Here is a 576716-nt window from a genome sequence, read left to right as displayed (position 1 = left end):
CTGCTTTCATGTGATGAGCCCTTAGTGGCACACAGGGCTTTTGCTCAGCCTGCCTTTATGTGTGTAGGCTTTTCGTGGTCCCCTAGATAACATCAAGCTGCCTTTCAGTGCTGAAGACAGGGTCGTTTAGAATCATCCGGATAATAGAAACAATGTCTGGTGTGAGCCAGAGTGATTAGAGTTGGCAGTGGTTCACTGGTAAAGAAAGTAAAAGAATACTACAGATAGTCTTTGCTGAAATAAAACCAAGGGGATTAGACTTAACAGCAAACCTTGTTTTGGTTTGAGACTATGTTATCTGCTAGGAGCATTCATTATCAACATGTTCTAAAATAAATAAATGGCTTTTCACTAACAAGACATTGGGTAGAGATAAAGCATGTGTGGCACTCTATCAAATCCACAGGCAAATAGTCGAGTTCCCTGGTCCCTTTTTCCCTGCTCTTTGTTTGCTCCTTTCACTGCCTGGAAAGCCTGTTTCTCCAGGGACACATCCTGCACTTGCAGTAGTTTCGATATAGAAGATCACGATGTCACTATCTGTCCTATTCCTTTTTCTGTCTCCCTGCACTGCTTTTTCTTTTCTTTCTTGATTTTTATTTGAACATGTAAAAAGAAACTCATCCTCCTAAATCAATGGCTGTCTTGGAAAGAGCTGAAACAGAAGGAATATCACTCAAAGTCCCCTGAGCCCCTGTGAGCTGCAGTCTGGCTGTCAGCATCCTGGCAGATTTATGAATATGGCCGTGACCGGCTTGAAAGGGCAGAGGGGGGAGAAGAAGAGATCCCAACCCATTAGTAATTCCCTGCAGGAAAGTGACAGAGCTGATGACATGCATGAGGACACATTGCAGGAGATGGGCTGGGGGAGACATTCCCATGCAAGAACAATTTCAGGTCACTTCTGGCTCCAAGATTGGATTCCACTAATGATCTATTTCTAGGCCTCCCATCCTTTAGCTTGTGATCTGTTTTGTCGCAATTTGGGCCAGACCCTGTGCTTTGTTTTCCTCTGGAAGAAAAGAATCTCATGGAGGTCAGTAAGTTTTGTGGTCGTGAAGGCTGCAGATCATGGGTGAATGAAGAGCAGAGCCCAGAATCAACAACAGTGCCCAGAGCCTACAGCAGGATCACAGGTACCACAGTGGATCATTGAACCACTCTGACGCCGTAGATGTCACCTTCACCACAGCAGGCAGCCCAGCCTCAGAAAAAAACATAGGAGGAAGAGTAAGTGACTGGGACAGATAAAGCAAATGCCAGCCATTCCAAAGTCAAGCATTTTCTTGCATTGTTTTCAAAAGAATGATTTGTTCTCTTAAATTTGTTTTGTTTTCTTTTTTTTTGTTTTTTGTTCTTAAGAATCCTGGCTAGAACAAGAGATGAGAAGCATTATGTTTCCAAGGTAGGTTTGTATCTGATATTTTTTAGTATTTACTCAGATATCTAATATGATGACAATAATGAGGGCTGTTCTCACTGAAAATGCGGATGGAATTGGCTAGAATTGCATTAATATATTGTCAGACTGTCAATGTAACACCCACACTTGGAGCTGTTGTTTACATGAGTAGTTGCCTTAACTACAAGGAGATGGAGATGTTTGGAAGTAACATGATTGTAAGGAGAAAAAAGAAGAAATAAAAAATGGACACAAGCCAGGGAAGATGAGTGCAGAAGCTTCAAATAAAGGAAAGGACCTCAATATGTTTATTGTATAAATAACCAGAACTAGAAGAAAAATTATTTTTGTGGGATATTGAGGCCCATTTTGCAGACCTGTGATAATTAGAACAGTTTATTATAGACCACATTGTTTGTTGTACACATATTTTTCTCTTGCTATTAAACTCATTGCTTCTGCTTTGGTGATGTGACTCATTTCAATGATCCTGATTGAAATGCGTCTCTGGCATTATCCATCAAGAGAGAAAAGCAGTAGATTACCCATCGTCTTTAACGGTCATGGGTTGAAAGTGCATAGGTGTAATATTAATAGACTCAAATAGTAAGAAAACCTAGGTATAAGAGCCTGCAAGAAAGCTGGTGACAGGCAGAAAGATCTGTGGAGGGATTTTCCTTTCTTTCCACCTAGAGAGGATAGATGTGTTTCAATAGCCAGCAAGACCACACTTCTCACTGACTGCAGTGATGTGGTGAGGTGAGGCCCCGGTGGCTTGCTGCTGTACAAACGCAGAACAAAAAGGACATCCCTACAGAAACAGTTTTGGTAAAGCACACAGAGCTCCTCCTGCCCTGAAGCAGTGGGACAGAGAGGTGTCAGCTTCAAAAATGTGGGTCTCTTTCCAAGTGCCCCAAGGGAATGTGAGCAGCTACATAACTTGGGTACTTCTGGGCTGCATAAACACTCCTCCCTGAGCTCTGCTTTAGCACTCTTCAGACAGTTTGGCCTCTCTTAACATGTCCTCAGACATGTACTTTGTTACGAGGTTTGAACTTCTGGAGGATCTGCCTTGCTGCTGCAATGAGAAGAGCAAAAAAAGACTTCAGGGCCAAATCCTGCAGCCATTTTCACCAGGGAAAATCTGGGTTATTCAGTTGGTTTTAGTGGAATTGCTTGGGGTTTGCACTTAGCGTTTGTAATTAGAACAGGCCCTTTGTGATCTGGAGAGGACTAGTTATTATAACTATCTGCTTGAGTAAAATTGTCAGCACAGTTCTGGCTCCAAAGGGGAGCGCAGGACTGTGTCCAAACAGGACAGTGTTGGATTCACAGATTCTGCTCGTCATGATTTCGCTATGATTTCTTCTTTGTAACACAATGGCAGAAGCCCCGGGTGAGTTGCACTCCCAGATGTTGTAATGCCAGATGCTGTGCTGGAGGGCATTGCAGATCCACCTCAGTTAACTTTGAAACAGCAGCCTTGCCAGGACAGTTTTAGGCACACTATGGAGATGTAAGACACCCACTGAATCACCATGCATTTCTTGCAAATAAATATGGATAGTGAAAGGAAGGGAGACATTGGCCAAAGGGATGGCAGGGAGGAGTGAGGAAGCCCTGAAGTCTGTTGAGAAGTACTGTGGTGTGGTAACATGATGATACAGGCTGGAGGATGGAGAGTTGCTATTGTTTTCTCACTGGAGCTCCTAAAACCCCACCATAGCTGTGCCTTCTGTCTGTCCTTTTGTCTTGTCCATTTAGTCTGTACTTTTTCCAGGCTGAGAAGACTAAGACAATCAGCCTCATGAGTGCTGGGTGGGGGTAGGTGCAAGGGGCCATCCCTGCTGGGGTGGGATGGTGCAGTCCCCACACAGGGAGACCCTGCTCTGCCTTGGCTGGGGATGTACAAGGCTGATGCTGACAGCGATGAGGGATGGTGCTGGTAGAACAAGTCTCTCCTCTGCTCTGAAGGCTGGCAGAAAAATTAAGAAGTATGCCAGGCATTTTTCCATCCAATTAATGAATAATGGCACCAGAAATGCCCTGTCAGTCCCTCTCTCCTACATATATCCTGGCTGGAAAGAGAAAACCAGCTGGGTCCTGTGAGGCCGCGCGGCTTCCCTGTGCAATTGAGATGCAGTTGCCAGGCTGTGAGGTCTGAGAAGTGCTGCATGCTTTTTTTAAGCCTGCAGGCAGTTCTGTTGACTGACGCTGCCTGACTGCTTTTCAGGAATGCTGACATATTTTCATGTTATCACTTTTCATGCAAACTTTTCCCTGAGAGCCTGCTTCTCCTTGCTCGGCGTCGTGTCGGGGGAGAAGGAAAGAGAGGAGAACTGTCAAGACACATCAGTAGTTGTCGTGTTTGTACTGAAAGGTATATGCATAATGAAGGGTAATATTTTCTGGCTGCAGAAGGTTGCAATATCCCAGCGTGAGATGCCTGTGAGTGTATCTGGTATGGTTGTGACAAGAGGGGATTTGTCTTGGGATACAGAGCCTTTTTGCATCTGGTCCCTTGTGCAAATCAGGACAAGTTGGCAGGGATTGAAAGTCCATATCATCTGTTGACCCAAATGAATAGTTCCAGATGGACTGGGGCCCTCATCACAGTTGGTACCCTTATTGACTGGAGGGCCAAAGCTGAATGAAAGGAGAGATTCACCGTGGAGAAGGTCTGAGTACCTTGCTTCACTCACGCCTTGCGGACAGAGAATTTTAATTCCTCAGCTTTATTGATGTGCCACATTGCACAAACAATGGGCACTTCAACACTGAAGAGAAAGGCAATAACATTTACATGAGGATGAACTTATTCCTGCCATGGGACCCTTCCTACCTAGCCAGTCCTTGTCCAGCCCTGCCACTTTGCAGGCTACCAAAGGGCTGTGAGACGGCTGGGGACATCTTTTCTCATGGGTAACACCTATAGCCCTTCCCCAGGCACCTAACCTGCAAAAAAAGGCCACACAGTCCTCCCCCACCTTGCAAGAAAGGCAGAGCCTGTGCCTGGAGATCCCAGGCATCTGTACCTCACCTTGGGTCAAGGGCCAGAATAAAGACATTCTCCCTTTTGGGAAGCTTATCAGGACACCTGAGCTGGAAGTGAAACTTGGAAATGTCTGTCAGCATATCCAGAATTTCCCTAGTGAGACACAAAGCAGCAGCTGTCCATGATAGCCTGGCATGCCTGAGCAGGGAATGTGGCTTTTTCCTCTGTCTTATCAACGTTTTTTGTCAACAGGTAAAAACCTGTCCTGAAGACTGGGCCCTTGCTGAAAAATTCAGCTCAATTTAGAAAGAAAGCCTTGGGGAACCCCCAACCCTTGGCAGTCCTTAACGAATGTCTTAAAGGTCTGACCTTTTCCTCTGGGATCCCCCCTCCCCTTTCCTGACTTGAGGAGACGAGTGGTGCTGGGAGAAAAAGCAGGGTGGAAAGCTTCTGAAGTCAGACATCCCAAGCACCGCAAAGTACTCTCACAAGGCCTTGTTATAATCATTGCTTGCTTCCCCCATATGTCTGGCCGTCCAAAAGGTTTAAGGAGTAACTGATCTGATAGCCTGTATGTGCCATTGATTTGTTAAGCTGAAGGTTTTTGTCGTGTTTTTTTTTTTTTTTTTTAAATCCTATTAACAATAGCGTTTGCAGAAGGAATGCAGATTAACCAGGTCTAATTGTATATCATTTGCATGAAGAATGAATTAAAAAGCAGCTTTGCAACACATTGACTCAGGATGTTATTGAGCCATTGAAGTCTTAAGGCTGTGAGGGTTGGAGCTATTTAATTAGTGGGGGTGGGGTGTGTGGCTGGAGAGAAAATAGCGGAAAAGAGGTGTTTTAATCAATGAAGCAGAGAAATCACAACTGTTAGAAGATGCGAGATTATTCCTTTCAGGCAAATAACCCAACCAAATAAATCAAGGTCCAACTGTATGAGAACTTTGCTGAATGAAAACCTGGTATTTGAATTGAAGTGAGACAGTTGTTTAGGAGAGAGTTCAATGCCGGTGCTTTCCCAGGACCAGAGCTGTGCAGCTCTGCTCAGGGACTACCTTCAACTGGTGGCTCCAGCTGGATTTGGTTTTTCTTTTTCTTTTTCTTTCAGCTCATGCAGCCCAAACTGCATCCCAGAAGTCAGAGGGGATGTTCCTGCTGTCTCCCCTGGGTCTCCGACTGATCCCACAGCCAGGGGTGAGGGTGCAAGGCTGCCTGCCCTTGGCAGCTCTGTAGCTTGGCAGAGCAAACCTGCCACAGGGTCTGCAGGGCAGGGGCATGGGTGCTCATCATCAGGTTCATGTGGTGGCTCCCAGCTGCAGTGTGGCACGAACTGCAACAGAAGCATTTAAGTGAATGAGATGGGCTCTCCTAACACTGTCCTTACCTGCAGGGTGACTAAGGCATGTTATTTTGCCTCTGTGAACTGTTGAAGTTTCAGGCAGGTCTTAAATCTGGAACGTTTTCATCACATAAACAGCTCTGCTTTTCACCCCATTTCTGTCTGATCACCAGTAAATACTGCAGGGTACCCATTGCCTGCCACACAGAGGGAGATCTGAGGTCAGGTAACAGTGACAATGACAAGATTGCCCACTTTCTCTTCCTCTAACAGATGCCACAGACACCACCTAAGCCCCTCTTGATGTTTGTGGTTTGATTTCTGTACTTGGCATATGTTGGCTAACAAGTGCCTCATCTCAGTACTTCGTGTCACAAGGTAAAATGTGTTAATAAAAGTAACAATAACAACTGCACATGGTTGAGGCTGAGTGCAGGATTTTTTAAGGTCACAAGATCTTAGCTGCAGGGAAAGTAACTGTATTATAATCCTGGGGGAAAACAGATAGGCCATTAACAATGATGGATTAGTTATTCCCCTGACATATGCTAAAGATACATGTTAAATTAATTGTGTACCCACATACTAAGTTTTTTGGGAACATTCTTGAACCCAGCATGTCGCTTTGCTTTTTTGGAAGGCCAGATTTTTTATTTTATTTTTTTTTAAGGCAGTCCTCATCTAAAACCTATTTAGAAGGCTGGGATCTGGGATGCCAAGAAGTCTTGCAGTATTTAACTAGAGGGGTAATGTGCTGGCAGGCATCAAGGTGTGTCAGTCCAAGCCCTCGAATGTGATACAGTGAAACTGGAGCAGACACGTGATAACTGGACCACATGCATATCATGGGTGGGCTGCAAACCTTTATTATAGTGCCACTGTTCAAGGGGGTCAGGACGTTTGGAATCACACTGAAAGAGCAGGGTTGGATTGAGGGCTGCTCTACCCGAGGACAATAAGGGACAATTTCTCAAATCCATGAAAGTGACACTTGTGTAAATACTACCAGCAACTATTGTAGATTAATTACTTTTTTATTCACTGCAATACTAATTATGTGTGTTTAAACTACACTATCACCTGCAGTCAGCAATTCAGCTACCATATGAAACACAGTATTTAAGGCAATAGGAATGTGACACAGAATGAAAACTTGCTGGAAGAAACTTGTAGGTCTACAAACACGGACCATGGACTAAACTGTTTTGTCAATAATGAAGTTATGTTGAATAACATTAGTGGTGAAGCTTATCTTCAAGAAACAGTTCCTCTCTCTTTGCTTCATACTATGAGCTGTGAACCAGATGATTTTTTTGTAACTGGCAATGTTAGCAAAGAGAAGCTGCATGAATGTGGCTGATTTGTAGCATGGCCTTTACCGCTGACAAGGGATGGATTTGAAACCACTTAACATACAGTATTTCATGTAGGTCTATAGGCTGAAATCAAGCTGCAAGGGAAAAGCTTAGATGGAAGGAGAGTATTTTTCCTTTATGAATCAGGCAGCTCTCTTAAATCTTTCAGCATTTTTTGAGAGAGCATGGTAGTAGCTGATTCTCAGTTTTACCTTTGTTTATAGCTTAGCTCTAGCTGGCTTGCACTGATACAGCCACCAGCCTGCATCTGTCACTCTTGAAAAGGAGGTTTTGGGCCTGGAGCTGTGGGGAAGTAGGGCTGGAAGGACCTTGAGAAGTTACGGAGTCCACATTCCTGCTCCAGGTACAGTCCAAGGGAAACGTACACTTGACAGGTGCTCATCTCCATTGTTTGAAAAAGATGACAGTAGAGGAGATTAAAAAGCCAAGTAGCCTGGTATATGTTTATCATTCAAAAGTTTCCCTAAATATTAAACCTGAGGTTAAGCTGCAAATTGAGCCAACTTCTTGTCCTGCCTCACTGGAACAGGAGAACAACAGACCACTGTCTGCTGTAAACAGCCTTCTGCATATCATGGACAGAACAGATTCAGTTCTTTCAGTACTCAGTAGGGTAAACTGATTGCTACACTTTTACCTTCCTATCTTGCTGTTCCTCTGGATTCCTTTCACTTTGTCTCCACCTTCTGCAAAGTGTTGTTCCTTCAGATGTGGCCTCCACTGTGCCAGGTGGTAGGTGACGAGGGTCTACCCTGTGTTGTATACATGATGCCTCCCCTGAGCGAGGCCCATCCTTCTTGTGGCACTCCCCTCCTCTCAACTCATGCTTGGCTTGTGGGCTGCTGGCTGTCCCCAGCCCTCTTCCCCCAGCGCTGCTGCTTGGGTGCATTGTGACTCCCCTTCCCCCGCATGGGGCGGCATTTTGCTTTGGCCTTGGTGACATTCAGTTGATGGAGCACACTCCTCTCGTTTCTTTTCATTTCTTTGCAATTCTAATTTTAATCCTGCAACATGTTGGAGATCCTCCCAAACCTGTGGTTATTGAAATTTTTAAAGAGTATTCTGTGTCTCACCATTGAAGGAATGAACAGCATCCCAGAACAGCCCCTTGAATAGTAGCTTTCTTTTCTCCCTTGGTGTTCTCTTCTAATTTGACAAAGACTGTTGATAACAATTTTTTGGAGCAGTGAAGCACCTGGGGAAGTCAGGCTCTCAGTTCTGGGGAGCAGCAGTCTTTGCAGCTGCTCACAGTGATGCAAGTACAAACACCTGGGCAAGCAGGACAGGCAGACATTTTACGATAAACACCTGCCTCTCTCTGCCTGCAAACATCGTGGGGCATCCCAGTGATGTGGGCACACAACCCAAAGTAAAGAATCCAGTTCGTCTCTTATGGTAAACTAAACATGAAATTATGGGCGTCACCCTGATCTTTAAAAAAAGAGTCAAATACCTTGACATGTGAACCTAAGTTAGAGGCTTACATCTAAGTTATGTGTTATCTTGAAGAAAATCCAGTTCAGTGCAGGAATAAATGTTGATTTTAGCTCCAGTCAGCATTTGTTTGCATCCCTAACAAAGGGGATTTTTAAATGCTAATTTGCCTAAAATCTGAATGAAGCTTCAGCTAAGCAGTTACTAAGGATACCTCCACAGAATATTATTCTTATGAATACATTAAATGCCCTCCACATTAAATGCACACATGAACACAAACATGCAGACAGCTCTATGTATAAGCTTCATCTTTTCTCTTGGGATAATCTGCTAAGAATGCGGTGGAATCTGTTACATCCTCTTTGATATTTCTAGTAGGTTTCGAACCATTTTTTCTGTTTGTTTGCTTATATCCTGCCTTGTAAAAAACTTCCGTTATTTCTTAAATTTAGCCTTCCCTGTTTAAGAGGTGTATATTTTGCTAGCAGGCTGTGACTACCCTATCCTTCCTGCTAGCAAAATATACACCTCTCTGTGATGTGAAGCAAACAGAAGAATGTCTAAGTTGAGACATGGGCATCTGAAAAGAAATAAACTAAGGAATTTTCAGCAGATTTTTCTTGCAAAAGGATGCTGAAGACATATCTCACTTTCAATATTGTAAGATATTTTTTTTTATGTTAGCTGCAATTAACAAATGCTCCTTTCACTTGGACATGACACAAATAGAGAAACAAGGCTGAAGTGCACAGTTAATTCAAGGCAGAGTAAAATGTTGACAAATAGTTCAAGCAAACCTGAGAGGTTCCTGTGCAGAACAGGCTTTTAATGCTTGGGTCATGCTTTGTACACATCAATTGAGTCTGCATCAGCTGTAACAAAAAATCCATACACCTATGTTATTTTTCATTTAGAGTTTCTAACAGCAATAATGACCTTGGTACAGGACATTTTCTGGGGATTAATGACAAAGTGGGGTTAACGGTCCTTGACTGCACCTTGAGCCATCAGCACCTCTCAAATGGTTATTAATCCCCAGGGGTAAGACTGTACCTCCATAGTGAAGTTTAGATATTATTTTAATCGATACAGGTTTATGCACACTGACTACCAAATGCAGCGCTCATAAACTCTGTTATTATCATGTAAATAATTCTAAATATTGAGCAGCAATGTTCTGATATATATTATGTGTCCACCTAAAGGCCCAGTGGTCTTTTTTTTTTTTTTTTTTACATTTACATTACATTTGATTTCCTTTTTATTAAAAGACTTTTCCTCTCCCATGTACACAGAAGAAATGGTGTCACAAAATCCTGTGTGAAGAGGTTAATCATTAGTCTGGCTGCAAACACTGAGCCACAGACCTGGCATGGGGGTTACCATTCTAGCTTCTTTCCCTTTCCCTTTCCCTTTCCCTTTCCCTTTCCCTTTCCCTTTCCCTTTCCCTTTCCCTTTCCCTTTCCCTTTCCCTTTCCCTTTCCCTTTCCCTTTCCCTTTCCCCTTCCCTTCTATACCCATTTGTTGCAGTATATTTGATTTGATACATACAAACTTCTCTTTTTGAGAGCTCTGGAATACTCATGTATTGATACTGTGCATCTCTGAAGGACAGTTGCAGATGATGTTTTTGGGTTTTTTTGTAATGCCTTCTGCCTGTCACTGCATCCATTTTTTCTATGGCACCAAGACCACCTCGAGGTTTTAAACTAGCAATGGTTATTAAAATACCTTTGTGCTATTTCTGACGTAGGGGAAAATGAAGACTACTGTTTGCTTTCTTTTCTGGAAAAGTATGACAAAATATTTGCAGGTTCTGAACAGAGATCACTGGCAGCAAAGCAAATGGCAAAAGACCAGGTGCTAAATTTTGGACTCTGTTTTATTGCATGCATGATAGTGATGATAGGAAGCCACAGATCACTAGACTTGGGGCTGACCTTAGCAAAGTATTTCAGCTCTCACTCCCTTACCTGCATGTGCTTTTGTTTGTTCCGAGCCTGTAAGCATCCTTGGCTTTGGAGAGGTTGTGCTGGATCACTTGTTACCAACAGGGAGCAGCCGGGCAGCTGGGGCACACCTCCTGCCTTCAAAATTCAAGCACCACAAGAGTAATTGAGGCCATGGAGGAGTCCAGAGCTGTGTTCATTTGAAGTAGCTCAACTTCCTAAGATGTGTGAGGGTCCCCAACAGGGCCTCCTCTTTCATGAGAATGGGCTACCTTACGACAAGAACATAAAACACAAGCCTCAGATGTGTGTGAGAGCTATTTGTACTCACATCTACAGCAACCACTGGGCAGCAGTTTCTCCTCTGTCCAGCTGTTCATAAAGGACCAAATTCTCTCCTGATTTCAGTCTGCCGCTAAAATTTTTGTGAGTACAAATGTGGTCCACAGCCTCTGATTTTCATGTTATGCAATTTTATGACTTTGAATTCCAGTAACACATGTCTGGCTGGTACAAAGTGCTTGTTGTGGTAGCACAGGCAGATTAAGAGTAAAAGCATTTTGTAGTCCATTTCAGTGCAAAAAGTATGGCTAGAATATTGATCGGTAATGTATAGCTGTCTTTGTATCGCCTTTGTATTTGTGCAGCAATAAATACTCGAGATTTGTTGATAAATGCCTGCATTTTTCAGGCTCAATTACCATCATTCAATTAATCAGATTTTCTAGTTAGCACATTATGTGGAGAATGCAGCCCCTGCATTCAGACACACAAATGACTGAAAATAACTTCCTGGTTTGAGATCCATGTGTCAGTATCTGTCAAATTGTCAACTCATTTAAAATTTTAATTAGTTGTAATTTTTTTTTAAGGCTCTCAATGCTTGCATTCCAGACAGAGCTCAGACTTTCTCCAGCCTTGAGCTGCAGATTCCCTCTGTACCCTGTCTGCTTTAACACTATCCAGCTCAGTGTAGCCGTGGCAGAATCTGACCCAGGCAAACAGGAGGTGGAAATTTTACCAGCACAAAAACAGGAATCAGGGGAACAGGCGGGAGCACAGTGAGGAGACTTCTAACGGGAGTGTCCTGTCAGATTCACCCAGGTTTCCTGGCTCTGGACCAGCAGTGGCCGTGGCTGAGCTGTGGAGCATCCCCATGTGCCTGACCGGGTGCCTGAGCCCCATGCTGCCAGGACAGCTGCCCTGGAGGTATGCTTACCTCTGGGTGGCTCATCTAGCTGGCAAGAGCACAAAGCCCCTGACATCCACTGGCTGGAGACTGAGAGCAGAGGGAGATCAGCAGCATAGCCAGCATAGCATCTCTGGGGAAAAAGGTCTCCGAAATGCTCTGCCACAGGTGTGAAGTGTGCACCCATCCAGTGGCACATTTTCAAGGGGAGCCGTGGGTGTGTGTCATTGCCATGGTGTTCACAGACAACATCTTGTAAAGTCAAAATCTTAATCCCGGCTTTACTCCAGTAAAGGGTCTCTAACATGCATTTTGTGTGTTAGCAAGCTCCCTTGCTATTAATGTGATTGAGTTTTAATAGCACCGGCTTTCATAACAATGGTGAGAGGGAAGTGACAACGGTGACCTTGAGGTAACAATAACCTTGCAAGCACATAATGCCATTTATCACTGCATAGCTCCTTTCATTAGGAGATCTGAAGCTGCTTCACAAAGATAGGCGTTTGCAGCACTGACACAGTGAAGCCCTAATCCCTTACTGGGACACTGTGATTGTATCACAATGCAAATGATTACTACCATACACTCCCCATATTGGTACATTTTGATGTCTTTTGTTGAGGAAATTATCTAATTAATATTTTTCATCGTTTTAATCTTTAATCCCCGCTATTATCTTTTGCTGATATCTATCCATCTGTTTTCCTAAGCATTTGCATTATCTCTTTCATTATGTGTATAAACAATTCCCCTTTCTAAAGAAGTGAGGTGTATTTATTTTTTTATATATCAAATTATTTTCTGCAGAAAAGCCAGGCAAAAGGCAGATTCTGATTTGGTGTATGAATAAACATAGCTGTTAAATTCTGCCTTCAAGTAGTTTACAAATGAAAACTGCTAGTGGTCAATGCAGATGCAACCCTATGAACTACTATGTAGTAGCACTGTATCATGGAAAGGTTTTCCACATCCAGATTTACACCAATTCAACTTACAGTGGGCCAAAATTGATTTAATTTATTTCTTTTGCAACACTATTGAATGCTTACTAAGGTCCATATGGCCATTCTGGAGAGCCTTATTGCAAACCCGTGACCTTTATAAAAGCTAGCCTATATTTTATTTTGCTTTATTTTATGGATACTAGGCTCCCATTATTTTATTTATTCAGCCCCATCACGCAGATCACTCACCTGCATCCATCTCTGTGGCAGCAGCAACCTTGACACTCATGACAGCCAGAGGCCAAGGACTTCCGCAGATTAAATATATGAGTCCCCATGGTGAACCCAAGATGAATGCACATTGTGTGCTGCGTATGTCAGCTGCAGCCCTGGCAGGCGCTGAGCGCTGGCAGTGGGAGCAGAAGGGGCTCAGGCACTGCGAGGGTGAGCACAGTGCCCGGTGGGATGCGCTGTGAGGAGAGCACATGGTTCAATGCGCCTGGGAATGAGGCACCCACCCGCTGCAATGGCTGCCCTTGGTTTACTCCAGCTGGATTGTGATTAGCACTTCGATACAGGCAGCATCCAAACCTCAGGCAGGGGGCTGGGAGTGGGGATTAAAAACTACTTAATCTTTTTATTTTTTCCTAACGGAGCTGGGGATGTTGAACTGTGTTAATGCAGAGCAGGTGAGCAAGCGAGTATGTGGCACACATGCTCAGATATATCACTTCCAATTATCACTTTTAATTTACAGTTCCTGGCAGCATTTTTTTATTCTTGTTCAAGAATTTCTGCTAACACCTTGCCAGTACAGAAGGCCTCCTTTCCAGGAAGACAAACCTTTTCAGACACAGCTGAAAGGGATCTAATGGAAACCAGGCACCCTGATCCCTTCGGCAGATCTGCACGCCCAGCCTGGACATGCCCCTGGGTGCCGCTGAGGTGCTCGCTCTGCGGGCACAGGGGTGGCAGAGTGGAGCAGTCACGGTGCGATCTGCGCTCATGGGGCAGCAGCCGCTACACAAAATGTGATTCAGATGCCACTGAAATGTGCCACTGTATCTCCCACATGCCTGCTCCGGCCTGGCTCTCCAGCCCTCGCCGTGAGCCGTGCCCAAGCCCTCCCAGGGCAGTGATGGATCCGCTGCGGGAGCAAGGGGAGCTGCCTCTCCCTCCCCACCTCTGCTTGCCAGCTGCACCGCGACTCAGCTCCATGAAACGAGGGGTTGTTCCAGCTGGAGGGGCCTCCCGGCTCTTCTCAGGGCTCCCCTCCATCACGGCATGGCACGAGCACCGGAGACTCCCAGCTTGTATACCTGCACACCCTCGGCAGACCTGTTTGAGGGGTTGCCCAGGCTGAGCGGCGGGCGCTGGGTGCGTGGTGCTATCAGAGAGCGGCTGTCCTTGCCCAGCCCTCGGTCCCCGGCAAACCGCCATCCCAGCTGTAATGTAATATCCATTACAATATTACCACTGGGCACGCTCACAAGAAGACAGAGTTTAATAGCTCCAGTCATTTGTCTTTCACAGCAAGCTGCATATCCGAAACAGGGTGATTAGAGCAGGGCCGAGCGTAACTGAGGGCCGGGGAAGGATCGCCTTGTTTCAGAGGATGCCCACATAAAAGGGAGCTTTTACAATGCAAGTACAGTAACATTTGCACGGCCATGCTTAATCTGACAGTTATTTATTGCGCAGGGTTAGATAAAAACCTCCATGCAGAAAGGAATCGAGGCCTGAACTCAATATGTGCCAAAATCCACAGATGGCCCTTTTCTCTGACAAGTGGGCTTGAGGAGCGTGAGGGAGACCTTCAGTGCCCCTGGGCTTGCAGAGCCCATACCTGCTCCATACCCGCTCCCTGTGTCCAGCACCTGCAACCTCACCCCAATGGGCAAACGGGACAGGGAACTCAAATGGTGGCAGAGACGAGACTGGGAGTTGCCCAGACCTCAGCAGTGGGATCAGCCTGGGAGCCCTGGGAGAGCCGGGTGGTGGCTGTGAGCAGTAAATCATGGAGCTGGGGAGCAAATTACAGCAAAACACATGTGCATCTCCACCCTGATAATGCAACCCTCCCTTAAACGCATTCTCCAGCGTGGATCCCACAACCAAGAGCTGGAGGTGGCAAAAGGCTTCAGATGACAGGAAAATAGCTGTGGAGGCAGTTGTGCCGGGAGGTGGGGTCTGGAGCTGTTGCTGGACTTGAATTCAATTAATCTGCACATATTTTTCATAGAAGAAATTTCCCTGTAAACTTTTTGAAAGGAGGCATTTGAGTTTTCAGTTGGAAACAATGCTTTTCTTTAAGCGTTTCCATAACATTCCATGGGCTATCCCCATTGCCCATAGCCTAAAGACCTAAAGACAGCTTTGTATGTTTCCTTTAATTTTCTCAGAAAATGGAAACTTCTAATTTTTGTGCAGCAGAAAATAATTATTTTTGAGCTAGTGGACTGGTGCCCCAATTACTTAGATAGCTGTTAAAGCCCAGCTGGGGCTGAGGTACAGTTTTGGAAAATGAGTGTTGGTCCTCATAGGGTTGCGGGAAGAGAGATTAATCCTTCTGCTAGAGGGAAAAAGAGGACAGTGGAACCTAAAATTGGCTGGAGACTTTGAAACACTCAAAGGATTTCATATATTTAATTCCATATACATGCTTCTTTTTTACACAGGGGTTTATCAAAAGCCCGTATCTAAAAAATAAGCAGAGTCACTTCCCTTTGAAGAGCAGTGGTGGTGAGAGCTTCAATGTTTAAATAGGATCTGCCACCACTCAGACTGAGGCATACTCCAGTCAATGGCTCTGCTTGCATTGCAGGGAGAGGCAGGGACAACACCAAAGGTGACACTCACCCTGGAGTTCGTGGCCTCAGCCCTCACTTGAGCCGACCAACCTGCCTCTGACTGCTGCTCTTCTAGTCCTGGGGAGGGGGGGGGGGTGTGGTGGTGGGGCAAGTGAGCTAAAATTTCTGCATATCAGTGGCCGAACTAGTCAGATTAATACCTTCATTAGCAAGATATGGTGTTTCGAGATTAATCCCTGAAAAACAAAATTTCAGTTCCAAAGATGTTAGGAATTTAAATTTCTCTAGGAAAGCAAGTCACAGGTAAGTATGGAACGAGTAATGAATGTGAAAGACACGACAATGTGAAAGGTAGAGGATAACCAGCAGGTGGAATTAGCCATGAACATTTGGCTCTCTTCCTTCTCCACAGGCAGTTGCATGCACACAGTAACACTTGACAAGCCTAAATGCTGATGCTAAATGACGTACCAGATGTTCTTGTCGGCCCACGATCACTCTCTTAGCCCTTACTGCCAGTCCAGCAGGAGGTTCTCCTTGTGCAGTGTCCCAGGCAATGGCACCTAATTGATACATTGAGAGGTTTCATGGCTTTTTGTCCACAAAGTTCTTCCCCTCTGCTATCCCGTGCCCAAAGCATTATTCACTGGCGCGTGTGATCGTTCACTTTGCAGATCTCAGTCTGTATTGCTCACAAGTGAACCTCATGCTTAATCACAAACAATAAGCTTACCACACAGACAACTAAGCTTTGAATAAAATGTGGTTATTCTGCCAATACCTGACATCAGATAATCTGTTTGTTTTATCCAGTTTTGTGTGGAAAACATACCAAACAGCCATCTTTGCGTGGTGTTTGCCAAACCAACATTTGCAAGCCCATGTTCACCCCGAAGCTTCTGGGGCCTTCAGGATCACGCATACACTGTTTTGGGACAAGGCGTTATGCAAGTACGTAGTATGCAAGACACTACCGGGAGGGAATGAGAGTCTCCAGGCTGTATTTCCAGAACACAATTTCTTATTCATGGTAACATAAGCCTCTCTGATTCAGCATGTTATTGCTCAAACACATGGTTTGCTTCTCTTCTTAGATGGAGCAAACCACATACAGTGTCATCTCAAAGCCACAGGAGAATAGCATGATTGTCCTAGATTTATCTTAGGAATATTGCACATTGCCTGAGTACTAAATGTGCAGGTAAGGACCATATATATAACTGTATATTGCAACATATAGCTATACTGTGGACTTTGTGTTGTTTAATTAAAAAAAACCCATCTGTTAAACTCCATTTAGCCCAAAAGGAAGAAGAAGAAAGAAAGAAAAAATGTTCAGTCTATCATATTTTCAAAGCATTTGCCCTTTCAAAACTGAATGTCATGAGCAGGGAATGTTTCCAGCGATCAGTACTTGGATGGGGGGAAGCTTTCCAGCACTGCTGAGTAGCTTTCACAGCAGCTGTGATCAAGATGGTTTGAGGGTTTGTTGTTGTGTTTTTTCATTTTATTTCCTTGCTCTGTAATACTCGTTGACTTAAATATTAATATAGACCTGATGTTCATCTTGTCTTTGTAATATTTTGCACAGAATGAATTTTTCTCCCAATAAATCGAACAGTGCATGAGTATGCAGAAAGGGATGTCCCGACAGTTATTGGTTTCCTTATAAAAAAGGTAAGGACAAGAAAGAGTTTGCCTGGGAATGACTCTCAACTCACTCATGTCAAAAGGACCATTTAGCAACCCGCACAATTTGGAAAAAGGGTTCAGATGGCAGATGAATAGAGGGTGCCTGGGAGGGTGGTGCTGGGCCCTGAGGTGTCTGCTGTGCTCAGCCGGGATGGGTCCAGCCCAGGGCTCACAGGTGGCTGAAGCAGCAGCAGGGTCAGGTCAGGCCAAGCCTGTGGGAACTGCTGGAGGCTGCTGAGGCCGGTGGGGTGACCTGGCCACCCCATGCAAAGCCGGTATCCCTCGGTGGTGGCTGGGCGCACGGCCGCCTGCTTGGGCTAGCCTGGAGGTGCAGCCAACACATTTCCCAACCCAGCTCCAGCGCCCAGGAGGTAGGTACCGTGAGTACGAAATGAGCTCATTGGCAAGTCTTCTGGAATGACGCAGGGTGGCTTCCTGCTAGCTCCTCTTGATCTGACCATACTGCTGTTGTTCTGATGAGATTTCCACACTGATGCTTCGTTTATGCTGAATACAAACAGTGGCACACAATGTGTGGTCCAAGGAGATCTGAGCAAGTGAGCACTGAACCAAATCTGGGACGTATTAGGGCCTGTTATGGGATGTACATTGATGTTACATTTGTGTTGCAGCGCTGTAACATTTGAATCATGATGTCGTGATATGCAAGATAAAGGCTGGGGGGCCCCTTTATAGTAAGATCTTTATGGCTCTGGCACTGCACAGTGAAAAGCTGCAGAGATGAGAAGGAGCTGTGAGCGGGAAAGAAAAGCCATTAAATGAAAGCCCTTAGACTGGTGTTTAACATGAAAGACTCATCAGATTGTGTCACGTATTTGTAAGGGAATTAAGAGATGGGCTTGAACCACAACTCCCAGTTCCAAATACCTTCACTCGGAGAAATATGGAGCCAGATTTATTTCTTAAACACAGTTCTGCTCAAGCTCTTCCCTCCTTTTCCTCTGTTTTGGCCTTGTGGAAAGCTTGTGCTCTCCAAACAGCAGGGAGGCAATGGGGTCTTAGCGCAAAAGGCTGCAAATCCCCCGCTGGGGTTGAGCAGAGGATTGCTGAGGAGCAACCCCTGACCGTGAAGACAACCAGAGGGCAGCTCCCAGTGCTTCCCAGAGAGCAGCCCCCAGTGCTTCCTAGAGAGAAGCTCCCAGTGCTGCCCAGAGAGTGGAACCCAGTGCTGCAGCGGGGGCAGATGGGGTGAGTTGAGGTTGTTCACCTTTTACTGCCAGAGTTACCAGCTGCAGCCCTGGGCTTACACGCTCGCTGATTCCTGCTGTGCCACTGCCTGGATGCAAAAGCTAACACCGCCTTGGGTGATCCAGAGGGATGAGGTCTCTGTTTTAGCTGTCCTGGTGTGAGCTGACAGCAGTTCCCCGTGTGTCACTGGATCTACCTTGGAACAAACTAGGTATAAAGAACGTGCAAATCCACAAATGTAACCATTTGCCAAAATTCAACAAATTGTGGGTTTGAATTTGCATTTTAGGAAAAAAACATGAATGAGAAAAAGATAATATGGAAAGTTTACTCTATTGGATCATAATTATTTTTGCTTTTAATTCCTGGAAGCTATTATTTTCCTTGGGTTTATTCTGCCACTTATTCCCATGGTGAGACTGAAATTGTGTGTGGCTGACTTTTACAATGATCCTGCCACAGTGGCTGTGGCCGGATTGCGGCACTGTACATTAGCACAGCAGCAGCAAGACTGTAATTATTGGTGATCCTTGCTTGACAGAGAGTTGCTTTAAAGCAAGAGGGCAAAGTCCAGAAGACTCTTGTGCATCCCTGAGTGAACTGCTGATAACCAACCCAACAATGCTATTATTTGTACTTCAGCTGCATTTAGAGACCGAGTCAGGGGTCAGGTCAGAGTGTGCTAATCAGGATACAGATACAGAACAAAGACAGCCCTTCCTCTCGGCAGTTTGCACTCCAGAGGCTGCATCCTGGGTGAGCTGGAATAGCTCCATAGACCCATGGATTTCAGCAAGGCAGCGCTGATTTGCTGTGGCTGAAGGTCTGGCTGCTGGAAACCAGACATGTCAGGCAGATAAAGCACACAGACACACACAATGTGGCAGTTGTGGTTTGGGAGGCTGAAGCAGCAGCGCTGAGCAGAATGGCACTGTCCTGCTCACTGCTCGCTTGGCCAGCACCAAGCAGTGTTAAATGGGTCATTGCTTTTCCTGACTACACAAAATGCCCCCATCTCACATGTGCGGGCACGTCTGGAGGACTCTTGTCCTGGAGAGACTCAGCTTTGGGAACCAGCAGGCATCTTCTAATCTTCCATTGTGCACCCTCTGAACTTGTCATCTGTGCTAGCTCAAAGTAGCTAAGTGGATGTACACAAAATGCTACCAGTCCAAAGCGCTGTTTGATTTTAGTAATATTTGCTGTCCCTTTGAACAGGTGTAAATAACTGTGTAAAGCACATGGTAAAGGAAAGCTAGCTTCATGTGGCATGCTTTGGCTTCTTTGCTGGATGCAATTGAGTTTCTCTGGCTTCTGAATCCCTTCTTTGACAGTGTCCATCATTATCTGAAGTGTAATCACTACTTTTGAAAGCATTCAGAAAAAAGTATGCATCCTTGCTATGGGCAGTGCTCAGCCAGCTCCCTGCCAAGGAAGCTGCCAGATCCTTCACACCAGCCAGCGAGCTGCCCTGCCTGCCTGCTGGCTGCCCTGCTACCCTGGCAAGTGCTCATCTAAACATCCCTGCCTCACCCTGTAGCTGCGCTGAGTGCCTTCACCCTGTGCTTACAAAGGCATTTTGCAAAGCAGCATTTTATTATTGCTCTACCACTGACCTCTGTGATTCCATTGCAGCACCTCAGTGCTTCCCGCTGCATTTCCATTGCTCTCGGTTATTATTGCTGCACAGGCTCTTCTATTCTCTCTCCAGTTGAGTCAGTGTTTCTCTTCACCACTTGATGCTTTTCTCTCTACCTTCCGCTCACTTTTACCCTGCTTTCCTCCTCCTCCCATTTTACATGAAACATTTCCTGGTCCATTGCTTCATGTTCCCTATTGTGCTCCATCCCGTGACTCACTGCACAGGAAAGCCCAGTTGTTTGCTCGGGATGTTCTGGAGGGCAGGGGCTGAGGTCTGGGAGGGGACAGGAGAGGTTCTCAGAGGTTTTGAGGGAGACAAGATCCATGTTCACTTTCAGACCTTGCCAGCTGATGCTCTTGAAAGCAGTCTATTGCTCCTGCTAGTTTTCTATTCCTGGTCTTCTCCCAGGAGTGGGACCATCCTGTCCCCCACTCCTCTTGGAAGAGGCATCCGGCATGGCACAACTAACCAGGAAGGCTCTGGTTTAGTTTTCCCTTTACAACCTCATCCGTAAAGTACCTTCAGATGGGAATACTCCCATCCCTGTAGCTGTGACTGTGGTAGTAGCAGGAAGGAAGGGGGAGCCTCTCATTTTGTTTCCTCATGGTCAGTTATGATGCTGGTAATGGTAGTGGGAAGTCCAGGTATGAATTTCAGGTATTGCCTGGCTTCTCCAGTCAAGAGTGATCTAAAAGAAAAAACTTTACCCTGGCCACAGCAGCACAGGAATTTAAATGTGGGTTTCTGCAGCTCTGACCAGACCCTTCCCTATTCTTGCTCCTGCAGACACTTGGGAAAGATATTGCTCTTGTTCCAGGGCAGATGGAAAACAAATGTTTGAAGCTGGGATGAAACAGTTCACTCTAGCCATTAATGAGCAGGGGTTTGACTGTACCTGGTAAGAGTAGCTTTTATGTGTGCTGGGAACAGCAACCCTGCTGTAGCAAGGGCCCTGAGCAGCACCTGGGGGCTCAGTTCTCTGATCTCTGCATCCTGCAGGAGAGGGATGACTGACTTTCCTGAATTCAGCCTATTCTGGTGGTTTCAATGTGACAGAGTTCCTGCACACCTTGTTATTTCTCCACTGGAGAGAAATGGGTGCTTTGGATAGAGCAGGGAGAAAATTAAGGGCTTTAAAATAAAAAGTTGTGACAACTTTATTCAGAAGCGTGGAGGGAGGGGAAGCGTGTTTCCACACATTGCCCAACTTCCCGATTCCGGCAGTTCCTTCTGGCGAGCCCCGGGCGGATGGAAATTTGCAGCGCTTTGCATGTCAGCGGCCCACGGTGCCCTCCCCTCCGTGACCTCTTCCTCCTCTGTACCGTATGCTGAGCCATGGGGAAAGCAGGAGCTGGAGACCGGGCTGCCCTGGGACTTTTCCAATTCATAAAAATGTGCTGCTGCCTCCTGGATGAAGGAGGGGAGGGAGGTCCAGGAAGGGAAGGGAATCCCCTGGACTCAGCAGGTTCCTACTGCTCCTGTCATCTGTGGCAGCAGTCCTCTTGCCTTCAGCAGGAGTTATATTAATCACCTTGGCCGTAGCTCTGAGCTGCTTGCTGGGCACCGCAGCACCAGAGCTGAGATCCTGAATGCTCAGAGTGAATCTCTCCCCTCTTGCCCAGGCAGTGAAGTCTCCATTATTTGTGCTGTGTTGCCAACAGCCATCCCAGGTGTCCCTGCCCCTGTCTTGCCTGATGTTGTGCAAAGGATAGGAGATCGTTCCTGCCCCAAGGAGTTTATGGTGGAAACATCAGAGATTGTATTTTATTGAGAGGGGACACTAAAAGGAGCAGAGAGAAAAGCAGTGACCTCCTTGCAGTCACATTTCATGTCAACTCTTTGGATGTTGTCTTAACCTTAACTTGGAGGTGCCAGTGAAACAATAGTACCTGGGGATAAGGCTGAGATACAGCTGTAAGAAGTGGGACTGCAAAAAAGACCTGATTTCTTGCTTCAAGTGTGTCAAATTCCACTATCAAGGAAAAAACTACAAGAGGCACCCCTACCTCCTCCCTCACACTAAAGAACAAAAGGACAAAAAACTCCAAAAGGACCCCAGAAAATAAAAGAAAAGAAAAGAAAAGAAAAGAAAAGAAAAGAAAAGAAAAGAAAAGAAAAGAAAAGAAAAGAAAAGAAAAGAAAAGAAAAGAAAAGAAAAGAAAAGAAAAGAAAAGAAAAGAAAAAAGAAATTTGCCTTGTACAGGAGGAAAAAGTGTCTTCCAGCTGACACACCAGGCTAAGTATGCCCTCAGGCCTTCTGCATCTACCAAGCATGGCTGCAAGGTGTCCTACCAGCAGCACCCACCTCTGCCTTGAAGGCACCAGTCGCCATAGGTAGTGCTTCCTTGTAGTTTGAAGGGTGAATAATCATCCCTAACTGGAATTTGTGCATGTGCAAGGGTTGGTGGTAAGGCAAGGATGAAAAGTTAGGAGAGGCAAGCAATATTTTTCTGGGAAGAGAGCTGTGCCATATCCTGCAGGTAGCCATTGCAAAACACCATGACCCTTGGCTGGAACATGTTGACAGGAGGAGCTCCCATAGGTATAGGTGTCTATTTTAAATGGACCATTCAGAAACGGCCCATTCAGAGCCAAAAAACATGTCAGAAAATGTCCTAGGGCCACCCTGGGACATGGAATTATAAATACATCTGTTTTTTAGAAGTAGGAAACAGAGGTCATCAGTTTGCTCTCCTGTGGAGCTGTGCCTTGTTCTGGGGAAGGTCCCTCTGGCCTGTGTTGTGTCTATCGCACAAAGAAACTAGAGTTGGTACCACAGGACGTCAGGAGCGCTAGAGCAGCGTCCCTGTGGCATAACAAGCCCTGCTGCTCCAGAATGGGATGCAGCCTCTGCAAAGCATAGTGATGCACCATGGAGGGGCACCATCCCCAGCAGCCACAGAGCCCAACTGGAACACGTAAACTCACAGGGGAGGTCTCTGCAGAAGTGGGAATGAACCCAGTAGCTCCGAGGTGGGATCAAACAGCTAAATTTGCTCTCTGGCTGAGCAAAGAAGCACTGAGAGGAGCTGCACATCTTTTTCTGCTGGTTGGGTAGTAGGACTGGGAAAGGAACAAAAAGTTTTCCTGGAGAAGCAAAACACAATCGTCCCAAGCTGCCAATTATACTGTGGAATTTGGTACCATTTGATCCCCGCACTTGACTTAAACATCCACTCTTTGATCATATGAATATTCTTCAGGCAAAGCAATGGTATTCATTTTAGTGTTTTATTTTTTTTGTTGTTTTAATCAGTCTGTCAGACTGATGTGCAGATTAAATACAGATGCTTTCATGGTTTTCTGTGCGACTTCTAGAGCAGAAAGACTATTACATTTACAGCACTTTCTTCTTTTGAGAGAGTCGACACTCCCATTCTATTTGAAATCCAAGGGTATAAGGCTCTTTGTGAGCATGCCTGATGTTCAGAACAGGAGCGATTGCTAAATTGCCACAGCCAGGCAGAAGCTGGGCACCAACAGACACGATTTCAGTCTCTCCAATGCACTCTGCCAAGCACTTAGCCTCCTCGTCACAGGAGCCCTGGGTCCTTCCTGAGCTGAGACCCACACTCATGTCCATAAATACACAGCAATGTGCCTGTGCCTGACAAGTGCTCGCGGGAAGCTGTCGTCGCCGAGTCTCGGTTCCCAGTCAGTTCTCAGTACTCTCAGCGAGCGCAGCCACTTCTGGAGATGAAAGGCTGGTGCATGCTGCATTGCAAATGATGGGCCCTGCGAGCTGTGCTTTCCCAGTTGAAGCACACAAATGGGAAGGTAATGTGCCTTGGCGGGTAGGCTGGGAAATTTTTAACCCATCTTCCAAACTGATCTGCTCCGTGACCCTGCACTCTCCATGCCTTAGTTCCTACCATCTTTAATCAAGTTACTCTATGTGTGGTGTGAAGCTGACTCCTGTGATGCTCTCACACTGCTCACCAGTCCCTTGGCCACTCCAGTGAGGGTGGCTGCAGGCAGGATCTCTAGGAGTGAGAAGTTTCCTCACTTGGCATGTTCTGCTTCGGGCTGTGCTCCAGCACCGAGGACCCAAACCTCACTCTTCCATCACCAGTAACACCTGTGTGAGGTGCTTTGGGCTACATAATGGGGAGTTGCCACCCTGCTTATCCTGTGGGTGTTGCTACAAGCTGGTTCCCTCTGACCTCCTGCACTGCACCCTGATCCTGAAGGGCTCGCAATGCATTGCTAGTTATCTTGGAACCCTGGCTGACCCACTGTGCTTTGCATTGCAGTGTAAATCCCCAGACAACAAAAGGTTTGTGTGTCCAAGGAAGGACAGACAGCAACATTCCCGTGCTTTGAGCAGCTACAGATGTACTGCGCCATACAGGAATTAAGTATCTTCATGAGAAGACCGACTTGCCTATCCATCATTGCTAAGAGGTTCCCTCAAGGCTGGTGTACCAACCGGCCCCTGAGGAACCACTCCTGTCTCATGGTCTGGAAATGATCTCAACAGGGTACTTGCTGCTGCGTGGCAGACCTTTCTCCAGCTACCCTGCAGTGGCACTGAATACACACACATTTCAGGAGCTAGCTAGCTGGCTAGATGGATAGTTACTTAATCTCCAGCTAAGGACACAGCCCAATCAGATACAGAAGATAATAGATCTTATAAAATGAGAAACAGCAATCCTGTTACGGTGATAGGGAATTTTGAGCAGTCACCCTCCTGTCAGTAGATGGACCCTAGGTACAGTTTATGACTACAGAAGAGTCCTGCCCACCAGATCTCACCCTGCCCTGGCATCCCCCCATTCCCAGATCCTCTGTGGGGTGAGAAGCCACCCTTCTCCTGTTTAATCTCTTCAGCAAAAGCATCATTCATCGTGGAGGTGGTAAAATGGGGCTTCGCATGTACATGAAACCATGAGGGAGTCACCATTTCACAGAAGTTTAATCCCTACTGTATGACTGAGTATAGGAAAAAAAAGAGTTCTGGGAGGCAGATGCTTTTAAGGAGCAGCATCTGCCTTATAAATCTATAAAAGGCACCCAAATGTCCCTGGAAAATGTTCCCACTGCTCCTTAATCAGAACGTATTCTTTTTGAAGCCATCTGGGACAGGCATGTTGTCCATTTCAGCTCAGCCAAAACAGAATTGTCATCGCTATGGTTCAGTACGTTCCCTCTTCAGTGGCTTGTTTTGTACGTGGTGATGCAAATGAATTTAAAAGTTGGTAAAAAATTTGGATCAGTTCTGTCCAAATTCTGTAGAAGGACATTATGTGGAAGAATAAAAACAAACGTCAAAATATCCTTGAATTTTAAGCGCTGCTTTATTTATAGGATAACATGTATTAACACCCTGTTGTACCCTTGCATGAGTTTTATCTTTGTGTCAATGCATTGATTATAGTTTTTTTTTGTTTTACAGTATGAGCAGAATTCTTCCACCCTAGATTACTCCACGAGTTTATAATATGCTGAACAATTATAATCAGGACTAACGATATCCCTGCTTAAACATTCAGGTCTGTTCCTGGAAAAAATGTGACACTTGGCCACCAGGTAAAAGCTTTCTGTTGTGTGGGACTGTCTGGGCTTTGGCCTGGCTCAATAGTGCTCTTAGGGCTGCTTTAAGCTCTGATTCCTTTCCCTGTTCTTCTTCCAGACCTGACTACCAGAGCAGCCCCAGAGCAACAAGTTTGGGTCAAGGCCTCCCCATAGCAACACTTGAACAGGAGCAGAACTGGCTTATGGCTTCCATAGTAGACCTACGCTGGTTGAGGTTGGTCCTTGCACAGGTCCTTGTAGGAGATGCGTTATCTGCTTTATGACCTTTGACTACTTTCAGAGAGACGTGAAGAAGACCTAGTGCATTGGGTCCAGTGTCATTAGAATGAGGTATTAGAACTGTCCAAACCCAGAAAATTTCTTCTTAGTTTCAAGCTAGGATCTACTTGCCCAGTAACACAGGACTCTTCCCAAAGACTGAGGGGACTTTCCAGTTCACAAGCAGTTTCTTCAGTGATTCTAAGATCAATAAATCTGAGTGACACGTCTGGGTACAGCCTGCATGCGTATCTCCCGTGCACATCCTAGCCTGCCTGGGTGGCAAACAAGCAATCCATGGCAGGGAGAGTCCGGGGAAGGTTGTTGTCTCATACGGAGTGGCCAGAGACCCTCAGTTACAACCCCAGAAGCAGGAGAAAGTCGGGAAATTAGAGATTTCAGAAAATGTGACGTTTCTTCAGAAAAGCAAAATCTGAGAAAACCAAAGACAGTGGGAAGTTCTCATCCAGTTACACCATCAACTAAAGGGGAAAAACAACAGCGGAGTGAGAAAAGTACTGAAAGAGAATCTTCTAGTGCAGTCCTATCTCCTCACTACAGCCCTGCTGCTCTCTCCATAGCACCCATCCATGACTGGATGCAATCCTTCAAAAACATTTTGCAGCCGTTTTCCAGGATATCCCTGCACCCACCCCAAATTCAAATGAGCAGCCACAATAACCACCTCCCTTCCAAACCCAGAACTGATTCCTTTTGCCAAACAGAAGTGAGCGTAAATGGCGTGGTCTCCCAGGACCACATACTTTCTTGTCAGAGGTGGTTCATTCTCATGTATCATTGAATTATTACTGTTGTAGAAGAACATCCAGAGGCAAGGAAGAGAGCATGGCAGGTGTCAGGCAGATGTACACATTGATAAGTTGTCTATGCTAGAGTATTCATAATTGAAGCAGACAACACACAAAGGGCAGAGGGAAATGTGAAGCAGGCAGTCTGGTACATAGAACATGCAGCTGTAGGAGGCCTGGCCCAAAGACATGCTTCTTATTCCATGAGACATCTTAAGATTTGCTGTATCCTAACCAAGGTAAATGAAAACATGAAGCTTAACATTTGTGAGCAAGAAAAGATGGGAAAAAATAACCAACTCCATTTGGGACCAATAGTTTGCTTACAACGTTTGGCAATATTTTATTTTGTTCAGCCTTTTTCCTTCTGTAAATTTACCAGAATATTAAGCTCCAGATCTTTCACTGAAAAATATACCAATTTTACAAAAAAAATCTTTCCCTCAAAAATCTTGTTTTAGGATATTTGCCAATAACTGTGTTATTCTGTGAACAGCTCTTGACAAACTGTGTTCTGGTAACAAATGTTTTGTCAAACTACTAAGCAGCTCTGTTGTTTCCAAGGCTTTTCTTCTCTGCAAACATTAACTAAATGATGCTGCTTCCATGAGCTGTAATACTCATCCTACATAGCCATCCTGGGAAGAGATCTGATGGAGCAAAAGGTTCAGTATAGATATTGGAGTCAGGTCCAGTGTGGAGCTTAAAAGAACAGAAAGGCAGATTGAAATTCAGCTTCTGCTCTGACCCCTGTGTCACCTGCGTTTTCTATGTCTTTCCTCCAAAACGGAAGGGCAGTTGCCAGTACCATGGACCATGGGGCCCTGTTCCACTGCTGGGAATACCAGTGTTCCCATCCCATGATAGCAATGAAATGGTGATACTTTCAATGCAAAGAGCTTCTTGTTTTGGAGGTAAAGAGTAGCCACCCATTTGAGAGTTGGCCATTTCTTCTCCTGCAGGGAAAATAATCTTTCCTTTAATGAGTCCAGATCAGCTACATGCAGTCACAGATCTGTCTGAGCTCTCTGCTGTATTTTCACCAGACTTGTGAGGGAACTTCCATGCCCAAGCTTGCAACGGCCAGATACTTTATCTTTATGACACTGGCTGGTACTTTCATTCTCCACCAGAAGAGATATTTGGAGCAAATATATTTTCCAAGCTTAATCAGACCTACTGCCAAGAGAGGTCTCCATATGAATGCTGTGATTTGAACACTGACTTTTGTCTTTGGTTTGGTGGGAATTTGTCTGCCACATTGGATTGCATCAGCACACAATGTCTCTGCATGATAAAAGAATTTTTTCTAAGACCAGCTATGTCACATCAGTCGGAATTTCTCATCTGCATTTACTTTTAAAGGATAGACTTACTACTGTGGCATTGTGCAGTCTGGTCTAAAATTAGTTTATCTCAACCACAGACAATTTGTCAAACTGCTTGCTACTGGGCTGTGCTTACCCTGGGTATAGGTAGTCTTGACTCAGCAAGCTTCTTACAATCTGGGGTTTCATAGGTGTGATGTCAGGGAAGAAAAAGTTTTTCTATGCTTCCACCATAGCCAACCATAGCAAATTAATTGTCAGAATAAGAGTCTAAATTTCCTTCATTATTTTCCTTACCCTCCTAGCTTTCCATCTCACTTATCTAAAATGTTTATTTGATATAGATCTGCAAAAAACTGAGGGATTTTCAGCCAGTGGTTTAGACGATGGCTAATAAAGGCCATACAAAAAGTGTACTGTTACAGTAGCTATTGATAGCACACACTACAAGCTCCTTCATCATCTTCCTTCGGGCAGTCTGGAATCCAGCCAGAGCTGCCGGTGAGACCTGGGTGCTAATAAAATGTGTCTCTGAGGGGTGGCCCTGGGAAGGGGTGGGTGACTGGTCTAAATCGTGACTGGAGTGGGTCTTCCTGCCCTCCACCCAGCCCCACAGCCTTCCCCATGGATGGATGCTGCTTCTTGCTGCATGCCACACTCCCTCCACGCCAGGCTCCAGCCCTGGTGGGTCTCTGCAAGACAACCTGGAAAAAAGCCACTCAAATGAAAATAAATCTACATTGCAAAACCTGCCTGTATAGTAAACTCAAAATAAAACCAGTAGTGTCAAAAAAAAAAAAAAAAAAAAAAAGAGAGAGAGAGAAAAAAAAAAGACGAGAAACAACCCCTGTCCTACACAAATGCATTGCTGGATGCAAACAGCTGAATGTTAGTCAACCCTTGACGGCACAAAGAGAGACTGGTTGTAAACAAAACAGAGAGCTGAGACGGAGCCTTCTAACGAAGGCTATTGAAGTTTGTGCTCCCTGTAACGTGAAAGCCGCAAATGCTGAAAGAGCCATCTGTATTAAACCATGGCTGGGATCATGTTCATTAGCTGGTTGGCTGTAAATATAGCCTCCCCCCAACACAAAAGGTAACGCATGTCAGCTCAAACCATCACCAGCAGGTCTGTGTAAATATTTACTGGGCTGTTCAGACTGCTGTAATTTGAGGCTGTTGATGTCTCACAAACAAGTTAGAAAATGAGCTGGCAAGTTCCTGAAAACAGTGTCAAAAGGCAGCTCTGGTACAGTAGAGGGAATGTGAGCTTTGTGCCGTTCTCTCTGAGGGCTGCAGGGCTTCCCAACAGCTCCAGCCTGGCTAGCTTTTGGCCTCCTTGCGTTCAAAACTCAGATTTAAAGGTTTATAGCCTTTCACATGTTATTTTTTTCTTTAGACTCTAGAAGAAAGTTTCTTGGGCGTTTCAGGTGTTGGGATGAGGAAAATAATTTTTCTTGTTAATTTTTTATGCCTTCTTTCATAAAAATACATCAGAGCATAAAACCACCTGTAAGAGGACTGCAGGGTCACAGGTAGGCCACCCACCAGAGTGAAACTGCCAGCCCTATCCCTTGTGGATCATGGAGGGATGTTGGGGTAATCTTCATAGAGCTGAACCACCAGCAATGCTCTTTGGGACTTAGGATGCCTGCACTGGGTATCCAAGTCTATTGGAGAGCTCAGAGTAGACTGCCTGGATGTGGTGCGTGATGTCTCTTGCTAGTCCCAAGGTTGGGGGAGAAGAAAGCCACAGCCTGTGCCTGCTCCAGCTCTGAGGCTGCCCACACACTTTCCACCTGTGCAAGCTACCAGTTTCCCAGGATAATACCTAACAGAGACTGTTCCCAGGGGCTAGTTGGGATGTGGACACCCATCCAAAGTGAGAGGGGGGAGAGGGGCCAGAAATTTCAACAGTTCAGCCATGGAGACATGCCTCAGAACTAGAGAACAGTCACTGTTCTCTTTTACACTGTGGAGTGGATGTAGCTACAGCAATCATCTATTCCCGCGTCTCTTGGGGTGGAAGAAATCCCCCATTCCCCAAAAAAGCCAGCTTCAGGAAAGGTCATCCTTCCTCTACTCTTGTGGTGTATGTGACGCCCAGGTGTAATTTTAAAAAGCTGCACAGGGAGGATAGTCTGAGTAGTCATTTTTGGGCACTTCCATTTTTGAAGCATGCCGGTTCCCAGAGTTCTTCATTTTTGTCCTCCCAGTGAAGACAGCAGGGAGACTTTAGGGACCGGAGGTCGTCTGTGAGTCCAGGGAACAGTACACAGAGAAATGTTTCTTGGTACCAAAGGGCTGTGGAAGTCCATGCGTTCAGCATGTACTCTGTGCCCATAGCCTTGCTCAGCCCTGGAAGCACTGTCTGGGAAAAAACACGTTTCTCCCTTGCCTGGAAAGTGCCATTGCCCAAATGGGCTTAAGGCATGGTGACAAGGAGGGAGTTTTGCTAGCTGGCATCTGTTGTCCTCACTGCTGGAAATCAGCTCTATCAAAAGGAACACTTGGCATCTGAGTGGCATTTAATCCTTTAAACCACCTGGTGGTGGGAATCCCTGACTGGTGTAAAACTGCTGAGGCAGGTTTTACAGAGACATTGCTGCCCTCCTTGCAGGCGCAGGTGTGTGTAGCAATGTGAGTTGGGGGTCTGGTGCATAACAAACCCCCATCTCCTCCCTGGGACATGGCTGGGTTCATGTAGCTACTCATGCGAGCTGCTTCCAGCTGGCTGGGCTGCTGCTGTGTATCGCCTTGCCCTCAGAAGCAGGGGAAAAGCACAGCTTGCTGAGAGCCACTGCACCCACCCATCCCCAGCTGTGCCCAGCCCAGCTCAGGGGCCACCAGCCCTGATTCTGAGCAAGTGGCAAGAAGCAACTGAGCAACAAAATGACTGCAGCTTTATAGCCAGGTACATTATTGTTTTATACAACCTCCCCCTGAACTATCTTGTGCTGACCACTGCAGGGCTGTCCTCCCAGCTCTTCACATGGTGCAAGTCAGTGAGATTTCATTTCCATCAGTGGAGTGCCCCTGACTTACACAACTTCATGGTTTAGTCTAGGAGACTTCACATGATAGACCTCAAGGTCTGAACCTGTGATCTCAGTGTCTTACAATGTGACTCGTGCACAAAAAGCAGCCCTCTGAGAAGCCAGCCCTGTAAGGCCCGGAATGTGAGTCATTTTGTTTCTTTGGTGATGGGGCACAAGTTTTGCAGCCTCCACACATAATTCAGTATTTCAGGTAATTTCCATCTGAGGTAGGGCTCTGTCACTCAGAAATCCCAGCTCTGCCCACAGTGTAAACAGGTGCCCACTCCCCCCTCGGCGGTGGCCCTCCTCTTCAGGGAGGAAGGCAGGCAAAATGCACTCCAGGCTTTCGGTGCTCACAGTGTGGATTTGGGACAGCAAAGCTTTTTTTTTTTAAAGCAGCAGAAGCAGAGGTTTTGAGGTCCTCCTTATCAAAAAGCTTCTTTCTTACAGAATTAAATGAAGGGGTCAGATCCACTGGTCTCTGCTCTTTTGGCTGCTGCAGGAAATTAGTGATGCAGATACGACCAGGACAAGAGACTAGAACTAGTCCTATGCAGAAAACAGAAAACCCCATCTGCACCGCGGCACTCTGCGGGTTCGTATCGCACCGATGCCCATCAGAGAGCATTTATATAAATGGTAAGAACTAGTTTACCATGACAGGCTATACTGCGGGCACCCCTGACAGCAGACCTGAACTGGCATGAAGGCAGAAGGAAATCCCGTTGCTTAAGGGGCTGTTTTGGATGGGCTGGACAGGAGCAAGAATTCCACTCTGTAGGTCAGCTGTCTCCGTGGGTAAATGCAAAAGGGAGAAGCTTTCTCAGACAGCTCTGCTTTCCAAGATTAGGGAAGTAAAAATAGAAGATGTGAAGTGGAGGAGGAGGGGAAAAGAGCTGTCCATGAATTTTTAATAATGAATTCTCCAACTGCCATCACTCCATCACCTGAAATAACGGCTCAGAATAACAGGATGATACCATGCTGGCTTATGCGGGCAACATATGTAAAAGATTTCTCTGGGGCAAATCAGAAATACAGTATTTTGATATCAATAGAATGCAGCGTATTCCATAGAGGAACATGATTTCCTCCTCCTAGATTACATTGCTACATCCAAATCTGCAGCAAAGCTGGGCAGAGTCACCAGGATGCCTGTCTGTACTGTGCCTTAGTTATTGGAGCAGAAAGCTCTCCTGGAAAACGATTTGGCTATGGGTGCTTCATCCTTACAGAACCAGAGACTGGAGTCCTTTCACTTGTGAGATACAGCATGATGAAGTTTCTCTTCTCCTCTCAACTTCCAACCTTTCCATAGCCTCTGAAATTTACTTCTGCTCCAGGATGCCAGGCCCAGCAAGGAGGTTGATTTGACTGGCATTTGATTTTTCAGTCATCCACCTCTGGCTGCATAGCTGCTTTTAAAGGCACGGCTCCGGTGAAATCTTTGCAAGCGTGCTGATATCTTCAGTCAACCAGCTACCATTTACCTTCATTCCTTATGCCAAAAGAAAGTGCTGTTGCTCTGTGTTTTTCTGCAGGGGATGGAAGAGGTTGCTTATAGGCCTGATGTTTAGAGGCGTTTTCTGTCCCACCCATCTCCAGCTTTTGCATTCATCAGTGTGTCCCAAGGACAGGGTGTGAAGACACTGTTTTGTGGTACATCTTACATGGCAAAAAACTGGAATCACAGCATGAATAGTGGTCTTTTCTGGCTCCTCCAAAGCCATCGCTGATCTTTATCAGCTGTTATGTTCCAATTCAGAAGCAAGGATGAGGAGGTGGATGCACAGGCATCTGGAGGAAAAACAAGTGCAGGGAGTGGCTTTAAAAAATGCTTAAGAAAACATAGAACAAATCAGAGGTAAACCAAATGGCTCATTTATTCCATCTTCCTGCTCATGAAGGTTCAGTGTTTGATTGCACCTTCTCCAGTGTTACATTAAACCCATGTTAAATGATGCGAATGGCAGTTCTTCCAGCATGCTTGCACTCTCACCTCCACAACAAAGCAGTGACATGTATGAGTGGAGCATCTTGGATGCTCCTGGACACAGTGTCTCTGCTGATGGCTGCCATTACCCAGCAAGGATCAGAGCTGGAAAACATAGTGATGGGTAAGGGCTGAAGAGGGACAGATTCATGGGCTCTTCCCATGAGGCAGGTGGAGCAACTGCGTGGCCATGATGTTCCCAACAAACGGTGCAGGGAACAAGGCTCATGGCTCATATGATGCCTGCTGGGTGGAGGGTCTGCTAAAGATGGAGATGTCTGGTTACTCTTCCTGCCTGCTGAGGGCAGGGGTCAGGATATGACACCCTGAGCTTGTGCCTCTCCTGTGCTAACCTTCAGCTCCATAGTTTGCAAGGGATGCTAAGCATCACAGGCCTTATACATAGAGGACATTGAGAGCCAGCTTTGCTTTGCCCAGGAAAGCATTTATTTTACTTCTAGAAGGTAGGTTTCCATGTGATAACTCCTAATGTACTGGAAAATAAAACATCTCATGAAGATGTTTTATTTATGGAACAGGTTGCCCAAAGGGATAGTAGATGCCCCGCCCCTGGGAATATTCAAGGTCAGGCTGGATGGGGCTCTGAGCCACCTGATCTTGTGGAAGATGTCCCTGCTTATTGCAGGGGGGTTGGACGAGATGACCTTTAAAAGTCCCTTTTCAATCCAATCCATTCTATGATTCTGTGATTCTATGATTAATAGCCAGACCAAGACACCATTAGGGTGGGTCATAATAAACCACCTGCACTGAGGGCAATGAAGTTCCGGGTTGATTTACCTAGCAGAGCAGAAATGTTACTGCATCAAGCTCAAAAAAGGGTTATCCTCTGAGAAAAGACTCAATTAAAATAATAGCTTGAGACTTTCTGGCTTACAAATCTTACACAAATAGCAACCACGTGCTCATAGTTTACAAGCTGAAGGAAGGTACTTTTCCTTGCACAAGCAGTCTGCACTCTGTGGTTGTAGCTTTTAGGTGCTGAGGTAATGGATAGTAACGAGTGGGTTACTAAGAGGATACTTTCTCTGCCCATAATCCCCTGCTCCATGATACGAAGCAGAAGCTGGGATGTTTGCTTCCTCACACAGCACAACCAGCAGGGCAGGAGCCCTCACTGGCCGTGTTACCCGTTCCTGCGTACTGAAGCAGAAGCACCCACAGCTCAGGATCTCATGATGCTGTTTCTGAGGCCATTGGCCATGCTGCGCTGGTGGAAGCACCACATCAGCTATGGGGCCTCTGCTGTGAGCTGTAGATGTAAGCAGAAGTCCTGGCCTGAATCCCATGAGGTCTAGGAACTAGAAGAAAATGTAATTTTGCTTCTCAAAAGCACACAAATGATACACAGAGAACAAGTGTAGAAAATACGGAAAGATATCATGTCATTTTTGGAGTCAGCCTTTCCTGAACAGCACTTTTCCCATAGCAGTAATCGACCTCTGTGCAAAGCGAGTGTGAGATGCTACCAAGCCATAAAAGCTGTGCTCTCAAGTGTAGCTTGTTTTTCTATGCATTATTATACATGGTGCAGAATTAAGTGCATCAAGCAGAAAAGATTTCCATTTCAAATAGGTAAACATTTTGCTGTTGTCAAGCTAACAGGAAGGCAAGCTGGAAACTACTAAATCATTTTTCTGACAGTGGTACCGAATAGGTCCCACATGCTGACAGGGTCATAAATAAAGTTGCTTTCCCAGCAAATTGGCACCTGGAGAATGCTTTCCCATATAGCATCTCTGCCTGTGTGTTGTGGAAGCAGATTGGGGTGATGGTAAGATGTGTACAGTTCAGCTCTCAAATGCCAACCTCACGTTTATTTGCTTTAAGATATTTTCTGGCACAGAAGACGTGAGGAGATAAAAAGCAAGAAAGCATGGGAAAATGAGGCAAGAACAGAGGTAATCTGTGAAGAATTTGAACTGTACATCCACATTGCAAACTGATCAAAAAATCAATCCAAATGTAAGCAGCACCCAGATGTGAACTTTTGGTGCACAGCACTCTGGCTTACGTGAGTTGAAAGCACCACTGCACCTAGATCATGGGTCAAAAATCAGAGTTTCCTTGTTCCATTACAGAACTGAAAGCAACAGTACTGAAATTTCCAGTCAGTGCAAAATTCTAGGGAAAAAATAATGTAAAACAATGCTGGTAACAACACACAGAAAACTGAGAAACAAAACTCCACCCGGAAGCTTTGTGAGTGCCCTAGCCCCTCAGTCACCTGAGGCTTCCAAATGCCTTTGAACTAACCAGAAAGGACCAGGGGTCCCTGAGCTTAGTCCCTGGGGTAGGATGCCAAGGGACTAAGACAGGTTGCCAGGCCTGTTGACCCAAGCCCAAAAAGCTGTCTGCCTTCTTCAGGATGGTTCCTCAAAATCTCCCTGTTCTGCAGAGCATTCAATTTCAGGGAAGTGATATTTCCTGGCATCAAAGCATCCTCCAAGAGACTTCCTAGCTAGCTCAAATGTGGACACCTAAGGAACAGGTGCTATCAGCTCCATGGTTCAAAGCTCAGATTTCAAATCAATTCAGAAATTTTCAGTCCATTTTGCAAAAGACAGTCCTAGGAAAGCTGGGGGGAAGATTATCTGAGCTCAGATCCTGGTGACAGGCAGCTTGTGTCATTATGAAAAGCATTGGCAGGCTCACCCTGCATGGGTGGATGACCAAACTAATCTCTCAGTTTCTGATAGATGTCACTCTACAAAGCAAGACAGGGAAGTACTATCAGGGCTGTTGTACCTCTCTCAGCCTCTCTTATGTTTCTTCTGGTTATTATCACATTCATATTGCCCTTTAGCTTCCAGTACAATCTGTTTAACTCTTTCTTTCCCTCTGGCCTGTACTCACAAAGGAAAATAAAAGCTGCCATGGCCTTCGTGAGCAAATAACTCACCTCTGCACTGTGCTGACTTGGCTGGATGGTCAGGGTGCCTCCAAAGCTGGGACTTTCCCTGTTAAGCTTTCCTGGATGCTCACTCGGCATTGCCACATCAGCATGGGTGCTGTGTTGCTCAGTGCATTGGCAGCTGGGGTCACACTCACGCTCCCAGACACACTAGTCTGTAATGTGATGCCCGATGGAGCGGCATCGGCAAAGGCAAGGTCAGAGGGATGCATCATCAGATGGCCACCAGGCATGAGTTTGGGGCTGTGGGATCATGTGCTCATGTCTCCAACCAGCTCCACTGGCTGGCTTCCGTGCGGAGCACCCAAGCACCAGCAGATGCTTTCCAGGAAGTTCTGAACTCTGCTAAGCCCTCTGACATCAACCCCATGCAGGGCAACTAGCTGGGAATTTCCCTTCCGAGGCTCACATGATGCTCTGGGATATAATTATCTGGTAGGAACCTTGCTTGGGAGTTTGTGCACTGGGTAGGTGGTGGTTGGGTGGCTTCCTGGGGTGACCCTCCCATGCAGTTGGATGGAAGAACATCCCACCACCTGGAGACTCTGCCGAGCTAATGCAGGCTTCACCTAACACGCAGGAGGATGAAAGTGGTACATACTGCTGGTTGGAGGTGGTACATGCTACCTGTGTGCTCAAATTCAGCTTGGACATCAGTGTGCACAGTTCTGTGGCAGGGTAATATAGTCTCCTGCGTTTCCAGGAAGCCTTTTCTTTTTGTGCTGGAGAGAGTGAGAGGTGCTTGAGCCACTCCGTTTTGACAGCCAGGTCCCTGGTGGGTGCCCAGTGAGACACCCCCATCGTATGCTATCCTGGGCAGCCAGCCCAGGGCTGCCATTGCCCTCTGTTGGCAAAATCCCAAGATGTCCCCTCTTACTGCCTGCTTTGTGCTAGCACAGAGCATGTCCCCCACCTCTGGGCACTGCCACCAGCTCTTGCTACATCAGTCCTCCTCTCTACCCTTCTCAAAGTCCAGAGCTGCTGGGCAACCAAAGGATGTAAAGGTATCTGCTGAGTAAAGTCAAAGTGAATCCTCCAAAAGGCCTCTCTGGTTTCAGAAAGAAATCTCTTTGTCAGATCCTGCCCGCTTGTGTTTTCTGACTGATTTAGGGGGATGTATTTGTTTGTCCCTCCATCAGCAGCCAATAAACAAAATGCTTTACGCAGATGTGCATGTAAAGGGCTTACTTTCCTCAGTAAGGAAAACTTTTTTTTCTATAATCAGAGAGCCTTTCTCTGTCCTACTGTCTCCTTTCTTCCTTAAGGCTCACAGCTTAAGTCCCTCAGCTTTTGTTGACAGCATCCCTTACCTGGGTCATCCAAAAAGGAAAGACGAAGAGAGAAGTATTGCCGGTCATAGCTTCAGGCTGGCAGAGATCGCAGAGGGATAAAAAAGAACATTTGTTTTTGTTTTTAGCTTATTTTGTCCAGTTAAAAGCAAGGACTGAATCCAAGAACTCTATGACAAAAGCATTTTGCATTCGGTTCTGCTGCTTCTCACAAATTGTGCTGGTGGTGCCTCTATGCTACATCATTGTGCGGTGTATTTGACAAGTACATTTAAACAGAGGTTACTCGACATGCCCATTACATACATCCTCCTTCAGCGTATGGGACATCCTAATGGCCAAACTGTAGACTGCCAGTCTGCCTGACAGGATATCATGCTAGCTACCATGTTATCAGTTGTAGTAATAATGGCAACTGTCCATCGTTGTTGTTTATGACAATAGAAGAACATTACGGGCGGGTGTGAAGGGAGGTGATCCTTCCCTTCTCCTCAGCACTTGGTGATGCCACACTTGGGAGTGGTGGGTTCAGATCTAAGCACACCAGTACAAGACAGACTTGGACACACTAGAGTGAGATGAGAGAAGGTCCACTAAGATGGTTATGGATGTGGAGCACCTGACAGATGAGGAAAGGCTGGGAGAGCTGGGACTGTTCAGCCTGAAGAACAGAAGGCTCGGGGGGATCTCACCAATATATATAAATATCTGGTGGGGGTAGTAAAGAAGATGGAGCCAGACTTTTCTCATTGGTACCCAGTGACAGGACCAAGAGGTAATGGGCACAAACTGAATCACAGGAGGTCCTGTCTGACCTCAGGAACCACTTTTTTACTGTAAGGGTGACTGAACACTGGCACAGGTTTCCCAGACAGGTTGTGGAGTCTCCAGTTTTAGAGGTATTAGGAGCCTGACTGGACACAGTTCTGGGTGATGTGCCCTAGCTGACCTTGCCTGAGCATGGGCATTGGGCCAGATGATCTCCAGAGGTCCCTTACCATCTCAACCATTTTCAGGGAAGTGACATTTCCTGGCATCAGAGCATCCATGCCAGTTTTAACTGAGGTCTCACGTGGCTATAAAATCCACTGTTTGTGAGAAATATTTTCCCATATATAGGAGAAGACATGTCAGACTTACCATAAAAGACAAATATCAAGAAAGTTTATCTAAGCTAACAGCTGTCATGTCTGTAGTCTCTCCTGTGTAACTTTAAAGTAGGTATTGCTGTATGTCTATCTTGTCTATCAGTACAGAAGAAATACAGCAGGTCTTTCCCTTTGCCACCAGCTGCTCTGAAACCACAGCACTGTGTACCCTCTTACTGGGAGAGCACACTGGAAAGCCTGGCCGTTAAAAAGTGAGTCAAGATCTCTCAATCTGTTTTTCTTGTCTGAACACTAATGTCACAAAGAAAAGAGGTTGTTCCGATGGATTTAAATACACATGGATATTTTTTTAATTGGCTAGAGTATCTTCATGGTCAAATACCTAGGCAAATCTGCAAGAAAATGTTTTCTGAGCAACAGAAGAGAAATAAAGGTAGGAATTTACAATTCACTGTGGAGACATAAAAATTATAGCAGAGATTACTTTGGAAGACTTGCAAGTGCAGTGATTTTCAGATGGTTCCTGGCTGCCATAGGGAACTGTTTTCAGACTGTAGGTAGGCTGATGCATGCCGGGGATCACTGACTCCAGGTAGCCCTGGCTGCTGGCTCTCGTCCATCAGCTTCTGATCTGGTAGCATTTAGCAGAGCCCTGGAGGGAGAGCTCCGAGCATGGGCCAAGGGGAGGGAGAAAGGTTTCTCACTGTTTAGCAGTGGCACATCCTATGCCCCAGGCAGTCAAGAAAAAGCCCTGAACAATCTAAGAAGAGTTTGGGAGTGGGTAGTAGGTATATCTTAAGACAAGGTCTCAGCCCTTACTGTGCTGATGGAAAATGAAGCTTTATTTTCCCTTCTGCAGTGCTAATTTCTCACCCAGCCATGGCTCCTTCTTCCAACTAGTTTCTGCACGCTCTCCTTACCAACTTCTATCTGTGCTAGTGTCCTCACCCCTTCTTACAGTGCTTGGTCCAATTTCACCCCCAGGTCTAATCTTTATCCTGTTTAACTACAAATTGCTCTTCTCTAGGCAGACTGGGACCAGCGGTTGAGTTGTTTGGAGCACAGATGGGAGAAGTTTTCTTCATTCTTATTTCAAATGCTCAAGCTACAGCCAACTGAGCTGCAGTGCTGGGAAAGGTCTTGCTCTGCCTCTAGATGAGTTTCAATGGCTTGAGCTGGTTCAGGTATGGCCTTTGGGGGATGTAACTGTTAAGACTGCAGAAATCTCTGCTAGGAATTAAACTGCTGCTTTGCTAAAAGGTGACCGACTTTGGGCAGTACTTTTAGGGGGGTTACTGATGAACTACTTACCCCTCCTTCCTCTGTCTCTGGATCTGAAGTTTCTGCCCCAAACCAGGGGTAGTTAAGCTTTTAAAATAAAAGATTTTCCTTTTTTCCCCCTAAGATGGGCAAAAGAACATTCCAGATTCCTTCTTAGAAACTGGTGAGTTGGTCTAAAATGTTTTGAACAGAACAGTAAGTACACTGTTCAGGGTAAGCCAGACATACAGAACACATAAGAGGTTTAGCTCAGATTATTAAAGCTAGGCAAAGTTAAGCAAAGATGGAAGCAAGATTTGATGTGGGATGTGGACAGGAACCTTCACAGTAAATTGTGCTGTGAACACAAAGAATGTGAGAGTAATCCGTAGTTAGGCAAGAGTTGGGAGTGCCAGGTGCATCTTATTCTATTAAGAGGTGCTTTTTTCTGGGTAAAAAATAGCTAAGAAATGCCATAAACTCATTATTGCTTGTTCTTCAGCAAGTGCTGACACTAAGCTATGGAAATGCATCAGATAAGCAGGGCTCCCAAGCCTCCAAAGCCATTGCACTTCCCCAAATACACTAGCAGCCCAGCTCAGAGCTCTGCAAACCTGCACAACGGCACAAGCTTGATATAGTAGGAGCATCTGGCAAACATTGTAGCAGAGGCCACAGCGTGTGCAGTCTTTTTGGCAAGGCACTGTCTTTGCTCATGGCGTGCTGTCCTCATGCCACAGGCCTGCTGCTGCAGAGACCTGGGCAGAAAATAACATTGTCTATGGCTGGGATCTGGTGCAGCTTCCAAGTGCACCATGAGCAAACAGGTCCTGGACTATATCCCCAGCCTGAGGATGTTGCTGTTCCGCCAGCATGCTGGAGTATAGCTTGGAATTTAGTTGTAGCTGGAGTCATTCAGCACATTTGCACCACAGTGGGAAGAGTATAGCAGCTCCATGTGAGGTCAAGGGGACTAGCACATGCTCAGGTCGTTCCCAGTATGTATAACGTGTATGGGATGATGAGAGAAAATGGCTGAAATGAATGTAAATGTTGGCCATGTCACCGGCTGGGAAGCTGCAGCCAGTGGACTGTATGAAGGCTGAATGAAGCTCTTCATTCACTGTTTAAGAAAAAGGATCTCATCTACCTGAAATGTATCCAGAGCTGCAAGGTAAATCTTATCCTGTCTGCTTATTTACTAGCCACCTCAAAAGTTCACAGAGTAAATTACAAAAAAATATTGCCTGCATGGAGTAAGGAAAGATAGGCAACAAGAGATATGAAATATGCCCTGTGTTTGTTCATAATGTGCAGGCACTCAGAAAAGCTGGCTATGGTAACATGCTTGTGAGAATTATTTCAAACAGATGCCATCAAAAAAGTATCCCAGGTAACTTTTTTTTTGGGGGGGGAACCCCAAAAACAAAAAGAAAAGAAGGAAAGAGAAGATTTTCAGTGCTGATCTGTAGATTTATTGTTAATTTGTGGGGTTTATGCTTTGACAGTGTTTGACCATCAGCTTCAAGCAAGAACATAAACAGAATTGTGCATGTATGCAAAAGCCAATTTTTTTTTTTCCTAAGTGCATAATTGCTTTTTTCTAGCCGTATGCTTTGTGCTTCAGATGTGCTGTGGGCAAGGGTTGTGCTAGCTAAGGAAGGCAGGGGCTGGAGGGAGTGGGAAGAAAGGAGTCTCAGCACTCATGGCTGTAGTGAGACCTATGTGCTGCTGGTATGTTTGTGGAATCATCTAAGTTCACCAGCTGCCTAATTCTTGATCCACCCTTAAATGACATCTTGAAAGTCCAAGATTTTCCCTACTCTCACAACTCTTATGACTAGTCTGGTCTGATATGCTCCATGGCCAGGATGTCCAGGTCAAAAGGACTTGAGGTTGTCACGGGGCATTCTCGGCTCCCATTAAACACACATTGCCCCGAGAAAACAGCTTTGCCACTTTCTCTGCAAGCTTCTTTCCCAGGGAGAACTTACCAGGCTGCAAATAATAGGTGCAATGGTAACACTTCTTCATCTAGCAGTGGGGCACAGGGCAGGAAGAAGCAGCATGCATAGAAGGAAGCCTGAGGACAACAGGTAAATGAGATATTACTGACACTGGCAGCAACAGTTAAAAAAACAAGGTGACAGTCTAGCACACCAGATCTTTTGAAGTAATGAGGAGCAGGTATGGTCTGGAGCAGAGAAGCTGTAGCACAGAGCTAGATGTGGAGAAAAGGGCTGGGATGTCTCAGTGTGAGGAAAAGCAGTGGGCACTTCTCCACAGCTGGCCATGCCCAGCTGCCAGAAATTTTCATTTCAATCCCTTTTATGATTACAGGTGCCCTGTGTTTGCTTTTAAAGCTACACTGGGTTTTGACATGTTGAAACATGCTGGAGTTTCCCCTCCGCGAAATTTTTAGAGGGAGAGGTTAATATGGCTCAGTGCCACAATTCATTGGTCTCCCAGTGTGAGCCAACATAGCATTGCTCAGCAAGAAAATGTAGCCCTTTCATGAGCACTGGCTGTCGCTTTATTGCTGCTGTGTTGGAATTAGATATTAGACTTTGTCAAAGCACAATTTAGCATTCAAAGATTATTCTTAGGATTTGCTAATGCAGAGCTTGGATCTTCTTACGGGAATTCAGAGGGATGAGCGTGATTGACCCCCGCGCTCCTAAGCAAGTTCATCTGAAGAGCATCAGATATATCATAGCCTATAGAAAGTAATAGTGCTGTGTTACTTAAAAGTTGCTGGCACCCACTGGGCAAAACTAACTCACTCTGACAATATTATTTTGTTTGGAGAACATATCAAAGCAATCTGAACATCAGGAGTTATACACAACTCTTCAAACTCCTTTCAAAATCTCCTAGGGCAACTCAGGATTTATTCAGCTAAGTACAAGTATGGAAGGACAGCATTTGAGGTAAAAAATACAGCCTGTTTGCATTTGCTTTGCCAGTGTGTGACAGAGGGGAGATCCTGTGCAGATAAACTAATTTGTGCAACAGAAAGTTTGCAAACAGGGTGCAAGTTTGACATTTTAATTCCATTAATGAAAATAAAAGAACAATGTAATAGGCAGTGCCAAGGAACTCTCTGATCTGGAACTGATAGATGCTCTGGAGTTGATGAGTGATATCCAGGTGGATTGGCAGCTCTGGCTAAAAACACAAACAAGCCTTTCAGGTTCCCCAAAGCCATGTCTGCACTGCCCCATGAGATCTCTTCTGAGGGTACATCAGAGGTCCCACTGAGGGCAGAAGACCCCTGATGGATCCTGCTCTGAGGCACCATGGGACACCTCCACCATGCCCACACAGGACAAGTACTGCTTTTCCACACATGACACACAGCCACTGCTTCTTTCTGCCCAGCAAGGCTCCTGGCCCTTGACTGCCCTTGAGCTGGCCTATGGTCCCTTGTTGCCACTCCACCTCAGGACGGTGCCTACCCACTGCCATCACCCACCAGCACAGGTACTGCAAAGGCTCAGCAGTGGACTGGATGAGGAGCACCATATCCTAGGCAGGGTGGATATATATGTAGGATGACATCTGTAATATCTTGCCTCCTCCTAAGGATGCAAGATGCTTCTAGACACTAGTCCCACCTCTAGAGATATATGCTTGAAGAACCAGATCTATGAGGAATGAAGAATGAAGAAGTGGTTTTCTCTGCCTCTCTAGCAAGGCAGCTGGAGTAATGGGAAGTCTAAGGGCTCCTGAGAGAGCAGAGTTTGAGGGGACACAGTCAATTACAGCGATGTTGAAAGCTAGTCTAGTTAAGAACAGGACTGGAAAAAGCCAGTCCTGACCTACCGTTTGTCTTTTTATCAGTGATAGAGCTCTTTTATTTATATTTGTAATTTCTCTATCCCTCCAGGTAAATGTCTTGATGAGGTATTTCTGAGGTTGGCTAAGAAGCAATATGAGAGGCAATTCAAGGCAAGTAGCAAATGCCTGGTTTTAATACTGCCTTTCTACCAAGGCACTAACCATGCTGCTGTCCTGACCTGGGGTCAGCATCAAGAACAGTCTGGTCCCAAACAAAGGCTTTTAGCCCTTTCTCTGCATGTGGGTCCTTTTGGGCTGCTGGTGGTGTGAGACGACCACCAAAAGTCCTGTGAGAGCTACATGGTGTAGGACTGTTGAGGGACTAAGCCGTGAGAATGTTCCTGGTGGTGGTGGGAGATCACCAGGGATAATTTCCTTGTCTTCTCAGTCCCTGCTGCTGTGTATTCGGACAAAATGCATGCTCCTGTGAGAGTTATCATGTGCCATAGTCCTGAGACTGCAAATTCTGATAGATGCAAAGCCCCAGTGTAGGATGAAGATGCACTGTTGACATGGATGGATTAAAAAGAAGAAAAACTGAGAGCTGTTTTGAGAGCTGAATAGTCTTCCTTATATTTTTCTGTTTTCTTTTTTTTTTTTTTTTTTCTTTAAAAGGTCTTTCAGTGGCAAAGGCAACCCCCAGCAAAGGCTTGCATTTCATTGTCTCAGGCACCATTCAAATACATATTAAAAGGTTGCTTCATTCTGAAGAATTTACAGTCTAAATAGGGCAGACAAAGCAATGCAGGAAAGAGGACTACATCTATACAAGCAAATAAAATAGGACAGGGCCTATTCTCTGGCCCTTCAGGCCAGTCATGGTGTGATTTGTGTCCATACAGCTAAACACTCCCCCATGGTGACTGGGGAAGGGCTGACTCCATCCACGCTGCCTGCTGGGGCAGTCCCTGGCGCACGCTGTCCTCTGAACTGTGCATTGACATTGTTGGGGGGAAATCAAGTCAGTATGGGCCAAAGCCATGTGAGAGAGTGTGTTAACAATTAAACAGTGTAGACAATTATGGGCTAGTACTTGAGTCCTGGCCCTGGTCTTGTTTTAATTACCATTTGCATGGACAGATTTTTGCCCAAGATTTTGTGGGAAACCCATGACAAAGCCTGAAATCCAACCTATATCTGCTGAGTCTTCCTCTGGTCCCTCATACATCATTCCTTTCCTCTCCTTCATTAACTTCTCATATTCTTTCTGTGCAGTGTTCATGTTTAGAAACAAGCCCTGCTGAGGATGTCGGTCTGACACCCCACTAGAGGTAGGTTATAGGACCAACAGGTTGCTTAATTTGGCAGCCAGTTTTAGCAATTCAGGAAAAGGGCAGATATCTTTATGGAGTGAGACAGCATGTCAAGGGAATGTGTTCATTGACCTCTGATTTCATTTATTCATACACCCTCTCTTTGGCCTTCAGCTGGGACATAACTGCTCATATTGTATTTACAGACCATCTGGAGCTACAGTTTAAAAATTCTGTTTGAAATTATTTGTCTGTAAACTGAAAATTTCTCCCCAGTCAATGTAGCTGAGATTGTGTTTGGTTCTGGTGTTGTCTCTCAAGCATGCACAAAGAGCATCTTCAGCAGGTTTCCTACCATGCAGGGCACACCTGGAAATGTTGTCTTTGGAAAGAGCCATGTATCCTCCTTGTAGGCTATGAAACGCAAGGCAAGCCCGGGGGAACTTGGGAAAATGACTGTGGTGGTTTCAAGGTAGTTGATAGAGGGAGCAATCTTTTAATTTCCTACATGGACTGTGACTCTTCCTTGTCTTTGAACAGGATGTACAAGGGAGCAGAAAAGGATTGTTGTCCCATTTCCCTGTTACGTGTGTGCGAGGATCACTCACTGAATGATGACTCTTGACTGATCCCTGGAAGATCAATAGTGATATGCCCATTCACAGCAGATGGGACATTAACAGCTACACAACTTTTCAAGCCTGATCCATGAAATCTGCATGTTACTCAAGAAACTGACATAGAAGCACCATTTACTACTAAACCAAACCATTTATTACATTTGATACAGTTTCTGCAATTTTTATAGAAGTTCTAAGCAGCAGTACAACAGGATGCAGGGTTGAGGAACAAAGCAAATGACAAGACTTGTCTAAGGACGTATGTGAAATCTGTTGAAGCAGGCACTAACAGTTGTCCCACACCCTGTCCAGCATCCACAACCCACAGAAAAAGGGTTGCCTTCTGCTGGCTTTATGTGTCAGCAGAGAAGGTATTTGTAGGCATTTGTAGACAGTACTAAAAAATATCCAGCAAGATCCAAGTGCAAGAATATGACAACCTGGTGCTAGGGGAGTAAGACAGGACCTGGGGAATTAATTTACTAAAGCAGAAAGGCTCCCCCTTGTGAAATGCAGCAATAAGACCTCTGTGGTCCCCTCAGCAGCTAGATAAACATTCTCACCTGTTTGCTGGATAAGTGCATAAGGTACCAACAAGCAATGAGTAATTGCTTCCAACTCTGGAAGAAAGCTGTGTTTTCTAAGCTTGTAAAGCTCATTTGTTTCCAAAACCTACCTCATATATTCTTAATTTTCTTCTGGTTTATTAATTATAATCTAGCTTGCTAATTTTTTGCTTTCTGATCTGTAGAACAGCAGCTCCCAGACTGCAGTCTCTAGCTAATATCGCCGTCTGCTACTCCTGCTGCTGTTGTTTCATCTGCACAGACTTCTCCAAAACACTAATCATTTCATCAGCATTCAAAAAAGACATTAAAGATGTGTGTGTATAAATTTTCCTCCCTTTGTGTAAGAGGCAACAGTGGGAGTTACTCAAGGGAAATTCTTAAAATAAGGTCATTACTCAGCTTCCACAGGTTGCTCTTTTCTTTCATCTGCAAGTTAATTTTCTAATGAATTAATCGTTTATAGTAGAAAGTAGCAAGCAGACTAAAAATCAGTGGGATAGTTTCTTTAGTAAGTGGTAACATCATACTTGAAAATAATGAGGAAATCCAGATAAGTGACTTGGAAAATACTCTTTTCCCCCTTTTTCTGATAGGTAGAAAATAATTTCCTCCAGGTGAGAGGTTCAAGCAAAGCAAGGATGCTCAGGAGGTGTTCCGTGAATGGGATCTCATGCTTACGTTTCATAACTGTATATTCTGAAGATTATAGTTGTGTTTAGCTAATTCATATCTTGAACCTGAAGGTTTCAGACATGCACACACACACACTTGTATGACTGTCTTCACTAACATCAGCCCTGAATTTATATGTCTATCGGCAGAGTGTGCACTACAACCATGCTGCCTTTAAAGCAATGTCAAATTCACTGCTATAGCAATGAGAACATAAAAGAGCACGCGCTGTACCCATGGTGCCAAGATACATGACCACAGCACAAGTTGGACAAGACCTCATGCTGGAAGGACACCTGCCTGGTTAGATGCTGCAGCCTCTGGTTCATGGCATTGTAAGGAGGCTTGGCCAGCCTGGGGCTTTGGACTCCCACATGCTCTTTGTGTGGCTCTTCAATGGTAGAGGAACTGTTTCCCAAAAGCCCAGGGTGCTCAGCTGCTGGCTGAGACCGGCTTCATGCCAGGGAACTGACGGGGGGAAAAAATCACTCTTTTTCAGGCAAGCTAAAAGCACGGTAATCATGGACACAGTGGTAGACGTGGTGCGTTCCTTGGCCTGAGAAGGTCTCAAAACGTGAAACCAGCACTTTGACCTCTGCCAGGGTTTATATTTAACAGCAAGGCTGCTCTGCTGCTTTACTAACGGCTACGGGCCTTTGCACAGAGCTGTTTCTACAAACGAAACGTGGAAGGAGGATGGAAAAGGCTTGTAGTGTGGTCCTGGGCAGGGTCTCAGTCCATTGCCTGCAACCTCCAGTGAGCGCTTGGCTAGAGAAGATTAACTACACTGAATACTCCGAGGCGCTTCTGCCCTACAGCTCTCCACAGGAATTAATAACGTGCCCCTTGCTGTGTGTGTCCCAGGGTGGGCTCTCCTCAGTTTCCCCTTTCCCCTCTCCTCTTCGTGGGAGCACGGGAGGCATGCCCACTGCCCTAGGCCACCGCTTCACTTGCGTCCGGCTGGGCATCTGCATCCTTCGGGAATGCTATGCCAGTATCACTTACAAATCGCTTGGGGGTCATAGGCTGAGGAATTTTAAAATATTGCCTTAAGCATTTCACTCCATTTGTTGTCCCAGTTGTTCTCTTGTGGATTCAGCAAGGAGCAGTAAGAGATGAGTCTATTTTTCTTCCTCACTCCTTTTTGTATGTGGAACTAAATTAGATCTCTGTGCTTCGAGCGGGCTATAAAAGGGGCTCCAATGCAGGCAGGGCAGGTGATTCAAAACAAAAGGCCTTGATTGAAGTGGTTACAATACACAGAACCACTAATGTTATTCTCGGCCATTCAGGGAGGTTTATAGCATTGTACGACAACAAACAAAGATGGAACTCACTGTGCTTACTGACTCAAGAAATTTTTTCTTCAATTTATATTCTCTCAGTCATTTAAAGAATTTATTTTAAAGGTTTGGAACGTTTCTGTGACTTGGTGTTGTCTTTTTTTTTTTTTTCCCCTGGACCATTTTCCTGTCCCCAAAGCCCCTTTTATCAAAGATATCTTTGTAAATAACCTCTTTTTCTTTCTGTGCGCTTGGTTGTCCTGCCAAATTAGCTGTGCTACCATGGAGACGTGGCATCAGCAATCCTTGTTCTTTTTCTGTAGGATTTCACTAGGCCCTTGTCTCAGACCTTGATTGAATTAGAAAAATAGTGAGATATTGAATGTAAATGTTATACTCTTAACATTGTTGGTAATGGTGTTGTAAGTGTCGTAATATTTCATGATGCAAAGTGTCTTAGTTTTTCTCTGAATACATCTATCTGTTGGGGTTTAGTTTATCCTACAATTCAAGCAGGATATCAATACACTTATTTAGCCAATAAGTTTGTTACAGACATAGTAATCGATATATGTCTAAACAGTGAAGAAGATACATGTACCTTTTATAAATGATGTCTCAGATTTTTTTATTTTTCTTGTTTGGCTTCTCTATAAAACATGCTACAACATTTAGCAATATAATAATCAGCTATATCTATTTTAAAAATGGACAAAACAGTATATCTGCTCTACCTATGGCTGGAAGTGACTCTTGTAAGACTTGCTGCACATACTAGACGAGATACACCCTATTGCTGTGTCCATATTTCTTGTATCCTGCAGACTGGCAGTCCTACAATAGAGAGCTTGTTTCAGGAGGGTAAGGAAAGGGTTATTTCTGCAGGAAAACGTTAAACTTTGCCATTTCCTGATGGAAAAAGACAACTGAAAATGAACTCTGCTAAAAATTTCCCCGTGAGGTCCAGAAAGGAGCTTCATAAGACAATAAAAAAATGTTTCTATAAATACATTAGCAACAAAAGGAAGGCTAAGGAATCTCCACCCTTTATTGGATGTAGGGGGAACATAGTGACAAAGGATGAGGAAAAGTAGTGCTGCCTTTGCCTCAGTCTTTAGTAGAAAGACCAGTTGTTCTCTGGGTGTAGAGGAATGAAGCTGGGTTAATCAGCATTGATAATATACAGCTGTGGGCTGGCTTCAGGGGGGTGGGTTGGCCGATGTAGATAAGGTGCAGCTGTGGCTGGTTCTGGTAAGTGGGTGAGAGCCAATGAAGAGAGAGCAGCTGAGGAAGAGAAGGTGAGAGAGGAAGAAGTAAAGAGAAAACACACGTCCTGGATGAGGCAAGACAAGGAGAAGGCAGCAGAGGGGCTAGTACGAAGAGTATGCTGGTATGAGATGGTAAAAGACTTTGTTGTAGCTTGATAGTTTGGAGAGCACTGCAACATCTGGGTGCCCAGCCCCATTAGCTGGAAGAATGAAACAGAATTAAGTCCCCATAATCCAAGGGGAAATGGTCAGTGACCTGCTACACCACTTAGACATATGCAAGTCTATGGGGCTGATGGGATCCACCCAGGAGTACTGAAGGAGCTGGTGGAAGTGCTCACCAAGCCACTTCCAGTCATTTACCAGCGGCTCTGGCTAACTGGGGGGTTCCCAGTTGACTGGAATTTAGCAAATGTGACATCCATCTATAAGAAGGACAGGAAAGAGGATCCGTGGAGCTACAGGTCTGTTAGCCTGACCTTGGTGCCAGGGAAGGTTATGGAGCAGATCATCTTGAGTGCTATGAGCAATGCTACAGCCTTGTGGAAGAGGGGAAAGCTGCCTGGTGGAAAAGGATCTGGGGGTGCTGGTCAACAGCCAGCTGAACATGAGCCACCAGTGTGCCCAGGTGGCCAAGGCAGCTAACAGCATCCTTGGTTGTACCAGAAACAGTGTGGTCAGCAGGACTAGGGAAGTGATTGTCCCCCTGTACTTGGTACTGGTGTGGCCGCACGTCAAATCCTGTGTTCAGTTCTGGCCCCCTCACTATAAGAAAGATGTTGAGGTGCTGGAGCGTGTCCAGAGAAGAGCAATGGAGCTGGGGAAGGGTCCTATGAGGAGCAGCTGAGGGAACTGGGGTTGTTTAGCCTGGAGAGGTGATGACTCAGGAGAGACTGTATTGGTCTCTACAAATACCTGAAAGGAGGTGATAAGGAGGTGGGAATTGGTCTGTTCTCCCAAGTTACAAGCAATAGGATGAAAGAAAATGGCCTCAAGTTTTGTTAGGGAAGCTTTAGATTGGATATTAGGAAAACTTCTTCACCAAAATGGTTGTTAATCATTGCAACAGGCTGCCCGGGGAAGTGGTGGAGTCACCATCTCCGGATATATTTAAAAACCGCATACATGTAGTGCTTAGGGACATGGTTTAGTGGTGGACTTGGCAGTGCTAGGCTAATGGTTGGACTCAATGATCTTAAAGGTCTTTTCCAATCTAAAGGATTCTGATTCTATGATTCATAGGAAGGGGTCAGCTTTTCAGATTTATATGGCATGCTTGGAGCACAGTTTTCTCAAGGTAAGCCTTTAATTGGGAGACAGAGCAAGTACTATGGAAGTGATTCCTGTCCACATATTACAGTGAAGTTAGATGAGCTTCCTAGTCCAAAGTTACCCAAGGTTCTTTGTAAAATTAAGTACTTTCTCCTCTGAATCTGTATGTCAGTGGCAGGACTAACAAAGGACCACGAACACCATCCTGAGAGCTGACAAGTGGTTAAGCAGCAATCGGAGTTAGATAATGAGAGATTTTTTTTGTCAGGTGTTTCCACTCCCCTGATGGACTCTCAGGGGAATTTTTGAATGAATTAATGTGAATAAAAGGCAGAGCTACATTTTGAAGGTTTGGTTTTCCAGGAATATTTTTCACATTGCAGTGTCAGTTTCCTGTTCCTCCTCAAAAGATGCCAGATCAATGGCTTTTTAGCAGAAATAAGCAATAGAAAACAAGAAAAAAATTCCCTAGGAAACTTCACCTCCCCTCCCCTCCCCACCGCTGACACTGTATTTGCAAAATAGGGCAACGTTCACATCGAAGCCATTGAGTTTGCACAATCACTTCCCTTTACGAAGATGTCATCTTATGGTATTGACTCCTTCCACAGCAGCTGGAAATTCCCCCAGGGCAGCTACCTGCACAGCCCCTGCACTGCAACCCTCCTGACTGGAGACAAGATGACTTTGTTATGCAAATCATCGTTCTCATTGCTAACGAGAACAACTACAAGAGTCCGGAAGAGTAAAAGTTAAAAAAGTCCCTCTGAATTTACTTCCTCGAGCATCCCTTACAGCATACTCTATGAGAAAAGATGATCTCTCAAGCAACTGTAATTTCTTGGTGAAGTTCCCTGTCTGAGTGGCACAATTTACAGACGGGCCCTCCATGGCCTGCTCTAGGGCATTACTTGAAATGCTGCCTAAAATGGTGCCCAAGATGCCCAAAAAAACATTTGTCTTTGGAAGTCTGAGAGAGTTAAATGTACTGATTGGACACTGCTGTAAAGCTGAGGTACCTTAGCTGAAGTCGGTGGTCTACCACTAATGTGATGTTACGAATTTTAAAACCACAAACTATCAGAAAATTCCTAATACTGGAGAGAATTTTCTGCTCCAAGATCTATTTTGCTGTTCGTTCAGCTTCTCCATGCCTCAGTGGGTTCAGGATTCCCTGCTCCCTTCATGGAACTCTAAGTGCAGAGGACTCAAGCTTGACACTTGGGGTTGGGCTTTTTTCCCTCCCCGTGTAGACAGGACTGGGCTCTGAGTTACTTTCAGCTTTGGAGGAAGGGGGGTGTTGGCCTTTCTGCTGCTCAGTAGCAACATCTGCTGGCTATTGAGGACCAGCTATACTGTGAAGGAAGTCCAGTTAAAGACATTTGGCTGAAGAATAGTTAGGAGAACAGGCTTTTCTACGTACAGATCTTGAGCAACGTGCTATTGAGAGGAAATGAGGTGCTATAAGTAATTATGGACCATGGGTTGGTTGACCTGGGGTAAACCACTTTGGAGCACAAAGGAACCCAAGACCATTGCAATAGATGGGGTCCCTCCTCTGGCTGAGACCACAAGAATAAAACACTCACCATCATTTGTTCATCACTATCACATCCTTTGGTGGAGTCAGAGCTTGCAAATATGACACACTGCTAAAGGAAAAGAAGTAGTTTAATTAGTTTCAGAGGGAACAGTTTGTGAGGCAGAGGGGAGCCGCAGCCCAGGACTGGTTCCCTAACACCCCTGCTAGACCACAGCAGGTTATTCCAGGAGAAAAGGCACATTTTGGTGCCGTCCTTTTACCTGAATGACTTTTCTTATACTCACAAGTCAGCGCTGGCCCAACCCATGTGGCACAACTCTCCAGGCTGCACCACTATGGTTATGTCCTCCTGAATCCATGGTTTTAGGAATCCCATTTATTTTCAAGAGGTTCCTGTCTGTGGAATAGCAAAAGAGGGAAGCAGACGGTGCAGCCCTCACCTCCTTGCAGAAATACCTACCTAATAATCACACTTGGGTATCTGAGACACTGTAAAATTAAACTGAGGATTCCTGATGATAAATTATAGAACATCTGGAGGTGTTCAAAAAACCCCTAAGTACTGAAAGCTTCATTGCAGCTTTCTCCTACCCTATGATATTGGGTCAGAAAGCAGTATTGCATCACACTAAATCAGTTGTTGACTGTGTTACCCTTAATAGGACACAGTACCTATTACCATACTACATAGACCACAGGAAGAAGCAAGGGCTGCCTTTTTTAAGAAGCTGGAACAATTGTGCATACCATCTTTCATACATTAAACTAAGACACGCTCATAAAAAACAAAGGTATTGTTTTCAGGGGTGTTTTAAGAAATGCTGTTCCTCTCAGCATGGCATGCATCTGTCTTTCAAAAGTATGTTTCTACAGCTGTTGAATTTAAAATAATATTTATGTAAGCACAAATTTATTATTTAAAACTGTGATTATCGTAAATTTGAATACGTTAAATATATTTTTGGGGTTTAAAATCAGTTCATAAAGCACTTACTGTCCCCAGTTGAAGTTAACTTCAGTATGAAAGTAAACCTCAGCAATCTCAATATTTTGCAGTTTATTTTAACGTATTTAAACCTTGTTTACACAAGGGAAATATTCTTTCATTAGCGCATTTGAGATAAAAATACACACAGTAAATGCCACAGGCTTAAAGAAGCTGGGATAAAGAGGATTTGAAGATAATATATTGGATCATTTTCTAATATTTGTCCTCTGAAGTGTGCACACTCTAGTAAATATCTCAGTATCTGATATTTCTTCTGATCCAAACAAACTCCACTACATCCTGTAATTCTCAGCTCTCTAATAATATTAAAATGGTCCAAAAAGTTGACATTCTTTCAATGAAAAAAGACTGAATCAAGGTAAGACAAATTTGTCTGTTGAAATTGAAGGCCAAATAAGACTGTTCGCTATGGAACAAAATCCCTTTCCTGTTTTTCTGCTTTGGCATTACACGTTTTTAGGAGGGAGTTGCTTTAGACCACAGGCATTGCCAGCAATGCTTGCTTGTAACTTATCTTTGGATGAAAGTCTGTTATAAACAGTTCTTTGTTCTAATTATAAGAATTTATTTAGAAGTAATTTTTACCTTAATGTAGAAGACCACTACAGATAATTCAGTAATTCTTTTTAACGTTCATTATACATTGTCCTTACAGAGCTTAAAATTTCCAGCTGGAGAGTCTACCATAGAAAAATAACTTTTAGTGGTTCAAAAATATTTTAACATTCTTTCACTCCATGGATAAGCACCTGAGACTTAGACTCTGAATTTAGGTAAATTCAAGACTGATGACACAAAATGTCCCATATTGATTTTTTTTTCTGGTGGAGGAACCAAAACACTGGCTAATGACTTTAAAGGTCAAGTGATAACTTATCTTTTGCTTATTTAGTTGTATTTTTTTCAGCTACAAGCTGATTAATTAGCTGTAAGGAAATATTCATGCTTCTGTTTGGAAACAAATTTCCACCAATTTGTTTCTATTAACTTGAAGTCAGCATCAGCTTCTCAGATGAGGATACTGATGCAAAAACAATGCACTGCCAAAAGTACAACCTGTTTGTTTCGTACTTTCAAATGTTTCTAAGGCAGCTTACTCTGCTTAGAAAATAATCAAGGAGTCAGTGAGTTACTTGCCTTTCAGCTGTTTGTAGCAAAGATCAAATAGCCTTAATATGAGACAACAGTAACAACAGAGGAAAAAATTTACTCTTTAATGAAGAGTGGAAATGTTTTCTCTATGAAAGAGAAACTAACATGTTGTTGGCGAGACACAAAGATCTATTTCTTCCAAGATGTGTCATTTAACTGTGGCTGAATCTTGGAAAGCAACAATATTTAATTTCTTGTCATGGTCAAGGATCTGTATGAAACACACGCGTAAAACAGAAATAATTTACTTCTGCTGCTTTTGCAGCCCAGGGTTTTTTTTTATTTCCATCTTTCTTAGGACCTAAAAACGTTTTAAAGGCTTTGTTCTTATAAATCATATTGAAATTATTATTCAGGCCTTGTGCTTAATAGTCCACCTCATGTAAATGGCACATTCTACAGAAGTTTCAGCAAATTTTATGGCAAATATTGCTGCTTTTCCTGACTTTTCCTGATCCATGCAAAATAAATTTGTTGCTCATCCTAGGGTGGATCCCTTCTTCTCAGAGGCTGTATCTTGTTTCCCTGATTCAATGTTAAAATTGTAGTTGTTACAGAGATCTTTAACTACTTTCTGAAAATACAGAAATATGTAAACTCAGGCTTTGATCATGATCATCGCCTATCCTGCCCCCCGCCTCCAGTTGTCCACAGACACCATTTCAAATATTGCTAGCAATTACGTTATAATGAAATTAAGAAATAAAAGCACCTTTGTACACCAAAATGTTAAAGTTTAAAAATAATCATAGTCCCAGCTCTTTAATACATTAAACCCTTTTCAGATTACAGCTACAGATGAAATAATTCCTCCATAAAATTTTGCAAAAGTTTGGGATTCTTTAGTTTTAAAGAAGCAACTTAATGTGGCTCTTTATGAGATGCCACAGGACTCCATCTCAAGAAAACAGGGGGTTGGGGAAAAAAAGGGTCTTTAGAAAAATTAGCTCAGCTTCAGGGTTCACAAAACTACACTTTATTTCCTAGTTTGTTGCCTTCCTTAGCCCAGGCTGTTCAGTGCACCAGGAGAATTGCATTGCAAATCTAGTGGGGTTTCCACCTATTTTGAGGGAACTCTCCCCATTTTTGTTACCTTTGCTGGATAAGGACACTTTGGAGCAGGCCTGCCCCTACTGTCAGGGAGCCCATGTCTCTTCCAAGCTCTGTGTCCAGGTGTGAAGCTGTCTTTCGGTTGAAATCGTCCAGACTTCTCAGCACCTCCAATACAGGAATGCAGTTTGGCAAAGTTGCCTATGAACCGGGCACCACCACTTCTAGGCAGCTTGATTAAAGCCTGTGTTTGGAAAAGGAGCAGCCCTACACAAGAGCTGCTTGCTTCAGGACCCTGGTCTGAAGTCACCAGTCACCGAGCTTTTGCAAGAAAACATGTTGCTGCTCCCACAGTGGTTCATTATTTCTCAAAGTCTCTTTCCAGAAGTTTCCTTTCTTCTATCCCCTTTTCTTACATGATGCAGAAGTACAAAAGCAGAGGACAAGTTTAAAACCATATTTTAAGAGGCAAAGTCTCACATACAAACCTACATTTGTGATTTTCATTTCAGATGTGCAGTTTAGTGTAGTCTTAGGACATCACAAAAAAACCCAACCATTTTTTCTCCCTGCTTCGTGGTAAGTTTTTTGTTACAAGACTGTGACTTTAGGCTAAAGTCTACACTGAAAAATGAGGTTTAACCAATGGGCTATATTGTTTTATGTCACCCCACTAAGGCTGGATTGATTGATTGACCCTTCTTGTTACTGGTATAACAAATCCAAGAAACAAAGGCTGGTCCCTTCTAATTACAGGCAGGTGGGATGTTACGTCCCGTCCGCCTTCTGCCTCCCACAAGGCTGGAGCTCAGCTTCTCTTATCCAGCTCCAGCACAGAGCAAGCAAGAAAGGGGAACACCTTGTCTTCTCCTCTGTTACTCACCCGGCTGAAATGGGCACAAGCCATCACTGAAACAGCCTTATTGCAGCAATTCTAGGCAAAACAAAATACCCGCAAGAATCAAAGCTCTTCAAAATGAATGTCCAAGCACATTTTTCACAGTGTTGTTTGGGACAAGTTCCCAGTATAAATTTAACAGCAAAATCCTTTGTTGCCAAATTAAGCCCTTGCACAAATATGTTTTTACTTTATGAAAGTTCAAGCAAGGCTGAGGGGGAGGGTGGAGAGACTCTGAAAGAATCCCAGCCAGGTTGCATACAAAAGGAAGGAGGAGCTGAGTATATTGAACATAAATTTGGTGGGGGGGGAAGCCCAACACTCTATTTAGTTGGAGAGTCAGCAAATTAGAGTTGGAGCAAGTTTAAGAGCTGGTTAATAACTCCAGTATGAGTCCTCTGGAGCAAAGAGCCTTGTATGGATCAAGCGAGATCTGTCATCTGGTAGGGATGTACAAAATGCCAATGTGAAATCTAGCATGCCATTGAAATCCCGAATTCTGACTTCTGCCACTCTGCTGGTCTCTCTGGGGTGCATTTCCTCCTGTTGCAGTCATGCTCTGGAGCTGGTCTGTTACTCATACTTTAAAACTGGGTATCTGGAGTGGGTCAGTGAAGACCACAAGATGTTTGTACATAACTAGGAGGAGTTCGTAGCAAAGTAGGTCCTGCAGAGTCTGCAGCAGTGTCTTGGAATAAAACTTCTCCTTCCTTAAATATTATTGCTAGATAAATCACCCACCTCCGCCACTCCACAAGTTCACCCATCTGTTCTTAAAATACCTTCACCTGTTTTCTGGGGTTAGGATTGCTCCTGCAAGCAACTCCTTTTTCAGTCTTTTGCCAATTACAAAGTGTCACACTGCAGCAAGGAAGTGAAGTGATAAAGCCACATTTCTGCTAGAGTGAAGTATGTGGAATTTACTCACTGGTCTTCCTGTTCATGAGAAACTTTTAGGATGAAAATATTTCTGGTAGTCACTTTGGGTTAATGAGCTTCTGTGTTTGGCTGTTTGTCTGATGAAAGGCACCAGGCTGCAAATGTGACAGTCCCAGATGTATTGACTTTTGCTGTCCTCTATTGTGGAAGAAGGTTTGGGGAAACCAGGCCATGATTTCATTCTCCCAGATAAATGCCGACAGCACAACTAAGACTGAACACTGTTCATTTCAGAAGGGCAATGGGAAGAAGAAAGCTGATTGGGAAGGTGGGTGGGAAAAATGAGATAGGCTTCAGGTTCACAAGTGCTGTAATGCTGGTTTATGGTTGCTTTTCATGTGTACCTTCAATATTAGTTTGCTGGCCATCTCTCAGGCTTCATGCATTAATGATTTTACTCAGTTTCTTCTGCTGATCTACATTTTTGGCTCCAGTGCCTGCTATGCTCCCAGCAATAGAGGTGAGGCTTTGATGTGGACCTGCTTCCCTGCCCGTCCTTGACACATCTTCCTCAGCCGCAACTGGTGTCTCATGTTGCTGCCTGTGGATGTTCGCCCAGCCTCCCCCAGCCACACCAGCCCTCTTTGAGCGAAGACAACACATGGAGGATGAGCTCTGCTGTCCCTGTGAGCTCAGGCTGGAGATGCTTGGGAAAGGAGCACCTACCTCTGACCCCCTGGGCTGCTCCCTTGCCTCCCTCCTTGGGGAATGATGGCTTCCAGAGAGTGACCACAATTTACAGCTGTCAAGGTGTCCCATTCCTCTGGAAAGTTCATGAAAGATGCCCTTCATTTTATAGCAATAACTGGTCCTGCTGGCCACTGTGTAGATGCTTATAAAGTCCTATGCTTTCTGGAGTGTCTGCCTTCTACTCAATCACAAGGAGCGAGTTTCTCTCCCAATCCAGCCTGTGGCAGAGAAATGCATAATGTGTGTTCAACCACATAACAAAACCTCTCAGAGTATCCTTTTCATACGAGTATAAGAATGCTTTTTCTGCCTACGAATGTTTTTAACAAGCCTACAACAAACTTTTTAGCAGTGGCACAGGATCCAATGATAGGGCATTTTGCCTGATTTTCATATACAAATACTTTATTTCACTCAGTTGTGTAACATCATTCTTTAATCCTTCCTGTGTCAGTATGGATTAATCCTCTCTGAATTTACAGCTTGAAGATGCATGTCAGCAGTATCTCGTGCACGCTGCATGGGAAGCGATTCTCATCTTCCCCTCTGCCTAACATGGATCTTCTGCATACGAAACATCATAGAGTTTAAGTTTTGTTTGTCATTCTCTTGTGCTTCCAAAACATACTGGTTTTACTATCTGATGCTGCTATTAAGTGCTTACTAGGTCCTACTAATCTTTCTGCTTTTTGCGTCTCTTTCTGATACCTAACATTTTCCAGATATTTTCCAAACCACATGTTGTGTGTATCTAACGTAATTTTAATTCCTTTTTGTAACATACTTCACACATTTCAAACTCTTCCAGTTTAACTTTGGGTTTCTTTCCCTCTGCCTTCACTGGTGTTTGTGTCTCCACAAATTGAATATAACCTGCAGACATAGTGTACAGTTTATCTCATCCAGTCTTGGTGGCACCCTGCTGGACCCACCCCCAGCTCAGGACATCGCTGTTTCTGGTTACCTGCTGTTTGCATCATCCAGTCAATTCCTAGATTTTAGTGTTTTTATCTAGGCTGGAATTAATATGAATTTCACTATTACAGGTTATTTTTGAGGCAAGGTGTCAAACGGTTTAAGAAAATGCATCCACTGTACCACATTCTTTCCATTGTAAATAGAGTTTAAAAACTATCATCGGCTCTGCCAGGTTTAATTGGATTTCCAGAAACCTAGTCAGAGAGGAGGGTGGTCCTAGACAAGCCTTGAATGAAGTGCCAGTAACCCTTACATGCTAATACGTGTTCTTGCAAGTCACTCAACTTCCATACCACTCTTTTCCTAAACGTGAAGAAAGCAGAATTAACCTGTAAAAGAATTACTATGTTTACTTGATTCTCAAAGGTGTTAAGGATTGATTAACGCTTAAATACGCAACACTGTTATTTTACTTCCCCAGCTTCTGTAAGATTCAAGGAACTAGGGAATGAATCTAGGGAATACACTTATTCTTAAATTCCAGTTTTTAATAGGGTTGAAGGTTTCAGATTCTGGTCCTTTCAGCATTCTCATCACAAAATCCATAGTGCATTAGTGAGAATTAAAATAAACTTTGAAGATCTTCACCAGTCTCTATATTTTTTCCTTAATCCAGATTTCCTTTTCAACTTTTATTTGTAGTTCAAGATCACTTTGACTCTTTGTAGGTATTTATCCAAGGTTCAGTGAGTTCATCAGGTTTCCCTAAACATTAGAAACGGTTCATCTTAGCTCACTGATCTATGAATCTATATTTTTTCTTCATCTTCCTACAACTGTTTTGTCTCCACAGATAATTCTCTACCTCAGAGATACTGGGGTGACACAGCAGTATGCAAGAATCCAGGAGATTTCTGGAGTGCATTGATGACAATTTTGTGACACAGATGATTGGGGAGCTGACAAAGGGAGATGGACCTCTTACCTACAAAGAAGGAAGAACTCTATGGGGATATAAAGATTTGGGCGAGTCTTGACTGCAGTGACCATGGGATGGTGGAATTCAGGATTCTGAGGGGAGGGAGCAGGACAAAAACCAGGATCATCACCCTGAGCTTTAGGAGAACAAGCTTTGGTCTCTTCAGGGCTGTGCTTGAAAGAATCCCATGGGAGACAGCCTGGAGAGAAAAGATGACCAGGAGATCTGGTTAGTTTTCAGAGATCATCTCCTCCAGGTTCAGAAATGGTCCACACCAATGTGCAGGATATCAAGCAAATGTGGCAGGAAGCCTAGATGGATGACCAAGGAGCTCCTAACACTCAGACACAAAAAAGAACTGTACAAGATGTAGAAGCAGGATCAGGTGACCCAGCAGAATTAGAGATAATAGATGTATAGAGATTGGGTTAGAAAAGCCAAAGACCGCCTGAAGTTGAATCTGGTGAGGTGTGTGAAGCATTAATAGGACAGGCTTCTGCAGATACATTGGCCACAAAAGGAAAAAGCTGATGTTATTGTGAGGCCAATCCTGACTGTCTTTGAGCTGCCCTGGTGATTGGGGAAGGTTCTTAAGGATGGGAAGAAAGCAAACATCACTTGAAGAAAGGCAAGGAGGAGAACCCTGTAACTAATAGGTGGTCAGCCTTGCATTATCCCTGGGAAGATGATGAACTGAATATTTCTGGAAGCCATTTTCAAATATTAAGGATGAGAAGGCAATTGGGAGTTGCTAACGTGGATTTGGTATCATAGTCTTCCTTGTGCTAAATGTGGATGTCCACAGAGCTTTGATCACCCACAAAGCCTTGGCTCCAGTAAGTCATTCATCCTTAACAGAGTGGCCTTAATGGAAAGACATTTCTTTGGATTTTCAGGGTAAAATCCAAAGGACTTTTACTGCTGACCTATGTCTAGTTTGCTCTTGTCATTCATAGATTTGCAAAAAACTCAGCCTGATTTATGCAAACATTTTGATTGATTTCTGTTCCTTGTGTTAGTTTATGTCTCTACCACTCCAAAAGACCCCCCATAGAGCATGCTGCTGCTGGTGTTCTGTCTCCTCTAATGTTTGACATGACTTTGGAAGGGTCATAAGGAAACACAGGATCCCCTGCCTTCAATACACTGTATCCTATACTCAGCTGAACAAACTGATGTAGTGGAATAAATGACCCAGTTAGCGCCAGTGATGAGGTCGATGCTTCAGCTGCACCATACTGTGACAGACAAGCTGAAGAATTGATGAAGGCCAACGTTGAAACTCCTGGCTTGGAGGCAATGCAGCTGGCATTTGTGAGAGATTTGCCATTAAGGAGGACATTGGCATCTGGGTACAGCAGCTTCCTGGTGGGACCCTTGCTATGGTAAAGCAGCTTAAATGCCACAATTCTGCAGGTGTGAGCTTGTGCATAGCAAGCTGAGACCTGTCTTGTCCTCACACATCCCTTCTGGGGCCAGGAAACTTAAGAAATCCTTTGTGAGCCTCCCTTTACGCGCTGCTTAGGCAGCGAAGTTAGAGACCATAACTGTGATATAACAGGACAGCCAGACCCTGTCACGTGCTGCCAGAAAGTTGGTGGCCATCAGGGCGTGTGTACTAGGTGGAGGGAAGGTAATAATGTCCACTCCAAACCCTCCCTGGTGCAACCTAAGGCCGTTTCCTCTTGTCCTGTCGCTCGTTATCCGGGAGAAGAGACCGACCCCCGCTGCCTACGGCCCCTGTCAGGTGGCTGCGGAGAGCGATCAGGTCCCCCCTGAGCCCCCTCCTCTCCAGGCCAACCCCCCCAGGTCCCTCAGCCACTCCTCATCAGCCCTGTGCCCCAGCCCCTGCCCCAGCCCCCTGCCCGGCTCTGGACACGCTCCAGCCCCTCCACGTCCCCCTGCAGTGAGGGGCCCAAAGCTGAACACAGGGGTCCAGGGGCGGCCTCACCGGTGCCCAGCGCAGGGGGACGGGCACTGCCCTGGTCCTGCTGGCCACACTCTTTCGCATACCAGCCAGGATGCTGATGGCCACCTGGGCCACCTGGGCACACTGCTGGCTCCTGTTCAGATGTCCATCAACCAGCACCCCCAGGTCCTCTTCTGCCAGGCAGCTTCCCAGCCCCCTGCCCCAGCCTGTAGGGTTGCGTGGGGTTGCTGTGACTATCATGCAGACACATACCCACACAATCCCCCCTTCCATTGTATACTATGACAGGGGCTCTCCCCTCTGTGTTTCCTGGTGGTGCTCAGGGTTTCACAAACATTGGAATCCAAGAGAGGACAGAGGAAAACCAGCTCCTGTTGTGTCACTGGCTGCTGCCCATTTCCTTCACTGGCTTTCAGCTGTGTGCTGGTTCTTGTTTGGCACGTGGGACACTTTCCACTCCCTGGTATTGACTCATGGGCTTAAATTTTGGAAATAGCTTTTGAAATGTGCTGATATGTTTTATGAAGCATATCAGAATTACACATCTAAAATGTGCCTGGAAGGGTTCTTTTGCTGCTTTCCTTTGACCGGGTGGTGAGACAGAGAACAGCCACGGACTCGTTGCAGCGCAGGCAGATGTGCTGCAGGGAGCCAAGAGCAGGGCAGGAAGCCCCTCCAAGTGGCAAAGGGGAGGCTGCATACCTGCATTACTGAGGGGTGATACATCGCTGCTGTAGTCTGAGTGAGTAATTGTGACTTTAACAGAGAAAAGCAAATAAACCTACTGAAGAAATGTACATGGTTTGCAGGAGCCATCACTTCCTCTTGAGTAAGATGCAGCCCCCAAATTCTGTTGTGACTTGTCAGGATTAGGTAAACCACATAGCTGGGCTTGGCACCGTTTCATTTCATTCACTCTTCTTTCCGTGATATCTCTAAGGGGTAACACAAAGGCCGTGCAGCAGGAAGGCAGCCACAGGAACGAGGGCTGTGCCCGTCCCAGCTGCAGGCAGAGCAGGGAGCAGAGGGTGCAAAAACAAATTGTCATGGCTGAAACAAAAGTGTGAGGAGTAGCTGGAGCCATGTCTCTACTGGTGCTCTTTTCTCTCATCTCTGGGTGGCCAGTGGCACAGCCTTTCTTTTAGTCTTGACAGCTGTTTCTCAGAGAGTATTCTTACCGTCAGTGCCCTTTGAGGAAGAAGGCCTGCTCAGCCACTGGAGGCTAAAATAAACTGGTGGTGATGAGCAGCAGCCAGATAATCTGGGAAGATACTGCTGGTTCTTTGCAGCAGCTAGAGGAACATTTTAAATTTTCGGGTGCTTTTCAGATGTGTGCATATCTTTGGCTATGTCTCAAAGCAGAAGTCTAAATTAGCTTTGAGTAAAACAGCACCATCCATATTGATTGAAGTACAACTGCCTCTGAGAAGTTTTGGTAGCTTCAGCAGCAGGGGAGTTGCAAAGAGAGAGGAAGGAAGGGGAGCAGAAGTAATTGAGTGTCCCTGTGTCTCCAGGCTGCCTGGGGACACATGGGCATCAGATTGTTCTGCTCCAAAGATGCAGAAGCTGTTATGTATCTCAAACAGTTCTGGTGCTGTCTGGTGGTACCAAATGTGTATTTACTAGAGAAGGTAAGGAGAATGCAGCCACCATCACTACCCCTGCACAGAATACATACTCATTTCCTACCCCACACTAGTAAATGCAGCCCTCGTTCTACACCTCACCCCATCCCATCCCACCCCATCCCATCCCATCCCATGCATGTTCAACCCGGAAGATGTGGCAGCAGATGGAGGATAGCTATCTTATTCAACACACGGTCAGGGGTCTTATATGGCTGACAACATCCAAACCTGAGTGAATATAGAGAAACTAGCTTCCTTCTGGTCACTGCTGTCAGCAAACTGTACTACCCAAGCACTTTGCAAATTCTGGTGACCTCTGCAAAGCAGCACAGCTAGAGAAAACTTAAGAACAACCTTTATGAAGTATCCACTGTTTTAAATGCTCAGTTCAGGACAGCTAGGATTCAGCTGGCAATGCGTGCAGAGCTGTATTGTCTGCAACACAGCCAGGCACCTACCTTCTAGCCTGGACACTGAAGAGCTGCAGTGTAACTCACCTCTTCCTAAAGGAGGTGTCTAAAATACACATTAGATGAGTCACTCTGTAGAAATGCGTATTTCCCTCCTTTGACTGTAAAAGGAGTGACTACTTTTGGAGGAAAATGGGATGTCTGGAGTGAGGTGACATGAACCCCACTTGTGAGGTCAGAGCTCGGCACAGCGCTTTGCAAGTGCAGGCTGCAGCTCTCATCCAGCCCTTGCTCTTCCTGAAGTCCTGCCAAGGAGGTGCTCAGGTCGCTGTCAGAGAACAAGGAGCAGTCAGTCAGTCTTCCCTGTGGATATTTGGGTGCCAAGGCTGTCAGCAGGGCAGTAATCATCTTTCTTGTGGTAGTTCACTCTTCACCTTACTAGGGGGCCTTAACTCATGTACTCATCAATCCCCACCTTCACAACATAAGACGCTGTGAATTCACAGATGAAATCAGAAATGCTCCTGGTTTGTCTGTGGACCTAAGCCTTACATATATATGGTAGAAAAGTTTAAGTGTAACAAATTCATAAGCGATCAACATGCACGTAACTTGCAGAGGGCAGAATCAGATCCTGTCGCAGTCCTCGGTTAGGTTAGCTCAGGCATCCGTCCAGTACGTGTTTTCTAATTACTTAAGTTTACCTTCCCCAGCCTGTCCCAGATGCTTTTTGACCTCTCCTGGTGGCTCTGTTAGTTATCTAGTTTTGAGAGGATGTGATCTTATGGGAGGCACAGCAGAGTGCCCCCAACCCCTGCCAGGGTGTAGCTTTGCTACCAAAGCAGCCACGGCCTCTCAGACCTCTCAGCTGGAGCTACTGTGAACCCTGTCTAATCCACGTCATTCTCATTGCAAGAAGACTGGGAAGCCAGCATTTTGAATGCACTGGGTGGAGAAATGTTCCCACAAATAGCCTAGATGAGAGGTCTGTGGCAGGCAGTAACCCCTGACAAAAGAGGGACAGCAAGTGTCCAGGGAGGTGTTTGCAGCTGGTACAGCTGGATTGGGAAGAAGCTGTGCACCTGTGATCTCTAGAGGTGCAGCAAAGAGGTGTGGTGGGAAGGCCACCACCACCTCTTCTCCTCTTGTATCTCTTTTCTCAGAAACAGGTGAAATGGAGCTGCCTGTTAACTAGTAGGGGAGACTGGCTGTGCTGTGGTCCCTGGGTGGGCATGAGGGTGTTTGATGCCAGCTGGGATGTGGGTGCCCGCAGAGGAGGTATGAGCTCCTCCATTTGCCCTCTCTGCCTTGTGGGGCACTGGTAACAGGACAAAGACCCACCTGCTTCTGGCTGACTGTAAAGGCAGCGTGCTGCACCTGTGCAATGCTGTAGCTAGAGTAGGTGTGCCCACAGGTAACCCCTGTGCACCCTTTCCCTTGTCGTCAATGCTCCCGCACAAGCCCCCAAGAGCCTGTGGGATTCACCTTTTGTGCCTGGCGCACACCCTGCCGAGGGGCTTTGGAGAGTGTCTCTTTCCAGTCACGGCCTCAGGGATGCACTGGGGAGCTTGGCTTGCAGCGGAGCGAGGGAGCGGGAAGGAGCTGCCATCTGCTAACACTCCGAGGATAAACAGACTGTTTTTCCATTACCGCACTGTTTGTGTTGCGGAAGTACCAGAGGACACATTTCCAGTCTACAGCCCTGTCTGTTTACTTGCTGTGAAGGGGCTTGGAGGGGGAGCAAAGGCAGTGTGACCTGGTGATCTAACGTGTTAACTGCTGTCATTAACTTCTACCTGTCAGCTTCCAGGAGGAGGTGCGCACCCAGGGGGGCACTGAAAGGGCCCCAGAGCTGCACAGAGGAACGCCTCGGCTCCCACAGTCTTTCCCAACAGGCCAGATTCTCTGGTAGACTCTTTGCTTAGCACTTAACTCACAGATTAATGCAAATGTCAACATTTATGGCCTGCCTTGTCTTGTTGCATGACCCTTTTCCTCATAAAAGTAAACTACAGAGACTCTCTGTCTCATTATTCTCCTTCTGTGCTTTTTTTCCTCCTCCTTCGGATAGCATCGCCACCCATCTACTTTTTCTGCCCCTTCCTTTCCTTATTTCTTCTCCATTAAAAACGGGAGACCTTTGCCAAGAAAGGCACGAGTCCCACCGCTCCCACTGCCACGCATGTGTGGGGAGCGCTGCCGGCTGTGGGGCTCCTCTGTCACACAGCCCCGGACCACACGTGTGTGTGGCACCCACATCCTTGCTCCTCTCCTGGCCACTGTGGAAGCGGCTGTGGGGGACCCAGGGAGAGGCTGGACCAGGCAGGACACACCTCTGTAGGTCCAGATTTTCATAGGTGACATCTGACCTCAGTAATAAAAATGAATAAATAAATAAATAAATAAATAAATAAATAAGAGTAAAAATTTATGCTCTCTAAGATAAATCCCAAATCCTATAACGTAATAGAGCTTTCCAGGCCAGTTAGGAAGCTTTTATTACTGTAATTTATTTTGCTGTCTTAAATTGTTAGTTGTATTACATACTTCTGGTGTGGGATGGGGAAAGAAAGTGTTTGCAATGTAAGTAACTGGTGGGGATAAGTACATAATGTCACAAGGGCCCCATAGTAAGTAGTCTCTCCCAAATCACAGCCTTCCTTTTTATCACAGATGCTTATAAATCAGGGCAGGAATTGCTCAGCTTTTATTTATTATGGAGTTTGTATCCCTTAGGTGAGTGATGTGGATCTGAGAGATTTAAAGGACATCAGAGCATCAGAATGTGCAGATATAAATTATATTTATTTTCCCAATGTGGAAAATCAAATGTCAAAGTGTTAATTAATATCAATTTCCAGTGGTTAAATCACTAAAGGTTTGAGGTCAACTTGCTTTGGTTTCTTTTGGTCTTTAAATGTAGCATTATTTTGACTCTGTGCAGCTCCTTGATCTTCCAAAAAATCCAGCTCCAGGCTGGAAGTCTTGAAGGAGGGAGAATCTCTGGAAACACTCTTTGTGGTGCTTCCTTCTGGTTTGGAGGAGGTGTCAGGACAATCTTTCCCTCTGCATCCTCAGGCAGTTCTTAGCGCTGAAAAGGGAAGCCAGGAGTACAGCATCAAAGGAGTGCATGGCGAAGTCTGGGAAGATGGAGATAGTCATAGAAAAAAAAAAAAGAAGAAAAACCTTCTGATTTTTGACAGCCACGTGAACTGTTTCTGTCAACAATCAGTAGATTTTTCTTTTTTTTTTTTCCCCTCCCTCTCCCCCCAAATGACTAGGCTAAAGTTTGGTAAAGGAAACTCCCACTATTTTTTCTTATCAAAAGAGTTTCCACTCAAGTCACACTCAGGTGCAACTAGAGGTACAAAGGACCTGTGATGCGGCCCCAGCCAGAGGTTTCATGGGACTTTTAAGGTTCAGGCAATGTCACAACTATTCTTCTGCTTAGGAGTCACCGAGCCCTGACCTCTGACCATGGGTGGGGGTTGCATCTCGCATATGACTGAGTCCACAGGGGAGGAAGCAGCATCTCTTTTTGCACCATTTGCACTCTGCAGACACCAAAGTGTCCCCACAGAGGCTTTTTGTTAGAAGAGCAGGTGGAGGCAGGTTGGTCCAAGGCAATCTTTTATAAGAGGGACACCTCTGTTCCCTCCCACACGCTCAGCACTGGATCATTCAATGTCAGCCAGCAGACTCACAATAAAACAGCCACAGTGGAATGATCTCTTTCTATTCACAACACCAGAGTAAGAGTACAACTCTGCTGCTGCCAGCACGTGCTTTGGAGGAGTTCACAGACTCAGCATGCCTACAGTATAAAGGTGTTGCAGCAGGGTTGGAGGAGGTCCCTGATCTAGCAGGGTGGGAGACAGTATTTTTACATGGCAGAGTGCAATATCACATAGCATGAGCATCTTTGGATTGCAACAGCAGGGTGGGCTGGGTTGTTGCCCTCTCAGCTAAGCATCCCTCCCTCTCACCCGTATGGTTTTCCTGCTCTTGGTTCTGGAGCAAACTCATCCAGGACTAGCTCAGGGACCATGGCACTCAATTTGGTGGTGAAGATGTACCAGCCTTCCATTCAGCTATCAGCAAAAACGTGTATGTTGTTAATGGACCTATTGAAACCTCACACTTGCTTTTTGTCTGCCAGAATTCTGTTTTTAATCGGTAATTGTTGGTTCTCTGACACTTGATTATTAATAAAAAGCTGGATTTATTTACTTGGCAGGCTAAACCAGTCTTATTAAAACAAGGCTTGGATGTAAACAATCATTATAGTCCATCTAAGTACCAAATTATCATTAAAAACATATTTGTTTTAGATTAATGCCTGTGTGGGACCCAACCATGCAACTTCTTAGTCGTATAGATTAATGAACTCATGTGTGTAGTCTCAGTTAATTCAATGGGACTACTCATATGAGTAAGGATTGCTCAAATGAGTAAGAGCTGAAGGATCTGGCCTTTAGGGAAATATATTTATGACTTTGTTGTTAATTCTCATGACTTATGTTTTCAATAAGCAAATGGTATTAATTCAGCTCACAATAGCTTCTTAATTAACCTCCGTACATCAGAGGCATATTCAGGAATCTTAATTTAAAGCATTACTATCTAAGCATGTCATCATCTATCCCATTCCTCAGGGTAACAATTGACTCTGTACACATGGCAAATGCTAATAGTGGGTTGACACAGTTCAAAGAGCTTCACATAATGAGAGTGGGAAAGACTTGGGGATGGTCTGCATGGAGATATTATGTCAGACTGGTTACTTTTCTTAAAAATATTCTGCGTCCACACAGAACACTTACTAAAGCAAGTGATTTGGCATAACAGATTGCACTAAGTAATTACCCCTGTGACAGGAATATCTCCAGTTTTAGAGACTTTGTCAGGATCTGGGTAGTCCCTTTTCTCTTACTCTCCCACTCTTGCTCTCAGTGCCCAGAGACCCTTGGCTTCAGCTGTCTTTGCTGTATGCCATCCCACCCTTTTGACACAGGGAAGGTGTCCCCAGGGTACCCTCAGATCACAACCCCCACCCCAGCCTGTCTTAACCTGATTGATCCCCAGGACCACATACAGGCCAAGGAGTCCAACCAAGGAAGATTTATGAGAGCAACAAAAACCTGTATGATCCATACAGGTACCCTGGAAAAGCAATCAATCAGCCTCCTCTGTCAGTTCCTCCTAAAACTGGCCATAAGAAATTGCCTGAATAAAGTGAAAAAAAAAATAGTTGAAGTTCAGTAAACACAAAGGCAAGTATTTGTTATTTGAAAGAAATCATCTGCACAACTACAAGCTGAGAAAAAACATCTCTACAGCAAAAGACAGTACACTGTATATGGCATACCACAAGCAAAAATGATTCTGTAATGTCACGCATGTGTAAAAACCAAATTTCTTAACAGTAATAGATAAAGTTGAACATCACATCTGAGATACATTAAGACACACTTCCAATATATCCAGGTCCCGACTGATACAGTCTCAGGTGTTGTAGACTGGACTTCAAGAAATATGTAAACTATCTAAAAACAGTCTAGAAGAAAACATGGAGAATCTTGGAGATATATATCATCTAGAAGGAAAGATCAGTCAAAATAAGGGGAGACTCAGTAACAGTTGAGAACTCACAGATATACAAGAAGCTGCCACAGAGGAAATAATTTGTCTTCCATAGTGCAGAGGATAAAAAGTAATGAGGGTAAATTGCAGAAGAGATTTGTATTCAAAATTAGGAAAACTTTTCAAACTGGAAGGACAGAAAATCACCTCAAGCTATTGGCAAAGTGGAGAAATGTGTCCATTTGAAAATATTGATTTATGACACTCAGAGTGGCTATGAATATTTACGTATATGCAAGCCACACACAATACCATTTAGTATCCATGGTTTTAGGAGAAGAACAAGAGACAGGATTTCATTTCCACGAGGAGATGAAGTGAAAGGACTTTCTATCATAATTCCTTGTGAATAATGGGGTCAATTCCATCAAACAAAATTGGTACCAAGGAGAAACAAAATGAAAAGCAGCCATACTGCTTGAAACACTAACCTCACTGCCTAGGAATGTTAAAAGATTCTCTCTTCATTTATGAAAGTACTTGCAAAAATTCACTTCAAATATGGAGGAAAAACAGGAGCCAGAAGTAAACGCTGTATTTGGCATTTTGTTGTAAAATGCAGTTTGCAGTTTGTATTGTGTTGATAATTCTATTAACCATCCCCCAAAGAACAGGGTCACCCCCATGTGCCTGGAATAACGAACCAGAACCCCCCCAAGTTCTCAGTCGCCCGCTCCCGTGCAGTCACTGTGGCACAGTTTCCCCTTTGTCCCTTTCTGGCTGTCTGTCCCAGAGTGGTCTAAGTGCCGTATAGAGAAAACACACAGCAGAGTCCTGCTCATGTGTGAGTTGTAACTGAGACAGGACTCAGCAAAAGGTGGCCACACACAATGCCATGAGATCAGAGCTTTCCAGGGAGCCAGGCACGGCAGAATACTATTATGAAATCCCAGAGGTACTCTTGGGTATTATGTTTGCTTGCTCCATTAAATGTGTGATTTGAGAGGCAGATGGGGAGACAAATGCTTACCTACCTTGGTGTAACTTAACACAAGGATGTACTACAGTTCAGGAGCAGAAACGATGCCATGTGACTTACGTTATTTACCAACCCTATGAATTGCAAATATATTCAAATTGCAATTGACAGCTTGTAAACAATCTGCAAACCAAGAATTAGCCTCTCCAGGGCATCACATCTCTTTCTGAGTAACATATAAATATGAATATTTTACAATCTGGATGAGACAACTCATGAGCAGTCAAAGCAGTAACACGCATGAAAACCATCAAATAATGATGTATTTATTTTTGCTAATTGTATGTTTGTCTTTCTTTCCAAGCACTTTTTTTCATGTATTTTCTGGTTGTCTTCTCTGAAAAGAAAATGGAAAACAAAAAAGAAAGCACAAAAAGACAGTTGGCCTTAAATGCCTCTTCAGGCCAGAAAAGAGAGCTCTGGCTACATGCAACTGACAATGTCAAATAAGACAAACCTCCTACAAAGATAGATTAGAAAGTGAGCCTTAATGACAAATAGAAACAATACTTGTAAAAAAAAAAAAAAAAAAGAATCCCAGGCTCCCATCATACCAAACAATAACTGAGCATTATTGTATTTGTTTGCATACAAGCTGTGCCCACTGAGCTAATAGAAATGTTCAGAAAATGCCAGTAAAATCTGGTAGGGGGCAGACCCAGAGCCCTGAGAGCATTCTCGCTCCCATCATCACGTAATTAATCGATCCCCTCCTTGAACTAACACACACACACACACACACATGCTCACCAGCCTTGTCTGCAAACGAGAGGATCATAAGGAGATTCAGGCTGCTCTCTTTCTCTCCTGGCTGTATTTGCTCAGGGAAGAGGAGGGCTGGAGCTGCTGGCTGGGCTGTTAGGGCTCATCCTGCCCACATGAGAATATGGCTGGGTTTGGGGAGGGCTGCAGCTCTGGCACTACCGCTGCTGAGCCCCACGGATCTCAGGCCGTGTCCCCGCAGCACAGCAGTGACTCTGCTACAATTCACTTCTGCATTGCAGGTTGTGCTGACCATTCTGGCTCGGTAGAGCAAAGCAAAAAGGCAGAAGTATTGGGTAAGCTTGTTTCTGACTGCATAAGGCTACAGCATAAAGAAGATACTGGAAGATGGACCTTCAAAAAAGGTAGTTAGTGGAAGGGGCATTTTTCATGCAATGGAAGTGAAGGTCCATGAAGCAGGGTGGTTACATCAGTGTCTGAGATGCTGTTTCTGGTATGTCTTCGTCTGACACTTAAGTCAGAGGGCTGTGAAGGCACACTGGCAGCCTGTGTGCATTCTGGAGAGGTCCACGCCCAGCATGGGCATTAGCTTTGGACATCTGCATGGAGAATATTCCAGAGAGAAACAACCCTCTGCAGTGATCCACAGTGGTAACACAAGCCATCTGGTAACAGCTGCTTCTGAGAAGTGTCCTGAGTCACAACACAAAGCAAATGTGGCGTGTGGATGCACCCATGGCATTTATCACTGTACCTCTTGGGTCAGACCTGGGCCCAGGCTCAGGACAGCCCCTGGTGCCCAGCTGAACTTGATGCCCTTGAGGCAGGAAAGGGTCCAGCTGAGTCTTCTGTAGAGCATAGGCTCTGCAGGGAGACAGAAAATTCCACTGCAGTTTTCCACCAGCACAGGGATTACCCCATATTTCTCCAGAGAGAAAAGTACTCCTTTTTTCCTATCCTTGTTGTCAGGTGTAGCATACTGAGGGTTTGCTGGCCTAGGAGATGCTACATGTTCTACAGCTGTAAGTGCCTTACAGCAATGAAAGTTGCTTTTTCATGACAAAAAACTTGCATACATTTTTGTCTCTTTCTTTCCTTCCTTCCTTCCTTCCTTCCTTCCTTCCTTCCTTCCTTCCTTCCTTCCATCTCTCCCTCTTTCCTCCCTTCCCCTTTCCATCTCTCCCTCATTGCAATGATGTTAACCCCTGAAGCACCATTTAGGGACTTCTGGAGAGACCAGTGGCCATCAGCACTATCCAGAGCTGCTATTGTCCTTTCTCACCTCCACATGGATCATTTGCCTCTGAGACAGGACATGTCTTTATTAACATGACTCCCAAGTGCACCCTTTTACTCTTCACCCAGCTGAGACATGAACAGGAGTAGAGGTAGATGGCCTGACCCCCTGAGATGGATGGTCTCTCCACCCACCCCTCATACCTCCCTCTCCCTCCGACTGCCCCCAGTTTCCCAGTGGATCCTGGGGCAATGGCATCCACAGCCACCATCCGGTGCTGCTCTGCTCTGTCCTGGGAAAGCCGACAGACCCCTTCGCTCCCAGGCTGGAGCCAGCAGTGGACAGTACCAATGCTGGGCTTTGCTCCCCACCGGCTGGATGCACACTGGCACCTCCAGGTACAGCCCCGGGCTGCAGTTAGTGTCCATGTGGCTGGAGGTCAGGGAGAGGCCAGTTTTCCCTTCACGTATTTGATGAGAACACAGTCTGGCAGCGGCGGCCTTGGGCGGGGAGCTTAGGAAAGGCGAAGCATGGCGTGTCCTGCTACATCCTCACTGCCGGCTACCGCACCTGGAAATGGCAATCGAGTCCGTCGCAGGAAACCTTTCCCCTGCTGTTTCACATGGCTCAGCAAGATGTGAAGGACACTGCTTGTCGCTGCAAGAGCTGACGGTGGGGTTGGGAATTACAGGTCAGGCAAAGGAAGGGAGGTGATGGTTATCTGACCTGATCCCAATCTGGAAATAGAATCATCTCATTTATTCCTCTTTGTAATCTTCCCAAATGGGACTGCCAAATGTGAAACACTTGCAGGGTTGTGTGGCTCCCTTAATTTCAGATGCTTAATAGGAAATGGAGCTAAAATATCAAAAAATTGTAGTATCTTCAGGTATGTATCTGTATTGATGTAGATACATGAGAGACTTGTATCACACTCTGTTGTGCCATATGGAAGAAAGCTGCTGGCAGCTGTTCAGTGTCTTCCTACAGAGTTGGACCTTGACTCTCAGCTAAGTGTCATAATTTCACTCTGCCATGAAGATGTTGCAATCCTTTTCTACTCTGCAGTGTGTCAATGCAGTCTGGGGCAATGGCCTTACATGAAGTGGTATGATGCTACGGATAACCCTGTGGACTCTGGAGCATCCAAAAGGGCTTTGAAGCATGGGCTTCAGGCAGGTAAGAACATCATGGGCTCATTAGGTCTATGGAGCTTCAAGGTGTTCCTGTAAACAGGGCCTGGGACTTCAAGGCTGCAGCTCTGTTACTACACCATGACACCCCATTGCACAGGTTACTCCTCATTTGGTCCCACAGATGTTCTTCTCTCCAGTTGTGTTTCAAGCATTTTGACTGGCATGATGTATAGTAGCCAAATAGCCACAGTCTCCACATACTTCTGTGCAAGAAACAGCAACGGCAGAAGGATGCTCTGCAGCCCTTTTGCAGTGGCTGTGCAAGGAGAAAAGTGATGTTGTGGCTCTTCCCTGTGTTCTCCTTTGTCTTCAGAGCACCCTGAAGCTGCAGTTCATGTTCTCCCCTGACCATAGGTACTGTGACAACCCACTTGGCATCTGCAACGAGTGGCAGGAGAGAAGCCTGATTGTCAAGGGCAGATTTAGTGGGTGACACCTTTTCCATTCCCTTTCTCCAGCTAAACAGGCATGTGCTTGGGTGGATGAGACACAGACATAAGCCTTCTTTGTTTAGATGAGCCCTGAAACTAAGGAATGTAATTTCTACAGAGGGGAATTGGATTCAGGGATCTGAATCTCAGTCCATTAGGGTAACAGGCAGGAGCTCCCACATCTGGAGCAGCCTGGATACTTTTCTTTTCTCTGTGTGATACAAGCACGTTCGTTTTGGAGAGCTGGTAACCCAAATGTCAGCGCTTAGAGAGGTTCAGACACAAAAACCTGACCCCAGGCCATCCTGCTGAGCCCCAGCCAGAGAGTGGGCACCATCATCCAGAACATTTCCCATCCCCGTCGCCTGCCCCGGGGTGCCTTTCACTGTGGAGACCGCCCTGTTCACAAAGCTTATTCTTACATGTCGGGGTTTGGACTTGGTAACAAAGAGCCTGTGTATGCATCTTGTTATGTTTTCTTATTTATTTTCTGAGATGGGTGTTTGGCGCTCAGGCCAACCCTAAAGGTCCGGGCTGACCTCTCCTCCCCATCAGGAGCTGTCTTCTTGTGCGATCCCTGCCTGCCGAGGCACAAGGCAGGGCTCCTCACCAGCTGAGAAACAGCTCCGTGGGACCATTGTTAGGCTCCAGGACCCCTCCGCAGAACTGGGGATGGGACAACATTCACAGTGAAGGAGTATACGAGGCAATAAATTTTTGTGTTTGTGGAAGATGCCAAATTAAATCCGAGGCATTTGGAAAACCACAAGAATACTCCAAGGCCATGAACATTATTCCTACTATACAACAAGAAAAACAGAAGATTCAACAGACCATAAAATGAAGGGGGAAATCATGTTTTCTTGCCTCAGGAGGGTTTGGAAATTCAGTGCTGCTGCTGCTGCTGCTACCACCACCATTAAGGATTTTTCATTGATGTCAGTTTGGGGGCAAAGCTTAGGTGAATGATGGCTCAAGGGCATTTAACCCTCCAAGTGCTTCACAAACATTAATTAATAGAGCTGGGCAAATAATTTGCAGCAGATTATCCAATGAATTCAGAGCCTGTCTCTACTTGCAGAGAGCAGTTTGTGCCCTGGTTTTGCTCTGCTGAGCAGAAAAATAAGTCTCCTTTGCTCAGCAGCGCTCAGCCTACAAGCTATTTGGGGTTTGGTGAGGAGGGCAGACCCCTCCACCCAGGCGTTTTTCCTGTATGGGTGAGTAAAGTGAGGGCAACGATGATGTTCTGCTCCCCTCTCTTCTGCAGTCAAGCTGGGAGCTGCAGTACACAGCCTTTCATGGCATGCAGTGCTGCCGGCCTCAGCAGGGACCAGGCTGTGCTCCAAGGGGTTCCCCCTGCCCCGCTCCTCCTGGGGTTGCGCTTGTCACTGGCTCCTGCCCATGCCTTCAGGCATCAAACTATCTCTGCACTGCCCTGAGTGATGTCTCCTGGTGACAGGACTATGTCCCTGCAAGTGGGTCTGCTGAGGTGTCTTGCCAGCAATCTTCTGCTTGCCAGGAATTGTCCTGTCTCCAATTGAAAAATAATGAGGCATACTAAAGCAAATACAATGAATACAAATAGCTAATAAATAAGCCCGTAAGACCATGCTTCAAAATTGTGTAATATCGTTAATAATATTTAACCTGAAATCCTATGAAAATAAGAAAGAAATCACAAATTTTTTTCTGCAGATATTTCTATGCACACACACATTTGTGGATGTGTTTTTGTGTGCATACAGATTTGTCCAGATGTGTGCGTGCCTTTTGTTAGTCTGTGAAGCTGCTGCTCTACTGGAACAAAATTTAGCAGAGAGATGAAGATAACGAAGGTGACTGTGACAATAAATTTCATCTACATTTCAGGAGAACAGTGTACCGCCCAAGGGAGACCCAGTCTGTGACTCCCATAAGTGACTTGATGGAGAAAAAAGCCATAACGTGAGCTCAGCTCTCGGCAGACTTCAGACAAGACATGAGAGTGAGCAGGAGCAGGAGGAAGGCCTTATCTAAAGCGCAGGGAAAGCTTGATTTGCAGCTGATACATTCCTAGTCACCAGTTTTAAACAACCATGACAAACAGATCTGTAGGGAAAAAAATTCATGCAGGGAGTGGGCAAGCATGGATGCTGTGTACTCTCCATCCACCGAGGGTTTCAGAACTCAGCTAGACACAACCCTGAGGGCTTGGTCTAGTCTTCAAGTAAGTCCTGCTTGGCCCAGGGAGCTGTACTAGAGACCTCCAAAGGACTCTCCCCACCTAAATCATTCGGTGATCCTATGAAACCAAGCTTCATTCATAACTCTTTCCATGGAGCTGCATACTCAGCTCAGTGAAGAACTAGCGGCTGATGGTGGAAAGTACTGGACACGACCACAGCAGAAGGCTAATATTGCTGCCAAGTGAGGAAAATCACATAGATGAACTTGTTAGCAGCTGGTAAAATCATCCAGAGCACCAGGACTAGTTGTAGTAGGGGATTTTAATTAATTGGAAGTTTCTTGGGAAAGGATGCAGTGCAGCCTACAAGTTTTTGGAAGTCATCAGTGGCCATTTCGTATTCAGAAAACAGAGATAAACAGAATAGTTTCTGTTTATTTAATCAAATGTTCTTGATTTGATTAATGAAGATCAGTAAGAAACACATTAACTGTAACAGGAAGATCAGGTAAAAGATTCCACAGAAGAAAAAATCCACTGGCAAAAAAGCTGGTGCATTAAGGTCTCTTTTATATGGACTAACAAAGAAAAATCAGCTTCTAGATAGTGGACACAGCTATAAGCTTGAACAGATGTAGGAATGGATGAGATAATACTTGGGCAAATTAATGCTTTCTAGTTGGCTGTGGCTACTGCACTTTGTCTTAAAATCTTTGAAGTACTGGCTGCAGTAAACTGAGCGTCACTTCTGGTTGTCTGTGAGTGCCTGGACAAGACAGGTGAGATATCGAATAACCGGAGAAAGATTTTCCTGATAATAAAAGTAGGAGAAAAAAGAGCATTTGGAGCCGTATTATCTTCAACTTCTGAAAGAGTATTGCAGGAAGTAATTAAACAAAATTCTAAAAACTTAAAAGATTAAAAGATTCATAAAAGTCTACACGGACTTCTCAAGAAAAAGCCTTCTAGAACTTAACTATTTTTTTTTCTCCGCTAATGACAAGAAAATTCAGAAAAGAGAGATGGACCAGTAAGAAGCCATACCATCCCACCTGGCACAAGCACACAAAGTAACTTGCGCAGCATCACACAGATGGCCAGCACACCCACGGGTCTAGAGTCACCATTGCTTCAACGCTGACCCAAGGCTCTATCACCACCAAAAATCCTGCTGCCAGACAGGCCCAGGACCCCACATCCTCTTCTGTTCCTGACTTTGGCCCAGCCTGCAGGAGAGTAGAAGCAAGACACACTCTGCAGTGTCGTCCCTTCTCCTTGTCTTCCGAATGAAACCGGTGTGTGCCACAGCAAATGTAATTCCTCCATAGTGCCAAGGCACCATTCCTATGTCCAAACTGGAAGAATACTGCTGGAAGAGATTCAAGTTCCTAAATAATGCTTTATAAACTGAAAAATTCTACTTACTTGACAATCCCATTATTACTTATCCAGGAATACGCTATATTAATTAAAGGGTCTAATATGTACAAATAATAGGTCTTGTCCACTTTTTTTAGTAACATCTAGAATGTGAGATCATATACTCTTTATTTTCAAGCCAGGGAAACCACAGGGTATAACAAACTGGGAAACTTAGAAAGGGTAGTTTTAGTCATTTCAATAATGAGAAACAATCTGTAGACTAAGTGAGGACTTTGTTCTGTGGGTCAGCCAGCGCCTCCCATCCCCACTGAGCTCAATCAGTGATAGGATGTAAAAGCCAAGAAAAGGAAAAACTAGCTATGGAAAATCAGACCCCTGAAAGGGAAAACTAAATTGAACGGTATGTGGATTTAATCATCAAATGTAACAACATCTGTTACATTTACCACACAAAATAGCCTTCACATTGAAAAATCACAATCAGCGTGGGTTAACTAGATGTGTATTACTATTGGAATTAATGACTCGATGGTATTTACAGGGGACTATAGCAATATCTGTAGTTAGTAGATAGCATCTACCTTGGTTAAAAGAATTGGAAAAAAAAGGATGCTGGCTTGTGAACTTCCAATATAATGTGCGAAGATCTCTAGAGGATTGGGTATGGCTGCCAAGGGGTCAGAGAAAATTGTAATGCAGAACTAAGAAAGAGCAATAAAACTGGCTTTATTGCAGACCATGGGACAAAGCCTGTGTCCTCAAGGACTGTAAATAAGCCGGAGGTAGAGTGTTCTGGGGGACAGGGGAAGACACTTGGGTGGATACAAGGGATGGGGGGCAGGGACAGGGGACGGGGGGTAGGGGCAGGGGGTGGTGGGGCAGGGGGCAGGGACAGGGGGTAGGGACAGGGGACAGGGGGTGGGGACAGACTGCTGTCCATTGGGACCAGCCCTGCAGCCTGAGATGGGCACTTCCACCGCCGGCACCTGGCCTGATGGCCTCCCTGCTGCTCCTGCTTTCAATTCAAAAGGTACTAGAGGCAGAGAAGCAGGTGGGAAGAACTGTGCTTCGCTCCTGCTAGGAAAAAAGAAAGCTCTGATGCTTTTCAAAGTCAATTGGCAAACCTGTGGTCAAAAGAGAAGTCACACCAGGCAGATGCATGCAGACAGCCACCTCCTTTAAAAAGGAATTAATAACAACACTAACACGCCCCCAGTTATAATGTTTATCTGCTTCCCAATACCCTATCACAGCTGGGAAAGACCTTTCCTCCTTGCTAACACCTTCTCTCCTTCCTTTCGCTTCCCACAGTCACACAGGGATGGGCATGAGTATGTTCAGCACACCCCGAGCTGGGCAGCAGCTGAAGGCTTTGCTCCCAAATGGGACCTTGAAGGAGATCAACTCTTTTGTAAAGGTAGGTTAGCCAAGAGGGCAGGGAGAAGAGAGGGAGAGAAATAAATTCCAAGAATTATCTGTATGGCAACAAACCTCTGCCTTGGGCTGCATGGCAGCTAGAACGGGCCACGCAGTGACGGGGCTAGTGTTCTCGGGTGTTAGGGCTGGGGGTGCTGATACCCCTCCTGAGGGGGGTCTGGCCCCAGTGTAGCTCTGACTTATGAGATTGGAGCAGCGAGGGACAGGAAAACTTTAGCGATGGTTCATGCAGTGTCTGGTTTTCCAAAGCCAGTGATACAGGATACGGAATGAATTTGAATTTACTAAGTCCTTCGATACCACTGTCTCATGAGGCAGCACAGCACTGGAAAAGTAGTTCAGATAGGCTTTGCACAGACACAGACATGAGGGACTACATATTGCCAAGTGGGATTGAGAAAAGCGTACATGAATGGTACAATCCCAGTATATCCAGCTGTACGGAGGTATCTGTCGAGGCACTGCAGTTGAAAGGATTTGTTTGAGGGCAAGTTTTGAGGTTTGATCTGGAACACACAAAAATCAATGAGAGACTTTACTTTGGCTTGAGTGAGCTTCAGATCTTTATTCATACCACCTATTAATGACCCATGGAACTAATTAATGACACGTTAAGAAATGTACAGGTAATGCCTAACAGGAAGAGATATAAAAACCTGACGAGAACAGGGAAAGGACTCAGAAAGCTGGAAACCGTGGGCAGGAGGGAACACAATTATATTATAGATGGGAGACAAACATGAAGTCATGGCATTTAAAAAAACATAATTCAAATGTTTAGCAACACTGCACCATGGAATATAGAGATCCTGGGCTCTGGGGTGAAAATAAACTGCCAATGAAATAGTTCACCAGGTGTTTTCATGGGTCAGGTTTTTTTAACTGTAACTTTCAGTTCAGACCTCACACTTGGCAGTGGGGAGGTAGGATTTCTCTCAGGAGAGCCAGGAACCAACTTTTTGCCCAGATGTGGGGCACTCTGTGTGCCTGGACAGACAGCAGTGAGCCCACGCAGCCATGCCGGTGATCAGGGAGACAGCAGTGACCCAGCATCCTCTCCCCAGCAACTGCCTGCAAGCCTGTTAACGCAGAAATACCCCATCTGACTACATTCAGGTTTGGGTTATATCTGCAGGTCTTGAGTAGAAACTTCCATACTTGATTTCATAAGCATATGGCCATATTTATGCACTTGGGAGTGAAATATTAATGCACGGTCCTCTTTCTTATCTTGTTCCTCATCACAGGCAGATAATTTTCATTGGTATTTCCCTTTGCCTGAGGAAATGAGGTTACTTTCTGTATTGAGCTTCATATGCTTCGCCAATGAAAAGCAGAATCCTGAGGCCATATGATGTGTCTCTGCTTTCGCTGGTGCCACAGCACTGACAGCTGCCTGTTAGGATCCAGTCCCCAAAGCCTTCTGGATTTGGTGGTGCTTTGTAGGTATTTTACCATTTGTCGTGGCTGAAAGTGAGTCAGCTTCTGCAAACGTCTCATAAACCAACAAGCAGTATTTGGAACTGCCTTTCTCCTAACACGGAACAAGGAACTTTGTAAAAATATGATGACCATAAAGCTTTCTCTATTTTATCTCTGAGGTCTTAAGCTGGAATTGCCTGACATCTCCTTGCCTAGTTCCATGCAATAAATCTGAAAAAAACCTTGTGAAAATATTGGAAAGTGGGAAATGAAATAGTGGAAAATGTAGGTACAAATGTAGAGAGAACATTGTGATTTACTGTATCAGGTAGTCTTCCCAAGTAATACTTCTGGTAGACTCCAGGTGGTTAGACCTAGATTGGTCATAGAATTATAACTGTATGTCAGTCAAAGGAACAGACCAGATGATAAGCTTTTTTTTTTTTCTAACATCCATGATATTAGGGTGGTGGCAAGAAATCTGCTGAAATCTTAACTGCTGCAGTAAAGTCTTTCGTTTTCACATGTAACCATAAGGATCCAGGAATCTAGTTTATTACAGGTACTTATATATCCAAGACATTTGTAAAAAGAGACAAAATAAAGAAAAAGTTTTGTGAGGGACTGCTGGAGGGTTAGTTTGAGTCTCAGTGAGGACAAATTGACTCCCTCACTATTTAGAAGGGCAGAAACAATCAGGAACATCTTACTGTGGCAAACATCACTGACAGCACTGAATGAGGATGGGTAGGACTTTCTCTTTTTGCTGCCTTCAGGAACTAGTGAGGACACTTGCATACGTAGTCGAGCGTGTGGATTTCCTCACTGATAACATGGGCATCCTGCTGCGTAAGTGCTGCCGGATCAGGGCTCTGGGCGGCTCCTCCTGTGGGCAACTCTCATGATTAATGAGTTATTTCCAGAGAGGTATCTACTGTCAGCAGCTCATACTGATTACAATAGTAGTAATAGTAATAGTAATTAGTAGTCATAATAGCAACAATAACAAAATAATCATAACAATAATAATAAAATCATCTTATTCCCTAGCTTCTGCCTGAAGTCAGTGACTACAGGCTTCATAACGGAGTTGTCACAAGCTGTTGAGTGCAGATGTCAGCTCTGTGAACTGTGGTGGTGAACTGTGGTGCAGACCATAACTTCCCTGCTTCAAATGCAGTGGCAGGCTGAGGACATCGTGTTCGCCCAGGGCTGCTGCAGGGAGGGAGGAAAAGCCCTGCTGAGGCAGCTCGTGGAGCTGGACTTGTAACCAGGGCACTTCCCTTCTGGCAGCTTATAAAAGTGACAGAGGAAGTCTGCAGTGTACACTGATGTGAGGTGGGGGGAGAAACGGGGGCGGATAGGACAACTGAAATGTGCGTACACACACACACACAACGGGAGAAAAGGAAGAACCCTAATACTGAAGTGCGTAAGACCTCTTCATGTTAAACAGTGATGAAGTAATTTCAAATTTAGGTCAGAAAGCAAGCACGTGTCAGCAGTGCCGAGTTGTGTGTTATTGTCTGCAGCTTTGCAGCTGCTGTGGCCTCTCACCTGACCTTGCACCTTAAAGTGTCTGAATACTGAGGATTGCAGACTCATGGGCTGTGGTGGCAACAAATTCACAACGATGTCTGCAGGAAGCAGGGTAGGGCCCCCAGGTTGGGAAGAGATTGGACTTCTTCTCAGGGGCTGGGGAAGGTGGAGGGTGTTGGTAAGCATGGCCCGTCAGCATGTGAAAGGGGTAAGCCTGGCTAGAGGTGACATCTGGCTGCATCTGCTGTTTTAGTGCAGTGGAGGGTGTGTAACTCTTGCCATAGTGGAGCATGTCCATGTCCACCATGGCCAGCATCCTGCCGCTGACTGGAGTTGGTGCCAGATGCTTCAGAGGAAGGTGACGCCCTCCCCTCTCACCTCAGATGATGAATGTGGCCAGTGATTGCATAATCCTCCACCGGGCTCAGGGAAGCCAGACAGTGACTTCAGCCCGTGATGAGGTTCTAGCCTGGAACACGGAGATTAATGGCTGTTGCAGTATCAGTCTCAGTCAGCATAACAGCAAAATGCTTTTTCTCTGTATGAATATTTAACCTTTTCCTAATTTTCATTACGCTTTTTATCTCAAGAGGACGAACAGAAACCAGGCTGTCTTTGCCCTTTGCCTCCACCAAGTCAGGGACTCAGCAAGGATGCAAGATGTCAGAGTTATCTCAGTGCATCATAATGTAGCACCTTGATGGACCACCACATCAAGTCCAAACACGCGTGGATTGCCCCCTGGTGTGGTTCTGTGTGGCAGCCCAGCTGCACCCAGTGTGCCTGGCTGCCGTGTGGGCCAGAGAGATGGGTGGCTGCGCTGGGAGCCTGGCACTTTGGGTCAGCCAGCCCAAGCTGCAGGCAGCTCTAGGTTCTGTTCTCAAGTTTTTCATCATTTGTCCTGAGGGCAAGCAGGGAGGAGGATGAGAAAAAGAAAGATTGGTATGATTTAAGGAATGAGAGGCAGTGCCTTATAGATTCTGTCCTATGGTGGCATGTAGCTTTCTCCTGTTCCTGGTTTGGCACCTTGTGTTGCTGTCTTAAAAATACATAGAAAATACTGACTTGGGTGACATAGTTTCCAGTGCAATAGTTGCCTTCTTGTCTCTTTTAAGAGAGTAAGAAATCAATATGCAGCATCTTTTGTGCTTACCTGTTTTCAAATGACAGTTATTTGCTTTTCCTCTGAACAGTAACAACGTGAAATACAAATACTTGGCAACCAGGGCTGCACCCAGAACGTTTATCATTTACTCACAGCAGGTTACACATTGTAAAAAGATGGAACTAAGCCCTGTGTAAACGTTTAACCAGATGTTAACCCCACCCTGGCAGCACTTGGATATCACCCCTTGAACAGATCTGCAGGTGCATTGTATTTCTGAACAGCTCTGGTATTTCCACTGTAGAGAATGAATATCCAGGAGGCGAAGGGGATGCGTTCCCCTATGTGATGTACAGGATTAAGTGCTTTAAAAAATATAATAATAACACCACTTCCAAAGAACACTTTCAACACTAAAGATTAATGCTAATAGTATACCTGATAAGAAGAATCCTGTTAGTTTTCAAAGAAGTTTCATGTTAGTATAGTATGCTATAGAAACTTTTGTTCCAGAAATACTGCCCTCTTCACCAACAGCACCAGCTGATCAGCACCAGCCCAACCTGACCCAGGCTGCTGCATTGGTCCAGTTTATTTTTCATGTTCAAACATAAAATGGTTGCTACCTTTTTGGATTACAGCCAGGAGCGGCAAGCAAAAAGCTTGTGTAAGAGGCTGTTCTCCAGGTATTTTTAACATCCTGAGCTGAAACAAGATGTGCTGGTAATCTTGTAAGAGAACTTGGACTCATGGAATTTCTGGTGTAATCTCACAAATTTAGGAGATGTTTGAATAATTCAATAAGGTCGTGTTAGGCACACTACACTTGGGTGCTCATCCTCTGAGAATATGAATCTCTTGTTATTCACCCACTGCTTGCTACACTGACATAATTTCTCTTAACGTATGTACTGTGGCAAGAGCTTTATCCACTGGAAAAAACTCCATCTGTCATGGGAACTCTTCCAGGCTGGATCCCGCCCTGATCACGTTCACTCCATGAGTAAGCATTTGCCAGGTCAGTTCGCTATTACCTTTTACTTTTTGGTGTGCTGAAAATTTATTCTTTGGTCTTGTTGCTTCTTTCTCTCCGCCTGTTTAGATATCTATATGATTGCTCTAACCCTGAATACCCCCCAACAGTAAACAGGACAGCAAACAGAGTTATCTCTCTATTCTTTTATGCTGGTATCAGTAGGATACCAGATGTGAGGGTGGGTTTTGGCTAAAATTAGTCTGCTTTTCATCTGGGGAGAACTAGGGTACGATTTTCTTTACGTATCACTAAGGTAAATGGAGGCTGAGAAAGTTAATATGATAACTACAGTACTGGATCAAGGCCATCTGGGACCAGTTGGCATCTGGTTTTCCATTTTTAATATACATGTAACACACTCTGCAGCTGCATCTCAGGAGTTTTGTGGGGAAAAAGATTACTAAGAATTAGTGCGCACTGAGTTGAAAGAAGATATCTATTGTTTTCAGACAGCAGCAGCACAAAAAGTCACAAGATCCAGATTTGATGTAAAGAAGAAAATCCACAAAGCTGTCGCTTTGAAAACTGAGCTGAACTTTTTTAGAGTGTGAAAGTCTTCAACCCTTTCCCCTCAATCTGAATTTGAAGGAAAAGTCCACAGCGTTTTGCCTTGGCTAAATTATACACAGAAAGCTACACTGAACACTGGGATTTGCTTAGGCATGGTGCAAAGATGCTGTGAAAAGCCACCAAGCAGAGGCAGCTTGTTCAGTGAACCACGCGGAGTGCAGAGGGAAGCCCTGGCAGGGACCACCCCAGCTTTCCCATTCCCTGGGCTCTCCCAGAGGCAGAGGCTGCCAGGCATAGAAAGCAGAAGCAAAGTAACCAAGTGTAGATTGTCACAGCAGGATGGGTGAAGGGATGAGCAACATTCCCACTTCCATGGGACTGTGAGATGTATATATAGATTTTTCCTACCATGTGGGGTACCTGGCTCTTGTGCTGGCTGGGAGGCCGGCCCAGGTGGGATGGGGAGTGCTGATGGGGGGGGCTCATGGGGCACTGCTGGGGGAAGCAAGGAGGAGGAGGAGGAGGAGGAGGAGGAGAAGTGTGACCATGTGTGAGAGGAAGCAGCAGTGGTGGTGGGGTGGTGTAGCTTGCTGAGGGCAGATTTTAACAGGTGCTTTAGAAACCAGTTGTGCTTTTAACAGCTGCCCTGCTTGCTGTACCAAACACAGCCCTCAAACTAGCCAGCTTTTATTTCTGAGGCGTGCAAAACCCCCTGCAGCTTCAGCTCAATGGGATGCACCGAGCAGGTTTATACCAAATACATCCAGGAGGTAAATGCTCCACAGAGGCGCAGCTCTCCCTGCTCACCCCTGCACAGGGGGCTGGGGAGGTGGCAGCCCAGCAGAGAGACAGTTCTCTCTCCCAGTGTGATACCTCTTTATTGGTGCCAGCTGAGTCCTGAAATCTCTGCTTTGGAGAGATGAAACACATGCTCATATATTGAGATGGGACAGCTCTAGGGCACAGCCACACTTGGCTCTGTTTATTTCATTATCTTTCATTTATTCTTTGGTGTTCACCCTACCAGAAATAAAATAATAATCAGACAGATAAATTAAACAAACCAGAATCTCTGCCTAAAGATTCAATAAAAATTGAGCTTAACTGTCTAGTAAGATCAAACAAACAAAAAAAAACCCTTGTAATTAATTTTCCTTTCCATCTTCCCTTCTATTTAATTTAATTAAAAATATTCTGGGTCCAGAAGTAGAACTATCAAAATCCTTTGGGAAATACATCCATTTCCAGCTCAGCTAGAAAGAAATTTGCACAGAGTCTTGTGTGGGGACTCATGTTTTTGTGGCTTGCAGCCTGTTTTAGCAGTTACAAAGAGATGTCAGTGTCTCAGTACTGCAAGCGCCTGTATCAGCAGAATTTCTGAAGCTCCCAAAGTTTGTCTATTACTGTGGGTTTGTTTTGTTTAAAAGTTATAGTACAAACCCCCAAAACCCAACACAATGAAATCAGAAATGACCTAATGACTCCTCCAAGAGGGAACCAGGACCCCCTCTGAGCTTTGGCACATCTCAGCGTGCCAGGCTGCTGTTGGAGTCTGCACCCATTCCCATCAAATGAGTTCATTCAGTGAGTCCCCATCCCTGCAGGGGCATATCTTAAAGCCAATTTATTTTGATCACAGTCACTGCAAAAGCAGACCGACCTGCCAACAAATAGCCGCATCGTTCAGTAAAATTCACTTGTTCCTGTGGCTTCCTCAACAAAAAGTCACTAATCAGTGATGAGAGGAGGGCTAGAGTGATGACATGTTTTCTCAGCATCATGTACCTATGCCATCCATGTCACCTGAGCCACCTGGACATCACAACTTTTCCTTTCTGGCAGCATTAATGTCCTTCAGGAAGGTGGAAGTCAGGGGATGATGTGAGAGCCAACGCAAGGCCTTCTTGTCCCCATCTTTCACTGCTTAAATTTTGTTGTTATATCTGTTATAATTAATTCAAATAAAGACCTTAACTGCTCAAAGATGTATTCATATTTTCCATCACTGAAGCTCTACAGGCCAGTGAAAGGCATTTCTAGGAAAGTGATACTCCAGGATATCTCTAGGCAATAAATTATCCTTTCCCCACTCCCCCTCCCCACTCATTTCATTTAAAAGTGAAGGGTGCTGAGTTTTATTAGGCCCCCTCTTGTCATCACAGCCTGTGATTTGCAGTCCCAGGGCCAGACTTTTCTTCCCTTTTTTCTCCCAAGCGCCGCGAGATCGCATTACATTAGACGGGGAGGTCTGCCAGGTCACAGCCCCGGTCGCTGTCACCCACTTCCCGTTTCCTGCAAAATCCATACATGGGAACATTTTCCCTTTATCTTTGTGAAAAAGAGAAAAAAAAAAAAAAAAAAAAGAAAAAAAATGGCCTGAGGGTTTGTCTGTGCAAAGGCTGGCAAACAAAGACACTGGCTGTATTTGTGTGTGTGTATTGATGTACACAGCTCTACCTATGAGCCAGATGGGAAGAAAACCTGAAAGAAAAAGGAAGGAAAGTGGTTAAATCTGGGTGTCTGGAAAACACATTCCCCACTCTTGTACCACTTGTCACTGCCTTTCAAGCAAGCCATCACTCTGATAGCAATGTCCCGCTGTTCAGCAGTATCCCTCTTGCTACCTGGGCACACAGCGAGCTGGTCCAGCTGCCGCTCCAGGACCGGCCAATTGTTAAGCTCAAAGCAAAGTAAAACAAACACTGACACGAGCATCAGTGACAGCAAGGGAGCAAAGTACATGCTTTCCAAAAACATTTATGATGTGAGACCCAGGGGGACCCGGGAGGATACTCAGAGAGTAACATTGATGTCCGTCTCCTTGCAAATATAGGTGAGTTGATACTGTATTTCATTTGTCAAACGGCACATGCGCCCAAACCTGCAACCTGCCCACATGGGCACAGCTGGGCTGGCAGAGCCCTGGGCTGCCCAAGAGCGAGCACCCTGCGGTGCCAGCGGAGGGATGAACCGGGGTCTCCACCTCCTTCCCAGAGCAAACACCTATGGCTGTGGGAATGCTGGTGGGTGACAAAAAAGACCTTGGGATTGGCCAACAGAATCTGAAATCTTAGACGCTTTTGCTCCCAAGTGATTTAAGCAGCAAGTTATGCATTACAATCACTGCAGGGGGATCAAGGGTATCTCTGCCGTCTCAGTACTGGAAAACAAAGACGGTTCCCCTCAGGGGAGTGGGAGAACCAAATAATTTTCTTTCTTCTGTGTCTCTTGGATTAAACCCTTGTGAGCTGCCTGTCTTCTCTGCTAACATAGCCCACAGCCAGAGCTGGAATAGAGGGCTGACTTTATCAGACTCTGCAGGTTAGCTCATTCTCCTTTATGGAATCAGTAACAGGAAGGAATTTTCTTTCTTATGTAGGAAGTGAACCTAAAATTACTTTTCCTCAGGCTCCTGGCTTAACTGAATGGTATTTACCATTAAGAAACAGCAACTGTTAGCTGTAGAAGAGTGGGGCCCCTTTCCCTGGGAGGGTGATGGAGATGGCTCTGCTAGCATCTGGAGTGAAGGGACGGGAAGCACAGCAATCTTTCTTTTATGAATTATTAGCAGCACAAAGCGGGTATGCAGTGGAGGTTTAACCACATGCTTACCCAGCATCTGAGGCAAAAACAAAATGGTGTAGACCTTCAATACTGCAAAGCTGTGGTTTTGAATGTTTGACATTTACAGTGTAAGTCAGACCATATTCTTCTTATAGGTTCATCTTCCCTAAAGGTCCCTGTCCTGAAGCAATATTAACAAGTAGGGACACCAGACTTCTTTTTGAAGGTAAGCTTCCAAGCCTTAAGTCCAAAAAGAAGTTTGAATACATGAATCTTGAAGGCTAATTAGGTATATTAGGTGTAGAAGAGTATACTGCACATGAAGACAGCCACGAGAAACCAGGCCTGAGATATTTGAATAGGACAAGGAATGAAAAAAAGCAAAACCAAGGAAGTTGGCTGAAGGGGGGCTGTGTAGAGCTTCAAAAAGAAAGGCAAAAGAGACTTGACCTTACCCTGGGGTGCCAGTAAGAGTCTGGGAGATTCACATGGGGAGTGATGTGTCTGAGAAGAAGGGAAAGATGGTGCTGGTAGAGACAGTCTGTGTTAAGTCCTTCCAGAGCAGACAGGAGAAAATGGCAAAGAGCAAAGCAAGAGTTAATCAATGCTTGGTCAAGGGATGTCGCAGTAAACACAGGAAGAAAAACAAAGTGTTGGAAAGGAAGAAAATACTCGACAGTTTCCAGTAACAAGCCAGGGTGATGAAAAGAGAGGAAAGAGGGGAATAAAATCTGACAGTAGAGGTGCAAAAGGAGGTAACAGGGAAGTTAACATCAGTGAGAGAGGCAAGTGGAGCATTGCTAAAGAAAGCATGTCTTCTGTGCCTGTCATTCTGGCTCTGCATAGCCAGATGGGAGGGTGAAGGAGCAGGCAACAATGTTCAGTACAACATAAACGGAGAAACCAAGACAGAGAAGTTGGTCAACACAGGGCTGCTTCTGCAGTCCAAGATGTAACTGAAGTCACCTTCTAGAAGGCAGAGAAATAAAGAGGATCAAAAGCCAAGCTGAAAATGAACTTGAAAACCAGAAGCAAAGATGGTACCTGCCAAGAAGCAGCAAGAGGAAGAGGAGTTCCCCGAGAATGTAAAGAGCGCAGGAGGTGAAACCGTTGTGTTCTGAAATGAAATATTGATATAAATGGCCAAAAAGGGGTCTCTCCCAGCCAAGTCTGCACAGTAGCAAAGCAGTCTCCCCTCACTACATACATGCTCCAAAAAACAAGCAGTTTGGTTTTGATAGCAGACCACTGGGGTGGTGTTCCAACATTAACTGCAAGCACAAAAATCAAAATTGATGGAAGTATCCTGGCTTGAGATTCAGGTGAGAAGAAGGACTGCTTGGCATAGCACAGGTTCACAGAGGGAGGAAACTGTACCCTTCTTGTGTGGGGTGTGAAGGAGATAAGAGGGTGTCTGACCTGCCTGGAAGAACAAACAAGGCCTCTGTCAGCAGCGCAGTCATATTTGCAAGGAGGCTTGATACCAAAACACAGCATGGCAGATATAAAAACAACGCAGGAAAAAAGCAAAGGTGGCCCAAGCAGACACTGAAGAAGCACAGTAACACTTCAGATGGCGTGGCAGTCTTAAGGAATAGCAGAGCTTTATGCAGCTTGTTATCTCACAGCTTTTAAACCTGTCTACCCATGGTGAGTCACTTGCATGGGCCTGACCAAGTATCTGAACAGGAGTTTTAGCCTGGACCCTCCCCAATTAAGACCCACCAGGCATGGCACATTCCTAATTAGGACGGATGCAGGAGAAGGAAGCAATGCTTTGTTTCAACAGGCTCACCCTTACCAGCCCTGCATGGCCAGCAAGGTTTCCAGCCTACTTTATTACTTGGGCTTCTTTCAGTCTTCCCACCTCTCTCTTCTCTGGTGTCTCAGCTCCTCCTCCTGCCTGAACCTGACCTCTGTGGGACTTGGTCTGGCAGGTCAGGACAGAGAAGCAGTCTCAAAGACCATGTTGCAGGTGGGTTACTCTCCATCTGTGACTGCCACCTTGTTTGTCATGCCCAAACTAGCTAATGCAGTGAGTGGGAGAGATCTCTGTGTGGGCTGCAAAGCAAGTGTAAATGTGCAGGGAGTTAGATGGTGTGGAGCTGCCTCCTGGTGTAGCTGTACTGCAGTGCTCAAGGGGCTTGAAATTTTCTGGGAAGTGTCTTTGGGAGCTACTTCCACCATTCAGGTGATAGGCAGGCACCCCTGGGAGAAGCAGTGTCTGTTGCGGGCGTTGGTGGCTTTGCCTTGCTCTTTTCCATGGCATGGAGAAGCCAGCTTGCAGTGAGACCTATGGCTCTCAGTGAGTTTTGCCTGGCTATTTGAGAGGGAGATTTATTCCAGGGTTTTTTTCCCTTTTCTGCAGCAATTTTTCTACTCCAAGTGTATGAAGCATTTGAAGTGAATCTGATTTCCCTGGCAGTCCCAAGGGGAATGAGGGGAAGCCTCAAGGAGAGGCAGAAAATTGAAGATTTAATGACTTATAGATGCTCTGCTCAGCCCCCTGCTCTCTGGTGAGATTAAAAGCTTGACCTGCTTCCTATGTATCTCAAGGCTGGATTTTTGTTTTATTTGAACAGAGCAACACCAGGTCTGTAAGACTTGCTACTTCTTTTCTTCTGCTGGGAAATGTGCTGTAAGGAGCGAGGGTTTGTGAGTCAGACCTCTCCATGGGTCAGAGGGCAAACAAATGGGAACAAAATACTTCTAGAAGTAGACTTCAGAGTGGCACATGAAACATGAAAGTCTGATTGAAAACCGTGTACAGCTGTGCATGTGTCTCCTCTTCTGCACAGGCAAATGCTCCGGAGTGTCCAAAAAGTAGGGCATGGGGAAAGAGTTCAGGCTGTTAAATTAGCAGTAGAGATAATTCTAAACAAATTGCCTGAGAATCCCTGCCAGGCTGGGATGCCATGGACATTTTAGGACATGTGTTTTCTTTCTTATAATTAATTTCTTGAGTATTAACCCCCCCTTGGATTCTTTCCATTGCCCCATGAATGGCAAAGATACTGTCTGAAAGAACTAAATTAAAATTTCTGGATGAGCATTTGGGTTTAAGTTCCCTAGTCTAGAATTCATATAAAACACCAGCAAAACTGAAGCTGGTGAAATTTCTGGCCTGAAAACACAACTCTCTGACAAAGCACTCCCAAACCTACAGTGCCTTTCAGACTGGTTGTGGACATCGTTCTGTCTCATGCCAAGGCCACTTACTGTGGCTCTAACTTTCGTATTGGGAGTACAGTCTTTCCAATCACATTCTGTCAGGTAAATGAAGTCTCATTTTCTAAAAATATAATTACCTCTAAAGTGAAAGACACATTTATAAAATTATAGCGGAACAAACTTTATAAAAGTTTGTAAATACTTAAGTATTTAAAAGCTTTTCATAAAGGCTTCTAAAAACTCTTTCTTGAAGTTTCTTGCTCCTCCTAAAATGAAATTAAAATTTCTCACAGCAAATTGGACAAAATTTTGCAACAAGGATGGAGTTTTGCTTGGTCTAAGCTTTCACCCCACATCAAACTGGGTTCAAAACTTCTGAAACATGTAATGAACCTGTCCCAAGTTTACAGTTTATATTTTTACCTAATACTGGCAAAATTAAACCTGATTGATTGTGAAATGTAGCCCAAGGTTGAATTTTTAAGCTGGCAAGGCTGCAATAGACAGCAAAGTTGATGGTATTACATAGAAAATGAGTCTCATGTTTGTGATTCAAAAAGTACTGGGGCATTCATCTTCGAAGCATCAAAGCTCTTCTGCTTCTTTAGTACTTCAAAAGCATACAAATAGCACCATGGAGATCACAAATAAATTTAAAGTTACACATGGTGTAGTCCATTGCTGGATCTAGGAACAGCTAAGCATGCCAATATATAAAATCAAACCATGGAGGATGTCTATGAACACTTCAGCATCCCTTATCAGTCTACTATGTTGGCATTTTAAATGTTCAGGTATGGGTACAGATATATGTGAAAGAAGTATAAATTTTTCCTACTTCCATTTAGGCTGATCCTAGTGACAGCTACTCTTTCATCTAGAGAAGCCTACAGAGAAATTTTTCATCTTTTCTACTCTGAAAACACCATCCTGGTGTTGGAGATAGAACAGTCCTAGGCTCTCACAAGGTCTCTTGTTTACCTGACCCAACCAAACACAAAAGAGTTTTTACCATTTAAATGTTTCATTAAGCATTGATTAACAGGGGACTGACCTGCCCCAGCTTTTTGCTCTCTGTAGTTGAGCACAAGTGACTGGAGTCAGGGTACGAATGAGGACGTGATGCTGGGTGACTGGCAGGTGCTTGTAGGTGTGAGAGCATGGGAGGACAAAGTTGTCTGCACACATGCACATGCCATTTAGGCAAGAGTTAAAGGAGAACTATCAAAATTATTCAGTTCGATGCAGGTTTTTAAGGTGAGAGATCATTCAGGCCTGCCAAGCAGCAAGCCGAAAGGTCTTTTGGCGCTAATGTCTAAAGCTGTGAAAATGGGACATTTTTCCTATCAATGCTTTAATAATCTGCCGTGCAAGGCAGGGTTAAATTTTCTCTTTCATCACATGCCAGTCACTCCAGGTGTTGCTAATGTCTGAAATAAAATCTCAGTGTCTTCCCAGCTCAAGTGATGCTCTGGGCCTCTTTTCTCTTTGGGTTCCCATCCCCCTGAACCTGTCACCACATTAAATATGTATTGTTTAAGTTGGCCTGTGGGAGAAACAGTGACTGTGTCATGTACTAACAGCTGTATTTTTAGGGGGATTACCTCCCAGGGTTGTATCTTGGCCAGTGACACATTGCCTGAGAGTGTAATGGTAATGAGCAGATTTGCACCTGATGTTGTAAAAGATTATTACTCATTTGCTATTTTTATTTGCTCTCCTTAATCCCCTCTGTCCTTCCTCCTTGTGCTGCGGGTTGCTGTGAGGATGCAGGGAAGCTCACTGAGCCCCGCACTATGGCTCCGCTGTGTGCATGTACACACAAAGCAGGACCAACCTCCCCACTACAAAAAAAGCTGGGAAATAGCAACATCTTGCATTTTCCCTCCCAGACACAGGCCTTAAAGGGCCCTGATATGCCTCAGTGGCGTTTTTACATCAACCTGGAAGCAGAATCCAGACTTGAATAAACAGATCTTTTTCGCCTTTGGGTTCTCAGCAGGGGTTATTTGTGCCGTCAGAGTCTAGGGAAGACAGAGGTAAATACTTGCTTAAGAGGAACCCCAGGCAGACAGAAGGAGAGGTAGACTGGTCAGACACCAAGTGGTCTGAAGTGTCCCCGCAGTGGTGGAAGCACAGATCCCAGGGAGCTCCACTCTATGGCTTGGAACAGGACGTGTCCTATTTTGTTTCATTATAGTAACGTTTCCTACAGCTGGACATAGTTGAATCACAGAAAGATACAGGTTCAGCTGCTTTTTTCTTCATGAGATTTGGAGGGTCTCACCATATTTGTTGGATACCTGCTACTTTTGCCAAATCACTGGAGGGAAAATCTGTATCTCCCAGAACAACAAGAAAGAATTTCTTAGGTTTTGGGTAAGATCTGAGTAGGTGTGCGCTACATACAAACTTGCGCAGTTTGCAGAAATGTCTGTTAGCTTCAAGAGGACCAACTAATGAACACAAATTACAACATACCACCCAAAAGTTGTTTGACTGATGACCCATTGGGAGCTAATTTTACTTCTAGTCCTGTGAAAGAACAGTACATTCCCACTGTAAACTCACATCACCTTGCTATGACATTTGTTCAAAGCAAATGAGGTCTTAAGTTTGTTCCACTGCTTTCTCATTTTTTTTTCAAGGTTCTAGCTTCAATTCCCAGTTCTTCCAAATCTTTCTTCACCGGTTTTCATACTGTTGTGAAAATATGTGATAGTGGAAGAGTTTGCTCTAAATAAGGAGTGGAAGAAGCTGAAGCGACAGTCTGCACACTGGCTTTCTCAGCTCAAGCATGGACACAGCTAGCTGTCAGCATTACAGTGGCCCCAGGGCCTGCTGGTCTTCTGGTGAGGGTATGGGCATGAGGATGGGGAGACATGAAAGTGTGGGTAGGTCCAGGGCAGAGCAGCACATCCAGAAGGTAAGAAGGTGCTTAGGCATAATCATCATCCTGCCATGCCAGGGGTGTAAAGAAGGCCACATGGAGCCAGGGCACTTACCTCTGCCCGCTCCTTTGAGTGTTGAGGGTCAATTCATAGCCATCTATCTGCAAGCAGCACTTCACCGTCAGAGTCCCACCACCTGCTGCAATGTTTTTGGTAGGAGAGATATTTTCCTGCACAAGCGTAACACAGCCCAGCTCATCTTAGATTTCGGAGTTTCTTGGAAGTCAGCAGAAATGGAGAAGTAACCTACCCTGGCCTTCTGTCCTTGATAAACTATAACCAAAGAGTTCAGCAAAAGTGCCCTATGTTGTCTTTCTCTATGATTACCTTCTCTTAAAAGTCAACATTCAACTGAAGGCAACAAAAAGTTGGAAAGAATGGTCAGGTATGAAGAAGACATATATTTCCTTAGGAGGCAGAACTCTGGGGAGGGTAATGGGGGCCAGTGGATAAAGAACATTTTTGCAGAAAACAACTTGGGTAGATGAAGGTCTATGCCATGAAGAGGTGTTTCAGATCTCAAAATGCAGCAGCCAAAGTAAATAAAAAGTCAGACCTTTGCAAAATTGTAGTTACATCTAATAAGGTCTGTTACTCGATTCTTAATCCAGTTTCAAGGGCTTGCCATCACTTGAAATCTTCTGTTGAAATGCATCTGATTTTTGTTGCATTCTCTGAAATTTGAGAAGAAGCCACTTGAAAGACATGCTAAAAACTCTGCAATAAATTAAGGAATTTTTTACATTTTTGCCTGTGTAACTGGAGAAGCCAGGATTGATAGACTGAGACCACTGCTCATAGAACTCAGTGCAGGGCATTCACAGTAAATTTAAATCAGTAAATAAATACGGGCAATTTTGAAGAGTTCCCGTTAACATGATAGATAAATCCAAAACACAAAAGCAGATTGAAGAAGCTGAAGCCACAGTATTTCAACAAGCAAAGGACAGGTCCATTCTGACCTTACTCATTAAAAATTAGTAAAAAGGAAGAAAGAATTAGGAAAAGACACTGACAGGAAGGAAGTTAAGAAGCCAAGAGTAAAGCGCTAGAATATGCACCACCATATCATTTATGGAGGGGAAGATTTATGAATCACAAAGGACTGCAGTAGGCCATTTGCAGACAAAATTAAACAACAGTCATTTCTTTCCTAAAGAACTGCCAGTCCAATGCCAACTACCGAAAATTATGAAAACCAAAATGATTAATGGGACAAGAAAGATGGATGTTTCCTGTTCCATTGGTGTACAGCCGTAAAAAATCAAAGGCAGGCTACACTGTACCCTCCAAAGCATATCCAGAGCGTTCAGTGGTTTTATTTGGATAAAACAGGCACAGAAACAAAAGGGGAAAAGCAATCTTAAACATAACCTTATCACCACACTTCCTAATCATCAACCACCTACCAAAACATTTCGACTACTTTTCTGGTCTTCTTCCTTTTCTAATTTCTAATTTTCAGATGGGAGAGACCAAGATCATTGAAGGAGTCTCGGGATCTGGATCCCTGACTGGCCATTGCCTCTGCCTACCTCCATCTTTCTCTGACCTCAGGGAATTGATATGTCCCTCTTTGATTCTGGTTAGTATATACTGTGAAAGAAATAACATTTATTTACTTCAGATGGGTGTCAGGACCTGTAAGAACTCTAGAGAAACGCAGGTGCTTCTGAAAGGACAGTGTGAATATAATGAAATACAATAGAAAATACCAACAATTAGGCCAACATTGTCCAACATCGGTGCTGATGCTTACATTTCTAGACATTAGTAATAAGAAATTTGTTTCAACATTGAAGTCAGTGGGCAATTAAACTGCTCATCACGTTAGTATGAGACCATTTACTTACATGCCTCACCAGAGATAAAGACTAAAGTCTCTGTGTTTCAAAATCCTGGCCTTGGTTATGAGCCAAACTGTGTTATACCTCCTTTTTTTTAGCACAGGAAGATTCTGCGCTAACTCTTGACTGCAGGAGCAAGCAGTTATCTATGACTGTTACTCTGTAACTTGGTGTCCTTAAGAAAAATAATTTTATGAAATAGCTGAAGAAATCAACTGTTTTCTGAGAGGGGATGTGACTGCTGAGTGTAAATACATCAAGGAGCAGTAAACCTGAGGGAGGTGAAATGAGCTATTTAAGCTAAAAAGTAACCTTGGCACATGAACAAACAAATGCTAACTGGCCATGAATAAAATTAGGAAAAGTAGAAGCAGGTTGCCAGTGATCCAAACAATGAGAGAAGGAAGGACCTTCCCAATAGAAGAAAAGCAAGCACAATACCAAAGTACTTCTTTTTAAAAGGAGTTTTAACTAGTTCCTGAAAGGGAATAAAAGCATTCAGCTGGTTGCTGTGGCTAAGCAGACCGGCCTGGTGTCACTTCCATGTCAGGTTGATATTCAGGTTGGATAACCTCTTTCTCCCACCTCCTTGCATCCTGTTTTACATCAACAAAGAGAGCGAGGCCAGCAGCAGAAGGCAAAGTAAGAAGGGTGATGGCACAGCATGCCTCAGTTAGATCTCTTTCCTGGAAATTCAGGGAATCAAGAATTCAGTCAATGCTGCAGAGTGAACCCTCACCTAGGTCTCCCTTGTGATACTGAAGGACTGTAGTAACATGTTCACAAAGTTGCCTTTTCTGTTTCTGTCAGTTAATACTCCTGTATTTTCTATATTTAGAAGATATTTAAAGAAAACTCCCCCACATTATATATACATAAAAAAGCAAGACCTCCCACACATACTTTGTCATCATGATGCCAGACGTGCTGAGAGAGATGATCATTCCAACAGCTAAATAGCAAATCTTTAGTTAATTAAACAACTGTTGATTATTAAACTGAACACCTGACTGTGATCCTTACAAGGCTCTGTAGGACCACAGGAAAGCTCTGATCCTTTGCCTGGCACACTGATGTGACTTTTCCTCTTTGAAGAATATGAGTTTTACGGATGCCACATCACTGCTCAAGTGTTTGTTCTGTTTCCTGACTTGATTTTTACCCTGTCACTGTAAAAGCTCCTTAATTACATGTACTGGTTTGTTATATATAACGAACACAGCAACAGCTTCTTCCCTGTCAAGTGAAATTGCACCAGGTAAAAAAAGATCGTCTAAAAAGTAGAGTTTGACGATTGATGTTTAATGTGACACACGTCTTATTCAGCTGCAGGCAATGTTACTCTATTATTTCTAAAATTATGAACCTGTCTGCTTGTACTGATAAAATAATTAGAGCTAAAGTGTGATCATCAAATTGAGTTTACAAAGCTATTTTCTAGCTTTTTCCAAAACTGCCAGACAGACTACTAAGCCTCAAATGTCTCACATACCATACCATCATTTACTTTACCATCAGACTTCTAGCTGGAAAGGTCATTCATTTTCTCACCAAGAGGTCCCATGACTTGAAGTTTCTACCATGAGAATATCGTCTGCAACTTTTATGTGATGTTGTCACTTTGTTTGCCTTGCTTCTGTCCCTTGGCTAACTGACAAGCCAGTTTTGTATCGAGCAATACAAGGCTAAAGTCCTCATTCCTTGGACGAGCAGCTCTCCCACATTCAGACAAAGCCTTGTGGAGACAGTTACCCATCACATTGCTTGGGCACTGGTGCCCAGCCACTTACCTTAGGAAACAAAAGCAAAGACTCCAGTCTCACCATCATCATGAGGAGGATCTTTTCACTGTCCCTGTGAGCAGGTGTTGATTAACCTCATTTCCTGGGTGCAGGGTGTGCAGACAGCCTCTGTGTCCTTGGGAAGTGATCCATGCACAACTCTGTCACTTCTCAGGTCCATTATCATCAACTCTTCCTCTTTGCTGATCCTTTGGAAAGGGGATAATTTTTTTCCCAGGCTGTTCATTACTGTGAACAAGAGGAGGAGGGGCAGAAACAGCAGCCACAGTTTGACAAATGACCCTTAGTAACAGATTAAACAAATGGTAAAAATTAGCTGTGCTACAAACTCCCTTAACTCCCGCTCCTTTCACTTCTGCACAAGCCCCTTCCTTCCCACCTGCATCCATATAATAGGCTGAAAGAGATCTTCTCAGGGTCCTTAATTAGCAAGAACACATTAATGGAGAGGAAGGATGACCAAAGCACACACAATTAGTCACTGAATATAATTGTAATTCAGGACAGATTCAGTGACTAATTGATTCTCAAATCCAGTATCACCCAGGCACCAATAAGGATGCCCGGCATGGGAGTGCTCTGCCTCTAGTAATCACTTTCACACCAAAAACTGTGTCACAATGACTTATACCAACAAAAACAATCAGTATATTTGCAGCTGAGTCAATTGTTAACCTACCCCATGCAATGGACCTTCACACTCCCTGGAAAAGAAAAGGTATGGAGTTGGTTCAGACCTTCTAGCTCCCACCTGGAGCTGAGGAGGCAGCTGGAGTTTCATCATCATCAGTCAGTTTAGGAGCACAGGACTGGCCCAGTTCCTCCTAACTCTGTCAGACAGTTTTGAAACACCTCCTCTTGCAGGAATATATTTACACCTAGAGCTTGAACACAAAAATAGTGGCTCTGCATCTGGAAATCTCTAAGGTCAAGATTAGTAGAGGCTGAGAAAATAGACCTCTGGCCTTACCCAGATTGGTCATTCTTACGATCTCATAGTGGAGGCTGTGCGGGCACACCTGCCTTGCTGCTCAGCCTGCCCCATCACGTCTCTGCATACAACCAGCCAGCTGGTAGGGGAACCTAGCACTGGGGCACACCTCTTACCCTGTGCATGATCACGCTGACTTCTCATCTTTTCCTAAGCTTCATCTGACAAGAGCCCTTTTATCTCCTGCTGTTGCTTTATGTTTGTCTTCTAGTGCATTTAATGGTAGTATTTGAGTGGAAGTAGTCAATGAGGTCAAGCTCTCTTCTGTTGCCTTTTCATTTTTTATTAAGGTGCATAAGTTCTGCCCTGTTGTTAAACAGGTGCATCTTTTAACCTCACTAGGGATTATTCTGTTTCTTTCAGCAAGTTTGAGGGCAAATCCTTCAAATGATACTCTCCTTGAATCCCTTGAATGAAAACAAAGACCAAGCCCATCAGTGATGGTGGTAGATCCTCTGGGATAATGTATTTAAGAAGGGGGAAAGAACCTGTGCAATAAATTGCAGCCAGAGACAGGAAGGAGTGAGAGTAGGCGAGAGCAACAACTCTGTAGACACCAAGGTCAGTGAAGGAGCGGCAGGAGGCGGCAGGTTTGCTGGCAGGACCTGTGGCCCCATGGGGGACCCATGCTGGAGCAGTGTGTTCCTGAAGGGCTGCACCCTGTGGGAGGGACCCACACTGGGGCAGTTCATGGAGGACCGCCTCCCATGAGAGGGACCCTACACCGGAGCAGGGGAAGAGTGTGAGGAGGAAGGAGCGGCAGAGACAGTGTGTGAGGGACTGATCGCAGCTCCCATTCCCCATCCCCCTGCGCCACTCAGGGGGAGGAGGTAGAGAAATTGGGAGTGAAGGTGAGCCTGGGAAAAAGGGAGAGGTGGAAGGAAGGTGGTTTTAAGTTTTGGTTTAATTTCTCATTATCCTGCTCTGATTTGATTGGTAATAAATTAATTTCCCCAAGTCAAGTCTGCCTGTGACGGTAATTGGTGAGCGATCTCTCCCTGCCCTTGTCTCAGCCCACAGATTTTTGCACAGTATCCAGAGAGGTCTGAGGGTTTTGGGGTGCAAAGGAAAGACCAGGACAATGTCTGAGCTCCCATCGCAGACCATGGCCAATGCCAGCATACCTCTAGGAATGGGACCATCCTCGGGCCACTTGCCCTCTGTCCTTTGCTGCCAAGTCAGGGAAGGAGAAAGGTCTACAGGAGATCTCAGCAGATCTCTGAGATTTCCTTTCAGCTCATGGAAATAGCTCTGCAGAGAGCGCACACAATCATCTTGTAAATAACTACTCTACCGAATCTGGGTCTGTTAGGAGTGATGAAGGCTTGACTCCTGACAAAAGCATGAGGGGAACATTTTGGGGTGAAGAGTGAAAATCTGCCAACTCACTTCAAGTGAAATCCCTGAAAGATGGCCTTGTTGGACTAAGTGTCTGTGCAACCCAGCTTATCTATTTTCTTATCCAAAGTCATAAAGTAGGATTTGAATAGACCACCTACCCCCTCATCCTCCTGGATAAAGGCTTGATTCGGAGCTGGCAAATAGTTAATTTCAATGAAAACCTGTTCAAGGAACACTGCTGCTTACACAGGGCTCTATTTTTGTTCAGACAGATGATTAAATCCTCAGTTTTGTTTGCCATTAGCAATGCAAATAACAGTGTGTGTCTGAGTCATCGCTAACCCAACACTGTTTCAGGAAAACTGTAGTCAAGCCTGTCATGAGTGCTTACCTCCATGTGATGTTCCTGTACATCCCTATTGTCTCCAGACATTCAGCCCTGCTGGAGGCTGTGGGTATCATCACAGTCACCATGGTGGAAGCATTTAGCCTCTGCAGCCTGCAGTGGTCCAGAGGAGACTGCTTTTCTCAGGCATGGCCTTTTGCTCACTTACATCAAGAGTATAACACTGACTTGGCATAATGGGTCAACCGCTCAGCTGTGTAAATCACTTCAGCTCCCTTTATTTGCTGTACCAGCTAACTCCAAGGATGGGTCATCTACCACCTCTCTGAGCAACTTGTTCCAGTGTTGCACCACCCTCATTGTAAAAAATTTCTTCCTTGTATCTAGTTTAAATCTACCCTCTTTTTGTTTAAAACCATTACCCCTTGTCCTATCGCAACAGGCCCTGCTAAAATGTCCTCATCTTTCTTACAGGGATGTTCGACAGGAGTACAGAAATCACTCTGAAGTGCTGTGTTCAGCATCTGGGTCTTGGGATCCCCTAAGGTGGCCAGCGTTCATGCTCACACTATTCACAATTGTTGTGTGCAAGGCAAGTACTTTTAGTATGAAGTCTGGGGCTCTCCACAGGTCGCAAATAGCCAGGAAAGTTTGCTATAGTTGTGGTCTGATATTTCTACTGCTCTTCTGAGGCCAGGTCCACCCTTAGTAAAGTGTTCCACAGAAAGGGATTGCCTCACAAAGGGCCAAGTTTCTAAAGAAGCAAGAAACCGAGAACTGAGTCATTGCCCATTACAAAGTCAGGTAATATCACTCCAAAGTTTTATCAGAAGAAGCACATAGAATCACAAAATCATTTAAGTTGGAAAAGACCCTTAAGATCATTGAGTCCAAACACACACCACCTTCTTTTTTTCCTCTGAAGGATTAAGCTGACACAAAAACATTTATTTCATAGACCTAGCATAAATTACAATCTTATCTGACTGTGCAAGCCAGGAATCTCACAATAATGTTTCCCAGTAAGATTTCCAAAACATTGCTTTTAGGTTTGAATTTTGTGAGAATAACCCTTTTTTCCTGGTATTTTGGTGCTCTTTCCTCAAGTCAAAAGCAGAAGCACAGAATGCTAAAAATGAGAGGGAGAATTCCAGCAAAATGGGAGTCAAATGGGAACTTGCTAAAAGGCTCAGTTTGGTATGATTTGGCGATGAAATGGGCAGAACTAGCTTGGTCTTCACAGAACCCTGTCCCAGCTGGGTCTGTGTTCATGCTGGTCCGTATCCCATCAGCGAGGATGGCCTACAGGGTTCAGTCCTGCCTGTTTGCAGAGTCTCGTAAAGGCAGCCTTCTTTTGCACAGAGAGAAGCTGTTAACAGCTCTGTTGAGATCTGAGCTTCAGCGAGTTAACTCACAGCTCACCTCTGAATTTGGCCCTGTGAACTAGCTCTGGTATCTCTTTGATGAAAATGTTTTAAAACAACATATCAGCAAAAAAGTATGGTAAAAGCTAAGTGGTTTGCAGAAAGTTTTGTCTACCCCTTCAAAGCTAGAAACTCTAAGCAAATATTTACAGTCTGCTTATTAAGAGTTTAGATACAAACCTACCAGACCTATTTACAGTCTGCTCGTTAGGAGTTTAGATACACACTGATATCAGCCCTCGAGAATTAGTCACTCTTCCTTTTCCCATTCTGCAATGGATTCAAGAGAAAAGCTTCCTTCTCTGATGTTTGCTGTGGGGAAGGTACATTTAACCATGAGGGGTAACTTGGTCAGTGATGCAGAGGTCCCACCTCACTAGCATCCTAGGCAGTGTTATGTGAACAGTGTGAATCCTTCAAAGTAAGTGTCTGGCTGTGGCAGGACTTCCACACACCCCAGCAAGATGCCTTGATTCCCTTTTTATGGGGTTATTCTTGAAAGTGGTTGAATTGAGGGTAGTTTGACAGCAGAAGAAACCAGTCCGAGGCCTCCCACGTGAACACCAGCTCTGTCCATGGCTCTGTTTTCCATGTCACCTGTGCATGCACCAAATGCTCGCAGCTGCCCACTCTCCACACTGCTCAGTAACTGCAAAGAAATTAAGCAAGCAAGCCAGAAGCCACAGGCAGGCTCTCTTTGCCCCTGTCCCATAAACCAGTACCGTATATCACAGTATATCACAGCTCGTACTTCACTCCTGCACATGTGCTTACCACTTCACACTAACCCCTGCAGACTTTGCATGTGTTCACCATGCGCACGTTGGGAAAAAGCCTTTGGGAAACACAGCTCTATAATAGAAAAGAGTCTGAAATACAGTTGTAAGAATAGTTACCTTTTTTATTTTCCTCACAGTGTTACTTATATTCATCTTTAACAAGGCAAAAAGCTTCTACAGGAATCACTCCATTAGAGGACAAAGAAGAGTGAGCTTGAAACGCAGCCCGAGCAGGTGCATGTTGCCCTCCTGAATGCTGTTTCCCTTCTTCCCCAGCTCCTTTTTCCTCCGACATAAGCTGTTTTCTTAGCAAACTGGAATGTAAGAGTGTTGTGGTCTGAAGCAGGATAATTTTGGGCAGCCATGAGTTAAGAATTAGTTAATATTACTTAAAGTAAACAGCGCTATTAGTTTTACCTTTCCAAAATGTGATAATAAAACAATAATGTAAGCCACCGATTCCTGGCCTTTCTCCAGTATTCTGAAGTTTTGTTATGATTTACTGGATACAACAATGTCAGGCAAATCTATTATCTTTCAGATGGCTGTTTATCTCAAGCCTGGTCTCCAGACCTGGCTGTTTTTTTCAAGGCATGCAGCTTTATCTTGAATTCACAGAGATTGACCTGTCTGACTCCTGCTAGAATATGCTATGGTTACTTTCCAAACTATACACAACTATATACATGAAAAGCAAAAAAGAAGCATATAGTGATGCCAGAATTTTAGTTACATTTTGTGTTGGGGCAAGTTTTGATTTTATTGTTTTTAATGTCTTTGGTGGAATGAAACCGGTGGTATACAATTGCATGCCTACATCAAAACATTGACAGATATATTAAGTGATAACATTGTAGTTCCTAATTCCACTGACATAAACTCCAGTGTGGATCTCCTTCTTCTCTCGTTACTCATTACAAGTTCCACTTTTGCTTTTTGTTTTGTTGGTTTTGTGTGTTTGGTTGTTGTTTTTTTTTAAATCTGGGATTTGAACCTATTGCATTGAAAGAAATGAGACATCAGTAAGATTAGCTTCAGGCCCCAATGTCTTAAAGGTGGGGTAAACTGCAGTGTGCAATTACTTTACACAAGGTAGGTAATTACAGTGTGTGGTTCCAGGCCTGGTTTAGAGCTGTCTGCAGGTGTCTAACTGAAGAGGACTCATAGCTAGGTCTGAAAACATTTATTGGAGGCTATCTGGCCCCCAAACTTGCTATGAGATCCATCTACTCAGGTGGCGTGCTTTCTCCTTCCCACTGCAGTGGCTCAGTAAGCCCTTTCTGTCCATCACGTTAGTTTATCAAGCAATTTATCGCAGGGTTGACTGTTCTGTAAAAAAAGCATCACCCCACAAGCTATAGCATGGGAGCACACCTGTTTGGAAGCATGGGATGTAGAGAACATAGATTTTGCACTCTGTGGTATAATTGCTTAGATATAAGCATTTTCATAGTTAAGCAAAAAGGTGATATTAAATAGGAGAGCACTTAAAACACTGGGTTTATGTTATTCTTTGATGCCCAGCATACAGAGAGGATTTTTTGTTATTTATTAAGTGTTGATTAACTCTGCCAAAGGGTAGAGTTTCCTGGGGCTCAGAAGAACATTTTCTGCTTCCAGAACCAGGACCACAACATCAAATGGGCACCAGAGGGCAATAACCCACCTGATGTCTTCCTGCTTCTTTACAACACCTCAGCAAACTTTTCAGTCTAAAGCTGTGGCCCTACCTTTTTGTCTCCTTTGATGTACCCCAGTAGCACATATTTGCAAAAAAAATGAGCTATTGCAAAATTGCAATTATATTTTTATTTCATGACAACACACTGGGAACTGAGGACATGTCTTTGGCGATGACAACCTAATTATCTCATCTTTGACAATGCAACTGTGGAGGAGGATGCTGAAAGGACATCTCCTTTGGGTTTATATCTGCAACAGTACAATGGAGAGACGAATTGTCCTGGAGAAGTTCTTGTGCTGTCTCTCTGTTACAGTCACATGCAGAAGAACCACATTGCGTATGAACCTTGAATGTGTATGATGACTTCTTCTTAGGCTTACAGCTGATTTCTCCTTCAGAGAGCTAAAGTAAACAGAGTGTTGATGAATTTTTAACTTGGTTATCTAAGAGAGATGTCAAACCATGCTTAGTAGTTTGGCAGGAGCAAAGGGTGCCCACAGCTGTGGGAGGCATAACCCAGGAGCTGACCGTAGGTACAGCTGTTGCTGGTCTTGCTTTTCTCAAGAACATCTGTCCTTCCCCAGCTTCTTCAGTGGGGCTTCCCCTGACTCTGACCTGGCCAGTGAATGAGGAAATAGCCAGCCTGCAGCCACATTGCCCAGCCATTTGTCCCACCATCTCTATTGAGCAGGAAATGTGATGGAAAATGGCAATGCCGTTGCCTGTTTTGCTCACCAGGCTCCTCTGGCTTGAAAGATGCAAGTCATTAGATGCCCCAGACTGAGGCTGAAGGCAGGATGTGAAACCTTTATGTCTCCTCAACTACTGTGTCCAAGGCAAAGTTAAAATCATTGTTTCTTCCGTAGACTGACGAAGCCATGTCAAGGCTATATATACTCCTGCCTGTATTTTTTCCCAAACAGCGAAGAGTTTAACCATGGAGCTTGTGGCTAGTATCCTGCGTACTGACAGAGGTCAGGCACTGGCTGTATTATGTCCTGTTTTTTTTCACACAACACCTGTTTTCTTTTGGAAAGAGCATACTGGATGTGTCACATAGCATATTTTCTTTCTTCTTTTAAGCCATCATCTTTCTAATAGCAGCAGCTGCAGAGGTTTTGTGTGTGATCTGAGTGAAATCCTAGTAGCCCCACACTTTCGTCCTGTGCCTAAAACTCAGGGAACAGGAATCTTTACAGAGGGCAGTGGCCAACTGCATTTTCATAATTGGTATTTTACTACTAGCAAAAACCAGCAACAAGGCTACCCTTCTTGTGTCTATGAACTGCTGTGATAAGCTGTAGCTGCTCTCCTTCAGCAGCAGAGAGCAGAGGAAAGGCTTGTGACCAAACCTGTCCTGGCGAACCAGCTTTGCCAGGTGTAGGCATTTTCCAATTGGATGTTGCAAGGCATGTACTGACTGAAAGGTTTGGTGTGATTGGGAAGCAGCTTGTGCCATAGATGCTGAGGAACAGCAGCCCTGCTTCATGGTTCTTGTATAGGACTAATGGTTTGATCCTTTTTGATCAGGAGCTGGTTTGATCAGGAGCTACTGAAAGGAGCTGGACAGAAAACCTTTTCCCTAAGGTGCTGGGGGAAGGTTGAATATATTCCAATAAAACCAGCAGTAGATTCAAGACAAAATATTATAATTGGGGTGGGAAGGAATCATAAAGAGATTGTGTTATTTCCATTGAGGCAGTCTTCCTTCAGTTCCTGAGCCCTAATGCTAAGGCTGGATGTCAGCCTGTCATGCTTTCATTGGGTTATTCCTGGAGAATGACACCAAGTATTGCCTCTAGAAATGGAAAAGAGCCAGAAATGGTGGTTTTACACAGCTTGCTTTAAAATACTGCTAGTAGATTCTAAATGTAAACCAGGAAAATGCAAATACTTGCCAGGCAATTAAGCTGGAGTTAAAATTTACCTTCTGTTGTCATTACAGAGATAATTTTCTCCATCTTTCAGTGAAGTCTCTGCTACCAACCTAGCAGTTTCCTGGCTTGCCTGTTAGATGCAAATGGCTGCCCTTGAACTCCCATCTGACTCCCCAGGGCTGGATATCATGCTGCCATGTGCCTTTGCAAGACAGTTGTCCCAGATTTGCAATGATATCCTTCTTTGAATGCTGCGCTCCTGATCACAAGGTTTGGGGGGCATTCCTACTTTTGCTCCTTGAAGGACATTAAAATCTGACCAGTTTATCCACAGAAAAATACCCCTGGTTAAACTGCATTTGGTGTGTCTTATTCTATTTTTTTTTTTTTTGGTGGGGGGGGTGTTAATTGTGATTCTCTAAACCAGTCAACATCATCTGGGAACGGCTGCAAACACCAACATTTTTTAATTATATGCACACATAATAGTGAACAAAGATTTGTCAGTGATCCTCCCGTTGGCACATCTCTGCTCAAAAGAAACGTCTGTCTTTTAACCATACCCCTCTAAGCCTTTCTTTTATGAGGCATCCTGTTATGCAAGACCTTGGCTGCGATCCAAACCATATTGGGCCCCTTTTAAGCATCCCTTTTACAACCTATCTTTTACAGTAACACACCAGTCCCTTGTTTCCCAACAACAACTTTCTGTACAGAAAGCTTTCAGTCCCAAAGAAGCCTTTAGACCCAGTGGTCGTGCGATTTTCACCATAAATAACAGCTCTTATTAATCAGCAGCATTAATCTATAAAGGCATTATTCCCCAAACTTGCAGCTTTTCAGAATTTGCTGAGAACGCTGCTAGAACAGTAACACCTAAAAAATCCCTTGGATTTGATTAGTGTTGACTTTCTTTTGGGTTGTAATGTTCAGTGCTGTTAAGATATCCTCAGTCGCCACTTTGGTTGACCTAGAGGACACAGTGTATACATTAGCCATCTACTGGTCTCCAGAGAAATTCTCCTGAACTAATCACTGATCCCGTTATGGGCTTATTTCACAAAGACTTAAGAACTGAGAATGTGGAGATCTCGATATCCCGTTACACACCCGTCTTGCGCTGCCAGCTGGTTAACAAGCCACTACCCAGGAAAGTAATTCGTCAATCCATAGGTCTCCATGAAGAAGGCAAAGAGAATGAATTTCTGAATGAAATTCAAAATCAGATCATTATTTAGGATATGGAAGAAATCAGAAAAAAAGAAGGCACCACCCAAGACTTGTATCTCTTGCAGTAGATGGAAATGTAAAACTTAGCAGCCTAGTTAAGAAACATTTCTGTCCTGTAGACAGAATACCACCTGTTCATTACAGTGGCCCACCTCTAAATAGCATGAATGAGTTTTAAACTGTTAATATCTTGATTTTTCAAGTATTTTGATTTTGCAAACGTAATAGGTACATATGGATGCTTTGCTAGGGAAATTACAGTTGCTGCCTTGCAGATTATGACTCAGACATAGGCCTGGAGGAGACGGTATTTTGGCAGGAGGGTAAAATATCACTGGATGTTTTCATTATTGTTGAGTATAAAGGTAAAATGAGCACATTTTATGCCTGGGCTGGTAAACTTTCAGGCCAAATTGAAAGCTGAATTACAATACCTAGTACAGAAATTGCTTATTGGACCATGCTAGCCATAGTCTCTAGTGGGAATTTGGAGAAGTCTGCCTTTGAAAGACTGGGAAATAAACCATAATGGATTATTAGCAGCAACTGTGTTACAGTGACAAGCAAAATGGTGATCTGCTATCATGTTCTTGGTCCTGTGACACACCCAAAAAATCCTTTGGTCTGACTTTTCTTAGAGTTATGGTGGTGTAATTTAGAGATGATGAGTTGGATGGGAAAGGAGAATCAGAATCCAAATTTGGCATTCCTGCCACTTACGTGGACATGTATAGAAGGATGTTATGGATCACATCAATGTATGTACACCTTTGTTGTATGTTCAGTGTTGTCCAGATCAGACTGTCTCAGGTTTGCTACTCCTCACTGACCTTAGAACCTGGTCTCTCCACACACTGAGCCAAGGGCAGCTGGTGAAGGGGAACCTCATTTTCTTTTTTAATATGCACATCTTACCGCTATATCCAGTCGGGGTCGCTGATTCTGCTTTGGGGGTAGCCTCAGGAGAGAGACACTCACAGCTCTGTGTAACAGAAAAAATCAGCCACTGTTTGTATCTGCATCATGCAACTTCAGGACCTCTTGCAGTCCTCTCCAGGCTCTCTCCAGCCTCACCAAAAACAGTTTCATTAATTTGTAAGGCTAGCCTGGTCTTGCTAATGTATTTGGGAGCAGTTTTCAAGCTAGATTATTAAATATATTTTTGGAAGGAATAGAAACAGGGGAAGGGCATTTTTCCTATTAGTTCTTCAACTGAAGCTATCATTGTACAAACATGATTGGAAAAAACCCAAGAATAAGCAAATACATGACTTCAGCAGGGCTTTAATTTCTTTGGTGTCAGGTATTAATTTAAGCTGCAACTAAAACAATGGGCAGTTGGGTGCTATTGGTGCAGCCGAAAGCCTGGTGCACATGACTTTTCCACTGGAATGCTTTCAAGGTCTTTTTCCTCTTCCTATCCTAGCTGCGAAACCTTTATGCAAACGGTCTTAGTCACAATTAGATTACATCAAAGAATGTTTGTCTTGGTTTCAAGCCTGCTTGGGCTAAAACCAAGATAAATTGCAAATTGGCTAAAACCACCAAAAAACACCCACTTTTTCTGGTCATTACAGATGAGGAATGTACAGTGCCTTTAGGTCTTATATTTCCACCGCCCTATCCTGTCCTTAGTCAGCAATTTGTTAGGTAATTGGAAAACAAAGTTCAATAGACTGTCTCAGAGCGGGTGGGGATTTTTTCTTTCCTCTTTTGGCTTTTGTGCGTCACAGAGTACTTACAAAGGAATCAGCTTATAACTGGACACATGTAAAAGCAGCCACATGTGAAGCACAAAGAGAGGAGGCATCCCTCAGTGCATAATCCTTGAAGGCAAGTAAAACTTAATATGACAAACGACAAGGGAAGGCAACCCTTTTCTGCCTCCTCCTCTCCCTCCGCAGTCACAACTGAGGAAGGTAAAGAGTTACCGAGCGAGCTTGTTCTCCCTTGCTAATGTAAAGCTGCCACCCTCAAAATTGTCTGCAGGCTAGAAAACTAGATAGGGATCCTTTCAGCAGCCACTAAAAGAGAGATGCCTCTGGAGGGACACACCACACCATGGCACAGCAAAGCTCCAGGTGGGAGCCCCGGAAAGGCTGGTGAGGGTGGAATTAAACACCCTGCAATCAGCCAAGCAGGGATGTGAAGAATGCATTAACACAACTATTTTTTGCGGGCCTTGCCATGAGATAGGTAGTGAAGTTGAGAGCCAGGACTGACTTCACAGCCCATGGACTGGAAATGAAAAGTCGCTGTTGGTGTAAATGGAGTTTTGCTTCTGGAGGCTAAAGGGGGCCATGCAATCCCACCCTGTTAGGGCTGTGCTGTTCACCTCTCTCTGCCCCATGCCAATTTCACTACTTAAGTTTTAAATCTGTGTAGCTCAGTAGACACTCGAGGAGTTATTCTAGACTTATACCATTAGTTTTTAATAGAGGTGGCCAGAAAAAATAAATATGATCCATGAAAAAAGTTGAAAGTACAAAAATACCCTTGGCTAGATATTTACCATGAGGAATATTTGCTCCTTGATATTTACGTTGGCCAATCAGCCCAAAATAGAAAATTTTCCAAGAAAAAAATCCATGAAGGTGCATTTTCAGAGACATTTTTTTCAGACTTTTTCCCTTAAGTATTCCTGCCAGAGCTCAAGGTGGCTGCCACGGCTGCTAGTGCCATGCTGAAATCTCTGCCATTTAATCACAGGGTGGCATAAAAGCTGTGCAGAAAATCCTAACAGCTGGAAATTCAGGATGTCAGACAGTAGTTTCAGCTGTGTGCTGCTGCATGCCGTCAATTAATATACTCCTCTGGAATGCAGAACAACCATAATTATCACTTAGCCCAAACTGAATGAGAGAAGTGGGACCGATCATCTTCCCAGGTATGTGCAACTGTCTGCTTCCTCACTTTTCCTTTCCAAGCCTTTATCCACCTCAGTTCCATGTCCTTCGCACCAGAAGTTCCCCTGGGTTTTGATATTTTCACCCACCACCATTCTTTTAAAAGCATCAAGCTTATTCTAAAGAGTAATGTAATCCTCTGCAGTCAGAGCAGAGGCACGAAAACTGGTCCCTGAGCTAGGATGGAAATCACAGTTTTAAACATGAAATAGATCCAGCTTTTAGCAAGTAAATGTGTTAGTACATTTTCATTTTACATGAATGGTAACTGGTAAGCTAAAGGTCACTTTGGACATTTCATGGTGGATTTTCTCTAAGAGGTTCTGGTTTACATGGCGAACTGATGCTGAGTTCATTGGGGTAGAAAATGGCTCATACTGCTCCCAAGAGTAACTCTTCCAGTAACTGTGCTGATATTGGTACACAGCATGGCCTGGTCTGGAACAGTAACAAGGACTGCAAATGGATGTTTTCATCTTCATAGTCACTGAAGCTGTCACCAGAGACTAAGCAAAAATGCGATCTGTCAAAAAATACCCCAAAACACTTTTTGAACAAATTTGTGAAATATAATCCCAGCAGATTGACTAGACATGCGAGCCATTTACAATGAGCATTGAATTAATCTGTATTGTCCATTTAGACCCGTGTTCAACATGCAGCACAATGTGCCCTGGCGTCTTGGCCACCTCCAGCCGTGCAGGGGGCACAGTGGCAAAAGAAACCTGACAGAGGAGGACAGCTAGTGCCCAAATCTCAATCAGAGAAGAGTCGTTAGGCAGGCTCGGTGCTGCACCCGGACTGGGGGACTGTCTCCCAGCTGTGAAAACACAGATGTAGCCTAGGGTATAATGGATACCTCTACTTGACATAGTGTAAAAGTTAGGTACAAGCTGATAGGTAACCAATCCCGGTGCATTATTTTCTGATGGAAGAAAAGGTTTTAAAATTAATTTAGTGCCTTCCACAGGCTTTGAAAGCCCTCATGATTTACTAACCACATAGGCATTTTCTCCAAAAACTTGAAAAAGCAAAGTAGCACTCTAAAAAGTACAACTGACATTAAAGAGAACAGTTGTTGCTATTATGAAGTGTTCGGTTTCTAAGGAGTTGGCAAATGCTTCTTCCCTGATGCTTTGATAATGAAGTAGAAATTAAGATTTTCAAAAAGTATGGGTGGTTGGGGGTGAGTTGTGTCTGTGTGTCAAACTGGTGTCTCATTTCAGGCCTGATTTTCAGAAATGCTCAGAAATGCCTCTCTGAAAAACGAGCCATCTAACACTGTTGAAAATCTCAGAGTTTGGATCCAAACATAGTTACAAATTTCAGGAGTGATTAAGTCAGCAGCCTGGTTTTTATCCTTTACAATTATTGTGATGACTTATGAGGTTGGGATCTGATTCCAGATTTCCCGAAAGTGTGTGACAGTTTTGATCTGGCATGTCCTAAGGCCATGTGCCCATTTAAATTACTTGACTGAAAAGCGTGGATTAAAATAACATACTAGCTTTTAAAGATAGAGCATCAGCAAGCTACTGCAGCCTACGTACATATGTGATTGCCAACCAGCAAAATGTTTGCAGATTCAAAGACAAGGCAATGAGAAGGGTTCGTTACAATCATTGAGTAAGAAATTTTACAGAGCTTTCCAGAGTGAAAAGTTTTCACATTAATTTCTGCTTTGGATCCATAGCTTCTGTTGCACAAATGTTTTTCTGATGAATTTGAGGCCAGAATGGGGACCCTGTGGACAAGGGTTTTATGGCTCTCTGTTGTGCCCTGCCTATGCTTACCTTCTACATGTTCTGTAGCAGGGTATGCCTTCCCATTCCATGCCTGCAGCACACAGCAGTTTCATTCTGCCATCATATGCTTATTTAGGGTAAAAGACAGAAAAATGCATGCCTGGTATTAACTAACATTATCAGATGCTCACGGATCGTGCTTTGACCTCATCTGATAGAACAGCTCTGGTCAGGTCACATAGAGCATTCTCCCGTTTTGTAACCGTTCAGCTAAGCTGATTAAGGCTGGTGGGTCATAGGAAGGTTGGTGGTGGCTGGGTCTCCTGCAGGTAGCAAGGGCAGCTGGTCAGCCCCCCGTCTCCTCCTTGTGACTGAGTCTGGGAGTTTCTGGACATTACTTTTGCCTGGAAATGCCTTGATGGAGACAAAAGAAATTCTCCGTGTCCTCTCTTTAGGGCATAATTCAAAGCTCGCTGCAGTGGGAAGGTTTCTTCTAAGCTTTACATCAGTCAAGGGTTAAACTACATATATAAACCACAAGCTGTTTGGAGACTTCTTGTGAAAGTCTCTGAAGTCTGGGGTGTCCCTGCCTGCAGTAACAAATCCAGCCTCACTAAGAGATGGATATGCTCAATAAGACAAAGAAAACAAAGCAGATCTGGTGAACAAAGAACACATCGTATCAGAAACAAAAGCATAAGCCAGAAAATAATTCAGTTCAAAAAGTTGAACCAGAAAATCATACTTTTAATGCACCTGATTTCTCCCTCACCCTGAAACAGACCAGTGAAGCAAAGAACAAATGTGATCTTCCAGGGAAGAAAGAAATGTTGTCATGGATCAAGTTTTGAGGGAAGGATTTTCAGCAGAGTTGAAAATTAAGTTCAGAGTGCGCAACTACAGTCAGATTTAAGCATCAAGCACAGTCAGTGATGGCACCGGGATGGTTCAGAACAACCAGCAGCGATTCAGTGCTGTGTTTGAGGACATTGTGGGAGAATTCTGCATTATTTGTTTTCATAAGGAAACATTAATCTTTCTTACGTCCAGCTAAAACCATTTGTTGTTGGAAGGAGCATGTTTACCAGGGAATGTCTGCAGGACTCCTGGGTCCTCTATACACTGCAAGTGTGACCTGCATGTGCAGGCACAGCCCAGGAAGGAGAAGACAATGATCCAAGCACTTTCCCTCCCACCTCTGCATTACATCCAGCAGGGCTGTAACAGCAGCAGAAGAGGCAGCTACTCTTAATACTACGTGGAATGGTCCAATCAGAAAGGAGAAGTGATGGGGAAATGCCAGTCAGCAGCGGTCGTAGGAAGGCATCCAGGGCTAAATTCCTGGCAGACTTGGGCTGTTTTTATAATTTTCTTGCAGGTTGCCAAGGGTTTGGTTTTTTTTTTTTTTTTTTTTTTTTTTTTTTGGCAGTGTGCACATTCCTTAGAGTGATTTTTTGTTCCTCTCCCTCACTTCTCTGCACACTCATGCGTCGCTGCACAATTTTTCTGCCTTGCTTGGTGGTGTGATAGGGAGGGAAGGTGTGGGGGGCAGACGAGTCACTGCTCATGACCCGACAGCGTGGCAGCCGTTGCAGCTGGCAGGGAGCAGAGGGAAGGTTCTCAACGGAGCCATTGCTGAAGTTGGTTTTAATCAATTTAATTGTTAACGTTTGGGGGAGAGAGGGAGGAAGCAGACCACAGACTAACGTGGTGGGGTTAATGGAAAGAGAAGTGATAAAATATAACCTTACAGCCTGCTGTGCAGCAAGTCTCTGAGAGATTAAAAAGTTATCAAGCGAGAGAACAATTAAACTGATTTGTAATTAACTCTGCAGAGAGTAAAACCAGCGAGTTAATGGAAGGCAAAATACTGCTTGCTGCGTTTGTCCCTAAAAACTGTTTTGGTGCCTGACCCTTTTTGTCTGTGCCCTTTTGCAATCCCAAAGAGCTGGCAAGAGGGTCGGCGGCGAGCTCACCCTGGGTGGGTGCACGCTGGTGCTGCTGGGCTTGCTGCAAGCCCACAGTAGTGCTAGCCCCGGGTGCTAGCCCTGCCGCCAGTGCTCAGCGCTGAAGAGGAACAGTGGGGAAAGGGAGGCAATTATCCCTGATGCTTTAGGCAGCTGCACAAATACTCGTCACAGGGCTGGCAGGCGTGTGGCCACCGCCAGTGGACCAGGGCAGGGGGGAGGTGGTGAGCCCCTACCCCACACCAGTGCGCGCAGGCAGGGCTGTTCGGGCACCCTTGCTCTGGGCAGCTGCCACGCGGAGGTGGGGTGACAAACCGCAAAGCCCTGCTAGTGACCCAGCAGGGCCGTGTGGACGTGGGTAGTGTAACACGGATGGTGGCAACTGCCCTGGAAAGGCTCCTTGCTGCTCCTGTGTCTTCGTGGTCACGTTCCCCAGGCCTTGCACTCGTGGCTGAGTTTGTCAGAGCAGCAATGTCCTGCTTGCTTGTGAAAACATTAGTTTCTCTGGCTCAATGTGGATTTGAGAATAACCCTGCTCAGAGAGCAATGTCTCCTCTTGGAGGGGATCTGTGTTCCAGGACGAACCCTGGCTCACTTTAACCCAGCTCCCATTGGCTCCGACAAGCCCCTAACTCAAGGCTACCAGTGCGTTTAACTAAGCCATTCACCCTGTCTTTGGTTATAAACTAAAACATCACTCGCAGCCTGTTTACTTTGTAGTGTGGATATAACCTAAACCCCCTAAATGCTACCAGTGTGTTCCTGTCTTGCCGTAATTAGCAGGATGAAGTCACTGCAACCACACGGCAGCTCTGCGGCGTGACTCTTCTCCCCGGGGCACACACCATGTGTGTGGTGCTAACCACCACCACCGTCTGCGGGGAAGATGTGCTGTTAATTTCAAGCTTCCCACTTATCTGTGCTCACGGCTGACATGGCTACTTGGGCCACAGAGGTGGAGGAAAGTCCCCAGGCAAGGGGACAGGCAGGAGCAACGGGCTCACCTCCAATGATTTGGATGGATGAGAGAGAAGCCTCACCCAACCAAGAGTTTTGCTCAGCTGCCTTCTATTTCTGCAGGTTGCTTGCCTGTGTTTTGCTGCCTTTTGGGGACACAATGTTTTTTAGTTGCAGGTTGTTGTTCTAAAGCTGCTGGTAGGCTGAGAAAATACAGGGTGAAGCTTTTTTTCCTTTTTGCAATAATAATGTAACATGGAAGGAAGCAAGGGAAGAAACAGGAGAAGAGAGGGAAGTAAGGAGACAGTTAAAATAAATACAGAGGGGAAGAGGGAAGTTAATGAACTTGTTCCGTCTAATAAACAGTTTCCTTCTCTCCCCCCTGTGAATGCTGTTGTTTCACCAGCCCGCGCCAGTGGCTTTTTCCTGGTGCTCCCTGCCCAGGCTGCTGGGGAGCGAGGGCCATCCACCACGCACCGCTTGAGCGATGGGGTCAGGGTTTTCCGCAGCAACTCCAGAGGCAGAGGGGCTGCCCTGAGGAGGGAGCGGGGAAGCTGATCTCCATGGCCCAGACAAGCCCTGGTCTCTTTTCTCAGCATGCCAATAGGGACAGCAATTAATGCCAAGGGGGGTGGTGGCTTTAATGATGCGGACACCTGTTCCCCGAGAAATGGCCTCAGCTCTATTTGGCACGAGTTGCTGCCGAGGCTCCTCAGACACAAATTGCTTTTCCATAAAGGCAAAGCAGCTTTGTTTATAAACTGCTGTAGATAGGCTGGAGTTTTCATGATGAGAGCACAGAAGCAACAGTCATTACAGCCGTATAAATGAGTTTATTTATTCAGCGAGAGCACATCTGCCAGGCTGTCGTGAGGTAATCTGCTGCCGCTACAGCCCACAATTAATGGCTGCTGGGGGACGAGCAAGGTGAGAGAGCGACTCGCTGGTGGGGAGGGGATAGCTCCACCGGCTTCACAGGGGACCCAGTGCTGCCTGCACTGGCACCAGTGCCCTCGCGGCAGCGAGGCTTTGGCCAGGGACCACCAGAGAAGTGGGGCTGGCAGACCTGGCCCCGACCTTACCTCGGGCATGGAGCTTGCTGGAAAGACGAAGGGGCTGGAAATGCAGCCGTAGCAGCTCCACCCCAAAATGAGCAGCCTGGAGGGTAGAGCTGTCCCTGCTTATTCTGCTGGACGCTGAAACAAGAAGTAAGAATAAATCTGGGCTGGAAACAGAGGGTGGATTCAAGGCTCAGATTTCAGATCCAGGCTGTTAAAAATGGTACCCTTCAGAGACTGTTTGGATCCAGAGCTTTGACTTGATTCACCAAAGAAGTTGGAACCGTTTCTTGACTCTGTATTGGTTTCTTGGCTCTGATTTTGGGGTGGGGGTGAGTGCAAAAGAGGTGTTAATCCAAGGGTTTGGTTTGGACTTTTGCTTAGCTGGAAATGAATATCTTGCCTGTGGCACAGCTCCTGTGGGCAAAGTTGCAGATGATTAGTCGGCTGTCATATATTTGACCCAATGAGGCCTGAAGAATTTGCTTGCAATGCCACTAAACTGGTCAAATGCTGAAACATGAAGGACAGATGGAAATAACCGTAAAATGCTGTAACCTGGCATGTCACCAACACTTCACAGCTTTCATAATGACTGCCAGCAGTAGCAGAAACAGGCATTAACAGGAAAAGTGAAAACCTAGATGACCTCAGTTATAGGAGGCAATGCTGAGAGAGGTTGTGAGTTGTTCCGCACAACTGAGTGTAATCATTCAGATGGCTGGAGAAACATGGCAAAATAAGAGGATGTCACAGGCAAAGACAAGATGAAATCCCCCCCATCCTTCCCCTTCCACCTCCAGGGTGAGGTAGACGTGACTGGCAGGCCCAGCTGATACTACTGCTGCTGCTTGTCTGGTCCCATCCAATGGTCCTGACAGATGTTTTAATCTACTGTTTGAAGAATGACTTCTGCACAGCTCTGCTGTTCAAACATCTGTTTCTGTTTAGATAGACAGAGGCATTTCAAACTGCACTGGCCATGCCACACACTGGGAATTGTTTAAACGGCAACCCAAGTTGCTTACATTACTCAGTTACAGCATGAGGAGGATTTACTGCAGCAAACCTTGACATATTTTTAAGCCCTGTAAAACAGATCATTCACTAAAAAGGAACTGTTTTGCTTCCTAAATACATCCTTTAAAAAAAGGGGTATTTAAAGTTATAAAACTATAAAGGCATCTCTGAAAAGCCAGGGCTTTTCTACTTGCATCCGGGTTCCCACGTCAAGGGAAGAAATACTTGCTTAATCATGATTTCACTGTCCTTGGCTTTCCTGGCTTTTGTAGTTGAGTGTGTGTGTGTTTTTGCTGTACCACTTCTCGCCCTGCTGTTGTCAACACCCTCCGATTACTCCTGCTCCAAACAGCCCATGACACATTTCATGTCAGACGATTTCTATGCCAGCCTTCTCAGTTTCTCAACAGAGAGAAACAAGAAGCAGATACATTCCTGATGACTATGGTGAAAGGTCAGTATCACTAAGCCAGTAGAATTCAAAGGACTTTCTGCGTACCTACCATCCTACCCATGAAATTAAAGAAGATGCTATCACCTCCCTGCTTTTCCTCTGACTTGCCTAGTTGTTAAAGCCTCGAACTACAAAGCACATGGCAAGATTGGATTTTCCGTTGGTCAATAATTGCTGTTTATCACATGTAAGAAATATCCTGATTGCTGGCCATCAAGTGGGAGCTGCCATCATCCAGCCCCTTGCCTGCATTCTTGTAACAGGTGGAGCACTTCGTTAATGCATTTGGCTGATTTTCAGTGGTGAAATATTCCCCTGGGGTTCTGGTTTTAAAAATAGCAGAAATCAGAGCTTGTCTACAAAGTGATAGAAGGAGCACACTGTGAGCTTTTGCTTCTTTTGTCCTACTGGGAATTACCAGGATAAAAACACACTCTGAAGGATCATGCTGCTTGTTTTCTTTAGCATCCTTCCCCCTTCTCTGTGACTTTTCAGATTCGTAAGCCAAGGAGCTGGGGTACAAGTCTCCCTGGTTAGCTTTTCTTTTCCAGTTGCAGGCTCCATTAACAAGCACCTCTCAAAATCAAACATGCAACAATACTTTTGTCCTTATACACTGTTTCTATTCTCTATGAAAAAAAGAATAGGTTAAAAGGAAGCCCTTACATAAACATGAACACGCTGGTTTGTGGCTGGCTGTGTCTCTGTGCACGAACGGTATTTCTGTGCTATGCAATACTCAAGGGATTAATTTTCCTTTATGGGTTTGATTATACGGCTCAGCTTCATCAAAGTCCTTAACTACTTGTGTAACTCTAAGCCTGTAAATAATCCCAAATTGGACGAACAGCTCACCTTCTTTAAATTAGATGTGTTTGAATACGGTCCTCGTTTGGGTCCTGCAGTAATTAGCCTGGAAACAGCAGATAGCCAGTTGCATTGAGCTGAACTTTTCTTTCAAAGAAATGCCAAAAATTGAAAGAGACTAATGATATTTCCTGAGATCCACCTGTTGCTCAGTTTCCCTTCAATTAAGAGACAAAGGGGAGGTGCGGGAACTGCTTCTTGTTATAAACACAAATTAGTATTCGGACAAATGAAGCTGGGAAGAGAAAGGCGAAAGCAAGGCGAAACAATGAGAGAAAAGCCGCCTCTGCTTTATCATGGGCTGGCCATGCGCAGGGGCGCTCAGGAAGAGGCACATTCCGATGCAGCACGAAGGCTGAAAGAACAATGCAGTCCTTCCTCAATAAGGCATTTGAACAGGCTAAATGATCCCTCTGGAGATTATATGGAAGTGAAATACATCAAAATAAGAAAGGAGAACGAAACACATTTCTGCCTTGATGAGGCACAGCCCACGTTTTTCTGAGACACGACAATGGACTTCTAGTAAATAAACCAAGCAGCAGATGAAGATTTTTCAGGGGGTAGTCGCCAGCCTGTACTCTGTGGCTGTGTGAATGTCCCTTGGGGGCACCAAGCACTTAGCCAGCTGTCTTTGCTTGTGCCGTACTCCCGGCTACCTCCATGTCCTTTTCCTCCATCCTGCAGTTCCTTGACAGCACTCTCTTCTGCATGCTTTATTCTAGGTGTCTTTGGCATCTCTGATCAAAATGCGAGTTTAAGGAGCTACAGCTCCACTGCAGCACTATTACTTTAATGCCTGTAGGCACAAAGCAGAGGAGGAGATGACCTATTCATTAGTCTTCAGGAATTACCCAGCATCCGGAAGCACCTGCACAGTGTCATGGCCTTGAAGTCACCCCCCTGCACAGTCACTGCTCCATGAAGCAGTGGCCATGCCTCTTCTCACTGCACGTTGGTCCCCATGGCATGAGTACTGTGGTGCCTGTCAGGCAATTAGGCCCACCTGCTAGGGCAAATGAGGAACTGGGTATTTACTGATGATGGCCAGTGAGGGTTAAAGGCCCTGTTTCAGCCAGGACATGCCCCAGGGCTGCCCTGCCAACTCCCTTTGTCCTGCTTGTGACTGAGGACAATGGTTATGGAGGTGCTCCTCAGCCCTTGGTGCTCGGCAGCCCTTGTTTTGTCAAGGTACGATGCCCAGCTCTGGTCTTAAGCCCTGTTAGGAAAGGGACCCCTTGTTGTCTTCCCTGTTGCCACGTGGGATGTCCCCAGGACCCTCCAAGCATAAGCTGGGAATCAGAAGGGATTTTGCAGGTATTCAGGATGCTGGCAAAGAAGCAGAAATCCTTAAACAGGCCATCCTGTACCTCTTCTATTGCTGAACAGCACCCGGGCTTTCACTACAGACTAATTTCCTCAGTCTCCCTGAAATCTTCCACAATGCTGCAGGCAGCCTCAAAGAGGAGCATCACAAATTCATCCTGAACCACAGGAAACCTGCGTCTGCAGAGTGGTGCAGGTTGCTCTGCAGTTCCCCCCGCCAGGTGCCACATGCAGCATTCTTGCATCCCTGCCCCTGCACGTCCTCATCTACTCTGCAGGGAAACTCAGGTGTACAGTCCCTCCTGCCTGGCGACTGAGGGACCACCCCTCTGCTGTGCTCCAAAAAGCACATTAGCCCCATGCTGTCAGCACAGCCAGGAAAAGCCATCCTGACACTCATCCAAAGGTGTTACAGCATATTCCATACCCTATGGTCACATGAATTTCAGACCCAGGTGACATATAGGCCTTGTTATGGAAAATCAGTAGGGGCTGTTGGAAAGACTACTTATGACCTTTGTCTGGGAACCCATGCCAGCATTTGTTAGTGGTCTCCTCAAGAAGCTCACCTACTCCTGAGCGTTTTGTAACTTCAGGTAATCCATGTGTTGTTCAAAATATCCCTTTCTTCACTCCAGAGATCTCATTGTCCCACCACTGGGAAATACCACAGCCAGGTACTTTCCCAACAGATCAGGTAAGAGCAAGTAAACGACTCTTCAGGAGGAGGCTATTCTACTTTCAATTAAGTTAATTTGTGATGAGATTATACTGGCGCCTATACTTGCGGACCATTCAGCATTATTTAACAGATGATTTTCCTGGTGATGTCCATTTAGGCAACTTTATCCTTGCTTTGACATGAAACAAGTTGCTGTCCAGGTGTATATTCATTCAATGTTCAATTCAATGATCAGAAGGAAAGCAAAAAAACCCAACTGTGTCTTGAAAATCACTAAGGAGCACGCAGGCCAGTATAATTTGAGTATATTGATACGGGTCTCAGCTGGGGTGAGCATGGAGGTGACAGGGACCTGGTGGTGTTACTGTGAGCTGGGATAAAGTCATGTGGAACAAAATCTGCTGACAACCGCTGCTCTGGCACCATGCTGCCTGGGGAGTAAGTTTTTCTTATGTATAATGTTTGTGTATTTACATCCATTTGCATCTTCAGACTGCACAAGAACTGTTCTCACCACTCTTTGAGCCTGCTGGTATCGTGTTTTCACAAGTCTTCACAGAATGGGCGAACTTCTACTCTGACCTTGAAGCAATTTGTGAAGTTCTTTCTTCAGAAGCAAAGCTTCATTTAAAAACTGTGGTTTCTTGAAGAAATGCTCTTCAGGGCAATTCCCTATTTTACATGAAAGTAGAAGACCACAGAACTATTGCTACAGAAAACAGGTAAAGCTTCAGACTGGATCACATTCATAAGTGTATGAAAAAATGTCTGCCTTTATAGATAATGTAAATACCTTTGACAAATACCCATTGCTTCAACTATCACGTTTGAGGGTTTTTTGTGTACACATGCACTAATAGCATTTTACTTAGGGAGGAAAAGCTTCTGAGATAGATGATTCATTCTGCCAATCATTCCTTGAATGATTTATGTAGTATTAGCATGTAATTAGGAACTGTCTTTAAAGTCACAGTGTAACACGTTCAATTTTTTTAACTGTTTTGTAGTCTGTGGCAGTGAATTGTGAGCGCTGGGTTGGGTTTGTATGAGGTCAGGTACCTGTTGTCCAGAATAAAGGTCTCCATGTAAAGGTTGGCCTGTGTTTTCAGCAAGATATCCTGCTGACCTTTGCTGGGGAAGCAATGCGTATCTTTTGCCTAGATACATATATACGTGTTTATTTGATGGTGTGGTGGAAGATGTTTATTCCAGCAACTGGTTGCTGGAGGCAAAGGAGCTACCTTCTTGGGGAGACCTCATGAGACCAGTGAGATTCACAGTCCTTCGTGGGGCTGGAGCAGGAAGCGCTTAGCTGTGCCTCACACAGTCTTAAATCCTATATGTACTTGCAAAAGCCAAAAAGGTGTGTATGTCTGGGACTGGGGAAATGGAAACCTTCCAACCTTCCCGTCTTACCTTGGCTCAGTTTGATATTATTTCGACCCAAGTAAAAGCAACAGCTGATTATATATAATAAAGATAAATGCTACATTGCAGTACTGTGTTTATTAAATCACTGCATTTGTAGGGGAGTTCCTTGGTATTGTTTGTCCGTGATATAAATATTTTAAGTCTCTGTTGGTAAGTGAGGCTGGTGTGTGTATATTACATAGTGTACTCTCTTATCCGGTTAAGAAAAGCAACAGATGCAAATTGTCCAAACAAACATTTTGTTTCTCCCCACAGCTGACCTGATTGTCATCATTCCTTCCAGCCTCGGGCTCCTTCTCTGCTTTGGGTCAAACGTTTTACACGTGTGGACTGCACTGGTGAGGACAATCTGAGCCGTGGATTTCCCCCTTTCTCCACTGCTCAGATCATCTCCTGTAAATTCAGCCCACCGCTCGCTCCACCAGAAAGCCAAGGCTGCATCCATCTGCAGTTCTCCAGCACAGCCCATTTTTCTTTCCCTGTCCACAGTGAATATAGAGAAGAGTTTATTTCCTTCCTCTTTGCAGCAGCCACTTACATAACTACATTTATGTTATTGAACCTCCTCTCAGTCCTGTCCTTATTCTAAACAACCTCAGTTCTTTCAGCCCTCCCTCATAGGTTATGTTTTTGAGCTCTCTCATCACTATTCCCCGGACTGTTTCCAGTTGGTCCACATTCCTCTTGAATTGTGGTGCCCCGGCTGGGACACAGCACTCCAGATGAGACCTTCAAGCACAGAGGAGTTACGTTGCTTGCCTTAGGATGTTCAGCAATCCCATCGTACTTCATACTTCACATTGCAAGAACACAGCAAAATTACCCACTACCAAGGGGAAAGCAGGCTTTCTCTGTGTCAGAAATGACTGGTTCCTTACAGAAAGCCAGAAGATCACACCAGTTGCATCTGAGCTAAACTGTAGTGTTCTGCTATGGCTTAGTTTAGGGTGCTGAGCACTTCACAACTCTTACAAGCCACTTTCTGATGAAACCAAGATGTGAGTTTGGCAGTTGGGTCTTATCCTGCTCTACAATGACCTGGTAGCATGCCTGAGTCCCTCCTCAGTTTATACAGAGGCACCAATGGTAAAGCTCAGAAGAAAAATCAAGGCTGCCAAATGACTGGCAAGCTCCGCAGGGGGGAGGGAGGTGGCTGAGGGCAGTGAACGGTGGAGTCATAGCAGCTACCAGCACAGGACATCCTATTCCTGAAATGGATGAGAAAAAAAAAGGACTTGAGGAAGGGTAAATTTCACTCAACATCAAAAGAAATGCCTGAAAAAGGGTTATTTCTGATCTTGGCCACTATTGCACAGAAATAATCACAGGAAATAAACATGGTAGAGCTAGAGAAACCCCCCACCAGAGACTAATGTAGAGTCCAGCAGCACTGATGGATGGATCCCTGTGCTTCCACATCCCAGTTGTGTCCAGACCCTTAGAACACACTTCACATTATAAACAGAGGAAAAAATTACTGGGTCTGGATGAATGTAAAGGTCTGAATGAAGTGCATGCATGAACAGCCAAGAAAAGTGGGATGGAACCACATTTTTAATGGATCAGTAAAGATGAGTGTAAATAGATGATTGACAGGTGATACTGAAAAAAAATTTTGGTGTGAGCATTCTTTGTGTGAAATACAAAGCTAACATGGGGGCTGTAAGAGCAGGAGTGTTCCTGGGGCAGAGCAGCGGGGGGCTCAGGGTTTGGAGTGCAGGTGTCCACAGCCAGGTCAGTTCTTCATCTCAGAATCAGCTCCTGTAGCATCCCCAGCACTGCTGTATCCCCAGTGCATGTGGTCTTGCATCGTTTTAACAGCGCCATTTGTTTAACAAACTAAAAGACACCCAAAGTAATTCAGTGCAAAGATGAGGAAGTGAACATGATTTCAACTGCAAAAGGTAGCTTCTTCTCTAACTGCTGAAAACATACTTTCTTCTTTATTATCCAAGCAATTAAGAGTGCCTCTTATCAAAATGTAAAACTTTAATTGCATCATTTTTCACCATCTTACATTATTAGAAAGCAAGTTATTTTGGTAAAAAGACAGATGTCACGCTTACATGCAGTTATAAACCAGAACTATTTCTGTTGCAGGAGTGATTAAGAAAGATATTTGGCAGTGGTTACTACAGTTAGAAGCCCAGAAGGATTCAAGAGCTGTCAAAGGAGTGGCCCAGAATCATTCATTCTGATTTTTATAAAATAAATCTTGATGCCCAAGAGACAGTCTGGTGTATTGGGAAAGATCTTCATGCTGCCTCCATACTAAAGATCTGAATTGGATAACCTGGTGCAAGATAAAGGAATGGTTCATGTAAGATGCAAGCAAGAGCTGAAACTTCATTACTGTCATTAACACAGTCAACATGGGCTGACAGACAGGTTTTACCTAACTAGTCAGCTTTTAGACATCAAAGTTAAGGCAGCCTACATATCTTTTAAACTACGTATCTTTTAAACTACCATTCAGATTTAACCAACAAGGGTGAAAGTGTTGATGAAATTACCAATTAATTTCCCTCTTTTTATGATGTCATTTTGACTGAAGATACTGAGGAATGTACTAAGGGATTTAAGTCTGTTTCCTTTTTCATGTTACCAACTCATCAGATTCTGAGGGGAATGTTTACAACCAGCAGGAAGCCCTGCTTTGTTTCTTCGGCTAGGTTATAGTCTTCAAAACCCAGGTGGGGTATAGATGCTCAAACTTTTCTTCCTACCTCATGAGGACATTAAAATTGGAATGTACCTCTAAAGTTTTCTGATTAACAGTCTCCAAAGTGCACTTACCAACTGGCATCTCCAACCAGTCTCAAATCCTTGAAGGCAGCAGTCTGGACGAGTATCCTGCACATACAACAGTGCCTGCTAAACTCCTGGGGCCAGTATCCTAGAAACAAAGAATTAAAAAAACCCAAAACAAACCATAAAACTCTAGCAAAATCAGGATGCTGCACTGATCACCCATTCCCAGAGTATTTTCCAGGAGGTGCACTGCTCAGTAGGTTGAAGAAAGTAAGTCTAAAAATCAACTTGAAAAGAAATATTTCCTTGGAAGGTATAAATAACCTAATCCATCACCTTACGCTTCCTTTTGAGAGTGACAAAACCACCAGTGATTAATATCCCAGCACAAGATCACATGACAGCATCTCTACCGTATGTATAATAACATCTTGTCATTTTTCAACCCCTGAGGTAACCTGATGGCTTTTGTTACTCGTGCTTTTGGCAGTGACTGTGCTTCCTCTGAATTTTTGCCGTTAAAAAAGTGAGGAAAAAATCAGAATGTGACATTAAAAATATAGAGATATGTTAGAAATTGATATTCTGACACTTTAATTGTGCTCACTGTCCCAAGTATTAAAAGCACTTTGGATATAGTGGCTGAGTTCAGCATTTGCTCAACGGTGGCTTGCTGTGCAAAGCTGCAGGAGGCAACATGACTGCATTGCTGAGAAGTGAGTGACCATTTTAGGGAAAACCTCTATGAAATGTGTACTTGTGTGTTATCACTTCTCTTTCTGCAGATCACACTGGACCTGAACGATGCACAGTACTAATGCACAGGCTCGATACACCATAAGTCACAATGGCTGCACTATATTAGCAATCTAAATGGTGCTAGGGCTCATTCCCTGGTCCTGCGGCCAGCTAATGCGGTGTAGTTAAGTCCATGCAGCTGAACTCCCCAGTTGCCAAAGGCTGCCAGTTGCGCCTGAGCTGCCTGTTGGGGATGGCCGGTGTCCCCCGCCAAGCCCTGGGCTGTGCCCAGGATCTGTCTGTCGCTCCCGTCTGTGTGGGGCCAACACCTTGCCAGGAGATACGCAAAATATTTATCAGTGTAGGTGGACTTCCACCCTGAGGTGTTTAATTTAGTGGTATCGGTACAGCCAGCGAATGTTAAACCCTGATTTAGTTACCATTGTGACTCGGCAGCGCTGGGCGTACGCAGGGATGGACAGCCCAGGAGGGAATGCAGTGCTGGCCCGCAGGAACGGGCTGGCATGAGGCACCACCCTGCCAGCCCTTCCCTGTGGGAACAGCCGTGGGAGCAGATGCTGAGAGGAAACGTTAGGAAGGGAGAAAGAAAAATGGGGGAGACTAGAAAGAGAACAGGGAAGGAGTGGGCAGAGTGGGCAGTCTGGGGCAATGGGGATGTGGGGGGAGAGCAGAGAGGGCACCGAGACACGCCGTGCCGTGATGCTGGAGCGTGGTAGGAAAGTGGAACAACAAAGCCGAAGAGAACAAAGAGAACAAATACACAGTAAAAGGCCAGGAGACTTCAGGTTGTTAATACCTGCTCCATTAATTTCAACGGCCTTCTGCAAAGGTCTAACTCACTTTGACTTTTAGCGGGATCCAGTCAGAAGTGTGTTACTAGAACCATTTTAACAGGCCGCAGCTACTCCTCCATGTTGTTTTCAGGCAAGTACGCCATTGTACCAAGCCCCATGGAGAGACAGGAGCTGAGGCTGAAGGAGGGAAGGGTTGTAAGGCAGTGCTGGGAAGCCAGCCCCATGTGTGGGAATATAGCTGCAGTCCTCCTGTTTAGTAAATAATTCAGCAGCAAATAAGTCAGTTTAGTCTTACGATGACTGAACTCTCTGGTGTTGTTTCTCAGTCCATGACACATTTCCTACTGATATTGATGGTAAAAATGTTCTTTACTTGACAGAAAACACAATGTTTAAAAAACACTCTGCATTTTGTGTATTCATTCCTGTTCTTCAGCTGATTTTACCCCTAGCCTATGATGAGTTAAAAGAGATAGCTGCGCCTAGGTCCATAGCTGACATTTGGATGTCCAGAGTGAATTCCCATATGTTGTTCTTGGCTGCTAGCACAACCCCTGTGGAGAGTGCTGGAAGAGGGAGCCCAGCCCATGCCCGTGGCACAGGGATGGAAGGTTTGCTCTCAGCCTCACCTTGAGCAGGATTTGGCGTGATCGATGCTGTGGGCATTTGTCAGCAGGCCAGAGGAGGGGCGTCTCACCTGCAGCCCGGCAGGGGTGTGAGGGCAGCCTGACGCATCTCTCAGCCCTCCAGTGTTTCACTTAAGCTCTTTAGAGCAGGGATGGTGCTGAACAGGAATGTTCCACTCTTGAACAAGAACTCTAGCAGGCAATATAATTAAGCTCTTTTTAAATGTACACTGTATACATTTTTTTGCATACATTACGGTAGTTCCTGGCACAGCCTTCGATATGTGCAAATGCTGATTGTAGAAGATTTGCATAGCCTTTCACTTTGTCAGCTGTATCAAGCCAGCCATGGTCCCTGCACCCATTCAAACACCTCCTTTACCTGCCTCATATGGAAACCTTCAAGCTTTTAGCTGAAAAAGAAAGATGGAGCAAAGGTGTGATATGATCAGGCCTCCACACGAAGCTGTAAGTTGGAAATGTAAATAATCTGCTTCTAGTCTGTTCCTCTGAGCCGTATTGGTATTACTCAAGCAGGTTGTGTATGCTGGAAATGTCTTAGAGTTTTATTCTGTTCTGTTCTTCTAGTTTTATTCTGATTTGGGTCTCGCTGAACTGCCTACCTTGGGAAAGTTAAATACCGGGCACAATTGCTTCCTCAAAGGGAAGTGAGTATTATGCACAAACACTGCTTTTCTTATTTCCAGGAAAGTTTAGCATTAGAGGTATCCAGTGTAGCAAGCAATGCACATCTTATTGGGCATTTTCCAGGAATGAATGTTGTTCTCAGAGGATGGCTTATTAACAAGGGAAAGCAGCCCAACAAATTTTGTATTCACATAAATCGACATAGGATTGTAACAGATGGGGTCTGTTTAGGTTTAGCTTTTTTTAACAGCACAAGGAAGGGTTCTCAACTAAACTACATTCGATGATCCATCAGCAAGAGGGTTCAGTCGAAAGGACTGAAAGGAGAAAAAAAAAATCCCATTCATTTACAGCTACAGCCATCCAAGTTAAAGCGTCTCTCGCCTGACAGCAGCAAGTGGCAAACTTAGGGAAGCAATGGGTCATGGGAAAGGTCCCATTAGATCAGTGGGAGCACACACTAAACAAATACAGCCACATGGATGCACACATTTAAATACTGCCCAAGGGAATATGTGGACATATGTTCAGTGTGGCTGAGAGAGGCAGGCTCTAGGCCTTGAGAAAGCTATGTTAAAAAAAAAAAAAAAAAAAAAAAAAAAAGAATTCCATCAATCAGTCCTTGGGCCCTGTGAAGTATGAAGATGAAAACTGCAAAGGAAACATGTGCTCAGCTCTCTCCACCAGCTGCCCCATTAAACAGCACTGTTCCGCAATACTGCCCTGGAGACCCTGCAACTTCAGTTCCAGCCTCCCTTTAAGCCCGGATGAGAGAGGGAGGGAGGGAAAAAAGAAAGAATTAAAAAGATAGACTAGCATCGTTTAGCTTTTTCTGTGACCTGATTTTTTTGCTAGTGATAATGAAATTTACTTTTTATGTTGGTCTCTGTCCTTTTGAGGGGGCTGATTGAGGCTTATATGGTAATAGAAATGCTATTAGCACAGCAAAGCAGGGAAAAAAGAAAAGACAGACACAAACTCGAACATGATAATCTGACAGTGCCAACTCAGCTGCTGCCAGCCGGGGCTTTGTGATGCCATCTGCAGTGATGCTGTCACTGGGGCATTTCCCTGCTTCGGAAATAAGATCAAATCAAAGTAAAAGAAATGGGTCTTCATCCCATAGCACTGTGCCACTTGCAGATGCTAATTTAACAGTCGGGTGTGCTCCCTTGCTTCACATTGCTCAGGCACATTGCCCCAGTGCGTGCACAAAGCCTCCTCCGGGCTCTGCCCATGGGGCAGGCAGGGTGGCTGTGCCTGGGGGCAGAGGGACAGGGTGGCAGTGTCCATGGGTGGGTGCTGGCCTCGGCTGGAGGCACCTTGCTCATTCCCATGTCAAGGTGTCAGGGTGGCTTTGTTGGGAATATCCCTAAACAACTGGCCTGTCATCCAGTTCTCTGTCCTCCCTGGTGTCTTTAGAAAAGCCACAGAAAGGACCTGGGACATACTAGCATCAGCTGTTAGCAGTATTTTCGAGAACTGCCTTGCAGCCAGGAGACCTGGTTCTAACCTAGCCATGCTTCCCAAGCCTGGCCCAGGATTTCGTTTTTTAGCTTATGTCAGGCAGGAGCACCAGCACTGCAGGAGATTTGCAGGATGATGTCTAGGGATGCAGGATGCTTCAGCCACCAGGCAGCCACCAGAGAGCAATGGGGCACTTTGAAGGCTGTCCTCTTGCTTAAGGGAGCACCTACTCCTGTGTGCCTGGGGGTATCTTCCCTAGGAAAAGGAGCACCCTGCCCTCTCTTTCCAGACCAGCCTTCCTGGTGGCTGGTACTTCTTTCAAAAGTCATTCTCCACATCAGAGCAGGGTCCGGGTACCGGCAAAGCTGGTTCTTGGGACAGTGCAATGTTAGAAGCAGCAAAGTAACTACAGACCTGCTGCCTCATTTGTCCCTGCTAGAGCCTGCTGGCCCTGAGGGCACGGAAGAAGCAGGATACCTGCTGCGGCAGCACTGCAGGAAGATTTCCTTTTTATGGCATGTAGGAAGAGAAAAACCTAACTTTACATGGATATCCTGCAACTCTTCAGCCCCCTCAGAAAGTTGTGGGGAGCTATTTGTTAGGGTTTTCCACCAGGTTCAGCCCACGGTGTGCAATGCTGCCATGGGCACTGACAAAATTGCACTTAGTCTCCACAGGACCTGTCCTTGCTGAAAGAACATGCCCTGTACTGTGGGATCATCAGGTACAAAGGCTAGATTTCTAGCTTTATCATGTAGGAGCCTGTAAGGGACATGGCGGATTTCCAATGACAGAAAAAAACCCTAGACTATGGCAAGCGATGGAGATTTTCCCCCTCCACGTGCTTGGTGCTCCCTGCCAGAGAGACCTCCACAAGTTCCCTCCCGGGAACGGCATCTGGGAGCTGGTTAGAGGGTGGGGAAAAGAGGCGTGTGGTAAGCGAGGCTTGGGCAGGTTAAAATTTGACACTCAGCTTTATATTGATAGCCCAAAAGATTTCCTCCACTCCTTCCCCCACCACAGCCCCAGCTACTCAGAGGCAGGGAACCTCCAGAAGTGTGGCCACCCCAGGGGCCTCGTGCTGGAGGGACACAGAGAGAGAGACAGCCCCAGTCCCTCCTACGGTGCTGGGTACCCATCTGCTCACTTCAGGAGGATCTAAACCCCTTGTCTAAGATTTCTCACTATTTGACATTTTCCCTCTGAAAGAGAAGAAGACCTTATATATTGAGAAGAAGAAGTACACAGGCATTCTTACATAGACTGTAAGCTGGAATACGCAGCTGACCACCACTACCGACTTACGAAAAAATTAAAATAAATAAATTAATTAAAATATATTTATCTATCTCAATATATGCTTAGGAAACTGCTCACAGGTAATTATCGCTCCCATTACACACACAAGAGCACTCCCCCCCTCCCTCTCTCCCCATGCACAGAGCCCTTCACACACAACAAAGAGGGAGGCAGAAGCCTGCATTTTATGTCCCTTTTGACCTACAACATGGATCTGTTCCAATCTAGCAGGTAATTAAGTGATGAGGCATCTTTTTAATCCACATTTTATGTTCACAATCAGGTCTTTGGGGTATTGATATAATTAAATCATGTGATCCCCTATAATGAAATCCTTAATTAGGGAAAATATAATTAAACTGGGTTTCTTAAAAACTGAATGTCACAGTGCTTAAGTGTGTTTTTCTTTTAAACATGTGCAGCAATCAGGCTAAATCTGCTGATGCTTTGCTCAATTTTCTGTTTGAAATGCCACTATCTATATTTATAAGTTTAAATAGAACAAAAAGATTTGAAACTAATTTTTAAATATAGCTTTTTAAATTAGCTCTTAATGCAAGATTACCAGATTCCAGATATTTTACTCTGCAGAACAGGAAAAAACCTACCCAAGCTGAGGAGTGTGTTCGGCAAATCTCATGCTTATAATGTTTAAGCTTTCAATCATTAAATACTGAAAACGAGACATGGTTTTGGCTGCTTTGTTTGCTTTTTAGCATGAAACCATTTCTTCATAAAAGTTGCCACGCAGAGAGCTGCTGGAGACCCCAGGAGCTGTTCCTTCCCCCGTCCCTAACCTCACGCTGTAACATCTTTCAGCAAGCTTGCTAGGTGGAGGCAGAGGTGGCAGGGGTCTGAGGCTGGGAGGTAGCCCACCTTTCCCCCCTGTCTGTCTGCCCCTGTAAGCTACTACTTTTTAGTATCAGGTTTTTGGGGAGATGGATGGCCTTTTTGTCCTGTATTGGTACAGCCCATGGCACAGCACCGCCCTGCTTTGTACTGAGGTTTTGTGGTTTCTCAGGCTGTGGGACCCGTGACATCCAGACGGCATGGAGGGGCATCAGTCCCGGCCACAGGCCAGGTTTTGCGGTGGGTGCACACCTGATGCACAACAGACATGTACTAGTGGGCACTGAGGGGACCTGAGCATGAGGTTTCCAGGCTAAGCTTGTGAGTACCCCAACATGAGAGTACAGAGACATCCCTTCATGCTACCTGGCACGTTCATCTACCATGCTTTCCTGAGAGGACAGTGGGAAGAGATCCTGGGTTTTTTCCATTTATGCTAATACACGGCAGACTGGTGACAAACAAGATTTGAGTTCAATGTTTGCTAAAAGGATGAAGACCCTAAGCTGACCACCATCAGCATCTGCTAGCTGCTCAGGGCTGCAGGGCTTTCTCTGGGGCCATTGGTGTCAGCGACAGGTTTGGTACCACCTAAGCAACAGGCAAACAAAAAACCTGGCTGTGCTTTTTGCATCCTACCGTGGATGCCATCAGGCTTCTGCTCCTGCAGTGACTCTGGGCTGGTGGTGACACCGTGGCTCCCGCTGCGTCGAGCAACACATCTTATGCTGGTTTAGGCAGGAAGGAAGAAGGACTGGAGGAATGGAGAAGGCAGTGTGTCTGAAACTGGTGGAAAACAGTGTTTGAAATAAGAACCATAATTTTATGCGCGGTTGTCCAGAAAGCAAAGAAAGTTTTCTCAGTTTCTAGTGCAGCAAAATCAGCAGTAGCACGTTTGGTAATGAACAATATAAAAAAATCTATTCTGTTTTATAACCAGTGAAATGCACTCTATTTAAAAATAATTTGTTTATAACTGCAAATGCTTTACTACTTTAAGGCAGCGTTTGCCTGGTTGTTTGGGTGCAAGTCAATCTGTTGAGAGGATAAACACCACATCTTAGACTTGTGATTGACGTTCCTCAAGGAACCGATTTTGTCAGAAACTCTTCATCACTGATAGGTTTTCAGGTCCCACATTAATCTTGACTACTGAAGACAAGTATATAAAATGTTTGCATTATTTCTGGAAATAAATAACTCCTTAAGAGAGAGTACAAGCTTCTGACCAGTCTCCTGAAGGAAGCAGGTGAATCTGAAGCCAGGGGCTGATGTTGATACTCCAAGCATTTGTATTTTAAGATTCATTTCACAAGGAAAGTATTAATGGGTCTGGAAAATAACAGACTTCACCAGACACATGATATTACCTGTAATCACTTTCTGACTGAAACTGGCAATGAGATTGGCATTTCATCTACGGCTCATCCGTGTCACCCTTCCCACACAGATGGGACACCTGGTTTTCCACTGACCTTGTCCAAAACTCCTGTACTGCCCGCTGCCTGCTGTGTGGGTGGTCACCGTTAGTGTTTCTTACAGTGCATTTGCTAACGGGTGGTGTTGAAGCACACTCCTAACACCTAATAACCCTTGCAAGGTAGCTGTAATAAGTCAAGTTTCCCAGCCATTTCTCTGAACTTGAAGCTGGAGTTGATGAAGAAAATATATAACAGTACCAATCTAAAGTGCTTTCCTGTTCGTGTTTCAGTTCAGATCTGTACTGCAATTCTGAAGTGAATTTTGTGGTAGTCCCCACCTACCACACTTCAGTTTACACCAGAGAGCAGTGCCAGAGATCCCAAATTGGATTTCTTTTGTGCAAAACTAAGCCAGAAGACATGCTGCAAGAGCACAACCTAATTTGCTCTGGCCATTAGTGGACATTCAGTTCCTGAAATTGGAAGAGGGCAAGAGAAACCCCTCAGAACCAGCCAGTTTTGTCTGCTGGTGCACTTGAGGAGGTGCCTCCAGGATTCCTCAGCAGGCTGAAACTGCAGCCAGTGCTTCCTCCCAGCCCTGAAACACCACCCCATGGCTGCAGCGGGACTGCCTGGGTGGGACAGGGCTGGCACCGAATCTCCCGCAGTAATCACAGACGTGGCAAGAGCACGCCCAGGAATGGGGAGTGAGCCCCACTTGTGGGAACTTGGCAATAGGTACCTAGAAAGTGAGAATGAAAGGGCAGGAGTTCAAGCCCAGCATCACAGTGTAACCTCCTGCCTGGCAACTGCAGCACTTGCAGCAAAACCGCTGGCAGATGTGGTTTAGTCTTTGGACCACAGGGGAAAAAAGAACCCAATCTTGTTGTGGTTAGATCCGCTTTTTACCACATTACATCATGACTGTGGTGCAGTACGGGAGAGAAAAGCAGCTTCTCCGCATAGATGCATGGAAACAGGCCAGTGATGCCAGCCTTACCTTAGCAGCGGTTATGAATGGAGGCAAACAGCACAAAGCAACACGATGAGGAGAAAGCCAGGCATCGCAGGGCCAGCCCAGCCAAGTGCTGGCCGTGCACAGAGCCTTCCAGCTTCAGGACGTGGGCTTGGGTCGGGGAGGTGCAGGGGGCTGACACCCCGCTCCAGTGCTACAAGGCAGACGAGGCTTTTCCACATCTTACGGCTTCTGCGGCGCTAAATGTCAGCAAGAGGAACCACAGCCACAGGCCAGGCACACAGCCCACCCAGCCCTTCCTGCACGGCAGCCCTGAGCTCCCAGTAACACCGGAGCCCTAGTGGGTCATTGCTACCAGTGTCATTGTAAATCAGGACGCAAAATGTGGAGCGTAAGAGGAAGTGAGAGCCTGCCTGCTTTGCCTCATGCAATCAAAAGGTGGGTCTCTCCCATAATGGTCTCGTCATGTTGTCTGGCTGGAAACAAAAGAGAAAAAAAATCAAGTGCACAAACTAAGTAAACAGTAGCATGGCTGAAAAAATGTGGCAGTTACAGTGCACCTCCAACCGAGCAAGCAGTCGCTTTTCAGATTTTTTTTCTCAGAAAGTGAAAAACCACATCCTTGACTGGTCCACACACTCCTGCTATGACAGTCGTTGAAAATACTTACTTCAAATGCCCCTGAGGTCTCAGCTGGGGTAGTGAGTCTGGCTTTGGGGTCTGAAGGCAGATACTGGAAGGCAAGCCAAAAATACGGAGCTGAGAAACCACAAAAGGCTGCAGGGAGAGGCTGGCAGAGATGGGTCTGCCTCGCCAGGGAGGAGGGAGAATAAAACAGGCTGCAAGGAGAATATCCCAGTATTTAAAGTGATGTTGTTTTAGTGAGTATGATCCACTATTCTTCATCCCCTCTGGCAATGTGACAAGATTAACTGCATTATGAAGTAACAAAGGAGATGTAAGTAATGCAGGGGGAAAACATAGTAACTAAAAAGGTATAATAGACTCTTTGGTTTGATGCAGTCATTGGTTACATCAATGGAGCAGGGTAGCTTGTGGGACTGAAAACCTCCTCACTAGTGTTTAAGCACAGGACCAGGCAAACCCGTGGTCTCAGGGGAGCAGAAGCGGTCCCCTGCCAGGGGCCACACCACCACGGCTCACGGGGGTCCCTCCAGCCACCCATTCCTCTGGGTCTTTGTGAGAGACACCTGGAAAGAAATAGGAAGTCTGCTCGGGTTTTTAGCATAAGATTCTTATTTTCCTGCTGATTAAGAAAGCAGCAGTCAGGAATGGCGGTAGTTATTAACAAATTTAATGAAAAATAACAGCCAAAGGTCACATATTTGGGTTATTGTTATTTTTCATCAGTACTGTATTTTAGTAAATACCGAAATTTACAATTTTTTGCTGTCATGGAAAATGGTGTTGGGACAGCCATCTTTGACAGATTATATATACCATCACATATGAAATTGAACTACTTTCATGCATACACTGTTATTTGTTTCACTGTAATTGCTTGGCAATTGGAAGGCTGTTTATCTTCAGCTCTGCTTCTCAGCCTGAAAAGAAAAAGGAAGCCTTCCCATGGCTTTGTATCAGCTTAGGCAGTCAAGTATAAAATACAGTAAGTTAATTAAATGATTCAGCATGTTTCTCTGCTCCAAAGTGAGCATTTTTAGCTGATGTGACCAAAGAGAAATTGTTCCAGTGCTTCTCTTTGCATTCTACTTTCCCTAGAAAATGAGTTTGCCTCAGTATTAGGGAAAAATATTTTCACACAGCAATGCTGTTCCCTGCAGTTTTGCTAAGGTGCTCTGTCTGCAGATGAACCTAGTGGCTGCTAGTATGTTTTGGGGTTTAGTAGATAACATCTCTATTAACACTTTTTTTTTTTCTGTTGACTGCTTTATGATTTCTCTCATTTCTGAGGAGGATTTTAAGCTTCAGCACTTTTCACATGTTTTACATAATACTCCCAAAGTAAGAAAATCAACTTTATTGTCCTCTTCGTTGTGTACACATCAGGCTGATTTCAGCTTAATGAAACACCATGTCAGAGCAATGCTTGGACTGCATGCAAGTTTCACAACAGCATCCTCCACAGAAAGATCAAAATAGAGCCTCTTCTTTGCACATTTGAAGATCACAGAGAAATGACCCATATTTTTTTTCTCCCAGTCAACATTGTCTTTAGTACCATGACATGAAAAGTACATGAAACACCCAACAAGCTCAAATGAACATGGTCTCTAACATTAGCTTTTATGACACCGAATTGCTGCTGATGCACACAGTTTTCCCAGAGAACGTATATCCCCCCAGATTGCTGTTTAACAGCAGGCCCCAAACTTTGCTTCCATTGAATCAACTTCTGATGTTTGAGCACAGTTTCTGCACTTAACAAATTTTGTGCATATACATTAACTGCTAAAGCACCCCCAATGCCAAGCTTCCCATTGCACCCTCGAGCTTCTTCAGCAACCAGAGAATAATTGAAACTTTACAAACTGTCAGCTATTTGTTTGATAACTGTCATATGCTTCAGGAAGATGTATTGTCAATAGCTGTCATCTCAGGAGAAATGTTTAACAAGAATGCGTGTTTGCTTAGTAAAACTAACGAAGGCTTGAAAATTGAGCCCTATCATAATACACAGCACGCACCGAGTCCCACAGGACTTCATCCACCAGATTTGATTCTCTATACGTATGCCTCAAGCACAGCACTCTAAAGTTTTATGAAGTTTTTTCTCAGGCCTTAATTTGATGCAACTAGCAGATTCATTTTTTTTTTAACTACCCAGAAATTGCTTTCTTTACCATTTGCTTCACTGCTACAATGTTTGTGGCTTGAAATCATAATATCCACACTGTTCCTTTTCTTCAAACATTTGCTTCCAGCTCTTTACACTCTGTGTGACGCTCTTTAGTGGCTTCTCCACACGTTCCATTCTCACAAACCAGCTTCGCATTCAATTAAATGTACATCTTTTTTGCATCTAAACATCAGGCTTTTATTGACAAGTTTGTTTTGGCAGGGAGGGAGCATGGCAGAGGAAAGCCAATTACAAATTGCTTCTTAAGAAAAAAAAAAAAAAAAAACAAAAAACACACAAACACAAAAAGTCACCATAGTCCACCATCGAGTCTTTTAGTGAAGAACACCAAATTGGAAGGGGATTGCTTCAATCCAAAATACAAAAAAAGCTTTATACTGGGTAGTGCTTATACTTGTCTCTCTCCCAGTCTCCTGGAGCACCCAGTGTGACAGACATCATGGTACACTCACTCATCTCTTCTTATCAATAGCCTTCTCCTAAGGAGTGAGGAAACTTCAAGGTGTCCATAGCTAAACAGAGAATATAGGGGCTCACCACCTCTGGCTATGGAGAAGAGAAAGCACATTATTCAAAAGCTTTGGGCAACATGACCCTTTCTCTTCTCCTCTCATTTTCTAAATGTACCCTCTTTTCCACTGCATTGCTTGTATCTCATGTGCTTTTCCATTCCAGGGAAGAAACATCAGTTAATTTGGTGGGCTCAGAGCTATCCCTGTCAAAAGAGCTCCTGCCATACATCCCCAAATCATCCTCCAGCATCCAAACAGCTGTACCTTTAAGCCTCACTTCACTCCACCCCACCCCTACAAATAACTCATATTCCTTGGCAAGCTCTGGTCCCACATCCTCTGCCCTCCCATCTTGTCTCCCAACACCTTCATTACCCAATATGCTGCTCCAGCACACAGACCTCTTTCCATATTGCTAGAGCCAGCAACCTTGTGTTCTACTGATTACACAAAGATAACATTACAGATAAAAACAAATAAATCTTTCTTTCAGCTGCAACATTACCCTCCCCAGCACAGAATCCTCTTTACTCCCCAAGACTAGAGAGACCCTCCTGTCCCCTATTTATCTGCACCTGTCCAATTAGCACCTCATTAAGAAACACACCTGCAGTGGCTTTACTTCCACCCACTGCACTGTAACCATTAACTCTCTATGGTACGTTACATGAATAGCATCCTCTGCTTCAGAACCACTGAGACTTTCTCTATCTCTTTTTTCAGCTGTTAATTGAGCATTAATTTAGCCTGAGACTTGGACGGTAATAAGTACAATGTAACGCAAATTCACACCTGAGTAACACTGGGAATTTATGCTGGTGTCAGTGAGGTGTCAGTCTAGTACTATGGGTTGTTCTGTGATTTCTGTATATCTAGGACACAACCCATCCTAGCACTGTGTTGCTGGAAAGGAGGGGGTTATACAGTGTGGAGGACAAAGACACTGGCACATCTAGGTGGAACAACATGAAATTTCTTTTCCTTTGAATTATTTTCTACAAGACAGCACTGTTTTAAATTCACAGGCAATTGGAAAGGACAACAGTCCTGTATGATTAATCTCACAGGCAAAAATTAATGAAGATATTCTCTCTGTACTGCTAAGGACACATAAGTAGACTTGTCTCTGATCTTCGTTTTGTTTTATGTTTTTGCTAGTATAGCCTGTGAGAGGCAACAGCTGAGGGAATTTGTAGCAGTAAAACCTGAGCCAGATCACATCACAGCTGACATCGTACCTCCAGCAGCAGCCTCCTGCTCCATGCTCCAGGCAAAGACAACAACAAAAAGCTCCAGCCCAAACCTTGTTCCCAGTGGGCAATCCCACATCCTTTAGCCGCAAAAAAAACCCAGAATCATAAAGAAATCAAGGGCGCCACTACATTAAACTGTATCAGGACTCAGCTGATTTACATTCTTAATAAAACTCCTGGTGTCTTTTGTGAAGCAGGCTTAGGCAAAGCTCCAGTGAACTGAGGTGGGCTTCTCCTCCCTCTCGAGGCATTCATGGAGCGCAGGTCACTCTTTCTAAGCTACCTGCAGGAGAAATTTCTTCTTATACCTTCTAGCAATTGATCTGTGCCCTACAGCAAGTTCAGCTTATTGTGCAGATGAACACAGGATCTCCTGCTCTTCTTTTATTCAGATCTGTTCCCCCAAAATTAACTGCGTATTTGATTATTTTCCCCCCAATGTAGAGAATTTCACAGGCTGACCGTCACTACACAAACCAACCTTTTCTTATTCTGGACCCAAATTTTCTCCCCATTTATTTAATATGATGTCGTAATTGCCCCAAAAATATCTCCAAAAGGTATAAAGTAGCCTTCCCTCCACATTTCTTGACTATCCCACAAATATTCTTTGATAAACGAAACTGAAATAAGCCCAAGATTTTCATGAGTTTGTCTTCTGTTGAAATTGTTTTCTGATCAAAAATATTCATCGGTTATAAAGCCAGCACCACTGTAATCATGCTGTAACACAGCGTGTAAAAGTCTTTTGAATCAAGTAAAACATCTCTTTTTTGGCTGGTTGGGGAAGAGATGAGGAAATTCTGAGGTGATTTAAAAGTCTCCAGTGACAGAGAGTCCATCACAGCCCTCAGAAAGTAACATCAGTGGTTCATTATCCTCTCTTACGAATCCTTTCTTTAGGATTTAGCTTTAGCTTGCATCTGCCTAATTTCAACTTCTTGCTCTAGATTTTGTTATACCTCAGCAGACTGAGGACTGATGCTTTGCCAGATTTCCTTTCCCAGAGCAGATGCTCGGGGTGGGGAGCCCTTGCTGTTATACTGGAGCTGGACACATGTCCCCATTTTTCACGCGAGCTTATAGCTCTGCCCAGCACGCTTCCCTGAAGCCTGCTCTGCCTTCCTCACCTCCCTTGCAAACTTTGCTCTCTGCCAGCCTTTGTACATAACATGGCTTTTATTTTATTTCCAGATCACTGATAAAAGTGTTAAAGAACTTGGTTCAAGAACACATCCTTTGAAAGCCACTAGAAACATATTTTTTGCTTTCTATTAACTTTGGAGATGTATCAGCTGTTTCCTGTGCAATCCATTTAGTGCATTTTATATCTTTCTAGCCTCTTCATTAATAAATCTTGCAAAATCAAGCAAAACGTCCTTACACAGCCCAAGTGCCTTAGTGACCCAAATACACAAATTCACACATACACAAAGAGAAATCACATTACTCGGATAAAAGCAGTTTTCCTTACTTCCTAATTTACTGGCACAAACTATACAAGTCCCTTCTAATTCCCCATTAAGTAAATCTCACATTAGCTATTGACTCAACATTATTTGTTTGTTGTCACAAGAAAACAACCTGAAAAAAAATTAAAGGTCAAATGTAGGTAGGAGGCTACATGGAAGAAGAACATCTGTTCTCATTAACAGGATGGGTTTATTGCCTAGCATTGATTGCTGGTATCAGGACCATACAGCAGCACTTCAGGGTGTAACCACCCAACACTCCAACGTTTTAACATCAGCGCAGGCCTTTTAAACAGCTGTGAGCAAAATGAATGTGCTCGTGCTTCTCTTTGCCTGTGTGAATAACCTTTCCCAGCAATGCAACCAACATGGAAAGCAAGGGTTGCTTCTCTGAGAAATCAGAGGAAAAATAAGCCCTGTCCAAAAAACACCCAGCACAGCCTTTTTCTCTTCATCTTCTTCTCTTTTTTTGTTTTCTTTTAAGGGGAGGGGGGAGCTGGGAGGAGGCTCAGGCAGAGACAAAAGACTAGATTTGTCTTCAAATAGCAGCACTTAAATGCTAAGCCCCGACCACGGCAGGTGTTTCAATCCCTGATGAGCAGGTGCAACAAACTGGCTATTGGGCCTTGCAATGCCCTCCAGCCAGATTAGACCATTCATTCAGGGAAAGAAAAGGAATGTGCAAAGCCACTGGGGATCTGGCCAAACGCTGGGTGACTCTCAAGAAGGCCACCGCTCCTAAAGTGCCCAAGGCCAGAATAATGGGAGCCTCCACTCTTGGTGCCTGCCTTGCATCTGTCACCCTGTCTCCCCCAGAGAGAGGGGGACGGGGTGAGCCCAGCAGAGCTGCCGCCAGCCACCCTGAGCCTGCAGCATGTGGGGCCTCATCCTGCACGCTGTCCCTCGCCAGCACCAGGGGAGGCAAGCCTGGCCAGGAGGCAAGTGAAGCGGGCATCGTTGGGATGTCCCCCCTTCCCCCTTTGGGGATGAAGAGATGGGAGCTGGGGGGCCCGGGGAGCAGCCTGCATCCCCTGCCCCAGGGATGAGGCATGTGGGGCAGGGAGAGGAGCTGCGCTACTGGTACAGGGGACAGGGGGGAGTGTAGCACTGTACCCACAGCATAGGCTCTGCTACTGCAACCTGCACATCCGAGTTCACCCCAAATATTGCTGAGTTCCTCTTGGTTTGCTTCAAGCCTACAGTTTGTACTGGAAAAGCATCCCACTGGTGAGCAGAGCCCTGAAGGTGCCCCTCGGATGCACGGGAAGCCCAGCTGGTGTGCACACGGGGAGAGGGACTTCCCAGCATCACCCCCTCCTTGGGCAGCTGGGACCGGTGTCCCACATGGTTGTGTCTGTGTGGGACAGTGGTGATGGGGGAGACACATGTTTCTCCTAAGAACACTCTGCAAAATGCAGAGCAGCTGAGTGCCATCTGCTCAGGGTGGCTGTGCCACCAGCAGCCATACACCACACAAGCCTACAGCTGCCAGTGCCGGGCAGCATGCCACACGCATTCCTGGGGACACGGTGCCCCCATGCAGGCTTGGAAGCTGCTGGGTGAGCATCACACTGTGCAGGGCAGGTTGCTCTTGGCCATGTCCACGGGTGGCACCCTTTTGTCCTTTCATGTCCTCCTCAGCTGCTGGCCCCCACACAGCCCCCTGCTTCCCTGTACCCTGCCAAAATGAGGTGACCACAGACATGCCAGAGGCTGACCCCACGATCCTGCTGCTTGTCATTTGTGGACAGGATATGTGGTTGCCCAAAAGCCAGTAAAGAAATCAAATCTGTTGGCAAAGGGCAGGATCCTTCCACCTCCTGCTTATTAGCTCCATGGCTGCCATTAAAACAGACAGCTCATTAACAGCTTGTAATGAACATCAATAAAGCATGTGCTGGTAAATAATAAATATATGTGGTTATCCGATCCGGCAATTACAAGCATAGATGATGTTGTTGGATGACTCAGTTCTGGAATATTATGGTTGAGCAGGATTTCACTAGCTAGGCGCAGCTCGGTAAGGAGGAACCAGCAGTTTTTCCAGACCTTCCTTGCCCATGGAGGGTGCTGAGTGCTCCTCTTCCATCCTCACTGGCTGCACAAGCTGGGCTCAGTGGGTGTGATAAGGAGCACGTCCTCTGCTGCATATTTGCACAGAAAATACCTCACTGTCTGTAATCTCAACCATGCCAACATATATCTGTACCTATAAATCATTTCTGCAAAGAGTCAAGCAAGCTATGAGGTCAGGATCTGGGAAAGCTCCCGGCAGTAAGCTGAACTTCAAGCATCAGTTGCCTCATTGGGATGGGTATAGAAGTAGGCACAGTGTGTTTGCAGGACAGGGTCTGAGAGTCTAGAAATGCTTTGCAAAGCACAAATTAAGGTCCTGAGCCCATAGGTATGTAAGAACAGTGCTACTCGTTCAGAAAAACAAACCCAGGCCTAAGGAAGGTATCTCAGCAGGGCTGAGTGTGGCAGGGGGTGATGGGCAAGGGGTGGGCAGCCAGCTGAGGTTGTCCACTCCCTGCTTGTTGCTTGTTTGTATGGTATAGATCCTGGAGGATTTAAAAAATTCAACCCGAACTCCTACAGTGGAAAGTGCAAAGGGTTGTTCTGAGTGTAACTACACAGGGAACTGAAGTGGAAAGATGAGTCTGTCGTTGTGGTACAGGCACTCTCATGAGCCATTTGAGAAACCATCACCAGCTGGGTGAGTGGCTGCCCTGGTGTCACGTGTTTCAGGTCCATTAGCTTTACTGGGGACCAGAGCCTGGATCCTGCCTGGCCTGCGCAGCTGGAGAGGTGCTGAGCACACGCAGGACAAGGCAAGCTCAGAGGCAGCCCTGGATGGACAGATGCTTTTACCTGGGTTTTGGGTAATGGCAGAGAGAGCCTGGGAAGACTATTACAAACCCCTGTCTGGACCCATCATGACCCATCAGGCTTCCTATGGGCACCTCCATGAAGAAACATCTTGCTCAGATCCCACTGCCTCCCAGTGTGTGCTGTGAAGGCTGCGCATGGATGAGGCTTGGCATGGAAGAGATGCCCCACATGCAGTCTTCAATTTACCAAGCTCTAGCCACCACCTGATTAAATTACACCCCTTCTGCCATGCACAAGCTTAGTGGCCTAGAAAAGAAGGCTGAATTTGTCCCAGCTGGTCAAAATACTATGAAAAAGTCTATTTCCATAATCTGCCAAACAAGTCAGTGCTAGAAAGCCCTTAAAGGATCCTGATGGCTGCAGTTTTGTGAAGCTGGCTCATCAAAGGGAAAGGGCTTAAAAAATGATTCAAAAAGCAACCTGCCTTATTCCCCCACATGCAGGGGCAAGAGAAAAAGAAAACTGCTTATCCTTGCAGCTGCCTACCAAACCAACCCCCGAGGCTGGACGGCAGCCCCTGGAAGGGTGAGAGGGCACAGGACAGGGACAGTTCAGATCAGCACACATGGGACAGCAGTGATTTTGCTCTGCAATCATAATAAGCATTTGGGAAGAGGGGAAAGGGAAGATCAACAAGCTTTCATAGGGCAAACACACATCCCAGTCTGGCAGCAATGCATCACAGCCATCCTCTCTCAGGCTCTTTGGGTGGGCATGTTTACAGCATAGAGCACAGAGCACTAGCAGGGGCATGAGGAAAACATCACAGCTGCAGCAAAGAAAAGTTTGGTTAGACCTCCTGAGTTCATCAGAGCATTCCTGATCTTGGGAGTCAGATGACACCTCCTATCGACAGCAGTCAAAACCTCGTACACACAGCATTTAGCAGAGTGTGGTCCTCTCCGAGTCCTGCACACACCAGCATCACCAAGTGTGCAGCCCTGATCTTCTGGCTCTTCATCTGCCTTGGTACATGGTTTAATGCACCTCTCAAAACACTTTTCAAACAAGCTGCCTTGTGCATCCTGAACTTCTGATGCAGTAATGAATGAAAGGTGTAAAGTAGCTTGTTTTCCTTTGATTTCTTATGTTCTGTAGATATCTCATGGTTTACATTTTGGAGGCATCTTTTACACATTTTGCATCCCTTTCATCTACGCAGCCTTTCATCTCTGAAAAATCATTGTTCAAAACTTCAAGAGTTTGGGTAGCTATCCTCATCCAACCAAGCTGTGCTGGGAGCAGGACAAGGCTGGGGAGGGAAGGGAAGAGAGGCAAACTCCTGTTACATCAAGTCACTCTACCCCACTCAGGACCATGGCAGGGATGAGTGTTGTCTTGCGTGTCTACAACATTGTGGCAAGCTGCAGGTCCAAGTGCACAATGCTACGGGTTATTTTGCTCAATCAAAATGTGGCTGCCAAGGGTGAGCTCAGGTTCCTACTGGGATGGCTTGCATGCTTCCAGGCTGCTTCCTTGTAAGTGTTTTTTTTAATCTCCAAAGCAGAGTGTCTAGAAAGTGGGACCAAAGAAACCTAGGGCTTGAAAATTCCTAACACACTATCAATTTCACTGCCAGTGCTGCAAACGGCTCCTTTGATACACTGCAGACGGATGCTTTATTTGTGCTGTAATTTGGCATGGATTTTATTCACCTTTTTGTATATGTGCCAGGTGCCTTGCTGTTCATGAACCCCAACCCTGCTGCTTCTAAGGAGCCAGGAAAGCAAACAAGCAGTGGTGACATGCCAGTGGTACAAAATGCTCTCATCTCCGAAGGCCAGCAGCGAGGGCAGGGGCGTACGGCATGAGCTAATACGCAAACGGCAGCCAAGAGGTTGAATGTGCCTTCTCATTTCCTCTGCTTCAGGAGGTTAAAGGTGGGCCTTTCATGTTCCTTAAGTGTAGCTTTGGTTTTGATGACTCTAACTAATCATACATGGTTGGACACCTATATTTATAGTAGATTGTGCCTCCTGGTAGCTCTCTCACCACCGCGGAGCTCCCTACCCTTTTAAGGAGGGGCCGGGAGCTATCAGCTAGTTGATATTTATTTTGAATTATATACTCGTTTCAAAAGCTTCATCCTCTTTTCTCCATGGATGCTTGCTGCCAAGAGCCCCTGACCGCTTGTTTTCTTATCTTGCGTGCCCCCCTCAGTCGCACGCTGTCCCCAGCTTTTTTGGCAGTGAGCTCTGCAGACGCAGGACTTGTCCAAGTCCTCCTCCCAGCTCTCCCAGTAACCTTTGCAGGAAGAAGTGTCCCATTAAATGTGAGGTGTTAACTGCTCTCCTGCCTACATATTCCAAGATGTTTCCTGCTCATATTTCAGGAGCGGTCTGCAATGTTGCAACCCCCACTGGGGCCGTTCTGTCAGTCCAAGCATTTAATTAGCTAATTACAACCTGCTGACATGAATACACAGAATATGGTGTTCGAAGAGCAATTTTTTTTTCAATTCATTTATTATTAACCCCCAGTAAACATCTGATATGCTCTTCCCCGAGGGGACAGAGTGGTAATTGGTCCCTTGAACACTGAGTTCCCTTTCTAATCTGCCTGAGCTGGAGCTGAGTGTCACCATCTGTCAGTGTTTGCATATACAGCCCACCGCGCGTTTCACGTGGTGAAAGGGGAGAAAGAGAAAAAGGAAGCAGGAAAATCTCAGGGAAGGACTTTGAATGTAGTCAGGTCCCAGATCCTCTGCCTGTCACTCACTGCTTGCACATCTGCACCCGGCCCGGCGGGCGGTACGCAGGGACCAGCTGAAACGCCCTGCCCAGGGTGCTGCGCTAATTGGGCTGGTTCCCCTCAGCCTTGCTTTCTTCCGTGCTTCATCAGGCATCTGCACAAAGTCTGAGGTAGCAGTGGAAATGACTCTCCCCTCCAGTGCCCTGACCAAAGTGCTACAAAGCAGCAATAGCTGGGTTATGTTTCTGAAGGGAGCAAGGATGCCTTATAAATGTAAAATGTTATGGGCATCTGGTCCTGGGTGAAGCACCGTAGCTGGAGACTCTCTGGTGAGCACAAGATCTACCAGATGAGGCTTGGCTGGTCCACTCAGTGCTTCTGGAAGAAAAGAAAATGATGTTTGCATCAAAATAGCTCCTACAAGCCCCTTGGTGCTGTTATGTTTGGAACCATGGCAGTGCAAATCTCACATGGACAGAAACAAACCCTGCCCCATGGAGCCGGGAAGGGCACAGGCAGCAGCGGGTGGGCAGGCGGGGGGAGCAGGGAGCAGGGGGGTGTCCCAGCAGGGCACGGTGGCTGCTGCAGCATGCCCAGTGTGCACAGCCCAGCTTTTCCCTCTGCCTTGGCCACCTTGCTCCCACAGCACCAGGCTGCCCCCCCCAGAGGTGTTAGAAAGACTTAAACCAAACTCCTAAGTATTGACATTAAGAAAACTCAGAAAAACTGCTAGAAGACTTGTTTATGATATTTTAAAGCACCTGGATTTCAACTGTATCCACGCTGCTCTGGTATTTGCTTTCTATGAATGCAACAGATTGCCAAAACACAGTAAACGCTGAGAAATACATGGAAAAAGCAAAATCCTAGACTGATTTTACCAGTAGAGACATTTCTGCTTAATGTGATGAGAAGTCTCTCGAATGGGTACGTTGTCTGCAGTGTTTTCACAGTGGTACACGTCAGGGTCCCACAGTCCAACAGCAAAGGCAAGGTGGAGACATGGAAAAAGGCAGGTGAATCTGGGAAACCACAGCAGTCAGGGATCTTTGGTTATAAGTAACAAAACCTAGCTTATAGTCTCATCAAATATTTTCAAGATTTCAACAAAAAAAAATAACACACATCTATCTCTGGGCTTATAAAAATGTGATTTTCCCACATCTGCCTTGGAGGAAAAAGCAGCAGAATCCAGAGGAAACAGAAAAGTAAATAAATAAATGAGAAAAAGAAATACAAATGTGTGTCAGAGGGTGGATGGGGGAAGACTGAGTACCTTGAGCTAGGTAGTTGAAAGGCAGATGTCTGACTGTAAACAGCTTGTCTTGGTGCCATCCTGCACAGATGGGAGACGCTGGTGGTTATCCAGAACTTGTCCTATACAGGGTGAATCAAGCACAGGCAGGTGCAGTTATCATTGCTGAGCTTGACTAAGACCCACGCGTTTAGCTCTGGGAGCAGAAAAAAAATTACAATGCAGTGGCTGGGTGGTTTAAACAGAGACTAACTTGTGGCTAGACTTCTCTGGCTCCAAATGTTGACTATATCAGTGCTGACTCTGAGCCCAACATGGCTTTTTTGGGTGACAGTCTATGAGCACATAGCACAGAATCCATCACAAAGCCAGTTAACAGCATTTTCTACTCCCATGTATTAATTTCTAATTATTTCTAATGTAAAGTCTATGAAAAAGTTTCTGCTTTGGGAGACCTTGCTCTTTAGAAAGCCTTGGGCTGCAGTTCAGGCACAAACTAGTGACATTTTGGCATCCTGGGAGATCATTCAAAGCTGCTAAGGAAAAAACCTGTGCTATGCACAGTGCTCAGGAGGAAAACCTTAGGTCTAAAGCAGAGGGCTTTAAAAATGTTGCTTTTACCCCACATAAGAGCAGAGTCCAGCCTTCAGATCTGGGAACCAAGCACGAACTTCATCTTACTTCAGGCATATTTGGGGGTTGGATCTGGTCCATCTCCTCCTGCAAAAGAAAGGTTCCATTCTGATATGATTTTTCGCATGTGGTCCAGTAGAGCAAAGGGGCGTGCATGTCTCCTTGTGGGAAATGCTTTCCCTTCAGGTCCCTGTGGATGGATGGCATGAGCTTCGGCGAGCAGGCTGTCAGCTGCAAGGAACCCTGTAAAAGGTGTCATTTTGGCTTTGGGACATCCCCTTGCACGTGACCACTGGTGTCCCGTTTTGCCCTCCAGTGGAGCCTATGGACACCATGCATTGGGAAGGGGATGAGTGGGGGCGGTGGCACGGACGCAGCAGTGGGTGAGGGCAGAGGGCTGCCAGTGGCAGCGAGCGACAAAGCGGCTGTTCTTGGCGATTCAGCTAAAGCTGCCCAGGGTGCTGAGGCATCCCTGACATGGCTCCGCAGCCACACAGCTGCTCTCTTCCACCTCCAGCTGCCCTGGGGCTAAAGCAAAGGGACCTCTGCTGCCCTTCAGAGCAAGGCTGAGGCAGGCACCAGGCACTCCCAGCTCACATTTTTAGGCCTTCCTTCTGTGGATTACAGATTTCCATGCACAACCCTGTTCTTTCTGGATGAGCAAAGGACAGGGCCATTGTCGTGGGCCTTGGCGCATTTGTGTTAAGCAGGTTTTGGGTAGGTGCCATGCACAGATGGATACAAAACATTTCAGCTGTTCCCTTGTTGTTTGCTGCAACAAAGGGACGCGATAATTTCACTGAACCTTGCTGATAGTGTAGAAAATGTTTCTCTTCTCTTTTAGCTGCCCTGGCCTTTTTTTCTTTCTTTCTTTTTTTTTTTTTTTTAATATTTTTAATGCAGCATTATTCAAACAGGTTGGCTACTGACAACTGAGATCATGATGGCAAAGACAGTTTAAAAAAATATCATGAATTAATTATTTTCTCCCATGGCCGGCTGTATCACTTATCAGGCCTTCAATGGGAGCACTGGCCCAGCTCTCTTACCATGTGCACACTAATGGCTTGCTCCTCTATTATCCCTTTTGATCAGACACAGGTGGACAACAAGGCTTCCTCCTTGTCTGTTGAAAAAGGTGCACACTGTTGTCAGGGTGATTATATCTAATTACATCCTGGTTAATTATCAGACATGAATAATTATAGCAGAGCTAGTCTCCTCCAGAGATAGGTGCATCTTCCAGATGTCACACTGCAGTCTCCACAGGGCAATTTCCCGAGACCTTTTGTTGGGATGTGCCGGCTGCAGGAAGGGGCTGCGGGGGAACTGCTGAGACCCACTGGCGACCAAACAGCCCAGTGGCCTCTGCTTGCCCTCCCTGACCTTACAGTTAACTGGGCTGGGTCACTTTCTGTTATTTATACTGGTAATAGGGTCACGCACCCCTACAGCCAGGTTCAGTGCTTGTGTGGGGGCAGATGGATGAAGGAAAATACCCCTCCTGCCACACAAACACTGGCACGCTGCTGGCCTGGCTACCGCCCAGCGCTTGAGCACAGCCATGTGCCACCACTGTCCCCTGTCCCCACGGCACTGTCCACCTCAGCCCAGCACAGGAGGTCCCAGGCCCTCTTCACAAAGTGGAAATCTGTCGTCTCCTGACAGAGTCCAAACACGGCTCTAAACCCCCCAACAAGAGTTCTTGTCACCTGAATTATTGTGCTGGCTTGGCTATCACAGCTAAGGTACTCCTTGTGTCTCCTCGTCTCATTTACTGGTTGATAGCTGATAGTTGGTAGATAGTTTCAGAGTATCATTTAGGCAAAACCTAAGTAAGGAACAAATACATAACATTTACGTTAATAATAGCAACGCCTGTCTCCAAGTCTAAAGTTGGGAGGGCTGTTGGTCCATGAGCTTGTGAGGTTAATTGAAATGTGACCAGATCTCCTTCAAACACAATCCTGTCTTCAAATGTGTTAGAGAGCCACCTATGGTGCGGATACTGAGGTGCCCGTTGTGCTGTGGGTATGTCAGTACGTGGCATTGCTCCCACTCTAGTGACATTTGCAAGATGTTTGGGTTTGCATGGCAAGGTTTTGGTGGCTGTGAGCTACAGGGGTGGCTTCTGTGAGAAGCTGCTAGAAGCTTCCCCTATGTCTAATGGAGCTCATGCCAGCCAGCTCCGAGATGGATCTGCCACTGGCCAAGGCCAAGCCCATCAGCCACGGTGGTGGCGCCTCTGGGATAATGTATTTAAGAAGGGGGGAAAGTTGCAGCGTGACTGGGTAACTGTAGCTGGGGAGAGGAGTGGGACTGTGTGAGAGCAGCAGCCCTGCAGCCCCCAGGCCAGGGCAGGAGCAGCAGGAGGGGCTCCAGGCCTGGAGCAGAGGTTCCCCCCAGCCCCTGGGGAAGCCCACGCTGAGGCAGGCTGTCCCCTCAGCCCCTGGAGCCCACGGAGGAGCAGATCCCACCCGCAGCCCATGGGGACCCCGCGCCGGAGCAGGGGGATGCCCGCAGGAGGCTGTGACCCCGTGGGCAGCCCGTGCTGGAGCAGCTCCTGGCAGGGCCTGTGGCCCAGCGGGGACCCACGCTGGGGCGGCGTGTTCATGAGGGGCTGCACCCTGTGGGGGGACCCACGCTGGGGCGGCGTGTTCATGAGGGGCTGCACCCTGTGGGGGGGACCCACGCTGGAGCGGCGTGTTCATGAGGGGCTGCACCCTGTGGGGGGGACCCGCGCTGTGAGTGTGAGGGGGCAGGAGCGGCAGGGACAGCGTGTGGGGGACTGACCCCAGCCCCATGCCCCACGTCCCTGCACTGCTGGGGGGAGCAGGGAGAGAAACCGGGATGGAAGCTGAGCCCGGGAAGAAGGGAGGGGTGGGGGAAGGTGTTTTTGAGAGGTGGTTTTATTTCCCATTATCCTACTCTGATCTGGTTGGTAATAAATTAAATTAATTTTTCCCCAAGTTGAGTCTGTTTTGCCCATGATGGTAATTGGTGAGCGATCCCCCTGTCCTTATCTCAACCCATGAGCTTTTCATTATATTTTCTCTCGCCTGTCCAGCTGAGGAGGGGAGTGATAGATAGACAGGGTATCTGGTGTCCAGCCAGGGACAGAAACCTGTGTCCCCAACCCTGCCCCCGTCCCATCCCAGAGTAATCCTCACCCTGTGTCTTGGTGGGCTAGATCAGGTATCAGCAATTATCTCACACCCCATGTGTTCATATAGCCCATGCCCATGCCCATGCCCTGCTCCTCACCTGCAGCTGGTTCTGTAAGGTCTCCTCAGCCTGGCTCTAGCTGTTCTCTGAAAGATGTGACTATCTTTGATAACCTGAAAATAGCAGAATAATTTTTTAAAAACTTCATCTATTGGATTTGGTGTAACACGACTGCTTTCACTTCACAGGCTACTCCAGACTCTGCACTGTGAACAAGAGCAATAAAGAAACCTGGCACAAGAAAGACCCTAGAAATTTACCTAAATAAATGCATGTTAAGCTTGCACAAGCTTATCAAATAACTTATATTAAAAACACTGAAATAGCTCATTTAATGCCATGATTGACTGGCTGTGAAGAGACATCAGAGACTTCTGTCATGTTTTCCTTGGTTCTTAACCCAAAATGTTACATCCTCATTGTCAAATAATGAAAAAAAAATGTAAAAAATGGAAGTAAAATAAAATAAAATAAAAGTTATCAGCTTCCTTCTGCTGATTCTGATATTCTTTTAACAATATAAATGTCAGGCCTTACTTTGAGCCTTAGTGTATCCTTGGGCTCAAAAGATCACCCACATTAACGTTTGAGTTTGGATCTGAGGTGTGTTTTTTACCCATTTCTCCCTGTTTCCCATGTACCATGTTTGGTTCACAGTGCGGAGTGTTCATTTCGATCAGCTGGTGCACTTCCACCGGGTGAAAAGAAACCACAGGACACCCCCAGGGAGTGTGACTGACCAGCTGCTGCTGCTGAAGGTCTGGTCTGTGAGATCAGGGCAGGTCTAGTCCTGTGTTAGAGCCCCAGAGGCACGTAGCGTGGGTGGTGGGTCCCCTGCAACCGCCGCTCGCTCCACCAGCCCGCTCCCATCATGACAAATCGCTTGCTGCTACAGGCTTAGCAACCAGTGTCTGATGGCATTGAGGCCAATGATATGTGTGCAAAATATTTTCTGTTCTTAATCATCTCTGAAATTGCTACTTTTTCAGTTCATTCACTCCTCTCTTACTCCTGATTTGTAACACAGGCCAAACAGGCTTTGTATTTGCTAGCTGCATATCACAACCCACCTTTACAATATTTATACCATATCACCTCTTCTTCACCATGTTTTAAAAAGTAAACAATCCAGTCTTTCCAGTCTCTTCTCACATGGGAAATTTCACATGTCCTTTTCCATTCCTGTCACCTTTCTCTGAACTCTGTCTTGCTTTGGTGCAGGCTTCTTGTGAAGCTTCAGAGTGTTGGGTGACCAGTTCTGCATATGTTATTCCAAATGTGAATGCATCATCGACTTACATTATTAATTGCTTGTATTTTACACATTATTCTCTATCCTGTTCCCTTTTGCAGTCTAACGTCTTGCCTGACCAATAAATTAGAGCTGTGCTTTGCATCCAAATGATCATTGAGCCATCCATGGTGACACTCAGCTGCCTTTCCCAAGCCACTGCAGGTAATTGAGAGCCCTGTAAGGCATACGAGCACATCCATTTTTTTCTCCCCTTCAGTGTGCAACACTTTGTCTGAACAGAGCTGAACTTTGCCTGACACCGTGTCACCCATTCATCTATTTGGATTAGGTGCCTCTGAAGCTTCTCACAGCCTTTTCAGAATTCAACTAATTCTGTATTCTTTGCAGATTTGGTGGATTTACAGCCACCTTTTCCAGATCTTTCCTGAATATCTTGAGCAACCCAGGAGGCAGTAGAACCTTAAATAACCTGAAAGGCAAATTTTTGCCATGATGAAACATAGATATGTAAACCCACATTTTGTTTCCTACATCGGAGGTAATTAAAACACTTCTATGAGCAAACGTTATATGGGACTTTCCCCCCCCCCCTTTTTTTTTTTTACCTCACTCCTCCCTCAGTATCCAGGGCTGTCCTACCCCTGTAGATGCAAGCAGAGAAAACAAGAATCCATTAAGGTCGGCAAGAGGAGGAATCTTCCCCCAAGATCACTCCAAAAAACTGTGGTTCCCAGTGGTATTCACTAACAAACAGCCCTATGCCTCCTAGGGGCAATTTTCTTTTATTCTATTGTAATTAAAACATCACCATTTTCCTTTATTCTTCTGTCAGCCCACATTTGCCTGAGGTTTCAGGAGCACCGTGTGTCTGTCCCTATTTTTTACTTCTGTTTTATTTTGAGGGAAGAACAGTGCATGAGATGGCGTTGCCCAAGAGTCGCAGACTCAAATGTGGCAAAGAGAAGAGGGACAGGAAAGGTGCCAAGCATGAATTAAGTCTGCATTCTGCCAGAACAATGCCGCATCGTACAGACGTGTCCTGGAGCACACAGCACCCTAGTGATAATTTCACAGAATTAATTTTCCCAAAATGAAAAAAAAAAAAAGGCAACAGCACAGAAAGGATGAGGCAAATTACCAACACTAATCAGTCTCCCTCTCTCTCTTCCCTTTCCCCTTGTATGATAATTATGATAATTAACAAGCTAACAAGCTTCTAGTAAAAACAGTTCCAGAATCTCAATGTATAATTAATATTTACATCCATAACAAGTTGTCATTTATGGTGCATGTTGATTTTCTTTTTTCAAAAGAAACTGCGCTTTACACTCAGAAAAGAAAAATCCTTTGAGAACACGCACTAAAAGGCATCCTAAATTCAGAAACCTTGTCCTCATTTGCTATTTATTTATGCAGGGATATGGAAGTGTTTTAACATCTGGGTTTCTTACAAATTATGAGTGCACATATGTAAACAGATGCAGTTTCCTTATTTTTGTTCACAGAAGAGAAGGCCACAAATCCACCACCATACTCAAAACCAGAAAACAGATGCATCCACAATGGACTTGTGTTTCAGGTGGGTCCATGCACATAAACGTGCATCATTATTTAGTGACCTGTAAAGCCAAGTTCAGATGACCAGTCATTTGCAGAAATAATGGGTCCTTAGTATGCAAAATTCTGCTGCTTGTTATTGCATGTTTTCTCCAGTATTCCACCTGATGGGGAATATGGAGCAGGAGGCAAATACTTCACTAAAATAGGATCAAATTTCTGTGCTTATGTAGGGTGGGAGCCGTGCTCCGATACCACAGTGATGATGGAGAAGAGTTGCACAGAGAAGTAACAGTCAACAGCCACTTCTCTTTGAGTATAAAAGCATCACCCGTGGGCAGCTGGGTAAACTGGCTGCAACAAACACCTTAAAATAGCGGTTTTTGTTTTACAGCAATAATGTTTTATAACCTGAGAAATAAGAATGGTACTATCTTAAGGCCAGGTGCCAACTGAGTTCTTCTCAATCCATCCGTATGCAATGGCTCTTGACTCACCCTATGGCAAACTGCTGTCCTCAGACTCTCACAACACAATGGAACACGATAGCACTTCAAAGCAGAAACTGGAGACAGGACAATGATTTACGTGGCATCAATAGGTTAAACGATGAAGCAAATCTCTATGGAGATACAGAGAAGAGAAGCAATGGGAGATACAGCCAAGAAAATTTCTGGGAAGACTTACTGTGCTTATTCATTAATATTTGATCCAACAACATATGTTCTTTGGCCAGCTGGTTTTCAGGTTTTGTTTTTCCCACAAGTGCAATCATCAAAGGAAGCATGGGCGGTGGGGTGAAGGGCTTGTTCCACCAGCCCAGCCCTAGGGCAGGGACAATGCTGCTGCAGGGCAGGAGCCCAGTCATCCGCTAGGTCCCTCTGATGGAGACCACAGCCCGTGCTCCTGGGGCATCTGCTTGGCAGAAGGATTGGGAGCTGGGAACAAGGGGAAGAAAAAGGGAGGGAATACACACCTGGTAAACTAGGGTGGCTTTGATTCTTTCTAAGATGCAAGTATTCAAGAAAAGGAAAGGCACTATAAATATCCACAGCTGAGAGAGAAACTCATAGAAGCATCCAACTTCAGAAGGCAGTCAACACTTTTTATTTAAGTTGGAACTGAAGGTAGATTTCTATGAAAGTGAAGTTGGACCTGAATTCTGGCATTACTTCTTTGCTAGATGAGACAAAACATGTGGTCTAGATACAGAGTCAAGTCCACAGAACCTGAACTAATTAAAATAATTAATTAAATCAGCTGCTTACATCCCAGCTCTGGAGGTGTGCTTCAGTAGTCATCTACACCAAGTCATTATTTTTTACAATATCTCATGGGAAGAAATGAAAGAGTCATGAACTTGTGCTTCTTCCAAAGTGCTGTGCAGACAGATCCCTGCCAAATATTGACAGCGGAGTCATCTTGCAGTGGTTTCACAAGTGACTGGCAAACTTTGAATGAATTCTCTACATATGGATTCCACCCATCTTGGTTAGATACTCGCACAAAAATGATTAAACATGCACAAAAGGTCAGAACAGAAATAGGTCTTGTGTACAAACCTAGAAGACTCCTCCTAAGCTCCGACTCCTGTGGTTATTTCAAGCCTGAAGGAGGGTACTTTGCCATGATGAAATGTAAAAGTATTGTACAGAGGATGCTCAGCAGCTGTTGGACCACAGGTTTGATTAATAAGGGCAAAATAATGACACAGGAGATTTAGATTTCTTCCACAGAGCATTTCACCTGGTAGCATGTGGCATTTTAATTAAGAAACTAGGACACTACAAGATAAAAGCTCTTAGATTAAATTTATTAAAAATTAACTGATAGTTCTCAAAAGTTCAATTTGAAATGGGAAATCTTTATCATGGGCGGCAATCTTCAGTAAGTGGGTGTGACTTTTATTTGTATAATGTATATTTATATCTATTTTTATCAATAGGGAAAAATTAGTTTTAACATTGCAGGTGGCACATGATAACACTCTTCTATTTATCTATGTGCAATTTAAGAAGTACGGTAGAAGTTAGGCAGTTCAAGCCATAAAATATTGTGATGTACTGGAATCCCTCTTTTACTGTGGAAACTGAAATATTTCTCTGCTGGAGAGTCAGTCATTTACCAACTGTTCACTGATCCAATAGTGGGAATATTTAGAGGTTTCTTAGGCAAGGAAATGGTTCAACAGGGTACATCTATACAGAGGCAAATTAATAGCACTAAAGCAAAGAAACCTGCTGTCAGTAAGGAGAAGGATGCAAAATTGCTTTAACACTAAAAAATAATGACTAAATAATAAGCTTCAGATGAAAAAGGAAATACAGGCACACTTTCTTGCAGGAATTTCAGTCGAATCAGGGAACCCTCTAAGGACAGAGAGAACAAGTCTACCTAGACATGATTCTGAAGGAAAATTAACAACTGCAAAAAAGAAGTGGAATAATTTAGAGAGTTTCACCCTTTTCTAGCTCTTCAGAAGGATGACAAATCAAAACAGGACAAAGATATATAAATGTGCTTACTATTTCTTCAGATCTTGGTCTCTCGTGTTCTGCTAAGCGGTTTTCAACACTACGTGAGGAGTCTGGTGCAAAGCCTGTCTGTGCCTCTGTACGCTCGCACTGGGTCTGTCTGCAGTCCCCAAGTGCCCCTAAGGATGCAGCTTTGGAATGGGCTGGGTGTGCAGTAGTGGGCAGCCTGCAGCTCACAGTGCAAAGGCGAGACCCCTTCCTGAGATCCCAGAGCCAGTGGGCTGTGAGATCCCATTATGAGAAAATTCTGGTTAGAGGGGATTTTGGTTTGCTTTGGACCAACACCAAATCCCAAACACACAAAAATTTCTCACAGGTAGGAAACTTTGCTCCTTACTCAGTGGTAAAGTAAAAGTTTGGCCACGGTCTTTGCCACATCCTTAGAGGATGCCTCAACAAAGCTTCACCTACTGCATTTGCAAACTTTATTCTTAGCACAGGCAACTCAGTTTTACCAGAAGAAAGATGACCACTGGCTGCTTTATTCATCCTGTACAGTTAAGGTCTTTTTGATAGCCTGGGTTCAGGCCACGGGGACTTGGGAAACAATGACTCAGATCTTAAAATTAAAAGCCATCCCTGTGCTGCACATCCAGATTTTCAAAGGGTCCCTGCTTGAGAAAATGTGTTTTAAATTAGAATAGAGAAGGAAACAAATCTGTTCACACAATAAATAAATAAATATTCCATTTCTGGTGCGCAGTGCAAGACTTGGAGAACAAAGAAGCTGTTCTCATCTCAGAACACGGCTGCAATAGGGACACAGCCCGGAGTGGCTGCGCTGTATTAACTTCCATCTTGGACATGCTAATTTTCTTCTGAGTGCTGCCTACATTTAGGCAGTTCTGCAGGTGGGTTAAGTGGAGTGACCAAAAGACATTCTTCGTGACGAGTAAAGGCATCCATTCAAGGAGCAGATCCAGAGCATGGTTTTAAATTCACCCCCTCACACGCACTCAGCTTGAAATAGCCTCCCCGCGAGGACAGGTGCTGAGCCTAGAGAAATGTAGGTGCTATGGGAGATACGTTTGCTGGGGGAAAACAGAGAATCATAGAATCATTTAGGTTGGAAAAGACCTTTAAGATCATCAAGTCCAACTGTTAATCAAGTCCACCACTAAACCATGTTGCTTAGCACCACATCCATGCATTTTTTAAACACCTCCAAGGATGGTGGTTCTACCATGTCTCCGGGCAGCCTGTTCCAATGCTTGACCACCTTTCAGCAAAGAAATCTTTCCTGATGTAGCTTGTCATCATGATAGATGCACTGACGTCCTGTATTTTGCCCTTCTACTGATGCAATTTTAACGGATGTGCCCTCAGTAATAGGTGTGTTTCTGTTAGTCCTCAGGACTTCTCCTCCCTTTATGTCACTCTATAAAAACACCCAAACATGAGGTGGTGCAAGCCCCCTGTGACTGCCAGGGCATGGCTCTGCAGACTGGAAGGAGGTGGGTGCACTCCAGCGTGCCACCCTTTAGCCCCCAGAGAGGTTACAGCATGTAAGGCAGGGCTCCCAGCTGACACCCGGGCAATCCACTGCCCCATAGCTACGCTGGCTGAGGCAGGTTGGAAGCTGCAATAAGGTTTGCTCAGCCGTGCCGAAGGGTGAGTTGGGCAGGCGCTGTTGGCAGTGAGGAAGAGTGAATGGGCTTGATCTGCAGTCAATCTCAAACGCTTCTGAATGAATGGGACACGCTCCTGTGCCTGCTCAGGGATGGCAACGCATCATCAGGCAATTCTCCCTCCAGACATGATAATACAGTCTCCTCCGTAGACAATTCCCAGCACCTACAGAGAGCTGGGAAGAGACGGTAGCTCTTAATAATCTTGCTCTGGGTGGGATTTCCAAGGCAATGGCTCCCTGGAATGTCCCTTTTGTTCCCAGGAGAAGCAGCCATCTACCCCTCCCCTCAGCCCAAGACTAACAGCTGTCCCTTATTCTCTGCCAGTGCTACCCCAAACAGAGCTTTTAAGAGCGCCTCATTGCTAACACATGTAAATCTCAAAAGATTCCTTAAGAATCAATATAAGTTTTTCATGTAAGTATCGGGACTGTACGCAGTGAAAGAGGTAGACAGAAGAAAGGAAATGGTTTAGCAGCAACTACTTTTAAGGAACCCTATAACAAAATATGTATGCTTGTACATTCATGCTACTGTATTTTACTTTATGTCAAATAAGACTCTGAATTTATGAATACCATGACCTGTGCATGTGCCTCACTGGGAATTTGCACTTCAGGCTGCGTGTTTGCTATTCTCAGTCTCAGAGTCCTAAATGTGTAGGCACCATTTGAATGAGTCTCCCCAAACCTGCTCCATTTTTGCACTGAGCGTACATGTGGCTCTTAGTCACATGCAAAAAGCTCCACACATCACAAGCAAGCTCTTACTAGAAAGGGAGCACAGGGAGGTGAGGGGTGCAGCTGCAGCCCCCAGCCCCCTGGCCGTGTTCCCCTGGCTGCAGGCATGGGCCTGCTGCCCGTCTTTCTGTCTGCAGCAGGTTGTGCTTTCTGGCCTGTTCTCTGCCCCTGCATGGAAGGAAAATGCCCATCGCCTTGCCTTCTTACAGGCCATTCACATAAGGGAAATTCAGGAGCTTTGCCTTAGCTGGGACGTGTCAGCATTTGAGTCCATGGCAAACCTGATTTATTTTTTCTCCCAGTAGGTAAGAATGTGCTTCTGTGCACCGCAACAGAAGATATCCTCCACCGCCCCCTCCTTGCTGCCTATTTGTTTTCTCCCAGTTAAGTCTGTGAGGAAATCCTCTTGGTAAAGCCAGTTAATAAGATTAGATAAATGTCTTTGAAACCAAAATGCTGATATAAAAATCAGAACAACAGAGCACCAGCTGGCTTTTCTTTTGCTCATTCAAATGCAGCTGGAACGCCACAGCCAGTAACGTGCAAACTGGGAGTGATAATCAATAAGCAGTGAAACAAGAGCAAGATGCCTCTGGAGGAATTTTCCCTTGGTGAGAAAGATGGATTAACTCTAATTCTCAAGGCAACTGAACAAAAAACATTTGCCTAAATTCAGACATAATTTAAATACTGCTCCAGAGAAACGTGACAGCCTGAAATAGCAGTGAAACAAGATCCTCCAGTCACAGCCAATGATGTTATTTAATGTTGGCACTGGCCTTTTTTTAATGCAAGGTAGCTGCTGCACTGTACAATAAGGAATGCATATTAATGATGTATAATGATTAAAGGCTGTTTAGTTAAGGACACCAGGTGAGAGAATGATATTGCTGACTATTATAGCTCTGAGCATACAGAGGCACACAGTTCTGGGCAGCTTATCCAGCAGGGCGCTGTGTACACAGCAGGCTAAAGACTGAAACATTAACTAAATCACAAGATTCGGATCATTTATCTTATCATCACATGGGGGAAGAGTTTATCTTTCAAGCAGGCACACCTGCTCTCCTTGTAAAACTTTACTCACGCCATTACCAAGCATGTTATTGTTTCTTGTTCAAACACGCCGCTGCAGGAGTAGGATGGAGCCAAGGGTGGGTGCCTGCCCCCCTGTGAGCAAGCACCCAGCCCTGCATCTGCACATCCCACTGGGGCACCAGTGCATGGCCGCAGCAGACAAGCTCCATTACCCATTCACATTACCCGCAAGAAGGGTGCTGGGCTAAAATCAAAGATGCTTTGGAGGATTTTACAGAAGCAACACAAAGTTCTTGTTTGTGCTTCTGCCCTGTGGGATAAAGTGATGAGAATGAAATTTGGGGATTTAATTAAATTTGAGAATTTAATCAGCTGTGTTAGTGTAGTGAACTGAGTTGAAAATCTCATTGACCTGGATTTCAGAAGAAACCTGGAATGTCTTCAAGACAAAATTTAATTGAAATGTCAAACTTCTGACCAAAGGGAGAACTCTGTAAGGGTGGCATCACACCCATGTGGATGAATGACCACCTCAATAAGTGTATTGAATTAAGCAAAGATCACAGAAATATTGGAAACCAGGATTGGACTCGGAAGAAATCACATTGGAGACAAGAAAGGGTACCACCAAAGTCGAAATTTTTCTGGTTGATCTGACCTCAACCTTACCCAACAAAACAAAGTAAAAAACTAATCAGGCATTAAGCATAATGAAAACTACAGAAAAAGGAGGCTTTTCTGAAGTTAAAGACATCACAAATGTTCTAGCATGGCCTGAAACCTAGATGAAAGGCTTCATCACCAGGTCTTGTGAGGGAGGACAATGTAAAAGGTGGAAGCAAAGGTAAGATGGCTAAGGGGAAAGAGGCTTTGGAGAGGGAAGCCACCACATCCTAAAAAGCTGTAAACTAAGAAAGAGCCTGAGTAGAAGCTTGAAAAAAACATGCATCATGGGAAGCTGTAAGATCAGTAGCAATATTTTTAAGAAATATTTCAAGTGAGGAAGGGGCAAAGGAGATCTAAGTAAGTGCATGGCATTGTTTCAGATTAAAAACAAGAACAAAAAAACACCTGCATGCCTAATTAAGGAAGACCAAGAGGAAAAAGACCTTTCTTTATTAGATGATCAAGAATGACCAGGACCTATCAACAGGAGATGCTGCAAAGGCAGATGTGGTCCCAGTGCATAGCATGTGAAGGAAAGCCACTGCAGGCAGGCAGGCGGGTATTTGTGCTGCTGTGCTAGATGGCTGTGCAACCTCCTCTGCAAGACTGGGAGGGCTGTTCAAGTCTGGTCCCATGGATAAGGAACTGAAACCAGAACAGGTGCAGGGAAAGGCTACCGAGTATATCCTGGAAATAACAAACCTATTTTATGAGTTGACACTAAAAAAGCTGGGCTTGTTTACCCTAAAATATAAAGACTGAGAAATTATATGGTTCCTTATTATAAATACATCGAAGTGATATGTAAACATTAGATAGAGAGAAGAGCTACCTAACCAGGGGACAATACTGGCACAAGAACAAATGAATATTAACGGGACGTGAAAAAAAAATGGATACTAAAAGAGGGTTTCTAAGCAACCTGAAGAAGGTTCTGATAAGCAGTACAACAAACAGAAGAATAGGAGACAAATTATTTCTGGTATTTGATACAGCTGAAAAAGAGCGTGTGCAATCTGGCTGGCTGTAACAGCAGCACACAGCCCCTAGGAGGCCCCTTCTGGTCCCATCCTTGACATTTCTAAATGCTTTTCACTAATTGGAGGGGAAACTACATATACAAAGGTCAAACTCAGGATCTTTGGAAAATTTGTATAAAAACACCTGAGTAAACAGCACTTATATTAGGCCAGTTTGTAAAAGTCAAAAGGAAACGATAGCTTCCTCTTGATTGCTAACAGCTGCAATCCCTGCCATCCAGCAAGGGTGTTGGCAAGTGAATCCCCACCGTCACAGACCCACGACGACGTACACGGCCAGTGCACTTGTGCTCACACCCTATTTACTATGAGCCTGCAGAAGCCACAGCTACACATCATCATGCTGCAGGGGCAGGGATGCAGGGCTCCCTCCATCATGCATCCTGTCTTTCCCACAGACAGGACTACACCTTGCTTGAATGTTAATGCAAATAAACTGTCAAAATAGCCACAGCATAGCTTTGACACAGTCCGTGATAAATTAATCTCCATGAATCAAGTACATGTATTGCAGAGGTGGTTGCTCACTCCTGATCTGTACATAGCATCAGACAATGAAACTGAGAAATCTAGTTCAGTTCGGATGATTTATAATGTCACTTAGGACATCCAGTCACAGCTACAGTGCAAATAATAAACAAAATGCAGTTGTATTCCCTGATGAAAGGTCCCTTTTCTGAGATTGGTAAAGCCTCCCTGGCTTCAGTACATTAAAAAACAAAACAAACAAACAAACAAACAAACAGAGCTAAGAATCTCTCTTGGGCACTATCTCATATTACCTGGTACTGATAATCAACCAAAAAAAACCCAAATCAACAATACCACCACATACACACACCCCAGCTTTATATATATGCAAACCACATGGGAGACTTCAGCCAAAAAAAAAGGAAGATTACAGATCAGGTTAAATTGGCCAGTATTTCTAGCATGAATAATAAACTGTAAATAAACAAACAACAATGGTGTGTGGTAAAGCTTTAAAGCTCACAATGTGATTCCTCATGTCAAGCAACTACTGATTAATCTGAATAGAAATTAACAGGAAACTGAAAGATAATTGTGTAGCAGCTCTGTCTATCTGAGATCCAGAGCGCAGGTGCTGGGCCACATCTGCCCCTGAGGATAGCACAGAGACAATTATTCTTAACCAGAAAATGCCCTGTCCCACTTTTACAGCAGAAGACTCAGGAGGACAGAGAAACGCCATCAATTTGATGGCCATCAGTTCTGTAATCATCCCACAGCCATCTCCCCAGAGATGTATTTAGTATCAGATGCATTTTTCAACCAAATAAATATTCCAGACTTCAGTGTTAATACACCATTAAAATGACACCATCATGCTACATGGAACACTATAAATTAGACCTTGAATTTAACAGGCCAGACAGAAATAGCTATTACTCTTTCCCCTGCCCCACTTTACTCATCTCCGCCTACCCTCCCAAAGAAAAATATTTGTAAAGGAAGCAGAAAAATTGCTTCCTTGTAACAATGCCTGTCAGCTTTGAGGTAGACACTCTTTCTCTGCTGATGCAGGTCCCTAAATATCAAGAAACGACTGCCAAGATGGTCAGCCACAGGACATTGTCAGTTCAGTGTGGTGTTGAAGGGGTCAGCTAGGTTTGCTTTATCGTCCCTCCAGCCCTCTTCTTCCCCTCCCTCTTCCCTCACCTCATCTTTCCCTACCCCTTCCCCTTGGCACTATATAAACCAGAGGGCAGGGCATCCAGCTGCTTCCACAGCAGAACAATGTTTGGGCAGAGTCCATGTTGACACAAGTGCATTATATCCTGAAGGGTCAACTGCAGCTTTTTTTTTTTTTTTGTTACTTTACCAACTGCATTGAACTAACCTTCCACTTCTGCACAGATGCCATTGGTCCAAAATTTATGAGCTCATCTAATTGTCATCTCCTGCTGGTTTAAGAGTATTATTATTTTCCTATTATAACAGTTAGAAACCCTCCCCTTCCTTAACATTTAACAAAAGTTACACCTACAAGGTGCACGTAGGACAGGTTAGCCAACCAAGACTCCCTTCTCCCCTCATGGGCTTTTCTGAGCAAGGATTATTTCAGCTACAGGTCAAACACAAACCCACAATATACTACTCCATGGTCCAAATGCTGGCTACCTTGCTATCTACCCCCTTGGGCAGCGCAGAGCTGTCCAAGGGCTTGCTATGCTGTACATAACCCCTCTCCACAGCACACCTATGCTACTTGGTCCTGTGGTCCTTAGGACTTTACATGGGAAGGCCAACAGCGTAGAGCCAGTTTGAGAAGTGCCTTGGTAGATGCACCATCCTACAACTCTGAAGGGGCAAAACAGCTTCAGTCACCTAGAGGCAACAGCCCTCCCAAAACACTTTGACTGCTGCTTCCGGGAAGCAGAAATGTTCCTCACCTTTTCAGAAAATGTCCCACTCCACAAAAAGTACTTAAGGTGGAGTTCAGCTAGTGGAGTTGCTTGCAGAGAGGTTTATCAGACACAATCCCACCTATTACACAAGGAAGTAACATTACTTGGGAAGCTCCTCCCAAATCTGAGACTGACATTCTCAGGACGAGGTCAGTGATTTTCCTAGTTATTTTAGGCACATTTTCTCCACATTGTACATTTTTTTTTCCAGTGGCAATATACTCCACAGTCTATTCAAAATAGACTATCTGATGGTGCTCGAATTTTCCTTCTCTAATGAGATTTCTACTGAAATCAGCACAAGGAACTTCAGAAATACACCCCATCCACTCCACTTCTAAATATTGATTGCACATCAGTAGTTCAGTGTCCAGACATTTCAGATACAACACAATCAAACCAATTAAAGGAAAGATTTTAATTTCTTAAAAGAAATTTTCACCATTCATTTCTCCAGGCAAAGTCTTTGTGTGTTTGCTCTTCCAAAACACAATGCTGTGGTATCTCAGTTTCTGAAGTGGCAGTGTAGGCACTGTACTCTAATGTTTCATCGAGTGCTCGTTCAAAACAGCTGTATGTTCTATATAAAACATGTTTACATAGTAAATGTACTTCCTGTAGACACAAAGAAATGTTAATGAATAACCATTCCTGCATTTCAAATTTTGCAGGGCTGTGGGAAGGATCAGTGCATGACAAAATAGTTAATGTTCACCCACTTTCTGGCACATGAAATCTGTTACTACAACTAATCCCTTACAGAGAAAAGAAAACATGGAAAACAAACTGGTGCTGGCTGGTTCTACTGTGCTTCCCTCCCCCCCCCCCCCCCTTTTTTTTTTTTTGGTAGCGAAACTGTGAGATGCATATACATGGGAGAGGAACAGAGGAGGTATTCAGTGGAGAATGCCAGAAGGCATGGACTCCTTTTGGTAGGCGAGGCTGTTGGCTTTAATTGTATATATTGTCTTGGATTCTCACCTTCAGAAAAAATGCCAGTTTGATCTCACACAGTATTCACTACCCATATTTACATCCTATTGCCTGGGGCCCAGGGAAGGCAAACAACAGGCATTTTCCTTTCAGTCAATTTATGTCTGGAAGTCTATATGGCTTAAAAGACTTAAATAACCGATCTGCATTTATCCTCAAAGATTTTTACAATGCAAAAGCAGGTGATCTAACCTACAACATTGCCCCTGAAAGAGCCTCAAAAAGAAAACTGATTTATACTCTAGCTGAAGTTCCTTCTGAACCACAAAAATATTAAAGAATTAAGCATTTGTTATAGAGTTGTGAAGTCCCACACATGATCCCACTTCCCTGCAAAGTAAGCCACTAAATTAATTAGAATTTGTTATACAGCAACTTTACCTGAAATACATTGCTCTTTTTTCCAGTCCCTTAAAAACATGCAAGCCTGCAAAAGATGCACAAATAGGAACCAACCTACTTCAAGGGAAACCCAAACAGCATGGGGCAGATCCTTAGTGGAGTAAAGGATCTGCACTGAAGTAGATGGGCCAGGAATAGTTTACGCCAGCCAGGAATCTGCTCTGCATCTGCAGACCAATTTATGAAAAAAAGGTGATACACCATACATAGACCAGATGCACCAATGTAGTATAAGGCAAAAACAAGCTCTGCTGGGGATGTTCCAACATTTCTACACAAGATTTCACAGCGTACAAAAATTACTTCATGTGAATGAAAAATCTTTTTTAACTACAACCTCTCTGCATGGTTTGAAAGCGCTACTGTGGACAAGGTTTTCAAAGGCCACCCAACAAGCGATGCTCAACTATATCTTCTTCACAGGGTGGCATATGAATAGCACGTTTCAGTTTTAACAGACCAAAAAATCATTACTGCAGCAATAAGGCAGAGACCTCAGAGCAATTTTCTCAATAAACACGCTCCTTGACAGTAATTATTTTTGTTCAAAAGATACATTTTGCTTTTGAGATAAGATTTTTGGTGATATCACAGCAATTAACAGAGGACAATGTGTATTTCTTCTTAGGAATGTCAATACCTTCTTATGATTAGTAATAAACAATAGTTTGTTAAAAAAATCCACCCTATTTATTAAATTCAGAGAACTCATTCACTTAAACTACCTGAGGAGAGGGGGAGTTGATGATGAACTTCTGGAAAATTTGAAAAGTCCTCAGCAAGTAGTGTGCTGAATGTGATGAACCTCTATCTATTCACATGTTGTTTGCAAAACATTTTTTCAGAGGTGTTACATTTATCAAAAAGTCATCTGAAGTAAATGAGAAAAAAGTTTCACCAGAATCAACGGCCTCAATTAAAGTCACACATAACAAAGCTTATGAAATCAGAAGAAAACTTGGGTTTATAGACATTAGAGGGAAATGTCAGGATGCAATGCTATTTTTTGAAATGTCAGGATGCAACGCTATTTTGACTTGCCGAACACTGCCACCATGTGCTCACTTCAAAGACTATCAGGCTACTTGAAAATCGGCTAAATAAGTATTAAAAGATAAAGTAAATCAAATTTGTTGCTCTCTCTCTTTAGGTAAAAGAAGTTTCTGTATGACACAGTAGTGATGACAACCCCAAAAAGGTTTTAAGTACTTCTAGTCACTTTTGTTACCTTTGTATGAGAACATACGGTTCTGTTTCTAACCCCTCCTGCCATCATTGTGGAGAGCACTATCTAGAGAAGGACAGAGAGAAAATAATGGACAAGCTTTTGTTTCCACGTACAGATGCCTACCACAATAGATGTTTCATTGTGTTTGTGTAGTGCCCACCTCGGTAAACTTCTAGTTCATCTTGCTGGTCCCTAGAAGGTACCAAACCCCACAAATGTTCACACAACTACAACGTAATTATTTCAGAGACCAGCTTTTCCTCAAACGTTTATGCGTATGAACAAAAACCTATATATAATGATGGAGACAGCAAATTCAGAGGACTTCCTACAGCATTCATTTTCACTAGTTCTAATGTAAGCAGCAAAGGATGTCTACTCTTACTTGAAAACTGTATCTATTCCAATTTGAATTAAGAGCATTCCATTTCTTATTATACAATACAATCTCTCATCTGAAAACTCTCCTTGAGTTGGAAGGCAGGCAGAACTGCATCTCACTACTGAAAAGCTAAAATGATTAGAGCTGCTCCTCTTCTGGTTTAGATGGGATATTCAAGCAGATGCAAATGAATTCCAATGGCTCAGCCAAAAACATGGATACCTGGTTTGTTTCTGTGTTTTCAAAACTTCTGTCATTAATTCTTTGAGTTGGGATGCCTAACATTAGTAAGATCAGGAAGAACTAGAAATAAATTCTCGGCTATTTTTAATATATACAAACTCACATATAAATTGATTAATTGAACTTGGAAGAACTGACTGAAGAATCATTACTCCCTCATCAGTATTATCCAGGTAAACAAAATATTTCAACCACTTTCCTTCAGAGGATGCTGCAGATTCCACGTCTGTATCTGTATAGATTCATTTAGTGAATACTAGCTCCCGAAAATGCAGACCTCAGGGAGCAAGGCCAACAATCAAAACAAACACAAGTAATACTTGAATGAAACACCACACTTGCAAGAAAGCATTCTTCGGTACAATTCTAGGTATTTGAAATTTCAAGAATGAAAGAATTTTGAAAAAAGACTGAACAATACTTGAATGCCTAATGGATGACTATGCAGTTCTGGACAGCTCAGCTCCAGAATTTATTCCCTTTAGGACAACAAAAATCAGAACACCTGCCTTTAAAAAGTTGTGGCAATGTGCTATTTTGTCAGCATTACTTATGCATGTACCCACTGGGTGGCTTTGGTTATTCCACGTTTCCTTTGCTCTCAGGAATACTGAGTGTTCAGAGTCAAGATTCCTTCTAGTATCTTAAAACTCAAAGCGACTCCAAAGAGACAGAAAAGAGAAATAACCGGATAAGTCATTTCAAGTAACTGACAAAGGACGAACCCTGTGATCTTTACCACACCTCTTGCCACTTGTTCTTCGGTGTGCATTGTAGAACATACACTTACTCTGCAGCTCTATTCTTCAAGTCTTTTATCAGTGGGAGGAAACCATAAGCCCTGCAAGCAGCTCTACTGGCAAATGACAGCATTAAGTCAGAGTAAACTGGATTGTCCCAGTCTGTTCCAGATTTGTTTAATAATGGATGGAAGCTGTGTTCCCATCAGAGACTTTCTGAGGTAGAAAACAAACTGGAAAAGCCTCTTTGACAAAATTGCCAGAAGCTCATCATGTTTCTTACTGCAGACTTAAAGCAGCAAATCACATCTATGGCACTAATTAGCAAAGGAGAAATTGTCAATGTGTTCCATCTTAGGTAAAAGCATATGAAGAGAATAGCATGCAAGAACATTTTAGCAAAGTTTAAATACAGGAACAAAAGGAGAAATTATGTCGCTGAAAATATACACCTATGGTCTATAAGGTGCTTTTCAGTACAGGAACATACTTTCAAAAGGAGAAAGTGTGTCAGCTGTATATGAACTTTTAAACCATGACCCTGAGTTTTAATTTCTTGATCTCTTTCCTACAATAAATATGTAAAGCTTAAATAATTTTTTTGCCTCATAATACTTACCAGCATCAAAGCAAGTGTAATCATAAATGTCACTACCAAGCTACACTTAGCAGAACGTAACATGTCTAAGCAAAGTCAGTAGGTACAAAATAAGACTTCAAAAATATAGTTAGGGTTTGTCAACTCAGGTGTTAAAAGCAGCTGAAATTTCAGACTGTCGCTTATATACTGCATTTGTTTCATTATTGTCTATTCCTTGTTTTAATCTTTTTTTATCTAGTTCACACTTCTTCATGTCATTTAGCTCCACGGTAACAAAAAAAACTTGGAAAGTGACACAGCTACATTTCAAACACACACAATACTTTGCAAGAGTTGCATAAGGGAAGCAATACGATGTTAGTTTGTATCCACCTCCCACACCAAATAAACCAAACTACTAATTCTCTCACTGTGATTTCCAGACAAGAAACACTGCAAAGAAACTTATTAAAAAGTAACTTGAATCTCTAACCCTTTGTAGAGCCAAACATTCTCCAGATACTACCCTCTGGTTTTACTCTCCATAGCAGAAAGCAGATGGCTAGAAATTGGTGGTCTTCTATGAATTTGTTCTTCAACTGAAGCACTCCTTTGAAATTCTACACTTTCGGGATGAGAAAAGGCAAAAATTTATTTTGAAAAAATAAACTATTCAAATGAATGTTGTGTGCAACAAGAGGATAACTTGCTGAACCATAGTGTTTGAGAGCATGTGCACGTGAGTGTTCATATTTAATGTGCATGAAATTAACTCACCAACTAACTCTGTATGCATTGGGAATGAGCAGCTGAAATTAAACAAGAAACACAAGTAACAAGAAATTTGTGCAAAAATTATTCTTCCCTGCCTCCTTTAAATTCTGGTATACAAACAACTAGTTACTTGTTTTCAGCTCTACCTCAGTACAAGATCCAACTCTGTTTTGAACTAGTAACAACCACCACAGCTGCCAACAAGCACTACTTTCTGCTAAATGTTCATTGTTTCTTAACCTGGTGATCACAGCATCTCATATAATTTCCAGTATATTACAAAGTAAAAAAATACTTTTTGGATTTAAAGTTTTCCAGAACTTTTATTCGCACTCTTCTTAGGTATTTTCAGTATAATAAAAATAATTTTAAAAAAATTCAAGATAGAAACCCCATAATATACTTAAAGTATAACTTGAATCATCCTGATACAGCTCACAGTAAATCCTTTCCACTGGATTTGTCAAACAGTCCATTCTTCGGAAGCTCAATCATTCAACTCCAGTCTCAACAACCGCATTCTAGGGAAAAGACTAATTTTTTGCATCCAAAATTTGACAACTATGGATGAAGTTTGTCTTTGAATTAGACTTGTGTAATCTGAGGACCCCAGAACTCTTAAGATATAACAATGTCCATATAATCTTAATCTCATTTGATTTATGTAGCTAGCTGCATTAACATTAGCTTTCTGTCACTGATTTTTCTTATTTTTATCAAAGCCTTGTTTGTAAGCTCCACGGTTTCATCCCACTTGTTTTTCTCGGGGCTTGTGTATGTCACTAATTTCTCAGTATACTGCAAGACTGACTTCAAAAACCTACAGGAAATAAAACCAAAGATTAAGTCATTAAAGGATTTAAAATGAAAAAGAAGGAAAGAAAGAAAGAAAGAAAGAAAGAAAGAAAGAAAGCTATCTCAATGCCTGATTTAAAGCTGCTAATGTCTCCAAATTTCCAAATCTCCCTCAAGATGACCAATACAATAGGGTTTCTTCTACTCCTGGGAGAGAACCACTCCCTGATTCTCACATTAAGCAGCAATGATTTTCAGAACTGCTGTTAAACACTGCCATTAAAAGAATGTGGCGATAACATATGTGATAGATTTTTCCTCAAATGGCTTCCTTTCCTTTCTCAGTCAAGTATTTCCCAATGACTATGACATCCAACCAGCTGTTAATTGACACACAAGGAGTAAAATTACAAATATATTAAATACAGCTTTTGTGTATTAATATTTTATTCAGGATGTGATTGTTCTCTATTTATACTAAGGAAGTCTAATAGAAATTAAAAATGTGAACAACCAGTCCATATATTTTCAATTACATTATTTTAGTTCTTCTGTGAACATTGTCTGAGATATAATGATGACTATAATGGTAGAACGGATGACGATGTACCAAAAGTCATGCTGCTCCTTTTTATTTTTTCTCTACAGGATTTATATTACAGATCAAAAAGGAATGTGTACAACTTCCTATTTTCAGAAAGTAAATCTTAAATACTCACTTTAGATACTGCTGATAATCAGAAGGATTCTTCTTACAAACCGAATGAATGTTGACTAGTTCTAGAGCAGTCAACACCAAGATGAGCCGCAACACCAGAGACAAAAATTTAATGCTAGAAATAAGCAAAAGTATTTTAAAATTAAAAAAAAAACTAAAACCAAATTAAATAAAAATCATCAATATAAAAAAATTCTTCAGACTTCTGCATCCAACCTAAATAGCTGGATATTGCATAGTGTGTGTGGGTACATAACTATGAAATGTCCTTCAGCAAAGAGCAGAGCAAATATCAAAATCATAAACAAAGACTATGAATTATGAAACTACAAAAAGAGAAACACATATAGTTAAGATTCCACAGGAAACCTCACCAGCACTCATTACTCCATGTAAAGTGGAGTTCAACTGAATTTCAAGTATGTATCGCCAGCTGTCAGTTTAAGCTCCGTTTTTAACATAATATAGTTAACATTTTTAGGACCATAACTTGGCCAAGAATACAATATTTACAGTTTTCCCAGTTTTTGAAGTAGATCCATAAATCCCTGGGAAACACTTCTGAATAGGAACAAAATGAATGGAATACTAAAGACTCTTTTCTGTCTATAAAGATGCTGATCCAGGAATAATGATAAGAAGCAGCAGAACTAAAGTAGGTAGAGTCTTGAAATCTGCTTAATGTATTGCATTCAGATAAAACTCGAACAGCTTTTGTATACTTAAATAGGAAAAGCTAGTAACCAAAAAATACAATCTAACATTTAAATGATACTTTTATTTGAAAGCTTATAATTTACAGTGAAATAACCTAGCAACGCTAATGATGCCCATTAAGTTATTTTCCAATTTGAGATTTCCTTGTTATTTCAGTATTAGTACATAATATAAATCTGGGTTGACACTTAAATGGTTAACAAGAACACATGAAAACTGTTGCCTTTAAACTTCTAAGACAAACCCCTGAAAGCCAGCAACAGCAGCATGCACCCAGTCTCTCATAAACCTAACCACAAATAAAGAAACACGACGAGCCAACCTGTTCAACATTCGTAGATAGTTATGCCTCTGGCGAGAACGTAGAGTCTTGTTCATCCACTGTTTGTATCTCAACTCGGTGCTGGCAATAACTTGTTCAGACACTTGATGGCACTGCGTGCTTATTTTACGGAGTACCACCAGTATTTCCAGGACGGGTCGTGGAGAATAAAGTGTGCAAATACGTGTATCACAAAGTTCGATCACCAGCCTCCAAAACAGGAAGAAATTGTTAATTTCCATCTTTTGTTAGCTCGATTTAACATGAGATACGTTTCATATTTGGTGCGGTTTAATCATAATGTTTTAACTCAGAAAACCTGGAAACATTATTGTTACCTCATGACTGAGAAAAAGTGAGGATCTATGCATTAGGGCTGTGACTGTGTTCTCCATCACTTAACTGAACATAAATGCAAAACTGCTGGTTATGAACACGTTTCCCATTTCAGATCAAAGAAATACAACCACAATAAACAAAACTGCCTGGCTGAAACGATATGCTGAACACATCAAATCACAGTAGGTTTGTGGTTGAAGCCTACCACCATAAATTCAATTCACAATGAATTAACATCCACCATAATAAAACTCACGCAAAACAAATGGTATTAATTAGTACTCACATTAGTGTGTGGTCTTTATTCTGGGCAGAACAAGAAGCAGACGGTATCTTGTAAAATGCAGGTGGTGAGGCCATTGTTTTAATCAACACCACACCAGATTATGCTTTGTTAAAGCACCCAAATATCTTTCTTCTGTCATATTCTAATCTGCTAAATATGTCACGCACTACTTGAAACACTACTCTCATATAAACGTTTCTTAATCTCCTTCATGCTTAAATTACCTCTGAGACAGCAAAACATTAATGACTAAAAGCAATAAAGGCAGAAAACTCTAAAAACGGTTTAACACTTCAGTAATTAGACTTCTTTTTCATAAATGAGAAAAATGCAGATTGGTGGGTAGGAAACAGAAGGCACACGAGCTACATAAGTAAAGCAACAGGTAAAATCCTCTTTGCACATCCTGCCCATGCCTAATGGGTTTGGTTATAAGAGTTTTGTTCCAACATATTCATGGGACTCTTGAGACTGCTGTAAGAGTGCCAATTAAAAGTCAAATTGTTTTGATCATTATTCTAAGTCAGATATAATTGGAACTAACATACCTAAAAGTCTGACAAGTATAACAAGGTATCTTCTATTTTGGAACCTTGACACTAAAGCATATAAGAAAAGAATTACGTAGTGACATATTTTAAATGCCATACACAGCTGTGACACCAAGCACATTAAAACAAACTTATGATGCAGTTTTAGCAATCAAAAGAGATTAAAACCAACTTAGTACATAAATATTTAAAACATTCTGCTTTCAGAGTCTGAAAGAAAAATGGTCATTTTTTTCATGGTAATTTCCAAATGAAATCTCTACTGTAATAATCTCCCAAATCTAGAATGTCTCATTTTCATTTTGAAGACGATGTTCAGCTGCGTTCCTAAGATTTTTCCATTAAACCATCAGCATTGTTAAAGAAGTGCATCCAACATTTCAAGCACTGTTCTAAAACCAGTAAAATGAGTAACTTGGGTTTGAGAATTCTTGTGTTGGGGTCCACATAAAAGCTGACAGCAGAAACTAGGAAGACACAACTCACCTCTCTGTTAGGACACTATTGATTTGATCATCTGAATTACAGCAATCTCGGGGCATATATTGCTGCAACTGAGATAAAATCTCAGATATCATAAAAATTAAAGTACTAGCTTCAGTATTTCCTTCCAACCTTCAAAACAAAACAAAAAAAAGAATATTTGAGATGATAAAACTATGTAGTACTTACTATTTCTCAAATGGCATAGATCAAGATGCAGATTTTCTGGACAGCAGCATATTTCAACATCCACTCTCACTCTCTGGTATTATGGTTCTTTTTCCTCTACCTTACCACATCATTTTCTTCCTCTAACTAAAATTAACCTTTTCTCAGTCTCAGAAGTCTCCTGAATCCCTCTTAATCCTCTATTCATTCATCAAAATCCTGCAGCATATTGAGTCTGTGCTAGATGTATTGAATTTTCACCTCTCAGCTGTAAACATGTACAATTTCCTCCAGTGAAATTTTTCAACAACTTCCTCCTTTTCAAATAACAAGAGAACATGACATTCTTTTTCTAAGTAATATCTCATGTAAAGTCTTCCACTGATTTGGTTACCAAGCCCTTTTCAGAACAAGCAATTATCTTCTGTTTTACATCCGGTGAGCCTTTTTTTTTTTTTTTTTTTGTGATGGACTGAAGCTCTAATTTAACTTCCTACAGCCCCTTCAGCTCTCTTCAGAAATAGAATATGAAGTCACTAACAATGTTTTTGTTGTGTTTCGTATGTTTCAGATGTCTTCTCATTCCCTTCAAGTTAGCACACTGTTCACAGCCTTTATAGTATCTATACTGGTGTGTATAGCACAGATTAAGCTAAAAAGAACAAAGGGGTCTTCTCACAACCCCAATGGTGTCTATCATCTTCCTAGTAAAGTATTTGAAAAGACATTTCACCATCTCAAATCCTATTCTTCATAAATATTTTGAGAACTATCTTTTTTTTAGCAGCATACACATACCCTTTAATTGTCTGAACTTGTTCCTCAGGCACTGCTGGCAATTCAGGCCATAAATGAATGCTCTTCATACATTCCAGCACCTCAAAAATGTATCATGAAAGATGTTATGTATAGTGCAGCCTTTGACAGACAGGACAACAAAGTCTACTTTTCTTAGTGGCTATTTTAGAAAAAACTGCAACAGGTAGTGAGTTACTTATTCAGTAGTCATAACTGTGTAAACCAACATCAGTTGTTAAGGTTTATATTAGGGCAAAAAGTTCTGATGTACATTTTCATGCTAAACCGTCATCTGAATACACTAATTTACTATTCCTTCTTCCATTTTTTTAGTATAAAAGATTAACTAACATGACATTTCTAACATAGGGTTTGAATGCTGTCAAAAATGAAAAGTACTAAGTATGTCCATTGCAATTCCCATCAATAGAGGAACATCTTCAAGCAATTCAATAATACATAAACTGATCAGCAGAGAACTACCACACTTGAAAGCAGATTTTGCTACAATGACAGAATCTTAATCAGCTGGCTTTCATACAATAAAAAGTTATAGCCTAATCCAAGATTCCTAAAGACATGACCAAATAGTGTTCCTGACATAAGAAAGCGCAAGGAGATCAAGAAAACTACAGAACAGCAAACATTCAAGTAAGAATAAAGCTATGCAGTGATCCAGAGTACAAACACAGCCCCAACTGCATCAACAGGAGCGTGCTTAAATTACATGTCATTTTAGCAAGTGTAAATTCTGAAAGATAAAACTAAAAAACTCATTAAAAATATGTAAGATTTAATTTTTTTAGGACAATCAAAGCATGAAGACAACAATTAGACCAATTTTAAGGATTCACAATTTTAAGGACCAAAATGCTTTCACAGCTGGAAGTACCTACCTGCTTCTTGAGTCGGGAAATTGGATGAAATTGAGAACAGTAGCAGCTTGCACAGTTCATCAGTGGTTTTATGACCATGTGTTCCTGATTTACGAAATCATAGACAATACACAACAGTTTCTTTAAACTGTCCTAATCATATGCAGACCTAGACTTATACTTAATTTTATGCAACCCACCTACAGTACTGAAGTCAATAAAGATTTCCAAACGTCCAAGGGCTGAAAGCAGTAATCAGCACAGTGAGTGTTAAAAGCTTAATTTCTTTGACACATTTTAACTATGAAACCTGACAGCAGCTGACAGAAAAGCAACCAAGTATTCTCTTAATGCAGCAGCATGCAATATATCCTGAGAAAGCAAAAAGAGCTGGAGCTACAACTAATAAATGGAGGATTTATCTCACAGACTGCTGTATGATATTGAAAGAAGTAATCCCAAATATTAACAGAAAATTCAGGGGAGCAAACTGAATAACTGCTGATGTTGAGAACCATGTACTGCTAGACAAAAAGTGTTCACAAATTCACAGTATGGAGGGTGTATACAAATCACACCTCCATTAGTGAGCACCATTACTTAAAGTGTCTCAGAGAAAGAAAATCTCAAATATTACACACCTCAGTGGCTGAGCTACAGCTGTTCTACAGACCTTGCAGATAATTCAGCAGATATTGCTAGGTATTGATATAATTTGACAAACAAAATTAAGTGGAATCATTGTAATTTATGAATCAACCATAAGAGTAAGAAGTGGTTAAGCAAACAAACTACAGTACAGTAAGAACAAGTAACTTTTTTGGAAAACTTTCTGTACTTATTTCACTACAAACTAGAATAAACATATTTTCACAATTTTTTACTTGGAAGAATACTTCATTTTCACAAAGAGCTGCTGTCAAATAAAATTCAGTCATAAGACTCTCTAAAGTCAGATTTGGCATCCCACGCAACTGAAAAAGTATTCTAAGAACGTAATAGTGATCCCTACCTTAAAAGCAAACATGTCTTTATCTGAGAATCTGCAGAGAAGAGTAATTGCAAATGCAACTATCTGATTAGCTACTTCTCTGGGAAATGCTTCCAGATTGATCTCTCCATGGCTTAAATGATCTCTTATACGTGGACCCTCCTGGTGGTTCAAGAAATCCCAAAGAAATTCCTGCGAAAACATACACCAAGCGTATAGAATTCTATTCTGTGTATATATGCATAGAATACCACTAAAAGATAAGTATCATACTTATAAGAAAGGGGCATTTAGATGATCAGAAAAAAACATGCAAACTCTGCTTGTAGCAAAAAAATAATAAAAAAAGGCAACTTGTCCGTCTTGGTAGCGTTTGCGGAAATTCAAAACTAACATACGTACTATTTCATAAGAAGAAACAACAGTTTCCTTCAGCTTTGTGTCACAAGATCTCCACAGCCCGACTGTCTTTGGCAACAGGACAATAAACTGAGGTCTTTCCTACAGTCTCAAAAGGCCTCTAAATTCAACAACCTTTGTTTTTATGTTCATTATCTGAGTGGCACGATGTGCTCTGATAGGTTTGCATCTAAGCTTTTGTGCCATCTACCAAGGTAGTGCAAGATGTGTTCCAAGAGCAATAAAAAAATACATTTAAATTTTCTCTGTATGAGGCATCACTTTCCTCCTGCTCCATTCAGATGATCTTCAGAAGCCTACAGACAAGTAGCAGAAATATAGCTGAGACTTCTATATTTCAGAAAGAAAGACAGTCTTATATCCTAACTCAATATAGCTTGCCAGGTACTACTTTGTATCCTTCACAATGAAAAAGAGTAAAAAGCTTCAGGTTCTAAGATGCTAGAGATAAGCCGTGTGAAATAAATGCCTATTAGGCATGATCATAAACATATTTTTAAATTTTAAAAGAAATAAAACAACCACAAGAAAAAAAAAACAAACTACCAAACCATAAAACTTTCAAAACACTTGCCATGGCAGGTTCCTCAAGAACAGCAGGAAGCTGGTTGACTTTATCATTTTCCAGATACTTTGCCAGCATCTAGAAAAAAAGTAATTTGTATAGAAATTTATTATTGAAAGCCAAAAAATCAAAGAAAAAACACCAACTAAAGTAATTACTTTCCCTAATTTGAAGCCAATACTTTTGGCCCTCCAGAATCAATGTACCTAATTATTACTGACAGACAATTAGATATAATTCAAAGAAGCTGTAAAATTGAGGATTTCTGCTTGCAATGTTTATTTGCATTTTTAATAACTGAATCTAGGAAAAATGACAGAATGCTTCTATGAGATGAAGAATTTCAAGATAAAAACATTTAGAAGAAATAAAAGTCTGCTCATTAGAATTTGTATTAATTTTGGTATTTTCTAGGGGATTCCAAATTTAAAATGTTTACTGTCCATCATCTTCTATTTAGAAAAAAATTAGGAACAATGGCTTATCCAACACAAGCATGTGCTTTCTGGTCTTTAGTAATGGAAAGCATGCATGTGCTTAAATTCTGACATTGATATATATTAAAAAAAAATATAAAATCACAAGTACCTCATCAAAAGTGGTGTAGAGAGCAGAAGGCTAGAACAAAAGACAATTAATATTATTTGATTTTCAAATGAAAACATTAACTAGACATGTATACCAAACTTGTATTTATTCATTTGCATGAGATACCAGAGGTGCATGAACTAAAAAAAAAAAAAAAACCCAAAACCCTTACAAATGAAAAAAGATACTTTTGGATTTTGTCCCAGGTTTTTTAAAATAAATATAACATGACCTACTTTTGAGCCTGAACTACTGTTTATGAATACTAACCTTCAAGTACTTATTAAGACCTCTTTTACTGGCAGACATCTTTACAAAAAAATTAAAGGCATTCATGAAACTCTACTGGAAATACGTAAGTAATGTTCCACAATGGATTGAAGATTTCTGGGGGAAAATCTGTAAACGTTTAGACACTACACTTCCAGAATGATTATTTTGAAAATATTGTTAGCACTAGATCATAACTGACTTTAGACAGTAATTTTACCTCAGCTGTTAGCAATCGATCTGGACATTTATTAGTTGTAGTGAAGAGCAATCGAAGTCCAGCTTCCAGCTGAGGAAGTAAGAGAATCACACAGTCAGCATACCTGAAAAAATAACAAGAGATACTCAAAGGGCTTTTCCCCCCTTATAAATATAATCCAAATGAAAATTAGAGCAGTTTCAGAGTTACATTCTCAGGCCAAAACCCCAGAACAAAATTCCTTTGTAATGTACTCTGTAAACAAACAATACATGACTACCTGCGCCCAGCAGAAGCTGACCACCAAATTCAAACCAGTTCAGAGACAAGAATAATGTACAAAAAGTTAGGCCATGGGAGAGGAAAACAAAACAATGTACTTAATTTCTTTTTAGCTCAAAATGTTAGTATCTGAAGATTTGTTTCCGCTTGCTTTGTAAAAATCTTCCTTTTGGCTACATCTGCAGTAGTTCTTTTTAGATTTCAAAATACAGTTTATAATCCTAGTTGGCACAAAATAAAGTAGCAAGTGCACAAACTTTCTGAGAGACCATTATAATAACGTGTAACTATACATTGTTAAGCAACAGATTTAGCAAAAAGCTTTGGAATCTACAAATGCTGCTATTATTCTATAAATATAATTATAGTTATATTCTACTAAAAAAATAATTTAAAATGAAGAAATTGACTGTTACCTGTTTTGCTTGAAAGCTGTTAAAGCTGCCATCCAAAATGGTAACATTGTTTTTAATACAAAACTGGACAGTTTCACTAGCTCTTCAGCTATGGAAAGTGCCTCATGATTAAGATCTGCAAGTTAGCAAAACAACATTGAAAAACTACATACAATCTATGATTTATTAAATTTTTATATTTCACTGAAAATCTAGGATTATATCAGCATCTGTAATGGGAGGCTTAAATGTTATCGAATTTATTTTAACTATGGAAGTACAATGACAGTCATGTTTAAGATCAGAAATTGAGTTTGCAAGATTGCATTTTTTGTGATAATATAAAATTACAGAGTAAAAACAGTTAAAAAGGTCAAAGCTGCTTTTTACTGAGACTAAAAGACTACCCAGCAACTAGACCCAGCTTCTGTTGAGTTGTTCTGCACCTATTTTGAATACTTAAAGTGTAATATATATTAATAATTCTAATCCAGTAAAAACAGTACAGTAGTATGAACATTTGAACATGAGCACATTTTTCCTACTTCATCAATTTTCTGTGCTGACATTTAGCATAACTAACATTTAATACTTCAATGAAACATCTACTGAAACTCACACTTAGGAATTCACATTATAAATATCCACGAGAAAGTTCAAAATGGCAAGTGCAACTTGACTGCAGTAGCTGTTTTTGAAAGCAAATCAACAGTTATAGGATTTATACTACGTTATCAGCTTGATCTGTATCCCCAAAACCCTGCCTCAGTTCTGTGAACAGAGGCAGTTCCACTGGCAAATTGATTATGTAGCACAAACTGACCACGACCACCACTGATACCAAGACTCCCCATATGCTGTTGTTGCTTTTAAAACAGTAGGAATAAACCAAATAAGGTCTGTAGCCAGGGAGATGAGATGATTTTAATTTGACACTTCAGATCCTTCCCAGAGAAAAGCATCAGTGTACTGAAGATGCATCACCATCCCTTACTCTGTTTCAACACTACCTTCCCTGTAAGATGCAGGGCACTCCTGCTGGGATCCTTGCAGAGGGAACCCACTAATTCACTGAATCTGGAAAGAATTAGATTTTGTAAAGGCAAACTAGATGACAGTTAAATGAAATAAACTCTCATCATGAAAAAACTGGAACAAACAGCTTTGGAGTCCTTTAGAAGCAGTAATATCAAATGCTTCACTGTGTTACAGTTGTTTTAGAATGCAGTATTTTTTTATGCAATAGTCAGTGGAACTGCTTACATACTAAAAAGTTGTCCTACAAGCATGAGTGATTCATCTGACACTGTATAAAGGTATCTTAGTTAAGATTCACTCTTAGAACTGTGGAAAAAACATTATTTTCAGCAGTAGTTTTGGACCAAGAAACAGTAACAAATATAGGATACTAAAAACTTGCTAATGGCTTAATACTTGCCTGGAAATACCTCAAACTCCTCCAAACTAGTGAAAATCACATAAGGTCGATGTACTAAAACGCATTTAGTTTGCAGAAGATATGCCTGTAACAACTGTCCCAATCCTGCAGTTAAAAAAAGCAGCATAGCACAATATCTAGGGAGAATACCATAATATATTAGAAAAGCTTATACAACCAAATCTTTTGTAAAGAATCAACATTTGGGGACAAAGCGGTTTTTTACTCTTTCAAAGAAAATCCAAAACCTATGCTCCCTAGCTCTTTTGAGTAGGGGCACTTGCATTCACAAGCAAGAAAAAACAATGCAGAATTAGGAAAAGAGCATCACTCTATTCTACACTGCCTGCTGCTTTTGCTTCTCCTCCTCCCCCATTCCTCTACCCATTGTTCCAAGTTATACATGACTGCCCTGACAGACAAGGAACCAGGTTTCAAAAAAAACCCTTAAGCTTTCTTGCTTTTCTGGCTAGTAAAAAAACCACGGGTCATAACACTGACCAGCTTTATACTGGCTGAAGTATTCTAAGGAAATCCATTCCAAAAGAAGCAGCAATGGCAGGCGAAAACTGCGAGGATACTGCCAGAGGCCTTTGGGTATTTTTTTTAATAATATTTTTCAGTAAGAGCAGTAGGTTTTACTAACAACTATTCAAGCACTCTCAAGTCTGACCGGTAAGGAAATGAGATTCTTTTTGGTAACTTACTTTGCAGGAATTTCTTGTGGGGATGCAAATCCATGCCACAAAACATTACGAAGATTCAGACCATATGGAGATCCAATGAATATCCTCAGTACATTCATCTAATTAATAAACATGAAGAAATGTATTATTTAATACATTGTATCTTTCCTTGGCAGACAAATTCAGAACTTATTGAGAAACTACAATGTCTATGGTCAAGATGACTGGCCACAGCTTGTCACAGTAACAGCAACTCATTATTTGCAATTCCTAGTGTTCTCTGAAAGAAAAACTTGCAGCTTTCTTGTACGTGTTATAGAACATAATACAGGAAGAACAAAACTAGGTTTAGACATTCCAAACTGTTATGACAGGCAAACAAATGAGATCAAGTTTAGCTCTTACTGCCTGTAGCATAAATCCATCATAATTTAATACAAATTAACATAAAATACAGAATTTGCATTCAAAGCTGTATTCCCAGATCACTATCAAACAACAAGGGAAAGCCTGGTTTTATTTTTTAACTGTAAGAATTGAACTATGTTAACATTCCATCAAAATTCAATAAATAATCCTTATAATACTACTGGACTGGCTATCAATATCAGCTTCTACAGTTCAGATCCAATATTTTGTACTAACAAAGAATTTAGATAAAACTGTATGAGAAAGATCACTGTTTACACAAGAGTGTAAGTATCATCAGAATTTTGTTATTATTATTTGCTTGCACATGGGATGAACAAATTAATTTCTCTATTTTGAAAAATTCTAGTGTGGTAAATGTTATAAAGTATCACATGACACTTCTGGTAAAGGGGAACAGCTTATCAGAAGCAGCCAGTACAGGATACTTATTTAAAAGTACCACAACTCAGACAACTCTACAGCTTGCTCATGCCCTTGACAGGTATGTGAAATTCTATGTATGTAAGTTTTCCTGTAGAAAAGCAAAGAAAAATATAAGAACTATTTTTGCCACATTTTTTGGCCCAGACTGTAACATGTATAAAATGAAAGTTTTTCCATTATACTACAGAATTTGCAAACTCTTCTTCAGTGCAAGCAAAGGCTATGCTTGGAAACCTACCATTTGGCAAGAAGAAAACCAGCTCAGCATGTATTACTTATATCAAAACTATGCACTTACTACAGCTTGTCCAAACACAACCGCAAGCTGCTTAGAAGCAAGCAAATCTCTTAGAAGGAAAGGACAATCTTTATCAATCAGTAAATACACCTATTAAAAAAAGAAGAAAAAGAGATAACATAAGTAATTCCATATACTTCTTTGTATTTCAAACATACAACTCAACTATTTCATCCAGTGACCATTTTCATTATTGTAAAAACACTAACCAAACAAAACCCACCAAATCCTTAAAAAGGCTTTGAATTCTGTAACTTAATGGCAAATTAAAATTTACAGAACGTATCAGGAAAGAATGGATATCCTACTTAATGTCCCCATAGTTAGGATTTTCACAGTGTTTGTACTTGTATTGCTCTTCTCCTCAAAAAAACAAACAAACAAAAAAAAAACCCTAACCCACACCAAGAACATGTAATTAAGGGAATAAACTCTACCCAGGACACCACACTTCATTCTTACTCTAGACATCCCTAGGGTCTGTCGTTGTTAAAGCAAGGAGACTTGTGGTTTGTCTTCTGATTCTAGCTGTTCCTTAAACTAGACTTCATGCTAGTTGGGCAATCTCAGCATCTTTAGTCTCAACTGCTATGAAGCCTTCCATTCTTTCTATTCTCCCTGATGTTTTTTTTCCAATTTTTAGCAATTTTCCATTACTTCAAAATCTACCATGCCTCATACTTGGGCAAATTGGTTTGTCTAGGTGTGAATTAACCCACATCTCCTTCTCCAGAGTTCCTCATAGAGATTTAACAACCTGCTATTTTATCTTATCTGTGGGCAATATACCCCATCAGCCAAGCCTCTTAAAACAGCTGTTAATTCCCTTCTCCCTAACCTGCATGGCCATAAGCAGTGGTGGCATCTGTTCATGTGGTTGCAGTGAAGCAGACCAAAGAACTGATCAAACTGAAAAACAAAAATGGGGGCAGGGGAAAAAGGTGGGAAGGTACCTGGACCTTCATCAATCAATGGATTCATCAATCTAGCTTGCTAGCAGGCCTTTAAATATTTGCAACTCACATAACATATAGAATACCAGCAAACATGGCAGATGGCTGTCAAGCCTGATTGAACAAACTTCAGCAGTGCTATCACCAAATGTTAAACTATAGATGAACTCATGTTCCATCAAAAAGGGTTCACAATATAAGTTTTTTAACATCAGTCAGAATTCCTAAGTCTAAGTCATATTGCATATGCACTCCTTGCCTCATGCTGGTCATGGAACTCCTGCAGCATTACTCTTTAAACTTAACAAGAGTGCGTACCTTTACTAACTACTACAGGGTAAAGGAAAGATGGAACGTGTTAGCAAAACAAATGTTCAGGACTACAAGATGGATCCCAGACCCATCCAGCTGATCTGTTTGGTCAAGAATTTAAGTGGCCAGCTGACTTCTAGATGTTTTTGCAGCACAAGAATCATGTTGAAGCATTTAAACAGATGTACACTCTGCGAACAGAGCTCTGAGGAAAAAAGTTATCTAGCAGCCTGTTCCATCTGCATACTCCTGCCTCTCTTCACAGAAGTTACTACATCATCAGATCTACTGCAGAAGGTATGCTGCTCCCTCTTTCAGTTAAATAAATCGGAGTAACAAAGACTTATTATACGTATACTGATGAAGCCAACTTTCCTCTTTAATAATGATTCATTAGTAACAGCACTCACACAAGCAACTCTACCAGCACAGGTGAAGGAGCCCAAGAAGATTTTTCCATTAGCACAAGTGGGTCCAGAAAAGAACATCTGTCCAACTCAAAATACAGCTGGGCTGTTAGGGTACTACTACAGCGTAGTAATAGAGACATTACTACAGGGTAATCTCACTTTTTCAACGTGTAATTAAATCCAAGAGCTCATTCCCATCTTCTAAAACCAAATTGCAATAGACTCCTCATGTTGGCACTTACATCACCCAAGGCTCGCTCCAAGCATGACGTTAGTTTCATTAAGCCAAGAGCAACTTCTGTAGCTTGTGTATATTGTAGAACATCAAATATTTCAAGAAATAACTGTATGGTGGGGAAGAGGAAGAATGTTGTGTTAAATATTCAGAAGGAACAATCAAATTGTCAAAAGCACAGAGAAACCTAAACATTTCTCTGTGATAGTTGTTATGCAAATGCAGAAAGAAAACCATGCCATGAAAATAAAAATGTAGATGCCTGTAAAGGAAAATGCCTTAGAGCATCTCCTATATTTTTAGTTGCAATGTATATTGTGCCTTACATCTATAAAAATTATCAACAATAACTTTACACTGTAAAACTTGATATTAAGCACAGATTATCAGAAAAACAAAATCCTACCATCTTACGTGAAAACAGGCCCACAGCACCTTATGTTCTCCTTGTGATAACTTATATAAAGTCTCATTACAAAGTCAGGAAAACTAAAAGCAACTGTATTACAGAGAAGGACAATTAATTACAAATTCTAAGCATTGTGGTTCATTGACATATCTGTGTGTTCTTACATTAAACTTCCACAAAGGGTTCATATGCCAAAATACAAGTTGTCAACAGACACTTCCGTACCTCTGTGCAGTTTGTCCAGCGCAGCCATAACGCATACTGAATTACAAATTGTTCCTTGGTCAGAGATTTGAAGTGCAAATTAACAGATTCACATACAGGTCCTAATGATCGTATGCTTTTGATATAATCCACATTTTGATCTTAAATTGAAAAACAGAAGGTGATTAGAGTACCAAACTTCATGAAGGTCCAATATTTTAAAACTCACAAGGAGTAAAACCTGCTACAGCTTCTGTACATATTTAGCACAGAGGATTTTACCCAGACTATTTTAGCACAACTAATACACAACAATTTATTGTTCAAAAGACCACACAGGTAAGATACAGAAAAGCAAAAGTGCTTTTTGTAAAGTAAGATTGACTACCTTCTCCAGATAAAAAAAAAAACCAAAAAACCAAATCTAATGCAAGAAAATATGAAAGAGGATTATCGTGTTCTGGTTTTGCTGAAATGGGAAGAACCTGCTAGAATACATAAATTCCACATAATCAAACTGGAAGCTAGTGCAGGCTCAGAGATATCCATCAAGTTGCATTGCTTACACCTTTTAAAGAATGCAGATGGATGTGGTACCTTACAGAGTGGTATCATTGCTCCTCTTTGGTGGGATACTTTTACATGAAAATAAATTCTTCTGAAACATACTGCTAGAGGCAGAAACATGTATCATTTTTACCATCTCTGGAAATTAATAACAGAGCTTGCAATTTGACAAATTAACATTCAATGAGTTCATCAGGGCATAAATACTTTATTTTGGTTGAAAAGCAACTATAAACTGTTCTACCTATAGAAGGCAAACCAAGGTATAAGCTAACGTTGGGGAAACAAAGCCAGAAGCAACAGTAGGAACACTGATGGCCCCAGACTATCTTAAATTCACTGCAAAAGGGATATAAAGAACACAGAAGAAAGCAGTTATGAGGTACGAAAGAAGCAGAACTGAACCCATTACATACAGGCACATGAACCTGGGAACCAAGATGAATGAGGAAGCAATGGAGCAGCTGCTTATGTAGCACAGGTAACATGAGTCTTGGGAGCCAGCAAAAACCAAATACCAAACATTGTATTTGAAATTATTTATTTGAATTTATTGATGCATTTGAAATTTAAATTAAAAATTTAAAGCCCTTTGTAGATATGAACTGTATGTACCCTAATCTGCAGCAAAGCCAATGCTGCACTGTAATAAAATATTATACTAAGCTAGGACTTCTATGAACTGTACTGAGATTCTGCATCAGTCTAAAATGCATCACTAGTACAGCAGGTAAACACCAACCTGATTCAAGGTAACACACGTGCTCTGTAACAGCTTGCCAACATACTTCACCATTTTCAGATAAAATATTATTAATATCATAGGTGTCCTTCTTCTCAAATCCGAGTTTGCAAATCACATAATGCACAGGTGGAGAAAGACAAGTAGTGACCGAGTCTGACAATGCCATCTAGAACACACACACACACAAAAGGCCTTGCATTAAGAAAGTAGATGAGAACAAAGAAAATTATTACTAAAGTATACCCATAAGCACAGATATACAGATAGCAATACTGCATCCATAAAGAAGTTGTTAAGGTTTGCAATGCAACTTTCATATAGGCACATGATGAAAGGAACTCTGAGCAGAACCACCTTGCAGAAAACTGAGGGGAAGAATTGCCCGATCTGCATCATGTCAGGATAATGTATTTCTGAATGGGTTTATCTAAAAAACTGATACCATGATAGATTGAAGCAAAAGATCCCTGTTTACATATAACCGCTCCATCTAATCTCTGAGTTTGCATGGAAAATGATGCTACTTGAAGCAAAACCAAGAGCTTCAGTCCTTATGACGAGCAAAATCAAAGGGGGGGGGGGGGGGGGGCAGGGAGCAGGAGCAGGGGGGAGGAATGTGTGAATTCTGTATTGAATTGGTAGCAGTGGTAGAACAATTGAAGCATAAACGTTGTTTGTACATTAGCCTAAACAAAGAAATGGACTGATTCAGAAGCACACATCTAAAAGAATTTACAAAGATAGAACTGCTCATGCTTAACTATGAGGGAAAATGCTTCTGATTTTAATAAAGTGTCACACTCTCCCATTAATAAAACAGAACAGACAAAAAAATGTTTGAAAATAAAGTACCATACAAAATATTAAAAAAATCCATTAAATTAAAAACATTTTTTTCCTCTTTAATTAGGTGGTGGCATTGACCTTCACAGTATGTACTTTCTGAATTCATAGCTTCAAGGAGAGACTACATATTTACATGGGTAACAGCACAGAGCAAGTACGATCGCTCTTGCAAGGAACCAGTAATAGCTGCCATCAGGAGTACCTTATCTGCTATTAAAACAAAAAATAAAAATCCAAAGCGTTCATGAAACATGTACTCCAGTCCTTCACCTAATTATTCTGAGGCTCCTCGCGTTCCGCTGTCAAGAGACTGGAGGCCAGAGCAAAACTTAACTCCCACGGCCACCCTTTAGCGCCTGAAAGGGGCCAGACACGGGCAGGCAGCTGCCATCTCAGGGGGAGAACGTGGCCAAGCCCCGACTTTGCACCGGTGACCGGGCCGCGCCTCACAGCCACGGCCGGGCCCCCCGCCACGGCCGCCGCCGGCCCGCCGCCCCCCGGCCACAGCACCAGCGTTTCCCCAGGGCCAGCAGGGCCCGCGCAGGGCCGAGGGCGGCGGCGGCAGCAGTCCCCGGCCCGCAGCCCCCCGGCCCGAAGCCCCCGGCCCCCCTTCGCGCTCGCCCCGCCCCGCCACGGCGCCCCGCTGCCGCTACCTCCGGTACCGCCGGGCCAGCCCGCCCTACGTCATGACGCTGGCTAGCGCGCGGCGTCACGCCTGGCTCGCGCGGGAAGGGCCCCGCCCTGGCAGGGGGCTGAGCGCGAAGGCGGCCTCTCGCCGCGGCCCGTCGGCGGGGGCGGGGGGTGCGAGGTTCGGCCCCGCTGGGCTGGGCCATGGAGAAGCGCTCCGAGATGCCGAATTTCGCCCCGGCCCCGAAGGGAGGAAAGTGGCGCCGGGGCCTGTTGGATAAAGACAGATTGAACGGCCGCCTGGGCGGGGGCGGGACGGCCCCGGGGGTGAGGAGGAGGCGGCGGCGGCGGCCTCCCCCCTGCTGTGGCGTTCCCCTGGGCGGGCGCGTCGGCCCGAGGCTGCAGCGCTTCAGGCGGCCAGGGAAGGAGGGGGGGTGGCCCGTGTGCGTAGGAAGGCTGGTGCCGTGTGTGGGAGAGCGTGGGGGGCAGTGTGCGAGTCAAAGGTGAGTGTGGTCTGGTGGAGGCTTGTCTGGGAAATGCTGTTCCCGTGGGCTGTACGCCCGGTTTGGGATAGCTCGTCCCTTTTCTGCCACGCTGCAGCTGGTGTGCCGCATTAGGCATGGGGAGGCAGAGGTTTTAAAACTTAGCCAAAATGAAGGTAAAAAACAGCCAAGGGAGGTCTTCCCTTTGGTGGCGCAGTCTCTCCCGCTTGGGCTGCTACTGTAAGTTCCCTAACGTAGGTGTGCCCTTTTTTTGAAGAAATAACCAGGAACTGTTTCTTTAATGCAGCTATTGCCTGTTCAAACAGACTTACTAACAAACATTATTTCTTTCAAATAGTAAAAGCTTTCTTCTCTTGGCATACTTAGTTACATATGTCCAAGGTTAAGCCAACACAGTGGAACTCAGTAACATAATACAGGCTTTTGTATAGTTAAATGCACAGTCAGTTCTTTAATTTTTGGAAGATTCTTTCACAAAGGACACAAATACTATACGGAAATGTAATTGCAATGTTGTACTAATACTTGGAATCACAGTATTTGTATTGTGAAAAACAGAAGTATATCTATTAGCCTTTTGTGTAGAGATATCAATAAGGTTTTTGGTTGCCTCATTAGTAAGTGGCTTCTTGCACATGAGCAAATGATTACACAAACTTCTGTCACTAAGAGTAGCAGTTAAATTTGTAAGTAACAGCATTGTTAGTGGTATCCTATAGAGGTGAATTTTCTTCCATCTGTAATAGTACAGGCCAAAGGTGGTGTACTCATGCTGAGCCATGTTAGCAAAGAATTGCTGTTTGAATTGTGACTTTTTTCACAGGTTAATTTCCACTGATGTGGATTGGGATGCTGATTTGAGCAGCTCAGCTGGGAGACTTGAGGTGGTTTTTATTCTGTTAGGAGACCTGTGATGAGCAGGCAAGGGCTGTAGTCTTTATATAGATCTGAATTTCAGTTAGAAGATAACGAGTGTCCACAGCCTAAGTGCAAATGTGTTTTCTCCTTGTGTTTTTAGTGTAGTATAAGTACTATTCAGAGTCTGCATTGTTGTCATGGTATCTACAAACATCTGTAGCCAATTTGCGCAAGAACTGTTAACATCACTGCTTTTTAACAGAGTTATCTAACGGTAACGAACCAGAGGAGAGTAGCTAATGTCCATGGTGTTGACAGGGCTAAAGTGATTTCATAGAGAAGAAACTGCACTGCTTCCCTGACTCTCAGACTCCTCTGACTGAAAGATTTGTGAGCCTGGGTAGTGCATCTTTTCAAATAATTCTCATGAAACTTGTATATTATCCGGAAGTGTATGACTTTTTTCCTATACTACTTAGTGTAAGCTTTGCACTGTGGTGTTGTAGCACCTTTGTGATCTTTTCTGCTCTTCTGAGCAGAAACTGATGATTTTCTGTCACCTAAGTTCTAGCTGTAGTGGGAAGTGGAGTGAAGGACTGACGAGTCAGCAAAACTTGGAAGTGGTTAGTTAGGAGTTGTGTGGTGTAGAAGACCACTGTCTGTAGCATTTGTTATGATCTCATTGGTTCCATGTGCTTTTCTGTCTGTCTTGTTTTGTTACTGTTTTACAGTTCTGTTCTAAGCCAGCCATGGAGGACAGCAGGTGAGTTGCTGCTTGCATTTGTAGAGGGACAAATTTTGTTATGTACATTGAAGGGAATGATAGTATGCAGACTGGGTGGGGAGAAAACATGGATCCTCAAGAGTTGTGATGACAAATAAAAAGAATTATTACTCTGTTTTTAAGTGCCAAGTAAAATTACAAAGCTTGCAAATTGGAGCATATTTTTATCTCTTTATTAATGAGCAAATTAAGTCATTAATACATAAAATATTTGTTTACTAGCTTCACAAGGAACAAGGACAAGTAATATGATGTAATAAATTAATGGGAACATATATTTTGGGGTTTGTGTATGCTGTCTGAATGAAAAGCTTGAAGTTGTAGTTAACAGTCTTGGACACAGATGTTGATATCTGTGTGTTTTTACCTAGAAAATTCAGTGTATTAAGAGTGCTAGTATGGTGTGTCTGATTAACTGAGTTTCAGATGAAGATACCTATTTCTTTTTTGGTAACGTATTCCTAGACTAATTGTTTTTTTTCTTCTTAGCTGTACACCATAAGTATTATTTAGAGACTATTAAATACTAAAATACTGGCATGTGATGTGGACTTTTTTATTCTTTTGCACAGATGAAAGGAAAAAGTACACAGTCAAAATATGAGGCTTTAAGTATGGCTCCAATGGAAGAAGAGTATTTTACTGATTCGATGAAAGCTAAGCTATTGATGTTCAAAGCTAATAGGGCAAAGATAAAACATCAAATACATACAGACTGGAGTCACATAATAAATTTAAGGATTATTTAGTAAGAGACAAAGCTCAAGTGATACTAATGGTATAGGGGTTTTTTAATTGTAATTTTATTGCAAAAGTAGCTTGTCTTGCAAAGAATATGTTAGTGGAACACTGTACATTGCATAAACTTAACATATGCATAAATCTTTGTGGACTTGTAGTTTTGACACACAAATGTAGTGTGAATATGCTCTGTTTTGTAAAGTGCAGAAGGCGCTACGCAAGTTCGCCACTGAGCACGTGCTGTTAAGGTTGAGCTGAAGTTTCCTAAACCCATACCTGTTTCTAAATGAAATTGAACTACAACACAGTTAAAAACAGTCTAATCTGCCAAACATCCAGTTATCCAAAAAATCTTGACCTTGAATTTGTGGAATTCTACCCTTTCAATTAGTTCCTCTAATGCCCCATGACCTGCAAAAAATACACTTGGTGTCCTTGGTAGACTGACTGCCACCTAGAAAAATGAACAGATTGTTCTCTGTCAGTTTTGCTTGAGATAATATGTAGCTGTTAATGACACCTTGCATAGTTAGAACCAGCTCTTGTACTTCAGCTGTCTGGAAGGCATGCCTTGAATGTCTGGAACAGGTATTTGTAGTGCTATTTTCCAGTGAACTGAGCCCAAGTGAAGAGAAGAATACACTCCTGATTATTAAATGGAGATTGGCTGAATGTGTTTGTCACTTTTGAAAATTAGATAATACATTTTAGAGTAAAAGTAATGCAATCTTTGCTGTTTGAGAGCATCCATCTATGTTGACTATTCTGCTCATTAGTTCTTCTAATGTTCTTGTGATGAAAATGACTGTAAAAGCTTTTTTGCAAAAGACTACCAGGATGAAAACTAAGATCTTTCAAAATTGTTTTTGATAGAATAAACTTCAACAAGCCAAATATGATGGAGTTTCTAGTCCTTCCTTGTGTGCTTCAGTCTCAGAAGAAATATTAAAGGCTGTGAAGGAATTGGTATTTGATCGTTACAAGTATGTGGTATCCGTACTAATTGTGGAAAAGGCAGGTCAGGCAATAAATAAACACATTACCCGCAATATCTTTTGCAAATTGAAAATAGTTTTTATAACTGTGTGTTACGTACTAGGTGTTCATCTGCATTCAGCAGCGTAGCTAATTTGAGTTGGTCTTGAAGCCAACTCAAGGTTCTTTATGGAGAGTAATATACCAGGCGATGGTTTAAGGTACTGCTATGATTCTACCTAACCCTGTGAAGCTGGTTGTCTTTTTTTAATTCAGTAACAGTGGTAAGCAGCCTGTGCTGCTCTTCCCTGTCAATGGGTTATTACTGCTGTGTGCTGTGCCAGTATAGTTACATGTCTGCTGTGAGTTTTCTTTTTCCAATGTACTTTGATATCCAGCTGGGTCATCACATCCAGTGCAAAATGCTGTGCAGTTGTAGTGTGGGGTGACATGGAAAGGTACAGGTGGCAAGGAAACGGATGGAAACTCTTTCAACTGTAGCTGCTACCAAAGGTGCTTCTGGCACTATAAATTAACATTAGTGATCTGAACTTGGCACACCCAAAAGAAAAGCATTCTTAGACTTTCCTGTGTTGGATATAAATTTGTATGTATTGCAAGCTCCCATTGGCATTCAAAACACTTTTAGGTATCTTGCGGAGTGTCAGAGTGTACTTCTGTTTAGGAGTGTTCATCATCAGCTCTTAAACCTCGATGAAACCATACCTGGTTTTAGCGGGTTACATGAAACAATGTTTGAAGGGTTGTCAGCTTCAGTAATGAAGCTGGTCTGAGGGGCCTGCATCTACCTGCTACTCTGGTGCTGTCTCACAGCATGCTGCCTCAGAAGTTGTACTTTGACAGAGGAGCTGAGGGTTAAAAGAGATTCCTGAAACGGTCCGAGTTAACTTTTTCCCTCTGAGGAATGTGTTTATTCCAGCAGTCAATTCACACATTTTAGCTTTGAAAAGAATTTAATCAGAAAAGCAGAGAGCCCAGTAAACAGTCACAAGTAGACTGGTGGAGTAAGCTGGAGGTGGAGGAGTGGGGGACGTGACACCTTAGTTGTATATGTTCCCAAAACTAGTGTCTATTCACATTGATTTTGAAGAGGTGCTGTTAGAGTACATTAAAGTGCTAACAAGTGAACATCACAGAGAACTGAGTTTTTGCCGTAGAAATTTTTGGATCTGTGGGGGTGGGAGTTTCACTGTGAAGCAAGGATGTGTATTTCAACATCAAACAAGACTTGTTCATTCTCACTGTAATTTTGCAATTGTTATTTCTGCTTGTAACTTTCATAATGCAGTTCTGTCAGCATTTATATAATACTGTGTTCTTTAAACGAACAAAAAACTGTGCAGTATATAGATTCACAGTTTTTTCTTTTCTTTAGGTTGCCAGCAGATGGATCTGGGATGTTCAAAGAGACACTTGGATTTCAGCTAAATGTGAAACTGAAATTAGCTTAAATATAAGGCCCAATTCTTAGATTTAGTAAGTCTTATTAATGCTGCCCTAGGTGGAAACAATCCCTTGAAAACACCCCTGACCTGGAAGGACTATCTTGGTTTGGTTCTATTTCATGCCTGTTTTAACCCAGTGATTAAAAACTCGGTCATGCTCTCAGAAGACTTAACCCAGTGGACATCCTTGAGGTTACTGCTGGAAGCTGTTAGTCCTTATCTATGCCAAACAATACCAAAATGGGAAATTTGCTTGCTCCTCTGTTCATAGCCCAGCATGTAAGTGTCCACCAAAATCATCTGAAGTTAATGTGCTGGCTGTGCATGTCAGTGACAAAGACTTACATTACCTAATCGCTCACAGATCCATCACAACTGCTAAATATGACAGACATGAGGCAGAATCCTTCTGGAGCACAAGAAGATTGAGGATCTCTAGGCAGTGCAGTGCTGGTACAGTTGTTTTGTGCTCAACCTGTGACAAGACACTAACAAAAGCAGTGGCCAAGAACTAAAGAAAGCAGAACATAACATAAAGTAGCCTGAGGTTGCTCTGATAGTTGAGGCTGAAATGAACATAGGAAAGATCCACAAACATGGGCAATCCAATTCCTTCTTCTTCTGGCCTGTCTGCAGTCAGATTAATTTTGGATAAAAGTGTGAAGAAGTGGAGAGGCTGCAAGTGGGCACCAGCCTCTGCCAACCTGGCACCAAGCACAGACCCACCAGCCAAGAACCAAGCTTCTGAGAGTCCAGCAGGCAAGTTTGTTTTAAAACCTGCATTATAGTCTTTATAATCCTGTTCTTGATTGTAGCTTTTTGAATTGTAAAAGCCTTTTGAAAAAGGTCTGATGAAAAATTTATTACTGAGAGTTTTATAGCTCATTCCAGACTAAACAGCTTATGCCCCAAAATACAAAATAATTCCACTTACTTTTGGGCATCTAAAGGAGGAACAAAAGTGAGGAGCACAATAGGCCTACAATTTCATTCCTGTTCAGAGAAAGAAGATGCACATATACACTGATTAAGTTGAATCTTACTAGTTTACAAAATATTCCTTAGAAATACCCTTGAAATGCCTTAGAAATTTCTTAGAATCACCCCTACAGTGAAAATCAAGGCTATTCTGATAATCTGCAGTTGTGCATTTTATCCATTTGGATGATGTGATAAAATGATTATATCCTTGATATGAAGTCAGCCATGTATTAGTACATCAGTAAGATGTGTAAGCCTGTTATTTATCTCCCAGACCAAGGCCAATGAAGAATGGTTAATGCTTGCCAGCACCTCCACACAAAAGGAAAACTACATCTCAGATGCAATCAGAATTCTGCTGCTGGTCTGCGAAGGGCTGAGTTTTGCAGTGTTCCTAAATGGACAACAAAGAGCTCGATATCAAGCAGGAGAGGGAAGGAAACAGGCACTTTTGTTAGAGAAGAGGTGATTTGTTACTGTGAGACAAGGAGACTCGCTTCATGATGTCTCAGAATTCACAGGCAGGAAAAGAGACTCCAGCTTTCTCCTAGAGACTAGGATTTCTGTAGAAAGTTTGGAACCCTTAGAGAGCTCATGTGTCTTTGAAGAAGTGGACTGTGAAACAGAGTATCAGAGCTGATGCTCTGCAAAAGTGTGCTTAAGACCTCAGCATCAGGTTTATGAGGTCAAGAAAACGTGACTGCCAGGGCTCCTTTTGTTGAAGGGTAACTAACAGAAAACTTGTGCAGAACGGCCAAGGAAAGAGAGTTCGGTAACCTGTTCATACCTACAGAGGCTGTGGAGCATGACGGGATGTGATGCCTGGAGAAGGTTCAGCTGTGGAGCCATAACAATGCCTGTTCAGTTTTCCAGATTTTTAGGATTTGCTAGTTTGACAGATTGGTTTTTGAAGCTGTTTGCAGGGGCAGAGCTAAACAGTGAGATGCCGGCAGGCAGGCACACAGATAGAGTCATTTCTCTTACCTAGTTTCTCTGCAGCTTCCACGCACACACTGGGATACGTGCCCACTCTGTAAGTAGCAAGCAGGATGAAAGTCTTTGTCTTCACAACTATCAGGCCTCCATCTGGCTAGATAGTACGGAAAATTGGTAAAAGGTTACAAGGTTCTAAAAAAATACATAGGTATACATATTTGCCTGATAATTTGGGCCAAATACAGGCATTTCTTTGCCAATATACCTATTTTCTTGGGGGGAAAAAAAAGGCAAATTTGTCTTAGTCTAAGCCAGGATGCAGATAAACAGTGATAATGTTCTGAAGACTGCTGACTATTAAAGCAGGTCAGTCAAATGCTTTATTATATTGCTTGTTCTCACTTCCATTGATTCTTGTGCTATTGTACAGCATTTCAAAGAAGTGTTATCCTAGTGCTTGATGTCATATGCAAAAGCATGATGAACTGATTTCAAGGAGAACATGACGGGTCCTGCACCTGGTGTTAGGGAAATGAATGGTGTTACCCATTCTATTTGTATTAAACAGCTGACACTTGTGTATCCTGCACTGATTTCATTCCACACCTGCTGGGAAGGTAATACAGAGAAAGAAAGAAAGCAGCATGTGAAGGCTTTCTGCTTGTGTTAAGGTATTAATGTAACCAGGCAGCAAGGGAAGGAAGTAGGAAGTCTCCAAATTTCTCAGGATGGCTACAGCTCTTGTCAACGTACATTCTGAAGATACATGGACTGCTCATCTGCATGGACACATTTATAATACGCCTTCTTGAAGCAGAGTCCTCCTCTTCTAACTTGCAGTAAGTTCTTGTAGAAAGTGTAGATAAGGTTTAAAGCACTCTGTGGTGGCACCTGTGTCAATACAGCACAGTGTAACGGACCAAAAATGCACCAATTTGCAATGATGAACTGCTTTCCACCCTCCCATTGTTTTTGATAGTTCATAAAAATTATGATGTTAAAAAAAAAATCTGTGTGCTTTGAAACTAGACCTAGTTCCTGTACAGTCCACTATATTTTCAAAGTCTTATTTGAAACTATCTGCTTAGTCTGCCATTACTATCTGTGTAGGCCCGTTACTCAGTACCACGTCTCTAGGTAGGCAATGTGCCTGTAGTGACTGGACCCAAGGCAGAGCTCACCCAAGGATGCCAATTTCAAATACTCTTTAAGTCTTCAATGGGAAGTGTAACCTTTAGCCGGTCCAGAGCAGATGACCACACCTCAATGGAGCAGTCTGCACAGGTCAAATCTGTTCATGTCAATGACTTCTTGGGCACAGTGTATGTGTAACTGGGTCACTGGTTTGGCAGATTTATATTTAACTGGTTGGATAAGATGATCCAGTGATCCCTCCTGGCCTGAAATTCTTTCAAGTCAGTGGAGATGGTGATAATTAACACCAGGTGAGGACTTTGCTCTGCACCTCAGCAAGTAATCTTTGCTGAAAAGCCAACAGGCTGGCATCTCTGAAAGCTGTGGTTTATACTTAAGATCATTTATATATTAAAGATTATGTCACTGTTAGCTAGTGGGCTAATGGCTCGCTCTGCTGAAAATCTGTCTCCGGGGATGGGGCTATCTTAACAAGGGCTTCGTCTTCTGAACGTTCTTCTGAGTGTGCCAAGGATAGCAGTATGCACCCCTGGAAAAACTTCCTGGAAGTGTTTGAGAGCTGGTATCATGGGGTTTAGGAGAGGAAGTGGTACCACCTTCCAACGACATAAGGGGAGGACTGTGGTGTGGGAAGCATTTCTCAACTTCTAGAAAGTTCACAGACTTTGTCAGGGAGTAAGTATTAGTTTTGCCATATAATATGATATGACTAGAAGTGCTTTTATTTTGCTGTTTATCAGCTGAAGCACAATGAAAACAGATAAACTACATATATGCCAGCAAATTTAAGGTGCCAGGGAGCAGTTCTGAGTGCTGTCAGGACAGTCTGGGTGGTGTTTTGGCCTGAGCCAGTAAGCACTTTCCCAAACAATTCTGAGGCACAGTCTAAATTTAGAATGGCCCAGGACTGCTCCCCATAGGCAACCTAGTACAGCCACTCTGTTTCAGGGTTATAGTTATGGGCACGGCGTATTCCATACCAGCAGGTCTCAGTGCCAGAGAACAGACCTACGTACATCTGCTTCACTGGTGGAGTCATTGAGTGCAGAGTGGTTAAAAAGGACTCCTTGAAAATGCCAGTTAAATGGCATCTTTCTTCTGAAAATCAAAGATGTGACGTTAGCTTCTGAACACAATAGCTAGGCTGCACGCCTGTAACTCAGTCTCTGAGGTTGAAAGAATCAAGTGTATTTAGTAAAGCGCTGTGCTCCCTGCCTTTTACTGCTACTTTGTGCTCTAGATTCCCAGAGTTTCTACCTCTGCTTCACTTCCCTGGATGCTCTTGGATCTCTTACGTTAGTAAAAGCCATAGGTTGATGCACAGACTTGTCTTTTATGTCAATGATAGCTGCGTTTTCCACATGCTTTGTTCTGATAAGACTGTCATTCAGCAAAGCCTGCAGCTGGTTCATTTTCCTTCTGTTCTGTAAAAAGAAATCGATGTATAAGTGTTCATTCCCCTTCCCATTTATACTGGAAACCAGATCTTCCTCTGTGTGGATTCAGGAGTTTCAGCAGAAGTAATGCTAGGTCTCAGATAAGCAAAATAACAAAACAAAAATCCTGAAAACAAGAGAACAGCAGAATAGACCAGCAGGAAAATGGTCACCTTTCTCAGAAAGGACATAGAAATCCAGTTACATTTTTATAGTGTAAGTATTTCTGGGTACTTTTTTTCCTGGCATTTAATTTTCCTCTCACTGACGAAACTGTCCACAGTGAAAACACTAAGAAATGAGATAAAACTTGCTACAACCAGCAGATCAGAGCAGAAATAGGAGGGCTGGGGATGCTTCTGGGGCAGGCTTGACACAACCCCAAAATTACTTTCTTTTTAAATGGTCAGCATTAACATGGTTATTGTTAGACCTCTGGGTTGCTGCAACACTGCTGGGGTGCTGCTTGGGAATAAATCTTACGTTTCTCTCATGGGATGGTCTCTCTGGCTGTCTGCATCAGCAACAACAGAAATCAGATGCTGATTAAACCTTCAGAGAATTGTCACCAGGCATCTTCTTTACTTCAGCCCTGCCCAGCCACTAGGTGCTAGCAAAAACTGCAGGCCAACAATTCTGTCCGTGCCCCTGACACTAAGCACATGGACACGTGCTCAAATCATAATTAATTAGCAGAAAACTAGTATTTTTATTCTCTCTAGAGTAAAGCTGTATCATGCATCAGGTTTCAGTATTAGTTTTATGAAATCAGTATGACGTGATAATGTATGAAATCTTGTGATGGAATTTAGTAAACTAACTCTGGATAAACCTTGTGGCTTTATTGCTACGTGATCTAAAAGGGTTTATTTTAAACGAGGGTATTGGAAATGGCGTTAATATTGCAATTAGATAAAGCTGCGGCTTGCCAGGCAGCATAGGGAACGGCCCGTTAGAAGGACATCAGACTAGAGCAGTTACCGTTCAGCCTGAGCGATGGGGGGGTGTTCGAATCGCAAAGCAGCGAGGCGAGGCCTGCCGGCGGGGTGGCGCCCGCACGCCCGGCCCCACCAGAAGCCTGGCACAGGCCGCGGGGCGGCACGGCGGCGCCAGGCCCTACCGCTGCCCACAGCCCGCCTCGCCGTGCCAGGCGGCGGCCGGGCCGGGGCCCCGCACCCGGGCTGCCTCACCCTCCCGCCCCGCGCCAGGCGGCTCACGGGGCCGCGCACGGCCCGCTCCGCCCCGGACCACCGCCCCGCTGAGGCGTCACCAAAGCAACCCGCCCCCTCCCCCCGCTCACCCCCTGCACCTGCGCGCTGCGCCGCGGCTCCGCCACTCTTCCCATGGCGCCCCGTGCGCTGCCGGGGATGCTAGGAGCTGTAGTCTCCCGGCCTGTACGGCATAGACCTGGGAGGGCGCCCGGCCCGGCCCGGCCCGGCCCTTCCTTTCAGGCTCAATGCTGGAGGCGGCGCGGCCTCTCGCCTGCCCTGGAGGCAGCCTGTCCTCGCTCCTGATTGGCTCAGGCACCCAAGCGCTCCTTTTTCTGATTGGTGGGAAGACCACGGAGCCGAGGGGAGGGCGCCCAGGTTTGGGTTGCCATGGCAGGGAAGGACGCTGGGCGGCCTGGCGCGGAGGGATCCGTCCGTGCCTCCGCCCGTGCCTCCGCCCTGCCTCTCCTCAAGGACGGTAGCCAGCGAGTGCTGGCCCTGGAGCCGGGGAGTCGCATCGCTGTTCCACCGAGCGGCCCCTGCTCTTTCCGAGAGGCTAGGGGTGAGGGAGGTGGGACTGTTTTCTCCGGCGGAAGTACACAGGGTGCGTGAGGATCAGAAACTGAGTAGCAGGCGCTGCCATCTTGCCCGGGGGGGGGGCGTTACCATGTGGCGAGGCCGTGGCTCCCACCGCAGCTGCTTCCCGCCTCCCCTGGGATCTCCCGGAGCCTCGCGGGAGCCGGTGAGGGAGCCCGGAACGGGGGCGAGGCGGGCGGGACGGGCGTGGGGCTGTGCTGCCGGCCCTGGCCTCCCCTCGGCCCGCTGGCACTGGCCTCAGCAAACTGGGTCCCTGCGGCCTGAGGGGGCCCGGCCTCTCCCTCTCACCGGCGTGGCCGCCATCGCAGCCTCCCAGGTGGAGGGGTCAGGCCCGTGCCCGTGGGCTCTCCCTGTGCGTGCACGTTATCTGTTAGCTTAGCATTTGCACAAGGTTCTGTTCATAGAGCTGCCCTGTTTGCCCTAGAGGCTGATTCTCTCCTCGTGCTTTGGCCTGGCGCCTGAGGGAATTGGAGGAGACCAAGCCCCCGGTAAAGGCAGCCGGTTGTGGTTGCAAAGGGTAACATCTGTGTGTGCTGGGGGGATGGTGAACACATGGGCCTACAGGCATGACCTGTATAAGGCTTTCCTCAGAAAGTGGTTTTTGAGAGGACTGAGGCATGTGTGAGGATCTTTACTGTCACAGAAATGACTGAAATCTGTCTTCTCAAAGCTGCCACAAACATGCGTGTTTGGGCAGAGTCTGTGAAAGGGAGAAATAGTGTGAAATAGGGACAATGGACATCGATTGTGATTGTATATGTCTGCTCAAGGAATGTGGGTGTGGTGACTGGTCACGGGTGTGGTGTCTGGTCACATAGTCACACAGCTTTGAGGAGACACCTACCCTTCTTCCTCTAACAAAGGGGCTATTTATAAAAAGGATGAGAGACATTTCAATGTTATCTAGAGGGAGGGAGTTCTAAGTCTTCTTGCTGGAGAAGATCAGATGGTCACAAGGACATGAATCACCTACAAACCTGCAAGACCACCACATTCCAGGCAAAGGACTGATAAGCTAATTACCATACAAAGCGAGAGTAAGCGGGTTTAGGTAACGAATATGTATATGTATTAATTGAATATTCATTTGTTTTATTGTATAAATGTGAGATGGTTCGTCACTTCGGGCATGCACGCTTGTGGTGGAGCGATCTCCCGTGCATCTGCGCGCAATAAACATACCTACTTTATAACTTTCGAGTTATAGAGTCTATATTCCGTACGTCATTTTGGCGAGCCAGGCAGGAGGATTTCTGCTCGGCTGAGGGACCAGCTGCGGAGCGGACGCTCCTAGGCGCGCCCTGGGAGATTTCCTCGGAGGAGCCTCCTCTTCTCAGCTGTTCACCCGGGAGCAGAAGAAAAACCCCTGGATCCACGGATAAAACGGTATGTTTAGAAATGGGGCGGCTGGTGAGACGCACGGAGACGTCCGGCGTGCAGCGTAGTCCCCAGGAAGAAAGGTACCTTTTTTTACTGAACAGGACTCATGAAGCAAGAGAAACTGTCTTTAAAAAAATTACTGAGACGAAGCTGTACTGCTGACAGCAAAGTAGGATGCAGATATATCTAGCAAGACATTTTAGGCAGGGTTATTCTCAGGGTTTGATCGTAGAACAGGTGTCCTAATACAGAACAGCCAGCCTGCTCACAGGCTTTAGCATTTGTTAGATTTAGCTACTGTTAGATTAATTTCAGATCTTGTTTTATCCTCTCAGCATTTGGAAATCCTTTACTATATTTCTGTGCTAACATGTGATTAAACTTTTAAGACCTGCAAAACAGCTGGTGTCTCATGTAAGTAGGGTCTGCCTTTCCCAACCACAGAGACTTGGCATCTCCTAGCAGGAGTCCAAACAAAACAAAGGGAAAAAAAAAGATTAATATTCAGTGGCAACTTGAGTTATGACAACTGGGGGGGGAAGAATATGCAGCTAGAGACTACCACTTATTGTTTCTTTAAGGCGGATTGCTACAGCAGACACATTTTCTGTGTTTGCTCTATTTTGTCTCTTCTCTTATCCACGGTGATGAGAGCAAACATCTCTTTTGTGCTCCCAGAAAGGCTCAGTCTTTCTTTGTAAGATGGATGGAGTCTTAATACTAGTTACAGAAAACAGATGGAAAGGAAGCTAGTGCGGTGGGTTTGTTTGTTTCGTAAGCTTAGAAACTATTAATATGTGTATTTTCTTTCATCTTAAGCTTGTCCAGGGATTTACAACATCCCTATCTCAGAAGAACAGAACTGCTTTGAGCGGAAGGAAATCTGCAAAAGATGGCCTGAAGCAGAAGCTCGTGACACCTTTGCAGGTAGGTAGGATATATTGCTTGTAGGAAGGTGTGTTGACTTGTCTTAATACCAAATTTGTAGCACCTCAGGTATCTGGATGTTCTTAAGTCTTCACTGTTTGCCTTTTTATTTTATATGAGAAATTGGTTCAGTGCTAATCGGAGCATGCTTGCTGTTATTTATCTGTGTAGGTAATACAGTGCACAGTGTCCTTTAATCACTCATTGCAGGATGAAGAATAAACTGTGAGAATCCTTTCCCTGCTCCTCAGAGACCATGAGGTCGGGTAGGCTTTACAGCATTCCCTGGAGCTTAGTAGACCTGGGCCGACTGGAAAAGGGGGAGATCATGTTCAGAGCAGGGGACTTGTCACAGGGAATAACAGCCTCCATGGCAGGCACGACACTGCAGAAGCCACGGGACACGCAGACAAAAAAAATCTTCATTTCCCAATGGAGAGGGGCAGGATACCTGCTTTCCAAACCATGTTGCAGTGTCCCAATTGTAAGCCTCTATTTTACTCTATGTCTTTTGTCTCCTCTGTATAGAGAAGGCAGGAAATCATGTTAGAGGAAGTGCCCAGTACCCTGCCATAATGCTAAGGCTAGTATTTATTTCTGGTTTTGGAAACTGTCTTACAAGGGCTGAAAAAAATACAGTAGAGGATTCGGATGTTGCGACCTATTGCACTGTGAATCTTTTAGATTTCCTTGTGTCTGGTGAAAGAACAGAATCTCACAAAATCATGCAGGAGGGAAGGAAATCCTTTGATGCCATGTGCGTTACATTGCCTTTTTTTCCTTGCTTTGGTTTGGACTGGATTACATGGCAGAAGTGAGGATTTTCTTTTTATGGAAGCAGGTGGAGTGAAGGACATGAGCTTGCAAGTTTGAGGAAGGAAATTTTCAAAACTTCACTGGGCAAGGCCCTGAGCAATCTTGTTTATGAGGTTAGCTGTTCTTCAAGCAGGTGGGACCGGATGACCTCCAGAGGCCTTTCCAATGTGTGCTTTCCTGTGGTTTCTGACTCTTTCAGTCAGAAAAGACAGGAAAGCATTTCTGTGAGGAGGCAGGAATACCGAGACAAATGTGTCTATCGGTGCATAAGGGCATGGAATATGAAATGAAACGAAGATGTAGATTAAAGACTTCACCTTGAACCAATGGTAAGAGATTTGAATCTGCAGTCTGGAGAGATCAGTTGGGAGTCAGATAGCTTTTAAGAGTTTATGCTGTCCAACCCAGCACTTCAGTGACACTATCTTGTACAAAAAAATGTTGTTCTCTTGTAAGAATACCTAATTTGGAGAGTTGTAGATTCTTTTAAATAGATGTTGCCAAAAATAATTGAAGAACATATTTTTTCATAGCTGAAAGACCTGTCTGAAGAGTGTGGAGGTCAGTGTCTCTGCAGAATTAAGCTTTTCTTTTAGTCCACTCTTTACCTAAGTAATTTTGTGAATGTCATATTCTGAAAGCAGTGTGTCTCCAGTGAATCTGAAATGAACAGAGGTTTAAATGGAAGATCCTGTAAAGGGCATTTTGCCTCTGTGGTTCTACTGTCTCTTATAAATAGATCCAAATACACTGATGCATGTACAATAATGGAGATAGAATTTCCTGGCTGAAGCTCAGAGTTGGTATGTCAGCACAAGCTTCATCTCTTAAAACTAACTTTAAAAAACACTAGAATGCAACTTTCCTATGGTGGAATATAGCAGTTATTTGAAACTGACTTCTGTGTAATTGAAAAAGGCACAAAGGGAAGAAGTAAAAGTCAGGAGGTGGAATCTGATAACTCTGAAATGTTTTCAAAGCTGACAAGCATTCTGGAACAATTTGTGAAACGCTTTGTTCTCTGAAACAAAACGTGCTGTCCATTGCTGATAGAGATGAGGACAGACAGTTGCTGTCAGAGGGATAATCTGACTATAAACGTGATACTTCATCTCTCTTGCTGTGATAGGAAAATGCTGCTGGTATCAGCACTTCAAATTCCTTTAGAGATTTGTTTTGTTGTTTGGTGGGAATTGTAAGAACGCTAGGTTTTTGCTGTTTATACAATAGTTCTATAAGTTTATGAATTTTTTAATGTTTCTCCCAGACTAGGCTGATATGTAGTGTGAATAACTCAGAAACTCCCTGGCTACCAAGATTTACGTGTCCAAGACTTGTGAGAGAACATGATCAGCAAAGCCCTTGGCAGGTGACTGACTCTTAACATTCCTTCAGCTGTAGATTCTACTGTGAAGAACCAAGGTTCAGGACACATGAAACCAGTACATGTAAGTGGGATCCCAGAGTATTTGAGTGTAATTGAACTCCTGTCTTGGAACTGCCCACCTAATAACACTGAAGTGATCTGGTTGGTCTGTGTGCCAGGACTGCCATCCCTGGCATGTGCCTGCATTCAGTTGTGAGTCCTCTTTGGCAGGAGCTTTGTGCTTTAGTCTGTCCCTCCTAGGCATGCTCAGAAATAGGTATTATAGGAAGATGTGTGTGCTCTGTCCTTCCTGTCAGCTTCTTGTAGGCTGAGTCTGTCTAGTGTTCAAGTATTGTATGAATCTTCCAGAGGAATCCCAAAAGTTAGTGCTGGTTAGCAGTGTTAGCACATTCAGAAATTATATTGCAGCCTGTTTTACGTATGCACGAGTAGGCTGCTGACTCAGTAAGCAGCAGCCTGATAGTACAATAGGTGCTTAAACTGTGAGTGAGTGGAATTGGACCTATATCTATATCTTTGTTCAGAGTGTCTAAATCATTAAAATCATGGCTTTAAATTGGGATATCCCCATCTCCATTGTTTCATCTGTGTGAAATGTTGTCCATCTCCTATCCTGAAGTATTCTTGACAACTGCTACAAGGATGCTTTGTTGCACTTCGTGCACAGAAATAACGAAGCATCATGATGTGAAGATGCTAGGTGAACTTCTTACTGTTCTATCCCAGGTTGTAGCTTGATTGTGGAACCTAGATGAGAACCTGATCTTTGTAAAGCAGGTTGGCTTTTTATGCAGACCTATATCTTTTTTTTTTCTGTTTATCCAGAGGTTCTCAGCACCAGCAAAGAGTGGCGCAGAAAATACTTTAGAATGCAGTAGACGTTTTGGGAAGGAAAATAATACCAAAGATTTGCTACCACAGAGAGACTTCTGTCGTGCAAAGGTATGTGTGTAGGAATGAAATGGAATGGAAGGAATGAAGGGAGGAATGAAAACTGGTTATTTTCTAAGTCCTGTAAAATCTGGGATATATTTGTCATTGGGAAGGGGAACAAAGAACTCTGGAAATAGCAATCCAGTTTTTGGGGGGTTTTATCAAGCCTTGCATCCTTTTGAGACAGCTTTATTGAGTTCACTTCGGTATGTGGAAAAGTTTCCCATAAAACCTTAAAACAAGCTTGTGACTAGTTAGAATCATGGACTCATGGAACAGCCCAGGCTGGAAGAGGCCTCTAAAGATCATCTGATCCAACCTTTCATGGGAAAGGGACACTAGATGAGATTATCTAGTACCCTGTCCAATCACATCTTGAAAATCTCCAGTGATGGGGACTCCACCACATCTCTGGGGAGATTGTTCCAGTGAATGATTGATCCCACTGTAAAAATTTTTTCTTATATTAAAATGAAAACTTTCCCAACGCAATTTATACCCGTTGCCCTTTATCTTCTCCATGTGGCTCCTTGTGAAGAGTGCGCCTCTGTCGTCTTTGTAGTCAGCCTTTCAGTACTGGCGTACTGTGATGAGGTTCCCCCTGAGCCTTCTCTTCTCCAGGGACAAGATACCTAACTCACGCAGTTGAAGGAGACCTAACTCCTTTGGTTCTGTAAGGACTCTTCAGAGGTCTATCATCCAGAAGAGAACTTTTCACCTGTTCACCAGTGTGTGTTCTGAGTATGTTCTGCTAGTGGTTCTTCTCAGCTGGAGAGATGGCCATGTCTCCCTGGTGCTGTTACGGTACTGGTTTTAGAAAGGTTCTGTGATTACGTGAGGTAGATCTATCAGATGTAATGCAACATGCTGGTTGTTTCAAATAGTAGGATGAAAGGGTCTTAAAACATGCCAGAAATTCAGCTTTCTCCTTTCTGATTTGCTTTTGGCTTGTTTTTTTGTGCTGCTTGTCTTTTCCCTGCTTGCTCTGATATATGATGTCCTGCTCATCTCAGGATAAAGCTGCCTGTTGGAGTGTGAAGCTGGTCAGTGGGGTCAAGGCATACATGACTGGGAACTACACTGCTTGTTGGGATTAAAAATTAGTATTAAGTACAGGGCATAGCAGGCTAATTTTTCATTCTGTGCATCAAATGGCATTCCTTGAGTCTTGTACTGCCACTGGCATGGTAGACAGTGTGTGATGTGCAGAAATGCGATGACTGTAGCTCAGTTTTTAAATGGCATGAGAAGGTCACTGCAGGGATGACTTTGAATTAATCTATGGGAACCATGGGAGGTAGGCAGCAGGTCAAACAGATAAAGTGTGAATGTTTCAGCCCTGCCTCTGGCTTAGTAAGTAAAAAGCCAGTAAAAAGTAAGTAAGTAAAACCAGGTCACTTGGGGATTAATTTGTGTTGGTATGAATATTTAGTATGGATATACAAGATAAATTTTGCTGTGGAAATAATTTTTTTTGTGAACTTGTCATGGTTTAACCCAACGGGCAGCTAACCACTACACAGCTCCTCACTCCCCACCCCCTCCAGTGGGACAGGGGAGAGAGCTGGGGGGGAGTCGGGAAGAGGGGAATTAATGGGTTGAGATAAAGCCAGATTAATAGGACAGAAAAGGAAGGGAAAATAATAATTATAAAAGAATTAGAATATATAAAACAAGTGTTGCACAGTGCATTTGCTCGCTACCCACCGACTGATGCCCAGCCAGTTCCCAAGCAGCAGCCCCCAGTCAGCTTTCTTCCCAGTTTATATATTGAATGATGTCATATGGTGTGGAATATCCCTTTGGCCAGTCTGGGTCACCTGTCCTGGCTGTGTCCCCTCCCAGCTTCTTGGGCCCCCCAGCCTGCTCACTGGTGGGGTGGGGTGAGAAGCTGAAAAGTCCTTGACTTGTTGCTAAGCAGTGTTCACACTAAAACATCAGTGTGTTATCAACATCATTCTCATCCTAAATCCAAAGCACAGCACTGTACCTAGCTACTAGGAAGAAAATTAATTCTATCCCAGCCAAAACCAGGGCAACTTGTGGCTTATAAAAGCTTTTGATTGACTCATGAAGAAAAGATCCCTCTGGTTAACCCATGGAGTTGGTGCTGCCTGATCACAGGGGAGATACCCCCATTGCATGTGTGCTTTAATTTCACCTGGAGGGACTCCATCCCCAAGTGGTAGCCAAATGTGGTTTGTATTCCTTGTCCTTCTCGGCCAGAGCACAGGAGTTGCAGTAAGAAGCCACATGTTATAAGACCTGCTTAAAAATGAAATTGACAACAGCAGTGTGTTGCAAGGGCTGTTCTTAAATCATGTTCTAGTGTCCTGATATTCACAATGCAGGGAACAGCTTCTGCCTATCCTGATCTTCAGAAAGAGTAAAGTGAAGATGATGCTAGAGAACTTGGCTGATGTCACAACAGTAACAGAGATTTAAAATACAAATTTGTGAGCAGAGGCAGCGGTGAGGGAGTTTACTACTTTGGAGGGTTTTTTTCTGATTAGCTTTCCTCTTATACTTCACTGGTTTCTTCTGTTTTTCCTTTTACACTTTTATGAATTCCTTGGGGTTTTTTATGATTCCTCGATTTATTTGATTGCTATTTGTATAGCATGGCTATATTGAAAATGAAGGTGTGGAGAGGTTCCTTGGCTATCTTCGTTGGGCACACGTGAGCAACAGTAGGAAGGACCAAGTGGTGGTGCAGTCGCAGTGAGGAGCCGCCAAGGAGATATATGGTCTGGTCCCACTGAACGTATACATTCCAGTTCTTCCAGTGCTCTTCTGTTGCTATGTTTAACCTAACTGTTAAGAACAGGTCTCACAAGCATATGCCTGCCTGTGCTATTCTTCCAGCTGGGTTGTGGTATAATAATGCCATTAATCACAACACAAGTCATTATGTTGAATTTGAAAGTAATTCTAACCCTTATTGTAAGTCCTGCTTTTACTTCATGTATGTTTTGGATGTTTTGTTAGGGAGCACCTGATGAAGACATTATTGCTTCTGTTCAGTGCATCTTGGACAGAGAAAGTTATTTTGTAAGGGTAAGAAGTAGTTTCTCTTTCCTCATTTGCTGTGTGCTTTCCTGCATGTCAATGTTTTTTTCCTCTCCCTCAGTGATTCATGAGAAAATGTTAATTGTATCAGTGAAAAACTAAATCTGTAAATACAAGTTACTGGCCTCAGTCTTCTTGGGATAGGGCTGAAATGATAACCCTAAATATGAGCTTAGGAATCATCTGTCTTTGACTTATGTGCCCCTCTGCACCTAACATTTGTTCTGTGGATGATGGTGGGCCTGCAAATGGAGGGCAGGAGTGCTGATCTGATCTAGCAGATTGCCAGTGCTGCAGGGACAATGTCCTTCTCCTGCTGCCTGTCTTGCAGTCCGGGGCTTATCAGAGCCCTGCTCTGAAGTGATTTCAGTCCACTAACCTGGTGGGGGAAAGTGAATGATTTTCTGCCAGTCTTGCACTACAGCTTAAAAAATTAAAGTCTGAATGCCAGAGCTTGAGCCAGGGGGAGCCTGGAAACAAGTGTTAGGAAGTGGAGAGAGGGAAGAGAAGAAAGAAGGGCTGGAAAACAGTCTTTGCAGCAGTGACCAGTCAGATCACATCACCCAAGCTGCATGGCTTCACCTATGGAATCTTTAATGTGGTTGGCCAACAGGTTGTATGGTTTTTATTTTCAATTTCTGTCTTAGGAGGTGGACACATATTTGAGGCACAGTGATTTCTTAAATCTGAGAAAGAAGGAGATCCTGTACAAGAAATGGCTTGAGGATGTTTCAGAGCCACTGCTGCAGAAAATTGAACACAAAATGGACAGCCAGTCAAGCAAAGAAATACAGAAAAGGAAAGAAGAACAACTCTCTCTCTATTTAGACTACTGTAAAAAGAAGGTATGGAAGAGAAGTAAATTTCTGTCAAGGAGAGCGTTGCATACAGAGGGTGTAGACAGGATCAAGGTTTTAGCTGTTACTTGCTGTTCCACTGAGTAGCCTGGAGTTAGGTACGCTTTACCTGTAACTTACTCTTTCCAAGGACTTCTGTAACGGTGACACATATCGCTACAGCTGTTTAAGTTCACCATCTGATGGGAACTGCATTGTTCGTGAGCATGTGCTGGGATCTGAATGTGGTGAGATGCCATGATTTAGTGGATTTCCCTCTGTGGGATGGACCACTTAGAGGGAAAACCTTGAGCCCTTTCAGCTGAAACCAAAGGCTGGGTCTGTGAGCAGGGAGTATACCATGCTCTCATGTCTCAGGAGTTCAGCTAGAGCAGTACTGCAATATGTTGGCAGAGCAGGAGTGAAACAATTTCGTGGCCTTGGATGCTACTGGTCAAGCTTTATAAAAGAAAAAAGGTGGGAACAGGGAGACACAGACAATTTTCTTAAGTCTGCGTGCATGTTAATAGACCCAGCTCATGGATTTTGTAGTTCCACGTGTTTCAGTACTCACAAAAACTGCAGTCACTGTAGGAAATACTTGTTGGTTTTCTTGATTTTGCTCTGCTGTTGAGTGTCAGATCCCATGACTCAACTTTCTGCAACTTAGGAATGGATATATAGAGCAGTTACATAATCTGCCACAAACAGAATAGTATTTTACACAGAGCAGGCTTTTGTTGTCAGTGGAAACCACTGCATGTTGGAGTTATGAGACTGTAAGCAAGCTTCCCATCCAGAAATGAAAAAGCCATTGGAGGTGTGTTATTTTAATGAGAGCAAATTATCTCTTTTTCAGAGAGATGTGAAAGACCCATGCATTTAAACTGCATGTAATAACAAAGAGCTGAACCAGCCGTACTGCTGAAGTCCTGGGATGTAGGATATGCTGGGTGTACTGTACATATCTGGGTCTGCATCAGTCCACCTTGCAAGCTTCTGTGTCAGGTCAGGACTTTGCTGGGTGTCCTCCGAAAGCAGTGGCTGGTGTACTGGGTGGGATGTGTCCTTCTCCCTGAACAAGCCCAGCACCAGTGATCAGCCTCCACCTTTTCTCCTTGCTCTGTGGTGTCGGTTCTATCATCAGCATGACTGAAAAGCAGGCTGAAGCCTTTCAGAGTAACAGGACAATTAATGTGCAGGACAGTTAATTTGCATAAGTTTGCATTAATTGTGGCAGCATATGATAAATTTTGCAGAACTTAAGACAATTCTGTGGATTGGTTAATACACTGATTTCTGGCTGTGCATTTTTTCCCCACTCCCTTTTTGTCCATTTTCTCTTGCTCTCTTCCCTGCTATTTGGCTTCTCCTTGTCCTGTTCCCTGGATCTTCTCACCTTCCTGTGCCTCTGTCACCAGTCTGTTCCCTCTTTCTGTATCTATTCTGCTTTCCTCTCTGTCTCCCTCCACTCAACTCTTTTACTCCATCCCCAAGTCTCACTACTTTGCCCCTTCTGTCAAGACTTCTGTCCAGTGCTGTGTCTCTCTCTCCTTGTTGCTTCTGATGATTCCTCCAAATTCTCCACTGTCTTCTGCTTTTCAAAACTGCTTTCTTCCCCTTTCCTCCATTCTCCTCCTCCCCTCTAACACTCCTCACTGTCCTTCCAGGCTCCTCCATCGCAGTCTTTCTGTCAGCTTACTTTTCTGCCTCTTTTTCCATGCCATCTGCGCCTTCCTCCTTTACCTCCCTTCCTTGACTCTCCTTTGTTCCACTGACCTGCTTGTATGTGGGGGTCTTGCCTTAAATCTGCCTCCTTTTCACCCCCTTTCTCACCTCCTCCTTACCTCCAGCCTCAGGGGTGTGGATTGCAGGTGCATGATAAGCTGGTTGGTCGCTGTGTGAAGATAGCAGCAGTGCTGCTTTTCTTCTGGCACCAGCAGATGTGCACACCGAAGCCTGCAGGGAGGAAGAAGTTTCCCTGGCATGGGTTGCTGCTGTGTTAGCCACAACTTAGCTTCTGGTAGTCCAGGGTACTGTGGGCATTGTATGCTGAAATGCTGCAGAGTAAGAGACCCTTTTGACTCACTTTTAAGAGCAGGCTGTTACTCAGCTTTCTGCCAAGGGGTGTGTGCGTGATAATGCATCGACTGCAGGAAGGGATCAAACATGGGGTGCACTGCAGAGCACCTAGCACAGCTGACTGAGGTCTCAGCACATGTTGTGACGGGTTGGTATGTAGTAATAAACCAAGTGGTGGCACTAAAACTCTGCAAATTGAGGCATGTTAGGGCTTAAAGCTTTCCAGGGAAAGAAACAGGAGACAGGGGGTGCGGCTGCTGCTTGCTCCCTGGGAAAAACGGCCAGATCCTGGGGAGCAGAGGCCGCTGCAGAGGCAGCAATGTTCATGCTTAGCAGTAGCTGAAACCCCATGGAAGCTGCCCAGGTGTTTGCTGAGTGTCTGGGAACAGCAGAGGCCCTTGGGGCCCAACTCACTTGCCCACCTTCAACATAGTCACATCTTAAACATACTGCAGATCTCACTTTGTTTGGTTTGGACTCTTGCAGTGCTCCTGAACTGTTCAGGTCAAAGTATGGCTTTTCTAAATCTTAACTTGAAATCACGTCCACAGATTGCCAAAAAGAACTGTGTACGGCTGAGATCTAGAAGGCCATGGGCTGAATGCTTCCTTCCTTCCTGGGACCCCCCCGAAGAATCATCTGCACAAGGAAGCTGAAAAAACTATCTCCAAGGTTTTGGAAGAATGACTGAAAATATTAGGGAGAAGTATTTTACATGCTTGCCCCATTCTTACTATTCTTAGGGCATTGTTTGTGGCCTCTGTTCTTTTATCTTTCCTTCTGGTTTTGTTTTCTCCTCTGTACAGCTCTTATTTGATGCAATTTAGATGAGTCCTGGCTTATTGGCTGTAAACAGTTTGGAGACAAGTGGTTGTAATTGACCTTTCTCAGCATCAGGTTTGATCAGTGTGTTGACCTTGGTCTCTGTTCAGCTTCTTGGTAGCCTGTTTGATCAGGTGACCTTTGGTCTTGGCCTCAATAGTGAACGCCAAGTGGGGGTACTTGGTGTTCCCTGGCTAACTCTGGTCATAGGGAACTTGAACTGCAGGATTTGTTGCCCGCGGAGTTCTTGATGAGACGGAGCTGTGGTCTGGACCATCAGGTATGGTTCAGCTCTTTACTCCTCTATACAGATAGAAAAGCAGGCTAACCACGGGGCTTGGAGCTCGCATCTCGCAGGCCAGTGACCTGCCCAGGGCTATGGCCGGTGAGGGCTCTGTCACTTCATTTTTTTCTTTTCTTCTCAATACCTGTTTCCTTCTCTGTCAAAACATTTTCCCTTGAATGAAATTCCCATTTTCTTGACAGCCCTAGTATTTTAGCTTGTAATTATTTCTGGATGCTTCATGAAATCATTTATTACATATTTATGCCCATGATAAATTAAAATGGGTGGAGGAATTTTCCTGTGACATTTCAGTCACCTTCTTTCTGAGGTGCAGCGTGTGAAAATTCAGGCGGCCTTCTCCCCGCCAGCTCTGGTGCTGAGTTCGTAGCATGCCTGGCTGTGTAGTACCTAGGCTGGCTGCTCTCTCACTGGTTTATCACTAATAGCTTTTGAGACCTGACCCAGTACCGGCTTCTCCCACAGGGCTACGTGGCTTTGGAAACTTATGACCCATCAGAGTATGACCCGTTCTTCCTGAAGACCCATACGGACTGCTGGAAGGTGGGATGGCCGTTACCCCGTGAGGTTTAGAGGCACCCTTTGACCAGCAGGAAGGGCAGGGTTAGGAGGCAGAGCATGTTACTGACATGCTGCTATGGGGCTGGCGTACAGCAACACATGATGGTCTCATTAATAAATACAGGTCCCACCTCCTACTGCGTTTAAGCTCAAGAGTGTTTGAAAAGGGTTTTCACTGGGAACATGGTTTGGATCCATACTAAGCCCAGATCTGGAGGCACAGTAGGCAATGGCAGGGGGATGTTTGTTTTCCTTATCTCAAATTCATTGTGGCAACCTGGGAAGTGTCATGTCTAATGAGGGTTGGTGAGCTCCCAGGCAAGCTGGGTGTGTGCTTTGTAGAAGGAAATAATCTGACAGTTCAGGTGATCTTTACAGAAGCTCACTGTGGTAACAAAATAGAAGAGTTAGGTTGGACTGACACAAATCCATGAAGTAAAAGTCTCTAAATCCCTTCTGGGTGCTGTGATCCCTTAGCAGCTGTGGGGACTGAGCTGATACTTCATTGCAGTCATGTGCCACGCAGGGTTCATCAGTATCAGCTGCCCTCCAGGAGCTCAGCTCTCATATCTCTGGTCTAACTTTGTGGCAGAGTTGTTGAATGCGTTATGGCCTGCCTGAGGAGCTGAGATGCTCAGCACTTCTCAGGCCACTCAAGTCTGTGTCTCATGGTTTTACTCATAAAAAATGAGGCTGATGCTCCTTCCCTGCTAATCAATGGTACTTTGACAGTCATCTCCGACTTTGGTCTTTTGAGGCTCTCTGACAAAGTGCTTGTGTTGGTGCATAAGCATGAAATAACTGTCTCTGTCACAGGTTTCAATACCACCTTTACAGGATCCTCTGTTAAAAGACATTCAAAGAAAATTAATTGAGACGGGCATTATCAAGCAGTGTGAGACAGGTATTTTGAAAAATTGTTATCTCTTGGAAGTGTTTCATATGGGGGCACCACCCTTGCTCGTGACAGTAGATGCTCACATGAAGCCCTTGTTTTTTTTCTTGCCAGGAAGACCATGCTCTACCAGAGAGCTGAACAAACTGAGCAGAGCAGAACTGCCACAGCTTCCCTTGGGCCGGCAAGGCATGGATGCAGCCCAGTGGCTGAAGGTGCCACACGCCTACATCGCGAGCGAGGTCCACCAAAGGAAGAGGCAAGAGCTAATGTGCTGTTTACTGAGAGGCAGCACAACAGCTACAGTGGATGAGGCCTCTCCTTGGCTGCATAGCAGAGTATTTGCTAAAACTTAAGTTTCATGGTGAATTCTGCTTTGTTGTGTATTTCTCCTGAGAAAGGAGTGTTGGTGAAGGGAAAGCCTTCAGGTATGGATTGGACAGCAGGTTGTATTAGAGCAGAGCATTGATGGTCAAGCTGAGCCTTGCAATAAAGTGGCTTTTGGTGGGGTTTCCTGCATTTTCTGCTTGCAGCCTGGCAGGCAGGCCTGCATGTCAAGCTGTGGAAGATCTCCTGGATGCTTTATTGGAAGATCTGAAAGGGTTTAGTGTTCATACTTGCTTTGGATTTTGGGGGTTGTTTTGCTATCAGTTTCTAGATTTTTGGGAGCAGAGCGAGGTCCCCTACTTGTATCACAGGCTGGTTGAGGTTGAAAGGGACCTCTGGAGGTCATCTTGTCCGACCCCCCAACTAAAGCAGGGCCACCTACAGCCAGTCGCCCAGGACCATACCCAGACAGCTTTTGAATATCTCCCAAGGATGGAGACTCCACAGCCTCCCCGGGCAGCCTGTGGCAGTGCTTGGTCACCCTCACAGCAGCGGAGTGTTTCCTGGTGTTCAGATGGTACTTCCTGTGGTTCAGTGTGTGCCCATGGCCTCGGTTCTGTCACTGGACACCACTGAAAAGAGCCTGGCTCTGTCCTCTGTGTACCCTCCCTTCAGGGGTTTGTACACAGTGATGAGATTCCCCCCGAGCCTTCTCCAGGCTGAACTGTCCCAGCTCTCTAGGCCTTGTCTCATATTTGCTCTTTGACTACTGAGATAAGGTTACCTGTCCTGGCTTAAGCCACCAGGCTGGTCCTGTACAGGAGCAGCCTGTGCTGAGGGAGCTGCGCACAACTCCAGTACATTGCATCCTGTAGCTGAGCTTCATAACAGGCTTTTTTTTTTTTTTTTTGGTGTACGGGCTCGTTGGACTCAGAATACAGTAGAGGTCACTAATGGTGGTGCAGCGGTGCAGCTGCCTAAGCTGAAAACACTAGAGCCCCAGCTAGCCCTGACAGAGAAGCATTTGGGATCAGTGAAGAGTGATTTTTATTTGTTGGGTTTTTGTAATTATGTTGGGTTTTTTAAAGTCCCAGTGCTTGGACTCACCCCTTTTGAAAGCTCTCTGGTTCTGCCATTGCAGAGCACAACAGTTAAGGGAACTGCTGCTCCCCAGTGCCAACAGTGTTAAAGCTGAACTGGGCGCCTGATGTCCTTCCCGAGCCAAGCCCGCTCTCTCCCCACCAGCCCCTGGCCGTGGCCCAGGGCTTTACCCCAGCATGTTTACAGCAGTTATGGGATAATGACGCGTTCCAGGAGGAAAACTAGTCACAAACATTTCCTGGAGTGACTCGGTGTGGGAACAAGCCAGTGCAGGAAGCCGCGCTGGGCTACAGCAGCCTTTGTGTTGCACAGACTGGCAATTGCTTTTACTTCTTTTTTAAGGCAGAAAGTCATCAGCCACCACAAAGATGGCAAGAACCGATGATGGCACCTGTCCTCCAGCTGACTGCAGTGGCAAGCGCAGCCATCGGAAGGTACCAGCTGCAGAATATGTCACATCTTCTGCCACAGCAAGCGATAGCAGGCTGAGTCTTGGGGCAAACTCAATAAACTCACTGTCTGAAACTCACAGCTCTGAAGTGCTGTTACCCAGCAGCCAAAGAAGTGTTTGAGGTGCTGCTGCTGTTATTTCTAGCTCCAGTTCATGCTCAACAGGCCAAAACCTGCTGTTCTAGGACAGGGGTCCTCAAACATTTTAAACAGGGGGCCGGCGCGCGGATGAAGTGGCAGGCAGCCATCTGCAGCTGCTTGGTTCCCCCCCAAGTACCAGGGGCCGGATTGAGGACCCTGGGGGCTGTATCCGTCCCGTGGGCCGTAGTTTGAGGACCCCTGTTCTAGGAGGTTTGACTTAGGCTCAGCTCTGTGAATGTTCTGTGGGTTATAGGGTGACAGTCTTTGTATTAAAGGAGATGAACTGGTGAGAGAAGTTAGAATGAAGTCTGGTATAGGCTTCTCTTCGCTGCGGTGCAGAATCTGTGTGCGACCCCCAGGTCTGGCAACAGCTACAGCTCTGGGTACTGCAGGAAGGGTGAAGGTCAGCAGTGGGCAGAGGGAGCAGCAAAGCTTGCTAAATTGTAGCTGTAATTGTTGCAATTTTGCATGAAGCTGAAAGAGGCCACCTTGAGATTTAGGAACAAACCCCCTCCTTGAGAAGGAGGTGTTCCTGGCCGTGTGCCTGGCCAGCAGACGGGTACGGGAGAGTGGCTTAGAAGGCACTGATAGGGAAATGATGGTTGGTTTTGTGCAAATCTTTATCAGAACTCCCACAGTGAATGTCTTGCAAACTATTATTTGCAAAATAATGTTAGGCTACTACCAAGGTTTCAAAGGACTTTCTCCTGGAGGCAGCGTACAAGCAGTAAATCAAACTTTACCATATGTATTGAGTGTTCTGAGGAGGCAGGAAATAATGAGGGGGGAGGAGTGGGAAGTGTGCTTGTACAAAATGCCTGGCATTTTCCGGAAGGTCAGTGCTAAGCAACAAATGCTGTCAGCACCCTCTAAATCCATTTCTCTCTTGTTCCAGTCCGGTCCCTGTCTCCCTGCTAGTGTGACTGCACAGCAGCTCTCGTGTCAAAGCCTGGAAACAGAATTTTCCCTCTGCTTGTACAAGAAGCTCCAGACTCCCACTGCACAGACACCATCTCTCAAGAGTTGCCAAGATTTAGTTTTATTTAGGATTAGAAATATTGAACCACAGAAAACTGTTAAAAGTAACAGAGGTTGACTCAGCCCTGTAACAGGAGGGTACACAGATGGCAATCAGGTGTGAAACTGTCAGACATCAGGATGTATTGGTGCACCCATGGAAAACAAGAGCAGGGGCTGCTCAGAATTGCATGCTGTGCTTTTTCAACAAAGCAGTTTAAGGAGGCAGTAAAACGGTTACAATGTATCAAACTCTTTATAAACAAACTTTTTTTTTTTAAAACCATCTCTGATTTTGGTACCAAGAGACAGTTTTTGGTGTTCTATCAATCTTGTTCTACAGATTCATGTTGGGGTGACAGTTTCCCCCGAGCAAACCTTTTAAACTTGTAATAAACTCTTCCTGATTTTAATCCTGTAAGTTTTCCTCATTATTTCACATTCCCCTGTACAATAAAATATACTTTTTAAAAATCACTATGCATCAATAAACATCTGTAGACAAATTACATTAATAAACTTATATTTTACTCTCTATATACATGTTGGCAATGTCAAAAGCTTCAAGATTCACATCGAGGTCTGCAAGACCAAGGAAATGTACACAAATAACTTAGGTTTAGGAAAAAAAACAAAAGCTGAAGAATATTTTTCCACATTATTGTGGGTCACAGTATTTAAAATATTTTTTCTAGTTATTTTTCACAACCACATTGTCTCAGCAGAGAATGATGAATCAAACTGAAGCAGAAAGAAAAATCAAGTAGCAGTTACTGATTTCAGTGCAGAACTAAGTCAAGTAAAGAACTACACTTGATTCTTACAGAATATACAATATATCGGAGACTTCTCCAGTGCTAAGGCTTCTCCAGCATTTACTCTTAAAACTATCATCCTGAGATGGGAAGATTCCAGTGGATATCACCTTTCAGATTTCAAATGGAATGATTCTAGTTCTGAGCTTAAACCATTCCTCAGTCTATAAGTCAGACTAAGTGGTAAAATATACATACATCTTGATGCCACACTTCTACTTAGTATTTTTTATGGCCCTGAAAATGGAAACATTGGCATCCAAAACCAAGATATTCCAACATAATAAAAAGGCACTGAACTATAGTACTGTATATACAGTAACATTTGTGTTTGCATAGATCAACAACAACTTTGAGCACTGCAACGAACTAAATGCAACCAGTAACTAAGAGGAAATACGGAAGCAGCAGGAACTCTTGCTTAGTTAACCAGCATGGGGCAAGGAATCTTTTAAAAAAAAATGTTCAGGCTGTCAGCTTCAGTTGTCCTTCATAAATTAAAAAAAAATGTTCTTAGAGGAGTGTTTTCTGATCAAAGAGCTGCAGGTCAAAACGAACCCAGACTTCACCTGTTGGAACTTCATGCAGCAGTAAATGTTTGGTCATGGGGCCTTTGCTTTCTTGTTCTGTTCTGATTTTTGCTACTGGAACTTCAGTGCGACCCAAAAAATCTGTTGGGTAAGCAAGTAAGAAATTTCATTAAGCAAAGATGTTAAGCTTAGAAAATCTGAAGGTGTTGGATTAAGCAGCAACGCTGCATGGTACGTATTCAGTTCCAGAGCACTGCTCCCAAGCTTCATGTTTGAAAAGCCCACAGCCCTGTGTACATTTTGTAAAGCGGTGACAAAAAAGAGCCTTTCTAGAAGACAAAAATGCTATGGAATTAGGATGGAAAACATGCCTTTATGTCACAACTTGATCTAAGGGCTTTAAGAATACAGTTCCCTTTCAGAAACACAATTTCAAATGTTCACCTGTCTTTGAGCTGGAAGGTCAGAATTAAGTGATGGAACCTGTTTACAAGTCACCTGTGCTGCTACAAAGAGAAAAATAAATCAACTGTTTTGGCTCAGCCAACTTTCAATGAGGCTCATATATCATCCTTTTCACCAGAACAATGGCCTTGAACAACTGCTGCCACTAGCAGGTTTACAGTCCCATTCAGGAATGACATACCCTCTTTGTGGCCATTTCATATGTAACACCTTTGTGTCTGTGTGTGCATTAAAAGGTTTACCATGAACTGAAAAACAACAGACTCAGCTGTCCGACTGGGAAGAGCCCAGCAAAGTCACGTTCCCTCACAGGAGAAAAGACTGAGCTACTGTTACACACAGGGCCACTCGGGTCAAGGCACTACCTTCCAAATCTGCAATAATCAACTGTGTGTCAGAGCCCTGATAAAGCACTTACCCTTTTAAAGAGTACTAGAAGCGACTGACTGTGGAAAAAGAAACCTTATCAAGCTGTTGCTGTGCAAATATAACCTAGCACCTTATTTTCGCGCAGCTACACTGGGAGAGAAAAACTGGCTTTTCAACTTCTCCGTCTTGCCAGTCTGACAAAAAAAATAATTCTGTATCTGACAGAAAAGCCAGAGTGGGACCAAACCCGACTGCCCAGAGCTCCTGGCTTGGGAAGGCTATTACCGAACCTCTTGAGTAAGGAGGCATTGTTTTTAAACAACGCTTTTCAGGAAGCAATCATAGCTACAGGTGCTTGGAATCCTGGTGAGGAGCTGTGCACCCCAAGTCACAGAAAAGCGTTCTTTTCCTAAAATAAATGTTCACACTTACCATCGGGTGAGAACTGATCCCTGTCAAACATGGTGATACACAGGACATCCTGATACAGATCCTTAATGAAGAACTGGCAGTTGAAGTTCCACTTGGGGTTCAGGGTATCCTGCAGGGTCCTTGTAGTGTAGCTCTGGGAGCCCATGCTGATTTCACAGTAGGGGTTGCTCTTCCCTAAACACAGAACACGCAGTGAGACACCTCTGCCGTGCAGACACCTCCCCCTCGGGACACACATCGATGCTGCCGTCCAGCAGATGTGGGTCAGGTAACCCCTATATCCTCGAGCAGCACAGAGCTGGTTCTTCACTTGGTCCTCTGAAGCTAAATAATGGCTAATTCGTTCAGAAGCTGCAGCTGAAAGCACAAAGTTTCCCAAACCACCGAACTCCTCCCAGCAAGCCTCTCCATTTCCTTCACTTACCATTGGGCTTACAGGCCTTGAGTTCTGTCGCTTCAATCACGTGCACCATCAGGCGTCCTATTCCTGAGGTTTTCTGTGAGCGAGCTGGGAACAAAGAAGTCAGAAATAAATGGATCGATCGCAACCATAACAATTGGCAATGGATCTGAAGAGGGAGACCCTACACAGACACCATGGCATCCTCCAGAAGAGGCCCTGCCCACACGTCCACAGGGGTGAGGGGGACACTACAGAACTCGGCGGGTACCTTGATAAGCCTTTTCACGTTTCTTCTTCTCGGTTTCGATGTACTGCTCTGATGCTGCTTTGATTTTCTGGACCCAGGCAGTACTGCAAAGAGCAATCCCTATGGTCAGGGTCACACCACAGGCTGGAAACTCTTCAGTATCAGCGACTCTGCCCCCGTTTCTTTTGCCATTTCTCCCACCACCACCACCCCGGGTTTCAGAGGCATCGCACATCAAGTCAGCTCAAGGACTAAAGTGATGGGGTTTTGGGATTTAATCTTTTGCCACATTTACACATCAACCTAAATAAGTGAAAGCGGTGCTGCTGTTTTTTATTAAAAACTGCTGGGTCACGCTGAAAACTGACCAGGACTGGGGAAGAATCCTATGGGGCGCTGGACTTTGCAGCCCTAAACTGTTCTTCCATACGACTGTTACATCAAGGAGCAGTAGATGTAACTGGATTCCACTGCAAGAGCTGCTGCACAAGCAGAACAAAATCAGAGAAAACTTGCAATTCAAATAAAGAGTCAAATGAGTTTCTTTCCTGACCAAGAGACTAAACCCGTTCTTGAACTCAGAGACCCCCACGTCTGCTCAATGGGAACAGCTGTGAGCAACAGGTTTCAGCTCAGGTCTGCATTTTCTCTACTCACCGCTCATTAATGTTGTCAGTTTTAAGCGTGTAAACTCTGTCAATGTGTGATATGTGGAAAACTGGCTCATCACTGGAAGGATCTGTGGGCAATTTCACTAGGACTTCGTTAAGGAAAACAGGCTGAAAGAAAAGCAAATATCCCTGTGGCAGCATCACCCTGACAATAAGCAGAAACTCTACAAGGATGTTTAAATACAGTTTTACTGTAGGGAAAATGAAAGTTGTAGGACACAAGACTAACAGTCAGATCACCCTGTAAAGGATGTGAGAAAGGACTGGGGGGAAAACTGCTCCGGTGATACACCCCATCCTGTCTTCCTGGATGAAGAGCTTTGTGAAAAGGGCAGGACTGCCTAAGCAGAGCTGCAGTTCAGAGCCTGGAAAGCCTGGGAATCTCTCAGGTTCCCCATTGGAAAGCGGCCCTGATACTTAAACTTATCTCCCAACCCAAAATCCTGAGAACACACACTGTGTGGGCACAGAGACTAAAGTTTTGCACTTTTTACTGTTTTCTAAAGAAGTACAGGTATTTTTCTTGTGGATGCGGGAACCTGTGCAAACTTAAGCCGAGGCTCCTGCTTCTGAACATCCCACCCAGCTGCTCAGGCATGACGCTGTTCCTGCCTTTTCACCCCAAAGTGGACGGAAGTGTGTATTAAACCAAGACCAGAAGCCTGTCTTTTCTGGGGACTAAGCCCATTCGTGCATGTTGGCTGACAGTACGTGCCCGTGTGACAGCTAACAACCAGGGCCAGCCGGCTAATCCCAGCCGGGACAACAGCATTCCTCATCCCGAGCCAGGTCCCACTGTATCAACAAGACCATGAAGCACCGTGAGTCACTCACCATTTTGTACATTTTGAACTGGGAGTTGGATTTGGGGCTGAACAGCTTATCGGAGCCGGAAGATACAAACTGTTTAACCATGTAGGTGAGCAGGAGAAAGTCATTGAAAAGGAAGCCATACAGCTCCTTACTGCTCTTGGCCTTGTACAGCTTGCCGCTGTGCAGGAGTTTCCGTGGGCCCAAGCAATTTGTGAGGGAGTTGAACACGGGTTGCTAGGAGAGACAAAACTCATTAGCAGCAGTAAGTTGATGCGGATGTCAGTTCCCGCTGCTCTTCACAGTGAAGGCTACTCAAGCTGCTCAAAATGCTCTTCTTTTTGGTTTCATGACTTTAGTTACAAATGAAGAGAAGGGAAACTGGTTTACGATCCGCCATGGTACCACCACTACTCCCAGCTTAAAGGAGATTTAAGCTTTACCAACACCACACACGGGGTCTGATGGATGAAGGCATTTACCTCACAGCCACTGTTCTGTTGTCCAGAAGCTGTGTTTAGGAAAAGCCTGCAGAGTCTGCACTCACGTCACCTCTTACGGGTGCAGGACTAGGTGATGCAACCAGGACAGACCCGTTGGGCCTGTCAAGTCCTGGTTCCTTACGCAGCCAGTGGAGACCTGTCACAACACCTCACTTTGAAGGCTGTCCTGAAAGGTACAGGAGCCTGAACCCCACATATCTGTAAGGACCTGGTATTAAGGGCTTCTGTGCCCCTCCTGCATGAAGGAAGACCCTGGGAAACACACACTAAGTGAAATTCCACATAGTAACACCTGACTTAGCCAGGTGGCACCACAAGCAGAACTTCAGAGATAGTTACTTTTGTTTGCTTCATGGTTTAGATGGTATCAGTTTTAAGCTGATAAATCAAGATTTCTCCACTGCCACAATGATGCGAAAAGGGCTCATCCTGTTATGGCTGTGAGCAAAATTTAGTAAAAGCTGCTCTGCCACGAGCTCGGCAGTGGATGACATTCCAATAACGGATGTGAGCAAGGCCTCCCACTCCTTCCCCCAGCCTTTCTGAAATGACTCGGAAAAGTCTCCGCCATACAGCGTATCAACGCGGCTACCTCAGCAAGACCTTCGCACTGGACGTGGGACTGTATCCATTCCAGCCTGTCCGAGTTCTCTTTCTCACGCACCCCTTCATTAACTTGAGAGCACAGCTCCTCCGCACGCTCCAAAGCAAGCTTGAGGTTACTGTGATCGGGGTGATTTTCTGGAGTGTTCTCTAGAATCTGGTATGGATCAAAAATGGGAGAAAACAAGATAAAACCAGACGTAAGCACAGGTCCTGCTTCCCCATGCTCTCAGAGAAATCCCCATAAAGGGACAAGGCTTTTTTTTTGCTTTTGCTATTGAGACCAAACTCAAAAGTATTCACCTACAAAACCTTGCTTAGGGTACTCACACTCTTTATAAGCAGAGGATAGCGGGTTATTCTTTGCATAGGTTTCAGGAGGAAACTGGAGAGGGGCATTCCTTTGCAACGAGGGTCCAAGGCAAGTTTCTATGGTGCAACCCAGAGATTTAACAGAGACACTGCATTACTCATCAAGAAACAATTGGCTCACCGCACTGAAAACTGATCAGATTCATTTTTCCAGGCATTCCAAGAAATCTCAGCTTTTTCGGTAAGCAAACAATACTTGTATCTAGAACAAACGAGAGCCGGTGCTGTCATTGTACCCAGATGCTTTGCCAGCACAAGCTGCAGGATCATTGCTCATGCAGAATCCTTACATTCAAAAGAGTTCCAGCTTTTATTTTGACACTACAGGCTCCACTCAGGTTGAAAAAAACAAAGCAATGAAAGAAAGAAATGCCTGATGTCAACAGTTCTGGCATTTCTCCTTTCATGGCCCCAAAGCCACCACACCACCTGCAGTATGGCAGCAATTCTTTATTTATTTCGGCGGTGTGCCTGCCTGTGACGCTCACGGCACACCTCCGGCCCCAGCAACCCCACCGTTCAGACACACTGCACGCCCCCCACTGAATTACAAACGTGTTCAGAACAGCAGCTTTTTTATTTCAACTCCACAGACTCTTACCCCTTCTGACAGCGTGAATTTTTGGGATGGTGCAGACACCGGCACCGTAGCTTTGTGGGGTTAGCGTTACACTGAAGTAACAAGCAACGGAATGGGAAATGGAGTAATAAATTAGCTGGAGAGAAAGACAGGTACATAAATGTAAAGCATACACAGCGTTAACCATGGTCATCATATAAATACACCTTGGAAGGTTCTTAGCTATTTTTGCAACATTTTACTCTTCTGGGTTATTTTGAGCTGGTCAATGCCGATTAGATGGGCTCCTGTCATTCAGGAAAAGGCACAAAAGCTACCGAATAAGATACCTTCAAGTAGTCTTTGAAATCAGCATCTTCATCAGTTTTCTGCTGCAGCAACGAAGCTCCATTAAGCTGGCAGCTGCAGAACCGAATGTAGGCCTGCATGTGAGACAGCTCGGCGGCCAAGATGTCCCCAATCATCTGCACGGGCATTTTTTCTCCTCCTGTTTTCTTACGCACTCGCAAGGCTCTGAAGAGGAAAGAAAACACCATCCAACTTTGCTGCCAAGTCTGCGAGGCCTAAATCAAGATCCTTACAACATCAATCTCTGAAAAGCAGCAAGCCTGCCAGGTGAATTCCCTTACGTGGCACCAGCATTTCCAGGTGGTGCAGGGTCCAGCCTGAACCCCCAGGAAGTCACCAGCACAACACGGCCAGCTGAACAACCTGCCTGAAGGCGTCTGTGTGACTGAGCCTCTCCTTTGAGGTTTCTGGGACAGTCGGCATCAAGCTCTACACTCAACCAACATCCCGTTTCAATGAATTATTAGCCACTTTGTCTCTCTAAAGTTTGTTTTTAGAGAATTGAAGGTTGCTTTGCAGAAAACTGGAAGAACATCTCCCATGCACATGCTTTTGTGTAGGCTCTACTTCTAACTGTCCTGGTGCCGGCTGGGATAGAGTTAACTTTCTCCCCAGTAGCTGGCCCAGCGCTGTGTTTTGGACTGAGTATGAGAACCACGCTGATAACACAGGGATGGCTCAGTTGTTGCTCAGTCGTGCTCACCCTAAGCCAAGGGCTTTCCAGTTTCCCACGCTCTGGCAGCGAGGGGGGGCACAAGGAGCCGAGAGGGAGCAGAGCCAGGAGAGCTGCCCCGAGCTGGCCAAAGGGATATTCCATAGACAGACCGTCACGGTCAGTATATAAACTGGGGGAGCTGGGTGGGAGGGGCTGATCGCTGCTCGGGGACTGGATGGGCATCGCTCAGCGGGTGGTGAGCAACTGTGCATCACTTGTCTTTCTTGGGTTTTATTCTTTTCTCTCCTTTTCATTACTACTACTGCTATTACTATTATTATTATTGTGCTAATTTACTTCATTTCAATTATTAAACTCTTCTTATTTCAGCCCATGTTTTGCCTTTTTCTGATTCTCCCCATCCCACCAGGGTGGGGAAGGGAGCGAGTAGGTGCCTCATACTTAGTTGCTGGCTGTGGTTAAACCACAACACTAAGGTATTATAGCAAATGTGCATCTGTTCTTGCTGTTTATTCCTTCCCCCACCTCTTGTAACAGCTCCTTCTTTCTGAGGTAGTCTGAATACATACAGCTGTTCTGAATGCATGCATGCACAGGAAATAATCAGCAGGGACAGAAATATTTACTGTAAAACCAGAAAACATCCTGGGGAACGGAACAAGAGAATAAAGATAAAGAAGAAAAAATAAAAATGTCTGTAATACTCACTTCAATAACTTTGTATTTGACATGATAAGCTCCTTCCAGTTAACAAAGATCAGCCCCATTTCTCCTTCTGTGAGACAGCCTGAATCAGCCATTGGTTTTTGGAAAACCTGCAGTCAAAAAACCAGAAAGGTGAGCAATTCTTCAGAGGCAAAAGCAATTAATCCTCTTGTTCAGCCTAGCAGTGATTTTAGTTTTTTTGAACACTCAGTGTCCATATTCTCAGCAGTTAAAAACAATTCCTTACTAGCACTTGTGACAGCTGTTGCTATTTTTCCTAAGCGCATGACCTCATTCTGACACTGGTGTCACCATTTGCAAAGCAGGGACAAGCACCGGGACCTGCAGGCTGACTTCTAAGCAGAAAAGCATTCCCATGATTTCAGAGCCAACTGCTACACAAATTACACCTCCGCATCACACCCGTCCCCATACCCAACTACAGCTTCTTTCAGGGGTTCTCGGCACAATACCTCTGACAGCAGCGTACCCGTGTAACTCAGTCTGTTTAACATCCCCAGCACTTCACCACAGAGTTCAGAAAGGTCATCAGATGTCCAAGACCACCTAACACTGGCCAGTTCCTGCCCTGCCTAGCAAGGTGGTCTTGATTCCAGAAATAAAACTGGAGATGAAGGCAGACGATAAACTTTTATAGTGCTTATACAGCTCAGCTTCTGTCAGGAGCCTGTGCAGCTTTGCGAGACACCCCAGTCCAGCCCATTGTCTTTACACTGAGCCCAAACACCTAAGAAAGGGTTTTGGAAAACAGGAAGGTCCTTGTACAACGTGATGGTTTTGCCTGGTGGCCAGCCACATAACATTGGGTAGAATGGGAAGTAAGTGCTCACACCCCCTTCTTCCCCCAGCTTTTCATAATTCGCAAGAATCCCTTTATTGTCAATATTCAGTAGGACAGAAGTGTTCTTTTTCCAAATGCATATTCACATCCAAGGCATCTCACCTCCAAGACGAGCTGAAGATCGTCCATATACCTTTCTTCCGTCTGAATGAGTTCGTGAATATAGCCCTGCCTTTTCCTTTCCATCGGTTGCATAGTGTCAAGACTTTGGAGGTCAGCACACCCTACAAGAAATAAGCCAGTAGTTTAGATCCCACTCAGGCCATCAGATCTGAGAAATTAACAAAATTGCATCAACACATACCAGCCTATGGTTCAGACTATATACACAGTGGTAAAACCCTGTCCACAGCAGCAGTGAGTTTCAAAAATGAAGTGATGTAGCGATCAACCCCCTCCCCACTTCATGTCATTTTTCAGTCCATCACCTTTTTATTTCTTTGAACATCCCTTGGTCTTGTACTGTGATGCAGAATGAGAATTCCTGACTTCCTGCCACTCCATTTGTCTCATGATTTTTCTCATCCCTTCTCCTTTTCTGCCATACTGTTTCAAAACTGTGGTTTTTCTCTTACCTTATATGATGCCTTTTGTGAGACGAAGTCATCTAAAATGTGTCTGGTTCTCACTTAGGACACTGCACCTTTAATCTCCACGCCATTTCTAAAGCTCTCTGCCTTGATTATTGTTTTCTGATACAAACCACTAGTACAAATTTGTGAAGTCACAATGCATAATGCTACAGTTGTACAACATTTTTTCCTCATTTAGAAACAAAATGAGCCTGAAAGATGTTGAACTATTTTTATGCATCAAGTATGAACAATCGGAATCATGCACAGGAACACACAGACACTCAATGACACAAACCCCAAGTTTTCAGTAGTAACATGCAGCCCCTACGGCTTCACACTACTTTTCTCTACTGTACACACTAGTAAGCATGACAACAATGTTTGAAATTTAGTAACCAAATCAAAAACTGGTAAAAAAACAAAGTGGTGAATATGTTTAGATGGGTAAAGTAGGGCACAGAAAGTCAAGCTCTAATCCTTCTGTTAGCCATTCCATGCCAGCAGAGTACTGCAAAGTAGCAGGGTGGGGGAAAATGAAAAAAACCCAACAATTACAGAGCATTTGAGAACATACATCTATCACTTGATGCGATGGCATCAGATTTTGATACAACATGAACTGTGGATTTTGCAGGACAGCAGAAAGGACATCACAGGGACTCACTTATATCCAGCATTTCTAGAGGAATGATACTTTTTCAAAGTTTACAGGTGTCATGAAAGGCAGAGTGACCTACAGCAGGAAGGGCCGCGTCTCCCTAGTCACCCTAACACACCTAGGACACTGGAGCGTGACTTTAGTCTATTCGCTGCTGGTGCATACATCTGTTTAGGGGAAGGCTGCTCTATACAATGAAATTAAAATGAGTTAGTAATAAACCGGGGATGCGCACACACACCAAGAAACACTAAACGTTTGGCTAAACTTGACGCGACAGTGGCCTAGTGGGCAGCTTCCTGCTGCACAGGTATCGAGCTGCTTCAGCAAAAGAGAACACTTGTCAAATTAAGTTTTATGACACCGTTTGAAGTATTTGAACAGGGAAGCCCTGTGAACAATGCAAAGGAGTAAAGGCAATAGCTAGATTTAAAATCAGAACTTTTTGGTTCTGTTTTGTACCCCTAAGGAGGATCACTGTTCGCAAGCTTTCTGACTAGATTTGAAAAGAAGGCAACTTTTTATGAAGACATCTGGGACTGCAGCTCTTTTAATAGTGCAGGATGCTGCTTTTGGCCTTAGTTCCTCCCAAGGTTACCATCAGGCCAAAATCAGATGAGAAAAAGGTGTAAAGTTCCAGATCAAAGTGATTCCTATGAAGTTTGATACCTCAATCCATTGAGATGGACTGTGGCCAATGTGTACTACTTTTGGATTCTAGTGCCATTCTTTAGTCTGTACAGGACTGAGTTTAAGGCCACCTGGTTACTAAGACATGAAATTTTAGGATAATCAAGGGCTTGCACAGTGACCAGATTTAATTTGTCCAGATTTGAAAGTCTCAGCTTTGACCACATGGTTCTCTTTTCTACTGCAAGATACGCTCCTACCACAAAAGCAGGGATGGACTGAAGCTCCTGTTGCTGTTTGCTTCTATCACAGCTGTTAAAACAACCCACATGCTCAGGTTTATGCCTGTCGCATGCTGTCTGCTTGAAGTTGAAGCCAATGCTGGAAGGAAAACAAGCCTCTTTTTATGCACCTAAAATAGATTTGCTTCATAAACTCATTATCAGATACAAAAAAGCAGTTAAATTAACTGGCTCCTGCACTAACCTTGTATTTGGACTGTCAGCTTTTGGGATGAACAGATGAGTGCTATTTTATATTTAAATAAAGCACTAATGAAAATGCCCCAAATTTTGATTGATCTGATCACACTGGCATAAAAAGTGAGTTCAGGCATTTGGATCTGAAGGGAAGAAAAGTGAACGAGGGAAAGAATAGAACTACTACCTGCCTAGTGCCTTTGGCAATGTTTTTCCAAAGTGGCCATAGCAACCCATGGGCTCACTGGTATGGAAAGGGTGGACCGACGTCTCTATACCCTTTCTCCTCCCACGTTTCCATTCCCTCCATCAGTTCTGGCATTTAACTGACTCCCAGCTCACACCCTGGCAGCAAACAAATCCCAAGGGGGAAAAAGAAAACAGTAGTTTTCTGCTAGTTTAGCAGCCAGGAATGTGCATGGAAGCAGTAAAACTGCCTGTTTTGGCAGATGAAAGCTGCTGGTTTGGCTTCTGTCTTGCAAAGCTTCATCCCAAGCTCCCCATAGAGCTAGTGAAAAGCAGCGAGATTTTTGGGAGCGCCTGCAGAGGGGCATCTCCGCTGCCCACGCTGGGGACTTGCCTCCCTCTGTTGACTTGGTAACAGGTTCACATTACCTCTGGAGGGCAAGCCAGCCTGCCGCTCCCACCGGGAGCGGGGTACCGTTCAGAGAAAGTGGGGCATGATCTGCCTAGCTCCCTCTCAAGACCACCGACCTTTGATGCTTAGGGCATAGCAAGAGAGAGATGCCTGCTGTAACTGTGGCACCCTTCACGATAAATCCTGCTCTCCAAGACGAGGAAGCAGCTGTCTTGCAGGGGCAGGGTAAAACAAGCTGGAAAGTTTATAAACAGGAAACCCAGTCGCTAAAGTTGTGTTTAAAATTATACTTCCCTCTCCAAATATACCTGAACAAGAAATACTTTCTTCCTACTAACATAACTAACCCTGCATGAAAAACTACGGAGTTTCACAGTGAAAAGATGCTCTGCAGGAGATTCAAATGCCTGAAAAACAGGGGGAGCTGGGGGAGAAAACCTTTCCAATTACTGACATATTTTGGATTTGAGTACATAGAGGAAGAACGACACTTTCTGAAGAAAAGAAATCCTGCAGATGAAAGAAAGATGAACCAGACCTATCACGATTTCAAAAGATGTCCTTTTTATTCTTTGTTAAAAAAGGGGAAGTGAATTAGAATTCTTCACTGTAAAGCCAATTCCAGAGAACTGAAGTAAAAAACAGAGGGATAAAAGGTTTACAAAGATGCCCAGATCTGCTAGGGCACTGAGTGCTTTGTTCCCTTCCCCAACAAACAATGAAAAACCACATTAAAAATGACAGCTCTGGAAAGACATCTTAAGCCTCAAACATGAGCTCAGGCCCTTACCCTGAAGGATCCATCTATACCAGAGGCATCACTACTTTGGGTCACCACTGAAGCCTGTTTAGGGGTAGAGGTGGCCTATGTCAACTGCATTGCAAGGAAATAGCTTGGTTTATTTAGGGTTGTTTGGATCGTTCTTTCTTTGGAGGGGGGAGGGAGGGCAGTGGTGGTTGTAGGTTTGGGTTTTGTTGGGGGTTTTTTTGGGTTTTGGCAGGTTTTTTTAGCTCAAGCCAGTTGACATGGCTGGGAAAACCATGTAAGGGTTGGGGTTTTTGGCCTGTATAAGCCTGCCTCTACTTTCCCAGGCTCCTGTGGAAAGACTACATCTCACCTTAAGTACCATGGGCTGGCATTAAAATAGTCCCTTTGGTACAGCCAGAAAACAGACTGGTGGTATCGTGGGATGTCACCCACAGCCATTTTACAATCTCTACTGGCACACATAAGGCTAATTCACTTGCAACGTACTCCTGTCACTGCCTGTCGCTGTCAGTAGCCTCTGTGCCTACTGAAACCTGTGAAAGGAACTAACTCAAGATATCTGCTGCCATGGAAAAGCTGGTTTCAATCAGGCCCTGGGAAAAATAACAAAAACTTATCCAATCTCCCCTAATCAGTAAATGAAGTATATTCTCTCTGCTCCAACAGAAGAAATTTATGATTCAATTTTCAAGATGTCACAGAGCCAGGTAACATAAGGCTTGTACCAAGCTACTCCGATGGGAAAACATCCTTCCCCGATGGACAAAAAAACCACAACAGACAAACTAGAACCTTTTATGTGTCCCTTTAATAAAATACATTTGCATAGTTATCTTACAACTTTGTTTAAAAACAAAGATGAACAATTGCCTCATGCTAAGCACAGCCTGCATTTGCATGTCTTAACAATCATCCTCAAACATTAACACTCTAGCTTGAAAAGAACAACAAAAAAATATTTTAAGGCAGCACACACCATTGCAGCAGTTTTATTAGTTCATTACATTAAAGTAGCGTGACCCTGTAGCAGCTCCCAACACTACTACATGCCAAGGTTTGTCGGCATTCCTATGAGCAGACTTATTTACAGGTGTTTCCAACCCGACTCAAGAACATCACACAGGGATATGACCTGAGAAAGCATCGAGATGGCATAAATATTCAGTGACTGGTAGGAGACATTTCAATTATTAGCACGTAACTTTTTTTTGATGGAGCTTTATGCCTTCTGCACTAACTGTAACATTACTAACACTGACATTAAGATAGCGCTTTGTATGCTTTCACAGCCCTTCACAATTCACTGACTACTCGCACACCACAGCCCTGCAAGCAGGTCTCGGTGGTGGCACAAGACTTTCCTGCATCGATCCAACTGCTAGCTCAGGAACTCAGCTCTGTAAACTAAGCTTTTGCAAAACTACACGTTTGCAGGTTGTTAGTCTGTTATGCAAACTAGACAGTTAAAAAAATCAGGAAGCGTTTCAGTACCTGTTCTTGCATATTTGCAGCATCGTTCTCATTTTTACCCACAATTACACCATGGCCCCTATTCTCTGCTGGCCCACAGGAAGCAATATTAAGCAAGTATTACACTGCAGGCAACAACGTATTTTGCTTTCCTGGTTGGCTTCAGTTTTAACTGCTAACCTTGGCGTGGCTCTGAGCAACATTTAGACTCCCCGCTCTTGACTGGGAACCACCAGTTCAACAAAAAACCTCTACTTTCCACTTTGCCTTTAGTTCCAAAGCCAACCTTTTTCACCTAGATAAATGAACACTTCAATGCTAGTTTTACTTGGCTGTCTGGGATGACAGCTGAACTCAACTCTTTTATCAACAAGAGAATAGATTGCACACAACCAGACAGAAAGTAACATTTTTGAAAGAAAGTCTTATTTAAACCCAGCTTTTATTAGCTATACCTCCTCATTGTTACAGAACATTATTTTAAAATAAGCTTGCCTTATTTTAAGGCCATCCTCAGCCTAAGTCTTTCCTATCAATGGTCTGGTGTTTGTATTCAGTTCTTTCTGCAGCAGCGTGCGACAGGAGAGCAGAGCTCTCAGGCGATTGTGCTTGACCTGTGTTAAGACTTTTGCAATAGATACAAATACTGAAGACAGAGACTACAGCTCTTTCAGTCAATATTATTAAGGTGTATTATTTATCTTTGTTACTACAGTTAGAGAATTTAGAGCACGCTCAGGTAATACTGAAACATGAAAAGCCCAAAATGCCTCATTTCAATACTCATCAGTTCAAACTGAAGGACAGCTGTTTGAATAATCATCAATGAAACAGCTGTTTCAATAATTATCAATGCTCATATCTACATACCCAACAATACCCTAATCTCCAACTGTATCAGTTAAAAAATGGGTAGAATGCCAGTTGGTTTTGGAAAAATGCCATGTAACTACATCCGAGAACATCCCAGATAGGACGTGAAGCTGTTTTTAATTTTTCAATGACAATTAGTAGCAATTTGGCATTCAAGGAAAACTGTCACTGAACACTGGGAAACCAGTTTGGTTCAAATCCCACATGTTAACGGTGCCTTTTAGAAATGGGATAATTTGTAAGATCACCTAATTATTAGACTACAGTGACTGCTCAATGCCACTGGTGTAGCACAACACACTTCACCCTGCATTAAACAGGCTTTCAAAGTCAAAAAATCCGAGAAGGCAATTCAGGGTGATTAGCATATTTTTAGTAGAAATACTTAAAACATAGTTTCATAAGGAAATCAGGTCAGCTAGAATACTTGAGGAATTATCTAGCACATTATTTGCCTACAATAACATGATTTCATTCTGTAACAAAATATTGGTTTAGACAAAATACATCCAGAATAAAAAAACATTTGTAGTTTTATGTAGGCACATTGCTGTAGTCTGTATTGCACAAAAGATTTATCTCTGAACTCAAGGGCACATATACGTTATTTGATCAAGTATATTAAATATGTAACAGAAATTTTGGAGAGAGGCTTTTAAATCTCTGCAATTGGACTAACCTTTTCCTGATAGTACCTTCACAACATTCATATATATATATATATAGTAAACAAGCAGTGTTTTGTAAACATTTCTGATTGCATAAGTGACCTTTGCTGTTTTGTAACCAAGTTCAGAAAACCAACTAAATTAAAATACTGCACCTACTAGATCTCTCCTGTCATTACAGAAGCGCAGAACTATTTAAGCAGACAAGCAGTCTGTATTAAACTAATAATTTTATTTAGAGGGGTATCACGGTTATACTCCTAAAGCCCTGGTCCCTCCCTCCCCCCAAACTAATCAAACATGGGCACCATTACTGCACCATATTGCTGACATGCCATAACTGTACCTTTAAGGACCACTTTTGAGCTGAGGAGTATAGTTCCTTTCCTAAACCCAAACGCTCTGCCTTCAGCTCCAGGTGTCTGTTAGTGTTTCTTTTCTGGCAACATCTCTTTATCGAGGTTACCTACATATTAGGCTGCTCCAATTTATTTAACAGAAGACCAGCAGGACTCAGGTAGTACCTACTTTAAGTCACTCCAGACCACAGCCAGATAAAAACACTATTTGGTACCGTTAACTATTTAATGAAGAAAAGGGGCAGGGAAAGGGTCTTGTAGCACAGGGGCTGTGTAAGTGTACTTACTGCAGTAACTAGTACATGTTTGCTATTTACCAAAACCGAAAGCAAATACAAATTATCAGAATTAAAGTATTTAAAGGAAGGAGGTTGTTTAGGGGTAGGACATATTGAGCCAAAATAATCCAAATTTCTGCTATAGTACTACTGTGAAGGAAGAAACAAATTAAAATATCCTCCACTCTACGCGTAATAGTTCTTTCCCTAGTTAAAAAGGTTATTAAAAGGGTGGATGGACTGCACCAGATCTGTATCTTAGATCTTGTAGCATGTTTATAATCACAGTGACTATCAGCAGCAAAGACAACTAGGGTTTGTCCTCTGGGTGAGCCTTGTAGGCTTGCAGTTTTAAAAGCTCAATATGTACGAGATTAAATCAAGTCCAGTAGAACAGTAGTCAGTGAACATTTTAATTCTGCAAAGTACGTACATCACAACATCAAAAGAACAACTGCCCAATCAAAACAGCTCAGATAAACTGTGCAAATAGTGGGTCTTTGTGTGTCTGCAATCCCACCATGCAAACGGTAACTTGGTATGCATGCTAATGATCTACAATTATCAATACCAAAGAAAAATACTAAAGGAAACGAGAATGAACAGCAGTGAAAGCCACACAAAGACCCACTATCCTTTCTGCTTTTACAAATCAACCGTAACTGTAGATTATAAGAAAACCCACAAAAACCTAATTTCTTGACTGGATCTAATGTTCAAACGAAGCAAAAGGATTGTGTCAGAGATATGTGAGCAGGGCTGGCCACCCTGCCTCCACGCTACAGTCAAACTTGGATAGTGGGTCTCTGAGGTGCTTTCACACTGGAAGACAACATTGGGTCCTAAAAAAAACAAAAAAAATGAAGGATAAAATGAACATAAATTTGAAGAGTGAAACATATGAGTTCTACGGACAAAGACAGAACAACACCAAAGAGCTCAGAAAGGAATGACGAACATTCAACTTTCTGAAAACAGACATCATGAACTTCTACTCTTAATTTCATATTTATAAACACACACAATTTTAAGCACTTGTGACCAGCCATCACTTGACTCTGAAAAACACATGTAGCTGATTTGCTTGAGGAAGAAAGTTTCTTCCCAAGGTAGACTCAACAACACAAGGTCAAGCCCTAGGTTTTTTTAAGGCAATGGCAAATTTCCCTGAATTTTCAGCAAAGCCAGGATTTCTCCTGAGAAACTTGTAATGAGACATTAGAAAACCAGATAAAAACCTAAACTTGTAAAGAAAAGCCTCACTGGGATTTGTTCACATTGGCACACCAAAATCAACCTGTTCAAGACTGTTCAACACCTGAAAGGAATTAAAACCTTGTCTCTAGTAATTTGTGCGCATGAAGTAGCATGTACCACATCACTCAATATACCCATCAGAAACCAAGGTCTACACAGTCTAGAAAAGGAACTGCAAAGTCAGGTTAAAGGCAAGTGGTATGAGGTGGGCTGCAGCTGCACACACCCTGTGGACAATCCAGAGACTATTCCAGACCCCAGAATTTCAACCTGGGAGCATTAACAAGCCTGACTGACATTCACCAAATAGTTTCACAAATACAAAATGACTGCATCACTAGGGTCACTAAGGGAACTGATTTCATATATGAACCTTGGTAAAAGGGGTAAAATTCTGGAGCTGTTGAATAAAGTCTTAGAATAAATTATTAATCTTCATGTGTTAAAAAAAAATGAATGTGGATCTGCAACACTTCAAAGCCACCGATACCATGAACTCTTACTCCATAATCATAACGGGAAGCTAGCTGGCAATAACTTGAGAACTTCAAAACGTGTTATCCACATATAGACACAGACATGCACTGCCACGAGCGTGTCAGTTCAGAAGTTGTTTTTTCACTATGAAAACACTTGAAAAATCAGTCAGTTTCATTCATTAGACAGTGACAGACAGGAATTACTAATGACCTTTTGTGCATGGAGGTAAACTGAAAATACAGATCGTTGTTCTTGAAAGGACAGGACTTGCCTCATGTCTCTAATGTGTCGCATCTACAGCTAAGGTTTGGGGAGAAAAAAAATTAGGTAGATCTAGTGGTATTACTATAAACATCAATTTCATACCTAAGGAAATTCACACTGTTGTCATAGGCGTGTCAAGAACTGTCTATGGAGAGAGGATCTGTTCCCAGTCTAACCACCTTTTGCCACTGCATTGGCAGAAGGCAGAGCAGGCAGGTTTAAATAGGGGAAGGAGGTGTTTATCAGGCTATGGGGACTACCTGGAGCTCATGTCTGAGCACCTGAAGGAGTAAGTTAGATGCCTGGGGAACTGCAACAATGTTGGCCTATGAAAAGAAAAAAGATTGAACACAAACAGTAACTATATGTACACTAGAGTAGATAGAACTGGTGCAACATGCAGCTCTGTGAAAAAACAGTTTCATAAAGGAGATGAGGTACCTCAGCTAAGATGAGCTACAATGCACACTGAGCACAGGCATGTCCACCTGGCTGAAGTGTTCAGCGCTCAGCAAGAACGTCTCAGAACTGACCTGATCTCCAACACTAAAAGACAGCCAGCAACCAAGTATACAGATGTTGCTGGAGCATCTGTCTTGCCTCCATCTGAGGTACCTGAAGGGAGAAAATCCCAACTAAAGAAAACATAAGAACAAGGCTCAGGCTGGTCCCACGGATAAGAGGGTAAACTGAGAAAACTTATCTCACTGAGAAAGCCAACCGGAGAGAAGGTTCTAAAGGCAATTGTTTAAAGCAGACAAAGACTGGCTGAAGTAACAAAATTATCTCCAGACCAAGCCACTGGAAAGAACCATAAAGTGGTAAGTGCACCATGCCTACTGCCCTACACACCCCTTGGGAAGAAAACCTGGTAGATTCGTCCTAGACAGGTACTGGCAATACACAAAAGATCAGACCCTGAATGATAAAGCAAGCAGCACTCAACGAAGAACAAAAGATTGTGAGACTATGCACACTCCTTTACTTTAGATCTATAGCTATTTATATTCTGAAACCTCCTGTGTATCTTATTTATTCTTTATGATGACTTCTCTGCAAACATTAGAATAAGGGCTATTAAAATGTCATTAAAACTGAGTAAATCTAACCATCACCAAGGTCACTGACAGCATGATTCTCAAGTGTTCTGTGTTCTGCAATCACTAGGACTAAGTTGTATTTAAGAGACCTGTTGACAGACCTGTGACACCCTTGACTCTCTGCCAGGATGTGCAGCTACACCAAAAGGTAAAGTGACTTTGTCAGCACAGCTTACCCTGTCCAGAGAGCTATTTCAGCAACCTAGGTGAAGAAACATCTCACTGACCTAAGTTCCTTCTTTGCTAGGGAAGTTTGCCATTACAGCTATAACTAGCAAGTCCCAGGGAAGACTCTGGATACAAAGGTGGTCCATATAACAGTTTAAATTTGAAGAAAAGCAGAATTTTCCTAAGTCACAAACATTTCTGAGTAAACCAAACCTGCATGCTCCCTTTCAAGTACCGTTACATTTGACCATCTAGAAGAGACAGTGGGAGAAAATGCTATTTTTCAACAGAAACATGGTACTCAGATTAACAATTTTCTAAAATATAACAATGCATTTTTTATATTATATTCTGTCATATCTCTAAGCTGGTCCCTAGAGGGCCACATCAACATTTCTGTGGGACAATTCATTAGTGATTTCTTAAGAATACTAATAATAGTTTCTACACTATATTTAAATAAGAGCAAAAAATATTTTAAGGAAATCCAAGGAAGTTTGAAAGTTCAATCAGTACCTATTTAAGTATTTCTCTGCTTACAGAAGAATGGTACAGGCCTAGCTTCCTGCTAACACAGCCTATTAGCTCAGGCTTCACACCATATGAAAGCAGCCCAGCTGAAATCTCTGTAATGATATTTGCATAATGCTGCACTTGAGCTAACAAGACACACTGGTTTTGAGCAGGCTCTGGACTTCAAGACAGATTTTTCTGAGGTTTCCGAATGCATGTTTTAGTATCACAAAAGAGCGCAAGCCCCAGCACAAAACTGATATATGATAGCTTATTTGAACTACTCAGAGAACTTAAAGAAAATAACATTCAACATACTCTTCATTCACCAACAGGTGGATTTTGTTAATTAAGCACCAGCAGATCTGCTTCATAGCAAACAGATTACTTCTTAGACAGAGGTTTAACAACCAAGTACAGGTGACCTGGTGCACATCTGCTCATCTGGGTGCACTGGCTGACCTTTGTCCTACGAAGACAGGCTGAGAGAGCTGGAGTTGTTCAGCCTGGAGAAGAGAAGGTGCCAGGCAGACCTTATAGCAGCCTGCCAGTGCCTAAAGGGGGCCTACGTGAAAGCTGCAGAGGAACTTCTAACAACAACATGTAGAGACAGGACAAGGGGTAATGGCTTTAAACTGGAAGAGGGTAGATTTATGTTAGATACTAGGAAGAAATTCTTCACTGTGATAGTGGTGAGACACTGGAGCAGGTTGCTCAGAGAAGCTGTGGATGCCCCATCCCTGGCAGTGCTCAAGGCCAGGCTGGACGGGGCTTTGAGCAACCTGCTCTAGTGGAAGGTGCCCCTGTCCATGTCAGCGGGGTTGGAACTGGGTGATCTTTAAGATCCCTCCCAACCCAAACCATTCTGTGATTCTAATATACTTTCAAAAGGAATATACTGTTCACAAAGCCACAGTTTGATATGAATGGAAACATTTTTAATCCACAACACTGAAACCTGAGAAAATGCCTAACAACTTATCAGCAAATAATGAGAAAAAACTTAATAAAATCTTTCAAAACTTTCCAATTACAATTTGGTCTTACCTTTTGTTGAAAAATAGTGGCAAGTGTTGAAGAACAGTGCTATATGTAATCACCTTGCCTGTATCATGTTCAGCCACAGGGACCTTATCAATGTCTACAAATACCTCAAGGGTGAGTGCCAAGAGCACAAGGGTCAGGCTATTTTCAGTGGTGCTCATCAACAGGATGAGGGGCAACAGGCACAAGCTGCAACACAGGCAGTTCCACCTGAGTATGAGGAAGAACTTCTTTCCTCTGAGGGTGACAGAGCTCTGGAACAGGCTGCCCAGAGAGGCTGTGGAGTCTCTCTGAGGACATTCAAAACCCACCCAGACATGACTGTGCAACCTGCTCTCGGTGACCCTGCTTTAGCAGGGGGTTGGACTAGATGATCTCCAGAGATCCCTTCCAACCTCAAGCATTCTCCAAGTCTAAATAGCAACGCACCTGCTATGAGAAGCTAGTATCTCTACCATTTTTGAAAATTCAGAAAGTTTTAGCATTCGGCCAGAATCTTAATTTTATAGTCCATCAGGATTTAGTCTATACTATTTCTTCTACTTCTTCAAAAATGAGATTTTGTAAACAACATAAAAAAAAAACCTTCAAAAGATCGTTTTAATGATCTAGATATGCCTAATTAAAAGTACACGAAGTTCAATCTAAAACACAGAAGTTTTTCACATCATAGACAAGAGGCACTTAAAAAAATATCAAAAATCTGTTACTAAAAAAGTGAGCATGGATGTAATTTAGCTAAAAAGAAAGCCTTCAGAGCAGTGCATTACTCTGTTTTGCCCATGTACCAAAACAAGCTATCCAAGGAAAATATTTTAACTTTCCGATCCAAGCTGTACCATCATTACTGAGTCTGTGAATTCTTCTGTACAAACACAACTATGCCGATCATATCTCAAGTGCAAACTGGTCCTACACACTAGCTATAGGCTAATTGTCCTGGTTTCAGCTGGGATGGAGTTAATTTTCTTAGTAGCTAGTAAAGTGCTGTGTTTTGGATTTGGTGTGAGAACAATGTTGATAATCGCACTGATGTTTTCAGTTGTTGCTGGGTAATGTTTATACTAAGTCAAGGCCTTTTTGGTTTCTTGGGCCCTGCCAGCCAGAATGCTGGAGGGACACAAGAGACTGGGAAGGGACACAAGAGACTGGGAAGGGACACAAGAGACTGGGAAGGGACACAAGAGACTGGGAAGGGACACAAGAGACTGGGAAGGGACACAAGAGACTGGGAAGGGACACAAGAGACTGGGAAGGGACACAAGAGACTGGGAAGGGACACAAGAGACTGGGAAGGGACACAAGAGACTGGGAAGGGACACAAGAGACTGGGAAGGGACACAAGAGACTGGGAAGGGACACAGTCAGGTCAGCTGACCTGAACCAGCCAAAGAGGTATTCCATACCATGGGGTGTCATGCTGAGTATATAAACTGAGGGAAGAAGGAGGAAGGGGGGACATTTGGCATTATGGTGTTTGTCTTCCTAAGTAACCGTTACGTGTGACAGAGCCCTGCTTCCCCGGGGATGGCTGAGCACCTGCCTGCCTATGGGAAGTGGTGAATGAATCCCTTGCTTTGCTTTGCTTGCGTGTGCAGCTTTTGCTTTACCTATTAAATTGTTCTTATCTCAACCTGTGAGTTTTACATTCCTTTCCAATCCTCCTTCCCATCCCACTGGGTGGGGTGGGGGATGAGCAAGCTGCTGCGTGGTACTTGGTTGCCAGCTGGGGTTAAACTACAACAGCTATTAAAAGTGAACCTCAACCAAACTTATGGATGTGTGTCTTTATACCGAGGAAACCATAAATGATGCCTAGGGAAAAAACAGCAAGTAAAGGAACAAGGCTTATTATGTCAAAGGAGCAACTCTGACATCAAAGTATGTCCCTGAACCCACCGATGGCTTGGGTTGATATAAAAGTTGGTTCAACCACAGTGCCCGAAAGATGGAAAGCTGAGCCAGTAAAAATGGTGGTAAATATCTCTGGGGAGAGGGGCCAAAAAAATGGGGTGTGCATGTGGAGGGGACACCAGATATTTTTACTGTATTTAAGTGCAAAAAAGGCAGAGAAAATTCTGACTGTCAGATAAATGTACATTCCAGCATTCAATTCTCAACCTGCTGCTGATAATTTTCAGCTTAACATATGCTTTGATATGTATCTTGTTTCTCAGAAATGGGTGAGAACTGGATTGCTAGGAGCCAGGACACACATATTTACCATAGGATAGACCACTTGCTAATACTAGAAACTTTTTTCTAACCTTTTTTATGGTTATTTTTATATAACTGATAGTTTAAGGTAAAGATTACTACAACAGACACTTTTTCAAATTTTGCACAACTCAAGTTCTATACACAAGCATAATATGCCTGCATCAATTCCCAGTCCATGTCGGTTATCAAACTTTAGCATCTTTAATGGAAGGGGAACACCTACCAAATCTAATGTTTTTAGCTCATCCTAGCACACTCACTATCGTACACTGGTTGGTTGGTATTGTACTGGTTGTAGATTAAATGGAAAAATATTTAAAGTACTTAGTACTATAGTATAGTACTTAGAGAAAGAGTATTTAAAGTACCAATACATTTAGGGGATGTCTGGAATTCCAAATTCCACACACAAAGCAGAAGAATAAATAAAGTAACAAAATTAATAAAAAATAGAAGATGCTTACACTGCTGACTTGGATCAGAATCCGTGGTCATCTTCACATAGTTTGAGGGGAAGAGACCTGTCACACCACTGATTTCTCCTTGCCACCAGTCAGCATCATCTTTGCTCAGTACATTAATGAGCTGCCCTTTGGAGAAACTGAGCTCATCTTCATTGTTTGCCATGTAATCATACATCGCTATCACTTGACACACTGAAGAAAAAACAAAAATAGCAGAACTGTGTGTTACACTAGTATTAAGATTGGGTTTTCAGTGTTTTACATAACCATAGGAAAAAAACAACCTGTTACATAAGAAAAATGCTACATGATCTTATCTTGACATGGAACTGTCCTCCCTTTTCTTTTACTGTCCCCCCCCCCCCCCCCCCCCCCCAATTGGGCCAGGCAGTAATCTTTATTTCCACTTCATCTAACTATGCACTTCCATAGCAAATGGATTCAGTTAGCATAGTATCTACTGACCTTCTAAACACTTTAAAATATAATCAAGTATGCTTCTATCTCCTACTGGCTCAGAAAGGAAAGCGAGCTTGATTATCTACAGCTGATTCTTGTGAGAAAAACATGGCAAAGGAAGAGGAAATGTGCATTAGCTAATCACGATCTGCCAGTTTAGTCAAAGGGAAGTTCTGTCCAGTAACACCCAGGAAGCTGTTGTATAAGCAAATCGTAGCTGTGGAGAACAGCTCAATTTAAGCATGCAGAATGAAAAAAGCTCCTTTTCTATGAAATACTCTCATTTGTACCCAGCCATTCAAACCTAATGAAAATTTGCTGCTTAGTTTCCCTCCTCACAAGGAGCTGTGCATGCCATTCCAAGGTGTTTGTCAATGATTGCTAGTTTTCTGTAAGCTTTTTGCTAGCATTTGGAAACATGGAGTTTCCCAGGGAGGGCTGGGAACAGCCAAACCCCTGGGCAGCACCAGGAGCAGTCAGAAGAGAGAGGAGTGAGAACATGCGAGAGCAAGAACGCTGCAGCCCCCCAGGCCAGGGCGGGAGGAGCTCCCGGTGGCGGAGCACAGATTCCCCGACAGCCCACTGCGGGCACCCCGGAGCCCCGGGGGGCAGCTCCCCCCCCGCAGCCGGGGCAGGGGGTGCCCGAGGGAGGCTGTGACCCGCGGGGGCCGCGCTGGAGCAGCTCCGGGCAGGGCCCGTGGCCCCGCGGGGAGAGGAGCCCGGGCTGGGCGGGCTGCGGCAGGGCCGGTGCCCCCGCGGGGACCCGCGCCGGGGCCGGCCGGGCCTGAGGGGCTGCGCCCCGCGGGGGGACCCACGGCGGGGCCGGGCGTGGGGAACTGCGGCCCGGCAGGGCCCCGGGCCGGGGCAGGGCAGGGTGTGAGCAGCCGCCCCCGGAGGGGCAGGAGCGGCGGGGACCGTGTGAGGGACTGACCCCGCCCCGGGCCCGCCCTGCGCCGCGGCCGGGGAGCGCGGAGGGGCCGCGGGGGGAGGGCCCGGGACGGCGCCTCGAGCTTCGGGTTTATTTGTCGCTGCCCGGCTCTGCTCTGACCGGCAATAAATTAAACTGATTCCCCCCGCGGAGCCTGTTTTGCCCGTGACAGCAGCTGCGGAGCGATCGCCCCCTGCCCCGCTCCCGCCCCACCGGCCCGTCGCTGTTTCTGCCCCGGCCCGGCTGAGGGGGCAGGGACAGAGCAGCTTTGGTGCCCAGCCAGGGCCAACCCACCACAGGCCATTAAACAGAGTATTAAGCTAGTTATGCAATTCAGACTAGTATCTGAACAATTGAAACAGTCACATAAAATACTGTAAATAAAACGTAAAGCTTTTTTTTTTTTTACCTGAGGGAGCAGCAGATGTGGTTCTCTCACTGCTCAGACCCAGTAATTTCACATGGCTGGCAGGGAACCATCCTTTCTGTCTCTTTTTCCCTCTTGCCTGTGAATGTTTAAAATGCTTATGACACAATCAGGAAACCAAATAGTCTATAGACTGGAAAAAATGCAACAAATGTGTCACACAGTTTTACCAACAAGAGACAAAAAGCCAGGCTTACAAACGCCAACTAAATACTAAACAGAACTCAAAAGGAAAAAATATCTGGCTAAAGGATAAAACAACCCCGTTCAAATAAAGCTGCATCATAATATGTTCTGGCAAATGAGTTCATCCAAAATTTTCAAGCGCAGCTAATGATTTCAGTGTACACTTTAATTGTAAGGCTGAAACTTCACTCCATGAACATTCTTACACACCGTATCAGGAGTCTCCAACACGATATCCAGAACAGAGGTAAGTACCTAAGTATTTGGTATCACTTCCTACCTAGTACAGCGTGTGAGAGTTCAAAAAGATTTTCCTCATTTTTTAATCTTTGCTTTTTCAGTCCCACAGGTAAAGATGATCTCTGCACATACTGAAGAATCAAATATACTTCAGAGTACATAAAAAGTCAGGATGTAAAAGTCAACATTTTAGAAGATGATAGAAACCTGGAACTGCAGAGTGAGCTCTACTACAACAAAAAAAGGAATTCAAAGTAGCAAGAATTGACAATTATGTATCTTAGTTTCTCTTCCTGCACTTTTTATATTATTCTTTGAGGCTTCTTCCTGAACCAGCACTGATCTACTTTTTATAAAATACAAACTTTTCATTGTTTTCTGTATTTATTTTTTTTGCACATACTATGAATAAATTTTCCACTGTCGTTAATTCACAGAAACTCAGTGCAGCAATTTCTCAACTGGCTCGCTGTGATCTCTCGTCCTGTATCTGTAAAGCAGGCTAGCTTTAAGAACAGATGCTGAACAGTTAGATCAGTCCTGTTACAACTGCTGAAGAGGGAAGATAGGTGTTAACAAGAGTATTCACTCAAAACCACGTGTGTGGCTGTAGAATACCTTGGGAAAGGCCAGTTAAGTGATATTAAGAAGACAGAACTTTCTATTATGCTGTTCAATCCCAATATTGGAAACAACATTCAGTATCGGAAGCAACATGTTTAAACTCGGGCTAACGCTGCAGATTAAGCTAAAGGGTAACAAAGAGACATTATAAAATCATGATTTAATTTTCTGCATTGGTTGCAAAGATGAAGGCTATTGTGGACAAAATCCACAGGGCTGCAAAAACTGAAGTTTAAGAAGAATGTCATGTAAAAGCACCCTTAATCCTTGGGACTTTAAATTCATCACTAGGTGAGGGAAAGAGAAAAGAGGGAACAGCAACCTTCACAGGAAACTAGCTTCCAACTCCAACATCCAAGAATTCCTATTCTTTCAACAGAATAATTTTACAATTTAATTTTTTACTAATTAAATCCTAACCAATTTATTAACTGTCAATACCAATCTTCTCCCTCCCATGCACATGTTCATTGTTTTACCTTCTCCTGTGACAACAAAAAAACCCAACAAAAAAAACCCCAAAAAAACAGCAACCCAAGGTTTAATTAAAAACTTTTTCTCCCAAAACATGGTTTATACAAAATGAAAATAACTTTCTAGACAGCTTTTGAAACACTATACTTAGTTGTTTTCTCAAATTGAACCTAAGATCATGTCATTGCCATTCATGAAGTTGCAAATATTTCTCCTTTAACAGCTACCTGCAACTCTCCTTGCCACCATCCACTAGAATTTTTCTTCAGAATAAGTATTAGCTGTCCTGGAGCAAGACTAAGCTGTTCAGTTCCTGATGCAGCATAGGCTGTAGTAACCTGAGCAATTTCTGAAAAAGATGAAAAAAATAACAAATGCAATGATCATTACAGCAAGAACTAGATCCACAGAAATATCCTGGTACGTATCTTGCAGCCAAGAACATTAGCCACCGTTAAAACACTGCTGTGAACCTAAATGCTCATAGTTGCTTAAGAAACAGTCCCAAATATTAAAAGTGATCACACACTTACCGGGTTTCTTATTTACTGTTCCAGTTTTGCCAGCATTACTAGAAGCCTACAAAGACACAACGATAAGCTTTTAATGTGCAATAAAACCAGCAGAGTTTACACCAACTATAAGCATGTGGACAGAAAAGCACATGGAGATTATAATTGAGCCTGTATTTAACAAAATACCATCCTAACCAATTTATAAAGTATCATCTGCACAGAGACAAACAGTGTGACTCTGTCTCAGAGGCTAGGGCATAAGCTACGTAGGCTTTTCTCTTCTGTCAAGCACGTTAACCTCTGCTTAAAATTACTATCTAAGAGATATCAATACTAGGAATACAATAAATTTGAAAGTATTGTGCATTAATTCTCAGAACATGAACTCACTTCTTGATCCTTTGGTCTGACATAGTTGGAGGGGAAGATTCCAGTTCTGCCATCAATGCTCCCAGTCCACCATTCCCCTTCTTTCTGGGTCACTAGGATTTCCTCACCTTCCGTGAAAGTCAAGTCACCAGGCTCAGAGCTTGAGTATGAATAGAGTGCAACATACTCTGCAAACAGCACATATAAAGAAGGAGACAATAGTTTCAGATAGGAAGAGAAAAGTATGCTGGATGCAAGTAAGGTATCTTTGATACCAGCATTCATCAGTGTGTTCATAACACAGATCAGGTCTTCACAAGTTTGTTAATCAACCTACCTACTTGCCTGATGGTAATCACAGCTTGCCTCATGCTTACAACTCTGAATTACAGGCACACAACTGTGTACAGATAGATGAATTTGGCACAGGGGGTTACTAACCTATGATCATCCTGTGGATCAGCACAGGCCTGTAGACCATGGCTTGAAAACTCATCTCTTGCATTAAGTATTCCACCCTACCTCTGTGTTTCACAGCAAGAATGTGTATTACACACCTAAACCTGATTAAAAACATTCTTATCTGACTAACAGCAAAAATTAAAAAACTCAAGCGGAATTAATGTGTAATTGGGGAAGCATGGAGATATGCTAGATTAAAAGGCTTAGAAAATGCTTTCCACAATTTTTTCTCCGGTAGTATTTGTTCTCTGTACTCCCTACTGATTAAAAGAGAATGATCCACACTCAGGAGACTGAAAATCCCTCCTCACATCCCTAGAGCATAGCATAATACAGTAGAGAAAAGCAGGAAGAGAACTTGGCTTATGGATATGAGACATATTTAGGTTTTCAGAAATAAGTTGATGCTTGAGCAGAACTCTTAAAAACAAAGCCAGGCCTATGCTCCACCTGAATTAGTTTTAAGTTTTACTAAGTTCCTGTTTTAGAATTCTCATATCAGTAGCTCAACATTTGTACTGTTTCTTCTGGAAAAGCATTAAAAGGCCTGCTCAGAAGCTCTTCATATATTTAAGCTTATTCACATGCCATTAAGCAGAAACAGACTGTACCATTAAGTAGCATATTTCATGCTGTCTTACCCTCTCCTGCTGTGTAAGGCTGTGTATTAGGCTTTTTGTTCACAGCTGCATAAATAGCTTCTGGTCTGTAGAAAGAAAAAAAGGTTTGTGTAACTAAAAGTTTGAGCAAAAACAAATCTCTTTATTAGGGTGAGACTAGTATCTCCAGACTTTGCTTATCTCCAAGTTGGTATTGCCTCTGAATTAACTGCAAAGGCTTTCTTGACTGTCAGACAGTGACAGGTATTACTGATATTTAAGATATGAATGCATCCAAGAGCACACCACTTCAAAAAAGAAACGTGATGAAAGATGAGAGGATATATTTGCAAATTATGCTATCCAAAAGAAATACAAATTAAAGATTGTCTAAATTCTGTCATTCTAGAGAATTTTTAAGAACTTTTATCATAACCAGTGAAAAGAACAATTCACTGCTGGGATGACTGTACCATTGTGTGTAAGGAACAGTTACCTTGCAGCATTAGAATAATGATTTTTTCAAGCACAGAAAAAAACACTACTTCTGCAAGATGCAAGTTAAGAGATTACAAATATTTGTAGGTCATTTCGAAATTGGCACCTTCAGAGGCAGAACACAAGTACGCTGCAAGAGAGCTGACTCAGTAATGAACTACAACAGAGTCTGGCACTTGATGAATAATCAAACACCACTGATTTTTCACAGCATTCAGCCTTGAAAGACTGTCTGTTTACACAGTAGTGAGACCAACATTACTTGGCTTGCCAGAATGAAATAATAGAAGCTTAAAATGGCATGGTGTAAATCGTAAATGGTATTTATGTTCTGCACTTTAAAGCACTGCAAGAATTGTGTGCTCTAAACCACCTTTTTTTGTAAGCTATTGAATAAACCAAAACCAGAAGTCACACTTACTCCTCTTTCTTGATTTCACTCCCAGGTAAGAGCTTGACATATGATTTTGGAAACCAACCCCTTCCTCCATGTACCTCCCCAAACCACCAGTTTTCCTGTTGCTCCAGGACAGTAATAATATCATTTTTTGAAAAATTCAAGTGGTTTTCTTTTTTTGCAGTCCAAGAGCAAAGTGCTTGTGCTTTTAAGTTCTCGACAGGCTGCCCCTGTTAAGACAGAAGTGGAGATGTTGATTGGCCACACTACCCCAAACTGGTGCATGTGTTAAAAACAAATGAACAAACATTGATGTATCCTTTATTGAAGTTTAAACAACTTCATTCCTAACTGACGGCTGAATAATTTATACTTTTTTACACAGATGTATATAAGCCGTTGATTGAAGAACAATCTCTCAACTCTGTTTCTTATTTGTTACAAACATCTGGTGTGTCTAGTTATAGGTGAAAGTGGTTTTAGAATTATGAAACATATTGCATGAGTCTCCTTGCTCAGTGGTTCCTGGAAAGATATGGAATTATGTCAGTGCACACTAGTGGAGCATTCAGACTCGCTTCTTTATCCTCTAGCCTGTTCAGTGCACCCAGTATTAGAAAAGTTGTGTTTTTTCTTTAAATCTGTTTCATTAACATGAATCTAAAATACAGCAAGGTCTCCACTCTCACACAATATACCTGTCCATGAATGGGTGAAACAGATCCAGGGGATACAGTGCGAGTAAAAGCTGATTTCTGTTGCCATGCTGTATTAACATTCAGGCTAGAAAAAGGTATGTTTTGGTAATCAGATTCTTCTGCAGATTTACTTGATGAAAGTGGTCTGCAAATTGAATACAGGCATATTTAACACATTACAATTTTTATTTTAAAAGTACCTCAAATAGAATAACCTTTTTTATTTTAACATACATAAAACAGATATTCTATACAATGCAAAGCAGACTTGTCAAATACTTAAATTTCCAAGGTAAGACTTTCAGGTAGGTTCTTCAGTAAGTTTTCTGCATTTGTATTTTAAAAACAAACACCAAATTAAGCTATACAGCATATTATGTGTTAGCTAAATTTAGGAAAAGCAGTTTTAACAGAAACACAACAAAAACTCACTCTGAAGCAGTTGAGGTAGTAGATAATGATACTGTAGGAGGAAGTAAGGCCTTCTTAGGAGATAAAGATTTTTCTCCTTCTGGTATTTTTTCTACATAATTGCATGGAAACCAACCAAAATGTCCTTGAAAACTCCCATAAAGCCAACCAGGCTCTCCCACAGTTTTTTCATCAACCTATGGACAGGAGGATAAACACAAAGAAAATGCAATTGGCAGCATAAAACAAACAGGGTATCCAGCACGTCAGCACCTGCTGGCACTCTGAATTGAGCAGTGCAAGCAACACACATACAATAAGCAGCATTTTCATTCTCTTCCCTTTCAGAATGGACCTGGTTTTCCACTGTTCAACAAACAGGGCGATGATGCAACTGCACAGTTTTTAGACACAGGTAGAGACAGGCCTCAAACACAACATATTCCTTCAAACAGGCTCCAAATATGCACACCGGGGATCAGGTACTATACCTGGAGCCGTTCTGGCTTGCCAAAAATTACAGTGCATTGTGTTGTATTGTACCAAATGTGCAGCCAAGAGGCAGCAGCTGGCAAACTTATCAGCTCACGGAAACAACTGCTGTAGTTTTGCTTACAGATATAATTAACAGTGTCATTTGCATCCAAAACACGTCCAAAAATTCTGAAATTTATTATACAATTAAGTATAGAGCATCCTTAAATGTTCATAGCAATACTGAAGCCTCCATTATGCTGTAAATTAGTCAAAATTAGCTAAAAATTTGCAGTTCATAAAATACTATCACCTAGTTAGCTTAGTTGAGGTTTGGGGTTTAAGAGGAGGCAGTGGCAGCTGTTAGTCTATTTCTAAAATGAGTTATCAGTAGTTATGACAGTTAATTATGTCTGAGAAGGAAGCCAAAGCAAAACCTACTTCTCTTGTTCCCTCTTCAATGCTTCATTGGTAGGAAAATATAAATAAATGATTTAACACTGCCAAACTGAAGGCTAATACTTAAGTGTTTTAATACTTTGTACCACATTGCTTTGTAAATTCTCCCTTTTCACCTACCTATATTCGTTACAGTCTAAATGAGGAGAAACTATACATATATTAGATACATAAATAATTGTACTGCCATGGCTGTAAATCAGTTTTCACAAGTCCACCTGAAGGCACATGCTTTCAAACACTTGTATGCTGTCAAGGGACGTAATCACATGAAGTGACACAGATTTCAACTGAGACGCCAAAAAACATTTCCCATCTTATGGTCCTGCTGTAATATTATAGATAGCATATTCAGCTGAATCCAGAAAAGTGCTACAAAGAACGGACACAGAATAAACTACTACAGATATCTGCCTGAGGGAGCATTCATAAAGGACCAGCTAATAATATTATGGTGAGGTTAACCAGCCTATGTCAACAAGACATTAGAAAATTATATTAAGATTCTGAAGAACCATTCACATCTACTTGTTAAATAAGTTGTTTTATTTTCATTTAATTGCTATTAATTAATAATTCATGCCTCTATTTACTATGCTTATATTTCAAGCAGGCACTTAGAGGCCAACCTGTACACGTACAACGCACTGCAACCACCGTATCATTCCTGATCTACTAACTTTAGAAAGTCTGTTTAGCATTCACTATGTTATTTTAAACAGATTCTCAACACCTATAGGATGTGTAAGATCCAAACAAAGATTCTGTCTGAACTAATTCTAATTTCAGCTGTTCTTAAAAAGCAATCCAATTTAAATTCTGAGTAAGCCTTAGCCTCACAAATCTATTAATGTAATGCTTTTGACACTTAAGACCTCGTGCATGTCAAGGCCGGGGAAGAGGGTGCGTGTGTGTGATTTCTGCAAGTCAAACATGAATGGCCAATCTTACCTGAATTATATCGCCAGTATTAAAGCTCATTTCATCATGATTCCTTGCTTCAAATGGATACAAAGCTCTGTAATTTACCAAGGCAACTGGATTCCTAGACTCTGAGACACTAACAGCGTTGCCTGAAAGGGTAAGAAAACTAGTTACCATTTTGATACAGCTGAAAGACATGCACTTCGTTGGAGCCAAATCATTCTAAGCAACAGGTATGAATACAAGAGAACAGTTCTTGCCCCAGACATTATGCAAATACTCAGAGATCACCAGCTACAGCAGGCCGATGGGATGCATACAAGAGTTTAATATGCTAATCATAGTAAATATGACATAGGCAATAAAACGCATTGCTTTCTGAAGTGAAAAAAATTAAACCTTTACTTTCTCATCTTTCCTTGTCAAACTGCCTGGCTAAACCAGTGCTTTAATATAGTCTTAAGGCAATTATAATTTTCCAAGTTGAAAAGATACCACAGTTGCAACAATAAGTATTCAACAGCATGTGTGAAGATTTTTCTTAGAAACCTAGAATAGCAAAATATCATTTCCATTTCCTTTGTATCTCTGTTCTCCAAGTCTGTGACTGATGTTGCTAACAGTGAATGTTTTACAAGGTATAGCTGAAGTGTGCAAATATCTTTCAGCACTGTTCTAAATTGGTTCTTGGTGAACTCAGTGTTAGAAGCGGCTAATAAAACTGAAAAGAACTAACGAAGGATGGAACTAATCAAAAGCGCCTTTAGCAAAAATACTGTTAAACCAGTATTTTTTTTAAGTCACGCAACTACAGTTAGGTCTAGTCATTCAGTTTTTTGTTATTTAATAAGACTATTCAATATAATGCAGAAATAAACTAGATTTCAATGTTAATAAAATGCATCACTGAATGTTACCTACCCATCCGCTCATTACTGAACAAAACTCCTCCATATTAGCATTCTGCTTTAATGACAGAAAGTGCAGGCCTTAGGAAAAAGCTAAAATATTACTGTTTCCAGAATCTGGGATTTGTTGACCATGATCACTGGAATATTGGTCATCAGAGTTATAGGTGCTGAAAACTGACAGAAGTAACCCAACTTAATAGGATTATTAAAAACTAAAGACATGAAACATTGCTAGTTTGATTTTTTTAAGTAGTATTCTAGACAATAAGCCTGCCATAGTGTCACATTAACAGTAATACATTTAAAGAAAGAAACAACTCTCAGGAAAATAAGAACCATTAAAGCAAAAATCTAAGATTACCTTCATTTTTCCAGGGTGGTTTAAGATTTTTACCCTCTGTTGGTTTCAACAGATCTGCAAATTTCTCATTTACACTTAATTTAGAAGTACGTTTCTCCACCTCTTGAGAGCTGGTCACTTCTTTTGTCTTCTTTATTTCTTCATTCTGCTTACGCCTCTCCTCAGCTTCTTTTGCTATTTGTTCTTGCTTTCTTTTATCTTCTTCCAGTTGCCTCTGCCTTTGTTGTTCTGTCTCCCTAAAGATTGTGGCTTGCCTGCTTTTTTCCTCATCTGCATGAAGCTGTTGTTTATTTTCCCTTTCTCTCATCAGAGCAACGGCTTCTTCAGCTTTCAGCTTTTCTTGAACTTTTTCCTGCATGCGTTCTTCCTCCAATCGCTTCTTTTTCTCTTCCTCTTCCCTTCGGATGTTTTCCTGCCATCTGTTCTCCTTCTCCCGTTTTGCTTTCCTGAAAGAAAAGAGTAAAAGAGAAGTAGGAGAACATTCATACAAAAATGAATGAGATTATGATCATAGAGTAATTGACTGCACTTGTCAGTAAAACTCAGTCCATGATATTGATCACTCTCCTCTCCGGGTGTGAGCTCTTCGATGGGAGGCCATGCTTTGACTAAACATGATTGCCTGTATATTTCACATACAAATAACAAATGGATTTAAATTCTTGGTACAGAAACACTGCCACGTGGTTACTTGCGCAGTGCTTCATGGGCACTTCTTGCTCATCAGGATAGGTAAGCAGAAGTGTACTGTTAATTGAACAAACGTGTTTTTTAAGCTGTCCACCAAAGTAGTAGCCAAGATTGGAAACTAAGATTTCCAAACAGATTAATAACAAAATTTCACTCCGGTACATACATATAAATACCCTTTGCATACTTATCTTTTTGCTGCTTGAACTTTTTGCCTTCAGCAGTTGTAATCTATTCAATACGCTTATCCTCACCATGGCCACACTCTTCAGCAGACAGAAACTGGACATCTGACTGTATTCTCTGCCCTGATTCTAGCCTGTGCATCTCTCCAAAAAAGTTATTATCCAATTCAACACATTTAAAAATCATTTATTTTTAGCTGTCCAAGACCTTCCTTCTGAAAAGAGCAGGACCTAACCCTTTGGGCCACCTTCTGAAGAGATTGTTGAGGTCCACGCCTAGAGAAGACTGCTTCATCAAGTAACTGGGGGGGTCCACTCATTTGATGGCCATTTTATTGCGTTTTCAAGAGCATGACAGGATCTAGTAGGAGCTGTGCAATAATGCTGTTAATCTAACATACAGATTCAACAGAAAAATTAACAGGATATCACTGTACGCACAGCATACAGTTTTCTTAAAGGGACCGTTACAAATGTTACGAAACACCATCAACGCTATTGTAGAAATACGTTGTCATGAGTTAAGACCTTGAATCACACGCACTACGAAGTCACTAGCTCTGCTTCACAAGCAGTCAAAGCAAATATGAATCACTGAAAATCTCTCTCAAATTAAAAAGACAAAACACAGCAATCCTCTGAATGAGGAGAGCAGTCAAAACCAGCACACCAAAGCAATTCCACAGCTGAGGACTGGCCACTGAGAGCACCCACCCGCCCTCTCCCTGGCACTGTTTCACTACAGGGCTGCTAAGGGTAAACTAGGTAGCTGATAGCAGAAGGTTGGAAGAGAGGAAAAGCAGAGTGGCATCTTAAGACAGCCAGAATCAGACCCTAGAAACCATGTTTTCTTAATCAGTGAAACAAAAGAAAACAAAACTAGCTGGGAACAAGATCACAAAAAACCAAGAGCTGAGGACAGCAAAAGTTTGAGTGCTTCATACAAGGCTGGACTGAGCAAAACCAAGACCATATACATGAAGGCATGATCCTCTCAAAGACTTATTTGAATTTTCTCATTGTCTTCCTAAAAAAGAAACCAAATCTAAACCTCAGAAATTACTCTCATCCAGCTTTCAAGAATAATACAGGAATTAAATAGTCAATGCCCTTCCTATTATCTTAAGTATCAATCTGTCTGGATATACATGACAAAAAACTAGTTAACAGCTCAGTCAGAAGTGCTTTTAAGGAAATAGGTCAGATGTTTTGAGGCCAGCAAAACAAGGCAGAATATATGAGGAATTTTAGATTGTGTGAGGATTATCTATTGAAGGAGCTAAAAATCTTAATAGCAAAAGTGCCTACTTGGTTTATTTATCCATGGCATCTGACCTTTTTTAAAACAAAAGACAAAAACAGATCAGAAAGAGAAAATTCAAATCATCTTGTATCAGTGGTACTCCATATGCTTCCTCTAAGGCAACTCAATAGGATGGATTTTTACTTATTAGACCTCTCGTTTAATACAATCAGCATCTTAAAAGTCACCACAGCATTATTTTGCTTTAAGAACTGCAACATTGATACATTCAGACATGGTACCTTGCAGCCTCATCTTCCAGCCGCTTTTTCTGTGCAAGTTCAGCTCTTCTTTTTTCTACTTCTTTTATTTTGTCCTGCTTGATCCTGTGGAGCTGCTCCAAGGCTAACTGCTGTGTGCTGTAACTTTCTCTCAGGTCCTAAGGAGGAAACACAATGAATTACATCAAAGCCAGTCTTTCGAGAAAAGCATCCAGGCATTTTAATGCTTTGTGAACCAAGTTTTAATACAAATGGACAAAGTAATATTAAGTTATTAATAGTCCTTGGAGGTCACTGCAAAGAAAGTAAAATAAACAGAAGTATAAAAGGATGGCAGGTTTGCAAAGCCTTTGATGTAACTTAGACTTTCAAAGAGCCCTTCCAGCCATACACCTGCTGGAAATGGCTATTACGACAGAGGAGAAGGAAAGATATAAAACTGAGTGTTCAAACACAACATTATCTAAGGGCACAGAAGGCAAGGTAGTATATTTTAAATAACTACAAGGAAGGAGACTTCAAGTGAAAGTCAACACAATACCATAAACCTGAGAATGCACCCCTTCAGTAGGGTGCTCACCTTTGCAATGCTTTCTGAATGATCAGTCTCATATTTAAATCAAAAAAAACCTTATAAAAATATCCAGCAGGCTTATCACTGTGGGAGGCCACAGCCTAAAGACACTAAATCAGACTGGAGTTTTCCTGTATTTGTAAATATCACAATTTTACTCTTTTTCTTTTGAGCACATCCTTTAATTCCTATTGCATCTCCCTCTGATAACAACTTTTTCACAGCAGAAAAATCTGCACGAATCTTTGGGATAATTATGTGTACAGAATTAAAAAACCAACAGTAATAGAATTACTTTAGATTGTACTTCACCAAGTCACAAAATACCTGTAAGACATTACATTATTTTTTCCTTAGGATTCCCATTGATACACACTAAGCAATGCAACAGGTATACTCTGACTTTTCATATCTGATCTCATAAATACAAATAAAGCAATTAAGAATGACCTGTTCCCGCTACAATATGCACCTCTGCCAATAATCACGTTGCCTAAGAGCTATTGTACAATTTATATGAAAAGGGCAAGATAACAAGGTTTCTGTGTCAGCAAAAGTCTCTGTAGCAATAAACTAAATCAAGCAATTGACTACAATTTTTCAGCAAACATATTCAGCTGATAATTCTCATTTTGCATAGATATTGAGGAACACTGTGGAAACAACCTGCATCAAAAAAAACATTGCACCTTTGATTTAAGGACAGAATAACCTTTATGCAAAATGGAAAGGTCAGTTAAGTAACTCTGGTCTGCGCGCCCCTCTCAATTATTCTTGAAGTCAGATTTCGGACCCCAACAGACAAAAGCAGTGTTGAGGAACAACAGCAAGTAGGTTTTAGTACTGGGTTAATCTGAAGGTTTAATAGCGTTATGTTTGCCATATCATATACCTATTCTGTATAATGATGTTATGTCTAGACTTTTAAAACTTAGATGAGAATTTGTATATCTGAGTCACAGCTTAAGATGTATGGACACAGGTAGAGAACAACAGATGGAAAAGTGGGAGAAGACACTATTTCCATCAACTAAAAAGAAAAAAATAACTGAATAAACCAAATTTGTGAACATAGTCTATTAAGAAATAAAATGGCTATCAGTATTTTGCAGTTTAGATTTCTAAGCAGGTAAGAAAATTTTAAGTCTTTAGAAGGATGTAAAAGCTAGCAGAAAGAGAAAGAGCCTATTGATTTTCTTTTAGGAAAAATTATTTAATAGAAGTTGTACAACCAAACAGAAAGGGTAAGCAGAGAAAAATTGCGAAATAATTAAAAACCAAAAGAGCCAAAGATTAGAAAATAACCTTAAGTAAGAGGAAGAGGTTGTTGAGACAGCTTAGCAGAGACAAAAGGCACTGAAGAACAGAATCATCCATATTCTCACACTGTAAGATAAGGTAGATAAAAAGCCAATTAATCTCTGTACTGTATTTTGAAAAACATATTTTAGGGAAGACTGAATTGTGGATGCAGCCACTGAACACAGCAAGCCATGCAATAAACAAGTAACTAAAAATACATGCTATACGTAGCCATTTTTTTTAAATAAAAGAAACTCCTTAAAACGCCTACAAATTTTTCTTTGTGCTCTTTTTATTGGAGAGTGCAGAGCCCTCACACTGGCCCGGCATAAATCCATTACTTAAGAATAAAGTTCACATCAGTGCCACTAAGAGTAAGCTAGTAAATAAAGTTAAGTGGATGCACGCTACCCTGCCTGAGAGTTGCATGCATTTTTAGGCAAGTCAAGAGCTGCCTCTGAAACAAAAACACCTTCAGGGCCAGTGGTCGTTATGTCTTAACTTCTACACAGATAAGTGGTCTGTGCTTACTTTTAGGACAATACTTAAGCCTGCTACCAGATCTTGTACAATGTACTAGGAAACCATGTACTTCTTTCAATAAAAGAGAAATGTTCCATCCACAATTCAAAAATAGTAGCCAATATAACCTCAGCACTGTAAGAACAGAATTTGCAAGAGCCTGAAAAACTTCAATGCGAAATCAAAATGAGTTCTAGAAGGCCAAAGTTGAGAGTGAGCAAGCTGATTCATGCAAAGCAACAACTAGCAAGAGATTCACATTTTAGTATATTAGCAACAGTTTTAAGTGCATGTTTATTGCATTATTTACTCCAAGACCTTATTTGACATTGGAAGTTGGGGAAAGCTTTTTGGACGCCTGGTAGAAGTGCCACCAATCTTTATGACTGGATAGAGACACAAAGATACTGCTTACTGGTCTAAGACTAAGAATTTAGATAGTGCAGGTACCTTAAGCTGGCTGTTAAATGCATCCATCTCAGCAAGTTTAGAAGCAGTTTCTTTCTCAAGGGCATCCAGTTGATCCTTAAGTCTTTGGCATAATTCTTCCTTTTCTAGGGACTTCTTGTGCACTGAACTGATTCCTGTACCTGCACACGGAAAAACAAACCATTTTACAAGGATTTCTGTTTTCACAAATTATTTTATTATTTTCCTAATATACACGCATTCCCAAACTCTTCCCTCAAAACTCCTTGATTTACCTTCCTACGCACATACAGCACAACGAAGAAATGGCTCCAACCCCCAACTGAGACACACATGCACCACATGTAATACGTACAGAATAAATTACAAGTTGTATTTTGTAGTATCAGACTAATCCATAGCAAACTTCTAGATAGGGACTTCTAGTGCGATTTGATGTGAAGACCAGTGTAGATTTTACATAAATGAACTCTCTTGAGATTACACTACCAAAAAAGACAAGGTGTAATAATATCTGTGGGCTGTATAGTCTGTATAAATCAATAATTTCAAGCAAAATCTGTGCTTTCTCACAAAAGTGTCTGTTTGCCCCTTGTTTAGAGCAGGAAGGAAATAATGGAATGCAGACGAAACAATGCTAATATGGCACTAACTGAAAAGACATAAAAGTGAAAGTGCGATTAACACTTCTGTATCCTTCAATTTTTTAACAAATGATGAAAAGCCAGCAGTGCAAACAGAAGAGAATTCATGTGCAGGCACTTACTCTGAGTGTTTTCAAGTTGAGCATTTTTAATTCTTTCACTTAACAACTGCTTTTCAGGAACTAAATAGATTAGTTTACTCTGATATTCCTGTAGATATTGAAGAGAACATAACAAATTTTTATTACTTTTTATAAATCAGTAAGTAAAAACGGATGAATTTTCAAACATAACTTCAATTCACATTAATGAAACATGGATACAAGTCATCATTATGGGATAGAGGAAAAAAATTACTTCTATACCCTCAATATAAATACTATTAAAGCTGAATGCTTTTTCACCCAAAAACATTAACACAGTTGGATAAAAAATTAACAGGCATGTTAAAAGTGTAAATATAATCATGAGAACATGTAAGTTGACGGCCCCAAGCCTAACAAAACCCAGTAACTTTCTGTGACACACAGGAACATGAAAAGAAGTTTCCTGACATGCACGAGCATTACATAAAAATACAGCAGAGGATGATTTATTGTAGTCAACTAATTTGAAGTAATTCATGTCTTGCTATTCAAAGAGATTAAAAAAAAAAAGAGCAACAAGATAATTCAACCCAAAGACATCTTGCTCTACATTCAGGAAAACATTCCTCCAAAATTTGAGTCTGGAGCCATGAAAGAATTCATAATTAAAGAGAAGTCACTATTATTGGTTCACAAAAGAACAGCTAAGGTTTTAACTACTGACCTCATTCAACTATCAGCTTGTTGCAGCACATACAACAAATAAAAGTAAAACCCTGCAATGTTGATAGCCTTGCTGATTTCCTCTCTTCACTATAATCAAACTGATTCACTATTCCTCCCTACGGGAATGTATTATCAACAGCATTATGGAAACACAGAATAGGAAGTAAAGGAAAACTACAGAAAGTTATCTACCTGAAGCTGCTGTTGTAGTTGCTTGACTTCCATGATTCCTTGGTCATATTTCTTATCTAAAGCCTCCAGTTCAGTTTTTCGAACTTGCTTTTTGCTTCGAATATCCTCCAATCTGCCTGAGATTTGCTGATGTTTGTCCGTCTAGAAAGAAATCAAAGGCAAATTATACCACATACGGCGAAAATTTCCTCTCCACTAAATCTGTGGGCAATTATTTTATGATCAATTCTGTAAAACAACCCAAAATATCTGCTTTAGATTCCTCATTCAAAATGGAATGAAACTCCTAACAGACCATTAACATAGACTCTCAGATTTGCCTACTTTAAAATACTGTATTTCAAGATTGTAGTGAAATTTCCGTCTTACCAGGGCTTCTAATTCAAGATTAAGGCTCTTCTTTTTAGAGGTCAACTTGACAATTTCTTCTTGTTCCCTGTTACGTTGATTAAGAAGTTCTTGGCGACGAATTCTCTCCCATTCCAATCGTCGCTGGCGCTCAAGTTCTTGCTTTGCTGCCTGCAGAAAAGTTCCATTACCTTAAATTCCAATGGAGACACAGAACTTGGAGACTATGATTTAATATAACGTGCTCTATTTCTAAATAGCATAACAGCAACCAACGTATTTCTTTTTTAAAGTGCTTTTACATAGAGCATCAAAGAATGGAGGAAGTGATCCTGTAAGATTCTTCATGCCATACTCTGAACTCTGGATGAAGAAAAGCTACATAATTCAAAGACAAAGTCTAATTAGCTTGAAATACTGCCCACAAATGAGCACATGGGCAAATATTGCTCATAACCTCCCTTGAGTATTTCACAAAACTACATAAAATATCTTATGCGTGCACTGCAACACCACGTAGATGCAAATTTTTCTCAAGTTCAACTGTCAAAATATTATCCATTACGAATTCCGCACAATCTTGTTTGGTACAGACTTTTGCACAAACCCAAGAAATCTGTCCAAGAAAACCTCATCTGGCCTATGAAGTATCTGAAAAATCTTCAACCTATACCAACACTTTATTAATTTATAAGATGCAATGTTTCCAAACAGAAACGGTGTTCTCTTTCCAAGACAACCTGCCAAAGGCCATGCGAGGAGACAGGACGAAAGCCAGCATTCAAATCCTGAATGCACTGTTAAGTAGATACTGTATGCATGTACATATTCCTTCAAGCATTAAAAAATAATTTCAAGAAAACAACCTCCCGCCTTTCTATTTCTTTCCTCCTTTCTTCTTCCCTTTGTCTTTCCAACTCTCGTTGTCTCTCCAGCTGCCTTTCCATTTCGAGTTGTTTTTTCCGTTCCTGTTCCTGACGTTCCCTCTCTCTTCGCTCTTGTTCTTCTCTCTCTTTCTGAGCCTTACGTTCAGCCTCTCTCTGCTGCTGCTCCAAAAGGACCTGACGGCGTTTTTCCAGCTCCATGTTTCCTCTCTCGTAGTTGGCTTTCCTTTTGTCCTCAAATGTCACTAAAATAAGGAAAGGTGGTTATTTCTGTCCTGTGCAAAACACTGCTCTCAAAGTACTACCTCAGTCATGCCACTAAAGATAGATACTTTCTTTTTGGCAAGCTCAGGTTGTTGGGTCATGGATGATATAAGCATTTTACATTTGTTAAAGTATTATTTTTCTTTTCAAAAATAACTTCAAGTTTTCCTAAGTCTGTCTTTTTTTTTTTTTTTTTGCAATTGGAATAAAGTGTTTAGTTTAAAACAGACCATGAAAATTACTTTTTTCCTCCAAAATTCAAAAGACCTCCTTTTAAAATCTAGGAGAAGACTATCTTCTGTTAAAAAGGTTTTACTGTGCAAGAAACATTAACACACAGAGAAAGATCTTGGTTTTTAAGGGTGCTCCCAGTAAGAGCTCCTGGAGTTAAAAACAGCAGAAAACAAAACAGGATCAAGCTCAATTCCTGCACTATATGATCAAAAGAGATACAAAGGAATGGTTTAGGCTCCCAGCAACCACCCTTCCAAAAAGACAGGCAAGTCGTGTCTCGCAGTATGCATGCAAGCAACCTTTGCTGGTAGCATCAGGGAGTCAATAGTACAATCTATGTTACGTGCAAACTGCATCTACTTTTCTGAGAATTAAACTACATTGGAACTCCTCGATTTCAAAATGTTCAGAACAAAGTAATGCCAGGAACTTTCAGTGGAAAAAAAAAATTGCAGTAGCATGGCAGTATTTGGCCATGAATGATTTCTTTGCAAAAATACATTATTAATCATCACACTTTTCCTTTCCTACAGCTAAAAATAGCCCCTATCTCTGCCTTCTCAATTCTATTAGATGTAATAGGCTGACTACATCCACTTAATGACCTTCCTGCCATCCAAGTTAAAAGGGATCTAGCTCCTGAAGTGAAGCTCCCTAGGGATCGGATCCAAAGGTTTCAGTGCTCTTCAAAGACAGCCCTATACATTAAGAATGTGAACCCTATTTTACCTGGCTGTTTTTTCTGTGGCTCCTCCTCTTGCACAGGCTGGTAAGATGGCAGGGTTCCATTTATATTTTCAGTATATTTTCCACTTCTGGAGGGAAAAAAACCCCACCGTTGTTAGAGAAATAACACAGTTTTCTTTGTATGAAACACTTCCGTTGAAAATATATTGTGTTTCACTCCCCTCGGTGACATACCTGAAAGAAGGTGGCACCAGTTCGAGAGGCAGAGTTAGTGGCAGAGGTTGTCCGGCCTTGGCCATATCAGTTAGGTGCATGGCTAACACAAACTCATCAGCTTTGAGCTGTCCATCTCCATCAATATCAGCTAGTGACCTGCACAGTTTTAACAGCAATAATAATTAGAACCAAACATCACAGCTACTCACAAATGACAGCTGAAAATTTACTGTAAATATATATTTTTAAATAGAGAATTCCTGTAAAATGTTCTGGCAAAAATAACTACAATTAATAACATGAATAGCTGATGAAGGGAGCTATTATTTTCTTTAATAATGCACTGCTATTCAGACGTTTTCATAAAATACAGCAAAAAGACATATCTCGAATTATTGCATCACTAAGAGAAGAGCTGAGAAGAGAAACCAGGACTGTTCTTAACCAGCTCAAAATGCTCGAAACCACTTTTTCAAGTGTTGTTTTTTTTCCAAACAAAAGCAAACATTATACAGAATTACATGAAATTCTACAACACGAACCTTTGCATAAAATTTCCACCACCACTCCTTGTGTCTCCTTCAACAGTACAACGAAGACACGAGCTGCCCCACAGTACCCTCCACGGGTAGGAAAAGGATCACCCACCCCCTCTACAGAGAGGGCAAACCACACAATTGTATTGTTAGTCTACAAAATGCTTCCCACACAACCAGGGTGGTGGAGGTATGTGTGGGAAACCAGAGATGCAGGCAGGAAAGCAGGAACCTTTCTCCAAGAACTATCTATGTAGACACAATTGCAGGAATGCATCCTTAGACTGCACTTCAGTGAAACGTTTAATAAAGTAACTGCTTGTTTAAGAAGAACAGTTTAAAAAAACCCTACTAAAACCAGAAAGAAACCATCCAACCAAACAAAAAACCCCAGCACCACAGTGAAAAACAAAAGAAAATGATGAAGTAAGACTTTATTACATTCACAGACAAGCACAATTCACACGTAACAGTACTATTATTACAGTAATTACCATGAATGCAGCACCCCAGTAGAACCACTAGTAACATCTTGCTTTGGGCAAAACTGAAATTTGGCTGTTAATCTCTCTACGTGGGTACACAGAGCTCCTTGCATTGGCTAGTGCTATCTTCAGGCTAGGCACCCAGAAGGAAAACAGTCGCTACACACCTGCTTCATTTCCCCATGCTCCCGAGTGGGGGAATACAACCTGACACTCCATTTCTACCTTCACAGCATGCAACCAAACAAGCTGAACAAATACAAGGAATATTTCAGCTTGCTGCTTCTAAAGACAAACAAATGACTGCCCTGCGACAAAGACGAAGAAGAAAGGGAACTCAGAAAAAGGTACTGTGAATTCTGCTGGGCCATTAAATTTTATGTATAACATCTGAGTTATGTCTGAAGGCGTAATCCAAATTACCATATCTAGCGGGGCATATTATTCAAGCCTTCAAACAACTGTAACCATTTCCATCACCAGAGTAAAGGCATGTCTTAACAGATATGTAAGATGTAGATATCTTTACAGGGACCGCAGTAAAACTAAAAACTAACAAGCTTGATTTCAGAATCCTACTTTTAAAATTAACAAGCCCTCATCTCAGCTGAACTAGTTCATCACTGAATGAGAAACTGAAATTAGTATCTGTACTATATGGAGTTCAACAAACAAATGCAAAAAGTGAAAAATTATAATATGTCATGGTGTCTTCTCAAACTGTTACTAATGAACGAACTAGTTTAAGAAGTAGCTTAGTTTCAGTTTATGATTTTAGATCTATGGTGTCCCTTTATCATTTCTTATTAAATAAAGTACATATCCTTTCAACACCACAAACAGTGAATTCATAATCAGTAACTAAACTTACCAAATAGTAGCCAACTGAGTCTGTGAAAGGTTTGATTGCAGAAGGGCATTCCTTGCTTGAAATCCTTAGTGAAAGTGTAAAAGGTTTTAATAAAAAGAAACACTTTGAACAAAGATTCACATGTAGCAAGAAGTGGGTCATTAAAAATAAACATGCCCCAGTTCATATTAATCTAATCCATTTTCATCAGAGGCTAACAGTTGGCTTTATTTCCAGGCTTAACAACAGGAACACGATAATGATATTAAGTATTCTTGTGTACTTCCCTCCCTCCACCCCCCGCCCCCCCTCAGAGCACCTACCAGAAAAGCTCACATGAAAAACGCGTATTTATGGTAATCCTCACAGCTGTTAAAAAAGCACAGCTGACTGTCTACCTAAACCTTGAGCTAGCATGCTGGAAAGCTGTTGGTTTTCCTTTGATAGTAAAGAACCATATACCTTTCTAGGCAGGTCAATGAAACCTTCAGGCCAAAATCAACTGAGCAAGATAAAAAGCATTGAGTCCCTTTTTTGAAACAGAGAACTGTCCTCCTTTTTTTTGTAAGCTAGGTAAGTGCTTATTCAAGATACATACTAACTTTACAACTAATAACTGCTCATCCAGGGCTCCAATCACTGCATTACAGTGAGTAATCCAGTTTTATAAAACTCTACTCTTGTATTAACTTTGCATTTAGTCTTTTGAAACCACCATAATGCTGTGGTATGGCATAAATATCACTGAAAGTCAACCAAGAATAACTACCTTAAATTACTTCTGAAAAATTCCAAACATGGCTGCAGTACTGCAGTGTCTTTCCTGAATTACTTTCTTTGAAAAGATAAAGCCCAAATATCTAAGCAATTACTAGCATATATACATAGGAGCACAGGGCACAAAACCAATCATGATATGTTCCCCATTTTACAAAGTCTTAAGAAGGAGTCTCAGTCCAAAGAGTGATGCTTGAAAAATGACTGCTGACTCCATGGGGCTAACTTCCCCAGCCTTTTGGTTCTCAGGCTCTTCTAGTTAGATCCCACCACTGCCACTGTTTTCTTCTTGTCTCCTGCTGTAGCCTCCCCACTCTGCCTGGGGAGACTGCTGCTTCCTCAGGCTCCCCCTCCAGGTCTAACACAGAGCCCAAGCCAATAAACTGATGGTATTTCCATTTCTTGGCTGACTGGAACCACTAGCTGAAACCCACGCTTTCCTGAGTATGTCTGAATGTCAAACAATGTCAGCTTTTATTTCATATGGCAGTCAAATCCCAAGCCGGGATTTCACCCCTCAGCCTGTGACACTCCAAAGGCAGAAAAGACTGCTCATTCTCCCCCCTCTGTATCAAATGCCATACTCACCTGATAAATATCCACTCATACTTTTATCAAGACTGTTAAATTTCTGTCTGTACTTTAATCTGGAGGCCTGAGGAACCGCCCACTCTGAGGATGCAATCTTTGGTGAATTCCCAGCTAATGAAGCACTAGATGAAGAATTTGAGCTGTAATACAACACACATATACAAAGATAAAGAAAGAACTCTAAGTTTCTTGGCTTAATAAACAGGTATTGGAACAGAAAATATATGGCATCTGTGGGTAATATGAAACAACTTCCACAAAGTTTTACTTCTGCTAACTTGCTATATTTTCATCACTAAGATGGAATTTTACTGTGAAAGTAGGGACACATTTCAAGATCCTGTTCCCCTGGTATCACAGGCACTTATGTTGCATAATTAATCAGTCACCACTGCACAATACTACTGTAGGAAAACTCAGCTTTTGTAAGAATGTTTACAAGGGCTATGAAGCACTGGACAGATGTCTAAGTAACTTTAAGTAGTATGTAAATGAATAACCATGAGCATAAAAATGTATCTGATAAACTCACAACCAAAAGCAGGTTCTAAAGCCACTGTATTACACCCCTACCTCTTCTATTAGTGACAACGACAGGCTGAATGGAAGTTTTCCAAGTCATTCAGTTTCTGCAGAATAGTGCTGATGGACCTGTAAAAATTCTGCCTGCAACTCCCAGCATATTTTCACAGCGTCCCACCTTTGAAGATCGGACAAACCCAGGTGCATCCAGCTTGCCTTGTTTAAGGTAATCCCCTACTCTGTCAAGTAAAAAGCTATTTGCAGGAATGCAAGGCAACAAAGAATGCTGACAGAAACAAAACCTTTCTGGCGAGATGCTGGATAGACATCCTTTGCATTGAATTAGATAAGGCAATGGTGGAAATGCTGTCAACAGCAACACTGAAGAAGAGCTACTTTGTAACACTGTAACACCAGCAAAGAAAGCCTTCCAATTAAAAAAAAACAAACAAAAAATACTATTACAGGCACACAGCGTGCCTACCACCATCTTATCGAACGTCTGCTAACATCAGGTGTCTGTCTGCCTGTATGAGGAGCCCAGAGTCTGACACGCGTTCATCCTCAGGCCTTGTATCAGCAGCCAAGAGGTGCGAGCACTTCTGTGTCACCTCCTGGAGCTGAGCTGGGGCGGAGATGCTCTCTGGACTGCCTTTTGGGAGACTGCTCCCGGGATGCCCAGCTAGCATCTAGGTCTCAGCCTAGTCCCTCACTTCATCTATGGCAAAGCTCTAAAACCAGTGAAACGGAGCAGCCGATAATAAAGATTCATAATCTTCTATTATTCATAAAACAAACTCACACATAAATATTTATAACCAATACTATTCTTACATGCCTGCTAACTACACAGTGCCCTCTATAATGAACAAGCCCATCAATCCTTGAACATTGCTTTTATAACCACTTGGTAAGTTTTACTTCTATTTACTAATGAGGTACATTCCTTTCTTTTCGGCGCCACTTTCTCCCATTTGAACTCCTCTCCTACTTCAGATAGTTTTATCAGATTTATTGAAAAGATTATTGTGCGTATCAAAACAATCTATATTCAGACTTTGTAGATTATATCAGATGGACTCATTTTTAATGAATATACTTTGAAAATAGAAATGCTCTTTAAGTTTTGGAAGGTATGCTACTCAAGTTTAAGACACAACCATTTTAAAATTAACTTTCATACCTGCTAGATCCTAAATCGATCAATGACTGTGCCTTCTGTATGCTAGTACCACCAAACCCTCCTGCCATGGGACCTAAAGAACCAGTATGAGGCAGTGCTGAAACAAACAAAAAAAAACACCAAAAACTGTAAAACAACTGGGTAGAAGGTAAAACTTCGTAATAAACACTCAAGGCTTTGACAGAAGTAAGAAAAGCTAATCAGTGCCTTGTTGTTAAGATTAACTAGTTAGAACAGATTTGACAAATGTCAACTTTGGAAGAAATACAATTTAACATGTTTTATTTTAGCTCACATACAAGTATTAGCATTCCTGTCTGAAACTAGCCATAGAGAAAATGAGATTCACAATTCTGAAAGCAAGTACTGCGCTGTACTATACTTACTTGAAGAGAAAGGTATGGACAAAGGCTGCAGAAGGCTGGATGTTCCATTTGGCAACGAGGAGGTACTGGCAGAAGGCACCAGGGGAGCAGAGATAACCAAAGGAGGAATGGAAGTCATGGAGGTCAGAGACATGGGAGCTAATGGTGTGATCGTGGACATAGACGTTGGCATGGACAGATTTGGCATACTACCCATTCCTAGAGCAAAATCCAACAAGTCATGATTTAATACTGCGAGGCTCCAGCAAGAAATTGGGTCCATTATGCTAGGCAGAAACTACACAAAACAACCTGTGTCCAGAGATACAATGAGTTAAAATAGATGCTCATGTATAATATTTACTTTTTCTCTAAAATTTAGAGAAGACACAGAGAAACATACATTGAAGAACATGAATTTAAGAAAAAAATAATCCTTGCAAGCAATTAATTCTCAGTGTATATTTAACTAGTATTTCACAAACGAGTAAGATCTGGTTTTCTGTAATTGCATCTTCAACTAGCTCTTCAACAAGCCTTTCCATGTCTGGCCCCCGAGAGAGACTTCAAATGCAAGTCAGAAGTTGTGACAATCCTCTACAGGGAAAAAGCTGGTATTGTTTCTGAACTAAGACTCTTCCAAGTGTTGGCTTCGGAAGAATCCATACCTGTGAAAAGTGCATACTTAGGGACTTAAGCCTATCAAATGGTTTCTTTAAGACAGCTGCCTGAAGCAAGTAAGCACGTGAATTACTGGCTGAATCTTGTCAAAGACAACAGTATGCGGATGAGATGATGGAAGGTTAGTAGGAAGTAATCATATGCCAACCATAGCTATCTATAAACACATGCATTTGCATGCAAACACACAAGATTTAGTGATGGACAGACATTTTAAACCATGTATGTAATTACTATAGGCATACATCTGATTTCAGAAAAGAAGTATGCACTAAATAACAGGCATGCACTGAATCCCAAAACACCATCAGAAGGGGAAAAAAAAAAGTAAGCAGACTCATATTCAATCGATCGTATCGACAAAACAGACAATCCAATTAATTTTGGAAAAAATACTTTAAATAAGTGTTCTACCAAAACTTTGACCTTTACTAAGTTTAACTTTAAAAAACCCCAAGTATAAATAGGTGAATGAGTAGGAGGGAGACAAAAAAAGACCACCAGTACAAGATGACAGCCTGCAAGTCAGATGGCAGATGTCAATGGCCTTCCTGCACCTCATGTCAAAATTCAGTAGAAGGTTTTTCTTTATTATTAAATGTCTTCAAAGAATGAAATTATAAAAAGTGTCAAGAAAGTGACTTTGAATTTCCTAAATCAGAATATCCTTGGGGTTTTTTTCCCACTGATGCACTCAACTATTGTGGTCAGATTAATGCTTGTATTTGTCTGAAATTAACTGTGGGGTTTTACCACTAAACACTAAGTAATTATATATTCATAAGTACCAAAGCGAGCTGACATTAGCGGCGAAAATACTGGAGTTTGTTTCATGACAGGAGGGAGAACCGCAGGCAAGTGCTGTCCTTGCAATTTCAGCTTGATGAGTTTCATGGCTATAGAGAACTCCTGTTGATCCATTTTTCCATCCTTGTTCAGGTCCGATAGTGTCCTTAAAATAAAATAAAGTTAGAAAAGCCTGCAAGGAAGAAATGTAAATTTAACTTCTTCACTTAATGAGAAGCTTTTCTATCAGATTTATTTACTGGTTTTGTACAAGAAAACAAGAAACTTACTGCAACCATCTGTAGATCTTTCACTTTTGACAACGTTCAAACCCTCAGAAGTTTGATAAGTTTGATTACCCACTTAGTAGCCTTCTGCAGAGTTCAGTTTTACAGATGCTGTATACTAAATACTTAACCTGAGAAACAGGAAAACACTTGGAAAAGCAGTAGTATCCTGCTCAGTAGATACACTTGCTGCCTCTGCTATGCTTTTTTCTATGCTACTAGCTAGACTAATTATTTTAATTAATGTTTGGTAATGTAGGGAATTAACGCAAGAGTCTGAAACAGGAGTACACAGAAACCTGGTAAAGACACTATATACCACTATGAAAACTCCATTAATTCACAAATAGTGTTGGGTTTTTTTAATCCACACTGTCATCTTTCGACACTTTTCCAAATAAATACAACAGGAAATATATGCAACAGTGCATATATAAACAGAAAATTTCTGGTCAGACAGAAAATATGAGATCTTGTTAATACTTAAACATGAGAGGACTAGGCACAGGACTGTAAATAGAATTAGGAGAATTAAAAAATCCTACTTGATATTTAACTACATTTTCCCTTTCATTCTGTTACTCTTCAGTATAAAATGCCAAGGTCCTGTGGAAAAAATTCCTTACCACTCTTTTCTAGTGTTTGAAGAAGAAAATAACTTTGCATGTAGTTAGTTTCTGTAGTGTTCTTTCACAAGCGAGTTGTTCTTAGTTACTATGAGCCTCCACTCCATGTCTTTTAACAGGTGAAGATCTTGGTAACAACCAAGTATCCCCAAATGAACACAGTATTCTAGTGACTGAAGAGTTACAAAGAGGAAAATGGTTTTTTTGAGTGTTGCAATCACCACATACATGCTGCAAAGAACAGCACTTCTTCCAGTTCCAGCATTACGGAATTGGTTGGTATTATACAGTATAACTGACCTCCTACTAACATTTTCTGTGGCTTCAGATTTTTTTTTCCCGTCTTCTACTTCCAGAGTATTTTCCACTCCCAGTTTAGTAGCACACTTAATCTTAAGCAGTTAATATTCTTTAAAACATCATTCAATTTGGTATCTCCAGCAATTCATTACCCCGGTATTTACCTCTTTTTCCATATTATTATTTAAAGTGTTATTTTTTTACCTCTTTTTCCATGCTATTATTTCAAATATAAAGACAAGGGTTAACAATGACCTTTGTGGCACTCCAACAGGCACTTCCCTCTACAAAAGCCTTGCAATTTATCATTGCTTTTTGTTTGAAGCACTTACTATAGTTTAAAAAGGCTGTGTTCAGAATGATCTAATTTGAATTAACAGCCTAAGAAAGACTTTAAAAAAATACTGCTTTTTAATTGTGTTGGTACACATACGGGCTCAATCCTTCCCCTAAATTTAATAAAATTGAAACAATGATTCATACAACACTCCTACTTTGCTGAAAGCCTCCTTAAGACAACACAACACACCAAAGGCAATATTTGAATGCTACACATCTCCCATGTTAAAAAAAAAAAGTAAATACTTTACCATATTTCAGCAAGAATTGAAGCTGGTAGACCTGATTGCAAAAAAAAGGTACGTGCTTGATCACCTATGATAAACAAAAAAAAAAAACGGTAGACTTTTATACTACAGACATAGATTTTTCAGAAGATCTCAGGACACTTTTGTGGGACCAGATTTTCAAAAGGAACCAGCACGCTAGATGCCAATCTTTCCAGTTTTGTACCACCTAACTCCATCCCTGGTGACAGCAACTGTCAGATACCCAAGTATTCTGTAATCCTGAATCTTTGCTCCGAGAAGTTATTTAAAATAGCTACAAAAAAAGCTTTAACAGGTCACAAATCAACAGCTGCTAACCATTTAAAAGATGTGAGATTTAAAGAAGTAAAAATGACTGATGATTTAGTCCTGGCTCAATTACTTTTACAGGAAAGGCTGAATATGCTATTTCTTTCCTTCTCCTTTATCCACTCTAACTTGAGCCGGTATTGCCTCTCTAGATAACATTCTGTTCCATCAGAGAACATCCACCATTCCAGTATTTCAGGAAGGGGACTGCTATGCATTCCCATACCAAGTTCCATCAAACGGTACCGATTATGCCATAAACAAATGCATAATAAAACACGGATAGTGTTTTTTATGCTTACCTATGAGTGCATTACAGATGCTTAAAAGCCAAGACTTCAGGCTTTTCTGTCAGCTCTTTCTTCCCTTATATTCATACACAACCTTTCACTTCAAGCACTTGCCAAATAATTAATGAAGCCTGCAGACATACGTGCAGGTAAGAGCCCAGATGTGGCCTAAAGGCAGCCCCTGGCACTGCATACTTTTCAGCTGGTGGTAAATACCAGCCTCCCAGTGCTGTTTGGCCAAAGTAGAAGTTATGTATTACTCTGCCAGAAGACATGCATGTTCCAGACAACTTCCCACTCTCTCCTCAGTCCTTTTCAGCCCCAAAAGCGGAAAAGCGAGGACAGTGGAGTCACCAGACAGGGCATTAGCAGATAAGGCAGGTAAGAATGATCAGGGCTGGTCTTCAGTGCTCATCTGCACGCAAACAGCAATTAAGTCATCTTTGCCAGTGAACTTGAGTCTTTTCTTGGTATCACAAGCAGATTCTTAAATCTAAAAACTGCAAATCCCAAGGCACGCAGCAACGTGACCCAATTGTTTCAGAGGAGAAGTAGCTGAATGCGACTGGAACTGACAGCAGGCCACTGCAAAATGCCATTTGCCTATCCAGAACTCACTGAAGGCCCAGGGGTTAATAACTTTCAAGCAGTCATTAACAGGGACAAGCTGTCAGCATCTCCCTCCCTGCCTCCTCCTCCAAGACAAAGATATCTAAACAGCACAGCGTTCTCCAACACTGTTCAGACAGAGAAGAGCCACTTCTGGTGTCTCTGGCGTCACTTTCCACAATAGCTACTGTAAGTGCTCCTTGGCAGCCTCCCATCTAAGCACAGATTTTGTCTGATATTCTTTGTTTTTTGAAACTAGACAGAATGACAGCACATAACTGCTAGCTTCAGAAGTGACATGGTTAATGAAAGAGCAGTCCTGTGCCAAACTTCAGCCAAAAGCTTGTAGAAGTTTAGCAGTAACCCATGGCTGTTTGCCCAAAGAGTATGGTTATTAATCACACAACAAAGGGCTAGAAAAAGGATGTAGTTTTCAAACTGTTTTACAGAGATATTTATGTGTACACAGAAGTTAATGTGTAATGCAGAATCTCAGACCAACCTGTAATGTAGCCTCCTGTGGGTTTAAGGCTATCAAACTGCTTGTCATGCTTGGCCCGCTCTTCAGAGGTGATGGCCCATATGTTCGGACCTCCTAAGGGGAAAAAAAAAACCAAAACAACTCCAAAACACTGAATCACCAGATTGAAGACTTTTTAAAAATACAGCATGTCACTTGTAAAATAAATGCTTGGCTTCTCAAAAGACTAAGTTAGATCTTGACACACCCAGCTCCTACCAGTTTGGCAAGGACGTTGTGAAACACAAACCTGCTTCACAGATGTGCAAGCACTAGCTGAGACAATCCCTCAGCTAGACTGCTTTACACTTGGCTTTCAAACAAGCTCTGGCGTCCTTCAAAGCTGGTGCAAAGCAGTTTCCTGTTGCTGCTGATTGTCAGCATCCCTGGCAGGATGCACGTTGCTCACCATACCCTGTGTGAACCGAATCCTCCTCTGGTTCGCCGATAAAACAAATGGCATTCAATGTCACTTAAAGGTTCTCACACACAGGGCTAACGCTACAGCTGCCAAAAAAGACTCACGCTTTGCCTTGTCAATACTCTAAAACCACAATTGGGACTGCTAACAAAATAATGTTGGTTTTGTCTGACAAAGGCGTAACACTCTGGGTTGTTGGTTTGGTTTTTTTAAACAGCATACAATTTCAACTCACCATTTTCCAATGCTTAATTAAAAACAAAACAAAACAAAAACACAAGTATAAAACATTACAACCTCAAAGTAACAAAGAGAAATTGCAAGGAATAATCAAGTTTACAGAGCTGTGCTGATATACCAGGCAGAACCAGAGTGGCTTTCAGAAATGCTCCAACCTGATGTGTAAAGGTCAGGGTGTGCGTCCTTTGCAGGAAAAGTAGTTTGCCAAAAATAAAAACCAAACCTAAACCCAGTTAAGTAGGAAGAAGATTTAATCAGGAAGTTCTTGACAAATATCTGATTTTTTCAAATCAATAATGCAAGAATTAGCCAAAATTCTGAATGGAAACTCTGGAAACAGCATTAAAAGGGTATTACTTCAGAAAAATCCTTCAAAAATACATTCTATTGAGCATTACCACTTCCAAAGAACTGTTAATCTGTTGCTCAAGTATTTGTATTGCTCACTAAAAGACAGTCAAGAGAATAATTATTCAAATGAGATATTAACAAATTGCTTTAAAAACCACAGCACTTTTAAAGTTGCTATAAAATGCTTCCTCTTTTCCTACATAAACGTAATTTCAAAGCTTTGATTCTACAATATTTCAACAGGTTTCTTACTGTTTCTCAGAGAATAACAAATATACAATATAGAGACATTGATGCTGATAATCATCTCTCATCTGTGTTTATCCATACATGCAAACACATTTTCCAAAAAAACCTTAATGTCTCCTCTTATGAAGGTCCTGTTAAGACTGTCATTCTTCTCACACGTGTACAAATTCAGTTCTTCATCCCTGCTGCTTTAGTAGGGAAATACAAATTGTTTTTTTTAAAAAAACAAACCAAACCAGAAATTCACTGGGGAGATGAATGACAGAAAAGATGGGAAGGCATTAGAATACCACCTCTATGCACCTGAATTTGGAGTTTTACTTCCCCCTCTTGAGGGTATACCAATTTTCTTTTGTGTGGCCTCAATGAACAGGTCTTCTTGCAGGCTGCACACAAAACTGCACTTCAAGAACTGCCCCTTTTCTCTTCTAATTAAGTGAGTTTAAATAAATCTAAATTAGATATGATAATAAATCTAAAATAGATACAATAATAAATCTAAATAAATCTAAACCAGGTGCCTGAAAGTTGATCAGCAGGGTGAATATTGCTCTAATACACGAATGAGGACAACTTATGCCCAATGGCAAAAATCAGAGTGGCACTTAAATCTTTTTCAAATGTTAATTTTAAGATATGAATGGAAAGTGCATGATGTGGTTAATGCTTACAGAAATTATCTGGACAAAATGAAGAAGTGCTCCTAAAGTTGTCAGCAGCAATTTCAGAAAACCTGACCAGTTCTTTCATTTATGAAAAATAAAATACTAGCAACATCACATTTTTCTTATATGAAATACCATGTTTTGATCATCTTTTGAAACAGGTAGCTACAACACTCCTCAGCTTTTTACAATCACTGACAGAAGGATTAAGATCACTGCAGTATCTTCATGTGGTCAGTGGTTGCGAAGTCCTAGAAATACAGCACAATTCCTTGACTGGAGTTACCACCACCACCACCACCACAGCCTCTCTAATAAGGAAGCTTCTTTAAACATGTACCAAAATGCACAATTTCATATTATATCTCACAAAGAAGATGGCAATCAGTCTTGAAACTCTTCTAATATATTTCAGCAAAACATCTATTTGAATGAAATCTGGTAAATTAAGTTTCCTCTCCAAATATGAAATTCAAAGCTCCACATGGCATTGTCTCAAATGTTTTAAAATCTTGCAGTTCACAAATCACCAGATTCACACCTCTAACTATTACAACAATTAACATCTCATTCAAGAAGTGTTTCAAGATGCACATTCACCCTTCATTCTCATTTTTGCCTTCATTAACACTTCCCAAGAATCTCACTATTCTTTGCACACTGAATATTTTACACATTTTTGCTCTGAGCTGTGATGGCTTTTCTCTGACACACAGAGTGTCGCTGCCCTGATAGCGACCCAGAGCTCTCAAAGGCAGAGGGTGTGGGGTGCATGATGGATCACAGTACCCCATCTCCAGCTTTGCTGACTCTTACCACCATGCACTTCACACTGATGATCCTAGCCAGGTAGATGTGTGTGAGTATCACCAGTGCAGCCGTAACAGAAGTCCTTTAGACGCACACTTTACTGCTAAAATGATGCCATTAGCATAGTTTATTCATTCCCAGATTAAACATGCAAAAGCATTTCTCCAGCAACCATCTCCATGACAGGTTTCTTGCAAGTATAAGTTTCATTTAAAAAAAAAAACCAACAACTATCTTGGACTATAACCCACATTCTTGTAGCAAAAAGTGCTTCTAGCATTGTCCTAGCAAGTCAGCCTCAGCAGCTACTGTCACAGCAAAGTGGTAACCACAAACACACATTATCAAAAGTATACTGTGTGGATGTTTCAGAAAAATTAATATATATCCTGAAAAGACCAACCTGCTACTAATTTACTTTCAAAGGCAAGAAGAATTTCATATTTTCCCTATCCCTGAGGTCAGAGACTTAAGATTTTTTTTTCTGGTGATTAATTTCACAAAGATATGCTCTCCACTGTTTTTTTTTATAGGCATGGAAGAAAACATAGTAAGTCTTAAAATCCAAAGCAGACCTCCTCTCACGTAATTTGTGTGTTTCACTTAAAAGTAAATATATTACAATATACATACTTTGTAAATATAAATTCAAAACACCTTCAGTTCAGAAAATTTTAGCCACACCTCTCAACACCTACAACATTCAATAATACTTTGACATTTAAGATGTCTAAAAGGAGATGTAAGAGCATCTTTTAATTTAGAAGACTGAATGAAAACATACTAATTTCCAGTCAGAAATGAGATGGGGGAGGGACAGGGGTAGCAAGGCAGGACTCAAAGTCCTTCCAAAGCTGCAATTCCTTACAAGCTTCTAGAAAGCAATATGGGTTTTTTTCCAACAGGAATTCAGATCTAGAGAACAGCACACCTTCAAGTCAGCACAGCTCTCCCAGTCTAACAGTAAGATTTTTGGTGCTTGCCTATAACTGAACAAAGTCCCAGAAAACTAAGTTTTAACCTAACATTGCTTAAGAGAGAGCGTTCCACCATTTTCAGCCTGAACTAAAACAGGCCATTGTTTTATGAATACAGGTTAAGAACCACAGGACATTTGTTTAAAAGGAAAAAAACCAGAAACCAAAACCAACACCCAAAACTTACAGTAGGGATGCACCTGTGTGGGCATTCAAACGCTACCCAACACTTCTTACTTACAAGATTCACTGTTTTTTCCAACTCTACCCCAACATGCAACAGAAAAACTAAAGAGCACAGCACAAGGGGAAAGGTTAAAGCATTGCAACTGCTTATTTTTAGCTTAACTGTGTGCTCGTAACTCTTGCACGTTACCATTTGGTGATATGAAATCTATGTACAGAAAGTGTCATTTAAATTATGATTCCTCAAAATACTAAGTAAAAATACCCCGTTGGTCTACCTGAAATTAACACTTTGAACAATGGAGATCACAAGGTCTTGGCAATTCCACAAAGCACGTCATGGAACCATTCTTCAGAGTAATTGCCATGTTTACTTATAGTACAACCAAGGCCATCACAACAAAGACTTGCCACAGACAAAATTAGTTTGAAACTCAGTCCTCCTTTGCAATCACCATCAAAACATGCTACAATCCTCACATATACTGTGGTTGCTCCCCAAAGCTACCACCAGTGGTAAAACTGGCCACTCAGCATCACTGCCGAGAAAAGATTACACTGCCTGGTTTACAACCAACCAAGTTTTGGGCACACTGAACTGTGACAGCTTCCTTTTATTGGAAAGGCAAAGCTGCAGGAAGAGTCAAACAGAAGTATCTGCCATCCAAGACATACCATCTAAACTTACCCGGCTTAGCTCGACATTTTTTTGCACCACATGCCTTCAATCCCAGGGCTGAGAAACATCTTGCCCATAAGCCAGATCCAGCTGAAGGGAACAATTAATTTCGCCCAGAGACATCACTGTTCTTCCTTCCTCACAGCCCCAGACCCGACTCATGGCAAGTCATACACTAATCACAAAACCAAACTGCAGGCATCTCCTCTTTGCAGACACCCCTCTGATCACAGGATGGGGCAAAACGTATGAATCTTCTTGATGGAGCAGCGACGAACCTTTGGCTCTTCAGATGTTCTGAACTGGCACCAGGTAGCAGTGAACTACAATACTTACACTATCAGACAGATAATCTTCTGAAAATAAAGGACTTGCTTTGACAGGCTGCCAACATCAGAAATGGAAACACATACTGTTCTTTCCTTAAAATGGTAAGTTGCCATTGAAAAAGAGGAGAGAAAAGAAAGCACAATCCTAGAAGAAAAATGCTCTGTAAGACCTCTGCCACTGGTTGGTACTACCCACAGGTAAAGGGTAGTTGTACTGAAAGCAACACTATTAGCGAAAAGGATAAAGGCAATTTTTCACTTCTGGAAAATCCCAAGATGTTTCTCACACTCTCCAAAGAGCTATGTGTGTTTTTCACTGATAGGTGTTGTTTGTTTTTCTCTAATAAAACCTATGCTCTTATGACCTACAAAGTTAATTAATAGAGATAATAAACCTGAATTGAAAGAGCATTCCTTGTACAAGTCGCAAGGATGAGTGATTATACCACCACCTCCTTTTTAACCATCCAAAAAAACTAGCACCAAGCTTCATAATGACTCTAAATAAATATTTATCCTCATGTTTAAAGATGGGGAAATTTCAACACAGACACGCAGCAGTATGCCTTGAGCTGCACAACAAGGGGTTTTCCTTAACGTAATCAGCAATTGCATTACTATATCCCATTAGGAGACTTGAGAGTTGTTTGGTATAAGACTAATAATTCCAGTCTTCCTCTGTCTGTGTTTGTAGGTAAGTTTACCACAGAATTATTTATTACAGATTGGATTTAATGCTCCCAAGTGACATGCTGAATCACACTTCTAATTCTTCCTCAGTGGTGAGTAAACACTCCAGGAGTCTGAAAATACACAGAACATTTTACCATGAGTCTAACTTTCCAGATTCCTTCTCTGTGTTATTGCTTTTTTCAATATTTACTTCCCTCCTTTCCTGTTGATTCTTTGTCTCAAACACAGGAGAAAATGCTGACTGATAATAAGCACTTAATTCTCATTTAGGTGTGCAAACATGTTATGCGCTACTACTGTGGTAGCTTTGGGTCCACCTCAACGTACCACCTGCTCTTCCTTGAGGAATGCACCTCCTATTCCCAGCTCCCTGCCAGGTCATGGCAGGAGCCACATGCAACCTCCTTTCACAAGCCTCACAGAGGCTCTCAGCATATTAAGCAACACTGCAGCAAGTGCCAGAGGGAAGGGGTATGTCTACACTTAACAAGAACTTCAGCAGTTTAAGGTACACACAGTTAAAAGGAAACAGCTGTAGCTAAAGCATGTTGAAGAGAAGGGAAACATGTTCCTCCTTCAATTTTGTATTTTCATTAAAATGACAAGAATTGTGCCCATTGAAGCCAGGAGAATTTCTGAAGATTTTCAAGTGTCTCATGTGCTATCAAAAAATAACTGTTACCTGCAGACAGGCGGTTAGATAGCATCAGGCAAGTGCAGAGCTATACAGATTTGGCTGAGAAACACTTGCTTAATTGAGAAGCATGCTTACAGAAACATGGACAAAGCCGCAGCAGCCACGTTGTATTTTAGTGTACAATTCATATTCTCTACATTATGTACCGGATTTCTAGATATTTTGGCATACTGGGAATCCTTAGGTTCAGCAGTTCACTAAAATCAAATACTGGGCTCCTTTAAACTAACCACCTGCTCCTACAAAACAGGAGCAGAACTCCGTATGATTTTGCCCGATGATGGTCTCTGGCATCCTTCTTCTTTGATACACAAAAATCAATCTGTAAAGGAAGAACATTAACATTTCTGTGCCATGTAATGATCTCAATGTAGAAACATAATCCTTGCTTTTAGAACAAGTATAATCCCTAAAACAATTTTGAGATACACAATAGCCTAGTCCATGCTAACAGTAAAGATCCACTTGGTTTTCTGGATTTTACAGTGCAACTTGACAATTCCAATATCCTTTATAATAACAGGACAGTATTTCTATACTTTATAAAAATCACAGAATCATTTAGCTCATTATGGCTATCCATTTTCAGAAACTGCTTTTTAATTAAATTACTGTCAAGCTCCACTGAAACAGAAAGCAACACACCAAGAAAATAAAAAGGCAAAATACAGATACATAGATATAGCAAACTGCAGCAATTTTACTTGAAGATGTATAAACAAAACAAACAAACAAAAAAATCTTCTTTAAAGTTTTGTTAGAGCTCCACTAATGTATAAAATATATTTGGAAATAATATTGTGCTGTACTCTCAACAGCACAATAGCATGCTACCTTTTACACTAGTATTCTATAGAATTTGTTACAACTCATTCAGTAGGTTTTTTTGAAGTTTTAATGAAACAGGTTTTCTATTTCTCATCAAAAAGTGCAATTACTGTAACCTACAACATTTGGTAAACTCACACTTTATTCTTGAAAGCTAATTTAACTTTTCTTACAGGAAAGTCGGCACACAGTCTTGGCTTAAGCCTTCCCCCTATCTAGATTAAACAGCAGCAATAAATATCAAAGTATTTTCTGCCAAATCTGGAAAAACAGTGCCATTGAAATCCCCTGTAGTTGTTGAGTTACTAACACAGATGCAGCACATTAAACAAGCCCATTCTTCCATCCAGTGACATATCCACGCCTTTGCCCAGAATCATAGAATTGTTTAGGGTGGAAGAGACCTTTAAGATAGTCTTGTCCAACCATTAGCACTGCCAAGTCCACCACTAAACCCTGTCCCTAAGCAGCACAGCTACACATCTCTTAAATACCTCCAGGGATGGCGACTCAACCACCTCCCTGAGCAGCCTGTTCCAAGGCTTGACCACCCATTCAGTGAAGGCATCTTGCCTAATCTCCAACCTAAACCTCCCCTGGCACAACGTGAAGCTGTTTCCTCTTGTCCTGTCACCTGTTATCCAGGTGAAGAGACCGACCCCCCCTGCCTACAGCCCCCTCTCAGGCAGCTGTAGAGAGCGGTAAGGTTCCCCCTGAGCCTCCTCTTCCCCAGGCTGAACCCCCCCAGGTCCCTCAGCCACTCCTCATCAGCCCTGTGCCCCAGCCCCTGCCCCAGCCCCTGCCCGGCTCTGGACACGCTCCAGCCCCTCCACGTCCCCCTGCAGTGAGGGGCCCAAAGCTGAACACAGGGGTCCAGGGGCGGCCTCACCGGTGCCCAGCGCAGGAGGACGGGCACTGCCCTGGCTAGTCCTGCAATTAATACTTTTGGATGGATTTTAGAGACAGAGGGACCAAAAAAAAAAAAAAAAAAAAAAAAAAAAAAAAAAGAGGAGAGAGAGAAGAAAAAAGTCACACCTACAAGAGTCTTTCCAATGGAAGATATGAAAAGTTCAAAGCAAGCAATATTATCAAGGCTTAAAATAAGCCTACTTTACCAAATTCCCCACCACCAGCTGCAAGACCTGCCTCCATTTGTTGTTACAGTAAGCATACTTCCAGCTGACAGCCTTCGTACCCTTGCTTCCCCTTGCAACACAGAGGACTGAAGATATGCTTACCCTTAGTTTAGGACAAGTTAGAAGTTTTTTTGAGTGAACTCCTCTCAACTTGTATAGCATCAAAGTCTTCAATGAGGAAAAGAAAGTTCTGAGTCACCGTGTTTGAGGAAAAAGGCCACCAGAGCTTAGACAAAACTTTCCTACTTCTGAAAACTGTTTTTTTTTATACTGCTGCTGCTGACCAGTATTCACAAAAAACCCTACAACTTAACTAAAAATCTACAAAAGGATAATTTGTTTAATTATTGTCTAGCAAATCTTTGTGAAATGTAGCAAACCTAATATGATTCAGGCGAATTTCCACCTGTGGCAGCTAGCAAACCTTTCCACACTGGGAGAAATGCAGGCAATATAAATACCAAGTAAGAGGATGCAAAATGAACCTTGAAATTAGGTGGAGTATAGCAAATTACTCTTCTACAAAAACATACACTGACATAAAAATCAGAGCAGAACTCTGTTCATGGAATATTGGATCCTTTATAGTAATTTTTGTACTTCTTGTCATTATCTGGCCATTAGAGTAAACCCAGCATTTCCGGGTTCTCAGACTTGAGGAGGAAGTCTGGGACCAGGAGGAAGGCTGATGGGCTATAATTTACAACGGAGAATTGGGATACAGACTTGAAAGAGGAAAAGAGAAGAACCATCAAATTTTTAATAAAGTTACACAGGAAGCGTGGCAGGGAAGCAAAACGAAGAGGCATTTCACAAATGTTTGGTAGAATAAAATTAAATTAGGACACAATTTAGGAAACAAACAACAGCAATGACCCAGCCAGTACAGACAGAATATTCACCTAGCTAAGCTCGTCCGGCACGGAGTGACAGGCGGAGGCAAGCACACAGTGGTACTTCCCCAGTGTAGCTTCTCAGCCCCCAGTGTAGCTCCTGGATCATTAACAGAAGGAAAATCCACTTATCTCTCAATTGCTTAAGGAACTTTTTGGCACCCACAGCTCCTTATGGCTTTCAATGTTTAGTTGACACCTTGCAAAGTGCTCCGTTTGTTTGGTATCTGCCAATGGTATTTTCATTTGATACTGGTTAATTCTTGTGTTATCAGAGATTAATTAACATTCCCTTGCCTACAAAACAGCAAATAACCTTGAGAAGGCGACATCCACTGTATCCACCATCCCCACCATTTCTTTTCCAAGGTGAAATGTCTTAGTCAATGCAATTAACTCCTCATATGGAAGCTGTTCTGTATGGTTGATCATTCCTGTCACCCTCCACTTTGTAATTTCTAGTCCTGACAGAGAGAAAACATGTAGGGAAACCTAGAAGACAACACCAAGCTACAATACTACTTTACCAGCTCACTAGGGAGTCTGATTTTAAATATAATGAATTAAAATTGTCTAATTTATGTTCACAAGACCTTGTTATCAGTTTATGCCATAGTCCCTAATCCTGGCTCCACAGTGGCTCATAGGGCCACTTAGGGAATAGAATTAGGAACAAAGTTCTTCCCTGTGTATCAGTTTCTCAGCTGTCAGAAACCAGTAATTCTGCAGACTTCTTGAGCCAAAAAAGCACCAAAACCCAAGAAAACCCCCAAAACAACTAAAAAAACCAACCCACAAAACCATCTAATAGCCATGGCACAGATCCTTCCTCCCCAAGTTCTGATTCCATGTACTTGGAACCTTTGGTTCCAAAGCATCTTGAGACAGTGAGTCCCAAAACTGAGTTGTTCATTATGTGAAACCAACCAACCCGTTTTCTTCAGCCTGCCTTAAGCTCTGTGATTTCACTAGGTATTGCTTTACTTCTCAGTTACAAAAAAATAGTGAATATTCTTCCCCTTGTCAGCCTTTTCTATGCTACTATAACTTTACTGATTTCTATCAGATCCTCAACTCAGCTGTCTCTTCTCTAAACTAGAGCAGCTCTAATCATTCAGTCTCCCTTAACACAGGAGCTGCGTTCTCTCTTTGGCCCTTTTTCATAGATATTCTTACTCCATGTCTAACTCTAGGTTTTTCCAGAGCCTGGAGTGTAACAGATCGTGGCAATAGCAAAGTGTCTAACTTTCAGAAAGGTGAGCCTGGTGGATGTCAAGTTATCTTCAAGTTAGGTTAAAAAGTATTGTCTGTGTATTTCTTAATCCAGTCTGAATATAGAGAAATATGGGGAGTAATTTTGCTGGCCTTCCAGCCCACATCATCTCTATCAGATGCAGTTTATACATTAACACACACACACTTTTTTTCCCCCCCCAAAGCTTGAATATTTCTTGTGAAATAGTGTTGTGAAAGCATTATTATTTGTTGCACAGAAAATTTTACCTGTAGCTCTTAAAAAGATACAAGCATACTCTCTTCCATACTGTTATACTAGTATCAACACACACTGTAACAAGTGCAGAGTTCTTCGATAACGGTGAAACCATGCCTTTCAGGCAATACATGTTTCCTAAAGAAACAAAAACTGTACTGCAGAGATCACAAACAAAATTATGGTTATGAGAAATGCAAGGGAAAATGTTGGTACAAGCTTTAAAATACAGCAACTATTATAAAAAAAAATAATACTACTTTTGAACAAATTACTTCAATAAGCAGGACTAAGATACCTCTTGATATTCAGCTAACCTTACCTGTTCTTGAGACACGCACACAGAGAACTTCACATCCAACTAAACCACAAATGTTTTTAAGTTATTAAAATATCTTCTCTGAAGGCACCTGCTAAGAATGCCAGTCTTGTGAACAGTGACATTCTTTCAGGTTTCCAGGGTTCCATCCCTTCTAGCTATCTCCATTATGATTTAGGGTTACTGTTCCATTGTAGGAAAACCAACAGATGTCCTAAAGACCTGATGTAGTATATTGAAAAGCCTGAACATGCAAGATTCCTAATTAAAGTAACACAGCATTATAGAAATACATTTGACGGACCACAATGCCTAAAAACGTGTTTATTCTTGCACTGTAATTAGTGGGCTAAACCTGAACTCATTCTGCCAATACCAATTAATAACGTCTATAGCCTGTTCAAAGTGGCCACGATGATCACAGGCGACATGGAATTCAGTAGATGTTAAGATGGTACCACTGCACACAATGCCTGTCAACCCTAAACTGCAACAACCACGCAAAGTGGTTTATCACAGTAGCGCACTTCCCAAGCTTCTGGAGTTAAACCTTCAAGGAAATGAAAATTTTAACAGTCAAAGCTCAGACAAATGATAGATATATGTTTCTGAGTCCCTTCAGCTAAGCCTTCAGTCCCCTGGCTCCATTTTGGGAAAGTATTTATAGATCTTCTTGTATTATTTGTTTAGGTTTTTATATGCTTTGAAGAAAAACCATCAGAAGGTCTCACTGACATCCAGAATGAATAAAGCAGCTTGCATTATAGTTATTATTATTCCAGATAAAAACCGTCCTGGGTTCCCCACTCTAGCGTAACCTTACCTTACAAAAGCTAAGACATTATACTAACAAAATAAAATCTCAGCAAGACAAAGCAGCTTAAAGTAAGTTAATGGATGAAGACCTAACACTAATCTTCACTAGGTTACTATCTAATTTTTCTTATTTATTTTTTATATTTTAGGAGCATAGGAACAGAAGGTACTTCCAAGGTCACCATGTCCAGACTGCTGCTACTCCAAGAAACCCTAATACATTAACTCCTTCCTAAAACGCAAGCTCTGCCTTAAGGCGATCAAGACTTTTTCCTTGACCATGGTCCAGAACACCACTGCTGATGGAACTGTTCCCATTTCCAGACCAACTGCACCAACATCTGATTCATCTCTATTTAACCTTGTGCTAACATTGCACTTCAAAGTTATTTTCCCTCCTTGATGTTTATCTTCCTAGTTAGAAAAAATAAAGAGCAAATTTATTTACTGCAAAGTAAATACAGTGAAATTAAAAAAAAAAAAGTAAGCTTTTATTTTGGTGGGTTAACAAAGCCAATCTCTTTCCTTTCTCAACACTTAATGCCTTTCTTCTGGGTAACAGTGAAGCTTAACTCTGCATCTATTACACTTCCTGGGTTTTTTCCTCTCCTAAGCAGATAACCCAAATTCTACATTATATCCCACAAGATGTCTCACCAGTGCCTTATGCACTGGTACTCCTTATTTCACCCACACTTTAGGATGTACTTCCTTTCCCTCAAATCATGCAGTTATTACACAATCATCTAATATATCCGGTTGTCTTCCTTCTTAGTCACAGCAACTGACGAGTTCCCAGCACAGAGCAAAAATTCTTCTAGACCATAATGGTGTGACTAAAAAGCTATTCGAAGACAGTGCAACAGAAACATGATGAAATTTAACCAACGATATGCAGTTCACACTGTGTAATTCTGGCTGGAAAATGACTCCTAAGTTTGCATCATCTATCAATTTAACCAGCACACATTTGCTTTCTACTGATGCTGCTGCCGTAAATAACAGCTAAAGCTGGTCTCAAGATAAAAATCCATAAAGAATAGCACTATTACAAAATCCAGCTCAAAATCTGCATTTTCTCTCCCTTTTAGCTAGTTACTTCTCTAATGAAGTCCAAACATAAGATCTGTTACACTTTGTCTACAGAAGTCAGTGACTGAGGAAGGCATAAGGTGCAACCTTCCTTTCTTGAAACCTAGTTCCATTTATTCCATTCAACATTTGCCTCCATGTCTAATTATTTCTTCCTTCCAAGATTTCGTCTTACATCTTCCGTGTGAATCTTATTATCCTTATAATTCAATATGAATAAGAATTTGTATTCCACGGTCCTAGAGCACTATTTTTTTACTTAAAGGACTGAAGAAAACATGTAATACAGCACATAAAATTGGAAATCTCACTTTTTGCAAATGTGATAGTGCAAGAAGATAATACACCCGTCTAATGTGAGCACATGACTTCTTCTGTGTATCAACTGACACCACTGTCATCACTGAAAAGTAAAAGGAAGGATTAATTTATAAGTAAGGACACAGAAAATATTTGTCCTTGTCCTAGAATTTCTTTCCTTTTCCGTCTTTTAGATGGGAGAACAAGTTCTGATATTTCTTTGCAAGGTCTAATTCAGCTTAGTATCTTTTATCTACACCTGTTGATATCCAAGCCTACAGTTTCCGTATCTAAGTGCACACAAGGTTAAGAGTCAGGTTGCATTCCAGTAGTTTTTAATTCAACTGTGATGACCAGGGTTTCTCCTAATAAAAAAAAAAATTAAAAAAAAATCATCAGACCATGCATCTTGGGACAGACTTCTAGATGGAGCAGGACTTACCATCCACGAGTGTTTTACCCTTCACATCAGTGGAACCAGGACCTTGCTCGAACCATTTGTGTCTACTCTAGTCTCACACACACTGAAGTGCTGGGACACAAAACTCAATTCTGTTCACAACAGAATAACATTCAGTTTGATTTACAAAAGTTGAGAATCATGTGAAATGAGTTAAACTGAGGTGCAAAAAGTAACGCTCTTATCAGAGGTATTTTCCTGCTGGATCACAAAAAAAAAAAATCTATCAAAAGGAAACAGGTGGTAGGAAGGAAGAGGAAGGACAAATAAAAACATAAACAAAATAAAGCACAGCCCAAAAATTCCAATGATACTTAAGGAAACAATGTGAAAGATACTGATCAGCAAATACTGCCTTCCTTATTCAGCAGAACCATCAAGATTAAACCTCCCCAAACCAAGATCCAGCATCAGCATGGATATTAAACCCTGAAAAACTCTACCCTGCAGAAGAAGGGGAGTTGGGAAAATAGCCACATCTTGGAACTGCTCTTCAGCTGTAAAGAAGGCATCCCGTGGCAGTGAAGGGTACTTCTTCCTGCCCTGTGATATTTATCAGCAGTCACAGAGACAAATTAAGTGGAAGTACATTTTAATCTGTTAAAGCCTTTAACCTTCAAACTGGCCTTTGTAGTTAGTGTATTGACTCCTTCCTTTGAAATACAGTTGTTGAAGGTATTTGTTATTTAGTGTAACTAACTGCCACTTTCAAAAGCTTCTGCAAGACTTAGGATGAATTCCTAAGAAAGCTTTGTCCAGATGGAGAGCTATATGCATGGAGAATAAACTACCAGAAACTGGGGGGGGGTTATCATTTTCACAGTCATAATGATCAATATTCAGACTGTCACAGGATAAAACTAAATTCTCAGTAGGGAATCCCTGATCTCATTTGCAGACTGGGGAGATGGATATGCCTAGAGTTCTTTTATAGAAGTGGACTCCACAGAGATAAATGTCTGTTATCCATCTGGTGCTGCATGTCTATTTTGTAATTGGCAGCCTTTCTACGTAAGAAGAAACATGTTACTCAGCCTTGCCTGTTCATAAAAAAATGTCATCACAACCTTCATATTTTGCACAGGAGATAAATTTGTAGTAACTGGCAGGTCTACCCTGAGGTCGACAAAAATCAACATGCGCTCTTTAAGTCCTTTTGCTCTTTGACTTTCCAGCCTGTTAGTAAGGTATCCACTGTGGATGGAAACGGAGAGTCAAAGGGAACTCCGTTCTGTTCACTGCATCCTTTCGTGACTTCAGAGAAGAAAGGTAAGTGGTCTAGCAAGACAATGTGCCCCTCAAGCACACAATGTCTACAACAAGCTGAAGTTTACTTGGCCACATAACTTAAAAAGAATATGCCAGTTCTTAGTACATGCAATTTGGCCACTGGCCACATGCTGAGGCTGGAGAGTCTTGGGATCCTGCTCTGGTGGAAGTATGATCTGAGGAACAGCTCAAGGTGCCCTCAGCGAAGTTGAGTCTCTCAACTGGAACTTCAAGCACACGACTCAGTTACCCTTCCTTCTTGAGGTCCTGCACAGACTTCCCTTTCTCCACTTAGGTTGGTAAATAAAGTGTTATAGCACCTTCTACTTGTATTTGTTTGAGACTATTTGAATATTGTGCTTTGTCATTTGAACCCTGCAGTTCTCAAACACTGTCACCCTGTGTCATATAATTATGCACTTGCAGACATCCGCTCACTTTTCTGTAACACTGAATGCCAAAAATAATCTTGAAACAGGAACTACTTTATGCCTTCCACTACTAATGAACTGAAAGCTAAGTATATTGTACCTTGATAAGAGTAAGAGGTTTTTTCCCCAGATGAAAAAACACCATTTTCCCCTAGCAGGATACAAAAGGAAAGGGTCAACGCTCTGCTAGCAGGAAGGTGTAGCTGGCAGCCAGTGCTCTGAGGCTGCAGCAACGCCTAATGGTCTAGTTGCCTCACACATAACCTCTTTCTTCATCTCATGCTTGAAGTCACTACCAAGGCCTAACAACATAATTACAGGTTTCCACTGAGCAATGAGTGGTAAATGCAGGTGATCTACTTTGAATGCGAACAACAGCGGCAGTAAGCAGCAGGGAAGAACAATTTCAACAGCAAGGGTTGCTCAGTATTTAGCCAGTAATCACATTAAAACTACTCTCTTGTCCCCACCTGACTTGCTCACAATTTAATAAATTCTGTTAAGAAATTTATCTGCAAAACTACAGACAATCATCCAAATATTCTGTGAGGAGCAATAGTTTAACCATTTATTGCCTGCTATTTTTCTTACTTTATTCTACTATGTTTTTCAACACGGTAAAACTCTGCCAGGGGAAAGGCTGAATCTTGTGGCACTGTTCCTTTTGAGCAGCAGACAGTACTGCCCAAGGGATTTCAGATCAAAGAAAGGATCACTCTCCCAAATTAACACTTCTGAGATCAATTCATGTATGTGCTCAGTGCTGTCAATACACTTGCAAGCTGCCAACAGAATGAAGGAGTAAAAAGCCAAACCAAAAAAAGATACTAAATAGTTTATGTTTAAATCAACCACAGAGACAGTCAAGAACATAAACGTGTGTTCTCCCCGAAGAGAGCTTCTCTGTTTATTTTAAAATGAGAAGCAAACAGCATGTGGCAATTAAAAAATACTTTTGCATTATGTCCAAAAAGGGGGGGGGGGGGGGCGGAATTCTGGTATTTAGATTTTTCCCTATTATATACAATACATTGACTCCTTTTACATCTCTTTTATTGTTAAAATCTGTGAAACCAAGTCTGGAGCAAACTGCAGCTGACTGTATAAAAAAAGGTGTTGATCACATCGATTATTTTTCACAAAGTGTTTTATGCAGATGTGAAATATATGTAAAAAAGAGGACATTTAATCTGTAATCTGAATGTTCTTCTGAAAAAAAAACACTTCCCCTTACCCACCCAATTTATCAGCAGTGACAAGTTTCTAAATCAGTTAAAGACCTCCCAGTCCTGCAGTAACCTTCACAGATAAATGAGACAAGAAGTACTTCTTGCATCTATTTCCCTATTTTTGTTGGGAGAAATACTCCCTATCTGGACTAGCTGAAGTGGAAAGCAGTATTCCTACACTTGTCTTTTCATTTTGGCCAGCTCTGTAAACAACAACGTGCAAGCATCAAATTTCTCAGCAGATATTTGGAAATTGTGTCTTCACCAATAAGCTTGCTCTAGAAATAAAGAGCTCCAACACACACATACACAGAGAAACAATTTTAAGTTTTCAAATCTCAGGATGTCTCTGAAAAAAAAAATCACCAAGAAACAAATCCAAAAGTTTCTATAGTAGATGGGGCACAGAATAAAGAGGAAAATTTGAAACGTTTTTTTTTTGAGAAAGACTGATTATTTTTGTCCATGTAGCATATTGCTTAACACATTCAAATATTTTGGTTTAAAATAAATAGCATCACATATTATAATTAAACACATTTTGTGCTGAATTACGTAACAGAAAAGGTATGCAAGTTTAATCAGCTATTACTTAGCATATTCCTCGCTTGAAGTCAGGCAGCATTCACACTACAAGTCACACATTCCTCAGCCCTTTAAATGATCTGAGGTTACTAGATGGTCCAGGCGTATTTGTACTCCAAATTATGCTGCAGTAATGCTTCTACCGAATTTCTCCCTGTCTTACAGTACAAGTTAGTCTACAGGAAGCAATCTGCAGCAAACTGACCAAAACGCTGCTGCAGGTATTATTTAATCAGCATTAAAAAAACAAACAAACAAAAAAAGGAAGATAAACGCTCCCACCCCTACCTAAACCAACCGACCCGAGCTACTCACCATTCACGGCTGTGGGAAACTGAGCCATCATGGTCCTGAATATGCCTTGCTAGCTCTTAGCCATCTGCAACATAAAAACATTGTTCCATTAATAATGCAACAAGGGCAAAACACAGCTCTGCGCTCCCGCTGAGTAGGGGGAACGTCTGTCCCCTTTAGCTCGCACTTCCGATAGCAAACAATGCCAGGCTTCAGGATGCTGCTGAACAAGCTGAATTTACGTTTTGCAGGGGGTGGGGGAATTTTTTTTTTTTTTTTCTTTTTTTTTTTTTTTTTTTTTTTTTAGAGAGTATGCAGTGCAGTTCTGAACCTAGTGGCACATTCTTAAAGGAAAACAGTACCAACTGTTTAGCAACTGCTGCATAATGTACGAGAACAGTTGACAACATGTCAGAACATATGGTGTGGCAAACAGCCCTCTCCGGGCAGAAGGACAGGCTGGAGGTCCTAGCACACCTCCTCCAGCTCTCCCTGGCAAATAGTTAAGCGTATCATAAAAATAGTTCCGTATACAACTCTCTTAACTGAATGCTTCTTCTGAGCAAAACTGGAAGAACAATTAGTAAAATTTATCTCTTTCACTACTCCACACACTTTTTACAAAGAAAACACTCTCACATCATGTATTAAAAAAAAAAGACTTTCCTAATCAAAATTTGTAGCCAGTTTCCCATAACCAACACAACAAACTTATTCCTCTGATAGAGCTACTGCAGACTCCAGAGCAGCATTTAAAGGAGTCTCAATATAATTTACTTTCATCACAGATATCAGAGTACAAAGACTTATTTTCTTTTTCTAGTATGTATTCTTTTAAGAGTACCTGTATTAATGCTATTTAGAATTGCGAAATATTCACCAATACTTATTTGAGGGATAAGCATAAACACCACTTTACAAACTTAGAACTAAGACAATGCAGCAAGCTTTTGCTTTGCATGGGATAGATAAATACTGAAATTTACACATCATTATCCTGCGCACTACATGCGGAAACTATTGTTCAGGACAACATTTTTATTTCATTAAAAAAAAAAAAACCAACCACCCACATCTCAGACCCCTGTGGCACTCCCTCTTCAGATACTAAACCTTCTCCCCACACCCCATCCCCCCAAAAAAAACCCTTCACCTCTATATACAACCACAGATTTTCATATTAAGTACAGAAATAACACATCTCCCACAATCCCGCCCCCTGCAAGGAAACTCCTCCACATCTCATTAGAAAAATCACACAACTGGAAAGAACTCTGGTTTCATGTGTGGACAGGAGAGCATTTTTTGTATCTATTCCCCATTTCTGCAATACAAATAAAAATGTCTGCCATCACTTGCTAACAATCCACTCAATATATAAAGATATAAATAAGCAAACAAATGTAATAATAATAATAATAATGTAATATATATTTTTATTGCTATTTATATATCCTACAAATAACATCTAAAATCATGCTACTGTAACAGGCCACAAATCACTCATTCTCACTGGGTCATCTGTAATCCTTATAACCCCATGTGGACCTGGTCCCTCCCCAAAATACACGAAGAACAGTATTTTATCTTAAGTTATCTTGCTCTATGTTGCTTATATAACTGTCCAGTGAGTAATTTATTTTTTTTTTTAATTCTGACATCACAGACAGTCATTAAGACGCTTATACATACATTTCTGTGTGCACACACACATATACATATAGACATAAAGTGGAAAGATGGGCGAGTCCAAATGATCTCTCAGGGTGACAGTAGGTATCAGCTGCAGAACGATGAAAAAAGAAGCGTGGATCTACTCCAAGACATGAATTCTAAAACAAACTGGAGTATTTTTAGGTTACTTACAGCATCCCCTTCCTAGGCCTTACCAGCAACCTACCAAGAGACACTTGAAATCTATATATAGCCCTCCTGAAAAATGCTTCCAATGTTGTTAAATGTTTCTACTGCATGCTTCTCTTCAAAAGCTGTTCTGTCAAGAAGGGCTAGAAGAGAGCCACGGCACAGAAGCAGGATGCTGGAGAGTATCTCCAGAATCAACAGAGCAAAGCTCAATAGAGCTTTGCATTGACAGAGACATCCACCTGCACATGACTTGTTCTAGATTTACAGTCTTACCACATAAAGGCTACACATTTAATCTTTCCTACAATGTATATTATTGTCTTATTTTCAGATCACTTTTATAGTTTAAGTAAGCAATTACAACAGAATCACAGAACCATTGAATACCCCAAGTTGGAAGGAACCAACAAGGATCATCAAGTCCAGCTTCAGGCTCTACACATGACAACCTGAAAGTTATACCATATATCTAAGAGCATTGTCCAACCACTTCATGAACACCAACTGGCTTGAGGCCACAACCACTTCCCTGGGGAGCTTGTCCCAGAGCATGACCACCCTCTCAGTGGAGAACTTTCTCCTAGTACCCAATCTTAATTTCCTGACACAACTTTAAGCCATTCCTTCGCATCCTATCACTAGAGAGGAGAGACCAGCACCTCCCTCACCGCTCACCCTCATGAGGAAGCTGTAGACAGCAATGAGGTCACCCTTTGGTCACTTCTTCTCTAAGCTGAACAAACTAGTATCCTCAGCTGCTCCTCATAGGTCTTTCCCTCTAATCCTTTCACCCTCTTTATTGACCTCCTTTGGACACATCTGGATATTTTTATATCCTTCTTACACTGTGGAGCCCAAACCTGCACACAGTAGTCAAGGCAAAGCCTCACAAGTGTCTTGGTTTCAGCTGCAACAGAGTTAATTTTCTTCTTAGTAGCTGGTGCAGTGCTGTGTTTTGGATTTGGTGTGAGAACAATGCTGGTAACACACTGGTGGTTTGAGTTGTTGCTGGGTGATGTTTATACTAAGCCAAGGACTTTTAAATTTCTTGGGCCTTGCCAGCAAAAAGGCTGGAGGAACACAGGGAACTGGGAGGGGACACAGCCAGGACAGGTGACACGAACTGGCCAAAGAGGTGGTCCATACCATATGATGTCATGCTGAGTATATAAGCTGGGGGAAGAAGGAGGAAAGTGGGGACATCCAGCATTATGTCGTTTGTCTTCCTGAGTAACCACTACATGTGACAGAGCCCTGCTTTGCTGGGGATGGCTGAGCACCTGCCTGCTGATGGACAGTAGTGAATGAATTCCCTGCTTTGCTTTGCATGCATGCACAGCTTTTGCTTTACCTATTAAATTGTTCTTGTCTCAACCCCTGAGTTTTACATTCCTTTCCGATCCTCCTCCCTATCCCTCTGGGTGAGAGGGAGTGAGCGAGTAGCTGTGTAGTGCTTGTTTGCCAGCTGGAGTTAAACCATGGCAAGTCAGTTAATTATCAGACAATACAAGTCTGATAATAAACTGATTAATTCTTAAAGCCCAAAATCTTAAGATATATTTTTAAAATACTTCATACAACTTACACCTATAGAGAAAGTCAGACTTCACCTTCTTTGGTTTTGCTGCAAGGGCTCACATAGATTGAGCTTTCTAAACTCCCAACTGCTGACCACGCGAGTGGGAGAAGTAACGCAGGCATCTCCATGCACACAAAACATATAAACCCCCTCTCTCTTTTTGATGTCCCTGGAGTCTCAACTATACCATATTTTAAGATAATTTCGACTGAAAAATTTTGAGTCAAAGTCCTCGTGTTAACTTGGTGAGGGCCTTTCCTATTTATGAAAGCTCTGCATCTATGGAGCACAGGTGTTCCTGGTTCATTTTCATCAGCTGGGGTAACTCCAGCCCACTGTTAACACCAGCTATATACACAGGGCCACTGCCTTTCGCTAACCTGTATGACAAGCGATCTCTCTCCTGGGCTGCATAACAAGAAGGGTGGCCAGCAGGTCAAGGGAGGCGAGTCTCCCCCTCTACTCAGCTCTCATGAGACCCCCCCCTGCAGTGCTGCAGCCACCTCTGGTGTCCCCAAAATCAGAAGGACATGGACCTGTTGGAGTGAGACCAGAGGAGGCCACAAAGATTATCAGAGGGCTGGAGAACCTCTCCTGTGTGGACAGGCTGAGGGAGTTGAGGTTGTTCAGCCTGGCGAAGAGAGGGTTCCAGAGAGACCTTATTGCAATACTTGAAGGGAGCTCATAAGAAACTTGGAGAGAGACATTTTGTGAGGGCCTGTAGTGACAGAACAAGGGGCAATGGTTTTCAACTAAAAGAAGGCAGATTTAGGTTGGACAGAAGAAAATTCTTTACTAGTAAGTTGGTGAGGCACTGGAACAGGTTACCCAGAGAAGCTGTAGATGCTCCATCACTGGAAATGTTCCAAAGTCACACTGGATGAGGCTTTCGGCAACCTGGTATAGCAGAAGGTAGCCCTGCCCATGGCACTGAGTTGGACTAGATGACCTTAAAAGATCCCCTTCAACCCAAATCATTCTGCAATAACGGAAGTTTCACAGCTCATGTCAAGGAGAGTTAGAAACTGTATTCAGACACTGAATACAGCACACCTGAGTTATCATCAATACCACTGTCTGTCCTTTCAAAAAGAGTCCAAGATCAGATGTTTCTAATACCACACTGATAATCTCTTCCAGTGCAGCGCTCTCCAAAATAATGACCAGACAGCCCAAATTATCAACACAGGTTTTTTCAGCATACCTGAAAATTCTCCGAGTTTCCCAAGCCTGGGCTAACCCAGCCCAATGAGTCTGCACCAGGCATTGTCATGTAGATGCACCAAACTTAGGTCCAAAAGCAAGAGAGAATTGCCCAACAGATCTGTACTAAGAGTACATTACACCAATGTGATACAATAAAGTCATGATTTAGCTCTAATTAATCTCACTATTATGCCTATAGGCAGACCTTGTCATACTTTAAAATGCTAGACCTGAAAGGCACCAAAACCCTCCTACATTAACCCCTATAAATAATACTGAAAACTATGACCTTACAGAAGCAGCCAAGAATCATAAACAAGATTTTTACAGGATTTCAGATCACACCAACACTGAGACACTATCCTATGCCTTTGCACAGATCCATTTCATTTGGACACCAGGGTTACACCAAACACACATGCTTCTTTAGTGACAGATTCCTAATTTGTACTGAAAGGTTAAAAAAAAAAAAGGAAAATAAAAATATTACTGCAACATTATTTCCCCTCATTCAAATTTTTAAGGAAGGAGGAAACAGCCCAGTAAACTCAAAGTCTACACGCATTTTTCAAAGGTCTGTAGAAACAATCCCTATCAAAGAATAGAGCTTGCTCTCAACAAGCATTCTGCCTTTTACATTTCCACAGCACACCCCAAAGGCTTGGATATTACGCATGTATCAAAGTTAAAAGCAGCTTATTTTCATGAATTCCAAATTGCTCTAGTCACCATCTGTAAGAGCACCTTTGTCTAAGACACAGGTGTGCGCCACATATTTACCAAGGGAAATCTCACCAAAATAGTCTCACAGTAGGCCAAACTTACTTTTTAATCATTAAGAGGTGAAAGTTATAAATGTCTGAAGAAACTTATTACACAACATCATAAAGAAACCCAATGCCATATAGAAACATTTACTGAAGAAAAAAAAGCCTCAGGAAGACTATAACCAGTATCTGAAATAGATGATGAAAAACCAGCCATTCCAACCAGAATCTCTCACAGGAAATTACTTGGTTCTGCAAAATGTTCTAGGAGAGGTGCTTGGTGAACTCCAAGTTATCAGTCCTAAGAAACCATGACAGCCACATCACAAATCCACATTGTAACAAAAAAGTATCAAAACATCCCTGTGAACACTGTACATAACATTAAGCCATGCTGCCATTTAGGCTGAAAACAGGAAAACTTGGATGTTACGTTTAAATAGCAGAACAGCAAGTTCTTGTAAACAAACCATCTGACTAGTCCCCATGTTTAAAGCACTAATTGTTTTCACAAACTGACCTGCCAAACTGCAACTTCTGTTGCCTCTCTGTGTTCACTGTAGTTGACCCAAGTTGCGAAAAGAAATGAGGAGACTGCAAGAAGCAGGGGGGACCTTACCACCGTGCTGAAAGCATTAGAAAACATTAGAGCTGGGCAGACTGCAGGAGAAAGCAAAAAGAAAAAGCTTCTCTTCTATCATAGGCATATTGCCATTTTACGAAGAACAGCCTTACCACAGTTGTTGTTAATATTTATACTTGAATCAATTTTTTTCAAAATATTTCTCAGAAAAAACGCAGCCACATAGTTTTAGTAGGAATGACAGTCTGGTGCATCAGGCTCTGTCCAATCCATTTTAACTGGAAGAAAGCAAACAGCAGAAACACCATGTGTGGACACAGTACTATTTTGCTTTTCTCAAGGACAGAGAGAAGGTATATTGGAGATTTTTGCAGCAAGAACCAATTAGCAAGGACAGAGATTGCAGTAAATAGTTGACCAATTTATCTTTGCAACACCTGTAGATCTGGACAACACAAAGACTACTCATTAGTATTTGCAAAGCAAACAGTGGCAGTATAATAGCCCATGTAGTTGTTCTGTGCTTTTTTTTGTTTTTATTATCCTCTTGAAAATCAGAGAATAATAAACATTAGTAAGGCATTATAAACAAGCACAGCCTAGAATTCCTCTTTGTTCAACACATATCAGTAGAAAAGTTTACCAATTAAAAAAAGAAAGAAAACCAACACAACATTTTGGCACGCCAAGAATTTATCTCCTTTATGCAGTGGAGTTACATGCAGTGACACGGCCTTTTCAAAAAGAACTGCAACCAGCTTCACAAAGTCCGCTCACCCTGATAACAAATGAATGACATCAGTTACAAAAGGAAGAAGTCAGTCCTGGGTAGCTAGCAGATAGCTAGCTCTTCCTGCTCCCCCTGCCTCCCTTACTGTGGATGAAAGTACTGCAAACTTTAGTTAATATTTGGACATTTCGGGGGGGGTGGTGGGTGGGTGTGTGTGTGTGTGGGGGGGGGTGGTGGTGTTAGAAAAAGTGTTAAATATGTTACTTCTTAACCCTATGGTATGCAGTCCCTTCCTTGCTCACTGTTATAGGGCAATTTGCTTCCAAACAGTGATTAAGATAGAACACAAAATGTGGGGGTTTTTTGGACAAGTATCTTTCTGCCAACTTTGCCTGACAAACGGGCTTTCTGAATATAGTGACCATACAAAATGGATGCCATGCAAAATACAAGAATCTCTGTTTCTATTTAAAAAAAACATAATTGTGTGGTCAGTATTGATGGGTTTACTCTGTTTCTTACACAGCTGCTCAGCTGTGAAAGCACCCATTCAAAATATCAAGATCCAGTTCAACTCTCCTCTCTGTTTTCAGAAATTGATACCGATCTTTGCTTCCTCCTAGGAGATGGCCTTTCCGCATTTTATTGCACAGTTGTTTAAAAAAAACATGCACAATGTTTGGAATAGTAACACAAACTCAGGATTTCAACTTCCTACATGAAATTCTCTACCATCAGAGAGCCACAGGTCCCTCTCTGTCCATGCTCCTCCAGCTTTGATTCTTCCTGCAGAGAAGAAATTCCGAAGGTGGGTATGAGAATCCCGCTTCAGGAAGCTCACTATTTAAATCCCTGGCCCTTCTCCCAGGAGACAAGTACATGAACTTCCTCAGGAAAAGATGGGAATTTAACCCAGCTCCGTCACACCCTGGATGAATACATTCATGAACCTGATCCCAGACATGGACAGACTTCACCACCTCTGCTTGCTTTGCTTAAAAAGGCAAAGAAAAAAAGAGGAAAAAAAGCAGAGGGTAGATTATTTATAAGGTTATTTTTTTAAAAGGCTCTAAACTTCTACCTTTGAGAAGGAACTTCAGCCTGCATATTATAACCTTTCCAGAGAGCTGAGATACTCTTGCTCCTGAATGGGTGGTAACTTAAAATACACTTTTTTTGCTTCCTACTTTCTAATTTACATGATTCCCCACTCCATATGCTGTTTTTTCCAGATCTTGTTCTGAAATACATCAATTCTCACATCTAATTACTTGCAAGCATAGTACAAGAGCCCTAAGATGTGGCGTCCACACACCTTGAAACCTGCAATTCTCCACTTTCACACCGTGATTCCTAATTTATGCCAGTGTAGACTTAGGCAAAATATAAATCTTTGATGAGTTTTCTCTTCTTTTCATTATCTTATTTCAACCATGACTGGGAACATTCACAGCATATTACTTACGAGCTTATCCATTTGAAATCTTACCATCTTAAGAGGAAATTTCTGAGCCCTTTCCCTTCCATCAGAAGCACAAGCAAAATCTGCCTCCTAACACAGCAAAAAAAAACCTAACAGAAGAATTCTTAATGCTATCTTTTCCTTATGATACAAGAACTGCTACCTAACTTATTGCTTGGTTTTCAGTCCCAGGTAACAGTGCAAAACATACAGAACATCTAACGGACTGCTATAGCAGTGATAGAATACACGGGCAGTTTTCTGTCCCCAGCAGAAAACAAACTTTCACCATTTGTAAAGCTAATGAAGGCAAAACATTTAGCAAGACTTGGGTTTCCATTTTACGTATCTGCTTTCCAGCTGGGTAGATGCGCAAAACCATCTCAGGCTTAACTCCTCAAAATTGAACGAGATGACAAGCAAAAAGGAGACAGACCATAAGAGGCCTTTAAAGCAAAGAAAGGTAGTTTATCTTTAATGAAACAAAAACCAGGGAAAGCTCACGGGAGAAAAAGCAAAGATCAATATAAGGAAGTTAAACCAAAAACAAATTAACTAGGTGGCATTATTCCAGGGGGGCAACGGGTGGGCAAAAATGCATTCCCCAAAGCAAGATAGAAGAACATGGGTGTAATGCAGGTCCAAGAGGTCCCACCCAGTGTGGGAGCCCCAGGAGCCAAGCTGGTCCTGAGTTGGACCCAGGCAGCGTAGCCACAGCACCTCTTCTGCCCCAGTCTGACCCTGCTCTCAGCCACAAGTCCTGGCCACACTATATTACCAAGAATGGTCCTTCAAAGCATCCAGTTGAGATTTGGTCTCTTAACCTTTAACATTGAGCTCTACAGCATACGGTAATAATGTTCTGACCACCACAAATTAATTTCATGAACTTAAGGAATTAATTATCACCTGGGTTAGACACACATCTCAGTGTCATGTAAAGTCCCTGTGAGCAAAGGTATATCTCAGAAAAACACTTGCCCTACCGCAATACTATGACTACGCTAAGAGCGTATTGGAAAAAGCAAGGGAGTTTTAGATTTTGATTAATAGAATTCTTGAGACCTTTGAAAGCTAAGATTAAAAGTATTACTTAAGTCAGCTCTGATTTTTGATACATTTATTAGTATAGCCATAATAGGTCATTTTTTTGCATTCCAGTTATATTTTTAGGAACAAAGAAGAGTAACTCCCATTTCCTGTTCTTCCCTTACTTCATGTGTATGCTGTTGAATCACTAACTGCAGATACCAGTCATGACCAGTGCCACAGCATTTCACAATCAGCCTTGAAAATTTTCACTAGGAAAGCCAGCTCAGAATCATTATCTGCTACTTCTGAAGCAACAACATCCTATGTCAAAATGTCTCAAGTCAAACTGGCTGCTCTCAGAATCACTGTTCCAAAGAAGCTGTGACTTATCTGGATCAACCATGTTTTTTCAGCTATCTGTAACTGCAAAATTGTTTAAAAATAGTCCTCAGGTAATTGTCCTCTATTAGGTAATTCCAATTGTGCTGCTACTGTCATCATGTTACATCACTTTAATTTCATGTGGTGTTCTGAAAATAAGAGTTACACAACACTGTACTCATCAGTATACTAATGTTCAATCCATTACTTTTAACTCTAGGATCCAAGTAACCAACCTAGCCCAGCTGCATTCCTATACTGACAAAGTCTTAAACATTCCAGATGCGAAGAAAACCAAAATTTCATCAGCCCCACATTTACTTTATGATTTTTCTATAACCTAATCCTCACCTTTTGAACATTTGGTGCTAATGGCACAACAGCACCAGAAAAACAAGTTGCTACAGTCTCTGTATAATCTTGCAATGGGCAATAAAACAAAGTATGCATGAATGTAAGAAGAATCAAAGACTCCTCATGAAATAAAATCACCTTTCTTGTTTTCTAGAGACTTACACTTAAATAAATCTGATAATAAATAAAAAAATAAATCCTGATAGACAAGTTAATCAATGAAAGGAGGAACATTCTAGTAACCAAGTAACCAGCATGCTTCAGTCCTTAGCTTGGCTTTCAAAGGGTATGAGACACGAGTACTTAATACATACTTCAATGACTCCCATCATCACACGTGAACCAAAATTAACAGAAGGGTGTGCTTTGCAAATATCTTAACTGCCTACATGATTCATGAAAAAAGGCAACCAGACAGAGAAGACACTACCAAATTTAGTGCCCCTAACAGACTGCTGTATGTTTGCATACTAATATTAGACATTAAAGAAGCCGGATCAATAAAAGATGCTCTAAATACACTAACCATAAGAAAAACTTCGACACAAGCTTACAGCTGATTAGAGTCGGACAGCCAATGCCACAGAAAACAAGGCTTCACCAGTGGCATTGCTCACAGCTGGTTTGAAATTTCAACTTACATGGGTCCGTCACAGGAAGGAACTTGAACTTACAGGTAGAGGTAAGCCTCCCAGTTCTACACCAACCGGATTCAAAACAGATTTCCAGAGGTCATTCAGGCACCTGCAATATTTGCAACCAAGCATTTGAAAATCTCAGGAATGCTTAAAACAGCTGCTCAGCACTTCCAAAAATCCGATCAGGCACCCTAAGAAGAGTGCTTCCCCCCTAAAAATAGTCTGTTGCATCACCAATCATCAAGCAGGGTACACAAGGAAAATGCAGCTTTAAAAGGTGAAGTTAAAGGGTGATGATGTGTTTTTAAAACAAACTACCCTATTTCACCCCATGCCTAGGATCAACCTCTGGACCTCGAAGAACACTTTGTATTAAACGTTTTACTGACAAGTGATAGTGCTTGAAATAGGTCAGTCATAAAAAAAAAGATAATTCTCTAATTAGCTCTGCATTATCTTTGTTATCTTTATAATCACCAGTTCTCACCTAAAACAAAAAGGGTAAAGAATAAAAAAAAAGTCACTGACTTTCCCACATCATTCAGCCACATGAAATAAGCCCTCCAATCTAAAAGCAACACCACAAATTCACAAAGTCAACAACCTACTGCTCTCATGACTTTCACAAAAGGACTACGTTTACATCAAGCTTCCCCCAGAACTTAAAAACATGGCAGGATCCATCATCTAATATACCTTGCCAAGAGATGTGGCATTACATGGAACCAAAAGCAGCTTTCAGAAGTCAAAATAAAGTAACTTGAAAACAAGCAAGTATAGCACACATACATATGGAACAAATCACAGCACCAGCGCTGCCAGGAACACCAGTGGATGTCATTGCAAGACCAAGTTCTATGATTTCTGGAAGGTCTTGGTGACTGGTCAAGGATCCTAATGACTGGAAAAAGGCAAATATCAAACCCATCTTCTGGAAGGGCAAAAGGGACAGTTTACCAATGCAAAAGGCTGCTAAGTCTGACTTCAGTCCCTGGAAAGATTATGGAGCAAATCCTCCTGGGAGCCAATGCTTATAGAACAAAAAGATGATGGGAAGGTGCCAGCACACATCTATCCAGGATGAACCACGCCTGATGCATCTCATAGCTTTCCGTGTTGAGATGACTGGCTCTGGGAACAAGGGCAAAGCAGCTTGTTTTGACTTTACAAAGGCTTTCAGCAACATCTCCCACAGAATCCTCAGAGCCAAACTGGTAAAATACAGTTTGAATAGGTTGACTGTAAAGTGGGTAAAAAACTAGCTTGACCACTAGACTCCAAGGGCTGTGATCAGTCATGCAAAGTCCCATCCGGTTGGAACTAATTATGTTCCCCAGGGGTTGACACCATGGCCAATACTGTTTAAAGTCTTCAATGCCAACGTGGGCAATGGGATGGGATACACTCTGACCAAGCATGGATACCAGACCACAGAGGGCTACCCAGTGAGTTTATGGGATCTCCACCCTTGGAGGTAGTCCAAACACAACCAGATGTGGCTCTGAGTCAGCCCCATCTCAATGCCACATTTTAATGAAGGCTGGACCAGATGATCTCTACAAGTGCCTTCAAAATTTTATTACTCTATGACTAGATTTCAGGTAAAGAAAAGCAAATAGAAGCAGTTAAAAGCCATTTCAAAAACTGAGATACTGGAGATACAAGAAGGACATGGACCTGTTGGAGCAAATCCAGAAGAGAGCCACAAAGATGATCAGAGAGCTGGAGCACCTCGCCTATGAGGAGATCTTATTGTGGCCTTCCAGTACATAAAGAGGGCTTATGAGAAAGATGGGGACAGACTTTTCAGTAGAGCCTGTAGCAACAGGACAAGAAAGAATGGTTTCAGGCTAAAAAGAGGGTAGGCTTAGATTAGATATTAGGAACAAATTCTTCACTGTGAGGGTGGTGAGACACTGGCACAGGTTGCCCAGAGAAGCTGTGGATGCCCCATCCCTGGCAGTGTCCAAGGCCAGGCTGGACGGGGCTTTGAGCAACCTACTCTAGTGGAAGGTGCCCCTGCCCATGGCAGGGAGGTTGGACTAGATGACCTTCAAAGGTCCCTTCCACCCCAAACCATTCTATGTGATATCCTTTCAAGTGAAAATAGGCCAGGAATTAAAGTGTCTGACTTTTGAACCAGTCTTAAAAAGACAAAGAGAACAGTTCTGGACTTCAAAAGAAAATCTCATTAAATGCTGTTTTCACAAGTTTTACACGCTGATCAAACTAAATCTTTTCAGGTAAGAGCAGAGACTTTACTTGTAAACTCTTAATTAACAGGTTATCTCTCAGACCAGAGACCTGTACCTCAATTTGCAATCTGGACTACACTGCTTTTCAGAAACTAATCACAATCTTTTCCTGGCAAACACCTGTTTTCAAGGTGTATGGCACTTTTTGATAATGCCCCAAGCAAAGCATGTACATCACCTTTCACTTCTCAAATGTTGTCCCATTTTCCCCGCCAACTCCAGAAGAGTAACTCAGTGAAGAATTACTATTATCTACAGAACTTAGTTTTGTTTTTCATAGCTGCTACTTTCCCATGGCTTGCAATTAATTCACTTTTCAATATTAAAGACTACAACAGAAATATTTGTAAAAAAAGCCACCCTACTTTAAGAAGTGCCGTGGTCCCAATTACTGTAATACCTGAATCTCAATAAATAAAGGCTTCTCAACCACAGTTCAAAGTCATCCATGGGTCACTTCTGCCTTATCCTATCTCACTTTGTTCACAAGAATGGTGGAAAAAATAAGCACATAAAGCTCTAATAGCACAACAGCACCTATGCTAGATAAGCCCATAGAGTTATTAGCACAAACAGACCACAGGTACTGCATTTTTGTTATTGTGAGTGCTATAGGAACATACTCTTTTTTTATATATATTCCAGTGGCAGCTAACAACTCAGTCAGGGACACATCCCATATTCTCAATCTTGTATAGAGAGAGGAGAAAAACTAAGTGCAATTCCCTCAGGATAGTAATTAAAAGGAGAAGCATATTCACTTATCTAATTTAGGCATCTGAGTCAGGAGGCTAATCCAACCAAAATTTGTGTATAATAGAGCATGGAACAGCCCAAATCCATGTTTGCAGGGATACATGCAATTGTCTTAACACACAAAGCCTAGAGTCTGAACTAAGATTTCTCTAAATACCCAGAGGTACAGCGGTGTGAATGCTGCTCCCAGCTTAGTCAGAATAAGTAATAAAAAAAAAAAAAAAAAAAAAAAAGAGACAAACCAAACAGGGAAGGTACACTGGAAACAAGGAAACAAAAACTAACGAGGTTTAGTATAAGAATGAACCCCAGCTACCTATTTATCCAATCAGTTCCTTATGTTCGTTGTTTCTAAACAGCACCATCACATCAGTGAATATAAACATTTGTTACAGCTATAGTCTTTGAATTTGAACGAAGTTTCAGATGAACTTAAAATTCCTGAAAACAAACTGCACGTTATGTACCACTGACGTTACCCACACCGTGGCAAAGCCATACCGCTTCACACGCTTCGTACGTGTTCTGTGCACATACCAGCGTGGGAGCTGCTCCCACCACAGGCAAGCACGAACAAAAACAAATTTAAAAAACACCACGTTCCCAAAGATGCATACGACAGGGCAGCCTGAACGCACGAACAAGCAGCTTGCAACTCCTCATTCCAGTGTTTCAGATGGGGAATTTCCAACCGAGTAAGCCTAAGTTAAAGATCACAGGTACTATCGAAAGCAAAATCGACTTTCAAGCTCTGCAACAGGGCAGATGTCAAAGCGTCGCTTGCTATGAAAACCATTTAATGCATTCAAAATAGTAGGCTTACGGAACCCATCACGCACCTCAGCCTCACTTTATTTTCTGCATTACTACACGCCGCGGTGTGAGGCCGAGAGCCCGGGAAGCCAGCCTAGCTACAGGCACAACACTTCACAAACTTTAACTGCAGAAACCAGTTCCATCGCTCCAAATCCTAGGTTTTCACTGCCACTACAAGAAACAAAACCACCATCATCACCGCAACAAACCGGGGTGCCTGAACACATCCGAGCTCCCTCCCGCGGCCGGGCGCCCCCCTGGGCAGAGCGAGCCGGGCGGGCACCCACGCCGGTGCCGGTGCCCTGCAAGGGGAAGGGGCGGCAATAAAGCGAAAGCGAGCGGCGGCAGGCAGCCCAGCCCACCGGGAAACATCACTGCCCGGCGCCGGGAAACCTCACTGCCCGGCGGTGGAGCCGGCTCCCGGGAAGAGCGGCTCCCATAGAAACCCCGGAGCGTGCGGCGGGGAGCGGGGCAGCCGCTGCCCGGCCCGGCTCCCTGACAGCGCCCGGCCCCTCCGCCGGGCTCCGGCCTCGCTTGCTCTCCGGCAGGGCGAAACGCAGGCAAACCGCTAATTTTAAGAGAAAACAGGAAAAAAAAAAAAAGCCGAACCCCACCAACCTGAAGGAGAGGGTAAAATATAAATACAGCAGCTTGGCGTAACAGAAAGCTCGCCCGTTCCTCCCCACCGCCCGGGCGGCGGCTGCGCTTACAGGGCAGCAGGACCAGGCGCTTCCCCTCGCGGCGGCCGGCCGTGCCCCGGGCCCGCAGCGAGGCCCCGCGGGGCGGCCGGGCTGACAGCTCCGCACCGCCCGAGCTCGCCCGCCTGCCCCCCGCGCCCTGGGGACGCGCCCGCCCTCGCGGGTCAGGTCGGGCCGGGACGTGGCCCCGCTCCTCCGGGCGCGGAGGAGCCGCAGGCCCCCACCGCTTGTACCTGTTGCTGCCCGTGAGCGCCTGCTCCGCAAGGGCCGCCGCCACCGCCTCCAGCTCCTCCTCCGCCTCCCGCGGCGGCGGCGTCAGCCCCACAACATGGCGGCGGAGGCGGGGGCCGCCCGCTGAGGAAGAGGCGGGGGGAGCCGGGGCCGCGGGCGCCTCTGGGTGCCGGCTCCTAGCCCGGGTGAGGCCGCGGGGTGGGCGGCTGTTCCCACGGCGGAGCTGGGCCGCGCCATCCCCAGTGGCGGGCAGGCGGCCCGGGGCGAGGGGGTGCCGGTGCCTGGGGCGCAAGGCCGCAGCCTAAATGAGGGGGTGGCCTTGCCCGGGGGCGCTGCCGCCCGGGTCCCGTGCCGGCTGAGCCACCAGCGCTGCTGGGCCCGGCGGGGGCACGGCCCGGGGCTCACGGGGGGACAGGCCGGGGAACACGGCGGCCCGGCGGGGGGGACAGGTATGGGGTCACGGCGACACTGCAGCGGGGACCCCCGCAGCCGGCTGCGCCGCCCGGTGCCCTCCGCTTTGCAGGGGGTTCCTGCACGGTAACCAGCTACCCTGCAAAGACCTTCACTGACTGAAAACTTCCAGCATCCTTACTAAACTTTTTCTCACTATTGATTCCAACCACTGCCTCCCGATTTGCTCCCTAAATCACTTTTTCATTGGCTTTCTACCTGTATATTTAGGGAAGACAGGGTAATAAACGCTAAAAGAATCTCCGTCCTATCTGGCCTTTTGTTTTCGTGTGGAAGCTGAAAAGCGCCCCCGGTTTGATCATTCTGTGCAGGCCGGGCTCCCAGATCAGGCTCATTTTTCCCAGCTCCACACCCTGGGAGAGGGGTGGCAGCACCCTTCAGAGCACTGGATTCGGCACACCCCAGGCACTGCGGAGCCTACTGAAATATGTGGGGTTTCAGGGATTTACCTTTTCAGAAATTAAAGAACCCTGTGGAAAGAAAATACATGAAAAATACCATCACTTTTCAACATTCAACGTTCTCCTTCAGTGAGTGGATCTTGCTGCGTGACAGTGCCTTTCTGCTATGTTTTTGCTGTGTAGATAATTGCATATCACCTTCGTGCAGAGCAGATTTTTCCACTGACTCATTCTTCTGGGTTCTTATTGAGCCTTTCTAGTTTGTTACACCTTTTACCATTTGTCGTGATTCCAGAATAGTCACGTTATTGTGCCATGTAATGGCCATAGTCACACACTAGCACATACCACTCTTTGGTATTTTTGCTTAGACACCTCATATTTGCCTTTGCTGTTACAGCTGCCACACTGCATTGGCAGCTCACATTCATGTATTTATCCCTCGTGATCTCCTCGGCCCTCATCTGATTCGATGCTTTTGAAGATCCAGCATTCTCCTTCCTTGCTCCCAGCCCAAAAGCGTGCTTTGTATTTTTGTTCCTATGCACAACCAGCGATCTTGTCTTTGATGTACAGGTATTTGCCAAGTAGGTAGATTAAAACATATGTTGTTGAAGGGGCGCCTGCTGATGTTGTGACTGAAATCACTCGGTGGCCCCTAGCCCAGGTGGCCTTTGGCTGTTTTGAAAGTCATCTGCAGATTTCATGAGCAGCACTTCATTTAATTCCAAATAATTGACTGAGATAATACAGCAGCCCTGGGTCAACAACAGTTTCCTCTGGAGCCCAGTAAAAAGCCTCTCATCTGACACTTGTAATTTGAATTACTTTCTAATGTCTTTTAAAACACAGCCTTTAATCTGTCTAGTACACATTATAGTGATACGGCGTAGTGCTAAATATGACTTGTGTTGTGCAGACAACACCTACAGCCTGCTTCAGGTTGAAGGTAAGTGCTTGGATCAGACCGAACAGCCTACAGGTTCATAAAGGCTACTGTAGAGAGGATTAAGATAACAATTAACCAGATGAACATGTTTCTTCTCATAGGAAGAAAAAGATAAGGTTACTGATTACAGTAGTTAAGTATTGGGAAGGGCAGTGGAAAAACCTATCAACAAAAGTCGGTAAGAACAGGTTAGACAGATATCTGCGTGGAGTAAGGTAAATACAGTTGATCCTGCCTCGAACACTGAACTACGTGTCTTCTCAAGGAACCTCATGGCTCTTTTCTTCTATAATTAATGCTACTGCCAGGTCCTGCCAAGCAAATGGACTTGGACCATGTCCTGTGTGACATTTGTCCTGCTGGACAACATACCCCGCAGAAAGCCGGGAGGGAGGGCTGGGAAGCTGCGCCAGGGGCTGGGTATGCGGTAGGGCATGCGTCTTGTGCACAAGATCAAGGGGAAGATGAATCATAGCGGGGTGAGTTTTAATGTATATTTAGTTGATTTTTATTTTATATACAGTTCTGCCACTACGTAAGCCTATAGCTAGGCTTAGAACATGACCTCTAGTGACTCTCATTACCTGCTTTGCTGCCTCTGTTGCAAACTCCAGCAGAAACACGGGAGATGCCTGCAAGCTGTAACATCTTAAGAGTTGAACACCACCTTAGAACACTGCGTGCGATTTTGTACCTTAACAATGTTTACAACTATTAATCACATATGTTGATATTTTGTGTTCTTACTGTTGAACATTCCTCTCTCCCCACATAAGATAATTCATGTGCTAAATAAAGGCAATAGTGGCCTGTTGGGTTTTTTTCGTATGCAGGTTTGCCAATCTGTGCATATGAAAGATGTATATATATATGCCTTCTTCTATATATATGCCTTCTTCACAACTGGGAATGAGATTTCTTATATGATACTGAAAAAAATACCAAATTGCTTCTCTACCCCTGTCTGAAAACATACTGCCATCTGAAGATAAGTTACTATACTTAGTAAAAAAAAAAAAGACAACCAAACATAACGCTTAACCATTGCCTTTGAGGTGACAAAGTGCACAAAGCAGGAAGCATATAAAGGACATTGGGATACTTGATTCCATAAATATGACAGATGGAGGACGACTCATCTCTGTTATTAATGTTATGTGAGATCCCTACAGAAAAGCAGCGATGTACCTAATTTTGAGATAACTACAGATGTTGCCTAACACCTCTTTTGATACAAAACTGAAGCCAGAAAAACCTGCAATACTGTGAGCTTTGCAACCCAGGAAGGGAGAAGTCAAAGAGAATGCAAAATTTAGCTGGCTCCCTTGAGAGAAAGCCTGGTGTAAAGAATTAGTATATCGAAGCTTTATGTATTCTTATTCTAGGCAATCTGAATGCTGTTTCACCTACATTACCACAAACAACCAGAGCTATTCAGAGATATTAGAACAACAAATACCTGTAAGACTAATCAATTAGCAGGAAGTGGAGCAGGACTCAGGCCGCAGTGTGGACACATTTCAGTGCAGCAGCCTCTCAGTCACTCTTCCTTGGAACTGGAGCATGTAGACATCCAAAGTTTAGTGTGAGCTATGAAAAATGCATCCTTAAAGTGAAGCTGAACTCTTACTCAGCCTGGAAGGACTCTTACAGGGACATCTTTTTAGTGATATCTGAGGCACAAACTAGCATTACATCCATTTTATCTAAATTGTTTGGTTTGTTTTGTTTTAATTAGTAACTACATTACTATTTCTTTAAAATGAAGACTTTTGCCCTCTGGCTTGCTAGAATGAAATTTGTTTCCATTCAGAGTTTGACTACTCCTTAAAGTAGGTTCAAAAGAAAAAAAAAAACCCAAAAAACACAAACAAACAAAAAAACCCCACTACTGTTATGAAGGTGGAGTTTCTAAAGGCACTGTTGCAGATGCTGCCTTTGGGCATCTCAGGGTTTGAGGAGAGCGTTTTCTGCAAGCTTCAACACACAGTTTTGGGGGCTGATGTCAAGTACCAGGTGAAACAAAGTCCCTGCTGGTGGTAGTTAGTACTCTTGTAGCAAGGAGCAGGCAGTGGCAAAGCAACTTAAAATTGGCAGGAATTAATTTGTTGGTTTCAGAAAGCCATTAAGGTAAGGAAAATCAATAATAACTGATGAGTAACAGAAAAGACAGCTGGAAGGAGAAGAAACCGATGGTTTGATAGTGTAGAGACTTTGTTCCAGACACAGGGGCAGGATTGCAGCACAGCAGCTACTCAGAAGAGACCAATTAAGATGAAATGTGTAGGAGAAGCAGAAAAGAAGTCGGGTTTACTATAAGCAATGTCTCAACCTCTAGTCTTACTATGTTATCATTATGTTATCATATGTTATCCTGCATATCCTTGTCATATCTGAGCCAAAACCAACTTACAACAGCAAAAAGCTAACAAGATATGCTGAAGATGGAGAAACTATAAATATTAAAAGCAACTCAGTTTTCATATTAAGGCTTTACTTTTTAATCATTATCTGTACTTTGTCCTCAATTTCCTGTTACAGGCAATTTTGCTATCTTAGAGTAATAAAGGAAGATCTCCACTGATAGCAAAAGAGTTCATGAATGAAGTTGCTTAGCCTGAACTGAGCGGCAGTAGGCAATGTGACTTCTTTTGTGTCCTCAGTTTACTCCATAATATTGCTTATTTTCTCTGCTGTGCTGCAGGAACGCACACACCAGAAGTGAATGTTTTGTTCTCCCTGCCCAAGCCCTCTGACCAGGCAGTGTCTAAGTTTGTTGATAGACATGCTTCTGTAGGCATGTGTTTAAAACATACAAAGTTAAGCCAGAACATAACTGAAAACTAGAGATCAGTTACTGCCAAGAATAAGCCACCTTTTGGGTACAGTTACTGATCAGGCATCAAGGAATGTTAAGTAAAGCAACAGCTATATCTGAATGGTCAAAAAGCAGAAACTGCAGCATGGGCATCTGCACAGGTTGCTCATGTGTCATCCTGTTCAGTTTTGGTTGCTAAGGAGAGGCATTTTTTCATCTGGAGGGTCCAGCTTGTTGTCCCAACTATGAAGAAATACTTAGAAACAGCCACACCTACCCAATGAGTGACAGCGCTGACCCCTGTATTAGGTTCGACTCTATTCACGCTAAATTTGCTTTTGTTCCTCCTTTCTTTCCCTTCAGCTAATACAGAAGCAATGCACCCTCACTTAATGCTGCTGCCAGGTTTCATTATTACATCAGGATTCTTCCCTCTGGGCAAATGCTAGATACTGTCTTTAGCCTAGGTCTTTACTTCAACCTGGAGGTACAGAACGCAATAGGATAAACAAAAGGACGAGTTAATATTTACTTTCCACACCTAACACAACAAGGGAGGTGCATTTCTGGTGTTGATCCTGAGTAATAAATTGCCAAAAAGGTATAGAAGGCACAAAGAACAAGCTGCATCAAAAATAGTACTTACAGGATGCTGGTTTGATTTCTGAACCAGAAACCCATAGTTTTAAAAACAACAAATGGTACGTGCTACTGTATTTATTTGCAGGATTTTCTATTACTTAATAGCCGTATCAAATAAAATATTGATTTCCCAGCTTTGTTCCCTGCCAAGCACAGATACAATTTTATAGGGGATGGAGAGCTGGACCACATTTGTTCAAAAAGCGGCAAAGCCTTCTTTGCCTACTGCACTGAAATTATTTTGAGATTTATAGAACATCTATGTAACCATAGAGAAAGTCGATTTCCAGACAGGCCAGAATGTGTTGTGAAGGAAGGCAGCGCTGACTCATGTAGATGGAATTATGGCAAATAAAATTTTGCCAACTGCTGAGCAGACACAAGAGTTTTACTTGCAAAACCTAGCTGCAATGCAGGCAGGCAGAAGCATTCAAGTACACACGAATTTCCCAAGTTTCAAGTGCTCACAATAACACAGTAGTGGGGTTAAGCAAGGTTATTTGTTGCAATTTTCAATCCTTATAATTAGTAAAAAATACCTTGGTAAACCAGTGCTGTGAGTTCATTTCAGATGCATTTGTTTCTCCACACTCATGTTTTAATTCAAGCCAGGAAGCCAGTCAAATCCCAACAGGCTGGTATCCCATGCTGCATTCACCACAAATTATTTTTTTCCCCAAGCTTTCTGTTTTAGGTGCTAGAAGCATGTCATTGGGTACACATTGCTAGGTTATGTGAGAAAACGTCATGTGCGTGCCCACAGAGAGACAATGGTGGGGAAAAACAGAGAATACCCAGGCCAGCTACTCGTCACATGGAGCATGTTATATTATGTTTAGGGGAGGAACTGAATGTGGGAAAAGGAAGGGATTTAGGTGATTTGGGGTGGAACAAGTGTGGAAAATAGAGGAACCTTGGGGGATCACATGTTCAGGTGACAGCAACTGGGAAACCAGAACCCAGGGACCAGTACTGCTTTTAAGTAGTGTAGCTCATGGTATACCTCTTACCCAAATTTTGCGAGGTTCTCTGGAATTACATGTTGCTTTTAAGAGTTGAATGATACAAGAATCAGCTTTGAAATTAATCTCAGATCTTTCAGAATGTTTTGTGAATTACTGTGAAAAGGAAAGTTTTCCAGATTCACAGACTTCTGGAAAGATGCAGACGTGCTATAGAGGAAATAAATACTATGATAAACATAGGCAAAACAGTGTAAGACAGTAAACATATGACTAATTATATAATTAGTAAAACCAGGGATTAATTGACAGGGCAAACAGATCACTCTGGCCAGCTTATGGAATTCTACACAAAAGCTCTGCGCTGATGTTATGATGATGATGATGATGATGATGAAATTTCCCGACTATGACTCCCGCTCACCGGCTGTAACTTTGACAGCTGGAGGTGCTACTGCCCTCCTCTGCCTGACATTCTGCTGTGCTTTTCCATGACAAACAGAGGCAAAGGGAAACTTCTCCCAGCTGCTGCTGGTACCAACACCGCGTACCTCCAGTCAGGGGCTTAAGGCTGTTGTGGTCGGGGGGCTGGATCTAGTTTTGCAGTCTTTTGCCAAAACAGAGTCGACCTTTAGATTTAGGGTTTTTCTGCACCTGAAAGTTGTTCTCTTTGAAGACCGGTGAGTCTTCCAGAGCAAGTCACTTTGTAACTTACATTGACGTTAAAGTTTAACGGAGTTCAAGCCAGAGCTGAAATCAAGGGAGTGTGAAGAGACACTGTACTATCAGCAATTAATGCTTGATTTGGATTTTCATGCAAGTTTTGTCTTGCTTTCATGCTGCTTCTTACTTTGGAAAGGGAAATCTATAACAACTTGGTGATCTGCATCACTGATCTCCTCACAGCCTTTTTAAAAATTAATTTGCCTGAAGAATGTTATAATGGTTAGACTGCAGAAATAGTATTGGTTGTCTAATGATTCTAATGTTTCTGACCAATAATCCTCACCTGTCTGTTACTTTAACTTTCAGCTCTAAATACTTTAAGGCAAAATTATCTTTTTGTCCTATGTCAGCATTGTGAGGAAAAGAGCTTTTAGTGCTTAATAAAAGAAATCCATTGGCACTTGGCACTTCCAGTCCTTCCAAAGAGATCACAGAATCACAGAATGGTTTAGGTTGGAAAAGGCCTTTAAGATCATAAAGTACTGTGCTGTATTGCTACAGCTGAATTCGCTTTTCCTCTTCTGCACTGGGATCATCTTGATTAAACGCCACTGCCTAGATTAATGTCTGGGTACTTAGCGAGATATTAACTGGAGTGACTGCTGCAAACATGGTGGTTTTAACCTGCTAGAAAAAAGAAGTGTAAAATAGTTGTGTCCCATGTTTCTGCCACACAGAAGTCCTGGACCATTTTGTCTTATAAGGAGCCATCTCATTCCTGCCTAAAGTAGCACTCACTAGACTGAGAGGATTTAAAATCAGATGAAAGAGAAGAAACTCTTTAATACAGAGTCACAGCAAAGGAAAGTAGCTTTGTCACTGTTACAAGGACGTCAGAATAACGATAGGTTGCTATTAAAACTCCCAAGATCTTTGTTTAGCATCACAAAGTCTTCATCAGTCCTGGAGTGGTAAACAAGAAACAAGTAACTTCATGGGTATTATTCTGGGACAATCTGCATAAGCAAACTCTGCATTGCCCAGGTTACAATGGCGAAGCTCAACATACCCTGTGCACCCCCTGACTACCCTTGACTTCATCCCTCAGTCAGAGACACTACACTGGGAAAGCACGCAGTAGTTCCGCAGCGATAACAAAGCTCTGAATATCAGAGCTCACAAAAACTCAATATAAGGCACAAACATAGAAAGGTTGAATTCCAGTGCTTGCAGAACTGTATTATTTCTTCACCAGACCCCTTAACTTTTTCAAAGCAGAAGATGAATAATGCTTGTGAGATGAATGGTACTTACCCAATTGTTACTTTAAAGTTTGTATACTCTTCATTATTCATTGCATAGCCTTGGGCTTTATTTAATGTATACCATTCAGAGGCAGCACTGGATAGAAATATATTTTAGTTGGTTTTCTCTTGAGTTTTTGTGTTGTTCTTACTGTAAGGGGTGCTTCACAAATGCAGTTTTTTCTTCACAAGGTTCCTGAGGCAAGTTAATATTAGTATCTTCATCTTACAGATGAAGGACAAAGGTGGAGCAATTTACACAAGAACATTTCAAACGTTTGCTATTTTTGGATACTCCTCTTGGGATACAGAGGCCTTGAAGGACTTGCTCTCCTACCTGTCATGGTTTTGTTTGAAGCTGAAGCTTTCTTTGCAGGCAGCCCGTCGCACGTAGCTCAAGGCAGCGCCGCAGAAAGCGAAGGCTGGTATAAGCTACAGCGCAACCCCTCACCAAGCAAACCGACTTAAATCATTGCTTGCCACAAGCCCACCTTCCTTCTGTTCCCAGCCATATGTTCCCAGCCATATGTTCCCAGCCATATGTTCCCAGCCCCTCACACCAGTGCTGGCACCTGCCTGACTCCTTCAGAGAACTAAAGCTGAAGAAAGGAAGAACAGTGCACAATCAGTTTTCAACAGGCTACAGAATAAGCTTTACTTTTATAGTAAATTATTATTAAAAAGTATATTTATAATCAGTTGATATTATTAACAATTTTAAAATAGAGAATTTGTGAATAATTATGCATTAGTAATTATATACACATGTATTATTCATTGACCTCACGTGTAACAATTACGAAATCACGTTATGAATATTCATTATTGATTATGTAGTTATTGTGATTTGCAGCTATTCATAACTTATTTAAAATTATTATAAATCATATTTATGCATACAAAACCGAATAAGCTTTTGATGACCTAGCAACAAGCTGCAGAGCGGGGAAGCCCCCACCAAGGCAGCCCCTACCACAAACGGGCCCGCGACCCCTCAGATTCCATTTTTGCGCATAAATAATCAATTAATTACCAGAAAAACACCACCTCCTCCTCCTCCTCCTCCTCCTTTCAACCTGCAAAGCACCTTCCCCTCAGCCCGCCCCTGCGTTCACCACGCCCCCCTCAGCGCGGCCGCCTCGCCCCGCCTGCGGCTCTTCAAGGGTTAAGCGAGGGCCACGCCCCCTCGCCCTCATTGGGCAGCTGTTCCCAGGCCCCGCCCACCTCCCGGCGGGACTGGCGGCGGCGGGGCATGCCTGCGCCGAGCGGGGATTGCGCGCCTGGGCTGTGGCGCATGCGCGCCGAGAGGTGGCGCGGTGCGGCCCCGCGTTCGCGAGCCGGCATGTTTCGGCGCCCCCCGCGCAACTTCCGCGGCCGGCGGCGCGCGGCCTCCAGCGGCGGCAGCAGCAGTGAGGAGGAGCTGGAGCCCGAGCCCGTGGCCGCTCCGTCGCCAGCCTCCGTCGGCAGCTCCCGCTCCGAGTGGGAACCGGAGCTTGACGAGGGCGAGGGGGACCCCGGCCGGGCCGCCGCGTCCCCTGAGGGGGCTCGGGCGCCCGCAGCGGCGGGGCCGCCGCCCTCGGAGGAGTGGGCGGGCAGCCCCGGGGGCCGGCAGGAGAGCGGAAGGGCGGCTGCGGGCGGAGGGCCGCGTCCGGCCGGAGCCGGGCCGGCGCGGCGGGGAAAGGAGCTGCTGAGCTTCGGTAGCGAGGAGGAGCGGGAAGGTAAGGGCTGGGCGGCGTGCCCGCTCCGGGGGGCCGGCGGAGACTGCCCCGCTGCGGGGCGGCAGCTGCCCCTCACAGCCCGGCGGCCTGCAGCTGCCAGGCCGGGCGCTGGGGCGAGCGGGCCCGCGGCCCGCCCTGGGCGCCTGCCTCCCACAGCCCGGGCTGCTGAGGCGGTGCCGCGGCACCCTGCGCAACCGGCAGTGCTGTGGCATGGTTAGGGCTGCTGTGAGCATTTGTGGGAGAAACACATATAAAAGTACTTCGAAGGTGCTATATGTCTGTGCTTCTGGCCGGGAGGCACTTGAAAGCTGCGTGGACTTGGAGGAAACCGTAGGGAAGCAGTAGTATGTGGTTCCCAGACTGGGCTAGTTAATGATGACCAAGCTTAAATAATTGAAATTTAAATGTTGAATTGGCTCTTTTGGGCTGTTGCTTTTGTGCATGATGTCACTAGACAGGTCAGGGCTGCGTAGAGGTGTCGCTTTGGACACAAACTGCAAAAAACCCTACGTTTCAGCAGGCCAGTATTGAGGACAGTGGGCTGCACAGCTTTAAATTAAGAGGTGGTGGATTGTGAGTAATAAAGCCACAGAATTAGTTATACTTAATGCAGCACGAGCTTCAAAAACTATGCTGTGCACACATAGAGCTGTGTATGTAATACATGTAAGAGAGCACACGTACTGCTTTGTTAATGTTACTCAGAATCACTTTGTTTTATCTGGGCAGGTGAAGAATTTTTTAAAATTAAAAAGCCTTCCTTCAATGAAGTAACCTTTAGAATTCAAAAGAAGGAAAGTGTGCTGCCTGCACAGTCGGAAACTGAAGATAGCAAAAGTAAGTACTTTTTCCAGTTAAATATTTTATGGAATATTTACATGAAAATATATTGCAACATCAGTAAGTAAAGAGTGATGTACGAATACTGTTGATGGTTTTTTTTTTTTCCCCACTTGTTAACAGGATTATACTTAATATTACTTTACAGGTTTAAAATTTTGATCTGTTTGTGCTGAGATTATTTTCCATATGGCCTTGGTAAAAATATCAGAACTTGGAGGCTGTTCTTGAGAAGACCTGGTTATGCAAAACACCTGTAGTACATCAGAGTTGTTAAACTTCTGACAAATCTGTACCTCAGCATTGTATCTTTCAAACTGTGGGGCAACTATCCACTGCTTATTGCTGTCAAATTGCAGTTTAATCTGAGTCTTTGCATTGAGAGAAAGTGTGAGCTTAGTAGAATTTTGTTTGATAAAACTTAATGTAAACTTTAAACTTTGTGTTATTAAACTGTATGCTGTTAACAGCATACAATGTTTTATATTGAATACAGTCAGTAGCCTTGATTGCTCTAGTGCTGTTCCTAGTCTCATTGAACTACAGAGAGTGTGTGTTTTACAAATGTGTCTAAAAGTTCTCTTCCCCTCTGCTCCCCTTTTGAGATCTCTGTGAAACAGATATACACACCTAATTGCTACTGTTAGATAAAAATAAATTAGATTGAGAAATAATTCCCTTTGAGATTGTGATTCAGATGAGATGGTAAATTTTCTTAGTAATTTCTTTTAAGAGTATACCTCTTAGTCATAACAGGTGGCATATTCCCTTGTTCAGTAGTCTGATTTACTGAAGATGTAGTGGCAGATGAAATCAATGTTTGGAAAGAATTTGGGGGTAATTGGAGACAAGATAGACATACATAAACCTTTATAGTTTAAACAAGGACTCCCTCTGTTAATGCTTAAAAAAACCCCCACTTTCTAAATATGATTTAAAAGTCAAGGGAGATGAATGCAAATGTGCTGCGAGCTACCAGCATATTAATTAATTGTCATCTGGGAGCTGATACTGCTTTTGTGCATGCAAATGTGCTCTGTGTCTCAGAAGGACATATTAGTTTAGGACTATCACATATGCTTTGATTCAAGACAAGAACTGGCTTGTAAATAACTGTCTCGTAATGTCAGAAAATTTGTGTTTTGATGAGCACAAGTGGAGATAGCTAAGCAACCACTCTTTGCTGCAGCAAGGTGTAAATAGTTACTGGTAACTAGTTATGACACATCAGATTCCAGCAGCTGAAACTGAAATTATGAATCTTACTTTTTTTCCCCCTAATACAGAAATCTGTCAGTTGGAGCCTAGAACTGGCAACACCACAGGCACTCATGAAGAAGAAGAGAAGGACGATGAAAGTTTTTCCTCACTAAGTGAGGACTACAACAGCTTGGACTCTGAAAATGAATCCAGCTTTCCATGGAGGAGGAAGGATTTATCACCAGGTTAGTTATCACCTGGATATTTTTTTCAAGGAAGTTATTTTACAACATTCTTTGTTTGAAGTACATGACAAAATAGGTGAGATGAATCCCACTCAGCTTAAATCACATAAGGTGTAGGCATCTTGTTTGTGCTGAGTCAGGGCTACCCTTCTCCTGAAAGAATAGTGACGGTTCCCCAGTATTTTTGGTTGCAGATGTTTGTTGTATTTCTGTTTTATTTTTGGAAATGGATGTGAAATTATGACCATTGGTTTCAGAAGAAAGGCAGCAAAGCATTCCTGCTTAACAATGCAAAATTCCCTTAATGAGATTAAGATATAACCTCACTTGTGCTGGTTTATAAACTTTCAACTCCTTTGTAAACTTGCTAAGTTTAGTAACCCTGATCTTTTGGGGAGATGGAAAGGAGGAGGACAGGCAAACAGCGACTTACTTAAGAGAAAAAAAGCGTAAGCTTTGTTTTTAGACTGAGAGACACTTTTTAAGGATGCTTTTCCGTCTCCTTATATTCAACATGGTAAGCACAGTACAACATTTTTTGTCTTATGTTCAGAATTTTACGGTAATCCTGAACAGTGGTGATTATTGATGTTAGGAGTGATACAGAGTGTTGCTTTTAGTCTTTTGCTGAGGTTTTTCTTTCTGTTCAATGCAGGTAATATCCCCAGTGCAGCATGTATCGAGGCTGCTCAGAGGAAATGTCATTTAGCCAGGACACAGGCTGATTATCTTCCACTGGATGTTTCAAACAGTCAGCGGGTCTCTCGAAGGAGAGGAAGCAGTGATTTAGAGAGCGAAGACAAGTCTGATATGAAGAGTCTCAGTTTTGTTCCTAAAATGAGAACTCTTAGGCAGAGGATGACTGAACACATGGGTGAGTGTGTGCCATTTCTCCCAGTGGTTGTGGCTTTGTTTTACTGGTGTCTGGAAGCAGGACTTGTACGGTAAGGAGTGAGTGCAGCTCAGGGCTTTGCTCCTCAGGGTCTTGGCAAAAGGCTGTACGATTGTTACTTGAGGTTTATATGGAATACTAGCCTGGTTTAGGTCTCACTAATGGGGTGGTGCAGGATGCTTTGAGAAGCATTGGAAAAATTATTTTTGGCCTTGTTGACTTCAAAAAAATTGCCCTGTAGGCAGCACAGCATGTAATGTAAATGAAGCTGCTGTAGATCCTGTCTCTTGCTTCTGGTCCAGTCTGAGTGCTCTCCCTGCATTGACATTGTGACTGGTTTTGGAAAAAAACCCATGTCCTAGCAACACAGTCCTTGAGAAGTAGTCAAGCCTGGTGCCTGCAAAGCATATCTAGCTTTTCCATTGCTTTATCCTTTTATAGCTGCTTAGTTTTGTTTTTGAACCGCTGGCTTACTTTGTTATTTGAATAAGGGTATAAGGAATGCATAACTACAAGCTGATTCTGCAATTCTAATTAATGCTAATGAGATTTTTGTTCCTGTAGTAGTGTGTATGTTCTGGAACACTCAAGGATTTGCTATGTATCATGTCACTTGCTGTTATACTCTGTACTTTTATTTACATGTATTATACACAGCTTTGCTTGGAGATGTGAAACAGATGTTTGTGCTCCTTGTAATGCAGTAGTAGTTGCCTGAGAAACTGTTAGGGAAATTAATACTGGTGTCAATTCTACAAATCCCACTAGCCATTTCCAAGCCTTCCTTGCCTTTCAGTTAGGAAGTCCTCCATCTGCACGTTTTAATTGTGCTGGGTTTTGTGTCTATCACTTCTCAGTAATGGCTGGGAGAGGCCTGGTTGCTTTAGAGAGGAGAGAAATAAAGAATGTAATTGCATCTAATAATGATTGGTTTAACTTCCAGTGTCTGTGGGTGATGAATCAAGTGAAGAAGAAGCACAAATGAAGTGGGAAGAACAACAAATAAAGAAAGCCATTAAACTCTCTCAGGTGACACATGCTTTCCTAATCACTAGAAGTTGCTTTTGCTCATAGGCAAGAGAGCTTCTCTGTAGTACTGTTGTATCTCTTTCCTGCCCTCTCATTAGAGGAGATTTTAGGAAGTTATAGCCTGATTCTTCAGGGAAAAGATGATGAGAAATATGGGAAGATGATAATGAATATCTGTGATTTCTGTCTAGCTGTTCAGAAGCATGGTATTGTCTGCCTCAAAGGCAGGTACCCGTATGTGATGGAAGACTGAAAAGCAGAGAATAAAATTCTGAAGCCTGACTTATTTGCTGCTGTGCAAGGGATCTTAAAAGCAAGAGTATTCAAATAACACAGATGTTAAAAAGTCGCAAAGCAAAAATTATTCTTTTATTACGCTAGATTTGTTTGGTGGCAATCTGAGAGCTCTCTTAACAGTTCAGTAGAATTATGGTTTCTTTCTGTTAAATAATTTTAAAAATAAACTCTATCTTCTGATGAGCTGGAAGTTTTTGTTTCTGGCTTGAATCACCTACTCTGGATCAGCTAGAAAAATCTGAATAACCAGTTATTTATGTCAGAACAGACCATTGTAGACATTTTTGCCTGTTAAAAGGGCGTAGTTAGAGGACTGGGAGAAAGTTGCATTTTTCTGCTGCTGAATTTCAAAGCCAGTATATGACTGGTGATCTTAGGTCCTCCTAGCCTACTTTGTTTCTGGAAAACTTATTTTCTGATGTTCAATAAACAATTTTTAGTAGCAGACCTTGTTAGTCACGGACTTAATTGCTTCAACTGATTGTGTTTTGGCTACATTTTAATATACAAACTTCTACTGGTTTAGAATGCAAAGTGTCTTAATTTATAAGCTAAAATTCAGTGGAACTTTAGTTATAATTGCATTTAAGATGACTTGTCAGTGACAAATCTGTCTTTTGGCCACTAGCTTTGTCAGAAGATATATACGTATTTATTGAGGGTGTCAGAAAGTTTACTCTAAGAAAACAGAAAGTTAAGGGACTAATAGGTGGCAAATAATTTGTCATAAATGTATTCAAATAGTTTTAAAAAAGCAAGATATGAGTGAAATTAGATATCATCACTGCTTGGCTATAGTTTATATTTCTACATGTTATGTTTGGAATCATGGTACTAGTAGTCTCAGCTGTTAGTACAGAAGCATTATGCATTATTAAAAGCTATTTATTTTTTCAGACCAAGACAGCAACTTAAGTGTACTGTAAATTAGGGATTACTTTGAGCTATTTATATGTGTATGCACTGTATGTTTTTATACAACATACATATGCAGTTTTTATACTTTGTTTTCCTTGCTTGTGTGTTGTACTTTTCTGTACTTCATTTGATGATTGAAATGTATTTTTATGTCATATGGCTTGTATTCGCAAATAATAAGTCTTGTGATCTATAGAGCTGTAGATGGAAAACTTGTGTAAATGATGTATTAAAAATTAACACTTAAAATTCTTGTAGGAAACTTATGATGAGGCTTTCCTGCATAAATCTCAACCAGCTAAACCAAAGTTTGATCCCTCTGTTTCTCTACCATCTGTGAACTTGGAAATTGTGAAGAAGCGACTGACTGAAAGGTAAATCCTGCTTTTGGATAACTCAAAAGTTAAGTTCATGTACTGGAGGATTTTTTGGTGGTTATTTCATGTCTAGTATGCGTGTTATGATGTCTAGTAGGTTACTACAAATTTTTAACTTTACCTGGCAACTTTTCAAGAGTGTTTTATCAAGTGAACTTTAGAGAGTAAGTTCGTTGAAATGACAGCAGCTTTTCATGCTTGCTAGTAGTTTTTGATAGGAGCGTTAGTTCAATGTTATGTTTGCCCAGCAAGCAAAACTTCAGCTGGGGCAGATGGCGCTGGCAATCCTAGCTCTCTTATGGTGGTTCTTACAGCTGCAAAAATAGCTCAGTATTTTCTAAAGCAGCAGTAAATTCTCTACAGCCTGTTTAGGCAGTGTAGAACCTGCCTTGATTTTTTTCTTCAGTCGTATGCCAGGCCATGACTTCTCTTTAACAGTTTAGTTACTGTATGGGCACCTGAAATGTCCTGGGATGGAGGTGGGAACCTCCAAGAGGGAGTGTGAAAAGGACAGCTGGGGTCAGGCATCCTAAGGTAAGCCACCCCTGTCATCTCTGAGCACTGGGAAGCAGCTGTTCAGATAAGTTTAGACAAGTAATATTATACAGCTGAGACATAAATGTGTGCTATGAACTTGTATTGAGCTCTCTCTGAATGCGCTTTGCTTTGTATAGACCATCACTGACCTGCTTGCTAAAAGCGTTGCAACTGAATTGGTTTAAATCTTCTTGTGGAATTGTATGCTTTGCCATAATCAACTGAAAGGAATTCAGTTAAATGAAGTAGGAATTTAGGTACAGAATCAAATAAGAAAAGTTAGAATAAGGCTGTCAAGAGTGGGAAACCCATCTGGAAAATAGCAATAAGGGGATGGGGAACCTGTTTGATGTAAACTTTATAGATTATAGTGTTTAACATGATAAATACTAATATTTTTAAATTTTTTTTTAACTTGTAGCATGATAGAAAGCAATAGCTTGGTTAGGTTATTGTCATTGAAAAGTGTTCCCTGCTTCAGGGAAGTGAAAGAAGTTGGGGTCCATTTCTTGGTTCTGTTACAGGCTTGCTTAAGCTGAGCAAACACTTGAGATATGTAAGAAGGGAAGGGGGAGGGGGAAGGAAGCAGAGTTGTTATAATGTTTCTCTACTAGCTATTAAATAGTTAGTGACAGCTGTAGACATAGGTTCCTGGGTTTGATCAACTACTAGCAGCAAGAGTCCTCAGTTGGTTTGTATTTAGTAGTGAGCACGTGGTGATTGCTTATAGTTACTGCTATCCGTGCAACTTATATTAAACTAGTATGGACATGCTGACGTGAGCTGTATTTTTCCCCAGGTTACATTGGGTAGAATCCATTTAATGTGAGACCACAAAATGTGGCTTTTTATGTTTTTGGGAAGTGTGGTTATTGAGGCATCCAGGTAAAATGTTAGTGGTGCTTTCAAGACTAGCACCACGCAAGTGATGTTTGAGTCTCCAAAGCATGACGCTTGTGCATACCTCATGCTTCTGCAAATATTGGCATGAGTAAATCGGCACTGCTTCGGTCAAATACAAGTACTATTATTAGCACAGGCAAAGATTTTGTATGTGTTTATAATGAGAAAAATATTTTGGAATGTCAGCTGTTAACTTGGCGATAATCTTAGTTGTTTGGGTTTCTCTTTTGTAGGATAGCATCATTATTGGATGTGCACCGTGCCCACCAGCGGGAGTATGAAAAATATATGGAGGACATCAAGAATTCAAAGATCGCTGTCCAGGAGTTAGAGAAGTCTTCAGATGCAGCTCTGAATTACAAATTCTACAGGGCCATGAAAACATATGTAGAAAACTTGATAAACTGTTTGAATGAAAAAGTATGTGTATTTTCCTTCCCCCCCGCGACACCCCCCCCCCCCCCCCCCCCCCGATAAAGTTGCATTCTGTTAATGAAAGATAAGAGGTTTTTGTTTGGAAATGGTGAGGGACACCATCCAGTTAATAATCAGTTCTATCCAAAATTTTAATGTAACAAGAAACAAAATATAGGGAAAAAAAATCAACCCTCACCTGAAGTGATGATCGAGCTGGTATAGGTATACTGAACTGAGCTGTGGTCTCACCTAGTTTCTGTTGCATGAAAACAAAGTGTTGTTGGAGGGAGTTTTCTGCAGGTCTAGTAATCAGAGTGCACTGCAGTTGAATGAGAGGTGGTGCATAAATTCACTTTTGGAATCTCAGAATGCCTTTACTCAGGGTTACATAACAGATGTAGTAAGGATCTTGTGTTAGGTTCCTGTTGGAATTGAGTTAGCAGAGCTGTGTGAGAATTTGTTTACATTATTGGCTGCATCTGTTTTCCTGAACTGCAAACTTTGTGTATTTAAGAAGATGTTGGGAGAAGGGGAGGAGCCACCTAAAGTTTGGCCTCAGTGAAAGTAAACTGCTGTTATCCTCTACAGATAGTGCTATCAAATCTAACATATGTCACTTAATTGCATTGCAGTTGTGAATTTTACATAATTTTGAAGAGGAAAAAATACTAATTAATAAATTTTAACACCCAGTGGCTCAAAAGCAAACTGAAAGCAAATGAATTATACCAGTAGTATCCTGTTGAACCCTTTTGTATGAAGTCTTGGGTATCCTTTGAGGAGTAACTGGTATTTAGTTTGTTTTTCAGCCTTACAAAAAAATATTGAAAAACTCCAATGACCAGGATATTACTTTTCAATGTATGATGCTTTGGTTCTAATTTCACAACTATACACAGCAAACCCATAGAAACTGTTACTTGTTTGTTTTTTGGGGATTTTAATTAATTGCAAACCTGATTACTGTTTACTGTATTTCAGCTGAAATACATTAATGAGCTAGAACTGGCTGTACATGTACTATTTGAGCAACAAGCGACGAGAGTATTGAAACGAAGGCAAGATGAGCTGAAAAATGAATCTGCTTATATTCAGCATCTGACAAGTTAGTATGAAGTTAGAAGTTACCTTCTTATTGAAACTTGCACTCTGAGCAGAAATGTACAATTACCATTTGGATGAAGTTTTTCATTTTTCTTTGATCTCCTTTCACACACCCTACCCCACTCCCTCCATCAGTAGAGTTGTTCTGCTATACCTCAATTGAAATCTGTACCTCAGTAACACCCATGATACTGTTTTTCCTCTGGTTTAATAGTGAACATAACGTGACCAAGTACTTGATCAAATTCTGGTTATTCAACTCAGCAATTTTATGTCAATATTTAAGAATTAAAAATGAGTCTGTTTTCCAGTAGGTCTTAATTTGGAGAAAGCTTGCTTGTTATGCTATTCTGTGAATATATGAGAAAGCAACGTGTTTAGTTGGCAACATCACTTTTACATGAGTGTCTTTTAAGACTGTGTGTGCTCAGAATGAAGGTCTCAAACTAGGAGGTGACAGAAGGACATGAAAAAAGAAGCCACTTTGTTGTAAGGGTTCTGTCTAGCAAAATGGTGTTTTTCAGTCACTGTAGGAAAAGTTACTACTATTTTCTCATCTTGTATTTTCTTTGCACACCATTGTTTGAATGCCATGTAAATCTTTAGCTGTTGCTATTTAAAAAAAACAGACCTCCAAACCCCTTACAACTGTTTGGGCAAAGCTAAGAACAATATGCTTGGAGCTGTTGGGAAAAGATGGAGGCCAGGTGGACCAGTTTCTGGTAACTGCTGGTCATATGGGTTCAGTCTTCTTGCTACACAGGATGAACTGCTGATTAGAGAAAGCTAGCGGCCTGTATGGTTTTGTAAAATGGTGTAGCAAACTGACAGCGGGTATTAAGAAGAAAAAGGTAGTTACCATAATAATAGTTGCCATTAAAATGATTTTACTTCCAGCACATTACAAATGAGACTGTACTTGCATGTTTAAGAGCACTTTTAATAGTTTTTTATCTTCTTAGTTCTATTTAATATAGTGGAAAGGCTGGGTTTTTTTGATCTAATACTTCAGCAGTAGTATGCTTTTTTGGCATGTTGTGCGCCTATCAGCCAGCTGATAGTGCTAGAAATGAATGGCCCAACTAGCAAATGCTTCTAGTTTCTACTTCTGTGTTGGACTAGAGGATCAGAGTAGGGATAGGTAATTGGAATTACACAGTCAGTGACCACTCGGGTAACAGGAAGCAGTGGGGAGCTGACTAGTCTTGAAATCTAAATGCAGTGATTTTGAATAGTGTAAATTGGGGATTTGACTTCCATTGCAATGTTGGAACCTAACCTCAAAAGTTATTACGTGGTTTCGCTTTTGACATAGAGGACAAAGGTAGTAGGTTCCTGTACTTGCCTTTCACACTGCTAAGAACCTATTGTGGAAGGCGCTAAGTCCCTTTTCCAGGATTAGGAAGCAGTGAGCATTGACTGGAATGTCATCAAACTCACCTTTTCATCAGCTGCTGTAAGCGAACAACCACATCTGACTCTATACAGCTGGCAAGTAATATTTACTGTGCTTTGCTCTGGAGACTGTTAGGGTTTTGGTTAGGAGGGTTGATTTTTCTTTGGCTTTTTCCAAATGAAGTACAATACTAGAAGTATCTGTGTTTCCTGTTTGAAAAAATAGGAACTTTAAAATCATACAATTTTACTTTTGGCTGTTTCTGTCTTCTGATAGGTGGGAGTGACAAACCAACTAATAGTGGATTGGAAGGTGATGAGAAGGTACAGCTTCTGGAAATGTGTGAGCATCGAAGGTAGGTGTTACATATAGGTGCGCTGTGTACTGACTTCCTGTCATTTATGTGGCGATGAATGTAAACCTGTAGGATGACTAAATGAGATTACACAAAAAAATACATATTTGCTTTCCAAAGCTTGAAGTACTTTGAAACCATGTAATTGTGAATGTGTTGTTTTCATGTTGATTTGAATCTGAATGCCAATAGATCTTGTTATTTTAAATTAACAAGTCTTAAATGTGGCAAAGCTATGAGGGGAGCTTTTTCATTCCTGTTGTAATACGTAATAATTATGATCTTACACAGAAATATATTGTAGTATTGTATAGATACCAAAATTAGGTGGTATTGTTGCTGCTGGGGTGGTGGTGGTGAGTGGAACAAAGCAACATCTAGCCTCTACTCTGCTATCATTGTAGGTCAGACTGGTAGTATGTTTTGGAAATTACGGTGTTCAGAGATTGGTACCAATTTTTTTAAGTTATTGGGAGTTTTGGAAATTTTATGGTTGCATTGGTGCCTCAACTGATAACTATACTTTGAGACAAGAACCTTGGATTTTAATGGATGAAAAATAGTATAATAAGAACTCCCACTTGAAGCAGATAACCTTTAATGCTGGTTGATGTAAATAACTGTATAAAAGTATTTATGCAATACCACTTTCATATCATAGCATCACATATTACTTTCCTGAGGCAGAGATGCGAACTATTGATTTTGCAGCCTGTTATGATTCTTGGTGATGGCAATAGTTTTTTGAGCCTAATCAGTACTTGGGTGCTATCACAGTTTTTATGTGGGTTGTTGCATGAGTGATCCAGAACTGAGATGGCAAAGACTGAGAGCTCGGTAGTTTACACTATAACGGTCAGAAACAGTGTCCAGTAACATGCTTGATGTTCAGTGTTCCAGATAGGATGAGTCATTTAGCCTCAGTGGAAATGAGGTCAAGTGAAGGTTACTACATGTTTCATAAGGGGAGATCAGGGATGTTGCTGTAACCTCTTCTACATCAGTTCCCAAATCCTCTCCTTCCACGGTTTATGTGTCCATATGGTTACATAATTACTGTTGCTCCCTCATTGTGTTTATGCTGTTGCTTTTGCAACTTGCTTTAAGAACTTTTTTGAAGTTGGATTATTTTTCATTAAGCTTCCTTCTGCATACATGGGATAGAGTAACTCATTTGGGTTCGTTACAAAATACAGGACTTGTAGACGGCAAGTGAGAGAGTGTTCGGGAGAAACTGATCACCATGAAGGCATGTCAAGTGATGATGAGCTGACTCCAACAGAGGTGAAAGAGTTCCAGAAGAACAAAGGTTAGTGACAGTCTTAATGTGATGTCATAGAACAAAATATCTCTCTGATATTTTTAAAATATTTTTTTTATGGGTGGGGAAGGTGAAGAAATGCATCATTTCAGTTACACATTGTTAGTTACACGCTGCAGAAAAGAAATGCATTCAGACAGGTCTGACCAATGATGTGGGAAGAATAGACGTATAGTAGTAGATTTCTTTTGGTATGATTTACGTGGTAGTGGCATCACACATGACTGTTTCAACTAGAAGTAAGCTCTTCTAGATTATGCCGTAGCTGATCTGAGTACTCAGTGCAATGCTACAACATGTTTTGTATAATCAAAGAAGACAAGACTGATTTAAAGGTTGGTGTTTTAACTATCTTGAATGAATAAATGAAGAGGAATAGGGAAAGGCATGATACCCGTTCTCCGGATAACAGCAGAAGGGTTTTCATGTCTGAAATTTATCACTGTGGTACATAGTTGTTGTATAAATCTGCAGAATAGGTGATGAAGCTTGCCTTTTTTGGTTAGACTTTTTTTTCTGAAACTGAGTTTTTCAGGGAACTGGTTTTAAAATGTTTCAGGTGTGTCCGATAAGTGACAAATGCAATTATACAGCTGTTTCTTTGTCCTGTAGATGTATAAACTTCAGCTTATGCCTCAATAAGTTCTGTGATTGTTTCTTTTTATTCCCAATGAATATTATTCATAGATAACGTTTTAGAGGATAGTAGGAAAGTCTTTGAAGATGTACATGCAGATTTTTGTGACATCAGAAAAATCCTGTTGAAATTCCAGGAATGGAAAGAGAAGTTTCCTGACACTTACTGTGATGCTTATATCAGTTTCTGCCTGCCTAAACTATTAAATCCTTTGATCAGAGTTCAGTTAATAAATTGGAATCCTCTTGAGGTAGGTGCATCAGCTGACTTTGTGTTCCTCAAAAATTGTATGTGCGTTTGTATTACGTATTAGTATGAAAAATGAGATTATTTTTTTCCTATACATAGTACAGTACATTATGTATGAATAGAAAGATGCTACGTTGGGCTCAGAAACTGAAACGTGGTTGGAGTCATCTTAACTTTCTCCTTTCCTCTTACCTTCAGGCTCTTTTGCAACACCCCCTGTAAAAAGAATACTTCTCCTGAGTTCTCTGACAACACTTTGACAATCCCACCCTTTAAATTCTATCTTTGAAATCTTTTTTTTTTTTTTTTTTTTATCTGCTGCTCTGGCCCATTTAGTGATAAGGGTGGATCTGAAACTAAGTGGGAATCTGTGGTATCATTGGATGGAGCTTTTCTTTTAATCCTGACCAGCTGAACAACTAACAGGAATGATCTTTCAGCAGAATTTTACAGAGTTGGAAGAGATGCCCTGGTTCAGAGCTATAGAAGAATTCAGTGATGCCAAACGTGAATCTGAATCAAAAAGGGATGATGATCCTGATCAAGAAGTTTTGCCTAGAGTGATTGAAAAAACTATCCTTCCAAAAATTACAGGTAGAGTAAGAATATCTTGAAAATGTTCACTGCAGCTAGGCAATCAAACGTTAAATAAAAGTGATGGCTATCAAATAATGTTAGTTATATAATGGTACTTCAAGATGTACTGATTACATAGTTCCACAGAGTGAGGTTAAGGTAGCTGCTTGTTAAGATTATTGTGAGAGGCTTAGCTTTTTATATGTTTACTTCTGTTATATTGTAATGCCTTGAAACTAGAGTGGATAACTACATGCATATTGTGAATTAAAAATAAATTTGGATTATTTTTTTCCCCTAGCATTTGTAAAGAGTGTGTGGGATCCTTTGTCGTCTTCACAGACAAAGAACCTTGTACAGCTTTGCAATACCATCTTTGAAAAACAAGTCCTCTCCAAAAAAGAATGCAGTCAAGCAAAAGAGGTAAACACTCCTGTGCCACTGGGGAAGGGAAACCTTCATCCACTGTGTGTACTCTCTGTGTGGGCCCCTAAATGGGCACTTAGAACATTGTCCTGAACTTGTTTGGTTCTGATTACTTGTTTGCTTTGTCACTCTATTAAGTTAAACTTCCAGCTCTCTGGTGCTTTCATTATTGAAGATGATGGGAGATGGGACATTCTGGAGGCAGAAATTAGCTTCTGTTCCTAGAAAAATTTTGCCTGTACCTGTCAGGTATCTGAGTGTAGATCTAATCTTGCTTCACTGCAGTTACAATGGTTAGAATTTAGATTTGTGTTTAAATCTTTCAAAAGTTGAGCTTTAAATGCTAATAATGCTCCAGTGGTCAACTCCTTAAGCTTAGAATTTAAAATTTGAAAATCCTCAAGGGGTGGTTAATTGGCTAGGTAAAGACTACTTCATAATCTTAGCAATCTTTTATTAAATACTCTTATACACAGTCACACTAGCATGTCTTCCTTCAGCATGATTCCAGTTTTATTCTGATGTAAAACTGGTGAAACAGGATGGATGTTTGGGCTGTGAGTATGAAAAGAAATTTTAAGGAAATGTTTATGCCTTCCAAAGTCTGCTGATTTGAAACTATGACTTGAAGTGGTACAATTGACCTTAGCCAAGATACAGTTTGTACAGAAAATAAATGTGAACTTTAAATAAATAGGCTATAAAAAAAAGGTAGGTGGCAATCTATGGCACCTAAAAGCACGTTGCCTAAAACCACATACTATCCTAGCTATGGTGGTATTTTTTTACATAGAATTTCACAGCTTTAGAGAGATCCCATTTGCATTACTTATTTTGTTCTTGAGCTATACAGTTTTCCTGTTGCCTTGCAAATTAACATGCAAAAAAAGGCCTCACTTAGGGAAATAATTTCATCTTTAAAAAATTCCTCTAGGTTAACCCTGTAGATAATTACAGCTGTAATTTGTCTACTGTTTTTAATATAGCCATGATCTTGGTGTGTATTACGGACAAGTAGCAACTGTATTTATTAATAAACACATTGCACTTCTAGATGAACAAAATAACCATTGAAGTTGTTACAAATGGAGGAAGTTGTCTGTCTTGTGAGGACACATTAATAATTCCTTTTTTAATAGGATTTGAAGAACACTGTTGTCCTAAGAATGAAGAAATCTATAGAGGAAGATATCTTTATTCCTCTGTATCCTAAAAGGTAAGCTGACTCTGGGACTCGTTCAAACTCTTTTTTTCCCCAATTCTTCTACCCTTCTCCCCACAGATGAAGATGAAATACTGTATTCATCCATTAACAGCTAATGGAACAAACAGGCCTTCTACTGTTCTGCAATGGGAAAGGTTATGAAATATGATGTGTGTTTATAAACTCTAATGAGGGTAACTCCACTGATTTAATGGTGTTGGTTTTTTTTCTCTTGTGATGAAAAGCTTTCCAATATATGCGGTCCATAACCTGGTTTCAGCATAGCTACTTGTATCTGAGGGCCTGTCTTAGTTTAGGTGGTCTGGTGTCACGTGCATGTGTCCCCCAGTTCCTCCTGTCATTCCTGAAACAGGGGTTTTATTGTTCATGCCGGACACTGTTTCAAAGATGGGAATAAGTAGGAGTCTAGGAGATGCGGGGTCAAGATACAGCTAGGAGAGAAGCTTTGCTCAAGTTTGTGTAGGATATTTGGTTCTAAGCAAAGCTATTCTGCTATGATTCCATGAAATGTAGACACAGGTGTTCCCAATTGGTAACTTTATTGGAAATTATTTCATAGTAATTATAATATAATGGATCCAGATTGACAGCTGTTTCCCTAAACTTTCCTTTTGGTTGTAGCTGTCACTGCTGAAAGAATTTCAGAATTAACATTCATAAGTATTTTAAAGATCAATTGTCTGTTTATCATCTTTTAAAAATAAATAAATCCTTATTTAACTTATTTTCTTCTTTCCATGACCAGCACAGTGGAAGACAAGTCATCACTATGTTCAAAATTTCAAGAAAGACGGTTTTGGTCAGCTGTTAAGGTAGAGAAAATACAGCTGTCTTTTTTTTTTTTTTTTTTTTTTTTTTTTTTACTAAAATGAATGGCATATTTTGCAGTTATTCAGGAAATATATCTTCAGGCAAGCCCAATTTCTGGGAGATTAATACATTTTTATTAGGACGGATCACTATTTTTCTCAGTGAAGGGTGTGTTCTCTGTGCATCCTGCATGTGATGATTTAAGAATGAACTATAAATGAACACACAATTTCTGTTTACCCAGCTGGTACATCTTCTGCAAGAGACTTTGATCTGACCATCTGTTCCTACTGGTTCATATTTTTTTTTTTTTCTTTGAGTGTGTCAGCCAGGCCTGTTGATCTTATACCATCTTAGTCCCTTTCACCCAACACTGTGGGGATAGCTAGGCTCTTTTGGGGATCCTGGGCAGAACTATGATGGCACTAAGTTGCAGATACAATTAAAGCTTTATTTTTTTAACAGAATTTTATGATCAGACTAGCATAATATTTTTATCATCAGAATCAGTGTAGCACAATTTATAAGTAGTGTAGCACAGAAGAGGTTAGCTTACGGTTCCTCATCACCTGAGCTCTCTGCAGATTGGGTCAGATCTTAATATTTGGCTTGCAGTATCAATAATGTAACAGTCATAACCTAGGCTAGGAACATGTAAAGGAGTCACTCAAGCTTTGGAGGAAGCAGAGGATGGTGGAGGTGTCCCTGGCCTCTGTGGGGCTCATGGCTCTTGCTGTCCAGCAGCAGTTCAGCAGTTCTGTTGCAAGTTCCCCATAGGACTTGTAGCTGCTTAATTTTACAGACAGTGCTCTGTCTGCTGTTACGCTTCCCTGTTCTGTGATGGGGTCATTGCTACAACCAGCTTGGCTGGGTGCCTGGCACCTTCAGGGCTCCTTAGGAGGGGAGTAGTCAGCCTGGCACCCAGGAATTTTGAGGCTGACAGGGAAGGAAAGGGAAATCTGTTTAGTTTGTCTGCTTGGTGCACAGGACCTTCATGGCCTAATAATGGGGCGAAACAGGAATAATACCCGAGTACCTGAGCAGTTTGGTCACAGTGAATGGGTATTTGCTTTACGGTTAGCATAACTAACGCCAATTTATTATTGTAGAATATAATTACTGTGTGTTCATATCAGCACATTGTTGTAATTTTATTTTTGGGGTGCTGAGTTGGGAATTTCTGAATGCCTGTGATTCAGTTCCTACTTAAGATGTGTTTCCACTAGGAGTGGATTTGGATTCTTACTAAAGATGAGACTTAGATGCATGAAAACCATCAAAATCCCTGACAATATTCTGGTTCCCCTGCTATTTGTGATGCCTAGCCCTGCACAGGCTTCCTGTTGTCATGATGCAGAATTTCCTTTCTGTTGAAAAGCCTGGAAAACTGGATATGTTGAGGTCTATTTGGCAAGACTTGCCACCTCTGCTCCTGAGGTGAGCTGCTAATGTAAGAATCAGTCATGGACAGACAAAGAGAAAGCAAGAGGGAGCTTAATAGTTAGGGGTTAGGACACCTAGCAAAAGCTGAGGCAGACTTGGAATTCTGATCCCACCTTCTTAGGATTGTGTGTTGTGTTTTCCTGGTAGTCAGACCTGGGTGGTGCTTTCCTCTGTAGACTGAAGTTTTCTCCTTCCAGCTTTTGATTTGTCTTCACTGTCATAGCAGTCACCTTTGAAGGGGTGATAATGGAGGGTAGTTCAAAGCGTTTTGTTCTGTATATCTGTTGAATAATTGTCACATCATTTTTTTTTTCTGGAGTGGAGGTGAGAGTTTGGTCATTCCAAGGTAAATAGTACTGCAGCTCATTGGTGTCAAGACTCTTGGGACCTGCTTAGACTCTGGCACTGAGACCCGCTGCCATTGTGCAGCTCCCTGTTCATGCTGTTAAGCCCAGCCTTTCAATATGGGATGCCATCTTCACAATGCTTATTGGGAACAGCCTCTAAACCATGCCCAGAAATTATGTGGAGGAATGCTAACTGGCTTGGGTGAGAAGTGAGCCAGGAACTCTTCTAATGCAAAGTCTGGGTGATGGAAGTTCAGTGTTTGTACCCTGATACTGCCTCACTTGCTTAGATACAGTGTGTAGCTCAAGATGTGCTTCTTGTTTACTACACTGTGTACTTTCCTGATTAATGCTGGCCAGTGGAAGCACTCCTTTTTTTTGATCAATGTTTTGGCTGCTCATGCAGTTGGATGGAAGTGTCCCATCAAATACTGCAGAAGATTGTGCAGAGGTGGTGGGCTTTGTTAGTGCTTTTTGATTGATGACTGCAAAGATAGCAGGCTGAACAAGTTCCCTGAAAATTAATCTATTGCAAGTTAAGGGAAAAAATACTCATGTTCTTATGTCAGACTCAAGAATAACAATTGTAAGGTTTTATAGTGATGGGGCAACAGAATTAAACTTCTCAGTACCTAATAATACTGAGATCAACTACAAAAAAAATATTTGTGTTGCTATGAATCATGGCTGCCTGCCCCATTGTGTTATGAGGGACTGTGTGTAGTCTTTCCCTGAGCAGATGTTGTTTTGTAACTTTTTTTTACTTTCTGTCTCTGATTCTGTTTGCTTAGGATTGGATAGCACTTCATTTTACTAATTCTTGTAGGGGGAGTGTCTTAATACTCTTCCTTTTTTCATGCTTTCAGCTTTGACTGCTAGCTCTCCTGTGTAAAGCACAGTCATCTTCTGTATTTGGGCATTAGCAAATTGTTAACCTATTAAAGGGTAAAATACTCTTCCCAGCATGGAAAGTTACCTTACATATATGCATTAGTGCAGTTCATATGCACATGTGAAATTATCCTACTTGGTATGACATGCAGAATGAAACTTTATAACTCAGGATAGGTTATAAAGCAAGTATGTTTAATTTACCAGCGGGTATCAGGGTGGATAATTCCAAAAGCACCTGTTGCCCGGACTTCTTTGTGCACGTGTGATTTAAAGTATACATTCATTACATATTCAATAGATGCCCGAGAATAGGTTGTGTTAGGATAATTAGGCTACCGAGAAGTCATTAACATAAGTTTCCTCCCATTTGTGCTTGTGCACTGTCTCCTGGTGGTGGTCGTGGGGGTCGTTGTTCCAAGTTACTTCGAAACCAAAAAACAGGACAGATCGCGTACCAGTGTCCTCTTATCAGCATGTGAGCATCCCAGGTCCATCTTATCAGTACAAAGGGCGCCAGGACAGGGCCTAATTTGCAAAGTCATACTGTGAAGATCCTCTTTGTACATACAATGAGAGTTTTAATTTTTCTAAGTTTTCCATATCCTATTAATCTAGTTATTTTTGAGCTTTCTATCAGGTAAGGTTATTTACTGTATGCAGCTTGTTAGTGCCTAACTGACAGTTAAGTTTGGAGAGTGTGGATCCTGGGATTTGAGAACTTTAATTGGATGGACATAGTATTTTTGTCTTTATCATACATAAAACTTGAAGTATTGTGTTTTAGCACATTTCCAGCCACGAGGTATATACATTCTATGTTTCTTCACTACTGCAGCTCCTCTCCAATGTTCTTCTTTGGGATGGGATTGTACAAGAAGATACGGTCCGGGATTTGGGACTGAGCAAGTTGCTGAACCGTTACCTTCTTCTGAACCTCTTAAACGCACCACTAGGGCCGGATAATATAGAAAAGTGTAAGAAGGTAAAAGACATCGTACATTGGAAGAGGGTGTATGCTAAATTTCCCCCCTCCATGTAAAGGGGTTGAAACTTAAGATAGAATACTTAAAATTTAAACAACATTAAATGTTTGGGGTTTAATTTTTTTATGATTTTGGTACATAAAAGCATTTTTAAGCAAATATTGGTCCGTAAGATCTTAAAAGTAATTACTGGGGATAATTAATCTGTTTCAGAGAAAAATCACGCTACTAATCATGACTGAACCTGCCAAAAAGTCCCTGTGAGAAGTTGGTATGACTTGGTTACATTGAAAGACTTCTGAAACTTTCCAAACTTTCTGTGTGAACAGGTGGTTGCATGCCTCCCAGAAAGATGGTTCCAAGATCTTAAAAGTGGGTCAACCCTCCCCGAGTTACTGAACTTCTGCCAGCACTTGCTGCGATGTGCTCAGACGCTACACAAGGATAACCACAGGTAAGACTTTCCTTGGGATTCAAGCACTTCCTTGAATAGTTTGTATTAAATATTTCTCAAATTCCTGAAGTCTCATATATTCAATGCTTTCAAGGATGTTGTCATCACATATACATAGAACAAAAGATGGAGTCCATAACGTAAAGGATGTTTCTGCAGTTGTAGTTTAATGTGATAGTCTGAGGTGCTGGATGCTGAGTATTGTTAGTGACCAGTGTAGCCAAGGTCACCTGATGACAAGCAGCCAAGAAGAGATACATGACTTCTTACAATTAATCAGCATAGTGTGTTACATACCTTAAGTAGTCAGGTACGTAAAAGTGCTGCTATATAATATTTTTTTTCCCCAGTGATGAAACAAAAGAAGCTCTCCTCCTGCTAGTGAAAATCAAAGCTCTGCATATTGTTGAAGACTTCATTGAAGAATATAAACTTGAACACCTTAAACCTATAACTGGGAAATAGAAATTTTTGAAGCGACATTTATATTACTGAAATGAGCCTGCTATTCACACTAAAACAGTTCTAACATGAAATTTAATTAGTGGATCCTGCCTACTCAAAGATGCAGTAGTAATCACTGTCTTATTGTTAAATACTTCTGTTTTTTCCCAATGTCTTCTACTGCTGCCTACTCCTAGGTTAAGGAGTCTTTTTAGAAGTTACAGTTGTCGAAATAAAGTAATGGTGTAGGCATTCAAAAAATATATGACAATGCTTTGGAACAATTCTGGAAGGACAAAGTGCCTGTAATGGTTATTATGCTAGCCAATAGACAACTTTGCACGCTATTTTGGAATTAATTGCTAAATATCACTCTGACCCAGCAGTCATTGAACTCTTCTAACTTGTGGTGGACAGTGATTTTTTGGTAGGGTTATTGTTAAACCATCCCTAGTGATAAAGTATTTGTAACGTTGCAGGGGCTTTGACCCTGGTACAGAATCAAGGGGAGTCAGTGTGCAGATACGGGGTTTGAGTGGTGAGTGTTTATTGATGGAAATGTGGGTTCAGTGAGGTACGAAGCTGTGTGACAAATGTCTGGGGAAGAGCAAATACATAGTGAAGATTGTGTCTGACATGTGCCTGTAGATACAGGCTGCCCTAGTGTGCCCAGTGCTGCAGCTGTCACATGCCCTGCTCTGTCAGGCTGTTAGGAACGGACATCTTGATGATGAGCAGCACAGGAACAACTTCAGTTACTTTCTAGTAACTGAAACTCTAAGACAGTCTTCCTTTTGTTTCCCAGTAAGATCTAGTTAACCTTACTTCATCATACCCTTATTAGTTTTCTAATGTTTTATAACTTTGTATAATTACAATAAATGTTGTTACAGAATAAGGATGCTCTATTGTAGAAATTGTAGTGCATCACAGACTCTGTATGTTTAGTTGTGACTGTATTTCTCCCAAATCTTCTGGGACTAGAATTTAACTCTTGCAGACTTAATTGCTTTGATTTCTTTTATAATTTTTAAGTTAAAAAAATATTTTTGTAAAATATTTTAAATGTAAATAGCTTTGCTCAGTGTTACAGACAGAAGATGACTCTTTAATTGTCTTATTTGGGAAATAAAGTAAAAATATTTTGCTGTGTTAATGACTCCTACCGTTCAATTCTTTAACATGTGACAAGAATGTTGTTAGAACTATCAAAAAACCTCAGACACCATTAGTCTTCATTATCTTTAGGAGTTATAAGTTAATGTTTCTAGTAATGGCAAACTTCTGTTGCTTTTCCTCTTAGAATGCCAGCAAAAATGATCAGCAATCACCCCAAGCTTGTGATCTCAGTGCTCTTCTCCTGTTCTTTGTGTCATCCCAGTTAAAGGTCTCCCCTGAAGCACCCAGTCTCATGGCATTATGAAAATGTAACAGATGTTGTATCACACTTTAGCTCTGTAGATCTTTCTGGAAGAAAGATTACTTGAAATGACTTGTAAGCATAGGAGGGCAGTTAAAACTGTATTTCCATAGCAGAAGCAAGTGTTGTGAAACCAGCTGTCCCAGTATTGAGATCCTACTCTGACACTTTTGAGTACATTGCCACGAACCTTACACTCATTCACATGATTTGACAACACAACTAACCTGACTGGGTGATACAACCCCCTCTTTTTAATTGCAGTATTAAAAGGAGGCTTCTCGTTTCTGGAGAAGGGGTGAACATAGCATTACACTCAGAAAAAGGAGCGGCTGTTTTCAGGAATCAGTAGTTCAAACACAAAAGTCTGTACACTTCAAAATTTTATGGAATAGTTGACTTCATTTTGCTTATAATATGCTAGTAATATTTTATAAAACTTGACAACTGATAATCCATACAGTAAATTCAAAGTAATTAATTTTCTCAGTAATTCCTAGACTACAAAACCCATCATTTTTTAAGCTCTTCACTCACTTCTCTCCAAATTTTTTCCTCTATTTTTGAAGTATCATATTCTCGCAGCATATCAAACTCTAGCCATGGCTGGCTCCACTTCTGTGCTTCTTGCATTTTTTTTTCAGGTAGCTCAAACTTTATTCCTTTTACATTGTACTTTGGTCTTTCCCACCGTTTTGACCATGGTTTAGGTTTCATTCGTACCTGCAGCTAGGGTGAAAAATTCAAAAAAAATAAATCAAAAGGTATTAAGAAATCAGAACTTTGATTGTGAGTTTAGCAAAAGGTGAGACAACTGCTGCTCTAACAGAAGTAACAGAAAACTGACCAATCTGTCAGCGTTTGAAGGAACTATTACTTTACACTGTTGGGAGAAAAGAATTTTTTTGAGTCCACATCACTGTTGCCACAGTATCTCACAGAACTTTTTAAGCAACACTGTCTTGATTTATTATACTGTCCTTTTCACTTTGTGTTGTTAACTGATCTTTTGTAGTTCTGCTCTTACTTTTTAAGGAAAAACTAGCATACCAGAGGAGGAATGATTGCTCTAAGTCACTTCAGTTACTAGATAACACTTTGACAGCATCTGCTGGTTTCTGGATCTTCTCCGAGATGCAGATTTTAGCAGACTCCTCCAACCTTGCCTTCTTTCCTGACACCTACCACTCCCAATCAGTAACCACACTAATATCTCTCTGAGAAAAGCTTTCCTCTCTGCACAAGGTTATACAGAGGCACATGGAGGCCACTGCTCCTTGCATGTCTTCAGAATTACCTACTGAGAGTGGTAGGTGTTGACATTCTCAACATTCTTTCACTAGAGAGATGGCATTAAAGCCTTGCCTTACTCTGTATGCTTTTGTCACTGGTAACTAGTGTAGCAAAGAGCTGTTTAACAGCCTTCCAGGATAAGTCAGAGATGAGAGTTACCTAAATGATACTCTGCTTTCCTTCTGAAACATACAGCTCTTACCTTATTTACAGGAATTTCTTCATGCTCTAAATGAGACACAGGTTTCATATTCATGTCGAAAGTACTGTATTCAGGGAGGGCATCTCGCAGGTACAGCAGGTTGTCATCCAGTCTCTTTTCCAGCTTCAGAACCTCGATCGCTTGGATTCGAGGACTGTATAGTTCATAACGTATTTCAACACCTTAGAGAGAGAAAAGTCTGGTTTAATGATCCAAATTCATTAGAAATACTAACACCAAATTAGTATTTCTTCAGTATTATACATTTCTGTATTATTCAAGAACTGCTTTTTATTTATAAGAGAACAATATACAGTGCTGTGTGCACCTGCAATCAATCATACATGTGCATTATATCTGCACAAGCAAATGCAGATTTATTTTGTAAGTCAAGTCTTCGATAACAGAATGGATTAAGAGACATTGAATGGCTTGAATTTAAGGAAGATAAGCCTGGGTTTTAAACTTCACTCCCTTTTGATTATAATGGCTGTTACCACCTATCTCATTGCGTGTGTAATGTATATAAAGAAACACCCACCCCTTTCATACTTGCATCGCCCCCCGATTTTGTCATAAACCAGAATATGAACCTACTATAAAACTCTGCTCATCAGCTGCTAGCTGAAGAGTTCATGCCTCTCTCCCCAGTTCGTGCAAACACACAGCCCTCAAACTGGGCTAGTATTTACAGAGCAGTAGGCGGCCCAGGCTCAGTATAAGCACAACCATATCGGATGGCATTCGGTCTCGTCAGAATACAGATCTAAAAATCACAGAGTATACAGACGAAATACTAAGCTGTTCCATGCCTTCAAATACATAGCACATCAGCACCTCCACGCAAAGTTTTAAACTTGCAGTATTTCCTAGCAGGCAGATTCACGATTTCACTTTAGTCTATTGTCATCCTCTCCACAGACTGAATTTCTACTCCAGATATCCCTTCACATATAATTTCAACATTTTTTTTCATTATTACCACAGTTAAAAACCCACCTTGGTCTTCTATAACATTTCGAAGGACAAAGGTAGCGCCAAGTCCTTTTCCTCCTCTCTGAATGCAGATGCCCACAAACCGGTTGACTTTGCCACTGGCATATGGATCTGCAGTAGTAACAGCAAGTATGCTGCCTGCCAAAAAAAACTTAAACTAAATAGACCGTTCAAGTAAATATGTACCAAAATGTGGTAGGAGAGTCAAAGTGCATGCATTTAGGTACATTTTGAAAATATTTAATTTTCCACGAGAACCATCAGAAAGAGAATACACTTCTAACATGCCCTGAATTAATATATATTTGAGTGATTCTGCAGATTAACTATAAAGCTTCTTCACCTTCAGACCTTCACCTTTATTTTTCACTCTTCACTATCCAAACTGAATACAAATAATATTTTCCTTTCTTGAGCCTTATTGGTGAACCATATGCTAAAGTGCCAGGATTGAAAAAAACGTAAGAAACACATTGGTATTATAATTTTGATGGAAAATGAATGTAAATATGAAATTAAAATATGAGGTAGAATGTATAGAAACACACACTAGTTGATCTAACACACCTGACACTGTGATGCTCTTCTACATCTGACCACACTTTCTACCACTCCACCCAATGTAAAACAGTGACAAAATTATGGAAGTTTTAATGCTGTTACTGACCAACATAGAACTCTGGGATGCTGAAGACTTTTCTTCTCTGTATCATATCCTTTCTTTCTATATAGTATTTAAGAGGATCCGTTCTCCCTCTGGGAGGTATAAATTCAGGGCTCAGGAACCTATAAGAAAATCCAAACTTTAGTAAGTATAAAACAAAAGTATTGGCATAAAAAGAACTAGAGAAGTCCAAGTATTTGGCCTAAAAATTACCACCACAACCACCAATACCAGTTACCTTTTCAGAGACATGAACTGCAGTCCATGAGGTTACCAATGGGGTTTTTTTTGTTTTATCTAGACGTTTTTTTGTGGGGTTTTGTTCATGGGTTTGGGTTTTTTTGTTGTTGGTTTTTTGTTGTTTTTTTTTTTTCTTTTAAACAGTTGGAATTTCTTTTTTTGCAAAAACAGTAACAAATGTTCTCAGAGGAGCTGACTGAAAGAGAACAGTGCAGTTACTGCTGTCACAGCTTAGGAACAGGTTATTTCATGGTTTAATTGTAATGCATGTGATGGAACACTTACTATTTGATGACTTCATAATAACAGATATGGCACAATCTATTATCAGTTTTTACAAACTGATTCTACAAGAGACACCAGATAAATGTTCTTTTGTGTAAGAAAAGCTTAAAGGGACTCTTGAAACTATTTTCTGCTCCAATAAATTAAACCATGCCAAGAAATTTCCTCATGTCCTGAAACTCAATTATCTGACTGCTGAGTTGAAGGCACACTTACTTCCTGAGGCAGCACTGGTCTGAGCTGAGGACCGTTCCCAACAGACCATTTGGATGTGGTCACTCTGGGTTGGATGGTAGTATCTCTTGGCCTCAGAGCTTGAGGATGAAGCTGGATGCATTTAATTCACAGATGTATCTTAAAAAAATCTCTTAAAGAGAAGAAGTAGCTTAAAAGTCCTGGATCTGGCCAGGAGAGAAGTGCCCAATGCAGAAAAGGACAAATGCAAACGCACCTTACAAACCTTATGGGGGCTGTGGGTGAGGGGGGCACAGGGCAGCACAGAGGTTCTGGTTGGTGCTGCTACCCACAGGCAGCCACGTACACAATAAACAACATCAAGCCTATTCATGATCCTCAAAGTTGCACAATCTCAGGAGAATAAAATGTAATTTAAATGTAGTTCCCTGTTCTGCCCAGCTGCCACATCACACTGGATTTCTTAGAAAAGCCACACTGACTCTTCAATTCTTGAAAGATATTTCCATTAACGGATCTGAAGACAGAATGGAAATTTTTATAGTCTGATTTTTAATACTTTCCCCATTCCTAGGCTGCCTCCATGTTATGGGGTTTTTTGGGGGTGTGAGCATGAAAAATAACAGTACTATCACTCTGCTTCTGAACACAGCACTGCAGTTTTAACCACTGAATCATTTAGAGCCACTCAAACAGGTTGAGGTGACAACCAAAATACTCTGAATGAGAGATGTCTCATGGTTATCACTGCTGACATTAGCTCCATTTCACAAACAGGAACAGTGTATAGACTCACAGCTGATCTTAAGATCTAAGGCAAAGGCACCTTGTGGCATGCTGAAGAGGTGTACACCTTCAACAGAGAGAACCTCACACATTAACCCCAAATTTGCAAGGGTGTTTGCTGCTATACATTTTTTCTCATGTTTCACCACTTTCAGGAACTCCAGAACACAGTATTTTAAGGTGTTTTAAACATATTTCAACATAAATGGTCTTTGCTAGAACTTCGCAAATGCTTTTTCTGTAATAAAGCCTTGGAGAGTTAAGGAGGTGCCCACAAAAATTACCCACATGATGGCAGCCCTGCACAAACCCACAACAAGCACCAGCCCACCCTACCTCCTCTCCTCTCTCTGCTTCTGCTTGTCAATAATGACGGGCTTTGGAGGCGGCTGAAATTTTGCTGGCTTTCCATCACTGTTACTTCGATACCCCGAGAAAGAAAAACACCCTGTAAAAAAGAGAAAAAATATTAAATATTAAAAAACCAAACAAACCCAACTGTTTTCAAGCTGAACCGCCCCCAAAAGCTGCACCGTTCGAGACCGCGATGCCGCAGAGCAGGCTCCGGGCCTGCCGCCCCCGCTCTCCGGGCACACACGCCGCGGGGCGCTGAGGGCCAGGGGCAGGCCGAGGGCCAGAGGGGGCACCGGGTGGGAGGGACAAGGGGCTCGGGCGGTCCGGGAGCACCGGGCGGGGGAGGACACAAGGGGCTCGGGCGGTCCTCACTGGCAGGCAGGCCCGCCACGGCACTGCGCGGCACCAGCCTCCCGCAGGCGGCTGCCATGGCGACTGCGGCCGCTTCCGGGCTGCCGGCGCCTGCGCGCAGCGCCGCTATGGCGGGCGCGGCGGGCCAAACTACCCCGAGCGCGAAGCGGAGCTGAGGCTGGCGGTGCTGCCCAGCCGTGCCTGCAGGGGGCGCCGGGCGCGGGGCTGGGCCCGCCTCGGCGCCTGCGGGTTTTCCCGCAGCACGGCCTGGCTGTGGGGCAGCGCTGTTGATCCTGAGGCCTGTCGTGCTGGGGGGTCTGTGGGGCCATGGCTGGTGCCTGCCATGGGGCTGGGCCCCTGCCCCAAGTGGCACCCTGAATGGCACCCCAAGTGGGACCCCGAACAGCACCCCGAACGGCTGAGAGCCGCGGCTGCCTCCTCGCAGTATGGTAGGTGGCAGCGAGAGCAGGCAGCTGGTGCTGGCGCCAAGTGCCCCCTCAAGGGTGGGGAGGAAACAAAATGGCTCCTTTCACCTCTGGCACTCAAGGAGATTTGGGGTGGGGGAGAAGGACCCAAAAGGAGGACCCGGGAGCACCCCTGGCTATGAAGGAGATTTGGGGTGGGGAGAAGGACCCGGGAGCACCCCTGGCCATCAAGCAGATGTGGAAGGGGAGAGGGTCCAGGTGCTGTGGCTGTGGGTTGCAATGCTGGAGCTTCCAGCGTGGCACTGGGCTCAGTAGTGGTGTGGGCAGTATGGTGCAGGCATGCTTGTGGTAGCTCCTTGGGACATTGGGGGAGTCCACCACCGTTTATTACTGCTTCCTTCGCTGATGAAAGTGGTTTTGTGGTTTCTAGAAACACGCTCCTGTCTGTTTCCATGATAGAAAGGCTCACCTAATAATTTTTTTCTGGGCCATTGTACATTCTACCCATAATTCAGATAACTTGCAGTCTCAGTGTTTTCACCAGGATTAGTTTAGATTAGAAAGTATTATATACATTGGTGTTACTTCTAGTATGCTTGTTTCAGTCAGATTTCCTCAGGTATCGGTAGCAGTCTGGATTCAATTAGCAGATACACAGGCAGGAGAAAAGTGAAGTTTAAATGCAAAGTGGGGACCTGTAAATAACATTCCACTGTTTAAACTTCGCAAAGATTGACTTCAAAATATGCCTGACCTCATCAACTACTTTGATCAATCATGTTGCCTCTGATGTTCCCCCAGCCCCTTTTATTGGTGGCAGCTGACTTTGTAGCCCACCTAAGCCCCCACATTAACAAGAATTATTTTCTACTTTGTGACTGTTTGATTTCTTAACTGTGCTTTAGAAGATGATAGGGTGTGCAGAAGACAAGTCGCAGTATTTCTTAATAATCTGAACACAGGAGTTAGTAATCAGGACGCAGATGGACAGAGGAGGGCACTCTGATCCTTAAAATACAAAAAAGCCCTCGACCAACATTAAACACACCACTTGAGGCAAAGATTCCTTCTCGAGATTTTGATTTTTTTTTTAAAGTTCTTGTCATTACCTAAGCACTATTAAAAGGACAGAAGAATATATCTCAGCACGGGTTGTGGGGGTGTGAGGAATGGAGCATATAGGGGTAATTCTAATAACTTAATGCTGATTGAAGCAATCCCAAAACAGCTATAAGGAGATGTGTGGGTTACACCTTGGAAAAATGCAGACTTGTGGCTTATGACTGTCTTTAAAGGAGAGAATTGGATGCTTCAGTGTAAAGGAGATATTTCTAACTCCTTCGTTGACCACTGTTGATTGCAGCCTAACAAGACCATCTTGACAGGCTAGAACTGCATTGAGGTCAGGGCTTCCCAAGTTACTGTAAGTGGACCTCACTTCACTTGAGGTGCCCTACAAGGCCCAGCACCCCTGCACCTTGTGTCTAGCTCCTGTGTGGCTTGTTGAGGCATCCCAGCATCAAGGCACTGTTGATTTGCTTGGCTAAGCTGGCCAGGTATGCCCCAGCCATCCATTTTTATAGAGCACAAGTACAGGAGGTTATCAAGGTTGACTTGTAGACAGCTGTTTCCTTAGGTTCATCAGTTGTACTGTGTGAGCTTCTTACTCATGGTTGACCCCCTGTTCTTGGGACCCCATGTTCTCTTTTTAGGGACAGCTTTCTTGAGTTTGAAATACAAGGCACTTGGTCTTGAGTGCTGGCATGATCAGCAGCAGAGCGCTCCAGCATGGTGAACAGGGGGGGTTCTCAGACCAGAGGAACCTCATGGGAGCTGAGAGCTGTACCAGCAACACCCAGCTCATGCCTCTCGGCACCTGAGGAGAGCTAGGCAGGGCTAGGAGCAATGTAGCCAAGTGCCCTGCCCCCCTCCCCCATAAAGGAAGCCCTTAAAGAGGGCAAGCAGCCAGGAGGACTGCCATTAGGGCAGCCAGACAGGGCCTGGTGCTGCAGTTTGTACAGAAGGGTGTGCTGGAAGGGTGCTGAGGCCCTGCTAGCCTGACCAGGGAGCAACGGTATCCACTAGACAGAAAACTATGACTTCTTTAAGCTCTGCATCCGTGTCAGCTGCAGCTGCCCAGACAGAGCTCCAGTGGGAGCACATAGCCACGCAGGTGCCAGGCTGCGGAGTATCTGAATCTTCCAGGCTTTTGTGCAAAACCATGTCAGCATGGGCACAGCCTGGGTTCCTCCATGCCCTCTTCATCCCTGGTATTAAACCAGCTGTATAAGTTTCTCTGGAAAAGTTTGAGTGTAGTGGATTGGATTGAAATATTTAAAGAACATGATGGCAGCTCTAGTCTTTCTGGAAGCTTCCCTTTAATGAGACATGGGTTGTTGGTTAGCTTCAGGCGTGTTGACCTTGCTGAAACTTAATAATTGGAGACATCCCAGAAGGTTGCTTAAAATAACCTAAGGTGGCAGCCCCTTCTGGCCTGCACAGCTGTTTGTTAAGGTGGCCATCAGGCATCCACAATTACATGTTTTACCTTACTGTAGAACAAGCAAAGAGGAGCGGGAGAACTGTTCTTCAGACACAGCGTCCTAACCCTGAGCATGGAGAAGCGATGGGCTGGAAAATCTTCAGCTCTTTCTGTCAAAACAGCCCCAGGCCTGGGTTGTTTTGGAGCATACATCCTGTGGGAGCCACGCGCGGCTAACCCTGCCAGACCAACCCCATGTTCTCCCCTCTGCGTGCGCTTGCTGGAGCAGTGATCGCATCTGCTGCCCTGAGCCCAAGGCTCCTGGAAGGCCTCTGGCAATGGGCATGGCTTCCATGGCGCATCACCAGCGTGCTCATGCGTGTCTATTTTCTCCCGTTTCCTTTTCCCTTTGTTACATTCCAGCCCTGAAGGATCAATTGGTATTGTTTAACCTTTATGGGAGAAGAAAAGAAGCAGGTGCCAACAATTTCTGTCAGGGTGCAGGTGATGCATGAAATATGAACTGGTCTGTTGGCAGCTTTGCCAGTGGATACTGGCCCTATGTTCAGAGTCAGAAGTGTCTTTAATTTCCTCTTGGGCTCTGTGGTGTGTTCAGATCATTGAGAATTTAAGATGTGATGGGCTTTGCACGATTCTCTTGGGGTTTTGGTCTTGTTTGTGTCCCCACTCCATATTGAGTTTCCTATGGGATGCCTGAGGGACAGCAACACTGGCTTATCTCAGCATTCACAAAACACTAATTTTTCCTAATTTTCTGACTCTGTAACACATTTTTAAGAGGAATTGAATCTAATGTGGAACCGAATGTTGAAAATAATCTAATATGGACTCCAACAGTATGTTGAGAAGACAGGTATAGCGTTGCCTCAGAGGTTATATGAGTGAGATATGAGTTGGGAGGGGTATGAAAAATGTGTGACAAGGCACGATAAGTTCAGTAATTGGTGCCAGAGGCTCTTCCCTTAAGCAGTAAATACTTGGGTCCTCTTGAGTCCTGTATGGGTCCAGATGCCAAGGGGTGTCTGTGTCCCTAAGTTTCTGTAAGTGATGGAGGGTGAGTCTCTGGAGCCATCTTACTGAAAGCCATATAGAAACATCATGAAACAAACAACTCATTATCCAATCTAGGCAGCTCCTTCAGTACTTGTGTCAAACTGAAAGACAACTCTTGGATTGGGAGCATCTACCTCATTCCAGAAATCAGAGGTACTGTCCTTTAGAAACAGTCTGGAACATCTTGAAAACTTACAGAAAGCACTGAGTTGAATGTCTGTATCCTCTTCCCTGAGATGTGTTTTTTTTAAAAAAAAAATAAATCAAAATGGATTATGAACGAAATCCCATTCACCTTGAAAGGCAAGTGTAACCTAAAGACTGATGAGTGAACTCCCAGGTACCTTTACATTTCATAGAGTCAATATTTGTTCTTTCTCCATTTGTAACCCCATTACTCTCTCTAGGTGGGCAGGAGATTTCAAAGGGGGACCATTTCTTTTTCTTGATTAATGCATTAATGCTAGTGGTTTGTCATAGTAAATTATACCTACTATCACAACCTGCTCATGCAGGAGAAAAAAGAAGACAAAAATTTATGACCAAATTGCTCAGAGTCACAGTTTCTTACTATTTTAAACAAAGCAAGCCAACTTCTGCTCTTCATTACTGTGTGAACAGTGACAAAACTGAGGAGAAAATGTGATCCAATATCCTTTGTTTTGCAAAACCCCTTTAGAAATCATAACATTAATTTTCACTACACTGGTTCAACTGCGTGCCTTATTATTGCATGAAGATAGGTGGGAGACAGAAAGTACTGCTTCATTTTATGTCTCACTTAGCTTCCCCTGGCTTCACAGCAGGGCTTTCACCTGAGAACCAGCCTTCACAAGCTTTGCGTCTCTGCCACCTCCTCCACAGAAGCAGCAGCCACTATGGACACTTGCTTCCTAAACCAGCTGAAGAAGCCCTCATGTCTCCTAGGTATTCATAATATTATTTGTGGCAATCTTCTTTTGGTGAAAACCAAACTGCCTCAAATCAGCACTTAGGACTGGGACTCTTTTTAATGAACACAGCTGCTTTTCCTTTAATGTCAGAAGATAGTTTTTGCAGAGGGAGGACTATATGGAAGCTAGTTGGTGTGGTGTGTTGCAGTAGATTCAGTGAGCTGAAAATAAACTATTTTACCTGTCACTGCAAAAAAGGAGAAGGTGATTTGGCTAGTTATGTATGCCCAAGATGGCATTGGCAAGTGAAGCAAGAAATTTTCAGCAATGTAGTAATAAATATGAAAGATACTCCATGGGCAACAGCATCTCAGGTTGGGAATGACTAGGGAAGGGCTGTGCATGAAATAGCAGCCAGGGGATTACTGCAGAACAAGGTAGAGAACAAGCACCAGAGTGACAGGCAGGGGAAGACTGGGAGGGTGATGCTGGCTTGTCAATCTATCGCAAAGTACTGATCCAGCAAAAATCCAAAAGGGCTTGAAAGCTGAGTGGGCTGTAGTCCCTTTTTACCTCAGCTGAGGTGTTTCTGAGGCAAGTTACTTTTGTATAGAAATGCCACCTTTTATACGAGGCTGATGCAGATTCCCATTGCTTGCAACCCCTAAGCTAATGATTAGCATACACACACAGCTCTGCACCTAACACTGCTTTCAGTTCAGACAGTGCCTAGCTTGGTGAACGAAGACATTTGCAAATCTCTTGTAAGCTACTGTATAGTCTCCTTCCTTCCTCTGCTTTCTTTGTATATGGCCCAGTAAGTAACGTCACTGCATTAGGTATTAGCGATGTGTCTTTGAGCCAGGTGCCCAGAGACAACGAATGCAGTAAAATTTCAGTATGAGCTTTCTTCAGTGGGAAGTGTCTCTTACCCTAGAAACAAGTTAACTGGAGTTCCCTGATGCTAGTATTGTGGCTACAGAGTGCAAAGGTTTGAATGGTTTGAACTTCAGTGTCTTTGGAAGTTCCTTAGGCTGTTTTAGATTGCATAATCCAGCACTGTCCGGAATGCCCAGCACACCTGGACTGTGTCACTGGGTAGTCTCTTGAGACTGTAAAACAAATAACTGACAATATTGTTGTCCTGAGTACTTAAATGCATGTGGAAGCATACAGTCACTCCTGAAATAGTCCTTTCAAACAGAAAAGAGTAAAAAAAGCAGAAGAAAATGTATTTTTAAGCACATGTGAAAGGAGAATATAAACCTGTTCTTCATGCAAATGGCAGACCTATTCCATTGTTGAATTTGCACTGAGGCCAGTGAATTTACACTTGGGATTAATTTTACCCATTCAGCAGAAAGGCATTTCCTCTGATTCCCTTTGATTTCTTACCAGTTTGTGATCTGTGAGCCAGACTTTTTTTGTGTGATTTGCTGTCTGTACAAAAATGAGGGAAATACCCTGTGCCCCTAGGCAAAGATAAGCCTGAGGAGAAAGCTGATCTGTCCGTGTTATGCTGGAGATTTGCTTGCTATATGTTCCTCACATGTTCTTCAGCTCTGCCTTCTGTTAGACCTGTCCTTTAATATAGAGAACATGAGCAAGTATTAAGCTTCAGTGAAATTGGTTTTCTGTAATTTAGAATTGTTCAAATCCATCCATGATCAGAGACATGAGGATGGGAGGGACTTAGAGAGATGTGTTGTTGGTTCACTGTCACAGGAGAAGATAGTCCTGGCCCTGAACCTGGGGAGCCAATAAGATTTTTTTCATTGACTTCACCAGTTCAAACTTGAGCGCAGTTTATACTGGATGCCCCTGTAGGAACAGTCTATCCTGCTAACCGCTGTAAATCGATGGGAGCATGGCGGGTAGCAGCCTGGGCTGTAGCTGTGCTGGAGTCTGGAGGTAGGACTGCAGGAGGCACTGTCATTCCTGGGCAGCTCCAATCAGGCATGCCTAGGTAGCAAGATGGAGAAGATGCTGTAACACTGGCAGACAGTACCAGTCTGCCCTGTGGGTCCAAGGTTATTTATTTGGTTCTTAGCCCATGCCACTGTGTCTTCGCCATGACTATTAAGAACTTCTGAAACGCTGGTGGGTCTTTTAGCACACACCATCTGGCCATGTTCCGGCTATGAAGCTCCAAAGCAGGATTCCTTCCTACCTGTTGGGAGTGGCCCAAGTCCCTGCCAACTCCCAAGCCATGCTCAGGAATTGTCTGGATGCCAGGTGGCCTATGTCAAAAGTGTGCCAAGGACTAGTCCAACAGGTAGCTGTAACCAGATGGGTTGCAGTGCCTGTGTCCACACCCTTGCTTGGTTCCGCTTATTACTATAGACATGGATGTTATGCAGAGGCTTCATGGCTATACTTGAAAATGTAGTTTTTGGGAAGGAAGGTCTTTGGCAATGAAAATGGCTTTCCCAACCTAAGTGTCTAATGTGAGTTATAACAGTAGTTGCTATAAGGATGGGGTGTGATTGTGTGTAGAGGATGTGTGTCCATGAGGGACAGGAGGATCTGGGGGAATGCTGAAGGTCTCTTTTGTTGTTCTTCACGCTACTGCGCTTGCATGCCCTCAAGGTGGAGTCCGCAGTACTAGTGAGGATTGGGATAGGTGCCGGTAGTATCATTTTAAGGTTGAATATTGAGATTATTCCTGGTTTGTATCAAATTGCATCATGGCATGTTTCTTCCACAGGACAAGCAGAGAACTTCCAGATGAGTAAATCAGAGCAAGAGTTCTGGTTCCTGTGGAAATGAACAACAATGTAAGTTATCTGTGAGGGTTGGTAGTATAACTGGAAACAAAAGGGACACAGTGGAGATCAAGATTAAAAGGAGTCTGTAGCCTGAAGTGACTCTCTCACCTACACAGCAGCAGGATAGAGACAATTCTCCCTTGGTTACCATAGGTGAGATAATAGAAAAAACATACCCCTGATCACATTGAACCATCTGGGATGTCTCTGGTCTTCAAAGCAAAGACCATCTAGGTCAGAGGTAGATATCTGCAGGTGTAAAATTCATCCTCTTATCTAAGAAGCACTCTTAGAGAGCTACAGAGTATACTAAAGGAAAGATAGCAGTCGCAAAAGAAAGCCAGTACGTACTGTCATCCAATTGATGGAGAAATCTTCCCAGGAAAACTGTTAGGAGAGGACTAATGAGTCAGGTCAAGTGGGAAAAGCATTTCATCTTACAGATAAAAGACAGTGCATGTCCTGAAGGTCTTGGTGAACTTCAGGGTCTCAGCTGGGTGCTGTATGCCCACATAGCAAAAAATCTCAGGGAACAACATCCAAACAGGCAGGACAGATGAAACACAGGGAAAAGGAAGGATCCAATTCACAGCTGAGGAACTTTGAACCTTGAAATTCTTGTCTCTTGAAATCCTTATGGGACTCACAGGGGAGTACAAAGATGAAGATGATTCCATATCCCTGGAGTTCTAGTACAGTGATTAATCCAAGAACATCCTGTACACAAGGCGCCAACTAAATCCAGTCAGATATCCCCAGATAAAGCACCAGACTGTACAGTATCCTCTTACATAGAACATGGCATCACTATACTGAGGAGAATGCTAGCTGAGAGAGGTTTCAACATCAATTACTTGGTGCAGACACAAGGAGAAAGTTTTCTGCTTTGTTGCAGGTCACTTTGTAGTCTCTAGATATTTTATTTTTGATATTTTATTTTTGACATTTTTGCACATTGGAGGATTTTGCATTACTCTGTACATTTCCCAATGTTTTAGTGGGGTAAGTGCATCAGTTAGGTCCTTTGCTCTACACATAATTATGTTAAAGCAACACTCCCACTCCAAACCTGTCCCAGTATGGAGCAAAGTCCCCCAGGTTTGTATTTGTTTTGTAAACTGGTGTGATTGATTGATGCAAAATGTGAAAACTTCAAAGGCTTATCAGTTTGAATATTCTGCACAGCTGTTGTTTAACATTGAATATGAACGCAGGGGAAGATTTTACTTGTGAGATACTTGGTGTTGTATTGCAAAACTACATTATGTGAAGTCCTGTGCCTTCAAATTGATGAAAGCAAACAGCACTTACTTCCATGAGTAACCCCATCTGTTTCTGTAAGACACTCTAAGGGGAAAGATTAGGGGAAAAAAAAGAAGAACAAAGAGCTGTACTATGCTGGGAAGCTTTGCTATTTTATATTTGAAGCTCTGTCCACACAGTTTAGATATATTTCTGTAGGTAAAAATGCACAGATACTTTGTCACAGAATCACAGAGTCACAGAATGGTTGGGGTTGGAAGGGACCTCTGGAGATCATCTAGTCCAACCCCCTGCTAAAGCAGGTTCACTGAGAGCTGGTTGCACAGAGTTGCATCCAGGCAGGTTTTGAACATCTCCAGAGAAGGAGACTCCACAGCCTCTCTGGGCAACCTGTTCCAGAGCTCTGTCACCCTCAGAGGAAAGAAGTTCTTCCTCATATTCAGGTAGAACTGCCTGTGCTTCAGTCTGTGCCCGTTGCCCCTTGTCCTGTTGCTGAGCACCTGGATTCATTCTAGGTATTTGGTGATCTCGATTCGTTCTAGGGCTGATTTTTGGTAATGCTTTCCTGTTTTTCACTAACCCTGCACCACTGCCCTCTACCTTGCTGACTAAACCATCAACAGCTTGAAGAAGGGCTGCTCAGTAGAAAAGCCAGACCAGGATTAGCTTTCAGCTAGAGAACCGTATGTAGGGTTGAAGCCATGTTTGTTTATACAGTCACAAGCAGTTTTTTTTTGTACAAATGTGCTAGGACTAGTCTTGCTTTGTGAACCCTAAAGAGCCTGGCCCTGTCCTCTCGACACTTGCCCTTAAGATACTGGTAGACATTGAGAAGGTCCCCTCTCAGTCTTCTTTTCTCCAGGCTAAACAGCCCCAGGTCTCTCAGCCTTTCCTCATCAGGGAGATGCTCCAGTCCGCACATCATCTTTGTAGCCTTCCGCTGGCCCCTCTCCAATAGTTCCCTGTCTCTCTTGTTATTATTTTATATTCATTTACAAGGAGGCAATGTGGCCAAGCGGAAAGAGCCCTAACCAGACCTAAAGACTGAAAGTGTTTACGTTTTCCTATATATGACAGTTTCCCCTGGCTGACCTTGAAAAAGTAGTAACCTCAAACATATGACTGTACTTCACCCATGTGTGAAATGGCAGAATGCAACAGTGGTCTTTTGGGGAGTGCTTTGAGACCTTATGGAAAAAACAGGAAGAAGTAATATTACTAGGGTTCAGAAAGCAAGGCTAGTCCTAGCACATTTGTACAAATAAACCTGCTTGTGACTGTATAAACAAACATGGCTTCAACCCTACATACGGTTCTCTAGCTGAAAGCTAATCCTGGTCTGGCTTTTCTACTGAGCAGCCCTTCTTCAAGCTGTTGATGGTTTAGTCAGCAAGGTAGAGGGCAGTGGTGCAGGGTTAGTGAAAAACAGGAAAGCATTACCAAAAATCAGCCCTAGAATGAATCGAGATCAGCAAATACACATGAAACTGGGAATCAATCTGAGTCCATTCCTGATTACCATTTATAAACTGGGTGATGTTGGGGTGACAAAACTGGATGACAAATTGCTTCACTTATCAGTGCCTCAGTTTCCCCAGTTACAGTTGCACTTAACTGCTTTTAAAGAACTCTGGGAATTTGCATGCATGTTTCAGACATTATGGGTTTATGTATAGCAGAAGGATAGGCTCTGCAAGAGACAGGAGTATGGGAGGAGAAAGAACAGCGCACTTAAGTATCATAGTCAAAAAGGACAACTGAGGTACAGTTCTCAAGCATCCTGCACTAAAGCCAGGTTGGGATTCAAGTGCCTAACTTATGGTTTAGCTGTGACTGGAGGAGTACCCCAGGAGGTGGGACTGGTTTGTGTGTCTTGGTGCTGAGTGGCTACAGCACTGGTTTCTGCAGGGGAAGCTGAGGGGTGCTGACCTCAGGCCTAGGCTCTGTGTATGTAACCAGGTGCTATGGACTTCTTCACTTCTTAAGCTGGACATATAGACCCCATGTGCTTTTTGCCATGAGCAGGAAAGGATTAAAGTCCAGCTCAGACACAAGGCTCTGTGTCTTCCAGAAGGACAAAGCGTTTTTAAGTACACCCAAATGATGTATCTAAATAAAAAAAGTAGTCATTCTCCATAGTTGCTCTGTGAGAGAAATAAACCAAATAATCATTCCTCCAAGCTAAGATGTATTGCTGAACTGCCTCAGTACTGGCCTATTCCTGCTTCTGGGTGGCTTTGGGGACAAGTATCATCATCTGCATTATTACCTGTCCCCAGGAGACATATTTAAAGGCATGGCTGGATTTCAAGGGCTGTTACTCCGAAAAACAAAAGGCCATATTGGTGTCCTCTTGATTCATGTTTACCCCATGAGACTGCCCATGGAGAGAGGCCATCCTTTGTCTGTGCTGCAGTTGGGACAGGTGGCCTCTTTCCGTTTGAAACACACAGCTGATGTTCCCACATGCCCTAAGGAATAAGGGCATTATGGAGATGGGCTTTAACTGAATTGTCTGTTTCCCAAAGACGGATCTATCTATCTATCTATATCCCTTTGTATATATATTTTATTTTTTCCTCATCAAGAGCTGCTTTCCTTTTGGAAGGCATCTTTACAAACTTGCTTAAATATAAAACCCTCACATTACACTGATGTAAACTTCTTCCCCTCTTCTTTGACTTTATTAGCAATGACCTAAAGGGCTGCTCAAGCACACTTCCCATGTTTAGCCTTAAACTCTTTGTCACCAGATTTTTTTCCTTCCTCATATACTGAGTCAGCCAAACCTGATTACCCTTTAATCAGTAAAATCAACACCTGCTAACAGGGTGGGCTCTTTTCAGCAAATAGTGCTTCCCTTTTCCAGAGCACTGATAAATTTCCAGGGACCCTATTGTTTCTTTGTCCTGCTGATAAGGATCTTTGATTGCTAATCTGGTAATGGGTATGGTTATCTCTTGCCTTTAAGGCGATAGTGGTGAATCTTCCCCTTGGCAAGGGTCGCAGAAATAAGTGAGACAAGATTTATATATAGATGCTAGGAGCCAAACGTCCTGATCTTTTCTCTTTAAAACTTAAGTCAAAGCTGGAAAGTATGCGTCAGAGAGGTCTGACATGTGAATTAAAGTCTCAGGTGAAATGAAGAGTAAGGCAGCCCATAGAAGCTCCTAGTCTTTGATCTTGCTTAATCAGCCATCTGCAAAAAGTAAAGGTGGCCGGATTGTCTGCAGGGAGGGACTGGGACTGGATTGTACAGAGCCTGATGGACCTCAGGGTACGTCTGTGCTGTGAGGTCTACCCAGAGCCACCACTGTCCTTGAGAGGAGACTCATCTGTACCTTCACTGTAGATCCTCAGTGCGTGAAGAGCTGTTTGTGGGAAGGAGGGGTGCTTAGATGCAATTCAGGCCAGACCAGCCTCTTGTTCACATGGTCTGGGTGAATGGGTCATGGACAGGATTTTTGCTCAGATTCCAGATTTCCCATGCTACTCTCATCCTCAACGTGGCTGGCAGGAGATTGAGCAAATGGCAGTATGGACAGAAAGCCAACAGGGCTGCGGGACTTACAGCTGTCCTTGAGGTTGGCTTCTAGCACACAGATTGTCCCAGGACAGATTTCTGGTGGAAACAATGACCGTGGTGTTCATGGCAGCACTCTTGAAAATATCTTTCACATATAACCTGACAGCCAGTCTGATTTTCATCTGAGAACAGCTGAAACATTGTTAGAAATTTCAGCATTAGAAACTCTATAAGCACTCTCAGCTCTGAAAAAAAACCTACTCCCTTTGGGCTGAAGTCTCTTATACTTGTTTTCAGTCTAAGGTGAATGTTTTTGGAAAGTTTCACTTCATTCCATGTGGATGAACAAGACAGAGGAGTAAAAGCCAGCTTTGGTTTTCCTTGGATGTTCCCACAGAGGTTATTTTTGCTGGATAGAATCTGCAGCTTTGTTCAGGAGCTGTACACATGCCTGGCTACATCTCCCCTTCCCTAGCAGCCCCACACAGAGCTGCTCCATAAGTTTGTATAGGTGTATACACAGGCTGCTAAATGGCCAGTGTTGGCTTTGCCTGTGAAAACTATCCCCCGCTTTCCCACACTGACACTCAGCCTCTGCTCTAGCCTAGATATGTTGGTTATGTCCATTATTTGTCTGCAAACCTGTGCCTGAGCTGCAGCTAACACTGATGGCTGAAGCTCAGGATCTCCTTCCTCTACCCAGGGAGAACAGGGTCTGCCACTCCAATCCACCTCTGTGTCCCAGCACTCAGCTCAGCTCTTCCAAGTTAGCATGGATGACTTGATGCTGCCAGAGTATGGATGAAGATCAGGCGGGATCAAGTACTGGATGTACTTCCAGGTGAGCTGGAACCTTCCTTTAACTCTGTAGGGTGAGTAGTGCTTGAGTAAGCAGCTAAGGCCATGCTAGTTGCAGGTTAAAGTAATTGCTATGGAAGGGACAGATCTCCTGGGTCTGAACGCCACAGGTTAGGATCTGCATGAAAATCCTCTGTTGAGTTTGATGGAGGGGAGAGGGGTCCAGTGGGATACAGGGAGCCTGGCATAGCTGGCTGCTGTCGAAAGGAAAGAGGATTTTGGATATGTGGGTTGACACCAGTCCCAGCCCTGCAGGGAGATCCAGGAGGGGTTGATTCCTGGGCCTGTGCAAAGTCTCTTCCGTTGTAGGATCACTCTCAACAGTGGACACAGCTGAAGGATTGTCCTGTCACCAGCCTGGCAGGACACCACTGCTCACAGTAATGTCAGCAGCAGCTACAAACACCCATCACTCAAAAAATCTGTGTGAATTCAGGCACTTTGTTTTGGGCTCCCTCCTTTGAAAATACTGCCCATCCTTCTGTCCGTCTGTCTGCACCAGAGAGACAAGATCCCTGGGTATCTAAATTAACAGCAACGGGGCTTCTCCAAACCAGCCCCCCGGCACACACACACACACCCCCCCGCCCGGACTCTCCCCCCTAACAGCTTGCAGTGGCACTGCTGGACAGCTGCACAGTCATTGTCTGCAGCAAATTTGGGCGAAGCGGTGGCTTTTAGGACCCTGGGACCTCCGCCAAGGCTCAGGTAGGTCTGTCTCATTCGTCAGCCTCCCTCAGCCGGGATTCATTCACTCCCGGGGATGTGTGTGTGTGTGTGTGTGCTGAGCGCTTTTCCCTTCCCGCTGCTGGCTGTGATCCCTCCAAGCAATGGGACTAACATTGTTCTCCGGGCAATGAGGAGTACTGGACTGGGACAGAAAGCACTTTCCTTTTCTCTGGAAGTAGAAAAGCTGTGAGGATACTTAAGGATGTGCTGGCCAGATGTGTCTCCCACCTCCACCTTCCTCATAGGACTCATGTGCTTGACAGCTTTCAGCAACTTTGCTAAGACTTCTGCAGACTTCTCAGGTAGGGGAGAAGCGCTGATCTCTTGTGTGCTGGACGGCTGCCTATGGATCGGAGCTCTTCTTACAGGGCTCAGAGCAGCTCGGAAAGTGGATGTGAGCAGATCTAGGGTAGTTATGTCGGGAGTAATTTTAATCTTTTAAAAATAAGCCGATTAAAAGCATCTTCTGTAAGAGGATTTTGAGTTTGTTAAAAGCCTTTCTCAATAACCCTTGGTAAAACTATTTCAGCAGAGTTCGAGTAACTTTGGGAACAAGGAAGGGAATAGTGTTAACTCATTTAAGTTTGTAGCAGGTTTTGTGCTGTTTCTCTGAGGAGTGAAAAGAGCTAGATTAGCAAACTGGGGAGGTCTAGGATATAAATTAAAGCTAACATAGCAAGACCCAATTATTTTGTAGTGGGCCAGGTTCCCCTCCTCTTAATGTACAGCTTCCGATCATTGTAAAAGCCCCAAGCTGAGATAAAGGAGATGTTACATGCACAGAATAAATTATATTCTGAGCCTATGCTTACTTAAGCCGGGAGAAGAAATTTCTCATTTCTAAATAATCTGAATGGAAAAGTATTTTGAATTGTGCATAGCCAGTAAATAGAGAACACTTTGAAGGTATGGAGTCCCATGTAAATTTTATAACTATGTACAGCTGCATCAGTCACTGTAAAATTACCTTGCTGCTTCTGTCCTTTGTGGATGTGCATGTGGATCAGAGAAAATACAGATCTCATTTTACAGTTGAGCAGGGTTGATTAGTTTGCTCAGGAATGCCTAGTGAGGGTCATTTTGCTTTTGGGGTATTGATTCTAATTTTGGGTCTTAGTGTGAAGAACTAGTCTGGCATATTCTGTAGGTGTGTGTTGCAAAACTCTTGTAGTGGATAAGAGCTGCTAATTATAGTTAAAAGTGTCATTTGCAAGAGCTGAGTCTCACTAGACTTGGGTTTCAACACACCACAACACTGCTGCTCACTCCTGGGAGTGCGTGTGTCTGCGTGCTGTGAGAGATTTGTGTTAGAAAGGAGGAGCTTGGGGGGGAGGGGGGAGAATATACACACTAGCTTGAAGTCTTAATGTAAATTGAAGGGGGCTGACTTGCTTGTGATTCAGTCTCCTTTGGAGGCAGATCAGTCCTGGGGGCTGCCATTCAAGGCAAGTCTGCCTCTGAGTGGGAAGGACTGAGGCATTTCTGTGTTTCTGGTGCGTTTTTATCACTTTCTTGGCATTGAGCTTTCTCTATGCTCCTCCTTGCAAACAAGTTAATGAAGAAGGGGGTGCACGTAGCAGGCACAACAGGAGCTAAAGCTGCAATGGGACAAGTTCTAGTCCCTCTGAAATACAAAGGTTGTCCCAGCCAGGCTAAATTGCTAAGCATTAAAATGTAGGAAAGCGTCCCAGAGCAAGTGTGGGTATACAATACAGCCAGAGCAATGGAAGCAGATTCAACAGGCTTTGGTGATGCTGGCGGGAGATGGGCCGGGGGGGGAGATGCTGTTGTTTTGAAAAATGGATAAGGTTGCTGATAACAAAATCATGTTTCCTGCAACATCCAACTGTACTGTTATACTTTGGGAGGAGTAGTTTAAAACCCTGTGTGCATGCATGGTGAGGCTGTACTCTGAAGCAGGGTCTGTAATCCCAACAGCACAATCTCCCATGAGTTTCCACAATTGTTGAAATCTTCTGCCAGATCCAAGCTATGTTTCCTGATAGCAGCTTGGCAAATGTCCCCTGTCTTGTTGGACTGACTGTACCTTGCAGCACAGGAAACATGGTTTGCCGCAGGAAAGGGTTGTACCCAGTGTGTAGCAGCTCAGATATGGTTTTGTAAGTTATGGAGCTGGGTAGCCACAAGATGAAAGGGGGTAGGAAAAGGCACAGCATTGCCCAGATCACACCTTATGTTCCCCCAATGCATTTTGCAAAGACCCCATTCCTCTCCCTCCAATGCCTGAGGGTACCATGTGTGAGTGAAGGCACAATGGCCCAGATAACTTATGGAGCACCTGGTTTGTTACTGTTACCCCTATATATGAATTGTCAGCTGGCATGAGGAATGAAAGGGACTAGCTTGTTATCATAATTTGACCGTAATATTTTCTGGCTACTTAAATTTTCTGTGCTACAGAGTGTTCTAGGTTCTTCCCAATGTGGCTGGAATTGAGCAAGTGAAAGTCTCTGGGGAAACCAAAGCTTTACCATATGACATCCCATGTAGCAGTCGTGGATCAAAAACATAAATTGTCTGCATCCCAGGGAGATGAATGGATTTGTATTGCTTATTGCTGCTGAGGAATGCAAGGCTTGCTGGGTCCTATAGAGGTTTCTGCAGGAGTTCGACTACTGCCCACATGCTGCAGGGAGATGACACAGCTCATTGCGATGTAAGGGCTTTTCCAAGTTCCAAATAGCAGTACCGTCCAGAGAGAGCAGCAGATGCTCTTTGGAGAAGAATGTTTTTTTTTTAACTCAGTCCCGTAGACCTTGTTCAGCAACAAAGCTTCACTGGCTTCTCAGCTTGGTTCGGCTCAGCACTACCAGGGAGCTGCTGCTGTTAGTGATAGGTCACAGCCTTTTCATGGTGGGCCAGAGTGCATAGATCCAGTCCTGAAAAGAAACAGCTTAGGGATGGTCAGTCGTAAGCTCTAAGTAGATCACAAAGAGCACTGATCTGACTCTCACACTGCCCCTATGCATTAGGACTGGCCAAAAGACTTACCAAGAATTGCAAACCCACCCATGTCCTACTTACTGCTCCCAATATTCTCCCACTGGCTGGGTCTTCAAGGTGTGTGTCTCTTGGCTGCAGGAAGATGTCTTTCTTACATAGGTTATGGCAAGGCACCCTGAGGGAGTGCCCAGAGGTGTGGTGAGCTGAGGCAGTCATGGGAAAGCACAGGTAGAGCTGGTGGGGATCTCTGTCATCTCTGCTCCCAGGCCTCTGAGCACATGGTCTCACACTGTGACTCCATCCCTCCTGTTTGAACAGCTCAAACACCACAATGTGAACATGATGAGTGCGTGTCCTGCTGGGGACTGGTGCAATCTGAGATGTAAGAATTAAAATTCCTTTTAAGTGAAGTATTTGAACTATGTGAAGAGTTTTGAAGTTGTCTTCTTTAATAGTTCTTTAAACATTGATGTTTGCGGGAGGGTGTTGGGGGTAGGAAGTGGGTCCTTGGGGAGAGAGTGGAGTTATCAGGCACTTTGCAGCCACTTCTTAAGAAGGCCTGGACTTTTTCTCTGTGGCTGCTTGTAGTATGGGCTCTTGATCTAATCTCATTCTGTGATCAGTTCTTGTGCTCAAGACTGTTTGAAGGCTTAGGACCTAGTGTCTTGATGTGTCGCATAGCCCTTATGTTCAAGGTGACGCTTGAAGGCTGTGATGAGGTGTGAGGTAAGAGGCTGGTCTTTTGAATCTCTGTGCTTTAACTATAAACCCTTAATCTAATCTCAGTCCTAGCAATGAACTCTCTGAAATCCCTGCTGGCTGATAAAACTTCACCTTTGTTTTAGCCCTTTTCTGTCTGTGGTGGGTGTCCAAGAGAAAGTAATATCCTTGCCCTGCGAGAGGAAGCTATGCCACAGCTCCTCTGCATAGGCTCTGGGAGGCAGTGATCCATGTGCAGTGCATAGAGCTTGCTCCTTAGGGGGACTAGGTTAATGAAAATGGGGCCAAAATTAGTCATTGGTACTAACTTAAAATGCAGGCATTGAAAGTTATCAACAACTTAGTCAACAGGTATTGCTCGTTTCCTGTGTGGTGTCTCTAGCTCCAGCCATGGGGTTCCTGTCTCTGAAGTTAGTCATGCAGACACATGTTGAATTCTACTCTGCCCACTGCCAGCCAAGGTGACCATTTAATTTCCAGCTGCATACCTGCAGGGAATTAGGCTTATGTAATTATGATGCTGTGCTCCAATTCTCCTCAATAACTTTCCCATTCATTAGCTAATTTCAAGCACATTGGGCAGAAAGGTAGTGGCATCAGATCTATGTGATTGCTGTGAGTTTCATGTTAGTGGAGATGGGTCCCTTCACTGTTGCCATAGTGCAGAAAAGGTTGTGCTGTGAACTCAACCACTTGCAGACATCAGAGAATCCCCTGTAGGGACCTAAGCCAAAACCATAGGTTTCTAGGCATGGAAATAGCTTTGATGGGAGCTCATGCCTTTTCTGACACAGAAGAACCCAGCTGCAGGACATAAAGTTGTAGGAATAACAGCCCCAGAAGTGCTACTCCCCCTGGGCCTGCTTTAATATTTATGTTCTTTGCATCATATTTGGCACAAGTTGGATGTGAGCAGCACTTTGCTTAAGGGAGCTGATCCGGCATCGAGCCAGATGAATACTGATAACTCCCATCCACACCCTACAGGTGAGCCCTGGGTAGCTTTTGGGACCTCTTCCGAGAGGCTTTTCCTGGCTTTGAAAGCACAAAGATATTTTTTGTTGTTGGTTGCTTTTTTTTCTCCTTTTCCCCAAGAATGGCAGGTTTCAACGGAAAGCTGCTTTTGCCACATCCCTGCTAATTGGCTCAGTGTGTTTGTTTGAGCTGATGAGGGCTGGAGTTGGGAGGGGAAAAGCACTTCTCCCTGATTGCATTTAATCGGTCCATAATAAAGGCAATTTGTTTGACAAGTCCATTCACCAAATTATCACCAAAATCTACATGCTAACAGCTTCTGAATGGCTAACAGCTCTGAATGGGTCGATGGTGTCAAGGGGGCTCCGGGATTTCCATGTGTTGAAAGCTGCAGGCTGTAAAAAGGGGATTTTCAAGAGAAAGGCAGATACAATTTCTCTTCCAGTGTGGTGGGGTAACTCAGTAATGAGGTTTGTGCTTTTGACCCCAGGGACAGATATGCTTTACACTTCGTTTAAAGACTGGGCCAAACCCAGGCCACCTCTATACCTTCTCTTGGTGAAGGGCTCTGAGTGATGAGGTTGGAGGGACCTCAGGCTGCTGCTTGAAGAGGTCCTTGCCCCAGGCAATGTTTTCCTACTCAGCTGGAGGTCGTACATGCCAAGCCATCAATCACAGCTGTGTGGGCTGCAGTTTGGCTTGCTGAGGGACATCTGTGCTGGGGTTGAGAAACTCTCCTTTGCAGAGGTAAGAAAACCCAAAATCTCATCAAAACCACTGTTGGCCTCTTCTGGTAATGTTGTTGTGCATTGTCTGGTAATGATGTGGCTGCATGATGAGCTGTAGGAGATGGGTCTGGGGAGCTGAGAGGGTGGCTGGGTCTGGCAGCCATGGCAGAGCGGTTCTCACAAGGTTTTGTGTCATGTCTGTCTGTCAGTGAGAAGCAGTCTAAAGACCTCAGAGAGCTGAGAGATGTTGGAGGAGGAAATCGGTGTGTGTGTGTGTCCAGTGCCAGTTCTGCTGCTATTGGGAGAGGAGGAGAAGCTGTAGCACAGAAGCTGGGACTATTTCAGTGCCTTAGTGAGTTGTTCCAGTTTTTCAGCAGGGATGCAGCTTTGTGGGCATCAATATACCACGTTAAGCAAAGATGTAAGTGTCTATGCACTGCTGTCCTGAGGCCTGCTCCAGAAGACACTGTGTATTTCCCAACAGTTGTGACGATAGTGCTGTGAGGGCTTGCTGACTCTTAAAATGTTCAGTTTACTTTTACTGACAGTCGAGGGCACCGAACTGAGTTTCAGGAAGAGAAACACATGTTTCCAATTCTGTGTGTTTGTGGTCATGGGCTGTGACTAGGGGTGCTGCTGTTACTGCTGCAAAAAAACAGTGGCAGGTCTGTATTTGTGGTGCCAGGGAAAGAAGGCACTGTCGGGGAGGGATGGATGGGGTTGCTGTGCATGCCAGGATGTCTCATGAGGGGTCCATGTGAACCTCATGTAGGGAATGACTTCAGCCTCAAGAGCTGTATGTATGCATCTGGCTCATGTCATACAGAAATCCACTGTTTTAGTCATCAGAGCTGTCAGCAAGAGCCAAGAGACCTCAGGGATCCCAATGTCTGTGATGACTGACAATGTTTATATAGTATCTTCTAATTGCAATGACCCAGAAACTGATCCACCGATGCAAACTTTTGTCAGTACCAGGAACACTTTAATTAGTATTGTTAAAAAAAAAAAAAATCTGCTGTGGTAATTTTAATCACTTCAGAGTATCCCAGGTTATCAGTACCCACTAGATGCACAACCTATTTGAGGAAAATGTCCTTGCAGCATTCTTCCTTTGCCTGCATGTTGTTAGGGATACAAATGCTGCAGAATTAAAGAAAACAACTGTTTCATGTCCTCAGGTGAAAATCGTTCCCTGATTTAAGACACTGTGAAAGCAGATTTTATATAGAATAGTTTGGTCAATTAAAAAAAAAAAAAGTGGGATATCCTTTCTCAGCAGATCCTAAAATCATAATTTAAAATACCTAGAACCTAAAATCATAATTTAAATTTGGGGTGGGGGCACGATAAGCTTAGTCTCTGCAGGGGGAGAAGAACATGTATTTACACTTGGCACCTTTGCTGATTGTTTTGTTGATGCTAGTTTAAACATGGCCCGATCTCCCAAAGTGCTCAGTGTTCAGAAAATGGGATCATGCTGTGTTTAGGTGGGTGTGCAGTGATTTAGGTGGCCAGGACTGTTTACGTGTGTTATTTGAGATTGCCTGCTTGTGCTTGGCATGTTTGCGCATGTACAGGTTGAACTTTGTGCTTTCTGCTTTCTGTTCCAAGATAGCAGTCCCAGTTCCTGTGGGGGACCATTCGAAGCAACTACTGCTGGGTTTTTTTGTGCTGTCATTCCTTTTTATCCAGATATCCAAGACCTTCACAGATTCAGGCTGTTTCTGTCCCTTGACAAGTATGTGGCTGCCTGCAGGAACAGACCTGATGTGCTGCTGAAATTAGTTCAAAGGACTTTTGGTCAGGTTGGTTTGGTGCAGTACTATAAGGTCCCTTGTGTCTTCGCCAGTGCTGTGCCTCACTGACCTGGTACTGCTGTTGTCTGGGATTTATGTGCTCTTTCCAAGAGATAGGCAAGGGCCAAATTCTGCTCAGCTGTGAGGCAACTTTGCTGACTTGCAAAGAGCTTTACAGGATGCACAGAAGTTAATCCGAAGTCATCTTCTTGCTGATCAAATCTGGTAGAGAAGTAGTAATTGTGAATGTGTTTAAGAGAACTGCATGAGTTACCTATTCTTCTCCTTATTTATTTATTTACCTAGCTGCTTCTTTTGCCTGGGGAAAGATGGTGAGTTATGTCTCTCTCAGCCTAGGTTTGGGCTGATCCAAGTATGCCTGGCTCAGCTCACTAACTGAGGATATGAGATTTTTCATAGTAATTAAAGTATGTGTGTCTGCTCTTTTGGGGATGCTTAATGCTTCTCTGCCTAGAACCCAGCATGTGTCTTCTTGTGTCAGAGAGACAGTGATGGTTTGGTAGTTCTGAGTTGCACTGTAAATAAATCTTGGCAGAGTCTCTTAAAGTATACTGTGTGCTCTTGAACCATGTTGGTAGTTGCTGTGGTGCCAGTGTTGATGGGGTTCCTTTGGATGTTAAGACTTGCTGTGCAATAACCACTCGTGGATCCATCTGGATCCTTGCATGAAGATGGAGCAGTGTGTGTGGGACCTGCAGTTTGGGCAAACTCTCCGGGTGGTCAGGTTTCAGAAGTGTATCTGAATTAACAGATGGATGTAGCATACTGCTGAAGAATTTGCAGTAGATGTCCAAGCATTTCAGTTGTGGTAGGCAGGGGAGGTCACATTGACCAGCTGGCAAAGTATCCCACATACAGAGGAAGAAAGATGTAAAAAATGTATTTCCTTTTTAAATGTTACATTAAGAGAAGATGGCCTTGAGACCTAGAGTATGAGAGGTTTTATCAGCCACTTACAATCAGAGAACTTCACTCTGTACTTTTGTGCACCATCTTTTGACCTGGTATCAGCACACTGGTTGCCAGCAGCGACACTTTTCACTCTGCCAGCAGCCCATAGAAGCACCAGAGTTGTCAGGCTGTGAGAGGACTCTCTTAGGTAAGTTACACTAAATTCTCAATGGACTTGGTACCTGATGGTGCTGCTTGTCAAAAGGGCCCATTCAGACCACCTACTATGAGACCCCCTATGTGACTGTGTTATTTTATTTTTATCTGCTATCAGATGCCTGTGGTTTTGCTGCTATGATATTATCAACGTGTTGTATTAGCCTCAAGGATTTAAAATGGGCTTTTACTCCAATAAGTAAATATAAAAACAAACACAGCAGTGGGAGGATTTTCTGCTAACTTTTCCTCTGTGATTTTTGTATTGCACTGTGGGCTGGGGTGACCTGCATCCTATGCTTGGGATCTGTGGGCTCAGCTATGATCCTTTATTGTTTGCTGCTCTGCATTTATAGCAAGGTTGCTTTATGGCATTCCTGGCATTCAATAGTGTATGCTATTCCTGGTGTTCATTTCCCCTGTTTGCTGTATTTTGCAGAGGCTTTTGGCTCACATGTTTTCCCTTAAATCTGTGTTGGGCCAAAAGTGCAGACACTTAGTGCAATTAGACTGATAGGTGGTAACTTGAGCTGCTGTAGCTGGATGACGTTCAGTTTTGGGACTCAGTCTTTGGGAAATCTCTTGCCTCTGTGGTCTGTGTGGGACCTGTAAGTACACTGCTGCTGTGGCCCTGGCAATAAGCATAAGATGCTATGGGAAAAAATTGTGCACTTTGGTTTTGAAAGTTTAGCTTTTGTGTTCAACATTCAGAGAACAGCATTAAGGTTGCAAATCAAACATTTGGAAGTTAAGGAATGTTAAAAATTAAGGTAGTTTAGCTACTTGAATCCAGACTTTTGGATTTTTACGTTGTAAGTTACTCTTTAATGAGAACATGCTACTTTTTCTCCACCTCCTTGGGATTCCTATATTGTTTATCCTTCTGGTTCGTTATGGTCCTAGGGCCTTATTTACTGTGTGCTATTTAAAACCTATTCTGCTTTTTGCGTGTATCCTACAAACAGGGATGTACTTACCTTTCTGGAAGCAAAGTCTGGAGCACCACCTGCACTGCATGCATGAGGATCCAAGGCAGAGAGATTAGCATTAGGAGCCCAATATTTCAGAGGTTGTTCAGTATCTATCTTTTTCTCCAGGAGCAGCCCCTTATCCATTCTATCAAGCTGTGATAGGCAGGAAGAAACATGTGGTACTCGATACACAATTCCTTCTCCAGTACTGTAATGCATATGCGCAAATGGACTGCACAGGTTATAATGAGCATTATAGTTGCGAAGTCAAGTGCAGGTAACTTAAGTGTTGTGGTTTAACTCCTACAGGCAACTAGCAGCACACTGCCTCTTGCTCAACTCCCCTTCCCACCCCCAACAGGATAGGGGAAGAGGAAAGGAAGAGTAAAAGCAGAAAACTCATGGGTCAGGATAAAAATAGTTTCATAAGTGAAGAAGTGGAAGAAAGAAAGACAAAAAAACCCCAAAGTGATGCAAAGGCAATCACTTACTGCCTCCCACAGGTAGACTGATGCTCAGCCAGTTTCCAAGCAAAAGATGGCTGACTTATCTAACCCCACACCACTCTGTTTTATTGCTGAACACGACATTATAGAGCACGGAATATCTCTTGATTAGTTGGGGTCATCTACCTGGTTGTGTCCCCTCCCAACCTCCTGTGCACCCCCCATTCTACTCACTGTGGGGGCAGAGTGAGAAACACAAAAAGCATTGATGCTGTGCAAACATTGTTCAGCAATAGCTAAAACATTAATGGGTTACCAGTACTGTTTTGGTCACAGATCCAAAGCACAGCACTATGCAAGCTGCTATGAAAAAAAATTAACTCCATCACAGCCAGACACAGTACACTAAGGAAAGGGCAATGTTATGCCTGTGTTTTATATGTAATACAAGCTAGAGGTGGATATGATAGCAAGCTTTCAGTTGGCAGATATGATCTGAGCCTATAAAGTGCAGTTGTAAGATGGGTCTGGTTTTGCGTAGTTCTTTTTCTTAGAGCAGTCATGCTTCAAGGGTTACTTTACTTGGGACAAAAGTACTTAAAATTGGGTTACAAATCTGGGATCAGTCCTTGGAATGTATTTAAAGACATCTTTTAAAATTAGTTTTGAAAACATTCCCCCTCCAAATTTTTCTTTGTTTTTTTTGGTCCCTTCATAGCAGAAAAAAAAGTAAATGTGTCTATTGAAAGGCACAAATGCAGATCCTCTGGTGCAAGTGATATCACCAAAACTAGAGCCCCTGGGATTTATCCAGTTTAGTTTCCTCTCTAGATTTTTATGATGTGGGTAACCCCTTGGAAACGGAGATTGTTGTTCTGTTTCCAAAGCATGTCCATCTTCATGTATCTTTTGTACCGGGGCCACTTCTGTTGTGTTAACACTGCTTCCTGGATTATGTGCTCAAGCTGAATTCCAGCTCAAAGAGGTTAAAGCTTTATAAGAGTGAGTTGAGCAGGGAAGTGGCTCCACAGCTGATGATGAAGCGTACACATCTGTGACCCACGCTGTGCTCACATGTTAGTTTATTGTTAGCCTCACAATAAAGGATAGCACTGGGTTTTGTTCAGCTAAACAACTGATGGGATGAATTGTATAGAAAAAAAGAATAGATGAAGCCTGGCTGTTACTTGCAAAAATGTTCTTTGTTATAGCTGCACTGTGTGGGACGCAGAACTCCCAGAAGAGGATAGTCTCTGTAGCAGCCAAGGGGAGCTGATGGATTGGATAGGGAGGCAGAGACAGAAATTTAGCAAGATGAGATGAAAAAATTTTCTGCATTTTCCTGCCATTTGGGTTAGCTTGTTTTTAGCTGACAGCCCTAGGCTTTCACTTTGGCTATACTACAAGAGTAGAGGGTCTGTTACTCTGCTATACCAATAAGTTGCATTGGAAACACAGTTGGTGCCATTTGGCTTGGTTTTGGTTCAGAGTTAGCATGCAAAGATAGATAGTGCATTTTGGCAATGGTATAGCCAGTGGCTGGAGTGTGAAGGTCCATCAGCAGCTGCAGGAAGCTGAATGCTTGGTGTTAGGCAATCCATTTTTCTTGCTGGATAAATGAAAATCACTTTTTCTTTATCTCTGTTAAACATTGTTCATATAATTGGAGGGCAGTGTTCAAATTCAAACTGATAAGATTATTTTGCTTCCCTAACCTGTGTGACAATGGTCCCCTTGGCAAATTAAGCCATGAACCTCCTTTTGCTGTAATGGGAACCAATCTCATTAGAAACAGAGCTGGATTAGTGAAGAGTCCAACCTACCGTACAGAAACGCATTCTGACCCCAGCAGGCCTGAAGTGTCTTTTGTTCACTCCAGCCTGCTCTGCATTTTCCCATCGCTTATACATCTGTGTGGTGGAGCTGATGGTGATTATTTCTGTTGAAGAAAAGACTGCTGGGGGTGAAAAGGAAGTTGATTGACCAGCATGATATCACAATATGAACGATTAAGTGTTTTTTAAATGTTTCCCTTGATATAAGTCATTGGAGCACAAGACTGATTAAGATCCCTGTTGCAGGGTACTGGAGATTAAGGGCTGCTTGTCACTGGTTTGATCTGTGAGACAGAAGATGATCCTCTTCTGTCTCTGAGCGTTACTTTCTTCTACAGATCAGAAAATCTGGACCTACTGACACCAAAGTCTCAGATGTCTGGACAAAGGAAGCTCTTATTTTGGGAAAAAAAAGGCAAACCTTTATATCTGTGGCCTGTGTTCGTTCTGTCTGTTCTTCTTGGTGATGGTTGTTGCCTCTTGATGGGTTGTGCATGGACCGTCCAAGCTGCTTTATCAAGCGGTTGGGACCAAGACCCTTGAGCTGGCTCTATGCATGCCAGTACCAGCAAGACAGCAGCATGACTGTGCCTGCAGCAGGCTCTTGGGGAGATGCTGTGGCTCAGCACCAGTGCTGAGCTGTGGGGGTGCTGCTTCTGGAGATGCTCGTATGTATGCTTGTGTTTGCCCTAGCTCAATGCTGGTGTTGTAATGTGCTGCTGTTATCTGTTGTTTGCTTTCTTCCCTTTGCATCCTCACATTCTGTTTTTGGGATCCACCCTATTTGTCTATCTACTTATTTGTGTTATCTGCAATTTTTCCTCTTTCTGAGGTTTCTCAGCTCTGGGAGATCAGAGGTACAGCCCTGGCTGATTCCAGCTGTTCCCATGAGGTGAAGCCATGCCAAAGATGCTAAGGTGTGAATCCCACCACTTCCTGGGTTATTCCTGAATCCTTAAGGAAATCCTTGTGCCCTTGCATTTCTCCTGTGTCCTACTTCTCTGACTGATTTTGGAGGTGTTGCCTGGAGCTTGTCTCCTGGCTGGAAGTTTGTGCTTGAAGCAATCTGGCGGGGAGGACAGACTGTGGACAGTGTTTGAAAGTGGCACCAATGAAAGAACGACCCTGGTCAGTTACTGTAGTAATTTGTTGCTGTTATTTAACCTGGAGGCTAATGCTTAAGTGGTGAGGAGTCTTGACTTGGTGAGTAATTCAATATAAAGCAGGGGGCTATTCACATGAGGGAGAGCTGGCTTCTCTTTATGCCCACTCCTGATGGATTTGAAGTGGTTTTTTTTAAAAATAAATGTCATTAGCAAGATCAAGGGTTAACCAGGGTAATTAACACTGCCAAGCTATAGCCTATGTCTGTCTTACCATCCAGGCTACAAATAGGCAGCTTAGGAAATAGATCTGTTTTCTGTTCTTGTTACATTTCTGGATGTATTTTAAGGTTTCTCAGAAAGACCTTGAACAATGAAACACCCTTTGACAATAGCAATCCTTTTCTTCATGGCACAGCCTGAGCAAGCATTCAGACCCTTTCCTTCTGGGATTGCTCATTTCCTTTTTTTCTCCTGAAATAAAAACAATACTCCCTAAAAGCGCAACTTCTGCAGTGCTGTGACAGAGACAGCCTCTGTTGCTCTATCAGGCAGGCACTGGATGGGACATTGTCTTCTGTTTTCCCCCTTTAAGCTGCAACTCGGGGAAAACAAATAATAGCAACAAAACCCCTCTTTTCATATGTTGTTTTAGTGCTGTCAAAAAAAGTAACTAATGCCCACCCTGAATTTCTCAGTGCTTTTTCAAAGACTTCCATCCTTTATGTGCACAGGGGAGAATGAGGCATGTGGGAAAGAAATTGCATTCAGTGAAATGAAATATTGTCAAGTGTCAATTGAAGCCACAGTCCACAGTGTGTATTTTACTGTAGCTTGATTCCTTGATGATTTTTTTTGGAGCCCAGATTCCATAGTTACCTGGATTGTGGTGACTTCTAAATAGTTTTGGGGCTGGGAAGTCGATGGGCATGTGTACTGCCCCGTTGATAGTGCTGCCTCTTTGAAGATTTTATGATACAGAAAGGTCTCCTGAACTAGATAGATAGCTCTGAGCAGATGGTTAGGTAGATAGTCCTGTTGATCTGTTGCTTTCAAATGAATGTTTTTACTTGATCCTGCCTGTGACTAATTAGATGAAGTTACTCCTGGAATGGATGCCTTTGCATTTCCGCAGTCCAAAACATTGGAGCAGGCTCAAAAGCAGCAGAGGGTTTATGCACACCTGTAAAGTCTGCCAGCAAATGCTTTTGATGAGACACTGCTTCAGCAAGACCTATGGTGGCTGTTTGCCTATACTGTGCAGCAGACCTGGAGTAAGGTAAAGGTGCAGCTGTGGCTGGTGGGAGCATTTTCTTTGCCAGCTTGGTCTGACAATGGCAGGCTCTGATGTTACCTTCTCCAGTGTCCCCATGCCCTTCTTGTCAAGGTGGTAGAGAAACAGTTCTACTGCTTTTTTCACCACTGGTCCAGCTGTGCCTGCTCTGCTCCCCAGTACTGTATCAGAATTGTCTTGGTCCAAACTTTATATGTTGTCTTACAAAGCATCAAATCAGCCTGACCCACTTTGATGTCCAGGGCAGACCTTGCTGCAGCCTTTCAGTACTTAAAGGGGACTTAAAGAGAGAGAGGGACTTTGTACCAAGGCCTGTAGTGACAGGACAAGGGGCAATGGTTTTAAACTGAAAGAGGGCAGATTTAGACAAGACATAAGGAAGAATTTTTTTATGATGAGGATAGTGAGACACTTGAACAGGTTGCCCAGAGATGCTGTGGGTGCCCCATCATTGGAAGTGTTCAAGGCCATGTGGGATGAGGGTTTGAGCAACCTCACCTAGTGGAAGATGCTGGTGGCGTTGGACTAGGTGATCTTTAAAGGTCCCTTCCAGCCGTTCTGCGCTTGCTCATAAGAGATTTCAGAATTGTCTTTGAACTCAGACCTGTCCCTTTACGCAAAGGTCTTCCGCTACTTGAAAACTGTTTTTCTGCGGTGGAGTTAGTGAGGGCTGCAGGATGCTGCTAGTACCCTGAGTGAGTTATTACCCTAGTATCCATGCCCATTGGACGTAGGATTGCCTTTTAAAGCCCATCTCAGCCTTGCCAGTGTTGGGGCATGTAGAAGAACGAAGCTGGGTTAATTAGCATTGATAACATACAGCTGTGGGCTGGCTTCAGGGGGGTGGGTTGGCTGATGTAGATAAGGTGCAGCTGTGGCTGGTTCTGTTAAGTGGTTGAGAGCCAATGAAGAGAGAGCAGCCGAGGAAGAAGAGGAAGAAGCATGAGAAGAGAGAGCAGGCCCTGGATGAGGTGAGACAAGGAGAAGGCAGCAGAGGGGCTGACATGAAGAATATGCTGGTATGAGATGGTAAAAGGCCTTGTTGTAGCTTGATAGTTTGGAGAGTGCTGTGACAGGGGCATTAGTACAGAGCTGCATTATTGTGTCTGCTGGCCAAAGCAGCCTACACTACAAAATGCTGGATGGGGAAGGAGGCTGGCTAGATGCTTAATCCCTTGTTTCAGGGCTTTTCTGGTCCATTTCCTAGTGCAGTTTTCTGGAGGAGACCAGAGCTGTCTCAATACCAGTCATATGTCATTGGCTTAATGGCAGCACTGGTGGATGTGGAAGGAAATCAGGCTTTTCCCTGAGCACTTGGCCTGGTGGTGATGGTGCAAGAGTGAGGTCAACACCCTTTTTGGCTCTCCAAGGAGTGGGTATCAAGGGACAATAACGCTTCATTTAGGGCTTTTCCCATTAGTGACAACGAGCCTGATTTGCATTATAGAGAAACTGTCATGTAAATGGTGCCTGGCTCAAGATAACAGAGCTCAGCTGTGCTCCAGCCCCTGTGGGGTGTGCAATGAGGGTAAGAAGTTTTCTTAGACGTTAGGCTTGTGGAAGGAACACTTATCACAGGAATGTGGTGGGGAGACATAGGGAAATGCCCATCTGATGGTATTTTTAAACAGAGATTGATCATGCAGGAGATCAGTGGACAGAGGTGGAAATTTACTCTTCCAGGCTGTTCTCCATCATAATCTTGGCTGGTCATGTCAGGGGAGCATCCAACCTTCCTGATGCCCGTACACAAGTGGTTTGGTGTATTTTGAGTGCTCTGATGAAGGCTGTTTTATTCTCAGTCTGGTAGCTTGTTCATGCTAGTGTTTCAGTGATAAATCATTATTGATGTTTCTAATGAGGCTTCTAGTACTGCTCTGGAAACTTTAAAACCTGTAGTAGTAAGGTAAGGCTGCAGGTTATATACCTTGGAGGCTTGGTGTGCCTGCAAGGCAGGCCAGGTGAGGGGCTTTGTTTGTGACTTCACTCTAAATTTTCTAGCTTTTCTTGAAGGTTGTAATGCTTTCTCCATCCTCTCCCTCCAGTTCTGAATTTCCAGCAGGTCTCCAACTAATATGTTCAAGCATACTCAAAAAACCTCATCAAGGGTAATTCAGTTACATGGCATTTATCATTCATGGCTGTGGAAGCATTTTGCTGTAGAGACTACTGCTAGCACTGTCTTGCAGATGGAGAAACTGAGGCACAGATTGTACCATTAGCAGTGGGATTCCATTTTCCTTAACTGTTCCAAAGACACCTTCTCAGCTTAGCTGTTCCTTTGGACTTCTAGGGGATGCATCATCTGACTTGCATTACAGCTACATCTAGAGATCACTGGCATCTCATGAGTGCCGGTTCCTCTCCACTGACCCAAAGAACATCCAGACAACTAGCTTAGACTAGATGGATCCTGCTCAAAACCACTGGAGAGCAGTAAAGCTGACAACCTGGCTTCTATCCCATCTCTGTCTATTTCTTAGTTCTTGGCACTTTGCTGACTTGCAAAGAATATAAGGTGATGCTGTAACTCTTTCTTTCTGTCGTTTTAGGACACTTCTTGCAGGAAACTCCCTATTATGGTGGTGGGGTATGGAACTGGAATACCACCCTGTGTTAGTGTCATGACAAGTAATGTCTGTGTCGTAGATTGCAAGCTTTGCAGTTGCTCCCTTACCATGAGGAATGCTAAGTAATGCTCCTTGTACTGCTCCGGTAGAGCTAAACAAGCCCAAGGAGCAAGGAGCCTGGCATTAGTGGTTTGAGACTAGTGAGATTTGAATTTTCTATTTTTCACTTTCCATCTTTAGGACATTGTTTGTTTTGGTGGATGTGCTGTCTCCTAGTCTTAGAAATGCTGTGCTTGTTTGAAGAGCAGAACGACATTCATTCCCTCTGAAACGACCTGGGCTTGGGCATTTAAAGCGGACTAGGTATAAATGTTGCAATTGGGAGGTGATGGGTTTATCTCATTAGTCAATGGGAGGAAACACTGTGGTCAGTGGGATAATGAAATCTGAAGATAAATTTTGATGTGCCAGATGGCCTGGCATAGTGGTTCCACTAACTGGGGAGGAAGGAGAGCCAATAGTAGCTTTGAAAAGCTGTAGCAAGAGGCAACGCGTGATTTCTCTGAGCTAAAACCCTCTTTTTGTGATGTCTCGGTTGATCGGTTGAGTGCAGGTCTGTGGGATTCATCCAGACCTGCTGTCTTTTTTTTTTTTGGCCAGTAGGAGACAGGCCTTCAGTGAAAGTCAATGAAGCATTGGCAGTACTTGTGTGATCAGTGGCTCAGCAAGAAAAAATAATCCTGCCATCTCACTCCTTTTGGAAGGGGCTGATAATTGAAATTATCTTTGTTCTGTATGGAAAGTTGTGTTTATGGTGTCCCCTTATCCACAAATATGTAAGACTTAAGATTCAGAAATCCTGATATTTGTTTTTGGGATGAGATTGTAGGCTCTTTCAGCATAATGCTTTGTTTGGGCTTAACTCTTCGTTTTCTGGGATCAGCGCTTTCATCCCCACTGAAGCAGGCAAGAAAAAAAGGTTTGGGGACTGAAAAATAGAGGAAAATATTGTAGTTTTCAAGAGTGACCCCTGAGATAGGAATACCTCTGTTCTGGCTTTGTCCAACCTGAGATACTGTCACCAGATTTTGCTTTCACAGAGGACTCAATGGCTCCTTTCATTTCCATTCGTTTTTATTGTGCTTGGCACCACTTATGCACCAGCACACACTGAGGCGCTTCCCATCCTGCGTCTCTCTGCAGGGTTGTGGCCCAAGAGGTACCTCAAAGGCAAGTGGGATGAAGTTGGATATAGCCCTTCTCCTTTCTGCTTTACTCCCTGCTCAGCACAAGTACTCATTCCTTATCTCTCTCGCCTACCCACACCAACATTTTTCCAGGAAACAAACAAGGAGCAGGGTTTGCCAGGCTTGGCTGTATTGTCTAAATCAAGAGCTGAGGAAAGCCAGTTGCACACTCTGGCCAACTCACCTGGCAGCACCCTGGTGCTGTTTTCTTTTAGCGAGCGTCCAGTGTGGGCAAAAGCATGTACTTGGGCTCTGGGCCATTGCAGCAACTCTACTGGTGAGTGCCCAAGCCTGGAACAGTCTGATAAAAGCTCTTAGTCTTTAAAGCAGTGTCCAGAATAGTAGCTAGACTTCATCTGGCTGTGAAATAATGAAAAGTGTATTTACAATAAGAAGCCTTATTGAAAAATGTAACTGAGACACAGCCAGTCAGCATCTGTATCTCCTGGCAAAAGGGAACGGAGGAACTTTTTCATAGTAGTTCAGTGTGTTTTGGTGTTATGAAAGCTCAATGGGCTGAATCTTCAGTGAAGTCTGATAGCAGAGATGCTGCAGTGATAATGATCTGTGTACAACCTGAGAGTAGCTCAGGTTAAACGTAGCTGGACCATTCTCCTAGGATCCTTTACAATCCCCACAGAGTAATATGTGCTCTAGTGTCATAGCCCCCATCTTAACTCCTATTTACATTATCATGGGTCAAAACCACCCCTTTTTTTAACCCATAAATACCTTGCATACTGTAGCATTTTGAAACAATACATACAGCTGAGCCATTTCCAACCTTAATGCCTTTAAGAGCAGACCACGTGCTGGCAGTAGAATTTAATGTGGAAAATGTTGATCTGGCAAGTGAGCTGCTCCTGTTGCAAAGGGTCTAAGTTCTGCCACTGTAAGGGGACCCAACTGCCAGGCAGTCCAGTGAGCGGAGGCACTTAGTGGTGGCAGGGAAAGTCCCAGAGCAGAGACAGCTGTGGGGCAGGCTGTTATAACTGCAGTGGTCCCAGCTGTCGGGTAAGGCAGAGAGGAGATTGATGGGGTGGGTGGGGGACCTGAGGCAAGGAGAGTTCAAGCATCACCCTGACCTGCAAGAAGGGAAAATAGCCCCAACCCTCAGCAAAGTTTGATTGAAACCTGCTGTTCCCCCGAAGGGGAAAGGTCAGGCTCCGCTTTGTCAGGCGCACTCAAACAAAAAAACCTATTTATTCAGGACCCACCCCTGTACCTTGTGGGGTGGAGGGCAAATGGGCTTGGAAACGTTCAATGCTCCTCTCTCCGGTAACATTTGTGTTGTTGAACAGTGGAAATTCAGGTTGGGCTGGAAGCAAGTGGGCAGGTTAAACGCCCACGTACACATTAACAGCAGGTAGCCTCCATAAGTGTTACATTGGTGGTCTGGGAATGATGCTGGTCAGTGCCTTGGCTGCCCTGAGGAAGGGATGGGTTGTGTTGGAGGTGGTGATTGTTGCCAGCATGCACTCGTTGGCTGGGATAGAGTTAATTTTCTTCTCAGTGAAGAAAATTTAGCTGCTGGCTGGGGTTAAAACACCCTCAAAGCCTGAGTTCAGTGCGGGGTGCTGCTGGCGCCTGGGCAGAGGAGGGGTTCCACACTTCATTGCCAGCACTGTGCTGCAGGTAGCCCAGTGACCCAGCATCGGGTTTGGCCAGCCCCGATGTTTAGCTGGAAGTGAGGTATAAATACAGTGTGTCTGGGGACCCGCCGCCAGGAGGGCAGTCATTTCGAGGTGTCCTGGATTCTCACTGGTGGAGGTGTCTGCCAGAAAAACTGACCTGCTTTGCTCCCAGGCATCGTCTTTCTTGAGCCCCCCAAAATGTGGGCAGGGAATAGTTTCTGGCCATTTGAACTATTATTGTGACCTGCTCCCTGCTGCAGTCTTTCAGAGGGACTCCGTTGGTCCCATGTAACGTGATGGGTGCTTGTCCAGCCATCATACTATACAGACAGAAATGGCTCTGTCACTTGTATATACATGACAGAAACATGGATATTGGGAATCAGATATGACTCCATGTTCTGTCCTGCATCTGGTTTGTCCTCATATTGTAAATAAAGCTGTTTGAAACAAGGGGTCTGTGTGACTTGCCCTAGCCAAATGGGCACCTCTTCAACTAACCGAAGTAAGAACTGGCAGTTCAGGAGGCAATTTCTGTGCGAGTTGGGTGTTTCCATCAAAGGATGAAAACAGCTTCAACCATCTGATTTTAATGTACCATCACACATCTGTTGGAGTCCTCCCAGCTGCTTTCCAGTCTCTTCCCTCCCTTTCTGCCCTTACATAGAGGAGAAGCTGAACCAAGTACAGGTCAGCCAAGCATGGGCAATCTGGCATCTCTGCTCTGGTCCTGCATGGCTTTATCTGTTTGAAAGCTACCGGTATAGAATACATTGATTAATGGCCCAGTAAATTATTTGGCAGCCTTTATACATTGTTCTGTAGCTGTTGGCTGCAGAGAGCTATTGGAGTGGAAAAGCATCACAAAGTGCCAGCTTACTAGGCTGTGACGGTGCCCACTGTATGGCAGGCATTTTTCCTAACAGGAAAGGAAATAAAGGCATTTTGCTGAGGAATGTTGCAGGCAGAGACTGGCTCACAAGCAGGGTGGGAGAAATGAATTTTTAAAAGCCCCAAACCAGGGGGAGAAACCCCAGATGTGTAGTTCAAACACAAAGCTGGTGCTCTTCAGATAATGGAGTCTTTGCCACAGGATTGTAGGTCAAAACTGACTTCGATTTGATTTTGCAGAGTTTGGTTATATGGTGTTTGTGCGTTGGAGGGAAGATCAAATTCTGCCCAGATCTAAGGCTGCGAAGTTCTCTCTCCTGCTCTTTTTTTCCAAGGCAGTGCAGACTAAAGACGGAAGAACAGGCTGTGTCTCTGCCAGCTGCTGCTGAGGCACCGGCTTTTCGCAGCTCTCCAGAGTCACTTCCTGATCAGTAAGCACAGCAGTGACTGGGAAATATGACCTTAAAATACTCCCTATGGGTGCTGAACAAACTGTTAATATCAAATATCAAAAGCAAAAAGCTTCTGTTGTCCTGTAACAAATTGAGATTCTGGTCCATGTGGGGAGCAAAATGTGTCATCAAGAAAGAAAAAAAATTATATTAGTTGATGACATATGAAATAAAAGATATTAAAACATTTTTAAAATGTCATGCAGGGCATCCCCTTGTCTGCCTGATGCATTCATTCAGCTCTTTTGTGCAAGCCCTGTTGTTTTGTTTCTCCAGTTTTGTAAAAGAAGGCTATCAAGGCTTATTTGAGTTGTCTAGGTATTACAGGAAATAAGCAAATGCCTTGCTCTGCCCTGGCCCGATGTAGTTACTTGTGTGAAAAGCCTGCTTTGCAGTGATCTTTCCCTACCTGGGGGACTGGAATTTAGCTCCTTCCATGTTCAGTGTTGTTACAGTTCCCTTAATGGGCAACGAGGAGGGAGATGCAGCTCCAGAAGTCAGTTCCTCCAAATGGTCTTTTAAACGCTGTGACTTAAGCAGGATCTGAACTCCTGCTCAGACTCCTGGCTTCTTGGTTGATTTTTGGTGGGAAGTAAGGATTTCAAGCAGGACTAAGAGCTAAATTTTGTATTGAATCTAAGCCCATGTCACTTAAAGTCGCTGGATGCTTTGCCTTTGGAATAACTAATGGAAAGCAACTTTGCTGTGGGAGTCTGATCTTACTGAAAAGGAAATCTGGCTTTAGGGCTTCTGCCATCAAAAATGCTGCAGCATTGTAATGCAAGAACTTCCTCTGCTGGTTCAAAGTTGTTAAAACTGAGTTTGATGGGTTTAATTTTATATTCATTCAGAAGTGTGGTCTTCTGCAGTTGGGATGGGCGAAATGCACGCAGGAGTTGTGGAAGGGACTGCAGAAGTGCAGATTTCCAGCTGTTGCCTGGCACCATGGCTTTTTCCCCACCACTTGGCTTGCTGTCACTCTGCCTGCCATGTGAGAAGGCCTGCGTATGGGGATGTAAGAACAGTCTGACCAAAGTAAGATAGAGCAGATGGTTGGGAGGGGAGAGCTAGAGATAGTAGGACAAGCAACTGGTCACTTGATGGGTGCTATGGGTTCTTCAAAGAGTAATGAAAGGCCAGGAACATTTTACCTGAAAGACCTCACTGTAACTTTTTGCACGTCTTATGTCCAAGGTGTTGATCAATAGGATTCTTTACAGGAAAATAATGTTAACTTTACTATTTTGATTTGATTAGTCAGAGGCCGCTGACCTGCTGCCAGACTATTCACTTGGCTGCCTGACCCCAAATGGCTTCAACTGGAAGAGTGGGGGTGTGTCTGCTCACAGGTTATGTGTGTTGGCAGTGCTGGTTGTGTGCTTGGTATCAGCAGGTCTGGTAAAAGCTACCTTCTCTCCCCGTAAAGAGGGAGAAGAGCACCTTAGTGCCTAACCCAGCAGATCTTTACTTAAATGCAGTCATGCCTCACGCTTGGTTATACGAAGCCAGATTTGCAGCCCTTATGTTTGGCCTTGTCTTTGCATAATGAGACACCGAAGTATTGCTTGTCTTGGCTAAACAGCAGAAATTGGCTGTGATGAATTGCATTTGTGCCTCTTTCTGATCAGTTTAAGGTGACTATTTCGAGTGGCCAGGAAGAAAGATGAGTGTTTACATTTTCTTTAAATGGCTGGCGCAGGCTCTTGGCCCCTAAGTAGCCCAGATTAGTGCATAGCCAAGAGTTCTGGCATGGGGCCACAAGGACAGATTATTCACTGTACTTTGAAAGGGTGTTGGGTTTCTGGATCTGACCTTTTGGGTGGATAAATGGGAGGATTAGCTGCTAAGGAAGCAATTATCCACTCTCTATAATTAATATCTCCTCCTTATTCTCTGGTGTTACATGACCTGGAACCAGAATCTGTTGGTGTTGCCAGTTTTGTGTAATTACCACCTTTAAAACAAGGGCTAGAGTCCCAGACCTTTCGAAGTCAGCGCAGTGGAAGTTGGGAGTAAGAACGCAAGGGTGAAGGTATTGAATCAAGCTCCAGAATCCAAAACAATGAGGACTGGGATGATTAAAGACTGTAGTTTTGTCCCTGAGGTAACTCTCTACGCTTTAATGCCACTGTGTCTTTTGACATGAAGATTAAATATGCTTGCCATTCTTCTTAAACAAAGCCTGCCCTGTCAATAAAGCAAACAGGTGCCTAATGCTTCTGCACATGCCTTTTTGAAGGTTGCCTTTCCCATCAATTCTGCTGTGTTTCAGCTGTCACAACTTCAAATGCAATCTTGATCAGGTGCAGCTAGAGACTGTCATTCTGCACTATCATTTCCCATTTACAAACCCATGCAGATGTAGACAGATGTTGATAGCATCTGACAGTTCTAGGTTGAGGACATATTCTTTTTACGCTGCTTTTAAAAGTAAACCTAGATTCCTTATTTATTTCTCCATCTATTTTGAGGTATTTATGATGTCCATTGCCATTATAAAGGAGAGTGAGACTCAACATATTTAATGATTCTCTGGAAATGTCCAATTTTGGTGTGTATCTGGATTTTTTTTTAAAGGACCATAATTTTAAGAAGAACAGAGCAGTGGCTCAGCCAAATCAAATCAGATTCCCATCTCTGAAAGCACTTCTTGTCAAACTTTCACACACAAAAATCACTTTCGGAACAAAAAGCTAAAGGAGAATAAACTTTTAAAACATGTAGATATAAAGTTAAATATTAACTTCTTTTTAAACTTCTAACAGGATTAAGTGGAGCTTTTAAAATGTATTTGTAAGTTAGAGATTTATTACAGACTCCTATTTGATGCCGTTGCTGAAGTAGTAGCATAGGTGGAAGTTAGTTATTTCCCCCCTGCACTGTATTTTGAGATAAAGGCAAATCAAGGGTTAATAAATTAAGGAAAATTAAACCTTTTACTACATATTTTAGACTATGCTATCTGCATACCGGGGGTTATCAAAGGAATTGTCAGTTGAGTGAAAAGTCACTGGGGAAATGCTGCTGGGTTTTAGGGAATGATGAGGTTTGGGTAGGTGAGGTGGGACTTTGTACAGCACATATGTAAATGGGGAAATCACATAAATCATAGTGAGTTTATGCACTGCAACCCAGCTTGGGATTATCTTTCTGCCTACTGCATGCCGACAGCAAAAACAAACAGAAAAGGTTAAGCATTTACAGTGCCAAACAGCACTATTTTACTCAGAGGAGACCTCCTAAGATGTGTCCTGGGGACCACATCTAAGAAAGAGCTAACCTATCAAATAGTCTTCTGTAGAGCATGAACTCCAGTAAAACAGTAATCTGTTTATCTGGCCTTGAGTGAATAGAAATTTTCATTGAATAGTCAAATGTAAAGCAGAAATTTGCCTTTTGTGAACTAAGATCTTTCTCCAACTGACCATGGGAGGCTGAATTCCTGGTGCAAATACCTTCCATGTTTACTGCAGATACTAGAAAATGTCATTTTCTTGGTAGAAGAAGGTCTCAAATTGCTACTAATACTGTAGAGTTATTCTCAGAGTAGTGGGTTCCCCCCTGCCTTTGGAGGGATATGTGGGCTTGTTTGTCTGAGCTCAGTGGGAGACCAACTGAATTAGCCTGACTTAACCCTGTGCAGTGAGAACCTGAGGACTGTTATATTACCCTTAAGGCAAATTGAACTTGGAGACAAACACTGGCAGTGCAGATTCAGAAGAAGAAAAACGTGGGGAATGTGAAAGCTGAACATCCTCTATACTCTTGCGGATCAGTGCAGTGCTGCCTTTTATTAAATCAAGGAGGTCACTCTGTGTTGTTGTAAAAGATATTTGTCTTGGTTTTCTGGGTACACAAGGACCAGCCTGCAGGGAAACTTTAATTAGATCTCTGTTATCTTCAGTTAACTTACTAGTTCTATTCAAATAATAGAATAACAGAAGTCACCTTCAATTAAGGGATCATCACTAAGTAGCAGTAGCGATAGTTTATAGGAGTCATCATTTCTCAGTTGCTGTGTAGGACTTGTGTGTCCTGGCCAACACTTGCTTTTTTTTACATCAGGACAACTGCAGGAGGTGCATGTACCTTGACGTGTTCAGGTCAGCAGCTTGCTGATTTTTCTGTATCTCAGTTGATACTGCATATAGGTATCCATGTAGGTCTGCTTGGCCAGAGCAGATTTCCATTGGCGAAGCAGACCTCGGACTTTTCTAGATGATGAGAGCTGATACCTGATCTTCCGAAGTTACCAGCAAAGCTGATATGAGCTCCCTTGATGCCTGCATCATTTCTGCTGGTGGTGACTGCCCAAACCTCAGAACTTGTGGTCATGTTTCCTCTCAGCCCCAGAAGCAGGACTTTTTGGTTTCTTTTGATATTCTCAGCCTTTACTTTCTCAGAGGTAACTCTACAGTTACCCTCCAACGGTTGCAAATCATGACATCTGCTATGATCATTAATTTAAATGAGAAATAAGTAAAATTAGAGTTAATTCAATCTGTCTTTGGTTGTACCCATACATCTGTTAGGGGTATTCAAGGCACTTACGGATTTTTTTCCACAGTATATCTAAAATGTACTTTTAAAAGTAAGTGAAGTAGGCATTCTCCCACAACCACCTGTCTCCAGGAGATGGAGCTCCAAGAAAAACACTAACTACTGTTGGGTTTGTAATTTAAGTTATGAAGGTTAGCAACACTAATTCTACGTCCCTGGCTGGGAAGACTTGTCAACAGCTCAATTGCCATGAGTGAATCTCATTTTGTATTCCAGAAGTGTAGTGAAAGGGATTGAGAGAAGAAAAATGCACACATTTACCTCGGAGAGAGCCTGGGCCTGTATCCAGTTGTGAGTAATGCTTGCTGGAAACAAGGCATGAGCACTTAACAAGGAGGGTAATTAACTATAACTGTAGCTTATGAAGATACGCCACAGATTTTTGCTTGCTCGGAGCTTTTCAATCCGAAATGCAGGGGTTTACTCAGTGAATACTTCTTTTTGAAGTTATTGAGCTTCAGTGAAAGGTTTGTCATGTGAGCACCTATGGTCTGTGTTATGGTGGAGGTCTGGCTAAACGGGCTTAATAGCTCTGCTTGGCTTTCAAATCTCTGTAATTGGGTTGCACCCAGATGTGAGGCTAGGGTTTGGTCTTCGCTGATTAGGAAAACTTATCCCAAAGAGACCTTGTGCATTTGGAACTTGAATAGACCTCTCTCTTTTGGCTCTGACAGCTTTCAAAAGAAAGTCCTGAAAGAGGTGAAACCCCCAATCCATCAGCAGCAGAGCCCTTATGTCCTTCTGTTCCCCTTGCCCTGGCTGCTTCTCCTTCCTCCCTGGCTGGCCTGGACGTGCTCTCCTGTGGTCTTTGGGAAAGCAGGGGTTTGCTGCAAAAGGGCTCTCCTTCCTGGGGGAGAGCTGGCTGTGCACGTGTGCATTAGAGCAGATCCTGGGCTGAGGTTTGACGGCAAGAAATTCAGCCTATTCAGTGCTGGACTTCTTTAAAAATGGATTTAAATGACAAATTTTTCTTCTTGAGAGGGACCATGACTTGACTTAACAGGCTACCGAATAGGTCGAAGCTGTTTGGCAAACAGCTAGTCAAAAGTGTCAATTATTATTGTTGTGGTGGAAAAAAACCCCTCACTTGAAAACAGAATGCCAAGTAACAGTCACAGCTTTTGTTTTAAATAAAAATTAAATCGGGTTCTACAAGTTCTTTTTTTCTATGAGATTTTTTTCCCAGTTTTTGAACCTGAAAACTCCAAATAAGATGAGAATTTTCAGAGAAAAAATAAACCAAAACCTTTTGCTCAAAAACCTTTTCTTTTCTTTCTTTTTTTTTTTTTTTAATTGAGGAGGAAAAGTGATAGGAAGAGAAATATCGATAGTGAGGTACACAGTTGTGTTTTTCATTTCTTTTATTCTTAATAATTTAAGAGCCTTTGGTCACAATGAATTAAGTGTTTTAGGAGTTTTTTTTAACCAAGACTAAAATCAATAGTGAAGATTATAAAAGATGGCAGTTCAACCTGAAAAATAACTTTTGCTTGTGTAGGCAGAAGTGTTCATGTATACTTAGCTGGAGCCCTGAATTTGTTTTTGTCAGTTTACACCAAACATTTATCTCTCAATAATAGTCCATCTAGTGGATAAAACCAAATTAACACACAGCTTCATGCTGTTGGAAATGCTCAGAGCCCTTTTTCTGAAGATGAGTAATACAGAAATCAAGATGTCTTTTCAGACAAAGAAAAAGAGACCTACTTTTGTGAGTGCCAATATTTCTGGGTTTTAATGTTATTTTTTGACATGTGGGAATGTTTTAGTGTGCAGGTGATGCTTTGAAGTGCTGAGTTCTGTCTTTGTAAGCTGTAACTCTCCCCTGGATTTCATTATTCACCATAGATTTTTGGGAATGAGATGCTCCTGTCACTTGTAGGCTCTACTCGATCTACAGTAAAGACTGAAGAGTGAGCCTGAGAGGTTCCTACTGTGCCATAGCTTTGGTATGGGCTACACCCTTTCTCTGGGTTGTTCTTCCTTGTGATTTATAGAAGAAATCATAGATCATGACTGTAGTGCTAGGGTGTTTTGATAGTTGTTGTACTGTCAGAGTGATCCCCTGGCACTTTCCTAAACAGTTTGTATGCAATTTCTGGAGTAGGCATGGGCATGTGGGGTCCAGCAATACCAGTTTGGAGGCTATGAGGGATTAACCATATAGCCAAGGCCAGACCATGCCAGTTGTCTCAGAGTAAGAGAAGGGCACCTGCCACTAGTTATTATTTTTAAGGGTGTACAAGAAAAACAGGTGATGAGGGCATCTCTTCTTGTCATATGACAAGATATGTGAAGGAAATCATCTGGGTTGGCTGAAGGTGATGGAATCACTGGGAGGGCCCATAGGTACTTGAGTTGGATGACTGCACGGCATGGCCCCTGGGGTGTACCTTTCTGTGGCAGATGTGCTGAAATCATGGTGACTGCAGAACTCACCAGCTCTTGGAGGAGGCAGTGGTAGCTCCCTTTTAGGAAAGTCTCCAGGCACTATCAGTCATACTGCATTACAGCAAAGGCAAATGGGATAGAAAGGCAGAAGTGAGAAAGTTGAGAGAAGCGTGGCCTTGAGCACAATCTAAAATTTAGGATGCTCTTGGGGCTCCCTTGAACAGCACGAGCTTCTCTGTTACTGCCATTGTGGAGGGTGAAGTTCTGTGGATGATCTCACACTTGGCCTCAAGCACAGCACCAAGACCGCCCTTGTGTAACAGTGTGCACACAGACATTAATACCATATTAATGAGCGCTAAGATGTCATTCTCTTCAGGAGCTGAGGGCTTGGGTTAGCTTTATGTAGCCATCAGCTCTGTTGTGCTTGTCCTTTCTGGAAGGAGGAATAGTCCCTCTGGCCCTTCTCTCACAATCTAAGGGCAGCCTGGGGAGGAAATGTCCCCTGAGACTGTCACTTCTTCACAGAGCCAGACTGCTTAGAAAGTAACTTGGTGCCACACAAAAGTATGGAGCAGGTGTCTCCAAAGAGTCGGAGGTCCAAATAACTGCTGTCCCTAATCCCATGGTGCAAACACTTGCAGTACCTGCTTTTACTTCTGCTGTTTTAATGGCTGGCAAAAGGAGGGTTTTAATTTAGCGTGCTCATGCTTGGGTCCTTGTGTATCACTGGTCCACATTGTTTATTATTGGGGAGAACTATCAAAGGCCTGGGGGTCTGTAAGAAGCAGCTGAAGTGCATTGCCTTTCTCCCTGATTTCCAATGGCAAATTCCAGAGGAGCATGCACGTCCCTCTTGGCTTCTCAATGTGGAGTGAAGAACTGGGCTTTTCTATGCACCTAGTGTTTCTTGGCAGCCTCCTGAAGTGGGCTGTCTATGTCTGCAGATTTCAGGAGTTGTTTCTGCGCACAGATTTTCCCAGGATATTTCAGGGGTGATTCAATGAATCATGCAGGGGTTTCGTTCCTCTCCCCACTGGACCCTCTCCCCCACTTCTACCAAAGCAGCAGAGCTGTCGCTAATTGACCTGACAAGTGGAACAGCTCCTTTTTCAGGGAGCCTCTTACCCTGTTGCAGAGAGGAATTTACTTTGAAGTTGTCTCCCTGCCCTGTATTGTCTACACACCTTGCTTTGCGTGATGGAAATCAAGCAGTCCCAGACCAAGGAAACGACTGCTAAGTCCTGCCTGCTATTCCAAAACGTTTGCTGTGTTTATAATAAAGGTGTCAGGGTTGCACTGAGCTGCCAGATTCAAAGCAGCCAAAATGCTGAGTAGCCAAGTGCTGCTCTCCTCCCCTTGATCCGTTTTTTGGGGTTAGAACACATCAAAGCTGATGGAAGTGGGTTGAAGTGAGCTTGTCAGTACTAACATCTGTGTGTGACAGTGTCAGAAACACTGACACCCAGCACAGCTATACCATTGCAGTAAGAAGCCCAAGACAAAGTTTGTAATCGGGATACTCAAATGGATTATTCCCACAGTGTTATTACTGCTTAGAGCCCTCAGACTTTTCTCAGCCATGTAAAAAGTGTGATCTCATGGTCTAATGGTTAAGATGAATAAACCAGTATCAGTAGGGCACAGGGCTGGATTTCAGTTCCCTGGTACTTCCACTGAATTGCAATGTGACTTGGTATGTGGTTTCATTTCTCTGTGTCTCTCCTCTTCCTCTCTTCCTTTGCCTCTATCATCTGCTCTGAGTCGGATGGTAGCACTGAATTAGAGCCTGTATTTACAAGGCTAACAAATCCCTCCGTTTTGTTTATCTTATGTGTCTGGATGGAGAAAAAGGAGGTGACTCTCCTTAAGGAAAAAAAAAAAGGAGAAGCACTTAAAAAAAAAAAGTGCAGGTTTTCAGCTGCTACTCAGAACAGCTAGTGACTCTGTGGCTTGAGAGGGAACCTGGAACAGAAGCGGAAAACCACCATTTTTCAAAGAACCAGGCTTGCTCCAGGTTCCTCAGAGTTGGGGTTTGAAGTGCCTGTTGACAGCTGTGTGGAGGGATCAACAAATGGGCAGGTTAAAGGACTTTTGCTTCTTGGGTGTACTCGGAGGCACTGGTTGATTGCCAAAGTGATTGCAGGGGGATGGATCCAGATGGATTCAGCAGTGCTATAGTTTTCTAGTTTCATGTGCAAACTGCTTGCAAGGAAGGACTTGTGCCAGGATGACATGCTTAGCATCTCAAAGATCTGGGAGGGACAGGGATTTATTAGTCCTTTAAAAGTTGCTTAGAGCAGCCTGAACCCCTTGTTGCTGCTGTTGACTAACTTGTGCAAAGGATGCGATCACCATGTTGCTTCCTAATGCAACCCAGCATCGTGAGATGAAACTCCAGAATTACTCCACCACCTGAGGACTTCACTGTATCAGAGACCACGTATGCAGCAGACCCCTTTTCCATATGGAAGCACTCAGGTCTGACTGTGATACAAGGGGACTCTGCACCTCCACAGAGTGGTTGGCAGCTGTGAAATTCAATATGACAGCAGGGTATGCCAATGGAGCAGGGTTATATTGGCTTGGCAGAATATTAGCTTCTCACCTAAGAGATTTCTCTTTCCCACCACAAACATAAAAGATGTGAAGTGGGCAGGGAGGGAAAGCACGTAGCTGTTAGCCTGTCCCACCACTCTGGAAGTGGCAGTGGCTGGAGGGTCTCTCCCCGCTGAAGAGCTAAGTTGTGTGGGGAGGGGATGCAGTGGCTTTGAAGGCCAGCAGGAATAACTGTGTAATCCAAACTTTCTTGTTTCCTGAATAACCCAGCCTCTGGGCACAATTGGGCTTCAGTGATGTGGGGGGAATCTTATTAGGAGGTTGCAATGAGGAAAGAAGACTGGCTTTTGTAAGTGGTAAATGAAGTCGTTATTAAAAAGGAAGGACAAAGCTACCAAAAGCCTCATTCATGTTACAGGTTCAGGCATGGGACAGAAGAGAAATCCACAAAAATCTGCCTTTCAGCTTTTTCTATTGCCTGTGTTTGAATGGGAAATTGGATATCCCCAGGATCCTGGGAGACAGCACACATGAAAACAGCACCGAATTCCTTCAGGGGTATGCAAGGAGGAAGTGACATCTGTTTTGCATCCAAACATTACTTGAAGTCTAGTTAAAACTGTTGCTGTGACAGGGGGGTGAAAAAATACAGAGAAAATCCTCCTTCCCTTTTGGTTGGAATCAGTGCAGCCAGGCGGGGGGAATACTAATGGAGGTCTCTGATCTTTCCTCCACTTACAAATCAATGCCATCCCCATTTCGAACGAGCCACTTAGTCACCCATGGTCGAGTCTTCAGTAAATGTGAAACAACTTGTTAGTGATAGACGGGTTCATTCACATTGGGCTATCTTGGCCTCTCTGTACGAGGAAGAGAACAGTATTAATCTAAGCAGGCATTCATTCACTGTTCTTCAGTTAATTATCTTGACTTAATTTGATTTTAATATGGAAAACAGTGGCTCATGTAAGTTAAGGCTGGTATTTCAAAGGAAACATGGGGGATTTAAGGTATTGAGACCTCTTGGGTGGGGATGGACAGAAAACAAATCTGTATGTCATGAAATGTTTTGAGGGTTTTGGCTTTGAAGATCGTTAGGCATTTTTCATAAGGAGAAAGGAGTCACTAACTTTCCCCTTACTCCTTTTTCTAGAATACACCTTCTCTTTGGATGCTCACCTGAGAGCTAGGAGAACCACATTCAAAGGCTCAATCTATGACGTCCATTTGTCTTTGAATCCCACCAGTCAAAGCTCTTCTGTCCTGTGGTATATTCATTTTGTGAATGGGATATCAGCTGATCTTCATCAAAAGAGCACAGTAGTTATGGCAGTTGCCTGAGATGGAGAATTCATGGACAAGAACCTGTCCTATATAGGACAGCCCAGGGATTTCCATATAGTCTCATTTATCTGTCCTAAGGTTGTAGCTGCTCTACTATCCTGCTTTGGGAGTCAGGAATCATCCCCATCAAAATGAAATCAGAATGAAAACAAGTTTGGAAGTGTGGAAGTATTTCATTTTTCTTTGGATCCTTACCCACAGAAACAGCTTTGTTCTTTTAAAATGTGTTCTAGGTCTTTCAGCCTGTAGCTAGGCAGGTAGGCAGGCATGCCATATAAAATATCCCCACATTTTGCATCTGCCCTGTGCTGTGGCTGCTATTAAGCCAACCTGGAAGACTATGGTGAAACAGGGGAACACCTGAAGGGCTGCATGTGAAATGGCTCCCCAGTTAGATTTTGCCAGCACCCATGTTTTGTGGCGGTTAAGGCAGCACGTCTTTCACCCTGCTTGCGAGGGGGACTCGAGCTGCTGCTGTCTGCACTGAGATGCTTCCGAGCACCCATGTAAACAAGGCTGAAAGCTGAATTGTTTCTTTTTGTTAGGCAAAAGGATCAAGCAGGCAAGTTTGGGCTAAAGATTACTCTGCTTTATGAGACCACACAGCCAATCTCACCTGCTCTCTCTGTTAGACAAAACACAGAGCCTGGAGGTGGGAATAAATGCTGGAGGAGGCCAGTATGGGGAGGGACTGCTGAGATTCAGTCAGGGAGATTTTACCTGTGTGGTATGATAAACAAGGCAGCTGTGCTGGGTTTCCTCTTCTTCAAACATGGAAATGAATAATCAACGTATTGGCTGTCTGGCGTTTGTCCTATTTCATACCCCCATTTTGAATACACTTCTAATTAGCAGGAGGCTGGAACAACCTCATGCCATAAGTCTAATCATTAGAGCGGATGCACATTCCCTGTTGGTCTGTGCTGAGGATGGTTTTTTGATTTATCTGATAAAATCCTACTGTGTTTTCCCCTTCTTTCTCCTTCTTTGTCCAGTTCCACAGTCTTGAACTTCTTGAACTCCTCACTGTGGAAGGCAGAGAGGGAAGATGGTACACCAGAGGTCCCTGGCATGTGTGGGACTGCGAAACTATCACTCAGGTGATGTTAGCATGAAATTTGCATTGAAGAAGATGCTGCAGTGCAGTTATATTTGGCCGTGGAAAACTTTAGCCAGTCTTGTAATACAGTGGTAGCATTTTTTTTGCTGAAAAGCAGGTTCTGGAGCTGAGCTGCTAAACTTTTTTGTTATTAAATTATGTGTAGTATTAGTAGTAAGGAGGTGGTTAGAAGGCTAGACCTTTGTGTGGTGGTGGTGGTTAGTTTCACTCTTTAGGAATTAAAATACTGGTTTCATGCATGGCTCTTCTTACATTGACACAGGTAGCAGATAATCTGCACGGACCCCTCTTTGGGTAGTAGAAGCAGCAAAGTTCACCTTACTTAGCATGGCAGAGATGGTAATTTAATGCTCCAGATCTGCACAGAAAAGTCTCTAGTCTGCTGAGACACCTGAGTGAATGCATGCTCAGTTTTTAAAAGTAGGTTAATATTTCCATGTGTCTTGCCAGAGTCAAGACATATGCTCAAATGCATAAAATATTTGCCTGGATTGAGACCTAAATGACCTAATAGCACTAGGTCCTGACTGAGACAGTGTCCAATGTCAGGAATGACAGCAGGTCTTGAACTTAACGCTTGATCAATCTTCAAATGTTCTTTTAGTCCAGCAATTATTATTTATAAGGCTCTGGAAGTGAATGGTTCTGTTAAATTTTAGATCCTTGAATTGCTCTGCTGTGGTTTTGGTCTCCCACGGTGACTCAGGGGGCCTGATATACTTCAGTGGCTGTTCTTGCGAAGAGCTGGATTATAAAAGTCTTTCAATTCTTCCCTTATTAGAACCTTGTAGTTTATGAGGTTAGAAACTTTTCTGGGTTAAGATTTCTCTTTGTGACGATACGATGTTTTACAAGAGTGCAATGAATTTCCCTGCAGTTAATTTCAACTAAACAAGCCCTTTTCACTGTACCTACAGCAGAAGAGGCCATCTTTGGGGTTTTGAAAGGAAGTCTTGCAAGTGAGCCAGTCAAAGACAAACAGTGGGTAGCTGTACCAGCACAGAAAAGCAGGGGAAGTTTATTGAAACAAAGAGACTGCTTTGTTGGACTTGGGAATTGAACTAGGATTTTATTTTTTCTCTGGCCATAAGGCTTTTGCAATGCCTGGCACAGCCTTCCTGCAAAGAGTGGATGGATAGTGACGGACTGGATTTCTCTGGGTGATTTCCCTAGCTCATGTATTCTCCAAAACCTACCTAACGGTTTTCAGTGTCTGAATGTTATCTTCATGTAGATGTGTGTTCTTTGTCCTACAGACTGTAAAAGCAACTGCAGCAGAGAGTGGGTTCAAAAATTATTAATGTTGGTACTGAGGTATTGGTACTGTAATGCTGGGAGCAAAACAGGGGACTGTAGGGGCACCTGGTGACTGAGAGATTTTCAGCGACAAAATCCAGGGCATAAAAGAAGAGGACAGAATGGGAAGTAACATGTACGACAGGCAATGAAGAAGACTTCCAGGACACCACAAAGCAGTTCAGTGACTTGGCTGGAGCCCCAGAAACCCAGTCCAGCGCTTTATCCATTAGACAGTGGTCTGTTTTTGGCACAGTTGTGTTTTTTTAAGGTTGCAGTCATCACATTTCTCTTAACATAAAAGCATTATGTGCGATATGGTGTGAGTGAGCTGTGTCCAAACTGAAACTGGGATGGTCTCTATTGTGCTCCAGTGGTCTCTTTAACAGCCATGTTCAAGGGACCCTGAGCAGATCTTTGCACAGAGGTGGTAGAGGTCAATCTTCATTTCTCTCTCAGCCTCAAAATGTTCTTGCCCTGGGAATGACCCAGAACTATTCCCTGCTCCTTGGATTCCTGCCTAGATGGCTGCACAGGGACACTCCTGGAGGTTTTTTTTCTTCCCACCCATGTTACGCTCTTTCAGGCAGTGTGTGGCCCTGTTGGCTGCAGAAGGTCTGGCTTCTTACTTCTGTCTCTGTAGCATGCTCTGAAGTTTGATAGTGAAAGATATGAGCAAAAGAAAGCCAAATAATTAGCTATCCCAGCCCTAATTCCCTGGGCAGAAGTTCACTTTTCAGTAACTGAAACTGGCTTAATCCTAATCCCCTGCAAATCCCCCTTCCTAAGAGACTTTGTGAGGCTCCCTTACTGGTGAGAGCTTCCAAAAAGACTGGTGCTGCTGTTAGGGTGCATTTTCCTAAAGCCTGCAAACGTTGTATCTGCAGTGTGATATAATACGAGGATAGTGAATCTCTGAATCCCTTAGCGTGTGGGTGGGGTTATTAATGTGCAAAACAAACTGGAAGAAGAGCTCTAGTGTTGCAAGCACAAGCCTGCTCCCCTCATTATTGGTATAAACCTCATTTCTTGCCCTGTGCAGGCTGGCCGTTTTCTGGGAGAAAATTTCTCTGAAACAGCTCCACTGCCTTTTCTGCTTTGTTGACTGACCGTGGTGGATGTGAGGGGGTGCACTGGGATCACTTGTCATTGCTGCCTCATTTAGCCAACGGAGAGAAGTTGCCACAACTGATATATTGCACTTGATTCTGATGATCTGAGTGATGGGGTCAACTTCTCTGTGTTGTCTGTGGAAGGAACCAGAGCCTGACTGCCCAGATCACTTCCTTGTGCTCTTGACCATAGATGACAGAGTTAGGGCCCTGAGTTAGCCTGCCTGAACTGTAATTCATGGGCTGCATGTCTCAGGCATATACAGGAGTTACAAAAGATAGAAATCTCTGCCATGAATCCCCCTTTGCCTTCATGGGGAGGGGAGGCAGATATTAGAGAGAAAATTAGATGTTCCTGTCCTTTGCCTATGGTGGATAGTCAGTCTGCTCATTGCTGCATTGCTGATGAAACTTAACAGCTTTCTTTTTTGCAAATAAATGCATCAGTTTCTGTTGTCTTCCCACATCTCTCCTTTACCTCTTACTTCTCGTCTTTGCTGTGTGCTTTTCATCTTGGGAAAGGTCTGGGTGAAAGACCCTGCGGTGAGTGGCACAGGTACTGCCCCCTCCTCCTCTGCTGTTGCCTTCTCCTTTCTCTGCCACAGGGATCAGGTGGGGCACACCTAGCCCAGGGTGAAAAGAACAACTATTTATCATGACAACTTGGTAGATGAACATTTTTCTTTGAATAGATAGGCCGATTAAAGGCAGTGCGTGCACTAATTACTTTGTTCCCATTGTAACCAAGAACTCCAGGGAATTTGCTAGTCTCAGCAATAGAACAAAGAGAGGATGGTTTGGGGAAATTTATGGTCTAATAGTAAGTGAAGCTTCCCTTATCTCTATGAGTTTAAGGAATAGTCTCTTTTCTCTTTCTGCTGTCTCTTTTACTTGTTTCCTTCATAAACCTTTGGGCTAATTAACTTTGGTGATTTCTTTCCTGGAAAAGGATTAAAGACAAAGGCTTAGGAGGTAAATGAACCTAGAATGTGTGTTTTGACAGTGTTGCTGGTATACTCTTTTTTTCTTTTTTCCTTTTTAAAATCCCAAACTGGATCCATTTCCTTTTCACTGTGCATTTTTGATGAAGCGTCAAGAGTCTGATATCGTCTTTCTGAAGCTTCATCCATGCTTTGGGATTCCCCGTGCCTTGTGACAGAGTTGTTTGGTAATCACTTCTCCTCCTCCATGAGCTACCCCTCAGCCCAGTTCAGCGCATTCCAACTCCAAGGAGCAGGGACTTGCTGGCTTGTCTCAAGCTAGGTCCTAGATCAGTGGCAGCTGCTTAGGAATACTTGGATGGGATTTAAAAGTTCAGCCCAGATCTGTAAAGCTGTTATTCAGACGCTAACAAGATGTTGTTCCTTACCTTTAGAGGGGTTCACATCTGTCAAAGGTTTAAATGGCACTAAGGGAAGTAACCTGCTATAGTCCTATAAAGAAACGTCTGTTAGGAATCACAGTCACAGCACAGTCAGGGTTGGAAGGGACCTCTGGAGATCATCTAGTCCAGCCCCCTGCTAAAGCAGGGTCACCTACAGCAGGTTGCACAGAGTCACATCCAGGTGAGTTTTGGATGTCTCCAGAGAAGGAGACTCCACAGCCTCTCTGAACAGCCTGTTCCAGAGCTCTGCCACCCAGTTCTTCCTCATATTCAGGTGGAGCTGCCTGTGTTGCTGTTTGTGCCCATTTCCACTTGAATGTATGTAGCCTGGGTACACCCTGTGATCTGTGGAGGAACCCAGGCACCTCGTGGCTTATTTGTATCCCAGGCTAGCTGAATTGCCCAGCTGAAGTGTTCCTCTGACTTCATGGGTCATCTGCAGTGATGGTGCTCCTACATAGCTCAGTGAATTGGCTATGTGAGGTGGGTGACCCTGAACACATTTGCTATAGCCTGATCAGGACTCCAGTGCTGTTTTTAGAGATGGTATACAAAAGCCTAAAAAGTGCCTCTCCTTAACCTGAAGCCAGCATTAAGTCCTAGATTGCAAACTGTCTGGTGCATTCCCTCCACTTGCTTGCAGAGGGAAAGTGTAATTTCTAGGCTGGGATTGCCGTTGCTGCCCCTTGTTGCCGAACTGCCTCATACAGGGGGACCAAGTGCGGGCATCAGGATGTGTCTAGAGCCTGAACTAATCCAAATAGCTCAGCTGAGTGAAGAGGGACTCGGGTAACACTGGCTTTGGTATCCTTGAAGACTTTCTAAATTGCTGGCTTTTGTTACTCTAGCTAAATCTACCAGCCCTTACTCTTCTGCACAGTGTGCATTGGTGGAGGTCGACTGCCCTAAAGTGAGGGAGTTGGCATTAGCTTTAATGAGGCAATTGATTTCAGTGTACCTATGTGCATTGAAGAGCTGCATATTGTTATGCTTCATTTTAGGAGCTGCCTAGGAAATGCCCTTCACCAGCCTCCAGGCTGAATGGGGCTTACACCAGTCTCTCCTTGCGTCCATGGGTCAATTACATTTTGTGGCTAAGGGACAGCATAGCTCAGATCCACGGTGCTTTTCAGAGAAAGGTGATAGTTCTACTATCAGCTGAAATTTAGTACTTCTACAGCAGGCAAAGCCTGTCATATCAATTTATTGTTCTGGCCCATTCCCAGGCAACATGCCATTCCCTGGTACAAAAGCGCCTATTGTTGTTACTGAGCCGGTTCCAATGTAACATGCTATATGCCTCCTTCCTCAAAGAAGTACAAGCTACAATCTGGAATACAATTTTAAGGATTATAGATTAAAACTAATTCTCAACAGTTCAACAGAGCAGACTATAGTAATTATGAAAGTCTGATGAGCTGCCTGAAGATGAGCAGGAGATAAAACATTACATTGTGTAAGATGGGGAAATTAGTCTAGTATTACAAGCCTTATTTCTCCAAAGTATTCAAAACACATTTAATAAAACATTCTATCTTTTGGCAAAAGAAACTTCAATTAAAATTAGTTGGGGGAAGAGAAGGTAAAGGAACAGGTCTCTGACTCAGGAAATCCTATCTGTCCTGTGGATAGCAATTGTACTCTGTGGCTATGTGGGTACTAGAAAATGAAACACTTTCAAGGGACGCCAAGGGAGGGACTGGAATGCAATCACAAAATTATAAAAGGATTTAAGGTGGCAGAGACTACTGGAGGTCTTCTAGTTCAAGCCCCTGCTTAAAGCAAGGTAGACCTCAAAGTTGTGTTAGGGTGCTTGTGACCTTGCACCGTTCAACCTGAAAATATTCTGGGGATGGGGCTTCCACAGGCTCTCTGGGCAACCTCTTCCAGCACTTAACCTCTCTGGTGTAAAAAATTAAGTTTGTTTGGGTTTTCCTGTGTTGCAACTTGTGACCTTTGCTTCTTGTCCTCTCTCTGTGCACTTATGGGAAGAATATAGATAGCTTTCTTTTCAGTAACCAGCCCCATTAGGAAATGTAAGTCTGCCGTTAGGTCCTTCCCTTAGTCTTTGCCAGGCTAAACAAACATACTTTCATTAGCCTTATATGTTATGTGCTCCAGCCCTCTAATAATCTTGGTGGTCCTCTTGGTGAACTCTTTCCAGTTTCTCAACATCTCTGTTTAACTGTTTAACTCTGTTCATGAGGGCTGGATAGATAGGAGACATCAGTCACTCAGCCACTGAAGCAGTGGGGATTTCAGCACATGCTTAAAGTGTCTCAAAGTGGAACATAGTTATGACCACAACGGTTCTGAAGTTGCTCAGGGTGTTGTTCAGCTGAGTTTTGCGTATCACCAATAACAGAGATCACACAATGTCATCTTAAAAGGATCTGTGACAGCCCACTAATTGTCCTTGGGACGTGCCTGTTTCTCACTATTGACTTTAAGGAGATGCAAACATCAGTAGTTCAGATCCTGATGTTTATTTTAAATCCCTAATACCAGGTGCATGCCTACCTGATAGATCCTTACACAAATAATCTGTCTCAGTTTAGATCTCTTTCTGAAGAGGTGGGTGGCCAGTCAGGTGTGAACAGGATCGAGCAGATATGCTCTCAGTGATCTGACAGTCTGGGTTTGAATGAGGATGTTGTATGGGTATTATAGTGGTAAATTTGTTTAGTATTCAAGGTAGGGAAGGGAGAGGTGGGTAAACTTAGTATCACCTGTATGAGAACTAGATAAATTCCCCTTTCCTGTATTTACTCTGGACAATGCCAATTTTCAGATGTCTGGATGTCTTGCCAGCTGACTGAAACTTTTTCAGAGGGGATTTTGAGGAGTGTGACATGGTGCTGATATATGAGGATTGTTGTGTATTTTAAAGCTCAAAGTCACCTGAAAACATCAAACTGTGTTTGAGTTATAAACATCTCCCAGCTTCTGGGTTGAATTTGGAGTGAAGAGAGCAAAAAGACAGCTACACTCTTTTGAGCGGACTGGTTGGTCAAAGATTTGGGGAGCTGGTTTTTGTTAGAAGAGACACTCCATGGGCAGCCAGCTCTTTTTCGGTACCATTTTAATCATATAGGGAGATTGCATATGATAGTTATTGTTATAGTATATCGGGGTGAAGACCACTACTATATATGCTGTTGCTTTTGTCTCTCTGAAGCCAGCTGCTTCAATGACATTTCCCCCAATTCACACCAGGAGCTCAGGGATCAGAGATATCAATACAATCAAGTCCTCTGTGTTAAGAGTGGGGGTTTTGTCAATGCCTAGTCCACCTCTCTTCCCCTTGGTTCACATTGGTTCTGGTGGAAAAAGAGTCAATACTGCTCTTTTCAGTGATGGATATATTAGCTGAGCACTTCAAAGAGTTCCAGCCAGCACAAGCCTTCCTTCTGCCTTTGGAAGGGTTGTTGTGGATCACCTGCCTCCAGCACTCTTCGGGAAGACTGTGCCCTTCAATCTTCCCTTGTGATTTTGGTTGAGAACTAGGTGAAGGGTTGGAATGACCATGAGAACCTGATGACAGCCATGCGTCCTGTCTGTGCCTGAGCTATGCTGAGACTGCTGAAAGCTACTTGCACCCGAACGTTAATGGTCCTGTCTCCCTCTGTCTCATCTGAAAAACATCTTGATACCCAGCCTGGGTGAAGCATGAATAAAGTACAATTTGATTGCACTGCTGTTAGGTCTAGTGCCTTGACAGAAAGAAACATGTAAAAATTCTTCCAACCAGCCCTTCTGCCTGAGGTTGGACAGGTTGTTAAAAGACTCTTTCAGTTACTGTTTATTTTGGAAATCTCTGGATCAATGAGCTGCGTATGGGGTTCTGAGTAGCAGATCAGTCTCTTTTAGCTGTTGGTCTTAGAAGGATCTGCTGAGTTAAGTATCCCAAGAGCCTCCCATTTTTGCATTTTCCTGTAGGGAACATGAAGTGCTGGGAGGAATTATTTCAGTCTCATGAGATCTTTGAGTCACTGAGCTCTGAAAGCTGCTTTTTGGAACTGTTAGCTTGTTTTTGGCAATTATTCTTTGCTGTCCTGCTCTTTCTAGTCCTGAGGAAGGTTTCCATCCCACCTAAGTGCTCTGCTTTTCTTTGGAGAATAATTCTGCTTGACCCCTATGACTTTAAAAGCAGTATGAGGAGGGTTTTGGTGCTGTTTCCCTCTGCATAGCCAAGAGGCAACAGTTCTGTTGTTTTCAGTGCAGGGAAAGTCAAGTCTACACTGAAATTGTATCCAAGAAGTTTCTCTCCTCAGTAAGGTGCAGGTTGTGGAAACCCAAGTTTTGTGCCCTTGGTTTATCCTCTGGGAGGGACAGTTCTGCTCCACAGAACCCAAGGCATTCTGCCAGTTCCCCATTGTTGTTTTTATCCCCTGACCTTTCTCCTGGCTTAACCCCCCTCCCACCTCGAGGGTGAGAGACAGTGAAGGGAAGATGGAGTTACAACTTCCTGGACATTTGGCTGTTTTGTCTTTTGTACATCACTTTGTGGCTGACAGGACATTTTTTTTTTCTTCAGAAAATACCTTGCATGCTAATCTCTCTGCATTAGCTGATCACAACGTAAATGCTTGTCCATTAATCCAATGCCTTCCTGTGTGTCTTTCATCTCCATGCTCACCCGTGGTCTCCTGTTTCACTTTTCTCCCTCCTTTGTCTTTAACTCTGTTTAATACAATCCACCTCAGTACCATGGCTCCAGGCTATGGAAACAGGGACAGATACTGTAAACGTATTGATAGACTCAGTTAATAAACACACCAGCCGATGCTGAAGGCTGTACTCTCTGCAAAGGCCAATCTTTGATAGATATGTTCCCTTCCACTATTTCTTTATCTGCCAGTAAGAGTAGCCTACTGACTTTTCTGCTGTACTAACATGTTATGCAATATGCTACAGCTTATTTCCAGAGAATTCAACTATTATTGTTATTATTGGTGCTCTCTTACCATCTGATGGATTGGGTAGCTTAAGAGCCAAACCCAATACAAAGTAGGGCTGGGATTACTCTGTCTTAACTTCTGAGTCTTCCATGCAGGTTTCTGTATCAGAGATGCTCATCCTTGGTTCGCTGTATAGGCACTGCAGAGATACAGGCATTTTAAACATAACGCAAGAGCAGCTATACCAGCTTAAACCAAAGGGCCACCCATAACGACTCGGGAACCTGTTCAAGTGTTTGATCACCCTCAGAGCTCAAGGGTTTCTTAAATCAAGACCTGTGTATGAGTTCCCTGCTGCTTGGTGGATTTTCCTTCCATTCATTGATGTTGTGGTGTTTTTACTCCATGTAAATGTTTGAGATCTGCAGAAACGCAGTGGCAGTAATGCCAGAGCTCAGCTTTGGAGAAGGTAACAAAAGGCCTCCTTTTGTTTATCTCATTTGATGCCCCTACACTAACCTATTTTGTTTTAAATGAAAGGAACACTCTTTCAGTCCCTTTACCTCCCTTCCAGTTTCTGTGTGGTCTGTTGCACCTCTCTGTTGTCTGTCTTCCAGGTAGAAGAGGGCTAATTACAACTTAACACCCTTCTCTTAACTGTCTCCTAAGTTCACTCGTGATTTCTAGGGGTGGGGTGGGGGAGGAGATGGGAGGAGGACCCAGGAATGCAGACAGTCTTCTGAATGTGAGTTCTTGAATGGTTATACAGTGACACCATGGCAGTTTCTGGATTGCTTTCTATTCCTTCCTAACAATTCCTAGTATTATTTTTTTCCTGGTTATTAGTGAATATTGATTTTAATATTTGCATATAACTGTTACTACTCCAAAACCTCTATCATGTGTTACTTTGCATTTATTTACATTGACTTTTATCTGTGTGTCATCACCAGACTTCTCAGTATCGTGCAATCTTTCTGCTGTTCACCCTGCAGTACTTGCAGCGTGTGACACCTCAGACCTGGGTGATGTATGTATTAGCACAAGACATTACAGAAATGCCTGCTTCTCTTCACTAGTTCTAAGGGGAGGCTGAACGTGTCACTTGCCTATGGAGCCCTTTTACTGGACAGTGCATGAGGATAGACCTCAAAGTGCTGAGTTTTCTGCAAGCAAAGTAGGTTGCTGCTCACAAGTATGTTGTCCTTCCTTTTGGCACTGTCCTGGGGGAAAACCAGAGGTCAAGGTGGTTTTCATCTGCCAGTACGTTTTCTGTGGCACTACTGGTATGGCCTTTTCTCCTGGACACAGAAAACAGCTCTCTGTGGAGAGTGGTGTTTCTGGTGGGAGCAGTGGCAGATGTCTCATCATCTCTTCACCTGCCAGGTGATTATCTCCTCCTTGCTGAGAGGTTGCTTGTGATGATCTGGGAAGGCATTTGTTTAGATTTAAAGAACATACTTCAGAAGGAGTAATCAAGCAGGCTACAAGGGCATGCTACTGGTTGTGTGAAATAAGTCATTAAGTAAAATTCATAACAAATTCTTTAAATTCCATTACCTAAAACTGTGTTCCCGTAGGACTCTCCATGTTTGCATCAGAGTAAAAGTAATGAATAAACGTAAATGTGAAGACTAAACAGATCCTGAAAGGCGATCTTGTTACAGCACTTAGCAGACACAGAGTGCCAGGTGCCATTTTCATTGTCTGGAGCAGCAGTTTGCTTGAGTGATAATGTTTATACAGGTCAGTGATGCTGCTTGTCCAGGAGATGTACCTGGGAAAGCCATTTCTTCCTGGAACTCTGCTGCAGGAAAGTCTGAGTCTAACTAGTAGGCATCTCTATGTGAACAGAGCTGAGATGATGCTGAAATGCTACCTGAGGTCATGGCAAACAGAACTCCAACTTTGGTTAAAGTTTTTTTCCAGGGTGTTTTGAAGGAGACTGGAGCTTATCAATGCATTCTGAGAAGGGATTTGACATCACAGAATGGCTGAGGTTGGAAAAGACTCAGGTTGGACCAGACGATCTTATCAGCTTAGAGCAGGATCACCTACAGCATGTTGCTCAGGGCTGTGTCTAGTTGGATTTTGAATATCTGGAAGGTTGGAGACTCCAGAACCTCTCTGGGCAACCCGTTCCAGTGTTCGACCATCCTCATAGTTATACATTTATCTTTAAACGGCATTTCCTGTACTTCATTTGTGCCCATTGCCTCTTGTTCATTCACTGGATACCATTTGAGAAGAGACTGTGTTTGTCTTCTTCACTCCTCCCCTCCATCAGTTATTTATATACATTGGCAAAATCCCCTGAACCTTCTTTCTTATAGTCTCAGCGGTCCCAGCTCTCTCAGCCTCTCCTCATATGACAGATACTTCTGTCCGTTGATCTTCTTTGTGGCCCTTCACTGGACTTGCACCAGTATGTCCATGTCTCTCTCCTATTGGGGAATCCAGAACCGGGCACAACAATCCAGACGGGTCTCGCCAGTGCTGAGGGGCAAACTTACCTCTCCTGACCTGCTGGTGTCCTACCAATGACTGCCCTTTGCTGTGAAGCCACGTTACTGGCTCATGGTCACCTTGGTGTCCACCAGGAAACCCTGGTCTTTTTCCACAAAGCTGTTTTGCAGCCTGTTGGTCCCCAGTGTGGTGCATGGGGATACTCCTCCCCACGAGAAGGACTTGGCATTTTCCCTTCGTAAAAATTAATAAGATTCCTGTTTGCTCATTTCTGCAGATTGTCAAGGTCCCTCTGAATGATGGAACAACCATCTGGTCTGTCAACTGCTTCTTCCAGTTCTGTATCATCCGCAAAATATGCAGATGTCATACACAGGTTCAGAAGTGTTCCTTAGCATAACAGAAAAGCGTAACGTTAGACTCAACAGCAGAATAATTGGGTGCAATTCCCTGTCCTGTCTCAGGCCAGGATAATGTAGGAGGGAATATTCATCAATCTAAGCTGTCTGAAGATAAAAATTAATAATAATAATAAAATAATCACCTTTTCTGGGGAGGGATGGTATGTTTGGTTCCAGCGTGGGGATGGGATACCGCTGTGATGTGTGCTCAGATCCAGTGACTGGGAAATGCTCCCAGGTCTTGCAGTTTAATCACAGCCCTTAGCTGTAATGCTGTCCATATACGAGCACAATTCTCACAGAGTTCAGCAGCAGCCGACCCTGAAACTGTTCTGGCCTGTGATGTGTTTTGGTATGTAACACAATAGGTAGGAGGAAAATGTGTGCTGTGGATGGAGTTGCTGTTACAGCTGTGAGGCAAAGAGCCCTTCAAAGTGTTACTCTGCAAAAGAAATCCCCTTCCTTAGCCTATTAGTCAAAACAACTGCTCTGTGTCAAAGCAGCGCAAATAGCTTTTAGCCAAAAAGCTTTTTGAACGGCTGTTACGCTGGGGCCATTCTGCTCCGCCTGATTGCTGTCCCTATACAAGGGGTTAGTGTAGTACGCGGCTTCATAAATTCCACTGTCGAATTTCTATTGTCTCTTTGTTCTTCGTTGCCAAGGAAGCCAAATATTATTTCTGCCCTTGAAAGAAGCTGCAAATATGGGGAATGGCCTCAGTGAGAGATGGGGGAGAAAAGAGACCCTGTGGAAAAATACCTTTTGTGCTTTCTCTTATTGCCTTTATAGAGATGACTGGGGTGATGTGGTAGAACGGGGCTGTTCTGTCTTTTCTCTGTTAGTCAGATGTCTCTATTACTATTATTATTAACTTATATTTCAGGCTAAGAAGTTCACTCTCTTTATGTATACTTTCACCCTCTTTGCCGTGTCCTGAAGTGCTACTGAGCGCTCCTGATTAAAAATCAGTATGCATTTATGTCTCTTTATCCCCAGTCTTTCTATAGCCCCTGTTACTTCATGTTCACAGGTCCTTGTTTTTTTCCTGGCCTTCCTACAGATATAGAGACTGGGTCTTCCTCAGCTGATATTTGGGAAACTGAGGTGTGGATGAAACTGGTATCAGATGAAGTGTGCTGGGAACTCTTCCCTGGCCCTGTGTCTGGCAGCCAGAGCTGACCATTCCTGATGGCACCAGGGAGGAGACAGAAGCTGTCTGTGAATGGCTTTTTGGGTCCCAGGAAGCTAAACTAGTATAGTTAGACCTTTATACTAGTAAACTAAACAGCATCAGGGGTGTGTGCTAACTGCTGCCACAGAATTATCCTGTTCAAGTTTTTGCATGCTCAAGGTCACCGTTTGGACCTGCACTAACTAGCAATTTCGTAGTCACTGTCAGGGCATGGCTCAGGGGAGAGTGCAGGCTGTCCAAGTAGACAACTTCACCTTGTTTTGAGGGCAAGGAGAAGAATGTAACCATTTTTGCTTATCAGTCAGGCTAGTGGTGTTTCATCTTTCTCCCTCGGGGCGTGTTTTATTTATTTACATAAATGCAGTTTTTCTTTCGTTTTATGTAGGAATCATTTCAGGTGATTTCAGGTACTAAAGACAAAAGTTGCAGTGGCAGCAAGACTTCAGGAATACCAGAGGCTGAAGAACATCAGAGTCTCTCCAAAGACTGTGTTCTAGCACCAGCAACCACTGCGTTGCTGTACCATAAACCCTTGCTCACCTGTGGGACCCCAGAGGGATGAGGGCAGTGAGCTGCCGCTGAGCTCCACTTTGGGAAACCCTTCACAGAAGAAGGTCATGAAGCCATTACTCGGTGTTAAGATACACAATGGCAGTTCAGCTTATCTTTCTTTTGATTCCTACAATGAAAATATTCTTGAGTTCCTTACATGGGGCTCCCTTTACAGTCAGCAGAGAGGTGTAAACCAGTTTCAGACGTGGCTTCTCTGACCTCCACTCCTTTTCTCAGGCATCTACTTTAGAATGAAATGTTTCACGCCTGACAGTGCTTTCTTCTTTCTACCGACTGTATGGAGAGCTCAAATGGTAGCTAACCCCCATGCATGGTGGGCTGTAAGGGGCAGTCTTCTAAGCTGAAGCTTTCCTCCACCATATGGCTTTGCCTAGCTGGGAAGCAAAGCTACCTTCCCACCAATGCAAAGAAGAAAAAATCTGAGGACAGGGATCTAATAGCTTTAGACAATGAAGCTTAAACTAGGATAAACTAATATAGCCAGTAATTTTTAAAGGCCCAACAAGATCACAAGTTCTGTGATCCAGTGACTTGGTTCTTCAGGAAAAATAAATTGGTGAGGTGTTTTGAGACAGGCAAGGCTTTTCTACTTGAGCACCAGGAAGGTACAGCTTGTTTAATAGGTAGAAAGGAAGCTCTTGCATTAATGCTTGATCTTCAGCCCAAGGTACAGAGACAATCCTGCCTTTGCTCCCAAGTGCTAATTTCCTGTCCATTCTTGCAATCTCTTTTCCAGGAGAAGCATGTGGGAAGTTGAGGTTAGCTTCAGGCTGCTTGGGCAGCCTGACAGCCACAACTGGTGATGCTCAGGATGCCTGTTTCTTGTTAGTATTGTTTATATCAAGTAATAAAAAAAAACAATTTACCTGTGAAATCATCATTCCTGCTACCCTGACAACATTTATTGTTGCTCTAAGTTGTCCAGGTACTGATGAATAATAAATTCCCTCTTGGCTGAAGTCAATGACTTAAACAGAAGATGCTGATCTGGCAGTTTTGCCTGGTTGTTGCATATGTAACACACTGCATATTCTTTTAAGGCAATATTTGAGATTTGAGCCAAGTCATCAGTGATAGGGCATATCAGAAATTACAGGAAACTCATGCAAACCTACTTTTTTATATTTTCTTTTTTTCTCTTCTTACAGCCAGTCTGAGCTCCCTTTTTTCCTGGATAATATTTATCTCTGGGTAACAGAGCTCTTTCTGCAAATAGGTATGATTTTGAGCTTGACCATGTAGGAACATAAAGAGAGGTCACTTACAAATGGATACTCTTGCTCAAAATATTTCTCTTTGCTACTTTTTAGTATTTTAAGGCTGTTCTCGTGTTTCTGCAGTTTCAAGTGACCCAGCATCCATGATGCAACCAGCTGATTCTTGCTGGCAGGATAACCTCCTGGGACTACACTTCTAATTGACAAATGAGAAAGAGAATGATTTTTTTTATATGTCTAGTCTACTCGGTTTCTCCTTTTGTTTTCCCTTTTTCATTTCCTTCTTTTTACCCTGCTCTGCTTCTTCCTTTCACTGTTTAGCCTTTTCTATCTTGTCTCAGTCTCTCCTCATTTCCTTCCCTCTCTTGGGATTCATAAAGCTGCCAAAGCCTGGCCAAAGCAAAGAGAAATATGCATTTCACAGGCAAAGGTCATGCAGAGGGCAGCATCATAGTTTTTATTGCAGGTCCTGGGGAAGAGGATGCAGGTTCATTCCAGAGTTGTTGCATTCATTACATTTGTCAAATCTACTCTGGATAAGAACAAATAAATAAAGTATGGAATTTAAAGCAGAAGGAAAAGGGAAATGTTAAAATCCCAGTGCTGGAAACAAGCTTTTGTCTAGTTTTTGAATTTTCTTGGGAGGTGAGTTCTGGGAGAATTAAGCACAAGGTGTCTAGTCTAGAGGGGAACAACGAGTGTGGATTCCCCACAGTGTCTCAGCAGAGCTTGCGCTGTATATCTGTGAGCAGTAGCTGTCCTTCCCACCACAGACAGCAATTTGTCATTGTCCCAAAAAATTTCCTGCTTCTTCAGTGGAAAAAATGCTAGGTGGCAAAGCAATCCAGAGTGATTTGACCTACCTGAGCATGAAAATTGCATATCCCCTACCCTTATTACACAATGTCAAATGAGGGAGGCCTTGAATTTCATAGTTCACAAAAAAGTTGCTGATAAAAATGACCATCAAAGTGTTGTTAAAATCAGTGACAGAGACTATAACCTGATTGAAAATATTTTCCTGTAGGAGAACTCTTCACTGCCAAGACGGTATTGGCACGTGTAAGTCACATTGTATTATTCCATGCAAGGTAACAGGATTTCAGATTTGCTCTCTGGGATCACAGGAATTGTTCAACATTCTGACCTGCCAGTTGAAATCTACATTTTTCAGGGATGTGTAGGTCACTCTGAGAGCCCCAGAGCTGGCCTCTGGTGCTGTGTGCAAAGCATTTACATCTGTTTGTGATGGCTTTAGCAGCAGCTCCCGTAGGGTTATACACTTTTGCCTTCACTCCTGCTATTTGCCCTATTCTAAACAAAGCTGCCATCTCTCTGTACTCATTGCCTTGTCAGAATGAGTTCTCCTGAATGGGCAGAAACCTGTTTATTTAGCGTTGGTGTTTCTTAGCCCTTATCAGATTGTCATGGCTTAGTTCTTCATTTCTTTAAAGAATTGGTTGGTGAGCATACAGTCCTGTCTGTTCACTTGTGTGGTTAAATATCTGTTTTCTTCATCCAAGTCTGATACATTGGGCAAAAGCTTTCCTTTAATTTGGGTGGTACCAGGATACTTCCCTGCGTCACTCCCAGTAAAGCTGTGGGCAAAGGCCAGGCTGCTTTTAGGCACTTCTGCTGTGACTCTGCTGAGGCACGTGGTTATAGCAAGGCTGATTTATATTTCCTTTGCTGCACGTTTTTGATACAGAAACAAACCCTTCCCCCTGTGTTTGCAATGGTGAAAGGCTGTGTTTTGGTCACATTGGATGGTCCCCAACCTCCACAGGCTGGTGCTCTGTCTCTCACTGTCATGCTGTGTGGGGCCACGAAGGAGCTGTCACAGACCTTGCCAGATGCTTGATATACAGCAACTGCTTTTGTGACAGATGCTAAATATTTCCTATTTCCAGAGAAGATTTGGGGCTGAATTTTCTTTGGTACGTGGTGAACTGGTAAAGCCTGCACTTTCAAAATACTAAAGGAAAAAACAAAAGGCATGTTCACGGGGCATGAGAGTGCAATGGGAGATGGCTATCAGGTGCTGTGCTTACCAGCATTGGCTTCCCTGTGGATGATATAGCTAAAGGAGGGCCCAAGAAGGGGTTTGGCGGAGGTAAGGAGGTGACTTGCAGAGACTTATAGGGTTCTTCTCCCATGGGCCTGGAGAAAGTGTGATGGTGTTTATTTGCAGATTGACCCCATGAGCCATGGAAGTGCAAATTCTATGCTGTGCTATTCGATATCATGGATTAGGTGGAGGTGGACTAAGATGTTGATCACCATAAAATCTTTTTGGCCTCTTGAATAAGTAGTGAGACCTTCAGTGAGCTCAGAACGTGTCCTGAGGGAGATGCATGGGTCTAGCTCCTGACTCCTTTCCCTGTTACATAAGAATATTGTGTTGGTTCATTGCTTGAGCAACACATGAATAAGTTAGTCCCTGACCCTTGAGAAATGGCATAAATTTGATTTCAGAGGTTTTAGTGACCAGACCAGAGGGTGCAGAAGGACTGTCTCTTGCCGTAAGACCCAGTGATGCTTGTCAGAAAGGCTGTGCGCCAGCCTGCCCTGGGAGCAGGCTGGGGGGGGACAGATCCTGTTTGAGCTCTTAAACTTTGCTGCAGGCAGTTCTGCCTGTGGCTGTGGGAAGGCACCAAGCTTTGGGACTGCTTTTTCTTAGCTAGATATTTCCAGCTGTTGATTTCCAGAGTTGAATTTGTTTTCTGTAAGAACTGTCACAGGAAGGAGTGGGATCAAAAGGACTTTGTTGTGGAAATGGAAGTCAGACCGATCACCGGTGAAATGTGTCTACTTGAGAAAGTTTACCAGCAAAGGTGCATTGGTAGTTATGCACGTGTCCCCTTGTTACTATGTTTACTATGGAAAATTATATGGGTATCATTACGGCAGCTTCATTATATCACTGCAGTTTTGCTGTTAAAAATCTCTTGTATATAAGCCATCTAGAGAAAACTGTCCTTTCAGCAAAATAAACCTGTTATAACTTAATTCTAGAAGAGCTACGTGACTCCCAGTGGTGTGAGCTCCTTATCACTACTTAGAATGCAATAGCAAGGGCACAGTCAGCAGTGCTGTGATTGATTTGTGTGATGACTGGGTTTTGGAAAGGGCTTGGTTGACAGCCAAGGAGAAAGAGCCAACTGAAGCTGCTCAGGAAGTATCACCCATGTAGTTCCTTCAGCTATAAAGCACTGACCTTAACACTTACTGCAGCTGTATCTTCAGAATGAGGCAGTGCCTAGCTTGTCTATAGTGCGTGGAATTGACCTTTTTGGGCTGTAAGAAGTATACACTAAATCTTTCTCAAAATTACAGCTCTCAGTCTCTGAGTACTGAACAAATCCCATCAGGCTTCCTAAGGCAACCTGGTGATTATCTTTAGGTTATGCCGTAAAATGTATTTTATAAATATGATTGTGCTGTATGCAATATACTTTATATAATTGACACACAATGCATACTAATGCATGCTAAATTATACTTTTTACAGTTAAATACATTAATATTTAATGCTACCATATTAATTATGTAATGTATTAATATTTATAATGCTGTTTTAACAAAGTGTTCTAAGAAATTCAGCACTGCAAAAAATGAACTCTGCAGTTATAGAGGGGTTTAGGCTTCTCCTGCAACTTAAACTGGGTAAAATATTCTGCAAAATTGTTTGGGTATTTTTTAACATATGTGTGTGCATGTGTGTATGTCTGCATATAAATACATATTTTTTTATATATATACACAAACATGTACACACACACATGGACTTTTTAGTGGGAAGTGTTGGGAGCTGCCAAATCTGGTAGCCCAACAGAGACAAGGCAGTGACAGCCCTGTGTTCCCAGGTGCAGGCAGCAGCGATGCTGAGCATCTACTCCTGATAGAGAGAGGTGTGTGTCTCAGACCACTCAGATCAACACAGGAAGAAACATAAACAGCACCAGTGGCCTCATCCTGTTACCCTCCCTGGTTGATCAGGATGAAAGCCTGTTAGTAGAACATATGCGTACATACATATATCTCCCAGTAATTTGCCTTAGACAGTCCATGCAATAGCTGGCTCAATGGATCCTCTCATCTCCAGGCACCTCACACACAGACGTGTGCCTGAAGATGGGTGTCTCAGTTGACTCCTTGACCCCTGGTCTTCCCATAGCTGGCCTGGACCTCCTGGTCTCTCCTGGAGCCAATACTCAGTCTGTCTGGTCTCTCCAGTATTTGACTCAAGACTTGTGGCCACTTTCATACCTGGTTCCCAAAGCTCTTATTCTACATGCCAACAAATCCAGCTTGATAGTCACTGGTGATCACAGACGAACATACACACCCACACAATATGCTGGAAGGGCACACGCACAGACCCTCTGACCTGTGCCCAGCTCTGGCTGCTGTCATTGAGATCCCCATGTGGACACAATTCAGTGGAAGGTGCTTTGATCTGGAATAGAGGAGCAGGAAGCAGCCAGAGAGAGGGTTGCAAGTTGGTGAAGTCCTGGTGTGGCTCTTTCCAGCCAAATTCTCTGTGCTGTCAAATTTCCTTCAACATCATTGATGCCTGCAACCATAAACATAGTGAAAAAAGAGTTTTTCAAAAAAATTCCTTAAATCCAGGGGAACTGGATGGTCAACCCCTTGAATCACAGGTCAAGATACTGGTACAAGTTTGTAAGAGCAACGTTGACAAACTGGAGAGCGCCCAGTGTAGGGCCAGTAGGGAGGTTTGGGCTGGAGCACATAGCATAGGAGGGGAAGCTGGAGAAGAGAAGGCTGAGGTGGGACCCAGATGCTTCCTTCTGCTTCCTGAAAATTGTTATACATAAACCAAAGCTAGGGTTCTCTCAGAGGTGCAAAATAAAAAGGCAAGAGGCAACAGAGGAAATTCTGAGCACTTATTTGAAAACAATTTTAATCAGAAGGGTGTTGAAACACTGGCATAGGTGCTTCAGAGGCTGGGGAATCCCTGTTCTTGGCAGTCCTTGCTGAGAGCTGAACAAGGTGTGCTGAGCAGCTTGATCTCACTTTGATATCGGCCCTACTCTGAGCAGCAGTTTGGACTAGATGACTTGCAGGAGGCCCTTCGAAGCTGAATTTCCCTGAGTCTAGAAAGATAAGCTTAAAAATAAGAGATAATTTTAAACGCTCTTCATTTGCCTTTTCAAAATGTAAAAGATCAGGGAAAAAAAATCTCCATATCCATAAGGGCTTTAAAAACTTACTTTAGAAAAAAGTAAGGTCTCAAGAAACCACAGACTTATGCAACATTCAAAGAAAGTAATCTAAGATGATATTCAAATAGCAAAGGAGATCTTTTGCTTTGAATATTTGGTGCAATTCTTTATAAAGTTTTAGACCTAAAATGCTTGCAGTTGGAGTTGCTTATTAAATTCTCTAGAGTTATTCCAACTGTCTGTGAAAGGGCTGCAGTGTTTCATTAAATTTTATAGGTGTTTACAGTTAGGAAATGTAAGGGAATAATTAGCAATAATCCTTACTGGTATCTGAGTTAGTTATCTGTTAGGTATCTGCAGAGTTGAAAACCACCTGCTTTTATTCCTGTCCCCCCTAGCCCTCACCAATCTAATTTCCACTACGTTCTCATCCTTATACAAACCCAGGAGACCTATGAAATACTGTTCAGCACTTACAACACGTTACCTTGTTTAGCCTTGAAATGCTGGCACTCATCTGTAGTTCTAAATTCACTCTCGTTTCAAAGCCGTTTTTCTAAGTTAACACTGGATACTGTTCTGAGCTGCAACTGTGGCACAGAAGATCAGATAGTGGGCAAGGAACTGTTGGCTTAAAATAAAAATATTTTCCTAAGTATGCTTACAAGATGCTGAAGTTTATTCAGTGCTGTATGGTATCTGAAAGGTGAAAGGGTTGGGGAGTAGCTGAAGGGAAAGCAAATCTCTCTGTAGAAGGTTTGTAATAGCAAATTTTAATCTCAGGTATTAGTACCAAAGCAAAACAAACCCTGCTTGTCCGCACTAGGCTTCTCTGTGATTTGAGAGAGCTGCTTTTACTACTGCAACCACAGGATTATCAGTAATGCCTGGTATGAAATACATTCATTGAGTTACTTGCTCTGGCTTCAAGCCTTGCCTGGGGTCACATTTCAGCCCTGTTTGCCTGTCCTTGTGGCGTGTTATCCTATTCCACTGGCTTTGCACTGTTTCTGTGAGATGTGATGAGTATCGCCGTTCTGTGTATAAAGAATAAGCTGAAATTCTGCAGTCCCTAGCCTATCTGAAAGCCAGTGTGGTACAGGGGTAGTCTGAGCTCCAGAAAAGTATCTGATTATGGTCTCTCCTGGAAGAAAGTTCTATTTCACATCCAGAGTCTCAAAAACCTCTGCAAGGAAGCTGAGGAAACGAGAAGAAAATAACCATAGATACTGGGGAAAAAAGTATATATATTTGGAAAGTAAGAGGATTAAAAACAAAAGAATCTCTGCGAATGAGGAACAAGGCAATGTTTTTATTCACTAACACAGTTAATTACACTGACTTAATGTGTTTCAGATAAGGGGAAATTGCATATTTCTAAGTAGTGTTCTTTTTTCATTATGTTGATTTTACTCTATTGTGTGTATACGCTTCTGTATTTGTAACTACAAAAGCTCAAAATGGGATATTTTAACAAGATATTACTATAGCATAGATATAGCTTGATGCAGATATTAATGAAGCACTGGTTTGAATTATGTGTAGTAGGTCATTAATCATTAAAATAATTTGAGTTTCCATGTAATTTATTAGAAGTTTCAGATCTTATCCAAACTATACAAAGAATTAGTTTTATTGTTATTGTCTCTATTCCTCCAGCACACACCCACAGGTGTGTTTACTGGTGAAAGATGAAATTTGTCTTCTGATGATTGGCGAGATAGTGTGGTGCTATGTACCTTGTCAAACAAAACTAAAGCAGTATTTGGTAGAAGCAGGAGAAGAGGGCTTACTGCTTTTAGGCAACCATGGTTAAATGTGATGTATGAATCAGTGTTTGTATACTCTACTAATTTCATCTGAGTGGGGTGGAAGCTGTTTTATCATCTGTGCTTTTGTAAAGAGCTCCATCAGTTGCTTTGGTTTCCCAAAAGCAGGGCTGCAGCTCTGAGAGAGTAAGTAAAGGACGATGTTTAGATTCACAGTACCTGTAAAATGATGATATTTTGTATGAAACTGTTGTTTTTATCTAGTCTGCCTATGTGTTAAGGGTTAGAACTTAGGCTGTTGGATGAGAACTGAGAAAGAGTTACCTGGAGAGGCAATGGTGAAAATGGTTCTTGGGAACTCACATTGCTGGGTGGGATGGAGTTACAGTCAGCGTGAAGCATTGTATTTGGTGAGTAGTGGAGAGTAATTGCCAGTGACTCATAAGGGGTCGAACTGGACTTTAGAAAAATAAACTGCAAATGGTGCTTGAAAGGACTATTACCTTCTTGTTAGAGAGAAAGAATAATCTATCGGTTTTGTGATGCACTTTTTTTGGTTGTTTATTTTGTTTTCAGAATGTAAATCTCTGCTTTGGTAGTGACATCATCTTTTGAAATGAGATATTTAGCACCTGACTCGTATACATTGATTTAATTTGGGAGTATGGATGCCCACCGGCAAAAATCCAGCGTCCTCTATACAATCCTTAAAAAAAGAAAAACGCTAAACCCAAGATACTTTGAGATTGTTTTTGTTATCCCAGATTTTCAATGCATGTAGTACTTGGAAAGGGTTTGGTGGGCTTAGTGCTTCAGATTTATTTTATGCTTTTACCGTGCTTTCAAATGAAACATGTATTTTTAAAGAAAAGCTCAAATTACCACTTGCTCTAACATTTCTTGCCTAGACAGACTGATAAGTGAACCACCAAATAACTTCCTGGTAAAATCATGAGAATTTATGTCACTTCCATTCCAAGATTAACCATGACAAAACAGAGTAGATTTGGCTGTAGCAGTACAGCTGGGGTGTTTTCCTAAAATAATTGCTTGCCTTCAGGTCCTGGATCTGACAATGGAGATTTCACGTGCCAGAATTTGAGGGTGAAGAAAGAAGTGGCAAATGTCTTTGGCCATCTTTAAAAACAGCCTGCCTTATCTTTCTTTGGAGTGGACACTTACAAGACTATCCCAGATACAGGAGATAATCATATCCCAGATAATGCAGAAACATATACTCGATGGGGAATGATAACATCATTTGATAATACCTTTATCATCTCAGTTTATTGACTGTCACATTCTGTTGTCTATGAATAGCTGATCAGTGATCTGCTCTATCATTTTACTAAATGAAAAACATTTCTTGCAGCCATCAAAAAGAGATTTTTTTCATGCTTGCCAGGAAAGAGTCAAAGAGCTCCCTAAGCTATTCCTTGTATGCTTATGAAGTGCTTCTTACCTTGGTATACAAGTGCCGTTGACTACGTGTTTATGCATTTCATTCAGTAAAGAGCTTCCCAGCAGTTCCCTCCCTGGTACCACATGCAGTGGTACAAAAGGTCACTGGAGGTTTGCTACCAAAAATTCAGCAAGGATGCTGAAAACAATTCAGATTTTGTACTACTGAACCATGAATGAATGGGCAATGACAGATCAACACTTTCAAAAGAACTACCAATGAATCTAGTACAAATCTGGTATGCTTAAGGGGCGGGGGATGGAGGGGAAAAAAAGCACATTACTCTCTGCAGCCACTTCCTTCTGCTCTTTGAAGAACATCATGTCATCCCTGATCATGCCCACGCCTAATCCAGTATCTTCTCTCTGACAGTGGTGAGTGCCAGATGTTTCACACATCGTGCTTTGTTGGTTATTAGCCAGTCATTATCAAAGCATTCAATCACTTCAATATCTTGAGCCTGAATGAACTCAAGTTATTTTGAGATTGCTGATGGAAGATGAGGGGAAGGAGTTGTTTCAACAAGTGATCTGCGCTAATTGCAGGGGTTGAAACCTTTCCTGGTCCTGAATTGGTAATATGAAAGGCACACTCTAGGATGGCTGTTCTGACAGAAGAATTGAATATTCAGAGGAGCCAGTAGAGTATTGATTGCACTTTGTATTTCTCTGGATCCCGGATAGGTCAGCCTCAGGGAAAAGTCCTAATGCACTGGAGTAACTGTGTGGAAAGGAGAGTTTAATGTTTTGTGTTATGTTCTGGTTTTGTTTGTAGTTTGCTTTTCTTGATGCCCGTGTTGTATGGTTGCCTTACTTTTGAGGGAGAAGAGCTGATCTTACACCAGGAGTAGGTGTGCAGCATCACACAGTGCATGTGTTCTACTGACTGGGGAAGGAGATGCACTCCAGTAGTTCATTTTGTCCACAGAGTGCTTCCTTGAATAAGTGAGATAAAGGCACTGAATTAAACAGTGCTGTTCCGGATCTGATGCAGCCCTGTCACTCTAGTTACTGGGGCTGTGTCTCAGCCTTTTTCTTATAAGCAAATGCTGCCCCGGGGACTTGGAAATTATTATGTTGATTTGAGTAAATATCTACTTGTCACACACCTTGGGGCACTGCAGCAACAGAACTGCTAAATAAGAACTACAGGCTAAAATTTAGAGAAATCAGAGAAAACAGCCCTCACTCAAGTGGCAGCTTGAATGCTGAAGCTAAATTACTGTGTGTGGGTTATCTCTAAGGGCAAGGATTATAGTTCTTTTAGGCACCTTGAAATTTGTTCAGACCAGTGTTCTTTCATGCAACTCCTGAGCTAGGTTTCAGTGTTGGTATGGAGGAACTGTTCCCAGTATGGCCTCTGGATGTAGGTCATACTATTTTGGAGAGGAAGATGAAGTTGCTGGATATGGCCTTAGGGGCAGAGAAAAGGCTCTGGGAGTGTTTAACTTGGTGGAGTAAATGTACCCTACAGATGTGTCTACAAGGAGAGCTACAGCTGATGTTGGAATAACTCTAAGCAAGCCACATGAATTCTCTCAGACCACGTGAATTGCCCTTCCCTGTGTGCATTATCCTGTCTTGGAAGACATGATGATGAACATGAGGAAGCAGTGCACCTTGCAGTAAGGAAGGGTAACTGCACACCTGGCCCCTCAGTATGGCAAAGATGTTGAGAATCTGGAGAGAGTCCCTTCAGCTGCCAAGAAAGCAAGGGCACTGGAACGTATGATAAATAATAAGAGACTTGAGGGAGCTGGTCTGTTCATCTAGGAGAAGTAAAGAATAAGGAGAGTGGGATCTAATTACTGTTTTACCTAAAGCTATAAAGGACATGGAACCAGTCTTTTATCTGAAACGTACAATGGAAGAACCGGAGGGAACAAAAAGAAGACATAACATGGGAAATCTCAATTGCATGTGATGTAAACATTTTTCACTGTGAAAGTTGTTAAGCATTGGCACAGGTTGCCTGGAGAGGTTGTGGAGGCCCCATCCTTGCAGATATTCAGGATAAGGCCCTGGGAAACTCAATCTAAGTTGGCCTTGCTTTGAGCAGAAGCTTGGACTAGATGACCTGCAGAGGTACCAGCCTAAATTATTCTATGATTATGGGCCACCAAGAGAACAGTCACATTCCAGCCATCTTTTAAAAACAAATCTAAGTTATACGTCAGGTTCCCTCTTAGGAATGTGTCCGGGGTTTACTTGTTTCTCTTAATGGTTTTGTCTTTTCTCTCTGCCTCTTAAGAGTCTACCAGCAGCAATACCACAATGTCCTGTCCCTGGCTTCCTCTACCTTTTCTTAAGAAGAAGACAGGGACGGGGCACCGTGGGATTGCTGCTGGCAGACTTGTGTGGGTGGCCAGCAGTGGGAAGGGGACTTCCAAGCTCATGACACAGAGGACATCCATAGGGTTGAATGGGACCATGGCTGATGCTGACCTGGGACATGCTATAGTGTTCCCTGCACAGATGTTTCTATACCAGCACCACAGTGCTTTCCCCTCGTGCCTGAGTGTGGCAAAGCCAGGATTTGTTTGGCAGTTGCCGTGGCAGGCTTTCTCCCCATGCTTTATTCTTGTTAACAACTTTATTCTTGTGGATAATGTCATCCTCTCACAAACAAGGAGAGATTTGGTTCTGCATGCTGTATGCCTTCTACAAAGATTGAAACTTTGCAGAAAAGGAGAGAAAGCAAAGCTTTTGTGTCAAAGGCCTAGAAAAGAAGGTGCAACCAGAAGAATTGAACTGACATATTGTGAAGAGAGATCAAAGATGTGACTGGTGTGCCATGATGGAATAGGCCTTCATGCAACCAACTGCAACCCCAGCTTTCCTTTTAGCGGCTCTGTGCCTGGGCCTGTCTTGCTTATGATTGTAAGTTCACAGGAAAAGTGAGGCTGGGAGGGACTTCAGGTCTCTAGTCTAACCTCCTGGTCAACTAGAAGGTCAGACCAGGGCACTCAGGGCTTTGTCCCAGTAAGGCCTTAAAAATCTCCAAAGGTGTGTACTGCACAGCTTCTTTGGGCAGCCTGGTCTACTGCTTGACTGGCCTCACAGCAAAAAATTTGCTTCATACACCCAGTCTGAAACTCTCTTCTTTTGTCTTGTGCCTGTTTTATCTCATTCTTCTACCATGCACCACTGTGAAGAGCCTGGCTCCATCTCCATGACACCTCCCTGCAGATACTGGCATGCTGCTATTAGTTTCCCCCAAAGCTGTCTCTTCTCCAGGCTGAACAAGCCACTTCTTATAGGGCAAGTGCTCCAGCTCCCAACCATCTCAGTGGCCCTCTGTTGAGCTCATTCCAGTTTATTGAAGTCTGTCTTGTACTGGGGGGCCAAAAATTGCATGTGGTATCTAGATGTGGTCTAAATAATGAGTCTGGCTTGGTTGCATTTCCCGTAAACTTGACACATGCTGGTGTCAATAAGTGGTATGACTGGACTAAGAGTTTGGAGCATCTGAATATTGCTTCCACTGAGGATATATAACATGGCTGAAGGTCATATCACCAAGCCACCCCCACCATGTCATTATCTCTCTCCTTTGCACGTGTGTGAGATGGGTAATAAAATCCATGTCCCTCATTGCTTGTTAGTTGTGCATTTGTTAAACTGCACTGCTGTATAATCACCTAAATATTAACTACCGTTCACTAATGATGTGTTTTGTCTTGGTTTTTGCAGGTTACATATCACAAGTGCTAAAGAATTACACTGACCATGCCTGTGATGGAGAATATGTTTCCCTGAGATGTCCTCACAGAACCACCATCAGCATCCAGTCTTCTTTTTATGGCCGAATTGTACCAAGTCATCAGATGTGTCCTTCTCGCTATCCCCACTCCTATGCAACTTTAATTAAAGAAGACGTTGCCTGTTCAGTTGGCACTTCCCTTCAGGTACTGCACATTAAACTGCATCTACTCACTTTGGACTTCCATCTTTCCTTGGCCAAGCAGAATCTTTCTGTGCTGGTGCTGCATAGACCTGTATTAAGCAGTGCTACCCAGCATGGGAGCACTGACGTCTCACACAGCTCAGTGGATAGTTCATCTTTGTAGTTTAGACAGGACTGAATTAGATTTTGCTGATGAATTTCTTAACTTGGCTGAAACTCTACTCAGTAACTGATCAGGGATGTGGCTGAAACAGAATAACACTGCAAAACTACATTAAGTTTGACTGGGTTTGAAGATACATTTTTTTGAAATAGTTTTCCTTCTCAATGGTTAGGTTTTTCAACACATTCAACAATTGCTGTGCCATTCTTTTTACTTTAGAACTGATCATATTTCAAGAGGCTTTTACTTTGGTAACCTGAAACGCAGAGAGAATACTTGGGTTTACTTCTGACTCATTTGGCTCTTAGGCCACAGTAAGTGTTCATACATCACTTAAGCTTGTAATATCCCTAGGATCAGTAGTTAATCAGCTCTGTCCGTTTGTGAGGGGATGTTGACAATATGTATCCTTCCAAGAGCACATGTGACGTTGGCAAATCAAAGGATTATTTGGAAGGTACCAGTGTTACTCAACTGTCAGTAGGAACAACTAAAATCAGAAACATGAGTTGGCTGATGTTGTTGAGATGAATGGGGCCTGCCTCCTGGGTGTTGAAGTAAGCACAAATCTTTCCAAATACGGGATGTGGAACTGTGAAAACTTTTGGGAAAAGATCTCAAGCATCTAGTGTGTTTATGGCTATGAATCAATAATGGCTCAAAATTTTATAGCAGAACTAGATTAATGAACCTACAGTGTTAGTGAATAATTTCTTTTTTAATTTGGCTAAAGGCCAGAGTTTCCCAAGTCACTTCTCACTCTTGCACCCAGAGTTTTTAAGAGGAATTTACAGCATTTTTTTGAAGTTGATTTGGCTTCCAAATGTCAGTGGGAAATCCTCAAGAATTTGCACGGGGTTGGAGTTTGCTCACAGTGTAACCCTTAAGCTGTCAGATTTGCAGTTGCCCTTGTAACACTTCTACTGCATAACAAATGACTGAGCTGCAGTAAGGGAGGACACAGTCCTTATCAGTGGAAGGTTTTCCCAGATACGATAACAGAAGTTCATAATACAATAGGCAAGAGGCAGCTGTGTTGTTTAGGGTGGGAGAACGTGGACCGAGAACTTTGGCAGAGGCTAGCCTTCCCTTCTTCATTTTACTGATCTACTGCAAAATTTACTTGAAACTTTTCATTAACCAGTGTGACTGATAGCTGTGGTAGCTATGTGTGTAGCCTCATCCCTTGTGGGTGAGTGGCCCGCTTAGGGCATGTGGAAGAACTTGAGAACAGGGAATATGTAACCTTTGGCTTTCCACACCACGGTTTTATGTGCAGGAGGGATTTTAAAAAGTTCCTTACCTGCCTGGCTTAGCTCCTTATGTCCTTAGAGCTGTTACCCATTAGCTTTGCCTCCAACACTTACAGTGCTTATAATTACAGCTCCTCTATTTATCAGAGTGAGAACTGTGTTACCTGTAGGTAGTCTTGTAGCAGATCTCTTGTACAGTGTGTTTGTTACATGAGTGAGACCAGAACATTCCTCTTCACCCATTTCTGGGGATGTAGATGTACTAGAGAAGTATCTGACATTCTCTGTTATGCCACAAATTTCATGGGGGGACCTTGGACAAATTCCTGAGTCTCTTTGAAGGAGATCCACAGTGCTGCTTTGGTGCCTCTGAATGTGGCTTTGATACCTCAATGTGCTGTCCTTAGCCAGGGTAGGATGACTCTGAATGCCAGAGACTAATCTTGTCGTCTTTCTCAGTCCTGGAGGGGGTGAGGCCTCTCTGGAGGGTAAGCAAGAAACTCTACAGGCTGAATGGCAAGCTGCCTGCAGCTTGCTGGTAGGAAATACATGTATGTAGGAAACTTGGAAAGTTGTAGACAAGGAAATTGCATGTATTTTTGTGGTTTTGAAACTCAGCTGTATGGCTGCTATAGGCAGGACCAATTGTGTGTATTTTCTGATTGGCAGTAATTAAAAAAGTCAGCCAAACCAAACCCTTCAAAATTAAGTACATAAAATTGCTGTGTCTAGTCAAACCCGTGACTGTATAAATTTGCTGCTTCTCTGGAGAGTGGCCTGGAGGGAGTGTAAGGGGCAGTTATTAATACTCTTCCCTGCAAACACTACCTGTGAGTAACAGTTAATTCCCATTTAGAAGCTCTCTCCCCTGGAAATGTCCAGTTCAGACATTGCTTCTATGTTTAAAAGGGAAAAGAAAGGGTTGATCATACTGAGACAACCACTACTAATCCAGCCTCATGTGGTTGGCTGCCAGGATCCCTCACTTTAGTCACTTGTTTTTGTTTGAAATGAAATGCAGACCACTTGGGGGAGCGTGTCTGAGATGTTAAGGCAGTGACCCCAAACTACACATTTCTGTTATTCTGACACCGTAATGTCAGATTCAGTGGGAGATTTCCAAATGCACAAAGAATTTGGACATTCAGACTGGGATTTCAGTTTTGATGTGGTTGGTCTCTTGTTAACTTTTAGGTCAAGGCACACGAATATGAAGAGATCAGAACAATGAAATGAAGTTGTGTGGAAAGCCAGACACTATTTGCTTTTTAAACAAGTCCCCCTGCTCCCCATGCTTCATTGTTTAACAGGGGAGCCCAGAGTTCTCATGAGCCCCATGAGATACATGGCAGGAAGGAAAGAGAGATCTGTGCTGTGAAGCATCAGATTCCATCTGTGAAGTGTCTTTGAGGTACTTTGAAGATGGAAGTGCAGAAAACTCCCACTCGTTCTTTAGTAATAGAAGCTAATTTGGGACACTAGTGCTGTTAATTAATAGTCTGCTCTGGTATTGGCTATTCTGTGCTTTCCTTGTGGAGTCTTGCAGAGGGTGTTCCTGACTGCGAAGTAATAAAGAACAATGTCCTTGTCCCAACCAGGAGGCATGGATGAAGGACAGAGAAAAAGAACATCTGGAGCCTTGGTGGTTCTGGTAAAAGGGACCCATGCAGTGCAAACTGTCCTGCCTTGGCAGAGGAGGTCTGTGAGGAGGGGCTTTCTGGTGGCTGAACCATCTCTTTTCTTGCTTGTAGGTCAGGAAGGGCAGCTGGCAGGACCAAAATCTATTCATCTTTCACCCAGAAAAGTAAATCCTTGAATATTAAGGGTCGATTAGGCATATTGGGGCCATGAAACTGAAAATAGTTGGCAGTAGGTAAGAGGGTGTTTGTCCACACTGTGTGATTTACGTAGAGATGAGTTGGATGCTCACTAGAAACTGTATTGTCAAAGCAGGATGGTTTGGGTCCTGAAGGGCAGAGCTGCGCTAGCATGGTCCTGTGTGTGGTGGTGTCTTTGTGATGACCTCCCATGTACCTTTACCTCTTTGGAGCGATTGTGCAGGTGCAGCTGGTCTGAACACATTTGAGAGCTTGAAGATTTTTGGTAGGTCTGTGCATTGTGCTTTCACAGTGGAGTTTCTCTCTTGCTCTGGCCCATGTCACCAGACAGGGTCAATGGCCAAGCCCATTTTTAATTTGCCCAGTGATTTTTTTAGTGTGAGAGGATGGTGAAGAAGCTAAATTACATTGCTGCACAGCAGGGGCTGACATGGGAACATCTGGAGACACCTTTTACTCCAAGGAGATCTGCTGGGGGCCATCCTCAGCTGCTTTATCCTCTCTCTTATGCCATGGCCCTCTCACCTGTCAGGCTACTGTATACATTTGCAGTTCCCTGCCATGGGGACAACTCATGAGATCTTGCCTCTGGGGAAATAAGGAAGCTGATAAACAGATACAGAAACATTGTGTTTATTCAGATGAAGGCATAAATGCTGGCACAGAGGACAAAGGAGAAACAGGAGTGCTAAGTGTTCTGCATTGCCTAATGCTAAGTGTCTCCTGATATGTGAATCTGGTAAGAAACCTAGTCACTCCTAGCCAAGCTTACAATGTGCAACTTGTGCCTGCAAAAATACATGGAGGTGTGTTTATATTTGAAGGAAACTGCTCAGCTGAAGAGGAGGAGGTTGGAGTAGCTTGCTTATAAAGCTTTTTGCAGCCTCTCATTCCTGAATCAGTATTCCTGATGTCACTTGTTTTCAGCAATAAACCGCTAAAGGTCTGTAGGGAAGAATGTTTAATGGTTGGTCTAAAATGATTGCTTATTACCAGAAAACTAGATTACACTTTACAGCAGATTACCTGCAATATTCTCATTTTGGTAAACTGATAGAAAAGTAAACCCACAGTTTATTTGGAAGGAAAACAGAAAGCCCTGGAGCAAAGCTTATTTAGAAGGAAAATAAAAAGTCCTGGAGAGGCATGTAGCCTTTGTGTTTCTGCTCCCAGATATTTATCAAAGACATTGCAGGCTAGCTTCTGTCTTCATATATACACATACTGAATTCAGCCGGAAACTACACTTCAGAGGGCAATGTTTTAGCGTGTGACTTGTTTCCCCAAGAGGAGCTGTGCTTAGAAGGTGCTCTGGGTCCGAGTCATGCCTCTCCTTAGAAAGATTAGCTAATTTGGGGAGGGAGCTTAGGCACAGCTGGTGGCCTGGGTCTCTTCCAACACTCTCTGGGACAACCAGTTGTTGGTGATGAGAATCACTAGTGCTGCTGATGTGGTATTTCCTTTTGTCCTTTAAGGGTGACACAGGACGCCTTGGCTGCCACTGTCTCCCTCTGTCACTCCAGCAGCATGTACAAAAGGGAGCAGATTCCTTGCATGCTAACCACAGGATTCCCTGAACCCTCCTTCCCCCTTTTCTATTTGCACGTACCAAGAAGGTTTCCGTGACAGAAAGCAAAGGGGAGCTGACCTTTTCGGTGATGGGAAGATGAGATAAAGTTTCCAGTAGCTGCGTGACTCTCAAAGCATGGGCCGTTGATCACAAAATGAGGAGGCTGGAAGGTGTGTGTGTTACTGTTTCTGAAGAGGGTTTTATTTTCCCCAAGTATTCTGGATTAACTGTGGCAGAGTAAAATACAAAGTAGAAAATACTCCAGCTGCTCTAGGTTTCCTGGTTATCCAAGGACAATGGCTTCTGCCATGCCCAGTCACGGGATATTGCATAGTCCTACTGATGTAACAGCTCTAAGTGGCCTTAACAGGAATGAGAAAGGGCCCTTTCTCATGACCCCGAATGTCTGTAAGATAGTGAAGGTCAAGGGGAAAGAGGGAGGAAACTGATAGAAAGTAAGAGTAATGATCATCAGTACCACCGGGAAGGGAACCCACTGTTCATCATATTGCATGTTAGAAGATTTCCACCGCTTAGACGGTTTGAACAAGGAAAGTTCAGAAATGTCAGTGAATTAAAGAGCAGTTTGGGCTATGCTTTGTCAAACTATATTAATGACTTTGCAGAGGATGGTAAGCAGTGAGCTCAGGGTCCAGAAGAGCTTACAGTGCCAAAGTTGCTCTTGAAAATCAGAGAACCAGTGCAGCTTCGTTCATTAATCTAGCCCAGGCTGAAACAGAGCTCTCTGGCCAGCAGCTCCCCCAGCTGATTATTTGAAGCAGAAGTACTGCTTGAAGCAGAGGTGATAGGTAATCTCTAAATTGCCATGTATTTGAAATCTTTGGCTTGACTGAAATAGCTCATCAAAGCAGTGTGATTATGTACTGCAGAAGGGACGTTGGAAGCAGAGGTGGCCGGTGCAGCCCATCTGTCTCCCTGATGAGGCAGGACTGCTCCCTGGGGTATAAGCCTCTTCCTAATGCTTTGTTTACTCTAAATTTAAACTTTCCAAGTCATGGGGTTTCCAACATTGCCACCAAGACCCTGCTTGATGGTGTAATGGTTTGCTTTGTGTTTTAAGCTTTCCCTTTCTTTAAGACCATGACTTTTGGTTATGCACCCTTGTGTATTTCTGCGGCTTAGACCTCCTTTCCATTTGAAGTTGACCCTGCATACAGATTAAGTTTTGTACTGTTAGGAAATGTAGGTAATGTTAATTAGGTGATATTCGTAATGCAGCTTTTATCAGGTCCTTCTGTTTGCTGAGCATGTTCCTGCTCTTTGTGAGCTGCTGTCTCTGGGCTCTTTCAAGGCTCTGCCAGAGGAGCTCTGCTGAAACTTGCTGTCATGTTTTAACATCCCAGCCCACTGCTGCCTGCCCTACTGCCCTGCTGGCATTTACTACTCCTATAGCAGAGCTGGTGAAAGGGGGTGTGTGCCCAGTTTTTAGTTCTTTACTTCAGTCTGGTGTGTTAATGTGAGTAACCAAACATGTGGGCATAGTTCCCTCCTCCTGACTCTGCTATGAGCTTTGCGAAGTCCATGGGAGAGTGATAAGAGAGATCTAGTAGAGTACTAAAACCTGCCATAGATCAGCAGTCAGGCTTTTGATCTCTTCTTCATGTGATGTGCAGATTGAATGCAGTAATTTGGGCAAAGCTGAATTATTTTCTAGTGAAGGAGGCTGGGAAGGTCGAGCGATGAAGCTGTAGGCAGGTAACCTGTATCTCATCAACATGGATTTCATTTCCTTGTGTAGTCTGTCCTTTCCTGTTGCTGATCCTTGGAAAACCTTGCTTCACGGACTTCAGCGCTTTGTGTGAATGGATAGACACGAATGTGCAATCTTCACACAATCAGAAAAAGGACCTGTCAATAAGTTTGCAACCTGAAAGTACTAAGTTCACAGCATGTTTTAAAGTAATATCAACATTCAGGGGTATATAATAAAAAGTATAAAGATTCAAATGAAATGTGACATGAAGCCATTATGAATGCATTGTGCTGTGTGGCTTTCTAGGGAGAATTCATGTTGCCTTGTTTGTTGTGTTTACTACTTATTGCAAAACTCATGGAGGTGCACCAATAGAAGTGGTGGTGTAACTCCACCATAATGGCTATACCTGGACTGAATTTGACCTAAAAATGTTTAATCATATTTTTTAAAGTTACAGGTATCTTCTTGTGTAAAATTTGTAGTACAAATCTCTGCTCATCTTCATTTGACTGCACACAGCTCTGATCCATTCACGCAGTTTGTTCTCTGAGTTATTCTCCTCAGCAATATACAATTTGGGCAATTATTTAGTGGGGTTTCTCTGTGTAATTTCATGCCTGACTGACATGCCCTGCAGTCATCCTTATGTTCCTTTGATGATGGAGGCTGTACAGAGAGCAGCCCTGTGGCAAAATCCTAGTTCCCATTGAGTTTTACCACTGGCTTCTATGGGTCCAAAGTTTCACCCTAAGTGTGTTGAATCTATGAGCAAGGGACTAAGAACTGAGATAAGTTTAATTGCCTTGGGTGTTAAGCTCAGTTGTGGTTTATTTTAAGTGTGCAGGGGAAGTGCTGCTTAAAGAGTGATTTGAAGAGACAGAATAAAAATGAGTGCACCCTTGGGAATGGCTGAGGACAGCCTTCTTGCAGAGCTCACATGTAGTTCCAGATTTAAAATGCTGTTATCTAATAAGCACAAGCAATTACTTAGCTAATGAGCACAACAAAATGAGCACAAGAAATGTGTTTCATCTGCAATGCCCACTAGAAAGACATGGTTTTGAGCTTGAGGCTGCCCTTGCTTTAAGACCTGGGTCACTGCAGTGAGATTAATCCAGGGCATAACTCACAGGGGTTAGATTAGTGTTTGTTTTACTTGAATTCACATTTCTTGCTCTCTTATCTCCTCTGAATCTTGCAGCTTCTTAGCTCAGTCATGAACCAGGGAATGGAATGGATTTAAACAGCCGCAACTTTCCTCCTGAGCATTGGCTGTCAGCCCTCAGGCTTGATTTACCACTGGAACGCAATTATAAAATGGCACAATGCAATTAATGTGTCTTCCCTCCCCTTTCATGCCAGACAGGAATTTCTCCTCCACCTTCTTCAGCTGGAGTGATTTTTATAATATAATCTATTCCAATGCGACTTTATTTTGCATTAGTCAGGGGTCTACCAAAGGGCAGTGACATTAACAGTTGATTATATATCCTGCTTAGGGATGACTCTGCATGTCTGCTACTATTTCTGTGCAGGTTCACCTTGTTTGTGGGCCTCTTTTTGTTTGGTTTTCTGGTAGTGTTTCCCCACCTTTACATCTGACAGTGACAATCGGAAAAAACAAGGCAAACGTAGAATGAATTGTCTAAATTTTTCCAGCCATTAAGCAAAAGCCATGTGAGCTCAGGACATTCGCTCACTACCAAGTAAACACACAGCCTTCCTGGTGTCAGTCTAGTTGATCATCTGCAAATACGTCAGAAATGACACCTGACAACTGCCAGAGCCCTGATACTGCCTAGAAGTATGATTTTTGAGAGTAAGACCAGAAAGCCAAGGTCTTGATTTGTAAGAGCCCCTGTAAACACCAGATGTACTGGACCCGCAGTAGCTGTAGTGGATCATCTTGCCACACATGTTCTGTAGAGTCGCTGTGTTGCACAGTGTTCAGTATGTGCTATATACCAGCATCTTCCTAGTGGAAGCAGTGGTGAAGAAGATTTCTGTGTATGTAAGGATAATTAAAAATTCTATGTGCAAGTTTTTAAGTTAACCTTAGGGCTGGTGTAACATCTTTGTTCTTTATTTTTAATCAAGAATGTGGCACAGTCAGCCATTGCTAATTTTCTTTGCATTTCTCCTGGTGTATTTCAATGAGCATCAAACGTACTTTTTTATTTTACTCTTTACGGATATATTTCATTATGCCCAAGACTTTACTCAAACAGTCTGCAGGAAGTCGGAAATCTTACTGTTTTTTTTTATATTTTCAGGAAAATTGATGCCCTTTGGGGGTAGGCACATTAGAATTATGTGAATAAAAAGGAAATATTGATTTCTCTCCCCCCATGAAATAGCTTCTCAGTGTCATGGCTATTAACAAATTACATTGAAACTAGCTAAACACTAAAACCAGTTAGTAAAAGGTATATTCAACCTCAAGAACACTTCCCTTTTTCTGTGGCATGGTACGTCTCACCATGGCATAGATGACTTTTGCCCACTAATTTAGGTACAAGCTTCTTCCTAGAGCTCTGCGTTCCTTTGTATACTGTAGGAAGTAAACTCAGGAGGTTTTACTTACGTGGGATACATGGAGTAAGCAACAGCTGCCAAAAGGTAGAGCAGAGCAAGACAAAGTGGCAGTATGTGAAGGCGGCCCGTGTTCATCGTTCTCTGAGGTTGGTAAGTAATGGCGTTTGCTCCTGGTGCTGAGCCTAAGGACAGATGAACAAGTGCTGCTTAGGCATCGAAGCTGAGGTTTTCCAAGAGGCTTCTTGTTGGCCTAGCTCAGTCTCTGCTGAAAGCCAGGGCGGGTTTCCCACTGATTTTAATAGCACTAATTATGCAGTGCTGAAGGCTTTTGAAAATCCCACCCATCTGCTATGAACAGGTTTGTTGACCAAAAACCTGAGTGTGCTGCTTTTGAGGGGAGAAAGCTTCCCTTGTGGGAAAGAAAACATGCAGGGTGCTGCTTCTTTCCCTTTGCTCCATATTCTTAGTGCTGCTGGGGTGTAAACATAGCGGTGGCCATCCAATACCAGCAAATCCTTTCAGATCTGCAGTGATTTGGAGAGGATTTCTCTCCATATGTGAAGAACTCAAGAGTTGTTCCAGTTATTCTTTGCCTTTTGAGATCAAAAGAGGTATCTGCATTGAGGCATCGCTTAAATTCCTTTGCAACTCATTGGATTTTGCATTAAATTAAATTTCACATGCTGAGTGAGCAGTCAACCCTTATGGGCCTAAAGGAAAGAATATGCTCTTCCTATGCATTTTAATGTGGTGGTCAAGTTAGGGCTAATGCTCCCAGCCACCTCCTTCAGTGTTCACCTTTCAGCCTTTCCATCCTAAGCCCTGTATTTTGAAATGAAATGCCTGCATTTTATTACTTTGTAAGTGGAAAACAGCAGCATATGTTCTCTGCTTGCTAGAAAAGGCCCGAATTGTCTTGGTTTGAACTTTAAAATAAAGGTCAGACTTGAGGCAGGCACAAATTATTGCATGTGTCAGCCCAAAAGGTGAAAGCTTTAGGAAGTTATGCGCAACTGCAAATGAGGCAGTTTCAAATTGCACTTGAAACTGGAACAGCTGTTGTTCCTGTTGTTTGGAGGGTGACATTCAGAGTTATAATACTGAAGATTATATATGTATTATGTTCAGGGAGAACTCAAAAATAGAAAGTAGTCACTGAGGCGGAGAGAAAATTGGTTTGGGTGGTGCAGGGTAGGGAAGGAACAACCTTTATGTTAATGGAACAGGGGTAAGATTGTGAGAAAGTCCAAACATCGAGGTGGGTGTAAGAAACGGGAACAGGGAGAAGACAAGAGACCTGGGGAGCCTAGGAGAATTTCTGAGAAAGGATTTTTTTTTTTTCTAGCACCTCCTTGCAAATGAAAATTAATTGTTTTGAGACTGTAATTCACCGCTCTGTATTGCAGGGACTTAACGAGGCTGGTGGATTACCTCGCTCTGTGGTCTCAAAATGCTCTGACAGGTTCATGTGTGTCAGGCAAACATTATGGTAATTTTAGTGCTTTAGGGGCTCTACAGGAGTACATAAATACCACCTAAGCCATCCAGCTGAATTTAAAACTTAATTACTGCCCCACTTAATAATTTTCTCTCCCCCAACTACTGCTTTAGAGGATCATAGGGTTAAAAGAAATCATTAATCTTCCTTAATGAAGCTGTTTTCTAGCAGGAGACAGAATGTCTTGCCCCTGTGGATTCTGAGATGGAGTTTTTATGAGTGTTATGAATGGGGAAGTGGGGAGTGAGTGCCAGAGGAAAAGCAGAGCAGAAAAGGGGATAGAACCCAAAATGCCAGTGGTGGGAGGGACCCTCCAACTTGCAGGTCCTCGCTGAGTTTAGCTGAAAGGAACGCAATCGTCAAGGGGGAAGAGGGGTAAGCCCTATTAAAAACTAAGTTGGCTGTATAACTGTGTTCCCACCACAGCTACTAATTACTGGAATACCAGTAATTGCCAAAACTTTTATATGACCAAGACAAGAGCTCTCTTGAAAGCTGTGGCTGAAATTGTCCATCTCCAGAGAAATCTAAAGCAGAACATTGATGGCAGTGTTTGGGTCTCTGCTTTTTATTGTCGAGGCTGATCCATGTCCTTAAAGCTGCTTTTTTTGGGACAGTACTGCCTCATACTGAGATTAAATTGCAAGCAAATGGTTCAAAATTATCTGTGACTTTCCCAGTGCAAATCTCTCCTTTTGCATGCGTGAAAGGGAAAGAAAGCATGCTCCTCAAAACAGTGCAAGGTTTAGTCCTCTCCTAGGCCAGGGCTCCTGTGGTACCCTGTGCTGAGCACCATTGCCCGCCTTGTGCCGGGGCTGGTTGAGGAGGCAAGGATGGCCTTGCTGGTCTCCATTTGATGGTTCCTTTGGTGGAGATACTGAAGTACTTTTGTTTCTCTGTTTCTTGTGTGCATCCCCGGCTGCAGAAGATGCTGGACGAGTGCCAGGACAGGCGGAGCTGCCAGTTTCTTGTCAATAGCCGGCTGTTTGGTGCAGATCCATGTCCTGGAACCGGCAAGTACCTCATCGTGTGGTACAAGTGCAGGCCAAGTAAGTATCTCACTATTGAATCTGTTTGCTCTGGCGAGACCAAAGCATTTCATACTTAATACTTGCCAGAGAGGCCTCTTAGGACTTTTTGTTCCCTTCTGCCCTTATTTTTGGTGTAACATAACCCCTGGGTGCGGAGCATTTCCCCTCCTCCCCTTGCTTGCTGGGATGCTGCTGCTCTGGCTCCTACCTCCTTGCCGGCAGCCCGAGTTGCAGATTGTTTTTGCAGGTGCCAGCAAAAGCCTTTGCCAATGCTTGAGCTCACACTGTTGGCAGTGGGTGGGCTGCTCCCGCTCCCATCTGTAGCTGTGCTTCTGTCCCGGTGGGCTAGTGGGACTTGCCCCCTCTCCGCCTGCCCCTTCAGAAGGAGCGGTAGCATTCTGCATGGGCAGACTTCAGACCCAGCTGCTAAGGCAGGCACTGAAGATGGTAGTGCAACAGGGAGCTCACTTGCCCACACCATGCCATAAGCCAGCTTTTAATTGCTCCCAGATCAGCCTGGGAAATGTTAACCTGTGTTTTGTGTGATCTCATTAGCTGTGTTTAAATTAAATGGAGCTGGCGCCTGGATACTGGGAGTGCAATCATGCATGCTGTGGAGGAGTTAGCCTGGTGCAGCTTTGGTCCAAGACAACCAACACCCTCTTGGCCAGTTCCTGGGGGAGTTAGCACAGCCTGGGCACTGTTCTCCATCACTGCTTTGGAAGCAGACACATTAGTTTGGAGATGGCTAAGGTTTGATGGTGGCCAAAGTATGCCAGCTGATTTTAGCTGGAGAGCAGGACCTGACTCTCTTTGAATGAATAGTCTGGAGATGTCATTTTAGACCAGCCTAATCCCAAGATTTTTAGATGATATAACTAACATGGTTCCAGCATCACACCAGCAAATTTTTTTGGGAATAAATAATACAAAAAATATTTGTACAGGGAAGAAAAACATATATGATTTCAGCAAAGATTTGAAACAAAAGAAGAAATATTCACTCTGTCAGCAGCACAGAAGAAGACTTTTTGCCCCTGCACGCAGAGACCTGTGCTAATGAAGTGATCTGGCAAGATCTGTGAGGAATTCAAATGAAAAGTAGGTAATGAAGCACCTGCATTTGTTGTGGGGTTTTCGCGAGTGATTGTAACATCCCTTGTTGGGTGAGAAATGCATCTCTCCGAGAGGGGTGATCAGCAGGGTGTTCTGACAAGTCCTTCTGAACCTGCAGGTTTTGTATCAAAGCTCAGTTGAAAAAACTACTGAGGCCTGTGCTGAACTTCTGAAGGTACTTCAGGATCCCATCTGTGCATAAATATTTATGGCTTGGCATTCCTTGCTAATTACAAATATGCTAGAAAAGAAGGAGTTTAAGTGTGTGCTGTGTAGGTGATTTTCCTGAAAGAGAGCAGGGGAAGCTGCTTGAAAACATTTCCTCAAGACATTTTTCAGGCAGCTCCAATTTTGCAGGGTGAAACAGGGTAACCTGACACAAATTATTGTTTCTTAGTCACTGGGCAAACTTTTAATCAGAACCCACTGGATTAATGACAAGGTTTGAAATATGTGAGGATTAGCTTTGCACAGAGATACCGAGGCACAGTCAGCCTTTCCTTGATCATTCAAAATGTTAATTTTGAGTCTCGCTAACAGGATCTAGTGCTTGTGTGAGTTCGATAAGCCTTTCCACCTTTCTGGAGGGAGAAGGTTAATGACTTAAGAAAGATGGATCCATAGAATGCAAAATACAGGACCATGAGAAATTTTGGTGGACTTTTTGGGTTACTGAGTATTTACTGTTGTTTATGAGCTGTAAATGAATACATGTTTAAGAGCTGATCTCAAAAGCTGTGGTCCTATGAAGTGTTGACCAGCTCCAGAAAGTCTGAGCCCACATAACTGTAACTGAAGAGCTCTGGAGAGTCCTTGTTGAGAGCTCACTGCCTGGCACATGGTTTGATCCATAACTTTTATCAAAGGACAAATGCAATTTTTTGGGTTCTGTTCCTGAATCTGTCATTCTTAAAAGTAGACATGACAGAAGTACTTTAATAAGAAGCTATCCTCCAGAGACACATTTCTTTCCTTTACTTGTTGAGGAAGCCTAATGTGACCATGACACTGAAGCAGATACCTTGGTTAAGTGCCTGCCTAGGTAGAACGAATGTGAGTGGTATATTGACCTGTATACAGGTACGAGAGGCACTTTGGACAGGACATCTTTAACATAAAATAAGGATGCCCAAGCCTTCCCACTCCGAGTCATGTTGGAGCCTCAAAAGGCCCCTGAATAGAGGCAGTTATCTAAAAAGAGACTTCCTTGAAAGAAAGCAAAACTGAAGTTAGTGGCATTTGCTTGTACCTTTGCTGAAGAAAAACTAGATGGTGCAGTCATCCCCTCCAGCCACTGTCAGTGCAGTTATGCCTCTCTGACATTACGTTGTGTTTGAAATCTAGTGGTTTCGATGCTTGCTGGCTGTATATGGTTCACTCACAAGGCAAGGCGCTATTTTGGTCTCTCATGGGCAGAATTTCAAGGAGATGGAGGACAGTAAATCATGCTGAAACTCAAATCCCCAGATTTTTCAAATGGTGGGGCTTCAGGGAGCAGGGCAATGGTAGGGATCTCTACTGCACTAATCACTCTGAGACTGCTCTTGCTGGAAGCAGGGAAGACTCACGCAAAGGTGTTGTGGTTCACCTCCTCTAGAAATTCAAGAAATAGTTCAGAGAAGTGCGCACTTAACTAGAAGCCATGAGAAATTCAATGGCTTGTGTGTTTTTGGGGAAGTTGTGTGCTAATCGGGGTTCCCTCTGATCCAATGGGTGGATCTGGGGTCTAATGGACATTCAGCTTGCATGTACTCAGATATGTGCATGGGACTGCTTTTAAATGTCAGGTGTTTGGCAGTTCTGGGTATTCTCTGTGCTTGTAAATAAATAAATACACTATGTGTGTGTGCACTTTTAATTTTAAGGTATAGGGTATTTAAGGAGGTCAGAAATAATCAATAAAATGTTCTGTTCTGCCTCAGTTTGGGGAAAGTGAGACTTATTTGTTGCTGCTATGTGATTTGAGGGTCAAGGTTCATCAAAGTGTAGAGAGGCTTAGTTTTTATTGTATTTTCCCATAGCATGTGAGCCTTAGATTGTAATACGCACCAGCCTTTGAAAAGATGTTTGAAAGCACAGTACAGGTCTCAGCAGAGCACAGCTATGACTGGTGCTTCTAAACCTGGAGGTGCCTCTGCAATCATCCTGCTATTGGCAGCTGCAACAGAGTCCCCAGAAGGTCCCTGCAGGTCAAGGTTGGCACATGTTGCCATAGCAGTGAAACCTGAAGTTGCTCACTGCTAGTGAAGGTGTAGTCTGGCATCCAGCACTGGCCGGGGGTGGTTTCCAGTGCAAAGTCTGGGTATGGACACTCTGGTTTAGAGGATAAAGAAGTGGACCAGAGTGGGTTGTCCCATGCCAGCTGACCTCAGCGCCAGAGAACTGGCACATTTAATTTATTATCAGGTCCAATGTAGCCTGAGATCCACACCCAAAGCACACTGAAGGCTAGGATCAAGCCCTGAATACACAGAGGATTTCAGTCTCCAGGTTACCTTTCAGGATCATTAAAAAATTGCCCACAAATCCAATTATTTCTCAGGTAACATGCTGATTTGATTTAGGCCCATTAAGTATAATTACCGGGTAGGCTGCAGAAACGTATAATTAGAGAGAACTGACATACTGTTTAATTGGTCTAACATGAATTTCCTCTAACTGAAATCTAGATTCACCACTGTTATTCAAACAATTTAGTGTTTGTTCATCCCCTTCACGTCAGAGACAGAGAACCGTGTAAGATCGTGTGTTATTGTAAGCTAGGAAATATTTGCTTTGTGTGCCAGACTTTCCAGAGGGGCTGCGTGGTCTAATCCTGGCTGGGAACAGGATCTGTGGGGCTGCCCAAGTCATGTTGAAGAAATAATTTCTCTTCTTTGCACTCCAGCAATACCATTGCAGCTGATTTTACCAGGGCTGGTTTGGCTCTGGGCTATGGCACAAACAGGGATCGATCTGCCCCTGCACAGCATCTGTTTGCTTACAGTGGCTTTTTGGTTGTTTAGTTATTTATTTGGCTTTATGATTTCAAAAGTGCTAATGCTCCTGAAGAAAATAGGGACATAAGCTCTTGCTTTTCTCTGCAAAGGGATTACAGAGGATGAGATGTGTTGTCTGAGTGGCCATTCACTGGCAGTGCTGTCGAGATAGGAGAGGGCTCCTACTCTGCTTCTGAGGCTTCCCTCACGAGTCCCCCACGCAGCACCTTTCTCGTCTCTGCCACTGCCACGCTGTCCTTGATGTGCAGTCCCATTCTTGGCTCTGAGTTACCTAAGCTGCAGCCTCCTGTAATGCTGTCGTGATATTTTCCCTCTTTCCTATTGGGCAGTTGCTACTTAGCTTAGGACTTCGAGGTCTCTGGGAGAGATATCTCCATCCAGTGTGTTTTTTTTTTAATATTATTATTTTTATTTCGTATATAAAATACTGTGTGGAGTGGCTGGATGTGATAATTGGAGGCTGGTGGGTGTGAAGCCTCCCTGTATTAATCATCCCAGTGACGTAACAAAGTGTAAATCCAAACTTTGCTGCTCTACCTTCTATTCACAAATACAAACCTAAAGCCTTTGAAGTTTCAGTAAGCCTGGATTGTGACCTGGGCTCCAATTGCAGCTCAAATCCCCCTGTAACAATACAAAAACATATTTGGGAAAGGCATGTCAAGGCTCTGAGAAATGCATCTGGGAAGGAAACTTGCATTTGTTGGCAAAGGGTGAAATGCCAGAAGTTTGTGTGGGAGTAGTAGGAGGAAAGGGGGTGGGGGAGGTCACTTTGTTCTAGTTCAGAGCCTGTAGCTTTGATACATGGGAAAACGTTTGTGCTGAGAATTGACCTGGACACACGTTTTGAGATCAAGCAGTCATTCTCTCCACCATAGATTTAATTCTAATCTAAGCAGCCCAGTCAATGCTTGTGAAATGTCAAAGGTTTTTTTTCAAATATGGAAATGACCATCCTGATATCCTTGCCAAAATCTTACTCAGGTAACTTTATTTTTCTTAACAGCCTTAGGCAATTTTGATTTGAAAGCAACTGATTTTTAAAATCAGGTAGAAATAATTCCAGTTAGATCATCTTCTGATAAAAGTGTCATCTTCGTGTTTGTACTCTATCATACAACGAGGGAGCTGCCACACTGTGTCCTAGGAGTATCTACCTCTTGGTGAGGATGTGTGATTTTATTTTTGCCAGTGGTACTCCAAAACCTATACAAACAGCATAACACGATTACTTGTGGCAGAGCTTTTCCAGCTGTCAAAGAACTGTGAAGAGTCATCTTCTGTTGGTGGTTCCCAGGTGCTGGCGAATGTGAAGCTGCCTTATGACAGGTCTGCTCATCAGGTTTCAGCTGGATTGGCTGAAAAGGATGAAAAGGACATTTTGGAAGGACGACCAAGGCTTGCAGTGAATGCACCTTGTTCTGCTTTTCATTTCCCTACAGTCCATTCCTTCAATATTGAATCTAGTGTGGGGTTTGCTGTTGGCTTTGCTGGGCTGAGGATTACACCTTTTCTGTTAAATTCAGTGAACGTGGCATGAAAAGCCTGGTTGCATCGTGCACCCTCAAGGCTTTCACTGCCTAGGCAGAATCTGCAAAATGCTGTGAGCAAGAGCAGAGGGCTGGAGAAAGAACAGAGGTTTTGTAGAAATTTCAGATGAGAGCAGAGCAGGACCTAAATGTATTCCTGGACCCCTTAACACTGGTGATTGATTTTAGTGCTGGGATAGATTGGTAATTCAGTAGTTATCAACCCTTTCAGAAAAGCATTAATCTCCTTCATCAGACAGGTTTATTGGTGGCAGGAGAAGTTCACTGCATTGTTTGCTGCATTGCTGTTTGGTGGGCCAGGCTTTCCAAAGCAGCACGATGGAGTGAGGGCCATTTAATGGGCACATCCTTCTGGCACAGCCACCAAGGCAACAGAATAAGCCTTTTACCTCCTGCATTCATCAGCTTGCTCTTGCTTATCTGTCTTATTTCAAAACTGTTAAGGTGGTGCAGGGAGTGGAAATTTATAAGGGCAATAAAACCAGGCAGCAAACGCTGTGGTGATGAAAAGGTATAAATAAAGAAATGTTGTAAATAATAGAGGACAGATCCATCACCCTACACAATCAGGGTCAGAGAAGCTTTAATGCTAACGATTAATATTGTTCTAAGCTGTTGATGCACAGAGATTTTCAGATGTTGTCAAATAGCCCTATCTCTGTAGCACACTAATCACTTGACTGTCAGGAGTGGGATTAAGAGGAATGTGTGATTTCATTGTCAGCAAATGCAGAGATTATTGTCAGCCCCTGCCCCCATGGAGAAGGAAACTGCTGCTGACCTGGGAGAGTTAAAATAAATAAGTAATTACCAGTTTTCTTTCAAACCTCGTCAGTCAGCCCTGATTGATGTAATAATTAGGAGCCAGCGAAGACCAGGGTGCTTTCTACTGATGTAGTTGGAAAGATCCCCTTTGCTGGATCAGGTCTCTAGCATCCAGATGTGAACTGCTAAAAAAGAGTTTCTGAAATCTGCCTAAATTGTATAAACCATAGAGCTGTGATTACAGACCCCCTTTGTCCACTGGCATTTAAATTTTCTGGGGGGTCCTAGGAAAAAAACAAGGGTAAGAAAACCCTTATAAGCCATGACTTTTTAGTGAAGGACAAGGAAGGGATACGCCGCAGTCTCTGTGCTGGGACGGGTGGGTCAAGAGCATTGCCAGAAGGAAGTGGGAGCCTTTGCCCTCATGGACTTCAAGAGATCCAGCCCATCCTTAGGCACATGTGATACCTTTCCGTGCTGATGGTGGCAGCTGCATTGTGGATGGTGCTTCAGGTGTCATAACTGGCTTTGGCTGCTGCCAGAGACAAAGTGATCTGGGAGCCTTCTCCCTAGAAGAGCAAGGGGTTGTTCTCAGGGCAATTAACCAGAATAAACACAAGGAAACCAAGTTTTAAAAAATGAAACCCATAAATCTAAATCTCAACACGGTCCTACTGTGGTAGAGGTTTGCAAGCTCTGAACAATAGATTTTTAAAATTTTCTGGCATACTGATGGAGAACTGTGAGAAGAAGAGCATGTCCCGGAAACAATATGCTTATGAACCAAACTGAGATGCTGCAAAGGTTTACTTCTGTGAAAGTTTGGATCTGTTATATTGAGTCCAGAGTTTAAACCATGCATGTAGGCCTCACAGAACAGGGAGGTAAATTTACACAGCACTTCTGCAGGGGGTCCTGTATATGGACTTACTCAAGGCAGAAAATATAGATCAATTGCTCTCCTCACATAACTGTCTTTTGGCAAAGAGCAAAGAAGAGTAAAACTTCTTTGGGGTAGAGGTGTGGCAATGAACTCCTTCCCATACTGTGAATTTCTTCAATAGATTTTCAATAAGAGTCCTGCATTTTTAAAAGAGGTATCTCCTGCTATTTTCAGCCTTTCCTTGTACTAATGGTGCATCAAGCTCTTCGTGGTTACGTGCTTATTTTTCTGACTACTTAAAAGGCACTGGAGGCTGTCACCTAGTCATGACTCTGGGAACTGGGACTTCTAAAGCAACCGTGATGAATTTGGGAGATTTGGTAACTGTATTTATCTCAGCTGCACTTTTTCTTCTTGGGCAAAGCCATTGAAAGAATACTGTGTGTTTAATTATTTAAGACAGTAACGAACTATCTTTGAATCTTGTAAGCCTCACTTTCCTGTATTTTATGCTCTAGGCAACCCCATGGATTATGTGTAAAAATATCAATCAGGTATCCTTTTAATGTTCCTGTGTCAGAATTATTACTGCCAGTATTTTAACATTTGGAGAAGACTGTTTTAATGACATAGGACTAAATTATCCCTTTCAGCTATTTTAATAATAACTTTAAGGAGCAATACTCCAGGTTTACACTGTCACTTGAAGAGAAGAACAAAAGCGCTGTGAGCAGTGGTACAATGAAGTCTTTTTATATACAAGTAATTCAAGTGATTTTTTTCTGTAGTGCATCCCTCCCATCTTTTCATTGCAGTATCAAAGATTTTCACTGTGTTTCCTATGTTGCCTCCTATGGTGTAGCTAGTCCAGAATTATCCATGCTAACTGCCAGGTATTACATCCATGCTGGCTGGCTGGTGGGACAGTGAAACAACTACAACCAGCTTTGGCACTGATTTGGCTCCCTTCTGTAATTGGCTACCAGTTCTTAAAAAATGTATGGGGACTTAACTAGATTGGTCATCTCAATGTTTCTGACAAATTTCACTGAAATTTAGTCAGCAGGTCCTCAGGTCCTTGGAAGGAGGACTAATAAATGGTGAGGCAGAGGCTTAGGCAGCAGAACACCAGTAAATCACAGCTGCTTCAGAAAATCAGCCTAAATTAATTAATGGAAGAAGCAGGGTAAGAATTAAATTTGTCCTGGGCTCCCAAGTGTTTTGTTTAGCTCTCATCTCACAGTCTAGCATGTTTCATCCGGAAGAGCTTCAGGGGAACCTTAGTGCTCTCTACAACTACCTGAGAGGAGGCTGTAGGCAGGTGGGGTCGGTCTCTTCTCCCAGCTAACAAACAATAGGACAAGAGGAAACGGCCTCAGGTTATGCCAGGGGAGGTTTAGATTGGATATTAGGAAAAATGTCTTCACTGAAAGGGTGGTCAAGCATTGGAACAGGCTGCCCAGGGAGGTGGTGGGATCACCATCCCTGGAGGTGTTTAAAAAATGTGTAGCTGTGGCACTTAGGGACATAGTTTAGTGATGGACTTGGCAGTGCTGGGTTAAGGGTTGGACTTGATGATCTTAAAGGTCTGTTCCAACCTAAATGATTCTATGATTCTACATTTTGATATTGTTCCCTTTTTTCTCCTTTGATAACCGTATATCTCTGTCCAACAGGAAAGTGCAACTAGGTGCATGTGAACTCTATTTTGGAAATGAAATGTAGCAGTTAATTTGCAGCACTGCAAGCCTTTGCACAGCAGAATATAAAAAGGCAGCTATTTCAGACTAATGAAAGTGACAGTGGGGAAAGGAACCTTTTAAACATTGCAAATTGGATGGGTGCACCGGAGGTGTAATTTTAAAGGAATCTGACAAGGTCATTTGCAAAGAACAATCTTCTTACTTGTCGAAATGGTTTCAGACCTCCAAAACTTGGTGCTCTTGAGTTTTCAGGGTACTTCTGAAGTTGGCAAACTGCCTATTTCATGTAACTCTAGACCGTCATCTGAGCTGTATGTTTCAGAGTTTCAGATTAGCTTCTGCAGTGGTGGTGCACTCCATGCCATCAAGGGTAGCAAACTTCAGTTTTTAAAACTTAATTTACAGTATCTTCACAAAAATTTTCTCAAGGGAGAATTGAACTGAAATAATGTTAAAAGATACTTCTGTGCAAATGTATGAAATTGTGACAGTCTCACTTTTTTATGCTGCAAATTAAAAGCGGCAATCCTTTTTAGATCCTGTCTGTTGAAATGAGGGAATGACCAGGTAGCCCACAGCTTAAGTGCTTGTGGGGGAGTCAGAGGAAAGGCTGTACTGAAGGACTCTGGAGACCTTTTCTGTCCTGGAAAGGTTTCCCCTCCACATTCCTGCTTAAGGGAATACTGACTTGATTGAGATGGATTTATTCAAATCTTGAGATGAACGGAAAGTTCTCATTAGCAGCATGTTCACATGGATAAGGAGGAAGCTCTGGAACTCAGGATACGAGGTGCATGTTATAAGTGAAAGCAAATTGGAAGAAAACAAAAAACAAGGAGCCATAGCAATGTACACTGGTCTAAAGAGCAGGCATTTGCCACTGTGAGGAATTTCTGATCTATGTTGACCTCTTTGCATTTGGGCACTTGGAGGCCAGAATCTGTTTATATCTTCAAAAGTGTAAAAGAAGATGTAAAATTCAGGTAACAAATACTTGCTTGAAATGAAAAGTAAGTAATTGTATGAACACAGGAATAGGAGTATGGGGAAGAGGTTTGAACAGGAGCACTGACTGGAAAATACCCTTTTAGTACAATTAATTTCTTCACAGAAGACTGTAGGAGTGAATGAAAGCTGTCCAAGGCACCTTTGCTCTCTCTGCTTTGAGATGTACTTTTCTATTTTAATTTTGGGAGGATGGGCTTAAATTTACATGCACTCAAAAAAATTCCCTATATCTTACAGAAGGTCCTGGGAATTAGCTGATTATGGGGGAAAATAAAAATATATAAAATCAAGGGTCACAAGTTACAAGGAAGGGTACTGGATGGGTATCTCCAAGATGAGCTTTTTATGGGCAGTCCTGTTGCACAGGCACTCTTGCTTTAGGATGCTGCTTAGAGGTATCTGTCCTTGTGTTTAATAGGTTTCTTGTCTTGAAGACTCACCTTCGTGGTTCCCCCAGAAGAGATAGTAACAGGTACTCACTTACTCATCTCTCACGTGATTAACTGGATCACTGAAACAGATTGCCCAAGCAAGTTGTGGAATCTCAGTCCTTAGAGGTGTTGAAAACTTGTATCGACATGGCCTTCAGCAACCTGCTGCTCTAGTTGACCCTGGTATGAACACGGAGATTGGCCTAGACAGTCTCCAGAGGTCCCTTCTGTCCTTTGTGACTGTGAATTACGATCTAGAGTGGCTACATCCATAGTAAAGAGTTCATATGTGGTTATTTTTGCAATGTAAATATTCTGCCTAGACATCTGCTGAAATGAGAAAAATCTCACTGCATGTGAGACTGTGAGGTCACCATATTTATTATTTGGTGATGACTTCCAGTGTCCATAAAAGTTCATTGAATTTTAACTTGTGACTAAAATGTTGCGTATCCCACGTGTGCTGCCTGGCTCACTGTGCATCTCAGCTGTTCAGCATTGCAACCAGGCTGCATCTGATAGGTGCAGTAAGAGATGCAGGCGGGAAGAGTGACATGGACCGTCGGAGCTGTACCTGCATTAACACAGTTCAGAGTGGCTAAGTGAGAAAGGGAGCTGTCTCTTCACCCTTCTTCACAGGTGAACACTAACCACTACCCAATACTTCAACACATTCATACATCATTTAAAGGAAAATATATGTTGGTGGAATGGCTGGATATAATGAAGAGTTACAAATTTCAAGGCAAGAAATTTTCTTTGTTTTGGGTGGTATGCAGTGGAACAGCTAGCAAAGCTGGGATGAAGGTGAGCAAGGTAAAAACTGGGCTAAAGAGAAGCTATTGGCTAACATGGAGTGCAGTTTAATTCTGAAGTGGCATCTTGGGTGCAGTCTCACTAATTTAACAGTTACAAACTAGTGAGATAGACTTCTATGGGAAACAATCCTGACCTGATAAGAAAGTGGGCAAACCTATCTCCTACAAAATATCTTTCTTTGCTCAGATCCCTCATTCTAAGATTTAAATCCTTTAGGATTTTGTGAGGAAGACACATTTCTCTCTACATGTGTTTCCAGCTCTTTGGTCTAGGAAATAGGGTCAACTGTTATGCTCTGATTGTGTGAAGCACACATATTTTAATTAGCAAAAATTCATAATTTTTTCCGCAAGTTCTGCTGAAAAACACAATTTTAGGCAAGGTAGACCTCTGGCATTAATGCATTCCATCACTTTGTTAGACCCAAAATCTTTTTATAAGCTTTCTCTCTGAGGTCTTGCAGAGATTGAGCCAACTGACATTTAGTTTTGAGCTTCCTAATCATGATCATTCAAAAAATTGTTATGGACCATAGTGAAAAAAGACACTGGGTAAATGTGTTTACTACAGGTCAATACTTTAGTATTCCTGCACACATCCTTAATTACAAAGGGTCGTCTTGTTCACTTGACTGTTTAAGAGAGCCAATTTTTCCATTAGAAACATTTATAATTGTTTTCCTTTAATTGTTCTAGCTATGTTGTAATCATGTCATTTAATGACCTTTAAAAATGTGTCTAGAAAAGCCTGCAGCTGTTCCCTCCTTGGTTTCTCTCTACTGAGTTATATTTAAGCCAGTGTCTCTGAAAACAGTCAGTAATAAAAGGGATATTATCCTTAGCAAATATCTTAATCATGGTAAATCTCTGTTGCCCTACAAATGACTGCATGGGGGATTAGAGTTGAGTAAGCCATTTGCTGAATATCACTGCCACCTTTCCTAGGCCATTTAAGCATGTTTAATTTTTCAGGGTGAAACATGAAACCCACTAATACAAATGTTTGCATTTGGACTGAATTATATCCAGACTATAACAGTTATAGCAGGCTTAGGACCAGATTGTGACTGATCTGTAGGAGGCCAGTTCTTGGGAGAGTGAGAGAGAAAATGTAGATTCGTTCCCAGCCCCAGCTCTATGTCACTTGTGCTGCCTCAGTTCATTTCAATATTTATATAAGGCTATTATGGGTTGAAGTACCAGTAAATATATGGATAATACTTAGCTCTGTATTTTTTTTTTATATCAGTCACAGTCCTTACCGTCATACGATGCCTGGGAGCCATCAGTGCCTGGCTGTGGTTCATCCTGGCTAAGACAGAGGTGGCAATGCTACAAAGCAGAAAATACTTCCAGGGACTTGTCTCCTCTGTAACATCACTTTCTATCTGCTTGCTTATCCAGATTTCTATCAGGTTGCCCAGAAACACTGAGAGTATCTGTTCTCCAGCGATCAAGCTTAAAGGAACCTTTTGGGAGTCTGAAATACTACTGCATATTTCATGCTTTCTTTTCTCTTATTTTTTAATTCCTCCTAAGAAAGCGGTGTCTTCTATGTGTGCCAGCCCAGGGGACTGCAGCCCTAACCAGTTTGGACTCAGCCAGATCCTTGGGAACTGGCGGCTCCAATAGTTGTTTCCTAGAGCAGAATTTAGTGATGGTGAGGTCCATCTGTTTCAGGTGGTACAGCCCTCTTACTCAACACTGCAGTGTGCCACGAGCATATCGCCCATAAACTGTGCCAGTTCCCAAGGAGTGTGTGCTCAGATTCACCTCCCTGGTCTAATGTCTTGAGCCATCCATCAGGCAGCTTCCCCTATAAGCCCTGAACACAACTTCCCAACAAGGGTAAGAACTGTGGATGTGAGAGGCAGAGGTTTGTTGTTGACTGTCTTGTGACTGGTGGACTGATGTGCAGTGAAGAAGTGAATGTCTGTGCATCCCAGTGTCTTCTGGGCTAAATGCCATACTTGCTGTGTTTAAATCCCAGTTGCCAAATGACTAGCCCTGACTTTGAATGGTTGGCAGAATTTAATAAATATTCTAAGGACCTTAAATGGGTCCACAGGACATGTGATTAAGCAATCACTTATACTTGTTAATTGGGAGATGTAGCTAATAATAACCAAATTAGAAGAGGAAATTGAGTTAGTGCCTTGTAAGAAATAAGACCTTCACAGAGGACCCTGGCACTCGCTCATTAGAGGTTTCAAAATTGATCTTTTTCTGAAGTTAATCAACTATTTTGTATTTCAACCACTTCAGCCAGTCACAAGTACTCTTCTTTTCCATAATATTGGTTTAACGTTAACTATATATAGCTTGTTCTATTGCAGAGTTTTGTGCCTTTGTGCTTTTAGCTTGAATCCATGGGGTTTTTTTCCCTAAGGGAAAAAAAAAAGGTCTATCAAGTCTATAAAATTCTATTATACTCTGTTAAGTTTTACACTGTATAACCAGATTAAATCTTTGATCCCATTTCCCTCACAGGAGAACCAAAAATCCCATGGGAGACAATTATAGGTGAAGATAATAACCCTTAGTACCTTCAGTGTATTATTCACGTGCTTTCATGGTGATAGTGGATGAAATACGTCCATAAATAAAATGGTGATTGATTCTTCACAGCTGTATGAGGTTCCTCTTTCCCTACATAATTGGATGTTGAAAAGAGATCTGTTCCTGTTTCCTGTCACTGTTTTACGCACTCCACTGGTTGTGGGTTTATATCTACAGGTATTATTGAAGGTTGTGTGTTCTTCACACAGATTCTCCCATGAACGAGTTAGGTCTTAATTCTGTCTTCATCTACAGGGATAGATGAGAAAGTGTTTTCCCATTCAATAAATATTTTAGAGGTTTAAATGTTTCCCTGCATTGGGATAAAAACTAGGATTTTACAGAGATTTTTGGAAAAAGGCTGCAGAGTGAGAAGGAAGATTATATACTGGAATAGTGTCTGGGCTTAAGATTCTCACCCAGACTGAGGGTTTGGATCAGGGTTTTCACATTCCAGGTGGATGCTCTGATCACTAGGTAATAGGCTATTTTTAAGGGGGCTATTTTTCGGCTTTGAGTAGGAATTTACAAGCTGAGCATGAGAAGTCATTTGTTCTCAGATGTTTCTTTTAAATCAGGATGTGCTTGTCTTGGTATAGTATGTGTTTTCTCCATGCAGTTTCTTCTGAAAAAATCTCATCTAATGTAGAAATTAGACCTACTTTGAGAACAGGTTAAACCAGATGACGTCCTGAGGCATCTTCCAACCTAAATTCTTCTATGATTCAGTTTTGGTGGAAAATTACTCCATCTCCAATAAGGAAAAATTATTCTTGAACCTATAGTTACAATACAATGAAAAAATGTCACATTAAATGTTAGCTGTCATGTTGTAAACACTGAAGTATTAAACAATAAAGTAATTATTAGCTAGTGTTCTCAGTTACTAAGTGGTTTGATGCATATGGACTTTGCCTAAGTTCTTATATACATATTTGTGTATACACACACACACGTATAGGTGTGTTTTTGTGTGTGGTAGTAGGCATAGAGAACCAGTGACAAGGAGAGACAAAAGTCATGTCTATGCTAGTTAATGATACAGGGCCAGGGGCAGCTCCAGGCACTGGCCGATGATTATCTACGCTTTTTGGTTATTAGCGTGCTCTGTGGTACGATTTTGACCTGGTACAACTAGAAGCATTTCAGATGAAATGACTGATCATGCTTTGGAGGTTACCATGGGTCAAGGACCCTTCTCACTAAGCAATGTCAATGCTGTTGTAACTACATTTCTAATAGTAAATAACAGAATCAAGTGGAATGTCACTCTACTGAGGCTGAGGGGTTTGAGGGTATTATATTCCTGGCTGTGCCCTGGGTTGCCTGTGGGGTCTGTAGACATGCCACTGAAGTTTTCTTAGTCTTTCTTTCACACTTGTAGATGTCTAGCTGTAAAGACTCAGCTCTTAAAAATGTTTGTCTTCTGTGGTGTGTTGGCAGACACATGGGAAGGGCTTGTTCTAGGTTGGGACCTCTAGAGGTTCCCATAATACAAATAATAATAGCAAAGAGAAGGGAATGACATGTGATGTCTGATGAAACAATTGCCCAGTCTCCTCGATGGATGTAAACTGAGTGATCGTGCTGTGTGCACCAGCCTTACAAAAGCAAGAGTATATTTTGCTTTGTCGGATGGACCATTTTAAGAAGGATTTGCGGAGCAGCTTTGCGTATCTGAATTTGCAACATGCAAGAGCAGCTTCCATCATTAACAAATTTTGTATAGTTCCTATTGAATCTGCCAAGGGACACCTGCTGTGAAAAAAAAAAAGCTATTGAGCATAATTGTGTTTGCATTTGGGCTGCCGTGATGTAGGAAAAATGCTTGGTACATAAAAGGCTGATCGTTGGGTGAGAAAAGTGCCTAAAGATAGGCTTTTACCTTACCCTGACACAGGCTGCTGATATTGCTGTGTTGAAGTCCCTCAATGGCCATGCCTCACTTATTTGTCTGCAAAATGAAATTATTGGCTATTTACTGGAACTGACATGTGCTTGGTTAAAACGCGTTCATTAAATGTACTGATAGTGCCAGAGAGAGAATGCACAATGCAAATGATCAGTGCTATTCTAGCAAATGCAGTTGTAAGGCTGGGATCGTGCTGGCAGCTGATGTGTATCTCTGGGTGCGTGCCCAGGCTGGCTGCTGCCTCTGACAAGCTCACACCATGGTGAGGTGAGAGGGCTCCCTTCATGCTGAGTGCCTGCCTCTGGATCAGCTGAGTAATTAAGTGTTTGTTTCCTTCCAGATGAATACAAGAGTAAAGTAGCCTGTGAAGATGACAAGCTGAGGCTAAGCTGTAAGAAGAGCATGGTGATAGCCATTTATTCTGCTATCTTTGGAAGGACGCAAGGAGGCAGCCTGGAGTGCCCATACCAAAACCTAGGGATGCCCATGATTGGTAAGCAGGGGAATGGCTTGACAGAGCATACTGAACTGGGCAGGGTGATTTCATTTACTGTCAGCATGGTAGAGCTGACACAGATTCTGATTAAGAAAAGCAGGACTGGGACATGTAGCCTGCCAACAGTGGTGCTCCTGGTGTGTGGTACCTTGTTAACCAGTGGCGAGCTCCATCATGAGCACTAAACTGAGGTTCAGCTAGATGCCCTACCCAAGTTACCAAGCTGCAGACTTTTAGCGCATTCATCAGATTATATGCTTGAAGGTAGACCTTGAATTTCTTGTTTGATTTTCTGTCCTTCTGGTGGTTCATAGACTGAACCTCTAGTTATAATATGGAGGAGGATATTATTGGTGGATGTTATGGACCATCTGCGCCCAAGCCAAGCCTTGAAGTTGCATTTAAACTTCAAGTTAAAGCAAGGGGTGAAAATTCAAAAAGCAAGTTGTTAAGTTGCGTCGTGTTACTGTTTACTTACAGTACCTTCAAGCAGCTGCTTTACTCTCAGGCTATCATAGTCTCACATTCATGTGTGTAAGATCAGTAAGTTTAGAAAAAAGTCACTAGAACTGTCTGTTTTGAGCCAATGTGAAATGACTTTGAATATTTTAGGCTGTGGTAGAGAAAGCAACCGCCTGCAGCACAAAATCCTGTGGTCAGAATTTCTCATCGTCTTGCTCTGCAGAGGTGAGATGAAATTAACTGGATTCCCAAAGGAATCGCCTCCAGAGGGGGAAAGGCTTTAGAAGGGGCTGTACAGGGGAGCTCGAGCTGCTGCTATTGCCTGTGCTGGTATCTGTTCCGCTGTATCTGGGGATCTTTGGCTTCATAGCTGGTGGTCCAGTGCTCTTAAGGAGTTAAATGCTATTCAAATGGAAGCATATGAAGTGACTGCTTGGAAATATGATAGGCAGATGCTGGGTGTCAGTAGGAAACCACAGGTGGAATCAGGCCAGTTGGGTTATTTGTGCAGCGTGGTGAGCACCTCAGTTGTGTAGCTGTGAAAATCTGAGCACTTGCAGCACAGCTGAGTAGTGCAGGGTGTCCCACCCAGCCCCATGGTTCAGATGCCTGGGAGAAGAGTTACCGTCCTTTAACAAGGACATCTCCCATTTCCTGAGGTGACCTATGTCCCTGGATGTGCTTCTGTTGTCCGGGGTGCAGAAGCCATAACAGACATGTGCAACAGGTTAGCCTAGACCTCTTTCATGTGGTGTTTGGGATGGGCTAAGACTGTGTGTGCTGGGTGCTGTGGCAGTTCGGCTGCTGGGTGGTAACTTGCCAAATCAGCGAAACACGATGGGTTTCTAGCATAGACGTGAGCACACTGCTCCTTTGTCCGAGCTGGGAGAGCAGGAACAGGCACGTACTGGTGACAAGGTGCTAGTGCTGGGACTGGCTCTTGAATATTGGCGTGAAGCAAAACTCTATGTGAAGCCACAAAGGGTAAAGTTTTACCCGGATGCAAACTCTGGAAACTTGTACTGGCTGAGAGCAGGGTATGTGGCACTCAAAAATGGGATGGGAAGCAGTGGAGCTGGGAGAGCAAGGCTGTAGCTAAGAGGACAAGCAGTGAGGTGTGACAGCAGGGCTGCATGTGCCATACCATCTACAGAGCTTGTATGCCCTGTTGTTTTCAAACTGGCCTTTATGATATCTACAATTTGGACTGTTTGCCCAAGGAAATAAGGTATTGGATCCTGGAGTGTGGCATGGAGTCTGCTGCTGGGACCAGGCAGGGCCTTCCTCCAGTGTCAGCTCTTAAATGAGACCAGTTACAAGAGCAGGCTCAGTATAAGACAATGTAATGCCAAGCAAGTGGTGGGAATGCAGAGGCAGCTTTACACTGAAATCCAGTGCAAGGTTTTAAGCTGTGAGCTGATGCTAAAAATGACAGTTGTTGGACAAGAGCAAATATCTGCATGCTTGGAGTTGCAGGGCATCTCTTGTATCTGTTAAGTCAGCCTGGTGCTGCTGGGGTCCTGAGGGGGGAGGTATGTCCTGCCTGCGTAACAGCAAGGGGAGGGTGGACAGTATCTCTGGAACATTGGCTGGCTGCATGCCCTGCAGGGCTGGGGATGAGGGGTGAGGCACTTAACCTTGGAGCAATGTCTTCCCCAGGGTTTCCCAGGCATTTGCGCACTGTATAAGACAGACAGTATAGCTGTTGATGCTGATGTCCCCTTGTGTGCTGAAATCCTAAGTGGAGTGTGTGTGTGTGAGCTTAACTTAAAAAAACAAAACATGTTAGCAAGCAGGTGGTCTTTTGACTCACCATGCTCCATCTTTCAAATCCCAGCTATATTTGAGAGTGTTTGTCCAGGTCTGCTAGTGGCTGTGGTTATCACTTCTCTTGGCCCCACAGGAGAAACTGGTGTAGGATCCATCTGCAACCCAAATCAGAAAAAAGCATATTCACACTGTGCTTCCCCACAGCACACTGCAAGAAATAATAGTCCTGCCTACATTTGCAGCACTGAAGTGAGGGGGGTGTGCTCCCAGCTGCTGCTAGCAATCGTGGGAGCAGCGTGCAGTCCCCCAGCCTGCTCCAGAAACTGTACTCCTGCTACGGGCCTGCCTTGCCCAGCAGGCAACTTTGTTCCTTCAGGAGCAGGTGAAAACATCACGGCTTATAAATCAAAGCTTTCTCTAGCTAGTGAACATTTCTCTGCACGTTTCCACAGCCCCGTGATACAGGGAGGGCTGCTCCATGACAGCCTTTGATCCCAGACATTCGCAACGAGCTGATCTTACAAATATGACCGTATGACTCAGACTTCGCGGCAGCATCCAGTTCCCGTAAGGCAGAACCCAGCTATGTTCTGCACATGGAAGATTTATTCTGTTTAAATTTCATGGGACTGATGATTTGTGTCAAGTCTGAGCCTTGGCGAAGGGCCTTTTCCCGGGAAGTAGGTCCTGGACAAGTTTGCAGTGATTATTTTTATCCAGGCAGCATCAGTTTCTCGATGAGTGAAGAACCCACACTTGCCCCAAAGGTGGGGAAGGGTATCTTTTCTTCCTCTCCTAATGAGAAACAGTTCAGAAAACTTTATTCCATTTTTTCTGTGAACAAAATGCGCATGTGGGTTGAATATAGAAATCTAATTTGTACAGATGAAGCTTTTAACTGCTGAGGTCTAAGATGGGGAGGAGGGGTGGCCTAATAAAGCATTGTATATATTTTTGGCTCTGCCATAAGGTAAGGGAACAAATAATGAAAATTGTATTGGTTTTGCCTTCAAAACCAAGTCCTTGTACTGCTGTAGGAGCGTTGAAGAGGTAAAGTCCACTAATGGTGAGTTTCTCGGATTCTACAGAGACATGAGGTATACATTGGTGCTCAGGTGGAGGCATCTGAGGTATGGTGACATTGCAGTCCTTTATCACCTGCATAACCCAGCGATCGCTGTGCTGGTTTTGGGTGATGTAAGATCTCCAAGTCAGGCTTCACACACCATGCCGTGCCAGACACAAGTTTTCTCTCTGTCTAACATCTATACAAATGTGCTTAGCATCTGTGAAGGGAAAGTTCTTGTGAAGAACTTCATCCTATCCCTGTTATGGTAAAGAGAAAATCTGCCAGGATCCTCTTTTAACTGGCAACGTGCTGAAACTTGTGTCTCTGACCGTAATGGGAAGCCCCTGCAAACAGCTGAACCACTCCTTGAAAGCCTTGGGAACTCTGAAAACCTCCTAAAGGAATTTGACCTTGTTTGTAACTCTCTTAATAAAGCCTCCACTTTGCTGCCAGCACGTACCAAGAGAATATGCAGAGCATAGGGAGGTCTCTGGGGAAAGGGCTGTTGGCAAGCAGCAAACCATTAATATCCCTCAGCCTAGTGAGCCCTTTGCCCCTTTATTGTGCTCTTTAAAGCTGCCTCTGCCTGCATCTCCGAGTGACTTCTTTATAGCAAGAGAAGCAGATTTAAAAAAACGGCCTTTTCCTGCAAGGTGGTGATCTAATTACCTAATGGAGACTGAGGAGGAAGAACCTGGATGCAAAACGATTAACTTTTTTTTTATCATTCAGTGGAGTGATGTCTTTGATCATATTCAGGGCACCTGACATGTTCACATGTACATTTTTATGGGAGCTACCCACCTGAACTAGAGTGAGATGGACATGTTCAGCTGACCTCTAACATCAGGATCCAGGTCTCCTTCTCAAGGATCCTGTCTTTTTTCATCATGTACACAAAGTGCTAACAGCAGTTTAACTCCTCACCCTGGGCAGAAGGAATCCGGGCTTGGTTTGGGAGTCGGTGCGAGATCCTGGGAACTCTGGCTCCAAAGCCTAGCATTGGGCTGTGGTGTGTGGGTTAAGCTGAGTAGTCTGCTGAGAAGTGAAATGTCCTTGTCACTTGACACACAAGTTCTATCCTGTGCCTCTGTAGGGGGAAAATGGATGCGTTTACAAAGCCCTGAGGAAACTCAGATGGTCAGTGGTGCTGGTACACTCTAACTCATGGGATCTGATAATGGAAAAGCAGAGGAATGAGTTCAGCAAAGGAGCCTGTGCTTTAGGTGCTCATTCCCTGGCATTTTTCATTTTAATGTAGTGGCAGAAGGTGATCCAACCCAGTTTGTTTCGATTTCCTCCTTTTAATGCAGATGTATATATGACTTGAACCAGAGCCTTCACAGTCCCTCATATAAATATTTATTATACCATATAAATAATGGACCCTTCTAGTTTGTTTATCTGTGATCAGATCTAGCATGTGAATAAGTATGAAATACATACAGTAAAAAAATCCCTTTTATTCCATGGTACATGTTACTGTTCCTGCCAACACAGAGCTGGTTTTAAGAGACTGCTGCCCCTCCAGCAATGGATTTCTGGCTCTCTTCTGTTTCACCATCCGTGACCATTTTCCACCCTGTGTTTCCATCAGCAAGTTTGTGGCTGTGCCCTAATCTTGGTCTTAAGTGAGATACTTAAAAATAAAAGTCTTTCAAACTGTGGAGCTGGAGCAATGTGGGGTAGTAAGCTCTGGCACTGATGGGGGAGGCAGTGGGGTACCGGGGAAGCAGGAGAAGATGGGGTATCCACTGAAATCCGCGCTGGTCAGGTAATGCCATGTAGCATGGCCATCCTTTAGCAGGTTCGAGTGCTTGTGCCTGAAATGCTGTCATGTTATGTCCTGATTTCACCGTATGGGAGATGGTGGCCTTTAAAACGGCTGTAAGGCTGGGTTGTGGGATGAGCAGCAGATGTGGAAGGGAGTTAGACTGCGTCTTTTTAATGTGCACACCAGGTTTCCAGAGCTCCCCTGCCTGTAGGTGTGACTCTATGTACATTTCATTTACATCCAGTGCAGAAACTACTTTATTATGTGTATAGCTCGTGATTAAGAACATGTTTTTAGAGGCCAATCTGCTTGTATGTAATAAAACCCACAAGTATCCAAGTTTGAAGGCTAAATAAATATCAGTTGCTGTTCAATTCACATATTATACCTTATTAAATTTAAATTGAAATGAAATTCCCATTTAGAATGCTATGTTAAAGTGGGACAAAGCCTGCTTTCAGAAAGTTGTTTTTCAATTTTAGATACTTTGTGTGTTTCACTTGTTGTCTCAAAACACCAGGAGGTAATTAAAATCACTTTACAGCTTTTTCTAGAAAACTCAAACTATTGTTGGATTCCATAGAATCATAAAAAAGATTTATATGAAGTTGTTTTTATATGCACACAATTGCTATTTTTTTAATAAAAGAAAAAAAATCCATCCAAATTTGCTTCTGGGCAAAAGCCTTCTCAAATCCAAGGGTCAATTTGGTTTTAAAAAGTTATTTACAGTGGAGTATGACCTCATGCAGTGCTTGTAAATAAAAATTCTGAAAGTAACAATTAAAATAGCACTAGCGGGCTCTCTTATGATATTGGTATGATATTTGAGGAAGTAAAGTGGGTATCAGTTGTATCACTATCAACTTCTTTAGCCGCTGATCTTATAAAATATGCCTATTGCACAACTATTAGTTAAAAGCAAAGCCAGAATATAGTCCTAATAATAAAGGGGCAGAACTTAAGAGATTTAAATCTATAGCATCTCAATTTATCATCACGGAGTTACTTTGAATGAAAACCAGTGTAACTTGTTCAGAACTGATAAACTTCCTCTTAAAATAACTCAGATGTCACTCAAGAATATTACAAAATTACCACAGTGGTGAATGCTGGGCCTGAGAAACAAAGGTAACGTGAAACCTGTGAGTTTGCAAGCATGCCATGCTTTATTTTAGGAACCGAGGGCAAGAAGTGACTTGCAGATTGTGTCAGCCAGGTAGTCTTTTAAAAAGCAGTGGACCAGTCCCACAGCTTTTAAAGATCAGGCATCCAGATGACGTTCAAGCATTGGAACAGACTGCCCAGGGAGGTGGTGGATTCACCATCTCTGGGAGTGTTTAAAAAAAAAAGCATAGGTGTGGCACTGAAGGACATGGTTTAGTGATGGACTTGGCAGTGCTGGGTTAAGGGTTGGACTTGATGATCTTAAAGGTCTATTCCAACCTAAATGATTCTATGATTCTTTGACTCAGATGTTGTTTCAACTTAGGTCTAGGCATTTGTGGAATGATACTTATGTTCAGGAAAATACTTTTGTTGGGCTGTAGTAAATACGAAGGACAAATGAACTCAGGAACTTCACAGAGCAGTAGATGCACTGAATGCACCATGCCTATCTTCTAGTGGGTGAAACAAAAGCTGTTAGCTTTGCTTTTTATCTTGAATGCCTTACAGCCCACAATCAACTCATCTCTGGTGCAAATTAAATAATAAAATTTTACTGTCGTTGCCAGACCAAAACTGCTTTGTTCTCTGAGACTTCTTGGAGCCAAGTTTGAAGCTATCCTCAGATTCTGACTTTAGCACCCAAACCTGCAAAATGTTATTAATTTGCTCAACTTTACACACTGAGTCAGTCTCTGCAAAATTGGAGCCTCATATGTTTTATATAAGTTCTGGTTCCAGATACAAAGGTGATAAGATGATTTGAGTTCACGTTAATAAACCGTTTCTACATGTACCTATAGCATTTGTAAGTAAACCTGCAATTGATCCTTCAGCTGAAGTTTCTAGATAAGGTTTGTTTCTTCTAAAATAATTTTCTCTTTTCTGGCCTACTGCTGAAGTTTCCAAAGTTTTATTAAGTGTGTGGTGAGTAATTTTTCTCTCTTTTTCATTAAAATGTACTTTTTAATGTAAAGCTGGCCTTCTCTGCACATCCTTCTAACGTTTGCATGTAGATTTTTTGGCCAGCTGTTTTCAGTGACATAGATGCTATATCCAGTTGCACCAACACAAAGTTTCCTGCTGCTATTTGTAATAATGATGATGGCAATTTATATTAGAAACCCAGCACATTGTGACACCAAAGAGCCCAGCGCCGCCAAAACAAAAACCAAATAGAAACTCCTTCAAAAGTAAAGCTCATAGAAAAAGAAACAGCATGCTGGGACTGATGCTGTTGTGGGGGAGGTAGCCTCTTCTTGGCCTCAATGTTGACCATGGGATGTTGGAGCATCTCTCTGACCCTTCTGCACAGCATCAGAGCGTGCTTATACCACAGCTGGGGAGCAGGGACCTGGGAACCCAGACCTAATGTGTGGGCCAAATCCCCAGTGATACTACCCCACCAGTCCTGAGTACAAACCCTTTCCATAGACCAGTGGCTTATCAAGCAAAAATTCTCCTGAGCCCATGCTTACAGCTCAGAAGTGCTTTTAACAATCTCTTCCAATGAATTGATTTCTTTCGTTTCCCTACTTGAAGAGGATTCTCTTGTGCTTGGAACAGATTGACTGTGCAGGTTTTCTGAAGCCCATTTTGTTCTGGCTTCCAAAAAGACAGCCTTTTCATTGTGTTGGGTCTCTCTGCTCCTGAGCTTTCCTCTTTACACATCTGCTTCTGCATCATTTCTTGTTTAAGGGGAGTCTTTTGTTTTAATTGGTTGGTTTTAAGGGCTAAGTATCTGTAGTTTGGTTTTCTCCCTCTTGTCTTCTATGCTCCCTGTGGTTTTATCTTGTGTCCTTATGTCCTCTGTAGAGCCTTGTGTGCCATGGCAAGGAAGAAAAATCTGGTGTATTTCTGTTGGCTTTGTCTGAAACCGTGTGACAGCACTATGCTGATAAAGAAATTACTTTCCCAGGCTGCTTACTGTAGAGAGAAAGTGGATAAAGCCTATCTTTATGTCTTTTCTTTATCCCATCTTCATCTTGTCCATCGTTTAGCCCATTTTTATCTTCTCTTCTGTGGTTGCTTTTAAAAAGAGCATCAAACTTAATGGGCATGGGTTAAGCTGAAAATGCCTGGAATTTGATATACTGTTCCTGGTACAGGCTGGTCATCAATACTCTATGAAGACATCCTTCACAGACTGCTAGGATGGCTAATTTTGAATAATTTGTGCTGAAACAGGCTAAGACACCTCCAGCAGCTGACACTTTATAAAGGAGCTGAACTTTGTATCTATTGCAGCTAATGGAGCACCTTTAAAATAAATGAGAAACTGTCCAAGACTGGAAGAACTTTCTTCCCTCCTGTCTATGATAGAGATTCTCCTGCAGCATGAGGCAGTTTTGAGTCTCTCCTAGGTAAAAAATTAAGGAATTTAGGCAGCTGCCTCACCTGCAAGGCTGGAGTTACTTTCTTCCTGCTTACATCCTTTTTGCCATTCCATGGAAGTCTGCTTTCTCCTTTGGCAGATGAGTAGATAACCACAGCGCTGATTCAGGGATCTGTCAGCTTTCTTTGCAGGAACTAGATTTCTCTCCTCTTAGTTAATTGACTCCTACATCTTCCGTCTTTCATTCTGTCCTCTCTGCTTCATAGCTCTGAGTAAGTAACTTTTCCTGTTTTATTCTTTAGCAAGAAATCACGCTGCATGTTTTGGAGAAAAATCGTGTCCTCTGCTTGGGAGGAGTTTCCTCCTGGAGCTGTCAATTGTAAATTTTCCTCAAGGGAATATTTATCTTAGGTTGTTCCTTTCATCTGGTCCTCAAAAGATGGCAAGGAAAGCTAGGGTTCTGTTGACTTTTTTTAATTTGAGATGCAGGTCTGCTCCTGATGCCTTTTACACTGACCCAAAATGTGCCACAGAATTTGTCTTTTGATCAGGTACCACCAGTCCTGTTCCAGTTCCTAATCACTTACCTCTCATGCACTGCTGGAAATAGTATTTTAGGCAGTGATTCTCTCCCTGAAGCCTTTAATTACAGCCAGTCATTTGGCCATTTTGATACTTCCAGGTCTTATGCTTTGTTTGTTGAAAAAGTAGAATGAGCACTCCAATTCTAGTTTGGTTTTTTCTAAATTCACAGACTCTGAGAATGTGTCCTCTGATGAGTGGGTGGAGTTTTCTTCTCAGGCTCTGTTGTATTTTTAAGTGCACGCATGTTGGTATGGGGGTGCGCTCTGTGCTCTGCTGCCTTTCCAGATCCACGGACAGCCTGTGGAAAACCACTACCTGGCAGCCTTACAGGATGCTAATGTATTCATGCATTCAGGTGTGCATGGTCCTGCTTGCTCTGGACAGCCTGCTGCATCTGTGCAGGAACCTGCCTTTGTAGTCTCAAGACTGATATGGCAGGTGAGTCTGATCATGAGGTTAACAGATTCATGGATGTTCTTGAGCATCTGGCATGTGTCCAACTTCGCTGTGGGATTAGTCACCCGTCTCAAAACTAGGTGTCTAAAGCTGTTTGTGGATCCATCTGTGATGACTGCTGCCTTGGAAGAGGCTCTCGTCTCCACCAGAGCATCTAAGAGTTACTGTAATGCAAAAATTCAACTGTTTGAAAACATTATTTCAAACCCACATAAGTTTTGCAATCAAAAGCAGCAACGTATGGCTTGGATTTCAGATTTGGATGTGTCACCCTTATTGGAGAAAAACAAGTAATAGTGAGTAACCAAAGTAACGGATGTGATTAATAGGCATTGGCTCTGATTTCTTTTTTTCACCAGGAAGAGGTAATAAAGAAATAGTCATGCTGGGAAGCAGCCTGAAACTGACTAAAATCCATTCATTGCGGTGAGCTTGATGATATGGACATTACATCACTCAGACTGATTTCAGTTTTAAAGCCAATGCTGCCTGCAGCTGGTAAAATCCTCCAGCGTGCTTTTGTTGCCATCTGATCTGGGTTTTTACTCTGTCAGAGGTTGGGCTGATAAAGACAGTAGATCAAGGAGTATTATCATACTAAGTGCGACTGGAAAGATGAGTTAACGACTGGAGGCCTAGACAAAGACCTGAGAAATGAAACTGGCCAGCAGTCAGCATCTGTGGAGTGATCCTGAAAAAGGGAATTTACCTTGTACCAGGAGCAAGGCTGGCGGGATGTGCAACTTTAGAAAGTGGGGCCAAGGAGTAAAGAGGATAAAGCGAGCTGATCCCACTCTCCCCTAAACCCAAACCTTAGCTTAAAATACCATATTGCGAAAGCACAGTTGATATCTTTAAACACTTTCACATGTGGAAGTTTCACCATAGCCAGGATTCATATTTGCTCTTCAGCAGTGTACTGAAGCAATCCAAGACTAATGAAGGCCGAGGGTGACTCTGGCTTAACCTGTGTAAGTGGGCTCTCTATCATCTATGAGGTCTTAAAGTGCTTTTTATTGCTCTGCTGTGGGATTTGAGCTTTGAGGGCTTTAAAAGGCTCTTGGCAGGGGCCTGGCTTTGCTTAGCAGTACTTACCTCGGACTTAGCGATATGGTGTTGGCATTTGCGAGTGTCCTTCCCATATCTAGTACGTGGGATCACTGGCTTTTCAGTGGTGCCAGGACAGTATTTCATATAACACCTGTAGTTTGCATTTAGCAAGCAAGCAGCAAAAGAAAGGAGATGTCCTGAATGAGCACACCATCTGGTGCAATAAGAGTGCCACATCTAGTCTCCCACTTCTGAAGACGTGAAAATTGTGAATTTGGCTGAAGGGGATGTTAGCCCAACTCTTTGCAACGTTGTTGGGACTGGCTTCCCTGCATCTTTTTGAGAGGCTAACTGCGTGCTTTATGGATAAGAGAGACTGTTTTCTGGCCTCTCTGAGCACTGGGAATGGGCACCTGGAGGGGAAGACTTCTGATCTGGAACCACCTCTTGAAGAGGTACTGGTATACTTGGAGAGCTTAGTTTAACCCAGCTCCATAAGGACTTCTTTACATTTGGAAGTTAAATTACCTACGTGGGCTTTGTAACAGCCAACAGGAGTGATGCTGAGTGTTTTTTATGCTCCTGAGACATGGGGTAAAAGAAAATACCATGTTGTCATTTCTATAGCTCTGAATGACATGGTGGTGGCTGTGATTTATGAGGGTGCTGTAGTCTTATCTATCACTCAGCCATCTCTCAGATGTGTTATCGATATCTTCAGTGCTAGTTAGCTAAGGAATCAGGATGCATGAATATGACATTTTGGCATCCAGCTAAATGACCTTCTTATCACAAATCCTTTGAACGGTATAAGGGAGACGGTCCTGTTTGGAGGTTTTGATTGCTGCTCTTACATATTTCAGTACAATGTGTTATGTGAAGGATGAACATGTCGACAGATCAGAAAACCAAGAGAGGAGACCAAGCTAATTTCAGTATCGGTAGTCCTCCCCCACAGTACTGCTGGCTGCTTGCTCTTGCATTTATGGGAATGCACAAGGCATTTGTGCTTAGAAATTGTGTGGAGGAAAAAACAGGGAAAATTCCCTGTAGTGACCAAAGGGATGCCTTTGAAGTGAATATTTTGTCAAATTTTGTCCATAGAGTCCATGTTTTTTGTTCAGGGCTGGAAGACTATGACTGATTCCAAGAGAATGGGTCAGGCCTTACCATGGGGAAAATGAGAAGAGTATTTGGATTTACCATGTGGGAGCCTGGTGCCGTCAGTAGAGTTTAGCTGGACCTTGTAATGTAGGTGCCTCAGATGACTTTCTGCCACTCCTGCATTCACCAGCTTTTGGTGCTCACTAGGAGTTGGAGGTCAGTGGCAATAGTAAAGACTTGCCTAAATTGTGGCTGTTTGCCACAAAAGCCAAGGACATGGAGGGCTACAAGAAACCTCCACAAAGCATTGTTGAAGTCAGACTGGCAGCCACTTAAAAGCAGTCAGACGTCAGTATTGCTTAACATCTTCAGTAATGACCTGGATAATAGGTCAGAGTTTGTAGGTGGTACCAAATTCAACAGGACGGTTTTTACAGCAAGGGGCAGGGACCTTGAAGAACCACAGTGAGCTGGAGAAACCTTATGAAACCTTGTGAAGTTCAACAAAGGCAAGTGCAAAGGTCTGCACCTGAATAACATCTCCAACAGCATAGGCTAGGGACCAGCTGGCTAGAAAGCAACTCTGCAGAAAAAGGATCAATGGGTCTTGAGGGACAAGAAGCTGAACTTCAGTCAGTGATGTGGCCTTGTGGCAATGGTGACTAAGTAGTTACAGGACTTCTTTAGCAAGAATATTGTAAGCACATCAAGGAGAGGGTTTATTCATTCCATTTGGCATTTCAGTACTCAGCTGGAGTACTGAGGTACCCAGTTCAGGGCTCCCTAGACAAAGAGAAATGTTGAAGACCTGGAACAAGTCTAGCAAAGGGCCACCAAGCTGGTCAGGAGGCTGGAGCACACAGCATGTGGGGAAATGCTGAGGGACCTGGTTTTGTTCAGATGCAAGATGAGAAGGCTCAGGGCTGGAAAAGAGGTTCAAGAAGAGAGGCTCAGGGTGGGATCTTATTGCTGTTTTCTGCTATCTAATATTTAGCTCTACAAGAGACTGTTCTTGGAAACGCACAGAAAAACCAAACACCAAAAGCAATGAATACAAGTTGCAGCAATGGAAATCTGATTTGGTACAAGGAAAAAAATTCTTCACCTGGAGAGTGGTTTAGCTCTGGAACAGGTGCCCAAGGAGTTTGGGGAATATTTATCTGCGGAGATTTTCACAACTTGCCTGGGCAAATTCCTGAGCAACCTGATGTAACATCAAAGCTGGCTGTGCTTTAAGCAGGAGGTTGGACTGGATCTGCTCCAGGGGTATTCCTTCCAACTAAATTATTGTATGGTTTATGTGCTGCAGTCCCAACAGGTGACTTTTTTCCTGGATATATTTTCAATATTAAGGTTTGCAAAAAATCCACGTAAAATAAGCTTTTAAAATCTCAGTGCCTTACTTTCTGTGCTAGGGGATTTCATCCCCATTTGTAATTGAAAAAATTGAAAAAAAAAATCTGCTTTTCTGCTCATCTTGGCTAGTGCAGGTTGAGCTGGAGCAGCCTGGCAACTGGTGAGTTGAGGATTTCACTGCTGATATTTGTGAATATGGAGGCCTGGTCTGTGCCTGAAGAAGCTGGATATCTAGGGCTATATGTATGCTAGTGGACTAACAGTACCAGGGTCTGGGCACACATACTGGAAATAGATCTGTACTGTCAAAATGTAGCGTGGTCCATGGCATGGTTCATTGCCTTGGCCAGCTAACACTCTCCTAGGCAGTCCAGGAGATGGTTTGAGGTTGGTTATAGGATAGGGACTGGGTATCACCACTCTGTTTTGGAGGGTAAGAGTGATGAATAGTGTGGTTGTGGGGTTTTCCACCACAGTTGGCCTCAGGGCCAGGGAATGGGCCAGGATGACTTTTCATTCTCCAGTGAACATGTAGCCAAACAGCACAGGTTGGACCTGAGCACTTCTGAAATACAAGTAGGGGCTGCAGTTTAGGACCTGTTCTGGCAGATGGAGCTGCATGGAAGAGGCTGGGTATCTAGGGATATGCAGAAGAGGCTCTTATAACTCAAACTACATCTGCATTGGTATTGGGGCTGGTGAAGGGGCTAGAGGAGGGTCCCACAGCTGCCTGCAAGCAGTGTGGCATGTTGTTTTCAGTGGGTATCATGGTCAAGGCTGTCTTCTCCTGGGGAAAAAAAAAGTGCAGCTAGTACCTGGTAAAGGTAGCATCAGGATTGTGCTCACCTACCGTGTACACCCCAGCTACTCTGTATTGAATACGATGAGGAAGAGCCTGCTGCTTGGCCCTGTGGCTGGCTGACCTCACGTCCATTACAGCTAAACCCCCCACCATGTACTCTGCTCCTCTGCTTTCCATCCAGAATATCTGGGGGGGCCTTCTGCAAATTGATGATTGGGACTAGCCTTGTTATATCTCATACTGTATTACCTGTCTGGGGTAATGCTAGTTCGCAAAATCATTCTAAGGAAGAGGGTAGCACTTATCCAGACCTACCATTATCCCCCTTGTTTTTGAGCCCCGTTTGGCTTCCAAGTGCAGATGCTGCTGCTAAAGTCAATACAGGTGGAGACTATAGCCTCCTCAGAAATGCGTAGGAGGAAGGAGGTCATCAATACCAAGACATGACTTGCGATTGCTAGAACGGCTGATGATGTTAGTGTGAGTGCATACGACAGATAACTAACTCCTAGAAGCATTTTCAGTTTGCGGAACCTACAGTTCAAGCACCTGAAGAGTCAATCCAGTTTGTTAAGGGGGAGGTCAGGGTCTATGGTTTGTTACGTCTCATTCCTACATGAGAAATGTCCCAAAGGCTGACCATCTCTGGTGACAATGACGAATGCAAAAGACTTGTGCCCCTCATAGCACCAGTGACGGGTAATTCCCCACCCTCCCACCCAGGCACTGTGCTCCTGTGGGCCCTGTGCAGACAGCCATGGGATGCTGTCTGTTTTTCGTGAGAACAATAACAAACAAAAATAATAGGCACTCTCCATGAAATCCTGTGTAGTGCTTAGATTTGATGAGTTTCTCTAACTGGACATTTGACAAATATAAATATAAAGCAGGACTGCTGCATGCCAGATGTTTCCACTGGAACCTCTGACACTCATCGGATCAAAAATCTCCTAAGTTTGGGTGGTTTAGTATGAAAATGCTCACACGGGGCCCTGTTCTTTTGTCATTTGCAGCATGTGAAATAAAATGCTGCCTTTGATTTGAGGAAAAAAAGACATGTTGCCCTCTAGGCTTAGTTTTCTGTGGCTTTCCCTTGCCTCTCATGACTTTGGTTATTGTGCTGGTTCTAGCATTCGATACCTTTTGAGGTTCATTTTCCCTTTCCCTGCCTCCTGATGAGTAACCAAAAGGGGTTTGTATTTCTTTCTCTGTAGCTTTCCTGTGGCTTTTAGCAACAGCTTGATATTGAAGAAATGTCTTGTCAGCTTCCCCTTGTACCTTGGCCCTGGCTGGACACTGAAAGGATACTGTCAGTCTAGCACCTAAAAGCTTGGGAGCTTGTCTGTACAGATCATTTCACCTTAGCTGAGAAAACAGGCGCAAACTGTCAGATAAAAAATAATACTTGGGAAAATATTTCGTTTTGGAGCTTTCTGTAGTCTAAATTCCTAGTCTAAGAAACATTTCTAATTCCATGGAATAAACATGCTTAACAGAATATTTCTGCTGAGATGCTAGATGGTAAAGTGAGAATTACTCGATCTGATGGTAACCCTCATTAGTCGACTTAGAAACACAACAGCTTCTAAGAGCAAACAGGGACACTGATGACCTCTGTCTGCAGAAGGGGGCCAGGGACGGTGACTGGAGACAACCCTCATGGACAAAGCCTAAAAAAGCCTCCTCAAACTCTCTCTTTCCCTCAAAATAAAATAAGATGCATTGGGTTTGCATGGCAAGGTTTTGGTAGCAGGGTGGCTACAGGGGTGGCTTCTGTGAGAAGCTGCTAAAAGCTTCCACCATGTCTGATAGAGCCAACGCCAGCCGGCTACAAGACAGACCCACCACTGGCCAAGGCCCAGCCCAGCAGTGGTGGTGGTTGCGCCTCTGGGGTAACGTATTTAACGAGGGGGGGAAAAAGTGTGTGAAAACTGCGGCCCGGCAGGGCCCCGGGCCGGGGCAGGGCAGGGTGTGAGCAGCCGCCCCCGGAGGGGCAGGAGCGGCGGGGACCGTGTGAGGGACTGACCCCGCCCCGGGCCCGCCCTGCGCCGCGGCCGGGGAGCGCGGAGGGGCCGCGGGGGGAGGGCCCGGGACGGCGCCTCGAGCTTCGGGTTTATTTGTCGCTGCCCGGCTCTGCTCTGACCGGCAATAAATTAAACTGATTCCCCCCGCGGAGCCTGTTTTGCCCGTGACAGCAGCTGCGGAGCGATCGCCCCCTGCCCCGCTCCCGCCCCACCGGCCCGTCGCTGTTTCTGCCCCGGCCCGGCCTGCCACACAAGCAAAACCTGGAAAAATCAATCACACCCAATCAAACCAGGGTTTTACCCTTCCCTGAACAAGACCATAATGTCTGCCTCCCTCACACCTGCGAGATGGGAATTTACTAATTACTTTGCATGTTACTGTGATCAGTTGCATTATCAGGCAGCTAAATAAATCTACATTAATTCCATATTAATATTATAATTGTAGTATTAATGTATTTTCTGTTCGTATGACAGTCTCTTAGTTCATGGGGAAGCTTGTAGTAGTTCTGGACAAATACAATGGAGTGAGACTGAGTCTTTTTCTATGCTCTGCAATGATTTACTGTTGTTATTTTTACTTTTCTACAACTCCGCTTCTGCATCTGTTAAAATGAAGATACTGATACCTGTCAGTGTCCTTTCAGACCTTTACAGAATAAATGCCAGTTGAGAAGGAATTATTTTTATTATGGATAGCCTTTTCCCTTTGAAAGCAAACCATATTTTATTTGCAGCCTTCTTTCTATGGTTGTAATGGGGTTTCTGATTCTTCACTGTTCTTTTTGCTAATTTCCTTTCATCAATTTACAGTTTATTAGAGGTGTTTGAGAGTCAGCTACACCTTCCCAAGTAAACACAAAGTTTTTTAAACACTCATGGAAAGCTCATATGTATGTGTTCTCACAGTCTGCATTAGGTAATTTTTTTTAGGCGTTTCCTGATGCGTATGCACAAATATTCACAAATAGGTGTCTTTTTTCCCTTTTAGAGTGTCAGTCGGCTACTGCTCTCCAACTCATGATCAAGCGCTGTCATGGGAAAAGAAGTTGCAGCATATATGCCAGCACCTATGAATTTGGAGACCCTTGTTATCCAGGCATCCAAAAGCATCTTAATGTCATCTACACCTGTGGTGAGCCACAAAGTTCTCTTTAACTCTTGTTGGGGTATGTGTTTGATTAACAGTGGTGTGTGAAGAATGACAAGACTTGTAATCACATATAAAAAGTTGTTGAACTTCCAGTTGGCTCATAGGGATTCTTATAGGGTCAACGAGGGAAAGCTCTGTGGATCACCTGAGTGGTTTAATTCTGTCTCTTTTTCTACTCATTGGCTTGGTAGAAAAAGCAGAAAACATGGAAAAGGTATTTTGTTAACCCATTCAACACTGCCTCTGAAAGGCAGGAAAATCTGGTGGTGAAATCAATCTGCTCAGTGGGGTGCTTCCATCCTGAGTGTTAGCACCCTGCTGTTTCATTTGACTGAAACAAAGCTGTGGTTATCAGTAGGATCCTTATTACTTTGTTCTGTATTTCATTTTGAGCAGTAGAATAAGACAATCACCAATCTATACTAATCCACGGGGTTAGTAGAAAATCACTCCTAAAATCTTCAGGTGAACGTTGCAACATTTTCCTAACAAACAGTGGGAGCTCTCAGCTGGGTCTTAAGTCAGTGTTGAGCAGACACTGTATTCCTACCTGACTGATCATCTTATTTTGCAACAGAGAAAAAAATTGTTCCTTTGAACTCTGTGGTGTGAAAGCAGCATCAGGTCTGTCTTCTCCTTGTGATGACAATTTTGGTCATTTGTAGCTGATATATTTGAAAATATTTGCTTCAGGGTTTTGCTTATATAGCTATTGGTAGGATCAGCTTAGTCTATCTCTGTTTTCCTTTCCACATCCACCTGGAAGAGGAAATTCTGGTGTGATTTTGAATCTGCTGAGCTGATGGTGGAGCCTGTAGTAGAGGAGGTGCTGGCTGTGTCCTCAGACAAGAACAGGTCTGTGGGTCAATCTCTGTGTGTAACTGCAGCACACTGAGTCTGAGAGATAGTGTCTGAGATGGAGTCACTACAGCATTTTGTATAGCTGCTATAGCATGTGGATGTACAGCACCTTGAAGAGCAGAGAGATTGATGCAGGAGCATCAGGCTATGAGCTCCTGTGTGGCTGTTGTTTTGTTTGGCAGGAATGGCAGGAAGGTTGACTTTTTTTTCCTCTTGGCTTCTTGTTTTTTGTTTGAAATGATGTAGCAAGAAGTAGCAAGGCTATCCATGGAGGCCCAGTGTATTTTCTGGCCAGGAAGATGGTGGGTTTTTATCTCTTTTCTCGTAAAGAGACTGGAGAGAAATTTATCCTCATGGGGATTTGACAGAAATGAAGGCAACGCAGCAAAACAGGAGGTCAAATATCCAGAGGATATCTCCTTCAAAGACCTCTGCAGCCTTATTCTGGTCCTGGTCTCAAAGTCCACTACAAAAGGCATTAATGATCTCTTAATCTGAGTTTAATTTTCCTAGTCATAGCCTAACTGCATCCGGAAATGAGTCACACTTGAGAGCACAATATGACATGTTTTACTTTTTAGTGGGTGAAATCTGCCTCATTCTTTGAAGGTGGCCATGGCTCCTTTTCAAACTGTGTTTCAGATGTGTCTCTGAGCTGGATTTTGTGATCATCAGACATGCATTTCTCCCTTCAAATGGAAAATATCTTCAAAATGTGAAAACCAAATGAACAAGAAATCAAATTCCAGTCCCATGTACTTGTGCCAGACAGAAGTAAATCCTGTCCTTCTTTTATAAGGAATGGTACAATCAAGCAATTTTATATTCTTATGGTTTAGAGAACAATTGCAGTGTAGAAAGCCTCCTGTTGGATATCTCTGTTTCAGGTTTCCATAAAGCTGCATGCATTATTGCTCCTGGTGTGGTGTTCTCCTACTTTCACAAAACCTGTGGGAGTGAAAGGGGGCAGGCTTTGACTGACAAACATGAACTGCACTTTCCTGTGACCTGTATCTAGATACATGCCCCTGTTCCCCACCTCTTGCAGTTGGAAACGCTTGATCCCTGGACTGCAGGATGCAGCTTTGCTGCTGTTCGCTGGCAAGCAGTGAAAGACGCAGGGTGACCCTGGCATAGCTTAGGAAACACAATGGGTGTACAAAATGGGTTTCTCTGAGCATCACCTCAGCCTTTCTTGTTGCTGCTTCAAACAGGTGACGACTTCACTCACTGAGATCAAGCAGTACAGTTTGTCACTCCCCAGCTGCCAAGCTGTGGCAGAAATGTCCTGCCATGGTTTGGCAGTTTGGACCATGTCACCAATCTTACGTGTGTAAAAAAACTGTGATGTGTCCTTGGCCAGTGTTACCCACCCGCTGTGCTGTTTCAGAAGAGGTGGTGAGAGCAAGCATACTGATGGACATGGCAGCATGGGTAGGAGGGCCTTCATGCAGACGTTTCCCATGTGAGAAACTTCAGTAATTATGGGGACAGGGCAGCTGAACCCTGCTTTTGGTGCTGAAGCGTGAGAAGAGCTGGAAAGAGAAAAATATGTCTTCTTCTGATAGCTATTAATGAAAAAAAAATCTGTTGAAAGAGTAATTTATGAGCTGTCAGAAGGTATTATTAATTGAAAACTCGTGTTGTTAGCAGAAATCACTGCCCTTTTGCTGAGATGGACCTTGTGACAGGCATTGATGCTGGTGTTGGGTAGTGACCAATGACCAGCGAAGAGCTAGTGAGGTGGCTTATCTCCCGGCCCTGGCAGGAGAACATCTGCAAGTGTCTCTCAGGTTGGCACACACAGGCTGTTCTTTTCTGGCTTGACAGCAGGAGCTGAGCCCTATGCCAGGTCTCCAAGAGGTAAATGTGTAGAGCTAACATCTTTGCTTTCTTTAAGTCATGTCCAAATTTCTTGGAGGTTCATTCCTTCAGCCTCCATTTTATATTGGCCATGAGAATTCCTGCCAGACATACACAATTTTGTTGAGGAATCTGGTTGTGAGTAAAGGTATCACCGAACTTTTTGCCCAGCTATATTTTTTTTGAATAATTTGTTGTTATTACTCTAGCCAGTAAGAGTGTCTCACGTCAGTGGTTCTCCATATTGTATTATACCCTTGTGTTAACACCTCTTGGCATCACTGAGCTGAGAGGGAAATGCTACAAGATTGCATGTATGTACAAGATGATTGAAACAAGCAAGTGACTAGCTGCCCGATGCGATAATGATCTCTCGTGTGCATTAGGGTCCTGTTATCCCAGCCAAGGAAACAGATGAAAAATCCTGAAATGTAAAAACACTCCATACCTGAACCTTGGCAGGAGCTGAAATACTGAATTTTGGCCCAAAGCCAGATTTGTCTAATAGGATGGTGTGGAAGGTGGGATTTTCCAGTATGTGGGTCCCATTAACGCAGTAATTACTTTTTTAAAAGCAAAAGGCAGGTTAATTCTGGGAAAGCGCATAATGCCTGGTGAGGTTGCTTTCTGAATGTGGCAGTTTTTACTAGAGTGAGATTTAAAAGTTTTAGCTCTGCTTTTTCTTCAAAATGCCCTGAAACTCTTACAGGGTAACAACAAATAAGAGTATTAATGCAACTGAGAAGAATAGTGCAGTACAGACTGAATAAAAGTCTGTCTTTCTTTCTCTTCCACTGCCCCCCCTCCCGCATCTCCCTGTGTCTCTGTCTTTCTTTGTTATAAAACATTGTATTTATAATATCTGTGGGTAGCTTGCTAGTGGTTTTGTACTTATTGATAAAAGTTACTGTGCTCCTGACCTTTTCCTTTTCCTTAATTGTCCACTTATTACCTTTGAAGACTCCTTTTAATTCTCTAGATTTCTTGCCTCTCTAGTATGCTAGAATTTTTTTTTTTTCTTCCGGCCGCTGCTGAAATCCTAACTCAACAATATATTAAAACCTGATGAATTTTTTCACATGCATGATGCCACTTGGGTTGAAGGAAGTATTTAAATATGTACTTTATTTTAAGATCCATGCATAAATACCATGAAAGTTAAATATTTTCTTAAATGCTTCCTTGAGTGGGGATGAGGGGCTTGTCTGTGTGTAAAGAGAAACCTTATTCTTAGCACTGAAAGCCAAGGGAGCAATCCAGAGTGCCTGCTGTCCCATCTGCCAGGCCTGCTTCCCTGTCCAGTCAATGGGAGCTGTAATGCTAAACCCTTTGCTAAGTACCTGCTATTCTTTAAATACAGGCATCAATAAGAAATGTCCTGATGAGAAAAAAAATACACAACTCCCATCTTTTTTCTTTTCTTTTTTTATTTCTTTGTTTCTAGGCATGTTTCAGTGGGTTGGCTATTGATCCTGATAACTGCTAACTGGTAGTGTTTTAGTGCCTTTGTTAGACATATGTTGGACAAAATGGAGGAAATGTGGCCTTGGATGTATTTTTGATGTGAATATCCATCGTGTGTTTAGATGTGTGTGTGCGTCCTGCTTGATTCATGCTTGATAGAAAGGGGTCATTGGGCTGAAAGCTAATGAACTACCATGGTAACTCATAAATTGTTTGGAAAATCCTGCAGTTCTGCCACATTAATAATCCTGCCATGCTGCTTTATGAGGCAATAAGCCAAGTCCCAGAGGCCAAGTGCTTCACATCCCAATGAGAGAACTGGACAGGTAAAGGACAAAGCATGAGCGCAGGGACGGCAGCTACTGTTGTTTTGCAGTGTCTGGTGCTGCTGGGAGACCAAGAGGGATCAGTGAGAGGTGATGGAGGTGCTCTGGGGTGATGGAGGTGTGCTGACCTTCGCTTTCTCTGAGTACTTGGGAAAGCAGTTTGGATTTTGCCAAAATGTTGTGTTTCAATGAATATTCTTTCAAGCTGGACTAGAGGCATGGTCTGTGTTAGATAAGAGAGTTCTGAGGTAGTTGCCCTCATCGTGGTAATGAGGAGGGAGGATAAAGAACTGCACAAATTCTCTTCTGTCATCTCAAAGGGACTGTGCTGTAGTCCATTAGCTCCTGTGCAGTAAATCTGTCAATGCCTCAGGCTGGATGAATGTAATGGTCCCTTTTGCTCTTAAAATTTATGAATTCATCAATGTAGAAAATGTATTTTTATCACTGAAAAACTGCTTTATTTTGCTATAAAAAGCAATGTTCAAGATCCGCAAAAAATAGAAAAGGAGTAATTCCAGACGTCCAAGAAAAAACAAATTCTTTTACACTCTTTTGAAACAGGGCAATGCAGACAGGGTCTTGCTAGAGTAAGATAGACACAATATATAACGCAGACTTCCTTTCTTCAAAACTTGAAATAAAATTGATGCTTACAAACAAGTAAACATTTTAGGCAACCTAGCTCTAGAGATGTTACGCTGGCAGTATAATGTTTAATGATGTCTGTTTAACCAGGTTTCTTGTGTCATACTGTAAAGCAGAACTCACAGACATAGATTTTAAATTCATGGCCACATAGTTTGACCTACCAAATAAATAAAGAACGTAATAATAATATAATATAATCCCATTATGTGACTGCTTTCAATGTCAAGACAGTGGGTTCAGAGATGGTTTGGGACATCTGTTCAAATCCTCTGTCTTGTTTTCCTAAGATAATACAAGTTTGTCTGGTAATTTTTGTATCAAGCCTATGCTTCTTTTCAAGCTATAGTGTATTTTTTAAAAGCTATCCAGTCCTCGGGTAATGACTACAAATAATGAAAAATTCATGAAGTGGGATTCATCTGACCAAGTGTAGACACATAAGCCATAGAAATTTATAGTGTAGACATTCCCATCTGAGAAGAATTCCTTTTACAGGTAATGGAGAGAAACAGCTGCTTTTGAGGCACAAATCATTGCATCTAAACTAGGTGCCTGCGAGAGATGAATTGTATATTTGGAGTGACTGTTATCCTGTACTGACTATAAAAAGAGTGTCTGGTGCTTTGATGTCATTGTTATCTACATTTAGAACCTTTACAACGTAGATGTATACATCTGGTTAGATGGCTTTCAACCACTGTGTTCTTATGCAAATGCTCCTTTTTGGTCATAATTATCACTGCCACATAATGATAATGGTAATACCAGTGTTTTCTCCTTACATTTATTGGTTTCCACTCTCACTGTTTGGATCTCCAATTATCATAGATTTATCTAGGTAAGAGATGAATGTGGTGGTACTTAAAGTTCTCAAGGGGGATTTCTTTTTCTGAACCTTGAGAAACTACCTGTAGCCAGACAGGAGTGTTAGTGCTGAAAAAGTTCTCAAATAGCAGCTTGGTGTCTTGTACCTCAGCTCAAGGTTGTATCGGTCTTCAGACTTGGGTTTGGAGAAGGATTTTCTTGTTAATTGGATTTGCATGGGATTGAGATCTACTTTCTGCATTTCACCTTTATGAATTCCCTTGGTGTTTCTAGATGTTAGGATGCGGTTGATAGCTTTGCTATCTTCTTTGGCTTTCGGGGTTTTCTTCTTTTGGTCTTTTGTTCTCAAGGTCAGATTTGTTGTAGACTGTCAGGAACAGTGGCTGATGGTATGGGAGAGTGGGCAGAGTAGATTTTTGTTGGTGATGTAACATCTGTTGCCAGTTCCTGCGAATGAATGGACTTGTTGGACCTCTGTGCAGCCTTTTATACATTTCCATTCAGGGGAAGGAAAAGCAAGGAGCTTGTTTCTCCTTTCAGAAACTTAGACCTCACTTTCAGAAATGTTCATACTTCACAGAACCTGTCAAAAAAGCATGTGGCAGGATAACTGAAGACTGCACCACGATGGGTGAGCACAAAGCTCAAGGCTGACATTTTCCAGCTTCTGAGGCTGGCACTTTGTCATCTTTGTTGTTGACATTGTCTTAACCATTTTTGTGGATACAGTTTCCAGGCTCTTAGAAGCAAAGAAGGAATCCCCTCAGTCAGCAAGGCTCATATAATTTGCATTCATGCTGGAGGGTCTGTTGGAGATGGTGGATTACCTGAGGGCAAATGCAAGATGCCATCTCTTTTGCTGGCCAGTGCTAAAGTGAGCGGGGCACACATTTTACTAATGGTCGTGGAGGTACCTGCTAATAACAGAGACTGTAGTAGTTCTGCCATCCTCCATCAAGGAGGAATATGCTATAAAGCAAAGAGCTGTTTAGGTTTAATGTTACTGATTGCACAAGAATGTGAAATATGAGTGACATGGCACAAACAGCCTGATTAGTTTTAAGGTGAAGCTTGGTAAATTAGGTAATTGGAACCTGTCATTGTGCTGCTCCTGTTTGTCTTTGCTTACTGTAAAACTGGCTGCAGCTTGATCTGAACCACACGTCCAGAAGAGTCCGAACACGTCCGGTCTGGCTGGTCCAGACACAGCAGCTCTTCATTACCAGGGCAGAATAAGCCTGTGTCTGACATAGATTAGGGTAAATAAATATTCTGAGGAAGCAGAGCTCTGCATCTCAGGTGAAGGAGGAGCAGGTAATGCTGTTACCTCAAGGGAAGGGCTTGAAAGCTCTTTGATTCTTGCAGAGAAGAAATGGAGACCTGGAGATAAAAATCATTGCCTTGGGGATGGGGAGGAAGGAAGATGGGGCTGGAGGAAGCAGAGAGGGAGTTCAAAGGACAGCTTTACGATGACCCTAAGCAGAATGAGCTGTAAGACAAGTGCCACCTTACAATTAGGCAAGCTTTGCAAGCCTGCGGCCGTGGTCCTCCATCTCTGCCGTTACTGGGAAACATACAGAGCTTCTACTATGGAAAAAAAGAGAGTCCCATGAAGAGTTAACTAAAGAACTCTGCAACCCCAGAGTCCTGCTGTTCACAAGGTGTGTGCACCTGAGGCCTTTGTTTATCTCTATTTTTGGGGGGTTTGTTTTAGTTGATAAGGATCATGATCTAGAAGTCACAGGGGAGAGCATCAGGGGCTGCTGCGAGACTAGGAGTGTAAGGGGCTGCTGCAGGTCATTTTGCCTGGGGTCCGTGTGCTTCTGGCTGGGGATGCTGGAGTTACAGCCATGTCTTGCTGCAGGGAAGGGTGGTCTGACTGTCCTGGTGGAGTGGGTGACGGCAAGGGTGCGAAGGAGACAGGTGGGACTTTTTCATTCTGCTATTATCCATATATTCTAGAAATTTATAAATTTAAGAAATGTTTTAGAATGGACCCAGAGTTTCTATTCTAATAACTGTAATGCTAAACTGTAACGTAACCCAGATTTCATGGTGGCTGACAAACCTTTGAGGTTTCTAAACAGATTGGTTATTGAATGATTTCCTCTGGCATAAATATGCACATGTCCTTGGGGCTGAACAGCAATCTGCCATCTAAAGAACTGATTTCAGGCCAGGGGGTCTGCCTGGCTGTCCTGAGAGGTCCGTGCTTGAATAGGTTGGGTACGTCCTTGGAAGCAATTGTGATCCATCCATGATTTCACCCCAGAAAAGCAGATCTACCTGAGAATGATTGTGCAAGATGACATCTGAATGTAATATAGCTATTTATATATTCTTTATATTCTTTAAGGAAGTCTGGAGAGAGATAAGTTGAGCATAATTAAAGTTACGTGGGTTATCTACGTGGTGATTTTTTCCTGTAAGCATAACCCTGCTGTACAGGCTTTCTGTTCTTTGACATACTGACTCCCTTAATGGTGTTCTTTCAAAAATTCTGACCATGAATAAGTGGTAGATATTTACCATTTTGTTGTCACAGGCTGCTTTTTTTACCAGGGAACCTCATTGAATAACCTAATTAAATAGGGTTACTGTTGATTCTCCATGCCTGTCAAGACCTGCAGAGGTTTCAAGTGTAGTAATTAACAGTAATGTTGCCATGTATGAGTCTTCTTTACTGAGAAGGCGGTAGGCAGCCAGTCTGCCAGCCCCTTTCATGCAGGAGACTGCAGGCTATAGCCAGAGGAATGTCTCGGCGATGAATGGCTGACCCTTCATTCAGTGATCACCCTAACTCCTCCTAATTGAGGTTAATGCCAAAAGCATTGACACCTTGATGCTAACTCATTAGTGCCTGGAGGCTACTGGAGATTGCTGACAGCTCAGTGAAACACTCATTAGATTAAATTTAAAGGGAGTGTTTGACACCATGACCAATTAAGATATATTCGCATGGATCACATATATGTTTGCCTTCCCTTTTTGAAATGTTTCAAGACAATGCCATTTCCTTGCACCGTTTATAGAAGGATTCACAGCTGGTGTCTTTCTGCCAGCACGTGCACATTTCTCTGCTGTGCACGTACCACTGCCCCGCTGTTTTCTAGCTGCCCTCACTTCTCTTTCTCCACTTTAATGTGAAACAAACAGGAAATTCTCTGGGATTTGGAAAATCCTCGTTCCTGGCCATGAAAAATGAACTGGAAGGGCAGGGTGGGGAGTGGAAATAAATAGCCATTTTGTGAAAACCACCAAAGATGCAAATATATGCGACCTCCTTGGTGGGGTCCTTTGGTACAATTGGAGTTTGTGAGCTGCTGCTGCAATAGAGTAACAGGACCAGCTGCTCGGGGGTTTCTATAGACCATTGATGAAAGGTACATGGGCATCACATGTATGTTTAGTTGCTGGGAAGTGCACTTATGACTACACAATATTGCCATTCCTACAGGCCTCAGCAAAGACTGTCCTGTTGTGTAATGGCGCTGTCTTGTTAAGAAGCAGTCCCTGCTATAACAAATTTAGTGGTTACACAGGCAGGGCCAGGCAGACTTTGGGAGAAAGTGTTAGTCTCATTTCATGTGCGGAGACAGCATTTATACAAGGGTTTGCATCATAGGAGCTGAACCTAAGATCTATCAACATAATGCCTTAACTGTGCAGGCCTCCTCCCTACCTAGTAGCTTATTGATGTATATTCTGCAGTGACTTTGTTTGTTAGATGGCTAGATCCATGCTTTTTTCTCCAGGTGGACTTTTTACCATGCAGTATTTCCTGCCTAAGCCTTTCTTACATGAGATGAAAAGAAAGCAGCAGGATGTGGCAAGATAATTTATATTTTAATCCTGTTTTGGACCTGAGCTGTGGCTCTCCATGGCCAAACCAAGTAGGGAGGGAGCTCCTCAGCAGACAGCTGTCACACCCCCTGCCCTGCATGGACTAGGCAGGAGGGAGGATGCTGTGCCTTATATGACTTTATGTGATTTATAATGGCTGGATGATAGTCAACCTGAGTCTCTTTAGCCATGTGTCACTAATGAATGTTTCTCTTGTTCCAGTTTCAGTTCCTGGCTGGGAGAGGCAAAGTGATGGTAGGGCACAGAGGCTGACATTTCTGTGTCTTCCCACTACCCGGGAAGATGCCCAGCCTCATGTCATCCTTCAGTGGTATAAAAGAATTCCAGAGAATGGCTCTTTTCCTGCACTTTGGACATTTTTTTGCATTCCTGTTTGACCTCTGAGGTCCTGGATATTTTATCTTCTGGTTGTATGGAGGTCTTAGAATGGGCTTTTACAGCCTTGGTATGTGGTCATCCCTGCACACTGGTGCTTAGACATGGGGATGCCAGTGAGACATTTAAGAGTGGAGACCTCCTAAAAGTTCCTTAGGTAATACCTGCTCAGTGTGGATGACCTTTTGTGGGGCACCCCACCTTACAGTGGGGAGGAGATTGCCATGGAATTACATGCCAGGAGTCTTGTTCTTCAGGAAGCTTTCCTACACATTGATCTGGCATCTACTTTTTCTACCTCCGTTTCATGACCTCCAGTTCTTCAAAGTGTACACACCCAAATGGTTAATGCCCCTTCAGACAGACACTCCAAATACTGTTGACAGTGGCTACTTTTCATGTCCTGTTTTAGTCATTGTTTAGCTAAGCCATTCATGTTCAGCTCCTTTAATCTTTCCTCATAAATCAACCTGTCCAGTTGCTCAATTGTCTTTTTATTGCTCTTTTCCACAATTACCTATATCTTTTAACAAACACTGAGCAGGCTTATGATTATTTTTCCCCTGAGGGCCGGCAGAGACTTAACATTTCTTTGCCATATATTAGCAATTGCTGTTGTTTTAGCATCGTGCAGTACCAGCACCACTGTCCGGGAAGAAAAGCCGACTCTCTCTGGAGTTGAGTCTCAAGTACCCTGCTGCTCAGTACTTCACTGATTTTCCTTCATTCAGGTGAACGCCCAAGGAAGTAGCAGTTTCTGAATGTCAGGGTAGGGAAGCATTTCTGCATGGGGAAGACAGGATCATGGAGGACAGTATCAGTGTCCCTTGCTGGCTGGTTGTGTTCCCAGCCTTACTAACACAAAGGCCTGGGGCCTTAAGGATGACTGATAGTGCATAATATAAACAATGAAGCAAATCCTAGTAAATCCCTTTAGAAGATACTTAACTAAATTCCTAAACCATGAGGCTATCCTGGTCTATCTCTTATCTTTGAAAGCTATCTCACAGCTGCCTGCAAAGACTCTAGAGGCTGGTTAATCCAAGCAGATGGTCGCTTGGTATCAGTGCCTTCAGGGGAAGGAGTGAAGTAGGGAGGGCAGAGACCTGGAGGTCTCTTTTTTGAATGGGTATCAATCCATTTTGGTCCAAGCCAAGCCTCAGGGAGAGGAAGATACCTGGTATGCAGCTCCATCTGGAGTCCAACAGACCTGTTCTCTAGCTGGCCAAAAGTTGCCTTAGCCTGGATGCTCAAAGCTCACAGTGACCTGGGGATTATGTATCAAGGATCAGCCTGTAGATGGGACTTGCACCATGTAGTCCCTAGGTCATATTTATTTGCTTCAAGCTTTGATGAAACGCTTGTAGTATTTCCTTTAGAAGAAAAAAACCCAACTCTTGGAATAGATAAGAAATGCCTTTTTTCACAAGGATACATGGAAAAATTAGAAAGAAAATAGATCAGCTCATAAAAGGGCAAAACCTTACCACATTTCCTTGCTCTCCTCCTTATCAACAAGTGTTATATCTTTATGTTTGTATAGGCATGGCACTGGCCTAAGGCCAAGAGGCTTTCTTCTTAACCTGATTTGTCACAGCTTTTTGGTACTGGGTAGTCACTTGGCTTCCTCCTGCCTTGTGTGGTTAAGCTGCCTGTCCTAGGGCTGTTTGCTCAGCATCTGGCATGAGAGAACAGCAGCCTCACCACCTCCCTTGGGGTTTCAGTTTATGCATCTAGTGCAGACATGATTACACAGATGTGATGAGTCGCTGCTTTCAGTGTCTACAGTTGCTGTTGAACTTTATTGACACAAAGCTTTGGGAAGATCAGGTGTTAAGCTGCTGCCTGACATATCCATTGTTGCCATGATAATTCACTGAGTCATGAATTCAGTGACTACCTCACATTTCATTTTTTTGTTTCTTTTGAAGTATTGTTATAATCCTTATTACTATGAAAAATAACTAATATTAAATTATCTTCTCCCTATGTTTTTTTAGTGAAAAAAATCAAACTATCCAGGATTTATCCCAGGATTACATACTACCACACATTTTTAATGTGCTGTATATTGATCAAAGGGTCTGATTTCTGCTCTGTGAAAGCTGTACCTGATTCTCACAAGTAAGAAAGGCAAAATTTCTCCTCTATGCTATTAGAGATTATCAACACCTTCTACAGATGCCTTGAGTATCGGTGAAAAATGAAGTATAGGATGTCAGTGCTGTGTTGTGACTCTTTTGAGAGGATCAAGCTACCTAGTAAATTGGAGCTCGACCGTGTGTAATGTAAATTGTCCTGTCAGATAATTCTTAGTCTATTACAGTATTAACAAACAAATGGATTTTCTTTCCTTCCTCACCTCATCATTCTTTGTCTCCTAAATTGTGCTTAATTAAATATGAGGGTGCCTTTGACAGTAAGAAAAATTAAATGGGGAAGGCACAGATATTGGTTTGTATTTTTTGTTTTTCTTTCCTTCCTGTTCTCGTTCAGCATTGTCAAGGTAGTGATTTTCTCTTGAGCAACACTTAGGCATATGCATATGTTTGCATTTAATTTCCAGATGAGGAGGTAGGCTTATAATAACAGTGCAAGTTGCTGCTTTATAGATCTGGATGACTGACTGACTTACCTTCCTTTTGCAGCTGGCCAAGAAACTGCACCCCGTACCCTGGGATGCTGACATACTCATGGCTGAGCCAGGCTTTTTTACTTTCAAGATAGACTCATGCAAAAAATGATTTAACTGTCCCAGACTGCAAAAATGTTCACCAGCTCTTTACGTACACTAGACTCTTGAATTCAGGATCATATGAACAACTGCTTTACGTTTTGGCATGATGGCTCTTTGTAAATGTGTCTCCTGAAGTCTTGGGTAGATTTTATTCAAGGAAATGTATTTAATCATTAGCACTGACGTTTTGGTTAGGGCAAAAATATTTTCCTAAGTTAAGGGATTTGTAATGATTCCTCTCTGTTTCTCCGTAAGTGCTCCTCTGCAGACTTCTTGGAGGGAACGCCATGTCCCTAGCTGCGTCTCAGGTGTCTTGTCCTGGCTTGGTGAGTTGTGTTTTCCTGAGGGAATTTACTGAGCGAGTCATAGATCTTGGTCTAGGGGTCCAGCCTACAGATGCTTTTGAAGTTCAAGGCTAAAGGTTTGGATGAGCAGTGGATGCAATCTTGAGTGTAAGTAGAGGGATGGAGTTCTGAGAGCACAGACATATTGATCTGAATAGGAATGCAGTTGCAAATAGGTATGTTATTAAACGCACTCTAATGCTGTCCAGATGTAACTGTCTACAATATAACCAGCTACATATGGACTAGATATGCTGGCCTCCCTTTGTAGTCAGTATATGAAAAGAAATAGGCATTTCTAGATTGCAGTTCATCTCATTGTCAAGTAGATATCTCCGATGCCTTACAAGTGCTTATTTCTCTCTTTTGTTTTCAAAGGAACCCATGGTGACTAGACTAAATATGAATATCTGCATTGTTGACATCTAAAGTATGGTCAGATGATTCTTACCTTTGAGTATGCTTTCCACAAATTTGCATATTTTCATTACTGATATTGTTACTACTTTCCTGAGTGTTCAAACCTTATGATACTTAAGTGAAGTTCTAGCACTTTGTTGATTGTTTACTAAATTTGCTTCAAATATTTTTTTTTAAACTTACTATTTTTTGTCAGTTTCATGTCTTCTTACCAGAAAAGACAAAAATTAGGTATGTGGTTCGATAATATCTGCTTTCAGCAAATCATGTGTCTTCTGAAGGGTTCTTAGCCTTCAGTGGGTTTGAAACCAGTTTTGCTGTATGGGATTCAGGGTTTGATTCTGATGCTGAATGTAGCTGTCTAGAGGTATCAAAGCTCTTGCTGTAGCCAAGGGAACTTGGTTTTGTACTGTCTAGATATCTAGAGCTCAGCAGTCCATATGTATGCATATAGTGATATTTTAGACAATTTGTTTTATTTATAGGTCCTGCCTAGTATTTGCACACTCTGTATTTGATGTTTCAGCCTAGGGCCTTTCAGAAGCACTGGATCTTGGGTATTTGACCAGCTGAATTATTCTCAGGCTATAAAGACCAGATCAGTGCTGACAGTAATGCTGACAATAAGTGCTAATACCCATGTGGACATCTATGTTGTACATACTTAAATGCAGGTGTCTGAATCCAATGCTGACTCCTCCATTTCTTGTCACTGTGCAAAACTGAAACCCTGGGAAGGGTTTATCTTTTTTCTAAAGGATGCAGTGGTCCTAATATAGTTTCATTACTCTGGCAGCTGTGCCTGTGGAGGACAGAAAGAATGCAAGAGAGAGGCAGCTAGTGTTGCTATTTATTTCTTGTTTTTACCCATCTTTGAAAACAACAGATCCCAAAAATGGGCATGGCAGTATTAACCTTCTTATGGCACAGAAGAACACAGAGGGTCTTCTCTATTTTGAGACATCAATGGAATCCATGTCCTTCCAAAGGGCACTGCCTTTCCCAATTAGTGATAAAAGAAAAATTTTCCCATTCTTTTTGTTGCTGTGGAAACTTACCCAGTTCAGGAGCAAGGGTTTGGGGTTAGGGCTAGAGTCTATAACATTGAAAACATGATAATTTCCAACCAGAAATGCTTTGAACCAACCCAAGAGTAACAGCCTGTCCCACAGTCAAAACTCCTGGTGATATTTATGCACTGTAAAATAATGCAGAGTGCTCTAGCAGGTCTGTTTTTGCACGCCAGCTCTGTGGGATTTTTGTCCATATGAAAGCAGCTGGGGTGACACCAACAGAGCCATGGGCATCTCCATAACCCTCCTGCTTTCTGGCTGCCTGGCTGTCCTGTGTGCACGCTGTGCTGCCAGGATACAGCTAACCATGGCATAACCTCATATGCCTGGAGGTGTGTTACCCTGGCAGTCTGATTCAAGCATGGGACGTCCTGCTGATTTGGAGGACATGCTCTGGCCAAGCCTGAAAGGAGCTGCTTGCTTGGACAACCTGTGTCACCTGGAGAAAGGACCAGGGCCCCTCCAATGGAGTGAACACCTCCAGTAACGCAGGGAAACTCTCTTCTCTCTGGTGAAGCCGAGTATTTAGTGCATACAGTTTCCAGCCAGACCTCGTGACCCAGGAGGCTCTCCAGGGACTACCCAGCCCTGATCTTGGCAAAAGCCAAGACAGCCTAGTTAGAGCCCTTTCCAGCTGGCTCTGAGCCCGTCGGCACCATCTGCCAACGAATGTGTTGCAGTGTGCCATGGCTTAGCCACTCCACTGTCCCTGCCCCACGGAGATGTCCCGGGAGCTACTGGTGTTTATTCAGTGCCCATGGGTAGGAAATGCCTGTGCCAGGGGGAATCCCCCCAGCTTGCAGCCCCCAGCATCTTCTGCTCCCCTTGTGTTTCCCAGGCAGCAGAGAGGGCAGGGGATGAGTCTGAATACATTGAGGAGGCAGCTGCAACCTGCCAGGCACCCCTCATGCACAGCAGTGGCCGCAACTCTGTGCCAGTTTGGACATTTAACTGTGTTTAGGAGAGTCCCTGTGGGCTACACTTGTACAATAAAAATGTTCTCTGGCCCTAAGGGCAAGTAGCAAGGCATGGCTTGCATTTGAATAGAAAACCTGCCTATACCCAAACCATCTGCAGTGAAAAGTCCCCTGGCCATGCTGTCCCCTGGACCATGCCAGGGTGCTGTTTGCATGGGCACGGGCCAAAATATCTCTTGAAATTTTGTTAGTTGCAACATCAACTGCAAACCAGTGTTTGAGCCCTTTAGCTTATTAATGCAGATATGCCCTGGGTTTGACCTCCAGATCAAGGAAGTTTATTGATAATTAATCTTCCAGTCCCTTTTTGTTTATTCTTCAGTCTCTCTGGAATAACAGACTACTGGATTCAGGAGCCTGGCATACTTAGGAACATCCCTGCTCCAGATCAGGACAGCTTTCCTGCCAGAAAGGGCTATGGGGCTGCAAAACAGCCTCTTACTGGGTAGGTGCTGAGACAGTCTGGCCCTTGTGTGATGGAGAGTGAGTCTTGCATTGGCCAGGGAATGACCAGCAAACCTTGAACTTGGGAACGTTTTCTGTCTTGGCTGCCATGATAGCAGGAGAACAACAGACTGTTGCAGAGGAAGCCACCCCATTTTTTGCTCTTAGGCTGTTCTCAAATATTTTTATCCAGTGTTTTCTCTAGTTTTTGTTGCTGTAAGGTTGGCAGAGCAAAACCTACTAATGCCAGTGGTTCCCTCCACATGCAGGACATGTCTGTTCAGCTGCTCCCCAAGTCTCCTCTTCTCCTTTTCCTGGGCTCCCCTTCTCAGAGAGTAGCAGCTGCTCCCTGTACTTCTAGCTGGTACATTCAGGGTAGGAGCATGTCTCCTCTCTGATACTAAGGACCTTGCCCATGATTTCTCAGCCTGTTTGGAAGGAAAAAGTTGTTGTTGTTGGACAATATCCACCATTATTTAGATTAGCAGTGGAAACCAAGCTGGGCTAATTTGATAATTTTGAAAAATACAGACTCTTCAGACCAGTGTTTCTTTTGGACAGGTACATTCAAGTAGCATTTAATTTATTTCTTTAATAAAACACCCTCTAATACTCTTTATTCAATATTCCCAGTTCAGTCTGAACTCTAATTTGCTTTGAAGGTGTTTGGGATCATAGAATCATTTAGGTTGGAAAAGACCTTTAAGGTCATAGAGTCCAACCATTAACTTACCCAGGAGAAGCTGGAACATTTCTAGTTGTTAACCAAGAATAAGTCTGAAAAGGGTCTTTGGGGTTCAGAAATGTGGAAGTGTTGGAGTAACCTTTCTAGTCAAGGTTTCAATTCCTTCTTAAACAACGGCTATTGCAGGGAAAAAGTCCAGGCTCCCCAAACACACAGGGCAGATCAGGTCAGTGAGAAATGATGTCTTGTCCAAGGGGGTCCTGGGACCTGCTGCAAAATCTTTCAGTGGAGTCAATAGGCTTTGAGTCAGGTCTCAGATTATTCTGTTCTGCAATAAACATAGAGGAACAGCAGTAGACTATGGTGTTCGTTTTGGTCGCTGTGATGTTATGACTGATTCTCAGTTCACAAACACACCCTGTTTCCTTTGCCTGCCTAGCAGCTCTTATGAACCAAACATGCTGTTGAAAGGGAGTTGCAGATAATGTGGTTTCCCTGAGCTTTTCAAACATGTTATAAATCCAGTGGAGCCAAAGTAATCATCATTATTAGTAAGCAGACTTGGAGCCTGAGTCTGAATCTGCTGTGATTATAAACAACCTGTGTTCATGTGCAATCTCCCTGCCTTTGGTGACTAACGTTGCACTGAGAGATTAGGGGTTGAAGGCTCTGAGATAATAATTTCAGCTGTGTGCCTCTTACTGCTATAAAGCCCATAGAATATCAGAAAATTTATTGCTGTGACTTAGTCGCAAACTCCCTGGAGTAGACAAGGGTTATGGACCTCATGATAAATAGCACGTGCTAATAGTTAGCAAATGATAATGTGGGCCACAGAAAACTGCGGAGAGAGGAAAATAAATTCCCAAGGGCTGATAACTAATGTAAAGAGCCAAGAAATAGTTTAGAGTGGGAGGGAATTTCCCCAGCTTCCCTCCTCCATGGATAAGGCCTTACTGATGCGCTGCAAGGGCCCAGCTATGATCCCCCCAGCACCAGAGTTACTCCTGGCAATAGTTCAGAATATACAAATTCACAAAGCAAGCAGAGCAGACCTGACGTTTTCCAGCCCCAGCTGGAAGGTGACAGAGCCTATATTCAAAGCAGATGAAACGGCTTGTGGCTAAAGCTTAACTGATTGTTTACAGGGCTTCTCTGATGCCTCTGAGCCACCCGCTCCATGCACAGGACAGGTATTTTGCAAGACCATTTCCCTGTCACTACTTCCCAGCTAGTCCCTTTCTAAAGAGCTAAATAATTCTCTGTCTTCTTGCATCCAATCAGCAAGGGCATATCCCCACTAGAAATCTCCCTGCGCCTGGGATATGCCCTCCTGGAAGAGTTATGTTGCCTGAATGCAAACAGAAATGTGCCATCAGAGAGGATGAGGCACTCATCCTGATGTCAGATGGTGGTGGGTGAGCCCTACTTGAGTCAGGATCACTTGGTGAGGCATTAAACATGTGTGTGCCCAGACAGCGCTCTTCTGGTGAATGCTGTGCCAAATTATGTCAGTCCTTGAGGCAGGGGGGTTTGTACAGCTGGTAGGTGGTTGCAGTAAGCCCGGGGCTGGGGTGACCCACAGGCTCTTTTCCTTTTTGTGGCATTAAACGGAGGCAGCTGGAAGGTGGGTGTTGCCAACCAGCTGTGTCTGCCGCTTGCAGGCTGTGATGGGGAGGGGGCCAGGCATGGTGATTTCCTGCTGATTAAGTAGAAGACGATGAGAGGGGCAAATTGTCACCCTTGAGACGTGATGAGGCTGCTTCCCCTTGATGCCCGCAGGAAATCTATACCTACTTCATCACTCTATTCTGGCCTGTGTTAGTGGTTGGCTTTTTCACCTAAAATATTATATGCAGAGAATCTGTTTATTCATCCCCAACCCTGGCCTGGTGCAACACAACCTTGCAGCGTTCCAGGGGCCATTACAGGGTGGTGCGTGCCTCTGCAGAGCTGTCTGAGCTACAGTGATGGAAAATGCCCACCTCAGGCACCACCACTGTGCTTAACCCAGAACTGAAAGGAGCAGAGGTCAGAGGCAGAGGGCAGCAACTGCCTAACGACTTTAGGTGTTGCTTTGGGGTGGGAGGTGCAAAATGATGCAGGTAAACCACTGATCATGAAGGGTAAGGCTTTGCTTGAAATGGAATTTGAATCAGATTTTTTTCCATCGTTTGTGAGAAACGCAGCCTGTCAGTGAACAGAGATACAGTCATGACACTTCTGAAAGACAAGGATTAGAACTGGAGCCTGTGTCCAGCATTATGTGTTTGTGCCTGGCCTCCTAAGGTGAGAACTAAAGTTTCCTGTGTGATTATATGGAAACTGCAGTAAAACATACATAAAACCAAATTGTGGGTCATGCGTTTCAGATGCTGGAAAGGGAGAAATGATAGATAGCCTGTGGCAAAATCCAATGTATGTATGTGTGACTGCAAAAGATCAGAAGAAGGCATAAGTATCTGATTTAGAATACATGTACTTCAGAGGCAGATTCATAGCATATGTTGAGAGCTTATAGGGAACAGACCATGCAGTATGTGATACCACACACAGAGAGAGCTAGCACACTGGAAATTTCATTCTCCTGGGAAAAAGATCATGGAGCAACATTTATTTTTAAGAGGCACCCTCATATTTTATTTATGTGTGCTTTCTGTCATGATATTTGATAGCATTGCATTTCATCAGTTGGAGACACACTGCTCAGGAAGGCAGGCTTAGAGAATACCTGTGCTCTGCTCAAACCCATTTCCCTGTGATCGCATACCACACTCTTCCCGTTATTTGACCGTTGTGTGTCCTGAGAACAAATTGTGTGCTGTTAGGTTTAGCTAATGAAGTATATCTTGGGGCAGATGTACCGGAGGACGATGCCATAGATTAATAGACCCAAGGAGTAAGTCAGTGATATGCTTACAAGTAGTTAGTCCAACCCTTCCTTCTGAGTTTAAAAATAAATTAACATAGAATCTGTATGCTTTCAAACCCCTGTATGCTCAAATCAGAGCAGCAATGTTGTAAACAAATCTGCTTCTCATCCTCGCTCCTTCCACATCACACAAGCGAGCCAGCTGTCCTGCCTGTGCCCTCTCTCTGCTCTACCTGGCAGCCCTTTTTACGAGCAGACTGAAATATTGTGTGTTTCACCTCTAGCTGTGGGTGAGCAGGAGCACCTTTTGCTGGAGTAGAGATGACCGGTGGAGGCACACCCCTACCAGCAAAGAATCTCTCATCTATGATGACACGCAGACCCTTCTGTCAACATCTCTTTCATGCCAGATGAAATATCTTTTGGATGAGGCCAGGGGAGCAACCTTTCTCCTTGAGATCCCTTTTCCAGTCACTAGGGGCTGTCTCCAGGGACTTGAACAGGCAGCCAAGGCCCCTTACTGCTCTTCTCTACTGACACTCAGCATCCTCCTGCAGCATAGATAGGGGGAACTGGGAGTCTGCTGGCTACTTTCCGGCCACCAACAGCTGCATGTTTGCCTCCTGAGAAGCAGCTCTGGCCCTAGAGAGATGGCCCGACGCAATGAAATTTAGGGAAAGACCTGAGGCAAAGCTGCAGAACCAGGAGGAAGGGATCATTGCTGGAGAGGGACAGTGGGGAAGACTATAGGAAGGGAAATGACAATAGCAAAGGGAGAAATGACTAGCAGCTGGAGGAGAGTGGGCTGACGGAGAGGGAATGGAAGAGAAAACTCTGAGAGGAGTGCTTCAATCACTTTGTTGGTAATACAGGATACTTGAGCCAAGATATTTTTTTTTTTTTGTTATTCCAGCTCTGCTATGTGGGTTACTGCAGAAGAATTGTTTTATTGTTGTGTGTCTGACCTTCCCCATTTATGAAACAGGGGTAATGGCCATTAGCAACCCTATAGCGTGTAAGGGCATCTTAAGATCCCAGCCTGAAAGTGTTGACACTTGAGCATTATTGATAGACATGTGGAGACAAGCTGTCTCTTTGAGTACTTCTGCAAAAATCTTGAATGTCTTTAAATTTGGTAGCTCCTAGAGCACATGCACCAAACCTGAAGCACCTTCACAAAGTCTGACACTAGTACTTATGCCCTTAACTGTTCTGCCTCCTCGTGACAGGCTTTGCAATGTCTGGTGACATAGAGGCACCAGAGGCACAGCACCGTGAACAAGGGGAGGGAGCAGCAGAGCTCTGAGCATGTCCTTACGGACCAACCAGCCATAAGATTTGTCTGCAGCTCCAAAAGTGCAAGTGATGGAGGTCTCTTCCTGCACCAGTGCTGGAGACCGGGATAGACCTAGGTGACCTTAGACAAGTAATTTCTTCCCTCTCTGCTTCAGCTCTGTATTTAAAAAGAACAAATATGAGGATACTTCCCAGGAAAGTGATGAAGGTAAGCAAGGTAAAGAGTAGGATGTGATGAGGTGTATCGAGAGTCCATGGAAGTGCACAGATAGTAGTTCATCAGAAGGGTGGATGTTTGTCATCTGCCATTCATCATGCCATTCACAGTGCTGCACAGCACCCTCAGTCCGTGATCATTAGCACCACTCAGTCTTGAAGTGATTTTAACAAATTGCCTGAGATGTGCTGTTTCTCATTTCAATAGATGTCAGTCAAGACAACAGAGGCAAATAATTCAGTGTCACAATGCTGATAGCAAAAATTCACAGATGCTGATACCAAGATATTTACCTAGTCTTCTTTGTCTTGCTTTTCTCATCTCATCAAACAGTCCCTGCTGGACTCCACTGTTGGGTCTCTTTGAGATCCTCTCTTAGGATCCACAGCCCAAGCCTGAAGCTCCCTGAAGCACTGGACATTTTGAAGATCTTCACCATATCTTCAGATGTGCTCAGTTTCCTTTTCAGAACCCAAGTAATTGATGAGGTTTTCAGATAGAAGTTTTTCAGATACAGTTGTGACTGTTAGGCTGGTACTTGTCTACCACCATCTCTGTGCTTGTGCTTCACTTGCCTACATGTACAGTAGATATGTTGACTGGTGGGTCATAGTGGGGAGCTAGAGATGTTCAATAGTGTGGTGTTCGGTTACTTTAAAGTTTCGTATCTTCTGAACCAAGGCAGTATTTGGCCTTTATTTTCTCCCCACTTCACTGTCCAGAACTGGCCATGCCAGTTATTACATTTATGCCAGTCTGAGTCAGAGGGTAGATGGAACAAGATGTTCTCTTCATCACTCTTTGGAGAAGCCTGCCTGCTTAAAAGGGTAGGGCCACTTGTAGAGGACACTTAAATTTCTTCAGTTTGCGTCATTTTCCTGCTCAGATGTTTGGCTTTTTTTGGGTGTGTGGTGTCTCTTTAAACTTCAGGAGCTCTGTTGAAACAGCTATTTAATTTCTGCTGATGGAAATTCACATTTATGTTTAGCGGAATGACAAATAGAAATGAAGAGCTCTTTCTTCATGACCCTGATCCCCCCCCCTTTAATCACAGAAAATTGATTCAGATATTAAACTGATCCAGAATCCTGTTCTTATTACTGGGGTAACCCCCATTATGTGAGGTGGAAAAAAGAGTTCTGATTTCTGCAAGGAGTGGCTCTAGGCACTAACTTTTTCACATGCCAATATACCTGACTGCTGTTCCTGTGGGTTAGCTAACTTTCACCAAGTTGGGAAACATCCATAAGCAGGGCTGTGAGTGGAAGTGACACATTTACCTCGCCTTGTCTCCTTTCATCCCATTTTAGACCTCAAACTGTCTAACAGCATTAGGAAGCCCCACAGAATGAGAACTTGAAGTCAGTACTGCTGGATTTGCTGAATGTCTGTGCTATTTCCTGACACAGACATTAGCTGAACACATTGGGAATGGGGCAGAATACGACCTCAGTGAGATGAGATTCAGGGATATGGGAAACAGGAAAATCTTAGAAATAAAACTTGGGAGGCCAGATCTGCCTGCTATATTTTTCTCGTAATTAGTCAAGGAGCTGGCTTACATGCAGCTATCTCTGAAAAACAGAAGAATCAAACAAGAATGAGAGGACAGAGGAAAACATGTTGCATTGATCCTTACGAATAAACAGCAATCATTAAAAGAGCTAGTAACTATCCAATAACTTTCACTTCCATCTCTAGTAAAACAGCCTAAATAAGGAAAGAAGAATTTGCTGTGCCATGCATTTGGATGAAGCCACGTGTATATTAGCTAACCCTCAAGACAGTTGCCAAAGCAGAATGTAAATGATGGAAAAAGAATGGAGTGAATTTTGTTGTAACAGAATAATGGAGAAAATACTAAACAAAGTAAATCTGTAAGCAGTTAGAGCAAACCTTATCCCTGGTGAAGAAGAGCTTATTGAGTTTTCTGTGTGATTCAGAGCACACTTAAGTTATTAATTCAATTCCTTTAGTGGCATGTAGGAAGTATGCAGGCCCTCTACACAAGTTAACTTTACTGTTGAAAAGGAACATGAATGATACATGCAGAGATTTGTAAGAAGCAAATCCAGACATAACTTAATCACTTAGTTTGATCCAACTGTAGAGCAAGTAGATGAAAAGAATGTGGTCGTTTAATCTGTGTAAATAAGATATCTGTTCATGTACTGAGGCAATTAATGTATTGTTTCATGAAGACTGAGCTGGAAAATTAATATAGATTTACTGGAGATTCAGATTATAAAACAGACTGAAAACAGGCTGGAGGAACCCAGAAACACATAGTGATGAATAAATGCCAACACTTGGTGGGAGATACCTCAGGGGAGCAGTAGAGAACAATGTTAAACTGTTTTTGCTTAAGATCCTTATTAATGATTTGGAAGGAGGGCTGGCTATGATGTAAGCTCAGCACTGGGATGGTGCTCAATTTGGGAGAGATTATGCTTTCCAAAGCACTAACAACTTTTGATCTGGCAAGTTCTGGATAAATCAGAAAGACAGAAAATGGTGCCAGAAGGTTCAGTTTGGGGGCCCTACCTAAAGACCTAGTGAATGCACCTGTGTGTAGATGCTTCACTTTGAAATCTAGGTCCATGAATTCCACCATTTAGTGCAAATGTAAGTTCTCTTGGTTTCCACTCTGATTCAGTCTCTCCCACTTATTTATCTAATGTCTGTCCAGCTTTGTCCATGCTAGAATCTCCATACCAGAGCCTCCTGGCTGACCCGATAAACAAGCTGTTTCATTATACTGGTATTTAAACATGTATTGTGATTCTAGCAAGTACTTTGATAATATTAAACGTTTCAGACAAAGGCTGGTGAAGCAATAGGGAGTTGTAGGGTCTCTGTTTTCTTACTAAATTTGCTGTTCCCAACCTGTTTTCAGAGGCCTGGGATTTACTCAGTGAAAGCTGCACTTTGAGACTGACCTTTGGGGACTATTGCCATTGCTTTGAGAATGGACATTGAGTCCTCTGGGTCACCTGTCACCTCTTGACTTTGATCGTGGGTGTTCAGCAGTCCTGCTAAGGGGAGAAGGGCATGGTGTGGGCTGGGAGAAGGGATGGGGCAATGCAGCTTGCCTTGCTGCACACATCTGGGCAAAAAGAGCTGGACAGGTAACCCCATCCCCTTATTGGAAAGAGGGGAAGGGAGAGTTTCAGGAAACGTAGAGCAATTTTGCTATCACTTTGCAATATGTTTGTTGGCACTGTCCATCACTAGTTGTAAGGCTCAGTAGAAATTATTCATCCATTAGGCATTGCTGTGCTGCCCCAGGAGTACTACATCACCATGCGTGTCTCTTGTAAGGCTTGGGAAGAAATACGGTGGGATTGTTTGTGCTGGATCAGTTTGCAGTCCACCAGTTCGACAAGGCTGGTTTATATTCTGTATTGTGAACTCCCTGGGGCAGGAAAAGTCTTAATGGATTTCATTTACACAATGGGGTTGCTTCTTTGTGGTCTTAAGGAAACATATTAGGAGGCAAATTAAAACATGAATGACAAAAGGGACAAGCCACAGCCAAAAAGCAGGTGAGGATAAAGAGAAAGAGAGAGCATTAACCACAGAAGCACATTTATTTTAGCCTCTGTAAGAAGCTCAGTTTTCTTTGTGGAGTCTTCTGGTTGGGGGAGAGATACCATAAAATACGGCAGGCAGTCTGAGGGTCACAAATGCCAATTTTCCTTCTTCTCCTTCTGCAGTGCTTAGTTGAAGGAAACATTCACCACATATTCCTGTGCTTAAGCGCACAATAGTTTGAGACTTTAGGAGGAATGATTAAAAATAAAGGATTAATTGCTTGATTCATTCTCTGATCATTCTTTACAAGTGTTAGAAAAGGTGTTATTATCTATTACTGCTAAAAGATCATTATTTTAATTGTCCTTTGATGAGAATAGAAAACAAGGGAATCAGTTACTCAGTGTGGTCCATTAGTAGTGTGCTAAAGAGAAAAACAGAATCCCATGAAGCTTTTCCCAAAGATGACATTTATGAAGTTGTAAAATAACCTCCCACAGAAGCATTTGAAGCCCTGTCACTTATTTGATAGGTTACTGAGACCAAGAGGCCATAAGAGCTCCCTCAATTAATTGCTGTTTAAACTGGAGCAAAACTAAAAAAGTTGGTCTGAAGATTCCCAGTGACTGTAAGTATCCCACGGCCTTTGCATAATCGCCAAAGAAACTGGCTTTATTTCTGTTCTGAATGTCTAGATTTAGCTTCTAGCTGTTGGCTATTGCTAGATCTTTTACTCTTAAGGCTGAAGAAACCTCATTAGCTAATTCTCAGTCTCTAAATACTTGTAGTCTGTGATTCAGAAACCTATCAGCCTTTTATTCATAAAATTAAAAAGGTAAATCTTCTCATATCTGTCTCCAGAATGAGGTTTCCCAATTCTTCATTCATTCTTGAAGTTTTTAATTGAATTATTTCCCATTTCTTACTATCTGCAGCCTCTGAAATAGGTTCTGAATATCAGCAGCAGTTGCACTAATGCCACATTGGGATGATATATAATTTCTTTGCTGCTTCTACTTGATATTACATCTCTGGTATGTGCATTACCCTGCTGAAGATGTCAGGCTTAAACCGGTCCATATTAAACCAACTGGATTCTGTAACTTGCTAGGCTTTTTCCAGCTTGCTTCGGGCCTCCTTTCTCATGTCTGAGAAGCAAGTTCTCCACTGTTAATCTTACATTCAGGACTTTGGATACGTCTGTACTGAAAATCATAGTGTTGGCTTATGTGCAGTTTACTGGATTGCTCTCTGGATTGCTTTGCTTTATTGCCCTCTTTGGTCCATACCACTTCCCAAAATTTCACAAACTTACTAAGTAATAATTCAAATTTTTCTTCTGTGTCAGCAATAAAAATATTAAATAGCAACTGGTATGCCAGGATCTATATGGGAACAAAACTTCACTTGCTGAGTGAACGTTTGCCATTTACTGTTTAATTTGGAAAGGTATCAGTTAGCTGGTCTCCAATTCGTCTACACTGTACTATGTTGATTTTAAACCAGTCATGTTTATTACACAATCATTCAAATCTGCTGCTTTTCAGAAGCATATTACATCAACCCTGTTATTTTTATCAACCTCATCAGAAAGTACTGACTTTTATCAACCTCATAAAAATGTGAGACTGGATTAATTTCACAAGATTCCTTTTCCATTACACATCGTTGATGGACAATAATTATTTATTTGTTGAGTCCCATCACAGCTGTTCTGTGTTTTTGCCTGGGACTGATGTGCAGTAGACAAGCCTATGATGATAGGCCTGTTTACCCCTTTTAAATGTATATATGTGGAGGATGTGGAACATAAATTTATTTACTGCCTTCTAAAATCTTCCATAAGTTACAGAAAGGCAAAATTACAGAAAGCAATGAGTTGGGGGCATGTATACAAGTAGCTACTGGATTTCTGTAAGGGCTTTTAATTTTTAATATTATTCTAAATGTGTCTGTTGGTTTTTATTATTGTATCATACTCCCTTCTGAGTAGCAGTTTGCATACAGAATCTCTTGGGTATGTGCCTTTTCAGAAAACAGACAGGAGGAATCTTTAGGAAGATCACCTGACCTGGCCTGAACTATTTTATTTTCTGTTCTATTCCTGCACCCATCAGACGAGCATTTGAACATCTTCCAGCAGTGCATTAAAACCAAAATGATTATGCATCTTTCAACTATTGTTTTCACAGACTCCCCTCTGGGGAGGAGTGTTTGAAGTGCAGCATATTATTTTGATAGGATTTTAAGGCAGTTTGGTTTTTGTGAAATGTGTATCCTCTTATGTATTTTAGAATCACAGAATCATTTAGGTTGAAAAAAACCCTGTAAGATTGTTGAGTCCAACTGTTAACCCAGCACTGCCACGTCCATCGCTAAACCATGTCCCTAAGTGCCACATCTACACATCTTCCAAATATCCCCAGGGATGGTGACTCAACCACCTCCCTGGGCAGCCTGTTCCAGCACTTGACCACCCTTTCAGTGAAGACATTTTTCCTAATCTCCAATCTAAACCTTCCCTGGCACAATTTGAGGCTGTTTCCTCTTGTCCTATTGCACATTACTTGGGAGAAGAGACTGACCCCACCTGCCTACAGCCTCCTCTCAGGGAGTTGTAGAGAGTGATAAGGTCCCCCCTGAGCTTCCTTTTCTCTGGACTAAACAACTGCAGTTCCCTCAGCTGCTCCTCATGAGACTTGTTCTCTAGACCCTTCCCCAGCCCCTGCCCGGCTCTGGACACGCTCCAGCCCCTCCACGTCCCCCTGCAGTGAGGGGCCCAAAGCTGAACACAGGGGTCCAGGGGCGGCCTCACCGGTGCCCAGCACAGGGGGACGGGCACTGCCCTGCTCCTGATGGCCACACTCTTTCGCATACCAGCCAGGATGCTGATGGCCACCTGGGCCACCTGGGCACACAGCTGGCTCATGCCCAGCCGGCTGCTGACCAGCACCCCCAGGCCCTTTCCCACCAGGCACCTTCCCAGCCCCCTGCCCCCAGCCTGTAGCGCTGCCTGGGGTTGCTGTGACCCAGGGGCAGGACCCGGCACTGAGCCTGGTCGAACCTCGTGCCATTGGCCTCGGCCCATCGGTCCAGCCTGCCCAGATCCCCCTGCAGAGCCTGCCTGCCCTCAAGCAGGTCAACACTCCCCTCCAACTCAGTGCCATCTGCAAACTGACTGAGGGTGCACTCGGTCCCCTCATCCAGGTCATTGATAAAGACATTAAACAGAACTGGCCCCAGCGCTGAGCCCTGGGGAACACCGCCTGTGACCAGCCACCAACTGCATTGAACTCCTTCCACCACCACTCTTTGGGCTCGGCTGTTCAACCAGATTTTTATCTGGCATAAAGTGCACCCACCCAAGCCACAACAGCCAGTCTCTCCAGGACAATGCTGCGGGAGACAGTGTCAAAGGCTTTCCTAAGGTGCAGGTAGACAACAGCCACAGCCTTTCCCTCATCCACTGAGAGAGTCACCTTGTCATAGAAGGAGAGGAAGTTGGTCAAGCAGGACCTGCCTTTCACAAACCCATGCTGGCTGGGCCTGATCACCTGATTGTCACGTACATGCCATGTAATGACACTCAAGATGATCTAGTCCATAACCTTCCCCAGCACTAAGGTCAGGCTGACAGGCCTGTACTTCCCTGGCTCCTCCTGCTGGCCCTTCCTGTAGATGGGCATCACATTGTGTAACCTCCAGTCAACTGGGACCTCCCCAGTTAGCCAGGACTGCTGATAAATGGTTGAAAGTGGCTTGGTGAGCACTTCCACCAGCTCCCTCAGTACCCTTGGGTGGATCCTATCTGGCCCCATAGACTTGTTGTGTCTAAGTATTGCTAATGATTTCACCTCAGATTATGGGGGCTTCATTCTGCTTCTTATCCCTGTCTGCCAGCTCAGGGGGCTGGGTATCCAAGGAACAACTGGTTTTACCTTTAAAGTCTAGTAAAAGAGGGCATTAAGTATCTCAGCCTTTTCTTCGTTCTTCGTCATTGTTTCCCCCCATCAAAAAAAGGATGGAGATTCTCCTTAGCCCTCCTTTTCTTGCTAATGTATTTAAAGAAACATTTTTTGTTGTCTTTTATGAAGTAGCCACACTTTTATTTCACATAGGAGGTGCTAAAGAATTGCACCGTGTACTTTTAGTGAAAGGGGATGGGATTTGAAGTGGTCTGCATTTCTTAAAGGAATTCTTTCCACCATGTTATTAGACCATTTTTCCTCTTTCCATCGAGCCAGAGGATCATAGCTCCTTACCACTGTCTTCTTCTGGACGTTTAGTATGTCTTGGAGATGTCCGGGGTCCAGATGACAAGGAGGAGGACCAAGGCACAGAAGTGATTTCAGAGTTCTTCAGGAAGCTGGACTAGATGGTGGAGGAGAGATTTGATGTGCAGTGATGTTCTCAGCTGGCAGAGTTTCTTGTGTCACAGTATCTCCATGCCAATATCTGCCCATGGTTGGACGCATCTAGCCAGCCCAACCTGAAAGGCATTACTCAAAAATAGCTGTATATGGGAGCTTAGCATCAGCAGTCAGCGTCAGCTGTATTACTGTGTGTTGGAAGAAAGATTCCTTCTCTGAGGCACTGGGGATTTTGGGTTGAAATGTAACCATGGCACAGGATAGGAGGAAGGGATATTTGATTCAGGAATCTTAGCTCAGAGTTCAGAACATGTTGACAAGGCTGACTTCTGGGTATACAGATGGGCTAATGGTTAATGGCTAAAAGCCAAAAAGAGCTGTGTTACTGAGAGATACATGATATTTCTCACAGAGCATGACCATGCTTCTAAGCAATGATGAGTTTTGATGCACGCTGTAGTTATTGAGAAGGTTTTGCCATCTGGTAACATGTTGGGGAAGAGTTTATAAGCTTCAGGGAGGTCAGAGAGGTTTTATTTGTCCTATATTTTCTGACACCTTGCTTATACGGTAAGCCTCTTGCTCAAATTCATCACCTTCCTAAGCGTAGAAATGCAACTCTGAAGGTTTTGAATGCGGTTAACCCTTAACAAGACATGACTAGAAGCATCTAACTGAAACCCTTAAGAGCAGCAGCAGTTCCCAAAGTTTCCTATCTGTGAAGCCCTTTTGGTGCCAAGGTAGAGTTTTCCTGTGCACTTCCAGGACCATGAGCATTCCCAGTTCTGGGCTTGGGATGCAGCTCAGTTTGGGAACCTCTGCTCCTGCTCTGTGGGTTCCTGACAGAGCGTTCTCCTTGCTGAGCCCTTTGAGTCACAAAGTCTTGACTTTCATGGGAATCTCTGTTTCTCTCTCCTCTGTAGCCTCTGTTAGAGATGAGAAATGAGAAAGCGTTAGCAGGGCTATGCAGGTGGGATGAAGGCTTTCATCGCTCCTCTGTATATTATTACCTTTTTAATTTTTAAGAACAGGATTCTTGATCTCATGTTTTCCTCTGTAGCACGTGGGATGTGCTCATGGATAAGTAGCTTCTGAATGGATTTGGATTTGGGAACAGATCTTTGGCTTCAAGAACATGGAGTTTTCCACAGAAGGTCTCCCAGTGAGTTGTGTGCCCTAGTTTAAATAACTGTTCCTTGAAAATTGATGTCACTTTCCACTTTGACCAACTTAGTGCAGCCAAGATGATGTTGGTGTCAGTGGTGCAAACTGACTGCAAAGCCAGCCTGCTATTAGTAAATGATGTCTGCAACCACACTGGTGTTTTACTGTTTTTAAAAATATGCCTGCTTTTGGCTGTGCTGTGGAAAAATAATGCCCACTGGAGTGTTTCTGCTTCTGACCATCTTCTGACTGTGACCTGACATGAACTCATTTATGTAATGCTTCCTAGCAGCAGTGCTACTGCTGGAGGTGTGGCTGTTCCTGTCACCAGAGGTATTTCCATCTCAAATTTTAAAGGTCTTTCTAGCTATTCAGTTCAACAAATGGCATGCCAGGAAGGAGGAGGTTTCTTCATGATCATCACATCACTGGCACTGGAAGCCACCAGTGTTTTATTGATGCCTGCTGTGCCAAGTTGGCTTGCTGAGAAAGGCTGTGTTTGTTCTTTTGTCTTGTAGTGTGTTGCGAAAGACAACTCCTTTTTTTGTGTTGCAATTCCTTCCCTCCTGCAGGTAAGGGATATTGGTTGAGTATTGCAGTAAGGCGACTCCTGATTGATATGTGTAATTTTTTGCAGTTGTACCAAATGCAGACCAACCGTGTGGTTTCGGAAAATTTTAATGTCTTAGCTCAGGGGTGGATTTTCAAACAGTTGACTTCACAGGAGCATTGCTATGGCAGTCTGAGGCTCTGCAGCTGACACTTCATGGCTTTGGTATCAGCAATTTTTAAGGAGTCAGTATCAATGCAACATAATAAACAATAATATTTAGTTTCAGGCCAGGAATTTCCTTCATCATCTATGATATTAGTGGAAGTCATGGTTTCTTTACTGTAGCGCAAATCTAATGTATGCAAGGATAGACACTTCCAGATGTGCTTCCAGGCCTGAATCCAGAACTAGAAATTTATACTATACTTCATTCACCAGCAATGGAAATAGGGCCTGGATACCCCTTTATTTCTTTGAGCTGCCTCCATATTTCAAGAGCAGGGGCTTTGTAGCATGAAGGTGTAATTCAAGGTTATTCCTCTGCTGACTGCAAGCACTCAATTCTTTGCATTTTAAGAATTAAGTTCTCTTGGAGTGGAAGTGCTGTGTCTCAGCTGAAGACTATCTTAAGATATTCTGGTAGTGATCAGTTGTCTATAGCCAGACATCTGGCACAAATCATATGGCAAGAATCAGATCTGTGCCTTACATATCCCCCTGAAATGAGTTAGACTGCTCCCATGGAGTGTGTTCCTTGGGACACTTCCTTGCCACAGATTTGTGCATCCATTCACAGCAGCTCTCAAATAGCAACACTGGACACCAAGTATTCTGCTTGCTTCTTCTCAGATGCTAGAGCTTATTTATAGGGCTTTTTATTTTTTTTTCTTGTCTTTTGTTCTTTATTTTCCCTCTTCTCCACTCTTTCAATTTCTATATGGGTAAGATTACACATCTCAGTTTAGAATTTATGTAAACATGTACTTGTCTCCGGTTCTTGCTCATGATGGCTTAGAAACCCTGGAGGAAAATTCTGTAATTTAATGTCCACTCATGTGTGTTTTCAGTACTTCATTTTAAACAAAGCTATATACAGAAGCTTTGGCAAGAACAGAATAACAGAAATGCCGTCCCCACTATTCCATGGAGTACGAAGCGGTAATTATGGGGATAAATTGTCCTTATTTTCTATGGGAGTATCTCACCACTTCAAAGGCTTTCCTTTTGACTGCCCAGCTGATCTATCTCACTGTTAGGTGCTGCAAACTAGAGTTGGAAGCATTTGGGTAGATGGTGCCAGAGACACCTGAGCTATAGTCCCAGCAAGGCAAGCTCTGAGGACTATAGTAAAACTCAGCTATAATCCCCAATTCATATTACTGCAGAATACAGTATGGTATGGAGGTGTCTGGGCTGGCTCTCCATAGAGTCAGACAATACCCACAGTACATCCAAGCTCATGTGCTCTGTCGGTAGGGCTTATCAGTCCAAGAAGCAACGTCCCTGGCATAGCTTCACTGCAGCTGGACCAAACTAATGTGTTTACCTACCAAGTGCTGTCCTGCAGTGTGAGGTATCGTTGCCAGCTTGGTAGGGCATCAGCTTGGGGACCTCTCCATGTTGTGGCAAAACTGATTAAAACCTACATGGGGAAGCACCCACATTTTTATTACAGTTGAAAACATCCTCAAAGGCATCCGTGCACTTCTGTCCTTTCTCTCCTAGGTGCCTGTTACGTCTCTGGCTTTCATTGCTCAAGGCAAATTTTGTCTTATTGGCAAACTGCCTCATTTTAAATAACCTTCCATTTTGAATTTGCAGTATATAAGCATGGCTTTGGTTTGCTTCAGATGACCAGGGCTGTATTCTGCAGCATAAAAGCCACTAGTAGAAGGCAGAGAATGTAACTGATTCATCAGTAATAGGATCTCAAATGCATTTATTTACTTCTGAAGTGCACTGGGAAATGCTTTCCTTGAAAACCGCAAACTGCGATACGTGTAGGTTGATAATTGGGTGGTTTTGCTGAATATAGAAACCAACAACTCTGCGCGTAGACTAATTGGAAGCATAGAGACCTTGCTGACACCTCTGTGATGCAGGATAATTTGGGAAGGATAAGGTCATACTAGAAGGCTTGCTCGAATCTCAAAGCAGAATCTGACAAACCTTGGAAGGTCAAAAACGGTGTTTTGCCTGGATTCTCCTTTTCTGCCACTGGACCCTACTTCCTCCAAAAGAGGTTAAAAGAAGAAGGGTACTTTCAAGTTCCTCTTTGTAAAGGAAATCATAAGTGATGGGAAAATAATGCAATTGATGTAATGTAAACCTCTCCCAAAGTAACTGGAGAAGGTGCTGCAGAGGCTTCCCAGCAGTTATACATTGAGAAACATTCTTAATCTCCTAGATAATGTGGAAAAGTAATGAAATTTGTTATCTACAAGTCCTCACAAGCTGAGGATGCAGTTTATAAAACTGTATTTGGCTCCCCCTCCTTTTTATCCTTTATTGTAATCCTTCATCATGGATCATTTTACATCCAAACTCACCTTCATCTACTATCATACTTCAGTGATTTATTGACATCACAAACTTCTGATTAATAAAGCTAGAATAACATCCACCAGAAGAACTGAGAATGTGTGATCATTTCCTCTCAGGCTCTCATTAGCTGTGGTTGTCCTTCTGGGAGTTTTATCTTTGTCTTTCTATTTCCCGACTAAATCATATGATGTTTAAAAATAATTTCCTACAATTAATCTTTTGTTTCTCTGGCTTTTTAAAAGCTTTGGTTAAGATGGAATATGATCTCTACATTGTCAGCTGAAATAAGTGGAAAACAACCCAAACTGTCCATTTACGCTCTGAATGAATGAGAGGGCGAGTCAGAATTAGTAGATGCTTGATTCACCTTCCTTCATTCCAGATGGACAATACAAAGCTCTACAGATAATTCTATGACCATATAACATGTTTGTGGCATAGGTAGGAATTGCACTCGCGGTATCTTTTCTAAAAGAATTTCCTTTTTCTTTACATTGCTTCAGTTTTAAATGACGTGAGTTGTGGTGAAATGCAACTGTGGTATTTTCAGATTTTCTGCACCCAGTAAACAGGCAAGGTTTTGTTTTAGAGATTCCATACTAAGTTCTCCTTTTGATGAGACACTCCTAGGTTAAAATACCCTTCAAAACCAACTTCCCATGTCTTTTCTACATTAGCGACAGACTGGAGAAGAAAATACATAGTATGCCTGAAAGTGATAAGTTGAGGTTAGAGGTCTAGTCAAAGTCAAGTGCTAGGGAGTTACAGCTGTAGAGAGCTGATGCTTTGAATTATAATCATATGATTAATGTTTCTAACATAAGTGGTTTTGGGAGTTACAAGGACTTGCAGCAACACCTTGGATAAGTATGTTGAAACCTGCTTTTAGAGATACTTTATTTATAGCACATTCATTAGGTTGGACAGAATGGACAACATGTGCTTATGTGGTTAATGATAAATCCATCTGAGGACTAAACTGGCCTGCTGAGCTATGAGAAAGCCATTTGTAGGTCAGATTTTTCTGGAGAGGGATGGACTTGAGAGAAACAAGTCTTATTTGTTTGGGTGGGGAGCAGGGAGAGGGAGGAAGCTGAAAACAACTTTTCTCTGCTGTAATATACGTAGGATGTAAACGTTACAGATGTTCATTCATTTTTAAAGGTCATTTGCTTGTGAAGTCTGTGTAGCTGGCTTCATAAATACCAAAACATGGGAAGGAGCAGGCATGCCTGGGAAGGTACAGGAATATTTTTTATAAAATAACAGGTAATCGAATGTTAACCTATGAAAAGTGCAGTGATCTCTATGAAACTGCAAAAGCTAGAAAAGGCCCCACCTCTGTGGCGTTACAGTTCCGCTTGTGGGATTCAGGCATTCTAATGTGAAATGAAAGGTATTAAACAAAAAAATTGTCTGTAAGACAGTTTCTTCTGTTTGAAGTCACCAGAACTTAATCCTCCTACTGTAAGTGGTTTAAGATAGTCTGTCAAATACAAGTAGTTTCCCTTGACAAAACAAGGTGAGAGTATAGCTAAGAAAAACAGTGTTTTGGCATATGGTTAGTGTTGTGGCTCTAGTTATAGATCTACCAATGAGACAAAAAAGATTGGTTCCCGTCTTATAGCCCTCTCCAGGGTAGTGCAGGTCGTTCATCCACAGATCCCACTGGTTCCCACCATGGACCATGATGCCACTGGATTTCAAACTGAGATCTGGACAGTTCTCACTAAAAAAAAACCCAACAACAACCAACACAAGACATAAAACAAAGACCTTATTCACTCCCTTTATGTAGCACCCAAATGCAGAAGTGTGTTATTTCTCTCTAGAATCTCATTAGTTGCTTGTCTGGATAGGACAGGTAAACCTTGTAGACCTAAACACCTCACAGGTGAGTGACCATCGGAAAGGCATTGCATGTTGCATGTCCTCACAAATAAACAGGTAAAAGCTGTCCTTTTGAAACATGCCTTTTCCCTGCTGCTAGTCTTATTTTTAGGCAAAAATGGAAACATGATGTTCATTGTCAAGGAAGCTAATTGCAAAGTGACTACTCTCAAATGTGTTGCCCATATCTTTTCCAGGTGTTGCTGCTGCAGGTGTTATTTTAAGTGAGATTAGTTTATCAGAACTAACTTTCAAAAAAGCTGGCTGATTATAGTAAGTAGTTTTAGATAGAGAAAATGGCAGGTAGCAAAGAGATATTTAATTATACACATAAATGTACAACAAAACCAAGTTCAGGAAGCTATCTCAGATTAATTCACATTGAAAATTCATTTGTTACTCTCAGGATAATGAGCTGTGAAAGAAATGGTGGCTTCTCCCCTCTCTTGACACCTCATAATCCAGAGTGGATGCCCTGCTGAGAAGACACACTTTAGTGCCACACAGCTTACTGGGCTCCAGCAGTAACTGTGTGAGACCTAATGGCCTAATCAGAGTCTACCTCCTTCAGAGGCTACACAAGATTACTTGTTTCTGGCATCAAAAGGCATGATGACACTATTATCATATTTGTTTTATAGATGTGGAATAATCTGTGCTCTGTTATGCCAGGCAAACACATATCTTGCTTTTGGCCCCCATGTTAGACACTGAAAAATTAGGTGCAGAGATTGAAAGAGTTAGCTGGGCTCCCTTTGTAATCCCTGGCGCAGGAGGGGCAGCTCTAGAGGTGATTCATCTCACCTGTCTTAAACTGTGGATAAGACAAATTATCCTTCACAAGTGCCAGTTTCTTTTTATTAACTACAGAGAGATGGCATTAATTAAAAAAAATAAAAAAAAAGATAATAAAAAAGACGGTATTAATTCAGATCTGCTTTTGAGATGGCTAAGATGAGTGGAGATCATCTCACCCCATGGATTTAAGGAGTTGCACTAGTGCTTTGAACTGCAAGGGTAAAGCTCTAGGGTTAGATGTGCTCCTTGCCTTGGACATCTTATGGACAAAAGTCAGTGTCTGAAGTGCAAGAAGTAAGGATGTTAAAGCTGTGTGGAAGAGTCTGAGACTCACGGGAGCAAACTTGCATTTATCTGAGGGTTTGGGTTGAAGCAAAAGCCTCGTGGGCCTTTCTTTTAACTTGTCATTCTAGGATTATCTATGTTTTAGTTAATTAAGTGAATTAAATAGTACCAGGGCCCTGCCACTGGAAAATTTTATCCATGATCTTAAATTTGATCACGATCCCTGTTTATCCCAGCCCAGTGGCAGCCCTCTGGTATGGCTTGAATGTTAGCATTGGCCAGAGCTCATTCCCAACACGTGGTCTGGATAGGGCTGTGTTTAGCCTCCAGCGTGCATGTGGCTGGACTGTGCTGCTGGCCTCAGGGCCAAAGACCAGTCCTGACTCTGTTTAGTTCATTACAAGGTGCACCAACTGTCTCTTGGCTTTCTGTTTTTGTTATTTTACCTTGTCGGGATCAGAACCATGGGGAAGCTGGTATAGTATTGATGGGCTTGTTACAGGGCTATCCTTACTCTGAAATAGCATGGTGCTATCTAAATCCCTTCTGCTGTTCTCTCTAATCTATAAAGACCTTGTAAATCTGATTTTGGCCTGGATACCCTAATCTGCATCATGGGCTGCCCTGTTTACTGATTTCAGTGGGCCACACTGGAGTATGTCAGGGTTTGGAGCTGATAGTAGTTTTTTGAGTTGGTTGAGCAAACAGATCTGCAAGACCTCTTCTTGACAGTACACCAGCTCTGATCTGAAAGGAGACACAGCCTTAGACATCTGTTTTAAGGGCATAACTGTTCTGAGCTTATTTGAACTCAATACAAGGCTCTGTTTATATTTCTTTGATTAATTGAAAATAACCTCTTGTTAGGGGAGTGACAACTGATACCTTAAGATTGTGCTCAAGTCATTCACAAGGGGAAAAAAAAATACACCAAAGGTTAGGCAGGTCAAAGCCCTTGTTTAGATCAAAGCATATGTTGAACACTGTATAAATGCCAAATCTTAAAGTGTTTTGTATTTAAGGTTGAAGTTTGGAGTAAAATGATACTGTAACAATAAATCCCTAATTCAGCTTGTTAACGCGCTACCACATTCACAAAGGCATAGTGAAGAGAGTGATGCTTCTGATGGAGCAACTGGATACTGGTCTAAGTGTGTTCAAAATTTGCAGCATAGATGAGATCGTTACTGTAATACCACATCCAGTTCTGGTAGGCACATTTCAAAAAGGACTTTAATGCAATGGAAATGGATCTCAAAAGAGTGACAGGCACAATTTGTGGTCTGTCCGCAAAGTCTGCCTTTACTGTGAGAGACTAGAAAAGCTCAGCTACTTTTATTTATTCAGGACAAGGTTACAAGGTAACTTGTCTGTGGTTTTGTAAGGTCAAGCCTATGTGGTGAGGGAACAGCAGGCTCCAGCTTCCACTTGGAGCTGCGTGGCCTGGGTGCTTTCAACTGCAGGAACCCCAACTGTGCCTGAGCTTGAAATATTCTAGCTGTGCTGAGGGTAGACTGAGGCTGGGCTGTACCTTGGTGAGCTGCAGCCCTTCTCTGTCCATGCCTCATCTGTAGCTTCCTGGAGTGGATCAGTAACTGATGGCTATGGTTGAGGGGGGAGAGTGGGGTCAGACACATACAGAATAAAAAGGCAGCCTTTCTTCTTGACAGGGTGATAGCCACTGAAATAACTTACCTGGGGTAGATTGTCCTTCACTGAAAGTCTCTGATTCAGGGTGGGATGTCTCCTTGAAAGATGTGCCATAATTCGTAGCAGTTCTGGTCTTGGTTTGGGATAGCACTCTGTGGCTTCAGCTGTGCAGGTGGTCAGACCAGGTGACTGAAATGATCAAATGAGTGATCTCAGCTGGCCTTAAGATACCCCCATTAAATAGGACTATTTAAAAGTTCTTATTTTAATGGTAATATTATATTCCTGTTGAACTGACTGGAGAGTGGAGATGTCTCAGTGAGGCCATCTTTAGCCTGAGAAAACTCAATTTTAAGGAAAAAAAACCTCCCACCACTTTCAAATCTGTGGCCAGAATGACTATGCTTATATTTTATTTCCAGGAAAGAGCTGAATCTGAGGTTAGACCTGGGTTCCAACTGTCCCTAGAGCTTACTGTATCTGGTAGGACATCTTTGAACAGCATGAGGGGTGATTCACCTACTTCCAAGTGAAAAGTAGCCATTTGACCTGCTCCTCAGTCTATAGTGACCTGTTGTGTGGACATCTTATCCACCCTACAGCGGTGGTATGGGTCCCAAATTGGGAAGGCAAGAGGACCCTTTAGAAAGCCCCATGGGCTCCTGCCAAAGGGTTTATGGCACTGCCTACTGCAAAGGCAGGTGGAACTTGCAGAGACCCTAAAGTCAAGGAGGTCTGGGCTGCCTGCAAGGACACGTGCATGCCAGGTGTTAGGTCTAAAGGATGCTTTAAAAACTGCCACCCAGTTCAATAGCCGTTGTACCCTCCCACCATGCATGTAGAGAGGCGTTCAGGGGATTTGCCTTGCTGGAAGATACCCACCCAGCTTTGTTCGATTAAGGCAGTATCTTGCATCCATCAAGGCAAAGATCTGACCACATGCCCATGTGACTTTCTGCTTCTGTGGGTCATGCCATCATCATGCCTCGCCTTGGGCTGCTGCCTGCCTTGTCCCCGAGGTGTGGAGCCGTGTGCTCCTCACCAGGCTGGGCACAGGACCCCAGCAGCCCTGGCCCGTCTCCTGTGCCATCCCCGTGCACCGGGAGCTGTGGGCAGTGCTGGGTTTTGAAGCGACTGGCTGCAAGCGCAGGCAGAATTACCCGGGCTGTCGCAGCAGCTGACCCACGGGGTGCAAGGGGGGGCCGTTGCTTCCTGCCTGCTGCTCTCAGGCACAAGCTGGAGCATTCAAGCAGTTTAGAAAAGCAAGGCAGCTGCTGAAAACAGCATTTTGCTCTCAGTGTCTAACATCATCACACCACTCCTGCCCAAATAAATAAACTCTGACGGGAATCCCCCCCGCCCTGCGTCATTCTTTGCTTTAATAAAACTTGTCACAGTGCTGTGTGTTTTTTTTTTTTTTTTTCTTTTTTTCCAGTCAGCAGATTTTTAGGCTGGTTAATGAGGGGGAAAAATTTTTCTTCCCCCCCCCAAATTGCCTCCCCCTTCTTTCATGTCAGGGGCCAAGTCTGGATTGGAGCCTGGTGAAGTTTCTGTGTCATTTCCTGTTGCTGCCCTCCTCGACACTCGCTCCCGCGCCCGCTCCGCGCTCCCCTCCGCCTGCAGACGCACAAGGCGTCCGCCCTCAAGACTGGCGGCTCTTGGGGAGGATGTGAGAAGGCAGGGGCATACCTCACGCTCTCGCCTGTCACGCCACATTCCTGCTCTCGCCATCCCCACAGGCTCAGCACCCAGCCCCGCTGCCAGCAACGACGAAGAACCGAACGGTAAAACAACTTTCTTCTCTCCGAGCAGCTCGGCTGTACTTCCCGGGCTGTCTGCGAACCTAAGGTGGTGAGAGCAAAACCGTTCTTCTGTCTTGCAAACTTTGTCACCGGTAACCGTGGTCCCCCATCCGTGCGGGTGGTGGGGAGCGAGGCGGTTGCGGGGTACCGGGGCTGCGGTGCGGGAGGGACGGGGCAGGGACCGCGGCCGGGGAGCGCCGTGTGCGGGAGCCCGGAGTGGGTCTCGCCCCATAGGAGGGGTCAGCATCTGTGAGCACTGGTGTTGGTGCTGTTTTGCAGACGCTGGTAGCTGGATGTGACTGATGGGGAGAAAAAAAAAAAAAAAAAGAAAAAGCTGTTTAAAGGAGGGAGAAAGCAGCGTTGGGCTGTACAGCAGCCAGGAAGGCAGTGAACAGAGGTGAGGGAAGGAGCAGGGGGTGCTCAGCATTTTCACTTATGTGCTTGTCTTTCAGCTTTGGTTTAGGGTTTACAGGTTTTTCCTAGGGCTTGCTTGTGGTAGTGTTCGCGGGGTTTGTGTATGTATGGTCCCAGTGACTGCTTTCCTGACCAGAAGGAACTGATACTTGCGGGAATCGGTATTGCACTCGCTTGGAGGAGCGGGCACAAATCAGCTGGCATCTGTAAAACCTGTCTGTGATGCCTTTCCTCTGCCATTTCCTTATTTGCTTGCTAAACACACACATATTTATTTATTTGTTAGGAAAATTACACAAATGCCTGTGCTTAAAAGTGGAGCAACTGTGACTTCATGTACTATTTCTGTCATTCCTGACTCGTTCGGTCTTGACTGTTTCTTGGACAAACAAGGCATAACAAACTGACGGATAAATCCTGAAGCATGTGCTGGAGCTGAGTCCCAGAGCTTCCAGAGTTAAAAGGCTTTCTTGAACTCACTGACACAGGCAGTAAATTTCAATGTGTCAGTAACTGAGGGAAAAAAAGCACTTGCAGAGCATTATACACCATCAGATAGAGTCAGCACCGCACAACCCCAGGGTCTTCACAGGCAGGATTAGTTCCCAACACCTCCAGCTACTCAGCAGCATTTAGAAAGGTCAATTATATGTACACTATTCACCAGCTAATTACAAGTGGGGGGAAAAAAGCCTTGGAGTTGGCCCTGGGAAAAATGATCCGAAGGCTTTGTGTACAGTGTGCTTACCTCCAAGTCATTGCTTGATTCATTTTGCTCCCGCAACTCCCTCTCATCTGATGTCAGTTTTGTAGTCTCCCTGTGTCCCGTGTCCCCCCCCCAGTGGGAATGCAGTGGAAGAAGGCACAAAATGAGGAAGGGAGCAAGGGAGCTCTGGGCACACCCTGAGCACATCAGTCCTTTGCCCTGGCCTCCAGCCAAAGCACATCACCTCCCATGGCTGGGGAAAGTTCATGCTCCCTGTCCAGCCTTGGCATCCCTTGTCTTGCTGTCATAAGCAATGGGGGACCCAAGAGATGTTGCTGATAGCTTTGCCTGGAGCCAGTTTCTAGGTAAAACCCCAGAGTTTGTTTCACAGTTCCTATACGAAAGCCACAACTTTAAAAAAATTGAGTTGAATAGGATATACTTTTTGGGGTCTGTCTATCTCTTAGACTCTTTCTGAGTACTGTGCTACTCCTTACCGACTTGTCAAAAAGTATTCCTCATTTTCGGCTGGCTTGTACCTGTACTAGTAAGCTGGTCTTGATCTGTGCTACCACACTGGTGATACACATGGATTGGTCTGAGACATCTTCTGGGCATTGCTGGGAGTTAGGATGGGCCAGGGCACTTGAAAAAACGCAGTTTGGATGCAGCCACCTTGTTTCAGAGTGTAAGAGAGCTTAATAATATGTAGGTGTCAGGCTGTGCCAGTTGGCTTCAGGGCTGAAGAATGGGCTCTGGAACGGTTTAGTTTACTAGCAGAGATGTAGCCAAGAGGCTAATGAGCTCACGTAACAGAGGGAGGAGAGAAGCTGTAGCAGGAGTCACTCCCAGCACCTCTAAGGAGCTGAAGAAACAGTGTTTGCCTGGAACTGCGCTCTGTATTTCTTGAAATCTAATAGAGTGACAGATTGACATTTTTGCAGGGGTCCAACAGGCAACAGCTCTGAGGCGAATTGAACCATTGTCTGTGCAAGGTGACTGAGGGGACTAACTGACCTTCAGGTGCTGCTTTTGAGTGATTGAAGGGTGGATAGGACCTGAAGTCCTTTAGAAATCCACCCATACATACAGGTGTTGAGAGATGAGCCTCTGTCTCAAATGCAGTTTTTGGCAGTCTGTTTCTAAACTATCCTAAAACTTTACCTATGGGATGCTATAGTGGGAGTTGAACATAATTTCATCCTTAATTATTTTGGATCTAAATGTGAACCCAATTCATTTTAAGCTCTCATTGCTCTACTGATTTCAGTGAAATTATTCTTGATTTACATCAGTTGAGGACAGATAAGAATCAGTCCCGTCATAACTGCTTTTTTCTGTGACTTGCAAAGGAGAAAACAAGACAAGAGAAACCCACTTAGGGTGAGATCATGATGGGAACTGAAGGGTCTTGAGTACCACAAAGACCTTTCTGGCTTTTATTTGCTTTCTTGCCCTAAATCTCAGCTTTTTCTTCTCCTAATGGAACCTTGCTCTTAGCTTTTAGCAAGTTCTGGGTCCCTGCTTTTACACAGAACTGCTGTTAAAAGCAAAGACCAAGGTTCCTGTCTCGCCTCTCTCCTTGTATGAGCGCGTTCTCCACACCACACTTTCAGTGCTCATGTGGCCCAGACAGATGAGTCAAGGAATGGAGATTCCAGTTCTGCTGCTTACCTTGGGAAAGCGCTCTGGAGCCCAACAGATTTTACTGTCTGCAAATATTTCCTGTTGCACAACATAAATTGTCTGTTTCAGTTTAATCCTGTTGTCTTAAATTACCTCACCAAAGCATTACCTTGAGTAAGGCCTCTTCACGGCCACTTCACTGCAGTGGGGGAACCAGTACTGTAAGAGGCCACAGGCTGTGAAGACTGCAAGAAGGTGAAGTGAGCACTTGCTTCCCTTTCTCCGTCTTGCACAAGGGCAGGGCGAGCAAGCCTTGCTTTGTAACAGTGGGTCTGTGCTACTTCTAGCCTCTGAGCCAGACCCTTTGCTCCACAAGCCCATGGTGGCCACTGATATCTCCAGAAAAGATCTCTCGTTACTGGTGGCTTCTCATGGCTCTGGTGGTCCTTTTCACTGAGCAGCTTTTCCCTGCTTCAGTGCTTGAGCTTGGTGTGGTGCTCCCTGTCCTGCTTGAGGTTGTTCCAAGGATGCTCTGCTGCTGCCCAGCAGGGTATGGTTCTGATGGGGTTCACCTTGGCCCATTAATGCTTGTGGGTGCTTCCTGGCTCTGTCCTGGCTGCCTCCCCAGGCTGAATCAGGCACACTGTGTTGATTCACTTTGCTCTTGTGTCGCATCAGCTCCAGTACTTGTGGTATTTAAGTGCTGATGCACAAATTAAGGTAACATTTACATGCTCTAGTGAGTCTTCAGCTTGCCTGCACAAACCTCTTGTTTTCTTTCTTCTAACATTGTGCCACTACCTGAGAACAGTCCTTGCCTCCTTGCTCCAGGGAGCTGTTGGTCCCTACTTTGTTTAAGGGACATTGCCATAGCAATGAGGACGTGTAGCGGAGACAGTCAAGACTGACCAGACCGACATCCCTGCTGCTGGCCAAACGTAGCCAAAAAGGTGCATGCCTCCTTCCCTCTCCAAACAGTATCGTGTTTGCTTTGGCTATTTTTAAACATATTTGCTACTGTAGCCTGAAGCTTGCTATCAGTCTGAGCCTTGCCACTGTACGACTCACAGCTATTTAAAATAGACTAATGCTGAGGATGGAAGGACCGTTTTTGTTCTTCTGTCTACTGGCTTGGGGCTGTCTGATGTGTTGGTGGTTGTGGCAGAGTCCTCACTTCCCAGTAAATGGGCTAAGGGCACCAAACAGCTCGAAGCCAGGGGCTTTTCTTCCTTACCCTGACTTCTTCTGGACTTGAACTGATAAGGGGGTGAGAGGCCTCTATATCCCATCAGCAATCTCCTCAGTCATCCCCTCCCTCCCTGGAAGTGTTATTTTTGGTTAATTCATACAGGTCTGGGCCTCCTTGGTCTAGTCTGTGGGAGGAAGCTCAAGGCAGGAATTTTGTAATAAAAGCCAGATTTTTCTCTGGAGGTAGAGTGGAGGAGGCCAGTCTTGTTGCTTCTCCAGTTCTTGTTAGTTCTTGATCAGCTTAATCTGGTAGCTGTGAAAGGTTTTCTTTCCCTGCTGAGAATGAACTTGGCCTCTGAGGAAGGTCACCATTGGGATGTTCACCCTGACATACCTGATTTTCACAGAGTCACTGGTGGGAATCCCAGCTCAAGCTGCTTGGACCTCATCTTCCTGATGTAAGTTCCCAGCAGTTTACTGGGGATGAGTCTTTCTGAATGTGCCCCAGGCAATCTGCACCATGGCAGAGCCATGACATTGCTAAACACAAGTTTTTCTCCAGTGTGCTTGGCCAGAGTTAGTTTGCTTTTACCCCGAGCAGCACAGACCAGTATGTCCCCTTTCACACCAGCAGCAGCTGGTTTTGTCTGGAGCAAACACATCTTTGTACCTGGAGCTTGGAGAGTGTCTTAGAGGCTTTCTGTGGTTATGAAAAAAATACAGATCTGACCCTCTGATTTCCTCTGGGACCAAGTATTTCAGCGTTCTCCTCCTCCACTGACCATTGGCAATGGAAAGACCACCACTCCCTGCTCTTGCATCTTTGACTGTCTTTGGAGTGGGGGGTATTTCTATAGGGAGTGATGCAGGGAAAGCTGAGAACATCTGAAGTTGCCATAGTTCAAATATGCAGGCGCTACCTTAACTTAAATTTACACAGAAAGCTTGCTAATTAAATCTGAGTTTGCTTCTTGGCCATCAGTCACTGCAGTAAGGATAGAGATAACAGCTGAAGCTGATATCTCATCCTCCCTGGTACCCAACACACTACCTGTAAGATATTCTTGTAGAGTTTCCCAACCGGAATTAATTTCACTAGCTTAATAATATACATCTTGTGCTCCTTTTATTTTACTAGTCATTGTGATTCCCTTCTGACATAGCCTAAATTATGCTTGGATTCCTTTTTCTTTTTTTCTTCTTTATTAATGCATACATGGACTGTATAGTCTTCAGAGATTTATTTTTCTTTAATGAAATCAGCCTCCTTTTCCTGGCTAGTGTAGTGCATGAATGTCACATTTAAATATGTGCTTTCAAGTTCAGTCCTTTCCCTCAGACATATTACTTTACACTACATTTGGCTGTGTTAAACCGCAGTGCTGATTTACTACATCAGTGACCATGAAAGCCTCAAATTCCTCTGACTCCTGTTTGGTTGTTTCTCTCTGTTTACTATCCACAACGCTCTGGTTTTTGGAACAGTTGGCAGATTATTGTAAGCTTAAATTTCTTATTTCTTTTCCTCCACTTGATACAATGGTTGCAATCAGATTAAAATATTTAGCAGATTTGGAGCTGATTACAGAGCAAGAGCAAAAAGATCTCCTGAGAGCAATGATGCTGTGAATGTCACAGAAATGTGTGGTGCCGGGTACCAGGTGTGCACAGGAATGAAGGGGTAAAGGTTTGCCCAAAGTTCAGGGAAGATCCCTTATCTCTCTTCCACAAGCAGGACCTGGGAGCTGCAGGTGACAGTCCTTCGTGCTTCTTGCTTCCTTTTTTTCAGCTTGAGGAAATCTGTTTTCTGTGCTGCAGTTCAGAAGTGAGAAGGATGCTCTTTAGCCAGCTAAGGAGGCTTGAACAGCACTGAGCCTGCAAGGAGGGTTCCTGTCCCCTCCTGAGTTTTGTGTCCAAAAAGTTGTCACCTCTCTTTTCTGTCCCAAACCTGCAGCTGCTGGCCTGTATGGAAGCTCTGCGTATGAGATTTGGTCAGCCAGAGTCTAAATAGTTTTCAGTATTGAGTCTTACTGTTTAAAAAGCAAACAAATGCAAAATTGGGAATTCCCTTCTTTTCGTTTGCTTACTTGAAGAAGCTCAGACTAGGCAAATCTGCCAGGCATACTAAGTCTTCCTGACAATCTGCTTTAAAACAGGGGTTGTATGTAGTGACAGCAACAGTGGCAGCAGAAACCCTTCCCGTAGAGGAAGGAGTACACCATGGGCACCATGACAGCAGTCAAGTCAACCTCCATCGTCTGCTTGCATGTTCCTGCATGGGTCTGCATCAGGTGGATGCTGTGTCAGATGGTGGCCATCTCACGCACCGCTAGTGAGAACTTCCAGCTGATACTCAGGAAAGGCTTTTCTGCCGTGTCAACCAGGCCCTGAGAGGACTAACCAGGAGGTAGGTGCCTGTTGGGATATATCCCTGGGCTTGGTGTTCCCAGCTGGCTGGCTCTCAGCAGTTTCTTACTCTGCACCTGGGAACACCTAATTGCCCTGCACAGACACCCTGTCTCCCTGGCCCATACAGATATACTTACGGGTTCTGAGTCACCCCTCAGAAATTCCGTGCTCTCCTTTTGGCTGTGCTGAATGCCTGAACACTTAAGATAGGTGTTCTGGGTCACGCTGCCGGGCGGGATTTCTACAGGTTTGTTATTTTGACACCAAGGTAAGGCTTTTGTTAAATGTGGCCTGAATTCAACTTTCCATAGCTCAGCAGGTGCAAAGGACAGGCTACAGTCTGGAGAAGTACTGTTGGCCTTAATCAGTATTTGCAAAGCAGTGTGCAAGGCATTGCCTGTTGTTGTTACTAAGAGAAATTATGCATGTTAGGAGGGGCATCACACGGCTATCACGGTATGCAATCTGACATTATTTTCCAACACTAAACACCCACTGATTCTGTCCAGACCTTGCCTGTTCTGTAATTTTCTAGAGTTGTCTCTGAGGCAGGAACTTGCTTGCAAAAGGAAAAAGAAAAAAAGTATCCATCCAGGGCCCTAAGCTCTCTGCACAGCTTTGTGCAGCGCGCTGCCAAGCATCACACAGCAGAGCAGAAAGCAAGGCAGAGCAGTGCTTGTGAATCACCATGGAACAACATCAGACAAGTGAAGCAGACCCATGTGATTTTAGGCAGGGCTCAAGAATTTAGTTCCTTTAGCTTCAACCCAGGGGGCAAATTTGTTCATTTCCCTGGCTTTGCAACAATGATAAAGCCTCTGCACCCATTTGCCCTGAACCAGTAGGGTTTCTGCTCTGTTCTGGCTGTTCCTGTTATGTGTGATAACAGCGGTTAAAGGCAAGTTGGAAATTTGGTGGGACTAATTCTCATGTACATTAAGCTGCTTTTACCCGCTCCTAACTACAAAATATCCTGAAACCAAATGTAAATTGTGTTGTCAAAGCAGTAGAAATGGATTCTGGAATCAGACAGATAGATTCCCTGGTCTGAAGTGAGTATGTTTTGCAAATATCTGTGAGGAGATGGATAGCAAACTGTGAGTTGTCACCTGCCCCTCTGAGACAGATGCTTAGGACAAAATGCCAACGTCTGATGGCCACAGTGGATGCTGGAAGGAAATTTTAGGGCAGTTGAGGCACCTGTGTCTGTGGACACAGAGTGGTCTAGTGGTTCATCTTTCCCATGCACTTGGTGCATGCAGGTTTCTGAGCCTTATCTGCGTGGGTATCAGGTGGCTTGGACTAAAAGCATGTGAGCTAGCTAACTGTGTAACAGCACAGACAGTCAAGTTCCAGCACCCATGCTTGTGTCCTGAACTGTTCGCTACAAAAGGAATTCACTACTATAGCAATAGCATAAGAGCTTTCTTGACCTGTGAATTTTTCCTGTCATGGAAGAGGTCACATAGTTTGAATTGGCTACGAGATGAAGTGAAAACAAACAGCAAAAGACAACCTGAACCAGGGAGAAAGGAATAAAGGTATTTTCTAGCAAATACAGGAATCCAGGCAAAGACAGGAAGAAAACCACCTGCTTGAGAGAAGCAGCTTTGAGAGGTGGACATAAAACTTCCTAGCTTGCCTTTCCGTGTCTCCTGGACAGTCTAGAGTTATTACACAAAAGCACAGCTTGAAGCAAGCACCCCAAATGATAGCCCTATTGCAGTGGCTCTTTGGGACTTAATGTGCCCCATGGGACCACTATGGATCTAAGGGGGAGACCAAGTGCAGCTGTAAGAGCTAAGAAGCCCTGTGTCCTCCACCAGTCATGACAGCAGGAAGGTCACCTTATCCAACTGCAAAAGGGGAGTGCTACCTCAAAGCCGTCTGTCAGAGGGTTCATTCCTTCTTGCTTGCAATATGCTGGAACAGTGAAAAGCTCTATGTGACTGCTTTGTGTTATTAATGAGGGAAGGTTGGAAGAAATCCCCGTGACTTTCTGTTGTAGATGTTGCTTAAGAAAAGACATGCTATCCATGGCGGGACCTCACAGCATGCTAATTCTCAAAGCATGTATGCAAAAGTTTGAAACTGGAGGTTTTGTTGACCCTGGAAGAAAAAGCAGATTCCAAACAGGGACTCAGAAAAAAAAGATTTCCCATTTCATTAATATTTGCTCTTGCTTTATTGAGGAATGGCTGCAGCTTGCGTGTGTTGTGGTTTTGTCCTGTTTATCTTCTGAATTTGCACTTATTTTATTTCCGGGCAATTATAATTTCAAGAGCTGACTGCAAGATAGGCAGCTGAAGAGCCACATCATCTCTTCCATCCTCTCTTTCACTGAATTTGCAAGCTTGGGGTCTTGCTTTTGAGCAGAAATTTTGTGATGGGGACTGTAGGGGCTAGATTATACAGGGAAAACGTGAACCTCCATCAGGGTTTGAATTTTGGCCTACAGAAAACAACCTGATATTTCAATCTGCAAAATCACTTTGGGCCATAAGAACCTACAGATTAAAAGCTCATAGTATAGGGAAACTTAACATAAAATCTCCATGGCTTTTAAGGGAATTAGTTCTGCCTTGTTGTTTCCATTGAACCATGTGACTCGGAGAAGTGTGAAGGGAACCTGGTCAGAAATCCCCGGGAGGAGACACAGACTGCTTGAGAGTGGCTGTGGGGTTGTTTCCCCCTTGTCCATGGCTGGGCAGTTGCTCCAGCTGTTGCACTGCCATGGTGCAATATAGAGTGCCAAGTCTTTCCTGTAAGGTTCAAGAGACCGAGAGAAGTCGGTGCTAAGGCAGGCTCCAGTGTTTGTGGGGGAACACCTGTGATCCCTCGTTCCTTCTTCTGAGTATTTAATCTGCTTGATCACTGTGCAGAGTCTGGTACTGGGGGATGATACCAGATTGTTCCATTTGACTTCAGCTTTTTTTGGGCCTTTCAGTCTGAATGTAGGCTCATTACAGCTGCTGTTTACCAGTAGACATTGTAGAAAAATTCTAGCATGCATTTATTTAAATAACATCTGATACATTCTGGAGGGTAGACAGCACGGAGCAGCTACAGTGCTGTTTCCAAAGAGTTTAAATGGCATCCTTGGCAAGAAAATAGAGAGGAGAGAAAGATCTGTTACATGTGCCTGTGCATTGCCCCTAGAATAGGATCAAAGCTACAAAAAGAAACTGTGTTTTTGTTTCTCCACAGCTGTTAAGAGTTCACAAACTTCCCAGGATCTACATTTCAAGGCTTTCATCAACCAGATTTTGTACATTTACATTTGTTCAAAATAGTTTCCAGGCAGTGGGTGATTAGTGGTTAGAAATGGCTTGCAGTTTGGTGATAATTTGATTAAGTAAAATCCTTAGGAAAATGAACGTTCCAGATCTTTCATGTTTCCGTGCTTCACCTGTGGAGCACAACTCCTTCCCCACCCAATCTCACGGGAGGCATTTCCTTTATCTCCTGCATTTCAGAAAGGAACTGATGAATGCTAGTCAGGAAAGACAGGAGGATGCCTCCAGCCAGAATGAGCAGCAGGAAAAGACATTAACTCAAAAAAAATGCCAATTTTACATTTTTCCAGGAGAACTTAAAATGTAGTAATTATATCCCTCTTCCCAAGAACTCCATGTACTCTGGTTCTTTTGAATTAATTCAGCATTCAGGACTGTGCTACTGTGCACTGAGGAGTTATAGTGTCTCCAGAGGTGGAGGAAGCACAAGATTCATGGTATCTTGAGAAGACACCTCCTCAGCATGCCAAGGAGAGTCCTCCCCCGCCCAGTAGCATCGTCTGGAGCAGCACGACTTCGTCTGTAAGTCTAAGGCAGTCTGCAAACAAATAAAGATGACCCATATCTGCACATTTCCATGCTGTGCAGTAAGCCAACAAAGAGAATGGGGAAAATAAAAATGAGCAGTAAATACTGAAAGTTTAGTCAGTTTTTAAAGTATGCATAAGTGAAAATAATTTTCTAATGTTGTACAAGGTGGGGCTTTTTTTTTTACTTATAAGAAGGTAAAGTGGTATAAGAATATAGCTTGACTTGTCGGTCCTTGCTGATAGAAGGACCATCTTGTGTCCTGCTCCTGCCTATGGCAGTGGGGAGAGTGGCAGGGTGAGTTAAGTACTTAAATAGGTAGTTTTACAAAAATCTTTGCTTTATTGATTTACCTCAGGAAATTGTGGTTAAAAATATTGATTTAAAAAAGGGTGATGTCTTTCTGCCTTCCTGTAAAAACTGTTGATATATGCCTATCATAGTCACTGACTTATGTATTTCCACTTGGTGGGAATGGATTTACAAATGTTTGGACTTACAAACACACATGGATTTACAAACAGTTGCTTCGAGTGGTTTGGCAGATCTCCTTGTGATAATGACGTATCATTCGTGTCTCCAAACCATAGGCAGAGCTATTTTGGGGTGGCAGAAGTAGGAAAACAGTCTCACCTTCCTTGTCTCCTGGAGATTTTTCCAGCACTTGGCAATCTGGCATAGCCCTGCATGGAGCTGTTGCTGGCCACCATCTCCTAAAGTAGACCAACGCAGCTGTTTTCATAGGTACTTAAATAAAAGGTGAAAAAGGACCAGTGAGACCATTCAGTCCATCTTCCTGGATAACGGCAGCCATAGACTTTCCTTGAATTAACTCCCATGGCAATTACAGCAACATCTCACCTTTGGTTTTCAAGTGGTACCATCCTTTACAACAGTACTTCCACCATAGCCAGCAGCTGACATGGGTATAGCTCTTACTGCCTCTCTTCTTGGCCCTGTATCCCTCTGTAGCAGTGTGTGTGATGTTAGTGGTCCATATGCCCATGGCAGAGGGATTGGAACTAGGTCATCTCTGAGGTCCCTTCCAAACCATTCTATGATTCTATGTATCCTTGTTTGGGAAACCCTGAGCTGTAGTACATTCTCTCAGGGAGTGTCTCCAACTTCATTTTCAAGACCCATGTACGAAGAACATGTGACATCCCTCAGGAAGATTTTCAGTCTAAACCTATTTAAAACTTTATATGGAAAAAGAAAGGTTGGAAAGTCTACACTCAGCAGTATAGTATGCAGGAGACTCAGTTAATTCACCTTGAAAGAGGCTTTTAACAGGACTTGCAAGTGCATGCTGGTTAGGGATAGGGCATGGGTGAGCGCACAAGAGCAGCATCAGATAAACAGAAAACATTGCGGCAACCTAGCTTGGAGGTCATGGGACCCACATAGCTGGCAGCATTGCTAAGCAGATTGGTTTGCGCTGTGGCCATTTTTTCTCACAGATGGGATAAAAATAAGATAGATTAAGTATATCCAAGAAAAAATAGTTTTGCAAAGGCTTGAGCAAGCTGCCAATGTCAGCAAAGGGAGCCAGTAATGTAAGCAAACTTCAGAGAAGGAAAGCTGCAGAGCGTCCTGCTGGAGGGAGCAAAGGGAACCGGCTCTGCACACTGCTTGGGTGTGGGATGAGGGGCTGGATGGGCGATTAGGTTGATTTGTGACTTCTGTGTTTACCAAGGCAGATCCCAATGGAGAGGGAGGTTTTTGTTTTAGCTGATAAATATTCCTGCCTCTAATTTAAAATGGTCGTGTGTGTGTGTCCCCCCTTCTGTGGCTCTGCCAGTTAATCTGTGCTGTGCCAAGTCATTCAGACTGATAGGTAGGTGTTGAGGTCCCTACAGGAATTTGAAACTCCCTGTCACCACTGTTAATGTCTGTTCTGCTTCTCCAGAGGCAGATCTACATTTGGCTTTTATTTTGCACCCAGCTTTCCAGCAGATCCTTAGGAATGGCCAATTTAGGCAAGGTGAGGAACTGTTCCCTTAAACTGGATCTTGTATTGACAGAGTGAGCAGCAATGACTCGGCTTTCTGTGCTTTAGGATGCTCCCTGGTGAGTATGAAACTGCAGTTAGGACAGATGATGGAGCAAAAGCAGATGGTGTATCAGGGCTTTGCAGGCCTCAGTGAGCAATAGTTACTGCTGCTCGGTGGCTCTGTAGTAACTGGCTGCAAGCTTGGTCTCAGGCAGTGGCAGATCATCTGCCTTCATGTAGTCGCCTGTGAACACAGCTTCCTGTTCATTTCTGCTCTTCCTTTCCTTGTTTTGGAGAGTCACTACAGCTGGGTCAAAGCTAATGGTGTACCGGGGCTCCATACATTAAGTCTTCAGGGGTGCTGATGCACAGAAAACCCCCTTACCCAGCAATACGAGAGGGAGACCAAGTGTGAAGTGGCGGTCCTCTGATTTGGCAGTGCTTTGCTTTGCGGAGGTGTAAATGGTAGGGGACATGGCCAGACGAAACAAAGGCTGGAGGGTATCGTTCTCCATTAAGTAGCAGTTATTTGTTGGTCTCTGGAGTAGTTCAGACAGGTTTTTAAATGCACTTAATTCAGACAGAAGTAATCTTGGTGAAAGGGAGGTTGGGATCATGTGGGGAACATTCTGGGGATAAACATCTGCTGCTTTTTGGTTAACAACCATATTTGTTACATTAAAACAAATACCACTATCTGACCCAGAGAGCTTGTGGAAAGAAGCCAGAAAATAAACTGTGTTGCTACTGACGAGATAATGGATCAGAAAAAAAACCCACCAACCAAACCAGATTGCAGCGCTGAAAAAAAAAAGCAAAAAAAACTCAGTCAAAAAGCTGCTTCTCATTTCTTTCTACATTGCCCTGAAAATTAAGACAAGCATAGTTTTTCAGCTCAGCCTCACTTTGTAGAGTTGGTGGGTTTTACACTTGGTGAAAGAGAACTGTAACTTTCTCACGTTGTTTGAGAACCGCATTAGCAATGTGTCTGAGCGGCAAAGTTCTCACCCCTCCAGGGCCAAGGGCCTGATGCCCTTTATAAGAGAAACAGTAACTAGATACAAAAATTGCATCAAGACTTTGGGATGGCCAAGAGGGAGTTGGATCTAGGCATTTGCTTTGGCCCTCTTCTCTATAGCTGGTGTCTGTCTGGATCTGTGGAAGCAATGCCATTAATACCAGCGCACCGATCCCCTCTGCCTGGCTGGCCACACTGGTCTCCCATCTGGGTATGATGCAATTTCCTTTGCTTCTTTATTGGGAGATTAAAGGAGCTGCCTCTTCTCCCTTTTCCCTTGTAGATAATTTATTGTTTCTGGATTTAATAACTTTTTGTATTTGAAGGTTTCCTGCAGTTGGATTAGGAGCAAATGTGAATGTTGCAATGACAGCGTTTTTAAGACAAGTATCTACAGCATAGGCTACCTGTTTCCTGATCCCCTTATTGTATAGATTGAGATTCACTTATATACCCTAGCTGTCACTTCAAGGGCAGCTTTGGCTAATAGGTATTGTTTCTTATAGTAAATTTAAGAGGGAAATGATCTTAAGTGTCTTTCTGGTAGTTGTTAGTAAGTTCAATGGTGACATTAAGAACTGCTTCAGAAAGTTCAAAATTCTCCTTCTCTTGTTGTTTGTCCCATTGGGTAATGTATGTGCTCTTGAAACAGCTTGTCACCGAGTTTTGCACCTGGATGCCCCTCCTACCCAAAAGCCTCCTTTGTCTCTCTTGTAAGTGGCAAATGGCATCTGCCATAACGAGTCAGTAGCGTTATATAGGGATTTACTTTAATAAGACATTGAGCTGGAGATTTGGCTGGAGTCATTAGCTGCAGCCCACCTGCTGTAGGGGCCAGATGTAATTCCATAAGGTCTCACAGGGCTATACTACTTTAGCACATGGCATCTCATTGCCTGGAAGATGACCCTGCAGCTGTGAGTTTAGCTGTGCTGAGCTGACGGTGCACAGGTTGGCTCTGCTGAAGCCGTTTTGTCATTGCAGCCTTGTGCCCTACAGGTAAGCCGTGCTTGTGGGACCGAAAGGGATTGCTTGTTCTTCAGCCCAAGTGGTGAAGCTGTGCCCTTTCAGGCTCTCCAGGGACCAGTTGCAGTCCTGACACCTTGGAGGACTTGCCACATGATGTGGCTGTTCTTTCAGGACACAGCTGACTAAAGCTACTTATTTATTTTTATTGCTAAGCACAGAAGTAGCATAAACAAATATAGATGTCGGTCGACTTTGCAGCAAGTTGCGGAGGTGACTTCATGGCAAGTTTGGGTTGCTTCCATATTTCTAGTTTTCCCATTTTCTCAGATGTAGAAGACTCCCCTGAGTCTGAAACTCTGGCCTTAAGGTTTCCAAGAACTGTTTCTTTCTGCAAGTTCTGATGGATTTTTTTGGGGGTTGCTTTTCTAAGAAAAAGTCTGCATGGGAATGCTCTTCCCAGTTGTACCTCCATGGTAGTGTCAGCCCTGTTGGTGATACATATCCAGGTCCCCAGGCTGCCATAGACTGGCAACATGGGTGAGCATCCCAGACAGGGTTTTGTGAAATGAACGTCAGAGCAGTGCCCTGCTTCACCACGAGGCTGTGAAGAGCAGTGTTTTGGAGACTGCGACTTGTTTGGGCATCACAATAGATGGCAGGTGCATTAAGTACATCCTCACATCTCCTATTAAATGGGGCCTCATGCTAGTTTCAGCAGAGACTCCAAAGAGAAAATTCTTGCATATCTGCGAGAAGTCTGTCTTGCCCAGAGCCAAGACACGCAGGAGAAGCAGCTGACACAGCCACCGTTGCTCTGCTTATCTTGTGTGTTACTGTTGAGGGCTGAGCTTTGGCCAAAGTGTCTTCTGTCTCCGTGCAGACGCTCTGCCATCACTCTGTCTAGGCATGCACTCTGGTGAGGAGGAGGCAGGTAACAACTGTGTGACATGGCTGAGGATGACACCTGCCCGAGGAGGTCCTCTCCTCCCGTATGACGCTGGGAAGCCTGTGCTGGCATTGGCTGGGCTGTGATGCTGGAGGAAATGAGACTTTCTCCTTGGCTCCTGGGAAGCAGCATGCAGGTCTAGTCATGTTACAGGTGGCTTCAGGCTAAGATTTGTCCTGACTGGCTCATTGAAGAAGGTTCGGGAGGATGCTTCTCTCAGGGTTAGGTGGTTACCAACATGCATGGGCAGTGGATTAGGGCTTGAACCCCTGCTTGTGTCCTCAGCCTAAAGTGCTGAGTGACACTCCTGTTTTGTGACTGAAATGAAAACAGTCAGTCAGAATGTGTGAGAGGTGGGTTTAAAGGTCTGTAAAGCAATCGAGTTGCTTTGCTTAATTAAGGCAGTGGTGGAGAGTCATCTTGTAATGCAGGGTATAGAGGGACAGTCTTTCTGCACCCATCTGCAGGTATTTCCAGTGCTCTGTGGGTCAGTACGTTCCCATTCCACGTTCTATCTGCTATAACTGAATAATTAGTGATTGTCCCTGTAAGAGACCTCAGATGTATCTGTTTTACTGGCCACCTGGTGAAGAGTTGTAACCATTGAGCAAGGAGTGGCTGCTAATGCTGCAGAAACAGCCCTTATCAGAGGCAGCTCAGCAGCTGATAATTATCTTCTTCAGGGAGAAGCTTTGCAGGGGGAGTTACCGCCTCACTAGATCTTTGCTTCATTTGATATTATTTTGGCTGTGTATCTTGGTTCAACAGGATTCCAGTCCTTTTAGTTGGTATGCAGATTCATAGCTAGAGTCTTCATATACGGACCATCAGGGCTTGCAAAGCTTTTGTCTTTGGATGCATTGACACTCCCTTCCCCACCACCCCCTCGTCCTCATTGTAGGGCAATGAGTGATACACAGGGTTTGGCACTCGATAAGCCCCCTGGACAGGGTGGGAAGGCACTTGGACCACATTACACAGGATGTTAGGGTTTCCCTCTAGCAGAAAGGTGGATCCATCTCTAGTGACTGTTCACAGCCCTGCAATAACACAAGCTGTATCCTTTGTAACGATACCTTTTTTCTTCCTCCTCAAATAAAGGGTTGCTTTACTTACTTGGATTTACAACTCCAGCAGCCAAACTCTATTAATAAATTTCCCAGTAAAGACATAGCTAGTGTCTGCCAAAAAGTTTTATAGCTCATGTAGTTTAACTCTATTGCTTGGAAGGAGAAATCAAATAGCGGATAGAGCTCCTGGTCCCAGCATGAGGCACTCTGTTTGCATAGCCATGTCAAGTGTGTGATTTTTCATGCTTCTTATTGACAAAGTGTTACTGAGAAAATGTTTATGTACAAAATGAGCCAATGTCACTTACCTTCTCTGTCCGCTGGAGAAGGTCCAGTCCCAGTCACCCACCTTTTACCAAAAGCTTGATGGAGAGAACTGCAGAGCTGGTGGCATGGTGATTGATGCAGTAGAGAACAGAAAGAGTTAAATGCCAAGTTTTGCTGCAGAGCTTTTCATCATCACAACTGGGGAAAGTGGAAACACAGACTGAATAAATGGGTCTGATGATGCTAGACTGTGAGCGGGTCTTGAGCTCCCAGTCTCCCCAGCACACAGCCCTCGGTCTCCTGAGTTATACAACATAACATAGCCCTCTTAAATGGGCTAATTATTTCTCTATGCAAGAGCAACTCAGAGATTTTCCTGTCTGTTGACTATGAAATTTATGTTTCATTTTCTTCAAGAAAGCCAATTCTTATTTGCAATTTGACTGAAATCAATATTCCAAAATGTCTTTTCGATAAAATCAAGGTTGTAAAGTAAACAGGTTAATGAGAAGACAAGTGCTGTAAATAGATTTTCAAATGTCAGACAGTTGATATATATTTTCAAATACATATCTTGGTTTCACAGTGATAAATATGGGAGACTGACAGCAGGTGAATAAGAGCTATGGAAGGAGAGGAGCAATGTGGAACTGCCTGTGTTTTGCTGCTTAGCTAGTGGCAACCTGCAGGCATGTATGGGATTCCCCTGGGCTGAAGAGGGAGGACAGGTACTGTTTTTATGGATGGTCTTGGCTTGAAAAAGGCAACTTTGCACTATACTTAGAGCCTTTAGTGTTGCAGCAAGTCAGCTCCTGTGGTTTTTTGCCTCAACAGTGGGATGCGTAGGGGTTAAAAGGAGGAAGAGGGCATTAGAGAAGGGCTGCAAGGGTTGTTGCATGAGTCAGTATTGCACTGATGCCCAAGCTGGTGGTGATGGAATCTCCATCCCTCCTATGTCTGTGTAAATTCCCCAGCTTTACCTAACCTTTCACGTGCTATGCAAATGACTCCCGCTTGGCTTTTCCCAGGAACGCATGTTGTGTTTCTGCTCTGCTAAGCAGTGGCCATGTTCCAAGCAGCAGTGGCTGCATTTTTATGCTCTTGTATTGGAACAGGACTAGTGTAGTTTGAATCATCACTTGCAGTCACCCACAGCAGAAATTCTTGTGATCAGAAACTTGTGAGATCATCCCTGTAGCTTGCAAAAAAGGTTTGGCATCTTTCTGGGGAGGAAAGCAACTGGAAGACTGAAGAAATCACATGCCCTCATCTGTGAAAGTTGACATGAAGGAGGCATGTGTCGAAGTGCCACGTTACCCCAGCACGGCGTTGAGGGAGTGGGTGAATGACAAATACAGCTATATTTTTCTTGTGTTTACTTAATCACAGTATCCCTTCCTAAAATGTCATCCTGATTTCCCAAGGGATTGTAAGAGTCAAAGCTGGTTGGTTTGCAGGCCAGAGAGAGGTAAATGGACCTAACTCACCCACACATCAAGCTTTCTAAATTAACTGCTATTATTTTGCTTAGAAAGAAATGTTGGAAACACTTTAACGTGAAATGAAAGAACCATACAAGAAAGTACTTGAAGTAACAATTTGAGGGGAGGATTGAGATATAATTTCAGTTTGGTAAAAGAAGAAAGACAGGACATGAAGACTGAGAATTAATACAACCAGCGTCTCCTGTCTTTGCAGAGCTGGTGAGCAGGGATATGACATTTGCCAGATGGAGAAAGCATTGCTTTGGTCCTGGAGTTCTCCATCTTGGTGCATTTTTCAGGCTCGTCACCACTAACACATGCATTTTTCAGAGTGGGAAGTTTCGTGTCCATTGACGAGTGATCCGGGGGGTTGGTATGTCTGCGAAGTCGGTGTCATCCAGCAATGGGCTGAGCTTTGCTGAGCTGTTGTTTGTCACCTTGCTGATTTTAGCCAGGTGCTCTGGATTTCCAAACAACGGTGATTTTTTTAATTTGGGAAGCTGTTGTTGACTTCACCAGAGAAGTGGGCTTGGGCATTTTCTTTTATGGGGGAAACAGATGTAGTGCTGCCACACTTTGTTGCCAGGAGTCTAAAACTCAGACCTCCCAAACTTTCTTGTTGTTTTGTCTTAATCCAGGAAATCAGACTGGCATCTTTCTTATTCCTGCCAGTTAGACAGGCTTCGGGCATTCATTAGATGCTGGATTTTGATCTTAGCTAATAAAGAGCAAAGAAGTACCATGCACACAGCCTGGCAGGGGGATTGAATATTTGTGCAATATGAAAGGTCCCCTCAGGTGCGGCTTGTGCCGTGTGGTTTGTGTAGTGTTCAGTAAGGCCCTGTCAGTGCTGGGGTTTCCTGTTGCTCATAGCATTCCTTTACTATTACTTTTCTTTTTTGTCTTGCTTTGTAGAATTTGATCTCTGCTTTAAATTACGTCTCCGGTAACGTGTGCACTCTGATTATTGCAATGTGCCTCGCTGAATAGGGATCATTCGCTTCCTCAGTCTCAATTCACTCCACCTTGGCTTATAACTTTATGTTCTGGGGAAAGGAAAGGTTTGTTTTCCTTTGGGATTGCCAGAGATGATGGTCTTTGATTTCTATGTCCGTGGCCTGAAATTGTTCTCCAATCCAGCATGTCATATTGAAATGATTTACTTCTTTCATTGTTTGAATCTCCCCATTATTTCTTGCCAATTCTGTGTGTGAGAACGTTCATTCCTGCATTTACCAGGGCTTTCTGCATCTGACTGGACTGGCACATCCACATCTGTCTTTCATAAGGAGGACTTTTGCAGACAAGAACTCCCTGGAAAAGGATTAAGCCTATTTGTTGTTGTTGGTCCTGAGTTTGTTGCTGCTGAGAGGATGACAAATGTTGTGCGTGAGACACACCGTGATGAACGAAGAGAGGGTGGTGTAATTGTCTCTTTGCTCGTTATCACCTACATTGAAAAGGAGCTGGCATTATATCCTTCCTCCAATTTATGTTAATGAAAAGCCAGTGAGTGCTCTTAGTGCAACAGCCCATGAAGTGCAGAGCAGCTCTGAGGTTGTGGCAGAAGGCTGCTTGGTAATTCTCAGGTAGAGTCCAAAACTGGATAGAGCAGGACTTTGAGGGGCTGCATATCAGTATTTTCCCATCTTAAGCCTGTCTGTATACTAATTCCCTGTGGGTCAGGCACCTCCATTCAATATATATTTGCTAGTGATGCATAAGACGAGAAAAGTTCTGTCTGTGCACTGCACTAGCTTTTCCTATGTTTCTAGGGGTCTGCCGAATTTTTTTAGGTAGAGTTTTTAATACGACATTTCCCCACCTGGCACTGCTAAAGTGCCTAAGTCCACACCTCCAAGTAACTATCAGTGCTTACGTGGTGTCTGCAGGTAAAATTGTATCTGAACACCTCTCACAGGTTTGTTGACAGCCCCATGAAGCAGAGAAGCCCTGTTCCCCCAGCATATAGATCCTTCAGGCCCGGGATCGCAGTTGTGGGGAGAGTGAGGGAGCAGCTTTGCTGGCTTTAGTTTACTCTGACACAGATTTGCCTTGGTGGCCTTGGGCAAGTCAATTAACTTCCATGGTTTAGCCTTCTCACTTGTGAAAGGTAAATTTTATGCTGGTTTTACAACATAGATGATGTTTTTGAGGGTTAATAATAGAGGGTAACATAATTAATAGTTAAGGTGTTTGAGGCACAATAGTTTTATACAGGGGTTATTCATTGAATCCTTGGTCCCTTTGCTCAGGAGGGTGTTAATTGCTGTCTGCTTACGGGATGGCTCTGATGAGATGAGTGTAAAGACATACGGAGGTGAGTGGGTGATTAACAACGCAAGCCTGGCATTGAACAGATTTCCCCAGGTGAGGAATGGAGTTGCTGTTGGCTGCTGTCTCTCGTTTTGGCATGTTTTCCTGAAAAGACCCCAGCTCGAGGAGCACTCCATGATGACCCCACGCTCATCTTGGGGCTTTCAGGGCTGTTCACTTGCTTTCAGAAGTGCTCGGACATGTAAGGGCAAGGAGGATCTGAAATACCCTCCCCCTCCTATTTGTGTGGCCAGGTAAGGAAGTCAGAAACGTAATTTCATGCACCATAAATACTAATAATTCCAGGTACTTACAATTTGAGCATGCACGTTAATGTGGTGTGAGCTCTCTCCCCTGGCTGAAGTCAGTGTAATCACACTCAGGACCTGTTTGTCTTGGCGGAGCTGCCCTTATGAATGAGGTAACTTAGGAAAAGACATTCCTTCACTCATGGCAAACTGCTAAAAATATCTGAACTTCTACAGGCCTGGGGAGGAGAGCAGAAGCTGAGGTAAAGCTCAGACATGGACCTCTGGAGATGCAACGTTGAGCTCCTTTGCAGAGCTGAGCAGGGGCTGCAGGTCCCTGTCACCCTGCACACACCACCTTTGCTGGCCTGGACTTTACCACAGAGCGTGTCTTGGGGTTGAAAATGCTTTACTCACATTTACCCACTCAGAGCATGCAAGTTAGAGCAAATGACCTCTGTTCTTGCTGAAAACCCTGTTTTGCTTCTCAGTGGCTTACATATTGAGTTTACAAGAGTGATGCAAGAGCTCCTGCTCTGCAAATAGCTGTGAGAGCATCTTGGATGACTGCTGCTTTGGGACAGAGTACACAGCACTCTTGTTAACCAAAGATGGGTTGGAGATTAATAGGCTTTTCTCCTGCCCTTTAAAATGAAAATTAAGTAGCCTTCCTTTTTGATGATGGGAAGAGATGCTTGTAAAAGTTAGTGAGGGATGTTAAACTCTTTGGACATGCAGGGATGGCCTAGTTTGAACTGGCTGATAGTTGCCTTTCGTGTGTGTGTGCCCGTGCTTAAGAGAAGTTTTTCCAAATGAAACAAAAAAGCATCATTTTACAGCCCAAAGGAAGCTAATGAAATGATGCAGTTATGCCTCTCCCCAAAGAGCTGGCCCCAAACCTTCACGCACAAAGAAAAGGGCTTGCTCAGGTAGTGTTTATTATGCAGTGAGAGTTCCTGTCGCCACTTTTTTTATTTTTTTTTGGTACAGCTGGAACCACAGCCCTGTGTGGTTTTATGTGTGCATGCATGTGCTTACTTAGAGGCACTTCATAAATCACATTTGAAAAGTGCTTTTTTTTTTTTTTTAAAAAAATATTTGGCAATAAACAAGTCAACTAAGAGAAGAATCAAACCTGGGGGTTGGTTCAGTCACCAGCTGTGGTGGGAGGGGAGCTCGAGAGTTCCACATATTTAGAAGAGTGTAGTAGCTGGAATGGTTGCATTGGCTACTTTTTTGGCAAGGCTGAAGTTGCTTGATTGTTAAGAATTATTCTTTACTTTTTATGTCACTCATCTGAGGCTGCCGTATCTCTGCAGGTGTGCCCTAAAGCAGGGAAGCGAAGCACAGGCAGTGCAGATAGAGTGCTTAAGTTTTATTGGAAAGCGCTGCTTTCAGTGTGACATCTGCTTTTTATGGCCAGCCAGTTCTGCCTGTCCTTGTTTTCCTTCCAGAAATGCAAGGGGTTGGGGAGAACAAGAAGTGGGGAAATGCAACTTTGATTGAAACTCTGGGATACCATGAAAGAGAGCAGAAAGGAAAGCAAGAAAACGACAAAAACACTGTAGTGGGGGCCAACAGAAGAATGGCATGGTCCTGAGAGTGTGACAGCACAGTAGGAGCTGTAGTTTGTCTTTTCTCATGATGCTTTTTGATACTTTCTATGAAGAGTCCTCCAGCTTGTAACCTTCACTAAAGAGATTGGGTTGAGATTTGGTTCTTTTTGAAGTCCAAGGGAAAGCAGATGTGTTTTTACTCATTTCCTCTTGCACCTGCAATGGGTAAGGCTGTACCTGTCTGTGAAAGCATTTATGGGTCCCACTCGCTGTCACTCAAAAGCTCTGCATTAGCCTTTGGGTACCCCATAGGGTGCGGGGAGATGCTTTATGGAGAACTGAGGCCAGAAGGCATGTAAAGCATGATCCGCATGAGCATTTAGGTGCTTGTGTGCATCAACCAGGAATCTGGACCAGACACCAGTTCTCCCAGTCCCAGCTTGAAGGCTGCAGGAGCTGAATGCCAGACTCCCAGCAATTTTTCTGCCTCTGTATCCAGGACCCACTTGAGGCACCCAGTAGGTGTTTGCCTTGTGTGGCTGATGACTAAAGCGAGGAAATGTTTGTGGTCTTTCTTAACCTACATGGCTGGGCTGGCCAGGCTTTTGCTACTGTGGCTCCTGACAGAAGAGCAGCAGTGCAGACCATCAGGACTGCTCTGAGGGACACAGCCCTTCCCCACCTGGGTTGCAAAACTCAAATCTACCCATGTGGTGGTAAAGCTTTGCAGCAAGGCTCTGCCCTGTGGCTTTTGGGCTCAGGGCTGTGCAGCTGCTGAGCTTCCCCAGGAGGAGAAGGCAAGTCCTTCAGCGGGGCTCTCTGGTCCCTTCAGGATGTGGAATTTATTAAGCCCTCCTCAAGCTGAGCTGGGGTTTGGAAGTGCATCTCTTGTTTCCTGAGCTCCACTGACAAGGTTGTAGAAGGTGGCTGTTGCATGCACTTTTTTGATGGAGAACGGCTGTGACTGCTGGGCTTTGCACCGACATCACTGCTGTCAGTGTGGCAGGAGACTGCTGGAGGAGATGGGTCCTTCAGGGGTGCTTAGCTGAGTTGGTGGCGTTCCTGGGCATGCGTTGAGGATGCCAACCTGAGATGTCAGAGTAAGTCAGGTAGGAAGAAATTTAGTGAGGTGCCTGGCCGGGAAATCAGTATTTTTTTGGTGACTCATTTTGTTAATGTTAAGCACTTAGCTTCTCCCTGAAGTGAAATTTGTGTGCCTGATCACTGTGTCATGAATCCTACCTTAAGTGAAATGCCCAGGGGGAGAAATGACTGCAAAGAAAAAGCAGGCAGAGCCCAAGCTGCTGCTCCAAGTTTTTCCTTCTCCTGTACAGCTGGGACCAACCTTATGGCTTTTTCTTTGCTACAGGCGATTTGGTAACATCAGCAAAATCCTTCATGCCAGCGGTCACAGCTCTGCTGCTCTCCACTGTCTGTTGTAGTGACTGCAGAGAAAGGCTACCTTGTCTGCGACTTTTCTTTTTCTCTTTGCTTTGCCAAGGTGATGCATTTATTTGGGTTAGGTGTCAAGCAACATCCGCTGCTAGAAATGCACCACTGACCAGGTCACTGCTGCTCACTCGCTGATTGCTTGGTTGTTTCAGGATTTGGCACTCTGCAACACTTAGATGGTGATTTACAAACCTCACATTGTGAAAGCTCCCCTCCAAATCAACCTCCACTTTATAATATGTGTTGGATGGGCTTTGGGCAGGGGGGAGACAAGGCAGGATACAGCTCTGGGTAAACACCTAGATGTGCTTCTCTAAAACAAAAAGTGAGAAGAAAGGAAAGGAAATACAGGTTGAGCAGCTCCAAAGACAGAGTGAAGATGTAGAGGTGGGTTGTGGGGTCATTTAATGCTGTTACAAAGAAATGACAGTTTGTTGTTTCAAGGCAAAAGTGCAAAAGGTGAATAGAAATACATTCTTCCTTCAAGGATGAAAGCTGTCAGCCTGATTACTGGTGGCTTTTATGCTGCTTGGAAATAGTAAATCAAACACTGAACTGCCTCGCAAGTAAGAGCTGCTATTGAGAAGTTTTCTGTTTCAAATCACAGTCCTAGATAATTTAAGGAAGAGAGGAGATGGGACTTGTAATAATGCAGAGGTGACTCTTGGGTGCTTTGCCTTCCTCATGTTCAGGGGTTGGGAGCTCTGATCCTGCTGAGGTGTGTTTTGGGGCATGGGAAGGCATTTCCTACAATCACCTCGATACGGTGCACCCCCAAAATTCCCAGTAATATTTGCCGAGTGCTTCTGGTCTTTCTTGGTTTTTTTTTGTTTTTGTTTTTTTTTTTTTCTGTCATGCTGTAGGTTTGAAACATCTTCTTTTTGCTGGTAATGGCTGGCTGCATAGGGAAGTGTGAAGGAAAAAGCCATTTGGAATAAATCTCAGGGACACAGTTTGTCATGTCCGTAAGGACTTGAAAACCCAAATTTCCTCTTCCAATCTTTTGCTCACTGGATCTTTGGCTTGTGTAGATGACCTGCATAGATGACCTAAAGGTTCACCTTTTATTTAGCTCCCGCTGGACAGATTTGAGTTTTCTATCTGCTTCCCAAACTAATATGCTTTTCTGCCATCCTTATTAGGTTAAAAAGTGTTTTGCTAAGAGCTCCTGGTCAGCTGGCAACATGAGGCCTGGGTGGCTTAATACAGAGCTTATCATTGCCACCTGGAAGAATAGAGACGATCAAAGATCAGTTGTCATATCCAGGTAAGGAGATTTGATGATCAAGCAGACAACTGGGACTGAATTAGTCTGGATTAAGTCTAGAAGGCTCTGGAGATTTGGGGAAAGGGACTGGGAAACCAAGAATGATTTGTAATAGTCCTGTGCCTGTGGCTAGCAGGCAATTTAAAGTTGCTAACACAGGCTGGCTTTGTTGGGATCTTCTTGTACACAGGGAGAGGTAACTGCTTCAGTCTTGAGTCATGCAACTGTAAACTTTCAGGAGCTCATTAGTCACTGAGCAGGATGGACACTGACCACTCATGACAGATATTTGATCAGGGGAGGCTCTTCTGGCAATGCATTTTCATGCTTTCCTTTCCATTAGAAGTATTTTCCTAGTGACTAACCAAAATTTTCCTGATGCAATTTCTCTTAGCCCATTACTTCTCATGTGTCCAAATAAGCGTAGAAAACAGATTATTTCTTTCTGCTGTCTAGCAACCTTTATATTTTTGAAGCCTGTTTTCACTTCTCCCTGGTTCCTTCTCAGTCTTCTGCTATTTATGGTGACAGTACCGGTATTACCTAAATTAGTGATTGTTCTTTTTCTTTCTCTGTGCTCTCTCCTGGAGACCCATGTTTCAGCCAAGAGCCCGAGACCAGGCAGAGCACTCTAGCTGAGATCTTGAGCAAAAGGTAAAGGTTTAGATTTTTCTGGTCTGAAGCCCATCAGCTGCCTGACATCACTGGCTGATGTTCATCCTTGAGATCTGCAAGACCGCTATGTGGAAAGCTGATTTTCCTTCTGTATTTGCCTAGTGGATTGTTCCTGGCTGACTTTGGTATCTTGGACTTTTCTGTATCTCCAGCCTCTCCAGATCACGTTGAATTCTCTCCCTCCCCCTTTATTGCAGCCCTTCCTAACTTGGTATCGTCTGCAAATGTAATAAAAATTATCCATATTCCAGCATCCTGGTCATCATCCAGGTACTCTGTGTGTAGGAAAATGAAAATATTTTCATTAGAACCGGATCTAGGACTGACCTCTGCAAAACCCCACTTGATTTATCCTTTCACTGTGAAAAATGAATCATTGATAACTACACTCTAAACACTTTTCCAGCTAGTTTAGTTCCTTCCCTAATAGCACACCGTGTTTCTGTAGTTTGATTATGGGAAGGTCCTGAGAGACACTGTTCTTTCCAAGACACTGCTGATGTGGAGCCTCTGAATAGGGAGGGTTCAGATTAACAGCAAATTAATCCTCTGGTGAGGGCAAACCATAAATGAAATGCTAGAATACACAGCACTCACACTGAAGGCTACTGGTCATTTTTCTTTCCTCATTTTCTGAGAAGCAGCACAGCTCTCTCAAGACCACATGGTATTTTGACTCTAATGCTGCAAGGCAAACAGTGCATCTTTCAGAATATTTCAGTTTTACTTTAGTGCTAGAGGCACATGAAGTCTTCCCTCTCCAAAACACCTTTCCCAGGACAGGGGAATACTGTGTGGAACGAGCATTGGTGTTCCCACACCTTTCTGAATCGCTGCACATTAGGAAGCCAGCCTTGCCTGGAAAATAGATTTTATTTGCGGAATTGGTAAGTCATGGTTTGTGATGACATTTTTGTGGATTAGAACATAGGAGTCAGATTACTTATCAGCAATAAGTGAGATCCAGCCAGGAAGGGTATATGATACTGCATGTGAATAGGTGCTAAGTAGGAATATGCTGTTCAGATAGTTTTTATAGTGCAACTGCATTAGCTGGGAGGAAGGCAAAAATTAATTTTCTTTTACAGTGTTTGCATTGCAGAGTCTGACTTTAGCTCATCTCTGATCAAACTCTGTTTACGTTAAATATACAGACATAGGACTTTTTGTGTGTGTCTCTGACTGCTCTCACTTGCTGCTTCCATACTCACAGGTCCAAGGTGTGGGCTCAAGCACTGCCCTGGATCATCCTGTGCTCTTTGCCCTGGCTTTTCTCCCTGCTAACTAGCCCCCATCTAGGCATGGTTTGGGAATGAGTGTGGGCTCATGGCTATTCTCAGTAAGCAGTATGAATGAAGCCATACTGTATGGGAGGGTGAGAGGGAGACAATTTAGCCATATGGACACAAGCTGTGCTGTGCGTATTGCCCTGAGGGACAGAGAATGAGCCTTGACCTGTCTTATTTATAAGCATAGACACAGCAGCCACAGCACCCTTGCAATTGTAAGAAAAGGGACAAAATATTTAGATATACATTTTCAATTATATGAAAGGTCTCCTTCCCCTTGTGCATCCACCAGGGTTGTTTTTAAGTCCAGATGTTAATACTTGCACATAGGTGAGTTTTATTGCCATTCACATGTGTCTGAATGTGTTTGGACAAAGGTTCTTTTGTCCTCGAGGCTTAGTGTTTTATGAGACATGGGTTTGTCTTCAAAATAGTTTTTTCATGGGTGTTATTAATACCTGATTTATGATGTGGGGGAGGAGAAAGGAAGATTTGTTGTTGAGATTTTTGACTCATTAGCTTTATTCTGTGAGCACATGAGTAACTCTGTGTATGAGGATGCTTACACATATGGTTCATGACGTGACTTGAGCTGAATTATAAGCTTTTTAACACTGAAGCAGGGCAAATGTGGCTGCTTGCTCCTGCTGATTGTTGGATAAATCGGTTCGTTCAATTCACTGAAATGGCACAGAACTAAAAAGGCAAGAAAGTGACTGAATTTGTAAGTGAAATCTGCTTACTTCTGACTGGTCAAGGAAGGAGACATCACATTGAAGGGTGTGGGTATGGGCATAGCTAGAAGTAGGGAAAGAAGGGCAATCAGGGTCAGAAGGAGAGAAAAGCAGGGAAGAAGGGAGGGAAACTTGGCAACAGTAGACTCTTAGTTTGGCTTAGGTATTTGATGAATTCTTGCTTTTCTAGGTGATGGGGAGAGCTGGATGACTTCAAAGAACAGGTCAGTTCAATAATGCAGCATACCTATTGTAGGATGGGCTGAATTGCCTTGGGAAGGTGATTGCCTCCATCAGTTAGTGACGCAGGGTATCTCATCATCTAGTTCAAACTAATTTCTTAAATTTTAGACTGGGCCTAATGTTAGGTGAAGCATGGTGTTGGACCAGTACACGTAACATTATCAACATGTGAGCAGGACTGGTGCTTCAACATTAAAAAATCAAGATAAAGATAAAGCAAGACATTCCTGTATGTTTAGTCTCAACTTTCTCTTCCCTTTGTTAGTGGAGCTAATATTTGGTACCTTGAATGATATAAAAACTGATTAGCAGGAGCATTTCTTGATGGTTGGTCACCACATACTCCCACACCAGCCATGTTTGATGTTGTGCCTCATTTGTATCAGCACGTTTGCACATGATACCAAGCTGAGTGGTGCAGCTATTAGTTGGGAGAAGAGATGCCATCCAGAGGGACCTTGAAAGCCTTGAGGAGAGGGCCCATGTGAACCTCGTGAAGTTCAACAAGGCCAAGTGCAAGATCCTGCACCTGGGTAATCCCCAGTACCAGTACAGACTGGATGGTGAACGGATTGGGAGCAGCCCTGTGGAGAGGACTTGGGGATACTGGTGGAGGAAAGGATGTGAGCTGGCAATGTGCACTTGCAGCCCAAAAAAGCCAGTTGCATCTTGGGTTGCATCGAAAGCAGCATGGCCAGCAGGTCAGGGGAGATTCTCCCCCTCTACTCTGCTCTGGTTGGACCCACCATGAAATATTGCGTCCAGCTCTCTGGGGTCCCCAGTGCAAGAAAGACACGGACCTTTTAGAGTGGGTCCTGAGGAGGGGCTCGAAAATGGTCAGGGGGCTGAAACACCTTTCTGATGTAGAAAGGCTGAGACAGTTGGGGTTGTTCAGCCTGGAGAAGAGAAGGCTCTGGGGAGACCTTACAGTGGCCTTTCTATATATTAAGGGACTTACAGGGAAGACAGAGAGAGACTTTTACCAAGACCTGTAGTGATAGGACAAGGGACAATGGTTTTAAACTGAAAGAGGGCAGATTTAGATTAGATATTAGGATGAAATTTTCTATGATGAAGGTGGAGAGACACTGGCCCAGGCTGCCCAGAGCAGCTGTGGATGCCCCATCCCTGGCAGTGCTCAAGGCCAGGCTGGATGCAGCTTGGAGCAACCTGCTCTAGTGGAAGGTGTCCCGGCCCATGGCAGAGGGGTGGGAACTAAACGATCTTTAAGGTGCCTTCCAATGCAAACCATTCTGTGATTCTATTATTTGGACTCCTGTTAACATGTTTTGAGACTGGTCCTCAGGTTATTTTATATGTAATTTCTCTGCAGTTCTCTTTCACTGATTTAAGGCTTGCTTTTAAGTGTCTCTCTTAGGTCAGGAAGATGGTGTGGGAAAGCATGCAAAGTCAAAATATGAAACAAGGAATAACCCACCTGAGCTATAAAGAATTCCTCAGTGGGAACATTTCATCACAAGAGTGGTGTCTGGAGTTCAGATGCATTAATGAAAACCCTGGCCACTGGCCTGCTTTTCCCAGGCTATCATTTGTTGTACTGGAGCTCTTGCATGTCAGTTCTAGCCTTGAGAAGCCGTTTCAGGTATTCAGACTAGTGGTGATATTGCTGTTCTTCTGACATTTTGTACATAACGGTCCTGAAACGGCCTTATCTACCAGGACCCACCATGTCACACCAGCACATTTAACGAGGCATAAAAACTCCCATGGTAATTATGTAACGGAACAGAGAAGAAGTGTACTGGCATATTTGTTTTTTTCCACAGGATACTTCTAAAACTTCACGGATGACTCTTTAAGTCCCCACTTTGATCACTGCCTATAGACAAACCTTCTGAAATGTCCTTAGTAGCACCAATAGGAACTGGTGGTCCACCTTCAAGATTCACCAGCTCCATGGTGTTTATTAAGCGCTGATTTTTTTCACGCTTCTGATTGATTGGCAATTACGGGGTCTGTCTGTTACAGGTTTCCAGAAAAATAATCAGTGATTATTTTTCCCTGTTGATGGTGTTATGAGCCAAGCTCTGGGCTTTTGGCAGTTCTCTGAATTGCTCATCATCATCTTGAATTTAGATTTCATGATAATTAGGATGCCTGAGTTGGACAGTGAGAGTGGGCAATCTGATTTAACATTTCATCATTTAAGTTACTATTTTTCTGGCCAGAAAGCAGACTGAGAAGCTCTTCAAATTGTTAAAGGTGAAGGGGAAAAAACCGAGTTTTCTTTAACAAGCCACTTCTGAGTGGTTTGCAAACCACATCGTGAGCACCAGCAGGACATATGGGCGTGTGTGGTCATGTAACACTGTAAACAAGAATTAAGCAGGCTGGTTTGTAGATGCACATTGCTGAAAGTTCCTCCCCACTTGCTTTTATGGCAGGGCTCAAGCCCTGCTCCAGCACAGTCTGGGCTGGTTTGCTCCTTCTGTCATGTTTGGTTCTCGGTGCTTTCAGCTGCCGTGGGAGAAAAGGAACCTCAGACCCAAACCGGGCACTAGTCACAACCAGATGTTGGGCCGCCTTGTGTGCCAGGAAGCGGAGGGTGATAAATCACAGACAGACATGTGTTGGGGTGTGACACCCTGTGCACATGTGATTGCCATTAACGATTTGCTTTGCAAGTGCAAGCGAGAGTGAATGAAAATAACGAGGCAGTAAACAAAGAGGGGCTCGGCGTCTGCGGGGCTGCGTGCTGATTTTCAAAGGCGGTGCAGTGAGGCACACCAACTTACATGTTGTCTCCATGGGACAAATGGTAAGCCCAGAAGGGTTGTAACTAGGATCCAGGAGCCCGGACTATGAGAAAAGACATCAACATGAAATAAACACATGCAAAATGCCTTTATTTAGGTTCAAGGGTCGTCTTAGGTAGTCTTAGAGAGAGGATTATGTGTAAAAGACTCCATTGCCTGCTTAATATACTATTCATGGTCGGATGCCTTTTTTCTCATTTCCTTTTTTTTTTCTCCTGAGTGTGGGATCTACAGTGTTGAAAGCAGTAACATACCCAGAGCCAAACCAGGTAAAATAAACCACAATTCTTGCAGGGGGCTCCAGGCAGAACTCTATCACAGACAGGCAATGAAATAGGCTCGTAGGGCACAGGGTAATTCAGGGAGGGAGGGAGCTTTGAAGGGCTCTGGTCCTACCTCCTGCCCAAAGCTGGATGAGCTATGAGGGCAAATTGGGTTGCTCAGGAATTTACAGTAGGATGCTGGAAAATGGGACAGATGCTGAGAAGGTGTACATAGCTCCTGTGCCTCTTGCCACTTGCAGGTTGTAAAGGAAAGGAAACTGACATTTTACTCTTTGAATTGTCCCTTGCATAGGGACAGTTTGGGCTTGTTCTTAAAGGGAATGAAAGTGTAGGCAGAGAGATGTCATCAAAGGGTCACTGAGGGCAAAGTTGGGGGTTGCCTGGTTAATCTGTGTGTTGGTGCAAGCCTGGTCTACAACATACTTAGGAGCAGTTACAAGATACCGATAGGAATTAGACATGGGCCTTTCTTTCTATGTGCATGCTGAAACCCTCAGCCTTTAGCTTTGACCTAATCTAGTTTAAAATTAGGTGTTTCTGTTTGAACCAAAATTAAAGAGTTTTGAGCTAAATCCGCTTACCATACAGTCATCCTTAGCTAATACCATATACATAGGCAGGGATACAGCACAACTGATGCAAAGTGCCTTAAATTGTCTGTGTTGGTGATGCAGGTTCTGGGACGGGAAGAGAGAGAGGATTAAAATCTAGGGAAGGAGCATGTGTCTGTGTACTGGGAGAAAGCTGACTCTTGGACGACTAACCCAAAGCAAAACAGAGGATTTAAGAAGTCATGTCTAATTTGGGGGTTTCCTTAGCGACAGTGGAGTGGGACAGCAAGAGGGACACCAGTTAGGGGAAACAGGAGAAGGAGGAGTGTTGGCTGCATGAGCATGGGGGGAAGAGATGGGAGGGGACCAGACAATTTTGGCAGAAAAGAAAGGAGTCTGGTGGTGCTGAGATCACACAAAATACTACCTTCATGTGCAAATAAATGGTAATAGTGATGCAGGAGCTGAGAGTGTAGGAGTATATGCCATGTTTGGAAAAACATGAGGTTAAGTGTTCTTAGAAACGGAGTTGAGGATGCGTGCTTTAGGATAATGGGAAACTCATTATGCATACATTTAAATATCTTCTCCAGCACAGCCAGTGCTTTATAACGGTCATAGGTTCATTCATAGCGTTTAAAAGCCAGAAGGGACCATGGGATCATCCAACATGATCTAATATGTGTTATTAAGTCTTATCCAGTTTTATACTAAGCTCAGAACAATAAACACATCCCATCTTGGGGTGCAAGCCTGATTTGGAGAACCCATAAGAAGGACAAGTCACCCGTGGCAGTGACGGTAAAGATTAGTGAGCCTGACTGTTCAAGACTTGCACTGTCTCTCTAATTTGGGATGTGTCCAGCTAGTTGTTCATGCTATTACATCCTCTGCCAGGCTGAAGTGTTCACTGGAAGCTGGTAGTTTCTTTCGCTTAATACATCGAGGCAAGTCATCTTTCAGCAGCTCCATGTTGATACTCTAAACATCATGCGCTTTCCATTTTCCAGCATAAAGCATTTTTCCAGGTTTTAAATCACACCACAGCCTCATCTCTGCTGCTTCTTTAATCTTTTTTCAAGTTAAAACAAATGGACTGCCTGAATTATACATGATGTTCCAGTTTCACTCTTACTCATGCCACGTAGGAGAGGTAACATGCCCTGTTCCTAAAATACCCCCCGTTTTACATCTTCAAGTAACCTGCCACAGTCAGAGCATTGCACTGTGTATTCTTTATCCACTGTGACCTCTGTGTGGTTTTTTCCAGTGCTGCTGTTCCCAACATACAACAGCTCCTCCATCCTTTAGGTACAATTTGACTTGACTCTTGCCCTGCTGCTGTGCTGAGTGATGGTTTGCTGCCATAGTTAAGTGGGCACGAACAGACTGAGGTCACCTACCCAAGCATGCTCTGTGGCTAACTGCCCCCAAGCAGATTTTCCAGTTGGAGGATATGTTTTCTATCTGAACAATTCAAGATTTATTGCTTCCCTTGAGTTTCTTTTAGAACCATTTTTTTTCCATCAAATTGTTTGTCTAACTCTGTCTTTACATGCGACTTCCTACCCTGACGCAAAATCAAACTATGTAGTGTTTACATTTATTTAGAGGCGTTTTGTTCCCTGGTGGTTTTTTAGTTCATTAGCATTAACTTTGCATTTATTACAACATATATTCAGGGTCTGCTAATTTTCTAATATTGTAGTCCTTCAGACTGGCATAAGCTGTCTGATATTCTGTGGATGTGCTGGAACTATGCTTGCTTCTTACTGTGTGAGTTATTTTAGATGTGAAACTATGGCAGTGCAGGGCATGAAAAATGTTGGTAAAGCTTAGAATTGCAACAAGCAGAGAGTTTATGTGTGTGCTGATGTCAAAAGGAATGAATTAAAATGGTGAGTGATTACTCAGTGAAGCATATGTGTGACAAGAAATGCACATACAAACTCAGGAGGCATTTTTAGAAAATCCTAATTTGACCATTCAGGCAAATAATAATGGTTCTGTCTGAAGGAAATTTGCATGTACAGTAAATGTGATGTACAGAATCCTTTAAACTTGTATTTATTGTTATGGTTTGCCCTGCAAGGGAGAGTGGCATGTAAATGCTTCAAGCAAGTAATGATCATTTTGTCTCAAGCTCGTGCAGAAAAAATATGATCTTTGGAGAGCTTTGAAAAATATCATTAATCATCACTGCTTCCCCTGCAAGGAGGAATGGTTTTGAGATTAGGGCTTTGGAGGGGGACTTGGAGGATCTGGTTTGTGTTTCCCAGCTCTGTCATAAACATTCATACACCTTCAGGTTGTATTTCAAAATTGTTTGTCTAGGAGATCAGTAGAAGCAGAAATAACCACTTTTTCAAATGCAATAATTTTTTTAGGTACTAAGCCCTCTATAAACTCCTTTGCAGCTATGGGAGTTCTTGAAAAGTCTAAACGTGTGTCTGTCTGTACCAAACTCCTACCTATAAAACAGGAATAATCTCCTTCTTTGACCATTTAACTTTCATTTCCCCTTTCCTTTCTGTGTTGATGGTAAATATTTTGGAGCAGGGACACTCTTAAACTACATTTGTGTGGTTCCAGGGAGGACTTCAGCCTTGTTTTTGCCTTTGGGTATAGTTGTGTTATGAATCCTAATTTGAAGTCATTTAGCCTAAAAAGAGAAGTCTGGGAAGAGAGTAGGTTAGTAGTTTTTAGGTACATAAAAGGCTGTGGCAGAGATGGGGAGCATTGCCTGTTCTTAACCACCTTGCTGGAGAGGGTAAGAACATAAATTGTAGCAAAGGAAATTTGAGTTCTTTATTAAAAAAAAAATAAATTACAGTGGTGAAAAGAGGGAAGTTCTGGAAGAGTCTGAATAGCAGTCGTGGGGTCTACATCATCGGGGGTCTATAGAAGCAAGCTAGGTTGGATCCTGCTACGGGACCAGAAGGGTGGACTAGCTGACCCTGCAAAGTCGTTTTCAGCCCTGTTAATCTGTGACACTCAACTGTATTTTGCAGTTACCTCAGGTTGGTCTAGTGACTTGCCTAAAACCACGTAGTATGTTGTCCATAGGGCTGGGATTTGCTGTGCTCCTTCTCTATTTGCCAGTAGATCTCTCTGCGGGCTTCTCTTCAGCAGTGCCAGAGGCTAACGCTGCTCTTTCACTTTGGGATGTTTTTTTACTGAAGGACAATACTCTACCTTGAAATATAAGTTTTCCGATTGTGAAGTCAGTTGTTTGGTTTTACACAGAACTTGAGGCAGGACAGGAGAAGGTGTTTGGGTTTTGGTGACGCTACCCACATGTGATTTTTGGCTGTGTACGCAGAGTGTGGAGTGGGTTACTTTCCAGCTGGCTTCACTCTACAACACAGGACTCCCAGCCAGATTTCTCAGGACGATTTAAATCAGCTCAGACTCTGGCTTGCTGTCTCTTGCGCAAATGGGAAGTTATGAGCATGTGCACTGGGAGTCTTCTCCTTACCAAAACTTCTTGAGTTAGGTGTTAATGAACGGTGATGAGAGGGCACTGCTCGGAGCGCAGGGGCTGCACCTGTGCTGGGAAATAAAACATGCCAAAGCCTCTCTGGTCTTGGGGGCCAGTGGCACAGCAGGACTTGCATCTAGCCAGATGTTTTTCCTTCAGGACAGGGCAGTCACACATATCCCAACTGCCTGAGGGCAATGATCCAGGCTATGGCCAGCCACGACTGTGGAGAGACGTGGGCCAAGTTTCTGTCAAGGACTATGTGAACATTTAAAGAGCAGAAATGATCATTTGCTAGTGCTTGGAACAACACCCTAGGCCTCCTTCATTTGCAAGGAGTAGTGTAGCTTGTGGACCTACAGCAGCAGTGCCAGCAGACCGAGGAGCTCAGTGCTTGGAGGACCATGCAGCTGAGCTCTGTGGGATGCTCTGGAGTTCCATCCTGGGGAATGGCATGTCACCCAGGTGAAGCCTCTCTACTGATGCAGCAGTAGTGACTCACTAGAAATCTGGTGTTCAGACCTTCTAAACTCATGACAGAAGCTCCCTGTAGTGCTCCTGGGGGCTTTGACCAGCCAGCCAGCCAGCCACTCATTTTGGAGCACCCAGACAGGCTGGGTGCCAGCTCTAACCCTGTCCCCTCTTGGGTTGTGTTTGCTCTGAGAGATGATAGTGCTTGTGGTGTGAGCCCAGTGCACCCCTAAGGCCTGGTGGCTGGGCTGAACATGACCCTATACTTAGTGCACTGTGCTGCTTGGGAAACATTTTGGTTGGATTCAGTTTTGAGGAGAAATAGATGGTAATTGTCAGCTATGGACTAAGGCCATTTGAAGACTTTAAAAGGAAATGTCTTCTCCTTGACAAAGGATTGCTTTCATTCAATCAGATTTGATGGTAATCCTTGTATGGCACTGGAATATTTGAATCTAATACACAAATCAAATTTACTTTGGTTTTTATGGTCACTGGGTTATATCCCCTGTTACAGTTCTGTTGCAGACAGACACATAGGAGCAGTCTCTAAACAGTTTATTATGTTCAGCATTTGGCTTACAAGTGGGGGCTGATGGGGGTTGTGGAGCTGACAGCCCAGTAGCCTGGAGTAGATACTCTCTGGTTATCTGCAGAAGTGATGCAGGCTCAGCCCTGTAAGCTTCCTGCACACGTCACCTGGCTGTCATGAGCTTGTTTTGGAAGGACCATGTCTGAAAATCAGTCATGCCATCCCAGGGTTGAGGTATCATTCATTATGGCTTTGGCATGTAAACTCTGACAGCCAACAAGTCTTCCCATTAGTGTTGGTAACTATGACTTTTCCTACTGACTACTGGAACAAGCGTAGCACATTCATTTCACATAATTCATCACTCAGACATAATCTTTCGCTTTTTCTGCGTAATTTTTGGTTGATGTCTGTGTAGTGCTTGAATCCCAATCTGTTGATGCCTGTTACATGGCCACCAGGGATAAAGAGCAATCCCTGTGTCCAAACATTCCTCCCAAGATGCCAGGACATGGTCTGTCTCACACTGGTCTGGCAGTCAAAAACAGCTAACGCCATTCAAATTCCACAGTGGTTACTTCCACACTATGAATGCAGAAGGGCACAACTGTTTTGAATTTTCTCTATATTTGTAAAAAGAAAATGATTCTTAATCAAATAATTATGAGTGCTTTGTTTGATTAAGCCCCACATTTATTGGCAGCATCTTTGCATCTCTTTGCTGCAATTCGTGTTAAAGCTTGAGCACAGGACAAAGTAGGCAGAAGGCGGCTGGGTTCAGGACTAGTTGCACAGCCAACTTTTAATCCCCCTCCTGACAGTCCATCTTTCATGGTGGCTTGTGTCCATCTGTGTGCATGTGCCAGTGCTAGCAGAAGGCAGTTGAAGACCTGCTATTGAACTCTATGACAAGGTGTCTCAGGGCAAGACTTCCATTAATAATTATTTCTAGGAGGGGTTTGTGCTTTCCAAAGTTGGAGCCAGACCTGGGAGCACAGCCATGGTAAGCTTGTCACCCCGGGAAGGGAAGTACCTGTATTTAGGTTGGGTGGAAGATTTCTGTCTCAAGAGAGCCGGAGTGCTGGCAAATCTGAGCTGTGTCTTAGGCTCAACATGCTCAGTGCTGATGTGGACTTATTTCTCTAAGACTGTTTATTCTGTTGTTTTTTCTGATAGTTCAGTCGGGGTCTTCCTAGCTGGAAAAACCCTCATAAATACCAACAGAAGAACAAGAAAAGAAATAAATACAAATCATGTCTGCAAGAGACGTTCTTCTTTAAACAGCTGGAGGTGTTGGTCTGAGGGAGCTCCATCAGGAAACAGACTTCCGATTTTAGTCAGTCACACTGAGAGGGAAAAGGAGTTTTAATATCAGACTATACCATCACATTTTTCCAGAAATGCAATCATGATTAATTGTGCGCAAGTGTGGCTCTAAAGCCTTGCCTAGATGGGAATGGATGGGGGATGAGAGTTTCAACGTGGGAAGTTATCTTTTATCTCTGCAGTTGGTTCTAGCACAGCCATGACTGGAGAAAAGCACCAATGGGAAACAGGCTTTGGACAGCTCATTAAATCAAATGATTGATACAAGCATGGCTTAAGAATAAGTTCCACTGTAATTTTACAGAGTGGTTGTTAATGGTATTTAAGAGAGAATTCTTAGGAACCCAAGAACATGGGGGAGATTAGCTGTGCATCTATCATCTATTTTAGCTTTCTGTCACTTGCATCATTTAATTGAAATATGGAAAGATTAAAAGTCAAAGACTTCCCTTTGACATAAAAAGGAGCAACATTTATGGCTTGAATTTGGCCCAGGAGACTATTTTATTCTACCATCTCTCCCTTAAACCCTGCTGCTCTCTTTGATGGATGAGGTGCCCAGTATAATATCCTTTTACAATCACATGAGCCTGCTGGACTCTCTAAAAACAACTTTTTTTGTTCTTTGTGTTTAAAGGGAAAGGAGGAGCATTAGGGAAAGATATGGTAATATGTTTCCTTCCTGTTTTTGGGCAGTAGCAGCTCTATGCTGTGTTAATAAAGTAGTTTGATAAGAATGTTCAACTGCTCTCTGTGCAGCTCCAACAAGTTGAGGGGATGTGTACTGCTCCATGAGGGCAGATGGTGGAGTACAGATGGTCTGTTGGAGGCAGGTACCACTGTATGAATCCGTTTTTTTTGTTACTGGCATAGCTTGAACATGCGTGCAGGGACAGTTCAGGGAATGCCAGGCAAATTTTTTCAGCCATCATCTTTCCCCATGGAACATTTCAGCACTCAGTATTTCTAAAGGGTTGTCCCTTCGTATAACTCATAGCTGATAATATTCCTGAGCTGAAAACGTGTCACAGCCCTGTGTCTGGGTACTGTCCCACAGGGCTACCCCAGCTTCCTTTGCCACAGACAGGCAGCAGATCCAGCTCTTTTCTCAGCCTGACACATCTCTAGGTCATTGGGTCTCATGTCTGTTGTGCTGCTACAGACCTGTGATTTTGTGTCCCAGATGCTTTGAGCCCTGAGGAGCAGCACTGGCCTCTCAGGCTAGGACAGCTGCTTAGTCTTCTGTGTCTGACCTCTGGGCTTAACCGAGTATGTCTGTACTGATGAGTAAAATGATGCCAAAGCCCAGGAGCTCCTGACACTGGAAGTCAATGGACTGTCCTGCCAAGTTGCGGAAATAGTATTTGGTGTTGCACGGTCCTGACATGGCTTAGAAGTTAGCATGGGTCACACGCGATTCCCAGCAGGCATTTTAGATGGAGCCACCCTGTTGTGAATGCTAAGAGAGTTTAATGGCACAAAGGTTGTCAGACTGTACCAAATGAATGGTACCGTCACAGTAATTTCCTTGCATTGCAGCAACCACAGTTTACTTACTTACGTGTAAGAGTGGAGGCTAATGCTCCTTGTGTCTTTGTAACGGTTCCAAAGATGAGATGAACTTTATTTTATCTATCACAAAATCTTCACAGGTCTAAACAGAACTCCAGAATGACCACACGCATTTCCCTTCCTGAGCTTCCTCATCACTTCAGGTGCCCTTTGTGTGAAGGTCAGGGTCTGCTGACGAGGCTAGGGTCATCCCCTCTACATGTGGGTTCCTTTCCAGATCACAACCTCCCTCTTCCTCTATGGCCAGGTGCTTGCTGCCTGCAGATAGCTGTGGATAGTGCATATTTAGTCTCTGACCTTTCAGAAGAAGGTAAACAAAACAAAACATCCAGATGACATCAGGCCCCCGCTGACGAAGAAGACTCACCACCTCTGAAGATGATAAGCAGAAATACAAAATCTGGGAGTAGACCTCATCTTTGTGCACAGCAAGCAGCACCAACCCCTTGATTACCTGCTTGGCCTGCAGGGAAGCGGGCAGGCTGGGTCTCGGGCACTGCGGCTGGGAGTCTGACCATTCATCTCACCTCTGTCCTTTCAGTCCTGTGACAGTAGATTTACAGGATGGCACAAGCTGCGTGAGGACTGGTGCGAGACCCTGCTTTGCAGGCTGCTGTGGTTCCCCTTGAAAGCGTCTAGGAAGCTGTTTCTGGGTGGTATATCAGAGTTACTGCTCATATGTTTCATTAGGTGCCCGAGTTTTAATAATGTCATAGCCATTTCACTCCTTTTATCAGCTGGCTATATGGAGACCAGCCTGATGGTAAGTTTTGATTTCCAGCTCTGTGAAACTTGGCTGCAAATCTGTACTTAGGTGCCTCCAGAGCTTTTATTGCTCTTGGGAAATAGGGCAGGCAGTTCTTAGCACCAACTGCTGTACAAGCACAAAGATGACATTTCGTCTGCATACTGTGTTTTTAATTAGTGTGCCTCTTTCACAATGTGCCTTACTTTGAACTCTGTCTTAGGCTTTCCATTACCTGCGATGTAATTGGAAGTGAATTATTTGCTCAAGGGTGAAGAAAATAGCTTTCATGCAAGACTTTTTTAAATACAGATTTTTCAGATGGGTTCTTTATTTTTCACAGAGAAAAGTCTGAAGCAACTCAAAGATGGAAAGCTCTGACTAAGCAGAATAGGGGGCCAGTTCTCACCCTCCGCAACAACAATAATCTTAACAGGATAGTAGAGGTGTAAACAAGGTGGCAATGTAACAGATTTCTACATTGGACTTGCTGAAGTTCCTGGTGAACTGGGAGAATGTTAGGAAGGAGTTTTACCTGAAAGTAAATGAGAGATTACTCTCCTGCCTTATTCCACTGAAACAGCTAGTGCTTTGATCTTTGTTCAGTTATTTGTTTGTACTCCCACTGTGCCTAGGAGTCACGGGCATGAATCACAGCCCTCTCCTGCCAGGCTGAGGTCAGTTTTAATACTTTAATATCTGATATATCTCCTATCAGTTGTCTGCATCTGGCAGTCAACAAGTTAACAACTCTTTTTCTCCTCTAACTGTTATGATCCCATGCAGTTATTAGAGTTTAGGTAATTAATGTGGATTACTTCAGATTTTAAGTAATGTGGATGGTTATTGGAACAGCAATTAATAACATCTTGTCACTATAACCCAAGCAGGTTCCGAGGTAGATTTTATCCTGTGCAGTTGCATCAATAAGGATTCATTTTCCTTTGGAGGACTGGCCACCCTTATTTGTGAGCCGACTAAATCCTGTAGCATGTGTCTTTACAGAGATGGGCAGTCTCTCTGTTGGTGTGAACAGGGCTTATCCCAGGATGGGATAGAAATACTTTCAAGGACTGGGTTTATGAGTTTCTTTGTCGTTTACAGGGTCTTGTAAACCATCCCTGTCTTACCACCTCCTGGAAATTTGTTTGTTAAAGGTTTACTTGTTCAAAAGATGTTCACAGCCTCTTTGTGTTGGGTTAATCCTTTCATCTGATGATAAGATGTCAGGGTTGGTGGGCTCAAGATATCCAGTAGAGGGAACAAATACTGCAATGCAGAGCATTATATTCCACTTGAAAGAAGTGGCAACTTAAACTGAGTGCATGCCAGATAAAGGACCTGCACTGGATTCAAGTTACTAGCAGCAAAGGTATGCATTAAATATGCATTAAAGTCTTAAATATTTTTTTTTCTAAGAGTCCCAGAAAAGAAGTCTGAAATTAGAGGTTCAACAGCGTGAAGTGAGTCCCTTGGCTGTGACTTAGCAAACTGCATTTCCTAGGAAATATGTAACGAGAAACACTTAAACACATGGCAGATTAAGATACGTCTCCATTTACACTTTTTAACTGATTGAATTCAGTCATTTTGAAAGGTGAGGCAGGAGAGATGGCAGTTCATGGGCCTTGCTACCCAAACTGGGGCGTGCTTGGCAAAGGCCACTAGAAAGGGAGTGATGCAGACCATCCCAGAATGACTGCCCTAGGGTGGCAAACTGCTCGATCAAGCATTATGAGTAGCTAGGATATGTCAGAGACCTGCCAGTCTGTTGGAGAGGTCTCAAGGAAGTCCCAGGTAGTCCTGGAATAATTGGTGGGTAGGATTTGGCTCAGGATCGTTTAGCTCTGTTAATTTTGGAGTAAATGAGATGAGCCTTTTGCCCAGCAACGTCCTACAACTACGTACATGTGTGTGTATATATATATATATATGTAACTTGCATACTTGCATCTCAGTCTTGCAAAGCCTTACTTGCACTAGTGCAGGTATTTAAATGACAATGATTAAACTGAGATGTTAGTCAGCCCATCTATATAATCGATGGGGGGATGAGTTAGGCACCTCCCAACGCAGTAAAGTGCCTTCAATTAGGTGGTGTGAATCCAGGTATAATTTGAGATAGGGATTAGGGATATTCATAGAAATGAATCTAATTACACGTGTGAAGAGTGGAACTAGTGTGTATGAAATACTGCCCTTGCTGAACATTTCATGAAGCCTAATAGAAACAAACATTTAGCTCTAAGAACCTTGTGTTCTCTTAAAAAAAACCCAACATTATTTGGTACTGGAAATTTGCCACAAGCATCCAGCACTGCGTATTCCCACAGTTGTTTCCCCGTGCTCCCAGACTGTGCTGGTGGAAGTAGCTGCAGGGCAAGTTGTGTAAGAGCATAGGGTAGGTGCTCAGTAACATCCTCACTGGGCTAAACCAAACCCCTGGCATTGTTCCCCACGGTGTGTATCTGCTTTTATGTGGCGTCAGGAAAGTGGCTATAATTTGCTATTCCCCAAAACTGGCAGTTACTCACAGTAGCAATTGTAGTAACACTTGAACTTGCAGTCCTTACTGCTCCCTCAGGATATGCATGGAAGCAAGATGATGCATGCTATGTGTTTTTCTACCAGAAAAAAACCCAACAAACCCCAAAAAACATAAACCGTGCAAAAAACTTTTTACAGTCTACAAGCCAGATAATTTAAGGCTAACACTGTATGTTAGAGAGGTTCTGCCAGTTAAATGTACTTTGAAAAAACAATTACTCTCATAATTCAAAAACATCTATAGGGTTTTTCCTCAAACTTTCCACTGTGCTCAGGAAGTCTTGGCCCCAAAGGAGCATGTCTCACAGGTTATGACCATGTGAATAGGATTTATATTGAAAACAGTTTTGCCACTTCGTTCATAGATCCGTGGATTTCAAGTTTGTTAGTATAGCCTGGCTTCTTGTAGAAGCCAAGTCCTGAACAACAGGAGCCAATAATCCCCGCATCAATTTCTGGATCTCAAACTAAATTATATTTTTATTCAGTAAATATTAATCTGCCTTCATCTGTATATAACTGAAGGGCATCTAACACTGTAGCTACCTTATACCATTCTGTTCACTCCTAGTCTTTATTCCAGTGCTATTGATAACCTTTCCATGTGCAAAGTTTCCAGTCTGGGCATCTCACGGGATCCTGGGAATTGGCACACTAAGTCAACCATGTGTTCAGACAAAGTCACTGCCTTTAATGGCAGAGGTTACTGGCTGCTTTCTGATGACATTCCTCAGCTCGTGTCATCAAAGCACTGCTATCTTTTTGGAAAAAAATCTAGCTCCTTGTCTAGTTCTCTGCTGTTTGATTACTGAGAGGAAATGTTGATGAACTGATAAAGAACTAACACACACTGTCCGATAAGTAGCACTTAGATAAAAAGAAAATATTTTTTTTACAGAGCATAGTTTTACTGCTGTAATTACAAACATTTTTAATTAGACAAGGAGAGCAGATGGGAAGCATCTCCTGGCTGTGCCTGCCAGCAGACACTGAGGGATCATCCATGGGGAACATCCATGGATAGGCTGGTTTTTGTTTTTCTTTGAATTAAGATTTTTCTGGATCGATTTTCTGGTACCTTACAGGTTACCAGCAGTCTGTGGACTACAGGATGCGTGACATTGCTTCAGAGGTGGGCCTAGGAAATCCCCTAAATGTCTCAGATGAGAAATTATATTCTTAACTCTTGGAATATAATGGTTGGATCATACCAGGCTAGTTCTTGGCTCAGATGCTGAAGCATGAGGCTTCTTACTCTTCATTCAAATATTTGGGCAGTGCAGTGTAACTGTGAATGTTCTTACTTTCCCTGGTGCCTTCCTTTCCTGCCTGGGCTCTTGCTTCCCTGACATCCCTCTCCTGTCCCTGGTGAAGGTTGGCATGGCTTCCCATCAGCTCCAGAGTGTTTCAGGGCCCATCCTTTTCTCCTTACTTTATTATGGATAGCCTTGCCCTGGCTATCAATTCAGTGTCTCACAGTGATACGTAATACTCAACCCAGCCACTGCCTTTGGGTACGTAATAGGAAAGACCTCCAAGGACCTCGTTCCCTGACAGTGCTTGTATACCTTTCACTGAAATTTAAGGGAGCATCTTTTGCCCCGACTTTTACAGAACCAGTTGCTGTGACTCAGCTGATTCCTGGTAACTTGCAGGGCTGCAGCCACTTGGGTATGTGTTGGCATCCTGAGCACAGAAACTCCTCCCTTGCTGGCGAGCAGTTCTCCGCATGAGCAATGCCCTGGCTCTGGATCAGCCACACTTGAATACACAATGCTTACTGCTCTGTCAGCATCCTCCTGGGAGCCACATATTGTGTCACATATTTTCCTGAAAAATAGATAAGCTGTACAAAAGACCTTCTGCCTAGCTCCATAGCCTAAATAAGTCAAGGACACAAGACAAGTTCTGTAATATAAAAGTAATTTAAAATGGTAAAGTCTTCCAGTGTTAAATGTCAGATTAAAATGACTGAACATGATGAGAAAAAATAGGAATTGTGTCAAAACCTGAAATTTAGCATTATTCTGCTTTGATCCAAAGTGGAGTGGAGATACTTCGAGCATTGTGTAAAATTACAGTCTGTAATAAAAGTCTTCTCTGAAGAGACCGAAGAACTAGTATTCTCTATAATGCCTAAGAAATCCATACACAAGTAGGCTGGTTTGCAAAGTACCAATGCAACTATGTGATAGATGCTGTCCAAATAGGGGGAACAGGGAAAACTAGAAGAATGTGTCTGACTTAGTTATTAATCTTACTCTCCTTTTTGTGCCATCCTCTGTGTTGTGTCTTCCTCTTGACTGGCAGAGGTCCCAGGGCCCCAATTCAGACATCCTTGTGTGCTGCAAAAAAAGGAAACCCAAAATTGACTCTCAGACTCCCCTGCTGTAGCCTTCCTAGCCTGGGAGACTGGCAGCTTCTCCCAGGTGCTGTCAGTTTGTGCTTAATAATAATAATTATTAGGACTTTTTTCTCCCCTGTTGCCTGCTGGAATAGAGGCTACGTAATTGAAAGGTCAGATTCTGACCATGCTCAGCATGTAAATAAAGGGAAAGTTGCTCCACTCAGCAGAGTTGAACTCACTCCATATGCGAGTTTCAAGTCAGATTTGTTCCTGTAGTGATCTTTCTGATAGTAGTCACCACGTTTCTAGCACTAGCACCTGGAGGTGATGTTAATGGCTTAATCTAGACTCATCTCAGCTCCCCAAAATACATTTTTGCTGCTCAGGTGTATAAAGTTACTGTCATAGGCTGTGGACCTGGTGGAGATTAGATGCAGGTGGGTTGCCGGAGAGGTCCTACAGCTCTGGCTGGCAGAAGATCCCATGGAGGGGGATGTAGCTGAGCATGCTGGAATTTGGACAAGCCTCAGCTCGAGTCTCATCCTCCTGAAGATGTGTTATCTTGTGTAAACACAGAACTCTTCTGAATTTGGGAGCAGGCTGAAATCTACCAGATGAAAGTAACTCTTAGTATCTGCAGGTATCGCTTACAAGGCTTTCTTCCTTTTGATCCATTTTTCTTTCCAAATAGAACAAGTAGGGAGCAGTCTGGTGCATACGATGCTTTCCACTGTGCCCTTTGGAGACCAAAAGCCACATCAAGCAGGAGATTTATGAGTTGCTGGCAATAGATGCTTCATATTCTGTTATTACATTTAAGATGATGAAAGAAGAACAACTAACTTTCATGGCTATGAAAGCAGGAGAAAAACTGCCTGTGGATAGATCAAGCACATGCATCATTGGTTAGAAATTATGTTTGTAGCTTCAAATCCTGATCTGAAAAGTTCAAGATAGAAGAAAAATGTCTGAGTAAAAGATGTGAAGCAGTTCATAAGATTTCAACTCAGATACACTCAGGAGAATAAATCCAAAGGTAACATTATGATTCATTAACTATCCCTAATTAGCCTCCTAAATTTAAGGAGACAGATTCTCCCCTGGAGGCTTTCAAAGGCACCCACCTTTCACTGTTGACGATACAGGGAGCTTAGGAGCATAGCTTACTTAAGGAGGACTTCTTCATTAGTTACCTACAGGGCGTGCATGGGTTGAGTTCCCCAATTAGGTGAACTGGATCTTTTAATAAGATTGTTGCATTTCTGGATGGGCAGAAATAGGAGGAATCGGGGGGAAGTGTTCTGCAGCCCTGTGCAAGAGGGGAAGAGTCTGGGAGGGAGCAGTGCTTGTGCTGGGTTCTGCCTTGTGGAGTGTCACTTGGAGGTGGCACCGTTTCCTAAATCTCCTTCATCTCCTAAAGCCTCTCACATCACAGGGCCATATACCTGCAAGAGATTTCACTGGGAGGAATGGTGAGACTGAGCTAATTTGTGTTGCATGGGCTTTGTTTCTGGACTGGAATTGCTTCCTCTTCTGAGGTGACTTCTCTGATTGCAGCTGCATGAGAAAAGGATGAACATCTCCTTTTCTGTGCAGGACAAACAAGATAAACGGTTGTCTGTGTTATATTTATATTCTCATTGCACAACCTTTCTGTAGTTAGCTGCTGTCAGAAGATGCAGTAAAGGGCGAAGCATCTGGGCTGCCCCAGGAGCAGTCTTGGCAGAGTGGTCTGAAAGTCTGTATGAGTTGTGTCAGGCATCCCAGCTTGTACCGCTTCCCACCAGCCCAAAATCACCAGCAGAAGAGCTGGGTTTCTGCTTCGGGCAGCGTCTGAAGGGAGGGGCAGGGGAGGGGGGCCATGGTGCAGGCTGTGGGCTCGGGGGTGGTGGTGGTGGTGTAGGTGGCTTTGGTTATGACAGGGCTATTTTCCCAGGCAGTCTTACTTGATTTCTGCATGGTGCTTGGAAGTGGACTTACTGTAATTGGTATGAGTCACTTCCTTGTTATCGGTGGTTTGGAACCACCGCGCACGGAAAACACGCCTGCAGCAGGCTGAGTAACTCCCTCTTTCTTTGGGATTTTGCATTCGGTTTCAGGGTTGCAGCGTATATTGATGCTGGGTGAAAAGATTATCTTTTTAAAATGACTGAAGGAGGTGGAAACCTGAGGTCTTGACTGCTTGTGTTTGTTAAGCTTCTGCTCTGGTTTATTTTTTGTGAGTGAAGATTTTACATGGCAGCCTTTTGATCAAATCCCAGCTTTCAGAGTTATGTTCCGTTGCACAAAGTCCCTTCACATCTCCTGCCGTCTCCTGGGACACTTCATGCTTTCTGCATAAACTGTACTATACTTTTACTCTAAAGATGATATAGGATGCCTAGAGGTAAAATATGGCTTTGCAGCCCAGGCACAGAGTTGATGCCCAGTGCACTCAGCTTTTTACATAGGGATATCCAGATCCATCTAGCTGCTCATGGAGACTTCTGAGAGCTGTGGGATCTGATGGTCTCCTATCAAGTAATTATACCTATGTCTGACTAACAAGCTCCCCTGTCAGGTGAAGCGGGAATGCTCGCTGGCAGGTCAGGAACTGAAGGTAGGCTTTGGATGTCTGGCATGACACACGCCATCACAAGAAGGAAAATCTCTTGCTATGTGGCACAAGGGGTTTTATTCATTTGAAAGGGGCACATCCAGCACTGAGCTGGGCAGTGCACAGGCAGCTGGAAAGTTTCAACTTGCTCTTTGGCCATGTCCGAGACCCTTGGGGGAAAGCCAGGGTGGTAGGCTGTGCCTCAATTTACTTTTGTTAATCAAATTAGCATCTTCTACCCCCATGTCTCTAGCTGCACAGTGGTGTTACTGTTGTCACCAGGTACAGTCTTCTTATGTATGGGATTTTTCCTTCTTGCTCTCTGATTATATTGTGATATTTTGTGGTCTGACACAGCCCAAATCCATTATTTTAATAGACATTGTTGACTGACTGCTTAGTGAATTTAGGTTTTACAGCACATAAAACACTTCTAATTCTGCAATCTGACAGCGCCGTATACCTTACATATGTGCTAAGAATTGCTTTCTTGTAACAATTCAGAAATGTGAATGATCCCATTTCTAGCAGGATGCTGTGCATTTTCAAGTCTCAAATGAAAATCCTTCAGAGCTACTACCTCTAAAAACCTGCAGTAGTTTATATTGGGTGTTTACTCACAGTAAGATTTTTTTAATTGTTATTTTAAAAATATGTTGAACATCAACAGTTCCTGGCCCCAACCTGCCCAGACAAAAGGCTTGGTTGTAATTTTCATTGGTGATGGAGTCATGTTTTGTTCAAATTGCACACTGCTTCAAGCATTCACAGGAAGATTTGCTGAAGGTCCTGCAGATTTGCTTTAATCATACTGAGCTTTCAGAGTAAACCTTGTGGGCTGGAAATGCACAAGCAAGTATATAGCAGAGGACTGGAGAATGACAAACGTCCTGTCTGTATGTTTTTAAGATCAAGCTTTCATTGATCTCCCCTCCAGCTGACTGATCTGTATATACAGTGAAGAGGGAGGTCAAAGGATAATTGCTTCCTGGGAGTGGAAGTCTTTAAGCATGTTTAGGACTGAGCAAGCATCAGGAAACACCAAATGATCAAATTAGTAAAGAGAGGGGATGGTTTGAGAGCAAGGCTGAAATACAGGCTCTTTGGCAGAGACCCTCTTTGTGAGTTTGGACAAATCATTTTGATATTTAAACATTTTCAAACTCTGTCCCTGAGCCAATTTCCCATCTGTAAAATTCGGGGGCTATAGCAGTCAAATGTTCTGATCAGGAGAATACTGTATGTGCTTAAACTGAAACACTCAGCAGCATACTGCAAGAGAGTTCCTCAGAAAGAGCAAGAGTCCTCTGCAAAATAATCTCTTACAGCAATTGGCTGAACCTCAAGGGCTGGAGCGCTTAAAACTGGATAGATCAAAATAGTAGAAAACACAGCAAATTATATTGATGAAAGAGGTGAGGTATCGGCTGGTCCTTTCCTTCTCTTAACACTGTAATTCAGAATTTTGCTGCCTGTAGGCACAGTAACTTTTTTCTGTTCATCAGCCCTCAGTTTTTTGGCCGCATAAGAGAGCGTGTGTGAAAGTCCCAGCAGAAGGAGTCTCCACCAAGTACAAATAAGGATACTGTCAGCAGCACCAGCATGTGCCTTTTCACACTGTCCTGCTGGTGGCTTGTACCCGAATCTGATGGGTCTGCTCTGCCAGTGAGAGCACACTCCAGCTTTGATTTTCCTTTGCCCCTCTTCCTGCAGCCGGGAAGCTGCCTGGCAGTGGTGGTGAGGTTTTGATGTGAGAATGATACCATTAATTAGTTGCAAATGGGTAATGCAGGTCTCGGATTGGGAACTGGTATAAATTATTGCTACCATGATGTCGATTCAGACAGATGAGCAGTGGGAGCTGGTAGCTGGGACTGCTTTTTAAACAGATGCAGGGAGATGATATGAAGACATGAGAGCCTGTAATGGCAGAGGAATGAACCTGCTGATCCAAGAGCTCCCTTGCAGGTTTATAACCTAGAACTGCCTTCCATAAGGTGCCTTTGTGGAGTAACACAGCGATGGTGACACTTTGCCCTCCAGATCGAATCCTGGCTCATGGGGAGTCTGTGAGGGGACGCCCAAGCTAGACCCGGGGTGGGTGACAGAGCATGACTTGCCATCCAGAAAGGTACACTTTCTGTGTCACTGTGCCACTCAGCTGACTAGCCCAAGTTAATTGGAGAATTGTATCATTTGGATAAATACCCACATCTCAGTGCTGACTGCTACACCCTGAGAGACTGAAGGTCTCCAGAACAACTCAGCTCCTCTCTTCCAGATGACCCCAGCTCATTTCTCATGTGCATTTCAAGGTGCAGGGCTCCTGACTATCAGGCCTGTTAACACTTTGGTTGAAGGACCTGTTTCTTCCCCTCTTGTCCATGTATATCGCTTCTTCTGCTGACTGAGTTGCTTTACCTTCTCCGCTTGATTGAATGGAGCAGGCCAAGTGCCAACCCTTCCCTGCCAGGATGCCTGTGCTTAATGCTGAGATAAGACTAAAAACCCAGGTACTTTCTTCTGGTGGTTTTAATCATAAATAACTTTTCTTGACACCTTGCTTCAGTTCATGCCATGCTTTGTGTCAGTTTCACTCCTCTCTGGAGAATTTAAGGAGGGTATTTCAAAGGAACCAGATGTTTAATCTTTCATGTGGAATTGGCTGCCACACAGAAGCTAACTGGAAATTGTGAGGTGTTTGCACTTGAGAAAGCCTTTCCATTTTACTGTCTTTCTAAATCAAGCTATCTAACCTGCGTGTTGGTTTAGTGTTGTATCAACTAGAAAAAGAACAGATTTGCTGCATGCTGTCACTCTATCTACTCTTCACCAGGATAGGCCTTTCCCGGAAAATTGTCCGTAAGATGTTTGTGGAGTCCACAGAGAAGATTGTCCCCTTGAAATGGAAGAGTCCCAGGTTCATGTGTTGTAGGCATCCTGTGTTGCACCAAGTTGCTTCCAGGGTTTTAAAGGGGTTTAGTGGCTGAAGACAAGCACCTCTTTGACAAGCACCACTTTGAAAGTACAAATGTGCGTGCTAATCACAGGCATTAAGCACATGCCTGCTTTTGGGAATCTCTTTACATACTCACCTTTGGTTTTAGGCACCAGATGCCTGCTCGGTAGTCATCTTTCTTCCTCAGCCATCCCAAAGGGATAGCAGCATCACCGTACCCCATTAAGGTGTTGTGACAACAAATGGCCTCTATGAATGCTTCCCTCTGAATACTTCACCTCTGCTCTTCCTTGGGATGCTGTTGACCAGTCTGTGACTGATTTAGCAACCTTTTGCTTTACACTGACTCCTCTCTTGGTCTTGTAGGTAGCATTCATAGCAGTGGTGGCACAGATGCAAAGGTGGAAAAGCCATAGCTCAGTTCCCTGGGTGTGCTTAGGGAAAGATGGTGTTTCTTTCCCCCACACTTGGCTCCAATGCTTAGGTGTTTGGTGGTGTCACCTTTTCAAAGAAAGATGCAGGTCCACCCAGCCTGTGTTGTGCCCTACAGATGGTTGTGAATACTGGGAGGTGAAAGGAGACGTTTATGAAGAAGAGTCAGTCTGAAATATCGGACTAGTCAAAATCTGCTAAAAATTGTCTTGGTGTTCCGTTTGCTTCTTTTTCTCCACTGGATGCATATTAGCAGGTTATTGGGATGCAGTCTGGCTGAAAAGTGTGTAAGGGAAAACTGAGTTGTGTCTTTTAAATCCTTTTCAGGTCCTCAGCCTGAGATACAGCGAAAGGGGTGTTTATTTTTGGAGGGTGCTGAGCCCTATGCTCTCTGAATATCGGGTCCCTTTGGGTGCCTCAGATTTGGCACCCAGAACTGCAGTTCTCCTCGGCTGTGTGGTTTGCAGGATAATCTCTCTTCTACCCGCCTCCTTCCCAGACTTTCTGATATTTCCCTGGCGCAGGTATCCTGCTTGCTTCTGTCTAGTTCCTAACAGGGGAAGGGTTTCTTTTGCTGCCTTCCTATCAGAGGACAGTTGCCAATTCAGGTTTCACTAGAAACTGCAGTGCCAGCTCTTTGATATTCAAAAGCGATGGGGTTTTATGTCTGTTTCCTGACCTAGCATGACTCTACTAATAATGCAAGAACTTCAGTGCTGATATCTTGGCAGCCTAATATAGGAGGTCAGTCAGTAAATATAGTTACAATTTTCTTTGCCTCAGCAAGACAGTAAGTTGAACACAATGTAAACAAGGTGGTTGGATTGCTTCCCCCACCACTAATATTTGTAGTTATGCAGGCAAATTTCATGGGCGTGATTAAATCTCATGCTCCAGCTTGGCAGCTGATTAGCTGTGGGGGCAGGCAGGAATTTCCTTTCTGTTCCAGAGTTGCACACTTTCCAAGTCCTCCTTCAAGCTTGTGCCGAGGATCTCGAAGTGTTTTGCATTTTTAATTACGCTTCTTTATGCCCCTGTGAAGAGTGGAGATGAGAGATAGACAGTTGGCAGTGGAGCAGTGGGGAAACTGAGGCTCTAGGAGGTGGCAGCCTGCTTGGGATGAGAGAAGTAGTTGCCGTTAGACTCAGAGAAAGAGCTGAGCATCCCAGAAATCTTATCCTGGGGTTTCTTTGGGTCTAGTGAACTTGTGCCTAGTTCTCAACAGCCCGTGTCTTTAACACTCTGAAGTCTTGGTTGTCTGCAGGGACAAAACGGTGCTTTTAATGTATATGTTAGTACACAGACACTGATGGGGAAAATACATCTTTCTCCTCTGGAAATTTTGATTTCTTTATTTTTGCCTTTCATCACTCTGTTCCTCTAATTTTTGAGCAGAACACCCTGTATATGTGTTTCTTCTCTCTGTATGGAAAAGCACTTTGCTCTGAAATAGCCTTAGGTGTTGGCGGTGGCTGAGGCAGAGAACTGGTTCAGCTCCATAAATGACATGCTGCTTTGTCCCTACAGGGCAAGTTAGTGAATTTACTGTGTGGGTTCACCTTCAGTGGGTGTGCACTGAGGTAGCTACACTGACTTTGATTTCTTTACCTGGATGTACAGCTGAAAAGCCAGCCTTGCAACATCAAGGAGGAGAAAAGACTCTCCTTATTATGGCATGCTTTTGTCCAAGGAAGAAACCATAGATGTTTTGACAAAACTGTCACATGTTAACCTATCTTGCCTGTGTATTGCTAACGCTGTGGCTGACCAAATGTGGAGAGCGGTAGGAGTTGGCTGAGTCTCCACCTTCCTTCTCAGGATGGTGGGAATCGAGAACAGGCCTTCCCAGCTTACTTAAAACCTAAAGCCCCATGGGGAACAGTGTATTTTGAATCTGGGGAGTGGGGAGGGATTCTTACAGGTGAGGTTTCTAACTTCTGTGGGGGAGATTCAAGGTTTATGATTTCACGTGAAGAGCACCCTCCAGAGGCTGGCTTTGTGGGTCTGGAGTGGACAGAAACTTCTGATGTGCAGTTTTGAGCCAGCAACTTGATGGCTGGAGAGAGGCAGGGATTCAGGCATACCCTATAGCCCCCGTTGGTATGGGGCATCCTGCCCAGCCCACTAGCATGGTAGGAACCGAGGTGTCTGGCTGGAGTACTCTGAAGCTTAGGGCTGAGGTCAGAGCCTGGCTTACTAGGCATTTTAATTTCTAAGATGGGTGTCTAAATAAGATGTCTGAATCTGATCCTCAGTCTAGTCTCAAAGCTTAATTGTAAATAAACAATATCTTAATCACTTTATAGTTCCCAGCGTTCTCTCATTGAATGTCTCTGTGCTGGCATTTGGAGAGCATTCATCATAGCAGTAAATGAGTGTCTGTTTGGTCTGCACATGGTATAATTAAGTATCAGCTGAGCTGATCACATATGATCACGTAGCATAATGTGATAATTCTCGTTCTGACCAGCTGAAATAACTCACTCTAACACTGTGCTCTTCTTACTCCTCTCTTTCAGTTCCCAAGAAGCTTCTGCATGAAACCCAGCCAAGACCAACGAATTACCAAGGATTTCAGAAGCCACATTTTCCACTGCGGCCAAGACTGTTTGAACCCAGTGTTATAGGGGACGGCGTGTTCTTTACTAATGTCTCTCCTTCCAACATAGGGCGAGCTCTCCCAGGTAGCTATGACTGATGCGATGTTGTCCCAAACCTAACTGTGCTGTGGTAACTATTCCCTTCTCTCTCCCCTTATCTGGGTTTCTATATTGTTCTCAAACCCCATCTGTGTCACAGTCAGAAAGAGAAGCTTCAAGGCGTCACCAGTGATGGAACTAGTCACACTGGGTTTCTTGAAATAACAGTCATGGCCATGCGTGTCAAAACTCATCACAGAAATACTTTGCAGTGGCAAAGAAAAAACTAGGGCAGAGATAGTAGATCTGCCTCACAGGAGACAAAGTTGTTTTCAGCTCAGCTTTGAAATATGATGCTAAATGCATAAACTGCAAAGTCAAGAGATATGAATGAAGTAAAATCTTAGCTATCTACAGGAATAGGTGAGTAGGAGGAAGGGATGTTGTATTAATAAAGGAAAAACACAGGTGAGCATCTATGGGGCTAGGCAGTGTTTTTGCATTGTTTCCCAACGTACAGGAGTTGATACATGACATTACTTCTGAAATTCCTGGTCTGTGCTCCGAGAGATTCAGCTCTGGGTTAAGTATGGGCAGAGCTACCTTGTCTCTTTCTGCAGTCCTGGCAAAGTTAATCCACAACTTGGATAGTTAATCCACAGATAATTAAGAGTTGGAAATAACAGATTTGTCACTTTGGAGGCCTTACTGAAAAATTGTCAGGGAAAAGAATTTTGAGTTAGCCCAAAATAAATTTTGTGATCATGGTGATTCTTTCAAGCAAGAAAAAAATAATATTCTGAACTCATTCTTATTCATTCTAAACATTTGACACTTTTTGTTTAGGTTTCACATTTTTTTCATTAATTTTTAAAACATGCACCACTTTTCACACAAAGATGGCATTTTGAAATTAAAAGCTGAAAGACTGTTTCAAAACTAGCGGAAGGAAGTATTTGGACATTTCTATAATCTCCCTTCCCATCTTATTTCTTTTATTAAAACTATTTGCTGAAGTCAGCCTGGCATCATGAGTAACCTCTCCTGTGCTTGTACTGTGGTGTTGGGCAAATTTACTGCTAACTGAAAGAATTTTGCTCAGCTTTGGTGTAAAGTCACAGGGAAACAGTTTGAGTTACTAAGAACAGCTAAGAAAGGGTGGTGAAGAAAAAAACAGTAGTAGGTGAGCCGATTATGCATAGACAAGGTCTTCAAAGCCAGCAAGGAGGAAAGGGGATGTCTTCTAGTATGATCTTGGAATGAATACCAGACCAGGGAACCACATAGCGTAGCAACACATGGCCTTTGTGGAATTGTGTTTGTTTTTTCCCTCCTGCATAACTCCAGTTGTTTTCTGTCTTTCCTGTCTGTGCTTGTACAATCCTGCAGAGGACAAAACCAGTTCTGTGGTTTTGGGGAGCTCTTTGCCAGAGTACAGTGTATGCAGATGAGTACTCATTTAAAAACTTGTTTGATTGCATCTGTTCTTTGGACAAGTCTGAAGTAAAAAAAAAAAAAAAAATTTTCTTAAAGCTCTCATGAAAGGGGTTGCGCCTTACTCCTCCCAAATACACCACTATTGCATGGCACGGTTTACAAGGGCTGCCCCATACCCAGCAGAAGCGGTGTCCATCAGAGCATTTCCTGGTGGATCTAGCACATGCACAGGGAAGTCCCCACTGCAAGTATAATTGAAACCTTAGTCCTAGTGAGATCACTTCAATGTGTTGACAGTGAGGGGCAGGTGGGTTGTCACTAACCCAGCACTGGACACGTGATAGAGCATGGCGCAGAGGCCCCAGGTTCATATCCTACCAGCTCTGTAGGATATGAAGTATCCAGCCATACTAACTGGACTTCAGTGCAGTTATAGAAAACTTCAGAGACCTAGCAGGAACCTGGAGCCACCTAACTCAGTGATCCTTTGTACGATGAGATAGATGGTTATGACATATATATATATATATATGAGATTATATCCTGGTGGTGCCATTCATTTTCATTGTAAAGAGATTTTAGATTAACTAGTTCAGAGGCAGACCTCCGTATGTAGACATCTCGGGCAGGATTCAGTTACGCCCCTTCAAATGTGTCATTTGAGATGCTGCCCTAGAAGAGTGAGTGAGCGTTTCCCCCACATCCCTTCTCATACCTGTCACCTCTGTATGGATGTCCTCCTGACCCTGGGGTGTCTTAGGGGCCTGCATATGAGCAAATGCATCAAGCTGTAAGTGTCTGCTAGGGGCAGAGCTGAAGGACTCTCTGGGATCTGTCAACTAACAGCAGGATTCAGTTGCCTCAGTTTAGATGCATAGTGCTACTTGAGATGCTCTGAAGTATCTGATTTTTAGGTTCAGTTTTTAGAAATGAAAAAAATTACCCTCCTTCCATGGATTTCTTTGCAGGAACAGTGGTAAAGAAAAATCCAACCGCTTGTACAGACATAGATTTATCAGAGAGATGAAAGGAAGGATTAGAGGGCACGCTGGTGCCTACATCTGCCTTAAAAGATTTTCTAAAACTTTACTATTGTTTTCCTGCTGAAAGTGCCCTTGGCTCTCCGTGTGCCAGTGCCTCCCTTTGTACAACTGATCTTCCGTGGTTTCTGTTCTCCTAAAGCAAGAGGTTCTTGGGATCTGCCACCCAGGCACCTATGTTTAAAAACTACGCTTCAGGGCCAGTCAGCCAGTCATTAACACCCTGGTAGCTGTTAACGTGTGGCTTTCCCAAGGCCATGCAGCTTTTCAGTGGCAGAGGTACAACTGTGCCTGTATTCCTTGGGGCTGCTCCCTTACAGCAACACCTGGACATCCATCACCGCTGCTTCTCCTCCGAGGCACATTAGGAGCTGGCATCCCTGCACGCACATTCGTGCACTCAGTCCCTCTCCATCCAGTATTACCTGTTCCCTTTGACACCCCTCAGTTCCTGTTCCTGCTTCCCTGGGCTGAGCCGCTTTCTGGCACGCGCAGTGCGAAGCTGAACATGACGTCTCATGCTGCGGGGTTTGTAGGGAAAGGAGACGGATCAGGCAGCCGGTAAACACAGACCATCTTGTGTCATGGCTGCTGTCAGGGTGCCTTTGCTTACATGGCACTGGTGGCATCATCAGAGCTGGACCTGACAGTTTCCTGCATTTAATACCTGTGGATAAGAGGAAGCCAGGTGCAAGTCTGTGATTTTGCAGTGCAATGCTTGCTTTTGGCCAGAACCAGATGCCCAGGGAAGGGAACCTGAAAAACTGTAATAGCTACAGTTAAACAATCACATGGATGATGGAGCTGGATCCTGTGCACTGACTTTTTCATGTGTTTAAAACAATTAGTGTTTTGTGACTAGTGGGGGTCTCTGCCTGCAGATCAAGGTGCGGGGGAGCACTCAGCAGCGAGCTGATAAGGTCTGAAAGGGTCTCTTTGAGCCTCCTGGAATTAGCTGCCTCCTTAGCTCCAGTCTTCAACAAATAAAATCAAATCATTAACCCATGTTCACTCACCTCTCCAAAGGGGAAATGGTTTCTGGGTGAAACACAATACGAACGGGCTTCTGAAGGAAGTCATAAACTCAGGTCTGCCCTTCCCTGCAAAGGCTGGAGAGAAAGCACGTCTGTTTGCCAGGTGTGGATGGATCACTACAGTGTGACACTGGCAGAGGGTTGCCAGCTCTGCCTGTGTTTTCCAGTCCTTATTACAAGCTTAGCTGAACTCACTGTTGATAAAGGCTCCTTTGATTTACATAAGAGAAAAGAAACCTGATTATATATTTGCTGTAGCATAGGTGGGTGTGTCTAAGTGGTGACATGAAAGAGCAGGAGACGGGGGAGAGAAGATGCTGTCTAGGTGCAGACAGGTTATGTGCTCAGCCGAAGCTACCTGAGAAGGTTTAGTTGCCCCCCAAAGAGGGGCACATTTGGGTGCCTTGCTGTTGAGCAGCTCCAGGTGAAGGCAGATGCTGACCTGATGGGGATAGGGCAGGGTAAGGCTGGGGCACGTGCCTCGTTCCTCATTCCCTTTCTGTTTCAAAGCAGAGAAGAAGAAAGGGAGATCGGCCACCTTCTACCCTCTAGACAACTCCCCCTCCCTGGTTCCTGTGGATGAGACACAACCGCCGGCACTCAGCAGCAGCATGGAGCCCGTGGGCGTTAGCACAGAGATGGCACTGCTCAGCAACATCCTAGCAGCGTATGCCTTTGTCACAGGTAGGTCTGGCAGCTGCCATCTCTCTGGGCTCTCACAAGCTCTTTGTGGACCCTCAATTGAGCCTACATTTCACAGTGACCTAGGGCTAAATATACCTCTTTGAACTGTTTATATTTTTCATTCATCTCTTAGCAAATTTTCCCTTGAAGGACCTGACCAGGGCAGCTCTAGCAGACAGTACATAACAAGGTTTATTGTGCTCTGTTTTCCACTGGATTTGCTCTCATCTGGAGTTAAATACAATGTAATCTTACATGTGGTATTATTCCTAATGCTCCATTTTCCTGGAGATCAAAGCCTGGCTCAAGGCAGCAAGCTTGTTGTCCTGTAATTTGGAAAATAAGCAGCACTCAGATCATTACCCTGTTTAAGAGAATTTGGCTTATCTTCAGTAGAAGTGTGAATATGAAATAACTTGAGAGTCTACTTAATTGTATATTTAAATCTAGTTTAGAGTAAGTTTTCCTTGGATCACAGTTTATCTTTCACCCACATGTACCTTTCAAGTAACAGAGGAGCAGTCTTCTAATAAGATTCACTTTAAAAGTTGAAATAAAGATTGTGTGCCTTACTGAGTGCTTCGGGTCAATACTGTTGACAGCAAAAAGTACAGTAGAGGCAGGTGATATAGTACAAATATTTCCCATCCCACAACTGCATGAGGTACCTTGTCAGCAGTAGGCATTGCCTAGACAGTTGGAAGACCTAACTTTAAAAAAGGAGGAGCACTGGCTGAATAGCATCAGATGCACTAATTCAGCATGTTTTAGGGCAGTCTCTGCTGCTTTTTGCAGGAGGGCCCTGGTTTCTGTGTAGCTAGCTTCCTGAGGAGGACATACTGTTTGTGGTCACTTTTTTCTTATGGGTGTTCTCCATTTGGTTAATAGAAGGTTCGTATCCTTATTACCCTGCAATGCTTATTACCAGGCAACATTACCTTGCTAGTAATATTAATATGTTGCTTTTTTACTACATGCTGTTAATAATTCTGTGTACTGTGGCCAGTCTGCTGGCACCACTGTAATGCAGTTATGCTATTCTGGAGCACTGGGGTCTATATAACTAAACCTCCAATATCTATGAGCTAATTTTTCATGTCTGTGTGCCATTTAGTCTTGCTAATTCATTAAATACTAATGCATTGTCGGTGCTGTGCTCTTGCTCTTACGAAGATAGCACCACACTGCTACAGGCAAGTATTTGGATTTGAAACAACTAACTTGGGCTTTGCGTTTTGGAATCACTGAGTATATCTGCACATTTAGTGGAGGGTCCCTCTAAAAGGACCATGAGTGGTGAATGCAAAGTTTTTCCCTTCTACACATCCAGTGGTAGTATCAGGATCCATCTTTTTGTGACCTTTAAGAAGCAGGCAGCTTAAGTGGAATTAGTAGCGTTCTTCACAAGATAGCTGAGTAGGATATATTGTTTCTTGCTGGGCTTCTCTAAGGAAAGAAAAAAAAAAAGGAGCCTTCTGTCTATCAAATTCTCTCCCCTCCCCTTACTTACAGTTGCCTTTTTTTTTTTTTGTCATGAGAATACCTGCATTCTCAACCTTACTGTAAAATAGAATGCTGTTAATATTATTTTCCCCATCTGAACCGTAATGGGCATGGGCAGCAGAAGGTCTTAGGATTTGTGGTCAGGGATAGTTGGGACTATGATTCAGGGCTGCTGCTGCTGCCCCAGAGACTTAGCTTCCATTGACCACAGCAGAACTCTTTGACCCTGCCTTCGTTTTGTAGGGCACAAGGCCTCAATTCATCCCCTTCACAAGGTGTCAGTCTTGGTAGGAGCCTCTAGATTTTACTGTAGCACAAATAATAAATAAGGATGGCTTTGACTGTCTTGTTGCTGTGCAATTTGCTAGCCCTTTCATGATATGGTCTTGTAATGCGTTCATATCCACTGCATGTCAAACAGGTAAAACTCAGACCTCATGACTCTGGTTTCCAGTGATGAGTTCATGTTTTCCAGTGTACTTAACCATGTCTGTTAGATGGATTTCATGTATCATCTCAATGATATATATGTTCAGTTTGTTATTTATTACAAAAATAGTTGATAGCTGCCCCATGGATTGAAGCAGCAGATGCCCTAAACCATCTTTATCTGTTACATGTAATTTAGCCCTCTGCTTTTAGCAGAAAGGATGGATTTGGCATGATTTATTTTGTTATATGTGAATATGGAGAGGTTTTAGATTGTGAGTACAAAGACAAACTGTGTCACAGGGCACAAATATAATTTGCATAAAACTAGAGCACTGCACATCCCTCTTCATATTGCAGAATTTGAGCAGCAGAACAGTTGGAAATTTTTGTGCTCTTCTGAGTTTGGGACCCTGAAGGCAGCTTAAGCCACAGCAGCTGTGGATGTCTATAGAGGAGCCATTATAGTGGCTCAGGAGAGGCAGGGTATGGAGTGGCCAGGGAGGGCTGGTTCTGGTTCACTCATCTTCCCAACACTCCTGACCACAGCCTTGGTGCCAAAGAGAAACATTAGTGCAAGAACTGCTCTGTTTCATGACACTAAAACCCTCTCTCAGGTAAACTCTGCAGACTGAAAGTGCTGTATTCAGGGCTTCCCTGTGCTGGTGAGTTGGCTCAAAACAGGACTTCGCAAGAGAAAATTGTAAATAGGCAGGAGCAACATATAAAGGTGTTTTTTCTGTTGGGGCAGGGGGTGGTGTGTATCCTCAGACCCACTCTGGGAAAAAGAAGCTACGGGCCCTTGCTGTTTCGTGGGTAAAGTGCGTGCTTGAAAGGATGATCCACTCTACTACTTTTCCTGCCTCCTCGCAGTGGAGTGTCTCTTAACCCGGGGAGAGCATCCACAGATCAGTGGGATCCCACCTGTGCTCAGCGTTGTTCACATTTTCTGCACGAAATGGCAGGTGTGGGCAGGCAACCGCAGGTGAAAATCTGCAGTCTCGGTCACTTGCACCTGCAGAGCCTTGCAGTGCACAAAGGGGTGAAGTGCCAATATTAGCGAATGACTCTGTGCTCATTTCCACCATCTTTTTGACTCATGTTCCCATATAAAAGTTGGGAATGTTCCTATTGACAACTGAGGAGTGAAAAATCACAGCACAGCAGGAAGCAAAGCCTTTTTGCAGGAGTCTCGGTTTTCACTGTTGAATCTGTTTGCGGCTATCATCATGGTTAGGAGTATCAAAGCCAGTTAAGTGTTAGTCTTCTGCCGGCTTCCAGAGCCTTAAAAACAACATTTATTTGGAAAGAGGGAGAAAAACTGAACGATATCAATGAGAAGTGAATTTATCAGCTGATCAAACAAATAAGTATTATTTAGAGTTCAGTCTTGCAAAAGACTCAGATACCCTTAATTTATAGAATTAGGTTTTTAATTAGATGCAATCTCTGCCTACGAACCTCAGACCTGTTATTTGTCATGGACCTGTTCCAAAACCTGTCTAAGTGTTTGGAAAGACTTCACCAGTCTCAGTGGCAGCTGGAACTGTCTTTGCAGTCACAGTCTACCAGCAAGACCAGAACTGTCCCTCGTGGTTATATAAATATTAAACATTCAAATTGTATTAGAGAACTTCCAGTGCCTCCTTTTGGACAGGGGACTTTGGCTTTGTTGTTGCATTCAGGCTGAAGTAGTCAGAGGGAAACCTCTACAAATCCCTGTTTTATTCTTCTTCCACAAGCAACGCTTTGCTGCCAAGTTATTAACAAAAAACAACCCAGGGGAGATCATTCCAACTTTTAGACTGCTTGGCCTGAGCCTTATTAACAAGGGGCTCCTGGAGAGCTTCCTCTGTTCTACCAGGGGATTTCGGCAGCCTGTGGGGCTAACTGTAAATTCCCTGGAAGATATTGCTCCTACTGTTTGCCTGGCCATACTTAATGCTGAACCTTTTACTGGGGCCCTCTGAAATGTTCCTCCCCACTGAGGTTTCTGAATGCATGAAGCCATCACAGGAAGCCAGCACCGTTAATGCCTAGATTGTTTTTTATTTATTGAAACAATTTATTATAATAGCAATAACAACCTTGGCCTGGGGCATTTCCTGGGGAATTAATGGCAGTCTGGGCTGATGCTCCCAGCAGATTGTTAGCCCTCAGGAAACAGGCTCTGTAATTGCTGCTGGTTTTGTTGGAAAAACAAAATAAAATGTGTTTCTAATTTTTGGCCAGTTTGAGTGCCTAGAAAATGGTGGCTTTTGTATACAGGGTTATAAAAAGCATATATCTTTTGTCTGCATGTATTAAATTCAGGCTTGAATCAGTGACATTTTCATCAATGCCTTCAGTTCAGAAAGAGAAATACCAGGAAGGGGAAAGGTAAGCCCAGCTAAAGAGACTGACAGCAACTGGGTCCTGCCAGAAGTTTAGGAGAAAAATATAGCACTGAGCTGTCATCTACAGCAGTGGAAGCGAAAGCTACACTGGTCAAAATCCATGCCTTAATGGGTGCGCGCACACACACACACACAGCAAAACTGTGTTACTCTTGCTACTGATGTCCGTGCACTTTTAAAGAGCTTTTTTTCAAATATAATGAGTGTTTGGAGGAGCTTCAGTTGACATGTTGAATATGAGCCACCTTCAAGCTTTTGGAAGATGCTGAGCATCCATTTGCTGAAAAGAATGTCCCTTTTTGGTCTTTCCAAGTAGAACATGCAATGGTGAAGGCTCTCAAAATCACTTATCAACTGTCAAAGCCCTGAATCTAGGCTGTTGCTGACTTGGCTACTTCAACTGAGAAGAAGCAGAGCCTGTGGTTTTTAGCTTAAGTTGCTCTTTCTGCTATGAAAAAACAGAGATGTTGCCATGCAAGTGGATTGTACCTATGATAAATACCGAGACTGCAGTTGAATGTAGGGTTACAGCTCAGTGAGGAAGTCCAGACAGTGTCTCAGATGTTGACAGAGTAGCTGTAGGAGCTCATTAATGCCACCGGAGCCAAAGATTCAATTACAGCCATTGCGCTGCATGAAGGGCTATACATATGAGCACAAGCAGGGGATGAAAAATGGTTGCTTGAGCAGCAATCAAGGTGCAGATTGCTCATGAGCTGGGTGCAGTAGCATGGAAAAAGGAGTGTGGAAGAGAAAGGAAAAGCAGGACATGGACAGAAACGGGGGAAAGAAACCACATATCTGCATCTCAGGCTCCATTGGATTAATTTTTTTATGAGTTGCTTTAGAAGAATGAGCAGTGGAACTAATGCAACCAAATCAAGCCCACGTGTGTGCGGGGATGTGGTGCTCGGGAAAGTGTGCCTGGCATCCTGTCAGCCAGGCAGAGTGGAGGCAGACTGCACCAAGCATCTTCCAGTACAAACAGATCAGTCCTGCTCATTTGTTCTCATGCTCCCATGCTCTGCGTGTCCCCTGAGCCCTCCTTAGGCCTTCTTGCAAAAGGAGCTTTGCAATTACTGTCCTGAGTTATACCGCATATGAAGGTTAAAGCACTATTGGGTAGTGATTCTACTTTTCCGTGGGTTTTCAAATCTCTAAAATTTAGGCCACTTCTTTACTGTTCACTAAGTACCAGATGGGCAGCAGCTTTGCTACTGTGCAGACGGGGCTGTGGTTTTGAGTTCTGCCCCTTGATTTCAGAGTTGCCATTAGCGTCATTGGAGCCAGGATTTCACTTGGCCAGACTGCTACAAGAGCCATTGGCACATCCTTCATGCCTGCTTTGGTATCTTCTTTTTTACCTTTGCATCTTTGCTGTCTCACTTTTGTCAAAATATCTTGGCTTAAAACCTCTGACTTTGGCCTCACTTCACTTTCCAATTGTTGCTACGTTTCTCTCCTCTTTTTTCTTTTTCTTTTTTTTTTTTTTTTAACTTATTGAATGCACCTGCTGCAGTTTTCTCCTCATTTTTTTTTGTAGTTTCTCTTCGGCCTGTTTTTTCCCCGTGCCATCCACACCAACCACTCCAGCAACAGTCTCATCTTTTATGAGCCAATTTTCAGACTATCGTGACATCTTCCTCCACCTTGGCTTGTCAGTCGCCTTTGAGATTTGTTTGAGAGAGAAGTGCACAAAGGCGTTTCATCTCTGTAACTGTTCCACGAGCATCTTCAGGCATTGAACTATATGTTGCCTTGAACAGTGCACAAGTCAGTGTTTAGGCTCTGGCCACAGAATCAGAGAATAATTTAGACTGGACGAGGCCTCCATGGGTCACCTGGTCCAACCCCCTACTAGAAGATGGCTAACTTCAAATTTAGAACCAGCTCTGAAATTAGAGCAGGGCCTTGAATATCTCTAGGTAGTTCCAGTTCATTGTCTGCAAACTTTGCTTTAAGGAAATCAGCTGGAGAGGGCAGTTTCTAAAAGCACGGTGTTGGGAAATGAAGGTATTGTCCATGAGAGTAGCCTTTTAGTTACAGAGATCTTAGGCGGCTGAATGTTAGGCTCTCAGCTAGTGGGAACTGTTACAACTCCATCGCTGAGTTCAAGGGAGCAAGATTCCTTTGAGGAACTGACTCCATCCTTGAACTCAGGACTCCCAGCAGATACAGGGAAGTAGAGCTGGCCTTGACACGTCTGCTTGGTTCACCTTCACCCATTCAGCATCTCTATAAACCAAGATGATTCAGCCCAAGGGAATTGCAGTAACAACATTTATCATAATTACACTTCTAAGTAGTCCCATGAACCAAGAGAAAAAAAAAGGTAGCAAATAAACAAGATGACCTAGTGTAAAAGGCATTCTGGATCCTTTGGAGTCTTGTTCTATCACTTCTGAAATGTGGCTGTGCAGAATTCATCCTGTTAGTGCACTGACTCCAGCTCTGCTTGTGTAGCACAGGTATACATTTTGGTGGTCTGGGCGGAAAGCCAGCACACTTGCCTTAGATAAGCAAATGAAACCTATGAATAAATAATATGCATTTTTCCATGCTGCAAGGCTTCGCATTTCAGCAGGGGCACAGCACAGGGCATATAAAGCTCTGTAATCATCTTTATTCCTGGTACGATGATAATGGATGTGACAGCAAGATGCACTTAGCTGCTGCTGGGTGCGCAGCACCCTGGTGTCAACCCCACTCACGCAGCTACTGGAATTAGCATTTAATTCTGTGGGCTGCTCCTTCCCCTTCCAGAAAACTCCGAGACACGACTGCAGCGAACCCACATTCTGCATATGGACAAATGCCTTGGGAGCAAATCCACCGTTTAAATTCCCCTTCCTGATTTCCCCGGGGGGGATGATGCGAAGGAGGGCATGGAAGTCAAACCCAGCTATTCAAAACCCTGCCCCTCCAGAGACGGCGGCTGGTACGGGCGCAGAGGAGCTGTGTGTGGTTTGTTCTTCTAAACATTGTTCTCAACAATCGTTTCCTTCCTCCTTTCAGAAAACTCCGAGCGGGCCGCTCTGTATTTCGTCTCCGGAGTGTGCATTGGACTTGTCTTGACCCTGCTGGCCCTGGTGCTAAGGGTGTCCTGCCGAACTGACTGCAAATGCTCCTCCGCCAAAAAACCTCCTCGGGAGCGGGAGAGCGACAGTGACAGCAGCAACAGCGACGATGATTCAGACACCACTTCGGACCTGTCTGCCCGCAGGCACCGCAGGTTCGAGAGGACTTTGAACATGAATGTCTTCACTTCGGCGGAGGAGCTGGAGCGAGCTCAGCGGCTGGAGGAGCGGGAGCGCATCATCCGGGAGATCTGGATGAACGGCCAGCCAGACATTCCAGGGACCAGGAGCCTCAACCGTTACTATTAAGCGATGGGGAGTGCAACCATCCTGCCCTGCACCCTGTGGCTCCTCCACACATGATAGAGGAGAGGGAGGGAAGGAGTATTATGTGGGTGTCTCCCCTTGTCCTTTCAGGCATGCTACTTGGAGCAGTGTGGATGGACAGCAATATAGCTTTCCCCGTCTCCTTCTCCCTGACATACTGCTATCGCTCCTCTTCATGGACACTTTCTCACTTCAGCAGAGTTGGTTGTCAACTTCATTTCTTAGTAGGAGGCAGGGAGGTGACAATTACAGTCCTCCCATGTGGGACTTGGAGTTTGGCATGCTGTGGTACAGATGCTCCTCTGTTGGCTGAGGAGAGAAGTCATCCCAGATTTGGTGGTCATTGAGGATTTTTTGGTTTCCCTTTCCCAAGGACTGTGGGAGAATTGTGAACAAAATGACAAATATGGAAGGATGATTTGGGAAGGGAGGGGGAGGTGCATCCTGACTGATTGTCTTGTGACTTCAGAAGCCATAAGATTAACCTAATTAAAACCCAACGGCAAATATGACTTGTTAAGAATGGGGGTGGGGTGGGGGAGGGGGATTCTTCCATCGTGAAATCATCTCGGTGCTTGGATGTTTGCCCTAGTGTATTCAGTTATTTATGGCTGTCCTTTCATCTTCCTTTTCAATGGGAACATTTAGGTTTTTTACTGACACCTCAGGGATAAAATCCTATTATTTTTTTGAGTCTGTTCTCCCTGCTGGCCCCTGTCAAACACAACCCAACCCACCTCCAACAGTGAAATTATGGTAATATAAGAGATGTGTCAGTGACTGGTGAGAAGTTAACAACCTCAAAGAGGTTGAAAAGGGTTTTCTTTTTGTTTTGTTTTAAATATATATATATATATTTGAAGATGCTGCACAGGAATGTGCCTTATTCTTTTTTTTTGTTGTTGTTGTTGTTGTTAAACTACAGTTTTCCTATGGATAGCAATGCACAATGTTTTATATATTTTATTAAAAAAATAATTAAAAAAGAAAGGTCTATGTTTACCAGAGGAAAACGGAGACAGAAGAAACCGCATATGACAACAGGATGGGTAATAAATGCTAAATAAACTCTGGTTTGCTTCAATACATTTGAATTTGCATTCTCACTTTTGGCATAGGTGTTCCTCGAGGGAGATGCTTTGGAAGAGTAGCGTACCTCTGCAAGCAATCAAGGCTGACATCTGCATGCAGGAAACTGGAGGTGCATTTTTTCGTTGGCTGCAGCCCATCAGTCTTCTTCTGTGGTGCACATGGTAGGAGCAGCCAAGCAATGTGTTGGTTCTCCAGGTACTATCCCAAAGCCTACCTACATCAAAGGAAAGTCCCGGTGATTTCATGATGCTTTTGAGTCTGTCCCCAGACCCAAGTCATACCTGGGCCAGAAACAAATGTTAAATGAATGAAAAAAAAAGACATGGAAAAAAGGCATAATATATTTTAGTGCTCTTTCAGTTGTCCTATGAAGTGTTCAATGGGGTATCACCACCCTATTCACTCCCAAGCACCAGTTCACATCGGTCATAGAGCTTGGTGTTTTTCAAGTCTGTATGACGCTGCTGTAGTCTGCATGGCTTTGGGATGTGCTCCTCTGTCACGTAGGCGTGCTTATGTCTTTAAGAGTTCACAAAACGCAGGCAAAGCAAATAATGACCAAAAGCTCTGAATGCCCAGAGCTTTCCCCTAGCCTCGAGGAGAGGTGGAGATGGGTGGACTTGCCTACAAGATGACTGAAGAGGTTAGAGTGGGGTTGCTGAGGGTTCATGTGCTGGGCCAAACAGCTACATGGTGGGACAGACCCCTGACGCCAAGGGCCTTTTTGGCACTCTTGGGGTCACTGTGGGACTCCTCTGGCAAAGGAAAACTGCATTTGAAGTACCCACAACTACTTCTCCTGGCTCTTGCAAGGTGAGAGCAAAGCTGAGTAACTGCAACTGGTGGTACTGGTAATGTCAGGGATCAGGCTAGCTGGTAAGAGGTGGCTTCACCTGGGAAAGCAATACTAGTACCCCAGAGCAGGTCTCGGTCCTGTGGAGGTTCAGATGGAAAGACTCGCTATTGACCCAGGATGTAATTTTGCAGCTGATATATAGAAATAAAGTAGGAGGCAGGTCCCAAATCCTGGATGTATCGCCAGGCGCTTTGCTTTAGCTGAAATGTCAAATGCACTCTGGGGAGGGTGTTGAGGAGCAAAACGACAGCGGGATCAGTTTTGTTGGCCGTGTGTTTTTCCCTATAACAAGATACAGTCCCTCATCCTTGGTGATGAAGGGACAGCAAATTTTCAGATTTAGACTGCTGTGTCCTGGGAGATAGCTTGCAGAACTGATTTTAAAAATGATATAAATGAATGGGTTTATGTATATGATTTTTCCAAATTAATTTTTTTGACCAGAGGAAAGAGCAAGTGCAGTAAGTCTGAGTATACTTCATATGCAACTGAGGGATTAAAATACTGCTTCAAATGTAAATCACAACTGATCCCAAGTTAAAAATGGATGAACCATTCTCCCTTAGCATTGCTAGTGCTGCTGTAAATCTTCCAGACGAAGTCTGCAATACAAAGGAGCGGGTTATGCATGTCTCTTTTCAGAGCTGAGCAGGCAAGCCCAGCTCAGCCTTGCCCTAGGTAACAAGATGTAACAGAAGTAGACCCACTGTCTTTGCAGCACATGCAATACTTTTACGTACCTTCTAGCTCCTTTTGTCTCAAGGCCATGTATTTCTAAAAAGGCTTTGACTAAAGGAAAAGAAAAAATACAATCCTTTGAACCACTGTAAACGAAAGACTCTAAGTCATTCTGTAACTATTTCTGGATTTGTCCCAAAAGTGCTGAATAGTTTGTCTGGGGGGAAAAAAAACACAATCATGATTCGTGGGGCAGGAGTTGGTGGTTTGTGTTTAACTCTATAAACCAACGAAGCAAAACCACTCACCTGGAGTACGGAAGAGCTGGATTCACTGTGGGAGGGGGTCAAAACCATATTTCTCATGCCACAGAAGAGTATTTTAAGCACAGAGAGCTTTGGACTTGTCTGGTTTCAATCTTTTGTGTTGTACTCACCATGTCATGAAACATTTAAATGCTCCTAGAGCCAGAGAGCAGAGAATAAATGCTTTTCTACCAGCCTAATATGAATCCCTCTTTTAGGAGGTTATGCACAGGTCTGCTCTCCTAATTCCATGCTTATTTAATTTTTTACATTCAACTGAAATATTGTTTCCAGAATAACACTATTCATATTCTTCAAGCAGATGAAGGAGGTGAAATCCAATTCCTCTGTTTCATGAATGAATTTCCTAATCAGTGACCTTTGGGATAAAAAGATGCTGAGGTCATTTTCCTTGTGAATCTATTCTTTGTGCCTCGGTTTGCCTTTATAATTTTATAACAGAGGATAACAGAGCAATCCTGGACTCTGAGTTACTTGGCCATTTGCTAATAGGGGGAAGCACATGATGCTGTATTTAAAGGGGATAGCATTGCAGCTGCCACGTACCCTCTGCTAGCCTGCAGGCTTGTGACAGGTGAATCCCAGGAACTGAGCTGCCTGTGCTACATACCTGGACACCTTCACGCTTCTACAAATAACAGGGTACTTGGATTAGTAACCACAGAGTCATTAAATTGCAGTTTGAGAACTCGTACCATGTTAGCTTTGTAAATGAATAAAAATGAAAGTTGGAAAATTCAGGGTCATACTCCTGGGAGGAGCTGCACAGATGGAAAGAATGGGTCAGACTTCCAAAGAGTCAATAGCACGTTCGTTATCCTCCTGTCTGGTGGGACAGAGGGGGCTGGTTGCAGAAGTCCTAGCTGCGTATGGAGAGACTGCAAAGGGTAGGTTGTTCCACTTGGATGGCTGCTGTGCTCTCGTACTTGCTCCCCATCACCCTTGACTTCTCAGGGCGGTTTTCGCCACCTGCTTCCTCCAGTCCATCGACACTGACCTCTTTGCGGACCTGTGTTCAATGTACCCTGAAAATCTCAGTAATATGGTGTTTGCTGCCTTTCCCATGTCCACCCTGGTGTTCATATCCTCGATGAATTCCAGCCAGTTAATGAGGCATGCCTTGCCTTTCCAGAAATGGCAGTGCTGCTACTTAACCCCTTGCCTGCCATCTTTCCCAGCACCCCAGGGGCTACACAAATAAAATGAGCTCGCTTAGCTATTGTACTGCCAAGATATAAAGCATATGCTCGTGGTGCTGTGGGGAATCTGAATTTCTTCTTGTGCCGCATGGACTCTCCCAAGTTTCTGGAGGCATCACAAGCAATTAATCACTTTAGATTGGACCAGAAATCCTTCTCCTAACAATGTTTTCTGAAGTCTCCATCATAGTGAAGTTTTAATAATCCAGTCTGAGTTTCTAGTGTCCTTAGACACCTCTCCCCCACAAACATAATTTTCAATGTTGCTTGCCTTTCCTTGTCCAATCATTAGAACTTGTGCAGCTTGCCCCTTCATGTAATTTCCTCTTTGTCTATTAGTCTGTCTCTGTCATTGTCTCAAGGACTGTCAGTTAAGCATAACTCACCAAAAGGGCAGCGATGGGTTTGGTTCGTTACACTCCAGCTCACCATTATGTTGCAGTATGTGTGCATATGCTGCACCCTGGGTCTGAAGGTGCTGACTTTGAGCAGATGAGGTGGTTTAGTAGTATTTAAGCAAATCATTTGCTTTGGGAGTTTTCAGTTATCCATCACTGAAGGGACCTAGTCCAGCAACAGTGATGGAATTGTCACCATTTCGAGTATTGCATTAGGGAGCCCTGGGTCACTGGTGCAATGTCACTGGAAGTTATGTGTTGGTTGAACCATGGCCACCTGAAAACTGCTCAGAGGTGTATGTGTGATGGGTGCTTTGGGAAGTGCATTCTGGTGGACACTTGCTCATATTGTGAAAGCCTGCCAGTTCCCATGTGGGCCTCTCCAGAAGGATAGGTGGACTTGGATTTGTCCTCAGGCTAGAAGAGTGCAACTGGCCCATTATTTTCTTGGGAGGTGCCCGTTTGCTGAGGGGAGGTGTAAGATACATTCCTTGGTCAGATATCTGGAAATACGGCCAGAACAACTCCAGAGGCAGGTTTAATGGATGTCAACACCAATTCTCTTTTCCCTCTCTTTAATCACCAGTGGACAGCTCAGGAAGGTCCTCAGAAGGAGAGGAGGTGCTGGACTGATGTGCTCCACACTGAACCTCTGATCAGAGCCCTCGGCAGGTTGGGACTGGGGGACAGGGGACTCCTGCTGCCAGGCCTGTAATCACCAAACAGGGTTTCCTAGTGCTGAAGCTTCAACAAGAACCAAAGGCATGGAGCCACCCTCTGCTGTCAAAAGGCTGTAGACTTAGTACTGGGGCACTGAGGTCAAGACTATGAGCATGGTCAGGCATCCATGGTCTCCATCATTATTACTACAACCTTTCAAAAACTGCAAGATTTTCTGGCCTGCTCTTCTGGGACAAGTTCCTGCAGGACCTGGGGGACAGTCTGGTTTTTCTGTGCCAGAGAAGTCATCGGTTTGGGGTGTGGGCATAGACTGGTAGTGTCATCCATCTACGTGCATGTGTCAGTGATCGCTTCACAGTACACTTGTACACTTGTGAACACATGGTTGCTTCCCAAACCACTCAGAAAACTTTTCAAAATACGGATGTGTTTTTAATTCATGAAAAAGCACCATGTGATTTTATGTTTTGTTTCACCTGTTTTCTCTTTTCCCTTCCATCCCAATAGAAAAATGAATTGGTAAAACTAAAGCCTCAGCATGCCCTCCTAAGGCTTAAGCAAACCCAAGCATATTTTATTTTTTTTCATTCTACAGTAAGAGTTTAAACAAAGTGTTTTGCAAAAATATTCAGTTGGGGATTAATTTTTTTTTTTTTTCAGTTAAAGAAATTAATTGAAAGAGTGAGTTCCTCGAAGAGTATGTCATGTTTTCTTATCAGCTATCCCTCTTGAGGAACTTCTGATGTATGGAGGAGGGTATGACATTGTGCTAATGCCCAATTCATCATTCTTTGGAAGCATTTTTCTTTGAGTCCCAGTCCCTCCTATGTTCCTCTTTTGCTGAGTAACCTCTTAGAGTCCTCCTCCTGTTTCACCCGAGATAGCCCAACCATGGCAAGGACTGTAAATTGTGGCAGACTGCATTCCTGTGGATGATCCCTTCTCCTTCTCTATTTCTCCCAGCTGCCTGGGGACCTGTGCTACCTGTTTTCCACTAACTGCTGAGGAAAGTTTACATTTTTCATGGCACTGGAACGGGTCTTGGCTTTCATTAGTTCATCTGCCATTTTTCTGTTGAACAACACGTAGTTTGGGGGGTGCAAAGAGAAAATCAGAACTTGGTTTTGGATGTTTTTTCCTGTTGAAGGACATTGTTCTGAGCTAAGCTGGGTGACTGTGAGGGAAAGGAAATCCTCATGCTGAGGCTGAGCTTGAACAGGGCAAATGCAGTCTTGAGGGGGACCTATTCCTGCCAAGGCTTTGCGTCCTTTGCCAAATGCAAACATTGCCACTTTGGCACCTCCTGAGAACCTTACTCATTTCTCCTGCATAATAAGCTTATGTTTTTGGAGCAAACACTTTCTGAGGATGAATAGTGACAGCAGATGGGAACAAAGTCAAATTTCTTTCTTTGAGCTATGAGAAAACACCTTTCCCTTTCCATTATGACTTCATGAGGAAATATAAGCTATAATGAAGTGATGGAAAGTGGCATTTAAAAACCCTGAGATGGGACATCTGAGTGAAAAAGGTATCTTTCCTTCTGGCACAGCACTGACTTGACTTGTTTATTTTCTGGTAGTGTTTGGAGTCTGATGTTATTCTGTATCGTGAGTGAAATGTAAACTCCCTGCAGCACTTTTCTGTGGATGTGGTGCCATGCTGGAAAAACATCCTTGGCTTTTAAAAAGGCAGTAATTTGTACATTCCATTTCTTGCAAAAGTCTTTAAAATCCCCTTTTATGTGGAATGGTCCTTGCCTCATTTTCAGTGTAAGAGGACTTTTTTTTTTTTTTTTAAATGAATGAATTGTTTAGAAGGGACAGAAGTAGTTCTCCTTCCTCCAGCTCCTGCATTTTTGGAACCTCTAGACCACCCAGGAACAGCGGAGCTCAGAGGCATCCAGTGCTTTTTCTAAATTGTTCATTGTATGAGTTGCTTTCCTGTCTGAAAATAGCACTGCGCTGCTCCAAAGTAACAGACCCAACCGTATCTGTGTGTTGCTGTTTCAGCCCAGAGCTGTCCTAGGTGTCCAAGTTCCCAATGTGATTATGGTACCAGTAAAGCATCTGTATATTTCTGGCATCTTTTAGAGGGACAATTTAAGAGAAAAAGTTTTGGAATGATCAGGCAAACCAATGTGAGTCAGAACTGGTGGCTTTGCATCCAAAACCAATGCAGGATTTTTCTCCTGGAACTGGAAGTTGTCTGGCAATGACAAGTTTGCTTCTGAGCACTGACTAAAAAAACAGAAAAAGTGATTGCTAATGATACTGCCTGAAGACTAGGGATCTCACCAGGGAGGGCTTCCAGAGGGTCATTTTCCTGGAAGGGAAGGTTGAATGCTGTCTGACAAGACCCTGAAAGCTGCCACCCACAATCTTGGTGTACTTTTGAGACTCTGATGCTTCCTCTACTATAGCAGCACCTCCACAGGCTTCCCTATCTGAGTCCATGTCAGAGTTTACAGTACCAGGGAAGCTGGATCCCTTAGGAGATTGCCTTGTGGACCAGAGGAGGACAAATGTCACAGAAGATCTTGTCACAGCACAAGAAGGGATGAGGCTGGTGAAGCTGAGCCTCTTCCCTGCCCACTTGCTGAGGGCTGAGGTCCACCAAGCAACAGGCTACTGCTCCTTGGTGGCCCCTTCCTGCTCCAGACACGTTTGTCTACACACCCTATGTCCCTCCCTGCCCCACACAGTTGGGGGGCAGCCAGGAAAGCAAACTTCCTGCTCCCTCTGGGGCTGCCTTCCCATCTCCAGCGCTGCCTCCTCCCTGAGGCAGGATCACGACTTTCCCTGCATGGGGGGACCTGCACAGGGAGGAAAGGGCTGACCACAGCAAGGAGACAGGCAGCAGCGTGGGAAGGCTGGGGGGATAGAGATGTGGTTGTCATCTAGGGTTCCTGATGGACAGAGGAAAGGAGAAGGTGTCAGGAACACCTGGAAAATAGAGAGTCCCTTGACTCTAAGCACTCCACTTCCCAGGTCCCTCTCCCCAATACCAAGGCCTTCCAGAATTCCTCCCAGCCATAGTCTTCTGAGGGCTGGTTCACCTGGAGGACATAGGTCATGACAGTCTCCAGTAGGCTAGCTGGTCGTTTTGGATGGAAGCCTAAGCTTTAGAATTTTTATTTACACAACATGACCCACTTTCAGTGGTGAAAACTTTTTTTCTGGTGCAGAATAAGTCCTCTTTATCTTCCACAAAAGAAATATCTCATTTCTCCTCGTAAACAGCTTGGTGTGGCTGGTGCTGTATGGCCAATTCAGTTCACTGATTGCATGTGATTTACTACAGGCATATTTATACACTGGCTATAAAATATACTCAGTTTTCCAGGATGGAAAAGTGCCATTTGAATGTGAACTAATTATATTTACTTCCTTATTGTAAATTGCCATTCAAAAGCAAAAGCAGCAGTGACAGCAGTCAATGTTTATGTCTCATACACCCACACAGACCTCTTCCAGTGAAAGGATGAAGCAGTATATAATTTCTGAATGTGTCATTTTGATTTGGACCATTTCTAGTTCATATCAGGCTATGAAATTGCCAGAAAAAAACCCCATAGTTTTTGACTGGTAATCTAGCATGTCGCAATTAAAAATTGCCTAACAGGGATGAGTTGAGAAACCCCATCACAACTAACCCTTCTCCACAAATCTGTTTGCTTTTTTGTTTTTTTTTTTTTTAAACAAAGAAATGTTTTACCGAAAACTTCTCAGCTAACTCTACCCACCAAGAGTCAATGAAGCTGAAGCTAAAGTCAGGCTGGGCATAAACCAGACTTTTTAAATAACAGCAATAATTTGGGATTGGAATAAATTAGCATGTGATGGCTGTGATGGAAACTTTTAAATCAAAGTTGGGGGTTGCTGAATGACTGACTTCCTTCTGGATCACGTGGAAATTCAGAGGCGGTCTCCACTTGTGTGATGCTAGATGGTCTGAACAGCTCCTGCCAACCATACAATGTTTGGCACTGAGACCCTCTCCCACAGGCAATGCGCTGCCTGCAGCTAAATGCAGGGCTGTGCTATGGCCCACGTACTGGTAGCAGAGCAAACCAGCAACAGCACAGAGCTGTTCAACACCCTTCTAGCTGGTGGTCCTTGCCCTTAGGTTGAGGCTTTTGTCCCTGAGCAGTAGCTGGCCCAATGAAGGGAAACTGGCTTGTTACAGAAGTAGTTACTGGAGATTTTCCTCTTATTTAAGTGGTTTGAGGAGCTGGAAGTCCTGGGTTCACTTTCTTGGCATCACATTAACGTGCTCCCTGGGGGCCCTGCAGACAGCATTCACATGGCTCGGAGAGGAAAAATGACATTTTGTATTCAAAGCATGTCTTGGGGCTGAGGGAGAAGAAGGTGCAAGAGGGAGAAGCTGGGGGAGCGTGGTGCTTGCCTCCACTCAGAGGTAGAGGCCTCTCCAGCCGTTCTTCTCCAATGAAGACTCATGGAGTGGCAGAGGTAGGTTGTTAGTGAGGACGTGTCCCTTCTCCTCCAAACTCTGTGAAAGTCCTCCAGGCTGTTGGGATCAGGCATTCAGAAAGAAAACCAGAATGAAAGTTGGCAGGCACCTTCAAGTCCTCGGTGAATGCTATAATTAATAACATGGTTACATGCTCTGTTTTCATGACTGCAGTGGGTACTAATGAGGTTTTTCTTTGCAGATACTTCTCCCTCAGGCTTCATTTCCTGGAGCTGTGTGCCAACCACCTATAAAACTTTATCATGGCTTGCAATGGCTCCTCCTCCCTCTTTGCAAGGTCATGGCGGTGTTGGGTGCTTTACAAAGAGTACATTCACATTTTGTGAGCACAAAAGAATGTTTTGATGAGCGTGACCATCTGGGAGCTGGGGGGAAAAAGCCGGGAAAAAGCAAGGTCAAAAATACCTCTTTACCTTTGTTTGGGCATGGCACCATGCAATGGCATTGTGTCTAGCGCTTGGCCACCAAAGAGGTTGACCATCTTTGGATATCTGCCTAGTTCATCACATAAGAAAAATGCAAAAACATATGCAAAAGGAATTCACATTCGCAGGGGGATAATAAAATTCAGCCAATTTTAGCATGTAGGTGGGAGGTGGGTCAGTAGGACTTGAATTTTCTATTTATGTGTTCTGAATATTCCTTTAGAGGTGTTTACATCTCTCTTGGCTATATAACTATAGCCAAAATAAGATATTTAAGATTACCCACTGTGAATAACTCCAAAGAAATTCTCTGCATCTAAATGTCCTTTGAGATCTCTAAGTACATTCACTGCATAGCCAATACAATGAAGACACTGTGCTCATTCAAAATAATAAAATAGTTGGGGTACTTGCCTGGGAAAAGGAAGATATGGGGTTTTTTTAGCTCTGCTGTTAGTGTAGCTGCTACCACTGATAGTAGCAAAGGACCAAACTCAGATGTCTGTGGTATAACAACACTCTTTTTAGATGCTCAAGCTAAGAGTGTCTAAATACTAATCGACTTAGATTAAAGTCGATAAAGATTAAAGTGGAGTGGAGTAACCATGAGGCTTAACATAGGTCCCTTTTGGGTCATCTAAATATGGCCTTTATGTGTTTCATCACGGAGATATTTTCCCCAATTTTGCTTGGGTGGAAAAACATTGCTATTCAGATAGGAAGAAATCTGAAGACATTTCAAGAAAACTCTAACCAAATTCTCCTTGAGGTGAATGTGAGCTCTTTCCTGAATGTATTGATGATGTGGAAGAATGACATTTTTGATTTTTAAGCAGATAGCTGAATCTGTTGCTGACACTATGGGAAGAAACTGCAGCACAGGTGCACTCCTGTGTAAAATGAAACTATTTTGGGCAGAGTGGTTTAAAAAGCTGGCAGAACTTCCATTTGTATGTATGAAATATTGATGAAGTCAAGGTCTGGGGAAGAGACTTGCATTGGTTAGCTCAGTGCAGGATGCTGTATTTTGCTTTAGAGTCATTTGTCTCAGAACCAACTATCTCTTCTGAGAAACCTTTGCAAACTGATTTAGAATTGCAAACTTCTGAAGAGAAGGTTGCCTTGGCTGTGAATTTTCTCATCTTTCAGCCTCAATTCTGTGCCATGTGGTTCTAGTATTATATTTTATCTTTGGTTTTATTCATAACATGGCTGCAGCAATAAAAATATTTTCCTTGCTGACCTTCTATCAGTGTATTCATTCTGTTTCAAAGGGCATATTGTCCTTTGTTGCCTTATAACTGCAGAGGCAAAATAACTTAATGGTGCTGTGCCTGTTGAGCAATCACTGGGCCTGTGGCAAAGATGCTTTATAAACATGACACAGTGCACAGTGCAACTAAGCACCACACCTTTAAACTAATGAGCCCATGATTTTGCAGCCTACAAATTATTTGGTGACTTATGTTAGAAAGATCTTCCTGAGAACGAAGAAAGTTTTTGGTGCCTTTTATCTCCAAAGCCCTCACCTTGATCACCTCTGTAGAAGTTACTGCTTCGTTTTTTTTTCACATGTGAATATTTCTAGCACTGAAGAGTTCAGCATCTCAAATACAGGCCAGCCTTTGCTAGTGCCACCAGCCTGGTGGTTGCTCTCCCTTTTCTGAGTGAGAGATGAGGTCGTTTATTAATATTGAAGTTGTAGGCATCAGGAGAGCACAACCCATTTTCTGTTACAACTGCTTGACCCTTTCATTTACAGAACTAAGAAACATTTTCAAGATTGCTCTTGGTTCCTGGCCCAGAGAGTACTTTGTTATCCCATGCAGATAGGAAAACTGCAGCCAAAAAACTGGAAGCACATTAAGATGCATGTATATGTATACATAAGTACACAAAAACAGACGCAAATGAACACACTCAGACCTATATCATGATGATGAGACACTTCTTTGGAAAATGGACACCGTGGATTCAACAACAGTAATACCTTAATTTTACTTTATGGGGATCCACCTCAAAGAATTTGTAAGCTTTTTTGCATTTCTATATAAATTGTGCTTAAGGATTTTGTGTTCAGCACAGTTTAACAGAGAAAGCTTAACAAGCAGTTTAACAAGAAAGAATTTAGCACCAAAACTTGAGAGCAACAGTTTTTTAGATAGGATAATTCTGGTGAAGCAGGACTGCCTGCCTCAGCATCCTTTGGGGCAGCAGCAAACAACTCTCTTCTCTCAAAGAGTGTTGAGGTTTGTAAGGAGCAAGTTTTGGCCACAAAGCTGCAGCTTTTGAGAACGTGACCTTGCATTTATAGAAGAAAAAAAAAATCCAAATCAGGGCTTGACTGTTGGTATCTGTGAGCTGTCTGCTTCCATGTTTAACATTTCAGTCTTCCCAATGACTCTTTTGTCATTGTTCATTCAATTGTAATTGTCATTTGGTCATGAATTTCAGGCTTAACCCTCCCAACATGCATGCTGATGTATGTAAGCGCTTCTTCATTCAAGTAAAGCAGATGTGCATGCGGTAGATCTTTCTTTTGCATAAAGAACAACTAGGAGAACAGATGGCAAAGGGTCTGATTTTCACTTCATGCTGCTTTATACATGACATTATTTTTAGTGACTGATATTTCATCTGTTTTTTAAATGTATACATAAGAGGTGAAGAAGGTCCTTGCAATCGATTAATTCGTTAAAAACAAATAAACTACAGACAAGCTTCTACATTGGTCTACTATAAAGCCCAGTAGTACTGGCTTCAGTAGACTTATGCTGGTTTAGGTTGTACAAGAGAGAAAGTAGTCAGTAAATGCATCAACGAAAGCAGCCAGAACTCCACCGCAGTCACTGGATCTGCAGGAGTAAAAAGTATAATGTTCCGGTTTTGCTAAAGAGAAACCCACCTCTGTGTCCGCAGCAGACCTAGTTCTCTCAGATGCCGCATGTATAGAATAACAGTATGGGTCTGTTAGATTCCCTTGTGGCTTTGCAAACAGGAGGCAGGAAGCAGGGATGTGGCTGGCACCTCACTGATGTGTGCAGACTGGAGGACAGTGGTCCCTGACTACAGCAACCCTGTGTAGCTGGAGATACGTTTGCAGAATGACAGATAAACACGTGCTTCCCATACCTTTTGGCTGGGGTCTATGCTATATTGAGATAATTTCTCCTTGAGCTAAAAAAGTCATGCAGAGGGAGTAGCGTGATGCTTTTGTGCTACAGTTCTGCATTGTGGGACAGAGGTGGCTAATTCAGAACATGGGGTGAGAAAACATGTGCCTGCCTGTAGAACCCTTTGACCTGCTCATAACAACTGTCTATTTTGATACCTCTGTTCTTCATTACCTGTATGATGCAAAGTCTGGATTCAGACCTAGCTTCTCCTTGGTCACCTGTAGTTGCTGGGACTTGATCCTCGTTAGAACTTACTAGCGTTAAGTGAGAGAGCCAGTGCTAAACAGGAGACTGTGTAGTGGAGTATTTCAGGGTTGGTATCCAATGCTTGAAATAATAGTTGTGCTGTATATTCTTTCCTGGTGTCCTATTAGAGCTGCAGGACAAGGACAGAAAA

The 576716-nt window shown here is 43.2% G+C and overlaps 7 protein-coding genes and 1 long non-coding RNA gene across 28 annotated transcripts; 3 read left to right on the top strand and 5 right to left on the bottom strand.

The window, feature by feature from the left end:
- Positions 1–106419: 106419 nt before the first annotated feature.
- LOC308064597 lies at positions 106420–147186 on the bottom strand. Its single transcript, XR_013928452.1, has 2 exons — positions 124492–147186; positions 106420–123988 (listed from the first exon to the last, which is right to left on the bottom strand). It is a non-coding gene; the product is annotated as an uncharacterized lncRNA (long non-coding RNA).
- A 16160-nt stretch (positions 147187–163346) lies between these two features.
- Positions 163347–186842, bottom strand: ERMARD (ER membrane associated RNA degradation; the record flags this gene model as incomplete). 4 transcript variants are annotated; one of them, XM_080389226.1, is made up of 18 exons in its annotated part: positions 163347–169109; positions 169804–169917; positions 170842–171051; positions 172504–172632; positions 173467–173546; positions 174363–174446; positions 175354–175524; positions 176327–176395; positions 176906–176935; positions 177396–177498; positions 178073–178187; positions 179490–179626; positions 180197–180294; positions 181329–181418; positions 183246–183347; positions 183873–184012; positions 185161–185329; positions 186663–186842. In XM_080389226.1, the coding sequence occupies 18 exons, from the start codon at positions 186840–186842 to the stop codon at positions 168950–168952; spliced, it is 2181 nt and encodes a 726-aa protein (XP_080245352.1). In that variant the 3' UTR covers positions 163347–168949. The 4 variants fall into 4 exon arrangements, with proteins under 4 accessions (XP_080245352.1, XP_080245353.1, XP_080245354.1 ...); XM_080389227.1 differs by lacking the exon at positions 186663–186842 and adding an exon at positions 186103–186589; XM_080389228.1 differs by lacking the exon at positions 186663–186842 and adding an exon at positions 186280–186589.
- A 7033-nt stretch (positions 186843–193875) lies between these two features.
- On the bottom strand, positions 193876–197990 carry PFN4 (profilin family member 4; the record flags this gene model as incomplete). Of its 2 annotated transcripts, none has more annotated exons than XM_080389271.1 (3): positions 197772–197990; positions 196331–196459; positions 193876–194034 (listed from the first exon to the last, which is right to left on the bottom strand). In XM_080389271.1, the coding sequence occupies exons 1-3, from the start codon at positions 197814–197816 to the stop codon at positions 193876–193878; spliced, it is 333 nt and encodes a 110-aa protein (XP_080245397.1). In that variant the 5' UTR covers positions 197817–197990. The 2 variants fall into 2 exon arrangements, with proteins under 2 accessions (XP_080245397.1, XP_080245398.1); XM_080389272.1 differs by having other exon boundaries at positions 197781–197990.
- Positions 197991–198292: 302 nt separating this feature from the next.
- FAM228B (family with sequence similarity 228 member B) lies at positions 198293–215961 on the top strand. The gene is made up of 10 exons (XM_080389261.1): positions 198293–198421; positions 200476–200583; positions 202667–202768; positions 206708–206776; positions 207436–207633; positions 211298–211375; positions 212210–212297; positions 212403–212547; positions 214063–214150; positions 215203–215961. Exons 1-10 carry the CDS (start codon positions 198347–198349, stop codon positions 215401–215403), a joined length of 1152 nt encoding a protein of 383 aa, XP_080245387.1. The 5' UTR covers positions 198293–198346; the 3' UTR covers positions 215404–215961.
- ITSN2 (intersectin 2) lies at positions 215324–302978 on the bottom strand. 4 transcript variants are annotated; one of them, XM_080389214.1, is made up of 40 exons: positions 302628–302978; positions 287293–287356; positions 269813–269905; positions 268085–268148; positions 266284–266447; positions 264836–265033; positions 264450–264546; positions 262742–262884; positions 261398–261461; positions 259524–259661; positions 259332–259417; positions 258087–258349; positions 257242–257391; positions 256873–257013; positions 255991–256078; positions 255246–255385; positions 254277–254357; positions 252419–252555; positions 249999–250444; positions 248754–248875; positions 246891–247066; positions 246459–246603; positions 245785–245990; positions 244908–244972; positions 243826–243992; positions 243454–243499; positions 243148–243269; positions 241379–241475; positions 239583–239774; positions 224818–224939; positions 223857–223963; positions 222454–222637; positions 221503–221601; positions 221162–221329; positions 220091–220303; positions 219243–219364; positions 218607–218689; positions 218360–218443; positions 217936–218109; positions 215324–216810 (listed from the first exon to the last, which is right to left on the bottom strand). In XM_080389214.1, exons 2-40 carry the CDS (start codon positions 287321–287323, stop codon positions 216653–216655), a joined length of 5376 nt encoding a protein of 1791 aa, XP_080245340.1. In that variant the 5' UTR covers positions 287324–287356; positions 302628–302978; the 3' UTR covers positions 215324–216652. The 4 variants fall into 4 exon arrangements, with proteins under 4 accessions (XP_080245340.1, XP_080245337.1, XP_080245338.1 ...); XM_080389211.1 differs by lacking the exon at positions 254277–254357 and having other exon boundaries at positions 302628–302970; XM_080389212.1 differs by lacking the exons at positions 254277–254357; positions 302628–302978 and adding an exon at positions 302315–302621.
- Positions 302979–311403: 8425 nt separating this feature from the next.
- On the top strand, positions 311404–334027 carry GCFC2 (GC-rich sequence DNA-binding factor 2). 2 transcript variants are annotated; one of them, XM_080389218.1, is made up of 18 exons: positions 311404–312556; positions 313286–313393; positions 314683–314841; positions 315497–315715; positions 316677–316762; positions 318236–318351; positions 320028–320214; positions 321193–321316; positions 322988–323066; positions 324263–324375; positions 325075–325274; positions 325714–325867; positions 326151–326272; positions 327415–327491; positions 328246–328312; positions 331830–331976; positions 332307–332431; positions 332782–334027. In XM_080389218.1, the coding sequence occupies exons 1-18, from the start codon at positions 312091–312093 to the stop codon at positions 332894–332896; spliced, it is 2664 nt and encodes an 887-aa protein (XP_080245344.1). In that variant the 5' UTR covers positions 311404–312090; the 3' UTR covers positions 332897–334027. The 2 variants fall into 2 exon arrangements, with proteins under 2 accessions (XP_080245344.1, XP_080245345.1); XM_080389219.1 differs by having other exon boundaries at positions 311405–312556; positions 325717–325867.
- On the bottom strand, positions 332580–339784 carry MRPL19 (mitochondrial ribosomal protein L19). Of its 3 annotated transcripts, none has more exons than XM_080389264.1 (7): positions 339683–339784; positions 339293–339404; positions 337454–337572; positions 336790–336924; positions 335791–335972; positions 334833–335024; positions 332580–332885 (listed from the first exon to the last, which is right to left on the bottom strand). In XM_080389264.1, the coding sequence occupies exons 1-7, from the start codon at positions 339738–339740 to the stop codon at positions 332880–332882; spliced, it is 804 nt and encodes a 267-aa protein (XP_080245390.1). In that variant the 5' UTR covers positions 339741–339784; the 3' UTR covers positions 332580–332879. The 3 variants fall into 3 exon arrangements, with proteins under 3 accessions (XP_080245390.1, XP_080245389.1, XP_080245388.1); XM_080389263.1 differs by lacking the exon at positions 332580–332885 and adding an exon at positions 333977–334342; XM_080389262.1 differs by lacking the exon at positions 332580–332885 and having other exon boundaries at positions 334662–335024.
- A 124-nt stretch (positions 339785–339908) lies between these two features.
- Positions 339909–564082, top strand: EVA1A (eva-1 homolog A, regulator of programmed cell death). Of its 11 annotated transcripts, none has more exons than XM_080389245.1 (8): positions 339909–340110; positions 413065–413279; positions 424778–424901; positions 440968–441120; positions 458069–458212; positions 550948–551112; positions 555092–555262; positions 562606–564082. In XM_080389245.1, the coding sequence occupies exons 1-8, from the start codon at positions 340005–340007 to the stop codon at positions 562974–562976; spliced, it is 1449 nt and encodes a 482-aa protein (XP_080245371.1). In that variant the 5' UTR covers positions 339909–340004; the 3' UTR covers positions 562977–564082. The 11 variants fall into 11 exon arrangements, with proteins under 11 accessions (XP_080245371.1, XP_080245375.1, XP_080245374.1 ...); XM_080389249.1 differs by having other exon boundaries at positions 340036–353981; XM_080389248.1 differs by having other exon boundaries at positions 340036–353981; positions 555089–555262.
- The last annotated feature ends 12634 nt before the right edge of the window (positions 564083–576716 follow it).

The sequence above is a fragment of the Falco punctatus genome, assembly GCF_963210335.1.
Source record: "Falco punctatus genome assembly, chromosome: 5".
Taxonomy (NCBI): Eukaryota; Metazoa; Chordata; class Aves; order Falconiformes; family Falconidae; genus Falco; species Falco punctatus.
The sequence above is the reverse complement of the archived record's forward strand: the minus strand, read 5'-3'. Positions and strand labels throughout refer to the sequence as shown.

Bases quoted from the DNA above. Each gene is read 5' to 3' on its own strand.
- FAM228B (XM_080389261.1), top strand. From the start codon at position 198,347: ATGTGGCGAGGCCGTGGCTCCCACCGCAGCTGCTTCCCGCCTCCCCTG. The intron at 198,422-200,475 runs GTGAGGGAGCCC...TTTCATCTTAAG, and splicing joins CCGGAGCCTCGCGGGAGCCG to CTTGTCCAGGGATTTACAAC. The intron at 200,584-202,666 runs GTAGGTAGGATA...TGTTTCTCCCAG, and splicing joins AGCTCGTGACACCTTTGCAG to ACTAGGCTGATATGTAGTGT.
- ITSN2 (XM_080389214.1), bottom strand. From the start codon at position 287,323: ATGATGGCTCAGTTTCCCACAGCCGTGAATG. The intron at 266,448-268,084 runs GTAAAGTATTTA...TTTTATTTTAAG, and splicing joins TCAATTCTTGCTGAAATATG to GACACTATCGGACCTGAACA. The intron at 259,662-261,397 runs GTAAGTTTAGTT...AAAACTGTGCAG, and splicing joins ACTCAGTTGGCTACTATTTG to GTCACTAGCTGATATTGATG.
- GCFC2 (XM_080389218.1), top strand. From the start codon at position 312,091: ATGCCTGCGCCGAGCGGGGATTGCGCGCCTGGGCTGTGGCGCATGCGC. The intron at 312,557-313,285 runs GTAAGGGCTGGG...TTATCTGGGCAG, and splicing joins TAGCGAGGAGGAGCGGGAAG to GTGAAGAATTTTTTAAAATT. The intron at 327,492-328,245 runs GTAAGCTGACTC...TTCCATGACCAG, and splicing joins ATTCCTCTGTATCCTAAAAG to CACAGTGGAAGACAAGTCAT.
- MRPL19 (XM_080389262.1), bottom strand. From the start codon at position 339,740: ATGGCAGCCGCCTGCGGGAGGCTGGTGCCGCGCAGTGCCGTGGCGGGC. The intron at 337,573-339,292 runs GTAGGGTGGGCT...ATTTTCTTATAG, and splicing joins AAGCAGAGAGAGGAGAGGAG to GTTCCTGAGCCCTGAATTTA. The intron at 336,925-337,453 runs GTCAGTAACAGC...TTTTTTTGGCAG, and splicing joins CATCCCAGAGTTCTATGTTG to GCAGCATACTTGCTGTTACT.
- EVA1A (XM_080389245.1), top strand. From the start codon at position 340,005: ATGGGGCTGGGCCCCTGCCCCAAGTGGCACCCTGAATGGCACCCCAAG. The intron at 340,111-413,064 runs GTAGGTGGCAGC...TGGTTTTTGCAG, and splicing joins GGCTGCCTCCTCGCAGTATG to GTTACATATCACAAGTGCTA. The intron at 551,113-555,091 runs GTAGCTATGACT...GTTTCAAAGCAG, and splicing joins CATAGGGCGAGCTCTCCCAG to AGAAGAAGAAAGGGAGATCG.